Source organism: Chiroxiphia lanceolata, chromosome 3 (genome assembly GCF_009829145.1).
Source record: "Chiroxiphia lanceolata isolate bChiLan1 chromosome 3, bChiLan1.pri, whole genome shotgun sequence".
In the NCBI taxonomy this organism is placed as follows: Eukaryota; Metazoa; Chordata; class Aves; order Passeriformes; family Pipridae; genus Chiroxiphia; species Chiroxiphia lanceolata.
Window position 1 is genome coordinate 74287244 of NC_045639.1, and position 576716 is coordinate 74863959.

The 576716-nt window shown below is 36.8% G+C and overlaps 2 protein-coding genes across 2 annotated transcripts; both read left to right on the forward strand.

The window, feature by feature from the left end:
* Positions 1-69775: 69775 nt before the first annotated feature.
* Positions 69776-333713, forward strand: ASCC3 (activating signal cointegrator 1 complex subunit 3). Its single transcript, XM_032682586.1, is given in 43 exon segments — positions 69776-69796; positions 88966-89109; positions 89825-89975; positions 93700-94283; positions 116829-116949; positions 119624-119831; positions 120586-120727; positions 121295-121420; positions 144336-144536; positions 144995-145135; positions 172906-173070; positions 183152-183328; positions 186388-186459; positions 204159-204218; positions 204220-204294; positions 232846-233037; positions 233371-233595; positions 242250-242369; positions 246367-246531; positions 247370-247456; positions 249690-249866; positions 251944-252169; positions 255916-256070; positions 259739-259837; positions 260321-260489; positions 262315-262535; positions 263796-263881; positions 265283-265449; positions 265588-265733; positions 265849-265969; positions 267804-267946; positions 277534-277671; positions 277775-277895; positions 281305-281437; positions 283960-284085; positions 293201-293312; positions 293585-293719; positions 311505-311729; positions 324207-324358; positions 324870-325020; positions 330806-331012; positions 332812-332987; positions 333085-333713. Coding segments are annotated over 42 exon segments (6636 nt in total). The 5' UTR covers positions 69776-69796; positions 88966-89019; the 3' UTR covers positions 333233-333713.
* Positions 333714-353584: 19871 nt separating this feature from the next.
* Positions 353585-408202, forward strand: SIM1 (SIM bHLH transcription factor 1). The gene is given in 14 exon segments (XM_032683879.1): positions 353585-353891; positions 354632-355346; positions 365427-365509; positions 366660-366749; positions 366880-366988; positions 367098-367183; positions 368316-368515; positions 368627-368733; positions 369641-369788; positions 390551-390576; positions 390579-390715; positions 398003-398087; positions 398090-398407; positions 401707-408202. Coding segments are annotated over 13 exon segments (2295 nt in total). The 5' UTR covers positions 353585-353891; positions 354632-355171; the 3' UTR covers positions 402438-408202.
* The last annotated feature ends 168514 nt before the right edge of the window (positions 408203-576716 follow it).

Genomic DNA, 576716 nt, shown 5'->3' on the forward strand with positions numbered 1-576716 from the left:
AGTTGTTAATATTGATGACATCAAGTAAAAACTTAATCCAATTTAGCAAATAGATTATTCTTGGTTGTGTTCAAGATGGAGTACTTTTGGAAGGTCTGGAACAAGTTGTTGAAATAATTTAATGAGACATACTGGAAGTTAAATATTTCAGTATTTTTCAAAATGAAGCCTTTTTCTGGCCTTTGGTGGAAAGAGCTTGTGGGTTTTGCATTTGTATTTCAGAGCAGACAAACTCAGTTTGTCTCCAATATCTAAGATGACCTTTTTTCTTTTTTTTTCTCCTTTCCATTTGAGAAAATATATTGATTTGTACAATGGGAAAAACAGAACAGACATCGACTACATATTACTCAAACAATGTAGGACAGAGAATTATTGTGTCTGCATACAAAATAATAGAAGCAGATACAAAAAATTAAAGGTTCAGAAGAGTAGAAAGTATGAAGTAATGGTAATATGTCAATTGCAGAAGGATTGTAAAGTGAAAAATAAATTTTCACAAACATTTAACCTATTGTTTTAAAAGAAAGTTTTACCAAGGCATCAAGTAATCTCTTTTTGCCCTTAGTATCAGTGTGCAAATAGAGATAAGCTGTACTTCAACCTGTTTATAGGTATTCAGAGGAAGTACTTGTTCTTTCTTGCACAGTCTTGGATCAAAAAGAAATCTAAATTCTGGCCTTCTATTTACTATTATTCCTATTTTAAGGGAGCTAAACTGAAAACATTTGCAGTCTAACTTTTGAAAGCTGCAGGGTTTGTCAGCCTTCCAGTATTTTACAACATTGCTTCTGGCTGCCAATATAGGCAGATGTAAAAATTTCCTCATGTTAGTTCATTTATACCTTGCAACAGGCAGATGTCAGGGGAATGCATGAGGGCAGAACTCATAATCTTGCTGTCAGCAATGTTAACATTGTTCCAAAAATTCAATATGAGCCTAATTCTGCTTCCATTAAAGTTGGTAAGATTTCATCTCTTCACTTAAACAGATGCAGAAATAGAGCTTAGGTGAGCTCTTGGAGAACACCAGCATTTTAGATTTTGAATACTTGGATGGCTACTCATTGTGAAATGAAATAATTTTCTTCAGGTTCTACTAGATGCTGATAGCACCTTATCACACACTGCCTTTCACAGACTAATATGTCCACTTACTTTCTGAAAAAAGTTACACTTATCATATGTCAGCGTTTTACAGTACAGACAGAACCAGTCCAGTTCTGCCTTTCTCCTAACACTCCTTAATGTGACAGCAAGTCTCGGTCCCCTTACTTCTTTCCTCCTTCAGACAACTTTGATACAAGGTAAACAGGCTTCTCCAACAGTTTCTGTTTATAATTACGTTCAGAGTTTCTGATACTGTTTCAACCCTTGATTTTTAACCATGAGGAGGGACATATGTCAGAAGTAGCCATGGTAAAGCAGGCATTTGGAAGACAGATTCATCTTCATTACCACGTAAATGTAAACAGCTTGATCTTTAGGTCCTCGTGACACATATTTGTAGAGGTAAAAGTATCTTGACCTGGAAGATATCTTGCTATGGAAGAACCTTCAGGCTTTAGGTTTTTCTTTTCCTCCTTTTAGTGGGCAAAGCCACATTACTCATGCTACTTACCAGAGATCCACCCAGGAAATTTTCTTCCCTCAGAGTGAAATAAGATCTGTAATTAAGATCATGATATTTTGCGCTGCTTCTGTCACCTGTTCCTAAAGTAATAAGAAAATCCTCTTCAAGAGGAAAAAGCACCATCATTACACCTTCAGAAATAACTTTGTATTTAAACATCCTCCTCTCCCTCTCTCTTCAACTTCACATCAGCAGCCAGCCTAAACCAGAGTGGTCCTCAACCACATCCTGTCAGATGCCATCTGTAGAGAAAAGACTTGACAACCTCCCCACATAACAGCTAATCACACATATAAGAAGAAAAGACAGGCTTTGCTGATCAGATTAGAGGAATTTATAAGTGTCCTCTTTTGCCTGTTTTTGGTGAGGGGAATGTTTGTTTTGTTTCAACTTTCTCACCTGAAACTGTTTCTGACTTCTGTCTTTTCTCTTCATCCAACAGTAAATGTATCTCTAGGACATTTTTACATTCTCATGACCAAATTCTTTATACCAGAAAATCAGCATGCCCTCTCCCAAACATTCCCAGTTAGTGCTCATGAGACTCAGACAAGACCCCTAAAAGCTACCACGAAGATCATTGGAAGAAATAATCTTTGACACCAAAACTAGGAATCATCCCTAGATTTTGTGACTTTTCAGAGCAACGAAAATCTCATGTTCCAATTTCATCAAAACTCTACTTCCACCATTAAAGATAAAAGAGCAGAACAAGTAGCTTCTATTTTTATAGAACAGACATCCTTTTCTTGTCTTCTTTGATTATATTTTTGTCCCCATTTACCCACACAAGTTAGAAAAGACTGATCTCAGGCACTTGCAAGACATCTTCCTGAGAAAGTCACACTTTTTAAATGTGTTTATCTTAGAACACTGTTGTGAGGTAGAAAAGTAAGAGTTAACACCGTATTAAATAGGAAATTAAGCAACAAGGCATCTACAAGAATTTGTCACTCGACATAAGATAGTTATTAAGTAAGAAAGCAAATTAATTTAGTTTGGGAATTCGGTTACCATATATTCCCTATTTTTATCTGAGGGTTTGCAATCTGTAAAAAAAAAAAAGTCTTATAGTATCTGCACAGCATTTGCTTAAGTATTAGTTAATTATAAAACAAATTAGCAGAGGATATCTATTTTCTCAAAGTCAGACACAGATTCATAGCAGAGAAACTATTACATTATTTATTTTCTGACCTTGACAAATATTGTATAAGATACATTTTTCTTTTTTTATACGTATTTTTAACACTTACATTTTTGCCTTCTATATATTTAAAATATTTCATAAATAAATATGCCCTGAAGTTTCTGGCTACCATTTAGCTTGCCTACACCAAAGGATGTTTTCAGAAAGAGGTATATGATGGACTGAGAAATGCTCTCTACTTGCTGATTTGCAAAATTCATTCTATCAGCAACACACATTACAATAATTATTTCAAGGTGTCACCCTGAAGCATGACAAATCATAATATGGAAATGTACATCTATCACAGTTGGTCTGAGTCACTGATAAGACTGAAACTGATAGCACTGACAAATATGTCACAATGAGTCATAATGCTAAATACTGAAATGGCACCACAGTTTTGCTCTTCTAACTTCATTCAATTGCTACTTGCTGATATTCCTTTTACAAATTTCCTTTGTTTTGAGTTTTCCAAGGTTCTGCTGAAAACTCCATGCAGATGAACTGCATATGAATCAGAAAACAGAATTATTTATATGATTTTACAGATTGTTAATGACTAACATGAAAAGAGATATCCATACGGGATATTAGAGAGAAAATGGGAAACAAAGCGGGATGAAGGAGTGGGGGAATTAAATATATTAATACCTACATGAGTATAAAAAAATAGATGTTCCTGTGTATAGTGTTCTTAATGTTTTGATATAGCTACATATATTGCTGCAAACTGGTACTAAACTACAAGAGAAAATTTGTCTAACATGAGATCCATAAAACTGACCTAGGAGTAATATACTACTAGCTCATTAAAAGATGAAACCTTATACAGCATCATAAATGTATCATGCCTCCTTTAGTCAAATATATTTTCTTAAAAATGTATAACATATTTCTTAATTCTGGGTCCAAATCCCAGAATTTGGGGAATGGAAAATTCCATAAATTCAAAAAAAGATCTGCACCCCAACCTTCAGGCTTGGAGAGCAAGACCAAAGCATACAGTAAACAATCACAAAGGTGTTCAGGAGGAATGCATTCCTGAGAGGAAATGTTCTCAGTATAGCAAGCCAAAAGGAAAAATGCTTTTGAAAAAAAAAACAAAGGCAGTCTTGGATTGTGATCTGAGTGAATAGAAGTGAAAAAGGATTATTGGGTAGATGGCAAACCTTAAAGCTTGGTGGATTCTAATGATACATATGAATGTTCACATCATTCTATAAAGTGTGATATGTGTGATATGCTAGAAATGTGCACCTCAAAATTATATTATGGCACAAATAAAATTAAATCTGTGTTACACAAACTGCTTTTACAATGGACAAGACACAGAAATTCACCTTGACAATGCTTCATTTGTATCAATTAGCTACAGGTGCAAAAGAGGGATCCAAAAAAAGGGGCTCCTGCTAGGGCTGAAGTTACAGATGCAAGGAGAGTAAACAAATGTCTCCAAGACAACATTCAAAAGAGTTTAAGTCCCATGTTAGTGTGAGAAGGTCACAGAATTCAACTGACATAATTTGTTGTCATGATTTGGGAAGATTAACAAAAATGTATCTCAGTGGCTTATCGCCAAATAAGATAACATTTGAGGTGCTTACTTAGCTCCAGCATTACTGAATTAAAAAAGCAAACAAACAAAAAATCACAATAAAACTCCAACAAACAAGTTCATCATCTGTATTTTGACTTATCTGTCTTTATTTTTTTATGGAAAACTTGCTGGAAAATATACAGTAGCCTTTTCTTTATCAGTATATTGCTACCTTTCCCCTCATACATGCATTTATGCACCTGTGCAAAGCTTCAGCAATTATTTAAAAGCCCAGAAAAGAAAAACAGACTATTTGTAATCCTTACTTGCAAAGCACATGCTCCAGCTGTCAACTCATTGACTGGTCACCTTACTCTTCTTTTATGCTTTGATGATCACAGGTCTCCCAGTGGGCTCAGGTATATGTTCAACCAGAGATAAGACAGAATTATCCTTAAAGATAGAACTCTTTGTATGAAAGAAGGGATTCTCATCATGCTTCATCAAGTTTTATTGTATTACAGTTATTTTACTTTACCTAACTCTAGATATCTGTGCTAAGTCACACCAAGAGATCAGCAGATTGTTTTGCATGGGAATTCCAGAGATTCGTAGCAGGCTGAAAAATACTAGCACTGATAATTCATTCTTGTTTATATCCCTAAGGACATTATCCATCAAAATAAATGCCATCATATTTATGCTACTACATTAAGATTGGAAGAGATCCAAGACTGCAATGTGTTAGGAACAGTTGCATTTGGCCCAGAGGAACAGAATAATAACTGTAGAGAGGATACATCCCCCATCAAAATAGGGATGAAAAACCTCTGTTGATGCTGGTTTTATATCCCCGTTGATTAGAAACTGTTCCAAACAATTAAATGAATTGAAACAGCAAAAAATGGCTTCCAATTCGCACAACTAAAGACAATCTACTCACATTTTGATAACATCATGGCATTCAACTACTGTCTGTTACATGGTTTCTGAGAAATTAAAATTGAGAGAAGTTCTGTACCATCATGAACCCAAACCAAACTGCTATTACAAAGCAGTTACATTTAAAAAAGGGACAGCAATCAAAGACAATTATGTTCACAATTTGTTCTGATCACTTCTGCTACCCATATATACTCATTTGATTTTCCACTAGACTTCCCCTTTTGTCAAGTGATTTGAAATATATCAGCTGCCCCAATCACATTGCAATCACGTCATTTTAGAATGCAACACAGCAGTATGTAATTGAACCTACAAAATTCTACACTGTGTGGTTGTACAAATAAGTTCTGCAGTATTTTTCAAAACTAGGGCTTTAAGACTACAAAAAGTATACATATTGGTGGATTTTTGTTGGGTTTTTTTCCCAGTACTATCCATCAGAGAGAGATCTTCCACAACACCAGAAGGAGAGGACAAGACACTCTTCTCCTGCTTCAAGCAGCTGTAATTTCAAAGTGAAAAAGTCCTGGTTCTACTGGACTGAATTATTTAATCATGAGAATCTAAAATAAAGAGGCTCTATAGAGATGGAAAAACAGGGGGGTTGAATGACAAACAAAGTCTTATTTACTGAATGTATTAAAAATTGTTTTTCCAGACACATTTCATCAAAGCAAAGCTCCATTCCTGGGAAAACAGCTATATTCACAATCAAGACAGATGTACAAGTCATGTGAAATAAGGCTGCCACTGGACTGAATTATTTAGTTGTTTGCTAGAGACTTGATCAAATTCAGTCATCGTGTAAACAGAAAAAATTAAATGGGACACAGTTTGAGGTGTGCTACATCCTGATCAAATTTGATAGTCTGTGTGCATTGGATCTTCGGAAATGCTACTGTAAGAATGTTGTCCTTGTAGTGAATGTAAACTTGTGGGTATGGTTTGGATTAAGTAGTCCATAAGACTCAATAGCATCATTTAGAAAAAATCACGTATGCATGCAATCACGTATGCATGATGGAGCTTGAATTTCCAGTGTGGTCAACCCTTGAAAAGTCTGTCTCTTGACAACAAAATGTGAATGTATTTCCAATAACGCATTTCTTTTCTTGGAAAGGTGAAGACTTATTCTCATCAGATATCTAGATCTGAAAATTTTCCTTTCTATAACATTAACAGTCTACATAAATACACTTTTAATTTACTGACTGCATTCCAACTTGTTCTTCCAACAGATCATTCTGAATTTTAGAAAATTGCCTTTTCTATGACACGTGTTCATGCAAGTAACATGAAAATTGCTCATAGATGACAGGAATGCTTAAGAAGCATAAACGTATTTAAAGATTCCCAAATATACATAATTTATGTTAGTATAATGTCTAAACAATATGTGAATCAATTTTTTTCATATTGAGCCACCACATTACCTCTGCTGCAAATGAATTAATGGTTTACTGGTTTAAGTAGCCAATATTTTAATATTTTTGTAGATTTTCATTACTTTGTGTTGACAGTTGCAGTTTCTGTACCGTATACCAGATAACACATAATTTCATTTGTGTGTGATCTGAGCAATACCTTTTTACTCTGGTTTAACAGTTTCAGTTTTCAGCTCTTCATAAGCCAGACTAACATAAAATGCAATGAAATGAAGTGTGAAACTTTACAAAAAGGAATAATCTGGCCATTTTCTCCATATCTCTAAATCAGTTTGCTTAACTTTGTGAGAAATCAAAACCATTAATATAAAGGTTTTAGATTAAAACATGACTATACAAATTTTATATCATGGTTACAAGGTTTATAATAATGGTGAAGGATGTACTTCATATCAGATTTTTTCTTTTCATTATAGAATATAGATACATTCATAAAATCTTATACCACTGTAAGACCAAACCATACAATATCATAATCTAAATCTATACTGATTTTGTAGAATCTTAATAAAAATGTGGAAACTGATTACATAAAATAAAAGAACAAGCAGAGCAAAACAGGGAGGAAAGTATAACAGTTTTATGATAGCTCAGATGGAATAAGTATGACAAGTGTTCTCAGTAAATTGACTAGATACAAAGAAGTTTAGTGGTAAAAAGCTATTGGCTAAGCATATAAGCATGTGGGCTTACATTGCTATGATTCATTGCATACTAATATTTAATAAATCCAAAATCAAAGTATGATTGTAATTGTTGCCAAGTACTAAGAATATTGTTTCTATGGGGGTTTTACCTCAACAAAATGTATTTGTGCTTGCACTAAAGCAAAAATCATGAATGACATTTCTAACTCTAGGGAAACATTTTGAGGATGAAAACTTCTATTAAAAGAGAAGTGTGCATGTTAACCAATGGTCTTAGCAGATGTTAATCACTTGCACTGTCAGCTGACATATCTCTTCTTAAGAAAAGAAAAAAAAAGAAAGGCAAAGATGACAGAGAGTTCCTGATAACTAAATCTGACTGAAGACATTAAGTGGCTGTAGTAGTAGCTCACGAGTAGTGTTTCACTGGAGGACACTGCTATTCAGCTGACATGCTGGGATGATGTTTCAACAAGTTTGCCCTAGTCAAACTAGATCTTGATACAGGTCAACATAACAAAACAGGGAGGTGGGTCTACTGCCCACCTGGTACCCAGTAACAGAATAGGGAGGTTGCAAGAGGAAAGTCATATTTCATGTACATACTAATGCTAACAGTTTGCTAGTAGAGAATGAGCAAGGAATTGTTTCTAGTGTTTTTGCAGGAAAATGGATTGGTATTGCATTTAGCAAACCAATGTCTGTGAAGCTGATGAAGGTTAGCATGAGAACAAACAGAAATTATCCCAGCAGTACATTTCTGTGCAGACTTAGAGGCACCAACTTTCTTGAGTCACTTAAAAGATGTAAATGGATAGAAGCTCTTCCCCAATTATGGTTCCCTCAAAATAAAATTGTGGATGGATCTGGGTCGAGTTTCATGGATCTCAAAATGGTTCTCCACCAAAGAAACAGAGTAAGTACCCTGACTACACAGGAAAGCCTAGAGCCCACCATCTGATCAGATGAGGAGGAAGTAAATGTACAAAAGCCAAGAACCTGTAGCAGCTCAACCTTGTCATGAATGATATAATAGTCCATATTAAACTTTTGTGTATAACACAAGAAAAAGGGGAAGAAACAAGGAAGTGCATGTACAGAAATTTTAACCATATTATTGAGACTTATTCAATATAAAAGTGTTCAGATTTTTTCTTTGTTTTGTTTTTCAATAGGGTTCTTAGATTAGGCTCTTGAGATTTCAAATAAATTAAAAATAATTTCTTTCCTTTATTTAGGTACAGTTCCTTTTTGTCCAAAACAAGGACCAAATAGCCTAGTAGACTGGGCCAGTGGTAGAAAGTGGTAGCACAAGGAGGAAATGTTACCAGAGATTAACACAAATCAATCAAGTGTTCAATTTCAAGAAGATTTCCCCATGTTCATATCAGAGATTCACAGTATTAACAAAGATCTTAGCTGATAATAGTGAAAGCTTTGTGGTATTTAGCTGCCACAAGAAAAAGGAACATTTCGAAGGAATTGGATTTTATATTCTTAATAGATAATCCTTGGCTAGATCACCCTATCAGAATTACCATTAACAGCAATTAAAGCAGAATTGAGTGGCTGATCTTCCAAAATTACAATATAAAATTGTACAGGTCTTATATAATTGTCAAAAGTGTTTTGAAAGAAGGCTCCAAAGTCAGTAGTTTTAGAGTCCACTAAAGAAAACAGAATACGTTTTATGACCTCAAATTAATTTGGCACATATGTTGTGGGATACACTGTAGGTGACTCAGTCACTAACGTAGAAGAAAGATACACACAGTTCTGGCTATAATTTTTATTCCCAACAGTGATTACCTGAAGCTGTAAATAGTGACAAAATTTAGTCCCTCATTAGTTGGAACTTTTAAAATCTCTGTATTCCTAACAATATGTAAAAATGTTCCAGTCAAAGGGAATGCAATGCTTCAAAACTGAGAAGCTTTTCCAAAGAGCCCATTTTCTCCCCATGTGGTAGACAAGTTAGTACTTCTTTTACAGAAGGTATTCTGGCACTATAGATTGCCTTTAACAAAGGGACACAGTCTCAGTTATGAAACTAGTTACAGAAAATACCACCCATCCCCTCAAGTTTAAAATACCACTGACTATGCTAATTCTTGATATACATTTAGCCAGACTGGAACCAGGCTTTCATTATGCTCTTTAAGGATAATACTGTTACATCTATTTGTCAAAAAATAAATTTATCCTGCTGTCCTGAGAACAGCACAACTGCTGGGAGTGAGAGAATGAATATAGCATCACCTGCTTAATATCTGTTATTCTGCATTACTCCCTACTGTGCATTAAGAGGTTTGTTCTACAGAAAAAATAATTAAAGAAACTGCATTTAAAATCCAGCATAATTCTATTGTATTTCAATACAATTTTTTTTCAATAATGGATATTTTAATATCCCAGTTTCATTTGCTATTCTCTCATCTAGTTTTAAACATCCAATGTACATGACTTCCTTTGGAATCTACTCTATGGCCAAAATGCAGTAAGTAGTTTAACCTTTAACTCTTCAATCTACATAAATAAATATAGCCAATAAAAAGAAATTAAAAAAAGCTTCCTGTATTACAGCAATTTTTATGAAAAACAAAAAAAGTTAAGTAGTTTCAAGCAGTCTACTTCTCAAGAATAAATTCATTTCACTTTCTTGAAACTCCTTACTATCTCCACAACAGTCAAGGAGGAGACAGTAATTGCAGATGGTAATTTCAGGTACTAGGTAGATCAAATCTATAGCATCTACAATTTCAAACAATCTTTAAAAATCTGTAGCCAGTGGCTTATATGCCACAGGCTACTTAGCATATTTTATTATAACTATGTGCTTCATATCATCCTAAACAAATAATCTTTTTTTTCCATGTTTTTTCCATTTTTCTTTGGAATACACTTACATAAATGCATAGTGAGGTCTACAAAGCACTGCCTGACATTAAGCACCTCTTTATATAGTCCAAAGTGAAGTCAATTACAAGGAGCATTATTTTACCTCCTACTTTCATTAGTGTTATGTCTTCACCAACAAAAAATATAAACAGAGTCATCTCTAACTGATGAACTACAAGAGCTATAATACTGAAGGCAGCTTAAGAGGATGTGAGGCAACAATTATAATGGCTTTTGCATTTAAATTACTTAATACTGCCTAAGGGTGATTTATACCATCTTAGAGGATCAGACAAGTGCATACGGATCTTAAAAAGTGTTATAAAAGTGGGATAACACAGCTGTGTACACATCTTAATCCATATCAATGAAAATACAGAGAAAGAATATCAAAGTTATTTTTCTTAATAGTACTTTCTTTCATATAAGAATTTTAGTTATATTTACTTGGTCATAAAAGCAAGAAACTATGCTTCCCATTTGTGAAAACTGAGAAAACTGCATTATATGTCATTCTGCTATTATAACAAATCTTCCATAAATGAGAAGTAATAGTAAGACAGGAAAACCTTAGCATAAAATGAGATTAAATGACAGGCTCTAATTTTCCCCAAATCAATTTTAACATGAAAGGGCTAAATTCTTACTAAAACTGAAGTTATCTAACAATACCTAATAAAGTATTTCCTATCTTTTTAATATAAAATGGTATTTTAGCATAACAACTAGAATCTGGCCTACTTTACTATTATTTTGCCCATTTGGGATGCGGTACTACATTGGTAAGTAGTGTAGAGGTATGAGAGTGGATCTGTAAAGAACTGGTGATTAGAGTTAACTCCAGAAATGCCTCAGGGTTGCTTCAGTTGGTGTCCAGCTTTATTACACCTCAAAATAATTTAATCTATGTGTTCTGGGGATTTGGGGCAGTGTGTAGCCAAGTGGAGCACTATGTGGAAATTCTTTATGAAAGTAAACTTCTGTTCTGAGTCAAAACACTAATATATGTAATTTAAACATGGTGCATACTATGATATTTAAAGAGTGCTCTTGAAGGCCTCTTAATAACCTAGGCCTTAGAAAGTCAAACCTGAATTTAGATTTACAATATTTATGGTGTCCTAACCAAGGCGTAGTTGGATTTAAAAAAAGAGGAGAGTCTCCAATTCACTAGTCATCTCCAACAGTTAACCTGGGTTTACTACTGCTGCAATACTGAAATTAACCTAGTTTATTAACCTAGTATCTTCAAAATTAACTTCATATTTTATTTATTCCAAAAAGATGCAAATTGAGTAGATACTGTACACATTTAATATCATCAGTGTCTCTGTCCATCTCATAATCCTATCATAGTGAAGGGAAAAATTTTCAACAGATCCTAAACAACAATCGTGATATATTACAGACAATGCTACAGCTGTGTCATCTACACAAAGTTAATATTTTTTTTAATGTTAATTAGAAATACTATTTCCATATGCTTTTGTGGTTTTGAGATATCCATTTTACTACAGATAAACCAGAAACAGTTTTAAAATAATATTGACATGAACCTATGAAATATCATATTTCCAGTAAATTTTGGCAGCTTATACATTTGGGGCTTGATTCTCCAATTTCAAGGCTTCCAGTCCTATTATGCTGAAGTCTTTCTAAAAGTACATCCATCAACTCAAATAGTAAATGCAACTGATGCTGTGAAAAGATGACAAGATGGTGTAGCCTGATGCCTAAAACCTTTGTACTACAATGATAAATGTAGTGTTTGGGAGTTCCTTAAAACTGCCAAAACTTTGTTCTCATGCCTATACTTGGAAACTGCTTCTCGTTACCCTGTATAGCAGCATAAAGGGCCCTTCGAACAGATGTGGGGTCTGTAAAAATTATATACAGTTACAGTGATAACTGCATATAACAGTACAAAATTATAGGTCAGTACACTGTGACTGGAGTTATAACAGTAAAATCCATCTAAGTCTAAGCATGAACAGTCGACAATTGAATTTTCAGTGGCTGAAGTAGTTGCTACTTCAACCATAGGTGTGTCCTGTATCAAATCAGCAATATTACATGCTATGAATTTACAGTACAAGGTAAAACCTCTAGCTTCACCTATACGTCTTATATGTAAAGAATGTGAGGAATTAGAACACAATACTACTCCTGTAACCGAGTATCGAATAATAAAAAGAAATCATTTGTTAAAAAAATAAGCTACTTCAAAGAATTCAGTTAAAGATGAGAATAGCAACAAGGCTGAAAAATTAAGTGAATTATTTGATCAATTGTTTATGTGACATTTTGAGGCTATAACATTTTACAGAAATACAAATTATTGAGACCATGATTAATTGTACTGTAATTCCATAGTCAATCACTTTGTACTAGTTAGTGGATACTGTGCTACTTTCTGGACAGAAAAAATGAATGTAACATTCCTGTACCTATTTTACTGACACAGATCACAAACACTGTGTTGTTTCTTATTCTTGGATAGTACTTTATTACTTGTCTTTCTAATGTTATGTTTTACCTATGAACAAACTTTGTGTGGGAGCAAAAGGCGATTTTCAAACAGGTATGGATCAGCCAGACAAAAGAACAGGAATATGACCTTGAACAAGATTGTGTGTACAAGAGCAGCATATTGGGACCATCTATTTTCTCTTGTCTGAGCATACACTGAGTAGACCGGCTGCTGCCATCTCTTATTTATTTGTAATTTTCTGTAATACATTATACATCGCTCTTGCCTACACAAAATACAAAGTTCTGAAAGAGGAAGAAGTACTTATTAAACATCAGTCTCTGCCTATGACCACTATGTGAAAATCAGAAGACTCAAAAAAAAATCCAGAGTGCTTCCTTATTGAGTGTAGCAAGACTAACATAAAAGCAATGTATTCCACATGAAAAGTAAACTGATTTTCTTAATGTTTCAGTTTTCTACCTTTAATTAATTACATTTACCCATTACATGTGGAAAAAATATGGCAGTCTATTTTGCCATATAACACTACAGCAAACTTTATGAAAGCTCATTCATACGTAGTGTGTTGGCAGTTGATGGTAACTTCAGAAAATCCACATTATTCAACTTTCTTCTAAACTGTTACATTCAACAGTAGTTGTTTGGCTTGAAGTGTTGTATTTGGGATGTTTTAATTATGTCCCTCATAAATGTTGCATTAAGAGTAGACTGTGATTTCTACTTGCAGTAATCACTTAAGTTTTAGTAATCATTTAAATGTTTTCTATTTGTAGGGATGATATTTCAATGATTACAAATTAAATGCAACTCTTATATGTCTGCCAGTACTTCTGAAGCAATACTACTTATTAATAGTACCAAATAATAAGTTTATTTGTGAGATTCATAATTTCATTCTTTTAGTTCCAATCTAAGAAGCAAACATGATTAAGGGGCAACAACCCCAATATAGAAATATAATGTCTACAATAAATTTTGAGTAATACTAGAATATTAAATACTGGATATAGTAGAGTGTACACTGCCATGTAAAAGTTCATTTGGGTAAACAAATTATTTCATGGAGCAGACTAATACAACTTCGTGTCACATACGCTGAAGTAGACAGACATTTGTATTACACTTTTAAAAGAATGTATAAAAATAATGCACTCTTTTTTTTTGTACTTTGACAATTCAGAATGCAGAAACTCATGACTCTCCAGTTTTTATAGACCATTAAAAAAAGTTTCTCAAAACAAAATGTGTGATGATCTAAATATTTTTTCCCATCAGTGTAGATATAAATTTGGATCTTTCTTCATCCATATGAATTTTCAGATATGATTTTTAAAAAATAATTTTGTAATACCAATAAGAATGTGGGATGGCCTCATTTTAATCTCAGCAGAGTTTGAAATCTTTTTCCACTCTTCAAAGATCTTCATCTGGATAGTGATGGAGTGTGTCAGAGCCTTTCAGTTTATAAATATTATCTATGGTAGCTGCAAGACAAAACACTTTCTGTCAAAAAGTTTCATGAAGGGAAGCAGGATTATTTTTAGCAAATATGGAAATTCTATACTTTTTCTCCTCCTGCTTTGATCTCAAAATATCAAAGGATGAAGGATGACTATAGTAATAAATATGCTACACTTACAGTAAATATACTACAGCATGTAATGGAAGATGGCACAGTTATTGCCAGAGTGAAATGTTAACAGGTTTGCTTAGCACACCACTGTTTCAACAAAATGTGACGGCACCAAAATCTATCTTAGTGGATGATTCATCACTCAGGACACTATGCAGCGTGTGCATGTGTGGCAGCTAACACACCAGGACTCCAATTTCACATGGGACCTCTGCTATCTTCTGCTACACATGAAATAGCCCTGGCTCAAAGCAGGTGCTATCAACAAAACAGTGAGATGCATTTATCTCTTACATTTTGGAAATCTGTTTCCAAAATAAACTCTTTCCCATTTGTATGTGCCCTCAAAAATTTCCAAAGCAAAACGCTGACTGAAATAACTGCATAAAAAAAAAAGTCAAGTTGACATCTTTTAGTCCTGCAGTCAGTCTAACCCTGAAAAACACCATAAATAATATTTCTCATTTCAGGATTACACTCATTCTCTCTTCTATGAAATTTCAGTCCAAATCCCAAATTGCTCAGGTAGTTTACATCGGAAAAAAAGAATATTAATACCAGAGTACTGATTACAGAATGCTAATTTGAGTGGACAAATTATAACTGTAAAATTAATGTTTCTTGTGGCCTTTTTAAACTCAAAATTTTGTATAGAGGAAAAAAGTGAATGCTTTTTACATATGAAGCCAAAAATTCACTGTTAGTAAATTAAAATTCTCCATATATTCAGAGAATAATTATTAGTGCAGGATTTATTGTTACAGAAAAACACTACTTCTATACAGTCAAAGAATTAATAGTAATAATACATGGAAAAAAAAGAACATATTTCCTAGTTTCTATCCCTTCTCCTACTATTACACTCACTTACCCCACTCCAAAGAAGGTCAGGGGTTTCAATACAGTATTGGAGGAGAGGGATGGACTGTTGCACAAACAGTCAGGATGTACAAGTTCTCCACTTGGAGGAGTGTGTTGTTTATGTCAATGTCTTCGTTCTCCTCCCTCTAGAATCCACTGGGGATCATTTTTTTTATGTTCACTAACATACTTTTATGTTAATATGCTAACATGCTCATTCCTCATTTAAGAAGTTCAACAGCGTCCTGGGCTGCATTTCAAAAGCTGTTACCAGCAGATCAAATCAAGTGATCTTTCCTCTCCACTCAGCCTGTGTGAGACACATCGGGGCTGAGTTCAGTTCTGGGCTCTGCAGTACAAGAGAGATAGGAACATACTGAAAATGTATGGGTCTGAAGAAGTGGGGTCTCCAGTACCAAGCATGTGCCTCCTCTCTTGACACACTGTGCCTGTACTCCTCTGTGCTGCATCCTGTGCCTCCACTTCCCAAGGCCTTTCGCTGTCACACCAAAACAGTAGAACTTCATATACTACATCATTATGTTAGAGTTCGGAACATCTCACTCTAAACTAAGTAACTACTTGTTACTGGTATCTATACAAACCTATAGTTGTATCTTACAAAGGTAAGTAGAAGTGAAACAAAGTAGGCACAATCAAAATAAAAATTGCTGTTAAACCCTGGTCATGTGAAACAGGGCTCCAGATTTCTCAAGACAAGTTCAGACAGAGTAAGCCTGACAAATCTCAGTACTAAGGCCTTTCAAACTTAGTACAAAGCCTATGGCCTGTTGCTAGCAATTGTAAAACCATATTACAGGCCTGCAGGCTATGGCTCTGTGGAAGAATAGATAGAAGACATAAGCATTCAAGAACAGCAATGACCAGTTCAAAGGAGACACAAGGAAGAGTGGGTAAATCTGATAAAATATTTTCTGCAAAAAAAATCAATGTACCATAAGTCTATGGATCTGCAGTGAAATCTTCATTTCAAAAATCACTTCCCACAAGATGAAGAGGGAAAATTTGGATAAATGGAACAAACACTTCTAACCAAACACAGATCACAATCAGCGTGAATATAAGTGCAGGAAAGAGTCACCTCCAGCTCAAAAAAAAGCCTCTTGAATCTGCCTATCTGAAAGCAACATAAGGAAGGCACAAGGAATATAACTACTAATAAACATGTACACAGTAAGTTTGTAAACAGATGTAATGTATCAAGCACTACAGAACAGATACATACCAGATGCTCACCTTTCAAGGCTTAGTCATCAGGTAAGAACAATACGCACAGTATACAGGTCAAATACCCAAATAATTTACAAGTTTGGTTACCAGCTTTGGGGATAGGGCAGTTGGTGAATTGGCTGCACTCACCCTGTAATACTACTGCACTTATAGCTTGATCTGCACAGCGGACAATAAAGTGCTACCATGTTAATCACAGAAATGCTGCACTACTAACTACTTCCATCTGAAGAATACCCACAAAAGATTGACCAGGCTGCTAATGATTAAAGAAGAAATGTATTCTCAGCATAACACCACCACTGTCACAGAACTCGTCACAAGATATCACACCAGATGAATTTGGCTGAGCATTAAAATGCTCATTACTGTAATTACAATTTTTCTTTATAAAAATTCATTGAGAATGATCTGAGCAAAATTACTCTATAGCTAATTACAGCTCATGAATTTACATTATCATCAGCAGGAATATTCAGAGCCAGTCAACAACATGTGATTGCATTGAAAAATAATAAAACAGTAATTGGATGTACAATGCAGGGTGTGTCAGATTTAAGAAAGTTTGATTGTTTTTCTTATTGGTAAATCATGTGATAAATGCATACTTTTTTAAAAGATAAACATATTTTTCATTACTGCTGAAGTCCTTAAAATACAACATCTCAAAACATTCTTGCAGGACTGTAACTACTTCCATATAGAAAGAATCAAAGAATTAGAAAGTCTTAGAAAAATGAAGATGAAATCATCTCTTTGAGTAAATAAGTTAAATTCCTCAAAATATATCCCATTCTATTGAGAAGTCTTTACCCCTCCTCAACTTGAACTTGTTTGAGAACACTCTAAAAAACTTCAGATAATATCAGTATGCTCCTTAGCCTCTCTCAGTGAAGTATATAATTTAATCATTATTTGTTTTGCCTGTTCTATTTCTAGCTCAACAGAAGAGTTCAATCTTATCTGGTGCAAGTTCTCACCACTCTAACATTTCTTTCTGAAGTTCAATGAGCAGCATGATTATAGCTGTCAGCTGTCACATTTTCCTTCATTTCTTCCCTCATACTGAACTTATTTTTTTGTTGTTTTACTTATTTATGATGTGCTGTAATGGAGTTATTGACAAAAGCAGAGTTGCAGAGTTTCTCTTTAAAGCTGCAAGAAAAGGAAATGACTTTTCATGTTTCATTATTTCTAAGGAAAGTCAAAGAAAGGTCTGTCTTTGGTTAGTCTTTAGTTTTGGTTTCAGATTCAGATCTCAAGCATTCCTCTACTTAGGGATGCAGATATCAGGGGTGCCTTGAAGTTCAGCACTCAATCTGATGAAGTCCTAATAGGGACTCTGGAAAGGACCAAATTGACATACAAATCTCCCAAAAATACTTGATGGGTTCAGGACCAAAACATCTCTCCTAACACCATACATGCTTAATCTCAGTCTAAATTTTGCATGCCATGATATTGTTAGGATTCCTCACAAAAAGAGAGGATCTCCCTTCCCTTTTGCCTTAAATTCTGAAACTCTTCTCATTTTGAGTTAGAATTAGTAAGACACACCATCCTTGGCAGTTATGGTTAACAAATAATACCTGTATCTTCATGACAGATTTTCAAAAATTAGATATCCATTCACAGTTTCCTATAACTTTGAAAATTAAGACCTCTAATGCACTGAGACTTTTATGCAAAAAGCTACAAAAAGAGGAACCAATCAGACCCTACAAGAAAGACTTTCCAAGTCTTCATTTTCTTGAGGAGACCCTGGATCCCTTCCTTGTTTCTTTTCATAAACCCAATGTTTCTATAAAACAATGGCACCCCTCATTTAAATTTTTTAATTAATAACTAAGTCAGTGGCAATATCAACAGCTCTTCGCACATCTTCAGAGAGAGCCAGAGAGAGCCATCTTCAGAGAACCTTCTGTCCTTGTCAGACTATACCTTGAGCATCAACCTTCAAAATCTACACATCAGAAACTTTTTGTGGCAATGTAGTATTTACAAGGTCAAAGCAGTGGAATCACAAGGTTTATAGCATACTACAGATTAAATCTGTATGTATGAAATTAATGAGAATAATAAGACTTCTTATTTGTTATTCAACTGAGATGCCTCAGCCTACAGAGATCACAAGTCTGATAGGAAACCTTATTCAATGCACTGAGTACACAACAAAACACAACGGACAACCTGGACATTTATAATTACAGCTTGTGCTAGCTGAGTCTCCACATCATCAGCTGAAACACAATAATTCCTTGTAGTAACTACACACTTATCTATTCAATGAGTTCCATGCGTAATTTAAGTCTATTTGTTAATGTATATAAACCAGATGAAAATCTGTCACCCACAAGTGTCGCAAAGTCCTTCTATTGTGAGCAGTCTAATTATTTCCCCGTGTGTAATAAAAGAAGAATAGAACTGTTTTTGTTAGATTATCTCTACATCTGTAATAAACACAGAACAGAAGAAGAGGTTTTGTCACACAGATGCTTCAAAAAGAGCCATTGCTCTTGAAAAAGTGCTGTCCACTGGAATTCTTTGGCTTGTAATTCTTTGTGGTAGCCAAAAATTATCCACTTAGTGGATGAGCTTCAAAAATCCTTGTTCCATTTTCTTTTCATACTCTAAACCAGTTTTTGTTCTTGATGTAAAATTAGATGGTAAACACACAGAAAACCTCACACAAACACCTTGTATTTCACCTTGACAGTGAAACAGGAGCAAGGACTAAAAGAGTTAACCGAGACATCTTGGCCTGCTAAGAAACCCCAATACCTGTTTTGCTAGAAGAACATTTTAGGAGCACTGGTTAACATCATGTTCTGTTCTGCTCACTGGACCAAAGGCCTTATTATAGAAAGAATAGGAGTAGTACATACACAGTAATAAATTAGGTAAACTAGACGTCTGAATAAGATCTAGAAGTCCCAGAGCCAGGATTTTGCAAGCTTGAACAATTCAGGTCACCTAACAGAAGAGGTCAAATTGAGGAAGACGTCCATGGCGACCACCAGAGGGATGAAGGCTTGAGGAGAAGATCCCCACCGTAGAAGACTGTGCATGTCTGGAAAGACTCCACCCAGAGACTAGCCTACTTATTAATATGTATGTTAAATGATGCAACTGTGTATCTAAAGTGTATAAAATGGCTTACTTTTGCACTTTCAACTCAAGCAAGTTTGTCCAGCACGAGTAGGCTTGCTCCCAACGTTGAATAAACAAATACCTTGCTGCTTAAAGATACAGAAGTCTCTGAGCAGTTCTTCAGACTGAGTTTTTCAGATTCAACAGGTGCAGCTCTAAAGTCTCCAAAGGAATTTTACTCTGAGTTCAAACATCAAGGTTATTCAAGACTATATTTTATGTCCTCTTCTTCTAAAACACCTGTAGTGTAGCATATAAACCTTAATGTAAATAAGCTTATAACATGTAAAGTTGCAAGATAAGGCCTCTAAACTACCTGAAAAAACCCCTGTAGTCCCCAGATCTGCACAGTTGCTCAACACCGTATAAAGCCACTATTAACACCAGCCTCATCAACTTACCCCCCATACACACAGAGACAAAATTTAAATAGGCAAAATATGAGAGAAAAGGATGCAGCAAAACTGGCCTTGAGAACAAAATGGGGTAATCTCAGTAAAGATACCCTGTCAGCCCATTCTAAGAAGGAGGCTATCCACATGCCTGTTTTAAAGGTTGACAAGATTAGGTAAGAGGATATCTGACTTATTTTGATGATTCTGTTTTTCTGAAGATAGGCAGAATTAGAAAGAGTTATGTTCTTTTTCCTTTCCTTTTTGTTCTTTTTCCCTAAAACCGCTCCCATGATTAGCTGGAGAAGGCAGGACTCCATGTGAAGATCAGAAGGGCAGGAGAGAAGTTCAGGCTTTAGACTGACTACCTGAAAAAAAAAAAAGTTGAATAGATGTAGTATATTGCAAGTACTGTGAATTAATGTAAATTGTACATTTTTAAACACAACACCTAGAAATAAAGAAAATATTACAACAAAGTTATGTTACTATTAATACTAGTGACATGGATATAATGTTTTTGCTTTGGTACAGGATGATCAACTAGATGACCTTTTGAAAACCCTTACAACCGTATTCTCCATAAATATTAAATTAAACTAGAAATACATCAGGACAGTGACTCAACTGAAATGGTGCTAAACAAATTAACCATCAATAATAATCAATCCTTATTTATCTAAGGAATCATCCATCTCTCCAATTATAAAACTCAGCTAAAGAATTCTATCAAAGCCAATAAAAGCTGGAGTTTGAATAGGTAAGTAAATTAATAATGGGACCAAATAACTTAGTGTGTAGAATACAACCAGAGCTTATAAAGTTATAAATTATCAAGTCTCCTTTTCACACACTGATCAGTTTTCACTGGCACATCTTTCCTTCTCTTCTTTTAAGGCAAAAGCTTACTATCTTTTCCTCACAAGAAGTCACTATGCAATAGTGATTACAGATTTAGGACTTTAGCTAGTATTATTACAAAATGATATTTAGGAAAAAGGAATAAGGGCAAATTCTGGTGTTAGTATAGATAACTACTTAATTCCTATTGATTTCTTTCATGATTTCAAAACATCTTTCCTGTTCCTGAATATCAGTCAAAATCACAGTCCACAAAATGAAAATTGATCAATTTTAGCTCCATGAGAAGTTATCCAGTAGTTCTACACACTATATGTTATGTGTTTATAGGGAGAGAATAGAATTTGTAGATTATACCATAATTTATAACTCATGTTCCAAAACATATCTTTTGCAGCAAGGCAAAAGCTGCAGCTTTACTGGTGAAATTCAGTGCCACTTTTCCCTAGCAAGTGTATCCCTATTTCCCCTCCTTCCCACCATTTATTAAAATCATTTTCACCTGTACAGCTGTTCCAGTATCAGCCACAACAGAATAGCTATGATGCCACATGGTTTCTATTTCATAAGCAATTAAAAGATTCAAAGACTACTGTTTCAACTATTTTCATTACATGCATTAAACTGCCACTGTGATTTTGCAGCCCTGCTCTGAAATCAACTTTAAGAGCAGTACTAATGGGCTGTTTTTCTGTCGGCTGACAGACAACTGGCCTGAGGTACCGGTGTGTTATCATTCATATCCTGAAATCTTCTGGTTTTCAAACTCACTTTTGCAGGTAGAGATGTAAGTGTGCAATTTTCTGCTTTGAAAAAGCGTCTTGCAGATACCACAAACAGAGAATAGCCCAACTCCAGAAAAGTTTGTTCAGAGAGCTCAGGAGTTATAAAATGCGTCTCTTTCCTCAGGCAATTTGAAGTGAAGCCTCCAGGACTGAGTAACACAGTAAAGTAATCCCTTTTCTTCCTAGAATCCGGTTTTGTTTGAAGTTCAGAGATACAAGCTGTAGGGGGAACAAAAACTATGTTTCATTTGAAGGAATTGGGAACTTAAATCTACACAGAAAACATTTTGAAGCAATATGTCAAGACCACTGACAAGGATGGAGGCTAGCAAGAAAGCATCAAGGCCACTGAATGGCTGTGTATAGACATAATGTCAGCAGTGGGAACACTGACTGAAGTCAATGATCTACAGTGCTGAACCCAAACTGGTGAACTATTTCCAGGGGCAATGAAGAGAAGTTCAGTTTTTTTGGTTGAAAGTTTCAGAAGAGACTGTCATTCCCCAAAATATAATAAAGGGCAGAAAAAGCAAACTGCTTGAAAAAAAAAGATGCAAAAAAGCAAAGTAAAATTCAAGCATGAGAAATGGAACCCAGCTACAAAAGTCAGAACTCCAAACATACCACTATCCTAATGGGGTCCAGAGAAGCTATGAAGGACAGGTAATTGATTTTACACTGATGCTTAAAATGACCACAATTTTGGAGAGACAGGGGACTTTTGTTCTGACTCACACAAAGCATCTGATACAAAAGGACACATATCCAGCCAATATAATTTCTTTAGAAAGAGACATTGAGCAATAATAGCATTTTACTTTGAACTGTCCCAAGAATTTTCTTCCCGGTACAGTTTTTACAGGAATAGCTGACTGCAATTTCAGGGAAATTTCTTACAAGCACTGAAATATGGTATGGAGCCTTGGGAGGGTGGAGGAAGGGTGCTGCTTCTGATAGGGACAGTGTGTAGTTAATGAACAGCCTGGGGGAAAAAAAAAAAAAAAAAAAGGAACCATTTGTCTTTGCTCCAGTGTCTATGATTTAAAAGTTAATCAATATGCAATAGAGCTAAACAGGAATAAGCTCTACTAGTAACTTTTCCAAATGTCATTTACAGTTTTGGACAGTGACACTAAGCTGTTCATAACACTTGCACAACTTCCAGAATCCTCTACCACATCATATTTATTCATAGGATGTTGAGCCATTTTGAATAATTTCATGCATGTCAATGTCCATAATTGTTTCAGACACTCCAGTAGCACATGCTTCATTACTGGTGTTAATCCAGAGGTTGTTTTTTGTCAACACTCCTTCCACATTGAACAGTTATGAACTGTATAATTTATTTTCATTATTTCTCTTTACACTGACTCAATCTTTTAGAAGTGTACTGGCTTTTTAAGTTAATCAGGTTAATAGTAATCCTATAGTGTTGTTTAAAGGTAGTATACACTGCTTGTTAGCATTCCATGGTATAGTGGAATATATAACAACCACTTTTCTCTGCTTTTTTATGTCTTTTCACATAAGTTACTCGAGGAAAAGAATTTGGTGACTAACATCACTATTTGACATTGTAGAATTGTTTCTGTATAGGGTCACAAGGGCCAGTTAGATGCACCTATGATGCTCACTTGATGCTACCCTTCCTTGACAGGAAAAATGGAATTTAAACACTTCAAGAATTCCAACCAAGAACCTGTAAAATAATTTTAGTTTATTGTCTCCCACGACTTAGTAATGCAGAATTTCACTGCTATTCAGAGCAGAGACAGTATTTCTCATTTCGGTTATGCTATCCTGCTAATTAAGAGAGGAATAATTAACTCCTAGATTCCTTCTCTTCAGCATTCCTTCCTGTAGCTCTTGTTTTTTTGATCAAATGGCAAAGAATATTGCACTTATTACCACATGTAGTACCACATCACTAACATCTGTTTGACAGAAGGCAACAGCATGTTTTACATCTGTGCACTTAAAGCCTCAGTACACCAGAGCTTTAACACAACCACAAAATAGACATAATATTACATACTATGTGTACATGTATTCCACACACTGGGTAATCTCAACTACAGCACACACAGTATCATGTTTCTGAGTGTCTTATTTATACCTACTGCATACATGTAGGATCAATTTTGAGTTTCCAGTTTCACGTTCAGTAATTATCAACTTCAGCCAGTAACTCACGAATTTAATCTCAATAAATTCTGGTTTAGAAGTGTTAAGTTCTTCTATTTTGTGTGTGTGTTGTTCTGTAGCACTTCTATTTAAGCTTTTTCCCATGGAATTTAAAGCTTTAAAAAAAGTTGAAAAACAAAGTTTAGCAAATTGCAATAAAGAGACAACTTACTGAAATAAGTCTAACCCTGGTAGCAAAGATCTCCATAAAAGATAATCTGATCTGGAGAGTTTTATGGAGACACAATTCTTCGAGTATCCTAATAGGCTTATGTTGCATATCTTATCTCTTCACTACACAGCTGTCCTCAGCATAGGTATCCTTATGTCACAATGATCAGAGTCTGTAAAGAAAATAACAAAAGCCAGATGGCAATGGTTTCACAAAAGATTACAGAACAGTTACTGTCAGTAAACTAACATCTGCATGAAAAAGAGATCATTCTCCCTCCTTCTACTATTCTTAGTCCTTTAGTTTGATTGCTTTTTCCTGGGGTTTGTTCAGAGCATAGCGACAAACCTGGCACCACTTTAGTGTCCAGGCAAACTTCAGACAGATTGAATTGGTGCAGTAACATACAAAATGAATCAGAAATCTGTTCTCACGCCTACAAAGAATCAGTGGATCTTCTGTCTTAATGAAGCCTTGGTATGCAGTCACAGGGAATAAGAAAAGGCAAACAGGGAACCTCTGTGTCTTACTAGTAACAAAACAAGTGATTCCAGCACAAGTCATCAGTGTTCAAAAGCAATCAGTGTAGTACACTGCCAGCTCTGCCTTTTCTTTTTCTTTTCATGCTGAACTGACAACTTTTAGTCCATCTGTAAAGATGCTGACAGGTGGAGCAGCAGCTGAGCAGCTGCAGGCATTTGGCTGCCTGTAGCTTGCTGCTAGTGGCCAAGAACTTCTCTTCACTCTGGTGTTCATCTCTCTGGAGAACTTAGGAACTTAGATGCACCAAGCCAAGGCTTTCCTACTGCAACTCCACCAATGGTGCTAAAGAAGACAAAAAAGGGCAGAAAGACTTAATCTATACCCCATTATTTCCAAAATACCAGTAGGTATGTCTCCCTCTTGAATTAGACAAACAGGACAGAGAAGACTCTATTACCTCTGAATGGTTTGCCAGGAAAGGAAGAATGCTGGAAATCCACCTCAACCACAGGTTTTACATTAAAATGTGAATACATCTTAGCATTAGCAACCCAGTAGATAACAGCAATTATGCCACTTTGGAGAGGCAGCTCTTTTCAAAAGTCTGGACTAAAGCTGAGGACGTTTTTTTGTTCTCTATTGTAACTTTATTATTCTGCCAATGTCTCTAGTCTACCAAATAGATAAAACCGGAATCCCCGAAAGTAAGAAACAAAAACCCAGGGCAGCCCTGGTGGAGAGCAGGCACATTTGACCTGTCCTAAATATAGTGGAAGTAACTGGTACAAGCTACATGGATGTGGAGAGCAAAAAGCAGAGGCTGCATCTTTCATCTGTGTCATCTTCAATGCATTTTGTGCTACCATATTCCTAAAATCTTATTACAGTCCTCTAGGACAGTTATCCATTCAATCATCTGTAACATAGATGTCTGTTCATTTCACTTGCAAATCTGCAATCCTGACAGAAATAACTGTCACAATATTTAGTTCTAAAGTGAAATGAAACAATGTCAATACAAAAGCTGTGCTAAAATATAGCACAATATATGGTTTAATGTGTCCCCGAACATTAAAAAAATCTATTCCAATCAGGGGAACCTGCGTAGGCCTGGCAATCAGGAGGTTCTCATCTTCTTTCCCATTTCTGACATTCTTTATACTTCTTTGGAAGGAAGACTCCAAGTATGAAAAAGCTTCACTGTTTCAGTTTTTCCTTACTACATGCTAGTGACCTGCTTAACTTCCCTAAATCTACCATGTAAGAAGCCAGCTTTATGTATAGTTACTGCAGTTTTTAACCATTCTGGGGAGCCACAGAAAACAGGTATTTGACATGGGGAGCAAAAACTGAAAACGTTCACTGGAATGGGGTGTCCTGAAACATTAATACTGAGGGTAATAAACGTTAAAGTTTCACTTGGAACTCGTTGGAATGGTTGTCATGCACTGGAACAGGCTGCCCAGGGAAGAGGCTGTCACCATCCCTAGAGGTATTAAAAAAACCACGCAGATGTGGCACTTAGGGACTTGGTTTAGTGGTGTATTTGGCAGTGCTGAGTTAATGGATATGATGGTCTTAAAGGTCTTTTCCAACCTAAATGATCCATCTCATGTCCACGAGCCAACTTCTGCTGGATCCAGAGCTAGAGGATATAGCCTAGCCAACTGCTGCAAAACATCTAGTTATCCAATAACAACAGAAATTATAAATTTAATTCAGTTCAGGTGTGTGCTTTTGTCCATTTTCACTGTCTCTGCCTTATTTCCCACATTAGTTTATATTTGCCACATTCACACACTTAAGTGACCTCACCTCTGCCTCTTCATATCTAAACCTCTGCTAAACTTGATGCCAAACAAAACAAAGACAGACAGTTAAGTCTGTCTTCACTTTGCCCATCTCCCAGAAAAGGGTGTGAGTTTGCCAATTTCTGTCAAATCTGAAGGTTGAACTGTAAGAGTAGCCAGATCAATAAATTACTACAAGGTTTATGAAACTCTGTAGCTGAAGAGAGAGAACAAAACTCACATGCAGCAAAGGGAAGAAAAACTCAGTCTCTATTTCCTATGCCTGTTAGCCAGCTACTGGTAATAATTTTCCAAAGGAACCCCTCCAAATGGCACATGGGCAACTTTGGCAGAGCAGAGTAAGGACAAGGGTGCTCCCAAAGAAGCAGTGATGGGTGTCTCCACAGCCAACTTCCTGGAGAAACCTGTTCCTTCTGGCTATCACATGGCATACACACCACCCCCCGCCTCTCACCCCCTTACCCCGGAAATCCCTATCATCTTCCAGTTACAGGGTCTACTTATTCCTCTTCCAGTTACAGGGTCTACTTATTCCCCCCTCTTTCTACCTTTGGGGATCTCCATTTTGTAAAATCTCATACTCCACATAATCACAGAGTGTCCTGTCATTGGCCAGAAGAACCAGCTGCCCCTTCTCACCCAGGAGCATGCCAGCATGGGAAGTCCCTTCCCACACAGAGACACTGTTTCATTTCAGTTGCCAATTCATAGTTGTGAGTCACTGCTTGTAAACTGTGATATCCATTGTATTTTCATGTGATTGGCTCGCAGTTCTCACGTCTCCCTCATGGCCAGGAGAGAAGCAGGTCCAGGGGCATTTTCTCCCATGTCTTCACATTCACTCTCCCTTCCTATCAATGTCAATGATTGTGATGATTTTTCTACAGGCCTAGGAAATTCCTGGGTGTCTGTCTTCTAATACATTGTAGACACTTTGGTACTGCTCACAATAAAATGACAGCTGTCTTTTATGATTTATAAGCTTTCCTCTGAAAAGTCTCTCAAGCTTCTGGTGCAGGTCCTCAGTATTTCAGCCTTATATTATAATAAACTTCCCACTTTCCTGTTTCAGAATAGCGAAAGAAGATAACAGTTCCCTTCTTCCTATGCAGTTGTTTTGTCTATAAATGCTAATCCTGTGTTCATATTCTGTTTTTATTTTAATTGCTACTGGTAAGCCTTATGATGGGCCTTCCCAATCTATCAACTTCCATTAACCACATTATAGTCTTTTTTATGGAAGACAAAATTGGGAAAAAGTTTGTCATTGATAGATCAGACTGAAAGAAGTCTGATGAGTAAAAAAAAAAAGTATTTCTTTAATTTTTAAATACTATTCTAAGTTCTCTGTCTCTGATTTGTAATAATACCCTCTCACTGCTACATATTTGTCAATGCCTGCCTTACTGGCTAATCAGAACTTCATTGGTTTCAATAGAAATGTCACTTGAGCTCAGATAAAGATGTTAACCCAAGATGTTAATATGCAGCATTTCTAGTTAGGAGTGGCAGCTGGCTCTCTCCTCAGATTAGCAGCATAGTAATCACCAGCAGATAGTAAATACAAATTTTAGTATATAGGTTCTTTTAATGAGAAATTCAGGTTGTTGAAGGGAAAACTGCTTTGCAAGAATCAGGCAGACATTTTAAATTAATTCATATGAATAAGAAGACACTTTCTGCACATGGTTCTACCAAAGAGCATTTCATACCATATTAAACATTGAAACATAACTTTGAAACACAAGGTTTGTATCTTTTGTCTTATATGCTGTTAGTACTGTTCAACTAGAGAAAAAATATTTCATAACTGGATAAGGATAAACTACTCAAATATTTAAACATCAGACAAGATAATTTGGAAAGTTTTTTCAGAACCGTTAGTAGGGTCATAAAAATCTACTGGTATGAATGCAAGCCTTGAAAGATAGTTAAATTAAATCACTGAAAAATAATCAAGCAGCCTCCCCATGCCTTTGTATTTGTTAGGATTGTTGTCTTCCACAGCAGTCCTGAAATGTCATCCAGTTCCAGAAACTATAGTCCACGCGAAAGTAAAATAAATATACAGTTAAAATCTGTTCCACAGTCTTCTGAAAGTCCCTAGTACATCTCTTGTACCCTTACAGCCTACAAGAAAGCTTAATTAAAGAGATATTTGTTAGACAAAAAGGAAAATCCGGTTTTCAGAATTATTGTATCTTAATAGAATCTTATGAATTAGATGTTCGGGTAAAGGAAAACATCTTTCCTAGGCAGGCACACCTGTGTGACAGAATGAATGTAAAGCTTCTTATTTCCATCATGTCTTTGGTCACAGTTTTCCTGTCTGCCAAACATGATTTCCTTGCTCACTGAGGAAGAAATTGGTACTTCATGACTTGTTTTAGAAAACAAAGTACTGAGGGGAAAAGCACTTAAAAAGCAACTGAGATCTCACATAGGAAGTTTAAAGTGTTGAATAGTTTGAAAGTTTATGCATTTATATTTCTTCTGAAGTCAATGGTATGAAAAGTAAAGAACAATTTGTACATGCTTGTCATGTGAAAAGGGGTGATTTACTCAAACCCTTAGTGTTGATTAGTCTGTCAGCACCCCAGAAAAGACAAGATCCTTGACCAGTCTGTCAGTGTCACATTATGGGGACCCTTTACCGAGTAGTTCACTAGATCAGAGGGCGGTTCAACTGACTTGTTCAGGTCACACACCGAACAGAGAAACCTCCTCATGGGTCTCCACACCTTTACCCACAACCAGCAACTGTCAGTGCTCTCGAAGGACTCACATTAACAGTTTACAGAATAACATTTTTTATTAATAAAATTGTGACAGGTTAAGGTTTGAGAATTGCCTGTGATAGTATCTGACTGCAAAAATATATTTAAAGCAGTATATTAATTCAAAGCAATATACTAACAAGCTCTAATCCCCAGTAAAAGCTAGCCTGAGATAATAATTCAGCACGTAAAGAACACAGTTCTTACCCAGTAGGCATCCCTATGGGGAAGGAGACAGGTTCAGCCCATTGACTGACCCAAAAAGTTATGATGGAGTCTTCCTGCTCACATCTCTCCATTTTTAACTGATTTTTATACTATTTCTTTATGTTTAGGTGGAGCTTGAGTGATTTTAGTCATTCATCTTACTCAGTGAGTGGTGGTTGTACCTTGGGGCTGGGTATCTCAGAACAGTACCTGAGATAACCTTGGGAGGGGGACATGCGTCAGTCCAAGGTTTTCACCACGGTTGCTGATCCAAAAGCAGGACACCTTCCTTTATCTCCCTTGGTGTTCAGCTGTTGTGGGGCTTATCAGCTAGAAAGTACCACCAAGTTCCCTCCTCTGTAAGGGCTTCAAAAGAACCAGGTTGCAGTGTCTCCACTCCGCTCCACCCTACATTTAGTTCCCCCTAAATTGTATTGTGTTGTGTGGGAGGTTGGATATGCTGACCACGTTCCATCCAGGGAGTAGCAACTGCATCTTCCCCTATAATTTCCATACTGTTATATTTTTACCCTCAGTCATCTTCCCACAGTGCTGGAGAACCATGTGTTCTAATAACTATTTTCATCAGAATAGTGAAGTTATAATTATGCTAAGGTTTTATCATCAGTCTTCCAGGCCAAAATCACCTCAAATAAATCTTATAAAACGATAAAAATATTCACTGGTAATGTTTAGAGACATAAACAGTGACATTTTTATGCGATCATTAAAATGTGAAGAAACAATGAAAAATAATCCTATTATTTAAGCAAACAGTTTCGTTAGTTCTAAATATATGACAAAATCAATATTTACAAGAACTCAATGTTTTATTCAACTCTAGTCTTGTCTCTTTAAAAGTGCTTTTTTGCTGCCTTGTATAAGCTGCAAGCATCCAGGTTTGAAATGCAGGTTGCCACTTGGCTTCTGTTCAGCCCATTTTTTTTGACTTTTAGCAGTTTCTAACAGAGGATTTATACCCCCAAAGCTTCGCACCTTCCAGGAGCATAGTTAACTTTTAACAGAAGTAGTGGCATACACATGTTTACTAACCAGCAGCTAGTACACACACACAAGAAAGGAAACACTGAACTAGCAATTTACGTCATACACAAAGAGAGTATGAGGGGAGCTGGTTGCCTGACAGGCTTCTCCAACTTTTTTCCTTTTTTTCCCTCAAACACTACTGTCTCTTCTGTGTATGTTCTCCTTCCTTTGATTGCCTTAGTCCCAGACAGGAAGGTGAATAGACCGTGGCACATCTCAGTCACTTAGCTGCAGGTTTTGAAACTGTCTAGAAGTCAATTTTTTTAATGATAAGGAAATACACATAGTACCAATCTACACCCTGTAATGTAAACAACCCACATTTGTGCAGAAAGGGAGTGCACCCCACCATCATCACCCACCATCTCTGTGTGAAACCTCAAAATACCAGTTCCTTATTCACTAGCCCACTGGCTGGGTTTTTTTTGCTTCACATGGGAATTTCAGGAATTACTTTGCATCACTTTTTTCCTTGTTGTTCCCACATACATGTTTTTCTGAAGCTGAGATTTTCTATTTTCTCAGGCAGTGTTGCTTGTGTTTTTCACCAAGGTGCAAAGCCCTAAAGCCCACTGCAGTACATGGTCATCCTAGCACTGGTCTGAGGCTGAATGCAGGACCAGTTGGACCAGTTTCCTGCACAACTCTGCTTTGCATGTGACATTGGTGGTCCTTGCTGGACTTTTTGGATGGGTCCATAGCCTTTGGGCATGTGCCAAAGTGTTTTTGGCCCTCCACTCTTCTGGTGCCAGCCCCTGCCCCACTCATGAACTTCCCCCCACTCCATGTCAGAGCTTGTTCATCTGCCTTGTAAAATGAGAGGTGTCAAACTTGCCTTATACCTTATATCTATTTTCTTTCCATTCACATTAAAACTTTACCTATTAATCGTATTAGCTATTTTAAAGGAAGTTTTGCACATTATATACCTACATTTACAGGTACATATATTTTAATGTTATGTACCTTCATGTGTATGTATAATTACATGCCATATATACACACACATATGAAGTGCATGTATAAATAACATCTGTATTTATGTATATATCTATACTCTATTATATGTAAACTTCTATAGAGAAATAAAAATTTAGTCATAAATGTAGATTTTTCTCTGTTTGGGTATTTTGTGTTCCAAATAGGCAGCTCATGACAGGGTCATGACCTTGTCAGGAATGGCAGCTTCTTGCCAGAAAACAGCTGAAACAACATTGCAACCCAGTGTACGTAGTGAAAGCAGAACTGTTGATGATGCAGCATCATTCCAGTGTAGACAGAAAAGGAAGTTTTGTCCTGACAGCAAATCACAGGACTACCTGAGAATACTTAGGGTATCGTATTGTCACAAAAAGCCATCAGCCAATCACAAAGCAGTACAAAAACATAGGGGTTGCAACACCTTACGAAATGGCAGCTCTCTGCCATAAAATGGCAGCTGAACAAAACGGTGGCCCCTGTGCGTGCAGTGGGAAGGAGCCTGTTGTGAGGTACTTCTGGGTAAACAGAGTGGAACAGCTGGTCCTACCAGCCACTCACAGGGCACTGTGTGAATAAGTAGGCTATGAGATTTTACAAAATGGAGCCCCCACAGGGGTAGAAAGTGATGGAGTAAACAAAGCATGTAACTGGGAGAGGGGAGGCACTTCTGTTGGAGGAGATCATGTGATGGTCAGTTGGGGCAGGGTTTCCAGGGGACATTTTTGGCAAGGGCATGTGCATCTCTCACTTCTTCTAGACTGTCCATACACTATTTAGGTCACACAGGACAATTAATTCTTATTTCTCAGTTCTCAGACCAAAAATAAGGTAGACCTGGGTGGGATACCCTAGGAATAGGAGAAGGGTAGAATTTAGGAAGAAGAGCTCCAAATATCACAGAGGTAAAAATGCAGGAAAGCAGAACATTTTGTTCCTTCATGCTAAAGCTATGATATAGCAAAGGACTTATTTCAGCAGAAATAAGGAACACACTTAACATTCTCTTACTACAAGACTCAAAACTATTTTGTATCAAAGCATCTGTTTACCATTAACATTATCTGGTCTGATGGAACACATATTGCAAATATCTCTTTTCACAAGCTAAAATCCATCTCCTGAAATGGGTCTATAACACCTTATTTTTTTATAACAATTCTCAGTAAATTAGGAACATCTAGTTCTGGGGTGTTTTTTTTACTCCAAGAAGAAAAAAGAATTTTTTTCTGAAAAGCAGAAATTTTTATTTTGCTTCCTAACCACTGAAATGGGACTACATTAACAGATTAACAGGTAATACATTAAATTCTATGATTCAGTGTACATATAGTTAAATTCACTTCCACACAGTAAAATTTATTCCTACCTTAATCAGCCAGTATCATGGAATAAACTGAAATTTAGGTGAAATCCAAGCAATAGCTAACTTCCTGCAAGTGACAGAAAAAGTTATAGTACAGTAATCACAACAGTTCCACAACAATGCATTGTATTCATCTTCGAATAAACCTATGGTTGCCTTTACTAATTTGAGTACATCTACTAGTTCATCTCTAGCTGCATTATCTAGCACCATCTGGAAAGTGAAGGAATTCTTTGTACAGTGACTTCAATATTATATATTCAAGAGTGAGATGTGGAATACAGCGTATTTTGGTAAGCTGAAACCAAAACTATTGGTAATATTGAAACCAAACCTGAAAATCTCTGAAGAGGTTTTTAAATTTTATGAAGTACTGAAATAGCATATCTTATGTAATTTTAATTTGATGCTGTATCAGATCATACTGGCACTGGACCAGATATTACCAACAGTTGTCTACACCAGGAAAAGGCAGCACTGATTTCTGTTTTCAAGAACTGTATTTTCAATCATTTACTTCCTGGTTATGGCTGTGAAACTAAGAACTTGTATATATATTGTAATATACAAATACTCTATTTCAGTGTAAAATCCTATATTCACATGCTTATCGGTGAACAAAAGTGTCTTTATGTGATTTTATAACTGCTGTGTTTTCTACAGATTACCTACTTATAGGCCTCATTGTGTTTTCCTCACTTCAAAGGCAGCCTGTAAAAATTATCCTTTGAAAACAATGGAAATTCCTTAGATTCACATAGCACTTCGGAAAGTTTGACTTAATGCTATGACATAGTTGAGAGTCTTTGATCAAAGAATTTCACAACCTAAGCCTGTAAAATATTCAAACCAATCTTTTTGTTTCTCCAGTGCATTCATTAAATAGTCTTCTAGCACTGTTTGAAACTTAGACTTTTTTAAAGCATCCTGTTGATTAAAAAACAATTCTATTTTTTCATTAAGAAATCATAGGTATCTTAAACACGAAAAGATTGCATAAGAAAATTGTAATATTTTCCATATTATGAGGTTGGTCAGTAGCTAATTATTCATTTAAGTGGTCTAAACCAATGACTTACTATTACTCAATTTTCTGCAAATGTTTTACCAGTGGATTTTCCATACCTTTGGTCAAATTGATTTAGAGTTGGGAATTTTTCTATAGAACACATTTTCCATTGTGTATATGCACCAAAGAAAGGTACTATTTTTCCTTAATATGTTCCTATTAAAGTACTTATACCTGAAAATTCACAGCTAACCAAATTATTGAAATACTTACCCAATCAGAAAAACAATCTGTAATGGAGAAAACATACAGAGTATTCGTAACATTTAAATTGTCTGTGGATAAATTTTCACCATAGGTCCAGCCCAGTATATTGAAAAAACAATTATATATGTCCCAGATTAAATTAAGTTTAAGGCGCAATAATAATTAGCAGAAAACATGTCTAAGACATAACATTGGAATAAAGCTTCCGGCCACTGAGAAATTAATTTCTATGGCAGCTTCCAAGATAGATATAATGAGAAATTGAGCTAAAATGCTTTAGAATTATTCTTGGGTGGCATATAGAAATGATTGCATGACAAAATTGGAATTAAAAGAAACAGAAAATTAAGCTGGTTAGTTAAGTAATTATGTATATGCATTGTTTCAGCCTGACTAGGGTCACCCATAACCTTTATCAAAACATGTAGTAATAGGATATACCAATTTTGTTCTTTTTTTGTTTTTCTTTCAGTGGCACAAATGTGCTTACGGATTTTTGGTTTTATTATCAGTCCTGTGTTTGGTAAATATTGTTGGAGCAGCTTATATGGTCTTGTTAGGATAGCATCATGTAAAACAGATGATTTTTTATGATACTGCATAATTGATTACTTCAACAACATCCTAGACTCAACCATCCAAACAGACATCCCTTCCAGTCTTCTGTTCCACTGTTCTCAGCATGGCCTGCATTAAGACTTCAGACATTATTCTGTCTGTTGAACAAGTTTTGTTGGAGAAAGGATTGAGAATGTTGAGGAGAAGAGACAGAATATAACACTATGCCATTACCAACTTCACAGGGTACCCATATCTGTAATGCTGTGTGGAAACACCTCATAGCCAAATGGATTTAGTAGATCTGCAAAAGTTTCAAGGGAGCAAAGATGATCCAAAGCGTAAAAAGTCTCCCATAAAGGCTCATGATGTAAGTACTCAGCCTCCAAAAAAGACAAGGATTTTAATCAATTATTCACTCTTTCTTCCCATTTAAGAACTAGGGGGTAACAAATGATTCTAGCAGACAGTAGGCTAAAACCATTCTAAAAGCAATGTTTCTTCACTCAATGCATAGTTATATAGTTTATGTCATGGTTAAATCCCAGTAAGCAGCTAAGCACCGCACAGCTGCTCACTCACTCCCCCAAAGTGGGATGGGGAAGAGAATCAAAAGGGTAAATGTGAGAAAACTTGTGTGTTGACATAAATAAAATAAAAGGTGTGTGTGCAAGCCAAGAAAAATGAAGAATTCCTCCATCATTTCCCATGGGAAGGCAGATAGATGTTCAGCCATTTCCAGCCTTCCATCACATGTAACAGTTACTTGGGAAGACAAATGCCATAACGCCAAATATGCCCCCTTCTTCCTCCTTCCCCCTTGCCGTGTGTATTGCTAAGCACACCATTATATGGTATGGGATATCCCTTTAGTCAGCTGGGGTCAGCTGTCATGGCTGTGTCCCCTCCCAACCTCTTGGCCACCCCTACTCTACTCGCTGATGAGGCAGCATGAGAAACAGAAAAGGCCTTGACACTGATGAACACTGTTCTGGTGACAAATCCAAACCAGAGCATCATACGATCTGCTATGAAGAAAATTAACCCTATCTTAGCCAAAAACAGTGCAGTAAAGTATGCAGAATCTATATCACAGTATGTTGTAAATGATAGTCTCAGAGGAGTCACACCTGGGCTTGACAAGTTCATGAAGGAGCCACCAGAGGTTTTAAATACCTACTAACTGTTTCTAGTTTCCTTCTTCTCCCCTGGATGAGGACAGCCACTGTTGACCACTACCAGAGACAGAACAGGTGAGCCTGACTGGCCTTTAACCTGAACACAAAGTGATTACTATTTTTAGCAGACCTGCACAAAACATTTACAAGCAAATCAGCCTTACACATTGACATAATATAATAATTATCTCTGCTTAGTTCTTTATTCCTAATAAATCCTAGCACAAATGACATCTCAATTACCACACTTCATTATAACTCCTAGATAATTCTTCTCATTTTCCCCAACTGAGTTTAAAACATGGCTTAAAGCACTCCTCATAAAGAAGTAAATTTTTTTTCACAGTAGGATGGCTCAAGGGACAGTTTGAGATCCAGTTAAAAAAGGAAGTAGTTACCAATAACAAATGCTTCAATTAAGTAAGATCTGTTTCTTTTGCTTCTTGGCACTATTGTTATGTTCTTCAATATTATAAACTTTTATTAGAACAAGCACGCCTCCCTAATCCTTGCAGATAAAACAAGGTCAGAACATGGGCAGTTGTAACATCTGCATGAGTTAGCACTCAGGGCTCTGGGATGTGTGAATTGCTTAATGGGTTGTTAACTCAGATGTACATTGATAATAACTGAAAGATCAACTTGTCAACATTACTTATTTGGCCACTGATCAAAGCACTATAAGAGGATGAGGGAGATAATATGAAGGTCAGAATAATTTTCGGGGGGGATTTCGCTTTGGCACATGAATATTGTTACTCCTTAATAGGTTACTGAGGGAAAAAAAATAATTAAGAAACTTAGGGTGAGCCAATATGTGGAACACCATTCCAAGCAGGGAACTGCTCTGAGCCCATGCTGCATTTGTAACACACTAGTGAGCCCATAGAGTCAAAATGCACAAGATAAAATCTTGTTCAGGGCTCTGAACAGGTTCTCATTTTGGTGTCTCATATGTGTGAAACCTAATTTACAATTCCTAGAGTTTCTTTGAGTTCAAGACCTACTGTCCTAGTAACATTTACTAGAGAAATCCCTATGGCCTAGTTATGCAAGGTACTCTGCAATAGAATAAAACAATGGCTGCCTGGGAGAGTTTCATCTAATATTTAATATTATTTTGAAGGTAGGCATAGAGCAAAGAAGAAAGAAAGTTTCATTCAGTTTCAGTAGTCCAACGAAACTTAAATGTTACCAGCTGAATGTTTTTGTGCCATTATGCAGGTTCCTGTTTTCATGATTTTTTTTCATTCTTTTAATCAGAATTTTGTTCTGAAAAGATCTTATTGAAAAGAAAATAAAAGAGGGCAGACTGTGAGGTGCTAACCTTGGGACAAAATTATCCACAAGAATCTATGAACTGAATGTGACAATGGCTGAAACAGGCACAACATGTGCATAAAATAGTTCTGTCTCCCACAAGATTTTCATATCATTTTATTAACAGAACATCACTGTTTTTACAGTGAAAAAGATCAAAAGTGCACAAGCTTTGCAATAAATGTAGCACACAAGTAAGCCCTCTTACACTCTCTGTAATAAAGGAAAAGAGAAAACTAAATCCACTGTATTACCAAGTACAAAACTTGCCCCCCCCCCCCCCCCAAAAAAAAAAGAAAGTTCTACTTCAGTATATCAGCGGGTTCTGTCAGTTACCTTTAAGGAAAGGAGAAAAAAAAGGCACATGCCAATGACAGCAGCTTTCTATAAATGAGGTGGTGTATTTGTATAGGAGGTGTCATATTTATTCAGTTACTCTAACTGGAAAATCATCTTAATTCTCTTCTATTAGTGGTTTGGCTACTCTTAGATGGCTTTACCAGAAGATACTGCAATTCTGCTCAAGTATAGTATATCAAATCTATTTTTTTGGCAAAAGAAAAATTATATATTCAACGTGTCAACAACGATTCGTGGGGCTATAACTAGAGGTTCTAGGAAGACTCAGGGTATGTGGTATTAAGTTGTATCTGTCATCTTGAACCCCTTCAGCACCAGGCATGTTAAAACAATGCTCCTGTCCTGCCACATTGTGGGTTCAGATATATCTGAACAAATAAATCACTGAAATACAGAAGAGCAACTACAAAACATGGTTTTCACCTACTGACATTTATTAAGCAAAAAACTGGCAGCAAAAATACATGAAGCTGATGCTAGTCATTGGGAAAATGCAACTATTTACAATGAAGTATATGTCAAAACAGAAAATACAGGGTGATCTGGAATCTCATTACCTATTATTACTTAAGGAAAATGATTCAACATTCCACTCTAATGGGAAACAATATTTTTAAAAATTAGAATCACAAGTTATGGTTTCATCATCAAAAGTTTTCCTTTAAAGTAAAAGTAAATTATTGAAAAATGGAAAACAAATCCTCTAAAATTCAGAAGATCTCCACATTATTCCTGCTGAAATGGATTTTTCCAGGAGAAAAAAAAAAACATGTCAGTCAAAACCTGTTGGCTACCCACTCTTCCATTAGCCCATACAACTGTCCTGTGGATGCTACCACTGGACTAAAAATGAAGATACTCAGGGTGCTCTTCCAGTATTTTAGTTCAGAACATTAGTATCTTTTATGGCCAATTTCTGATCATGCCTGCTTACATTCACATTGTGGAGCCATCTTGGAGCATACAAATTTTGTTCCTTTCAGGTGAATCTTAACTGGAAGCTGAGCCCCAAATGACATATATAGTGCATTCAGATCAGGAACTGGCATTTCAGCGCAGCACGAAGGTAAACTGAAGTAACACAACAGCCTGCAGATGAATATGAAGTGGACATTGGGTCCTTATCTTCATCTGGTTTTCTTTCTGATCTACTCCAGTTACACTATTTGCTCATGTGGATGTACTCTCAGCTGACCAAAATGAAGGTACGCAGACTTAGCTATTTCTTTTCTTATAAGCTTATGTGGTCCTCAAACAATGTCACAATAAATTATACAATAATAAAATCACAAGTGCAACCTCGTACATGTACATTTAAATAGTTCTGTAAGGATTGCCAATACACAGCAAATTTAATATTAAGAACATTAGTAGCACTATAGGATAGAAAGCCTATCTCCTATTGTCCTCACTTTTGCAAGTAGTGCTAATGATACTACTGGAATGACCCATTTAATATAGTCATCTCCTCACAAAGTTGGAATAGCAGCGTTTTTCACACCTTAGACCTTCTAAAGTATTTTACAGACTAAGTTACAAAGTTAGAAGAACAAATTGGTTTGCTTTCATACAAACAAATCATGGGGAACATTCTTGTATACAGATGCCATTTCAATGTACATGCTCCTGGAGGACATTATCATTCTTCAATGTTATCACCCTGCCTCAGTTTCCTTGCAGGGTTCACCAAAGGTAGGAATTATCCCTCCACTTAAGTGTTACAGTCTTCTTCAGATGGACAGTGTATACTTGGTCCAAACTGAAGTCCTTGATCAAGACTTTGGCCCAGCAGAGATTTTAACCCGCTCAGTAACAAAGAAGCCAACTGCTATAGCCCACAGGTCCCCTACTCTTGAAGAGAATGAAAAGCAATTACCTAGGTCATATCTAATTCATCTTAGCAAGTAGGCCAGACTTCCCACATGCAAAGTGCTTCCATTCAAAGACAGGTTATGCAACTTTTGGTAACCAGGATTCCTTTCTTTTAAGCCTACTACCCAGCCCAAATGCAGCTAATTTTATCTAGCTGAGTTCTACAATTTTAACTCCTTAGAAATGATTAAAGGTTTGAAAAATGCCACAGTGTGTGGCAAAAAAAGACATAAGAGTGAAAGGATAATGGACTTCCAGATTACTGAGTTCTTCTAAATAATCATAAGCAGTAAGGAGTTTGAGGACTATGAATAATATCTTCCCTCAAAACCAGTGTTTTACTTAATACAAATCCTTAAAATAGATGCCAGGGATTTCATTTACTATGGATTCAGAAGTAAGAGTGCCACCTAGTGAGTCACCATTACCACAATCTCGTTGAATTTATGGGAAATCCCCTACCTGTAACTTTGAAGTGGAGAGACAGTGTTTGGGAGACATCTAATTTTTCTTTATGCTGTAGTAAATAGGACAAACAGAAGTTAAGAGCTCGATGCAGAAATCACCGTGGGGAGATTCTACAGGCTGTGTTATTCAGGAGGGCAGATCAGGTAATTGGTAACCATCATGGTCCTAAAAATCTATTAAGGTAATTCATTCCAGCTGGCAAGCTGACAGGCTGGAGAAAAAGGATATTCAGCAATGATGTTAATATAGATTCTGTTTCTCTTACATATGTGCTACTATTACTTCATCTTGTGAAATTCAAATAGTCCTTCAGGACAGTCTCTGCCTTTCTCTATAAAAACACCTAACCCAGCTGGTAAATCATTCACTCAGAGCACGGATGGGAACGGTGCAGATGCTCTCTGGTCTAACTTAAACAATAAAATTCCTATTCGATCTCATCAATGTACAACATATAAAACAATGTGAATTACTGCTCATTATTCATCAGACAACTACAATCAGTAAAGCAGAATACTTCAAAGTCTGACTAATATTTTTAAAGAAGAAATTTATACTGAGACAACAGCAGTGTATACTCTGTTCCTAAGGGACGATATAATCCTTGATTTGTCTGTTCCATCACCTAGTACATACTTTTGTAATTTTTTTTATATTTCTACATAGTAATTACTAGTCTCCACATTAACTATCCTGGTGATGTCTCAAGGCTTTTCAACCACTCAGCAAAATCTTATAATGACAGATTAAGTGACATGGGGCTAAAGAGAAGAAATGAAGGAAAGCAGGAAAGAGGCAGCCAAGGACACCTTGCATGATTCCCTTTCCTCCCCTGCTCCGCTGACTTCATCTCCCTGGCCATTCCCTTCCTCATGCAGCCACTTCCCCATACTGATTTACATAGACCACATATTCACCTTACTAACCCTCCCGGATGCCCCACAGAGCCATGCCAAAGGCTGTGGAATACACTGGAAGGAATTTCTTTACCTTTATGAAGGTGGAAAACCCAAGTTACTGCTGAGGGAGGAGCAGTCCCTTCCCACAGTTTTCAACCCCACCCTTAACAGGGGGTGCAGCTGTGAAGGTAGCAGATGTGAATGGACCAGCTCTCCCAATCCACCTGTGAAGGACAAGCAGTCCACTACTCTCTGCATATTGCTACTCTAGTCAGCAGCCAATTTCCTTAAGTCTCCTATGAACTTTGAATTTTTCCTTCCTATAACTACACGTTTTTCAAACCTGTTCTAATAAGCCTATATCATGCTCATTTTTCTCCTAGAAATAGTTAGTCGCATTTTCTATGTGCATTTGTGCATTTGTGCCTCTGTCATCCATTTGGATTTATTCCCAGAGCTGCTTTTCATTTGACAGTCATTGTTTTCTGTAATTTTTATACCTTGTACCCATGTTTATGGAAGTGCTATTTTGCTGTTTTATGCCCAGAAGGGTCATTTACAAAAGAAGAAAAATATCATTATCTTTGTTTAACAGCTAGTGAGACTCAGATAGAGAGGTTAAGTGACTTACCAAGCAGAAGTTATTGGCAAAGCTGAAAATAAGTCTGTTATCTTCCCTCTTTGAACATACTACCTTCTAGACCGAAGAAAACCTACTGCTGATTGCAAAGGAAAAGATAAAATGATAAATATTGCTGGCTCCAATTCTATTACACTATTAAGTAAATCTTCACTTGTCAGGTAAAGCCACTGTCATTAGTTTCAGCTCAGTGCTCATAGCCTGTAGGAACAAAGATACTACACTGAACATCCATTTAAAAAGCAATTCCATAACTTTGAAATGCCACTGGTTTGCCATCACTGATTTTGTAATTATTTCAGATCATTTCATAATATTTAGGAAAAACTGTCTAAAAGTAATTGTATCACATACAAGTTCATTTGTGAAAAAGAGCTACCTGACACTGAAGCTGTTTTTTCTTTAATGGCTATTTTATATGTAATTTTTAAACTGTAGTGGTCAGATAGATATTCAACATAAACTCAGAAGCTAAACAATAAAAAAAGGTACAGTAAAGGCTACAAATCTCAAAGCAATTCAAGCAGAGAACAATAAATAACAGACCTGGTGGTTACATTAGCTGCTTGTGCTGTATGCAAGTAATATTAATGCAAGTGTAGACTTTTAAATATGTTCACAGAGTAAAAAGCTCCCTAAACAAATTGATCAGATAAAAAAAAACACTCCTGGAATCCAATGAATCAGGCAACTTGTGAACCTGATGACTTTTTTTGATCATTAGTAGCAGATGTCCCAGAAAGGACATTTGGGCATTGGGAAGAGGATCCAGTAACCACAGATGTCCTTTGCAGCTCTTGTGGGCTTTGTTTTATTTTTGTCCAAATTCAAGTGGTCTCATGCTAGAAAGGATGCCCAGAAGTAATCAGGAGAGTGTAAACTGTCATATCACTGAAACGTTAGTCTGTAAAGAAGTAAACAAAGAGTTATTCCCACATTTTTTTCTAAAGTTATTGGTTAGAAGCCTGTTCACTTCCCCCTTCCTCTCCTAGACTTAATGTTTTCTGTATTTTGAACTTCAAAGCTGTGGTAAATCCACTGAAGGTGCCCTCGGAAAATCACCTTTAAGGTGAAATGGAGGGGAGCATGCCCTGGGTGGGATATATTACCACAAATAATTGGTGTGTTTTCCTGATCTCTCAGAAACACAGATCTAGACAAAAGAAGAGAGATGAAATCAAGGAACATTAGAGGTTCACTATTGTAAGATAATGAAGGAAGTCTTGGTGAGGAATGTAGACAGAATCAAGACAAAAATTACAGTGGTATTTATTGTAGTAAGCTTAGTTGTAAATTAAGCTTTTATTCTCAGTATTGATCTTGTACTGAAGAAATTGATACTTTTAGAGAAAAAAAGAAGTAAACTGTTATTGACAGGTAGAAAAATTGATTAAAAATTAAGGTTTATTTTTGTTATTGTAGTGGTGTTATATATTCCAATCAATGATTTCTTAAGGTTAGACCCCTATACAAAATAAGATAATCTCACTTAGTTGTTCCTAAAGGTAGTTAAATGAGGGAAACATTACTGTAACTATTCAAATTCTGCTCAGCCAGTTAGGAGTGATAAAAATCAAAACTTTCCTTCGAAGGTCGTAATCATAGCTTGCTACACTTCCAAATGGATAATATAAGAAAAAAAAAATTGTTCCATGATAAACATGTATGAGCCTCATTATGCAGTTTCTTACCTCCATAAAAAAGGATGTGTTTACTACTTCCCAATAGGTTATTAGTTTTACTTAGTAAGATCATCATCCAAGAAAGCTGACTTTTGAAGGGATATGGAGTAACTGACAAAAAGAGTTTCACCTGCAGTGTTCACACGATACTTAATAAGCCTGGTAAATCCAGGGTCAAGCTGAACGTAAGGCAAAAATGAACCAAATTTCTTGCGATATGAAAAGTACTTGATTCAACTGAGCTGTTTCCAAAGTAGGTGTTGACCTGTGAAGTGCGTGCCTATGCCTCTATTATAGTGAATGTGGATCTAATCTGTGTAGGCATTTAAGCATCAGGAGGACCCAAGGGCAGAATCAGTTTCTTAAACACATGTGCCCGTGGTCATCAGAAAAGTTCTAGCAGACCCAAAATACAACACTGGAAGATATTCATGGGACTTGGAGAACACTTGCACCTTTTGGACTAGCAGCTGTAGAACATTTGTAGGCATGCTGAGTGATGCTGGAAGCATAGCTTTAGAGGCAAAGTCCTGCCCAGATTCTCGACTGTGGGATATTCTGCCAGTGCTGTGTGCCTGGATCTGCAGGTAGTAGGCATGTAAGGCACCGCTCAGTGCAAAGTCCTAAGGAACTTTTATAGAAGGTTCTTCACCTGACCACACAAATTGTCCTGCTCCTAACTGACCCAGAGCCTGTCCCACAGAAAGAATCCAGTGTCCTGGTTTTTTCCTGAAGGAAAGCCAGGTACACCAGCTGTACCGTAGTGTACTGCCAGCTCTTCTTCCTGTCTGAACCCATACAGACTCTGCCTGGTGAATGGACTATCTGTGTGTGGGAGAAGTTCAGAACCACAATCAGACATTTATTGTCTTCCAGTGCCTTGAGCGTATCCTACACCTTAAGCATAGTCCAAGGCCAAGACAAAGCCACACAAAGAGTGTGCTATTGGGGAGGAGTGGAAAGAAAACAAAGGGAGACTCTGAAGCTGGTATTTTACCAGCTTCATGCCATGCAAGAATGATAAACTGCAGTCCTGCCAGGGCTGTCTCAGATAATACCCAGGGTGTGGGATTCATTCATTGAATGCTGTATATCATTTCCCTGTTAAAATTGTAGTGGGTTTCAACAGAGGGAAGGGAGGGGGAAGCCATGTGCATACCCTGATAAAGATATCTAGGAAGGACAAATTTCCTCATGTGGCACATGTTCAGTTCTTGCTCAAAATTATGATCATTTATGTCGTGAATGGACAGCAGTCTTATAATTCTTTTGTTAGCAGCAAAAACTTTGGAAATTATAGCAGCAGCAGGGAACAGCATGCTAATCAAAACCATAAGCATATTTGCTTGCCAGATCCTATAACAACTTCATCTTTTATATTTGATTTAAGAAAAATATTTACTGATGCTTCCTTGTTCTCTTAAAAATAACTTACCTTCCTTAAAATTCTCCTTAGTCATTTATTGCTGTAAATTTTTATATTTGTAGAGGTATTTATTATCATTTTTAGACCAAATGATTGGAATAGCTGGTGGATTGATTCTGATTTGTCAAAATCACTTGTAAAATATCCCCATATGTAAATATTATATATCTTAAAATGTTGTGTGTGGGGATGTTTTAATATGGAAGATTACAGTTAAAACACTACAGCATCTTGGATAAGGCAAATATACAATGAAAATTTATACCAATTTCTATCTAAAGTAAAAGGACTGCTGTAGTCCCACCGAGCCCATATTAGTCCAGGATTCATACTGATATATCTGAGAGAAGAATGCAAGGGTAGTTTCATCTTCCCGTCTCTTGGCAAACCCTGTGCTCAAATAGAACAGTACACAGAACAGTACACAGTACAACTCTGTATGTAAGTTGACAGAGAAGCAGAAAAAACATGGCATAACTATCAATATAGGAGCACCAGAAAAATATTTTCTTTTTACTGCTTGCTTCTTTCTGTATTTGAATGTTAAAAAAAATAGATACAAGAGCTCATCGCAACCTTCTGCAACATGAAAGAAACACACTCTGAATTAAATGACAGAATTCGATAGATACAGTGAAAGATAAAAATACTTAAGAGCTAAAGAAGAGGGTCCAGTAAAGGGCCAAGATAATGAAGAGACCAGAGCATCTCTCATGCAAAGAAAACTTAAGAGCTGGGATTGTTCAGCCTAGAGCAAAGAGGGCTTAGGGGGAATCCTATAAATACCCAAAGGAAAGGTGCAAAGAAGACAGAGTCAGCCTCCAAAATTGCTGCCTGCTGACAGGACAAGAGGTAATGAGCACCAAGTGAAACACAGGAGGTGTGTTTCACTCAAAAGCCATCTTGACATGATCCTCGGCAAGAGGTTCTAGGTGACTCTGCTGGATGAAGGGTGTTGGACCAGACGACCTCCACATTCCATGATTTTGTGAACATTTCTTGCAAGAAAATTTTTTCATCTTATACCATCTAAATTTTAAGGTAAACTGTAGGAAAACAGTCTAAACTAAACATAAACTATATTACACTTTCAACTTATGTAATTAATTTCTTCAGTCTGAAAGGCTAAAGTTAATCAATATTTTTTCTTGTGGGACATTTGCATTCAGATGCAACCTCTCAGGTGTGAAAACATGTTTCCTTCCTACAGGTTTAATACCACAATCATACATTTATTAGTCAGTATGCAGTGAATGAAGCAATGCTAAGACCAGTAAAGATGCATTTCTTTCAGTATACATCATCTGTCTTGGAAATTAAGGACCTATTCATGCAATCCACCTTACTATAGAATTTTCTCTAAACATGCTCTAAGTACACTGTGTTCCTAGAGAAATCATATATTTTTATCCTCTATTTTGTTCATGACTTCTTTCACAAAAAGTTAACTATGTAAACCAGGCCAACAAAATTTCTTCCCACGAGATAAAACTTTGTAGATAATGAGCAAATGACAAAGCCCTTTAACTTGTATACAATTAAACCGACTAGAAAAACGTATATCCAAATTTACAATTATATTTGTTTCTATCTTAGTGCTTTAGAGGTGTAAATTGTGGAGATACATTTTATATATAAGTACTAAATGCATAACAGAAAATTACCTTATTTTTTAACTGTGATGGAGTTTCCCATAATCTTGCATTGTATTTCCAACACACAAATTCCAGTCAATGCAAAAAAAAAAAAAAAATTAAAAAAACCCCTCTTTATTGAAATAGTTCTAATTTAAAGCATAAAACAACTGTTATACATATGAAAAATTTGTCATTGAACTGCTGAAGCATAGCTCTTTAGCATACAGCATGCATATAATTAATTGGTCACAGCAAAACTAGAGGGCATTTTTATTTTGGCTGGTTAGCATCTGAACAGATCTATTTCCCCTTCACATACAGAGAAAATTAAATCGAAATTAACAACATTTGAAAGGAAAGGGATAAATTTGGAACCTAATTCTGGAAATCCTCAACTTGCAAGGCTTTCACTAAGCAAAAAAAAAAAAAAAAGAAAAAAAAATCCGTACAGAACAGATTTCCAAGACTTGGTTCTTTCAGAAACTTAAATTTGAGAAGAAAGTTTTGAAAGTGACACTCCTAAAACAAATATGCAACTCGTTAGTCATTACTTGTGTCAGTTGCTGTTGTCTTCTCAGTTTTATTGCACTTTGCTTGAGAATCTTCTGTTAGCCAACAGGTTTCCTGATTCATCGTGTCTAGAAACATGATCATAATGTTTCAGAGTTCCATGTAAACCCCACATTATTTATCCAAATAATGTGATGGTTTAAAATTGACAGATTCCCACTCTAGTTTTATGCTTTCAAAATGGTTTTTGGAAGCAGGGTTCAGCTATGGAACAAAGAATATAAATTATTTACATGACTACCCAATTAGTCAATGACTCTCAAATCCAGTGTCTTGGCACTGCAGGGCCACTCACTCACTGGGGACAGCAACTACATTATTTCACCTGCACAAAGGAAATATTGACAGGAGCAGCTGTGACATCTACTCCCTGCATAGACAGATATACTGAAGTCAAGATCAGACAAAGTGAAATAGAATTATATATTACCTGAATGGAGTAAAAAAACCTACAAAATTAATTTCTACTTTAAAGTCATAAACTAAATGGGAATAGAAGTCTACAGAGAGAAGAATTAAGGAAGTTCTATTGATTGAGGACATCTTTATAGTGAAATAGTGCTAATACTTTTTAATAGATAGATGATTGCCATCACATGATTAAAATAAACAAGACTTAAATAACATATAAACGAATAAAAAAGCTGGGCAATACATTTGTCTTACATGCTGAATAGATAATTTTATTATTTCCAGAGGAATCATGTCATTTTCTCTACATTCTTAATTTTGGTTGAAACAGGTTCTTCTGAAAAGGAAAAATGAAAGAAGTCATAAATCATGTGAATATAAGATCCTCTAATTTAAAATAAAATTCCCAATAAAAATGACAGGTGCAATATAAATTTTGAATGAGTAAATGTTACCTGAACTGAAACAGCACCGCTTAATTCCAAAAGCAGCTTGGGGAGTGGCTTTTATACTTGTTACACCAGCTACTTGCTCTTGAACATCAGAAGTACAAACTCAGAAAAATCACCAGTGATCATCCGTTCAGAGACTTAATTTTGCATTTTCAAAGCTTCTGTGGATTGATACACAGAGTTATGAGCATCTCTGGTCTCCACATTTAGCTTGCATTTGAATTGCCTCTGGGCTGTACGCCTGCTGCAGGCATGTGCCACACAGTTACTGAAGCACAGGCCTACACTTTAAATCAGAGCTTCCCGTCAAGGCAGCTCTGAAAGTCTTAACACTGTACTGTGTGTCAGCTCACTCCAGCACTGCAGTGCAGAAAGACAAGGAGAACAAAGTGACATAGTTGATTCTATCACTGAGGAAAATAGAGATACCTACAGGTATTAGAGACTTAACTGTAGAGTATCAGCAAAAGTGGCTCAAACACTTGGAAAACTTTCAAATGCCCCCAAATTGATGCTGTAGCACTTCCCATTTATTATTCTGGCAAAGCTGTAAATGAAAAATAGGTAGAAGTGGTGGATGTAGGTCAACGCAGAAAGGGGAAAAATAGCATTTGCAATCCATAGATAATTACCTGCATACTAACAAAATGCTTTCCAGTAACATGGAAGAAAGTATCACTGCCTTAAATCATATGGGATGAAGCTGTTTGCTGGATCTTGTCCCCCGCGTGCAACCACCCAGTCCTGCTACAAGTTGTCAGTATGAAACAATCTAGGTACGAACACTCAGAGTTTACAGAGGCTGGAAAGTAGAAGCTTAGGCTCTGATACTCCCTATATGAGGAATGCAGTAAGCCAGTACTTATGCCATGTAATATAGGTTCAATTTTCCTACAGAACTATTGCTCCTTTTTTTGAGAGGAAAAGGGAAAACATGAACGGCTTACACATAAATTTACACATAAGAACAACATCAATGAAAAGCATTTAGCATCAATGAAGGGCATTTAGGAATTCAGCAATTCTATAATTTTAGATAATAATTCTTTGGTTCTCTGTGAGTTCAAGTTTCTTGATCCCACCATGCATCCTCCATGGTCTCAATGACAGACAAAAAGTATCCAGAAAAAGTTCTCCTCTATCTGGACAGAGAAGTTCTGCCAGACCTTGAACCAGTGTTACACAACCTAATGTGTCAGTGTTTTGTCAGATCTGCAGTTGTCATCACCCATTAGATGTAAACAAGCAGCTTGAAAGTTCTTATTACAATGACAAATAGTCCACGGAAGTTATATACTGAGAAAAAGAGGCTTTCCTTTCCATTATCATGAAGATAACAGAGTACAAAAATTGTGTGGAATTCATCAGCAGTGAAAGAAAAATTCAGTGAGTTCCAGCTAAATCACTGAGCTAGTGCTCTGACTGTTCTTTCTAATAAGGAAAGCATGAAAATCCACATGATGAAATGATAAAATGCTGAAATGACTCATTATCATTTATTTGTCTAGCTCTTCAGTCAAGAACATACCTAACCCAATTCTTAACTCCAAGTTGATTGCTTGTAATGTCAAATGCATTATGTGGACTCAATGTCTCATATAGTTGAGTACCAGTCACATGATGGTCCTCAGCTCTTGCTTCTATCCAAACTTGCAATATTTAAGACATACTTCAAATCAGGAATTGTCATTACCCTCACTAACTTCTGAAAACAGAGCAGGTAGTGTCCTGAAAACATGAGCTAACATGGCTTTTTTTCTGTATGCTTATCATGTATGGAGCCAACTTGGTATCTTTAAACCTGAGGTTTACACAAGCCCACTCTCCACACAAATTACTAGATATGTTACCAGCAATGTTCATAATTTCAAGTAAATATTAAATCACCTTTCAAGCAATATATTGTCACATACCATTGCTGAAGAGACTGATAAAAATTAAATGATATAGAGATTATAACACTGGAAAATAGTCTGTATCTTCAGTATGTATATTCTCTTTGAACTGTTATTCCTATTAATAGGCAACAATGATCACTTCGGCATCACATTGAGGAAGGAAGATTGAAACCATGAACATTTCAGTGAAATACTATCAGTATTCTTTGATTGTTAAATCTCACCCTGAGATTCAGAAATTGAAATTAATAGGACGGGTATTTAACTGTCTGATAAAAAGAAAAATATGAGTGTGGGATGAGAAACTGTACCTCCTTTGCAAATACCCAGCTCATTCAAACTGACAATCACAGAAATTGCCAAGAATAGCCCTTATGAACGCAGTAATCTTCCAGTGTAATATGAGAATGAAGAGTTGAGCCTCCCTCTAGGCAGATGACCAACACCTCCTTTGACAGAAAATTGATCACTCATCCTAAAACATGCAGGAGTCTGTCTAGGACTAAATAAATCTTTAACAGACACTAGCAACTTCATCAATGACTGTCAGCACCTAATCTTCTGTAAGCAAGCTAATCAAGAAACAAGCAATCAGTGCCTCCTGTCACCTACCAGTATTCTGGATAGACATCAGGAATGCTGCAGGCCAGAGACTGCACAGAAGCAGCATTCTTTGCTTTGAGAGCTCATCTTCTCCAAATCAGAAATAGAAGTAATCATTCATAGTTATTCTGAATCGTTCAATATCACTGAATTTTGAGCAAGTTCATTGCTACTCCAGGGAGATGCAGGAATACATAGATATTCTTTCCAAATAACTGGATGAATCCTTCACTTCATATTCAATTGTATAGTTCAGTGTTCCACAGAAGAAAAGTAAATATGGAAAATATTTTCAGCACCTGTTAAATTGTGTGTGTGTGTGTGTGTGTGTGTGTGTGTGTGTGTGTTGATAATATCCACAAAAAAGGTATGGAAAAAACTGTATCAGTTTGTCATTTACAGTCACCAATTAATTCCTCTGTGACCAAACCACTTTTCCCAAATATAAAAATTCTGTTTCTTAGCAAATAGTGCCAGGACCCAGTTTAGTTTTACATTTGCAAGAAGTTTTAATCTTTAAAGACATTCTTTTTAATGTTTTATATCTTACATCATCAATTTTATTCCATTGGAAAAGCAAGATCCTCACATTCCATTGACATGCAGAGCCATAGGCCTCCAGTGTTGCCTCTAGTCTCCTCTATTATGCTTGAAATTGAAATATTGTTGGGGAGAGAAAATTAGTTTGAACCATTTCTAAAAGTAATCTTTTGTTATTTAAATTCTATTGACTATAACTCTTCAGTCCCTAAAGACCTGTGAGAGCTTGGATCATGAGAGCAAAGACAAAATGACATGAAGATACTAATGTATTAGTCTGATCAGAAGATTCCAATTTTAAACTAAGATTTTTTAACATTTGCCTTGTAAGTCAAAATAGCAATCAATCTGGAATAAAACAGATTTAAAAGGCCATTTTTCTGTGCTTTTCCTACTTTCTCAAAAAAAATCTTCTGTTCAGACATCTAATTTTGGGTTCCATGCATTTGAAGAAAAGGAAACTTCTTGCAGAAGATGTGGGATGAAACAAAAAAACAACAGACAGTAGAGGAGAAATGGGAACCACAATATGTTGTTGTTGTCATTGTTCTGTAAACAATTCTGGTAATAATTTTTAACATTTACCTTACGTAAAACTCTCTAAAATTAAAGGAATGTGTACAAAAATGTTATTCTAATAAAAACAAATAACTTGAATACTACATGTTCAACAGAGGCTGAAAATTATTTAAAATTAATTTATTAGTGTCGCATAAAAGTCAACATAAGCTATTATTTACATATTAAGTGCATTAATATGTAACTTCTAATTTACATACAGAATTTCCTTCAGAATCAGCAGAATGTTGTCTGAACACCAGATTTTTTCAGGCTCAGACGTGAGTAACACAAGATGGTGACAGAAATGCCATCTTGCCCCAACTTTTCTATAACCTTTTGTAAACATATGCATTTTAAGTTCTCTAAAAACAAAGATGTAGGCATCATAGCTAAAAAAATATGGAAGAAGATATATAAATAAAACTTTGAGTGAGGAATACACACTGAAATCCATGGGGAATTTATTTGTAACACTGGTAAAGCCTGACACAAGCGATCCAAGAAAGAAAACTAAAATGCTGTAAGGCAGTTTGCTCAGATGGTCTTTAGGCTACACTACTAAACTGCAGAAGGTGTTATGTCCCTGTATCTAAACAAAGAACAAATCCCAATGCAGGAAGAAAAAAAAGTGTAGTCTTATAAAATCTACGTAACGGACTTTCTATGCTGAACTTCTCTGATCACCTGTGTTCTGGGTAAGTCCAGTTCAACTGCAGAGAAGCATATAAGCCCCAGGCAAACCCTGGGCCACGAAAGCATCCACAGCTACACCAAGTACCTGGAGTCCTCACTGCTGTCTGTAAGAGCACATTCTAAAGTACAGGCTTGCAGGGGTACAACCTAAAAGACACAGCATGAAGCCATCTCTTAAGGCAGTGCCTAAGATGTAAGTGTCGATGCTGAGAGGTCAAAGCAGGCAGGAGTGATGCAGACAAAGCAGGCTTGCCAGAAGATATTATTTCAATGAAGTGAAAAACAATGAGATGCCTGGCAAGCCTAGAGAAGATAGCACAGGTACAGACAACATTAATTGCCCAGAAGTTACACCTTTAAACTCAATTCTTAGGCTGCCTTTTATTTCTGTGAAAACTACAATAACACAAAAACAAGTATTGTACTCTTTTGAGCATGAAACATACTGGAGCAGTGCTAATTCGATCTTTTTTCTTTTTTTTTTTTCCATTGGTTTGTTCAGACACTTAGAGAGCAACTAAAATAACTGTATTTCGTGTTCTGAATAGAAAAGTACCTCCTTTATGCCCAGAAACTTGTGATAAATCAGAAAGGAAAACTGACTTTCCTATGTGCACATGGCACTATTCAGTTATCCAGATATCCAGCCTGGGAGGGTTTGGAACTTGAAAGCACACTTCTGTAATGTCTTGCCTTGTGCTTTTAATATTCCTGCCACAAAGAGTGAGTTCAGTGTCCTAATCTTTTTCAAGCATTAGTAAAGATCCATCCATGATAGAACATAATGTGTTTACCTAAGTAGAAATTTAAACAGGACAGTTGCAAATGGGCTGCTTGGACTCCCAAGATGAGAGTGGGAGTGGGAGAATTTTGCCCTTTGCAGGAGGGTGCCAGGTATACTCAACTCAGGGTATTTGCTACCTTTATCTGCCACCCAAGTCTTTGTCATTTTGCGAGGCTTTCTAGTAATACTACTAGGTCTTCACACATTCCTAAGGCTGAGAAAGAGTGCATGAGTAGGCACTTCAGTGCCAGTGTCTGAAAGACAAACTGCAGTGCAGTGAAAAATAACTCCATTTTTACACTAGAAACTGTATAAAAACATGATAGCGTGACCCCACTTATTCTTCAGAAGTAAAAATAAAAGGTTATTTAAAATAATTAAACCACAGAAATTTGAATTTATCTTATGGAACTCAAGGATAAATTAATTATCTACATGCCTGTTTTTAAATATGAAGTAACATATTTATTTTCATTTTTATATCTGATCTGTAGATCAGCGTTTGGCTAAATGAGGTACCAAAAAGAAACAGTCAATCCTGTCAACAGCAATAGGAAGCTAAATGTATCCATTAATGAGCTTTATGGCCTGATGAGCATAGATACTGATTAGCTGATCACCTCAGGAGTGGTTGTTACATTTATAATGAAGCAAATCAAATAGCATAGTTTGTGTTTGGGAAGCTGGAAAAGTTGAGCCAAATAGTCACTGATACGACCTGGCAAAAATCAATAGTGGTAAATTTGCACTTCTATTCCTCAGTGGCAGTAGGTGGTCACTTGCTTAAAGTCAATTATGTTAAACTTATCTGCTGCATCAGTGACAGCAAAAGTCAGAACCTGCTGATTTTTAAATTTTGCTGGATTTCACAAATCACCATGTAGAGTCAGCAGCACGAATATGCAACTGAAGATGATGGTAATATTTACAGTCCTTCTAACTGACAAGCACCAGTATACAGTAAGGTGTTTTGTTACTTAGATGTCAACAATCATTTTCATGGATATTGCTACATTGAGTTCTGTCATGTTTAAAAGTTTATGCTGATAGCTCGGTTGTTGTGCAGGAGAATGAGGTGGCACACTATGACAGAAACAAAGCAAGGATAATGAACATCTGTATCAGTTAAAACAAAAACTCTCATGATGAAGATCTGGGATTCTAATGACGACAATGCTGCTACTGAATGTGAAAATGTATACAGCCATTTAATCGCCACGACTACAGCAACAGATAGAGAGAACTTTGTCCCTGGATATCCCTGATTAATATTACCAATGAAACAGAATGTGAGCTTTAAGAAAAGAAGTGATTTGCCAACAGAAAAAAACGGATGGTAACGACTGATGAGCATTTTATACATACATTAAAGAAAATGTTTCTGAATGACAGGACAAAATTTCCACAGTGTGATTTATCATATTACAGGAGTTTGGGATAAATAAAACAGTTAAAATGTCTGAACAGAATATTCAGAGACATTTAAGGAATGATAAAAATGGCATCTCAGCTTAATGACCAACCTTATTCTTCAGAAAAAAACTGCATGAAAATGGGTTTTTTACGTGTTTTTTCTTGTTCTGTACTCAATAAAGCAAGCTATAAAAAAATAGATGCATAGAGTCTGAATGCATAATAAAACCAAAAGGATATTTCTTCTTTCAAGACAGGTGGATGAACAGAAAAACAATGTTAGATCTATTTTGACTTTTTGTTGTTGTTTTCTTTATTCTTCAATACATATTTTAACGAAATCTTGTGGGGAGCTTGGGGTTTTGGTTGATTTGGTTTGGTTTTGGTGGGGTTTTTTGTTTTTCTTTAATATGGGTAGTTGTTGTGCTTCAACCCCAGCCAGCAACTAAGTACCATGCAGCTGCTTGCTCACTCCCTCACCAGTGGAATCAAGGAGAAAACTGGATGATTAAAAGTGAGAAAACTCATGGGTTGGGATAAAGACAGATTAACAGGTAAAACAAAAGCCACACACACAAACAAAGCAAAAGAAGGAATTAATTCACCACTTCCCATGGGCACGTAGGTCTTCAGTCAGCCCCAGGAAAGCAAGGCTCCATCACATGTACTGGTGACTTGAAAAGACAAACACCATCACCCTGAATGCCCCACTTTTCCTTCTTCCCCCAGCTTTATATACTAAGCATCACACCATATGTTACGGAATATCCCTGGAGTCAGCTGGGGTCAGCTGTCCCAGCTGTGTCCCCTCTCAGCTTCTTGTGCACCCCCAGCCACTTCGGTGGTGGGGTGGGGTGCAAGGCAGAAAAAGCCTTGATGCTGTGCAAGAGCTGCTCAGCTGCAACCAAAAGATTCCTGTGTTATCAAGATTGTTTCCAGCACAAATCCAAAACATAGACCCATACCAGCTACTATGAAGAAAATTAACTGTATCCCAGTCAAAACCAGCACATAATTTTACCACTTGTTTTACACTGCCGGATAATGTTTAAGTATAGTCCTTAATGGTCAACAGACTCCTAGAACTGCTGCTGAAAGCTTGGTTTTTTACTACTCAGAGAGAAGCAGGTGTGCCTGATCCTCCAAAAGATGCCAGTACTAAATCAGCTTTTAGAAGGGATTGTATCAGTTATACAGTTTAATAACAATAACTGACAGACTGCCTTTTCACACAGAGATTCTTGAAATAAGTCAAATTCACTCAACTGACACCAGAAGGGAAAATGACATCCAGAATTTAGGAACATTTCCCAACACCATTATTCTACCACTAAAATCTAAGAGTATTTAACTATTTCTCATGTACCAAGATACTGCAGAACAAAAACTGTGACAGCTGTGGCTACCATACCCCAAAGAACTAGAGAAGTAATGGTCAAACCCAACACCTTGACTGCACACAAACACAAACCAGAGATCATCATCATGGCTGGGCTTCGCGAAAGAAGATTTGGGAAGGCTCTATCCACATTTGTTACAGGACAAATCAGAGAACATACTGTTAAAATAGGCAAAGGAAGTTGATGTTTGGAACTTACCTGTTTCAGTAACACTGATGTAATCACTGACAACAGATTTGAAGACATTTCATGGTAAATTTCTGTTTAGATGGTTTAAAATTATGCTATACTGACTCGAGCCAAGTCATTAGGTAACAATATTGGGGTTTTTTTCTGTTTTTCTGAACTAAACAGAGAGTTTTTAATGTTGCCATGGAAATATTAGACAATGTATTCAAAAAGGCAGATTTTTTTTTGTTTGCTTGCTTGCTTGCTTTTTTGCAGAAGAAAGCATTTCAAGATAAAAGACAGGAATATCTCAATCTATCAAGAAGAAAACCTCTCCATTAAATTACTTTTAAAATTACCGTTCTTAGACTCAGTCAAACAGAACCTAATATGAACTATGAAATCATCATAGAATGGTTCGGGTTGGAAGAGACCTTAAAGATCATCTAGTTCCAACCTCCCTGCCACGAGCAGGGATACTTTCCAGTAGACCAGATTGTTCCAATCCCCATCCAATCTGGCCTTGAGCACTTCCAGGGGTGGGGTATCCATTACTTCTCTGGGCAGCCCATTCCAGTGTCTCACCATCCTCACAGTAAATCTCTCTTGTAGGCCCCCTTTAGGTACTGGAAGACTGCTATAAGGTCTCCCTGGAGCCTTCTCCAGGATGAATAACCCCAAATCTATCTGAATAAAAACCCTGATATTGAATTGTAAGTAGTTTTCCCTTGTAATTTCTAGCACAATATTGTAGCCCAGTAAGGGTTTGTAACATTGCTTGCAACAGACCATAGGCTTAGGTTTAATAACACAGGCATCAGAATGGGTCAAGCTTTGTGTGGACTAGTCCTGGCCTGCCTGGAGATTTGTTTTAGGATGTAACTGAAATTACTCAATGACCAGGTCACTACTATATAGTTTCTCTTAGTTTTTACTGAGTTTCATAGAAGCCTACAAATGGCTTTTATTGTTATACATATTTTGTAGCTAATAAATCGTAAGAATGCGTTATGGTTGTGCAACAACTTACCTACGACTCCAGTGTGAAATGCTGCGTAGAGGAGCATGGACAGGTGATGATAGTGGAAGTCTTGAACTGGCAGGCATAGAAGACACTAGAAACCACTTGACAATAAGTCACGATGGTCATCAGTTACTGTTTTGCAAAGTAATGCAGCCTTCAGAGCTGGGCAAAACCAGTTTTATGTGTGAGAGCAAAGAAAAGTGTTCAAGACGTACATTACATCAAATACTGTGAATTTGGATGTAGCATTGCCTTGAACACCAATGGAGAAAGAGACAGGTGCAGGCTGCTTTAGCAAACACATAAAAATGACACCAACTGGATCCTAGAGTGAGGCAGAAGACTTCAATATCATCATACTCCTCTCAGTGAGAGACTTCTGAAGCTGATAACTGGCTGTAAGACCCAGGACAGTAAAAGGTTGAGCATAACATCACAGAAAGGGGTAGATACTTGAAAGTTTGTGTATGTATTGTTTTAACTGTATGTAATTTGAATTATAAGTGTCTTACATATTTATAGCTTTAATGATTGGTTGCATTTAAATACATTTTGTTTGATGGAATGTGTCTTACCAAGAAATTTAAGCCATATACTATTCTTCTAAGCTTTCATTATTTAACACTGACAAATTTTCAGAGTGATGAAAATATCCCATAGCGTCAGGCCCACTCTCAACGCTTGCACAACACCTCATGGGGTTTGATTTCCTGTTGATAACTAAATGTTCATAGCTTATTCATTAGCCAGTTCATTAGTTCACTAAATGCATTCTTAATCAATATTGTATACTGCCGATTCTGTAATCAAGATAGGATGCAAGACACAGTCAAATGATTTATAAAAATAAAAGTATATTACATCCAAGCAATTCCTTTTAGCATTCAAATCCATAAGAAATGAAATCAGGTTTATTTGACATGACTTAGTTTCAATAAATCCAAAGTGATGTGCATTACTTAATTTTTAAATAATTCACTATTAAAGTGCCTCTTTATTAATTTTTCTTTCAAGGATGAAGTCTCTTATTCAGTCATGTCACAAAATACCTACTTGCTTAGTCTTCTGGAGTGTATCTATTATTCCAAGATTTCTTAAGAATGCACATCAGCTGATCAGACATTACTTCAATCATATCTTCTGGAATTCCATCCAGACCTGTTGAATTCTAAATTGTCTGTCACAGCATACGTTTATAATCTTCTTAGTTAATGGAATACTTTATAACCCTCCTGTGAAATAAGCCCCTTACTGAATTTCTTGAAAAATGTAGGAGAGAAATATTCAGTGACAATCACCAGTGAGCAATGCAGTGTATTCATATTGCTTGAATGTTTTTCCATATCCTTAAAAAATTACTCTATTAATATTAACACAGCTGTCATAGATCTTTTCCCAGTGTTGTTAGTTTCCTCCAGCTTCTCTTTTACAATTCTAGCAGGCAGGTTTTGGTATCTATTTATTATTTCATGTGTTGCATAATGTGATTTATTTCTAACTTTCACTTTACCAGTGACACAGAGGGGGTTTGCCTCCACTGTGGGATTAAATAATTTTGGTCCTCTTGTAAATTTTCAACAGCTATTTCTGGTTAATGGAAAACACTCCTAGAATCATAGAATATCCTGACCTAAAAGGGACCCACAAGGATCATCAAGTCCAACTTCTGGCTCATTTGTTTGCCAGTCTGTATATAATCATAATGACTAGTCTTGATTCAGTCTCGATTAATTCATCTTTACCTGCTATAATGGTGACCAAAATAGAGAAACAACAACTGATAGCACAATCTTTCATGTTAGACAACATCTATAATGTTTAAAAGAACTAAAGGAGGCTTTTATAAGTCCTGTATGAGATCTCTAATATATCTCTAAAGATTACAGCATTAACTGACAATAAGGTATTTTTCTTTAGTCTTCTGGACTGTGCTAATTAGCATGGTAATGTTTTTTCATTATACTCTGTTACTTCTTTTGATTATTTTGTTCTCCTAAAATGGGTAATAACCAGTGATTTTAAGGTTCTAATCATGTCAAATCAACTCATCAGCTTTTAGGAATATCAGTTATATCAAATTTCTTCTAATCAATGAGAATTCTCAATTCCTACTGCTTACTGTCTTCAAGCAGCACCTCATTGCAATTGAAAAACATATTCTTTCGACATCTGTTGACCTTGATCACAACAACATGAGTTTATGTTTATACTGCATTTGCATTCTTATTAAGTTTCCTTTTTATTTTTGTGTTAATAGTCTCGCGGTTGCTCCAGCTGATCTCCAGTTGAGAAGATTATCACCTTTTTTTTTTTGTAAGAAGTAAGCTGCAGTATTTATAATCCAACCATTTCTTAGGATAAATATTTGACAAACTGAAACCTTCCCTTTGTACCAACCATGGAAACAGTCATAACGTCTGGTATCTTCTGCATTTTCAGGGCTATTAGAATGACTACAAGAAGATTATGTGAGCTTTTGTCTTCTGCCTCCCTTCAAGATAAGAGAAGCTTCCTAAAGTGTTTAGTTCCATGTGAATGTTATGTAACTAATTTCATTGTGCATCATCCCTTACTAATATCTCCCAAATATCTGATGGAATTTCTGTTCTCTCTTTCCAACACAGTCATCAGTGATGACTGCCTGCCTTCCTGGGGTACCTGAGCTCTTCTGGAGGTGCTTGCTTCATCTAAAAATAATGAGTCAAAATATTCAACAGACTTTTGTTCTATTCTGCCAGAAAAAAGGGATGAATTGATCATCTGATGATTGTCCACCTGTAGAAGAAAGTGAATGTCCTTCTAACTAAGGAAGCGTGCTACCTACAACACTAATATATCTTATATTACAATGCAAATTACTTCAAAACAGTAATGCATTCTTATAAAAATGTGAAGTAGTTTATTTGTGGAAAAATATAAGATTATAGTTAAGGAATTGCACTGTAGCGTTAGGGAGATTAAGGCATCAAAAGTTCTTATCCTGAAGGCATAAGAAAGCATACTTCTCCTCGTATCTACAATAGCACCTTGATGATCTTTGGCTGATAAACATTTATACAACCTAACAGGGTCAGACTACTGTTGCAGATTTCCAGCAGACAGACTAGAAAGTTTAAAGGAAATGGTAGTCAAATTTAAGAAAGTAATGGACAGCCCTCTAGGTCTATACTGCCTTACCTGAGTTAATTCATAAAGCTTGATTTGATAGCAGAAGATGATAAGACTGGAAGTGGAGCTTGTTAGGCACAGAAAGTAGTAAACACAATTCTTAGCAATATATAGGGCATGTTTTCAATTCTTTTTACTTCTCACATAAGTAATATGTAATATAGGGCCCCTATGCCAGAGTGCAAAAGGTGAAACTGGCAACACAGTCCCTGAAGCGGTTCTGTCACTAGTGTGATCTGTGATTGTTCATTGTTCTGTGACTGAAATATAAAAACTGTTTGATCAAATGACAGAATAAATGATGAATAGGAAACTGGAGTGGGGGTGGGAGGCAAACTCAGTAGCCTGACAGAAGTGAGGCTGCTGCAAATCCATGGCCCCAGGTCCAACCAGCAGCAAAGCTAAGAATATATTCCTAGTACTGTGGACATATGGAGTATGCACACAAACAGCAACAACAGCCTCATCCTGTTGCCATCTGTCTGCACAGGATGAAGGTGTGAAACTCATATATACATCTGTACAACATGGGTCCCTCCAGCAGCTGGGCTCACATGTTCAGTCTGCCCATTAGCTGCCCCAAGATCCCAGTGTCCTCAGTTGCTAGCAAGAGAGTTCACAGCCCCATGCCAGCTGCTAATGCAGACCCCCTCACTCACAGATACACATACACACAGATGGCTGGGACTCCCCATGGTCTTCAGTGCTGATCTCCCCCTTGGTCTCACCCTGAGAGGCACAACTTGGCCATTGCACCTACTTGCTGGCTAGTCCAGCTTGCTCTTCACTAGTATTCACACATTCATAGGCACCACAGACACACCCACTCATAACACTGAGCCCCTTACCTAGGAAAGGGGTTAGCAAATGGATTTTGATAAGAAGACAGCATAGACTGCAATGATCAGGAACAGGGCATGGCCAGACAAGTGTACCAACCTTGTTTACCAGCAACTGGCCCCTTTGATCCTCTTGTTCTTCTATTTTTCTGTGATTGCTCCTCTCAAATCACCTAGATTCATCTCTTCCCTTCCTTCTTCCCTTCCTTAAACATCCCACTCTAAGTTTCCCACAATCCCTAAATGCTCTTTCCCTCCACCCCGTAACGTGTCCAATACCCCCATGCAGTAACTCCCTCCATTTGCAAGGTGCTCTGAGACTCATCTTGGTGGGTGTCACCCCGGCCCATAGCTGAGGCTTATTTGGGATGCCAGGTCAGGGTAACCTTGAATTCCATCATTCTGGTACCCCTGACAGCTGCTGTCTCTCCGTGCTCCCTTCTGTATGTGCAGACCAGCTTTTTGCCACATAACCTAACTGAAACATGTGAGCCATGTGACAAAAAACCATCATATCCCTCCAGTCAAACTAATTGTTAACATCTTAAATGAGACTATTCTGTCAAAGGGTCTCACTGTTCAGTTCTCTCATAAAAATTTTCCTCTTCAACACAAGTAATTGGTTCCCTGAATCGCCTTCCGAAGGGAGAAGGGACATGATGATCACACCAAAAATCATACTTTTTATGTGTGTTAAAGGACATCTGGACAATTCTCATGTACCCTTTACGAGAAACAAAGAAATAATCTCAGAAGGAACATCTCAATATCTTTTTTAATAAAAGTCCTTTAAAAAATTTTTTGGCTAATACAATTCCCCTAAATAAATACATGAAAAACTGTAGTATCCATAACAAAAGACTTCCTATTCAAAACTCTATTTATTGATTACTTTATGCCAATTGTCCTTTGCCAGAAGTGAACACACTAGCTTCAGCAATTTACAAGGCAGAAGATATTACTCATCTCATACTGGGACAGCTCTGTCCTTTAGTATCCTCAGGCAGCACTCTGGTTTTCCTTTTCATTGACAAATCCCTTTCGAAACAGGGCACTGTTGACATCTGTGTCTGATTAGATATTTTTAATATTTTTTGAAATTATTTGCCTGAAATCATTCTCCAAGTTAGTGACTAAGCAGGACTTAGCAGGACTTAAAAGGTCCAAGATAGAAATTCCTGTATCATGTCTCTCATGCTTCTGCTTTTCTGTTGGTAGGAATGGCCTCTTCTTTCCCTGCAGTGTATGTGACATGAATCCCTGTAGTGCTATCCAATCTTGTGTCAGCAGAGCTTTCAATAACAACATTATGGTTTCTTTTGATGCTTAATAAGCCTCTGAGAAACCTCCCGATAAAAAAAAAAAATAAATAAAAAATACAGAACAATAATCTGGATACAACCCAAAATTAGTTTTTGAAAGAAAACTTGTAAAAAATCCTGAGTTTCTTTTTCCCACTTTGTCTAGCTACATACACATATGTCAGCAGTTTGTGTAAGGAGTGAACCATCAAGCTACAGCAGATCCTTGCCACTTTCTAACAGCTGCAATTCCTTTCATATATTCATTTCTGAAACAAACCCCTTAATGAAAATCTAACCTCTTTTTTCAGGACGCTATGCTCAATGACATGAGCCATCATGGCAAACACTTAGCGGCATGACTGACAACAACTGTCATTGCAAAAGATGCTCCACTTTCAGCAGGGCTCACAAGGATATCCAGCATCCTGCTGCAAGGCTGTGGGACTTTGAAGAAGTAAGCAGAAAACAGAGTTGAGATGACATTTGTGACTGTGGCTGACCAAGCAAATTCTGATTATGTCCCAGCTTCACAATCTAGCAAGAATACTGTTGTTTTTCTCCATATTTGATCACTTAAAACTTGCTTTAAAGCATCAGTTATCAGTTAAAATGAGAAAAGAATTTTTCTGTTTGTATCTGGCCAGAAGAGCAACGTTTTCTTTCTTCCTTGTGAAAATTTTACAAATTTTGAGATGACTAGATTAATTTGATCTGGTCTAAGTAAGTATCACCTTCAGACCACATAAACTACAACACAACCACCTTGTTTTTGAGGAACACATCATATTGGAAACATAGAGTGCTTATATTCTGAGGTAAGTAATACTGAAGACTTGACCTAAGCATTCTTGGCTTGATATAAGAGAGGGGGGGCTGTAATGATGTTGCTTTTTCTAGTATTTTTTCCCAAAACCATGTGAACCAATTACTTACATTTCCTTTTCTTCAGCATTATCCAGTATTTAGAGATAAGATATTGATATTTTCTTCAACAAACTACTTTTTTCAGCTGCTCTTCTTTGAAAAACTTATCAAAGGAAACAAATAGTATGAATCATTGCAGCAGTACAATTGGGGTGGGAGAACCAGTTCTACAACTTTTTGTATGTGCCACCAGGGCATATAGAAATATGAAGAAAGATCAAAAAAAACCAAAAGATCACAGGTAAGGCCCACCTATCAGGTTCCAAATTTGGTTCTACAGTATTATCAATCAGGATCAGCCTAAATGGGTATGAAGTGCAGCCTGTTGACCATTATGATTCAACATTTCATCTCAATTCACTTGAGTACCACACTGAAATTATGTATATAAAAGAATTGTTTAATGTGTATTCTTTCAAAATCACTAACAAAGGAATGAGGAAGAAATTAGACACCATCTATACACTCAGAACAACATAGATTCTTTCTGAATTGTAATTCTGAGCAGCTCCCCTTCATGACACACACATAGTTTTTTCTGTTTATAAATGACTTTAAAAATAAATTAACAAATTATGAAACAGTAGATTCAGTTCTAGCATTCTCCCTGGGCTTAATTGTTTCTAATAGTTCTATACTTCATGACTGTTTACCTAAGACATTATCCAACAGATCACCTCTCTCTGGAAAGATACTGTCCTATCAACACTTAGACAAGTTACAAGTTCTCAAACCTGTTAATATCTCTCACCAAGTCTAAAATCTGCAAATAATTTGGTTGCTTCAAATGTCATTTTCTTCAAAGTTTTCTCTATAAGTATAAATATAAGTTTCATATAAGTATAAATTGGGAGAGGAATGGTTAGAGAGCAGTCCTGAAGAAAGGGGCCTAGCAGTGCTGGCCAGCAGTGGACTCAGTATGAGGCAGCACTGTGTTCTGGCATCCTGGATAGCAAATTGCATCCTGGGATGAATCAAACACAGCACAATCAGATGGTCAGCAGAAGTGATTATCCCGCTGTACTGAGCATTGGTGAGGCCTCATCTGTAGTGTTGTTTGAAGTTCTGGGCCCCACAACATAAGAAGAATGCGAAGGTCCTTGAATGCGTCCAGAGGAGGGGTACAGAACTGGTGCAAGGGCTGGAAAGCATATCCTGTGAAGAGCAGATGAGGACTTCAGGCTTGTCTAGTTTGGAGGAAAGGAGACTGACAGGAGACCTCATTGCTCTCAATGAGGAGGGGAACTGGAGAGGTAGGAGCTGAGGTCTCCTCCCTGGGATTCAGAGATAGAATATATGGGAACAGTTCAAAGCTACATCAGGGGAGGTTTAGCCTGGACATCAGGAAGCATTTCTTTACCATGAGGGTGGTCAAACACTGGAGCAGGCTTCCTAGAGAGGTGGTTGATGCCCAAGCCTGTCAGTGTTTAAGAGGCATTTGGACAATGTCTTTAATAACTTGCTTTAACTTGGTCAGCCCTGAATTGCTCAGACAGTTGGACTGGATGATTGATGTAGGTCCCTTCTGACTGAAGCATTCTATTCTATTCTATTCTATTCTATTCTATTCTATTCTATTCTATTCTATTCTATTCTATTCTATTCTATTCTATTCTATTCTATTCTATCCTATTCTATCCTATTCTATGTTGCATATAGTGAATTTCACAAAACTAAGGTTACGCGTTCCATGCTCAAAATGAATAGATATTTTCATTGGGTTTACTTTCTTTTTTCATTTTCCTCCAATAAAGAGCTGGCAAATATGTCAATGCAAATTCACAAAACATGATATATGGTGCATTCATCTTGAAATTATGGAAGCATGGATCCGGCTAGACATATAACCAAGGTACAGAAACATGATGTCTAAAGAAGACCCTACTACCTACTGGAAAACCTTTTAAAATATCTTTGATGTTTTCTAAGTTCAGGATTCTTGTTGGATATAATAATATAAATTTTCCATTAGATTCTGGCATATTAATTTTTAAAAGCAAATAAAAGGCCACTGTTTTCCGAAAGAAAAAAAAAGCAAAATAATACTATATTCCCTATTCAATTGATATATATGTAAATATTAATCATTCATAATTAATTCTATTAGCAATAATTAAAATTGTAGCAGTGGGGATTACTAGGAAATTTATAACTGCTTAAATTTGGGCTCCACAACAGGAAGAAAGAAAGGGGAAAAAAAGAACGAAAGAAAGAAAGAAAACTTGCCTACTATCACTGAAGAATTCTGTTAAATTATGAGAATGTGTATGACTTTCTATACTCTTTATCCATACCTGTGAAGCAAGCAATGCTGTGTCACTTCTAAACACGCTTAAGAAATTAAAAATAATCATAAATGGAGACTAATAAGAAACAGCTAGATACACTGATATTCACCAGCACAGGAGAAGTATCAAGCTGCTTTATTAACCTGAAAAACCATGGACAAAATAAAAGATTGCCCTGAAAAATCACTGTGTTAAAGTGAAGCAACTGGGGGTTAAATCCTGTTACATTCATATCTTGTAGAAGACAACATAAATAGATTGAAGTCAGACAACAATGTATAAGAACCAGTAATAATGGAGACGATATACCCCCTTTATGTAATGTGCATGACACTGTAAAAGCCTCAGGTTTTGAGGAATGAACTTGAATTATGAATTTTTATGTAATAGTAGCTATCTATTTTCTTATGCATATCTTCCTCAGCAGTATTTTCTTATGATACACTGTGTACTAAGTTTCAAGAACTTGCAGGCCACTTACAATATCTGTGCAACTGTATTGTGTGCCCAGGTTTTGGGGAGGGAGGGGTGTGTTCCTGAAGGACTGTTCCTGAAGGATTGTACCCTGTGGAAGGCACCCACTCTGAAGCATTTTGTGAAGAACTGCAGCCTGTGGGAAGGTCTCACCTTGGAGAAGTTCAGGAAGGACTGTCTCCTGTGTGAGGGACCCCATATTGGAGCAGGGGTTGAGTCTGAGGAGTCCTACTTCTGAGAAGGAAGGCACAACAGAGACAACATGTGATGAATTGACTGCAGCTCACATTCCCTGTTCCCCTGCACCGTTGGTGGGGAGTGGAGGTAGAGAATTTGGGAATCAAGTTCAGCCCGGAAAGAAGGGACCAGAGTGAGGGAAAGATGCTTTTTGGATTTGGTTTTATAGCTCATTATCCTACTCTGATTTTGATTGGTAATAAATTGAATTAATCTTTTCCCAAGTCGAGTCTGTTTTGCCCGTGATAGTAATTGCTGAGTGATCTCTCCCTGTCCTTATCTCAACCCATGAGCCTTTTGTTATATCTTCTCTGCCCTGCCCAGGTGAGAAGTGGAGTGATAGAGTGGCTTCAGTGGGTACCTGGCATCCAACCAGGGTCACCCCCTTTCTAGTGACTTTTAAATAAAGTACTAAAAGCTATGGGAACAAGATCACCATAAAGAATAACAGCTCATTTGAATAACAGTATCTCCATTGCATGGAATTTTGCTAGCATTGCAGTTGTGGCCATGCACAATATGATTACTTTGTAATCATGGGTAATAGAGATTTCGAATGCTTTCTGAGGAAGCTTCATTATTGTCACATAATAACATTGATTTAAAATTTTTCTTCCAGTGTTGATAACAGTGACATTTGCAAAGAGCGCTTAGTTTTGAACACTTGATACTCTCATCACAGTAGAGTTTAACAGTGAGTCAAAGACATCTGCCAGGTTTGTCCTACAATTTCAACAGAAGCTGAATTTGTTGAATTTTTTGGAACACGGTGATTTAGTAAGTTTTCTGTTGTTGAAGTAAAGACGAGGTCATTTTAATTACTAATCCATTTCTTCTATGAATCTGAAGTATTCTTCAAGTAACTGTAAAATTCATGGTTCACATACCAGCATTAATTTTTAGTTGTTAAAAAGAAACAAAAGAGCCAATTCAATAGCCGATAAATTATAATGCGTTTACAGATAATAATTCAAGTGTCACCAGCTGGCAGTACTCACAGTGACCATAAACTGGGGATTGGGTCTTGTGAGTACCCATTGTTCTTCACATGAACAATGCTTGTTTAACTCCAAATGCAATACTGTGTGGTTAACAAACACATGAAATGAGGAATACAGTAGTCAATTAACTCATGTAAATTTGCATGGTACTTTGCAAACTTAAAATCAGACATATTTCTTGCTTCTCAGATTCTGCAATTTTGGTCCTTAGTTCACCGAAACATATTTCTAACATTCACAGAATCACAGAATATTCTGAGTTGGAAGGGACCCACAAGGATCATTGAGTCCAGCTCTTAATGACTGGCCCTTACTGCGATCAAACCCATGACCTTGGCATTATTAGCACCATGAGCACCATTAGAATCCACTGAGCTCATCTCAGGGTCTTTGAGCTAGAACTTCGCACATGACTGTGCTGGAAGGATTTGATGCAAAAGACAGAGATAGACATTTTTACACCCTTTTATTGAACATGCAAGGGGTGCAACAGTTAAGCAAAGGACAAGATAGTGAGCTGGAGATTTAGATATTAACAAATACTGAAATGCTGCCAAAGATCTGGTACAACACAGAAGAGAATAAACAAAGGATTATTTAAGGTGTGGACATCAAACAAATGATGTAAGAAGAATTAAGAAGAAAAACTATTTTTTTCCCTGAGGAGCAAGTTCCTCATTCCAGAATTTACATCTCTGTCCATCTTAGTCCATAAATAGGTTGAAACTGAATTCACTTTTTGTATCTCCCCATAACTAACTTTAGGTATTACATTAACATATACACATCTACACCTCAGCTGGACATCTCATGCTCCCTTTACTGATAATTGAGAAGCATTGGTACTTTTACAGTATGATTCATCAGATCTCTGGGAGAGGTGGAAAGAATCTGTGTGATTCCATTTATTCTTAAGAAATGTAAAGTTGAACACAGGCACAGATTTCTGTACAGCAGGAAAGTAATTTTCTTAAGACAAAGCCTTCTCTATAACTAAATTTTTAACACTTTCATACATCATATATCTTCCAAAAAAATTAGTACATACTGAAGAAAATGAGAATTCTTTTCCTGAGGCACATATTAAGCCTATGTTAAGTTATCTGCATTTAATAAAATTAATTCCATGCAATGTCTGACACTTCTAGTCCTCTAAAAATCTAACAGATAATATCTTTTTTTTATAAAACATCACCTTACACATACATTCAGTATTAACACAAAAGAGAACATAGGCCACTTACTTAAAAAACTTGCTTAAAAATAATTTAAGATTTGGAACAGTAATGGGTTAGCATGTTTGTGCATTTGTCTTTGAAAGCTAGGTCATAGTAAGGCTGTGGTATATTCCTAATGTCTGCTGGAATGTCAAGAAGAACCAAAAAGCTACACAAATTTAGTGTTTCAACATTCCCCAAGATGAGAAAACCAATGTAACCCAGTAAATATGATTTACTGGTTTTTTGCCACTAGTAGAAGACCTCCATCTTTGTATTGACCTGATGGTGCAGGGTCTTAGAATTTGTCTGGGCTTGTTTCAGCCTGCATTGGTTCTAACTTCCTTTAACAGTTGTCTAGCAGCCAAGCGATGCGTTTTACCTTAAGCTTGATATATACTTACTCACATATACTTACTCTTTGCTAGTTCAGTACGAAGATTTTTAATAACATGATGACTGAATCCAAGTGGCACTTTCCAGTGTTTTGACTAGTCACTCTAAGGATAAGTCATATGGAAACATTATAACCAGTTTCGAATGACTATCTACCAAACCTGAGATACGCTCACTTTATGATTCCACTACACTGTGTATAGTGCTAAAAAAGTTCCCTCTTTTTTAGCATGGGATGGAGCATGTTTCTTTTTTTCTTGGAAGTGTGCTGTCGAACATCACCAACTGTACAATACATACACCGGCACCTACATCCATGCACGAGTGTTTGCCTTCTTTTAGATGAGCTGAACACTTGCTTAAATTGCAGAGATGGAAGCAGTTCAGTGATCTGCGGAGGTCATGCTCTTACATGCTTGGTAAGACCAAACGTAACACACTTGAAAAGACAGAAGTCATAAATAATCACCTGAATGCTAACAACTGTCCCAGTATATCTGAAGATGGATACCCAAGCACTCTAGAGTGAGTGTTTTTCCCTTGCAAGTTGGTTTTGCCCTAAAATTGTCTGACACTGCTTATTCTTCTTTCCCCCTCTCTATGCACATCTTCGTCTTTGGCATCATTTTATTACAGTGCTTTTGGATTTGAAGCCCCATTGCTCAGGAACACACAAAACTGGATCAGTAAGTGTGGAAAAGCTCTTAAGGCACATGCTTATGTATATCTTTGGCAAGAATTAAGTGTGTGACAGTGGCTGAGCTCCTAAAGAGCACTAAGGGCTGATGGCCACGGACACCATATCTGGGAAAGCCCAGGGCACTGATAGAGGAGAACCAAGTCCTATGAGGAAGGAGTGGCTGAGAGCTGGGGTTGTTTAGCGTGGAGGAGGTTCAGAGATGACCTTATCACTCTCTACAACTACCTGAAAGGAGGTTGTAGCCAGGCAGGGGTTGGTCTCTTCTCCCAGGCAACTAGTGACAGGACAAGAGGAAATGGCCTCAAGCTGCGCCAGAGGAAGTTCAGGAAGAACTTCTTCACTGAGTTGTTAAACACTTGAATGGGCTGCCCAGGGAGGTGGTGGAGTCACCATCCCTGGAGGTGTTTAAGGAAAGACTGGACGTGGCACTTGGCGCCATGGTCTAGTTCACAGGGTGGTGTTCGGTCATAGGTTGGACCCGATGATCTCAAGAGTTCTTTGCAATCTGATCCTGTGATTCTGTGAAATGCTGCCGGGAGCTGCCTCCAGGCTGTATCTGACCACGCAGGGAATAACTGGCGCGGGCGCAGCAGCCGCGGCACCCCCGAGAGAGCCACGTTTTGTCTGCTCAGAGAGGGCGGCGGGGGCGAGCCTGGAGGCGAGGTAGGCCTCTGCACGGCGCGGGGGCTGAGCGGCGCGGAGAGCCTGGGCGGGGGCAGTGCCACTGGCATGGGGGCAGTGGTACTAGCACAGGCACAGGGATAAGCACAGCCCAGGCGATGGAGCCCCGCGGGCCGTCCCGGACACCGCCCCGCCTGCTCGCTGTACGGCAGTGTCGCGCCGCGCCGGCTGTTGGCGGCAGCGGACCCGGCGGAGCCGTAAGGCAAGTGCGCGGCGGGCGGGGGTCGGGCGGCGCGGCGGGCGCGGCCAGGGGGTGCCGGGGGCTGGGGGGGGCGGCCCCGGCTGCGGGCGGGGCTCGGTGCCCTCCGGCGGGCGGGGGGAACGTTGCTCTGCGCGGCGGCTGGCGCGGGGCCGCGGTCTGGCTCCCCCCGGTAAGGGGCGGGAGTGCCGGGCCCGGCGGGCAGGCCCTGCCCGGTGCCACGCGGGAGCCCCGGGCCGGCGGCGGGGACGGGACTCGCAGTGCCCCCGCTGTGCCCACCGCGCTCCGCGCCGCGTGGTGCAAGGTCGCTCCGGAGGGCCCGGTGCCGGGTGCTCTCCGTGCGCCTGCTGGGCTTGGCCACGGTGCGCTCGTGGAAACGGGAACGGCCGGGGGGGAAACGCATGGGTGTCGAACGTACTTCCAGTGCTTACCAGGGCTATTAGTAAATGTAGGGAACTAGAAATGAAGAATGAAAAAACCAACACGTGGTCATGTAGAACGTTTCTACCTTTCTAACCCTGCTTACTTCGTTTCGGTTCCTGGTGGTGAACTGACAGCTGTGCTAATAAACCATGACAATCTAAGGCTTGCACCAGAGGTGCTTAAGGAGTGTGTATCGTGTTGGAGTTCAAATAATACCTTTGATAAGAACCTTTTACGAGTTCTGAGTTCAGATTTTGTTATTGTTTTTAATGGATTAACATTTGTGTAGATCCTCCAAGTCTTCTGGCTTTTTAAGCAACTGAAAAGCAGTGCTACTGAAATGGAACTGGTAGCCTTAATTTTTGCAGAGAAGAGATCTAATAGTCAAGCTTAGTTACTTTACTGAGGATAGACTTGACTTGAGTTTAGTTAATGAGTAGGAAAAATATTGGAAGTTCCAGGAAATTGCAACAAAGGTTGCATATGTCCACGTGGTAGATTGCAGAGATAAACTTTTAGGAGGAAGAAAACCAAACCAACCATCAGTTCAGATGCAAACAGGCCTTCCTGTGAAGACAGCATTGACACCACCAGTGAGGTGGTGTGTCTTATTAAACACATGCTGGTTTTCAGCAGATTAATTTCCTTTGGATCTGACTTGCTTCTGGCCACAGCAGAGTAAACTTGCATCATCTTAGAGTTACGTGTGTAGGTATTTGGAGAAACTCTCTTCCCATTTATGTGGGAATAGAGACCAACTCCCAACTAGGCCTTTATGCATTGTAGAAACTAGTTTAAGTGTTAGACCTCAGTTTTCTCTAAAAGCTAGGACTTCGGAAGAGTTGACGTCACTGATTCCACTGAATCAGAGAGAACTGCCAAATGACAATATTTTCTGATAGTTCTGTGTGTATGGAACATGCTTTGAACTAAACCTGAAGCTCCTGGAGTGGGTCCAGGGGAGGGCTATGAAGATGATTAAGGGGAAGGAGCATCTCCTGAGAAGCAGCCGGTAGCGTTGGGCCTGTTCAATCTTGAGAAGAGACAACTTGAGAGGGGATCTCATAAATGTTTATGAGTATCTGAAGGGAGGGTGTCAAGAGGATGGAACCAGGCTCTTCTAAGTGATGCCAAGCAATAGGACAAGAGACAGTGAGCAGAAAATGATGCACAGGAAGTTCCACCTGTACCCGAGGAAGAACTTCACTGTGTGGGTGACTGTGCACTGGAACAGATTGCCCAGAGGGTTTGTGGAGTCTTCCTTACTGGACATACACAAGAACTGCCTTCACTGTGCAGTTTGCTTTAGGACAACTCTGCTTGAGCAGAGAGGTTGGACCACATGATCCACTGGGGCCCCTTTCAACCCTCTGATCATGTGATTTTGTGATTCTTGAGTAGGCTTTCTGTTAAAGAGGACTACACACTGTTCTTTTTCACCCCTTTGTTTTCTTCTTGTTCTTTCCTTTCTACAGCTAACATGTATGTATTTGAAATACAATACCTATACAACCTGAATTTGTTGTGTGTTTCTTTGTTGGTAATTACTTTACATTGTTGGTCATTTTTGTTATCCTCCACTGTATCCTTCTAGACTGGTATGTGTCTTTGTAGAGACAGGGTGTACAACAAAGACAGCGGTACTCTAATGGAGTCTTTAATACTGATTAGTGGAAAGGACAACTTGGTATATTTTAGTGCCTCACTCTTGTATTTAAATATTAAATGTTTCCTGTCTTTCCATGTCCATATTTTCATTGTTACAAATGATGTGATGATTGTCACTTGCTATAGTCTGTAGATGAGTTTCTGCAGAACTACAACTAATGTGTTGTTTCTTTGTATCCTCTGTTTTTGTGGTTTCTTACCTTGCTTATCATATGTTTTACTGTTCATGTTGGATATGGTTCTTTAAAGATAATTGTAATTTGACCCCTAAAATAGTTGCAGTCTCTTGCTTCTCAGTATCATTTACAGTTTTGTTAAGTGCAGTATTAATTCTGTTTTCAGTAAGAACATTTATACTTGAAAAATCTTTTTTTACAAGGTTATGAGAAAATTTGTTTTTCATAAAGTACCAGTGTATGTTTCTGCAGGTTTGTGTTGAGCTACAACACTTCCTCTGAAAAATGTTATCCTTTATAAATACTGAACTGAGCTCAGGCTGGTCCATGTTATTCCTGTGTGTTTCATTCCTCTTGTCTTACATAGTCATAGGAGCTGCTGTTGGAGTGTGGAGGTGGTTGGGGGAAGGGCAGACACATGTTGTCTTTTACTGGTTAGTTACAATATAAGGTTTATTTGAAAGCTTTAAATTTGGAATTAATTCTAGCGCATATTAGTGTTTTGACTGCTGAACAGGTTTCTTTCTCCCTTCTACAAAAATTTCCCCATAGAAAATTGAGTTCCCATTACTCCAAATAACAGCATAGTGTTTTCTTGGTAAATTGTTTATAGTAACAATTGCTGAAATTGGTCTTGAGCACTTTCTAGCCTACACATTTTCTTAAACTGAATTACACTTTAATGTTTGAAGAAAGAACTGAAACCAGAATCTACTCTCTAGTTTAGACAAACTTATCTAATCAAAAGCAGTTTAACAAATTACCTATAAAATGTAGTTGGAAGTTGTTAGAAATATGATAGCTGATGTCTGAGCTAAAAAGAGAAGAAACCAAGGGTAGGACCCACAAATGGGTTGAGGGACATTAGGCTCCTAAATCCCAAACTGTAATCCTCAGAATTTCTATTGTCATCTCACCTATAGCTCTGTTTTCAAACAAAATGTTTGTCTAGTCTCTCCTGCAGCAGCCAGTAGCAGATGCTTAGGTGATGTACTGAGAAGAAATGGGAAACAAATCCAATTATACCTTCACTTTCATATTACCTTTCAGTAGTCAGTGATTTAAACAACTGATTATCAGCTTTTAAGCTGTTGAGTTCAGTAGCTACCAAGGCATTTGATTTCCATTAATTCATCTAAGCATACTTGAACTTTTAGTCTTTTTGCCATCCTGTGGCAATGAATTCCCAAATTTAATTATGTTCTACACAGGAAAGGCATTCAATTTGGTATTATTTTCACCTTACTATTGAGTTTTATCATGTACCTCTTTATTCCTACATTATGAGCAATAGTCAGTCACTCTATATGTACCCATTCTTGCTTTCTAAACACCTCATCACATCACAGAAAGGAGCAATTTTGTGTTTATTTCAAGCACAGTCCCTAAGGGGATCTACAGTCAGAGCATTCTTTATGCTTATCTCTCTCTGAGGAATTGAATCACCTCTGCACAAAGGCAATACAAGTACATTCCTATACTAGGTTTAGGAGTTAACTTTCATCGTATTTGCAGTGCTTGAGAAATGCCGCTAAAACAATATTGATAAATAACGCACCAATGTTTTGGCTGCTGCTGGTCTGCACAGCATCAAGGCTTTTTTTCTCCCACTCTGCCTGCCCAGCAGAGTGTGCTCGGGGTGGGCAAGAAGTTGCGTGGGGACACAGCTTGGATAGTAAACCTAAACTGGCTGGTGGGATATACTGTACTGTGTATTGACATGCTCAGAAATAAAAACAGAGGTAGAGGAAGAAGAAAGGGTGTTTTTTTGCTTCCATGGTGTCTATTGTTTGGAGGTTGGTAAAGTGGAGTTTGGGGCATTAGTCAGCCTGTCGGATGTGGTGAACTTTTGTTTCCTTCACTTGTGCAATATTTTTCCTTCTCTATTAAACTCATCTCTATCTCAACTTGTAAGTTTTTGTCTTTTCTTCCTATTTTCTGCCCTGTTCCACTGGAGTGGGGCGGGGTGGGTGGTGGTGGTGAGCAAGCACCTGCATAGCTGCTGGCTGGGATCAACCCACCCCAACACTGCACAGGCACCTAAAGTGTGCTGGAAGGAAGCAATAGCAGCACACTGTGGTTCTGTTGTAACAGTGCTCACTGAATTAACCAGCGGTGTGAAAGATCCCTATGCCCAGTATTTCTTGAGGTTATTCTAGTCACTTGGTATAGATATTCCTCTTGAAATTGTACACAACTTTGTATAGTTCAATGAATATCCACTAGACTAGAGAGAAGCCAAGAAAGACTTGATTAGGCTATGGTTGCAATGCTGGACTGCTTGGGTATTTACCAGTTTGTACTTGCTGAGAGGGCAGGTGGTGTTTTCTGTGTTCTACTCAGTACATTGACAGGTGGACTAGAGTTTGGTGGCCAGCCTGTCACCGAGTGCATCTCTCAGATGCAAATTAAAACTCATGTTCTTTTTCTGTCTTATTAAGTCTTGTGGATGCTGCAGAAGAATAACTTTAAAAGGAAGGTGGAGAATATTTTACCTGACTGATATTTAGGGAGAGAAAAGTTGCTAGATCTCCCCTTGTACGTGGAGCTTATGGATATGGATTATACACCTCCCTAGCTTTTCCCAGCATAAGGCATGTATTTACTCTGAGCCATCTGCTACTCCTGCTTGCCCAAAGGCACGTTGGATGTTTGGCCTGAAAAATAGACTGAATCTGATATTACAGGCCTGAATCTTAATAATAAACAGGTCATACAGTAAGAATAGATGATTATGGAATGATGGGTTGGTGATTGAAGCATTTGTCAGGTAAATTTGAGTTTTGCAGCTGTAAATTGGATTCTGAGAAAATTGTGAGAATAAGTAGATAACTTCGTACAGACTATTTTGTAAAACATAGATGGAAACATTTATGTCTAAGTCAACCACTCCTTTCTTTGAAACTCTTGAGGGCTGCTGAGCTGATTGGCTCAGTGAGTTTGTGTTTGGAAACGATTCTGATGAATTTATTCAAGAAATAGGAAGGCATTATTCTTAGCTGCTGCTCTATGGTGGATCAAGTTGTTCAAAACACAAGTAGATGTGGCACTTTGTGATATGGTTTAGTGGTCATGGTGGTATTCAGTCAGAGATTGGACTTGATGAACTTGGGGGTATTTTCCAATCTTAATGATTATTCTAATTTGTCCTCTCCTTGAAAGATTAGGGAAGAGTAAAGAGGATCTCTGAAAGTCCGCTCTTCTGTTTCTTTTAATTATGTTATTTGTGGTGAGTTGACCCTGGCCAGTAGCCACATGCCCCCCATAGCCTCTCACTGAGTGTTTAACAGTTGCTTGACAAGACAAACACCATAAACATGGATATGTGTTCTTGTTCCCCACATACCTTGCTTCTCTTTTCACTGAGTTTTTATTGCTGAGTATGACATCATATGGTACAAATCTATGTTACCTCTGAAGCATGAATATAAATAAAATGCTTGTCTATATAATTTTCTTGTTAGCATAGCTTTTTTTTTTTTCTGGGGAGTCTTTAAGTTGATTCTGTTAGTCTGAGCAGTTTGCATATGTGCCTTGCTAAATACTCATGATACTTGTTCAAAGGCTTTAAAGTGTTAAACAGGAGATTCTTGTGTAATATGTACGTATTTCTTATCTTACAGTAAGATTTTTCTAAAATATGTTTTAAGAAATTTTACATACATTCTAACAGAATATGACTATGAATCTAGAAATCCAACCATTTAAAAAAATGCACAGCTGGACGAATCCTGTTTTAACCTCTTCAGATCACTAGAGACATAATGGGGCTATTTTCATTTTTATTATATCAGCCAAGAATAGTAATATATTATGCCTCAATTTTTGTTCTTCCCATTTTCTTATGTAATAATCACACATGTTTACAAGCTTTGAAAAGATGATTAGGGGTTTCCTCACTGTAGGAAACCACACAGGTGTCTTTCTCAAAGTATCCTCTTGCATGTATGCCCATCCTTATAGGCAATCAGTCCAGGGAGGGTGGGCAGCAGCTGTTAGTTTTGACTCTAATTTGCACTCATTGTAGCATGGCAGAAATGCAACACTATCCTTTTTTTTTTTTTTTTACATTCCAATTCTAAACTGTAATAATGATAAATTATCAATTAGAAAGCTGTTACTTGCTGGTCATCAAATAGCCGATGTGCTGTGTGGAATGTGAGCTCTGAAGAGAAGACCAGGGCCTCTGCCTCTAATAATATTATTTTATGGGACTGTGTATCCATTCGTTAGTTCAGTGTTGTTTAAATGTATTTATAATTAACTTTTTTTTCTTGGTAGAAGGGCCTCTACCTTGAGATATGCATGTTTTCAGGCTATAGGGATATACTCTAAAAGGTACTCCTTGCATTTTTTTAATAAATTTTTACGGTGAAATTTTGGCTGGGTTTTTTTGTCTCTACATCCTTACGGTGTTAAATAATATTTAAGCCAAATCAAAAGTGGACAGTTGTCTGCCCTGGACAGTTTCTTTACAACTCTCTTTGCAGGGTAGGAGGTATTGTTACCTCCAGGCAGTAAGAGGAAGTTCTGAAGGGAGAGGCATCCCCAAAGGTACCTGGAAGGTCAGCATGATTTGGGCTGTGCTTTCAGTGCTTCCTCAACTGGAAAAGCTTGTCTTGATAGGTTGATTTTTGGGAATCTGTGTGCATCTTCACTGCTCTTCAATATTTGACCATGTTATGTCAGTGAGCTGTATTATGGATGTGCCTCTGTTTGCTTTTCTGATAGGAAATACAAACTTTTTTAGCCATTGAGCTGGACTGAACCTTCAGTGTGCTGTGACATGGATCCAGTAAGAATAAAACGACTGCTAAACCATGAGAGGTTCATTCATGTGGATGTACCTTTGGAGAAGTTTTTATATAAGCTGACAGATACTTTTAGGAAGAGCACTGGAAAGACTGAGGGGTAGCATAGTTATAGCAAATAAATATATTTGTCTTATAAAAGACATTTGTCATCTGCAGAGATGATTGGTAAATCCTCTCACTTAGAGAATGAGCTAGAAGTCACTTTGAAAGAGAAGGCATGTCAGATTTCATGTTACCTGTTTTTTGCAGCAAGCAGTAATAAGCTGTCCAGTAATTGATACCCCCTCAAAATACGAAAGTGTGGTCAGAAAACAAAATTGGTAGAATTTGTCTGTTTTGTGTTGTGTAGATCTGTATGTTTTGTATCTACCTTAAAAGTTTGGGGATATGGGAAAAATTATCCTGCTTATTTTGTATTCCCAGAGAGTTTTGTTAAAAATCTTGACATTCTCTGTATTCCTAAATCATGACGTTTCTCAGGAAATTAGGAGTTACTGGGGACTGAGAGTCTTTGGCAGTTTGGTACTGCCACATTGGTAAGAAAAGCCGAGGTAGACTTCTAGGAGTAAGTTTAGAAAGACTGAGGAATAGCAGTGCCAAAATCTACTTAAACTTAGCAAAGCTTAAGTATGTGTATTAAACATATTGATCCAGGTCTTAAATGCAGCAGCCTAACAGCTAAAATTCAGGGGATACTTATCTGTGACATTTTATTAGCATTATCTTAGTATATTCAAAATTAAAACACTTATTAGAGAGAAGAATTTTGAATGAAATGCACTGCTTTTAGCTCCCCGTTGCTGTGTATTATTGGGAAGATACTAACTAGAGAGTTTTCTGCAAACTGTCATGACTTTCTGACTCCTTCCCTGCTCAAAAACTATGATAAATATCAAACAAAATAACGAATGGTAGAAAAGCATAAAGGATGTTTTTTAGAAAATACTACAAACATTAATATAAAAATTAAATGAATGCAATAAACCTGAATGTTGTTAAATACAGCAAACACTTAAAATTACACAATACACTTTTATTATTTTAATGAAATTGGTGCATTTGTGTGGACGATGACATCACGTTGTTCCTATTTTTATGTAATGGGTCATTTTCCACAAATTTCTTTATTATTTATTGCAACCATTGATAAAAATTCTTACTCTCTCAAAAGCTGTTGGAAATAGGATGAGCTTATTTATAGCTGATAATTTTGGGAACTTTTCCTTTAGTGATAGCCAGAGTTGGCCAGAACCTGTGTTTCTTTTTGAAGGGTATTTCCATACTTTTAGTACGTGACAATTAAATTAGTTTTCTTGTATGTTACTAGAAGTACCGTAGAATCTACAGCTTCTTTCCAAACTGGTCCAAAACTATGCATATTTCTGTTCTGAAAAATAATTCTGTAGTTTATTTTTAAGCACTTGCAGCATTTTTTTTTCAGGTTGCATTACCATATTATTACCAGTATTATCAATAAAATTGCTTAATGCAAAAAAATTTAATATTTCCTCTAAATGAGAAATCCTGCTTCAGTGCTTTTATAGCTGATTGAAACCCTATTTTGAATGAAATTGGAGTTAATTATGAAGGATAATAATGGTATTGAGTGGATAATAAACATCTAGTTATTTAGAACTGGGAGATAATACAGTTTGAGGCATTTGTTTAGTTGTCTGTAAATCTGGTAAGTGATTTGTGTGCTTGAACACATCCCAGTTGGGAATTTAAAAACTTCATAGAATTAGACCTTGTATTCAGCTACTGTTTCAGAGGATGTAGACATTTCACAGGGCCTGTGTCACATGTACTGTTCCATGCAAATATCTTTGCTGCTATAAAGGGTCTCAAAGGCCACTAGACACTGTGTTTAGAGGCTAAGTCCCCATTACGATCCGGTTATTAAAGTTGTTAGAAATGCCTCTGCCTGAATTAAGGTACAAATGAGACCAGATGCCAAAGTCAATAGTATTGGTTTTATTTAATAGTAAATGTAAGGCAGTGAAAGAGAGAGAGAAAGGAAGAAGAAAAGGAAGGAGGGGAAGAAAGAAAGTGACAGAGAAAGATTAAAACAGAAGATGTATCACCACTCTGTGTAACCCTGTGGCATCCCTTTGGTCAGGTTCTGGTCTTCTTGGTGGTGGAGGTCCCACAAAACATGGAGTCCAGTGGATTAATATATGTTCAAGAAATGCCAGGCACCTCCCCTGGGGTTGGGGGGGGAGTCTTTTGTGACAGGCTCTGGATTTATTACCTCACTTGGATCACATGCAGTCCTCTGGTGGAGGAAGGCCTCAGGAATGAGTCGAGGGGCGCTTTGGAGGTCTTTGATGGTTGATGACCCTTCTCAACTGCCTCTCACGTCAATGTCCGGTGTGTACGTGGGCTTTCCGGAGGGGGGGCGTTACTCCTTTGGTTTGGTGTGGAGAGATTTCACCATCACACCCTCAAAACCCTTCTCCTCCACCACCCTCTGAGCCCATCTAGAGCTGATTCTTAACACATATACATTCTTCTTTCCCGAGCCTTGTTTACTTCTCCTCAGACTTGAGATGATTAGACAACAATCTTATCTCAAGTCCCCTTCACAGTCCAAATTCCAGTCAGGCTTAGGTGGTCGAAGACAGGGAGTTGCTTCCTTGTAATTTGACAAAAAGTCTTCCTAGGATTTTGACAATGTTGAAGACATTACTGACATTTCAGTCCATCACAGTCCCACAAAGGTGTCTACCATAAGGGAAGCTTGAATCTTCCTGCATGATTCAGGCGCGGGCTTCAGAAATGTTCCCACATGGTTGGTTTTCTATCCAAAATATCAGCTGGTTTTGAAGAGAAAAATGTCAATGCACATGCCTAAATGCCCTGAAAGAAATGGGCACTAGGCTTTGTATGGTACTTCTCTGCCTATAAGCGCAGTAGTGTCTGCCTATGTATGTGTTGTAAACATAGCCGCAGTAGACAAGTGAAGTACTGTCAAGTTACATGGGTATGAATTTGTGGAGTTCTTGGGGTCAGTATTCAGAATGCACATTTTCTTGTACAGATTCCCTGGTGAGATGACTGGGCTGCGTGTTGGGGATCAAGATGAAAATAGTAGACCTTCTAATAAATAATTTGTCAGATTTATTCTCTAATGGAGCTGAAGGCTTTGTTTCTGCTTTCCAGTCTTGTTCCCAGTGGTTTAGGAGCTTGACCTTAGACCTGACTAAAAGCAGCCTTAAGCTTATTACTTTTAAGATTAGTCTAGGCAAAGTAGACAAACTTTGGAGTATGTGTAGGGGTTTGTATCTCCAATTATGCTTCAGGACTAGAAACTTTCCTCTTCACTGCCTCCTAAGGTTCAAGGGCAGGTGTTAGTGCTGAGCTTTCAGGAATAGTTCCCTCCATCAGGCACAAATGAATGTTGTTTTTGCAAGAAGCAGTGGCAAAAAACCCTGTTCTTTAGCTCTCAGTTTGATTTGGTCATATGCTCCAGACTAATTCAAAGTGTAGTTTTAGGACTGAATATTTTAGTGCTGTAAAAGTGGAGATGGGAGGGGGCATTGGAAAGGAGAAAGCTTGATATGAAATATAAAATAATGTATTTGGTTATTTCCTTCTGTGAAGAATTCCAAAGCAGAACTGGCTAAATTATGATTAAGATGTACCTACCATGAACAGTATGACTTATATATTCGAATTGTAGTAGTTGAATCCACGATTTGCTGTTTTGCTTTTTGAGGTATGCATCTGTTAAATAAATCTCTCCTTTTGGTCTTACTAATTTTATGCTTCTGAAGAAGCTAGAAGGTATAGCAGAATTGCTTTCCTTCTTTTAGTCCCATTTCCCTGGAAGAGTCCTTTGTACTTTGTTTTCTTCTGTGTACCAAACATAAACATTTCTCAAAATAAAAAGCAGAACCTGATCTTAGTTGTACACCCAACTAATAAGCCACACATAATGTATCTTGTCTTTGGATATCTAATTATTCAGTAAACTTTGCTTGCTTTCTTCACCTTTAGTATCCCAACAGCGCATGCTGAAGCTGATGCTCTGCTTGATAATTCCTCCCATTCATCTGCCTTAGTTGCATAAAGGTGCTCACATGGGTTTGTATAGATAGTATTTAAGAAATCTTTCTCGAAGAGCTGTACTGTGATGATTTTTACCTCTTGCACAATCAAGTTACACTTAAATACTTCTTGTATAGTACCAATAGCTGTATCTTCACAAGAATGTTTTTCAGTATAATTTTTTTCTGGTTATGGCTTTTCTTAGATTGCTGAAGGATTTTGACACATAGACACACCCATTCTCTCCTTTTATGTAATTTAAGGTCAGTTCACACACAGAGATCAATTTCACTTTTAAATTGAAGTGGTAGGGAGTCCACCTTCTGAAGTTCTGAAAGGGCTAATGCACCTTCTCCTGGGACAAGGTGAGAGGATGGATGATCAAACAGACCGTGGCACGGTTTAGAAGCAGCACTAGAATAGGAAAGCTTGTTTCAGTAAATTTCCTTGTGGCCACTTTCAGACCTTTTTGTGGTCTTTGGCCTGGTAATCAAATGTGCAAGTACAATTAAGCCCCGTTGGTGGTAATATTGTGAGTCTGCTCAAAACCAAAAGATGTGTACCAGAGATGGAAAAGCAGACGAATACCTGTTGACAACTACAAGGACGTCACCAGCGCACACCGAGATGCGGTTAGAAAACAAAAGCTTAGCTCAAATTGAAACTGGCCATAGATGTCAAAAACTACAAGAATGGTTCTTCAGGTATGTAAAAAACAAACAGAAACAGAAGGAAAATATCCTGCTGTCTAACAGGAGAGGTGAATTAGTCACCAACAATGCTGAAAAGACAGAGGCTCTCAACACTTTTACCTTTGTCTTCACCAGCACTGTTGAGCCCCAGGCCTTGGGAAAAAAGCTCGAGGTAGATGCAAGCACAAATCCGCCATCACTAAAGGAAGAGCTGGTATCAATCCCCAGGGATCACTGTTGGGCCCAACTCTCCTTAGTGTCTTCATAAGTGATCTGGATGGTGGGATCAACTGTACCATGATGATGATACCAAACTGAGTGGAAGTCATAGAAGTTTGGATTGGAAGGGACTTTAAAGATCATCTAGTACTAACGTCTCTCCCTGCCATGAGCAGAGACATTTCCCACTAGACCAGGTTGCTCAGAGTCCCATCCGACCTGGACTTGAGCACTTCCAGGGATGCAGTATCCACTACTTCTCTGGACAACCTATTCCAGTGCCTCAAAGTAAAGAATTTCTTCTTAATATCCAATCTAAACCTACGCTCTTTCAGTTCAAAGCCAATACTCATTGTCCTATCATTACGTGCCCCTGTAAAAAGTCCCATCATTCTTGTAGTCTTCCTTTACTGGAAGGAAGTAATTAGGTCGCCCAGGCATCTTCTCTTTTCCAGGCCAAACAACCCCAATTCTCTTAGTCTTTACTCATAGGAAAGGTAGTCACCCAGTGGTACCTTTACAGTAATCCGGAGTTGTTCATTCCATTAAAATTTTATTGTGAATCTTTAGCAACAATTATAAGGAATCCTTTTACATTCTGAAGCTGAGTTGCAAAGAACTTGGCAATGCCATCTCTGTGGCCAGTAATTAACGTTGGGGGCTTTATCCTTTTATGTGCTCTATAAAAGGATAGGAGTGTGTTACAGAGACTTTTTCACTACCATCTGAACAGGTGCTCTAGCGTGCTTTTATCACAGCAGTTATGCCATTATGTGTTATGCATGTAGTATTACAGCAGCTATGTTTGCTGAAATGCATCCCACATCCTCTGAGCCATCCTCAGTGAGGTGCAATGTGCTACTTAGCTTTTATTAACTCAATGTTTTTTCTTTCTCTTGCTTATCCATTCTTTTTCATCCTCCCTTTACTTCCTTTGGACATGTACGTTCCTATTTACCTGCCATACACCTCCTACTTTTCCTGTAGTGACAAACCTTTCCGAAACAGAGTAAGATGAACCCCCTGGGGTTGTTTTCAACCTCTGTTGATGACATGGTGTGAAACAGAGAGGCACAGAGGGCCCTCTATTAAGCTTAAAGCAAAAACCAAACAAATGACACCCCCCCATCCTTATGCTTAGTGTTTAAATGAACATAAGTATTACGTATGTTGAAGTTAGAGATTCACTTATGGTACGTGTCCATATGTAAGGCAAGTCTTTAAGTTCCTTTTGCTTGGGATGCACTTTGTCTCTTGCTGCAGGGAATTAAAACATTAAGGCATAAAAATGCAGACATTTTTCAGTCTAACAGTTAGATTACATCTTACATTCTTCAAAAAGGAAGATGAGTTATTCTGAAAAAAGTATTTTTTTTTTCATTTTTTTTTCTTTTTTAAGAAACAACAGCCATCCTTAGTAACAATCTCAAAGCACATCTAAAATGAACACTTTATTGGGCCAAGCCATGTGTTTGGCATCACACCAAAACACTATTGGGTATAATTAGAAGAAATGCCTCTCCAGCTGATGCAAGCAGGAACAGTGTTAGGCAGCTGGTGTTTAATCACATGCGTGTGGCTGAGATTGTGACAGAATGTGAAAAGGGTTAATACTCTATTGAATGTGTGGCCTGTAATTCCTTTTTTTTTTCCCCAGGGTGTTTTTTTTGTTGTTGTTTTGTTTGTTGGATGTTGTTTTGTTTTGTTTTTTGTTTAGTGGCTTAGGTAATTAAAATCCTGAAATTGTCTGTTATGTGAATGATGGCACACAGAGGCACTGTTATGCCTCCTTGTTTTGCTGAAGCATTTGTTTGAAGTCTTGTATTCGCTAAGATGAATGTTGTGTGTCAGGAAGACACTGTTTCTTCCTGAGTACATATTCCTTAATCTTGCCATCACCCTTTCAAAGATTGACCCGGTCTTGACTGGAGATCAGCAATATTTGACCCAGACAACGTGAGAGAATACCAGTGTGATGTCTGGGCCTTTGAAATGTCTGAAATCATACAATTGTTACTACGTTATATAGCACTGCTTGTAAAGGTGCAAAATACAAGGTTGGAAAATACTGTTGTTGTAGTATCTTGCTTTGGCCTGCTGTTCATGATTAATGTCCCAAACATTATTAAACCACTGTTATCCCTAGCTATCAACTGTGATGGTAGATGCTGTGTTTGTACTGTTTACATCAAACGTACTTGGATAAGAGATTTAAGTGAATCTGATACAAATGTTATCATTGGTGTAAAATAGCTTTTAATGTAATGGGTTTATTTTTTTCATTAAAGTGTTTTCTTTAAAGTATTTTTTCTTTGGTGTGTACAATGTAGAAAGGGTACACACCAAACAGAACGTGGGGAGTGTTTATAACTACTGAATCTCATTTGTAAATGGCATATAAAGTTTATCTTTGTATTAATGAAACTGCTAAAGCTAATTGTAGCCATTCTAAAATGTGTTCATGTCACTAAAATTTGATACTTTGGGATTTATTTTTATTCCTCTTACATAACAGTGTAAAAAATAAAATATTCAGTGTGTGGATGTATTTAAAATGTCTTATTCTGTCCCTATGGTCTCGTTGCTTTTGTGTTTGATTTATATATATTTATAATATAAAAAGTTACTGTATTGTCCCTTTACTTTCTGTATAGCCATGTGGCTGTCATATCTTTTGACTTTTTAGTTTCCTTTTCATTTGAAATGTTTCCACTTTCTCAAGTGAAAATGAAAATGCTGTTTGATTCAAATACTTTGTGATCAATAGCAATTTGCTATTCATTGCCAATGTCTAAAGCCTCTTTTTCTTTATGATGTTCTTTGATTAGATTAGTTATTAGTAATAACTTCTTCAGGTTTTATAAATGAGAAGTTTATATAGACAGTAAGAAACTTGTTAATAGTTTAAAGAATTATAGGCAATATAGGCAAAACCTGGTAACATGACTTTATATTCCGTAAGCAGTTTAAACAAAATGACTGCTGTAAGGTTTTAAGGGACATTTAACAAGTCAAATATTAGAGACTACAGAAGCTGGTACTTTAGGGTAATGGAACTGCAGATTTTACCTGTGATTCTGTTAATGCTGTGTTATTCCATAATTTTAAGTAAAGAAAGATTTCTGTTCCTCTTGAACATTAAAGTACCATATCTTAGCAGTCACCTTCTCTTAGCTTCACTGGGCAGTTTGCTTGATTTGTTAGAGAGCATAAGAATTAAGTAAATTTCAAAAGGATGTTTGTTTGACCATAATCTGTGTAACATTTCAGTGGAGAAAGAAAGAGATGGTTCTGTTATTTGCTTATATTAAAACTATAGGAAGGCCAGGAACTGGAGGAAAATTTACGTAGTTGGTGAAAATATGAAGTGGAAAACTTCTCTGGCAGTGTTTGTTACCTTTGTGATATTGCTAGCATGGCTTTTTTTGTGTTTCACTTCAATGAATAAAAACCTGCTGAGATTATGATTCATGTTTACTTTAAAACAATAAACTTTGAATGGTTTCTTACCTAAACTCTCAGTATAATCTATGTTTATGTTTTACTTTCTCTAATAAAAAGCTTGAACTTAAAATCACACTTTCTTTTAAAAGAAGTAAAATAGGCTTTAAAAGCTACTGCCTCTCATCTTCACAGAGCTTTAGGTGGGTAGATACTGCACTTTGTGCTTTACAGAGGCTTGGTGGAAAGTTAAGAGTTTTTTAAAAGAGGCAGGAAATGTGAGAGTTCTAGGAATCATTAGCAGAACGGGCCCCAAAGTGTCCTTACTTGATTGGGTATGGAGGAGGAGAAGATACAATTTTACGATGTAAAGTTGGACTGATCTGCAGGTTGAGTTCCCATTCCAGTTGTCCTTCTACAAGCATGACTTAAGATGGTACCGTCTTAACACTTTTCTTCAGGGGTAATGAGCAGAATAATGGCAAAAATTTGTCTTCTGTATGTGGGCTGTGATAAACAGGATTTAATTGCCGCAACCATTTAGGTCCTTGTTCTCAAACCAGCAGATCTTAGCAGGATCATTTGGTAGTACAGATATTTCAGAGCTGTGGGCAAACAGATATATTTCTCTCAAATCTAAAGGAATTAGTTAACACTTACAGTGTCTGCAGAAAGACAAGCAGTAGCCGATCCACTCTAAAGGCAGTTGATGCAGGCAGGTATCTACATCAGCAGGCTTTATGTGAAGGCAGGTAACATACTTTTTTTTAAACAAATGTAAGCTTATGCTGCATCTCATAGGACCACATAATTTTTATCACAGAATGAGAGAATATGCTGTGTTCGAAGGGACCCATCACAATTATCAAGTCCAACTCCTGGCCCTGGGCAAAACACACCAAGGGTCACAGCATGTGCCTGAGAGTATCAACCAATGCTTCTTGAACTCTGTCAGGCTTGGTGCTATGACCACTTTCCTGGGGAGCCTGTTCCAGTGCCCAACCACCTTTGGATGAAGAACTTTTTTCTGATATCCAATCTAAACCTCCCCCAACTCACCTTCATGCTTATTCCTGGAGTCCCATCACTGGTCACAAGAGTGAAGAGATTGGTACTTTTTGACCTGGCTCTAATATGTTGTGGAATAATAGCCCAAGTTCATAAACTTTACCTTGTGTTTTGTGTTAACAGTGGAGTAATTGCACCTGTCCTGTGCAGGGCCAGGAGCTGAACTTGTTGATCCTTGTGGGTCCCTTCCAACTCGACATATTCTGTGATTCTATCCCCTGCTTTCTATTTGCTAGATGTTTTTATTTGCTTGTGATGTTCTGCTCAGAGTGGGTGTCATGGACCAGAAGTGAAGGGTATGTGTGAAGTTTGCCTATAAATGAGATGCAGAAGCCTTGGGTGACTGCTCTGCTAAACCAGCCCCCTCAGGGACCAGCAAGTTCTGAATGCACATAGGCAAGTGTGGAGCAGCATTTACTAGTATGAGATCAACTGTAGGGCTTCAGGGCTGTATTTGGCTCCTTGGCTATGCCTATGGTCAGGAGGGTGTGTCCTTACTTGTCCTCTGGAGTTCTAGGTTTTCTATTTCAGGAAGTATTAATAACTTGATGAACAAAGAAGAAAGAAACAGTTCTTTAAAATTCAGTTTCCTAACAAATGACCCTGCTGAAAATGCTTTAAAATCTCCTGCAGGTGTCTGTGAAAAGTGACCTTTTCATAAGCGGCTTCAAACTTTCATAAATTACTGTGCGTGTTATTTCAGAAAGGGCAGTTAAGTTAATAATATTACAATTATGTTGTTATATGTTTTTATAAAGGGCCATAACACTACAGAAAAAGTATTTGAGTGCAAGTATAAAATAAGTAGGCAAAATAGGGTGATCTTTAATAGCTAATGGCAATTCTGTCATTGGAACAGTATGAGAGTGATGTACCTTTTTTGTTGAGTTCAAACAAAAATGGTCAGGTTAGATTCCCTCAAAGCTTGGACACATTACTTCCCTTCTGTAATGGTGGCTGTAATGTTCACGGCCTGTTTTCACTAGGAGCAATGCTGGTATGAGTTATGTGTCATATATCCACTGAACATTTCAAAAGCTGCAGTGTTGTTTGGCTCTGTCTGCTTCTAGGCTTGAACATACCCTCTCTGTCCCCTTCACAGTTAAAGATTTTATATTTCCACATTTTGTAGCTTCATTTTTATAACATTTGTCTCCAAGATATCAACTGTTGTGGTAGCTTTTTTCCAAAAAGCATCTTAATGCGAGGTGGGAAAACAAGCAGACCTGACAAGTCAGTGACATTTCTCTGTTTGTGACTGGAACACTGCATCTGGATTTGCTTTTGTGCTGTATTGCAAAGCTGATAGCTAAAATACAAATGCAGTCATTAAATGAAGAAAAACTTTAAGAGTAATTGGATGAAAGGAGAGAGTTCTGTTGGAGGGGGAAGTAATTTTACTAACTCTGTTTTAAGTTCCTTAAATTCTGGTGGCCTGGCCGTTGGTCTTCAGGCATGGTAAGAATCATGCAGATCATTAGGTTTGTAATGATATCATTAATTGTTTTAAAAATAATCTAAATCTGTGTCTTATCTGCTACCATCAGAAAATGTAGCTGTGCGTTAGGGTTCATTAAACAATTCAGCTGTGGGCACCTTCTGAAATTAAATAACTTTGAGAATCATTTCAGTAAAAGGCTTGGAACAAGTACAATTTCAGATGGGTAACAGCTGTGTTTTGGTGTATAGATATGAGTCTGTTTCACAGAGGAAATAAAACTATGCTGAAATAGACTGTAGTCCTGAAGAGAGCTCTGCTCTAAGTGTGTGTGTGTGTTCCAGTTGTGAGATTAAAACACCTCTAGGCATACTTTTTTCAGTTTTCTGATAGCCCTTTTATTCTTTTTATCTCTTACAATAGTTCAGTGTTGTGCTATGATAATATTTTTTTCCTATCATAATTTTCTTGCCCTGTTTTGCTGGTTAAAAATGGCTAAGCACTTGTCAAGAAGGATGCCTTTCTCTGCATTAGCACTGGAGGCTGTTAATGACCTGAAAGCTCCCAGCGTGGACTGGCTCAGAGGAAGTCTTCCTGTAGGTTGTAATCTCTTACTGTTATTGGGAGCTAAGGTTCAGTTACATAGATTTCTCTATAATACTCGTGTTAGTGGTGCTAAAGGAATAATTTCCACTTTGCCTCATCGCTGGTAACTTTTAGTCTGGGAGGAGAGAGAAGAACCACCTCCTGAGTGACCTTTGCCTGTTACCATGTCTTGCCTGTGCTCTGTGCCTTTCACTTCCCTTCTATTGAATCTTGATTATTAGCATTTTGAGGTTTTTTTTAACTTAATTGAAGTTCCAGCCAAGTTCTGCTTGCTTGAAAAGGTCTTTCAGGTTTGTGATGTGAATTTGTATTTTTATAGCATCAATAAAGCCATGTTATTTGTTTGTTCTCATCTAGGTGCTTGAACTGGGATTTGATTTCTCATCCTATGGATCACTGAATGAGTAACAGATGGCCTTGCCTCGTCTTACAGGCGCTTTACGCTCCTTTTCAAATGTCACTAAACATGAGGATTACAGTGAAGAATTAGCTGACTTAGTGGTAAAACTTTTTTTCTCTTACAAAACATAATTATAGTAAGAATTGTTTGCTTTCTTCATTTGCATTTCTATTTCATAAGAGTGGGCAAGCAAAACTGGGCAGAGTGTGTTCCTGTGCGTTCCTTCATAGTGTCCTCACTCAAAGTCAAATTTGCTGTAGCTTTGTGATTTATACTAGGCCCTTAAAATCATGATGTGCCATATGGATAGGGTTGCTTGGCTGTGTTGGTACAGCCCTGTTAATTCATCTTTCAAGACATTGGGTAGGGCTGGTGTGCTTTTAGCTCTGAGCTCATGTAGAGCTAGGAAGCCAAACATTTCCTTTTTAATATTAAGTTCACTGAATTGAGGTACTTTTTTAATTTCCCATGAAATAATGCATTAAAACAGTGGATGCCTTGTGGGCATTCACAATGTGAAATGAGTTTAGAATCTTGGGAGCTGTAAATCTCTTGAAGTTGCAAGAGTTTGGCTTTATAGAGAATTTTGCTTTGGAAGAGTCAAGTAGTGAGAGAGTGTGTGTGCATTTGCATATCCTTCTTCGTTACACTCAGGAAAGAATCTAGAACAGGTAGCAGGAAAACTGCTTGCAATCATTGCTGTGTACTGACTGAATGCAGTTGGAAGGAGGTGTTTTTATCTGTGTCTAATTTTAAAGGAACCTTGATATAGTAATTTGAAATAAATAAAAAAGCTCAAATATTTTGCATTTTCAGACTAAAAGGTCAAAACTACAGGCACAGTTGCTGAAGTCTGATCTTACTTGGAAGAAGATAATAAAGTTCATTGACGACAATTTGGACAAAAAAGAACACCAAACTGTAAATGGTGATTTAAAAACTATATTACAAGCTGCAAAACAAATAGGTATGTTTTCATTATCCAGTAGTCTAATAATACACTGTTTTTTTTCAGAATGGGGGCGAGTTCAAGCTGCTTTCTGCCTGCATACTTTGCATATGGGTACAATTTTAGTTCTACCTTGACACCAGTTTTTACCCTGAAATATCTTTGAAACTCCAGTTAATCTAATATGCACATGGGTAATTTGGTCTTCTGGTTTATTTTAAGATATGATTCCATTGTGGATATTCATGTTTTTTGATAGCATTGTATTGAGGTGTGTGGTATGGTTTGTGATCCACAGTTACTAAGCAGAAACAATAGATTCTTTCGAAATGACAATACTCTGAGAAAAGAACAATCTTGGTGTTGTTTGCTTTAGTTCCATGTAATTGGTATAATGAAAAATTGGTCTGCTGCATAGCTGGATAAAAATATAAGAAATATTTTCTGCTTTAAGTATTTGGTGTTGAGGAGGGAAATAAACAATAAATTTCACTCATCTGGAATTAAACTTTTAAAACTGAAATACATTATGGCAAAGAAAGTGGAAGTGTGAACACATAGTTTTGATTGGAAAAGCTAAACCTAATTCAGCTTTTGCTTTTGGCAGAATTTAACTTCATCAGTCTTAAACTGAGCGCATAGCTCAAGCTCTTGCTGTCACATATTTAAGAATTTTTCATTTCAATCTCATAGGTATATTTTCCCCTTTTTTGATTATGTTTCAAGTATCTTGAATAGAACTCTAAGTGAAAAGACTGAGAGAATTAATATATATAAATATATTTGCCTGGTTTTGGAATTATAGAGCAGTTTTTTATCACAATACAAATGTTAACCTGGCACACTTACGTGTCTATTTCTTGACAGTTTTTTTTAAAATACCTAGTAAATTGTGAAAGAAACAAATATCTAAATACAGACTTTCAAAAAAGACTAGACAAGTTATTCATGTTCAACATGTAGTCATCTATTTTGCTGTACAGTTGCAGAATATGTCTGTTAAAGCTATTCATGGTTATAGTGGATATCACTTTAATGAGCCATCAGAAGTATAATTTTGAATATTTCTCAAATCACTAACAAAAATGTTTTAAACTTCTCTGGTGATACATGGGTTCTAAATTTTGCTTTGTGGTTCATTCCTTCCGTTTTAGTGATATACCTCTGTTGTTTTTACAAATTGGGTCTTTTTTTTTTTTTTTAATCCTCTTTTTTCTAATACAAGTAGTAGAGCTAGTGCTGTTAGTAGACTTTTAGCTTCTTCGGGCTGGAATTTAAGCATCTGGCTGCCTGTCTTTCTGCGACAGGCCTCTGGGAAGGGCCACCTCTTTGCCCCAAGCCAAGTACCTCTGCTTTAGGGCACAGATTTCAGCTGGCACTTTGAACACACAAGATTTGAGGGAAAGTCTTGCAAGATAGGGATTGAGTTTGCACCAACCATCAGTACCTAAAGTTAATAGGAAAAGCTGCAGTCTGTACTGATAATAGATACGTATTGATTGAGAAAGCTGTTTTAAATGTCTACTATGTACAGTTTAATCATAAGAGGTACTAGACTAAAATGTTCACTGGCAAACATATGATTATAAAGTTTGCAATGTAAAAAAGTAAGACCATATGTAGTATAGCAAGTAGGAAAAAAAATCCAGTGATGTAAAATAAGTTATAAACAAAATAAGTATTTGCCATTCTTTACTGCAAATGTTATCTATGAAAATAAATTGACAGATTTGTGTTTTCTGTATTAGTGACAGAAACAAGTATTAGCTGTGTGATTTTATATTCAATTATTTTTTTAAAAAATTTTAACTTTTTGCCAAAGATGACTGCAAAAACTTTTTAATTTCCATCTGCCCCCCTCAATTTTTAGTAGCAGGCCTAGCCAGTGTGGTAGGTAGGTAAAGCAAATTGAAAGACTTGAAAGTAATAGTGGTAAATTTTTGTTTGATGAAGTAGAGAAGACAAAACAAATGAAAACAGATGCATGATTATTTAGTTAGAACAAGTTAGAAAGAAACCATCAGCTTTGACGCTTCTGAATAAGCACGTATAATGTTATGCAGACACAAATCAGAATAGATTGCAGTGATTGAAGCACAAACTGAACTGACAGTAATGTTCTAACCACCATCATCAGAAATGTATAGTAGGGAAAGAGAAATTTTTACTTTAATTTCAAGGAAATTAAATCTCAGCCTAGGCAACAGATACTATATTATTGATTCACTTTATGGGGTAAATTTTGCTTAATGAAATGCTCTGATTGACATAAAACCAAAAAGAGTAGCTTCTAGTACTCCATCTTTTGCCATCTTGTCTGGCTCATTTTATTGAGATGGGAGGGGTAGTATTTTCTCAAGAGATGTTTCTACAAATAGGAGATGTTGATAATAAAGAAGAATTAGCACATAGTAAATCTAAGAGGTTTTTCTCAAAGCCTTCAATTGCTCTTCTAGTTTAGTAATCTGAACTTCTGTTCCAACACAAGTGATTTTAAACAATAATATGTATTTTTATGTTAGGAGTATAAGAGTGAGCTTCAAGCAGCCAAACTTAGGAGTACAAGTTTTCAGATGTGAGCTGTTTTTTTCCTGTGATTCCTGTATAGCTAATGCTAAAAGGGACGGGCTGAACCGCCTTTTTCCTTTGAGATATATTTATATATGTTATGTATCTTCCATATGTAGGTATCTAATTATCTTGTAAATATCACCTCCAGTCCTCTTCATGAACTTTTCAGCTTATGGAAGTGCACCACAGGGAAATTCAAGCTAAATACTGAATTTTTAGGCATCTCCATTTATATGTTATGTTTCTAGTTATGCAGCCTTTTTCCATCTGCTTATGCTGGATTTTTTTTCCTCCTTTCTGTTACATTGTGGGGAAGAAACCCCTTGCTTTTCCTGGGGTTAAATCTACCCTAAGTTGAATCAAGTCACAGGTAAATAAATTCTACATGTTGCCATCATATAAAATAAATAAAGTACCCAGTATGCTGGCTGGTTTTGTTTAGTTTATGCTTGATGACTTTTAAAATTTTGTTTGGTAGCGACATTTTAGTTCATCATATGGAGGTTTTGCTTATGTTTTCCTTGAATACCTTTGTGAATATTTGTGTAAGAAGTAAATTCATGTTTTTATCTAATAATGTATTGTTTATTTGCATAATATGACATTTTGTAGATAGAAATCTAAATTAATGTATTTATTTGCTTTAATTATTTTGACCAATTTTTCTAAATAACACATACTTTGTAGTAATTCTACTGGGAATTACTGCAAGAATTCAGTAATTCCCGGCTGAGTTCTGTATATTTAGTGTGTTATAAATATTCAGACTAGGCAGTGTATAAATAGTGAGACAAAGAAGAAATTTGTTATCATTAAAGAGCTCATAAATACACTACTGTGAGTTTAAGACCTCTGGCAAGTTTTTTTCCTCTAGCTTGGAAAAATAAGAAAGCATTGGTAATTCTTAATATGAATTTTTAGTATGTAGAAAGATAATGAAGAGAGATGCTTTATTATCATATACTTCTTATAGTTCCGTACCTTGCAACAATTGTTACTTGTTGTGGTCCTCTTTTGATATCTCTGTTGATAAGACTTGCAGCAAGAAATTGAATACAGTTATGTTATAGGTAATGAAAGTAGTATGTATTAGTAGTACTAATTAGTACTACATTAGTAGTGTACTTCATTAGTATGAAGTGTATAAAGTTACGTTTGGTTTTGTTAACAGTTGGAGCTGAAAATGGACAAGAAGCAATTGAAAGTGGAGCTGTTTTTCTTTTTAAGACATTTCACGGGAAAGAATGTGTTGGCCATGATGAGACAAAGGTGATCAAGGAGATGTTTGGGCCATTTCCATCATCATCTGCTACTGCAGCTTGTGATGCCACATCTCGGATTGCTTCTCACTTCTCTGAAGAACAGCTTACAGGCCTCATACAGATGACTGAAGAGCAAAATGGTGATAACAGAGTGTTCTTTGGTAAAAATATAGTGTTTTCATTTGATATGCATGATTTGGATCACTCTGAAGAGCTGCCTGTGAATGGTGAGGCTGATGCACAGAAAAATATAAGCTTAGATTATAACAAATTTCTGAATAACCAGCTGAATCACTTACAGAATTACTGTGCTGAGAAATCTGATCTCAAGTCTTTGGAAAAAGTAGATGATTCTTTTTTATGGTGTGAAGTTGGAAAGTACCTGAAGGAATTTCAAGGGGGTAACCCTGGAGGGCCAACAACAGAAGACCTCTGCTGTACATTGTATGAGATCCTTGCTTCTACCAAAAGTGGCGATGAACTGCAAAATGAGGTACAGTAGCATATGAACCAGATTCTGTATATTTGAATGCTACAGAAAAATACAATTATTTCACATTAGTCAATGTCAATATACTTTATCCAAGTATTGTCTCTGCTTTTTTTTTTTCATTTGTCTTGAGAGAAATCACATATCAACATCATGATTTACCAGGCAAAAGATGGATGCAGCATGAGTTTTATGTGAATGTCCTTTTCCCCTGTAATGGACAGGCTATTACTTTTTTCTTTTGGTGGCCATTTGCTCAGCTTCTTGCTACTTTCTTTTTAAGCAGAAGCCAGTTTAGGCTGCGTATAAAAGTGTCAGGAACTTGCAAAGGCAAACTGAAGTAACTTCCTTGGGCAGGTTTCATCTCCAGTTTTCAGAGCCTGCAGCTGGAAGGCTGTGCAGGTGGTGCTACTTTAAAATTTTGTCATATCACGTCTATTTCTTTGAATAAGGAAATAGGATGGCTGGATTTCTTACAAGAACAGCAGAGAAAGCTTGAGGGAGAGGGAACAGTTACTGGAGTTGTAGGATAAGTGTAGTAGCAGAAGGGGGAAAAAGCATGACTGAAGGCTGGGGAAGAGGTTTTCCAGGTGTGTGCATAAGATAATCTAGGCAAGAGAGAACGTGTTTTGAATTGGGTCGGGAAAGAATTTCTGCAATTTGCTAATTTTTTTTTCCTGTGCACTTCTCTGTTAGGTTTACTTTATTCTTCCTAACTTGCCCTGCTTTCCTCCCCTGAAAACATCTAGTACTTAAATTCACAAACTGACTTTTCAGAAAGACTTTAAATTTGAAAATTTGCTACTGAAATACAACTGATGGTAGGAATAAACAGTAATGAAATACACTATAGTGAAAATTTTCAGGATTTTTTGCCATTACAGTTGCAGATTTAATTCTTACAAAAAACATTAAGTAATAGAATATTTCATCTTGGGTTTAAATAACTATGTATTGATATCTAATGCATAATGATATAGTTGCTGAAGCCATATTATTGTTTTGTTTGATAATCAGTAGACCTCATTTTGGCAACCCTTTGAGCTGCATTCTGCATATGAATATTTTCTTACAGACTACTTCTAATTTGAGATCTTAAATATAAATGGAAGCTGGTCTAATTTCTACTGCATTCAAATGTATTTGAAAAATAACACTTTAATCCATGTCTGCAAACAGTTTCATATTTTAAGTGGTCGTATGGAAGGATGACTCATGAAAATAGAAGACTGAACAGGTCTTGGATAAAGAAATTGGATAAAGAAACTTGAATGTCAAATGAAACACAAAAAGAATATCTTCATTTGTCATAGGGACCTGAAGTTTATAATTCCATACTTCTGCATAATGCCTACTTAATGCCTAAGTTTACTTTGTAAAATTTGTTAAAGGAAAGGCTTAAAACCTTTCACTTGAAGCAAGAAGAAATAACATTATTTTTATTTCGCAACTTTATGATCATAATGGATCGCTAAATGAATTGGCAGAAAGTTCAAGCTATCAGTTTTTATGTAGGTCACCATTAAAGACTTCTTTTCCATTAGTTTTTGGAGCAAAGAATTCTTGGCAAAATTTCTCTTTTGATGGCTTTACAGTTTTAATTTGATAATATGAAAAAAATTGTTTGCCAGCAAACTGAAGATTATTCAGCAAGTTTCTCTTATATGAGTCACTAGAGAGAAGAAGGATTTTTTCCTTGGAGTGTCTGAAAACTATATCTTATTTTGGATTTTTAAAAGAAATTAGTAATAAAAAATAAAAATAAAAAAAACCGCAAAGATCTCCCCATTTTCCTTATTTTGGTCCCCATGTTGCTTTTCCTTGCAACACTCTTATTTCATTGTTCATTGTGCAATGTGGGGGTTGAGGAGGGAGTAAGATGAATTTGAACCTGATCACCTTTTTTTAAAAGCTAGCTGGCATTTATATTGTGCTCTCTGTAAGCATAGTTGTGGCTTGCAAATTTCTTCTGGGCTTTGGATTTTACTATTACTTAGGGTTTTTTTTTTTATTACAGCAGTTTTGTTGGTGCTATCATTAAGAGCAGATGGTGCTTTTAAATCTGAAGGTAACCCATTTCTAGAATTAGCTCATAGGTTTACTGTATGAGATGGTATAAAAAGTATGTGATTGATCATGCGTACTGAAAATCTTACATTACTTGGGGCAATACATACATGCTAAAGTGTCTATGCTCTATGAATTTTTTTCTTTATAAAGAAAAAAAAAGAGAACTATCAATATGAAAGGATTATTCTTTTAAATAAAAATCCAGATCTGTAAAACACATTTTTATGTTTTAAATATAAAGATGCCACTGTCTGGTTATTATTAAACAAGAAGAGAACATGCTGGTGGTAAGGATAGTGGTGAGTGGACTTCTGTAAGACAGTTTCATTTGATCCTTGAACAAACTTTACTGAGATTCCAGACCACATTAAGAATACAAATGTTTTATATCATTTCAGGTATGCCATCCTGGTTGTTTTTTGGGCTTGTTTAGTGTATGTACAGGCACACATGTATGGTATTTATGTTTTTATCTACTTGATGAACTCTACAAGGAATTGAAATCAGTTGCTTTCTCTAGCAGCATGTAGCTTAAGTTTAAAGTGATTGGCAAGGTAGAAGAAATACTTTGTTCTTTGTTTCCACTATTTAAGAACATACCACTCTTCCTTTAGGACAGTTTGTTTTTCTGGCATATCACTGGTGACTCTTAATTAGAGGAAAATTGATTCTTATGATTGGAGTGATATTGGAGTTATAATTTATTTTTTAAGTGTTTGAGACATGACTTTTCATTTAAGACATAAGTTCTAGTAACCCTAAATGACAGCTACACACTTTTCACAGTGTCTCAGATTTTGTTGATGAATGTAAGACGGTGATGATGCAGTAACAAGACCATTATTTAAAAACAGGAAGAAAAAGCGGATGGTCAGTTACAGAGTTCAGCCAATGACTCTTGTGGTTTTTTATTATTATTTTATATTAAAACTTAGTATGCAGTGTATTTCTCAAGTTGAGCACTCAGTTTCTAATATGTAATGCTTTCAGAATGAAGACTGGAGCCATCTTGAGAGCATTTTAGCAGATTTTCCACCTATCACCTCCCAGGGTAACTAGGAAAAAGTTAGAAGGGTTTATTATTATTGTTTGATTACACCATGCTATTCTTAGAGGGCGTCTCTTTGTTCTGTGAACTCTTGTTGTAGTTTATCTGCAAAATTTATCTGAATTTTATTTTGGAAATACCTGTCTATTTTTACACTAAGGCAGACATATGTTATCATAACAAAACAGTTCCTATAGAGATAAAGTAACTAGAGGAAAAAAAGAAAGTTCAATCAGAATTGTATTAAGCTCTAATTAATACAGCATACATTATGAAAATTTGTGCATTTTATTAATCTTGGGACAAGGAAAGAACTTTGCTCAAATAAAATTAATAATAATGTCATTCAGTGTATTTGATTAAATGGTATTTCCCAGACAAAATCATTTTAAATGATGTGTAAATGACTAGTACACTAGGCTAAGATGTGAAACAGCAGGACTGTTTCAAGAAAATTACCTTGTAAGTAGTAGTTTCAATAGTATGTAATAGTACGTATATTTACTCATCTCTACATGATACATTTATTTGCCATGTAATAAGACACAAGGTACTTAATGTGTAGGCTTTTTCTCTGCTTTATAGTTGTGACTGTTTTCCAGCTCTGCATTAGAAGGTTAACATATATATGTACTTGGAACTATAGCATCCAGAGGTTCTATAAGTTAAATACAGGCCACCTGTATTACAAACTGTCGTGGTGTGAAAAAACATTCCTTTGTATTTAATTTCTAACAGTCAATAATTCAGTATTCATCACTCCTACCAAAAATGTAAGATATGTTTTCTTCCTTGTCATAAGCACCTGACATGCAGTAAGAGGCCAAAGGGTAGTAACGTGGAGTTTGAAGGTCCTCAGTCCTTCCTTCAAGGGTGAAAAACATTCATTTCAAATCAAAGTAGACCTGAAATCAGAAAAGCCCAAGTTGTGGAATATAGGTTTTATATGATGAAAAAAAAGAGGTCATGAAATGGGCAGCACCTCTTCCTGTATGTATTCCTTATTAGATCCATCCAGTAATATACTCATCATTAGAGCCAAAAAGTTATTGCTTCATTACTGAAATTCAGTTCTTTTCGTACTTATTTCAGAATAGAAGTTAACAGATTATTGTGTTGCTTCATTAAGTAGGAATTTTTTTTCAGTGTAGTGTTCTCTGAATGCTTGATTTAGCAACAGGCTTTTAGACAGTTTTCTCCAGCCTCTTCTAAGTGGAGCGCTGTTGTCTCTCAGGCTTCTGCCTGTAACTTTTTCTTAGCCACCTTTGTCACTGCTAGCAAGATAATGATTTTTTTTTTCCCACATGAGTTCATCTACAGCGTTTCTGTTCCTTTATCTTAATCCCACCACAAATGTCTGCTTTGTTGGTTGAACCTGTAAATGCTCATGGGATCAAGAACAAGAAGAACTTAACTAATTCAGTGAACTGGCAGGAAGCTCCTCTGTCTCTGCCACCAGCCTTTTTGCAACAGAAGTATAGAAGAGTAAAGGAAAGCAAAATCTGTTTAAATGTTCACAGAATCTAGAGGGGACCTTTTCTGTCAGTGATACAATATCTTAAAGTGAGGAAGACTCATTAATAAAAGAATCTGGGAAAATTTGTCCCAGCTCTTCCCTGAAGACTGCTCCAGTCTTGTTGCCTGGATGTTTAAAATGAACTTGTTTTCTGCTTTTTTACTTTATTCAGGGCTACTTTTATGATCACTTTTCCTGTGCTACAGTTGTCTTTTTTTTTTTTTTTTTGCAAAGCATTTTTAAAAATGAGCATCAAAGAACTGTGCTTGTACCTTCTTTTCCAGATGATGCTATGCCTTTTAAACACTGCCTTTCCTTTCATTTACCCTTCAGGCAGTTCCTTGCCAACTTTTAATTCTTCTATTAACGCTTATCTTCACAAATTCCACATGTCCTCATGTGGAAAAATTGCAATGTTTTAAATGAAGTCCAGATGTGAGACAACTGCTATTTATTCATTTTCTACCTTAATGAGGTGTTAGACCAAGTGATGTATCATTAGTAAGCCCATGCTATGTTTATACCATTTTCCAGTTTTCTGGATGTCTTTTTCATTCTTTTCAAAACATATCCTTTTAACTCACCTCCAATCATATTTATATTTTTCTTATCCACAGCGTTATTGCACTTGTAGATGTGTGATCCCTGACAGACAGTTTCATGTGTCAGTTTCTGAAGATTTATGAAAGATTACATTGTGTTCAATCTGCCTGAACAGCGAGCTCTGAATTTTGTTCCTAGCTTCGTTGTGATCGTTTTTGTATCCATGCTCTTTTCTCTTTAACTGCTTTATCCTTATATTCAAAATAATTTTTTTAACCATAGAAAAATTTTAATTTTAATATTGAACTGAATTAAAGTATTGTCAGTAACTTTGAAGAGTCAAAATTTTCCTTTCAAAAGGGAAATTTGTGCTACAGTAAGGGACCTATATAGTGGAGTTAGCTGGTCCATGACACTCAAAATGGGAAACATGCCTAGCTACTTTCGAAAGAAAATACACTAAAATTGTTTCCTCGTGTAGGGATATGAGCCATTAAATAGAATCATGTAATACAAGGTTGGAAGGGACTTCAAGAATCATTTGATCCAACCTTTCATGGCAGAAGCATGGTCTAGACAAGATGTCTCAGCACCCCGCCCACGCAAATCTTAAAAATGTTCAGTGTTGGGGAATCCACCGTGTCCCTGGAAAGATTATTCTGATGACTGATTGTTCTCATTGTGAAAAATTTTCCTTTTATGTCCAATCAAAATCTCCCCAGCCATAACTTGTACTTATTGCCCTGTCTTTTCCATGTGACTCTTTCTAAAGAGAGAGTCTCCATCTTCTTTGCAAGGCACCTGCTAACTGCTAGAACATCATGATAAGGCCTCCTCTAAGGCTTCCATTTCTCAAGGCTCTAGAAACCAGTTCTCTCAGCCTTTCCTCACACGGCAGGCTTCCCAGTCCTTGGATCATCTTTGTGGCCTTTCTCTGGATCCTTTCCAGCCTACCCACATCTTTTTTGTATAGAGGGGACCAAATCTGAACACAGTATTTCAGGTGTGGCTGACAAGCACTGAGTAGAGTGAGAAAATGCCTTCATTTTCTCTGCTGGCGATGCCCTTGTTGATGCAAGCACACTGTTAGCTCATGTGGAGCTTGTTGCTCACCAGGACCCCCAGCTCCCTTTCCACAGATCTGCTCCCCAGATGGATAGATCCCAGACTGTGCTGCACTCCTGGACTACACTTGCCCTTGTTAAACTCAGTAAGATTCTTGGATTTCGGTGTGTTTTGTTGATATTTGAAAACTACATTTTATTTCTTGAACAGTGTGCCCTTCAGCCTGCAGCGATGTTGTTGGCAATAGAAAGAGAAATAACAGCTTTACACTGCAGTTTGCAAGTCATAGAGCACATCATTTGCAGTAGACTGGGACTGGTCAATGTTGTTAATTCTGATCAGAATGGAAACTATAGAGTTCAACAGTCAACAGATAATACTGTTACAGCCCTTTAGCCCTTCAGTTACAGTAGATTTTTTTTTTTTTCCAAGAAAGCTTTTTATCTCATGGATACTATAGAAAGATGCACATTTTTTTTAAACACAGAAAGTCTCTGTGGTTTTTTGCTTTTTTTTTGTAGAATATTGACTGCTGAATTCATTTCTGATATACATATACATATTCAGTGGTATGTTACGCTAAAAACTTATGGGTTGATAAAGGAGATAAGACCCCTTAAATTCTCCTGTGTAATGTTCACTGTTATGTTCACTGGATTTTTTGTGGGGAAAACTCTACTTGATGTTTCACAGTGCTTGCAAGGAAAAGTATATGTTGTGAGGCTGGGTAAACATTACCTTCCCCTATCATGATTATCTTTCAAAAAGCCCCACAGTTCTTGGATTAGCATCACTTACTTTATCTGATGCTGACTGCTCTTATTTAAACAATACACATACACACCCTGAATTTGGAAAAGTTTTAATTAAAAAAATGCTAATGTTGCATTTTACATGGTAGTCTGATCATGACAAAAGATGTGTCTAGACTGACTTTGATCAGTACTGGCCTTTTAATCTGGAGAATATATGCAGTCTCCTTTGTTTTTACCTTATTGTTAATAGTATTTTTTTGATAGGTATACTTGTTTCAGTTTGCTTAAAAAAGGGAGAGCAACACAGAGGAAAAGCTATGAAAACTATCGGTAGTTACTACTTAAATGTTAGGCTTTCTTAATTAACATTGCACTCTTATGCATTTTATTGCTCTGCTTTGAGTAGTAGATGAACAAATAAAATCTGAAAGGTGTAGAGTGGTGTCCAGTGTGGGCATATTGGACTGAGTCCAGGGAAGAGCCACTGGGATGGTGAAGGGACTGGAGCATCTGACATACAAGAAGAGACTGAGAATGCTGGGGTTATTCAGCCTGGAGAAGGGAAGTCTGGAGGATCTGTTCAGATCTGATGGTGAGGGAGTGAAGAAAGTGGAGCCAGACTTGGTTATACCTAATGGCAGGACTACGGGCAGTGGACATAAATTGTATTACAGAACGTTCCTTGTAAACATAACATTTGGTGTCAATCTGAGAGTGATCAGACACAGGAGCAGTATGCTTAAGAGGTTGTGGAATCTCCAACCCTGGAGACTAGATCATTTCCAGACATTTCTTCCAACCTCAGCCATTCTGTGTTTCTGTCATTTGAATTGAAAAAATAGAAGTAACTGGAGAAAATTCTTCTGCAATATTTACTCCTAATTCTGTATTAAGGCTTCATTTTCCCTGATGGATTTCTTACAATAAAATCAATCCCTTATCCTCATATATTCTTTTTTTTGAGTTAAAATCTTCTTGTTTTGTAATAAGTTTGTTGTTAATAGAATCTCATAATAAGTAAGTGCAGTGTGCCTTTTAAATACTTAAATTTTAACCTTATGTGTAACTTAATTAATGAATTATGGTATACAGAAAATAAATAGTCCTTGTGTTGCAAGTAATCTCAATTATGTTTTAAAGTGACCTTGGTCTCCTAAATTAAGTATCTATCTAAATAACAGACATTTGTTGTCCAGAGAAATCATTCATTAAACTGGAATCTGTAATGGTCGTTATTCTTTTAAGAGAAAATAACATATAGTCTTAATTCATGTGACCAAATTTCTAATACCCTTTAAAAGCCTGACATTGTTTATGTGAATGTTTAAATTTTTTTCTATGTTTAAGCTGAGACAAATGTAACACCATGAAATACAGTTCAACAAGAAAGAGCGTATTTTAAAGCTCATAATACAAACCGGCTAGAAAAAGAATTTTTTAATTCTTAATGACTGCACATGCTTATTCATTCTTTCAAATAAAGGAATGGAAGAGCATATACAACATTGCACAACATATTTTAGAATAAGACTAAGAAAGTACATGTAGATTTTGTTTCCTAGTAGTGGCTTAGCATGTTGTTTGTCAGTAGCAAACACTGCCGACACTGTTCTGTCTTTACTTCTTGCTCACTGCTTTCAAGAGTACTCAGAACTTTAGTGTAACATTTACAGATGTTATGTTCTAACTATTAGTATCCAGAAATTTGATGACCCGAGAAATACTTAGCTTACATTTCTAAACCTGAATTCAGTTTAGTAATTGTCAGGTCTGTACTGAGAGTGATTCCCTAAACAGTCTGAATATATAATTTATATTGAGAGCTCTGAACTCTTCACAGTTCACATTATAGTACTGACTGTGAAAAGTACTTCAGCATTTCATTTTTTTGCAGACTTGGGTGGCACTCAGGTGCTAGTTTCGAGATCATTCTTCTAGCATACTGTGCAGACTCTAAACAAATGTGCTTTCAAGAAACAGGCTGCACTGTCTGTGCACGGCTCAGTTGGCTCTGGCTCAATATTTGACTAATGCTCGGAGGGCAAGTGGAACTTGTTTGCATGTTCTGTGTAGCCATTCCCTTAGCTACAAGCTGACCTTCACCATCAGAAAAGTGCAGTGTGCAGGTGTAAAAGTAGATATTTACTTTAAGCAAAATAAGATCTGAAGTGTCAGCCTCTTGCTGCTTCATAGAATGTCGAATGGCGGCCTTTGCAAAGGCTTGGCCCCTCCAAATACCAAATATGAATGCTCTGCTATTGGAAACTCAGTTTTACCTGTCACTAGCTTGGTACATCAGTCCAACTGTGTGTGCTTCACTGCTCCCAGAGGGTTCACTGTTCCCTGTCAAAGCTAAAGCCTGGCTTTTCTGTGTAAGCTGCTGCTCTTCTCTACAGGCATAGGACTCTCAGCTGCAGCTTTTTTAACTCATCTGAAGCAGAACCAAAGGTGCTCTGAGACCCCCAGCACGAGGCTGCTATTTTCCCTGCACAGTTTTCATGAAGCCACTATTAGGTGGAGAAAGACAACTTTGATGTCAAAATGCAATTTGGCAGAACTTGAGGCCAATATAAGCAGACTCAACACATAATTTTTAGAAACACTTCTTGAAATATAGTAAATAGCATAATGTACTGAGGCATAAGTAAACAGTACAGCTTGTTAGGGAATGAGAAAATTAAATTGGCCAGAGACTGAAGTCAGTAGTGAAATGGCTGATGTGGTTGTCCAAAGTGGAAGAAATAGCCAAATTGAATATATTTTTAAATTATTATTAAATATGTGTAAGCACAAAGACAAAAATCTCTAGGATAAAATACTGGCATTATTAAAATCATTTGGAGATTTTTCCTTGATTTCAAAAGCATTTTGTTTTTACTATTTGTTTTAGTCTATGCTTATGTTTTTAACTCATTTTACAGAGGTGATTTCTGAACCATTATAACTGATCTTTTGCATGCACAGCCAGCAAAATAGCACTGTTATAAAATAGGATTGCACTAACATGTATTTCTATGTTGCTTGGGAAATTTTTGCCACTTAGAAGATTTTATGGTGCTGTGGCATTTTTATGAGACTTTCCTACAGAGGAACTGGATAACTGGTTAAACAGGTTAAACTTCTTAAAACAGCAAAGAGTAGATAATCTACTGAGTTTTACACTGTTAATAAAATAGTCTTGAACAACTGATATAAGCAAATGTGGTAATAACAACATAAACCATTTAACAAACACTGAGTACTCGTGTGAATAGAGAGTAGTCATACTGCAAGTTTTTTTTTTCAAAATGCAAAACAGATTACATTATGGGGGTTTTGTAATAAAAATTTTGCCTAAACAGCTTGGTTTAGAGCATAAAGTTTTTTATGAGCTATCTTATTTATTACTTTAGTTATTTATTATAAAGAGATAAGAGATGTTGGGAAACAGCTTTCAAATATGCATTAATACAGAGAAAATCTTGGATATTTAATGTCAAAACTGAGTGTCTCAGGACTATATTTCTGTCATGTTGCAGAGATTCTCCAGGCCTCTAAACTTAGCATGTTAGTGCCATGCTGGAGATAGGCATGGACTCTGCAGAAAGTCAACAAAAGCATGCCGTGCTTCAACATCTTGTATTGCTATGTATTATTGCTTGTATTAAATATAGTATGGATACTGTATATCATATAGATAGTTGTATATTGCTATCTTGTATTACTCCACAATGTTTATTGAAGTGCTAAGTTTATGGAGATTAGCTTTGTGGATGCTACCTGTAAGAATAGCAAAAAATCATGGCACTTTATCTTGTTATATAGAAGTCATCATTAAACCTTTTGTTATTAATGTTAAGTTAATTAGAGGACAAAACAAAACTGCGGAAGTTAGCTGAGTGGAATTTGCAAGTGGAATTCTAGAATGAAGAGTCCACTGGCTCTTCTTACTCTAACTAATCAAATAAAATGTTAAATATCTTGACATGCTACTTCACTGGCATTTTTTATAAAAATGCAGATGATGAAAACATAAAAATGTGCATCCAGGTAGGTAGATATTTAAATTAAAAAAAACCAAAAGAACCAGAATTTTATTGTCACAATGTATTTCAAAGACATCAACATCTGTATGTTTATATCTCACTTTAAAGACGTTAAAGATCTTCATTGTAAGCACTGCCAGATACTTTCAGTATTACAACTACATTTCTTAGTTGATCTTAAGTGGAGAATATGTTTCTATTGCTATGAAATAGAAAGCCTACTGAAAGGGAAAGCATTTCCAGAAGATGACTTCATCATTACTATATAGAACATGCTAAAAATAGTTGGAAAAGGGTTCATAGGAGATCCATTGTATAGAAGGTAGCATGTGAAATAAAGCATGGAAAACTGAGGAAATGAAATATGCAAAAATAATTACCAGTCTGGCTTGATGCAAAGAAGTAGCTGTAGTACAAACATATTTTGTGTGAGAGGAGTGCACTAGCAGACTGTGGTTTGCAGGAAAAGGCACTTGGAGGAGGGAGGGAGCAATAGACTGGCAGCATAAAACAAAAGTTTTGTAAATATTGGCTGTTCACCTTGGCAAGGAACAATCTCACCAAGTGTTTCAGTTAACTTTCAAATTTTAGGCAAGTCGGTTTCCAGTTCTGTCATAGCTTTTGCAGCAATCAAAGACATGTGTATGAGCATCAACTCTCAGAACTGTACTACACAGAGAAATTGTCTACTCCTTGTGAGACATTCTTCAGGACATTTTAAGTTATCCAACTGCTCCATTTGGACATGGATATTTAGTTGCCTTCAAGGGCTTTAAGCAGCCACAAAGAATCAGAAGTAGATTACTATTATTTCAATAAATATTCAATATTCAGTTTTATGTAGGCCATAGCTAGACTACCAGTGCTCTTTAGTAATGGAATTGTCATGGGTGGTATTTGCATGTCCCTGTACCTGTTCCATATTTTCTACTATTGCTAGTAGTTTTTCATTGTTATTGAACCACACCCCCCCCCCCCCCGCACTGTTCACTTGGTATCTTCTTTTTGCAGTATTGAACAAAGTCTGAAGTAATTGTTAAAATGTTATCTGAAAACCATATAAGGCACTTAAAAAGTTATAAATGGCTTATTTTTGGACAGAAATTAAAGTACTTATCTGAATTCCAGAAATGTTCATCATTTGCTCCTGGAGAACTCTTCAGCCAGCCCTAGCAGTAGTTGTTACTAATCTACCAATGATCATAAAGTTAGCTGTTAATTTAGGAAACTTATCTAGGATCCTTTTCTGAACGTTTACAAATGGTTATGAATCCTGAGCTTCGGTATCAGAGTTAAGAGGCTTGCTAGAAAACATGGAAGAACAATATGTAGTAGTTTTTCCAAGTATCTGGAACATAATAAAGAAGAGGAAGTGCTCGTAGCCAGGATAATTTTTTTTAAATAGTAATTTTTAATACTTGCTATTCTGTCATTATTTGCTTATGCTCTTCCTGAAATCATCCAAAATTTCATCTCCAAGCTTCTCTGAAAGCAGTGTGGCTTCTCTTTAGCCTTTGGACATTTAGAAGACTTTTACCAAGGAAAATCAAGACTGAATTTCTGTTGCAATTGTATTACTTTCATGTAACTGTTCACTAAAAAGTTAATTTTTTAGGTTTGTCTCTTAATAACTATCACACGCAGGTTTACTATAGGAAGTTGTTTGCACAGTAGAAAATTCAAGTTGTCCTTAGTAATTATTTCTTGGTAATCGATAAAGAAGTGGAGTAGCTCTTGCTATGAAGCTCTTTTGAGAGAACAGCTCAAAAAACTTCAGTTTAACATTAATTTTGACTTAAACCCAGCTAATTTACATGTTGCTATGTATATGCAACATCATGTGAAAATTTTGCATATGATACTATGTTGATATAACTTAAATCTTCATTTTTCCTGATGTACCATGAAATTACAACTTTATAACATATTTTAGTTCTCTGTGTGTGTACCCTCGCATGACAGATATTTTCATGCCAAAGCAGCTTGTCTCATAAAACATGTTTGGTTTTAAATGTCAAAGTGGCACTTCCTTTTGTTCAGTAAAATGACTTTCTAGCCCTAACAAATTAACATATCACAAAGCTTATTCCCCATTACCTAGTTCATAAAAGCAGTATCCATTTTGGGAAAGTACAGGCATATGTGGATCACCCCTGTGGTGTTTTATCTTATCATCAAAGCCTCTAACTTGGCATGAGACTGGCTTTTCAAGCTTGCATTTTCTTTGTAATTTTATTACAATTACCAAGAGTTTTGTATACAGACAATACAAAGCTTGGGTCTCATTATTCTTGACCATGGAGCTTATCTGCTCCTCTTTCATATAGAGAAAATAATCCTGTTATTTTTGATACATTTTTCTCCTTTTTTGGTTGTGGCCTTAATTGGAAGTATACTGCTTTGTTGTTGTCCATGGACTGTTGAAACCCCACAGATGACAGGAAACTTTGTCTTTTTGTGAAAAAAGAACAATGCTGTCTCCTGTCATAAGAAACCAAATTGAATGACATTTGAGTGCTGGTTTTTGGGGACGAAACTTAAAAAATTATGAAAGAGCCACAGGGAGAGCCATGAGATGCTAGGCTTCATCCTGGTGCTGAGAGCTGGTTGCTGGACATCCTTGTCAGTAACTTTTCCTCTTTCCTGTCGACTCCTTTACTTCAGTTTTGTACTGACAGAAAGCTCGTTGCATCTTTGAGTTGGCATGAGGCTTGATCTATTAATGATAACTTTTGAATCAGTTTCAATGTATCATTAAAGTTATGAGATCTTTTTTTGGAGCAAAGCAATCTGTAGCTGGTGGAACTTTTCCCGTTTTAATTTCTTTGATGCTGAGTTCTTTTCACATCCACATGGAGACGTAAGAACTATAAGTTCTGCAAGAAATGCAGTCAGATGGCCGCTGAAGCATTAAGGCTCTCATTAATTAGGCACAAAATCACTTTCCTCCAAATCATTTTATGGAAGGCAGGAAGGGGGAAAACCCCACAAAGAAATCCCAAACCCACAGCTACTTGAGCTGCAGAAGTGACAGAGCCGGGTTTCCTGCTTGGTGTTGCCTGATGTCTGTGGCACCGCAAGGGCTGCAGCTTTGCTGGCTGACAAAGAGTTTGTGCTGGTGCTGTGCTGGTGGGCTCACTGATGTGTGCTGATGCCGCTGTGCTCACGCTGCAGCCTCCCAGAAGATAAGAGCAGGAGGCACAAAGAGCAGTCATTCAGATCCATCTCTGCTACTGGCCCTCAACACTTCTGTCTCTCTGTTAAACCTGGAAGCTACTGAAGAGGCTTAATGCTTGCTTGTTAGTTCACACACTGCTAAACGCACAATGATGTAGTAGTAATCCTGGTTTCTTTGGAAAGCTAGGCTAAAAATCTTTCCCCTGCTGAAGCTTTTTTTTCCTACAAACCCCTTAAATAATACAAAAGGCTATGTTTCGCCAAGACTTGCCTTTTTCCTTCTCACCCACTGAGAAGGCCAGGGTGCTGGAGTTCGCAGCCTGGGGCTGGTTGTCTTAGCAAAGGTGTGAGGCCTTTTGGCTCTTTCTGAGTCTGGCAGAGGGCATTAAAATTCTGACTGGACTATCCTAATAAAACTAGCTTCCAGTATTAGAGTCCCTTGCTACTCTTCCTCATCCACCTTATGTTAAACAATGTGAACTAACTGCTTGGTTTGCTGATCTTTTGTTTTGTTCTGTCAGTACACATTGGGATGGCAGATCCACAGTCAGCCAAGTTCTCCTCCTGAAATGGGCAGGTTTGGGAATTGCTGTCCTTTGGGAAAACCTGCAGGTTTTTATCTTTTGCAGGAAAGAATTCTGTGCCAAACATTGCCATTTTAGAAGTTTCTTAAATCCTCATCCTTAAAAAAAAAGTTTGATTTTGATACAGAAACCAGTTCTATAAATGTATGTTTTCTGTTGGGTAAAGTCAGAATTTCTTACCCTTGTATCTACAGGTAAGAAAAGTTGCAAGTGCAGCAATTAGCTGACATCAGGATTTTTTTTTTCTTTAAAAATCATTAACAGCTGATCCCAGAATACTTCTGAAGATAAATACTAGTTTAAGGAATCCTATAACAGTGAGGTTTTCTATATTTAAATCTGTCTTCCGGGCTTCCTTTTCATAAGGCAAATCAGTCATCTGATGTTTGTAGCTGCTGTTTGACATTATTTCTAATTGCCAAAGTCTTCAGGCTAAATTAGCTGGTGGAAGTTGCTGTGTTGTAGCTATGTATTTGAAATTTTCAAAATTAGTGCATCTAAGTTTCTAATTAATGACTTTTAAAACATTTATGATGGTGGTGATCTCTCCAGTCTACTTATTTTCATATAAAAATATTACAAAAATTTGCTAAGGTTTGTGATCTTGTGCTTGTTTCTTTTTCAGATAAGGTAGGCAGTTTTAGTATGGCTTTGCACAAGGATTGGGAGGAAGATTTTCAGCAAATATTTTAGATTTATGCTGTGACAGATTATGCTGGGTTTTTTTGAGACAAATACTAAGACATACCTGTAATCAAAACTAATAGTAAATTAAATAGCTAAGATAGCAGGTTTAGGCCTATTAAGCAATATTTACATACACTTTCAATCTGATAGCCTGGTTTTTAAGTCTTGTTATAAGAAAAAAAATTTTTTTGCTGTAATTGAGCAATTTCAGTGTTTTAACTATAGATTTCAGTTTGATTTAAAAGAAGTCTTGCCTGGTACCTGTAGGATGAGTCATCTAAAAAATTTGTTTGCATGTTTTAATACTATTTTGGGGGTTTTCCTTGCTGTAATTCATACATTTTTACTAGTGTAGTTGAAGTAAAATTGTATAGTCATAGGGATCTAGAAATACATAAAAATAGAGCATAATCCCAGTGTGCTGAGGAGAGATGGTATTAAAAAGAGTGATTGACCATGTCTTTATTGTACTTGTATTACTACTCCTGGACTAAGATTGTCCCATACTGAAGACCAGATTTTCAGGATTTTTTGTTGTACTGTGAATGCAGTAATGAGAAAAGCAAACCAAAGTTGAATATTGAGTAAGAATTTGCTATGAGTTCATTATCTTTATGCAAATGTCTTTCCCAAAGACGATGTTATATGAAAACTTTTCCAGCAGCTTCCTTACTCAGTCTTTTTCTATCATCTCAGTAAAATTCAAAGTTTTTATTAGGGGAATTCCTTGAATTTTGCTGCTTTTCTTTAATCTGCCTATTTCTAAATTTTTATTTCATTAATAATGTTCTTCTAATTGCCAACTGATAGTAAAATGCAAAAAGTCAAAGCTAACTAATTTCACAGTCAGACCTTTAAGACCTCTTTGATGAAAAGTTGTAACTTCTCATTCATCCTCATGAAACTGGCACTTGATTCCACTGGAGGCTGCCTGGGCCACGTGTTCCTTGTCCTGTTAGAATGTTTGCCAGGGTGGGTGCACTGTTCTGTCCTGTCTGATCCATGTGATTAGTGAGACTTCAATATGAGAGTCCTCCAGCCCGTGTATAGGAATAGCCATCAGAAAAGCATTGTGAGTACACCTATTTTATCAGCAACTTGTCCTAAAAGGGCATGAAGTGCCTGGCTACTGTTCTGTTGTGAGACAGGTGCCATTAAGCTCAGGTTGCTAAGACTGTGCTGGGTCTCCGGGGTGGAAATGGTTTCTAGGGTTGGAAGATAATTTCTGTATAGGTGGGCTTAATGTGATGGGTTTCTTATTCAAAAAAGCCAGCTTGAAAAAAAGAACAGCAGATCTGAGAGCTGAATGTCTTTCTCACACACCTAGTATTTGTTATTAATAAAAATGGTAAGAAATTATGCCTTGTTTGGCTTATCTTATTTTAATCAACCTGTAAAAAATATGAAAAGACAAAATGTCTGAGATTTGTTTTTGAACCAAGTATTCTTCTATAATCTGTAGTTGTTAGAGGTGTTGATAGTCTCTTACTTTTCAGCACAGTAGTAATAAGCAATCAGACTATGTATTATATCCATAAAGTTTCTGTTGAATTTTTCATACACCTCCCCCCCATCTTCAATGTCTTTGTTTTTTGCTACTGAATCTTTTTAATCAGTATTCTAGATACTATATCCAGGCAACTTTTGCAGTAAGCCTACGAGAAAACAAGAAAAATGTCTTGTTTTCCCTACAATTTTTTAAATGAAGCAATTGTTTCAGTTGCGTAAGAGCTACTAGGACAGAATAAACTTGAGATCATGCTATGCAGATGATTCTTCCACAGCTATTTGAAAATCATGCCTTGTAAAGTAATATCATCTGCAAACAAGCCACAAAGTGCAGGGATAGCAATTAAATGTGTAGGTGGCACTCTGTAACCCAGACCAGCTGTTAGGCTATAGAAGTAAAGAGATACAGAGGACAGCCACTGGTTGGCTGAATTTGGTTTTCTGTTTCATGTACTGCTGTAGAGCATTACTTAATACTGAGACTCAAGCAAGGTATAAAGACTGTTCCTGGTCTATTTTTGTGTGCATTTAGAAAACAAAATATTTTATGAGATTAAGAGGATCCTTTCCCACCTCAAGGAAGACGTAGAAATCAAGAAAATGCCCTTGTGATGGCAGATAGTTTATGATATCAAAGTAATGCACACAGTTCTGTGCCTAATATTTGAGATCATGCTAAGGACCTCCAAAGCTCCTTGTAAATTTTGCTTTATGGAATTGAAAGTGAATATTAGCTATTTAACATTCAGAGCAAAATCTTGTTTCAATCTTGAACTGTGAGTTCAGCAAAAAAGATGTACTTTTTTATGGCTGAGCCTTACTTGAAAAAATTTGCTCTGTCATGTGTCTGATTGGGGTTCAATTTTTTTCTTGTAGCTCCTTTGGCAGATAGACTGCTGTCTACATGCAAGACTGTTGTCTGTGCCTCCTTGCCTTTTCCATAGAAACTAGCATATATTCGGTAGAAATCATTAGCATGGGGACTCTGCCTCACCTTTCTAATGCAATATGAGACATCTTGTCCTTTTATTCCTAGACTGATTACTCAGTATGTTTTTTTCCAGATATTAAGGCTATGCACGTAAAAATGAAAAGCAAAAATCACAAATATGAGTAATCATACATCTCACTCAGCTATGTTTTTATGGCTGTGGAGTAGTAGCTGAAGTCACCTGGGACCTTTGTTAGCAAAGGCAGTCAGGGTTGCCTTTTGGGCACAATCTGTTACTGACTTCAAGGATCATAATAATTTGGCTGGAATTCAAGAAACTAGTGATTGGCACACAGCCTCTCCAACTGTTGCCTGCTGTCTAGTTTATCTCATTATAACTTAATAGAAAGTCAGCTATGAACATTCACCAGATTCCTTTGCCTGCTCTCAGGGTCTTGGGTGTTGACTTTTCAGACCAGAATATATAATAACACATCAAATCTGAAATGCTAGCACCTACCCTGAACACAGAATTATGCCCCTGTGCCACTCTCTGTGTCAGAACCCTCACAGATTTTGTAAACAAGATGTTTTTTCCTACCAGGCTGTCCTGACAAGGTCATGATCTGGGTACCTATTGGTGTGAGAATCTGTCTGAGGTTATTTTTGTTGGGGTTTTTTTTGCGTGCAGTGTTACACATTGTTTAATGGTTTTCTGTCAATCATGTGAAGTCATTAACAGCCTTCAAGTTACAGGCTCAAGTGCCAGGAACATGTCTGCCATTCAAACCTAACTATCTTTATTTCAAGCATAAATTTCCCTGTTGCCGCCTTGTTAGAATGAGCACTTGAGATGAGTGGCAGAAGCTCAATATGTGAGCAATAAGTATGATGCTACAAAACTGTTGAAAATATTTCCATGAAGTTATGCTGCTCTGGAAGTTTCTGCATTAGAAGCTACCATTAGGCTGTCATCAACATGGTCCTCAGCCTTACTGTCCTTCTAAGATTTGTTGCTTCTAGCTGGCATTTGAAGGCTTGAATTTCATCCCACAAACTGTTGGATTGGCTATGACCCTGCTAACTCTTGGTTTTGATTAATGGAAAACATTGCATTTGGAATGAAACATAATAATTTGTCTCTTAAGATATATAAATTGCTAGGTGAGCATCCCAGTTTTTCAGTTTGCCTTTTCTTCTCTAGAAGAGGAAGAAAAATGTTTCAAGGCAAAATGTTGTATCCAAAATTATTTTCTCAACAATGTAAAACCTCTGCAGAACCAACTGCTCATTGAGAGTTAGTGCTTCATCACTTGGAGATGCTTAAGAGTACATAGGACTGGCAGCTTTCCTCATAACTTTCTTAAGCTTTACGTTCTCTGTAAATTCTTACTTCGTTTTTCTTTCATAGCTGTTTGTGGAGTTTGATTCTTTATGGGCATGTTCTGTGGCGTAGTAGGGCAGTCACCTTAAATATCATGAAGAACCCTGTTATATGCATTAGAAAATTACATAGCCTTTTGTGACAAATAATACATTTGTGTTTCTTAAATCAACATGCAAAGCAACTCAAGTAAACAGTCATTTCAGCATTGTGCCTCCGGCTGAACATCCTGGCATGAGGCTGAATTGTGGTGGTCAGGACAACATCAGCATTTAGTAGGTACTGGAGTGTGTTGTGGATTTGGCTCTTTTACAGCTGGTTCAGCCACTCCAGTCTATGTTGATAACTTAAATTTGTATAATCAAAAAGTAAAACTGCTACAGAAAATATATATCCTGACAAAAGAAGTCTGCTTTATTTCTCAGTCAATTGTTTTCTGTGCCTTGGGGCTTAATTTCTTTTGCTAGGCATAAGGCAGTTCAACACAGCTCCTAATTTTCTTTTTCCTGCTCTTTGATTTATACAGTCAACCTGTCACTACAAAGTGTAAGTACTTTCCAGTGTAAGGTTGATAGCAATAGTGAGATGGCTACTTTGTGCACACTTAAAGATATAATTCTTAAAACGTAGAGGTGTGGGTTTTTTTTTTTATTTTGTGCTATTTTTGAAGTGGTCAGACAGTATTCACTTTTTTGGAGTTGGATGCCAATAAGTTGTGCTTTCTCTACAACTTACACTGGTTTTCATGAGTTACAATAGGGTGCAGTTGCTGCTTAGGTCTTTAATGTTGTCTATCATTACAGAAATTCAGGTGGTCATTTCATTTGTCAATTACTTTGAAAATAAGGCTTAAAAACTCCAGTGAAAGTCAGTTCCTCTGAAATGGTAGAAAGCCACCTGTGTGGACCCTGACGCATTTTCATAAGTCTCAAAAAATGAGAAGGTAAAGAATTGTACTTTGAAACAGTAGCATTCTGTGGTAGTTACTAATACCTTAATTAGGAAGCAATGGATTACTCCTATAGTATGAAAATATGTGATTATAAATACTATTTTGATCTTGCAAGTCCTCAAGTGTAGTTATTTCTACTCTTTGCAAACTTTTTCTAGCATTGTGACTATTTCTACCATCAGTGGTAGGTGGTGAAAGATCTTGCTCTTTTACTTGTTCTCCATCTCTCAGCACGTCTGCTTTTCTTGGTTTAGCTCTCAATGGTTGTTTTGTACACATGAGCTCTGTCTGGCTTCTCATGAGCATAGGAGACATCCTGTCAGTAAGAACTGGTTATTGCTTCTGGTCTGTATTCTTTTACTTTCCCCCCTCATTCTTGAGCAATGAGTTCAGTCTGTCTTAACTGTTTAAAGAAAGCCTCCTTCCTTTTCAGACAGTAGCAAGACTGTTTAGGTGATCTAGACAGTTCTCAAAATGCTGGTAGCAAATGAATACCTGTTCACCCATCGAGGGGCCAAAATGGAGTGACTTTTACCACATGAGTGTTGTAGAGTCGGTCATGTGTAATACTGTATGGGTTTGGTTCTCTCTGACTGGTAGGATGTCTGCAGAGTAGGATATGCAGTTTCACCTTGATACTCTTCTTGTGACTGGGGATGGAGTGGTAGTGTTATTGCTTCATCAGCTCTGACCGTGAACTGGAATGCATTGTGTAATACATTACTGCTTCTTTTTAAGGTTCTACTGTTCTAATTGATTGAAATAATTTTGATACAGATGCTTTTTGTTTCAGAATATATTGGGAAAACAGGAGGGGAAAAATAGCTTCCTGTTCCAAATAAAGCTATTATCTATGTCCCTAGCAAACCCCATCTTTTCTGACTGATGCTTTTCTAGGTGGTTCTTAATGACGTCCAGTGAGAGAGATGGTTTGGAGTCTTGTGCGGAACTGAAGGTCTACACTGGATGTTTTAGGGCTAATGTGTTATTTGCCTTCTGGCAGTGATGGGGTGGTGTTGTGTGTTTGTTTTGGGTTTAGGGGTTTTTGGGGAGCAACATGGTAAGTCTGAATGCGCTTACATTGTGTCCGCTGCCTTGATGAGAAATTAGTGTTTGACCCCAGATCTGGTTAATCTGAAAGCATTTCATTTCCTTGTGTTGCTGGTATTTCACAGTCAGCAAATCATAAGCAAAGTTAAGACAAGTTTATATTCAGTTCTTCATACAATTAAGGAATTTCAAATATACTTCTTTTCTTGTTGCTTTTGTAAGTATTTTTCCCTTCCTGCCTTAAATGTTTACACTTGGAAAATACCTACTCCAATTTACTAGAACTAATTTGCCACTTTCTTTTGAAATATAAAACCAAAGTTGTCTTATGTCTTTAGATAATATTAGCAAAAGTGTGGCTGTGAAGTGACAGTGAATAGCTATGCAAGATAGAACCTATGCAAAATGATCAGTGCTAGTGAAGGCTGCAAAAAAAGAAATCCATCATAGCTTGAGATCCCAGACAACAGAATTGATGTCTAACAGGCAGTTCCCTGTTTTATATTTTTGTAGTTTATTAGTTCTATATGAGAATTTTCTATTTGTCCACATTTATTGCATTCTTTTATTTTACTTTTTTTTGCAGACTGCTTCTCCAATTTACCATCATTGGTTACTCTAATGAAAGAAATACAAGACTTTATACATTTCATACTCTCTGCAAACTCTGCCGTCACTGTACTAATTTGCACAAACATGTTTTTCATAGAAACCCCTGAGGGCCAGGAGTGACACCTTTTTTTTCCCCCTTATTTTTAAATGACAGCTTAAGTTATGAAGTACAGATTGGCCTTCAAAAAAGGATCATTGATCTGATGCTGTTGGCACTGTTCAGAATTTTGCAAATATATCAAGAGGCAAAATAAAGTTATTTCAAGGTGTTCCCAGAGGGCAGTAGTCACAGAGAACCACAGAAGAATCCTTTCTTAAGGAGCTGGAAAATTAAATACAGGACTGTAAGAGACCGCTCTCTCCTTTTTATGGTTAGAACAGAAATACTTGTATCCTACAGTGCCAAACTCTTACTCTTTTATAGAATGTCACATCAAAGTATATCATAACTTGTATTCTTACCTGATTCCTGAAGTTATATGAATAATATCAGCAGCAAACTCAAACAGCACTAAGGAGAAACTGCCCTGTTTTCATCATTGTCAACAGATATGATGTTGCTAGGGATGGAGATATTGCAGTCCTATTTATAAATTTATGTTAATTCGTTTAATGACTTATGACTTTGGTTTTTTTGTAGTTATTTGAACTGCTGGGCCCTGAAGGTTTTGAACTCATAGAGAAACTCCTACAGAATAGATCTCTGATTCTGGAAAGATCTTTGACTTGTCCAAATGATAACAGGTTCCAGGCTTTGCAAGGTAAGTGACTACAAAATTTTTATTCCAAACCAGAAAAAAAGTAGCTTTCCAGCTGTTCACTTGTATTTCAAACAGTAGTGCTGTCAATGTGTATTTAAAAAGCAAGCAAAAAAAAGGGGAGAGGTCAAAGGGGAAATGTATTTATGGGCTTAAACAAAGAAATATTGGTCTTATTATATTTGGAGAAACAAATACAGATTGCATATATTTATTTACTATTCAACAGCCTATGGGCAAATTTAGCATGTATTAAGAGTTGCACTTTTTCTGTTTTTAATGGATTACTGTGGAAATAACTTGATTTTCCATTATTCCTCATCTGCTTTCCTGCTTCCACTCTTCCTTTGACTATCAATTAATGTAGGCCTTGGGGACGAAAAGCACTTCCGGAAAAAATGAAGTCAAGGATGTTAAAAAATAAAGTTAAGGATGAATAAGTGAGAGGGGGAAAGAAAGGAATTCAGATTTTATACTTTGATTTTTGCTTTTTTATATGTTTTACAAATTGCTATTTAAAATAAGTCTTATTACTTTCTTTTCTGACAAAAATAAATCTGATTGTGTATAGATTGTGACTATGGACATAGCATCATGCAACCCATTGCATGTTCACAGTATATGGAGTTAGAAAAATGTAAATAGAACTAGTAAAAGGGGATTTATGTATCCTCACAATAATTTTAAAATACAAATGACCCCTTTTTTAATGTGTCTTCAATGAAATGTTATATAAGCAAATGCTTAGGAGTTCATCTCTTACTGGGCTGATGATTAGTCTAAACTCATCAGAACAACCATTATTTTTACCTGTTTGTGATTTCTGAAGGGAACGTCTTGCTGTATAACAAGGTTTTGTATCCTGGTATTTTTCACTTCTCAAGTAATCAAATAATAAAAAATTAAAAATACATTCAGTAGAATTAGAATTATTATATCTTTCTCCTATGTACAGATTTTAGTTACATGAATATTTTCTTCTCACTTAGCAGAAGTAGTATTTTGGAAGCTTTTATGAAATTATTCATTATGCCATCAGTAAAATCTATCACAGTAATTTCTGCTAGAATGTGGAGGAAGAATATTTTCAATGTTATGCTTTTGAGACAATAGAAAAGCGTAACTGTATGCATTTTTCACTGATGAGAGAACCCTTGTTTCACTGTGGTGAAAAAGTCAATGATATTTGGGTATCTTCTCTGAGATTGAAGATGCTCGGCCCTGAATTTAGTCTATAAATTTTAGTAAGGCTTTTTTCTTTTTAAGTTGATCAAAATGGTATTTCTAATAGGAATTGAAATCTTGTCTTTCCAAAATTGCATTTGAGGAAGGGAATCATTTCTGTCTGCAGAAATTTAGTCAACTTTGAGTAATTTGTGGCTTGAGAAAATAAGCACAAGTCAAGGAACTGTATGTGTTCTGCATTTTTGTACCATGCTATATTATTTGACTATTTCTTGTGTAATTTACTTCCATGGCAGTAAAGGTGATTGTTGTGCTTATCAGACAAATCAAGTAACATTTCTTTGCCCTAGTGTGTTCAGTCTGAATTAAATTTAGTCCAGAAATTGCATCCATTGTTGTCCCCTTTTAATACAAGAGAGAGAGTTAAAGCTACAGATATGATGATATTAATGTGATCATTTTGACAGTTTGTTAGATTTTTTTCAATGCTGTTTAACAAGTTATTGTCACCTTAGCCAGTATGCATACTGTGAGGTGTAGGAGTTTCAGTTTTGTTGTAAGTGAAAACTAAGCAGCACAAATTGTTCAAAATGTTAGTGGTCAAGTGGGTTTATTTGATGAAAAAAAGGTTTTCAAGTTTTTGGCTTCAGAGTTCGGCTGCGGAAGTACGTATGAAACATAACTGAGTTAAGTATATAATATTCAGGCAAACCTACATAAGCTAATCATCTTTGCAGAATTTTGAAAACAGAAGTTTAAAACCACTGATACAGTTAAAAAAAAAAAAAAGAAAACAAAACAAATCTCTCCAGCCTGTTGTAAATAAAAGACTTGATTGTGTCTTTGGTTTTGACCAGTACTGGCCTCAGAAGGGTGAATGTGACTGTGCTTTTCAGGCTTCCTGTGCTTTTCAGGCTTCCTGCTCCCCTAGATTTATTGTTTACTGTAATTGTTCTATGGTTCTGATTCTTCTCGATTCAATCCTGCTGCTTATCCATGTATAGGGAAGGAGTCCTTGCGGTTATATAGAATAGAATGGATGTTCTCTCTTGTTTAGGGAAATTACATTGTGAGTATACTTTCAATACAATCATGTTTTCTAGTATATATACAATAATTGTTATGTGAAAAAGCTGTTTAAAAAAAAAAATCACCTTGTTTAATCTTGTCTCAGTTTGAGACAATGTGGAGGGGGCAGAGACCTCGGATGGAAGTCTCCTTGCTCTGATTCAGTAGCCCTGGTTCTCTCCATTACACAGAGAGACGGAGAGAGAGAGAGGAGAGAGCAAACATGCCTAGGTGTAAGTGAAAAAGGCCAACGACTGCACAGTCTACATAAAGCTCAAATATTTTTAAACACACACGTGCACAAAACCCCAAAAGATACATGAAACCCCAGCCAAGCATCAAAAAGCAAACCTTTAGAATAAAACTGGGGAAAAAAGATGGAATCCAGTACTAACAGGGATGCATATCTGTTAACATGTTACAGAACAGTGCAAGAAGTTTATAGGAGAAAATGCTAAGCCCAATTATGGTTGTCAAGTTACAATTCAGTCTGAACAAGAAAAGTTGTTAATGAAACAATATCGTCGAGAAGAAAAACGAAATGCCAGAAAAGAAAAACAAGCTGGGGAAGATGGAGAAGTTTCTGGAGAAGGACAAATGTGCTTTGATCCCAAAGAGCTGCGGATGCAAAGGTAATAAATCCTGAAAGTTCAGAAATGCTTCTATTGTAATTGCTACTTCAACTTATCATAGTAGTTTATTTGCTTTTAGTTTACTTTGGTGATTAGGTGATTCCAACTTCAAGTCACATTTTATTGCAAGCATAGAATTTTTTTTAATATGAAAACCTAATTTTCAGGAAAGAAAGCAGTGATCTGCTTAATGAGAATCTTCTTGATCTCATCTGTATGGGCTGGAGATGCAGATTAGAGGGGTAGGCTATCTTTCTTAGTTCCTGTATGCACACTACTTGCTTAAGATTTATGAAGTCTATACTAAATCTATCAGAACTATCTTTCTTTTTTTCTCTCAAGATTAATGGGTACTATTTTCCATGTTGTCAGCTAGAAGGTAGCGGGAGGAGTAGAGGAGAGAAAGGATAAGGAACAAATAAGCTGTTGTATTTTGTATTGAGAAAAATATAGTGGGACTGGTATCTAACTGTGAAATCATCTTGTTCTATTGCTTAAAAAGAGGCAAAACTGCATTTAGGAAAACCTTGCACTTATTGGATTGCACTTCTGAATTTTATGTAAACAGTGTACTATAAGGATTTGGTTAAACTGATGCCACTGAATAACACTGTAAAATTTTTGTTGATTATTTTATGCAACTTTTTTTCTTAAATTTCCGCAATTCTTGCTCTTACTTTAATATACTATGTTCAGTTTTTGTCATGGCAGTCTAAAATGGGCAGAATTATTGCAATTATTTTTCTGCTTTCAGAGAACTAGCACTTTTGAATGCTCGAAGTATGCCAGTCTTAGGTAGACAGAGAGAGATGAGCTTCGAAAAAATTCATTATCCTCATGTTTATGATTCCCGAGCTGAAGCTATGAAAACATCAGCATTCATTGGGGGTGCAAAGGTACGTGTTTTGTGCATGACCCTTCTTGAACAGTACATCTTTCCCAATGAATAATGTTTAGCAGGGTTCCCTTTGTTCCCTTAGTCTCCTACTTATCAGAGTCCAACATATGAAGCAGTGCTTCTTTTCAGATGGTTTTAAACACTTCCATATATTCTGTTTTTATTTTGCCTCTCAAAGAAATAATTTTGTTCTCAACTAATGTATTTGCTTTTGTTTCTAAGGTCACAGTTATATTTAAGATACTGTTTTTCTATCTTTTGGGTACCTTTGAACTGACTTTAACAAAATGAATGCTTTATGAAATTCTACACTTAATGGATTCTGAAATGTAATAAAGCGGAGTTATTTTTTGGGGGGGAGTTGGGACTATTTTCTCAGTAGTAAAACTGATTATTTTCCATTTGGGGAGTTCAGTGCTGTCTATAATATGAATCACTGAGATTTGCTTTTGTTTTGGATTAATTTTTTGAAGGAAAGTGATAAAGCATTGTTCTAAGTAAGTTATACATAATCACACTTTGTATTTTCATACTTTCAATTAGTTTTCCTGTAATACTGTTTTAGGTGTTCTTACCAGAATCAGTTCAGAGGGAAAATAATAAAATGTATGAAGAGGTGAAGATCCCTCATAGTGAACCAATGCCTATTGGCATTGAAGAGAAAATTGTTTATATTAAAGACTTAGATGAGGTGAGTATACCATTTCAAAGATATTAAATTAGTTTTTACTTTGTATTACAAAAAAAACCTGGAAAAATCATTTTTTTCAATTATATGTGATATGTAAATGCAGCCAGTTAATTTCTTGACTACTAATTTGGAGAGTACTTATTAGGAAATGTAGTTCAGTGAAATCATCCCTTTCATATTGACTCAAATTCAAGGAATTCCTGATCTGAACTACTTGTTCATGAGTTGCACTTCTCAATTCCTTTGGCATTACCTGTTCAGTTATTTATGGTTTTGAGCTGTGATCTGAATCACGACAATGAAATGAAAGTATTACAGCAGTTGTGTTCTCTTTCTGAAGATCACATAGCGAAGTGAACCTGAGTTTCTGTATCTGGACTTGTACAGGTTGGCTTGTGACTGCACATCACTATTTTGCACTAGTCTTGCAGTCCAGTGCAGTTCAGGGTGTTGAGTGTGGTGTTATAGATTGTGTGGGGTGCAAAGTCTTCTCAAATTGTTCTTCTTTGAACAGAAGAGGGCAAATCATCATTAGCAAAACGTTGATGATAGAAAATAAAGGCAGAGAGGAAAAATGCAAGTAAAACAGGCATTAACATTTTAACTTTTACTGATTTAAAATGGTGCAAAAGCTAAGGTAAGAGAACTAAATTTGTTGTTAGTTATTTACAGTCTAGAACGTGCAGTAGTCCATCACATGTACCTCTTTACTCCTCATTGTATATGTCAAATCTGTTGAAAAACGGAAGATGTGATTTGAATAGAGACATAAAGAGCAAGGTTTTATGTTTCTTAGTTCTTCAGCATATAACATGGATACAATTTTTTCCACTTTGTGGGAAAACAGGAAATGAGAACATACCCAGAGCACTTTATTGGGACTCTGAGTAAAGATTGTATTACATAAAGATTTAACTCTTTCAAAACAGAAGACAGTTTAATTTTAAAATCTGAATCTATTCTTTTCTGTTTAGGTGACAGTACCTAATGTTATGTTCATTAATTGAATGACAGCTTAACTGGATAGAAAAATGGAGCCACTGCAGTGATAAAATGTGACATTTTATATGACAATATTCAGCATGACAGCTTTTTACCATGAAATGTCTTTCTCTTGAGCTAAATAGTACCTAATAATCTGTAAATTTTTTGAAAGTACCAATATTTCAATAGGCATTAACTGCTTTCAGAAAAAATGTGGTTCAGACAGAAACATAACTATCTAAAATTAATAGTTTGCAGATTTTTACACATCTGATGTTTAAAATAATTGTAAAAAATGCATCAGTTATACAAATTTCACAAGTAACTCTCGTTTGTACGTTGTGTGTCATCAAGAGGTATTCATTTCAGTTTTATAGTGAAATTTTGAAATAGAAATAATTTTTTGTAGAACTTTACTCTTTGATACGATTCTTATTACATGAGATCAAATAGAATTGTCAATAACAAATACAATTTTGAATGTTTGAACAAATATGTATAATTTCTGCCCTCAACTTTAATATCAGTTTGCAACAATAGATGACAAATTTATGAAGTTTGTCCAACTGCAGGACTTGTCAGTTTCCTGCTTCCATTAGTGAGGCTCATAAATTTTAAACTTGTTGAATAGCACATTTTTATCAATGAGTTAAAAGAGGCTGAAATTGCCAATGGGGAAATTTTTGTTGTTGTTGTTTTCTCTGTATGGCAGTTTTAGATCTCTAAGCTCAGAAAAAATCTTGGTTGATATTTAAAATTTTTACCAATTAACTGGGATCAGTTAAAGGGCATGAAGATTTTCCATCAATATATTTTATTTTTGGTTTATTAGTGTTAAGCAAAAGCAGCAAAATAATTTTTTTTAATCTGTCTCCCTAGAATGGATAGATGTTCATAAATAGCTTCGTTATATCTCTGTGTAGATATGTTTGCAGGATTACCTAAAATACAAACAGGTGGGCAAAGAGTAGAGATGACAGTAAATATAGCTGTACATAGTTCATAGTTGGAAGCTTCTAAAGGCATCAGGAGGAAGTTGAGAGTTTTGCTGCTATTGACTACTATGAGATGCCATTAGTGGTAGGGTTTTGATGTACGACATTGAGTTAGTCTAGACATACAGATTAAGGTACTCATTCTGTTTAATGAGTCAATATACATGAAACCCATGATCCACAGGAAAAAAAAGACACGGAACAACCAAGCCATCTATTGTTGCTTGCTTTCTGAGTATTATATATTGAGCTCTCTAAGCACTTACTGTCTGTGGAGAAATCCTGATGGTTTTAAAAATTATAAATATTCTTCTTCATTGTCTTTTTAGTCTGTACGTTTTCATTTGCATAAAAGTAATTTCTCTATCTGTTTCTCACAAGCTATGTGATTTTGATCACGTTGTCAGCAGTTTGGGTGGAATATTTGACTGTGTAATGTGTATTGCAGAATATACTATTAAATTTAATCTTCAAGCTCTTCAGGTTAGAACTGAGTTCATAAGGAGTTCATTTATATTTTGAACTGTTAGCCAAAAGTTAAACTTCTGTATTCTGTAAGTTGAAGTAATCTTGCACTTTAAATATTCTGAAGTATTAGTTAAGGTTTAGATTTCCTCATTTCCTTAACCTGATATAAACACAGTTTGAGAAGAGATGAGAAAAATATATTCCTCTAGATACTAATTTTAACAAACTGCATTTTAACCATATTTTAAACATGTATAGGCTTGGTTTTTTATTTTTTTTTCTTATGTACAAATATAAGACAAAATGACAAAACCTTTATGAACTAACAGCAAAGGGAGCAGTGATGTGTTAAACTAGTACAGATATTAACATGAAGTTCTTATTTGTAGGATTGGCAGTGTAGTTGTGATGCATCTTCCACTGCACTCCAGAATAAAGAAATAACATATTTAAGCCAATTTTGGTACTATATTATCTGAAATCTTATGGCCAGTATTTTCAAAGTATTCAGCTTAGTTAGAGCCTCCTTACAAAGGGTCAGAGCTTTCCTAAAGAGTTTAACTTCATGATTAGTTAAATTATTCCACATACAGATTTTTCTGAAGCCATGAAAGCTCTGCCTGAAAGAATACAGATGCTAAGATGAAACTCGTGATATAGACAAAGACCCAAATTTTTGTAGCTACCGTTCCTACACAATCCCATTATGCACTGCAGAGATGAGATCAGGAGGGGCCAACCTTTTACAATTTAGAAGCTGTAAAAGCATACCATAGCATGTCAAACTGCTGGCATTAGCGCTCCCCTGCTGTCAGTGTTGTCCATTTCACTGCTTTGTCACTCATATCTTTATACATTATGATCTGAACTGCTGCTTCATCTCCTCCCACAGTCTCACTCCACCTGTGTCATCTCATATTCTCTATTTCCTACCCCTGTGAGCTGGGAGCAGGAGCTAGTGGCATGGAGGGTGCTTTGCTCGGGAATGTCTCTGGTGTTCGGTGGTAGAAGGGTGCACTGTGTCCCAGGGAAGGAGTTGCAGAGGGGCTAAGGAGTTGCAAGGCAGCAAATCCCACCCCCAGCTCCCTTTGCAGATAACTATTTTTCTTGTCATTTGTTCCTGTTTGGGGAGCCGTGTTTTCACCATGGTACAAGCACAGGTGGTTCGTAAGTAGCTGATTGGTCACACCAGTTTAATCTGAAGTATTCTGATTCTACTACTTGTAAAAGTGACACGCCAGCTAAGTTGTTTAAATAATGAGAATTTAAAAAATGGAGTAAGCGCAAGCTTAGATTTATTATCTTTGCTCGCTTGACAAGCAGCTTGCCATTAATGAAATATATTTTTTGTACTTACTCTAAAGGTTGTTTTGCGTCAGGCTTTTTGCCAAATAAATGTACCTTTAAAGTCGTAAACTCAGGTCAGGGAAAGTTCCTCTTCAAGATTGTGAAAACACGTTTTATCTAACAAATTGCTGTTGGTGAAACATTACTTCAGCTTTTTACCTAAAATGAGTGTTCAGGGTAGGATTTATTTCTTTGTTTCATGTTATTTCAGTTTCCTTTTACTAGCATTGCTTAATGATCTAAATAAGAAGTGTGTTTTTTTCTCTCTGTATTATGTGAAGGACTTATTACAAAATCAATACTCCCCCTTTTCCTGTAATGTTTTCTTGTTTATAGAATTGTACAAGGTAAGTCTACTGAATAGAAGTATGGATGTTTTTGCATAAATAACATTTTTCAAATCCAAAATATTGGACCATTAATTCCAAACTTGATCCTGGTGTTTCAGTTGCATATTTTTTCAAACAGCAATTGGCGGTTGGACTGAAAGGAATAATTTAAAAAAATATTTTTAATTTTATTGAAATTTTGACATTTATCCAATGAATTATACTCTAAATTTGCTCCAAGGAAAGTTTACAAGTTCTGTAATCATTAGTCCCAACTTAAGACAAGGAAAACCACATAGATCAAGGTATAATCATTTTAATGGCTGGTAATGTATGTTAGGAATTGTAGTCTGTCTTCATATTTCATGAGGGGTGATATCCAAAGAAGGAGTTAAAATTTAACATTGATCTTAATCTTAAAGCCTACCAGTTCTGGTTTAATGTTCTTCAGTATGCAAGTTAATGAGTATTCTATCATTGTTTTAGAATCCCAGGTGCAATATTTATAGTTTCTGTATCAAATTGTTTGATTATCTAACCCTTAGCTGAGGCTTTTATGCATTGTTTCATTTAAATTGTAGGAATAAATACTATTGCTGTGGTTAAAGGTAAGTAAAATATGTGCTTTGTGCCAAATGATATCCATGCCAAAGCAGTTTATTGTCTGTCTTGTATAAAATTACCATCTTTTCAATTAAGAAAATCCATTTTTTAGTAGAAATAGTTTATTAACTTCATCAAAAAAATCTTTTGTTATGATGTGCAAACTGTAAACTGTTATTCTGGTTTTAAAATTTACCTGTAATCTCATATTGTAGAAATGCAAACATGTGCTCTGTGGCTTGCTACTAATTCACCTTTGGAAGACACTTGCTGTACTTGAATATAATTCATTAAATGTAATATTTTTAGAATATGTACCTCACTTGACTGCAGCTTCTACTGCAGATAGGTATCACTATATGATTTTCTGAATGCTAAAAAGTTCTTTCTTCTTTCAGCAATGGAGAATATCTTCCCATGATGATAAATCTCTGAAAACTATTTTGAAAATTATTCTTACTTTATTGATATAGCCTTTAATACTACAAATGGTACCATAACTTTTTTCTGGATTTATAAAACCGTTCTATTATTCTAAAAATCCTTGCCAGTAAGATGCTTTTCTTTTTTCAATAGAATCACTGATTTTATTGCATATCGGATTACTAACCTGACATTTTGGGGAACACCTTTAAAACAGAAAAACATATCTAAATAATTTCTAGAGAGAAAGAAACTCGATATGATAATGCCAAATTAATTTGATATGGTACTTGAAATACAGGTGCACTGTAGTGTTAGCAAGACTTTACGATGTTTTAGTACAAGTTTGAATTAATTCCATAATGAAATGTGTACATTTGAATTCCTTAATTTAACACATCGGTGTTCGGCTTCAGCGAGGCAGAGTTCTTAGGAGCGCAGCTTGGGAGGATCAGCAATTATGACCACCCTCCAATTATCAGGAGTTTGAGCAGTGGAAAAATTAACATTTAACAGAGAGGATTAGTAATGGAGTGGGTAGATATAAAAGAATAAAAAAATAATTTACAAATGGATAATTTTTTCAGTAATCTGAGATTATTGTTTCTAACATGGTTCCACCTATATCTGCTTTCTCCTGATACGACAGTATTTTTGCATCTCTGAAGTTTGTATCAAAATATATAAAATTGGTTTCCTAGAACATCAGAATAAGAGCTTATGCTAGTGCTGAAATGAGAGAAAAGAATGAACAGTATACCTCAAAAGAGGTATACTGAGGATAATGATTTTCTTTTTTAAAGTAGTGATAGTAAAAACCAAAAATAAATGGAAGTGTCATTAGAGATAGTGATATCAAGGCTATTCTAAAAATAAGAAAGCAAGAAATAGAGATTGACATTTTGTTTTCTGACAAAACTCATAAGACAACTTCTTTTCCCGAGGTACACATCCCAGGTATGTGCTGGTTTTTAAGAGCTGAACATAGTACTGGATATGTTCATCTTTTAGCCATTTCGTGGGTTTCCTCCAAAGCATTTTATTTTGTTACTTTGTATAATTATTTAAAAATAATATTTTGAAATGTAATGCTACTTGGTAGTACCTTTAGAATTTGAAAACTGTGAGTTTTTTGACTCAGCAAACAGATGTGTTTGATACTATTATAGTCTTTGAGAGGACCTGTCTCTTAACCCAGGATGAGAAATTGAAATTATTTTCTCTGAAGCATCTCTGTGTTAGGCAGGTGTGACTTCTCTGGAATCTTTGCCTTGTCTATTCTCAGTTCGACATTATCATGGACTTAAAAAAGACAGTAACAGTTTTAACAGACCACTATTTTATATATCCTCCTCTTTGTCTCCTCAGCTTGCCGGGGTTTTACTATTTCATTTTTAAACAAAAAAAAAAGATTTGTATACAAAAAAGACATTCAAGCCAATCTGTTTCCCTTATACAGATGTATGTAAGATGCAAAAAAGAGGGGATGATGATGAATAATTGGAGAGAGATGAGAACTGATGCATGATCTTATGTCAGATTCTATGAAGAGCAAAAGGCAGCTTTCACTGAGCAGCAGCCCGTACATCCTGAAACAATATGTGTCAATCCACCATTGTGAAAGTAATACCGTAGTTCACTTGTTTTGGAATGGGGAGGAATGAAGGTAAAGGAAGCAAATGTCTCACTCATGTCTCACATGAGTTTTAGATCTAGACATTATATAATTGGTCAGATGTAAGTCTGTATTTGTTCAAACTACATTCTCCTTGGCCTGTTTATATGATGCGGCTTTCATTTTTGGTATGATGTTGTGGATCAAAGCACTGTAATATGACGATTTAAAAGCAGATTATTTTTATACAAATTGGAAGAATATTCCCCAGAAAAGTACAGGGAAAACAAGCTTTTATTATTGTCCATAAGAATGGGGAAGTATTGCAGATACTTTCTTAAAGTTTTGGTTTACCAGGATTATTGGAGAAATTCATAGATAACCACTTGCATCCACATTTCCATATTGTACAATGTGTCTCTGACTTAAAAAAGCAACCAACACAGCAATTTGCAATGTAACTTTTTTCTTATTCCAGAATAGTGTTCTCTCTCTACTTCTGTCTTAAACCTTTCTTTTGGTAGGCTGACAACAGGTTTATTTGCTTTGATTTGACATTGGGCAAGTTTGATCCTTTTAGAATCAGGCTGAATGAAGGTTTGCTTTGCAGTATGTGCTGCCTTAGCTCATCTACACAGATTTTTCAGATTACTTTTTACAGAGGTGAAAAATTTCTCTTTTTGACCAACAGGCTTCTCCTTGCTTTTCAGCTGTAACCAAATGCCTTCCTTCCTCTGTCTTGTAGTGTCTTAAAATTGAATGCTTAGAATGCAGTCTGATCATTTGTTCTTTAAGTTTCCTTTGTCCTAGTGTGATGCGCAGTTTAGTTCAAGACCTTTTGTGGTCTTGTGCTTGTAATATTTTTAAGATTAACAAGGGTTTTGTCTTTTCTTTTTAAAAATCACTTTCTAAATGCTATTAGGATAGTATACTGTATAATACATATAGCTTTATCTATTTTTGTTGTTGGCTTATTTGTTTACATACGCATAACAAGAGCCTTTTAACATCTTAGAAGTCTGATGGCTGTGTCACATGAACAAGCCATGTTTAAGACACTGGAGATGTTAAGTGTGGCAAGAATGCTATGAAAAACTGGTAAATATGCTCTTTGTGGTGTCAGTCTGGACTGTGTTTTTACGCATGTTTTTATTTTCAGGGTCTTGTTATTAATGACTACATGCAAAAAACCCTGATAAACGTCCATAAAGCAAGAAAAAAATCCATGTGAATATAAAATAATGTTTTCAAATGTCCTTTCATTACTGAGGTTGTAATTGAAACTTAAACAGATCTCAGTTAGAGAGACTGTTTATTCTAAGTACTAGTAATGTGCAGCCTTCTTTTTATTGAAAAGAGCACTGTAAAATCTGAGTTATCTCTTCACGGGCAGTATAAGTTTAAAAAAACAATTAATTGACAATATGGGTCCAAGTCTAATAGCAACATTATCTGTACTGGAAAGTATAGAGGACTTACTTTCTTTTAGTCTGTTCTTTAAACCAGCATGGCTGTCTATGATATACTAAGCAAAAATTGCTTTGAAATATTTAGTAGATACTGCCATGTGAGAGTTATATATTCTTACAATTATTTGGTTGCTCCTTTTCATGCAAATATGAATAGGGAAATTCATTGCAAATATGAATAGGGAAATGCACTTTTTAGTATTAACATGAGGTAAAACTGACTGCATCTGATTTGAATAAAATGTTAAGCCTGTTTCATTTTCTACACACCTGCCAAGAGCGTGTATTTTGTGTAGTGCTGCCTCTGAAATGGTTGAAAATCTGATGGGAACACTTACAAAGGCAAACCAGTAAAGGGCACCAGCTGCTGAAAATCACCTGCTGAGCTACTGTGGGAGTAGATGCATCTGCCTGTACCTAGAAGTAATCTAACAAAGCACCTGCTTCTACCTGTCAGGATTTTAATTTGTGTAAAGATTCATCCAATGAAACTACTTCTGAATACTTAAAAAAAAAAAAAAAAAAAAAAGGCTGAGGTTTTTTTGTGCAGAAAAGCACCAGTTTTGAGCAACCTTCTCATTCTCATAACTATTTTAGGTTCTTGTTTTAATAAAAAACAAACCCAGATATGGCAGCTAGAAGTCTCAGCTACACTAAGCGTAAAAGACGCAGCCAGTCTGGAAGAGATTATTCAACCAAAGAGGAGGTTTTCAACTTTTGTTTGACTTAGTTTGAGAGATGGATCTCAGGGGGATTTGTGAGACTATGTTTCTTTTTTTCCTTGTAGCGTATTTAATTTATTGTTGATGGTATGGCACAATCAAAAGTACATTTTAAAATCAGAAGTCATTAGACTAATATTCCGAACATATATTCCAAACCATTCTACTTTCTGTCTTTTGATACTTAAACTTTTAAACTGGAAACAGTTAGGACCTACTGAGCTGCTTGGATCCCCACAAGTCTATGGGACCAGATGGGGTCCACCCAAGGGTGATGAGGGAGCTGGTGGAAGAGCTTGCCAAGCCTCTCTCCATCGTTTACCAACAGTCCTGGCTCACTGGGGAGGTCCCAGACGATTGGAAGTTGGCAAATGTCACGGCAATCCACAAAAAGGGCCAGAAGGAGGACCTGGGAAACTACAGGCCCTTCAGCCTGACCTCAGTGCCTGGCAAGGTTATGGAGCAGATCATCCTCAGTGCAATTACACAACACCTACAGGATGGGCAAGGGATTACATGCAGCCAGCAAGGGTTTAGGAAGGGCAGGTCCTGTCTGACCAACCTGATCTCCTATTATGATCAGGTGACCCACCTGGTGGATGAGGGGAAGGCTGTGGATGTAGTCTATCTGGACTTCAGCAAGGTCTTTGACACCATCTCCCACAGCATTCTCCTGAAAAATCTGGCAGCCCACAGCTTGAACAGGGCACTCTGTGCTGGGTTAGGAACTGGCTGGAGGGCCGGGCCCAGAGAGTGGTGTTGAATGGTGCTGCAACCAGTTGGCAGCCAGTCACTAGTGGTGTCCCCCAGGGATCAGTGTTGGGCCCAGTTCTGTTTAATATCTTTATTGATGATCCAGGTGAGGGGATTGAGTCCATCATCAGCAAATTTACAGATGACACTAAGCTGGGGGGGAGTGTCGATCAGCTGGAAGGCAGGAGGGCTCTTCAGAGGGACCTGAACAGACTGGAGAGTTGGGCTGATTCCAACGAGATGAGGTTCAACAAGGCCAAGTGCCGGGTCCTGCACTTTGGCCACAACAACCCCCTGCAGTGCTACAGGCTGGGGACAGAGCGGCTGGAGAGCAGCCAGACAGAGAGGGACCTGGGAGTTTGGATTGACAAGAAGCTGAACATGAGCCAGCAGTGTGCCCAGGTGGCCAAGAAGGCCAATGGCATCCTGGCCTGTATCAGGAACAGTGTGACCAACAGGTCCAAGGAAGTGATTCTTCCCCTGTACTCAGCGTTGGTGAGGCCACACCTGGAGTACTGTGTCCAGTTCTGGGCCCCTCAGTTCAGGAAGGATATTGAGATCCTGGAGCAGGTCCAGAGGAGAGCAACTAGGCTGGTGAAGGGACTCAGGAACAAGTCCTATGAGGAGAGGCTGAGGGAGCTGATGCTGTTCAGCCTGGAGAAGAGGAGGCTCAGGGGAGACCTCATCACTCTCTACAACTCCCTGAAAGGAGGTTGTAGCCAGGTGGGGGTTGGTCTCTTTTTCCAGGCAACCATCAGCAAGACAAGAGGGCATGGTCTCAAGTTGTGCCAGGGGAGGTTTAGGTTAGATATTGGAAAGAATTTCTTTGCAGAGAGGGTGATCAGACACTGGAATGGGCTGCCCAGGGAAGTGATGGATTCTCCGTCCTTGGAGGTTTTTAAGAAGAAACTGGTTGTGGCACTCAGTGCCATGGTCTAGTAACCACAGCGGTAGTGGATCAAGGGTTGGACTTGATGATCTCGGAGGTCCCTTCCAACCCAGCTGATTCTATGATTCTGTGATTCCATTATTACTCTCATACATTGGTGACCGTACCACATAAGTTCATCAGCCTTCACCTACATTTTATTTTCCTGTGGTAGGAAAACGTCTGTGAATGCTGCTGATATAACTGGGATTTGGAGAACAAAATAGCTCTGTCCTTGTATAAAAAAATACTGACTGTGTTTGTAGTTTTCCCCTGTAAAATTTAGGAAAAAGTCATTTAACGTCTATATTGTAAACCAGTACTGTCTTGGGTAGCAGAAGTGTGAAATTAACAGAAATAGAAAAGAAAATGGAGTTGTTGGAAAGATTATGACAGCAATAGTGATTCCTCTGGGAATATTCTTCTGTTTGCCATTCTTTCATTTTTACTTGATGTGTTAAAATTATTACTAATTTCAACTATAATTACCTTTTAGAGCATTCTGTAAGTTTTTCTGCCTTCTTTAGGTTTTGTAGAAAGAAATAGCTTGTCGTATGTTAAGGGCAAGCTAAAGTAAATAGTTTGAAAACATTATCCTGCAGTGGCTTTTACATTAATATTCATTTCTACATGAGCAGTTAGAACTTATGCCTTTGCATGCATAAAATAGTATTGAATTAATTAATTTAAAATAATTTTTAATTAATTAAAAATTTTGAATTAATTTTAAGAAATACCAAAATATATCTGTACTTCAAAACTGTATAATAATATGAAATGTTGCCCTGCTCTTGAAAACTTATGTGTATTAAATTTTGTAGAGTAAAATCAATGGCTAATAAAAATCCAAGAAGCATTTCAGGTAGACATGCTCTTCCATAGCAGCTGCATGCAGCTCAAAAAAAATCCAGCTTTCTGGCTCACAGCATTCTTTTTGTCTTGTACTTAATCACTGTAATATTTGAAATCCAATTATATCTACCTGGCGATTTTGCAGCTGTTATGTTTTTTGGCCTCATTAAATGATCATAATAAGTGAAATATTTAAATTAAGAAAACAACTTGTTAAGTGTTAATTTTTCATTCTTTAGGGAGTCGCATTTATGTCATTGACTGAATATAGACTATTGGTATAAAGCACATGCAGAGATCTGTAAAGTTTTTAATTAAAACAACTCAAAGTAGTTCTAGTCGTTTTGATAATTAAGACTGGAGAGTGAATAATGTGCTTCTGCTGCATCCTGTTCAGGGAATAGCCATTTCTCAGTGGAATTTCATAGTACGAGTGTGGAAGAATGCAGTAGTCTGCTTTACTTTGATAGCATACCTGAAGGCAGGCTTTCATTCTTAGGAGTATTTGGTCTTCATTTAAAGTGAAATACAGGATAGTATTTTAAATTCTAATTAAAATTATACTGAAGACCAAAATTGTTTTCCATTTTTAAAAAATGTAATCGCAAAGTGAGAATTTTCAAAGATGAGGGAAGTGTATGCTAATTCTCATATGCTGTAACATTTAAAAGATTAACTCTCCCTCAAAATATTTTAGACATATTAAAGTTTGTCTGACTTTAATGTTTGTCTTTAATTAGCACAAGTTTCAGAGTGCTTCTTGAGACATGAATCTCTTATGTTTGATAAGAATGTCCTGTGTCTTTCAGTGACAGAAATGGGACTGAAATGGCTCATCAAGGGATTCAGTTAGAAATCACCAAATAGTTTTAAATGTTTTTAAAAGATTTTGGGACAGAGGAGCTATATGACTAAAAGATTGACTTTATAACTGACGGGCTGTTCAGCTCAGACTTGCAGTTTCCATTAACCTCAAGAGCACACAGTAACTGCTAAAAAAGTGGAACTTTTAAACTTTTTAAGACTAGTTGTTTGAGTCTGCAGAACACTAGGGAGCAAAAATTAATGTAAAGTCTTTTAAAGCTAGAAACAGTTTTTTGTGTGTGTTTTGTATCTTATTCTAACAAAACAATTTTTCTGAATTCTAATTGGAAAATTGAAATTATGCTGCCACCTAATCTTGGAACTGGACATATCAAATAAGAGTGGAGTTATTTTTAGTTTTCATATTAATAAATAAGTAGGCCTTATAATAATTATACTTATAACAATGACACTAATAGAAACCATTTCTTTCTTCTGTAGCTTGTTGGGAATTAATCAGGAGAAGGGAAAAAAAACTTTTTATTTGCCTTAAAATATAGAGGAGGATGATTTTATTTAGTCATTCATAGGAATTGCTTATTGTAAAACATAATATAATGAAGGAAACTTACATTCAAATATTCCTACCTCTCTGCTGTGTTCCCTGCATCTGAAAAGGATGAGAAATTTTATCTGAGTCATCTGAGACTATGTTGGAGTTAATTTTCTGTGTTTCTGAGACTTCTATTTGCTTTTGACAACTGTGGACCTTTGTTCTTCTGGACTGCTAAATGGAAGACTGTCTCTCTGCCATGCACACTCCTAAAGTAGAGACTTTCCGTCTTGTTTTCAAATATTATCATTTAAGTAAGAAAGCTTCTAAATTTTTCCATCAATAATTTGCTTACATCAGAAAAAAAAGACTGTTTTGCATATTAATAGCTACTATAGGAGCAAAACTATAAAGACAACTGAGAGGGGACCTCCTCAGTGTATACAAGTATCTGAAGGGAGGGTGTCAGGAGGATGGAGCCAGGCTTTTCTCAGTGGTGGCAAGCGATAGGACAAGAGGCAATGGGCAGATACTGATGCATAGGAACTTCCACCTGAATATGAGGAAGAACTTCTTTACTGTAGCTGAGCATTGGAACAGATTGCCCAGAGAGGTTGTAGAATCTCCTCACTGCAGATACTCAAGAACCGTCTGGACGCAGTTCTGTTCAACGTGCTCTAGGACAGCTCTGCTTGAGCAGGGAAGCTGGACCAGATGACCGACTGTGGTCCCTTCCAACTTTACCCATTCTGTGATTATGTGATTCTGTGGAAACAAAAAGTCTGGTCCAAGTGTAACCTGCACAACATATCCTTTTCAAAGTACGTGTGAAAGCTTTGTTAAATCTGTAGTGCTATTTGCAACACAAAAACTGTCTTCTTCATCAGCTTTTTCATTTTTTTGATTCTGTAGTTTGCAGTGTCTTAATTTTCCATTAATCTAAATCCTGAGAATTGATGAATGTAAATGCCCAGATGCAGTCCTTCAGAAAGTTTTGTGTCTTTATTCTGAGCTATACCTCATCCATTCACATCAGTTTGTGAAATGGGAGGGCTAGGACTTTGATGCCTTTTGTCTGATGTCTTGTCTCTTCCTCATTGTCACTATTTTTGAGGTTTGGCCAAAAATTATTTGCTGTCTTCTGTCAGTATTCTCTGTCTCTTCTAAATTTTCCAGTTATCTGTCTAGTCTAGTTGCAGTAGCCCACATGTTAAGTAGCCCACTTACTGCTTAGAAATATTTTTTTTATGTTAGTATTGACATATTCTTTCAAAACTGCAACAAGAATATAGAAGGAAAAATAAATCAAATCTCTTTTGATATGATGCAGTTGTTTCAAAATTCTTCAAACTAGTTCAGAAACGGCAATTCATACAAGAATTCAATTTTGAAAAAGTAGTTTGTGTGTACTTCTTATCGTATCATCATATCATATCATATCATCTCTTTACTTGGGAAAAGTTAGCTAAAACCATGCATTTTGGTTACAAAAATGGGCTTCAGTTTTTATGCTTCATGTTAGGAGACTAACTTTTCAACAATGGCCAGTACTTATATAGTTGTTTTCTCGATGTCTTTGTCTTTCCTTATTATTTGTTGGATTTCTCCCTTTGTATTGCAGTGTCTGTATTCTTAAACAACTAGGAAAGGGTTTTCTGTATTAACTCTTTTATTACGGTTACTTTTTGAGTCAATGTGAATTTAACAGTGATGATTTTTTTTCTGCTCTTAGGGACACACTGTGTTTTCCCAGGGGAATATATTACCAAAGCAATGTACCATCAGCATAACTAGTTGTATACAAGTGTAAGAAATTATGAGAGCATTCTCTGAATTAAAAAAAAAAACAAACAAACCACCACAACCTGAAGAATAATATTCTGTGGCCATATAAACATCAGTTTCCTCATTACTGCATCTGGAAAAGTCGGGGAGATAGTGTTAGTGGAGATGTCAATACACAGCAGTCCAGAACATTTAAAATGCTTTCAGATCTGTAGAGATTTGTGTATTTGACTCTCCCATGATCTTAGCTTTGCACAGGATTAAGATAGTCTTAAATTTTATGAGGAAGAAATGCTTTTTTACTTTGGTTACATTCAATATGGATAAAATGTGATCAAATAAACTTAAATCCTTCTATCCTCATAAGATTTTAACTTCTGAGGTTATTAGGAAATGCCACAACTGTTGCCAATTTTGCTTTGGCTGCATTAGTTCAAGGTAATTTTTGTGTGTAATTCACAAATGGCATCAGAAAGCTGTAAGAGGAAACTATGTTCTGATCTCCATTTCATTGCTATAATCTGGAATAATTCTCTTGACATCACATACTTTTGAGTTTAAAATAGTGTTGCTGAAATCAGAATCTTGCCTGTGTGTCTATTTGGATGCCAAAATTCATGTACATTTGTTGTGCTGTAGAAATAGTTGCTTTTATGGAAAAATCTTTCTGAAACACTTTGATATCCATTTCCTTAAATCAAGTCACCAGAGGGTATAATCACTCTGTCTATAATCTTTTGTCATATTATAACTAGGCTGAGGAACATAAAACAATTCTCTCAGTGAGGGGAGGAGATCCCCCAAGCTGTTTCAGTGTTCTAACTCAGAGCAGTGAAAGCTTGGAGCTACAGTGCTGTCCTGTCATTTCCATCAAACTGATTTGGGGTCTATACATGCAGAAGTCTTTGAGTTAAATATGTACATTGAATGAGAAAGTGTTTTTCAATGTTATATTTTTAATACGACAACAAGCGGTTGAATAATTCAGAAGTCTATAGAAAAGATACAACTGCTGACTATACAAATAACTATTTGTATGGTGTCATTCGTCAAGAAATACTTCATATAAAGTTGGTGACAATGTATCTATAGACTTAGAAGGGTTTTTCTTGAAATTGCTTTAGGCATGTAAACTCTTAGCTGTCGTATATGAAGGTAAATATTTTCCCTGAAAACTTTTGATTTTGAATAGATCTTTCTTCTTTCCTCAAGAGAGCAAAGGGTAGGACTTATGATTTAAAAAAAAAATACCAACCAACCAAACAAAAAAACCCCCAGAGATGGAAGCTTTTTATTCTTTGATTTTTATTTCTTTTTAACTGGCTGTTTTTTTCAAGGAGTGACTATGTTTCCATAGTTGGTTGGAGAGTATTATACTACTACACTTCACTGCAATTTGTTTTCTCATGGGATCGTTCTGAACTTCTCTGTATAGAGTCTGGTTCTTCTTTAATGAGAGTTTGTTGAAGAGCACTCATTGTTATGAGCTGTCCAGAATTTTGGCATTTCTGAGAACTGAGTAAAATAATTGTTCAATTGTTTCGGCAAACATGAGGTTTGGAAGTCTGGAGAGGAAATGTTTAACCGGGATTTAGAAGCAGCATTACCCAAATAAAATTGTAATTATTTTCATAGTTTTTGTGTTATGGTAACTTCAAGCACAGGTGATCCTTTCATATATAATAAAAACACATTTATACACATATATATATATATTTATATACTTTTTCCCTCAGGATACTTTTTTACTCATGTGTACTCTGTCAGAATGTACGAGAATTTTGCAGTGTTTGTTTTGAGTTTAATGACACTATTATAACTTGAAAGTATGGAAATTTTCTTGGTTTCTGATGGCTACTGCTACTTAAATATCTATTGCAATGATCAGTGAATGTGGTGATAATTTTATAAACAAGACTCCGTAGTTTTCTAAAGGATGATGTTTAATTCAAATTAAAAAACATTCGAAGAAATCTTATATGGGCTGCAATTCTATGTTCTATAGGATGTCAGGGTATAATTTTATCCTTATGGTTCATTATCTGGCATTTCTAGTACTTTCTTCTTAATCTAATTAAGGGACTGGAGCATCTTTCACGTGAGGTGAGTCTGAAAGAGCTAGAGAAGAAGAGGCTCAGGGGGCGTCTGAGAAATGTATACAAATACCTGATGTGAGAATGATTAACAAAAAGGGAGCCAGTTTGTCATCCATGGTGTTCAGTGACAGCAGCAGAGGCAATGGGCACAAATTAAAACATGAAATTTCATCTGAACTCACGAAATGAATTTTTTACTGTGAGGTGGTCAAACACTGTTATGCCCTGCCCAGAAAGGCTGTGGAGTCTCCATCCTTGCTGGTAGTTAAACACAGGTGTAGTTGATACAACTTTGGTCAGAGGGGTGAACTAGATGAGGTGAACTCCAAACTAAATGATTCTGTGATTGCTGCTAATAGTGACATAGATAGCCCATACCATGCAAGAATTGCTTTTAGTTCTAGTCTAGTCACTTGTAGCACATACAGCTTTGAAACCAGCTGCTGGTTCTCTGGTGCCTTTTGTTACTTGCATATAATGTCTTTTACCTCAAGCTTCCTTTATAGCACATAACTCTTCAGGTACTACCCTTTGGATGAGACATAATTTGTACTTACTTCAGGAAACTGTAATGCTGGCTATGGCCTAAAGCCAATCATAAGCTCTATTTGGTATGCTTGTATAATTTTCATATCTTTTTGTGTGCTACTTGTTCCTGCAAAAATTGTCCCCCTAAGTCCAATAAAATCTCACTGATATGATTTGGTGCTAAATGGAGCAGATCCAAACATCATACAGTTTTTCTTTTACATGTTATGAGCCTTTGCTTAAAATGTATATGTGCACTTTGAAAGAACACATTTCAGTCTTTGGGGCAGGTAGGAAATTATATCCTCGAATAGTTCTCTTAGATAATATAATAGTAATTTTACCTTTATGCTAATTATATAGTTATATTTTTATTTACTTTTGTTCCTAAATCTTATGAGCTACCACTTTTTCATGGAAGTAGCAGAATATGAAAAGTATCATCAGGAGAGGGGAACTGTGAAAGTCCCCAGGTATACCATTGATGTTTATTTCTGCATGTGCCTTCAGTAACAAAATAGGATTTACACTGGCACAAAAGTGCTTTCAGTGTATAGATGCATAATTAGAAAGCAGGAAGGACTACTATATGTTCATAATTTGAAAGGATAGTGGGAATATATTTATTAAAATGTGTATGTGTATAAACATACATATTAAAACATATATTTGTGTGTGTATATGAGTATGTATAGATGTTTTAACCAACAACTTTCTAAAGTACAACAAAGGGGAAACATGACCTAGAGATTATTTATGTGTAAGGCCAAGGGACATCAGAACTTTGTATCCTGAATTTTGGATTGGATTTTCTGTAAAAAAGCATGGATTAGTCATGGTATTACTAGTTAGATCAATTACCTTTTTTACTGAAAGTGCAGAACAGCTGACTGCAGGATTGGATTTGTCGCACCTGAGATATATAAGGTGCTTTGAATAAAATATATCTACCTTAAAATTAAGCCAATGAGCAGGGAAAATGTTGAAAGCTTGACCTTTGTTTATGAATGCAGTGAATTATCTCTAAGATAAATTGGTAGTAATCTTATTACTTTGTTCTACTATGATAGAAGAAGTCATTATTGAACATTTGGGTTGGGTGATCTCATGCTATGGAAATTAATATGGATGACTAACATTTCTTGATTTCAGACAATGAGAAAATTTGTCTAGTATTACATGAAAACTGGTAAAAATATTGTGGACAGGACAAAATCTCTTTTGGAATGAGGAGTATAAAGACAATGTCCATGTATCTAAGGGACATAATATTCAAATGTATTGTCTGGATAAATTAGTAATTAAACATGGTTATATTTATTTTAGAGTTTTTCTGGGTAGATTAGGTAAGAGATACTATGCTCTGTCTGTGCACAGCAATACTGAACATAGAAGCTGCCACTGAAATGCTGGCATCGTACCTTGAAGTTAACTTTAAAGCACATTGGGCTGCAAAGTGAAAACTTGTGAAACTGAGGTTAATTGCACCTGACAAGCTGTTTCTGTCCATGAGTCTAATGCATTAAGTGATCTGCAGAGTGAAAGAAGATCTCAGCTTTTAGTGGAACTTGTAATTAGTACTCTCTTGTTTTGGGTGAGGGAGAGTGCTATAGACCATATAGACACCACAGCAGGTTTCACAGGCGGGTCTTGTGAAAAAAATTAGTATCTTCTGTGTATTTATTGAACTCTGTAGAACTACAAGGTCTGGCTAATGAATTGCATGACTAAAACTCTGTCTAAAGTGCTGATGGCCTGTGCTACTTAGAGTAGACAGTGTCACTACTGTGTTGCTAAAGCAGCTGTGTTTCTGAGCTTGTGTAGCTTGCCTGCAGACTGAATCGTATGGGCTCATTCACGAATGTTACTTTAATGACTTAAACAATTTTATCCTATTTTTAAATTGCTGTTAGAGCACCAACACACAAATATCTTTTTAATGAAATGCCTAATTTAGAATACCTTCAGTAGATGTAATCTCATTTATTCATAAATGTATTAGTTGTAACAATAAATTCCATGGGAAAGAATCGTAAAGCTTACTGAAGTAAAAACAGGGGGTTTATACATTCACACTGGAGCTGCCTTGAGTGTCATCTGGTTTATGTAAAGAGTTGCTTCTCAGCGGCCTTTCACGTTGATTCATGCTTATGTAAAAATGGCTCCATCTTAGGCATGAAATTCTCTTTGTTGAGAACAGCACTTAGATTGCATTCTGCTTAAAATTTCTGTGGTTTCTGTTGAATTCTAGGGATAAATCAGCTTTGGAATAGAAAGCTGAAGAATGTTGCATCTTACTTTTAGTAAAAAACACATTCTGCCATCCAGTGGCTACCAGTTCTTTAAGCAAAAAGGGATTTCATTAATTTATCTGAAAAAGAATTGGTCTGTAGAAGTCTTGACTGATGTTAATATGCCAGAGGGTTGTTTTCAGCTTTCAGAATAGGTAGTTTGTGCAAATGCCGAATTAAAAAAGCAGATCTTCTAGTACCTCTGTAAATCTGGGAACTTCTGAGCATACTGTTGAATTTCTGCTACCTGACTGATTTTTACAGGAAAAACTACTGGGTTTGGATTGTGCACTTCTGCTGACTGTTAGGAATAAAATACAATTTAGGGGAAAGGTATTCTTTAATATTTTTTCAACTGAATGAGAAGTTGGTTTGAAGAAACCTTAGGATACTTTTTTTCCTTGGGAATTCCTTTCTCTTGGAGCTTTTTTAATCCTTAATATGTTCCTGCAGAGTTAATGTTCAAAGAATATTATGCATTGACTGTATTGTGATTTTGAATGTTGCATATTGATTTGTCAGTGACTGCTTGGAAATTAATAGTGTGTTGAATGAAAGTCTAGATTCTGGTCAAAATACCATTATTAAAAAAAACTATTTTTAGTTTTTAACCAGGCTTTTATGGATTTTATTTTTTAATTAATCTTTATTCCACTCATAATCCTGTTTCGGTAGGCTTAGCGTCTTTCCAGAAAACAGGCTGAGGTCCATTTTTCTGTCTTGTTACGCAACTTCCTCTGGTTCTTCTGGAACATCTGTTTGTTTATTTGTACTTACCAAGTCAGTCTTGATCCCTGGTGTTAGTATTTTAAATGGGAAAAGAGAACAGGAAATTATTTTTATTTTAATATTTCTGGATCTTTGCTTAGAATTGCATGGTCTAGGGCTATAATATATGTAATTTCTGCTAAATGTAGAGGAAAAAGATGTTCTACACTGTACACTTTTAAAGTTTAAGAGAAGCTGGAACCATATATTCCTACAGGCAGTAGTTTAAGATAATATAAGAGCATATTTAAGGGTGTTAACAATCACACAACTGAAAGGTGACCTGTGTGTGTAAAGCCATACATATTCAAATATGTGATTGTAAAAATTTCTGTTATTTAATTCTGAAGATACTTACACTGGACTTCATTTGGACAGCAGTGTTTCTGCTTTTGTTTAAAACCCTCTTCTTTACGTAATATGCATGTTGTGCAATGTAGTGTTTTGTTAGCTCAATTCTGTAATCACCAGTTGTATTTTTGAGTTTCTCTCTATACATCCTTTATTAATAAACACTGTAAATAGTGTTAATCAGTGTGAACTTTATATGGTGTTTATAATAGCCTGTAAAACCAACTAGAGGGAATGGGAGGGAAAAGGACAAATATAACCAATTACAAGGACCTGGCAAGAAATCTCAAAATGAAATACAGGCAAATTAGAAACCTAAAATGGCTAAGGAGGCCATAAAAATAGCTGATTGAACCCCAATAGCACCAACATAATCAGCAGGTCTCTGGGAAGCCCATTAACACTTTATAATAGTCTCATTCATGAAGGTGAAATGAATTTTGAAGATGACACACCAAGTATGTATTAGAACATTATGTATATAAAACTTGGTGCAAAACAAATAAGCTTTCCTCACTGCAGTCTTGCAAGAAGAATAAACTGTGCTAGAACACTACAAGTGAAAACTGTTATAATCCTGAAATTCAACCTCTAAAAATTGAAGAAACTTGATTAAAAGTACATGAAGTATTTGCAGTAGATACTCTTTTTTTCTTCACCAAAGGCACTTACCAGTTTGAAACAGATACTTGGATATTTTTGAGATTTGTCAATACAAATGAAATTTATGGTTTGAGTAGTACTTGCTTTTTAAGAGTGCCATAAGAAGTTTTCAACCTGAAAGCTTTACTGAGACAAAGGTACTGTTAAATTGAAAAGCAGATTTTTCAAAAAGAAATAGTGTGTTGATTACATAGCATTTTCATTGACTTCTATATAAATGAATGTTGTTTTTTCATGTTCAAAGTAATCTAGAATAAAACTACAGTTGGCTAGTCATTAAGTACATAATTCCTATAAATTTAAAAGTAGGGAATTGTCAAGTATTGTGGAATTGATGTATTAACCTAAATTTATATTTTGTATCTCAACCTCTTATATGAGGCTACTACTGGGAAGCTGCAGTAAAATGATAGACCTAGTGTTGTTTGTCACAAAATTAAATAAAGTATTTTATTTAAATAGCTGATGAAGCCTTCATTCCTAAGCTTGCATTACTTGAGGAGTAATGTAAATTAAGTCCTGCTCAAATAATTTGCTTAGTATTGAAAGGCACTGGAAAGAGTATTTGGTATTGGAGGGGCTATTACCATAGAAAATGTCTATAAATTAATTAAAGCACCCAGAATAATGGAAAAAGAGATTTTCAGAAGATGCTTTCAGGCCTGTTCTTTACTGTACTTTTGTGGTTTCCTACAATTAAAGTAAAAATTATAATAATCACAAATATCACTAAGATACCTTTCATGCTTTGTAGTAGAAGCAGCGCAGATAATTAAATCTGTAGAAAGGAAATAATTATGTGTTCTGCAGTCTATTTTAAAAATCTGTAAAAAGTAAGTAAGAAAAGGTAAGTTTATTAGAAAATTAATTTTATATCTTAAGGGTCTGTTCTTCAGTTGCAAAGGTTTTATAATTTTCAAATGCAGAAATTGTAATGGTCTATCTACAGTGGTTCTTTCCTTGTGAAAATGTCGTTTTTTAGAGAGGCCAAGAGGAGGAAAGTATTTTTATAATTGATTATTTATACTTCTGAAGATTTAAACATGCATTAAACTCTAATAACTATAATTTCCTGTATTATCTGAATAATTTAGTTTTTTTAAACATTCTCAAAGCTTTTTTGGGACCCCACATATAAGTTTCATGTTCCTTTTGGTAGCCGCAGCTTGTTGTAAATATTGTTGGAGAAAGGTCTGAACATGAACGGTTGCAAGATGGAGATTTTGTCAGAAGCAAAAGGAAGTTGGTACTGAATTTGTACGTCTGTTTGCAAAACTGAACTTTACTGAATATTAATAGCCCAATATTTTACTGTATATTCATTTTGATCAAACTCTTGACTAAAAAAATAAATGGTGAGATAGTATACTATATTTTATTTTCCTGATGGATTTGATATTAGAGAGTTGGATAGAAGTGGTAGCCTCAGAATAAAAAAACTTGAAATAATACATAGATAGACAAGTATCCTATGTTTGGTTTCCATATGTTCTTTTTCTTATGATTAATGTATGTATAGATAGACACACACATATATACGTAAATGGATTAAAAAAATCCAGAATATACGTGTTGTTTGTTTTAACAGATTGGACAACTTGCTTTTAAAGGCATGAAAAGACTAAACCGAATCCAGTCTATAGTTTTTGAGACTGCCTACAACACAAATGAGAACATGCTAATCTGCGCCCCCACTGGAGCTGGGAAGACTAACATTGCCATGCTGACAATCCTTCATGAAATTCGCCAGCATGTCCAGCATGGTGTTATTAAAAAAGATGAGTTTAAGGTAGGAATTTAATGAACCAAATAACAGCTTTTTAACTTGTAGGTAAAGCCCGTTATGTGTTATACATGGAATATGAAATCAAGAAGTTTTCAAGGATATTACACTATTCCAAGTTAAAGATAAAGCTAGTTTTGATTTACTTTGTTATTGTTAAAGCTATTCTTATTTGTGTTCTAAAAATCTTATTATGAGAGTAAAAAGCTATGAAAATGCATTTAGCTTTGATGCAGAACCAATTTTCAAAGCGATAAGGCTGTATAAACAAAATCCATTGTCCTTTAAACAGCTGCACACTTATCCAACAAAGATAACTACTTTTCATATATCACTATTAAGATTTTTCACTGTAAGCGCCTGGCATCATATTTCACAATAAATTGTGATTTGTAATGGTTGCCATGAAACAAACAGTGTTGTGGGGTTTGCTCATTTATCAAGTGAGTGTTCTTTTGGTGCAGATTGTGTACGTTGCTCCTATGAAGGCTTTGGCAGCCGAAATGACAAATTACTTCAGCAAGCGTCTGGAACCACTAGGCATTACTGTGAAAGAGCTGACTGGTGATATGCAACTGTCAAAAGGTGAAATTCTACGAACGCAGGTATGCAAAATATTTTAAGATACTGTTCTGTATGTGTATTCATACCTCTTCATAGATACACTAGTCTTTTCTTCAAACTCCTTGTAACAGTACTGGTGAAGCACCTGAAATGTTTTTAGTAAATCTGTAATTACACTGATTATATTCCAAAATGTGACTTTCGATTCAAAGAGGTGAAAACACACGTACTTCTTGTCACATTTATTTCGGGCAAATGCTCTTTGTGTCAATGAAATATGATTTTTAAAAAATACTGAGATACTTTTATAGCTGTTCTTGCATACAGTTCTGTGTTATTATCCTTTCTCCTTCTGCATGGTCCAAGAAACAGAAAAAAGACTTGGTTGTGTTATCACTATTAAAATTTATAAATGTAACTTATAGTAATTATTGATTCAGATGAATTATATTTTGGCAGTCTTAGCTTTGATGTATTTTACCTTTCTGTAGTAAGAGGAGAGAAGACTTTCACGTGACAAGAAAAGATGTCTATATGTAATTAATAATTAGGAGGACCACTGCAGTAATCCGGTATGAAGCCAGTAGAAGATGTATATGCATACCTGTTAACACATACAGTCACAATACTGCAGTAACCAATAAATAACAAACCCATATCAATGAGTGACAGTAATATTGAAGATACTTTATCAGAGTGACTTTGCAACAGTCCCTAAAATTTGGATATACAAACTAAAAAACTTTTTGATAGGAACTTTCACTAATTGAAATTATTTGCATACACCAGATTGCCATTTTAAATTACTTTTCAGCTAGGGCACACAATCAAGTAGGTCAGGGTTATAACAGAGAGAAAGAAAAGGCATGTGTAATCACTGCTGAAACTGAAGTGACAGTGGAAAAGCCTACTCTGAATGTAAGTACAAAGTTCGATGAACAACATATAGAATAGAAAAGTGCTATTTTCTCTTGCTCTTCTAGTTTGAAATGTAAGTCATAAAATCTCACCTCATTACTAAAACTCCGCTTACATCCAGTAAAAAAAGAAAAGAAAACCAAAAAATATTTCAGGTAATATTAAAAAATGTGTGTGGAAAACAATTTACAAAGTTGAAATTCCATTACTCTAGTAATGGTAAATTATTAATAAATACACGGTATTAATTTAGAGCAACTTAGTAACTTAAATGTAGGAAGGCTGTCTGCTTCATCATGCTCTTTTATTTCAGTCCAAAATACCACTACTAGCACAATTCTTCTTTTTTTTTTGTGGGGAAGAGGCTAAAGTAGATTTATATATACAGAAGAAATGACAGGGGAAGGACCTGGGTGAAAATATTTTTTTCCTGCCATAGACTCATCTCGTTGCTTTGCAATTATTTTTTTTTTAACTGAAGCTTACCTTCAAGGGATTTCTGCAGTTTCCTGTGTATGTCCTTGGATAGAAGGACTAATCTGAAGTATAGTGTATTTGTAGTTTCTAAACTTTTGGGAAGAGTGGAGGTGGAAGAAAAATGGTTTCCAGAAGAGGAAATATTTGGAAACAGTTATATTATTTTTCACCCAAAATTTAGTTCCTAGGTTTTCAAAGGAACTATAATTAAAGTATTGATTCATTTCAGTTTTTGCTTTTGTTCAGTTTTGTGTTTTTGCTGTTCAAAATACTAGGAAGGTTGAAAAGAAAAAATATAAAGGCCAAAAATTCTGGGACAGTGAAATAGTAATTTTTTGTTTCCTTTTGTTTGTTGTAGCTAGTCAGTCTTATGATTAGTCAGAATTGTAGGAGGTGAAGATGAGAGATAATGCCAATCCAAGAGTTACCAGTGTTATTGCTGCTGCTGTTCTTGCAGATTCTGGAGCCCAGCAATGTGCAATGTTTTTTGCTGCATATCAAAGTGCACAGAAAATACATAGCCACCTTATAAACTGAGGAAAGGGCACTTGCTTGTGCTGGATCTTGCTTATTGCTCTTTGCATATATTGTTTTTTATGAAAACTCATGAACTTTCTTTGATCAACTAGGCACTTAAAACCGCTTCATCCAAACATGTTTCTTTCATTACTCTTTACCCTGTATTAAACTGGTTCTTGCGTCAAAACTTAATTTTACTTGTCAGCCTCTCTAATGTGTACATTTCTCAGGCAGGAATACTCTAATAGGTGTTGCTTTTTTATTTATAGTTTCAGAGTTGCTTTGCTAGTTGTTGCTCTGTTTTCATAGTGTAAGTAATGAAGTACCTTGGTTTAACAGAAAAGCAGTTTTTTCCTGAAAGAATTAATGTTACAGCAGGTGGATGCATGCCCACAATTTATATGCACAGGGATGGTATATGTCATATGGGGGATAAAAGGCACAGAGTAGGATCAACTGAAGATGCGGTATTTCAGGTTGAATCATTGTTTCAGAAGATCTCATCTGATTCTTCTAGACAACTGAAAGCCTGATATATTTCCTCCATGACAGTTGTTTTCTGCCTCTTTTCTGAGCAGTTGCATTTTCACCATCTTTATTTTTGTCCCGAGGTGAATCACATCAGTCGCAATGAAAGATATAAAAATAAGGTGATTGTCAGGTATTAGTTAGAAGTAGCACTTCAGTGACAATCCTCAAAATTTTCTCCTTCCTTTCCATTCTGCTTGCTTCATCGTTTGCCTGTGTGTATTTAAATATGTGTATTTTGTAAGTTATTACATGTATCTGTTACGCTTATTCTGATGAGGAAAAGTTGCTTTATCTGACAAATTGCTAACTATCTCCCTTCTCAGGAATCCACTCTTAATGTACAGTGGGATCTATCTTTATTACTTTTTCTACAAATACTTTTAAATGCTAGCCAAAAAAAAGTAACAAGGGATTTAAATCTTCATTCTTTTTATAGTGGAATATAGTCTTCTAAATGTTTTTGAAAGATACTCCAATTAAAAAGGTCTGTAGCACAGTTTTTCAGCAATAACTGTCTCTGTGTTTTCCGTGCTGTCATTTTTTCTCATCCAGAAGGCATTCATGTTTCTTGCTGTTCCATACTTTTATGGTATTACACGAGATGATTTTACTTCCATGTAATTATTTAATATTCATTAGCATTACTATGGTTCCAACACGCACTTTAGAAGCCAAACTTTTTTAAAAAAGTTATTTCTATATCTTTTACCAATAGTAAAATTGCCTTAAAAAGAAAAATGAAAATAATTTTTATTAACTCTTCAGTCAGTCTTCTAACCTGCTCCCCACATCTTGTATAGTGAAAGCCACAGTTACTACATATTTAAGTTTAACATGTGGAATGTGTGTTAAAACTCTAAGACAATTTCCCTTCATAAAAGCATGGAAACATAGAATGGTTTGGGTTGGAAGGGTCTTTATAGATCATTAGGTTCCAGTCAATGCCCCTGCCATGGGCAGGGATGCCACCAACTAGATGAGGTTGCTCAGGGCCCCATGCAACCTGTCTTTGAACACTTCCAGGGCTGGGACATCTGATCTAAACCTTCCCTCTTTCGGTTTAAAACTACTACCCCTTATCCTGATATTATCTGCCCATATAAACAGTTCCTCTCCCTTCTTTATGTAAGCCCCCTTAAGGTATTGGAAAGCCCCACAATTAGGTCTCCCCAAAGCCTTCTCTCACCCAGCCCTCTCAGCCTATCTTCATAGAAGAGGTTCTCCAGCCCTCTGGTCATCTTTGTGGCCCTCCTCTAGACTTCCTCTAACAGGTCCACATCTTTCTTGTGCTCAGTTTTTGTGAAAAGGTGTACGTGTAAGTGTTTAACAGGTCACTTTAGTCTTTCAGTCAGAGTAGATCCAGGGTCTATTGCTGAATAATTTGTGCAGAAATAAGTGCTTCACTGTGCTTGGGAACAGAAGAAAATAAACTTATTACAAAAATAAATAGCCCTATCTATTGTACTTGTTCTTATAGAGACTTTATCTTACATTATTAAAGCATTGTTTTCATAGTCTAAAAAAAGATAGGTTAACTTTTCAGTTTCTTTTTCTTGTTAAAAAACAATCCAAGGAAGTTTATTTCCCTAAGGTTGATATTTTTCCTATCAACTCTAGTCTAAGCATACTTGTATACTGACCTACTATGATCTAAGCCTGTTCACATACTGACGTACTGTTGCCTTATACTTAGACATCCCTTAAAACAAAATTATATTAAGCATGCTTTAGTGATAATCCATCGTTTGGTAAGTTGTTTTTAATATGGTAATATTTAAATGAAAAGTATTCATAAGAAATAACGTTGTCTTTTGCTGCGTAGCATTCAAGTTAAAATGAGCTGGGTGGTTGTCTTCGTGGGCTTTCTTGGTTGTGCATATATAGCACATTACTCAGTCTTTGCTTTACGCAGTCTAAAAAATGATATAACAAAATTTCCAAATCAACTTCTGGGCTTTCAGTTATCTTTGGCCTTGTGTTTGCAACAAATGTAGTAGTTATAGTTATCTTTTGAAAGTTTGGAGAATAACACTGGGACCAGAGCAGTATAGATTTATATTGTAATCACCACGTGTGAAAGCAGTGCCCTGCACTGAGCAGAGTGTATTATAAACTGATGAGTGGGATGATGCCTTAACTTGTGCAAAACAAGTTAACTCTGGAGAGTGCAGAAATGCCTTCTGGCCTTAACAAAAAGTGAATGGGCATCAAAAAACATGTAGAAGATAATTTCTTCCTAATTTTTTATACATACATAATGTGAAACAAAATTAAGATCCTTGGCATAACATAGTAAAAACTTATCAAAATTTCTTCCACCTGTATAAACTTTAAAAATAGTTCTAAAATTTTTCCTGTTAAATAGATTTTATTTTCTTTTTAAGGAAAGTTATTTTACTATTCGATTGCATCTTCAGTTAATGTGAATATTTCTCACCCTTAAACTAGTACTTCAGCAGTTTTGTCAACATCCTTGTCAACAACCCTCATTCTAATTCAAATTAAGTACGTGCAAGTGAGACTAACATTTTAAAGTTGAAATAAATTTTCTATAATGTTTTTGCTATATTTTGTGCCTCAGACCTGCAGTTACAGGACAAACTTCTTTTACTGGTCTTAGATCTCTTCCTTTGTCTTGAAGACTGTCAGACTGTAATGAACCTTGCTTGCTACAGATATGTAACGGCATAAAGGCCAGATTACAAATGCTTTCTGTGTTGCTAAAATTATGTAGTAGTTGGAAACAAATCTGATCAAATTTTGAAAGCAGGCTAATTTTCTCAACCTATAAACCTCTATAAATCTCTGTTCCTTCATTCTCATATTCTTGGAGTTAAAGGGATTCAGGGAGCAGGAAAAGAAAATTTATTGGCTTTTAAATGAGAAAATGAATCAAACTATTATTGTGTGAATAGTCCTGATTCTGCCACTTCTGAACTATGGAATACTTTTTTTTTAACTCTCTAGGAATATAGATTTTTTTTTAAAAGGAAAGCATTTCTATTTTTGTTATTGTTCTTCTTGATCAAAAAATTAATTTTACAGAAAAAAAGGATATTAATTTAAAATATAGTATTGGATTTTCTGTAATGTTTACATAGTACTCAAGTACTTCAAGGCCCACAGAAATAGTTGTATACATTTACTGAACTGGAAGGCTGTGCTTATCAACATGGGCCTGACAGACTTCACAGAAACAGACATTTCTAAAACCTTTATATTTCTGCAGGCCTCCACATAGCTCTGTCTTTTTTCTGTCATGGATTTGATAAAGATCAATTGCATATCTGATTAAAGAAGGGAGTATCGGAAGCAAATGCTGTGTCTGACCTTAATCTGCTTTCAACCTAACATTAACGAAGGTAGGAAGTGGGAAACCTATAGTAGCATTCACCCATTAAAAAAATAAAATAAAGAAAACAGCAGAACTCCCTCTGCCTCCTTTATGAACTCTAAAAAATTCCAAGATGTTCAAATAAATCAAATTCAAAGCTTAAATTTGTTTACTGTCAAGTCCAGCTCAACCTGACTTGCATTGTCATTTATAAAAAGGGCAACTGGCTGTTGCATTTGTTCTCTGCTCATTAACCTGTATAAACTGAAATCACGTTGCTTTCGGAGTTGATTCGTAACATTGCTCACAGTTTATATAAAAACTATCTTAACATTTTGCGAGGAAACTATCCTTCAAAGGTTTAGGTTTGAGTAGTGATACCACTTTCATTTTCCAAGTGCCAAACATGTTGAGCAACTTAAAAACGTGAATGATTTTCAGGCACCCAGGTCAGAGCAGAAGGAGGGGAGGAGGAGCTCCAGGCACGGGAACAGAGATTCCCTCACAGCCCGTTGAAGAGACCATGGTGGAGCTGATGTCCACACTGTAGCCCTGTGAGGACCCCACACTGCAGCAGGTGGATGCTGCCCTAAAGGAAAATATGGCCCATGGAGAGCTTGTGCAGGACTAGGCTCCTGGCAGGAACTGTGCCCATGGAAAGGACCCATATTGGAGCAGTTTGTGAAGGTCTGTCCTGTGATAAGGACCCCAAATTGGAGTGGGGAAAAAGTGTGAGTAAGAAGTGGCCGAGACTAAGAGTTGGGGACTGACTACAACCACCAAACCTGAGACATAGAGGACTGGGGAACAAAGCAGTGAAGTTTAGCCTCGGAAGAAGGGGGACCAGCAAGAAGGCGTTTTAGGTTTTGTCTTTTTTTCCTAACTATTGCAATCTGTTTTTAATTTGCAATAACTCAATTAATTTTCCCTGAGTCAAGTCTGTTTTGCCTGTGACAGTAATGGGTAAATGACCAGCCTTCATCTTGGCCCATGAACTTTTCCATCTTATTTTCTCCCCCTGTCCAGGTAAGGAAGGGAGGAAGGAGAGTGCTTGGTCAGGCATCTGCCAGCCACTAAGGTCAACCTACAAAACTGACCTACCAGTTAGTTTCAATTTTGGATTTTTTTCAAATAAAGTTACTGCTTTTATTGACATTTTACTTTTTGTATTTAAAGTCCAAGAGAATTTTGTTAGTTTATTGCAAATTTTATTAGCTCGTTATTTTTCTATTTAGCTTTAGCTAGCTCTTTATACTGGAAGTAGAAGTAGTTTAGAACAAAAGGGCAATTCTTATTGAAGAGCATGAGTAATACAACAATACTGATGGTGTTTTCGAAAACAGTAGTGTTGTAAATGAAAAGAGAATTTGTGTAAGCTGCATTTGCATTGGCAAATACATTTATCTGATTACTGAACAGAAAGCTTTTCTTGACTAGAGGAAATAGCCTGAAGGACCGAATGTATTTTGACATCTCAAAGATTAGCTGATTAATTGTACTTGTGAGGGCAAGGCAGAAGTGAGAAGTGAAGCAGAGACCACAAAAGCATCAGAGCTGAATAGGGCAAGTAGTTCTGAGAACGACAAATGGCATCAGGACCTCTGAGTAATATGGATGATCACTCTGATAGATTCTGTCAGCTGATAGACTCTGATATTAAGTCATGAAGGCTTTATTCCCTATTGAAATCTGATACTAATAAAATGGAATAATGCTTTTTTCTCAAGTTCTTATCTGCAATATAAAACTAATCAAGTCCGAAACTATTTGAAGCAAAAGAGGGCTATAAAGTTGAGGTGCCTGCTGTTTCGTCTACAGCTTTATTTTTCTCATACACTGTTTCTCATTTCCTGCACTTTAATAGAGATGCTTCTAAGGAAAAGCAAATAGTGAAGTTGATTCCTGCTACTTTTCCTATGAAAATAGAAGTACATATATCTTATTATTTTTTAAACCATTATATTTTATGATATTCTGCTATGTATGTGCCTCTCAGTTCATGCATATACAAAGCCCACTGTAAGAGCCTGAATATTCATATATAGTGGCTTTCTTTATGCATATAGTAAGTACATGAGATAGCGACCCTTTACAGTAGTAAATATGTCATCTTGCCATGTATATCACACCGTACAAAAAAATTTTTCAATGCATGACCAAGAATTATGAATGTTTTTAATTCAGAATGTCAGCAGCTCTTCTCCCATAGTAATAATTCACAGGCTATTTTATTGTACTGCATTTATCAGAAATCAACTGTAGAACACTTTTTTTTTAAGATTGGTATTGTCAATTGTTATTCCATTCATATTATCATAGCATTTTGTGAAAATTATATTAATAACTTACACTGAAAAATTGCATATAATACACAATCTAAAGTGCTTTCGAAGCAAGATAGTACTGTTTTATTTTCCTATCTCTTGGTGCTTCGTCACTGTCTAATCTCTTTTTTCTTATCCAGTATATTTTGTTCATCCCTGTAAGCACTTACTCTGATATTAGTCTTATGTAATATCCTTAATAGGATATAAGTAGCCTTATATCCTATTACATGCTATTAGTTTTTTACTTGCAGTTGTTGCAAACACCTGCATCACTGCTGACTTTCGATGCCAGTCTGTTTCCTTCCAGGAGCAAAGTGGTTCTTTGCTCTTGAAACTTCAGATCTGTTAGATGCAATAAAATCTACAAATCTCTCTTGGTATGAGGAGTTAAATTTTCATGAAGTGGCCTTCAGAAGTGATCCAGAGATTATAAAGCTCACAGATACAGAAAAACTCTCTTCAAGTTGTTAATTTCAAAAACAGACTTTAATCTGGTTAATATTCCCTCTTCCAGTATGCCTAGAATGTAACGTAGTGCTGGATTCCATGCACGTGCATGGTTTCAGGAGCAGAATATCCTCTTTTGATCAGCATTTGAACTAGGACAGTAAGACATTAAAATCTAATACAAAAACAGAAAAAAAGAAAGCAGAAGGGCCATACCTCTTCTACTGAAAGAACCTCCTGAATATTCCTCAGTGATACAAACTTCCTGAAAGAAAACTTCCTTTCTTCTGAATTTTCAAAGTTATGTACTATTTAAAATGAGTCTTTCTTCCTTTAAATGAGGTTAAAACCTTACCTTTCAAAAGAGAGAAATATTCTAAAATGTTTAGAACAGAAATGCTTGCTAAAGTATATGTCTGAGTCAAGAAAGATCAAAATCTTTTTATACAGTAGGATTTCTGTATGCCAAAGTGATCTCCACTTCACAGTGTTGTTTCCGCATGGATTTCCTTTGTTTCAGAAGTTCTCACAGCCTGAAAAATAACATTTTGCTCCCTGCTTCACTGTTCGTGCTATCTTCTGGGCAAACTATGTTTAAAAAATCCACTATCCAGGATCTCTCTGGGGCAATGAGCCTTGATGGCTCATTTTACGTATTTTTTTTCTGTAAATGCTAAGTGTATTTCTTAATGATTGTTTAGTTCTCAAAGCAAGATTGTTAAAATCAGAAGGGATGTGTCTTTGTACATATGCAAGATTTGAAATGCTGAAGTCTTTATAATGTTATGATCTTGTCAGTCTTTTCAGGAGTAAACAGTGCACCAGTTTCACCAGCTGATAATAGTCGCACTCAAGTGCGTGACCGACCAGTAGTGCTCAAGTCTTCATTTTCCTCAGCTTGTGGAGGGAGAAGATGAAATTCTGAAAGCATTTTGCTAGATGAGCAGAAGGAAGAAAAGCTAGTAATTTTTCTAAGTTTACTCTCTTCAGAGATTCAAAATAGGGAATAACAAAAGGGAAATGAAGACGTAATCTAGATTAGGTGAACCTGCACTGACTAGAATCTGAAAGTGGATAAACTACTTATACTTGAAACCCTCTTCTTTCGTGGGTGGGCACACTTCTATAATGCTGGTATGCCTATCTAGCTCACCTCAGGAACAAGTTTGCAGTTTTTTAGCACTGTACTGCTATTTCCTCATCTTTTAAAGATCAGGATGGAATTTTTCCATGGGTACCATTTTTATGTAGCGTATTTGTTTTCCCACAGTTTTTTTCCTTCCTTACACCAACTTCTGGAAATAGTAAAGCAGGTGAAAAAAGAATTGATATTAAGCAGCAGAGTGGTAACTTGGGGCCTGTGACATTAGTTGTTTGACTGAACTCTTTAACCCTCAGAAATAAAGGCAGTAAATTCTGACATCATGTGTAGGACTCCTGAGTTTCTCTGATGGTGAAAACTATTAAGAAACAAATGAAATTTGGCTTCTAAAAGAGATTTCTGGATATTTTTCCGGTGGGTTCAGTTAATAAGCTTGTTACTTAGTTGAAATGTTGTCTGCATTCTTTCCATTGTTTTTGTTGCTGGAAAAACGATGTTGCTTTCTCAGGATGATGTTATTATTCTGTGCCTTCCTTTTCTTTTGGCATCAGTCTTCCAGTACCCTAGTGAAATAGTTGGAAATCCTTCTGATTTACGGCTCTCCCATTAATATATGTGCCCATGACAGCTAAGATGTTGCTGGGGGGCAAAGTACTTATACATTATCAAACAGTAGCAGTTTAATAAAAAACAGTAGTCCTTTATAAGGAACTGAAGGTGCTTTCTGTGACCTAAATTAATTTCTAGATTTATGGCAGATTTTACCAAAAATCAATCTTTCATGCTTCAGAAATTAGAATTACTACTCTTAAAGCATTCATTTACATTTTATTTGAAGTAATTTAGTTTTGAAATAGGCAGACATAGTTGTTTATTTTACTAAGATGCCTACTTGCTTGCTGTTAATTGCATAATCTGTGGAATTTTAGTACAGACTGAGTAACCTACTCTGTGATTAATAATCAAATGCAACCATACTATGTTGAAATGTGTAATTGAGTGGCATTCTTTGCTATGACTCACTTGGCTAAAATCTCTATTTAGATTGGATGGGAAGGTGGGAGTTAATTTTTTCTTTAGCAGTAAAATCTAGTTGAAACAATGCCAGATAAAATTACAGTCATTTTGAACAACAAGAAAAAGTTTGTTCTATGTATTCTGTAGTTAAAGGATATAAGATGGGGTTTTTTATAATTACATTTTTGGTGGTGTGTTCCCTTTTATTGGAAGTAATTATGTTCATGCCTGACTTTACTACAAGTTTTTCTAAACTGTTTTGAAAACAAAGTCTTAAGTGTTTTTCTTTTCTTCTCTATAAATGATGAACTATTTGACATTGTACTTCAGCACATATATGAAAAAAATACATATATTCAATTTGGATGAAGAGCCCTTGCTATAAGTACATGCTCTTTTTTTTTCCCTTTTCCTCTGCAATGTACACATTATTTCATTTACTTGAGGCTTTATCAGAGTATATTGTTTTAATATATCTGTACTTGATGCACTTACATAAATCACTGTCTCTGCAGAGGTTTGATATTAAAATACGTGCTGGTTTTGTCTGGGGTAGAGTTAATTTTCTTCATAGCAGCTAATATGGGCAGTGTTTTGGATTTGTGCTGGAAACTGTGTTAATGATACAGGGGTGTTTTTTTCACGTCCAAGCAGCGCTTGCACAATGTCAAGACCTTTTCTGTCTCACATTTCACCCTACTGCCAAGGGATCTGGGGACACAGCTGGGACAACTAACCCCAAATAATCACAGGGATATCCTACAGCTTGTGGTGTCATGCTCAGTATATAAAGCTAGAGAAGAAGAAATGGGGGGGGATATATTCGGAGAGACCATTTATATTCCCAAGTTACCATTTCACATGATGGATCCCTTCTTTCCTGGGGATGGCTGAACACCTGCTACCAATGAGAAGTGATGAATGAATTCCTTGTTCTGCTTTGAATTCCTTGTGTGAGGAGCTTTTGCTTTGCTTGTTAAACTCTCTTATCTGAACCCACAAGTTTCCTGACTTTTACCCTTCTGATTACGCTTCTTCTCCCTTGTCCCACCAGAATGAACCAGAAGGAACTGAGCTAGTGGCTGTGTGGGGCCTACTTGCTGACTGGGATCAAACCACAATACAGTGGAACTTGAAAGTACGAATGTGCAAATAAAAAAAAAAAAAAAAAAACAAGAGTGGTTTGGAAACACCATTGTTCCAGACTGCAACTAAATACATTAAGAGGAATGCTGTTGCTCTTTAGTTCTATGGCTAAGACCAACAGTGTCACCTACAGGTGAATCAAGTAGACTTCTTAATTTTTCAAGTGGAAATACCAGACACACAAGATTAGGAAGATCTGATTTACTAACGTTCCAGTGAATAACTTAAATCAATTTTGCTCCTTATTCTTGTTATGAAATTAACTGCAAATATGTAATTCAAAATATTTCTGTAATAAATGCTTGCTAAAAAAGGGCTGAAATAATTTTTAATGTGTGTAAAAGTTGTTTATTGAGTATATTCTGCCCATTTACAATTTAAATCAAATTACACTGAAAATGCCTCTGATTTATGACATTAAAATACATTTACTGTCTGGTTTTAGAGAGGTCAGAATTCATTGTTTAGCAGTGATTCATCTCAGTTCATTGTGGCAGAATGTTGCAGAAGAGAATATGAAGGAAAATGTCAAAAACATTAAATTGAAAAAATCAAATTAGTAAACATTTTTTTTAATTTTTGTATGGAAAAGGTTGCTCTTTGATTATTGCATCTGTTACATCAATACAACAGATATTAACTATGCCAAAGTTCTGAAAGTAGAATAACATACAAACTTAATGTATGTTAAGAGAGGGGACTGTTGTTCTTTAGTCTTTTTTTTTGAGGCTTCAGCATCTTCCTTTCTCTGTTACTAGGTTTGTAATTAAATTATTATTTTTAAAAGAGCACTTACTTCTTCACTCTTGCATGATCGGGACTAGTTGAATCAAATTCTGTCTTGACCTTTACGTGAAGGATATTTAGTTGTATTGCTGCAGTGATGTGAACATCCAGTGGCAAGTGAACCACGAGTTGCAAAGTATTGCTAATGTTTTAAGCTAGATTGTGAATGCTAGTGACATTGTGAGAGAGGCTTCTGTGTAACACAGATGCATTCTTGGAGCTGCTAAGTTGGTTTTCCACTTTTGCAACAGAATGATGAAGCTCCTGTGGGGAGACTGCCTTTGAGCTTTCTATTCCTTTTATCACCTGGGTGGGGGATATATATATATCACAGTCTTGTGGATTCTGAGCTTAGAAAGATTTGGATAGCTTTGTGTAGACTATCATGTGTTGACTACTCAGCTGTTGTATCTAGAGACCTCAGTGGTAAGTGGTTGCCTTACATAAGATTCAGTAGATTTGAGCCTTTTTCTTGTGTCTTCGTGGGCAGCAGTTTTGGTTTGGGCTGTTTTTAGTGTGGTTTTTTGTCATTTAAGAAAATACTTAAGGCAGTGACGTTGAAAACCAAGCATTACTTCTTCATGTAAAAGGCACAGTGGTAAGCACAAGATGTTTTTGCTGCTCCTTCCACTTATTTGATCTTGCTTTACGGTATTTCAGACAGTCCATCTTATTTAGTTGTATACTTAGCAAGTTGTATTCACTGCTACATCTCTCAAAACAGATAAACATTACATTGATTGATTAATCTTGGTATTGGGGCAGAGGGAGAAAGGGGAGAGTTCGTAGTGTAGTAGAAAGTTTCAAAGACTTTTAATTCAATTGAGTGCTAATATACAAATATTACAGATCCAGTATTATAGGTGTAATATGTTCAGTTAGCTTAATGTGTTTGTGTCATGCAGCATGACTCCTGAGTTTTAATCTTTTACACAGAAGTTAGTCTTCATTTAATGTGCAGAAATTGCATTGTGTGTAAGGATATTATATGAGGGATTATTAAGCAAAATGGTCTAATGTTGAAAATTGATCAAATAGTATGTTACAGCAATATTTTTTGCACTCCTTTGTAAAGCACTTAGCAAGTGATACTAATGAGTTCAGTAAGCTACTTCAGTATTTTTGATCTAGATGGAAGACTCAAAGGCTTTCAGACTTTGTGTCTCTGGCAATCCTTTGAATTTCTTATTCCTACTCAATGCCTCCAAACTCAGGAGTGTTTCGTCCTGATGATCAAGAAGTCAAACAAGAGCATCAGGAGGTCCGCAGGATGAAAACCAAACATAAAAAGGAAGCATGTGAGAGGTGGGTGCAGGAACAAGTGACCTGGAAGGACTGTAGTTGTTGTTGAGCACAAAGGGACAGGATTAGGTAAGACAAAGCCCAGGAACATAGATGTGAAGGGCAATAAGAAAGCAAAAGGAAGACTGGGGAAAACCTCTGCTGAATGGAACAGGGTACTCAATGACAAAGAACAAGACTGAGGTACTTGATGCTTTCTTTGCTTTGACCTTTTTTGTTAGACCTGGCTTTCAGCAATCCCAGGCCCCTGAGGCAAATGGGAAAGTTCAGAGAAGGAAAATTCAACTCTTGGTGGAATAAAGTCAGGTTAGGAAATGTGTGGACAAACTAAGCATAATACAAATTAATGTGATCTGATGAGATTCACCGACAAGTCCTGAGGAACCTGGTCGAAGTTATCATGAGGTCTTTCTTGATTACCTTTGAAAGATTGTCATGGAGTGCATCCTCAGCAAGTTTGCAGATGGTACAAAACTGGGAGGAGTGACTGACAGATCAGATGGTTTCACATTCAGAGGGACTTTAAAAGGCTAGAGAAATGGACCAACAGAAATATCATGAAGTTCCAGCATTAAATGCCATGTCCTACACAGGGATGGGGGAATAATTCTGTGGACCTGTCCAGGTCCATAGAGGCCGACCGGCTTGAAAGTGGCTTCCCAGGAAAGAGCGGATATTCTGGTGGACAACAAATAGAATATGAGCCAGCAATGTCCCGTCTCAGTCTGAGCTGCATTTCAGAAGAGTGTTCCCAGCAGCTCAAAGGAGGTGGTCATTCCCCTCTACTCAGCCCTGGTGAGACACATCTGTGGTGCTGGGTCCAGTGCTGGGCTCCCTATTATGAGAGGAACATGGACATGCTAGAACAAGTCTGACAAAAAACCATGAAGGTCATTAAGGGTTAGAACATCCGACACATGAGGAGAGGCAAAGCAAGCTGAAGTCATTCAGTCTGGATATGAAAAAGCTCAGATAAGTATGATCAGTGTATGTGGGTACATTGTGTATTCCTGTGTAAGGAAGACTGAGCCAGACCTCAGCAGTGTCCAGTGAGAGCAAAAGAGCACAAACTGCAATACAGGAAATTTTCTGTAAACATGAGATGTTATTTTTTTTCCTGTGAGAGTGGTCAGACACTGGAAGTTTGTGGAGTCTTCAAAGACATCACCTAAGGGATACTCAATACCTGACTGTATGTGGTCTTGAGCAGACTCTTCTAGGTGACCCTGAGCAGTGGATTGGATTGGTAGATCTCCAAAGGTGACTTCTAGCCTTATGTATGCTGTGATTCTGTGAAAATCAAGATTAGGCTATTTTGATGGAATTGGCTATTGGATATTTACTGCATATGTCAGTAAAAGATGAGCAAGGAACCATTTTAGACACCATTTTGCCTGTTACAATGTTCCTGTGTAATGATTAAAGATGACATTTGTCAAACAAAATTTCAGGTTTTCTTTTCTAGTGATAGGCATAAGCAGTATGCTTTTCATATTTTTATATGCAAAATTAAGACTAAAAATCCTTAAAATACATTGTTTGAATGTTAAATTCTGAAGTACTATGAATCTCAATAAGTAATAATAAAGAATGCCTTAACTGATATTTTTATACTAATATCAGAGAATATGAAATTGAAGTACTTGATGGTATGAACTAACTGCTCATCTGCATATGGATAATTAATGATTTTGTTAAAAACACCAAATAAAATATTATAGGTTTTGTCTCTGAGGCTTTTTTGGCACTGAGGATGTAATCTTCAGTAAAACTTGGAGGAATGTAATTTTCAGGAGTGTCTATTTCAATTAATATTTTACCTATGAAGAACTTAAAAGAATGATTTACTTCTGTTTGGTTTAATGGTCTTTTATAGCTGAAAAGGTTCTGTGCAAAAGGTGTCCACGTGTCTTTAAAATTACCAAGTAACTGTTTTGCACTTCCGAATACTTTTTTAAGCACAGTAAATTTTACAGGATGAAAAAGCGGTCTTTTATAGTTAATGCAAATGATGCATTAAGTTAGACCCTTCTCCCAGAGTACAATTTAAATGTACTCAGAAGTCCAATTATCTTTGATTTAGATGTAAAAATTGCAGAATAACAGCTGTGCCTGCTGAGTGAATATTCCTCTGCAAAAAGAGAGCTTATTTGAGCAGAGCTAAGGACAGGTTGCTCAGGGAATTTTTGCCACTTTTGGATATTCTTCAAATTTAACTGCTTCTGGTCAGTTGCAAATGCAAGTAATTTACAAAATATCATCAGGGCAATTTAGAGTTTATGTCCTCTAAGTTGTCATTTTGCAAATTACAGAATATCTTAAGTTCTTTAGCATTTATTGTGAGTATTTGTGGAACAAAAACACACATTATACTTCAAATTAGTACTTAAAGATATTGCAGATTATCATGCTAAATTTGACTGCATTTAGAGTACAACTTTTTCTAAACTACATCAAAAAATTTTTTTTTATGACACTGAAGAATCACTTTATGTGTAATACCTGTATCGAAAGATACTCTAATTTATAATAGAATTAGAGTATGTATAATAGTAGTATGAAGTATTCTTAATATAATAACAAAAAAAATTCTGTTATCATAAAGTGTCTAATGGTATATAACATGCAGTACTAGCAGTGTATATATTAGCATATTAATTTATTGATGTAGAGTAGAATATTTAATTAGACTATATGTTATATATATTTATTTATAATTGAAATTTTAAAGATGTTTTTTAATTGAAGTTTTGCAGATGTTTACCTTGTAAGCTGATCTTAAAACTGTACAAAATAGTATGAGAATTGTTCTTCTGAGAAAACAGATGTAATAAATGTATTCCGCTATTGATAATTATTGCTCTAATTTCATTTTACAACTCCCTAATCATGGAGCTTTCCTAAACTTCCCATGAAATCTCCTTCAGCATTTACCTGTCTTCGCTGTTGGATTTTTTTTTAAATAGAAATCTATTTTCAACCTAAATCCTAATCAAATTTTATTACCACTTTTCCTATCTAAATGTCTGTCTTCCCCAGCCACCGCTACTTGCTTTTTGAAGACTCTTCCAGTTGTGTTATCTCTGTTCAGTCATATTTATTTAGCATAAGCATCAGTTCATTTAAACCTTTTGTATAGATCATGCTTCATTTATGTTTAGTCATTCTCATTTTTCACTTCTGGACTCTCAGTTGGTTTGCACTTCTTGAAATAAGTTGCCCAGAACATAATGTATTGCCCCAAGATCGTAGTGCTGCTGAGCAGAGTGGAAGGTTTATTTAGCATGTCCAAATAACAGCATTTTTCTTCGAAGGTTTGAATTTTTGCAATAGCAGAGCATTTTTGGTTCATGTGCAAACTGACCTGCTCTTTCTCTTTTCCCTGTCCCGCTACTGTCTTGCCAGTTGTCTTACATCCTGCATTTGTTGCAATAATTATTCCTAAGAGTCAGATTAATCTATTTTGGCTTTAGCCATGTGAAAGTTAGACTTTAAGGCTGATTCATACTGGGATGGAATGAACAAGCTAGAAGAAGCCTAGACAGCTGGTTTTGAGGGTGATTTTGTAAATTAACAGGTAAGATAGACGAGATAAATCTTATCCTCAGTGTAGAATCTTGAAATTGTATTACTGACTCATGCATTAATGCATCTGTTGTTTAACTTAAGACATTTTAAAGTTCTTACTCCCTCCTCCAATGTGTTTACAGGTCTGTACAGCATAATATCAATTTGAAGTTTAGTGGGTATAATCTTTAGTCTGTCATTAGGATTACTCATGAAAGCCTGCAATAGTATTTCCTATTGGTGCTTAAAGAGTCCTACTGAAATCCAAAGTGTATGCTAGTTTTTAGGTAATGTAACTGGAGAATATAAATCTGACAATCATACTGTAGGTCTGTTGCAATCACCTTCAGCACTAGTTATCATTAATGTTAGTGTACATAATTTTCTCTGGAGTGTAGACTTGAAAGAAATTTTAACGAAATCACATTTGCGTACAAACAAATGAATTGGTGTTTGAGATGTCGTTTTGTGAACAGGTGTCACGAAATTCACTTTTAGTGCAATATCTGTTAAATATCAGCATCTCAGCTGAATCAAGAAACTTTCCTTCATCTTACAGTTAGTACACCTCCATATCAGTGATTTGCATTGATTCTTGAAAAAACTAATTTGAGATAAAAACATAACTTGCTTCATCTTGCATACAACTCTGTGATAGAAAATAAAACTTGAGTAAAGGCATGTGAAAAAGGATGTTTGGAACAAAATGTCACTGTTGCACTTTTTGCACTTAATGTTGGGGTAATGCTTGACAGGAGCAGAACAGAAGGGAAAAAATAGCTAATCTTAAAATATAAATAAATAAATAAAAGATTATCATTATGTCAACAAGAGTTATTCTGAACTACTTATATTTACAGTTAATGAGATATGCAGGACCATTGTGATGAGTCTTAAAGTGTGCCAGTATAAATAAGCTGGAAAAACTGGGAGCTGAGATAGTCTTTTATCTTTGTCTCCTGAAGTTGTGCAACTGAAACCTAAAGTTTCCTTGACTTTGAAACACTTTTCTGTGCTACTGTGAAAGAACAAAAGAAAAGAGGAAAAAAAAAAAAACAACCCACAGCTAACAAACAAAAAACCCACCAACCAAGCAAGAGTATTGCATTTCTCAGAAACTTCAATGTATTTCCAAAAAATGTTTTTGTACTTACTTTTTCCTTGTAAATTCTTAAACAAACTATTTTAGCCCAGATATTTCTATAATGATATATAAAATCATGCACAAATATATTCTATAGTCATGTTTTTATGTTATTCTGTTGTATCTCTGTTAGATATGAAAAAGGAGCTAGGGGAGAAGCAAGTGCAAAATAACACTGGGAAGATTTGAAAACAAGCAGGCTGAATGCAGTGTCTCAAGAGACAGGCATTTGCTGAAAGTTGTCAGATCTGATTAAGGGAGCTTTTGGCATCAATCAGACCTGACAGTAGTATATCAGAGGTTAGTAAAACTATAATTAGTGAACTGATTAACAGCAAAGAGGAAAAGAGGGCAATGTTTTGGATCAAAGTCCTTTAAAACATTTAGATCATTATTTAAACTTGCAGTCTGAGTGGCTAATTATGTATTTTACAATGTATGAGCTAAATTTCACAAAGCATGCAAACTGTTCTTCCTCAGTACGGTTTTTAAAATAAGGTTTGTACTGAGTTTAAACAGACTGTTTTATCATGGGAAAAAAAATACAGCGAGCACGTGCTCATATCCTACTACTTCATAGTACAGCTATTGTGATCCTAATGTATATTGTTTTCTATAGTTTCTTCTCAGATTAATGTAGCTACTCCACATGGAAAGCTTCATATTCCTTTAATAAGAATATAAAAACTTAAGGGCTTTCACAGTAACAACGAAAAGGAATTTTGCTATCTAATTCATCATCCTGACTGGTTGTACTGGGTTTATCCAGGTTATTTTGAGTGTCTCAGAGTCCGTTGCATTGAGGTTTTAAAGTAGTAGTGGAACTTAAAAATGAATGTTGTAATCTCTGCAACATCCAGGATTGTGCTGAAAGCATCAAATTTTAAATCTTAACATACAAACTTAAAAATCTGTTAGTCGTAACTGTGAAACTGAGTATACAACAAATGAAGCAATATTGAAAAAAATCAGTTCAACTAAGTGTCAGATGTGTCATAAGTATCTTGCTCTGCTGAGGCAGTGTGCTGATACATTGTCAATGAGTTACCTTTTCGTTAGGTGGACTGACTGGGTTCTGCAAGGGAACTGAGTCATTGTATGTTGCTAGGATTAAGTTATAAAATAAAACATGCTGAACAAAGTTACATTTCTTCTGTTAAAAAGTCATTTACCATTTTAAAGGCATCTGTTACAATTTTATATTGTTCCCTTGTTGATTTCTGTTGATGATTGATTATTGGTGTTAGCTTTGGTGACTTGATAATTGGTGCTAATATGCATCAATATAAGGCACCTCTGTAAACCTTTCTAAGACAATAAACTCAGTCTTTTATGTAGATACTTCTTGTAAGTGTAGTCTTGTTATTGAATCCTTCTAAGACATTTTAAATATATATATGTGTGTGTGTATGTATGTTACTGTAGACCACAAATACGTGTTAAGATTTGTTACAAGATCATCTGTTCACCCAAATGGACATACTGCTCATCTGCATATCTTTGTATGGTAAGGAATTTGCTTTACTGGAAACATAATTCTGTTTTAATTGTGTAAAACACAGCATCAGATGATTGTTTCTGATCTATGCCAAACAAAATACTTGTATTCATTATTTATTACTTCCTATCTCAGATTCTTATTTTGAATTGCTGCCCTCTCTTTTACTTTCTATATGTTTATTCCACTCCCTGCCTGAGCTCCAGCTCACATGAGGTTTTGTGAAATTCTTGAATACATCATGCAGAGTGCAATAGACAGAAGAATAAAAACAGCATTATGGAAGTGACTTGCAGGTTGCTGCACTTGTAACATGTTTTGATGAAGTTTTACCTTAGACAGTGTCCCTCATGGGGTGTGATATCAGGTATCTAATATTAAAATTTGCAAGAAGCTCCATCGCATCACTGATAAGAAGAGAAATATTTTCAAATTGTACAAAGCCCTAGCATAACAGCTCCCCCTACAGAATATGCATTCCAATGCTGCATTCCAATGAGAGTCTGCCCTGAGTGGATGTATGTAGTTGTGTGCAGTCTTCTGTGTCTCCGTTTCTGCAGAAGTAAAGATCTTGCAGTGAATTTGCTGCCAGAATAAAGCACCAAGATAAATAGTTACAGCATGAAGAGAGTAAATTGTGTAGGTTACCCATGCCCCTTTGCCAAAAAGATGTCAGAAGATGAGGAGTGGTGGCTGTGACTGAGAAAAGCTTCCTCTAGGATCAACCACATATTCTCAAATGCTGTTTTCAAGTGTAGTAAGGGGAAGTTGTAGATGTGTGTAAAGGAAGGAGAATAGAGAAGACCAATAGCAAGGTGAAAACAATAAAAACAAGGAAGTTCTACTAATTGAAATCCATGGAAGTAGATCTTAGAGAGTGTACCTTTGAATATTAACAAGAAAGCAGCAGTGGCTAAACCAGAATTCTTTATTGCTATCCATCCATGGTGAATCACTGTGGTGGAGAAAAAATTGCTACAGGCAGTACCATAGCAAGAGACTGGTCCCATACTTTTCAAAGCTATTAGATCCTTAGAGCTTGTATTTCATACATGCACTGTGTTTTTTCTTTAACTGTATATACAAAGTAGTTGGGCCTTAAAATTGTTCCTTCTCCAGCATCATTGAGGCACTTCAAAAAATACTTCTTTTTGCAAGTTTACTGAATTCCTGTTTTTCAAATGATGCTTGATTTTATCACATTTAATTTTAGTAAAAGAATTCCTTCTAATCTGCAAATGATAAAATAATTTCCAGTCATATCTGATCATTGTTTTATGTTGTAAAAGGCAAATTTCTGAAATACCTAACATGCATCTTCCAATGCATAATATATATTTCAGTTAATTCCAGATTCTATTTTAGTGTTTCAGTCTCTTTGCCTCTCCTTAGTTTTGGCTGTGGTGTCTTCAATGAGACTTCTTTATGCTAACAACAAAGCCAGTGACTCTGGCAGCATTAGTCACTGAGCAGGAGGAGCACAGGAGGTAGCCTTTAGAGTACAGGTACTCACATAGCCACAGGCATCGGGGGGAGGTGTATGATAAGATTCAGTTTTCTTTTTTCTTTCCTAAGGATGCTGATATATTAAGAGAGTTACTTAATACGAAGTGGGAAAGGTACAGAGAAACGATAATGCAAAATGAAAGGAGTTGAAATGTTAGGAGGATAAAGCAAATAAAGGATGCAATTACACTGGAAATATGTATTTCGTGTTGATTTGCTTTGAGAAGCAATATTGTGAACTTCACAGAGAAATATAAAGGGAGTATTTGCTGTTTATTTATCCTTATTCTAACAGTTTCAAAGAGAAAGTAGTGCTTTTATATAGGTATGTTAAATATGAAAATATCTATTATGCTGCAGGTGTGCAATAACATATAGTTATGACATGTTTGTGGATCTTGATCCAGTTTTGTGAAGATAATTTCATTTTGGAAAATTTCCATAACATACAACCTTTATTACTGTGATCATTTGACATCCACAATATTTCCTTCATGCAAAGGCCTCTGGATTTGTTCATTATAATCTTGAGTTTATTCTACAGTTTCTTTCTAGAAAGCATTATAGATACCAATGCTCAGCATGTACCATAATATGAATTCAAACTCATAGGTCAAATGTTTGAAAGTATGTGTGTGTACCAACATAAGAACCTGTGCTGTAAGGTTCTTATAACCCTACAGAGTGATGGCTTTATGGAATCTATGCTGAGCTATAGGTATGTTGTAGTAGAAAAATTTTGTCTACCGTAGCAAAGGACTTACCTGTTCCCACTTAGATGAGAACAAATCTGTTGCTGTGGTCGGTTCTTCTAAGTAATGGTCATGGCTAAATTTTAAAATTGACCACTGTTGATAGGGGTTGTTCTTCCTGATATCAGGTATTTGCTGCTTCTCTGAAAACTCCCCAAAAAGATGTTTCCCCAAACTTCTACATGCAGTTGCACACCAGCTTACCATTTTAACAGTTCTTAGTATAATGTTTGCATGAGCGTACTGAAAACTAAAAAAGAAAAATTAAAAAAATCAAATGTAAGTTAGCAAGATTTGGGGAAAGACTCTACATAAAGAATTACTGCTCGTAGCTCATTTGTGAACACAGTAGCAGGAAAATTAAAACATCTAAGAGAATGCCATACTGAAGATTAAGTGTTTGGGAGGTGGAGCAGCTGCTTTATTGATGAAGTTGTAAGAGATTTTTCTCCCAAAAAACTTTCTTTTATACATCCTCTCTTTTGGTCCTTCAGAATTGAGTACACTTTTTTAATCTTTGTTACTTTTCAATTCAGAGCTTTTAATTCATCATTTCAATTCAGATTACCCCTCTGAGGTTGCCTTACTGGCTAATTCTAGTGCCTGTAAGATTGGCAACTCTTTATTTGGACTTAAAATCTCATGGTTGATACCAGTTTTGTAATTCTGAAAAAGCCTTTACTCATAATAATTTTGTAAAAATTATTTAATTGAACAGCTCACTGGCAGTAAGATCTATTTTATGAATGTGGCTGGTTGCTGCAGACTAGTTTTCAATCTTCTGTTCCCACTGTTTGTTGGGAATGTTTCATTTTTATTTTCAGGACTGTCTATAAAATCGCTACTGTAAGAAATTTAACAATGTTTTTCCACTGTAATAATTTCATCAATTCATTCAAAACTCTTGTATTTATGTAACAGTTGAACTCTGTTTATCATGTGCATCAAGAATAGGAACTTATAAAAATCTGTTTCAAGAGAAATTGCCAAAGTTATGATTTAGCTTGTAAGTTGTTTACTCAATTGCAATATGCAAACTTATGTAAACCCATTGACAGTCTCAAAATTTAGGTTGTTATCAGGTCTGGTAAAGCAAAAATTCAAAATGACAACATGTTTGAAATCTGCCATGATGCCTTACCTTCCGGAAAGGTTTGAACAGCTGTAAGATAGACTATTTTGAGAATTCACTTTTAAGATAATGGAGCAGGGAGAATTTAATTTACTTACTTGATAATTTACTAATGACTCTTCTTCTTTGTAATCAGAATGGTATATTGTCTGAAACAAATGGAACACCAGTCTCTTTATTCTATCATCCTAGTTGATGCTTAAGCTGAGATCTGAGTCAAACAGTTCTTTATACATTTTGATTTGACAATACCTGGCACTAAGTATTTTATGGAAGTTAGGAAGTTGGGAATGGAGTGGGGTGTGAGTCTGAGTTTTGATTCATTGTTGTGTGTATGAAAGGGACAACAGGTCAGATAAGTGCCAGACATACCTGAAGGCTGAAGTGGCTAAAGAGAGAAAAACTGTTCTCAAAAATGGTCTTTAAGAACTTAAAAGCAGTGAATTTTGTTGTATAGGTTGTATTTTATATAATTTGTTTTGAAATATTTTCATATGTGGTTTGGACCTGTGAAGTGTAAATTTGAGGGGATTACTGTCGTTTTACTGGCCTCAGAGTGTATGTACTAATTATTTAAGAAGAAATCAGGTAGTAGTCATGTGCAAGATGTGTTTGGGAGAACTTAGAAGTAGTAAAAAGATTCAGAGGATTGAAAGTGAGCTGTTGGCTGTGCCAACTCCTAGAAATTAATGTTGGGCTCTTAGAAATTAATTGAAGATCATTCAATATTAAAACTGTAAGCCTTTTCAGATTAAGCAAACCCCCAAACAACAACAAACTCCAGCATTTTTCAACATGTTGATCTTCTTAAACTATGGTGAAAATGTAACTTCCTCTTACCATGACATCTGGCTTCAAAGGGGATTGAAGAGAGACTGACAAAAATAATTAGCAAATCATGCAATTAAAGAAAAATGAATTTTCACAATCTCTTGAAATTTTGTCAGTTGATGTTGAAGTTATCAGCTATGTCCCTTTTGACATAATTTTTCGAAGTGAAGTAATTAAACTTTTTTGTTTGAGTTCTTACCTGAACATTATGTAAAACAATATAGGGATATGTTAAGTAGCCCTAAAGCTAAATGAGATCATTCTGAGTTGAAATATGTAAGTTTTTTTAATTGTGCAAGAGTGAAAGTAAATGTCAGTACTCACCTAAGACAGAAGACTTTGTGAAAAGCCTGTCTTGGTGCAGAATAACTAATGATAATCAAGAAAACATTGGAAAAAGAGGGGGGGTGTGCTGAGAGAAATTTAAGTTGACAGTAAAAATATTGACAGTTAACCCATTTCTATTCAACCATACCCTAATACAAAAAACAGATTGAAATGTCTTGCGTGAGTTGCAGTTCATTAAGCAAATGTGACACTTTATTTTCTAGCTATTTCAATACTGAAAGAGGTGAAGTGGTGAAATAGCAATATAAATGAACATACTTTTCAGTGTGCTGAGAACTCAAGTCAATGTATAAAAAGAAAATATTAAAAAATGTTTCAATACTTAGTTACTGCATCCTTCTCTTGCCCCCAAAGAGGAAGCAAAATCCTTTTGCTGAATCTGAGTTTTGATTTTAAAACTTTGAAGATAAAATATGTTATCTCTGAAAATTAATTCTAAAAAGAAATTACACTACTGCGTTTAAAATTGGTAATGAGATGCTCATAATGCTGTTTTATTTAATATTTTAACTGAAAAAAATAATCTCTGATAGCATTTTCTTTTAGCTGATATTTATAAATAGCATTTTATATATTTGAATTCAGTTTATCATTTGCAAATACAAAGCTGATTTGTTTATGGGAGTTTTTGAGAATTTTTTCACCCAACTGTACTTTCTATCTGAAAAATAAATGTAAGAACCAGTCATATTCTCCAGCAAAACATTCTCTAGAGATCTCTCTTCTTATTTGATATACTGTCTCATTTAGAATAGCTTTTAATTCAGGTCATTGCTTTGAGAACATCTCTATTTTAAAATAAGATCAAAGTAAAAAACCATTATGCTGAATATTTAGTCATCACTCAGAAACAGAAGAATTAATGATACCATTTTAGATATATATCCTGATAACATGACTGACATTTAAAAAAAAGCTGTGATCTGAACATTGCCAGTTTAGATTTAACAAATTAGCTAAGTAGCTTGAATTTGTAGTATTTCACACCTTAAAGCCTTAATATTCCTTGCTAAATATATTTCCTCACTGTTTGCTAATTAATGTTCTGTGGAAGTACAGCTGCTAATATTTTGTGGTTGACATGGCTCATTTTAAAGTGCGAACAGTTGCATCTGTAGTAGTGTTACAGTTCAGTTCATAAATCATGAGCATACATTTTTACACCTATTTTGTACAAGCATTTGAAAAATCTGTATTTGCTAACAAAACATGGAAATACCCCCCACATGCCGCCACTCTTGGTGATACTAGTGACTCAGTGCCCTTATTGCATTAGGGAAAGCATTGCCAGCAGGTCAAGGGAGGTGATCCTTCCCCTATACTCAGCTCTGCTGAGGCCACACCTGGAATAATGTGTCCAGTTCTGGGCTCTCCAGTAGAAGAGAAACATGGACATACTGGAGAGGGTCCATTTAAGGGGCACAAAGATGATGAAGGAACCAGAGCATCTGGTCATCTAAATATCATTTGTAACATGTATCCTCTTACAGTATAAGATAGTTTGAGATTGTTGACTGAAATCTGGTCAGTGTCAGTAGAATTCTAGAAAAGAAATATCTTGTACTCTAGATTCTGCAACAAGTTGACAAACTTATTTACGAACATATATTTTCATGAACTTACTTATGAACTTATATTTTCATTATCAATGGATATGTTTTCTTTTAGTATCATGCCTATTTATGAAAGCTGTTAGAAGTTTCCTCATTTTGCCAATTTTTAATACCTTTCAAAGATTGGTAGCTGAATTTTTGAAAAATTTCATTTCAGTCAAAATAATCAAATAGCCCCTGTTGTCTTTTACTCATTAAAGCACTTATTTCGCTCTGGATGTCACCTGATCAAGATTTGCCCAATTTGTAAAGTTTTTTTATTCATGCCTGTGAAACAGCAGAATCAGAATTTTCCTCTTTATTTTCTAAGGGATTTTGCATTGCAAAGTTACAGAGTAACCTTTATTTTAATAGTTTTAAGTTGTTTGTTTGGTTGGTTGGTTGTTTTTGTGGAAGAAGGGAGACTGTATGGTAAGCTTTGTGCCTGTCCCAAAACCCTTAAGATTTGATAGATTTGTTATGAATAGGCAATAAATAATTGCCCTTAAATCATAGTCAAGTTCCACACAAGTTACTACTGAGTTGAATGAATAAGATTCGGTTCTATGGGTGTTATTATACATAGCAACTGGCTTTTAAATAGGAAATTACTTTTGTTGACTAGTAGGTGAAAAATCTGCATTTTTATTTGAAACAGTTGCTGAGAATTTTTTGGGTGGAGGAGTGAGATGTTTTCCTTAGAGTGACCACTTTGTCTGATTTTACATTTTAAAATTGTGCTTTCTTGAATTCTTGTGTGAAGGTCACATGAAGTGAGAGCTAAGTCCGTTGTCATTGTGGGGAATACGGCTGCTACAGCTTTTTGGCAACTGGAGATTGAATGTACCTCAATCTTATCTGTTTGAGAGTCTGTTTTATGCAAAAAGAGAAGCTGTTGCAACAGCTTGCAAGAAATGGCACCATAATAATAGACTTACCATGGACATATCAACTGAAACAATGAAGTTTGGAAGTTACCTTACCCAGGACTGGTGCAAGTTGTTTGGTCTGTTTTGCCAGTGCAAGGATCGAGATATCTAAATGTTCAACTTGAAACTATTCCTTAGGGAGAAAGCATTTCACAGAAAACAGGGAACTATCAGATCAAGCTTAGGCATGAGGGGAGGGTCTTGGTTGTTTACTGTGCTGCGGTGAATGTTACAAATACTTTGTCACATACCATTTTAGTGGGGCACAAACATGAAATGATTATATAAGTAATTGATTCTGGATAGCTGCTTAAAGGTTTTCTTGTGGAAAACGTATACAAATGATGCAAGGTGGTTTGAAGGTATTAGTTGATATTTCCATATGGTTTTCTGTACTAAATCCTACTAGTGGCCATCCAACACATGTAGGTGCACCAAAATGTGTCTGCCTCATATTTAAAGTAGGCAAAACTTAAGATAACTTTGTTAAGTTCTACATTGCATTTACTCCACTCTGTGTAAAATTACTGCGTTTCTGTGAATTTGTATCTGCATTTTAATTTCTAAATGCTTAATATTTCTTTTCTGATTTTTCCACTCTACTAGATGCTTGTGACTACTCCAGAGAAATGGGATGTCGTGACAAGAAAAAGTGTTGGTGATGTAGCCCTCTCTCAGCTGGTAAAACTCTTGATTCTTGATGAAGTTCATCTGCTGCATGAAGACAGGGGACCAGTGCTTGAAAGTATAGTAGCACGTACTTTACGACAGGTAAAGAGGGATATCGTTTTATTTTGGTCAAGATAGATAAATATCACTGTAAAGGGGAAAATGCTTAGACAAAAAAACTAACGTGCTTAGGCAGTTTACAATTTATTTCACAGCTATTCTTTTTTACAGCTATTTACCAAAAGTGAAGAAAAATTTTTCTTTTTCTGCCTTCGCTTCTGTATTATACTAACTATCAAATTCCTAAGATGCATAATTTATTACAGACTTATTTCTTTACTTATTATTTATTTGCTTAATTTACTTACTGTACAAGTAACAGCAAAATTAAACATTTTTAAGCAAATAATAATCAGGATAATGTTTTCTTACCAGCAATGCTCATTTTCAATTAGCAGTTTTCCTAGGAGAGTTTCTTTTTTGTTTTAATTAAGAGTAGTGTCTTAAATCTAAAACTTTCATCAATGCTAATAAAATACTACAAAATTTTTACTTTAGCATAATTGGTCCTTTTTTTTCCCCCATGATTTAGTGGTACTTTCTAAATACCAAGATTTGAAATGGCAAAAGGAGAAAAGGGATTTTTTTTTCTTTCAGTCTTGTACAAAAGAAGGATTCAGAGCTAGACAATTAATGAGATTGGTCTCAATGGTTAGATGTGCATTTACAAGTAAAATAAAACATGGAATTTGGGGTGAATAGAAAGGAAGGAATTAGGATAAATAAATAATAGTAAGGGGGAGGATAGAGTGCAATTATTCTTTTTTTGTCATGCAGAGCAAATGTCAATACAAGTAACCTGTAACAAATTAAAAATAAACAGTTATTATTGTTTTGTCTCTATTTGTAGTATGTTTTAAAGCATTTTAGCTTTCAAGTTGCTTTTTTTCTTGGTGAGGCCACACTAACCTTGTTAAGGCTTTTGAATCGTCTGATTCCAACTCTACTAAGAACAAAATAAAATGGATGTCTGCTGTAATCCAGTACAGAAAGGGTAAAGTTCCTTTATGAAGAACAACAGAAGTAATAATTCTTTAGAAGAAGCTAAACTTGGAGAGATTATTTTTTTTATGGAGTGTAGAGCTTTGTGAAGTTTAGGCTACCTCAAAGGCACTAAAGCTTAACCCGTTTGGTATTGTATTTTCTTTCTCAAATGGTTTTGATAACTTTGTCTTCATTAGGTATCTTTAAAGTAAAGCATCTCAGCTTTTAGCAGTGACCATGATGGTAATTTTCTTCATGTAAAATTGCAAGGCTTATTCATTTTCTACTGCAAAGTTTTGTGACACTTGTAAGATAGGCTTCAGCTGTACAAAATAGATGTTTAGAGCCATTTTATCTGCCCTACATTATTCAGCTTGGCATTCTGTTTCTGCTTCATTTGGACACAAATCTCTTCTAGATCCTTCCCTTTTGTGTGTGTCAAGCCTGTGCAGGTCACTTAAGGAATGTAAAATCTAAGGCAATTATATCGTTGGTATTGAATCCTACCCTTAGTGCATTTATTGCAATATAGTATTTTACTTCAGCACTCATTTGAAAAATAGCTCTCAAGAGTGTTTTAATCTTCTAGGATTTCAAGGCTTGTTTTACCTATCGAGTTGGAATTTAATTCATCTGGAATTGAACCTACTCAGTTGTAACCCTTCCTTAAGTAAAAAAGTTGGGAAGTAAAACAATACACATATCTTGAAAATTACCATCTTGCCACCTTTCTGAAGACCTTACTTATTCTGATTTAATAAGAAAGACAGTAATGGAGACCTCTATGAATCTTCACAAGAAGGTAGTTGAAGAGAGGGAAAACTTACAATATAAAACACTAAAAAACCTCCACACATTTAAACAAAACGCAGAACTGCTTGAAGAGTTTTTTAGAGTTCTGCTGTAGCAAACAACTGACAAAAATATTTTGAATTGCAAGCCTCCCAGAGAGCCTGGGGACAATTATTTTACTTTTTAATATGAAAACAAATAATAAGAGGATTAGTGTTTAAAATTACACTGAAATGTTATAGTTCAGCATCTGAGTGAACCTGCAAGCATGGTTCTAGGAAGTTTTCAGTATACATCCATAATTAATTATGAAATTACTGGAACTTTTACTCAGTCAATAAAAAAGATAATGTAATGTTTCTGATTGCAGAAGAATTTCACTGGAGTTTAGTGAAAATACTATTACAGCTGTTCTAAGTGTAAAAATATCACATCTAATATTTTAATGATAGTTTGTGAAGAAAAAATATTTTGTTTTATTTCTTTGGTCTGTTTTTTACATTTTGATACAAATTCATAAATGTTCCAGGAGCAGTAAGTAAATCTAAGATGTTCAGCCCATGCCTGGAGAATGTCCTTCTTTCTATGAGAATTTGAAGCTCCTTTCCAGCCTTCTGAAAGTAGTTCTAGAACTTATTTTTCATTGATATCTATATAAATATCATATTCATTCAATATCCATGCATACAGGAGGTACGAATAATTGTTCAGTTCTTGAAAAACCCTAAAAAACCAGTGACAATATTAATCTGAAGTATCCTTATGTCAATTGCACCGTGCAATAATTGCTGAAATCAATTTTCTGATTTGTACACGGGTTTAAGACATCTGAAATATTGACTGTTTTTTCCTAATTTGTAGTGAAGGGACTCAGAAAGTGTTTAGACAAGTAATTCAGAGAAAAATCCATTGCAGAGAAATAGTCACTAGATCAGATTGGGGGCTGTAGTAACTGGGAGCTATTCTGGTAAATATCATTGACATTTTCCCGTTTTCTGCACTGTCCCTTTTGGCCCCTGTGGGAGACAGTGCGTTGAAGGAGTGTAATTTCTGATCTGACCTGAAATAGTCATTTCTTGTACCACTTCTGTAACAGAACAGTGATGAATTCCTTTGAATACTACTTCAGCCTTTTCAATAAATCACTAGTAGCGACTAATAATGGCATATACCTCTAGTTTCATCTGGATCATACTTCCATAGCTTGTATATGAGACAATGTCGTGACTCCTGTGCAGGTCAGGATGTATAATGTAGTGCCTTTTACACTTTGCAGGATTTGTTATCCTGTCTTGGAGCAAAAGCATAACTCTTGATCTCTTGTTTTGTTGGAGGTATGAGGGTTGTTTTGTTTAGATGGTGGATAATAGAAAAAAAAAGCACAATGGATTTTTTTTTTTGTCTTTTTAAGAATTAGTGTTCAGCTAGCTACTTGGGCCTATAACTGTGCCAGAAAAGAGTGTTTTGAGATCTGTATTCATGCGAGGTACAAATACAGCTATCCAAATATATGCTTAAAACAGGAATATCCTGTTGCATTAGCAGGTCTGTCCTAATTTGTACCTCAAAATACTTGAATGATTGATGTACTTTCCCTCAGATGAACGCTGAGTCACACCACTTACTGTAAGACTTTAACATGCTCATTTTTACTTATGGCATTTTTTAGAATTAGGTTTTATTTAAACCTGGAAGGAGCATATATATTGGAATTACTGAGTTTTACTCATAGCAGAATGAAGAGTATATTTGTGCACGTTTGCACTTTTCAAATTTTAGAGAATGTTTTTGCAAGTGATTTAAATTGACTTTGCTAAACATTTTGGTGGGAAAATTGCTTTGAGCTCTGTTATATACTGTAGGTATAACATCAAACAACTTCTTTGAATCCAATTTATAGCTTTGATGTTTAAAGTTTTAGTCCAGAGCATAATGCAGATGTAAAACTGAAATGCTTAAACTTTTTAATCAAACTTTCCACACTACAGTAATGTACTAAGCTTATTATCTTGAAAGAAAAAAATCGTCTGCTTTTAAAGGCCACTGGATTATTTTATCATAATTATTCAGAGATTTTGATGACTGCTGCTTATGTATATTTTTTCACAAAAAGCATACTGAATACTACACTTGAGTGATTACGTGAATTTTGACACCTTCTCTCAAGTATATGAATGATAAATTAAATAAAAGAAAATCCATAGTAAAAGCATTCTCAGAGTTTGCGATACCAAAGCTCCCATCTTAGACACATAAGTATTGTTACCATCATTGTCTCATTCTTCAAGTTTAAGTTTCAATTGCTTTATGTTTTTGTATTAGATCAATAAAGTTGTTCAATAAGTAATAGGTGGGATAATACAGCAGTATAAGCAATCCAGGAGGTTTCTGGAATACATTGATGAGAGCTACCTCCTTCAGGCAATAGAAGAGCCAACAGGGAGTGGTACTGTGCTGTACCTTGTATTCATCAGGAAAGAAGGGCCTCATTGGGGAAGTGAAGATAAAAGGCAGCCTTGGCTGCACTGACCATGAGATGTTGAAGTTCTCCTTCCCCTGGAAATTCTCATGTTTCCTGTTTGAGCTTTCTTTCCTCATGACACCTTATTTAGGAAGCTTTCCATCTCAGCCGTAGTTTTCTTATCTCTGGATGCATTTTCAATATCTCTTGTGCCTTATTAACTCCTCTACCTCTTTTTTTTTTTTTCTGTCCCTTTGGTTCCCTCTTTTACCTCTAACTGTATATCACAAGCAAACAGGTTCAGATGTTTCTCACCCAAACCCAATGTCTAATTGTTATCAAATTAGAAATTTCTGTGTGCTTGGAATCCCATTCTTGATGATGAAAATTTGATCAGTTTAAAAAAAAATAGTCAAGTCTGATAGCTAATGAACTAAAACCAGCTGCTTAGCTCTGTATATCTTGTGTCTAATGGTAACCCACTGTAGTGCCTATATGTGTCTTTTTGATCTAGAATGGCATTGGCATTTCATTTGGTTCTTCATTTCTCAGCTTGAGTGAGTGCTGTTAGTTTTTTGTCTCCTTGATATTCCCTACATAGACTAATCAAGTTTCTTAGCATCTTTTCTTAAAGAGTAGATGAAACAAGGTTACTGCAGCCTTCTGCAATAATTTTTCAAACAATAGTGTTGTGGGTCTTTTTTTTCACTGGACTTTCTTATATTCACAATTGTATTTTAAAACCTGTCAACAAAACTGTGTTTTGTTGCATTTTCCTTCTATTGTTGCGTTTTCCTTCTATACTCAGTTCTATCCCTTTTATACCTTTAAGAATTGCATGTACTTAATTTGCTAACACATCATCTTTTGAGCTTACATTCAGATACCTGTTTGTTAAGTCCTCAAACAAACCCTTTTTGTAGTTGCTGCAGGATTCACTCATTGCTATAAGAATGTTTCCTGAGAATAGTGTCTTATGAGGTAAATGAAAAGAAATTTAATTTGAATGGGACTATCAACGTAGATTTAGCTGTATGCCTGACACACACATCAGTTATATTAATTCTGCCAATCACCTGCTCTTCTTGTCACCAGTTATTTTTTGACTGCATATCATAGGTAAAATTATTGATTAGCGTTAGGCTTAGAAAGCAATTAGAGGAATCCCTTTTTAATTGCTATTCCTTTAAAATCTGTCAGTTCATCAGCTTATGACAAATTTAATATAGGTTTTCTTGCTATTCTGTGATGTTATTTTTAAAAAGTATGTTGTGCAGCCATATGTCTAACGAGTCTTACATGAATCTGGATCTATCCTGCTATCTTTTACACAGCCTTGTAGTTGTGTAAAAATTACTTTTTAAAAACAAACTAGTTTTTTAAAACAAAACCTAATCTTCATTTGTTTGGAAAATGTTAAGTATCAGATATTGGAATTAATCTTCAGAAGCTTTTCTATTATTTTGCATGACAGTGATGTCAGAAAGTCATTCTGCATGTCATTTTTTAGTATTGATATGTGGCTGGTTTTCCATTTTTGTGATATATCCATGGAGTTTAAAAGGTAATAGTGATTGTCATATGTTTGTGGTCTTTCATATTATGGTAAAGCAGTAAAACTAATTTGTAGAAGGCTTCATAGGCATTTTTGTTTCCTAGTTTGGGAACAAAACAGTAAGGGTAACATGAAAAGGTATTTTATCAGTCAGAAAAAACGGACGTGGCACTGTACCCAGCCTAGAAATCTCTTAATAGATATATAAAAAATGTCATTTCTTAAGACAAAGTAATGCATAGTTAATATTTAGCTGAGGGAAAATAATATGGCTTCTCATAGTGCTTTCTGCATCGTTACATTTTTTCAGTACCTCTAGATTTTTAAATATATTCTAAATGGACGACTGAGATCAGAGTATTTTCAGGGTTCATTGGAAGCAGAGTAAAACTAATAAAATTACTTAACTAGATGGTTGCCTAGTAACAAATGCATTCTGTGCAGAGTGAGGTGCAGATAACATCCTATACAGAATCTTCAAAATAGTATTAGTAATTGCATTTTTACTATGTACTTTTGGTTTTGCAATTTTACTGGGTTTTTTCTATTTTTCTTCCTGAAACTATAAAACTGCCACCTATGTGGACTGATTGACAACTTCTAAACTTTCATTAATAGTAACCAGTATAGCAATAAACAAGGAAACATTGATGAAACATTCTAAGAACTGATTAGTAATTTTGAAACACCTTTAATTCTTTTTTAATGTTCTAAGCATTTCTTGATTCTTTTTCCATTTCTCTTTGTTTTGGATAATGTAAATAACATAGGTCCTGTGAGAGAATGAGACATAGAGCCATTCTGTGGGTAGGATAGTATCCAACTAGTAACTAGTATGAATCCCCATATGTAGTACTTCATTCTTACTACTGTTGAGTAGGGGACTCAGGAACCCATGTAAAGAATTCATCTTCTTTAGTTATCTGGACTGATAACTAAATGCTTGTGTCTAATTTTCTGAATATCTTTAGTGTACATCTAAAGGGCATTCAGACTAACTGTAGTGAGTGTGTTGAAGTGATCCTGGGTCTTCTGAATATCAGATTAATTTCTAACCAGCAGACAATTCTTCAAAGATTAAAATGTGTAAACTTGTGTGCTTCGCTTAATTCTGTGCTCAAGTTGAACAATCAGGGATATGCTTTCCAGCTTGATTGTAATTCATTCTGTGAATGTGATATTTTAATACATGGAAATGGGAAGGCTGCCAAGATCACAAAGTTCAGGGAGAACTTTAGAAGTCAGATAAAAGAGTATCTCTGTGCACACTCCATATGCTCTCAAGTGACGGCTGTAATGTAATGAGATGATATGCAAATCATAAAACTTATTAGGAAGAAAATGATCCTGATGTGATCAATTTACAATCCAGAGAGGCACTTCCCATACCTGATCCCTTATCATTTATACTGTAAACACAGCTGATGCTTGAGTGTGGAAATCGGTACCGGAGAGCTCTCTTCCATTTATTTTTTCTGTATACGTGGAATTTCATGGTGTGGTAATCGTGTTCTGTGAACGTGTCTGGTGAACATGCTGTCAATTCTCTGCGTGCCATCATGAATGCTTCTGAATTAGCTATACTAATTAGATATGTCAAGTAAATAAAGTTATGGCAATTTTATTTCTTACTTCCAGTGTAACATCAAATCAATAAAACATAATAAGGCTTTTAAAGAACATGATGTGCAGACACTGCGTCAGTTCAGTTTTTCAAAGAAAGCCTAATTTCAAATGATGCTTATATTTTTACTGGGATAATTCAATACATATGAAGAATAGAACATTAGAGATTGTGTTCCAGTAGTGAAGAAAATGCACTCAGCTACATACCACCAGCCAGTGATAGGGAACATAAAAAGAAAGCTTTGTCATCCGAAGATGTCTTCTCAGTAATTTTTACTTCAATTTCAGGAAAACAGTGTATGTTCATGGTGTCTTGTATATGAAGTCATAATCTCTAATTGGTACTTTTAGGACCAAATAATAAGTTATCCAGTACTTGAAAAATATTAATTTTTGAATGGACCATATTTACAAAAGGCATCTGTGCACTTTCAGTGCTTACTGTTCTTCAGAAGCATCTGAGAGCAAAACACATTAATGCTTGCTCTTCAAGAGAAAGTCAGAAAAGTAGTTGAAAATGTATGCAGAGAACTCTGCTATAAAAATGTGTTAGAATTCTAAATACCATTATGAAAAATAAAGTTTCTGTAGTGCTTGGACAGATGAATAATAGATGAATAGTTGAAACTGAATTATAATCACAGAGAAAATGGAAAAATAATTCGTATGGTATGGTTGCATCTTCAGGTAGTTTTGGTTTTTTTAATTTTTAAGTTTAGCACAGTTTTAGTCACTGCTGTTTGTATATTACCATGTATAATTAAAAAAATAAAAGCACCTCATTCTGTATATGCATGTGATGATGTGCAGACACATAGGCATTTAGTTTACAGTTTTAATTCAATCTGAGCATAAAATAATTGGAACGATTGTTATTTTGTCTTTTAGGTCAAATATACCTCTTTTTGCTTTTTGATTATATTATATATATATGTAAATTATTTATATTTTTGTTGCTAAGCAAATATAAAAGTAGATGGTGAAAAAATAAAGATTTTTTTGTTTGGATGGCCTTGAAAGAGGTTAGAGAAATTAATGGAAAGATTTAGAGTCATAATAGTTTTTAAGATGATTAGAGGGATATTACCTCAAGTACCTCAAGTCCAGTTCTGGGCCGCTTAGTTTAGGAAGGATGTTGAGGTGCTGGAGCATGTCCAAAGAAAGGCAGCAAGGCTGGTGAAGGAACTGGAGCACAAGTCCTATAAGAACCAGCTGAGGAAGCTGGGGTAGTTCAGCCTGGAGAAGAGGTGGCTCAGGAGAGACCTTATCACTCTCTACAACTACCTGAAAGGGGTCGGTCTCTTCTCCCAGGCAACAAGCAATAGGACAAGAGGACACAGTCTTAAGCTGTGCCAGGGAGGTTTAGGTTGGACATGAGGAAGAAGTTCTACACAGAAAGTGATTGGGCATTGGAATGGGCTGCCAGGGAGGTGGTGGAGTCAACATCCCTGGAGGTGTTTAAGAAAAGACTGAATGTGGCTCTTAGATGGTCTAGTTGACCAGGGTGGTGTTGAGTCATAGGCTGGACTCTGTGATCTCAGAGGTCTTTTCCAACCTAGTTGATTCTGTGATTCTGAGTTTGGGGAATGGTTTACTTGGGGATTTAGTTTATTATTTTGGTGTGCTTGTTATTCTTCAGGTCTGTTTTATAGTATGGTGTATTTTATCTTCCTTGAGAATGCTCTTCATTTACTTTTTAGTTGCCTTTTTTGAAAACTTTTAATTTGTCTGTTTTAATTACATTTCTTTCACTTTAACTCGAAACATCTGAGTGATTCAAAAATCTCTATTCTAAGTAAAACCTCATATTGTTTTGAATAGGACTTAACCAGGTGGAATTTTACCGCCCTACTCATCTTGAAACATTCACACATTTGAGATAAGTTGAGAACCTCATATATGGCTTCAGTTACGGTGTCTAAAAAGCATTCAGAAGAAAATTACTATGAACTTTGGTTCTAAATAATTATGCTACTAAGAAAGTTGTGAGCCAGCCTACACAACTTTTAATATTGCAGAAGGAAATGGGAAAATTCTTGCATACTTTCCTCATTCAGGTCTTTTGTCTGCTTTCATTCTTTTTGAAAATTACCTGGAAATGCATATAATATGCAGGCTTTTATATGGAACAGAGGGTTTAGTTGTAAAGCACCATTTCTGTCCCTTATCAAATGGGAAGGCATGTAAACCAAACACTTGAGTAATTTGAAAAAAAAAAAAAAGGGGAAGAAAAAAGGAAGAAACACCTGTTACAGAGAACTGGAATAGATTGTGTAAAAGAGTTGCAGAAGCAAAAATAAAAAAAAAAAAGAGGAGTGACATGAATAACATTCTTGTTTCTTTTCAGAATTGTGGTGTGATTTGGACTAAGAAAGAAAAGATACCAAATGATGTGTCCCAGTTGTGCCTATAAATTAGAATATCCCTTCTTAACAAAGCCAATTTTCTGCTGTTGTTCTTTCATGTCAGTTAATGACTGCTAACCTTTTGGAGGGCAAAAGTGCAATAAAATAGTTGAATAAGCGAGATTTGATGGAATTGCAGAATGCTCTGGTTTCAACACAGATAATCACTAACTCACATCTATTGCTCACCTTTTGTAGAAAGTATTAACTGCTTATTTTATGAGGGATGTTTTAAAACTCTACTTGATTGCTTGGCTTACAACACTTGGATAATTTACAGGTTTTTTGTTTTTTTAATAGGTTGAATCTACACAAAGTATGATTAGGATTTTGGGCCTTTCAGCTACGTTACCCAATTATCTTGATGTTGCTACATTTCTACATGTCAATCCTTGTATTGGACTGTTCTACTTTGATGGCCGTTTCCGACCTGTACCTCTGGGGCAAACCTTTATAGGAATTAAGACAACCAATAAGGTAAAACATCGTGAATGCCAAAGAAAGGGTTGCTGTTTGTTTTGATCGTGCTTTATATATGTATGTGTAGGAGGTACTGGTTTATTATGCTGTGGGTGTTTCATGAAGCATATTTTCTTTTGTACAAAGATACACGTGATTGAAAGTTGCTCTAAGAATCTTATTACCTCTGTTTACCATACTTGTAAGTAGGCCTTGTTGCAGTTGAAGACAATGGTATCTAGCTTTGCATTGCCTCTTCTTCACTACCAAATTTTGCTTGTTGAAGCATCTTCAACTGTGAAGTTGCTGTAGCAGCTGCCTCTCTCATTTCAGTGTTCCATTTTGCTAGAAACAGGGACGCTTCCTGTTTGGCTGTAAGGATGCATGAGGGACGTTATAAGAAAAATACTGTTCTTTTAAATCTGTATATATATAATAACATGACATGCGTTAATACTAGTTGGATATAAGTTACTGCTGAAAACCTTAGCATGCTAAGCCATTAATTATCGTATGTACATATTTGATAGAAACCGTATTGAACGTAATCTCTAAATAGGCTTCTTTATACTTTGTGCTCTTGCTCATTTTGGGAAACATTAATAAATGTGGTCAGGTATAATATTCCTATTAGAAATCATAAGTGCAGTGCCACTTGACATGTAATTTATAGTTCTTTGAATACAGGAATTTATACAAATTAGCTGATAATTAAAGCTTATATAGCTTAACTTTTAGAAAATTTGTTCACCCATGATTTAAATTAATAGAAATCAAAATATTTTCAATCAAATGTTAATTTCATAGCTTAATCAATCATAGCATATTTTTTATTTTTTGTAAAAATGGCCATTGCTTTTCTTATTAGATTATTTAAGTAGTCATTCCATCTGCAGTGCAGGAAAGGAACTTATTTTACAACTGTAGGGAGATGTTTTAAATCTATACACACAAGAATAGTTTACCATATGGTGCTTACCATGATTTGCATATTTTAACCTTCATTAATTGTTTTAAGTACCTTCACTGTTATTTGCTGTTGCTTTTCATTGATCTCTCACTGCTATTTGATTTTAATATTTAGTTTAATTCCACTGTTTAGTAAGAAAAAAGAAGATAGTCTATTTTTTCATACTCCCTTTAGAGTGCATTTGTTATTTAAAAATCAAAGAAATATATAATCCTGGAAAATTTGAAATTATTTTAAAAAAAGTAGTTTTCTAAAGAAGCATAAGGAGATGAGAAAATATTAGAAGGTAGTAGTTATTCTGAAATGTGAATACCTGGCAGACTGTCTTGGTAACAGCCAGGAGTTCTTTTGCTTTTCAGAAGATTGTCACAACAAATTTCATAGAGCATAATATATTTTGCAATCAAAATAATACACTTTATAGCAAGCAAAAAGTAAAAGTATTAAGCTTCTTTGAAAACGAATTCTATTCAAGATAACACCTAATACTAAAGTTGCCAAATTGTTGCCAATATCAATATGCTTCTGGTCTATATGAGAGGAGGAAGGCGATGTAAGAAACCACAGGATCAAGAGAAGTTATTGTAGGACATCAGCAAGTGCAGTCAGTGCTATGTCTATATCCATACTAATGAGTTGCAAGGAGATGGAAGGTTGTTAGTTACTTTATGGAGATGCTTTGCCACAGTTTTCTGAAATCCTGTACCAAAAAAACTCCCCCAAAATTTGAAGCTGATTAGCTATTTACAGAATCACGTGCAAACTCTAGGAAAGCTTTCAAAGGCAAGGACAATCTGGTGTATTCATTATGCATAGAAGTTAGCTGGGAAAACTCTTGAAACTCTGTATGTTGAAATTCTTAGAGCATATGGGACCAAGACTAAAGTTTGGCTTCTTCAGTTGAGGTCTAGTAATGTCAGATATTTTTCTTTAATGTCAGTTCTTTTTCTTTATGCTTTTTTATTTTTTTCTCTTTAGGTATAAATGCAAAGAAAATATAAAGTTTTGTTTGTATGTGTGTATATATGTCCATGCGTATTTATGCACTGCTTATTTATGTTTCTCCTTAATGATTTTCATTTCCTAATATTTGAAAAAAAAATGCTAACCTCTCATTTTCAGAATAATTAGACTGGCTGCTTGTCCCTTGCACACGTCTGTATTTTTTCATCTATTTGCTACTAGTACAATTTCAAATAGGAACATTCTCTTCTTTCCTCTAAAGCTCTTTTAAAGCTGTGATTTTCAACTTTCAGCTAGTCTACATAACTCCAAGTACTAAATTTCCTTTTTCAAATTTTTGCATGCTTTGTTCTTGTAAAACATTTCTTTGTGCCAAAACAATTTGGTTATAAGACACAAGTGCACAAATAAAGAATGGAGTGATTGCTCTAATTTTGCACTTATTTGTTTTGATTTGCCACAACCTTGATATTGAGGTGCTTTCAAGTAGATGCATGCTGTTTATATTGTAATGCATTAAAGAAATAGAAAAAAAAAATCTTTAGAGTAGGTTGAAGAATACTTTTTATTTCAGCCAAAATATTCCTTAAACATTTTATTTATCCTTAACTGTAAATTCTCTACATGGCACTCTCACTGTTCTCTGTGCATGACCCAGCTATGAAGAAATTTCTGTTCTCTATGGCAAAAAAACTGAATACCAGTAATTTCCTGTAGATAAATATATACATATGCAATGTAGAAACTATTTTTATGTACCAAATAGAAGACCTTAATACTAGATAAGATATATTAAATTGATATTTCCTCAATATCCTGTAGAAGTAAGATTCCTTAATACAAAACAGATAAATTAAGGAACGGGGTTACCTCTCTTTGGTCATTAAAAAACACCAGCAAAGTGACATAATAAATTTTCTATTAACTGCCCTTACTCATATTTTATCTACTTATTTTCATATTCTGTTTCTGAATTTAAAAATAACAAAATGCTATAGGATTAGGAATGGGAACCTATATATTTTATATTTAATTGCATAATCAAATTTATCTTTTATGGATCACTGTAAATTGCTTGATATGTTGTAGAAAATACATAAAGATAGAAGTTATTTTAATATGGACAATGTTGTTTGTTTTTCAGGTGCAACAGCTGAATCATATGGATGAAGTGTGTTATGAAAATGTGCTGAAGCAAATAATGGCTGGACACCAGGTATTTATGTTTTGGTTTGGTTTCCATTCAGAACATATATAAAGAAGTTAGTTTTGATGATCATAGTGATGCGTTAAGAATTTTTTTTTTCAGATTTGTTACTTCAGAGATAATCTCTAACCTTGAGAACACTTCATAGAAATAGCATGCAAGAAAATCTAAACTGACTAAATACTGTTAGCTTCTAACAGAGGTCAAAATTCCTGGTACTTTACATATCCTCAAAGTAATTAATGTATATTTATGTCACTTTTTTTAAAATTACAAGACCTTACACTGAGATACATTTAAAAATTAAAAAAATTAAAAATACATAACTTAATTATTATTCTTAGCCTTTCACATATCTTTCAAATCTCAATCTCTCCTGTTAGAGATGAGGGATGAGACGTACACAATGTTCAAGTCCTAGTGCATAAGGGCTCAGCATCCGTCATTTGATACGTCCTGGGGTTTGTGTTTTGTTTTCTTTTTAAGGGAAGTCATCCTTCATTTTGCTTTACAGTAGAGATTTCTGCAGTGAATTTTTACGTCTGATGTTCCCCTCTGCTAAGATTGTGGGCCTAACTATTTGCCTGAATAGTTTATCATTCTGTTATTGTGCTCCTGAATCGCTCCCACATAATGTCTTGTTTTTGTTAGAACTTTGCACATAAAGCAGGTATGGCACCTGTTCAGAGCCATATAAAATGCTAGTGCACTATGATACTTGAAGAGGCTTTTCACTAAATAACCTATATATAAAAGGCAGAAACTCTGTCCCCTATAGTCACACTAAGAATTGCACTTTTTGCTCTTTTCACAAAAAATTCATTGTGTTTTTTGAAAGGTGAACAGTTGGTTTATGACCTGGGGGGGAAGGGGAAATACTTCAGCCAGCTTCCTAGTCCTTCTGCCCCCCCCTTCCCACCCTACTTAACGCCATTCTTCCACTTCTCTTGTTGTTGTCAAGTTACTGTTGTTACATTCAGAAAACTTGCATGAAGATGACATATGGAAATGCTGTTATTTTCCTGTTATTGAAATTTGTTAGCAGCATCAAGGGAACTTTGCTTTCTCCTCATTGTCAGTTATGCCCGTGCGTTACCAAATTCCTAACACTGAAGTACATTTAGTTTCTTATCTTTCATTTCTTGTTATTATTTTGTGCATTTTCACTTGCTGTAGTGCAGGTAGCAGATTCTTTACGTCAGTAGTGTCTAAGTAATTTATCTTGGATTCCCAGCAGGAAGTCAGTCATATGCTGTTCCAGTATGTTTATTGCACCTTTCTTCCCTTCTCTTTTCTTCACACTGAGAAAAAAACGGACTGCAGACATATATAATATTATATAATAAGTACAATTAGTTGTTTAATCCTAGTTTTAGTGCTGGTACTGGCAGATGAACGCATTAGTGTTTTGTTTTAAGGCATGAGCTACAGCTGTAAGAGGTCGAGTGAAGAATGGTAGTCTACTAAATGTTACAATTTCAGCGGCAGACGTTGCTGATTTCAGTTTCTGAAAATTGTATGGACAAAGCAGAAGTATGGATTCCCTTGCTATATAAATGTTGATTTCAGAACACTTAGATTAATTTGATTCAAATGATTGTAAATTCTTTTTGGTTGAAAGGGTTCATTCTGCTGTGTTGCACATACTCTCTAAAGTGCACATCTAAATAGCAACTGGTTACACTGGACTTTTTTATTGGTCTTGACATTTATGAAAAAAAAATTCATAACCTGAAACGAATGATATACAAATACTGGTATACAGGCTTTGACAATGCAGAATCAAGTATATCAACTAGTTATCCTAATACAGTTAATTATATTATAGTATGTAGTATTGTACCACATTAAAAATTAGTTTTCCTTTTAGTGAGTATACTGTGACAAATCTGTCTAATATTAAACCAACTGCAGATGTTTAAAAATGTGGGGAAAAAAAAACCAGGTAATGTAGATATATCTGCATTGAGATGCCTGCCCCATAGTGTAAAATGAGTATTATGAGTGAATATGATTAATATTACACTAGGAAGGCTTTCTTTTGTGTCTTTTAACAATTTTGATAATGCCCTTTGATCCTCTAAAGTTATTGCACCTTCTTCTGATTTTCTAAGTTTCTAGAAACCTATTACCTTGTGTCCACGTTCACCACAGGCTATTGTTATGCTCTGTTAACTCTTTTAGCTTGTATGATCCATAAAACTTGTGTTTATTCACATTCTATGTGTGCAACGTTTGTTTTCTTTTTAACAAAGCTGTGGTTTTCCCTAAATATACTTCTTAGAAAGATGTATTCATATCTTTCCTCCCTCCCCCCAATATTAAAGAAAAGTTTCCACAGCTGTTGTATGTCTGTATGACATTTAGGAGATGGTTGAGATTTTATATCTATTCAGGCAGTGATATGTGACAGAGAGCCAGAAACCTCTCTGTTCTGTCTTGTACTGAAATGCAAGAAAGAAATACCAGAATCAGTAAAAAACCCTTTTCCTCTTCTAAAGTTGCTTGAATTAATGTACACCTTTCTGTGGCCATCAAACTTTCACAACATTGTCTTTTAAAGATTCTTGACCAGAGTCTTTGGAATGTCTTAATAAATTGAATTCAGCATTGTTTGTTTGTCTACTGCTCTTTTAACTCATTCTCAAAGAATTCTACTCTTCCAGAACCAAATAATTTACTCTTATAGAAGTCATGCTGATGTGTCAGTGTCATATTACGGGTTACAGTGTAGGGCTTGACTGCAGTTATGTGTTCATGTGTTTTTATTAGATGTACGTGTGTTTTCATTTTTTAAGACTAAGGCTGGTAGGAGGTAGTTGCATTCTACAGGCATGTGTTTTGACAGATGGAGAGAAGCTTTTTATGTTGATTTTTCAACATTTGTCTTCTGCAGGACTTCAAGTTCTTCATCGCAACTGGGAAATTAAGAGTTGGTGATTCAGTCTTTAATTTTGATCCATCTGCTCAAACTAATGAGATATCTCTCATTGTAGGCTTCACTTTGAATTACCAAATGCAACTGAAACAAAAGCATTTGTCTTATAACACAATTCTCCTCTTGTTTAGCTTGAAGAAACTTGATAGATGACTTGCCCTACTGAGTTTCTAGCATTTTTTTTTCTGGAAACTTCTTATTGTGACTGAAGAACTAAGATCAGAAAGGTCTTCAGGTGTTTTTTAAGTCAGTGTGCTCATTTTGTAGAATTGCTAACAATGTAGAACTCCATTAGAAGGTTTCTCTGGCAGATCCTACCTCTTAAGACTGCTTTCCGTGAGAACCTCCAGTGCTGCTAAGTCTACTTTCCTGGAACTGTCCTTCCATGCTTGATATTAGCTGGTGAATATTTAGTTTCATGTTGTACTTTGAATCTGCTATGTTCTGATATTATCTGAAAAGATACTAGGTCTTCTTGGATTGATTTTTGGAGCTTTATTTCTACCTCTATCAAAGATTCTTTTAATGAAGAAAGAAAAAATTGTGCACCATTTGTCAAAGAATGCAACTCCGGGCTCAGTTGCAGGTAACTTATTTTTGCCAGCAGTTCTGTTCCAGGATACTGTTCACTTGAAGGCTAGGTGAAGGCTAAGTGACTGAAATTATCATTCCCCGTTATTACAGCTGTCTTTTGCCAGACAGTCACCAGTCGTGGGCACATGCATTAACAGCTCTAATTCAGCTACAGAGCTGAAAAAAACTTCGCATTTTACAGCCCTGTGAGAAGGGCATTTAATGGCAACGAGTTCTGGTGTGCAGGTAGCACCTTTCTGAGACAGTCTGTAGAGATCAGCACTGTATGCAGTGACTGAAGACTGCACTTATCAACATCATTTTTAGAATAAATTGAAACATTGCATTATTAGCCAGTTTAGGACAATGCATATCATACTGTCTTTATCTTCACAATTTATGAGGGCAAAACCACCTTTGTCATGTTATGATTTGAGAAACAACTGTATTTTTAGGAGTTTTGAGAAATAACAGTATTTTTAAGGCTATTCCTCTGAAATATATCATGTCAATTTTGACTTTATGTTAAATTCCTTCATCTAAAAAATGTGGAGCTGTTGCTCTCTTTGTCAAGGTTCCCTTTCTTAAGTTAGTATCCTGAGGAGTTAACTCTTTTTTACTCTGACACATAGATTCACTTCCATTATATCTGCTGCTCTTACTGACTTTTGCTGGTTTCTCTCTTTAGCTTGGTTACCAGGATGTTCTTATGTTTCTTCCATTGTCCCCATCACCTCTTAAATACTTCTGCTGTTCTGAGTTTGTCAGAACCATACGGTTTGCTATCCTTCCTTTTTTCCTTATTTTATTTTGTCTGAAGATTCAATCAAAAAAAGTAAATTTCTTGTATTATAAATTAGAAAAGGTGTTGCTGAAGTCCTTGGAAGCTTTTGGATGAGGTACTTCCTCAAACTGCACCCATACAACTATTTTTGGCCACATTCCCCAGACTGCTTACCTCTTTTGGGTTTTTTTACAGCATTTTCTTGTTCTTTTTTTTCTCATAACTGATTCTCTTTGATATCATTTAAGCCTTCAAAAGAACTTGCGTTTTTATTTTGCTCTTAGTGTTGTTTCAGCAGGTCTCCTCTATTTGTTGTCTGCACCTTACTTTTCTGTAAGTTTTTTTTTTCTGACCTTCAGTACTCTGATACTCATCTTCAGTCACAGATATCTAAGTTTCAGTCCTGATTCCTTACCCAATGCACTTTGGTCCTTTGCCATTTTGTCTGTTTATTACTGTTTTCAACTTGGAGTGCCTTTAGTATTCTCCTGTCTTCTGAAACCTCCTTTTAAGACAATGAATGCCTGCTTTCCCTCTGGTTTTGAGAGTTTTCTGTGTAAGTCTGACATGACATTATCTATTTTAACTTTTCTTCTATTAGCTCTGGTACTCACTGAAACTCTTGCAAGTTCATTTTCTCGCTGAGTTTGGTATCTTCAGTTCATAGCAGAAACTGACTGTTCTATGGAAGTTCTGATGTCCTTCTGCGGTTCTCATTGACCTTGCTGTTTGTGCATGTGTTAAGACTCAAGGTGTCAGTACATAAATGCATCATGGCTTTACAAGAAGTGGTTTCTTTAGACAAGTAAGAGCTTTTCAGGTGGCCAAAGATGCCAAGTTGTCTGTTGCTAAGACCTTGGATTTTTGAAATGCTAAATAGCATTGAAAGCCTCACCACAACATCAAAAAGGGAATGCAGTAATAGTAATCCTACCAAATAAGCAACAACTCCACTTAACTTGAGTGGAGCAGGTTTTAGTAACTGTAAACCAGTGGAGACACAACAACCTTTTTTGAAGGTTGTTGTGCTAGGAATCTCACTGCTGGGACTGAAAATGTAGACAAAAAATACCTAAAACAATAAACAGCCCTATACAAACCATCTGTTCTCATTGATGCACTATGAGTGGTGATTTCGGACTGCCCATTTTGTGCTTATCTCTGTTCAATTTTCTTAACTTTTGAAGGAAGTGCTATTTCAAGTACCTTAGTTTCTGAGCTTTCACTCTTCTCATTTGAGCTAGTTTCTTACGTTTGGCTGGTTTGTTTTCTCTTCTGCTTTTGCTTTTGCAGTGTTGTCTCAACTGCATCTGATATACCTGTGACAAGCTTTACCTTTTATCTTTTTCAGATTACATGAATGTGCAGAATACAGCCGTGTATACTGGTTAAATTTTTAATTAATCTATGCACTGGGTGGTTACTATGTAGTTTTTTGGAGATCAAGGTTGCTTTATTAATTAGAATTTATGTTCTTAATTAGAATGTTGTTCTATACCACTGGTCTGCATTTAGTTCACTAGAAATAATATTGAGGTGTGATATTTTATTTTTTTTAATTTTGGAATAATTTCTAAGTACCACCTTGAACAGAGTTTTAATACTTTACTCTTTCAAATCAGGATTTTTGATGTCATGGGTCAGAAACAAATTACACTTGAACTTATACAGTCAGAACTGGTTCTGCAATATATATTACACATAAAACATTCACTTTGTCTGTAATTGTTCTCTATTTGCAATACTTGACTTGAATCTTGCAATACTAAGAAGTGTCATCTTGGTTTTCTCAGACTATCTTTAAAAAAGAAACAGAATAACTAATTTAAATCTATTATATTAGATTGTCAGAAGTGAATTTGGCAGGTATTAATTTCATCTGTAAAAATGATGGATTAAATTTCTTTATTATCAGTTTTCCAGCTGTTATTTGGTTGCAGAAGCTGTGTGAAGATAAAAGTTTAATAAGCTTAGTTACTGGAACTGTTGACAATGCTTTTATAGCCATGTCATGAGATAAGATTTAATAAAACAGTATTTTCTTCAGAGGTCTCTCTGGAACTTAGTACCTTGAGAATTAAATTTGTCCTAGTATTTTTTTCCTGGGTAAAATAGTATTTATAGCATACTTTGGACAAATAGCTCTGACAAGTTACAGGAATTTGTTAAAATGTATTCTTCATCTAGATTTTTTTTTTTTATTGCCAGACATTCATCTTAGAGGTTAAAAAGCTTATTTCAGCCTGAGTTTTTGTACCTCTGTATCTGTACAGATTGCTTCTCCTTCATCATCTGGTGTGGTTTATTTGCATATATATGTGTATATATTGCTTCTATATTTATATATGCGCACATGTGTGAAAAAATACGCAAATACAGAAGGTAAAGTGGTCCGGCAGGATAGCTGAATTATGACTGATGATTTAAATGTTATTTCTCTGTCAACTGATTAAGTGAAGAATTGAGTTTTAGGATAGTTTTCTTTGCAGTTTTTGCACAATTATGGCCATTTGTATGTATGCTTTCTTTAACAAAATCACAAACTAATTCAGTGATGGTGCATTACTTTTATGTTCTGCATCTTCATCATTTATTTATGCACTTCATTTCCACGATAACTGCCTTTTGCAATTTTAGGGATATAACAGTTAATATAATCTTATGCCTGTATAAATGAAATTTTGTATCTTACTTTAATTAAAAATCCTATTTTGATGTGTTATGTAGAAGATACACTTCAAAAGGTTTTATAGCAGATGTTTCATATTATTGTCAAATGATATGTACGTACTATTTTCCTCTATATTTTCTAGTCGAATCTATTTGGCTTTAAACATTCACCTTGTCAGCTGCCTTTATTAACAGCTGAGGAAATTGCTGGAAATGGATGCCATAACAACTTATGTATATGAAAAACCATAAGTCTTCAGTGTAAGTTGCTTTCTAAATGAGTGCAGTGTTTCTATGCCTTATGCTAATTTTGCATATATGCTTGTATTATATAGTAGTTTGTCTGCATGTGTGTGCTCAGGTGTTCACAATGAATTTATGTAGACCAGAAGCACCAATTTAATATCTTGCTATTAATTATGAGTGCATGAGGTGTTCATTTTATGTCTGTAGTCTTGCACAGCTTCACAGTGTTGTCAGTATTGGTACTACAAATGTTTAGGTAGCAAGGCTCTACTATTTTAAGAATAATTTATTATTATTCTCTGATTTTATGAAGTTGCATTGAATCATTAAAACAAGAAAAATCAAACTTAATTCCACATGAATAAGTTCTCATAGCCTAAATTATGTTTTAAACAAAGTAATACATGGTTACATCTTGATCCAATTGGCCTTTTGTGGATGACCTAAGTGTTAATTATAGATGTACGGCTTACAAGTATGGTAAAGACAACTTGACGAGTCTTGCAGCCATATGCAATAACTTTACTGGCTCTATGTTAAAAGCTGGTTTTTCAAACATGATTCTGCAGACCATTAGCAATCCAGAAGATTGTGGAAGTCTGTGGATTCCTGTCAGCTCCATTGTTTTCCACTAAGAATTCAATGACAAATTAAATGATACTCCAGAAGACATGTTGAGTATTGTTAGTGGTTCAAAGCTTTTGAAAATTCTTGCCCTGTAACCTTGAAAGAAAATGATCTGTGTGCTTAGTTTAATATAATAGATAGTATCAACTAATAAACTACCTGATTATTGTCAAAGCATATGTAATTATTCAAAATGTAACAAGGCAGCTACTGTCCACCAAGACCTTAGGCCTCTCACAGAGTTTTAACAGTTGTAATTAGAGAATCCAATTAGTGGGTTTTAATTTGAAATATACAGGATGCTGTAGAAAATAAGGTATTTTGAGGAATCCGTGAGGATGAGCAATAAATTTTCACTAAGGTGCATTAGGAAATTCCTTTGACTTCATAATTCTAATCGCTGTCCAGATTCTGAAGTTTTCTCACATACACGATGGTTGGTATTGATAGTTTTCTTGTGGCTACTGAAAAGATGGTTCCAGAATATATTACATTTGTATACTTACATGCATTTTAGTCAGGAGGTATTTAGACATACTTATTTAGGGTAGGATATTTTGAGAAGGACTAGGTATATAAAGTGTGGGTTTAGGACTGAGAGATACTCTTGTTCTAGCACAGTTTACTACCATTAGCAAACTATTGCATTATTTAAATTCTTCATAAATTATTAAGTTCATATTAAAAACATTGCTTATACTTGAAAACAATTCTTTGCTTTTCTGATGATCTAGAGAACTTGTTGATTAGGAGCAAAATCTGGATAAAAGTCTGTTTTTAAATGCTACTGATAAGAAATAAACTAGAACACATAACAATTCTGTTCTTTAATTGGTTAGTAAGTTTATGTACTGGATCGTACAAACCAGAAGGTAGAGAGACTGACATGGAATTTTTTATCTTCTTTTACTTAAGTAAAAGGAATGGGAATAGATATAAAGGTTTTCTCCAGTATCCTCCATGTTCCTTTCCTTTTGGAAAACTGAATCAGAATCTGCTTATCGACTGGACTCCTGAGTTATTTGTGCATATTGTGAATGGTATGCATGTATTATAATAGATTTGAAAACATAAGAAGAGAGACAGTAGACATAACTCGTATTCTGGAGTTGATATTTGTTAAAATGTAATTTATTATAACGTAGAACATTTTATTGTACAAGTCAAAATAGTTAATGTCAAACAGGACAAAGGGAAATACTTGAAACAAATTACTGCATGATCTTGTTTTTTTGAAAAACAAATGCAGTGAAAAGACACTTGTAATTTTGAAGAATAATTGTCGTTCAGGTCCATTGGCATCTGTCAAAAATGCAATTATTAACTGCCTAATGACATATATTTGCATAGTAATAGACTAGCTATTCCTGCCTTAATTTTCTCTACAAGAATAGTTATTGCTATTTCTATTCTATCCTGTCAATTAAAATTCAGAATAATTTCTACTACCTATAGGAGTCAGTTAAAGCATTGTTTGTTTGTCTTATTCTAATTTGCCTCTGCTTTAATTTTCACTCTATTCATTTTCCTTTGCAATTTGCAATATATTTGGATAATGCTACAAATGGAAGATAGCATAGATCGCATTATACTGTTCTGAAACAGTTTTTCTTTAGTGTCCAGAATCCATATTTAAGCTTGATTCCAAAACTGAGTATGCATTTTATGTCATCTAATATGATTAACAATATAATAAAGAATATTGTAAACACAAGGGCTTGCATTTTTTAAAGTATTTAATAATTTAAAACTTGCTGATGTGCATTAAGTCAGACAAACCATTTCCACATTAGTGGAAAATGTATGTAACTGTTGTACAAAGATCTAAAGGCCAGAGTCATGACATTTCGTATGGGTACTTTTTACTCAGAAGCATCCTCCCATTAGTGCTGCTGCATACACACTGACTTTTCTTCAGTGTAAAGGTTTGATGCTATCAGAATCTCCTATTTTAATGCTAGAGGCTCAATGTCAAACTTACGGGTCCATAACTCTTTTATCAACGGCTTTGAAAGGAAATGACACCAACTCCCTATATCTTTCAATTTTAGTAGTGGCAGAGGGACACAATGTCTCGTTTTTACATTGAGCATAACTGGGTGCCTCTCTGAAATGCCTGTGCATTACTACATGCAGCATATGGAACTAAAGGGAGAAATCAGGGGTCTGCATCCAGTTGCTGAGCTAAGACCGCATTGAGATCAGAGATGTGATATGATGCCTCATATGACTGAGTGCTGCAATGGGTGGAAGCAGAATCTTGAGTAAGGTCAAAGGGTGGTGAGAAACTTGCTTGTATGTACAGCAGGGATACCTGGACCTCTATCTAGGGATGGCTAATAAGCCACCTGAGAGTGTAGGAGGGATTAGCCAGCAGACAGACATGAGCAACATTATTGGGGGATTTGTTACAGACACTCTGACCAGGAATAAAGTAAATGAGGCCTTTTTCAGATAACTAGAAGAACCTCATGTTTGTAGTCCATGGTCTTTCTGGGGGACTTTACCATCCCAATATCTGCTGAAGAGACAACACAGCAGGGCAAAAGCAGTCCAGGGAGTTTCCAGAGCACATTGATGACAACTTCCCAGCGCAGATGATTGAAGCTGTTGAAGGTTGATGCTGTGCTGGGGCTTGTACTTACGAAAAAAAGGAAAGGACAGGTTGAGGATCTGAATGCTGGCATATGTTTTGGTTGCAGTGACCATGCATGATGGAGTTCAAGATTCTGATGGAGGAAACAAGGCAAAAAGCTGCATTGTCCTGGCTGCAGGACAGCACTTTGGCCTTTTCAGAAATCTCCTGGGAAGAATCCTATGACAGGTGGTGCAGGGAGCTGGGGGATTTTCAGGGATCAGATCTACCAAGCTCAAGAACGGTCCATCCTGATGTACAGGAAATCAAGCAAAATGACCCAGAGTCAGTCTGGATGAGAAAGAAACTCCCAACAAACTCAAACATTAAAAGGAAGCATACAGGAGGTTAAATCAGGGAGAGGAAACCCAGGATTAATACAAAGAAAGATGATGGTATTTCAAAATGTGTGTGATAGAGCCTTTTTTATGGATAGATTTAGAACACACAAAGCAAAATGTACGAAGGGCCAATAGGAAAAAATAAAGTAGTTCCAGTGTCCTTACCATAACTCTTTACACGGGTTTCATGAATGGCCTGAAGTTATGTCAGGGGACAACCACCCCAGAGGATGGTTGGGCACTGGAACAGGCACCCCGGGGAAATGGCTACAGCACCAAGCCTGACAGAGCTCATGAAGCTTTGGACAACGCTCTCAGGCACATGGTGTGATTCTTGGGGTGTCCTGTAAGGGCCAGGAGTGGACTTAGATGATCCTTGTGGGTCCCTCCAGCTCAGAAGATCTGTGATCATGAGCAATAAAAAATTAGATGGGACTGTGCCAATGAATCATAGGGTGGTCACATCTTAAGTAATATACCTTTCCACATTAAAAAATAGAAAATTGAAATTATAGGGCATGTCTTTAAATGTGGTATTATTGTAGATAAATAAAGGAGCAACTGCACATTATGATCAAAACAAATTTGCAAAATGGAGTTGTTGCCCCTTAAAACCTGGTACTATCTAAATAGAAAATATAATTAGATAGTGATGTTAATAGATTTCTGTAAATTAGATTACGTAGAGATTTTTTAAAATATCTTAGGTTTTGTTCTTGAACAGGGATGATCAGACATAATTTATTTGCGTGAATAGTTAAATCGAAATTAGAGAAAATTAGTGGTAATCTATCAAGAGTTCAAAATGTATCCTTTACTGTTCTGATTAGCTGCAGCCAATATTAATATGTTATTTCTTATTAGTTTATATTTCTGTAAACTATGTATGGTATTGTCTGGCAGTGTTCTTCAGCACAGTTTCCTGAATGTTTCTCTTGAACGTAGAGATGTTTTAATGGTGACTGCTGCTGAAATTTTGTGGCATTTTTGACTCCTTGGACTTGAATGAAAATTCCTGTATTTCTAATGCGCCATTATTAATTGTATGTGATGAGTAAATGCCGCTGCTTTTAACTCGTGAAGAATTTTTTTATATGAAAAGGAAGGATATATAAATGTGTCATTAGGACTAGTTTGTAGGCAGCTTAGTAACCAGTTTTCTGTAGGTATTAAAGATCTTAGTATACATGTGAATTATTTCAATTTTCTTTCGAATACAAGATGTACTAACATTAATTAAAATCATTAGCAAATAAATTCAAATTCTCATGTTGCCTTAGTAAGTGATGCAGCCTGTTCACTTTTCCACTTTCCATGGTTTGCTTAATATGTGAAAAAACTAATATGCAAAATACCAAAATCTACTGAAGTAGAAGTAAGATTTCTATATTATAGTTATTAAGCTTTAGTATAGGCTAACTATAAAATTTCTATTTAATACTTTATTATGTTCTTTAGTTACTAGTTCTGGATATTTTTTCATGAGTTACTTCATGAGTGATTTAGTGAGAGGAAGGGGAAGTCACATTTATTACACTACCATGCTGTCATTTAGATCTGGTAATCACTGACATACTGATTTTTCAGTATTTTTGATTCAAGAGCTATTATGGAAGTGTGTGTGTTGTTTTTTTGACTAGGGTTTATTTTTCCTTCTGTAAATTGGTGGGCACTGCATTTGGAACTGTACCTTGGCGTTAGGGAGAAATCACAACACAAAAGATAAAGTTTTATTATCTTTTGGAATAAGCTAGATGTTAGTGAGTAGTACTTAGTCTAGGAGCTCGTTCCATTTAATTGATGTGCAAAGGATGATATTTTTAACATAAATAGGTGCTATTAATCGCTCCTCGGGGGAAAAGTGTTAAACCTATTAGTGATTCGAGTTTTGTAAAATATTTGGACGAGGTTTCATGCTTGACCTTAAGGGAGAAAACCTTTTGGACAGATCAATTGGTGTTCCTATCCCGAACTGTTCATTTTTCAGTAGAAGTAGTACCCAAGATCAAGAACTGGATAGCACATAAAAGAACATATTATAAGGATTTAGCGGTGCGAAGCCAAACAGTGTCTTGAGGCTAAAATATAGACACTTGTTTTCTTTACTATAAAATAATATCAAGCATTGAACTAGATAAAATTTATTCTTTCATCTTAATTTCTTTGAAAGGTGTGATAAACAAGTGGGTGGTAAAACCTAGGCTTTCTGTCTTTGAGTAGAGGTGTTAAGTTAAACAGTGATGCTGAACTCAGCATTCAAATGACCAGCACTTAATACAAGATGGAAAGGTACCTGAAAGAATGTGGGCTTCCCAGAAATATTATGCACCATTTCGAACTTATCATAGAGAATATCAGTTTGAAAGACGTATTTTCCAGTAGCACAACTTAGTGCAAACATCTTTACTGTCCAGGCAGAAGAAATGTATTTCAAGTACCGATTATAAATTTTCGTATATCATTTTGATATTTTATACTATGTGTATATGTGGTGTGGTTTTTCTTCTCTTCTAAGTGAAAATAGAAGTCCTGCTAGCATCTAGGTACATATCTCTGATAAAAGTACTAGTTCTTGTAGTAATTTTTAATAATAGCACCACTTCTTTACTGCTTTGATGATGCACTAACATGTTTCGTAAAGATTAAAACCTGGAATATGCAACTCTTCGGGAATGCAGACAATCCCCCATTGTGAATTTTAAACAAAGTGAAAAAGTTTGATTTGTTTTATATTTTGAGAAAAATTTTGAGGAGGTAACCTAGCTAGAAACATTTGCTTTCTCCTTTCTTGTATATTCTTTATTATTTAAAAGCTTTAGTTTCAGGAGTAGAGCAACAGCAGGACGGCTTTCCAGCACTAGGGCTATATATACCAGAGCTAGCTTTGAACTGCAGATTACGATCTAATTACACAGCTTGTAACTGTGGAACCGCTTCTCTCCTCTTCTAAATTACTTTTCCTAACTTATTTGCATAATGTAATGCACAGAGATTTTGCCACTGAAAATATATATTCTCTTGACACAGTTAGGACAGGCTAAATTAACCCTCCAAAGGACTATGTTGTGTTTTACAACTACTTGGTAAATGTTACCAAAGTCATCGGGGAAAAAACATTCAGAGGTGTTGTATGTCAATTGCCTTAGCTAGGGCTGGTTCTTTACGAACAGTTTGGTGGTGTACAGAGATTAAAGTAAACATTAGCCTTAGACTGGGCACAATTTTTCTAGGAAATGCAAAATTTAATTTATTTATGCTTTTTAATACATTTTGGGTCCTTTCTAGGGACCCCCTCATATCTGTGGGTGGCTTTAATATCTGCATTCCTTGAACTCATATGTATCGTTATCTAGCATCTCTAGTAGATGACTGCAGGCTGGTCCAACTATGTACAATACATTAATTAAATCTTCCATAGTTCTGCTATACTCTTTTTGTCATTTTTTAGAATTAACCCTCATAGTTTGTCATAATTTCAAATAAAATACAGGGCAGACTTGGAAAAAGGGTTTCAGATGCCTTTTCTACTGAGACAACTGGTTATTGAGTGATATGTTTGTAAAGTATGTTAATTGAAAGGAAAGTATTGCTAAGTAATGCTATGGAGTCATTTTAGCCACTCAGGGCCAAGATTCAGTTATAGAATATATGTACGTTTATATGTTTGTATAATATTCTATGACAAAGTGTCAGCTATTAGATTTTATTTCCCTATAGAAGTTCTTATTCAGTTTCTGATACTTCTCTATGACTAGAAAAAATAAAATATGAATGCTACTGCTTCATCAACTAGTGTACTACTTTTAGCTCAGTATCATCCCCAGAAAGTACTGGATCATGTTTGCTTTCAAGGTAGAATTAAGAGCAGAGAAAAAACCTGAAAAATAACAACAATTTTTCTTCTAAGTCTTCAAAATAATACATCCTTACCTTTTTGTTGTTGCTTGTCATCATCTTAGCAGGACCAGGACATCATGGTGACAGCTGAATTCAGAGTAGCAGTTCCTAATGGCTCTGCCTGATTATGACTGGAACTAAGAGGGATTTTCCTCTCACTTAGAGTTTCAGGAATGGATTTTTCTCTACAAGCATTGCAGTTACTATTCATTCATATAATAATTGAAAGAAAGATTTTTCAATCCAGGGCCTATTTTCTACTATCAACTTTTCTGTGACTAGTAGTCTGTGCTCTACTTTGTGTAACTTATTCTCATTTCCCTGTCAGCTTTATTTACTTTTTTTTTTCATGTAGCTTGTTAGGTTTGAACTTACCTTCTAATATGATCCTTTCTGTGTATCTTATTTAAGCAAGCTATAAATAATTATACCCTGGTTAAATATAGGTCTATTGGACATACATACGTAGTTGTGTGCAGATTTTCTTGCTATTTTATTTGTCTGGTTTTATTAGTTCCTCTCTAACTTTGAAGAATTCCTACTTGCGTCTGATCTTTTAGCTTTGTCCTTCCAGCCATATAACTCCCACCCCTACTCCAAAAAATTCAGTCAGACACACTTTATTTGGTCTTGATTGAGAATTTTAAAAAAGTCAGGAGACCAGTAAGATATTTAGTAATTTTATGTCAAAGTGTGCAGAAATATTTTAGTCTAATATGTTTGAACTTAACTAATATTAATGCTGTGTAAACACCATTCTCATAGTTGCCATTTTAGATTGAAGTCACACGTAAGGATTTCAAATTAAATTTAATCTAAAGACTAAAATACACTGTTAAATGAATCACCAAACCTATCTGTGGTTAAATCATAAACCCCTTGCTCTGTATGCGACTCTTTTTTTTTCCCCCAAGTAATCGACATGCCAAATTTTTTTACACTCCTTACTCAGGAGCTTCAAAATTACATGGATAAGAAGGATCATTCCTATTTCACCTAATGCCTGATACTGTATTTCCTTGGTTTCTCAACTTTCAGAATTTAGCTATTTTCTGAAGATTAGATTTAATCTATTTGGCAAAGAATCAAATGTTATATAACTGCATTTAAAAGGGAAACAAATTAGTAGACTATAAAATCAAATTGATTTAAAAGTGATTTTTTTCCATAAAACCTGTTGATACAGAGTTTTATAATAAATGTGAATTCACTGAAGAAGATATGGGGGATCTGGTAATAATAAAAATTGTTGTTTGGAGTAGTTACGTATTTTTATTCAGACTTTCTATAGAAAAAAACTACAAAAAAATTTAAATAGACAAGTAATCCTCACATAATTAATGGAGAAGGGGCACAACACTGTACTTTTTTTATGTTGTGGTTCTCTTTTTAAAAAATATATTTTGCCAAACAGTGACTTGTATCTGAGAACATTGCTAGCAATATGAAAGCTAATAATTGTATGAGCCACAGTGCCATCAATGCTGGAAAATTATCAAATAAGTTTAAACACAGGTAAGGAGTAATTGCCCCTCCTTGCAACAAATAGTATGTCCACATTGTTCTCTTTTTATATCTTTTCTGTATTGGTACCTGAAATAATTTGCTTAGGTTTAATTAGAATTATAAGATTATATAAATTCCCAACAGTTATGTCTTCTTTTATATAAAATTATATGTATATTATAAATTTATAATTAAATTAGGAATTTACAAATTAAGAACAAGGTTATACTAGTTTAATTATATCCTAAATGCTGCTACTTTCTTAATAGTGTTTCATTTAAATAATTCAGTTATATATACTGCAAGTTTCTACAAGCGTGGTGGTTCCTAAATTAAACCCACAATTCTCAGAAATTTGACATATCTTAAAATTCAACTGAAACTATCTTAAAACAGAACTGTAACTCCATGGTTACATTTTTAATGAAAATTACATCAACTTGCAAATAGATGTTTGCTGTTTACTCAAGAGCCAGGTACTCAACTTTTCATTTGTGAGTTTTAAGACCACAGAAATTGTCGTACTTGATCAAACTGAAGAGGTGACTGACCAATTATGTTGTGGTCAATTTAAGCAAACCTTGGACAATACAAAGTGCGTAGGGGGACAATATAGAGTGTTTTCCATGCTGTACCTTTCCCAGCAGTACGTGATTAACAGACGTTCAGAACTGTTATTACACTGGAATTGAATGGTATTTGACTACTTTTCCCTATCTCTACCAATACAGGGTGAATACTGATGCTATGATTCTCTTAAATGTGCCTCACAGTGAACTTTAATATCAGTTTATATTAGCTTCATGTACATATGTAAAGGAATAAGAATTAACATCTCATTGCTGTGTCTTGGTTCAGATACCATATGTGATTACCACTCACTCTTAGTTTAATACATTCAGGGAAATGTCCAATGTTTCTAAGGCAATCTACTGAGTGATAGTATGGTTTAATACCCCTAATCATATCTGTTACATTAAAATTGTATTCTATATGTGTTTTTCATTTGGTTGGTGCTTCATTTCATTCTTCTCTTGATTGTCCAGTGGATTGGGACCTGCAATATCCTTCTGAAGCTCTTTATAATCAGTTTTGGGTTTCAGGCTGTCCTACCATCAGGATGTTTATCACCTCACTGTTTGCTTTCCAATATCATTTAGAATGTGAAAAATAACAGAACTCTTTACTTCAATGTTAATCTCACTACTTTGTGAAGATGAACTATTATTGCCAACAACTGATCCCTTTTTATTAAGACTAAAGAATTTTAAAAAAATACAGCCTTCTCAAAAGCTCTTTGAAAGAGAATATTAAATACATAGGCAGGATGATCCTTTAATTTCCCTTAAGCGACATTAGTTTTCATCAGTACATCATGTATTAACTAGGTTTTGTCATTAGCAATAGGGAATATTTTGTAATTAAAGTGTTCTTATTATTTGATTAAGACTTCTTTTATTTCTCATTGGCCCTCTTTCTCTCTATCTAAAGGTGATGGTGTTCGTTCATGCTAGAAATGCTACAGTACGAACTGCTATGGGTCTTCGAGAAAAAAGCAAAAAACAATGGTCATATTTGTCACTTCTTGTCACCCCAAGGATCAGAATATGGTCAAGCTGAAAAACAGGTAATGAATAATTTGCACTGATAGTCTTTTCAGTCTTTGGAACTGATGTTTTCACAAGACAATCCAAGATGGAATAGATGAAGCATTTTTGAGCTTCTGGGAAGATATATTTGCTTTGAAGAGTCATGTGAAATTGCTGCATTGAATAGGGGAACAGAAAGAGTAATGATGAAGGAAGAGGAAAGTCCTGCTACTTTCAGTTCATTAAGAAAAGCTAAAAATTGGTTCTGTTTATGCAAACTTGTACTACTTGACAGTAAGGTTCATGTAATTTGCAGTTCAGGAAGTCCCTAAACCACCAGTTGTCAAGGAATATGCCAGTATTCCTGTTGAAAGAATATTTCCAGAAAATTCTTAATTCTGTATTGTATGTGGCATTTACATTTGCTGATATTAATTGAGGTCTGAAGATGAGAGTTAGGAGTGTCTTGTTAACATCCCTTGAAAAATAATGTCTCTCTCCCCAACTGATTCTCCCTGAGATCATAGAGGAGATACTTATTCATTGTAAAAAGTTTAATGTACATATGACATACCTTTTATCACTGGGAAATATATTGATAAACTCTTAAATCTTTTGGATCCCTGTGAATTAAAATTAATGAGGGTTTTAGGTTCTTGTGTCTGTCTTTAGCTGTAATAAATATGTTAACCTTATTTTATACCTTTGAAGAGAATGTGGAAAGATTCATTCAGTCTTAGTAATTATGAATGGAGCATAGATGTTACAGATTTCTGAAATGTAGAGATATCTGAAATGCAAAATCAGAAACTTTGTTCTTTTGTCAAGATGCTTCTGAGAGCTATAATAAATATTTTAAAACTATGCTCTTATAAGTTATGTCCTTACATTTCATAAAATAGCATATTAAAAGCCTTATTTTTTCTAGTGGATGTTAGTACCTGCGGCATTGTAAAAATAACATCAAACCTAAACCTGGAGACTCCATGTTTCTACTATAACACTGATAATTAACGCTGAACATTTTTTTCATTAGATTCTTAGAAAAAAATCTGAAACTCTTTGTTTATTAAAATATTAGTTTTTTAATGCTAATACAAGAAAAAAATTAAGCTACTGAAAATACCAGTACTTATTTAGATGGTCAAAATTATTGCTAAAGTTAAGAAAAATTATATGCTTAGTTCAGCAGTGCATATTATGTGAGGTATCTGTCAAAGAAATATTCATCCAACTCACGTGTGTATTTCAGTGAAAACTGCTCCTGTATCTTTGTTTTACTTTCATTCTGGGATTAAATGAATTAGAAAAACATATTCTTATGTTGATAGAAACCACAAGGAATGTTCTAAACCTATTAGGAATACCAATTATTGCTTCCTGTGGTTAAGTAGTCATTTAAGGTATTATTTATAGTTCAAATTTAGAGTGGTAGATAAGATCACCTATACGTTGGCTGACTGCATATCTGAAATAACTTTTTTCTAAGGGTATTTATGCATCACAATGGAATCCAGAGAATACTGAATAAAACAGAAAATTTCCCTGCTCTTTTTTTCTGTCCCCTTCTAGCATCTGTTCTAAGCCAAATTTGTATTGTTGAGGTTTGTAGTTCCGAAGGTTGATCTGTGAGAAAGATTGTAGAAAAGTTGACCTTTGCTTTAGAATATACTTATAGAGTTTAATGACAGTTACTATTGAGTGTTGAGTTGAATGTCTGCTGGTAAGAATCAGGAGGGGGGCCAACAGGGCAGATATCCCAATGGGAACACCCCAACCAGGTTGAAGAAGCAGAGGAAATATTCTATAAGCAGCTGGGAGAAGTCTCACAATTGCTCACCCTTGCTCTCAGTGGGGGACTTCACCTTACCAGATGTATACTGGAAAATACAACACAAGCAGAGAGGAAGCAGTCTAGAAGACTCCTGGAATGTGTGGAAGATAACTTCCTGACACATTGGTTTGCAAACACCAAGTTGGGCAGTAATGTTGATCTGTTTGAGGGCAAGAAGGCTTTGCAGAGTGATCTGGACAGGCTAAATTGATGGGCTGAGGCTACTGGTGAGGTTCAGTAAGCCAAAGTACTAAGTCCTGCATTTGGGGTCACAACAACCCCCATGCAGCACTACAGGCTTGTGGAGGAGTGGCTGGAAAGCTGCCCAGAGGAAAAGGACCTGGGGATGTTGGTCAACAGCCAAACATGAGCTGGCAATGTTCCCAGGTGGCCAAAAAGGCAAATTGCATCCTGGCTTGTATCAAAAATAGTACGGCCAGCAGACCAGGGCAGTGATTGTCCTCTGTACTCAGAACTTATGGCTGCACCTTGAATCTTGTTGCCCCTCACTCCAGGAAAAACATTGAGGCACTGAATTGTATCCAGAGAAGGGCAACGGAGCTGGTGAAGGGTCTGGAGTACAGGTCTTATGAGGAGAGACTGAGGGAGCTGGGTTTGTTTAGCCTGGAGAAAAGCAGGCTCAGGGGAGACCTCATCACTCTCTAGAAGTGCCTGAAAGGAGATTGTAGCCGGATGGAGGTCAGTCTCTTCTCTCAGGTAACAAGTGACAGCATGAGATGAAATGGCCTCAAGTTATGCCAGAGAAGGTTTAGAAAAATTAGGAAAAATTTCTTCTCTGAAATAATGCTCAGGCATTGGAACAGGCTGCCCATGGAAGTGGTGGAATCACCATCCCTGGAGGTATTTAAAAGGTGTGTAAATGTGACACTTGGGGGTCTGGTTTAGTGGAGAACACAGTGGTGCTAGGTTAACAGTTGCACAGTTACAATAGCAAAAATGTTTTGCCCAAAAGTTTTAGGGACATGTATGCTATAAAATGTAATGGAATAAGCATGAGTTGTATTGTGAGGAACCGTTTCACATGGAATATATAGCCGAGACTGTATTTCTCATTATTCTACCTCAGAATCTTAGGAGGGTAAACTAATAAATACTAATTAAAATAATCAAAGGTTCCCACAAAATCCACTAAATTAAGTGATTATTTTGATGCTTAATTAATTTCACTGGGAATTCCCTGAAATATTTAAAGACTGTCACTATAAGAAGCATAGTCATTGTATGAAAGATGTTATTATTCTCCACTGGAAATGCCTGAATATTTTATTTCAATTTTTTTTTTTTAATTAAATATGTAAACATTACAACAAGGACTCTTTAAATACAGAATAATATGAAGCACAGCATGTACTATGTTGGCTAGGGTTTTTTTCTTGGTATGTCAGTGTTTTTTGCAGTAAGTAATACCAGATTTGTGACACTAGTAAGGAAGGATTCTCTTCTGATTTCTTTCTTAAGCACATTTGAAATCAGGGTGTTTTTAAATAAACTCATTGACTATTCCTCAAAGTAGTTGTCTTATCGGGAGATCTATACGGTACCTGCCAAAATAACACTTTCAATCAGCTGACTGTTCCCAGTAACCCTTTTCCATAAGAAAGTGAACTGCTGGTTGCCAGAATTTGACCAGCTAAGGATATCTCATTTTGGCTGGCCTGTTTCCTGTCTGCTCTTCAGCTTGAGCAGGAGTCATAGTACTGTAAAATGAATTTTAAAAGGTCTACTAGTCTACACTACATCAAAAAGAAAAACCAGACTGGAATAGCACTGCCTGAAGCATGTGCAATACACATCTACATTCAGGTAACATGAAAGTGTAGACGTTTTCCCATACACTGGTAATTCTCATGCTGGAGAGATTTACTGGCTAAGGTAAGAACTTCAGTACCACATAGGTGTGCAGACAGAGCCTACCATATATAGGCTTAAGTGACTGTCATCAGGAATTATAACCGTACAGTTTTCTAGCATTAAAATTGTCAGAAAAACAACCATTGTTATTGCAACCAACTGTGGTTCTAAGCAGAACAAGTCAGAGTCGTAGAAATACTGCAGAGACACACTAATGGATTCAGAGTTTTTGTGGACATGAAGGAGCAGATGTTGTGAAATGTTTATAATGTAATGTAGGGAATTGAGCAAGGCACACATTTCTGTTTGAGTTCCAGCAACAATTTCTAACATGTATATAGCCATGACGTGTAATTTTTCATGTCTGAGTCGGCCTACCTTGTGCTCTGGACCTATGATCTTACACTAGGTTTCTTCACTGGTTTAAATTTTTTCACTGAGAAAGTTCTTATTTATTTAAATAAATAGCAAATTGTTGTTAGGGGTAGATCAAGCTACTCAGTAAGTCTTTCAGTGGCAAACTTACAGTGGCCAAGAGAATATGCTGGGAAGAGCATTGGTACATGCTGTTTGTTAGGCATTTGCTGTTCAGAGAGACTATTGCTCTGGACAGTGAGTTTGACCTGGCACAGCAGTTCTTATGCCTTATAAATCAGATACATCTTATGCAATAAATTGAGTATTAACATGACAAAACACATGACTTGTAAGAGCTTTTTAGGGTTCTTTATAACATCCATTTCATCAAACACAACCTGGTTTCCTTGTTCCCTGATATCTCAGAGCTCAACCTGTATGTGAGCAAAATGATGCTGTGGAACGGATCTGTCCTTGCAAGCATTTACCGTTCCTTCAGAGTGCTTCTGATTTCCAAACTGTACCTTTAATCAGCATGATCATATTTTAAATTTTTGATCACTGGTACAAATATGAAGTATCCATGGGTCAAACTGGATCTCTGAAGAAACTCATTGACATTCTGTCATGTCAGTGTTTCTATATACAATTAATTTTTTGGATCATCATTGCATGATTTTAATCTCCTTAATAAATGAAATTCATTTTATATAGTACTAAATTCCCAATGTCTATCATATAAATGAAATTTGTCAGATGTCTAACTGTATTATATCAATGCTGTGTGATGCAGAGTGATTAATTTAAACTTTATAATGATGATATCATGTTTGTCTGACAAGAGCTATCGTGTATAAAGGGATGTTTATTGGCACCATTCCCAAAATTGTCAGACTACAGGCCATTCAGTCTTACCATTTCATTTGACATGAAATTTAGCAATACCTGGCAGCGAATAATCTTGATAATGTAATACAATCCTTATTTTGTATTCTGTATGCAGTGTTCACTGTAATGGATGAATAACATGTTTAGAATCATCTCAAATCCAGTGTATGACTTACAAAAATAAGTAATTCCCAAATCATGGATATTCTAGTCTAGACACAGCGAGTGGAAATGAAGGCTACTTCACAGGACAAACCAAAATAATAGAACAGTTAAAAGCATTGTATTCTTTAACAGCCTTAAAAATGTGAAAGCAATTTTATCAGTCCTCTTAATTATCTGTCAAACATTTTTAAAGTATTAGAAATTAATTTTTAGAGAACATTTATCAAATATTTAATGTTTAATAATTTGCCTGACATTTAATTATTTCAGAGCAATCCTCATTTTATTTTTGTTTTACTAATAACATATCTAATATTTGATATGTCATTAAAAAACCTGTAAAAATAAAATGAGGATATGTATTCAAATACATTAGGCTATATTAAATGCCAAACATATTGAAGTTTCCTATTTGTTTTATAATTGCTCCATTTTTTTTACTTTTGAAAAATGTTTGCTAATTATCTCTCAGAGAATGGAATGAAGCTCCCTGTATTTCTTTCCTGGGGTATTTTATTCAGTAGTCCTCCTGCTTAAAGGTCAGAGACAAAATTCATGATAAGATGTGGTCCTAACAATTGACGGATTAAAGAAAAATGTGTTTTGTATAGAGTAGTTCTACTGTTTTAATGAATCCTGACCTGTGGAATTCAGCATTGTTATTTAGATGGACACTTAGGTTTTGGGGAGGCCTTTTTACACAGAGATGTAATGTAAACAATAGGAAAATGTTGCCTTCAGGTTTTTTTAGCAGTATTCTTGTGTATTAGAATTAAGTGTTAACTATTGTAAAATGAAATAAAAAGTTGACAGAAACAATAAACAATTTCTTTTTGCTTTTGTTTTTCCTGACCTTTAGAAAGGAAAAAGATATGAAGTTTGATGTATATTTCTATTATTATGATAGTTACTTTTTTACATGTCACTCTAGAAATTGTATTTGCACAGCTTTACATTTGTAGTTCTGTTTTCAATTTGAAGCACTATGTACTCCTCTGTGTTGTTTACAGTCTACTGGAATTTTCTCGTGTTTTTATTATGAATCAGAAAGTATAAAATGTGTGGTATAGATTTAATTCTCTTATCAACTGTATTTCTGAAAATCAATCTCTGGTCCAAGGATTTAATTTTTGTTGACTTGTCTCTCAGGCTCTGATAGTTACAGCACTGGGGTAACAAGTAACAGTCCTCTGCTGTCCTGTGAAAAATAAAATGGACTTTTTTCCCCTCTAATATGCAGGCTTGATTGTATATTCTGTTTTATCTATCATAAGCATCAACTTGATATGCAACAATGCTTAGTTTCATCCTGTTTATCACTGGAAAGCCACCTCGTGAATATTTTTTCTACTTCCAGAAGCTGCACTACTATGGGTCTCCTAGGAGCAAAATGGGTTAGCAAACCTTCTTCTGGAATGATCTCTGAGGTTGCAAATACAGCTGACAAGGGTGCTTATGTTTTTCTTCTAGGAACTACTAAAAGATGTTTTATGCTTTTGTACACAGCTTTACAGCAATTCAGAGAGTTATTCAGGTTAAAATCATGAATTTCACTACTGTAAATCTAATACCTTTTCATACTAATCCTCCATGGAAATGCTCTGATAAACTCCAGGATAATGTGTTGCCTATAGCATCCCCTTTCATTGTTGACAAAATTTTCTATTAAGTAGTAAATGTGCTTAGTAAGATCATTTGAAACTGTTGTCATATTTTTAATATGATTAAGCTTCTCTCCTTAAATGAGGTCTACCAGTCTTCTACAAGGTAGTGCAGTATTTACATTCAGTAAATTCAGATCTTAAGGTAAATAATTTTTTAAAATTCAAAGTGGTATTGTTTAAAAGAATCTAAGACGCTTTTTCTTACAACCAATCAAAATACACTGAAACTTCTTTCTCTCTGGGATATGGAAAGAATATTAGGCTAATAGAGGTTCCTTTATGTCAGTCAGCTTACTGTTATGAGTAGTTCTAACAAGTTATTTGGTTGATTCTGCAGTCCTAGAGGTTTACACAGTCAGTAACAGCGTATGTATATGATTGTAACATTTATTGGCATATATGTTGATATTACTGTGAAGTTAACTGATTTAAATGTAAATAAGTGAATGTATTAAAAGTACTTTTTGCTATTTTCCTTTGCATTCTTAACTATTCTCATGTAATCTCGTTGTCTTTCTTGAAAATTGAACTTCATTCTGGACACTAAGACAGAAAAACCATGCAACATTCTTTTTTCCTTTGACTGTGAAAATCTCCTTCAGTTAGCTGCGAGAATATTATTAAGATGTAACCCAGATCAAAAAGAAAAAAGTTTGCCATGGGTTTTCCCAGTAGTTATTAATCAATAGCTTCCCTGGATAAGAGGATTTCAGCTTGAAATTTCATTTATTGTATAAAGTATATGTGGATATCGAATAACTATATTGATAATGAAGAAACAAATTTTAAACTTCAAAAACATTTGGGAGGGAAAAACAAAACCAAAACCAGTATGATTGTCTTCATATTCACAACTTTGGAGGACTGCACTCTTTCCACTTCAGCAGCACAGCCTACTACCTACTTTTGATTTTTGCCAGTGCTTTTTTTCATGTCAAGAAGTTCAGGTGTATATTAAAAATATGTGAGGCATCTTAAGAGGATAAAGCTCCCTTTTCTCCATTTCGTTCTGTATTTAACTGGTTCAAAGGCTTGCAATATCTGGTCAGTTGTGAGCACTCCAGCAAGAAGAAATTATAAGATGATATTAAGGTCAGCATAAGTGCTCTCTGCCCTAGCTCTTTTTCAGCCCTTCCCCAAAGAACTTGGTTGGGTCAGCCTGTTTTCAGCTGCTTTCAATCCATAGGGATTGTCTCAGGAAAAAAAAAAAAAAAAGCTTAATTTACTGCTAACCCCTAGTCTTGCTTCCTTTTCCAAAATGTACCAGTTTGTTCTTGGCTGCAATGCGTAATCTTGTGCAATATGTTCACAGTGAGACTGTAGACAATAATATTTTTCAGGCACCTTTCCTTTATAAGATGCACTAAACCATACTGACAAATGGTTCTGATCACATGCAATTTAAATAGCTTAGTATGGAAGCCATACGCTGACTAGAAAATACTGTTTAGAGAGATCCTATCTACTTGGGAATCCACTTCCAGGAAATAGTGTAGCTGCAGTAGTTATTAGTAATGAAGAGTAATGATTGAAAAGTTAATAAGAATTTGTGGGGTTTCTGCATTGTACACTGACAGTCGATGCTGCTTGTCGATCTTTGTATTTCATGATAATTACATTGTTCTCCAACAGGCTTGATACTGTTCAGTGATTGGCATTCTGTTAGAAACTGTATTTGATTTCTTTTGCAGTAACTAAAGAGAGTAAAATTTTGCAAGGTCCAATACTTGATTTTAGGTTTTTCTCTAGCATCACACTTGACTTAGAAGTCTCTTAAATGCTGTTCTTTGGGTTTGTAAATGAAGGATGTAGTGTGTTGGTTTTCTTAAGCAGTTGGTGATTGCTTTAAAGACTTAGGCCATCAGAGAGCACCCTTTGTAGTTGTCTTTACTGAAATAAAATTCAGAACAAAACCTGTAGTTCACAGTTATCCTGTAGAATAAATATATGTGCTTTCTTTTGGGATTGCTTGAAGTTTTTCCTTCAGAATAGCACTGTTAGTTGACCATGTTCCTTTTACTCCCTGAGGATTCATGTAAAGTTTTTTTTTTTTATACTGTAAAAAAAAAATAAATGTATAGGACATCTTTAGACTGTCAAATTTTTTAAAATTTAAGTTTTTTACCCATTATAATTGAAAAATACATTTTCATAAACACCCGCGGTGATAGAAAACATTACTGCAATATTGGAAACTGTCTTACAATGTTTCCTTGAAAATATGTTTAGAATAAGTGCAAGTAAATAAATTCACCAAGGTACATTTAGATGTTTGATTCAGTTTTTCATTTAGAAAACATAATTTTCTTAACAGATGGAGAAAAATATTAAATTTTGATTCATATTATTGATTTCATTTGTTTTCAAAATAAGAAAGCTTATCAAATGCAGTTTAGTTTCATTATGGTTTGATGGAATTGTTTAGCTATCTATGTTCACTGTTTCAGTTGTCCTCCACTTTCCACTTCCAACTCCTCCAAATACCATCATTTAGGCAAATTTGCTTGGGCTTTTTAACTATTTCTTTAATTTATTTGCCCAAGATTTAGAGTAGATCAGAAGTGGGCAGAAGCAGTTGTGCATTGAAGCTTGCAATGACATCTAAAAAAAAACGATTTGTGAAATAATAAGTAAAATGAGCACACACTTTTAAGAATTTTAAATGAGTAATTATAAGAGGGAGTGATTTAAATTTGGTCCACATTCCATGAATTCTGCATACTGAGAGCCGGAGGTGCTTTGGAGAAAACAAAATAAATTAAGCATACTTCCAGAAAGGTGTGAAGATTTTTGCTAGAGAACTGCCAAATATTTATTTCTTTTTCCAGTTTAAATTGAATTACTTAAATAGTCGCTCTCTGGTTTTTAGCATATCCTCTATATCTTTTATGTTATCAACACTTCTCCATAATTATGAACTCAGAAAATATAGAAGCCTCAACATTAGTTATATCTTCCAGTTGGTTTGAATTCATTTAAGATCCTTTGAAATGGAATTTCAAAAGTCAACCAAAAATCAGAAGAATCCCTGCTTGTTGGAAATCATTGTTGTGGAGAAAAGCATTGTTATTGCATAAACCCACAAACTGCTATGCTTTAGAATGTATAGATACCACTGCATATTACCTTTATCAAAATAAAATTATAATTTTGCCTACATTTGCCAAATCTCTTTTGAACAACTCAGTTATTTCAGAAACCTCTTTTTATTGCATCAAAAACAACAGAAACTGATTATAGAACATTTAAAAAAAAAATCTGAGAAACACTATTCTTTTGATCCCACAACTGAGATTTTTTGAATGAACATCATATAAATGCGTATTTGGATACACCTTTGTACATGTAACATATTAGTAATTTTTGGCTCCTTTGAGCAAAAAAACAGAACTAGAATTAGAAATTATGCATTATGCTAGTGGGAACAAGACTAACAGCATCATGTTTTTGACAAGTCTACAGTATACACAAGCTGGGCATGAACTGTTATGAAAATTGATAGGGAAAAAATGAAGTTTACTCTGTATTGTGGAATGAAAATAAGGTATTATGGAATGAAAATAAAACTACTAAAAATATGGAAGGCAGATTTGGAAGTATATGGCTTCTTTAAAGCTGCTCAAGAGTGCAGATAGTAAGACAGAAGTATTGGGAGATTTTTGAATTTCAGTGCTCAACTATGAGTTCTTAGAAAAATTAACATTCACCATCCCTCTCCCACCAAACAGACCTTCATCTCTGGACAATATCAATACAAGTAGATAAAGAATTAATTTTAGCCAATAAAGCTTAAAAATGGAAAATTTCTAAACTTCTAGAGCTTGAGATTTTATTTATATGAAATTGCAAGAAAATTGTTAGGCTTTTGATAGAGCAAGGTCTTAAACTGATTCAGTTTTAGTATTCAGGTAAGACATACTGAAAAACACTGATACTGGAGTAAGTTTTTTCCTAGAATGTTTTCTTCCTATCAAATATTAGCTTTACTGACTAGGTTAACCATCTTGAATAAGAAGCAAGTTTTGGTTTATGGTCTCCTATCTGTGGAACCAGCAGAATCTGCTTTCTGCTGCTGTGCAACCAGCAGAACCAATTTCTTCTCCAAACAAGTCATATATAATATATACCCTACATATTTTAAGAAATTCTAAAAAAAAAGGAATCCTATGACCTAGTATTTACCATACTCCAAATGGAGAAGCACTTCTAATGCGTTCTCTAGAACAAGATGTTAAGAGAACGTTAAGAACTAGGATGATATTTCTATAACATTTGGACACCAAATGTGTGGGATGAATTGGAATGAATTTCAAGGAGTGGTTTTATTCAACTTCAGACTTTTGTTGGGTAAAATAATTCCTAACCTGTAAGGAAGACTAGAAAAACAACAATAGACAGGCAGAACAGATCCTGTTTTGACATATTTGCGGATGATGTACATATGGCTGCAAACTTTTCCAAAAGATTTGCACAACACTTTCAGATTTTAAAGTTTTTCAGCTTAGAATTTATATTTCTTGGTATAGTTCACATTTAAAACAGTTCTAATTAGACAAGTAAAACTTTGCAACTTCATCCTCTCTTTGTAGAAGAATAATTTTTTCTTTTGATAATTAGAATAGTTAGGAGATGTTAGAAAAGATTTTAAAATATTGTGATTATTTTATAGAGTACATGTATATTAAAACTAGTGTGTGATTATAGGTATTATTGTATCTTTGTATTTATGTCAACAATTAGTTAATCACCTTTGGTCTATTTTAATTTTAATAAAATATGTAGTTATATGTTGTCTTTTTAATAACAAATAATGTCAGCATATGGTATGTCATGTTTCTGACAGTGTTCGTGCAGCCAGGGTATCCCATGCTGCTAACCTGCCCAGTACTTCATGAGTAAACTTTTCATGTTTCTGTTTTGTGTCCCTTGCAATAGAAATCAAAATGTTAATATCTTCTGTAGCCCTCCTTCAGATATCTGATCTGCCCAGCCATTTAAAAATATCTGATGAAACATATTTGAAGCATTACTGAAAATAGTCATTGCATAAGTTTTGCTTTATTGTGATGGTTTACCACCTTTGGAAGAAAAGTGCATATGTTATTTCAGCTTCTCCAGTGAATATTTTCAGTGGCATAAGGCAGAAATTGAGAAAATATGAGTTACTGAAATAGATGTCAACATAGGCCAGCAAATTCCTTAAATATGAGAAGATTTTGATGAAGCTTAGCAAAAGTTCTGAAATAAAAAGCAAATTGTCCATGTTTCCCAATAGATACAACAGGACTAAGACCAAAATGAAGTTTGCAGAGCTAAAAATAAGTTAAAAAAATTTTATCGAGATAACTTTTTCCTAACAATCAATGAATATCTTCAGATAAGAAGAATAAATAGGGCTAACATAGTAGTTGCTACCTAGGGCAAAATGTTATGTGTACAGTTGCTGATTGCCTGAACTCAACAAGGCCTGAAATAGTCTATCCTGCACACCAGCAAAATACTTTTGAGCAGAAGAGTTTGCAGCATCTTCGTTCTTTGAGAGGCAATGTTTACTGATTGCTGCTCCATTTTCACTGGCAAATTCAACCTCCACTGTGGCAATCTTATGCCTCAACCTTAAAAGAGTCAGAGTTTCTGATACATTTTTCTTTTGAATTATGTTGGGGTTTTTTCCAAATAAGAAAATGTAAGGGCTTCTATAAAAACATGTTTTCTATTCTAATTTAAAAATATATTATCTATTTGAGTAGTGACCTTGAGCAGCATTTTTTAAGAAGCCATGTTGATTTTTGCTAACAGCTATGAGTACCTCTCATTTTCTATAGGAGATACTCTGTGATTTATGAGCACAAACACTAGGAGATGAAATTTGAATTTGCCATGTTCAAAACTGTCATTATTTCTGTGTTTAAGGTTATAACCTCTAGTTTAGTAATTAATGTGGTAGGGATTCCTGAAAAAAACTGTGGGAAGTTAGTTCAACATTGGCTTATAAATTTGGAAGTTCTCAAATATTGAGAACTGTTCACCAAATGCTAAAAACCAAGTACTGGATGGCAAACCCTGAGGTTCTTGATTTTAGAGTATCAAAAGCATTGCAAAAGGCTTTCTAAACTCTTTGTTGTAGTAGTAATGATAATAGTAATAATAATAATAATAATAATAATAGTAATAATAATAGCAGTTAGCTCAGGAATCAAAGGCCATTGCATGAAAATGAGGATAAAAAATACCGCATAGTTTTTTCTTTGCAGGTACCTCTGGCTTTGATATGCATTAATTTTGTAATCAAATGTAGAATTCTAGTGCCAAGTCTTTGATTCTTTTTCAAGTATTGTGCTCTGTATGTTTATCAAGGACAACAATCAGAAATTTGAAGTGTTTGAAAGCTTTAATATTGTATTTCTGTGCTTTCATTTAAACTGTAGTATCGCTGAATAATTCAACAGCATCCTGGCTGGTTTGCAGTTGAAGGATCTCATTGGAAAACATACTAAAACTAATGGAAAATAGACTGTTGGCTTTGGAGTAAGCCCTAAGGACACAACTTAATACAGCACGAAATAGTGTTTCACAGAGAAAACACAGCGCAGTGTTTAACTTTTTGCAGATGTGGATTTTCTGCAAGCTTCTGGAACTAAAAACAGTGAGAAAATGTGAATTTGTCCCAGTGATTCAGGGATTAAAAACACTCATACGGATTCACCAGTATTACTTATAATTCTTTTAATGATCCTTTACACTGAGAAATTACTTTCTGGGCTCTTGATTCAATAGTTGTAGCTTAGTTAAGAAGTGTTTGTACTGTAGTGTAGTATTGAAAACGTATCCAGTTTCTTCCTCCATGGGCCTGCAATTTCAAAACAGCTATAATAGTTATTTTCAGGTGTTATCTAGATTTTGTTCCTGTGAGGGGGCATATTCCTTGAAGTAACTACCAAGATCTCTTGTCTAAGGAAAATAACCAAGATGATTGTCCTAAGAGACTCCTATATTTTCAGACTGCTATACAGGTCTAGAGTTCATTGGTTCAGAATCAAGTATTTACTGATTACTGTCACATTTATAGATTTGACCGTCATAGCCCTATTTATTATTTTTTCCTACATGGTCCAGTTTCTTTAAATTTCAGATTTTCACACTTGTGGGAAAAATAGACATTAAATGAAAACACATATTTTTGAAACTAAAATTATTACAGAAATGGGTGGAAGGTTGCCAATAAAACTGACAACTATTAATAAGCCTGTAAAAGGAAAAATAAAGTGGGAATTAAGAACATAAATAATATACTGGAAAAAAATCAAGATCTATAAGATGCTGTCCATATCCAAATTCATATTCTAGGTAGAAACTTAATAGTTTTCATCATGAAACAGAACTAGTACTGGTAAGTAGTTGGAGACTAATTTAATCAGAAACAGTAAATAAGTTATTTCAGTTATGTATATATAAATTCTAACTATCAAAAGGGCTTTGATTTTGGGAGAAATATGTGACTATAGCAAAATGATGCTATTATATATTGAGCATGGAAATCTCTCATTGAAATTCTTTTTACAAGGGTTCAGAATATTGAGTTACAAAGCAAATTTAAAATACCTTCAAAGTGTTTTCCTAGTGTGGAAATAAATGTGTCTAAGAATAAGGGAGGTGAAACGTATTAGTTACAATTTTAAGAAAACAAAGTCAATCGAGAGTCTTCTTTATTTCATTTTCAGTCAGTTTCCAATACTGAGCAATGAGAGCCACCTTGAGGCCGTACCTTTTACTGCACATGTATGATGCTGATTTTATGGTCGGTGAAAGGCCCTTGATCCTTGTTTTCAGAGCATGTTGAAGACTGAGAATTAAAAATAAATACATAAATACATTCGACTTCCAGGCATCTATTCTGAGGTACAGCTCTCTGCCTGACCTGAAGGATGAGTTCTTTATTTTTGTATGAAATTTCTGAGATGATTTTTTTCTTATTTCCTTCTTTATTCCTTTTCTCTTCTTGCATACATTAATGGATGATAGGATAAAATACAAGACAGATAAGATACATATGTAATAATTATAATTTGTGATATACTTGTATAGTATATATATGTATATTAATATAATATGGACTGAGTTCACTGTTGCTTAAAAAAAAAAAATTCTTGAAAACGCATGTTTTAGGAAGCTAAAAAATTTGACAGTTTTAATAATTTATTTTTCTATATCTGTTAGTCATTGTTCTGATTACCAGAATAACTGTTAATAGTAAATATGAAAAAGCAGTATCTATATCTTTGAAGTTTGTATTTACTCTTGTGAAATATATGTATGAAATTTGCCTCAGGCATCAGAACGGGGATTATTTGGAGAAAATGCATGAGGATTAATTGATTACTCCTGAACACAGATTAGCAAAATAGCTTTCTGAGTTTCTGTTTTTTTCTGGGGGAGAAATGTCTACGTTTATTGTGACTTTAAAGGGACCGATGTAAATATGGGAAGCCGTCAGTTAAAGTGGCAATCTAGATTTCCCTGATTCAGTTTTCTTTTCTGTAGTATAGATATATACTGTGTTGTAACGGTGGAGGTTGAAACAGTACCAGTACTCTACAAAGCGTTTTCTTTTGGGATTTTGAGGGGGTGGGGGTAAGCGATTTACGCTTACTTCTGATATTAGTGGAAACCTCTTTTCCTCTGTTGCTGAATTTGTTCTCAGGAATCTCAGACAACTTTGGGATCTCACAGTCAACTCATTTCATCAAACACAAAACTCTTCAATTTTACTCTCAAACTAAAAATTAAACCAATAACCATAGAAGTTGCACAGATAAGAAAAATCACTTAAGAACTCTTATCTTTTTTCTTGTTAAGGGAAAAATGAGATTAACTAAGCATTTAATCCCATTATTTTTCTTACAACAACAGGTTCAGAACATTTCAGTTATGGTATGTCCTTATCAGCTTTGTCACATGGAGAAAAACTATCTCTTGTCATACTTTTAAGTAGCACTGCAACTTGTACATCTGGTGATGCCAGAGTCTGTGAATTTATTGCATCTTTTTGTCAATGGCAGAGAAAGGGCTATAGGAATGTAATTTTTTGGGGTGCATAATTATATTTGGAGTTTCTAACAAGTCTGAAATTAATGTATAATAAATAATGTCCCCTGAGCAAGTTGCCATTGTCATCAATAGAAGGGATGTAAAGTCTCCATTCTTACTCTTATAATGATGTTCTTCAGTTCTGTTATGTTCACCATTTAAAACGTAGGATGATCTGATTAATTTTAATGCATGTGTATCAGAATAAGCAGAGATTAGTGTGAAGACAGATAATGTAAATTCTAATTTGCTTGGAATATTGAGTGATAATTAAGAGTTATTAGTGATGTGTGCCATCTGGGAGTGTTGAGACAATGCCACCTGAGTCAGTTACAATAGAAATTTGAGGATTCAATTTGTCTTTTATTCTTTCCGGGATAATTCATGTTCATTAGTCTAAATTTGAAACATGAAGTGCTTTTCAGGCTAAAATTATAGCACGTGGGTTTTAGGAGACTGCATATACTAACTACAAATATATGATGTGTCTGAGCCCCTGTTGTAGTTGGTGGAGTTCACTGAATTTTGCGAGTGGAGCCAAGAGCATGCCTGAGTTCAACCCTGAGCAGACATGGGGCAGTCAGGGAACAGAAACACTGTATAAGCCCTGCTGCTTGATTCCCATTGACTGTGAAGGGTGCTCAGACTCCTCCTGCAGATGTGCAGATCTGTATGTAGACATCTACAATGTTTTAATCTCGAACTAAACCCTCCCATACCAAGCTGCTGTCAAGTGGCCTGTCTCAAATGGTCAGGCAGTTACTTTACTTTCTGCAGCTATTTCTCTGCACCAGACAGCATCAGCCAGCCCTCTTAACCTTCCGTACTTGCAGTATGCAGATCAAACAAGTATGATGGAACTATCTCAGATGATGCCTCCTCAAAGAAGAAATACAGTAGGAAGTATGTTCTAGGTTGATCTCAAGCATGAAAAGGCTATGTCAGGAGTTAGAGGTCATCAGTCTGTTTCTATAGATATTATCAGAAAGACTGTCTGGCAATATCAGAGAAAACAGGCTCAGTCAGTTTCCCTTAGTCACTGGGAATAGTAGAGGTAAGACCAGCGTTATAGGTAAGCATAGCCCCTCTGCTTCCGTTCTGTGTAAAATTTCTTTGACAACAGAATTGGCAATTCCATATTTGGATCTCAAAAATCAATTTAAAAATTAACTGATACCTAAATACAAAATTAACAGGAGATACTTTCATTAAATGACTTTCAGATGTTTAGATTGGAATTTGCAAAGTAAAATATTCTTATAGTGTAAACCAGTTTCTAAAGATGAGTGTTGATATGATCACTAGCTTTGCTTTGCAGTATGCATATGAGCCAGCAGTGTGCCCAGGTGGCCAAGAAGGCCAATAGCATCCTGGCTTTTATCAGAAACTGTGGGACCAGTAGGACTAGGGCAGTATTTGTTCCCCTGTGCACAGCACTGGTGAGACTGCACCTTGAATCCCATGTTCAGTTTTGGGCCCCTCGCTACAAGAAAGACATTGAGTTGCTGGGGCGTGTCCAGAGAAGGGCAACAGAAGTGATGAAGGGTCCGGAGCACAAGTCTTATGAGGAGTGGCTGAAGGAGCTGGAGTTGTTCAGGGTGGAGAAAAGGAGACTCGGGGTGACCTTATCACTCTCTACCTGAAAGGAGGTTGTGGCAAGGTAGAAGTCAGCCTCTTCTCCCAGGCAACTAGTAATAGCACAAGGGGAAACGGCCTCAAGTTGCATCAGGGGAGGTTCATGTTGGATATTAGGAAACATTGCTTCACCAAAGGGGTTGTCAAGCATTGGGACAAGCTGCCCAGGGAACTGGTGGTGTCACCGTCCGTGGAAGTGTTCAAAAAAAGACTTGAACATGGCACTTTGCAGTATGGTTTAGGGGGCATGGTGGTATTAGGTCAAAGGTTAGACTTGATTATTTTTGAGGTCTTCTTCATCCTCTGTGTATTTTATATTATTATTTATAAATTGTTTTGTTTATGTTCCTTTTATATACAACATACAGAATGCAGAATGAGAAAATCAAGCACAACTAAAAGTTTTAAAAGTATATGTCACACTGATTCTCATTAAAAGTTTGTTCGGAGTGCAAGAGTCAAAGGTTCTTCACTCCTTTTTATTCTGATTTTAATTCATAATTCATTTTGAAACCACTGAAATCTGATATCCTGGTGATAACCCTGTAGTGTGTATGTGTTACGTAACACTCCAAATATGATATTTGCCTTGGCACTGAACCATGGTGTGTGGTTCAGTTCTGTACAGTCAGATCAAGTGATTGTCTTTATCTAGGAAAGCTATTAATATGTCTTGAATATGATTACAGTGTTAGTTATAGAACTATTTTGTTTAGATAGTATTAGTTTTCAGTCTTAAAGTAGGGAAATAACTTTTTTATAGTTATATGTGACTTTACTTCAGTTATTTTTGTTACTTCAAACAATCTAAAGATACTCTGTTCTAAAGTGTAATTTCTTCAAGTGGAATTGTATAGATGAATATATATACTAACAAATAAATAAATAAATATTATACACACTAATTTTAAGGCAAGTGTTGGCATTGTTTACTATTTGCTTTCCTCCTAGAGTCCTAACACCCCAACAGATACATGATATGAGTACAGCTTCTAGATTAAAAATTTTGCAAAGCCTTTTGAGATTAGTCTGTCTTAGAAGATGTCAGAGTTGTGAAATAAAAAGCATTTTTAAGGAGACTAAATGCATGAAGGATGTACTGACTTGAACAGATATGACTATTAAATGTACAGAAGAATGTTAATGTAATGAAAATGTTAAAGAAAATGAAGCTCACAGTATGATATCTAACACTTTTGAACAGTCATTAGCATGAATGTATGCAAGATAAGTAAACACTGTGAAAAATGGAAATTAATCAGGGTTGGAGAGGGACTGTGGATGCAAGCCACCCAGCAGCTCTCCACTCACCTGTTTTATGGTGCTGTGTTAAGTGAGAAACAAAGTCTCCTTACCTCTTCCCATAGCAGGTAATTTCGTCTCCATGGTATGTTTGATATGTGAGATATATTCTTAGATTTCTTCTGAGATCTATCTTCTCTGTGGTTAAGACACTTAAAGACATCTTGATGAAGAACTTGCATATCCTGCTTCAAAATAATAGTGTAAAAATTACAATAGTTTAACAATAGCAAGCTCCTCGGTTTTTCAGAGGATTTCTAATCTAGTTTACAAACCCCAAAGTAGATCAATGAACTAACATCAAAGCAATCATTTTTCTCAAATCTCTGTAAGTGTATTATAAAAATTCCTTGAGCAATAAAATAAAGTATTTGCCCAAAATATCAGCCTTGTAGGGGAGGTGTATATGCTAGGTTAGGTACATGCTTAAAGAACTGTAGATGTAGAAAACAGTCTTTCAAAGCTACATTTAATTATACATAAATGTGTTAGTCTCTGTGATTTCTAAACTTTATGAAGCAATTATCTTGCAGGCTTCATGAAGTACAAAACATAATGTTAGTAAGTAACATAAAGTATTCGTACTATAAAGGCTGAATTTGAGGGGAGGTTTGTTTGGGATTTTTTTTAAAAGAGGAGGGTATTAAAACCTGATTTTTTTTTTTCAGTAGATCGAACTTGAAACTATAAAGGACCTCATAATTTTGTGGAGTTCTGTGGGAAAATACCCTACATTTGAACAGGATCTGGCTGTAAAATTAAGCTCTATGGAGGTGACTGCACAGTTTTTCTTTCATGCATCTGCTGGTTTCCTCTGGCAGCAAACCTAATAGTTGCCTCAGTTTAGCTGACAATCTGTCTCTAAATTTCCAACTCTACTGGCCAAAAGCACACAGTAAAATAAACCTTCTTGTTCTGTCACTTATTAGATGCTACTTTTGCGCCCTTCTAGGTGTGTAAAGACATCATGTTACCTTTAAAACTGACTGCGAATGGTGTTTAATAATCCACAGGATTCACAGTTCTGCACTGAGGTTGCAGAATTTGAGAGTAGCCTGCTAGTATTTTGGAATAAAACTAACAGGAAAGACAACAAAGTTGTCAAAGGTGTTAGGAATAATCAGGTGGCAGTGTTCATAATCAGTGTAAGCCTTACAGATGTTGTTTCTAAGATGTAGATGTATATTTTTGTCCTGAGGGTACAGTGGAAAAATTTATGAAGCAGTAAGGCAAGGAAATAATTCTGGGAGAGATAAGGTTATAGAAATCTGATGGAGCACGCATTTCAGTTGGGACAAGGGCACAAGAAATTTAAAATTCATAGGAAACCAGGTTTCACTGGTCCTACCACTTTTAAAGGTCTCTTGGTTTCAAGAGATTTTTTTTTTGTTTAAGTACTTTATCAAATAAAGTAATTAATTATCACTTAATATAATTAACCAGTTGTTGCTATATGAACACTGCAAAATGAAAATAATAAACATGTATAACCTTTCATATCCTGTAGAGAGTTCTGAGAAGTGCTTGTCTTGTAAGATTTAACATTTGGGGACCCTGAACTACAAAGTGTTATTAAGGAATCTTTGAAATTCTTTTAAAATAGCAAAGGCACAGGGGAAATAAAATGTCTGTACTTCTAAGACATGTTTAATATTAGTATACTAATAAAAAAAAAGAAAACCTTTATATGATGCTAATTATATCATGAATTTTCTTATGGGTCTTCATATTACACAAGTATCAGTGAAAAAAGCTTGGTTTTATGGTGCTGCAAATAGTCTGATGTTCCAGTTTGGTTATGTGTTTTTGTTGAAGTTCAAGTTACATAGTTCAAATTATTTAATGAGTGGTGAGTATAATTGTAACATTTTTTAGTTTAGGAATTTCTACCACTTAATTATTGACTTGCGGGGGTTTTTTATGGTCTTCTTAGAATTATTATGGTTATTTTCTGTGCTATGTAGAGCAGAAGTTAGAAAACTGAAGAAACCAAGCCACAATACGAAATCAAAAGACATTTAATGTTTAGTGTTCATCTCTCTAAAACTTATTTTCCTGGTTTAAGATAAATTTTAGCTTTTCATGGTCATACATAATGATGCTAGTCTAAAACTGTTTGAAAATACTATAAACTATTAACTCTTGTTGCACATTTCCAATTACCTATAAAACTTGTAAGAGAAATTCCATTCTTCTGGAGAATCCTCAGTGTGTCACTTTGCATAGCTGTGAAGTTGAGTGGACATTTGTGCTTTAATTATGAAATGAGAAATACGCTTAATGTTCACAAAATTTTTTTCTTGCTGGGTTAATAGAGTCTCAGTCAGTACAGTCTTTGAGAAGGAGTTGCACTAAAAGTCATTATGATATGTAATAAGTAATCTGCAGCAGTATTGGAAAGAACTTGAAAAGACTTTCTCCTTTCGTTGTCTCAGACTGAAAATACATTCAGTGTTGCCATGGCTCAGCAGAAATGCAGTTTTAAGTATTACAAAGCAAAGGAGGCATTCTCAAATATAACAAATATTTATATAGACACCATGCAGTATCAGTTTCCTGTTGAAGCAGAAATATCGAAATCTTTGCACAGTTATGCACAGCAACAAAAGGTTTAACTAGGTCTCCAGAGGTTGTCAGTATTCAAAGTGAAACCACTACAAATTCATCCTTGCATGTCATCAAACTGTCTCTCTCTATCAATTTCTTTCCATGCTGTATATCTTCCCTACTGGCTAGTTTTCTAACACCATACTGAAAACTTCTGCTGTCAGCAAAACAGACCAAGATTGATGTTTTTCTCATCTGTGTACTCCAAGTGTTTAACAAATATGACAACAGAACTTACTGTCTCAACGGCTGGAGAAGAATAGGTACCTTGCTGTGCTTTACATGTATCACACATCTGTTCCCAGAGAGAGAATGGTTGAATTCTAAATTGATGAGAAAGCAAATAAGAGCTCTGCATGATTTTGCATGCACTTCAGAATTGTGATGTTATACAGTTAATTCAGTCTTAATTGATATGCATTGTGGTGTTGTTGTTAAACTGAAATGTTTTGACATTAATAAGATCAGTTAGATTAATAAGATTTGAGATTATTGAGTCACATATTGCTGTTCACTGTGATGTCCAGATTTTCATTATACTGAAGCAGTACAGAAATGTCTCTATATCATTTTTATTGCACTTGCTATAAACAATAGCATGTTGATGATGCTTATCATTGTACCATATATGAAAAATACTATTATTTTTACTGATTCTCACTGAGAGATGGGTCATTATAATGAACATTTCCTTTCTATCTAAACCTACTGCTAGAGTTTTTAAACCCTTTTATCTGAGAATCAGTGATCCATTCAGTTTTAAGACAAGTACCACAGTCTGGCTTCAAGTGAAATGTTAGGATACTTTGGTCTATGTTCTAAAATTTTGGCTCAAGCTGAGGTAATGTATTGTCTATACAAATAGTTCCTTTTTTTCTTTATAACAGCTAGGGATTAAGTGAGTTAATCTGAAACTATGTCTACATCCTGCATGACTTGTAAAACCATCATTTGTACATGGTCAGACTTGCATTCATGATTCTTTCATTCTTGGCTTGTCTGGCTGGCTCAAAAATGTAACATTTTAAGCATTACTCTAAATTTCATAGCTTCTCTTATCAGTGAGGTTTGTAAACACTTCTATTTTATGATTTGTAGATTATAGATCTGAGGAATCACAGATTAAATGTTTACCTCATGTTCACGGTTTTTAATCTGGTTGCTATTCTTCATCTTCCCATGGAATATTTCGTTCTCTATGCACCATGTAACTTTTTCAGTAAAAAAAGGTGGTGTGGGAGCCCAAACCCAGTTTTCAGCAAAGGAAAACAAGGGCTGACAAAAACCTCGTGATTTGAAGGAGCTGGACCCTTCTCACAAGACCTGTTAAAGTTCTACCTCATGGATCAAGCCTGGCTCCAGCAGAGATCAGAAAAGACTTTTGAGATGATTGTATCAAACCGTGTCTAAACCCCTTAATCCCTTTCCCTCTATGTAATCTTGGTTGAAGGAAATACTTAACCCATTGGGCAACGGTAGTAAAAACTTGTGTAATTCCCTAATTAACATAACTCGTCCCCTTCATTAACATGTCCAGCCCCAGATGCCTTTAAAATAGTGTTCTCGTGTTCAATAAACTATTCCAGTTCCCCCATACTGGGATCGTGTCTAGCTTTTATTTTTCAGACCACCACTAGGTGGGGCTGCTATGATGTAACAGTGTACTGTAAAAAGAACACACTGAATAAGGCAAGACATTTCTGGACAGCATACGAGCCCCTTCTTTAACTGGTAGTCATCAGTCCCTAAGGTGCCAACTGGATGGAACACAGCTTTGTGGAATAAATAGGTTAGCATATGTGATAAGACCAGGGCAATGGAAAAAATGTGCCAGAAATTTTGCCTTACACTTCCTTTCTTTGTGAATCAAAAAGAGAATAAAAGTATAATTTATGGGAATTTTTTTAAAAACACTTCTGATTGGAGCGGTCACACTACTCTCCTTTCTTTCTCCTTCAAAGGTGTTTTTAGAGCACTTCACAGAATTTCCTGAGGTGATATCATTAAATTGATCAGATCAGTAACTCATAGGTTTAAAAAATTCTAACTTTAATACAGTGAACTTAAATCTCCAGAGGGAGACAATTAGATTATTGACTCTTCCGAGAGACATTCAAACTGATTCACATTTTTTTGCTAGAATTACCATCTTCAAATACTGTTTTGCCAGGTAACAACTAATTATAACTCAGTAAAAGAGTAAGTGTTGGACAGAGGTATTACTTCAGGATAACGATACAAAATTAATAGTTAGATACATTAAAAAAGTGCAGATGTAGAAAATGAGTGTGCATACTTATTAAGTAGAATAGCATATTGGGCAGCCTGCATACCTCCAGAAATGATCTGCTAGGTCATACATGTCATCTTGGTGAGCAGAGCTGTTGGTAGTCTTTGGGTTCTTCACAGGAACCAGCTGCAGTGAGTGAAGCTACTGCTGCTGCTGTTCCCAGGAAAGAGCAAGGAAAGTAATGTGGGTGTGTATCAACACAGAAGCTGGATCAAATGTATTGAACTGTTGGGTATCTTTTTGAAAGTGACTGATTTATAACTTTACAGAAGAGCTTCATGATAAATTGTTTGTCTCTGATTTAACGTATTACTATGTGTTAACTAAGTACTAATAATTTTCCTGTTCCTTGCTGTTTCTCAAGCAGTATGAAAGGTAATACGAGATAAGGACCAATTGTTTAATATGTTTTAATTACAGAAATATAGTCAACTTTTAAATCCTTCAGGAAAAAAATATTTAAAAGTGAATTCCTTGTTTCTGTAATAAAATAATAATTTAATCTTAGTTACCCCATAACATGTCACTTCATCCTTGTCCTAGAAACAGCTGCTAATAGCTTAGTTTTTATGTAGACAGTACAAGTGGAATAATACAAATAACAGTTCTACTTCATAAGAGAACAGTCCTCAGGTAAAATCATTGTAGCTCAAATACATTCCTTTTTTCTCCCTTTAGACTCCAATCTGTATTTCTTCATGTTCAGTTTTTTGATAAACTGTCAGATAGTGCTACTGCTTATCTTTCATGGGTTAGTATTTTGTCTAAGTTTCATGTACTTGCTGTAACTAATATTCAGGAGTCTCATGTTTTTTCCCCTGTAGCAAGAAATTATTATATTTTGAATTCATATTTAAATTAAAAAAAACCTTCTTATGATTTTATTTACACTATCTAAGTTTTGGTCTTACCCCTTTGAAACAGTAGTTGGAAATAAAATAATAAAACTTTTATGTATGTAGATAAATTAATAGGCAATATGAATGTAGTAAATTCTGAAGATCAAAAATGGTGAATGATCATGCAGTCCTTTGATCATTTCTTTCCATTTCTCTGAGACCTAGATTTTATATTTAAGGAACGGGAATAAACCCATGGGTAGACTCTTCAACTTCCCTTTCCCAGTTGGCCTTTACTTTCAGAGTAGATGGGCAACTTCTTCCAGCTTACCTTGATCTCATAAGCTTTGAAAGGCAATCAGTATTTTTTAAATGAACCAACAGAGCAGATTCAGCAGTATTATTAACGTGAATAAGGCAGAGGAGACTTTTGTCCTGTTGGGACTTAAAACAGTTTAGAAGTTCAGCCTACAAATTACATTTTTTGATGTCTTTAGGAAAGTTACAGATCAGTTGTTTTGGATATAATTGAATTGTATTCATCACACAGTAGTAGTACAATTAAAACTACTCTTCATTGAAGGATGCAGCAAAAGATACCTTACTTTCTTTGGTTTAGGTGTCTGTGCTGTCTGAGCACCAACACTCATCCAATGAGGCTAATGAGGCCTCAAAATTAAGAACTAGTACTTTGCAGGGTGTCGGGACAGTACAGAGAATGAAGGATGGGAGTAAATTGCTCAGAATTGATCAAACCAGTGAACAAATATAATGGTGCATTCTGAACAAACAGCAAATGCTGCCCTATTGTGAACTCAACAGAAAGGAAATTAAAATGATTGAATCATATGGTCACAAGCATGAAGTTTTGCTATAGTAAGGAGATCGTCAGAAAAATGCTAGAATAGACTGTGCCAATTTCTGTTATTGAAAGAAAATGTATCAGTCAAAAACTGTGTTGTTAGTGGGAAAAACTACCAACATTCAAAATTGCAAACAATATCTTCAAAATGAGGAAGCAGAAAGGAAAAATAATTTACAGAAAAAAAAATCCTAGTAATTAATGGTGATGTACTTTATCTGTCTGAGAAAAGTGTAGCAACCAGAGATCTATAAAAAATACATAAATTCGTGTGTCACTTATAAAGAAGTAATTTATTGGCAGCTGCTTCTCATAATCAAGTTTTATTAGTCTTTTTTACTTGCTTTTTATATACAATAAGAAAAAAGATATCTGTAGGCCTATTAAAAATTTCTTTCTTTGGTTCACAGCATCAGTATTTCAGACAAAAAGCATGCAGCTTATAGTTCTTTTGATAGCTTTGTGATACCAGATGCATGAAAAGGGTAAGGAAGGGTGTTGTCTTTTGTAAGTCTTTAGCTGAAATACCCTAAAGTTTGGTTAATTTTTTTCGTCTATATATGCATCATTTCTCGTTAAAATTAAGCAGGACATTTTTCTATGTCTAATTGTGACATTTTTATTGTGTCAATCAAAAACTGCAAGAAATTCAAGACATTTAAAGGAGAAATATAGGTGGCAGCAAGTTAAACTAGGAATTTATTTAACATACTGTTTTAGATGCACGCACACTCGTAAGCAAAGGTCATAAATCTGCAGCCCTCTTGAGCAATAAGGGAGGGGAAAAAAAATCAATTCTAATCTGGAGACCAGTGCTAGACCTCATAATAACAACTTCTCCATACACCTGAGGCACTTAGTAACATTTTGTATAAATTTTAAGCAAAACCTTTTAGTCTGTAATAAAAAAAGGGGGAAGCAGTATAATTTTTAATAGTTTACTTCCTTTATTTAGTAGTTGTTAGTTTTGTTGTCTCTGCAACCATTAACATCCAGATTTAATAGAATAACCCTACAATTCATTGCCACAAGGGCTTAAAAGGTTTATTTGCAAATATATTGCCATTAAAGGATATACTGTGTGAGTAGTCTTTCAAGCCATCACTGAGATATGGGATTTATTTTTTTATTTTATTTTGTCAAGTGTAGCTTTATAAAATTGGGTTGTGTCATTGTTCCTGAACTAACTTGCCTTGTATCTTAGTAATTTAAAATGACCACAAATTTATAGGAAGAAAATTAATTTGATTTCTGTGCAGTTAATAGAAGCATGCAGAATAATTAGTAATTTTATCTCTTTGGCATTTGTGGTTTTTTTCTGTGTCAAAAGTGGGCTTTTTTTTAATTAAAAAAAGCTCATCATCTTCACTTTTAAAAAAAAATATTTAATGTATTTCTAAGCTGGTTAATGTGTAACCTGGAAGTCTGGCACTACATAGATTCGATAAATGAACATGTGACAAAATCTGTGCATATTAAATATTTCAAATATGTTGTTTTAGAATATCTGATAGATTTTAGAAGTATGTGGACATTCTTTCTAAATGGAATTAAATGGATTTAGGTGCACCTACATATTTTTAAACAGTTGGTTAATCTTAAGCTTGTAAGTAATTGAATTATAGTCAGACTAGCTTTGCCGTATATTAATGTTTTCTGTCACAAACTCTTCTCCTTCCTCTTCCTTTTGCCTTTATTCACAAGTTCTTTTCTCTCAAATTGGTGAAACTGTACTTCCTAAAACCATTTACAAATACAGTTTCCTTCTATCTATGGTACACAATTTTAGTATTCTTATTTTTCCATCAGTGTATTGCCCTGTGTTTCAATCACATTAAGCAACATAATCAATCAAGCTACAAACAAAGGTATGCAATTTTTAACTTGTGGAGATTTGAGAGCAAGATTTGACTTTTTCAGCTAAGATTACAATATTTAAAGTGTAATTAATCACATAGAAAGATTTACTTTATTTAAGACAAAAGCTAATTACATTGTTAAATGCTTACATCACATTCCAAATGTAATCAAGATCAATCCAAATTTCTGGGTCACAGGTATTTTCAGTGAATTTTCCACAATCTTCTGTGAGATTCCTTATTGATAATCAATAAATGCAAACTTTGGTGCATCTGTGTTCTTTATGAAATACTTGTTTCCATTTGTTAGCTCTTAAAGAATAAGCTTCATGAACTGCAGAGCCACTTTCTCAGTTTCTTATTTATTCATTTTCGAGCACTACAGCAGTTAATTAAATTTGCCAAAAAGTCATGTGTAGTTTAAAAGCTGAGTTTGATTTCCTTTAAATGAATAGTAAATAATTACTGCTAAAGCAGGAAAGATCAGATATGGAGAAGCTGGATAATTGAGAAACTGAGAAATGTGGTTTTCCTATAATTTTTTTTTTCATGTCCTCCTTTATAATTGCATTCCCGTCTCCCTATTTATTTCTGTGTTTGCAGAGATTTATTGTTCATGTTTGGCAGCATGCCAGTACTGTGAACCATATTTTGCTTTGCTTTACCCACTCTGTATCCCATAAATCAACTTTTCAATGGCTGTGTGTCAGGTACCGGTAAATGTGAAGATATGATAATATCAACAACAATAATAATAATAATCTGAATTTACTTGGAATTAATTCACTATAATATACAGGGCTGAAAATACAGTGAGAGTCAAATACTACTTAACCTTCCTGTGATCTGTGGAAAAGTGGAGATTCTCTGCTGACAAAGAAATCTGGTTTAGAGAAGTATTAGAGTCACCATTACCACAACCCTCCTGGTGTCATATTTAGCAGCAATCGATTTTAGGAGGCAGTGAGTGCAGCAGCTAGGAATGTGGAAGAGATGGGAGGAAAATCAGAGGTGTTTGTGGCAAATCAGGGAAATTAATTTTTCATAACTTAGGGTCAGTGTTCAGTTTAGGTGAAGCACAAGGATTAAACAAGGATTTTTTACAATCTTTTAAACAATTATGCATATTCTTTGGAAAATAAACATAGAAAAATTCATTTATATAACATTCTGATATATTGGTGTTGATGAAAAGTCTGACATGATAGGAATAGTTTCTTTCTTATGACTCACAATAATATTCAATTTTTTTCCCTGTAATTTTTTAATACAATACTTCTTGTGCTGTAATTGGAAGTGAATTTAATTATTTTTCTTGTCCACTCTAGGTACAGAGATCCAGAAATAAGCAGTTACGCGAGCTGTTTCCAGATGGATTTAGTATTCATCACGCAGGAATGCTGCGGCAAGACAGAAGTTTAGTTGAGAACTTGTTTTCTAATGGACACATCAAAGTCCTAGTTTGTACAGCTACACTCGCTTGGGGTGTCAATCTGCCTGCTCATGCTGTTGTTATTAAGGTAAGAGCTTTCCCTACTCTGCAAACAGGTTGTCTATTTAAAAAAAAACAAACCTGTAAAGGCATATAGGTAGCAAGATCTTTATTGTGAGTTTCAGACCTGGAGGGGAAATATCTGATTGACTCGAAATGTTATTTATATCTCATTAAACTGATTCTCTCCAGTGGGAGTCTAGTTTGTATAGTAAAGATTTAAATATATCAAAGATTAGGAAAGGATTAGTTAAAGTACACTTCTGAAATCATGCTATATTTGCCTAATTTCAGTATTCAGCTCATCAGGATTATATTCATGTGTATTTATGTTAATTTTTATTAACTTTTCTTCAACCAGGGAACACAAATATATGCTGCAAAAAGAGGCTCCTTTGTTGACCTTGGAATTTTAGATGTCATGCAGATATTTGGTCGAGCTGGACGGCCTCAGTTTGACAAATTTGGAGAAGGCATCATTATTACAACTCATGATAAACTCAGTCATTACTTGACTCTTCTTACTCAGCAGAATCCAATTGAAAGCCAGTTTCTTGAAAGCCTTGCAGACAACTTAAATGCAGAGGTAACATTTGATGCATTTAGAGAAAGTAGCAAACTTTAAAGGGTTGACATTATTTGAAACAAAAATGCTATATTTTCACACTTAATAAAATTTTCATTGTATATATTTTATTACTGTTATTCTGTAGGTGTGTATGATTAAGAGGAGTGAACTGTTACATATGTGCAAATGTGGGGCCTTTTACAAAAGGCAGTAGGATGGGGGGTCAAAATACCATTAAGATAAAACTGTAGAAACACAACATTTACCTTTTAATCAGAAGTACTGCATTACAATTTAGTAAGCATTCTGCCTAACTGCAAATTAAAATCCACAAAAAATTACAGCCTGTCTTTCTGTATATAAACAAATTCATATATTTGACAGCAGTACATGAACAATAATGTACTTGGCTTGAACTCTTTTTTCAAAGGCACTGGACATTTTTTCAGTTAAAGTCAAGCAGTTCAGCTAAACTGAAATGTCCAGTGACATAAAACTGATTATCTCTCTGAAAGATGTATTTGGTCTATTAGGAATAGTCTTTTCAAGATGCTTGATCATTTTATCTGCATAATTCTTAAATATTTGTTTATTTTAGCTTTTCATGACTTTGAAGTCTATGCATTATTGAGTCATAAATAATCATTTTAAGAGGATATTCTGAAAATGAGCAGAAATTGATACAGTGACCTTTGAAAAGGTTGAGATTCATTCCTTGATTCTTTACAAATCACAGAGTTTGATCATTCATGGTTTTGGCTGTTTGATTTTTTTCTTTTAAGGGGTTTCTTCATAAGTTGTTTCTTCAGTTCCTGTTAACGGGAAAAATCTCTGCCCAGGTACAGTCATACATCAAACACAGAATAAGGTTTAACTGTATTCCAAGTACTTCCACACACAAATGTAGGGGAATGAAAATATTGACACCTGTCTGTGCTCACAGCTCCCCCTCTTTCCCTCAAGGCCCTGGAATGGTCTGAGAACAAGGAGGGAGAGAGAAATTGATCTCCCCCAGAACATGACACACAAATGTAATTAAAAGGAGACATTCGTAATTTTCCAATTTCTCTTTCTACCTCAAAGAAAAGAGGAAAAATAAATGGAAGGCATACATGCCATGGGCAGATGTACTGCTCTCAATCCTTTCCTTCTGACAACACTTATGAACCTGGAAATAGACACCTCTGAATGTTCTCTAAGTGGAACTGGATGGATATTCAATTATTTAAAATTGCATAACAGCAATTTACACATTAGCAGTAATTTAAATCCTAAAGATTTGTTGGTTTTGAAGGCCAGAATTACCTGTGTTATTGTTCAGCACCCTGATAAGTCAGGAGAGATCTGTACCTTTTCAGGAGGAAAGAATCCAGCCAAATTTCATAGAAAAGCTTTGTTCATTTTCTTGAAATAGACAAAGTAGATGAGGAAACAAGAGGGGGACAGTCTTTCCTTCACAGCAAATGATTTTTCTACCTTTTTATTTTTTTAATATTAGAAATTTAGTCCTGCTGTTTCACAGAAGGCCTTCAAGTTAGTGAAGAATTACAAAAAGACAGTAAAATAATAAGTCCCTGTTGTGAACTGGGTCAGAGAAGATCTCTATGATTGACATACCGTGAAAAGCACATGGAATAGCTATATTCTGTTTTTCTTTCAGGCTTCATCTGTATTGCTCAAACAGTCTTAAAAGGTGTGTGGATGTGCAGGTGTGCCCACCTGTCTTATATCAGGAATTTCAAGAGCTCCAGCATAAAAGCTGGCTTTTGTTTGGAAAATGCTTTACTGAGATACCGTAAAAAATCTTGCTGGTTAGTTTAGCAAAAGAAATTCTCAAAGGCGGTACAACAGCTCTCTATAACTAGCTGGCATTAAAAGTAAATAAGAAAAAGAAAAAAAGATAATTTTGACCAATGGCAATACAAGAATTAATCACCCTGCCCATAAATAAGGCTGCCTGAAATGTGAGATCTGGAACAGCCTGTCTTCTAACAGTAGAGGACATCAGGAAGTCTGATTTTTTTCTATGCTGAAAATTTTTATAGTAAGTGATGGTATGAAAGATGGGATTGTATATGAAGAATTGAAGATTTGACTTGTTGAACCAGGAGTCCCAATCCTATTCCATTCCTCTCACTGAGAATGCTTAGCTGAGAAAGTATGAGATGTAAGCTATTAATTTTCAATGTGTGATATTCTTTAGAGAGATAGAGGTTTTTAATGGGGAGCATGTTTGTTCCTCTGATCTGAGCTGTAATTTCAAAATACACATATTGTCCAGCAGGGCCAGAAAGTTGATTTTTTTGTTGTTGTTGTGTTGATTTTTTGTTTTGGTTTTTTTGTTTTGTTTTGGTTTTTTTTGGTTTTGTGTTTTTTGGGGGTTTTTTTGGTTTGTTTGTTTGTTTTGGGACTTTTGTTTTTTACATATTTGGTTATAATTGCACTTCAGGATTCCCCTTCCCTTTCTTTTTTTCCACTGTGAAGATATTTTAAGTCCAAGGTATTTATTTTACAGGACGTATTTAGAATGTCTTAACAAAATATAGTTTAGCAAATGTCCGATTGTATCTTGTTTGTTTCAATGTCGCTGTACTGGATAGAAAATTAAGGTGCCAAAATGCTGCTAGCATTGACTTTGGTGCAGTTAGGACCAAAAAAATAATACTGAAGGTTGAACAGACCTGGTTGTTTTTTAGGGTATTAAACTATCTTAATTTATCTCAGGTTCGTGATTTCAACAGAAGTTTTCAAAGGTGGTAGCATCTTCTCTTTATTTTCCCCTCTTTTCCCTGCATTTAATAGTAAGTACTCATCTAGCTTAAATATTGTTAAAAAAAATATCATTGAGACTTGGAAAGGTAAATACCATTCTCTTTCATCAGGTGAGTTTGGCCAAATGGATACTTAAGGCAGAGGGAAAAAAGGCATAAAAAAGCAAAATATTCAAGGGAGGAATGGCTCTGTGAGCTTAGAATAGTAATGTTAGCAGCAATTATAAAACAGTAAATGTCCAAATGAAAAACAATTAGTTGCAGCATTTTTAGGTAAGACTGACAACAATAAAAGCAATCTTACTCATGAAGCTTTATTTAGTTTTTTACCTAAAAGGGGAAGGATTTATTTTTCTGGGGAAGTACATATTCTGGGGAAGTGAGGAGTTTATTTTGAAATGTATACAAGTTACTGAAATTCTTTCCAGGAAGAGAGGACATCTCAACAGAAATCTAGTAACTTTTAACAGTAATTGAGTAGTTCTTGCTAGAAGACACTGCAGCAATAACTTGGTTACATTGAAGGTGTAAAATTAAGAAGTTAATCCTCCTGTTTTATTAAAATAGTAGAACAAAATAAAAAAAAATAATGGAATAGAACAATGATTCCATTTCGTAATAGGTAGTCACCTAAACTTATCCAGTCAAAGAGGATATATAGGAAATATGTGATGTACAGTATAATAAAAATTACTTCTAAGTGCAGCATTTCTACCACAGGATTTGGAGTATGACAAAAAGTGCAGAAAACAGACAAAGTAGTTTAGACAGAATTTTTTTTTTCAGGTTTTATGTAATTCTAGTGTTATCTGAAAAAAACATTGTACTCAAGGCTTTAAATTACAGAAGATTCCATGGCTGCAGTGCAGATGATGCAGTCAGAATTTTCTTAATCATGATAAATGATTGTTAGTAGAATGGAGTAGAATTGTTAGTAGCAATGGAGTACAATAGAATAACAAAGGCATGAAACCAATATTTTTTTATCTGTGTGATGTTACTTATTCTTCTGTCATAACATGCAGGAAAAATTAGTGTCTGCCAGATTACTGAAGAACAAAACTTTGAGCACTTACGAGGAGCTATTGTGTTAGCATTTTTTGGAAAGTAACTTCATCATATCCTTATAATTGGAGTCAGTCTAATCTTCTGTGTATGCTGATTTGATCTAAGTTAGTGGAATCATCTGAGAAGTGTACAGGTGATTCAGAAATTGTTATGTTTGTCTGGAGATGACTATTCCAATGGGCTACAGCATTCTGGAAAACAACCCCACATTTTAAAACATGCCATTTTATTTATTAATACATAGTTTTAGGAAGCACATTCAATTTTGGTCATCTTCTGTCCCTTTGACAGTAACAATAGCACGATGTGGACACAAAATATATGTTTACTGACTGATTTGATACAGAAATCAAGATAGTATGCTGATAACCACTGTCATCTTTTCCATAACAGAGCCTTGTTAGCACCAGGAAATCTGCACTTATGTATAATAAAACAACATATTGTAGGATCAGAATCTACTTTTATTACAAGTCATTTAGGAAATCTGAATGCTTATGCTCTAGTTGTAAAGAGAAACAAATTAAAGGCCAGAAGCACTGCTGAATTATTTAAACTCTTAATTTATTATGGATGTATCAGTAGCTGAAAGAAGGGCTAGTAAAATGAAGGCAGCAGTTGAAACTATGGGAAGATTTTATGTTTGCACAAGAATATGAAACTGCTTTTGTCTAGGCCAGGTCTCTTGGCAGAAATAGGTAGGTGATAAGAATGATTCAGATATTTGAGGTAATACAATATATAATCCCAGCCACACAATTGCTAAGTGGAATCAAGAGCCCTGAATTTTGTACTTAGGTTTATGTTGCACAGGAGAGAAAATTTCGCAGGAGTGCAAAAAAATTGCAGCATTTCTAATACCCATTTCAAAATTAATTTCCTAGAAGTGGAAAATTTTCAGAGAGGATGGGCAAAGGAATAAATCAGCTTCTGTGAAAGGAGCACACCAGTTTTACTGCATGCTTTAGGCGAGAACAAAGGCAAATCGAGATTATATGACAGAGTTTTTTGAAGTAATGAATGATATGGCAAAAGATCGCATCTGTTCTGGGACAAGAACCAGGAAATACTGGCTGGGATGAGCAAGTTTAGAAAACACAAAAGGATGTCAGCTGGGTGGTTAGACTATGGAACCCTCTGCAGGGAACTGTATCTAAAAAGAATAGTTAAAAAGCTGTCCAGAAGTGGAATAAAAATCCATTGAAGGCTATCAAATGCAAAGGCAACCCCTTTAACTAAAGACTTTGAAATGTAACAGTTTAAGAATTTGGGATAACTTTATGTGTTGCTTGTTCCTCATTGCCACCTTTTACCCTTCAGCATTTGCTGTTATCTAACCTCAGAGACAGCATGCTGGCCTTGCTCTTAAGAGAGCTACAGAGTGAGTAAACCTGAAATACTCACAGCTTCATTGGGTTGACACCAAAATTAAGACTTTGAATGTGTATGTCAGCATCAATCCACTGAGAATTCTCTCCTGCAGATGTGAGTTTTGGTTCAGATTTGTGGATTTTTTTCTGCTAAAAATTAGCAGAAGAGTAAATGGTCAATGATGATCTACACAGACATGGAGATGCCCTTTTCCTTTTTTTGCTGAAGTTCTGCTGCTGGGCATAATGGAATGTAAAAAGGAATAAAATAAATGGTTAGGGTACTTAGTTCAGAGGAGTGAGCTCTGGGTCAGTTGACCAGCTGGCAAACAGAAAATACCTAAGGCTGTATTTTCTGGAAATACAGGAAGAAAGATAAGATGCAGGGGATGTGGTTTAATTAGACCATAAACTTTAACTTATCTGGGAACTATCATCAATAGCTTATACAATGCAGGTCACCATTCCTTCCCTAATCATTTCCACCCGATAGAGCCCTCCCAGACATCTGCAACTGGACTCCAGCTTGTTGCTGGGATGACTTTTTTCCCCCGAGAGGTTAGAAAATGATTTGCAGTGCTGGACAGTAGGGATGCCTTCCCCAATGTGTGTGCCTTTACTTGCACGTGCTTGTGATTTTGTTCTGAAGACCGGAACGTAGAAGGTGGTGACTTGTTTAGTTTGGACAAACCTCTTAATCTATATTTTGCCTTGAAAGAGTGGGTTCTCAGAAGAGACGAAGAATTTCTTCAGAGCCTTTCCTAAGTAAATCACTCAGGAGCTGGGTGACTGAGTGGCTAATCTGGCTATGGGGCAAAGCACGGGAGATTCTGTCCCACTTGGGACAATTCTAGCAACATTAAGAAATTATTTCAAAAACTGTACAGGAATAAGACCACAGTCACTTCAGACACTAAAATAGCAATTCAAAATACACCGGTTTCCAAAGCAAACAGAAAATTGCTTATTAGGTTGTTAGAAAGTTCCTTGCTCTCTTGTGTTAACAACAAATACTTGATTCATATATAAAAATTTTTCTTTGTGTAATCTGGCTCAATTATTGCAGCCATGTTATATTTATAAAAAAGACATATCTATATTTTAAAAGAGCAGTATACTGTTATATGATAAATTCAGTATGTTATCAGTAGCATTTTTATGTGCTTTTTCTAATCTGTATAGAAATATCAGAAATAAAAAACTTCATTTTTTCAAAAACTGCCCCCCAAAAGCCATGCTACTTATATCTATTTGCACTTTTTTGCAAATCAGTATCATTCAACTTGATAAAGTGTGGGGCATAGCATTGGTGGGAAAAAAAAGTATTTAATGAATGCTCAGTGATGGCAACATCAGCCATGGAACAATTCGTCGAAATTTTGTGATGCTGATTATTGTTTTCATTTAAAATTACACAGTGAATTGAATTAATATAGTACATTTATTTGTATTTGAATGGTGAAAAATAAAAAGCATTTTATGACAACTGGTACAATCAGACAATACAATGTCAATATAGTAAATATTTCTACTCATTGATTATTCCATCTGTATCTAAATGCCTATTACATGGTTGAGGACATGCTGGGAACTTCCATCATTCGTGCTGTTTTAACAAAGGATAAATTTTCAGTCCATAAGAACTTTACTTGAACACTAGATGGCAGCAAATATTTAGAAATTGCTCTGGGTTTTTTTGTATCTGCATATTGTCTGAAACCCAATTGTATTTCTCAACCGCTTTTTTTCATTAGTTTTGCTTTTAACTTATGAAAATAATTAATTAGAATAGAATAGCAGTAGAATGAGATATTTGAACAAATGAGGCAAAAAAAGTGAGGTGTTTGTTTTTTTTAATCATCAGACTTCAGTAATGAGAAAATTAAGTTTTCACAATTGTGAAAGCGATTGTTGAAAATGCTACTATTTGACTATGTTGTTACACTATTTCAGGTTCCATGTTGTTACTATTTCAAGTTGTGTACTGGAAGATATTTGAGTCATGGAAAGAAGCCAAATGTTGAAAATAATGGGTACAAATTGAGTAATAGTAACCTGTGGGCTGTGTTCTATGTTTTCCCTGTAGTAATCTGTGAAGAAATGAATGCTTTTATAGCTACTTCATTGCATGATGTAGTATATACTCTGAGAAAAAAATATGGGAAATGGGGCTTCCCCCAACCTCCTTATGCACTTGAAGAACAAAATATCACTTGAAAAATATGTAGAACAAAGCCTAGAGTTACTCCATGCTATTCGTCATTAGTAACAACAAGGTTTTGCTGGATTGAAGTTATTTTAACTCAAGGCAGATTTGGCTTTCATTATTGTTCTTTAATAGATATTTATGTTATTTCAATAAGAATTGCAATATTATTGGTAAGGTCTAGATACTTCAATCTGAACATGCATATTTATTCACATAGTTCTATAGGTTGGTTTTTTTTTAATTTTTGCGAAGTCATGTGGCACATTTATATGAAATCCAAACACCAATAAAACAAAAATAGCTTTAAAAATATGGTAATGGATCACAAAACTTTGGTAAGAGGGAATTTTGCTTGTTTTAAACGATGAGTGACAACCAAAAAAGTTTTGTTCATGGGACATGCAGCAAATGTTAAATTCTCCTGGTAAAATCAGGTTACCTGGATTTAAGTAGTGAAATGCTTCTCATGACTGTAGCGAATACAAAATAGAGCTGAAGTTATTAAGTAAAAGTGTGTGTGGTCAATAATTTGGCGATAAAAGTATTGAATTCACAAAAAAAAGTCAGTTAAAAAAAAGGGTTTGTTATACTTGATTTAGCCTTGAAATATGAATAAACGTGTATATACAGGTGCATATTATCTGTTCAATTTGGTTATGTTTTCACATAAAAAAGATATAGCAGGTACCTGTATGTTTGATTTGCCAGATACAAAAGGAGACAACTATTTATAGAAACTATGTATAGATTGCCAAGTACAAAGACATGATGAAGAAAAATCCTAAAGATTCTTGGTATCATTTTGTTTAGGACCTGGACCAGATAATGCTTTCATTTGTTATGAAGAAATCAATCTTTAAATGTAATGTTTTTCTTTTAAAGTACTTTTCTTAAAATTACATTGACCATATTGACTAAAGAATTATTTAGTTTTGTTTATTTTTTTTATAACAAGCTTGCTCAATATCATCTTTTTATTGTAAAAATCATAAGTGATGTAGGAAAGATCATTTATAGTTACTGTATCTATAGTATTATGTCAAAGAATGCCGTGTTATTAGATGTTCATAAGATAAAGATGCATAAATGATTGAAGATATTGTCTTATGATTATTTCAAAATTATTGAAGTTGGAAACATCCTGACACTTCCTTTAATCTAGTGCTACTGCTCTGAATTCTGCGTGTTTTCAGCCAAATACTTATGTGCAACTGTAACATATAAACTTAATTTTGTCTCTTTTCCTACTTCCAGATTGCTCTTGGAACGGTAACTAATGTGGAAGAAGCAGTAAAGTGGATAAGTTACACTTACCTTTATGTACGGATGAGAGCAAATCCATTAGTATATGGCATCAGTCACAAAGCTTATCAGGTATAAAATGCGTTTTTAAAAAAATCTGTAACCTTTTCTGGGTCTGTAATCCTTCCCTGATGTGAGGATAAATATTTGCTATTTCTACTTAACCTGACATCAGCAATTCTTTTAAAGTGCTTAGAAAAAGGAAGATATTTTCTGTAGCAGTGTTTTTTACACTGAATTATGAGGCCCCTTCTGTTCACATAAAAATACGTTTTAACTGGTCAAGTTATGCTCCAAAGAACACCATTCATTCTTATCAGTCAGTTAGTGTAACTTAGCCTGTTTTCAGTGTTTCAGTTTTGTAGGCTAGATATAAATGATAAAAGAAAGCATTTTTGAGTTGCTTGATTTTCCTCCACCCCGTCAGCTTTCATTTTAGAATGTTTCATGACATGGCATCTTATAAACTATAAAATGACATTTTTAATTGTGGAATATTTTCTTTCTTGGGATTTATTAATTATAAGATTTTTTATTACTTTGTTTTGAAATTTTTTTTGGTTTATTTAGAAGTGTTCCATGCAGTGATATCAGTCAGAGTACAGTTACATAAGGGGTTTTTTCCCAATTTGTTTGCATTATCTGTAATTTTTAGGAGGTTTAATAGTTTATAGATTATCTAAATATTGTTACTTTTTTTTTTTGTACAACTATTTATAAACGTTTAATGTTAACATAGTTGGATATGGTCAAACTCAAAACTGAATGGTAACTGCAGTTTATTTCACATGTCATGAATCTCTTTTGTGACTTCATAATTTGTCTTGACATTGTGAGCAGCAGTTTTTTAGCATGTAGAGGTAAATGTCAGAAGAGAGTTTTTTGATATCTTTTGTTTCTGATAGTGGAAGCTGCAGTGGAAGTAGGGGGGCTATTACTTAAGCTTCTGCAGAGACCTTTATACCTCTGTTCATCTCAAATCTGTTTTCTATAAAAAGCTGTATAGTATATTACCATATCTTAATATAACAGTATATAACACAGACCACAAAGTAACAGATAAATGAAAAACAAAAATTGATTCGCTGTTAATGTTGTTGTCCCATTACTATAAATTCCTTTTTTTTACTATCAAATTTTAGGTTAAAAGAAATATAAGCATGTTGGTAATAACCAGTGAAAAAAGTAATAAAACACTAACAGAAATATTTTTTATAAATTTAAAAAACAACAAAGAAGAGTTACTCCTCTTTCCCTTCCTGTTGTGCTTTTATTCAGCTGCTGAGAAAGTAGAGATTGCCAGCACCTGTCATTTTCTGCTACTGACCTTCTTTTACCCCTTTTGATTTGACGTGCTAATACTAGACATTCTTATTTTTGTATTAAGGCAGTAACAAATTATATCAATCTGAAGTGTTACTCTTTCATGTAGGAATAAAACCAATGCCAATCCCCTTTTTTTCTAGATAAACCAGTTTTAAATTTCAAAGCTACTGTTTTATAGATAGTGTGAGGATGCTATAGTGCCAGGTACAGGCATAACCAAGGATTTGCTCAATTAGACCATTGTGTGCCTTCTGTTCTGGTTATAGGTATTTGATTTTCACAATTAGTATCTTACTGGGTTTTAGTAATGTTGCAGTGTGCCAATTTCTATCTCTGTTTTGACTGACAACGAGCATTATCCATTCAGAATCCATATATCCATCATGGATCACACTTCCCAGTTGTTTGATGGGGCTGAGATGGTGCACTCCACTGTCACTCACCACATCCAGTAATTACTTCAGAGCACCAAAGGTCCGGCCTGTCCACATGATAGGATGTGTTGTGCTGCACAGGGAGACCAGGGCAGACGTGCACCTGCCATGCACGGACACATTCGCCCAGGAGTAGACTACTGCAGGTCCACAGCTTTGATTTGTGATTTTTCAAGTTGTTTGTCTGAAGTACCAATAATGCCTTTCGCTGATTTGTGAAAATGGCCAAAATTCATGGTGAGCGGCAAGAGGAAACAAAGAGTGGAAGGAAAAAGTGGAACAAATGCAAATGTTGTGTTAGTGAAGCCTGTAGGATTTTCTCATACTTCTAGGGTTCCAAAGAAAAGGTATCTGCGTTTTCAAAATAAACCCTTTTGTCTATTTTCTCCTCTTTTTGGTTCCACTCTTTGGTGTTCCCACAGCTTAAGTAAAGCTTTTCATTCCCATAAACCTTTTGTTTAGAACATCTATAAAAGTAAGAGGAGTGTGTGCCCAACATTTCTCTCAGTAAGCTAGAGAAAACAATGTGGATAATAATTCATTTATGATGAATTGTCATGTACTTTATCATGCATTCTTAAATTTCCGTATGTATACTCCAGACCTGCTCAGTTTCTTACTGTGGACATGCCAAGGCTCATTTTAAGAGTAAAAACTGTTCTAGGCTAGATCTTTTACTTTGTGGGATTTCTAATTATGCAAGTTCAACCAGAAGGTTGCTAACCATGGGTTCTCTAGACTCAAGTATTGTTTCACAGCCTTTTCAAGTTGGTGACGTCTCCTTTAAAGTTAAAACTTTTTATTTGTAAAAAATATTAGTTTACTGTTAAAGACAAAAGATTGGCAGGTAATTTGGACTGCCAAAAGAGTAGGGGAGTGTCTTGATTTTTTTTTTTTTTTTTAATTTTTTCCCCTCAATAGTTGTAAGAAATAAGTGTTAAACACCTGGCATCTGGATCATTCTTTTTTTAACCACCTCTGCTCTGAAATCTGACCTCAGTGCATGACTTACTATTGCGAAAAGCAGTCTAGACCTTTGCCATTTTAGCTTTTGACTTGAAACTAAGGCAAGCCATAACTAAGGAGAAACAGCTTCAGAGTAACTGGCAAAGACAGATTATTAGAAGCTAGCCTTGCAGCTGCTTTTTAGAGATGTCTATGTTTGTCTGCAGCTTCACTGACCGTGAGATGAAGCACTTCAGCACAAAGACTAAACTGAATCCTGGCCCAATGAAAACCAGAACAACCAAGGCATAACAGTTCTTCAAGCCTCCTCCTTTTTGCCATCTTGGTCATGTATCTCTGTTGCAGGTTTACCAAGAGGGCAGGTATAACTTACTCTGTAGAAAATCTGAACTATATACAAGCCCTGACCTAAGAATGCTGTCTGCAGACTGGAATAGAGTTTCAGTCTTTTCAAATTTGGTGACTAACATTGCTTGTCTAATTAGAACCATATCTTAGGTGCACATATTCCAGAGGGTTAACATGACTGTGAATCCCTTTTCACTCATCTCTGTCATTGTGGGCATTCCAGGTGCATGATGTGGAAACACACAATTATACAGCACTCCCACTCAGATGTCCTAACGAGATAATGTGCACTATTACTTGGACAAAATGTCCAAATTCCTGAACTTTGATATGAATAGAAATGACGTTGGGCACAGCAAACTCCTTGTGTGGTCTTAACACGAATGTTACTGTATGTCAGTAACTCAATAATTAGAATATCCCGGTTGACATATCCAAAGCTCTTGGGGACGTTAGAGATTTTTTGCTAGTAAACATTTAAGCTATTCAATTTGAAGCTTAATCTATAGGATACAACTAAAGGATGCAGTTTAAGGATACAGCTAAAGCCATCCTCTTGTCAACTAACCAGGCAAGGTATATCATCAACCATTTTCATAAACAGAAGATGCTGTAAGGTGGCACGTTTTTGTGAAGTGATACAGTAATGATAATTTAATGAAGAATATGTTACCATTAAAACTTCTTTCAAAAATTTCAGTGTAAATTTATTTCATAATCATACTACTATTTTGTAAGTAATATTGGTCTACGTTGTATTGATAGTCTCAAAGCATTGCAAAAGAAATATTATTCTGATAATTTTCTCCCATACATACAGTTTTTGGTCAATGATGTCAATGTAACTGTTACTAGTAAGATCTCAGGAAAATCACAACTCAGTAACTGTACCTTTCTTTTATCTGATTTCTAACTTTGTGTGATTGGATTATCTCAATAAAATTATTTATTTAACACTTTTTAAAAATGCAAATACATGTCTGTTTCATATCTAGATGGATCCAGGTCTAGAAAAGCACAGAGAACAATTGGTAATTGAAGTCGGCAGAAAACTGGACAAAGCCCGCATGATTCGCTTTGAAGAACGAACTGGCTTTTTTTCTTCAACAGATTTAGGCAGAACTGCCAGCCACTACTATATTAAATATAATACTATAGAGGTAAAAGATGATGTTCTGTTTCCGGGGGTTTTTTCCTTCTTTTTGAATGTATACCTAAAATAGTCGTTAGATATTACAGAATATGTAGCTGATTTTGTTCGCCGTGTTTTCAAATCATATTTACTGAAATGGGGAGAGAGGAAATAGGAGAAAGAAATTAAATATCGAGCAATACTGAAAAATTAGACTTGGTGTGAAGTGAAATTTGAAATTTCTGTAGTCTTTTTCAGTTCTTTTGGGAGAATTATAAGGAACATTTTGATATCCATAGTGTGTGCAACCATTAGTACATGATAGCACATTGAAGTATAGTGTCTGATAACAGACAAGCTTCTGTGGTTGCCAACCTTAAACAACTTTTGGCACTGTAATCAGATTGTGTTGTAAACATGTACAAAATTTTGTAGTATTGAAAACTTGATTTGATGTACACATGCATCTTAAAACCTTTCTTTTGTAGCAAATATGTAATTTTCTTGAATAAAAGCTGAAGACTCAGCATTACTAATTTTTAACTGCTTAATGTCACTACGTATAATTAGTCTCACATATTTATTCACTCAGATATGTTCTAGACTTTTTTTTTTAAGTGGCCACATTGCATGTCTCTTGATTTTGGGGTGGCCAAGTTTCTAGGGACTGTTTTTCTGAAACTGCTGAAAAGTCATTCTTTCAGCAATTCAGCATTGTTCCTGTTGAAATTGCATCATTCAGGTCTTCCAATAACTTAAATTTTAACTTTATATGCCTTTTTAAACTTTTGTTAATGTTTCTTTGTTTTGTGCTGTATGTATATTTTTATTTTCAGTATTAAATCAATTCTTTTTATTTTTAATAGACTTTCAATGAATTGTTTGATGCTCATAAAACAGAAGGTGATATTCTTGCTATAGTATCAAAAGCTGAAGAATTTGAACAGATAAAGGTAAAGTTAAAGAATGTCTTAGAACTAGACACTTCTGTAGTACTTACTCCATAAATATTGTCTGCAGACACAAATTTTGTTAAATATTAAGCACCATTATAAAATGTTTTCTAAGTAGGCGTAATATGCTCTAACTCAAAGTTATATGTAGCTCAGCCTGAATGATAGTGCACATTTAATAACTAACTATGGATCTTTGAGAATTTTTTTCCAGTGCTTTTAAGAACTTCTCAGCTCCTCAATATTAGCAGGTGAAGCTAAGTGTCCATTGGAATAGTGTGCCCAGGGATGAGATAGTTTTTCTGTTTAAAGTTTAAAGCATTGTTAGATGTCTCCCTGAACAATTTGCTTTATCAGGAATGATGAGGCAGGACTCAGTGAAGTTAACTTTGTGATATATTTCATACAGTGAACAGTATTAGATTGGCAGAATGATAAATACTTATAAATTAAATTCAAATTTGAAATCTAGAAAGTTGTCATAACAGATTTTGTCCTGGCTAGAAGATTACTGTGCTATCATACTCAGTTCAATTCCAACCTCCCTTTTTACCTCCTTTTTGTGGGTAGAACACAAGGCAATACGTTCCAAGCTGGCATAAGCTCGTTTGCCCATGCTCCCATCTCATAGAGGTACAAGCCAGACTCCACAGGGTTTGTTAGTTTGGGCTCTTTGCCATTTTACCACAATTATACAACTTTCAGATCGGAGTTGGCTCTCATTCACCCAGCTCTGCGAACTGGCAGTGTGAATCCCTCACCATCTACATATTTACATATTTGCACACATTGTCTGAGTATTACCATCTCTTTATCTAATGGAGAAATTCTATTTTGCTTTAATCTCTTCTATTATAGAAGATAATAAGCAGTGAGGTTTCACAATCATATGTGGAATGTTTTCCAAGCTAGAAGGGCTTTTTTTTATGAATAGTGATATTGCTTTGCTATGTCTAAATTTAGCGTAATTTAATATTTAAAAGAAAAGCATATGGAAAATATGATGTGTTGTGTTTCTATATTTGTAATAAAGTTAGTAGTGATGCATTTTGACTAAAACATAGGGGTTTTTCCAGTTTGCTTTCTCAGATTTGTATGGTATGGTATCAGTGCACCATCATTTCCAGATTTTTGTGATTCATTTGCTGTGCATCTCTGAATGTTTAAAAACTAGTAACTGGTTTTCATAAGAATAACTCAGGATTTCCCTCTCTGTGTGATACAAATTGTGCCTTTTGGTAATATTAGTCATGTCTCTATACTGCCTTTAAAAATTCTGCATTTTGAGATAGGTAACTCACCAGTAGCTGAAATATGGATCGGGATTTGACCTGTACTGTGCTATGCAAGAGTAGAAAAAAATTATCAAAAATGCTGTTATAAGCAGAGCATAGTATTCCCCTGACACTGGAATCATCTATGATGTTTTTGTACTTCATCTCTTTCTTTCCCATGGGACAAGTGACTGGATAGTTGGGGATTTTAACCCAATTGTCTTAGGGTCTTTTGTATATCAGGTAGTCAGGTCCAGATGAAAATTACTTTCCGATGATTCCCTGCAGGGACCAAACATTTACCCTCTTTAAATAAGTTTCACACTAACAGACTATCAGTAAATCAAAGAATATGTAGATTTATGCTAGTTTTGCCATGTAAGGGTCATCAGTTAGAATGTGATATGTTATGCATTATTCAAACCATAGATAATAATATTTCTTTACTCATATTAAGACTTAATCTTATTAACAGTGAAAATTCTGATATGATGAATCATAGTACTTCACAGTTTTGAGTTTAAAAATTTATTATGCCACATGCTAACTATGTAACTATAATGAGTACATTTAATGTTAATTCAAGATTGCCCTAATCTAGATGGACAGAGGTTTTACTCTGGTCAAATAAAAAATGAAATCTCATCAGATGAAGGATGGTAAGGTCAGAAGATTCAATTTTTGTGGCATATCAAATTTTTGTATGTCAATGGCAACCTTAATAGATGGTGATGAATAACAAAATGTAATTGTGTCCCTATTAAGATAGTTTCAATTATGGCCTATTAGCTACATTGTGGAAGATGTGGGTTTGCTGATTTTTTTCTTCTTTTTTTTCTTTCTTAAAACTAGAGATTCCATTTAAAAGTAATGTAACTATTATAAGGCAAATTTGATTTCAGTGTAAAAATTTTCATCAAATTGCTTCAGCCTCTTCATAATGTATAATTGTGTTTTAGGTAAGAGAAGAAGAAATAGAAGAGCTGGATACCTTACTGAATGATTTCTGTGAACTTCCTGCTCCAGGAGGTGTGGAAAACAATTATGGAAAAATTAATATCCTCCTTCAAACATACATTAGCAGAGGGGAGATGGACAGCTTCTCACTTATTTCAGATTCTGCATATGTTGCACAGGTAAAAATAGTACTTTTTACATATCTGTTGCTGTCTTCTACTGTATTTATTCTCCCAAACATTTACAATTATATAAGTAGGCCCTGATCTGCATCTTTTTGTGCATTTTTATGCACGTTTATGTGAAAATCAGAGCATGTGTAGTATAATACTTAAGTAGAAAAGTTTTGCAAAAAGCTACCTTGGGAGACTAGGGAATTTTTTTGTTAATTATGAATGCTCTTTTTGTTTGTGTTACCTCTTATTATATTTAGTAGCTCTAATTGCACAAAAATTATGTTTTCGACTTCATGTGTCTTCTTCTAAATGTGAAAAACTGTTGTAATCTATTTTATGTTTTGGCTACATTTATACTTCATTCTGGAAAACATAATTTGTGTTTGATTCACATATCTTGGTTTAGACAAGAAAGATATGCTATTATAGTTTTGTCGCTAGATGTAATCATGCAGATTTACATACCAGTCTATACATTTGTTTGTTGGCCTGATTTGACACCTGAATAATTGATTGTTACACAGCACGTTTAGTTACTACATGGACATGTACACAAGAGGACATGACACAGAGATCTAATAAGATACCATAAGATGAGCTACTTGCTTACACGACAGGAGACCATCTTAGAAAGAAAGGGGTGTTCCTTGAAAGTTTAGAATTCTGGATCCCTGAGAATTCAAAGTGACAAAATGCTCGTAGACAATCCAAGATGTGCGACAATAATAAAATTGATTATAAAGTTTGACCTTTTAGCCCATCCTATGTCTGCCTCTATTTTTTTTTTTGTTTTAACAGACAGCAACAAGTTTCACAGAATCATTTTTGTCTCATCCTTACAAAACTGCTTTGGAAAGAATTAGCTGAAAAATTGCATTTAGTCGTTGCTAAAGATGAGATCTAAATATTCAAAATTATACATGTTCTTCAGTAACATTTTCATATTAACATAACCTTCTTCAGAAATGTTTGCATTTTGTAGCACTGTATGGGTATAAATGAGAAAATTTTGAATTGATTATGCACATCATAAAAATTGAGGTACTTGCACATCAAAATGATTTTCAGTGTCATTATTTTAGTCTTTGCTTTCAAGGCAGTTGCTTTTATTTGTCTGTTTCATTTATAGCATTTTTAGTGAGACAACATAGTCTTCTCAGATCTTCATAAATTGTGTTTGTGGAACCAGTGCTACAAATTGTGAATTTTTTTTACTTGGATAGTGACTATTAAGAAAATTATTCATTCTTCCTAAGAGGAATGTGCTTCTTTAGTAACATATGCTTCCTATCATGACCAAATAATTTTCTATTTTTTATTCCTGTTGGCTTAGCAGAGTCAGCAGGGAATGATTCTATTCAATGAATCAAGAACATAATTCCTAGTCCAGACATAGTACCGATAGGGGAAGAAAAAAAACACACAGCTTCATAATACAGCTTGAAAAGTTTATGAAAGGAATATCATAATTTAGGTTTTCAGGATAAGACTGACCTCATTCAAACTTATGTTAATAATTAGTTTTCCAAGTCCAAAGCAGATTAATACAGTTTAGTTATACAATAGTCTCAGAACGTGGTAACTTTTTTTTTTTTAAAAGTCACTACCGTCAAGTGCAAATTGTGTGAAATTCAGTGTGAAATGGGATGCTGTTATGGGAGTATAACTGAAAAAAATCTAGAAGTTGAATTTCCATATAAAGTAAGTTTGCAGGTGTATAATATTATACAGGGAGTACAGTAAATGAATTTGTTTCAAAAGTGACTGAGATGCAATAAATTGAAAACTCCGTAATGTTAACATAACCATGATCAAAATTCTCTGGCAGACCTGACGCTACAACTTTAATTGGTTGCTCATGTTTCTTTTCATAATTTCTAAAGGCAATCATGAGGTAGTTCTGCCACTAGACAGTGATGGAAAAAAATAGTTTTCAAAAATGTTTGAAAGAAGTTTGGAAAGAAAAACTATTGTTACAATTTGTCGAAGATGAGTCTATGGGATCCTTTTCATTTGACAAAGAATACTTGGGAGAATTACAACAGTTTTGCTTCTTTGTTTTTTTTTTTCAACTTTCCAGAATGCAGCTCGTATTGTTCGAGCTCTTTTCGAGATTGCCCTTAGGAAACGTTGGCCTGCGATGACATATCGACTACTGAATCTCAGCAAAGTTATTGACAAGCGGCTGTGGGGCTGGGTCAGCCCTTTGAGGCAGTTCTCAGTGTTACCACCATCGGTCCTGTCCAAGTTGGAAGAGAAGAATCTCACTATAGACAAGATGAAGGACATGAGAAAAGATGAAATAGGTGAGAAATCAGCAAGGCTGATCTGCTTAAACCGTTAGAAAGCAATGGGCAAGTTAGAACTAAGTCTGAGCCAGTCATTAATATACCCACTCTGATCTGGAAGCCATGTAGCCATGTGCCATACATCAATATGGAATTATGTTCAATAAGGAAGGATTTTTTTCCATCTCCTCAGCTTGTAGTATGGCACAGCTCTGAGGATAAGGCTAGCCTATGTCCTGGTAATCACAGAACACAGATGGAATGGAGATATATGTTGATAAGTATTTACATATATGTGTATATATTTATGTTGACCTGTGCTTCCCTTTTTACCCACATTACATAACGCAGTACTATAAAAGGCACCTGTTTACTTTTGCCAGTTGGAACAACGTGGCCTGATTTTTCTTAGTGTAAATACTATTAATGTGAAAAAGAATAAAACCAGACTATTATATCCAGGTATGCTGTCAGTAAATGGCCTTCTTCTGAAGGCATTAATTTTCATCATACATGGAGAATTCATTGTCACTGGTGTCACTGCAGCAAAACTTTAATGGAATTTTTTAAAGGATTTTACAGTTCAATAATGAGAACATCCACAAGCCTACTGATAGACATAGTGGCAATTTCGAGTAAATGTATATAAACTGTTGTGCATAAACTACCCACCAGCTGGTTGAAGTCGAAAAAAAACCTCACTTGTAGTGTATTTCTTTTTCCTTAGTGTATTTCTTCTTATTTGGACTTTTTTTTGCACCTGTCATTGCCAAACTGTGAGAAAAAAACATTTTTTGAAAAATCTAATTTTAGAATAAAAATACTATTTATACTCACTGCCTAGAAGTTGTCACCTCTGACTTAATATTTCTCTCATTTGCAAGAGAACTACATTCCTAGCTTAGGAGGCTTTGTTATGTGCCTCATTTAGGCTGGAAAAAAGTTACATAAATATGTGAAAGTTTGCAGAATTAGAGGCTATGGCAACTGTGCATTTTAATATACAGTAATTTTAAATGTATTAAAAACATAGCATTTTATTTGAAGTGCTAGCATTATCATGCTTTTTTATTCAGAACCATTCTAGCACTTTTTAATTTACATGTATTAATTTGTTGCGCATTTGTAAAGTTTTTAGTACTTAGTATTCTTTTTCATTAATTGTGTTAGTGGGTCTTTTCTACTTTTCTTTTCTCTTTTCTCTTTTCTTTTTTCTTCTCTTCTCTTCTCTTCTCTTCTCTTCTCTTCTCTTCTCTTCTCTTCTCTTCTCTTCTCTTCTCTTCTCTTCTCTTCTCTCGTCTTTTTTTTTTAATTAGTCTTTCTCCCCATACCCACCCTTGGAGAAGAAAGAATTTTTGTGTTAAAATGCAAAACCAGTTTTACTTCCTTCAGTGTAGTAGAACTAGTATTGACCAGATGAAAATGTATCTATATATACCTGCAATTTGTCTAGTTTTGTTTTATATTAACTTAGTCAGAAAGTAGATGAGACTTGGGAATTGACTGTGAAAACAGGTCATTGCTGATTATATGTAATGATATTTCGTGTTCTTCAGCCTTATAAATATCAAAGCAAGTTGATCTGTGCATCTCTGTGAAGTCCAGATACTTGGCACACTTCCTCCTGTCTAGCCTCTCTGTCTGAGGGATGTGAAGGAAGTGCTTGCCTGGCAGACAACTTATTTTTATTTTTAATTCAAGGCCATGTTGAAATGAGAAAAGGTACAACTTCCAGGTGCTGCCTTGTTTTCTGATTCCACAGGACTAGTTTCAGTCTTTGTGTTTTTTCCTTTTTTAATGTTTTTGTGACCTTGGAGATAGAATAACAAAGACAGGAGCTGGCTAAGTCAGTCCATCTTAGCGGGAGATAAAAGTATCAGATGGGTGCCAGCCCTCCCAGTGAGCGAAAAGCATGTTGTGTGCACAAATCCCGTTTTCCAGTGTACCATGAATTGGTCAACACCAGTTTATGTGCTATTGAAGTGTAACCATGGAGTTTCCAGAAAGCCAGGAAATCACTGTGTTTTCTGAGATAAACAGTCTTATTTTTTTTTCAAAATACAGATGACAATCATTGTAAATAAGCAAAATTTATCCTTTTTTTTTTAAACACCTATTTTCTTGAATGGTCAGCTTTTCTTCAGAAGGTTTTAATATTTCTTAAATGCCATTGATGGTTTCTCATAATGTGACTATTTTAAAGAAAAAGGGGTGAGGGTAGGCAGCTAGGGGGAGAGAGTTTTATAATATTTTGTAGAAGTTGGGAGGGGAGCCTTATTTTCCCCTAGCAGGTAAGTGTAAAAAAAAACCTCAGTGCTGTCCTGTACAAGCGTGGTTCACCTCACACATCGTGACAAAGAAAGTGATTTTTAGCATGAAAAAATGTACTTGCCTGCATAGGTTTACTGAGTCATATCTTTGCATATTTGTCATCTGCCTTTATTTAACCTGATTTCTGAACTTTTACCTCTAATTGCAAATGCTAGTCCATATGCGAAAATGCTGTAATATTGATATATTTTAATAACCTGCTGGAGTTTTACCAACTGGAAATTAAACTGATTAAATAACTGTTAAAACTGTTGTATTAGGGATTTGTTTCTTAAGCAAGACAACCATTCATTTCTTCAGAGTATAAACACCTGTGTGAAGCAGTATCTACCAGTTTTTTAAATAAGGAAAACTGAAAAGTTAAAGTCAGGATCAATAGCAAAAAAATAGCAATTGCAAGATGCTGTGCCCCTAAATTATGATTTTCTTTGCAAGAAAAAGGTTGTATAACCTTTTCACCTTGCACATAACACAAATAATAGGACTTCTTCTCCCTTTTTTTTTTTTTTTTATTCAGTAAGTATGCACATGGGTAAGTGTGGTTAAGGAACCACATAACAGAAAATAGTAGTAGCCATTGATAAGGTAGCTTTTAACAGGAAGTACTTATGACCATCGCAATTAAAATCTAAAATATGCTCCAAATAATTGCATAAGCAATATAAGTGAAAAATGTAATAAATTAAGCGTATTTCCCTAAATAAGCTGGAAGGTGCAGTATTTTTCAGGAAACAAATCACTGGTACATGTTTGTCTTATATTTAAAATGGAGAGCAAGGGAACAGAGATTTAAGCTGTAAAATTCAAGTAGGACATTTTTCTTAATTAATATAATCTCTTTATTGCCTTAGTTACCATGATGGGTATAGAAAATGCAACATTTAGTTTTTCCTTTGTCTTAGTTACATACTGATATACTCTGAAAAATATATCAGCTGCTGTGAGATGTTTGCTCATGTGTATTTTTAACCTATTAACTACCTTTATTCAGTTTTATGAAGCTTTCCATCTGCCTTGAATCACTACACAGGAATTGTAGAAGTTCAACTGTGTGCCCTTCATTAAGTAAGAAGTCAGTATTCGCGCTTTAAAAAAGACCTATATGGCTTGGTAACAACCTGGTCAAAAAGTCAGTAATGGAGAGAGAAGTAGCTTGACATATGTTTTCAGTGTGAAGTCTTAATAGTTATTTTAACCCCTTAGTTATAGCCAGCAGGGGGGTTAATACTGATTTTTCTAGGCACTAAATTGCTAATTCAAGTTAAGTATTACAAAACATTCAGACATGCCAGGTCAAGAGAGTCAGACATTTACGCACCTAAGAGCAAAACAAGCAAGCAATAACACTTCTCTCTAAAAGCCTATTTGAAAGTCAGAGTTGTATTCTTTTTCCTGGAAATGCAGATTTGTTACACCTAATGTTTTCTTGGCAGGTCATATGCTGCATCATGTGAAGATTGGGTTAAAGGTAAAACAGTGTGTCCATCAAATACCCTCCATCATAATGGAAGCAACAATTCAGCCAATTACCCGCACAGTGCTCCGAGTTCGGCTGAACATCGCTCCCGACTTCACGTGGAATGACCAGGTAAAAAAAAGAGGAGGAGGAGGAAGGACAGGAAGCATTAATTTAGCTTCAGTAAATGAGATGGTTACAGGTAGTCCGTAGCTGTTTGGATAAGGAAAAAGATATTTATTTTAGCTAAAGAGCAAGTTTGATAATAGGAATTGAATGGCCTTTATGACTTTTGTAGAAGAAGGCAGGCAAAGATCATCTTTTTATTTCTGTTAATTCTTACAGGATTGGGCTGTTTATAACATGTTGAGGCAAATGCTTGTGCTGTATATTACCAGTAGCCACACACAGATTAGTTTTATGCCCAAAGAGGAGAAGGAAGAAAAAGGGAGACACGAGTGAGTCTCTGAACTACGAATGAATGGCAGACACATTCAAATAAAGCCTTGAAATGCAGTTCATGTATGCCAAGTTCTGCTGCTCTTTATGGCTTTACAAATGTACTTTCACAAATCCGTGCCTTTTTTTCTGTTGGGGACTTGTCTGACACAAAAGCTGAGATGTATTTGGAGTTATATTCATCTGTATTTTATGGTGCAAATTTATATAAAAGGAGTTGTACTACTTGCAGATTTAGATCTACCCTTTGATTCAGAAGCTATTCATTAGAAATAGATTTAACATAAATCTAAATTAAATATATGTGTCCACATGGGGGCATTGTATTGTTGCTGGTACTTCAGAAACTTCTACAGAAAAAAAAAATCTTCTGAAACTTTCTACAGAAAAAAGATATCTCAATGAGCAAACGTATTTTTATTCTTTTATGCTTATGAGATTTACACTTAAGATAAATTATTTTGAAAGGTAGATACTGTGTCCGTTCTTTGATTAAAAATTAATTTTAAAATTTCTTATATTACAAATTTACCTTAATCACAAGTAAATTGGAAATTTATTCCAGAAACATTTAAATTACTTTAGAATTTTATTTTCCTGGCCTAAATTTTTTTTTTTTATTTTGGAAGTTCCACTCAATTGTCTTAGAAATGGGAGATTAACAATGAAAATATAGAAAGTTTGATGTTGTTTGGCTGCCTGAATTTATTACAGAAATATTTGAGTGAATTCCTACCATGAATTATAACATGGCATACTTTTTGCTTCCTTTTTTATATACAATACTTCAGAAGGCAAAAAAGCCATTACTTTTTAGGATTGAAACAAATTTTTATTATTCAGTTTTTCATCCACTTTACCTGTAATCTGTTAAATACAAAAAAAAAGTACTGTTCTTCATATTAAACTTTATCTTAATAAAAGGTAATTTCTCAATCCATTTTTAGATTTTTCTACAAAATCCAGGTTCCTCTGTATTTTTACAAGTTGAAAAGGAGTCCACACAGAATAATACTGTTATTTTGACTCTGAACTTCTAAAGTTATAGCAAAATTTTGTCAAAAGTCTATTTTCTGCTATAATCCTTTTACACAGTTTTTCTGACAGTTGCTTTGGAAACATTATGATTGTTTTATCAGTTCAACTTAAGGAGCTGTTTTTATGTGAATTTGTATATTGGTACTCATAAAAACTTGAAAAACTTCTTTTCACTTTTTTATTTTTGTAACGCAGCTGTTGATTTTCTTGTTTTTCAGTAAATGAAACTTCTATCACAGTAAATAAATAAAGCTGTTAAATTTTAATAGTCTCCGAAAATTAATAACTGTCCTAAATTTGACACTCTGAAACTGCTTTTCCATCATCACACAGTATTTTAGCAAGCTTTTCAGATGATATCTATAGAAACTTATAGGTATAGCTGTAATTGGTACAAAAGCTAGTTGCTAAAAAGTTCCATTCAAAAAATTGGAGTAATCAAATAAAACCAGAATATTAAAAAATTAAATACCATACTTGACTGAAATACCCTGCTTGGCTAACATTTCATGGTTTTAAGTTTGTTCCGTTACCTGAATACTTAATTCTAGAATGATCTCATCACAAATGTTGCACTTGCTGTTACAAATGAAAAAAGATACGTTTTGGTAGTCATGAGATATGACATCATCGTGATCTTTAATGGCTTTGGTTTTCAGTACTGGAAGCCCTTAAGTTCAGTAAAAGCATGTGAGCAAGCCATATCCAGTGAAAAATTTTTATTCTTTTGTTAGGAGCAAAGGACTATAAACATGCCCAGGCAGAGCAGTTAAGCCTTACTGCAGTCAGGTGTAGTCCAGCAGAAATACAGAATAATGCAACTAGTATTAATTAGCCAAGTCATATATCAGACATGCAGTTTTTAGGGTGATGGTTGCCCCAAATACTGGTATGTGTCAGTTCTTAAGAGCTCCCCAGAGTTCTTGAGAATCATTACTGGAGAGAGTGTTGCATTACCTGTGCCCAGATTGCCCTGCAGTTTTTCCACGGGACTCTCCAAAATTAGGGTGCTATTACAGGTAATAATAAAATTTCTAAGCTTTGAACTTAATCACCTTCCTTAAATCTTCTTTTTTCTCTTCAATTCTCCAAAACTCTGATGAAATAATAGTCTCACTGCCATTTTTCAAAATGTCGCCTGCAGTAACCTCTGTCCTTTCAGTTTCACTGCTTCAGGTCCCAGTGAAGCTGCTAGTGAAATTTAAACGAATGAGAATGAATGTCCATCTGCTTCTCTATTGTGCAACTGTGGTAAAAAGGAGACAAAAGCACCTTGGTTCTATTCTTTGTACATATTACACATTACAGACTGTTTTCCCACATCCAGAAGAACAAATTATGCTGAAAATAATGCATACTGTGTGAATCAATACCAAATTCCTGTAGTGTTATAATTGCTTTTAGAAGCAACTATGCACTTTTGTCTTTTTTTCCTATTAAGTTCAGGAATAATTCCAACTTTTTTTTCATCTTCTGATTTTGCAATTTATCACAGTCCTCATCAGAAACATCAGAAATCTATGTTCGCTTAATAGTATGTCTTCTGTACACCTGTACTATGCATTTTTCTTTATTTTCCTAGATATTTAAGTAAAATACTTGTTCATTGGCACAAGTTATTTATTGTGTTAAAGAAACAAAAAAATCTTAAAAGAGAATCCCACCTAGCTATGATTTGTGGCAAAGTAAGGTACACAACAAAGCAAACAAAAATCTACGATGGAAAAAACTGTTGCCAGATGGCAGGAACATCATCAAGAGACAGCTCTATTTATGTTCTTCTCACTTCACCTGTAGCAACAACTACAATCTATAGCTTTCTGAATCCCCTTCCTGTCTCTTTCTAGAAGAAAGAGGAAGAGAGAGAAGGAGAGAGGAATGTCACAGTTCAGTGTCCAGTGTTTCCTGAGAGAATGTTTTTGATCAAAAAATGAACAGACAATAGCAAAAGACAATCCTCTATGCAGAATCCAAAGGCAGAGAAGTACAGGGAGGAATAAAGAGGAAGCATTCATAGGAGCCTAGAGGAAACTCTGGCAGTTCAGTCTATTTATAAACAGCTGAGGCACTACCTTCAGTTGCATTTGTATCATGTCCATTTACTTGATACCTACTTTAAGCAAACTCTTATTGAAACATAATCTTTAAGCAGACTGATCTAATTCAAAATATTATTTTGCGCTTTCTGTATTTCTGTATTCCTTTGTGAGCCTGTGTGTCATTTAGAAATATATCCAACATACCTAGCAAACCTAGAGAACCTTGTTACAACTAAAAGAAAACTATCTTTTCTACTCTTAAAGGTACATGGCACTGTTGGAGAGCCCTGGTGGATTTGGGTAGAAGATCCTACTAATGATCACATTTATCATTCAGAGTATTTCATCATTCAAAAGAAACAGGTAACAGATTTTATTCAGAATCTCATAGCAAGACAAAAATAAAGTTAGTGAGATGAGGATTTGTAATGTCAAACAGTATTTTGACCCAAGCAGATTTTCAAATCCGTAGCAAAGCTTTCAGATTCAGATGTACTAGATAAGCTTGGACTCCCACAACAACGTTTTCTAATCTCAAATGTCCCTTTTTTTCTTCCTTCTTTGCTGGGACAGTTATTTTCAGGTGAAAAAAAGAAAGACAGTAGTGTTTTTTTCTGTTAGAGAAAAAGATGAAGAGACAGCCTTATTTTTGTCCTTTGAAGACCATGGAAGCAAAATACATTCCCAGTGGTGAAATATTTTATAAAGATGTAAACATTTAGCACATGGAGGTGCACACATACTTTATTGTTTTGTGTTAGTATGCTTATGGAAGTTAGACAAACTATGATTTTTCAAGTTACTGATTTTTCTGTGCAGTAATTATTCTCTACCTGTTTGCACTAGGTCATTACTAAAGAACCTCAACTGCTGGTGTTCACAATCCCAATTTTTGAACCTCTTCCTTCTCAGTATTACATTCGAGCTGTGTCTGATAGATGGTTAGGAGCAGAGGCTGTATGTATCATAAATTTTCAACATTTGATTCTTCCCGAGAGACATCCACCCCACACAGGTAACTTCAAATTTGATCCTTTGGCTTTAATTAATATTGCTCATATTGATTTTTCTTATGTTAGTGCAATAAAACTCTTACTTCTGCTTCATCAGAGAAAAATTTATGGAATTTCACTTTGTGATATTTCTTCTCCATCTCTCTAAATTTTTCAGTTCCTGAACAAAAGGCAGCTCATTTAATCTCAGCATAATACCAGCCTTTTAGTTACTCCAGGTTCTCTATAAATCATAAGAAAATAGAATCTGTCATATAAAACTAAGTCAATCTCTGTGTTACAGTATGTCTTATCTTAGTGCTTGTAAGCATTACTTTTCTTCTGGACTAGTTAAAAACAATCTCGGAGTGTATTATAAATGGCATTCATCAAAGACAAAAGAAACAGTGCTAAAATTTTGAAAATATGAAATATTTTACTATTTTTGCTAAGATAAATTTATCATACTAAGCACTGTTACAGCACAACACCACATTTCATCTCATCAAGTCGTGGCCTTCCCCTCCCCCTCTTTTTAACACTTGGCACAGAAGCATATGTTTGTGTTTTGCTTCTTTTTTTTTTGGATACATAAATTGCTTTATACATTCATTGGGCCTGATGTCATTGTAAAACCTTTCCACTGCAATTACATTTGGCTCATCTAGCAGTCTGTGAAGTGATTGCCTTCAGAAATACTCACTTCTCATACGGTGTTGTCCTTTGGCATGCATAAATTCACATGTGTTTGTGAAGTGTTTAGCTATTGTTATACTGTACCTACAGTGTCTGGAAAAGCATGTGTAACCTTTTTATCTAATTGACTGATCACTGACTACTATTCAGAAGAAACAGAAAGATATTTACACATCACCAGTTATGGAGCCTCTAGGATTTATGGTAATTGATTTCAATTCCCATCTGGTTCCCACTCAACAATGAAGTACGTAGAGGCCCTGCTAGGCAAAAAAAGGCTTCTTTCTCCTTGACTGAGCCCAAGAAATCACCATTTCAGTGGGAATGATAAAACAGCCATAAGGTATCAGTGAAAAACATGTGAAGAATATTAGGCATCATTGCCTCAGTAGATTTTATGACTCCCATATCATACCTTAATGCGAAGCACCCTGAAAGACAGGGAGACCTCCAGCCACAAAAAAAAAAAATCAAACCCAACTTCAAAGCAAGCATCTGCATAGCAGAATCACTGCAGTCTCCTTAATTTGGTAGAATTCCAAATCCAATCTGGTTATATATATCATCTTCCAAATTCCAGAGTCTCTAATTGTTTGGATAGCAGATGCCCTCAAGATATATTGAGAATCATATATTGAAAAGCTGTTTGTTTATTTATTAAAATTATGTCTTTAATTACATCTTAAAGAATTAGATGCAAAATTTAGTTGTACTCATCTGATTTGTATTACTCCATCAACTTGGAAACTCCAAAGAATCCTTCCTTCCTTAATAGATTTTTTCCTTGACCTTGAAATAACTCCACATTCTGTTATCATAAGACCTGGACATGCATATAATCTAATACAGTGAGTTTAGAACTTACTACAAGTAAGTAGTAAAGGTAAAAAGAAAACAGCTATAAGAAAAGATTAATCTCTGCAAATAGCTGGTTCACAGCTATCAGAGTACTTAAAACAGTACTTGCAGAAATATTTCAGAGTGATAAAAACAACTTTTCATTATATGGACTCTGTGTCATATGAGATATTAAGTAAAACATTTTCCAATGTAAGTTGTTTTGCACTAAATTACTGGTTAATATCTTTATCTTCATAGTAAGCTATGTTATGTCATGACGTATCTTGTCTTACAATTATTTTGTGATTATAGAGCTTCTAGATCTTCAGCCTTTGCCTGTTACAGCCTTGGGACATCCAGAATATGAAGTCCTGTACAAATTCACACACTTCAATCCTATCCAGACACAGATATTTCATACCCTTTATCACACAGACTGCAATGTTCTTCTTGGAGCACCTACAGGTTCTGGAAAAACTGTTGCAGCTGAATTAGCCATCTTTAGAGTTTTTAACAAGTATCCCACATCAAAGGTTTGTAAAATAGGTTTATTAGACTCATTTTGTATTACCGTGTTTTCAGCAATACAAAAGTCTAGAAAAATACTATGAGAAACTGAATTTTAATGTCTCCAATTTATATCTGTCTGGATACAAAATGGCATTTCATTAGGTACATTGTACTTTTATTTCAATTTTTTATTTTTATCAGTGTACTACTAGACTTAAATCTACAAACATGACATACAGGCATGCTGGATTTCCTTTTCTTCCTTACTTAACTGCATTTCCTGCTTTAATCTCCTTCTATTAACAGTAGTACTGTTTTATTAATTCCCTTCCTAAAAGCTGAACAACTCAAAGTTATTTTCAAAGTGAATATATATCTGTTTCTTGACTTAGCTATCTTGTGTTAGTTAACCACATTTTAACTTTAAAGTCTTTGGGAAAGATCTTTGTATCTGAGTGTAAGATTTAAGAAAGAACAAATTTTTAAGTTAACAGAAATTGTGTACATAAATACCTTAATCATCTTTGAAATTTCAATATTTCATGTAATTAGTTTGTCCAAGTGAGATAAAAAAAAAATTCATACACTTTCAGAATATCTGTGAGACATAAAAAGTAGCCAGTTCTTAAAGGAATATATATTTTAGGTTTTATTAAAGCTGAAAACATGGCTATACATTTTAAAGAATGTATGTGAATTCTTCATGAGCAGTTTCTGCATGTTCAAAAGCTTCAGAATTTTTGACCATAAATCTGTAAGTAAGTATTGTTTGTAAATGTGAGAGTATTCCCCTCTGCTCTGCAGGCTTCTTTGAGAAAAAAAATGTGACATTTAGCTTAAAATAATCAGCTTTTTTATTTAACTGGTAATGTTTTAATAATTTAATGACATAACTAGAAATCGGGTAAGATATTGCGTGCTAGAAATTCAGATTGTTTCTGTTCTAGAATGTTAACTTGCTGATTTTATAGTCTTGGCAAAAAAAACCCCATTATTTATATAAGTGGTGTTTTATTTTAAATGATATGATAAATATTTCAATTTCAAGAAATTATTCTTTATCTTAATTTTTTTGCTTATTAATATCTCAGGAAACAAAACCATTTTTTCAAGCATTATGCTTGTTTTAAATATAATCCCGTTAAAGGTCATTTAAGGAACTCAGGCCTTATTCATTTTATAGATTATGAGTATGTTCAAATCTCGCAAATATTATATGTTCTAGGTACTCTGTAATAAAGGTTTCCTTTTTAACTTCTGGTTTTGTGACATTTCTTTCACAGGCAGTGTATATTGCACCCTTAAAAGCCCTCGTCCGTGAACGAATTGAGGACTGGAAAGTTAGGATTGAAGAAAAACTTGGTAAAAAGTATGTTTCTCCTTACCTAATCAGAGAAATGAGAAGCAAAAGAACAGCCCATCAAGTATGAATAAAATCTACAGAATACTTATGAGTATTTCAAAATAGGTTTCGATTATACACTGTCCTTCAGATTTCTAGTACTTAAAAAGCACTGACAAGAGTCACTGTAGTGATAGCAAAATCAAAACTAAGAAAGGGATACTGAGCTATTTGCATTCTCCTTACTTGCCAGTATAACAAATATGAAGCTGAGATTTCACTCTACAATATCCTTGGAAATTGAAAACATAACTCAAAATAAGCTTTCTTTAGAAACCTCAGCTCTAAGGAACATACAGGACTTGCATGGACTGTGTACTAGTAATCTTATTATGCCCTTTATATATAAATTAATATAATTTTATTGCTTGGTTACTTTAATTTCTTGATGATCTTCTCAGATGTTTTTCAGCCATTACTTTATGATCTGTGAGGCATATCAGTCATGGTGATGGTTTTGCAAAATTATAGTTTTCTGAATTAAAATTATTATCCATAGGATGCATTATTGATGGCCTTTGTGTTTTCTACATATAGCTTTTTTCCTAAGTTAAGCTCAAGGCACACCACAAGTTTCATGAGAAAGAAGTGCTACTGTGTGTACGTGAAATTACCAGTGATATTCCTGTTATTATTGTAGCAATGAGTTAAAATATTTTCAGGTAATATTTCCTTTTTGAAATTTACAATTACTTGTGACTTAAATTTTGAACAGAAGAAACACATTACTGTGAGGAATTTTTATTCAACTGGATGTAGAATGTGTCATTGAAATATCAAAAATCCATTCTAATGGATCCATCTAAAATGATGGATCATCATAAATGCTGTTTGTAGAAAACATAATGAGGCAAACAATTGGAAAAACTCTGCTAATCTTCCCAAAAAATGATCTCAGAATAATTTCTGCACCAGTCTTAATGGTCCTTCACCAACAAATGCAATACACGCTGCAGTTTAGCTTCGTTTTTCAAACCAGAGATCTATGCAGAACAGCAGGCAGCAGCTTGGTAGCTTTCTAGGAAGCTCTCATCCTGGGTATGACAGGATGTTATGATTCACATTGTATCATACTAATGTAATGTTATCTTCCTTTTGAAAAACTAACCACAGATGGGTTGGGACTCATATTCGTTCTCTTCTTTTTATATGGTTTTGCTAAGGAATGGTATTTGGTATTTATATGGTATTTGCTAGGGAAACAGAGAGACAAGTTTATTTACTTAATTTCAGAAATCCTATTAAATGTATTTGATGAGAAACAAAATCGCTTCACTCTTTAAAGAATTTAAGTTTAGGAGTAAATATTTGAACATTAAGATGTTTTAAAGCTTTGCAAAGCCAAGCCACCATCTTTCTTGATTACAGGGTTGTAGAGCTGACAGGAGATGTGACTCCTGATATGAGAGCCATTGCCCAAGCTGACCTGATCGTTACTACCCCGGAGAAGTGGGATGGTGTCAGCAGAAGCTGGCAGAACAGAAGCTATGTTCAGAAAGTTGCCATTCTTATCATAGATGAGATCCATCTTCTGGGTGAGCACGTTTTGTTATTTTTAATGAGAATTGTTGCTAAATTTGAACAAGCGTTTTAGTATTTATGACGTGAATGTACTTTTTGACATCTGAAGCTTTTCTTTTTCTCTATTTTTCAATGCAATTTTCATTTACTAGGGGATGAGAGAGGCCCAGTATTGGAAGTCATTGTGTCTCGAACAAACTTTATCTCATCGCACACTGAGAAGCCTGTAAGAGTAGTTGGTTTATCCACTGCTTTAGCAAATGCCAGAGACCTTGCTGACTGGCTAAACATTAATCAGGTATGAAAAAAAGTTCTAGAAGAGAGATATGTATTTGTTTTGCATAAAAACAAAATAGCAATTTATAAGCTAATTCAACGTTAAACTTGAAAAAAAAAAAAATGTTCTCTTGTAGATGGGTCTGTTCAACTTCCGACCATCAGTACGTCCTGTTCCTCTGGAGGTGCACATTCAGGGCTTCCCTGGCCAGCATTACTGTCCTCGCATGGCTAGCATGAACAAACCTGCATTTCAGGGTAAGCAACAAGTTGCTAGACCTTTTCCTTCTTTCTGTAAAAGAAAAAAAGACTTTACACAGTTCATTTGCAGCACATTTGCAACATGTGTTACTGTATGTACTCTTGGCATGTATTGGGGGAATCTGCTCTGCTAATGGCCCAAAGCTATTTGTCTGAAACATAAAGTGTGCTGCAAGTGCAACATGTAACAGAAGAATGTAATGTATTTAAAACAGAAGAATAAAATTAGTGCTAGTGAAGGGGAAATAAAATGTGTTTTCTCTTAGTGTTTGACACTATAAAGAAACATTTGTATAAAAATATTTGAAATTTAGAAAGTAATAAAACCATTCATATTATTAATCTACTGAGGTATTTTCATATGGACCACTGTATGTAAGCATTAAAAAAATTGTGAACAGAAGTTGCAAGTCAAGCTAACCTCCTATAATTCTAGTTTCAAAGCAATAACCATAAAATTCAGAATTTCTAGTGCATCCAGATATGCTTCTGTTTCCAATTTTTTATTCTTAACCAATCTGGCAAGCAGGATAGATTTAGGAAAAACTCTCGTATTTTATTTGAACATGTTTCAGTTTGGTTACATAAGGAATATTTATTATATCAATTAAAAATAACCTCCAAAATAAATTTTGTAATGTGAACTGCTGTTGATTGTGAGGTGACATTTGTGAGGTGACTTTTTAGCTGCTTTAATTAGCCTTATGACAGAAGCAAAGTATTGATTGTGGACTAGAGACCAATCTTGACAGCTCGGATTATTTACACCTCCACAAGAGCATTGTACGAAAACACTAATGAACAATAAATCTGTCTTGGGCTATTCTGCCACACCTGTTCCTAAAGCAACAAAAATCCATTAGATGTTGGGCTTTTAAAATATATAGATATATTGGCATATATAGTTGTGAGATATAAATACACATGAATTATCCTATTTCAATAATTTCACAACTGCATAGTGTGTCTATATGCAGGAGCACATGCTGGGTAGTATTGATGAACTGGGGAACAATATGTGGAGATGGATAGTGGGAAATAGTTTTCAGAAATTAACAATACATAAATTGCTAGAATGAGAATTATATGAGAAAACACACAAATGGATTATAAGAATAGTGACTTAGAGTATTTGAAAATTCTAGGTACTACCTGTTCATTCTTCTGTGCTTGTTGATGCTAGAAAATCTGTAGAAATATGATTTATTGAAGGCTCTGTTCCCCACTTGTTTGACATGATACAGTCAAGGTTATTTTAGCATTTTCATGGCAATACTTATTCCTGGGACCATAAAAATTTGTTTGCAACCTCAAACTTCTCCATAATGGGCTGAGCAAGAAAATGTTTTTTTAAACAGTTCTAAAACATAATTGGTTTAAGTATGTCAGACTAATTACTAAACACAGAAAAAAAGGGTCGGGCAAAAAGCAAGTTTTTGACTTTGATGGCACTTTATCTGAGACAACGTACCCCAATAGGGTAGAAAAAACAGTAACGTATTTATTACACTGAGATAGAGAAATTCACAAGCTTTGAAGTCTAGAAAGCTTCTCTAGGTTTTGTGGTGTTTTGTTGGGTTTTTTCTTAACCAGTTCTCTTAATTAGCTTACAATGATCACTGAAGTGTCAGGGCACTTAACGCAGACTCAGCTAAGCATAATTTTATGGTCTTTGGTTCAGAGGTGGTATATGCTCATCTAAGACAAAGTATACATGTATACCTGTATGTCATCTTCAGAGAGGTCTGTCAACTATCTACATATTGCAAAGGGAAACTCTTAATTTTTGTCTTTAAAGGGCCTAATTCTCAAGTTCTGTTTTCCTCAACAGCAATTCGGAGCCATTCTCCAGCCAAGCCTGTTCTTATTTTTGTGTCGTCCAGACGTCAGACAAGGCTTACTGCCTTAGATCTGATAGCTTTCCTAGCCACTGAGGATGATCCCAAACAATGGCTGAAGATGGATGAAAGAGAGGTAGAATCTTTTTACCTTTATTATTGCTGCTTTGCCTCTATTTTGTTGATGTTTGTTTGAAAAAAATCATTCTAAAACAAGAGTCTTTTGAGGGTAGATCTTGAAAGAGCTGTGCATATGCTAAATTTCATATGTATTAAAAGTAGTGTCACCATTAAGATTATATAAGCATCTGTGCAAGAGCTGAACTTCAGAACACGAACTCTTTTATCTTTGTTTTTTCCTGTGTATCTCTTATTGATGCTAGTTCCATTGTCCCAGACGACATATATCACATGATATAAGTCTGATACAAAGATAAGATAAAGACTAGAAGAAAGAGGGCTAGTGTTCTCTAAAGTTTACAGCTGGACTTCTGTAACATATAGATATTGAGCTGGAATTTAAACCAAATCTCTTTCAGTGTTTTAGGAGAAAAATCATCCTTCTCATAAAATGCATTATGTATATGCATACATATCTGTGTGAATATATGTATATATGTATATACATGCATCTGTCCATCTATATTCATACATATATAGATAGATATACTGCAGAACGAATCATTTAATAATGATTTAGTCTTGCATATCAATTAAATAAATCAATGACATAAAAAAAGTTAAGAAAGCTTCTGCCAATAGCTTTGTTATAAGAACATAAATATTGCAAAGTTTTTGTTCTTTTTCAAACAGTATAATCTTTAATTACATTTTCTCGTATTGTTTGTTCAGAAAGTCATTCCTTTGTCTATTACAAAACATGGGTGGTGGTGAAATGATAACTATTCAATATTCTCTTTTATCTGCATTTTTCAAATGGTATACCATACTATATTTGATCCGCTCAGTTTGGCACCTGCTCTGAATACAGTATTATTTGTTTCCTTCTGAATTGATGGTCCTGATTATAATATATCATTGCTTCAAAACAGGTTTTTTTGGTTAATATTCAGATTTTCTAGATTTTGAAAATTAGCCTTTTCTAATGGTAGCAAATCTTCTACTAGGAATTTCTGTGATAATTTAGGGCTAAAGCACAGCAAAATGCAGGAATCATAAATAAAAGATCCAAACTGATTACTGTATGAATATTTATGTATCGACAGTTTTATGAATGGTTATACAATTGTATACCAACTTTATGTGCCAAAAAGTATAGGTTACTAAATAAAGTGTTTGTTTGCTTTTTGAAAAAAAAAATGTGATTTTTTCAGAGATAAAGCACAACATCTGCGTCCTTCCTGTTTTGGATGGATTTTAAAATAGAAAATGGCTGTCTAGTACTAAAGCATATCTCATCTGATGCTGCTTTTCTAGCTGTATAACCTCTATTTAATGTTTTCTTGAGCCTAACAGAAACATTTCATATCCAAATTATTACTATTTAGTTGAGTACTCTAGTAGCTTGTGCTGGTTTACTGCAGTAATCTCACCTACAATTAGAATATGCAATGTGCTTTCCCTAAACAACTTACATTAAAATGAGTAGTTTCCCCATGTCCTGGGAGCCACTACTATCCTGAAAAGAACTGTAACTGAAACTTCTTCACTTGCTGGAAAAGGCTTTTCTATTAAGAGTCTTTGAATTTCATGTTTCAGAATAAGGTTTTGAAATAGGAGCCAACAAGGACAAGCGGACTTTGCATTTATTAGTTTAATGACATTTGCATATGATTTGTATTTGAATTAATAAGCTGAGTGTTTGGAGCATGAGATACCTACCAAGTTACTCAGTTCTGATTACGTAAATGTAAAAGACGGAGGATTAGTTGTTATATCTTACCACTATTATGCAGAACACAATTCTGTTTGAAGTACCCACAATTTCAAGTGGACGTTTCTTTAGGTAATTATGGAACTAGTTTGTAGTTTTGTATTTTAAATGAGAATGATTAGCCTGAGTTTCATGTGACATTGAAGCACAGGACAAAACTATAGCAGTGCTACATATATAGTGTATATCCTGCCTAATTCTTTATCCGTAATAATTTAATTTTTTTTTATACTTAAAAATTTTAACTCCAAGTTATATTACAGTCAGACTTAGACTAGGTGAACCAGACAAAATTCTCTCCAATTGCTATAACATTTTAAAGTATGAAAAATAGAACTAGCAAATACTTTATAGTAGGTATTCCATGTCTTAATCCCTTGCCCAAATATTTCAAGTTTTTCAATTTCATATGGGATAAAAACGAACCAGTTAGAAGAACTAAATTGTTGTTGCCTTTAAACAAATTTTTTTCATGTCCATCTTTCACTTTTTTTTTTTTTTTGCCAACCACTGTTTTTTAGAGGAACTTACAGACAAATTACTTTATTTTCAAAATATTTGTAATTGTTAATTGTGAATTATGTTGAGATGTAAGAGTTTTTTTCATGGGTGTATACAAAGTTAACAAGCTTTACAACAGACCTTGGCACTTTTTCTTCAGTCAACCTTATCCGTATAATTTTGGCTGACATAAGATTTTTGAGAACTCATTCATTGGTTTTGTTCAATGATGTAATTGGTTTTGCTACACAGTGGCTTAAAGTTAGGCTATGTTTGTATTAGCTTCCCAGTGGGTGGACTTCATAAGGCTTCTTAGAATGTTGTAAACAATGCCATACATAATAACATCTAGAGGACTGATATTGAGGTAGACACAGATTCTTACAGCCATTAAAAGTGTTTCTTCTGTGTTGCCCTACTTGGCAGCTTTTCTGTGATGGTATCACAGAGAGATTCAGACCTTGTGGGGAAGAGACTGGAGTAGGGCGGAGATCGATACTGGGTCTTTGTTACCTTAGTTGTTACCAGTATTGGATCTTTTTTTATCATCATCTTTGTTTGCCATCATCTTAGCTTCCCTAATCTTCTCTGTAGAGGTTCTCCTTGTAGTGGTAGTGCCAAACCAGGCTCTCATTTGCAGCTTGTGACCAATTCAGTTCACAAAACTCCAGACTGCTGCTTTCACAGTACTCTCAGATAACAGGCAAATCTACCTCCATCTCTGCGACTCAGCTCCAAGTTTCAAATTCAGGCAATGTATCAATCAGTTATATTTCAAATTACATGAACTTGCATGAAACTTCTGCAATCCATATTTGTATATATAAGTGACATACAGAAACAAACCTTCAACCACTGCCACCAAAGCAGGTAACAGCATACCTGGATCATGGAGGAATCATAAAAGATGTTCTTTCCCTCAAAGGAGTCAGTAGTCTAACAGGTGCAACTGAATTATAGTCAAGAAGGAATTTTGTTATATATCCATCTACTGAAAAATATATGTTATAGGCAGCTCCGTTAGGTTTTGGGGATGGTTCTTCCTGGATGCTGTCCTTGAATTTGATGTCTGGTGTGCGGTTTCTGGCTCATACCCATTGTAGTATTAAGAAAGTTGAAAGGTATTCAGAAGGTTGAGACAGCAGTCGGTCTTCATAATACTGAGCAGTACTTGATGAAAATTGCTGTTTCCAGTACTGATCAGTTTTCCAGTTCCACTGGACCTGTTGCTGCACTACAATAGTTAGATTTGTTTAATATATTCTATGCAACTAAGTTTCAGGTGATGTGCATGTTTTTTGTGAATAAATGTCCTCTCAAGTACCTCAGGTACTATATATACCTTAGTCGGACCAAGGAAGCTTCCAGTGATGTTGCAATACCCTACTTGCCAGGATTTGTAGATGATACTTCAAAGCTCTTTCCTCATTTTCCAACTGCACATGCAGACACTCTTCAGGATTTAAGGGAGACTGCCACAGTTTGACCAGAGTGTAAGTGGGCAGTCTCTTGAAGAAGAAAGAATAGTTACCTATCTTAAAGCCTTAGAAATGTTTTTTAATTTTTCTGTAAGGTTCATTGTCGATACACGTTCCAAAATGAGCTCTCTATCCCTCTTACGATATGCAGCAGAGTTTATTTTTCACCAAAGAGTGAAGAAGCAGCAACAGAAGCTGCCCTCCTTGCCATCCACAGTAGTAGCAAGGACTCTTCATTAGACATCACTCCCTAAAGATTGTTTTGGTTTATACTTATGAGGCACAGATGCATTATGACAGAAATGTGAATGGGCAGTTCATCTCAAAGAGAAGACTTCACCTGTAAACAGAGTAGTTCTTCATTTCTTTTTCTTGTTCATTGATGCCAAGATGCCCATGGAAAAAGAAAACCTTATGCTTACCTTGCTTTTTTGTATAATCATTAGATGATTTTTAAATACACATATCCTTCCTAAAATTCTAATTTGCAGTTGTCAGCCAGAACTGTCATGTTCAAGCTTGTGACCCCTAACTTATCTTGTTAAAAGGGACGATAGCTCAGATTATGCTTTTGGAAACAGACAGTGCCACCAGTTTGTAATGGTAAGCTTGAGTAAGATGAGTTATACTGTTCTACATTGGGGGCTGACTAAAGAGGAACAAGTCCTTCTCTGTCAAAAATCGCATCTACATCTGTGGTGGTGGAAAATGTTGCAATCTTTTTACAACGTAATTTATTAGAATCAAGTTTTCAGTTTATTTATTTTTCTCTAATGTTTTTACAGCTTTTTGTTTTAACCCAAAACAAAAGTACAAAGTAGTATTTATGGTTTATTGTTTGAAGTTAGAATGCAGTTCTCACCAGCAGACAAGCAGCGTGTTTTCTTACTTATTTGGTGGGGTTCTTTTAAAAATTTATTGCCTATCCAGATACTTGGGGGGTTATTTATTTATTTATTTATTTATAGTATTTGCAGTACAAGGAGGGAGAAAAACTGTATCAATGTATATAGTTTTAACTTTAACCACAATGATTTTTGCATTCTGCTTTGTGCATCATTTTGCCATCTGCATTCTGTTAAGACTGTTCTTTATGAAACCTCTAGAAATAACCAATATCCTTTAGCGCAAACATACCTACAATAATATTCAATAGCATCCATATCAGGCAATAGTTAGCTTCCACTGAATTCAAGAGCCCTTGAATGAAGGACATTCATTGACTCCAAAAGAATGAATCAGACCCATACTGATTTTGCCATTTTAGTCACGTGAGTGTGTAAACATGTGTGCACTACTTATGGATTTGTATATGTGTTTGTACACTATGTGGATATATGCATAGACATATGCATGAAAGTGAATTAAATTTTACCAATAGTTCTGGTTTGCATTGCTAATCAAAACAAACAAACCAAGCCAAAACCAACAAAAAAATCCCAGGAATTGTTGGAAAGAAAAAAGATGACTTCTCGTTCTCTGACCTTTAAATCAAAAAGCCTGTTATCTCTATGTTAATGTTCTGAGGTAATGTTGTGCTGTAAAACAGGAATAGAAGAATCTGGTCTGTGTCATTTGTGTCATTGCTGTCATTTAGATGAGACTTTCAGTGTTAATTGTTTTAATATATTATTATGTTTTAATGTATTATTATGTAGTATTAATATATGTTTTAATAATATATCTCAACTCTTTAAACCTTGTTTGAAAATGTTTCTTCAGTAATCTTATTTGAGTTGGTTTAGGCATCTTATTCTGTGTGGGAGAGTTCTGAAGTATAAGCCAACTCTTCATCAAAAATAATTTTCTAAGATGTTATTTTTTTCTGCATTTAAAGATCAGGAGGGTACCCAAGAATGATTTCTAAATGTTTCACTCGTTATAGAAGTTCAACTTCCTTCTACAAGATGTTGGTTTTATGACACAAAAGTGTGTCATAAAAATTAACATTTAGTTATAACAAGGAGATGTTTTTATTTCACTTAACATCTGTAGCAGATGTGAAATATGTAATTATTTTTGTAAAAGACTTCATAACTTTCACGATTCCTTTGTTTGGCACATCTTTCTTCTATTGGGCATTTTAGACAATTGATAAGCATTATTCAGTGGCATATGGTCTGAGTCTGACGTGCTTTGAAAAGAGTAGAGAGTACTAATAATGAGAATTCTGTGAAAATGGGAAAACCAGCACAACAGATATGCTTTGAGAAAGTATGGGTTTTTAGCATCTTGAAACAATATATCACACTCAAAGGGACAGAATTGGGCTGCACAATCTGTTAGCTCATTCTTGTCCAATCTGGTCTCCTCCTTTCTTTTGGAGCCAGCATTGTCATCAACTTGCTGAATTATACTCTGACTGGAATGTATTTCAGGCACAGGGTAATGTATCTGCTTAAATGGAATCCTATCTTTCTACAAAAGCTTTTTAAGTATAATAAATTTAAAATATATAAAAAAAAGTTCTATTAGCTTAAAGTAAATGGTTCAACAGTTTACATATGTGCAGGAACAAAGAAAATGACTACTTAGTAGTTTGAGAAAAATCTAGCTTGTTCAGAAATTAGAATAGAAAATATGGAAATATAGTTTAGTTTTTAGAATAGATACTTTGCAATGCTACTAGAGTCCCGAATTGGTTTTCAAATGGTTTTTTTATTAAAAGGCAGATTCCTTATCAACCTAATATTAGGAAAGCACAGGAAATATTTTTGGTTTTTTATCAAAAAAATCTGTGAAGGATAGCAAAACCTTTCAGCGTGGGCCCGATCCTACCTGTCTTGGAGTCCAGGGAAAAATCCCTCCTTGCATTAAGTTCCCTGCATTGGTGTTGTACAGGGGAGGGGAGGGGGGTATGTCAGTACTGTGCATATTTCCTTATGTTATTTTAATATACTTATTTTCTGTTATTAAAATATATTTTCTTTACCCTTCTATGAGTAAAACAACATTACAGTTGTTTTCAGAAAAATAAATAATAATTTAGTTATAAGAATGCAGAAATATTAGATGTGTTTTAAAGTCACAGTGCTTTGTCTGTTTCTGGTTAATGAACCTATTAATTGTGCCATTATTTCCTAATAGAAAGTTATAATGTTCTTACACTACATTGACCTAAGATAGTTATATTTTTAAATAAATTGTCCTGAGAATTTTAAGCCTTGGATTGCGCCTATGGGTAAAAGAGTTATGTTTATTACAATGATTTATATGAAAGTAAGGGGTCAGCTAAAAATGACTAGGATTCCCTGCTGCTAAAATGACAGGATAGTAGTACATGCGCCAGCTCTCCTGCTAAGGGTTCTTTAGTTTTCCTGTGGTAAATTACGCTGCTTTGCAGGTATGACTAACAGCACCACAGGCCACCGCTGTAATACAAGTCAGAGGGGAAAAAAATAACCGCCACTGATTGTAAGAGCAAGAAGAACATCTTTGAATAAATTCCCAGCAGTGCGAATTTAGGATGTTTTATGCTGGCGACTATATGGCAAAAAGGCTTATCTCAGGTTCTGTACTGAAAATTACTCACACTGTAAAACCACATGTGCTGAAGGAGCAGTCTAATCACTATAGACTAATCCAAATCAGCTAATTTGATCCCCGTACTGCTCTAGAGGAAAAGGGAGTTTAGATTCATTATTTTCCCAATATCACCTTCTGCTGATGTGAATAATGGAATAAATGTCATTGGAATTGGCTTCTTCCATTACATTAAAGACATAACTATCATGAGGTGCTGATTCTTGACGGGGAGAAGAAAAATTAATTCAGCAATCTTTTACCAATTTTTGAATGCAGAAATTGAGTAAAATGTAAATGCATTCTTCTTGTTCTGTTTTGTTTATTTTTCAGATATTTACCAGTTTTGTTTTCTATTTTTTCATCTTAATATCCTGCCAAATATATACATATAGCTATTATTTCTCAAAGTATCTATTTAGGCGTGGGGAGCCTATGCAGTACTAGTACCACTCCATAAATCCATAGCACAGAAAACATTAATGAGTTTGATAATATTTTCAGTATTGTATGTTGATGGTCATAATTGTAGAGAAAACAGTATATGTGTTCTCATTAGCTGTTTTTTAGTCTTAGAAGCAAAACTCTGTAGGATGGGTCATAATTCATGTTGTCCACATTGCAGTCACATGTCTACATGTTGACTAGAGAATCAAAGGTTTCCTGATTGTATCTTGATAGATAAACTTTATCCTTTAACATATCCTCCTTTCATTCAGCTCTTTACTCTCTTCAAAGTTTAAGAGCTTCCATTGACAGGTCAAATTGATTGATCTGTCAAAACTTGAACGTGGTTTTTTTTTCAGTTGGGTTCTCTGTTACTTCCACTTCTTTGTGGTTCTGTTAGTCAATACTACTTCAACAAATAGACTTTTTAAATGCTTTGTAATTTGCTGTTCCTAACAAAATTGATTAATTTACAAAATCCATATTGTTTGTTAGTTTTTTTGTTTTAAAATCCTCAATATGGACTGTTATATTCTCCATCTTTTTTATACCTCTTAAGGATTCTTTGTATAATAGTAGTAACGTCTTACGTGAGTTTAGATATATGAATAATTTTATTCACATTAGGGTCTGAGAATGATAAAACCCAGGAAATATTTAGAGAGGGTACAGTTTAAAACATCAGAAGTGCTACACCTCAGAGTCCAAAGTAGAGAAGAAGATATCACTGCAGTCAAGCAAGTATCATATTTTGGTACTTTGGGATACTCAGTCCGAGATGAGACTGAACACTGTGTCCAAATTTTTCAGTTACCTTGACTAATTTGTTCTGCACTACTATTTTTTCTCTAACCTTGACTGTACCTCCTATGTTAACCATGAATGATGCTGCCCATAAGTATGCAATATCATCATGCCACTGCTGGTGGCACCAGGAAACCACTAATAAGAGCATAAATTTTAAAGTTCCTGGCTATAATTAAATTAAAATCACATAAAATAATAAACAGCCTTAGAAATAAAACAATCAAAGGAATATTGAGGGATAAAATGACTAAACAAAACAGTTTTGTTCATTATTACTGAGAGGCTTTTCATAGAGGTCATCTACAGAAATAAATATGTTTATTATCAAATTTACTACTTAAAAATGTAGGCAAAAAAAAGATAGTTAAAACGATAGTACTTAAAATGATTCCCAGTGGTCATCGACGTGAGATTTGAAAAATTAGAAATAGTAATAAAAATAGCTTTTGTCTGGACTTCTAAAAGTTTTAAACGAATGCAGTAAATGCTGGGTTTCACTACAGGGTTTGAGTCTATAAATTACAAACTCATACTCAAAAAAAATCAAAATTAATTTACATTTCAGCATGTGAAAAAAAAAACTTTCTTGTGAATAATAACTGCAAAATTATCAAACTGAAGAACTATGTCTGTCTTTTCAAAGGCATTAAAGAGAGCCAAATTTATTATGTTACTGGTTGCAGGGATTTGCTATGTTTTTATACCAGTTCTAACCCCTTTGATACTAGGGATTGCATTAAACAAACACAGAACAGCATGCACAGCATTTGCCAGACCTGTCAAGATATTTTCAGCATTTTCATTTCCTTGTCTGTGTTACTTAGCATGTCAATAAAGTCATGTGCATTTCCTATTCCCCCCTTATCATTAATATAAGTATTTTATTTTTTTAGACTAAAACCAGACTTTTCAGAGACTGAGGAAGGCTCTGTTTTCCTGTTTGTATAAACAGCACTGAGCAAATTATCCTTGCTGAAAAAAAAAAAAAAAAGGAAAAAAAATAACTACAATCCTAAAAGTTTAAAATTTCTGGGTAATCTGTTTTAAAACATGAAATTATTCTTTCTGTTACAGATGAATGACGTTATAGTGACAGTTAGAGATTCAAATCTGAAACTGACACTTGCTTTTGGAATAGGCATGCACCACGCGGGTCTGCATGAAAGGGACAGAAAAACTGTGGAAGAACTGTTTGTGAACTGCAAAATCCAGGTACATATGTTCTTTTTGAATCCTACCATAATGAGTTTTACATGGAATTTTAAAAGTTGGCTTTTTGTTACATAGACTTCATTAATCTTTCTTTCTGTCTTAGGTTCTTATTGCCACAAGCACATTAGCTTGGGGTGTAAATTTTCCAGCTCATTTAGTAATTGTTAAAGGAACAGAATACTATGATGGAAAAACAAGGCGTTACGTGGATTATCCCATTACAGGTACTGACATAAATTATGGAAATGTTCCTATGTTGAAATGTATTTTAATCATGTGCAAATGATCTGAATTGTTTAGTAACTGATCACTGAAAATACCTAATCTGGGTACAAACTAGGAGAGATGAGGAAAAGATTTCTTTGTTTAATGCAAATTGTAAGAGAACTCTTAATATTTTAGGTAATAATGAAAATGTTTCTGTTTTGCAAATCTTTTTTAATGCTAAATTCCTTTAATGTGTATCATCCAAAATAGACATTAAACAATTAAAGAGACAATTTAGTTAGTTAGTAGTTAGTTGTATAAAAGGAAGTTTTCATGCCTGCAATTTTTTTTTCATTTTTTAAACCTTTTCTAAATAGAAATAAATTTCCAACCGTAAACTTAGCCATGGTTTAAAACACAACAGTTGAATCACACATGTATGAGAAAATAAAGTGTTTACATAGTCACTTGACAGTAAATAAAAAACCTTAACTAGTCTAGTATGTTCACTGATGTAAGGAATACTTCAGAAATAAGCAGCTAAACTAAATATTTGAATTTCGATCTTGACACAGACTTTTATTGCTTTCTGGCTCTGGTAAATTCATGTTCTGCAGTGTTTTCAACTAGCCTTAGAAAGTTATCCATGGAAGAACTTCTTTCAAAGTTCAGACAGGGAGAATATTTGTCTGGATGGTGCTAAGCTTGAAGAATGAGGACAAGCTAAATTTATTCCAGGTTTTCTGTTCTGTTTTCCCTTTCTCTTTTCACAAGAGAAAGTTTATTATTAAATAATCCTATGCTACTCTAGTGATGTATACACCTAAGGACAATCCAAATATTATTTGTAAAGTAAATAGAGAGCTTGCATCTTTTTAGCCATGCAATATCTTTTCACCTGTGCACTCTTTTTCAGTAAGAGGAGTTTAGTAATGAAAAAAAGCTCAAACTGAAAATACTACAGGGGTTACTTCTTCAAGTAACCCATCATAGAGCTTAATTTAGTGGTTAGTGCTCTGCAGGAAACTTGGGATCAATTTCCAGACCAAGTGTCCTGTTCAGAGATTCTGGTATGACCTGGGAGTTTATCCATGCACACTTGTATTCTGTGACAGGCTTTGGCTGATGTAAACTTAGTAGAAATAGTCTCGGCAGCAAAGTAGTATCTTGCTTGTGCCGACTGGAAGACCAGTGATGACTGACTTTATTGCTGAACGAGGAAAAGGGCCAAAGAAAGAAATCAACTGAAACTTTAAATTTTATGTTGAATCTGTGGGACTGTCAGAAATCAGTAATAGAGAAAATAATGTACTTTAAAGAAATCAGAAACTCAATAAGCATTGGAGACTTTCTATGCTGTTTTAGAAACCTGTTGTACAGGTACTCACAAAGGCTTTAGAGAATGCTGATACTTTTACTCTTTATTGCCTTTTTTAATTCAGGCAACTTCAGCACTGGGAGTTCAATTCCTGCTTTTTCAATAAGACTTGGAATGGGGGAGGGAGTGGATGGAATACCACCATCTGTGATGGAAGCATTCAGATTTTGTTGTCTGCACTGCAACAGAAAATGCAGATTCCTTACTTTATGAAGAAACATGTGGTGTCGTTTGCCTAAAGCAGTTTTATTTTTAACTTTCTAGAGAATATTTGTGCATCTGGAATTTTTGTGGATAGGTAGCGCAGTTTTGCAGCAGCAATAAAATGAAATGTAATTAATTTCTTTCTGAAATACTTCCAAAAATTTCCCAATACTGTCTTTAATGCTACCCTCAAGTTATGCCTTCGCTGCTCCATCGTGGTATTACTTGGTTTTCCCTACCAAAGTTACCTTTCTGTATCAGGAATGCATTTGGCTCCAAGGAAGCAGCTGAGGGCAGAATGAATCACTGTGGAGTGTTCAGTAATTTCAAAATAAGCAAGAATGCTTCTTTGAGTGAAGTCAGAGGTTTTGGGGAGGGCCTTTTCTCAGTTACCAGACATTTATTTAGTCAGCCAGTTGGATCATATTTAACATTTCAGGAGTTTAGTCCAGTGATTAAAAGCGGCCAAGGAACATATAGTCAGTAAAGAAAATATTGGGTTTGTATAATTATATAGTGGATATTGGCAAAAACAATTTCCTGATGCTTTTTAGTAAATCCATTTCCTATATGGTATTATGCACAATTTAATTTACCACATTAAAGTCGTTTTATCACCCTTCTGTGCATACACCTGTTCAGAAACAGCAGATTTAAATAGTTTCATTTTTACATTTTAATGTCACTCCTAAACTAACAAAAGGAATATACTGATAAAAAACATTGCTGTCTATATAGCTTGTCAGTACACAAGTGAAAACATGTTACTAAAAACTCACCATTGAGTGTCTGTTTCTCCTATAATGGTCCACTGATGTATCCCGTTATCTCTGGATTTTCTTTACCCAGCTGAGCTTTGGGCCAAAAGCTTATTGATTCTGAACTCAAAGAAATCTCTTTTCCAAATGCCCAGTACCGCAAGCCACATGTTGGGCAGGTATGATAGAACTCATAGAGAATAAACAAAACATAAAAAAGTTTTAAAATAAAGATGTAAAACTTACTTAGGAATTGCTTTCCATTGTTTCTTCTAAGTTAAACAGCAGTTGGAGGTACCAGAAAGGAATCAGAGCTCTGTTGAACAGGACACAAAACAGCGTGTGCAGATGCACTTCTCAGATAAGACACAAACAAATGATAAGCATACTTATCTTAGTGGGCAGCTAGCAAGTTGAGCATGTTTTGCATAAACTAGTATTTTCAATGTTCATAAAAGTCATTAACTAGTATGTGCAAGTAATGGTGTGTAGGCAGAGTAGTAGAGGTAAGCTTTAGCTGTACCAGCTTGTAAATTTGTATATTGTGATCTGATATAGGGACAACATAGGATATGAAACCATCTCTAATCCTGTGCTATTAACTAATTTAACTTATCATGAAATTTGAGTGGTAAATAACATCGCGTTCAGGAATTAGATATTGCCTTTAGCATTTTATCTCTCAAATACTCAAAACCTAGGAAATCGTATCTAGCAGAAAAGCTCATATGAGAAACTTGTATAAATGTGAAGTCAAATATTTGAAAATTGGAAAATAATACACAGTTGTCATTGTTACCTTCATGAGTTCTCTTACTCATCATCTTTAATTGCATATGACCAAATGAGGGACAGATGGAAGGAGAGTAGATGAAATTTGTATTAGACATAAGCTCAGATTCTGTTGCAGTGGTGGTCTTTAAGTATGCAGGAAGATAAGTCTCTGCCAGAAAGAAGTTCATCATAAAGTTATCTGAGATAGAAAAAAAACAAAAATCCTGTGTTGTATATTATACAGACATAAATACGTTTATTTATGCATCCAAGCAAATACATTTGGTTTATACATTGTTGTCTCTTTGGCAGATGTACTTCAGATGATGGGACGTGCTGGCAGACCACAGTTTGATGACCAAGGAAAAGCTGTAATTCTAGTTCATGATATTAAGAAAGACTTCTACAAAAAATTCCTTTATGAACCTTTCCCAGTAGAATCAAGGTAAAGATAAAGCAAATACTACAAATGAGGGACAGAGGAAATGAAAACAAAATTCCTGTGCTGGAAAACTCCTACATATTGGAGTCAAGAGGAAGATAATTTTCAAAAAAATATTACCCATCTTTACCCATCTTTCTTCCCTGAGTTTTCAAGCGTTGTTGAGCTCTTCAGTCCATTCCCAAATAATACTACAGATACCTCTCTGGTTCCAGGTGTTGTCTCAGACATGTAAATGAGAACACAAACTATTTTCAAGGGCAGGGTTTAGGACAACTATACATGATTATCAGAGCCCTCTTTGAAATTCTGTGACAAATTCTTAATAGCAAAAAGTAGGTGAGTTTCTAACACTTTTTACCTAGAGTACTTGTATCATTATAGATACTACATTCTTCAAAATTTCACAAGTTCAACGAGAAATCTACATGGTGTAAACTCTTACTAATACACCTTCAAGATATCTTTCCTTTCAAAATTGCAACATTTTTGTCAGAAATGTAGAAACACTACCTTTGTACAGCCTCTCTGAACTTAGTTTGCTGTCTGGCGTAATGTAATTTGTGCCTTGGTTTTCATATTTTTAATATTCTTAGTTGTTCAACTAGAAGCCCAACTCCTGTAGATGCATGTTTCATGGAGGAATTCTCAGACATCTGATAAAGCATGGACATTACTGAAAGCTTTTCTCAATGATGAAGAAGTATTATTCTCCTAAGGAAACTTCATCCCTCAACATAAGCAATAATGGGAGCTTTATTCTGCTCAGGAAATTTGTAGGAGCTTGAGAGTGCAATCCACCTATGAAATGTAGTTGAAATGGACTGGTGTATTTGAAAATTAACTTCTGTGGTGCACAGACAGACGCATAATTTTTTCAAACAGAAAATGTGCAGACATACATTTCGTTTTCTTAGGAAACCACACTTTTTTAACATAGAAATTTCATTTAGCACAAAAGGCTAGGAGTTGCACTTCTTCAAAATGATAGCAAATAAGTCAAAAGAGTGGTGTGATTAAAATATTGATGATATATCCAGACTGCATGGCACTAGCATACACTAAGAAATATCTCTGTTCATTGGTAAGTGATGTTTCTAAGTAAAGAAATCATATCTTCAATATACCAGTAGTAATCACACCTTTTTCCTGTTTGGAAGACTATAAATATTCTGTGTTTCTGGTAGCTCATTTTGTGTGTATATATTTAGTTTGGAACTTGATATATTCCATCTTTTGCTATAAAGAAAGAATATTTGATAACCTTTCAGATGAAGATTCACATATTAATAACAATGTCCCTAAGTTCTGTGTAGGTTGTGAACCAATTAACTTAGATTTGTCTCGGTCACTTTTATGATCAAGTATTTGAAGAGGCTTCATGTCTTCAAAGAGAAACTATCTGAGTGTTTTGGAGGGGTTTTAGTTTGGAATGCTTTCCTATCTGTTCTGCCAAAGAGCAGATTTATCAGCTTTGTATAGTATTTCCAATTCGTAAAATTAAACTTCATATTTTTTTAATTAAAGTTTTTCATAAAAGCCATTGTCTATGTATTAGTTGTAAGACTTGAGTACTCAACTCATATAACAGGCCTTGTGCTCTCCCTGATCATAGGCCTGAAACACCACACATTAGAAACAAAAGAAAAAGCACTCATTATTGTGGAATTGGATCATCTGTCCAGTTTCTGTTGGACAATCTGTGTAGAACACCTGCAGTTCTGACCTTTAGAAGCATTCAGTCAGCAGTATAGAGCAGTAAAACAGCTACTCAAGCCAAATTATTCTTTACTTTTAGCAAGAGGGAAAGAACATTGGGAAAAGAAAAAGGATTATAATATGAGAAAAATTAGATTGAACCTTAAGGATATTTGCAATTCTCTGATTGAACTCTAGCCAGGCATGATCTCATTAGATACCCTAATGGAGGTCTTTGTTCCATTTAATGACACAGTATTTTATTTTTTAAGAATGACTTTAACTGCTTTTGTTCTTCTGTGTTTTTGAGTTTAGATCTTTCTCGGTAAAAGTAGCTGCTCTTCTTTTTTTCTTTTTTTTTTTAACATTGGATGAAGATGAGGCAAAATCTGGGGAAAGCAGTTTTGATGTAATTTTAATAACCCTCAAGTATTTGTCGAGTATTAGCTAAGCTATTGCCACTGTTTCATTTCCTGTTTGTCTTTCCAGATGATTCTCTACTGGATTAAACCAGCATGATCATATGGTCAACATACAATATTCACAAGTTACCACTGAGTAGCTCCGTCTGAATACATTCCATGAATGACTTAAACTTGTGCATTCTTGGTCCAATCAAAAAATAATTTGAGCTTCATTCCACTGTCATGTAAAGGAGATGACTGGCCTTGCAATTACATTCCCCCCTCTTCTCTTTTACCAGAAGATAAATATATAGTATTTTCAGATTAAAAGTAATAAACCTTTTAATGGACAACTCTACAAAATATATTACCTGTCTTTGTGATTGTAAAGTCAGCTAAGTCCTCTTGTTTCCTGTTCTTCAGCTTGTTAGAAGTGCTGGCTGACCACCTGAATGCTGAAATTGCTGCTGGAACTATTACATCTAAGCAGGATGCAATGGATTATATCACCTGGACTTACTTCTTCCGTCGACTTATAATGAACCCAAGGTGAGTATACAATACAAATGCAATTTATTCTCAAGGTAACTTGAGGTTAGAGTTGACACAAAGGTGATCCGTCTGCTGTTGGAGCCTAGAATACTTAGCAGTCTCCAGTGTAGGAGCATTACTGGCCCACACATGGAATAAATCTTTGTGTGCACATTTTTTTATAATTTTTTCTCTAAATATAAATGCATTTTTTGGCAGATAACTTTACAGCTTGGTGACAACTATAAAATAGCCTTATTGAGAGGACTACATCAGCATCTCTAAAATAAAATTCCAGATTATCACATTCTTTCAGATATTGTATTTATAATGCAATTCTTTTTTTTTTTAGCTACCACATTGATATGTTCTGCCCAGTTTTCTTTAGAAAATTTATTAAGACCTGGACTTTCGTAATAAATGAGAGAATAGCTATCAGCTGTTTCTCTGTGATAAGGTTTGCTTTCATTAGGGTATCCTGGTGAAACCATGTGTGCAATATTTTTGATGATTGCTATCATCCTGCCTAGCTCCAGCTGGTATGCAGATCATTCTGAGCTGTTCCAGCTATGTAGCCTGCCTTTGCCACACTGCTGTTTTGGGTAAATGGTATGTTACCTGCCGTGTGATCAATCACTCACCTGCCAAAATAATGTGGCAAATAAGGAATTAATCATTTAGATCACTGCGTATTTTTTAATGTACTCCAGAATGTTGTATTTCTGAAATCATGTTAACGTCCATAACATTTGGCCAGATTTTCAGCTGAGTTCTTTATGGGCAACTGCTGCTGGGAGCCTACAGGTTATAAAATAATTTTCTTTAATCCTTTTTAGTCTTTATTAGTTTTGAATTCTGAATCTAGTCCTATGCTGAGGATCTCCCACAAAACAAACAGAATTTCCATCTAATCTTCTTGAGAAATAAAAAATGCAGAGTGTTAGAACTGTAAACTAAGGAAAACATATTCAGCCTTCTCACTTCATAGCTAACAAAATACATACATTTATATGGAAGGTATTTCCCTTCTGAGAGTGACAAACAGCTAGATTCTGATTTTGTGTAGGTTAGATGTTGTACTTTTTTAGTATAAAGAATAAGTATTGTTACTTTAAAATGTTTTGCTCTTGAATTACTGTGGTAAAGTTCTTTAGTTGATTTCATTTTGGCAAGCTTTGATCATGTGGTATCTGTGGTAGGTGGATTATTAAAGACACAACATATAGCCCAAAGGTAAGTGTAGAATATAGAAATATCATTGTTTTAATTGAATAGGCAAGCTCTTCCCAATATAAAAGAAGGTTTCCACTGGAGCTTGGCATGTTGACTGACGGTCCTTTTTTCTCTGCAGTTTCTTTACTGTCATGGAAAGCTAAATCTGGAGTTATCAATTTCAAATTTAAAGCAAAAGTTCTGTTATTCTGAAAGGATTGTGGGAAGAAAGTTGGGAGGAGAGGGGAAGAAAAAAACCATTTAATAATGAGATATAGAGCCTTCGTAGTGAAAAGCAAGATGAACAGATCTTGAGTAGTCATGACCATAATGCTAGGATAGGAATGTCTGTTAAGTTTCTAATGAAGTTGGAGTCTTCCATTGGAACGCCACACATGCAGGTTGGAACAGTTCACAAATTGAGCTGCTTTACCCCCTGTGTCATCCACATGGGTACTCAGCATTCCTTTTATATTTAGTCATGAAGGGAGAAAAATGAAGGATATTATTAATTCTCTCAAAGAGGTCACTTCTAGATACAAAGCACAAATGTAATGAATGTGCATACATTTCATTCTTTGATAAGATAATAATATGAAGTTTCATCCAAAGTTACTAAACTATCCAGTTAGTAGTTTTCCTGGACCTACTATTTCCAGACCTCCTACAAGCCAAGCAAGCAGTTCCAGTAGTCAGTGTTTGAATGAGATACATCCAAGGAAAACTGAAGTTTTATGAACAGAAGTCAGTGATAGTTGAGATAACTTTGAATAAATTGCAATATGAATGGAGTTTACTGTGCCATAAATGAGCATATGAATTGATTGATATTACGAAACAAGAACTATTTGCAGCCTGTAATAATCCAAAGATTTTGGGGTTTATTTTTTTTCAAAAGAGTGGGGGCACAATTGCTGATTTTTGGTTTACCCAGTACCCACTCAGTGTCACTTGATAGAAGTGTTCTTTATCATGTCCTGCCCCAAAGCAATTTTGTTGACTTTCCACTGTGAAACAAGAACTATTTTCCAGACAGCAGGTGATTGTACCTTAGTGGTGAATAAGTAATTCCTGTATGCATGATTATTAAATTGCCTTGGGATTCATTGGCATAAAAGTCATTGTGTGTGATGCTGTAAATCCCCAAAATAATGGGGATTAGATAATATGCAGAAGATTTATATTCTCATTTATTGCCAGTTTTAGCTACTTGTATGTTAAAGCTTCATAAACAAATGTAGGATCATCCTATTCCCATCCAGTACCATAAAATGCCTTACAGAATGCCTACAATTTGTACTGTTTAAGTAATGGTAATCCACGTTTGTTGTGAGATAGAGATCAAAGTATCTTTTTGCTCTAAGTGTCCAGGTTTCTTCGAAACATCAAGTCATTATGAAAGTTTTTCTGGCAAACTTGAGATAATTTGTTAAACTTGTGATTTTTTTTTTTAATTATATGGAAAATCTTTGCATGTTAAAATACTTCTTTTCATCAAACCATTTTAATTTTCTTGTTTGATGAACCTCTGTCTTTCAAAATCTGTGGAATGGGTTTTAATAGTCTAGTTGAGAGGAGCAATTGAGCAATTGATTTGGGGGAGTAGAGTAGCTGAGTGCTAGTTTTGTTTAGAGGCACACCAACTAGTTGTGCGCGTGCTGTTCAGGAGATGATGTGCAAACAAGAGGGGTGGTCCAAATAAAACTCTTTATCAAAGTGTATCAGTCTCAATATCCAGTCTCAATATCCAGAGTTTCTTCTCTGTTCTTCCCCATGTTAAGTCAAAGTTTCTGTGCTGCTTTGGTCAAGTACTACAACGTGTTCTCCTTTCCACATAGAGCTGGGGTCGATATGTTCTTTACTTAGGCAAGGTCACACATGACAGATCAGTGAAGTACCCTGTTCTTTGCAAGGGGCTATTTTGACAGGTCCATCTATCTTCCTTCCTTGTCTGAAATGCCTTGATTATTTCATTCTTTTACCTTTATATAAGTTTATAAGCTGCAACTTTCTACAAAAGAGAAATGTCTATGGGAAACATTTTCTGTAAATCAGGTTATGATATTTTCCAGATACGTGTGCAGCAAAAGAGAAATAGAAATTTACAACATATGTAAAGTTAAGCAGAATCAGCTTTCATTTGGAAAGTTAATTTTTAGATATTCTGAGAGTACATATCACATCACTCTTAAAATGTGTGTGGGTATTTTTTGTATTTATAAATATATATGAGAATACATCTGTGTACATGTACACGCTTACAAAATCAGTTTTCTATGTAAATTCCTTGTGAAGACCTGAAAAAAAAAATTCTATTAATTCATTCTGAGAATTATTATTGGGGGGTTTTTTTCACTTTATATCAGTCTTACAAAGTTTTCTGGAGTGAATGAATAATACAGAATAAATTATAAATAAATTATCTCAGACTGCCGCTCTTATCATCATACACTTGTGTTTTACTTTAAATTTCGGTTTCACAGTATGACTAGCTGAGCATGTGGATAAAACATCTGAATACAAATTATAATTATATACTGCTCCAGTATAGTTTCTGGTATTGACATGACAGGATAGAAGTCAGTCAGGATAGAATACATATGTATTTCAGTGACCTAAATCACAGTTATTTGGAATCTTGGGGTTAGTTTGGAATTGTATCAGAAGGGGGAATTACTGAAGAAAGTTAAATTAGCTAAGATTGAGATAAAATGAAAAAGTTTGGCAGTAGCTACTAAAAGAAGCTAGAACATGCAAGTATATTACACTGAAGTAATTACCAATATTCATATTTTGAATTGGTAAAGAGATATTTTGCAGGGTGGACTCTTCTTTTACAGTGACATTCAGATCTGTATGCATGCTCAGATACATATGCATTTATGTATATATTCCATAAATGACAGCTATAGACATTGTTATGAATTTCATTCTGTTGAATTGTTAGGGTCACAGTGATGTGAAAAGTACAGGAATGTAGTTCGTGGTATGGTTTTACCAAATATTCAGACAAATAAAGTTTTTCTGAGTCTGTCAGACAGGGAAGCCCCAGGCTGCTGAGCATTTGAGCCTCCTTCTATTCCCCACTCTGCTGCAATCTTAGGTGAGAATACAAAGCTGAAGACCCCACATATCTGCATTCCGAAAGCAAATTCACATAATTGTCTTCCTACTTCTGGGTATGATTTACCTGTACAAATTGTCTGTTGGAATATATGATAGGAAAAAGAAATGTCCGATCAACATGTTAGGAAATTTACGTGTGTCTATTACCTCTCATTTCTCATCAACACATCTTGGGAGGTAAACTTTCTTGTAAATGTTATGATTAGAAGCACTGATGTGGAGGAAAATACCTTGATGATGTCAGAGAAGTTGGACTGTTTTTTTGTTCTTACATAGCCACAATGTACAATATACTAAAAGCTGATTAAAGATAGCAGTGTATCTATTTCTCATACCTGGCATAAGCAAATATATGGATGCAGGAAAATATGATAGAAGTAAAATACAGAAAGACATAACTGTCTGCAGCATTTATGAACACTGTAATGCATTTTAGCAAACCAGTCATGGATTCCAGAATCAATCAGTAATGCCTTAAAAACAGAAGTGAGTTGGTACATTGATTCATAGCTCTCTGGCTATGAAGGTTCATCAGTTGTGCCATATACTCCATACCATTTCCATGGTACAATTTGAAGATGGCAGCTGCTGAAGGCCACAGGCTGATGAAAGTAAATATAATTGATGAATGCAGTAAAGGGACTTACAAAAAATTACTATCTATGCTCCCTCATACTTGTTCATAGCAAAATTCTGCTTTCAGAACTGTAAAATCTCAGAAAGCACACTTTCTTGCTATAAACTAAATGCTGTGGATTCGTCTTTTCGTGCATTTGCTTCAAAAGACCTACTGGCTAGGTTTTTTTTTTAATATTTTTGCCTGACTCTGTCACCAATTTTCGTTATGTGTGTCACCATTACTACCGTATAATCTGAACATAAAAAACATGGTGCTGTAACAAATGACTTCACAGCATTGACAGTTATAGCAGGACCATTTCAAGGCTGATGAAAAATTTCCCGGAGAGATCTCAGGTCAGGTTTACATAAGCTAAACAGGAAATGATTGCCACCATTCACATTAAATCCTAAATGTTTTGTGTAACTTCATCTACATTTTATGTTCCTGCACGTCTCTCTGTCTCTCTCAGCTGATGAAATTCCACACTTCCTTGGATTAGAGAAATAAGTTCATGTTTCACAGTTTGTTGTTCTTGCTAAGCTCTACAAGGTTTGGGGATTTAAAATATGTTTTTAAAAGAGAATAAAAAGTTCCTTCAGTTTTTGATTGTTTAAATTTTACATACTTTGTAAATTTTTATGATACCTAGGGGTTTGTTATTGCTTTTTCCCTATGGACTACTAATGGAAGTTAGCCTGTCTAGCCCATGTGCTAGATGCTATTAGGATAAAACTGCCTTTGACTTTCACACCTCTCAGGGGACGAGTAATTGTTGTGTTCAAACAGCCTGTAATTGTGATCCCGCTGGCTTTCTCAGTGCGCTTCTGGCTATTAGAATCATTAAACAACTCAGCACCTGTTAACAGCATTGTAAATATTCAACCCTGCTTGTGTGCAGGTTGAGTCCAATATAGGAGAAGGCTTACAGAGCCCAGCCTCATAAATTAGAGCTTCTGACAAGTCAATTATTGTGAAACTGGGCTTCACTGTGAAATAAATGAAATGGTGTGCTGATAAAAAGGTAGGCTGTCTGTTTATAGCAAAGGGAAAATAATGACTAGATGATTCAATGCAGTGAGCATGAAACTGCATTGTTTTTATTCTTTATCTGTAATTAAATAGATAGGTAATATGGCCTCATAGAGGAACTCAGGTACAATGCAGGTTTTATACTTGGAGCATACCAACATGCAGAATTCAACTTGCATTTATGCCTGCACATTGAAAATACTGTCTAATATCGTGATACCTCTGTTTACACCAATGATTTTAACATAGTCTGAAGATGAATGGCTTTGATTTTTATTAGGGGAAAATGTGCTGAATTACCAAGAAGATCCTGTGGGTGTGCTCAAAATTATATTTACCCCATTACAAATAGTAGTTAAAACATACTGGTACCACTTCACTCAAGATTGCAAACCATTTAAAATTTTTCTTTACATTGTTTTATTTGTACTGGGCAGCTAGATATTTACTCCTTTGACAAAAAAATTACTTGAAAACTGCAAATTTAAAATTCACATCATTTTTAAAAGGCATTATAAATGCCTTTTATGATTATAACTTCAATGTTAAATATTACAGATTAAGCAGAGCACAAGATAAAATCTGTTTGAATTAATGTCTTAAATTAAAGTCCAAGTAAAGAATTTCAGCATACTGCCCGTGTTTCTTCCTTTGTTTTATCAGTATTAATCATCAGTGTTATGGTACTGCAAATAAAAGTGCTGAAATTATATGGTGGAAGTCTGAATACCATGACAACAAAGTGCCTTAATTATAAGCATTTCAGTGGTGTTCTGTTCAATTTAGAGAAAAATACTAATGAATTATTAGTGGTTTAGGTGTATGAAATAGAAAATATTTTCACATCCTTAAACAAGTTATCTAGCTAATTTGCTCAATTATTTTCAAAAGGTAAACAAAATTTTACAAAGTGATTTCTGCTAATAAGCAGAGACTAAATGTTTTCAGTGGTGTCAGGCAGATAAAAGGAGCAGGTGGAAATATTTACCGTTTTGTATGATCACTGTATTACTTCAGTAAATTTAAAAGGGAACTCTTGAAAATTAGGTTGCATCAAAAATACTATTAAAGTACTTTTTCTACAAGAAGGTTTCTTTGCATGAGCCTGATAATATATGGCTGTCTACCATCTAAAGTGTTTTAGTCAATACAAATATTTCTCTCAGTTTGTTTTGGGTTTGGACAATAGCTGTGTTTTAAGCACGAACCCATATAAAATGTCGGAGTTGAATACTCCACTGCCATATATCTATGCTTTGTTGTTATCTAATGTAGCTGACTACTATCAGAACAGATTTTTGTAGTCTTTTTCTTATGGTAGTACTGTTTTACTCCTACTTCACCCAATTATAAGTAAACATTCAAAGCTTCACAGAATTAATCCCATAATTTGGAATTAATAACAAGAGGAAAAAAAAATCTGGAAATTACAAGACTGCTATTTAGCATTCAGGCTTTTTAAGTTATGATACTGCTATTTAAAAAGATAAATGTTAAAAACCTTGTTTAAGAAAATAATAGTGCAAATCAGATTCTGTAAATAAAGCAGTTATGGAAGAATGTTTGTAGTGTATAAAAATGCAATTCCATCTTCTGAAATTTGCAAACAGCAACATTATAGTAAATGAAATCGAGCTTAACTCAGAGAATGGGATACATCTACCCAAATATAGCATCGACAACTGCACTGGTTGTCTAAAGTTCTTTTTTTTTTCATCAGTGATTACATTTCACCTCATCCTAAAGCAGATCTTAAAATACTTCAGATTAATAGCATTCTGCAAGCACATATTTCTTTCAGTTGGTGATAAGGGGAGTTAAAAAACTAACTCAGGTGCAGTTGTAACTTTGTAAAATTGGCTAAAATTAATCTCGGCAGTGTTTTACAGCCAGTTGTTCACCTGCACCAAATAGCACTGAAAGAACCTACTCTCCTTTACAGCATGTGGTATTGTTTCAAGTGGGGATGCTGAGTACATCATAACAGTAGGAAGTCTTAGTAAAGCAACCAATTAGAAAAAAGGAGCATCTTTCATCATTGCTCAGTAGTCTATTTGTGCAACAGTATTTGACAGAATTAAATGAGCGGGGACTAACTTTTTTATTGTGGTTTTTAATATTTCAGTAAATCATCAATTTTTTCGTTTGTTTGAATTCTGCTTTGAAATTGCATGATTTAATTGCTCTGCTTAAATTCAGAATTTTATACCTTCCTGAGCATGCTCAGTTTTTCTTTATTGCTCATTGAACTTAATTGTTAGTTTCTGAATTGGTGTCTCTGTTGAATCAAGGACACAAGTTCTTACTGCATTTTTGTCTGGAGTAAAAGTTCTCACTGGACTTTGTGTGAGTAAAAATCTAATAATGTGCCTTAATTCTACAGTTAAAGAGTGCAAACTTCAGTCACCGTGTCTTTTTTATAGGCTGGCATAAAAGTATGAACAGTTTTTCTTCACACAGAAGACAAAGAACCCTTGTGACTATATAGTTTACCTAAACATTTTACATGACAGTGAATATGTGAAGTAACAAGTAACCACATTGACAAATACCTTATTCTTTTTTTTAGCAATTTTAACTTTGAGAATAAAATGACACAGAAATATAACAACAAACACTAACATTTTGATTGGTGTAAGTTTAATTTTTCAAGAGATGTCACTATATGCCTAGTTTTTACTTTCAGAGTTCCAGGATGTAAGAACAGTTGCTCTCCTGGGTGGGTTTTCTTTCTTTCTCTTGAAGTTAAAATGCTGGTACTTGTGTTAATATTGCTTGTCCACTTTCATGCTTATCAGGAAAGTGTACTTATGCAATCAGGAAAATTTTCCCACTAACACAATATAGCCAGTTCAGTTCTGTTTGTATCCACCTTTCCATTAATAGACAGATAAATTGCCATCTTTCCATATGTACATGCTGGTCTTATGTTGGTTACTACCACAAACCATTTAAGAATTATGAATTTCTTTTTAGTCTTTATAAGATAACAGTGTTGTATTTAATTGTTTAATGTGGATAGTTGCTATTCCAAGCATGTGTGTTTTGTAGAAGCCTTGATAGTTTTCTTACAAGACGTTATTGTTAGAAATCTTCAGAGTGTAAAAAATACTCATGTAATGCATCTGTTTTCAATTTATCTAGTTACTATAACTTGGATGATGTGAGCCATGACACTATGAATAAGTACCTCTCAAGCCTTGTTGAGAAATCCCTGTTTGATTTGGAATGCTCCTACTGTATTGAAATTGGGGAGGTAAGACTAATCTATGCCTTACAAGATTCAGTGAGATACATGCTCCTAAAAGTTGTGAACAGCAAGATACATGCTCCTTGATTTGAGATGTTAGTTTGTCTGTGGAGCTCTTTGTGAGGCGTACGTTGAAAATTGTTGTGGCTAAAGTATGATGCTAAATCATTTTTGCTGTTCTCTCTTTTAAAGTAGTCTTAACATATTTCACAGTTATGTAGGAACCCTTAATATTGAACCACTTGGCAACCACGTATATTTGACTCCTCTTCTAACAGGATAATCGCAACATTGAACCTCTGACATACGGCCGTATTGCTTCCTATTACTATTTGAAGCATCCAACCATTGGGATGTTCAAAGAGCAGTTGAAACCTGAAAGCAACATTGAAGAATTGCTCTTAATTCTGTCAGTAAGTGCTGATATTTTCTTAACTTTAACATACATACTTTTTGACTCTTTAAAGACAGAAGTGTATGAAAAAATCACCCCAAAATAAGGAAAAGCCTTTCTTTCCTTATCTATAATTTAATTTTTTATTGTTTTGAGAAATATACCTGAATAATTGCTGATGTTTCAAGTGTTTCATCAAATCAGTGCATCAAAATTAATTTATACATTTCTTTCTCTTCTTACGTCCCTTTATAAGGACAGGATCTATACAAATCTGATATTTGTCCTTTCTAAGTTAGGTATAATACTAAAATGCCAGAGTAATAACTGTATGTTCTAAATCTGTAGCAGTACCATCACTTTGCCCTGGGACAATCTGGAAGATACAGCAACTTTAAGAATTAAGGGAAACACATGGGAAAAACCTCTTTCCTAAAATGTCTTCTTATCCTTTTCCCAGACACCTCCTGATCCTTGAGGTCATAACCTGAAATAACATCATTTCATACTGTTACTCTATTGACTGTTTAATAGACAAGTGCAATGCAAGGCCAAAGGCACAGTGTACAATGCACTGTGTTGGTATTACATTCTCACCATAAAAGAATCAGGGTTTACTCTGTTTTCCTTTTTAAGTACTTAAGTAGTTATAGCTACAAAATCTCCTTTTTCAAAATGCTGTAACTCTACTTGTACACACATACTTGAAAACAAGAAGTGCCTGAATATTATCCAGGAAAATTTATTTTTGCCCACTTGTGATTATAGTCTCTGTTACATTATATACATTATACAAGTGGCCCAAATTCTGTAATATTCTGACTTCCAAGTGTAAACTTCAAAATTTAGAGTCCCATCTTGCAGTATTTATGTATATAACTTTTATATTCATTATTGTTTTGACATGCTGCCAAAAACTCTTAGGAGAAATATAAGAAGAAAAGTTAAAATAGTGCTGTTCAACAGTTTGCAACTCAACAAAACCTGATCAGCATTTTATGACACTGAGAAAACCACTTTTCTAGTACAGAGACTTTTCTTTCTGATAAATTTAAAATTACTTGCTGCAAACATTCAGAGTTACAGCTCAGAAATAAAGGCCACAGTAATATTTTATAATGGAAAGTGTTAGACAGCCTAAATAGGAGAACTGCTATCACTGACCCTGCAGGATCAGTAGTTCTCTTGTCAGAAAACATTGCAATTATATTAAATGACATTCAGTGTATTCATCTGAATTCAAAATTATAATCATCCACAACTACTATATGTCCTGTATGTAAAATAACTGAAATTTTAGGAAGAAATGTCCACATGTGAACAGAAGTTAAATAATACAATATTGAGTATTCGAGATGAGAGCTTTACTCCAGCTGTCATTAAAATCTCTTCTCTCTAGAGAAAATTTTCTCCACCTAGAAATGTCAGGATTTTTTTTTCTGATAAAATGGGGCAGGGAAAGTTTGAGAACAGCATTAGCAGAGATGGCATTTTGTAACACTGCCTGAGCTAGTGAGCAGTATATGGAAGAGGAATGATGGAAGCAGAACCTAGTGTTCCATGTCTTAAGTCCTCATGTATTTGAACTGCTTGCATTCAGGAAGCACAAAAGTAAATGGCAAATATTTCTGTGGTAGGTGAAACCTAGGACCCTACTATTAGGCAGAGATTGTCAAATTTTAAATTCATTAAGCTTACTTTAATTCTTTCTATTTTTTTTTCCCTGGAAATATAGTCTTTGAAGCTGTCCATTTACAATCCTGAGAGGAATGGGACTAAAAATAAAATTGCTTAGGGGTCAAAATGTGCCACATGTCAATTTAAAAGATGAAAAGGATATATGGATGCTGGATGCCATTAGAGCTGGCAGTGTTTACTTACTTTTTATGGGGATGTTGATTTTCATAATTACCAGTGGAACTACTGTTCTGTCTTGTTGAAGGTGTAAATTGAAAGGATTTTTTTCAGTCTGCTGTAGTTTTGAAAAGAGTTGCCATTTCAACAGTTATTGCCAAGGATTTTTTTTTCCCCTAAACACTGTGAATTAATGAGTTTTATAATTACAGCAGTTGCTTCACACCTCTATTGTTAACCAATGACATTACATCTGCCTCACTCCACTATTGCCCTCCTCCTTCTTATTGAAGCATTTAGCAGTTTTGGCAATAGGGAATTACATGGCATGGGGTAAGTAGTCTAATTAGGTATAAGTGAAAATCCTGAGGGAAAAGGATGTTTAAAAAGTAATTTGAAGAATCTCTTAATGATGCTGGAACTGAAAGCTGTAGCTCTAGTACAAAAAGGTCTGTTATCATTACAAAACATAATTATAATTGTGATTATTTTTCTGATCATTCAGTTTTAAAGTTTTGAATTTTGGACTGTGTTTTTTAAAAATAACCATTGGAGCATTTCTCATGCAGTTGCAGGATTTTGTAAATGCAACACTTATTATTTGCTGGCATTTTTCATAATCTTGCAAGCCTTTAGACATTTACAAGTATTCTGATGTATATAGGGAAGGCAGAAGTGAACAATTTTAACAAAGAAAATCATGATTTTTTGGGTTTGAAGTGGGATAATGACCAAATATATATGGAACTTGAAAAGGAGCAAAGTTTGTTTAAAACTAAACGAGGAAAAAAGCAAGATTGCATTCAAGAATTCAGAAATTTAGGACTGTGTTAAGGGGTTGAAATCTGAGTTTGATTAAGGGATTTTGAGTTTCAGATTGATACTTTTCCATGCTAATGGAAGTGTTCAAACGTCAGGATTGTTCACCAGTGAATTGTCAAGGAATCTTTATATCTCACCTGAAAAAGTAGTTTTGAGTCATCCTGTTTCTACTGTTGGTGGATCTCTCAAAAAAGTCACTCAATAGCAAGATTTGTTTCCACTTAATAAAGGCTACTCGTAGTCTTCTGTGGAGCCTGTTCTTTTCCCTGTCTTTATTTTATCTTTTCATTTGATCATCTGCCAGCATTTTGCAAGATCAAATATATTTTTTTTCCAGTATGCTGTACGAGTTGAGGTATTCATAAAATGAACAGGAACATGGCACATAAGAACAGCCCCACAGTCATGTTGGAAGTATACAGTAATAAGTGATTCAAATAGGTGGGTTACAATCCCCTCACGCTTTCCCTGCTCCTCTTGGAGCAGATTCGGTTACTTTTGTCGCTGACTTGTGCTAGTGGATGTGTATTTTTTTTCTGAGAGAAAATGTTTGATGATTTTCCATAGAGCTTTCTTTAAAACTTTTCTAACCGTGCTCAGACAGTAGCAATCCAAATGAGCTTAATCACTGTTGAGTTATGGTGCTTCTTGCATTAAGTATTATTGATGAGAAAGTGTTCATGAATTATTACTGACAGGCTGGATTTCCCTGAGGTACCTAAAGACTGTTTTCTTTTATTCTGAAAGTTAGGTGCAGAGATTAAAACAGAGATCTAGGTTAAAAAAAAAAAGAGATACTTTGGGGTGATTCTTGTCTTTTTCTGCGCAAGTGTTTTTTAAATCAAATAGAGATTAGTTGTATCGTGATGAAAAAAACCTGTCTTGCTGATTGATCAGGATTGTGATGGCTAGATCCACTAGTTTTGTGATTTTTGGTGACTTGTTAGTATACTTACCTTGTTATCTGGTTAATATTTCTATTTACAGAGCAAATAATTTGTCATGCCTGTCCCTACCAGACAGTAAAGAAGAGAACATTATTACCATCTTTCATCCCTTGTTTTATCTGCATGTTGTCCCTGATTTCTGGTTTTTTTAAGTCGACCTACAAAAGAAAACTAGTTGGTTTTCATGTGTCTACTGCTGTCTTTCATGTAAACTGGTAAGAGATAGGTTTCTTTTGTTAAAAGCTTTCAGGGAGCTTAGAGACAGAACAACATGGTATTTGTGTTATAGTGGGGCGTACATGTCTGTCTTTCTGTGATGTAAACATGGACTTGAAAGTTTTTTATCCACATACCTCTTCCCTATATTTCTTTCTGAAAATTGATACGGTCACACTGACTTGTATTAAACTAAATAATTTGGAACTCAGCAGAAAATCTGTCATTGCTGGAGTCACAGATTTGGAAGGTATAAGGAGGAAGTTCATAAAACAGGCACTCTCCATCCCAGATAATAGATAACAAAAGAGTAAAGTTATTAATGCCTTATCTGTCTTTCATTGCCCATTAGGTATTTGTACAATGAGATTCTAGATAACTCTATTAACCTGTGGCTTTATTTTCTGTTCATCATCATTGGCACTAAGCAGGGAAATATGTGAGTCTTTGTGAATATTTATGCTCTCAGTCTAAAATAATTTTATTTCCATATCATGATTTTATTGCTGGTTTGGTCTCCCATTAAGGGGCCCCAAAGGTTTCTGACTCAGTGATAAACCATCTTTTCAACAGGTCCCCAGTTAGGCACCAGGGAAGGGCAAATTAATGTTAAAAAATTACTGTTCAAAAATAAGCAAATCTGGGTTTTGTAACATTTTCCTGCAAGCCACGGCAAAAAACATTGCTTTTAGGATATTTTAAGATATTACATAAAACCGGGTTTCTGTTCTATAGTAATTGCAGAAAAAAATCAGATTGTTTTTCCTAAATTAGTAATTTTCTACTTTAAAATTACATTTGTGTTTAATTTAGAAGAAAATAAAGGTGCTACTATGAGTTTCTTCAAGGCATAAAAGCACAGCAAGACTATATTCGTTACGTTACTCTTTTTGAATATGACATTTCAGTGTCAAGAATAGAAATACTTTATAATGTAAAATTTATATCAGATGAAAATCAATTACATTACATGCTAACCTTTAAAGAACTTCCATATTTGATTTCACATCTATCGTACTCTCTCAACAATATGAACATGACTGCTGTGGACACTCTGCAAATAGAAAGAGGCCTCAGCCATTATGCATATTTTAGTGACCCCTTGTAATAGAAGAAAACTGTTACCTCTTACCATTAAATCTTTTCTTTACAATAAATCCATACCAAGGACTGTTCAATGCATAAATTTCATCCTAAACATAGGCATTTCCAGGATCATTTACTTAATTTTTATGCATTCTATATTCTCTGGATTTTAATATTTTAAAACATTTGTGCTTCAGTTCCCACTTGAAACATCTAGATGGTATCACAGTGTGTTTAATAAAATAGTTTAAATTTGAGAATAGTGTTTGGGTTCATGAAAATAAAACAAAATGTTATAGTGGATTTTAATAGCATCCAAATTTGATATTCAAAAATATCTTGTACTTAGCAGAAAAAGTACTTATATAAATACTCACACACTCAATTAGTCTTGATTTTTCTCTAGTCCCAGTAGATGGAGCAGTTTTTAATGTTGCGGTAGTACTTGGATATACTAATTTTTTTCTAACATCATGACACAGCTGTTTCCTATTTTTCTTTCTCCAAAAGATAGTTTGATTTTTAGTTTGAAAGCATCATATACTACCTGCCTTTCCAGAAAAACACAGTCCATTGGTAAATCAGGATAACAATGCCCACCACTGACAGCTAACTGAACATGGCATAAGTCTTCCATTTTTATGGCATCAATAAGAAAGAATTACAGTCAAAACCAGAAAATATAAAACTCTCCCATCTCCAATAGGCATGACTTTCTAACCTCCGATTAACAGATCTCCTTTTTTTCTTGTCCAGCCTTCTTACTCAATTTCTGTCATTATGTGCCAGTTTAAAAAAAAAAAAAAGCCTGAATCGATATTCAGGAAAGTTAAAACCCATTTTAAAGTTGTAGTTAAAGGTTTTTGACATACATTTCCCATGAGGAAGGCCATAAAACAAAAACTGTTATCTTGGATATAATAAAGGTATTTGTTTAGGGTTTTTTATTTGTTTTGGTTGCAGTGCATCGTCCAAGGGAAAAACTTCTGAAAGTGTATATAGGTGCGATAGTGGAAGGCAGTAGCCTCAGGCTATATGCCCATTTCAAACAGCTGCTTTAGTAACTGTTTCTGTCAGAAAAATGAGGAAATAAATTCCTTTAACAGGAGCTATAAGTGCAGTTATAGCAACAAAAGGCCCATGCATGCCGATGGAAACTATTTTGATGAGCCAGGAGTTATTACAGTTGTATATGCTAGGGCAGACAGAAGTACTGTCCTGGTCTTGTACTTAAAAACATGAATGTTGGCTGCCATCGGTGGCAAATCAGTTTGTCCTTGGTACGTACAGTAGAAGCAAGTTCGTTGATAGCAAGCTTGGTTTAGCTGACTGCTCAAACCTGAAGGCAATTCAACCTTGGAACATTTGTTTGTTTGTTTGTTTGTTTTAGCACAAACACCCTTTACTTATCAGTTGGCAGTTAGAATTGTGGCCTTCATCATGCAAGATTTCGAATTAGGCATAATTGTGTACATGCAGCCATCTTTTGCAAAGTATTCATATGGAAAATGAAATGGCTTGCTTTTCAGCAGTCTTGTCATATGCCTTGACTTTCAAAAATAAAATATATTTGTTGAAATAATGTTTTCATTTGTTGAAACAAAACTGCAGTTCTGAACAGCATCTTTATTAAGGTAAAGCTGAACATTTTATAATTTGCAATACTGCTTTGGTAAATGGCTGTGTGTTCTTGTGCCCCAAGTACTCCAGAAGGCAGTCTTACAAGTTCAGTGTGCTTTTAACAAGTCAGTTCAAGTTCTGCCTTACTTTCTTCCTCTCAATTTGTAAATAAAGCACGATAAGCAAATTTAGGCCTTCTGCAGCCTGCAGTTCTTTTGTCTTCACTGCCTTCTAGGGAATGCCTTTGCTTTTGGTAGAATTATACATTTGTACAATAAATTATAACAGTTAACAATCATATAGCTGATGAATTTGTTTTCACAGACTAGAGTGACACCAACTGGGCCATACAGACTGCTGTTTAAAGGCACAAAAATGTTTTTGTCTGTCGGCAGAGAAGTTATTGCTTATAAAACTGTTAAGAAAGAAGATGACATATTGTTGCTTGTTCTCTGATTGGAAAAAAAACTTCAGGATAAGGATTGGTTTGGCTGAAATAATTACATCATACAAGATTGGTATCCAGCATATATTGTTCCTTTAGCATAGTACTTTAAAAAAAAAGGACATAAGAGGATTACTGATCAGTCCTTAATGAAGTATCTGACACTTGTATTTGCCTATTTACATTTAGATTCTTTCTTTGTCTCATTTTCTCTTTTTTTCCTTATGGGACCTCTCTAGTTTCAGAAATAGAATTTTATTTTAAATGTTGGTGTTATGTTCATCAGAGATGAACTTTTAAGAAATCTGCCTCTTCTATTATTTGCCTAATATTTACAAGATGTTTATTTAATAATTACTTAGGTTTGCTACCTGTAATGTTAGAAGAAATTGCAGAGGGATTTTTGCTACTAAAAGACCTAAACTTTTCTTAGCATTTTGAAATTGGAAATTTGGTGTACCATGGGAAGGTTGCTTTTAGAGAACAAACAGTTGCAGATATTAAGGCTCTGCAGCTTAATAAATGTGATCCAGGCATCAATAAAAATATTAGAATTGATGTATCGGAAAACAGTAAATTATGCACTTTTTTTAAAGTATTTTTGCCTGTGGTAATGCTCAAATACAGCTTTCCTTAATTTTTAGTAGGTTGTTGTCCTATTTCCCATGGAAGAGTCAAATCAAACATCACCAGTTTGATTGGGTTGCCCACATGCCAGCTTCCACTTCCTTCCATTTCTGTCTTCCAGTGGAAAAGACTAGCAAGCCAGCAGGGATTATTCAAACTACTAATTTTAGGAAAGAGAAACTGTCTCAAGTCTATACCTTTCACATTATAGGGTGAGAAAATAGCTAAAATTCCTCTCACAACAGGCTTCTTAAATGTTTCTCCTAGCAAGGTGAAGGAATGTTACCATGTTCTCTTATAATGTGTGTCTATGCATGTCTCTTGACAAAATATTTTTTAGGTACAACTGATGCATACAGTATTAAAAAATTTTATCTTAAGCATATTAAATCATTGAATGCACAGTATTTTGTAGGTTAAGGAGAGGAATTTCAACTGTTTTATCATTTGCTCAAGGTAATAAGCAATGGTAAACAATATGAGGTATAGATAATAGATAATTTTTTCCTTTGTATATAATTGTCTTAATATTTACTATATGTAGTCATATAAGATGCTAATTTTTAATACTTCTTTAGCTATAAGAATGCGTGTTTGCTTTCTCTTGATTCACACAGAACAGATGGATGCTTGACTGCCTGCTAATCCACAGCTGGAATGGTTTCAGCAGTTTCCACGTTGCTGGGTTAGAGTGGCTTTTCTAGTGGACTGAGAGGGCAGCAAGAGAGGGATATCATTATTCATCAGTATCCCAGTGGGATCGCTGCCAGCAGAGATTAATTTTTTCTGTTATGCTTGTAAAACAAGCTCAGGTGGAGTCTCTAATCCTCAGGGCACGGGTGGCAGATCAAGGAAGATGCTACAAAGCTAGTTAATTTTCAGATTCTAGGGGAAACAGAAGCTCTGTTAGATGTATAAATACATGATTGCAAATTTAAGTAGCTCAAATCCAAATGGGATCTTCCTAGACATCTGGTCCTGAAAATCTCAGTTTTCTTTGTCTTTTAAAAGAAGTTCTTAAAACTTTACACCAGAGGCAAAATTTCTGCAAGTCTCTTAATCATCAGTTATCTTTCTGTTTTGGGGTTTTTTTTTAATACAGCTCTTGCAGTTCACTTTAGATTAATGCCTTTATTTACAGGTCAGAAAGACCTAGTATAAGTCTGTGTAGGAAAACTGAGTTTACAATATTCTCAAAAATTTGTGTGCAGTGAACATCACCAAGAAAAATTATCACTGCGCTAGGAATATATGGTATGTCCCATTCCAGTAACAGCATGTTCTGTTAAGGTCAAGTGTGGTACAAGGGTGTTTTTGCCATGTGATTCTTTGTATCAGACCTGTGGTCATTCATGACAGAAATGTTGATAGAACTTCCTCAAATCAAGCACCGCAAAATACTCACAGATTTTCTATTTGTTTAGTAGACTTCAAAATTTTTTTTTACTGACATTTTTGCCTCCTCAGTGATTACCCATCTTTCTCACCCTTGTAATTACCAGTGTTTTCCATCTCTGTATTTCCTTGTAGCCCTTAAGTTCTTCAAAACATTTAGTCAGATTTTCAAGCCATGTTAATCCACATAGCTACACTGAAATGAGTGGAGATGTGCCAGTTTTTATCAGCAGGGAACTACCCTTATTGAAATTTACTTGCTGCAGCTGTCATTTCCTCTTAGACTTGTGTTTTTTTATTATAATATTAAACTATTTTCATTTAAACGTGATCAGAGTTAGACCAGTAGCACTGGCTTGCTGAAAAGACATTGTTCATGTAGGCACCTTCCAAGTTTCCCATATATTTCTGCCAGTTTGTATTGTTCTTCTATTATTCTGGCCTTGAGCCTCTCTTGAACAGAGGCTGCTACTCATTTCACCACATGTTGACAGGTATTCACGCCTGTGAACTTTTTATTCCCTTTTGTCTCTGGTCACATAGTAGTCTAGATCCGGAATTTAATCCAGTACAAAAATGCAGCAGTGTGCATTTGCGGCTCCCCACTAGGGGAGCTACCACAGGTCAGCAGATTTGAAATCCAGTTTTCAACACACAGAGCTTTTACAGCTTGCCATTAACATATACAGTATATATGGGCCCCATTTCACATACAAAATTAGTAGCACTCCTGTCTCCATGCAGAGTAGCATTAACTTAATGCAGAGATCTGTTAACTTCTTCCCTGGGTCTGGGCTCTGCACTGGAAGATCCCAATGGAGGATCAAAGCCAAAGATGGAAAATGACTGATCGCTTTCCCAGGAAAGCTCTGTGCCAGGATTTGCTATTACAATTTTTATTGCTATCATCATCTCAATCAGTAGTTGGGCCAGCTAATTCAGCCAAGCTCAGTTTCAAAATGTGGACAGACGTCCAAATGGAACTGAAGTAGATTTCTCATGACAATCAGACTTTTGAATGTATACTCAGAGAGGTTTTCCCAGTTTTGTCTTAGCACATTACTGAGTTCAAGCACTGAAAAGCTTTTCTGTATTAGTGCAATATAATCAGTTTCAGTACAGCCAGAACCAGTCAGTTTTAAATCTTTCCTATAATATGACTCGAGATTACAGGGAAAGTAAGTTGTGGGTCACTGCCCTATCTAGGTTTTAAGATTAAAAATAAATGGAGTGATGATAACACATGCAGAATGTGCTGGTTCAAAGCATTCTCACGAGAAGTAATCAGAAAAGTCAGACCTATTGGAGAGGCAAAAACTCAAATATACCATTTACAACAATAAAATGGAACAATTCTCTCACGTTACGATAATTCACTTTATAAATGGAATTTATAACATTCCATTTATATTTCTTTGCTGTGGTCAAAGTAACTTATTCTAGGTGAATAACTTAGAAACCTGAGAGGGAACTAAAGCTATGAAAGTTGTATAGGCTTAATACTATGAAAGTACCTGTACATTCAGGGGAAAATATATTTTTAGAACAGGTTTTATTAGGACTGGCCAAAAAAAGTAGCGCCGAGTTATGGTTATGATCACAACCTTTATGAAATATGGATTGTGAGAGTTAGGACTTAAAAACATTGATTCATTCTTTGTTTTGATGTTTTAGTAAAGTATGCAACTTAAAAAAGAAATTATCCTGAAACAGAATAGTTCTCTAAATATATTATTTAACATTTGGTAAAATGATTGCAACAATTGTATTATCTATTACTGTATCTTCCCCTACACTGAAACTCAGCTTCTCTAATATGCTTAGGAAACTAGAAAAGACAGGGAAAATCAACTTTCAAGTTAGTACAGAACTCCTAAGAACTTGTTTCCCGTGTCAAATTATTGTTATTTTATATAATCCTCCCTCTCCTGTGTGCCAGCATGCTTGTATATTCTTTTATCACCTCCATGCTGAAGCAGAAGTCTGTAATTTAACTTTGTACTTTAGAAGTTCCCAGATCTGCCAGGTCACTCTCTGCTACTGGTAGCTAATATTGCTGACCTCCTATTGCTCTGTGCTCAGTGGCAAAGGTCTTTTAGACTCCTGACCTCTGGTCATCAGGAATGTCATCAGTAGTTTGTAGTTTGGATGTTTTAAGTAAGAAGTGAACTTGTGAAATCTAAACCCTTCAGGGTGTTTTTAAGTGATCACTCAACTGTTTCATGGCCCTAGGTTGTATTTTTTATAATCTCTGTAATTGTAAAATTTGTGGTGTTTATCATATGCAGCTATGTAAAAGCAAAAATCAAAGACTTGTCTGTTTAAAGTGAAAAGTCTGAGAATACAATTAGTATATGATTTCTCTGATCACTAGTATGATAACTTTATAAGAATTGTAAGAACTTTTAACGTGTATGTTTCTATAATCTATGCCCATTGCAGAAATGTGCCCATTTTAAATCCTGAAAGATAGTTACAAACTAATGTTTAAAACATAATAAATTTGCATAATTGCATGTTGATGGGTTTTACAACTTTCTCTCTTCAACTTCTCATGCTCAACTGGAAATTTCCAATATCTGCTCTGGTGAGTCTTAAATCTGGAGACAGAGCCCAGGGTAGCCCACCCTCACTGTTTTGCTCTTACCTAGTTAATTGGATTAACTTTACTATTTGAATTCTGTATTTCTTTTTTTTTTTTTTGACACATATCTATTATCTCAAAAAGTGCATTTAACACTAATTAGATAATAAATAAAAAAAATTACTATTTGTTTCAAAAAGATACTGAGTAGGTCTTTTTCCTTGGACAGTGTTCTCAATCCTACACATATCTTTTTTCTTCTTGTCACTTTTCCAAAAGGAGAGAGTGGAGAATACTCTGATGGAGTACTAGAGAAGTGACAAGATCATTTTGCTATTACCCAAGCTGGAGTGGAGTGTTAGGGCAGACAGAGTCCCCAGTGAGGGTATACCCTTTTCCACAGCCAGGGACAGCTGCTGCCTAGGGGCTGTGGCTTTGACTCCTCTGGGCCTCAGCGGCTGGCACAGGGCTTTGCTTTCTGCCTTTCCTCCCTGACAGCCGCCAACCCTGGAAAAGAAGGAATGGGAAGGCTCCTATTGGAAAGGAGCTGCCCTGCAGGGTTGGCTCCAATATACTGGGTGCCATTTGATGGCACTGCCACATATGCATGCAGTTGACAAGGAGAGATATTATACAGTAGATGAAGATTAGGAACCTATTTATAAATATGGTGTCTGTGTTGAATTACAGTATCATGTAGTAAATATATTTTCATCTTGCTTGAAAAATTTTGTTGTCTTCTTTTGCGTCATGTTACACCATCTTCAAGATCTTTACAAAACTTCAGTCTGCTCTGTGGTTTACCAGAGCCTGCCAGGCTACCCTGGAAATCTGAAATGCTACTTCTGCAAAGTTTCTCTTAAAAATATATTTATACATGGGTAAAATAGAGTGAGCTGGTAGAAATGACAGGGGTTTTTGCTTTTTAGTCTTGAACATGAATCTTGAAAACATGCATCATGCTTGTTCTTAAAACCTATAACTAGTAACATATGTTTATAACTGTCTTTTAACAGGAATATTGTCCTAGACCTTTTATGGCTAAGATTAAAAAAACACCCAAATGCTTTAAACTTTGGAAGTTGGAATTGTGTCCTATAAAACTGAGACCAAAACACATACATTTATAGGCTACCAATAAACAGGAGATTATAATGGAATCACTAACAAAGTTAAACTTTTCAGAGCAGTAATTCTAGCAAGTACTTCTCCAATTCCATTTTTCGATCTATTTTACTTTTTGATATGAGCTGAAAAACAAGTTTTAATTCAATGTGGTCTTCTTTTCTTCTTTTTCCTTTTTTTAAAGCACATATTTCCTCATGTTTATTTGTTTTCTGAATATAAATGTAAGTTTGATTGTGTTCTAGCTGCCTGTCAGGATAAATCTGTATCAATTTAATGTCTTTGCTTATAAGTCAAACTCAGATTTGAAAATGTGATGATAAAATATAGGATAAATATGTTGGTTAATTTAAATAATTTTCATAGTATATGGCTGTGTCATTCCTGTCAGATAATATGGTCTTGTGCTCCTGGGAGGAGCATGAGCAAAGGAAGATTAACTTGGGAATTTAAGAAATTTTTTTATTTTCCTCATGATACAGGTAGCAGGATCAAATGAGATTTTTGTCAGCACACGAGTGGAGATACATATGTGTATGTATAAAAAATGGAAATAATTTCAAATGGTTTTAAGTACAGGAGCTCAAGTATCCTCAAAGAAAGAATTTGTGAATCTGTTATGAGACAGACCCCATTACCTAGCTGCTCACAAACTATCAGTCCTTGTTATTTCTCTATTTTGACCATGCTACATGTCTCCATCCTATATTAAGGATAACATAGATATCATCCAAATGAGGAGAGTTACAGTCTGCTTCAAATTTTGCATTCCAGCTGTTTCCTATGCACTATAGCACAGTGTGGCAGGTCAGGATGGTGTAATAGAATACTCTGTGTCAATCTGTACAATGGCACACAAGACAAAAGCCAATTATGTAATAATATTATTGTTGAACTTATATATGCCTATCCAGTTACCCAAAAAATTCTGTTTGCACTTGCAAAAATAAGTTGCACATTGGCATACCTTAGGACTTCTGGTAGCAGAGAACTAAAATTGACTTCATAATGTATTATTAGTGTCAACTGCAGAACAGCCATGAAAACTCCCCACATTTATTTATTGCAGCTTATTTTTATTTGTTTATTTTGTGCAAAAATGATGATTTTTGCAGTTTTTCAGTGTGTACTAAGACTACAAGAAGCTTATCAAGTTTCAGGTAAAGAGACTGCAATTACTCTATTAGCTAAAAATGATCCTCATCTTTTCTCTTTTTTATTATTTTGGTAGTTACTTTTAGTACTAGTTTACTGCAAGATTTTTTAATACTTTAGCTTAACAACTGTTAGTTTTTATAGCAAATTTTCTCAGAATGCTTTTCCTTTGTTTCTTCATCAGAAACTTCAGAGAGAGCAAAGCACATTGCAAGTTTATTAAAGTTGAGAATATGGTATGTTTGGGTTCACAGTATCTATATAAAGAAAAGGAACATACAGGCACTCAGTCAGTTCTAGGGCAGTTTCAGTAACAACATTGCTAAAGAAAAGACTACTGGTTCAACTCTGGAATGTGAGAAACTATTTTTGGTTTATTTTAGACCCTCATTGTTACAATTTAATCAACTGCTCTTTAAAGTCTAGAACTCATTAACTTTATAAGTTTTACTGTTCCCATGACTGAACCTAACTTAAAATATTCAAGTTTACTTTAGTTGCTCACCTTGATCCTATTTCTGTCTGTGGTCCACAAGTATCCTCTTCTTTTCTGTAGGCAATGTGGCAAGATGTAGTTACTTGAGATTTAAAATATTTTAGAAGATTTACATATAGTATAAGTTTATAGTTCAGTTCTTACTATAAATCAGTAATTCCAGCCAAACTTACACTTTTTGTGGGTAGAAAGACAATCTGGGGGTTTTTTTTAACTCTATGGACAGTGTGAAGCATAGTACTCACCATGTTGGGTACCTTATTTAAATTTTAGTTTGGTCTGACTCCTCAAATGCCTAATGGAACCACAAAACTGCAAAAGGTAAATTTTAAAATAGGATGAGTTGTTTACTTTTAGAACTATTCTAATAGTTCAAATAAATGGTAAGTTGCATATTTGGAACGTAGTGTTGCAGACAGTGCTCTAAGATGAATCTGTGGCTGGTGTTATGCAGGAAACAGAATTCAATTACCAGAATAGCCCTTTGGCCTTGTAGGATGTAACTGTTGAGTTTATGCAGGTCTGTGTGTGACATTTCTCCCTGGCAATGCAAGTTACAGTCTCCTATATGACCATCCCGCATCACGAACAGGTTAAATTGTAAGTCTGAGAGGACTTCTACACCCTTGAAATGATGCAGCAGTCTCCAATGCCCAAAACAAGACATTATTGGGAAAGTCCATCACAGAAATGCAGGCGAGATGTGACGTGACTACCAAATGCACAGTTGCAAGAAGCCGTAGCTAAAATTCCTAGTTATCTCCTGGTGTACTCCAAGTTATGAATAACTGTGTAGGTGCTGGTAAACATATTATTTGCACATGAGCTGGAACACTCCTGATTTAAGAGAAGGAAATGGGAAAGTGAAAAATGCAGAGCAGTGTTTTGTGGTTTAACTATGAAGTTTGCATTGAGTTTCTGGACTTTAGAATGAAGATTAATGATTGATACGTAATTCGATCTGTTTCCTCACCCATGGAAGTAAGAACGGTGTTCAGATACAGCATACTAAAACCATATATATTATATATTGTGTGGAATAGTTGAAGCTACAGCCTTTGCAGCACAGATTGAGATCCACAATGAAAAGGAAAACTAAAATGAAAAAATATTGAGTGAACAGCAGGGCCCATTTGAGGTGATTACAAAGGATGTTTCTTTATTCTGTCTTTTCTTGTGCAACCTGAAAACAGTAGCGGGGGGTTGCAAGCAGAGTTCATCACAGAGTTGTCAATCACTGTCATTTAACATTTTGCAATGGAAGATGTCTTTATTCAAGGACAGCTGGGCAAATCAGAGAAACAGATTTGCAGTTAGTAGTCTGTCCAGCCTACACTAAGCAAACAAGGACAGGGCAGACATACCGGCCTCTCACATAAAAATATAATGGACTCTGCTGACCTCAGTGCCCTCCATTCAGCTTCATTCTCAGTTGTATAAAAGCTTCACTACCCATTCTCAATTTCCTTTAATTACCTACATGATGCAGATAAGAAAATGAACCTTACTTACTTACAGTCAATGATCACAAACAGGAAATTAAGTAGGCAAGTTGTTTAAAATAAGAGAAGAGTGTTTTCGAGGTAAATAAAACATGTGCTGCGGAAAAATTAGGGAAAATGCATTTTCAGGGCATTGGAATGACTTGGCTGATCCTCCTTCTTTCTGCTACTTTAAACTGCAAAGCAAAATTAAGTAAAAATCTCCTTGGTAAATATTATTTAAAATATCTTTGAAGGAGAAGCCAGTTAAATAAAAAGCGTGAAGCAAACATGCAGAATTCTATAGGGCTTAAAAAGATTGTGACCTTAGGTTCAGAGAATAAATGACCACAGTTTTCACAAGAGATCTAGCAGAGACATCAGGATTAAGCAGCAGTTGTCTTTATTCAGTCTTCACTTCTAATCTGCAGTTGAGATATGAAATAAACTAATGACATTCTGATTTTCTTTCCAAAACTTAAATTGTCTAATACCTGCCATTATTTTTATATTAATATCACAGTTTAGACATAGTTTCCTCATGCCATTAAAGAAAAGAGAAAATTTCGTGCTGTCAGTTTTCAAGGGGTGAAAAACAGCTATCTAACTCTTTTTAGGAAATGCCAAAAAAGGTTCTATGCGTTAGAATATTAATAAGCAGATACGGTACTTTGCAAGTCAATTAGGTAGTTCTAGTAGGTGTTCTAAAATTACCATTTTTCTTTGCCTTACTCTTTACTGGTTACTGTTGCAAATATTTCATTAATGTGGATTTGGAGGAAGTCTGACTGGAGATTGAAGACTAAAATGCATAATATTGAATCTGTAGTTTAAGAGGAATATAAAACCCTGAACACTTTAATTTAATGGTTTCTGCTAAGCCTGTAGTTTGGAAGATATTGCCCTTCAGGCTACCCAAATGACTTTTTATTTTATGGCAAAAGAAATACACTTTCTTAAATTCCAGATGGAAAAGATATCACATATTATAAAACTCTTACTTTACTTGCAAGTTTTCTACTTTAGAAAGATCATTCTTTTTCCAAACAATATATACACATGCATGCACAAGAGGATTTTGTGGAGGAAAAAAAAATTGCCAATTAAGTCAGAAGAATTACTCTTTAGCCTAAATTATCGTTCTTAAGGTGCTTCTGTTGAACTTTCTTTCAGAGACAGTGAGTTTCCCTAGCAGGAGAATTAACATCTCTGCTCAGGCTGCTAGAATAGTTGTACTTGCTCCTCTCAGCCCCACAGATGTTGCTGCTCATAACTACATTTAGATTACATGTTGGTGTGCAGCTCCTTTTTGCAATAATGAGAAAGTTTTTACACAGCTTTCTTTTTGGCATGAATAGCATTAGTCCCACTCCGTAGCACCAAGGATGGTTTTCAGCACATGCTTACGGTTTTGCTCATTGCTTTGATTGCTCATCTGTTGCTTAGACACTGACTGCTCAAAATATTGAAAAAATATTTGAAAATAACCTTACCAGTGCTATTTCAAACCTACTGTGTTTTGAATAGAAACAGAAAAATATAAACCCTGAAAATTGAAAATGTGAATTATTGACTTCTATATAGCTAAGCTTAAAATGTTTTTGTGAGCCAACAAGGTAGGATATCTGTAGAAGGTCATCTTCTGAATCCATCCAATGAATGTATTCATTTCGTTGCTTATATTTTCCTCTTGTCTAATGTTACCATCAACTGTGGGGAAGAAAAAGAATTTAAAACCTATAACTGAGTGAATATTTGTTAATATTATATTAATTATTGTTTCCCACATGTGATTTTGATAAATAAGTACACTTTCTAAACATTTAAATGATGCTATTTTAACAATAAAATCTAATTGTAGTGAATTAAATGCATCTACTTTTAATGTCTCAGAATAATAGTTATTCTGAAGTTAATTACAATGATTAATAATTTATTTCTTTTTTTAAAGAATGCTGACGAGTACACGGATCTGCCTGTGAGACACAATGAAGATCAAATGAACAGCGAACTGGCAAAACACCTTCCAATTGAAGTCAATCCCCATTCATTTGACAGTTCACACACAAAAACACACCTCCTGCTTCAAGCCCACTTCAGTCATGCCATGCTGCCTTGTCCAGATTATGCAACTGATACAAAGACAGTACTGGATCAAGCAATTAGAATATGCCAGGTATTGTTATGCATTTCAGTATGTAACTCTTGTTGGGTTACTGTTTATTCTTAGAGTGGTGTAGTATTTTGAATATAGAAAAATCTGAAGATTTGTTATAGTCTTGTGGAGAACTGGTACAACATGGTATTACAGCACTCTTTGGGGAGAAACTAGATGCTCATAAAGATTCTCACTTTATAGAACTGGAGGTAAACAAACTTATGGTAAAAGAGATAGTGGTACTCTGGCTGGAAGCATCTATTGCCATAGGCTCACCTCTGCTTTCGTATGCAACAGCTTCCTATCTCTGTATCATGGAATGTTTTATGTAAGTCATTCCTGCATGAGTGTGCTACCTGCAGATTGTTATGCTGACCCCCAAGAACCTGTCTCCACCTTCAAGAAGCCATTTCCCCTGGGTACTTTTATTTTTATAGCACCCAAAAGCACTACAGTCACTGCCAAGCATAAATAAAACATGTTTTGAAATGTGATTTTGGACGAGATACAGGGGCTTTCTCTAACTTATGTATGTCTCTTGTGTCCCAGTTATCACACAGTGAAAGAGCATGCTTTCAAACTCAGATTTTAAACTCAGTCTGGAGTCTTGTGACTTTTTACAGTTGTATGCAGTTGCAACCCACAGAAACTAAACTGACCATGAAGAGTACTGGTAACAAGTGATCACAGCTGCATGCCTCAAAAGAATTTTAAAGCAGCAATTTGAGTTCAGAATAGAGTGCTGCCATATCTGAAAAGCTCTGTTAGAGTTACAGCAGGAAAGGTGAGCTCTTGTTGTCGCAGAGAACAACTGCCCCTCTGATTCTGCTGGAAAGAAATATTATTCTCTTTAGTCATACTGGACAAGGATTCATTCACAGGTTCTTGAAGATCAGGCAGCCTTCAACAAACTATGGTTCAATATCTGTAAAATAGAGCCAGTAATTCTTTCTTCCTACAGTTTTTGTTTGCTCATATTTTAGTATCCTCAGTGATCTACCTGTCAACTCTCAGACTGAGGTTTTGCTCTTGTTTGAAGCATGTTGGCAATATGGTAACTGCAAACATCATTGTGTCAAGCCTAGCAGTTTGTAAAACCACTGTATGAGAAACTATTAATCAGTGCTCTAGACAGAGAAAATACTGTGGGCAGTTTAGTATCCAGTGATTTGATTGAGGCTCAACCTTATACTAACAAAAACAAGCTTATAGTACTAATATAAAACAAAGCAAAACCGAAATTAAGAAAAGGAAAATAAGAAGCAAATAACACCACAGATATTACTGCTACACAGTCCTAAACTTGGCAACCAGCAGTGCTTGAATTCAAGTCTATTCCAAATATTTCAAATCAATAAAATCATGGTGCTGAAATCTTCAATGTAACGACAATTATACAATATACTCAGTTATTAACAGGGGAAAATGTCACTTGCTCAGGTGAGAAAATTCACCTTTGTTTCAAAGGAATCATATACTTTAAGTTCATTTAGATGTTTGTGGAATTAGCATTTGGGAGGTAATTGCATATTTGGGGAAAATGTAAATTAAATATCATTTTCAATAATTATTTTGCTTAAATATTTGTCCTTCTTTGCTAAGAAATGTATTTTCTTAATCCTGTTACTGCATCATAGGCATTTTAGAAACAATAATCACTTAGAAGAAAAAACTCTAAAATATTCAGCAGTACCTTTAAAGCAGAGTTCAGAAAAACACCATTACTATGCCTTGGCACTCCAGCCTTCAGTTAACTACTACATAATGTTATGTGTCCAGTCATCTTAAAAAAAAAAAGTTCTTCTTTAAAAAACAAAACAAAACAAAACAAACAAAAAAAAAAAAAAGGAAAAAAAAGAAAAAAACATGCAAGCATTTTTGTATTTTGAAGTTGGCACATGGTTTACATCTCTTGGGAGAATATTAGTTCCATCTAATTAGTCACGCTTTCCAAACAGAGGTTAAAGTTCCCAGAATCTAAGCAATAGACAGGGTTACACTTTCCATACTGGTTGTTACCTTTTTCCTTAGCACTGACCTGGTGATGAACTCTGGGTCAACAGAGGTAGAAAAAAAGATGTTAGTTGTGAGAAAAGGAACTGAACCATAGAACCCATTTATATCCATTCTATCCATTGATAAACATATTCAGTGGGTGTTGTTCTGTGTGTGTGTGAACACGTGCTTGTGCATCACCAAACACAAAATTCAGCAGTGAGGCTGGAATTGTTTTTTGAGTTACATTGAAATTTTGTTTATTTACTTCCAAAGTACTTCAGTGTTAAAGTTGTGTAGCTAACCTTCAAATTGTGACCCAAACACAAAATGGTATTTTTGCTGGTGGGTGTGTGAATGACAGCACTGCTTTTCTGTTACAAGAAAGCAAGATATTTCAAAGACCTTTTATAAGTGGTTGTATCTCAATATGTACAGCAGGCCTGTATCCCAGGTCCCCTGCAGAGCAGATTTGCCATCTCTAGCCATGCTATATAGGCAAGCCTCTTTCCATCACAGGCTATTAAACTTCTCCAGTCTTCTGTGGTGTCTTTCACCTGAATCAGCCTTCTCTCCCATGGTCCTCTCCCTTTCCTGTCCCACCTGCTTTGTCCTCCCTTCCATTCCTCCAACATCTTCTGGGCCTCTTTCATCACTAGTGACTTTAGGCTGAGTAGCATTAGTGATCAGACAGAAAACCATGTTAACAGCATTACATAGGTAAGTGTAGCTGCTGGATTTCAGGTAAGATTTCACTATCTTCTAATGAAAAAAATTATGCAACCACTCTTAATTTTTTCTGAGATGTCTTAGAAGTTTTGGCTTTATGTTAGGATTCTGTTCTTTATACTTATGAAATATAGAAGTCATAAGCATTTAACAGAATTTGAGGAGTCATGGTGCTGGCTCAATAGGGGAATGTAATTGTTCACATAGAAATGGAAGAAATATATTCTGTTAAAATTTTCCTGTAGTTGGCCTTTGTTAGATGTAGGTGGAGTTCATTATAGCAAGATAAAATTCAGTATTTATATACCCAGGATGAAATGCAGAATCTTTTCGCTTTTACTGCAGAAATATGGGCAATAGCAATATGTAACATTCTGGAATGTAAATGCCTGTGTGCTCCCACACCCATCTCTGTACTGAATGGCCACTGAGGCATTGACTAGACTGAAGGAACACCCCTGCTCTACATTGAAAACCTCAAGTCAAAATCTAGTTTGTTATCAGTGACAGACTCTCATAAAGCACAGAAAGTTCCCATGGCTCAGAAAAACTACTATGACTTCCTATGTAACCTTGGCCAAGTAATTTAATTTTTATTTGCCTCTGTTACCATTAATACAATTACAGTAGACAAAATATTCTCTTCAGGCCTTGCACTCTGCATTATTTTTACTGAGAAAGCTAAAGATGTCAGTAAGATGGTGCTGAGCACTCCGGTAGCTGCTCAAAATCAAACATTTTTTCACTTCTTGAAGGGGAATGAACATTAAATAATAAAAATTCTAATGAAAATATTTTTCTAATATTTTTATAAAATATAGTTATTATTGTAAAGACAATACCTCACCTTTTTTTTCCTATCTGATTTAAGAATATGTGAAACTAAATATAATCTCTCTTTTTATTTCTTTTGTCAAGCCTTATATTTTGTGACTGTGTATTCAGCGATCTGTTCTTACTCTGCTGTTCTAAGACTATTGCCTATATTTGCATTAATTGAAATAGATAATTGAGGCAGTAATACTGTCAGTCTTGGATTCAGCAGGGCCATCTCTTTTCAGAAATAATGTGACAGTTGCTGGCTTTGCATTGGGATTGGCCACAAGCCTCCACTTGTAGTATAATCGTTGATAAAATATTTTAATATTGCCAGGAGTAGAACTGCCATGGAGCTCAGCCCTAACCTTTGAGAAGTGTTTACCTGTGGATGTGTTAAACACATCTCAGTAGGGTAGCTGTGCACTGAGAGAAGATGGACATGAAAACAGATTCCAAACTGCAGAATAAAGATTAGTTTGCAGGGGACAATTAGTTTGCACATCCCTGAAACAAGTACCTTGTAACGCTGTCACTGATGGCCTGTCTTTCCCCATCATGTTACTCCTCTGGAGAATCTAATTTTGACAGGAAAGGAAAAAAACTCTTTGGATTAAGCACTGTGTTTCCTTAGCTAGATGATGATGATGCTTTACCCATTCTAAAATCGTTAAAGTAAATAAGTTGCTTCTGGTCACTTAAATTGCAAATTTTCCCACAGTTCTTACGAGAATCATCTTTGTGGTACATGTTCAGAGTTGTTGCACAAATGTGCTGCCCAAGTCAGCTAAGAGCTACCTTATGTAGAAAATACTTACTCTACTGAACTTCAGGCTGTTCTAGGTGATGGTTGGAGCTGTATCTATTGCTCCTCAGAAGGAGCAGTAGTACACAAAAGGTGGTTTCGGGCCATATCAGCACAGATACAAATAGCAGAGGAGCTCATGATGCCATTTCAAGACTGAAAGAAAGAGTATGTCCCTCAGCCCAGCACTTCTCATCATACCCAGGCCTCCTCAGTTCATAACAGCCATATGGAGAGCCATATCCCTTGGATCTTTTGTTTTCCTTCCTATGAGGAAATGGAGAAGTTCTTAAAGATCCTGAAAGTGTTTTGAGCTCATATATTGCCTGTTGTTAGTGCAGGTGTGCCAACGACTTGCTGCAAGGTGGTGGGAGTTACAGGAAAGGCCTATTTTACAGTTGCATATGTAAGATTTGTCCAGAAGTGTCCAGGGAAAGAGCTTTTGTGTAATGGCTGCATTGGCAACTATCAATAAGTGGGCAGCTTTAGTGAAGGAAGGGAAGAGAATTAAATTAACTTGAGAATGCAGAGGATTTTTCAGAAACAAATGAAGAGCAGAGCCTATATCTCTTGAGCTACTACACCTATTCTTTGAGTATGTGGTAGTATTCCAGTGATAGCACAATGTTTGCAATTTTACCTAAATACTGTCTGCTTTCATGGTTGGATGGCTATTCTTCCACATTAGGAGGGTGGAAATAATAGAATAATCAAAAAACTTGTAGGGGATATACTGGGCAGTGATGTTCAATTATAGATACTAAACAGCAATGGGTCACTTTGTAGTGAAAATACCGGGACGTGCTGAGGTGGAATTACTTGTGCCTGGTTGTGTTGTATAGGTATATATGTGGGAGAAGGGAGGGTTACCTTTGTGGCTGTGGTGTTGGGGTTTTGTTTGCTGTGAATAGTCAGTGAACTGATGTATGGAAGCATCTTGGTGACAGTTTAATGATGATTTGGTGCTGCTTGTGTATAATCCCTCCCCCACCCATGACAAACCTTTTCCCAGTTGGGGCTGGAGGAAATGAGTAATGCTTAACCCATTTGTGTGATCAATTCACTTAAGCAGCTACTGTGAAATGTTAATCACAACTTTAATTTGTACTGCATTAGCATTTTGATTAACTTGTAGGCTTGCTAGCACACTTGAAGCACTTTTACTCATAGTTACAGCTCGGAAATGACTTTTTGATTAATTAAGTTTGTTAGACAGCAGCTGAGCTTCCTGAATGCTAACCTTATGGGGCTAAAAGTTCAGGACAAAGTTACTGGGAATAACTGTTGCTGTTGAAAAGGATTCTTGTGAATGCACTCCAAAAATTTTAATTATTGACAAAATATTACATTCGTACTTTGAAACTGACTTTAATAAGGGCAGGTTTATTATGAGAAAGGTGCTGTGTATATTTCATGGGTTTGGTAGATTTGTGTCATATTTGAAACAAATGCTGTCTTTAGGACATAGTTTATTTTGGGAAACTGGGATTTATTGACGAGATTTTTATCAAAAACATTTTATTGTTTTTACAGTTCACTAGCATAGTAGATAACTAATTAATTAATTAATAATTTGAAAATAAATTGGATATTGATATTCAATGAGTTTGAACATGTTGGGTTATGCCCTATCAAGCTTACATTGCTGGTATCACATTCTGTAGCTGCTTTTATCTCAGAAATACTACTAAAAAAATCGGTAAGAACCCAAGAGTGGCACTCCACTAAATGTAGAGAGTAAATGATTTGTCCTTTCCCTGGTTCTGAAAATACTAATAATGTTACTCTGGAGGCTAAAGGATGAATATAGGGATAGGAATCTTACAAGCAGGAAGCTGCTAGGAAGGTTGTAATTTGCATACATCAGTGAGACCTTTATGATGATGGGAGAATGAAGTCTCTTCTAGGGAGTAGCAGAGCATATGGAAGAGGGAACTGAATATGCTTGTAAAAAAGGGAAGGGAAGGAGGATACAGAGGGCAGTTCTTCCTGAATAGCATTAAATACATCTTAGTCACTATATCTCTGATAAAGTACAAGGGGTGGTGCTGCATAGGCTGAAACTACGCAGATGTACAAGGATAATTTAAATGAACTGAAAGAACTCCTCCCCATCCCCAAATTAAAACATTTCTAAAACATAATTTTAGATTACACCTCTGAAATGCAAAGGTGTTGTAGATAGCCTGTTTTGCTGATATGTAACATACCAAAAGTAGTGACCTTAAACCCTCTGTAAGACTTCTTCAAATAAATTCCAACTTTTCAAGTCAGTTGCTGTTTCTGGGATATATAATTGAAGCATCTTAATCATGATGTGTATAAAAACATGAAACTTAGAGTACATGGCATGCTTTAACATCTGAAAAAATATTTTACTTATATTGGTACAATATCAGGTCACATGAGGATCATAATACAATCTTACATATTGGAAGGCTTCCTACATTTGAAGCATGTGCAAAAAAGATTTATTATTATTCTGAATTCGGTTTTTAGGAAAGTGGGTAAAATGCACATATTTTTACCTATTGTTATCTATAAATATTTGTCATATAAACTCTGTAGTCTTAAAGAGCTGTCATTAGGCACCATTCTAATGATTTTAATAGATCTATGGATTTAAACTTGTATTTCTAACTGATTTCTAGTCCTAGACAGCAGAACTTTCATTAGTATGCAGCAAGGACAACAGTGGGGATATTCTGATTATTTATTATTGGAATGCTAAACAAAATAAATTCAGGTACAAAACCCAACCAGTTTTAACTCTGCTTATTGATGTAACTGTGCAGTAAGAGTTTGAAGTATTTTAATCTTGCACACTCTATTTAATTTAAATACCCATTCCCTTCCTCGAAGCATCACTGCAGAATAAAACTTGTATTTTTTTGACTGAGAATGTGTTGGATTTATGTATTCATAAACTTTCAAGTCTAAGGTGAAAGTCTTTCTGCATAGAGGACTGTTTACATTAGTGTACCAAACTTCAGTTTCATGAATAAAGGTGCTCATGAAAGTGTCATAGTCTGTGAAGCACTGATACAAAAAATAAAATTAACCTTTTAAGAGTAGATAAATTTGAGCCATGTAACTTACCCTGAATACACTTGGAGCATCAGCCCCCCCATCCACCAATGGTATCACTGTAAGCAGCCAGCTTTTAGCTGAGTAAAGTTGTGTAATTCTCAACTGCAATGGCACTTCTTACATTTCTTTAGGTTGCCTTTGTATCCAGAGCAGTTATCATTGTAGCTTCATTGACACTTCCCTTAAATATAATTTATCCACAAAATATTAACATTTTTATTTACACTGTTTACAGTAAACTTATATTTACAGGATTTAAGTAGACATGCTTAGTGTATTCAGTTATATGACAGTTGACTTCAAACAGAAGAAATTATTCCAAGCAGTATGCAGTCTCTGTTAATAAGATGCAAGCTGTTTCATTCTAACAGTTCAATAACTTATCTTAAAGGAAGAAGCTATTTAAATCATTTGAGTAGATCAGAAATTCTGCTAGTTGTACAGTCTCTGGTCCCCTGCCACCTACCCAGTCATACAAGTGATCCAGTGTATCTGACTTTCAAATGAAGGATGTGAAAGTAATACCAAAAACAGTGTTAAAACTTCGCAAAAAATTTCTGAAATAAAGGCTTTTGCAATCAGGATGTTTTGGTTGCTAGACAAAAATGGGTAGGGTGGTGAATGGGCGGTGTAAGTTCATTATGGAACAATTTAGTATCTGTTATTTTGAGTGCATATTCAGAGTGCTTAAAAACACCAGAGAAAATCAATGTTTTATTATCAGTGTGTTTTGCTATCCGTGAACGTGCCACACACCCACGTCTCCAACATCCTGCCTCCATTTTTGCTTTCCCTCAAGCTAGGGAGTTATAAACCATAATTTAAATTCCAAACATCAGTAATAACTTTGTCTAGAAGGAGACAGACTGTTAAATCTCAGCTTCATGTTGGACCAGAAAGGTACAGTTTGATCAGTTTAAATCATTCAGTATTTAAGGATAACCATCTGCTGCTCCTGAAAATAAGAAGATGAGAACCTGATCATAGATCCTGAGGGTTTCATCTTAATGCACTCCTGGAATGATGAAAGCAATAGGAAGATTTTGATCCAAACATTTTGACATTCAATTCTGAATATCATCAGAATGAGAATTTTTGCCATACCTAACAGGTATATCTACATCAATCAATTGTTAAGCATTGGCATTTTTTGCCTACCCCTGCCATAGTTAATAGATTGTTGCTTAGTAAAAGCCAAGCTATTTTTGATAGTGACAGACAAAATGTAAAGGAGGTGTCCCTAATTGCTATTATTACTGTGTAGTTGTCCGAGTATGACACTTGGAAAGCTTGAAAGCTTTTGCCTGAATCTTTCATGAAAACCCATCTGAGTATAGGCCTCTGCTATTATTCTTCTAAATGCAGAAGGAGCCCCAAATAAGATAATGGTAAACATATTCTCCATTATAACAAGCAATACTTCCCTTGACTCTACCTATTTCCGCCATCATTTCTACTTTAGGTTAAAAAGTAGTGGTCTTAGGGCTTTTTTTTTTCCTTTTTAATTTGTTGGTTTACCAAAAAATATGTTTATGGGTTTTTTCTGTAAGTAAAAGCATCTTTACTGTGTTGCTGTTTCACTTCTTCAACTCACTGTCCTCTTCTCTTAATTTTTTCTCTGCGATGAAATTATCTCTTGTTGGTTTGAAATTCTGAGGCTAGAAAAGCAGATAACCAATTTGTACCATTTCTCAGTTTAGAATAATACTCTTAATCTGTTCCAATAGTATCAGCTATAAGATATTTAGAAATTGCTTTCTTCTTTGCAATGTAAGAGTTAAAGAAGCCACTAATTTCTATAAAATTATACTTAAAAATAACAACAGCAAACCAAACAGGTAGCAACTGGATAAATCAGAGGGACTAAATATGTTATTCATCAGATAAAATAAGTATTAAATACTTAAACTTTTTGTCTTCTATATTATATTCTTTATTTAGTTGCTTACATTCACATTTGGAAATAGGGGAATGACTCAATTTGTTACCTTGATTATTTATAGGAATTTCAGTAACCTTTTAAGTATCAAGCATCTATGTGTTTTACACTTAGTGGAAAATTAAATGTGTGTGGGTTTCCAAGGCAGCAGATGAAACAAGCCAACTTTACCATTGTTCTGACTTTTTCACAATGTCACTGTCTTGGATTTCACATGTGTGTGTGATGCTGTGAATAAATTCTATGGGTGAAGAAGCAGAAAATAAGTAGGAAAAGAGGATTTGCCATGTGGTTTCATTTTAACAATGTGGAACACAGAGTCTCACACATACAGGCTTTCCTTACTCCCTACGGGATATCTATCTGTAGGCCTCTATCAATTTCTAGGAGATTTTCTATGTGAAAGGATCCTCCAGTTAATTTCAGTGTATGGCTCATTTTAGATTTATCTTTCTCTTACATCTTCTCTCTTCCTTACCCCTTTTCAAACCTTTTTTAAAAGGGGGGGAGAGGGATAGATTAAAAAAAAAAAAGGAAAAAGAAACAATGAAAGCAACGTTATGCATGTATCTTCAGAAGTATTTTATGAAATACCAATGCTTTGTGCTGACTAAAAATACAATTTACTGTATTCTTCTTGTTGCTTATGGAAAATGCAGGATATCTATGCACACATTATTCTTCACATATATGCAGTAGTCTCATGACTGAGAAACATGATGTTTCGGGCTGTGTCAGAATAGCAGAAAAGAAAGAACAAAGCTCAGGTAGCGGAGTAGAGACAGATACCACACTGTCTCAGCAACACATTCAGAGACACAGACTGTATTGTATGGGTAGTCTTCAATGTATTTTAAAATGTGGAAGCAGGTAAAGCGCGACTCGCCTTGTAAGTTCGAAAGATGGGCTTCAGTCTGATACGTGCTGAGAACAACTCCCCCCTTACCTGACTGAAAATCGTGTGAACCAACACAGAAATCTACAGGTCACGAAGCTGCTCCTTTCAAATGTGATTTCTAATGTAATTTTGTTTTCTATTTGGTAAAAATAACCCTACCTAGAAATCACCTTGGCAAGGCAAGTGAAAAGACAGAAAAAAGAAAACCAGTAAGGCACTGTTGTGAGGTCCTAGTTCTAGGGTCACTAGGAATGTTGTTTTAGAGGGTTTCAGGGTACTATGACTCTTCCTCGAAAAGAAAAGACTAATGTTAAATGTAGATCTTTATTAGCTGAAAGGCACTTTATCCACAATTTGTGAGAAATGAGACAACATTTGAGTAATACAGGGTAACACTTTAAATATTTTTCTAAGTGTCACTGATCTTATCACCCTGATCTGGAAAAAAAACCTGTTGAAATTGCATTGTAAACTGCTAATATAAACTGTGTGACTGGCCAGGAGTGAAACTAACTTGTGTCTTTAAAGTCAGTATTTCTCTAGAATCAGTGTAATTTAATTGAAATAGCTCTGCGTGTGTAAACAATTCCTTTGTTTAAAGAAGATTTCACTGTTTAGTTTGCCTTAAGTAAATGCTGCCTTTTGTTTGTCTGTAAAACATTTGATTAAATGTAAAGACTTACATAGACAGCTTCTTCTCATTACACTAGTGGCTGGAAATAAGTTGAAATGATGCAGGTATCTGCTGTCTAAGTAAGTATCAAACAATATCATTTGTGTTTACAAGAAAAACCCATGGAAACATCTGAAGCCTAGTCGTAGAATCAAACTGAACTCTCCTAACACCAAGACAGTATTTAAAGTGTTGAAACCATTCAATATACCAGATTCTTTCTTTGATTTCTTTAAAAAAAATTTTAATCAAACTCCAAATTTCCTACGTGGCAAACTACCTTTAAATACATGACTTTCTACTGAATTATTGTTGTAATATGAGAACCCACACTTTATTGTGATCGTAATGGTATTGAAAAACAAAATAACCAAGACAACTAACATCGCATCATTTTCTTCACCAGCTGAAATCCTTCTATAAGTCATAATAATTCTTTCAATGTACTCTAGAGAGAGTTGAAAGTATACCATATATTTGAATAACTGCATTTGCTATTAAAAAAAAAATAGATGTTGAAACTACCAGTTCATGTTTGGTCCATTTTCCTTTGGAAGAATTCCTAAATTCCCTTTCAAACTAACAAAACAGAATTTAAGTGCAGTCAAGAAAAAAAGCATGCAGAACAATGTTTTCATGTCCAGAGAGCCATTCACAATGCAAAATCCATAATTAATTAGCTTTAGAATCTTTATACTAGTGTTACTTATAATATACCTTTTGTTTGTAATGCCAAAACATGGGATATAGAAGTGGAACAGAAACTCATGAGACATGGAAGGCAGGATGATTGTTAACACTTTGAAGTCTGATGTATAGCTGGATAGTGGTTTTTTCTTTGCTTGTGTGCTTTGGAAAGTACATCCCTCGTTCTCAAGACATTCTCAAGCCATTTAATAAGCTTTCTTCAAGATTTCAAGTTAGGTGTCAATGCTGAACAGAACCTCAAAAATGCTCATTAAGCTAAATTTTAGTGGTTTTATCTAGCCCAATTCAAGGAATTTTTTTAAGTCTTTAAGTTCCAATGGGAATAACTGCTAATGGTAAATAAGTATTAATTTTTGAACAAATGTGAATATATTGGTAGTGTTCTTAAATAGTTCAAGGATTTTTGAATAATTATATAATTCTGAGACAGCTGTCATGTCAGAATATAAACAAATACTGCAGTTAATTGTAACTACTTCTGTTACAGTTAACGTTGAGATTTATTCTGTTCATTCTGTTGGTTTATGTACAAGAGCAGTTATTTGTAAGGAATAGATACTACCTTCTGTTCTCACCCCAAAAACATGGTGTAAATTACCTTCTGAAGAGTTAGAGTTGTTGATGATGATGATACAGGATTTAACTCATCTTTTTCAAGGTTGAATCAAAAGATGTCTACTGCCATCAGTAAGGGTTGAAATAAATTCCTATGTTGAAGGCCTAGAAATCCCTATACGTTAAACATTAAATAACCATGTTCTTACTTGTATGAACCAGGTACACAATTATATTTGCATTCTTTTTTTTTTTTTTTTTTTGTAATATATGTCTCCTTTGATTAGGCAATGCTGGATGTTGCAGCACATCATGGCTGGCTGGTGACTGCTCTGAATATAACTAGTCTGGTGCAGATGGTGGTTCAGGGTAGATGGATACATGACTCTTCCCTGCTTACTTTGCCCAATATAGAGCTACAGCATCTTTACCTTTTTCGGTATGTAATTCCTTTAAGCATTAACAGTTTTGCAATTTCTTTCCAGTTCCAACTGCTGATTGTGTTTGAATGTCATTGTTGTGCCTGAGAATGTTCATTAACGAATCAGAAGCAGAACTCTGTCTTTCACAGTGATGCTTTCCCAAATGGATTTTCTGTTTCTGTTTTCAATATTCATTGATTAATTAACCCCCACAGATTATTTTGAGAACCGTGATTCCAGACAAATTAACAAGAGATCACTGGAAGGGTTCCAAGTCCTAACAAATCTAACTCTGTATGTTAATTATCTCTTTATTTTAATCCATTATAAAACTACATTAGTATCCTTCTTAACATCATAGATAATGCTAAGCTCTATAGATGCCTAGATGATGCAGTAATTAATGGTAACCAAAAATAAATGACCAGCCTTTAATAACAGAAACCAGTATTGAGTTATACCACCAAAACAACTGAATACAAATGTTTGCTTTCCCTCCCTGGGCATATGTTTTTCTGTCTGTATCAGGAAGTGGAGCCAAGGCCAAAGGAAGAGTGTACATGGAGGTTACCAAGGACCTATTGAGTGTCTTCCCGAACTAATGGCTGCCTGTGAAGGAAAAGAGAATGTTTTTGCTTGCATTTTGGACAGTGAGTTGCAAACAGCACACATTTCACAGGTAACACTTTCTGTTCATGATTACTATCAATGTGATTGGAAAGGAAGAGTACTTAGGAAAAGAAATACTCTCTCTACTTCCCCTCAGTAAATATCACGTGATGTTCTGTATGAAGTGCAACACATCATTGCTCTAATTTCAAGGTACTGCTAGCTTTACAAAAGTTCTTCTCTGCCTGATTTTTTAATATTATTCTCATTAATTCCCTGCTAACCAGTAACAGAGTCTGGTTTATGGCTAATATTACCACATCTCTCTGCTCTAAAGATACTTCTCTAGGCCGTTTAGTCTGGCTGAGTGTTATCCACCTTTTCATAGCCAGCTCTGCACTAGGAATACATGCATTGCAAATGTCATCATAGCTGGTTTCTGAAGTGGTCTGTCAAACACCCTTTTTTCTGAGAATACTCTTAGTAAAGGATCCAGCACTCACTTTCTATTTGAAACAGAAAAAGGAGATGAAAATTTTACACTTCATAGGGGAGAGAAAAAAATACTATTACAAAATGTTGAGGCTGCTAGAGTCTTATTTTCAGTTTGATTTTCAGTTTGATTCCCAGCAAAGGACAGCTATGTTCCATAGCCTTCATCACATGCTAAACCTATTGATTTGAAATAAATGTATGAAAGATGAAAACTTCAAAAGCTATACTTCAAATGTTTTTTTATTTGAATATTTAAAAGGACAGCAATATGTCCTGTGTTTGACTGTTCAGCTTCAGTTAAACCTTTTACTGGTATGCAAACAAGAAGAAAAGTACTTAAATGTCTATAACAGACATCTGCATTTGTAACCAAATTAACATCAAAATTTTGAATTAAGAAAATATATTGACATCAAAAAAAGGCTTCCTTTAACAACAGATTTCTAACGTAATATACATTGATTTCAGTCCAACTTTTAGATGTGATAAAAAATTAGAACATTGTTATAATTAGTTCAGGGAGAACTCAGAAGTAAACTTACTTAATTTATTTGCATAAATTGCCATTCTGTTATCTTTAAAAGCAAATGCAAATTGGTTCTGTCTGATATGATGATGGTTATTTGGCTCAAAAGTGCTTCAATTTGCGTAGCAATCTGGTGTCGTCTCTGCAGTGAGGCGATCCCAGGTAACATACAAATCCTGAATTATTCCAGAAATTAGTATGTTTAAAGCATCAATTTAAGTGCTAATTGCAGTAGTAATGAGAAAAAGCAGTACTACTGTGAGATTTGCATGTACTGCCCCATCAGTATGCCTGGAACGGCTGCTGACTGGCAGAGGATTTGGCTGCTAATTAAATAATTGTATGCATGGCAGTGTTCTCGTCTGATTCAATAGATGAAGATTAATCCTCAGATAAATATGTTTGGCTGGTATTGAAATGTCTTAGCAGTTTCTTCAAAAATAGGTTGTGTGTATGTGGTGTGTACACTCACACTGTGAATGACTCTATGCCTCTATATGTCTGTGTTTGTAAATACAGATGCATGTAAGAGGGAAGAACATACTGTCTTGGCATCACATAAGAAGAAAGTTTTATTTCCATTAGCTAGGAATGGCCATACTGGGAATAGCAAAGCCATGACTATATTGTGTAGGTCATTACAAATATGAAAAATTTTATACCAATACATTATATTCTTTGCAGTATTTTTTTCAGGGAAAAAAACTATTGTAGTAACTTGCACAGAATTAAAATTCAGATTGAGACTGCCTGTTGGGTGTCTTCATATGTAAAGTCTTTCAGTGCTCACAGAGGCAAGGGCCAACCAAGAGAAAAATTCTTCAATAATGAATGCATCTGTATGATCTGTTTTCTATAAAGAAAGAATATCAGAGTACAGAGTTTAAGCCTAGCCTTCTGGCACAGACACGAACAGAGTCAAATAAAGTGGTAAGTATGCCACTAAATTGCCAAAAACATTCTTTTCCTAACAAACCATTTACTTCTCACTGAAAGTATAATGAACTCATATCTTAAACCTGTTACTAGCAGGAAACTGGTGAGAACTGCTTGAGCTTTACATAAATTTCAGGTAGACAGGAAAAGGAAGAAATTTCACATTTGGAAAGAAGAAAATGTCTTTTAAGCAGATTGATAATTAATTTTTAAATAGCACTCTTGAAGCTGCTCATGGATTTGGAATATTAGGCTAGGTCCTGGGGAGACAGATTATTGGCAAAAATACTAATCATGTTGCCAAAGGTTCATGAAGAATTTCTCACGTGATTATGATTTAAATCTATGGGCTTGGTAGGTGAACATATAGTTTATATGTACATGCACATGTTGGGCCTGTTGACATATTTAAAAGGAGGTAATGTGTGCTTTTGTCCTCCTATACAGCAAAAAACCCCAGTAAAATTGTCAAAAAATAACTAAGTGACTTCGGAGCCTGAGTTTAATTTTCCAAAAGTTAGTGTTATAATTCTAAACCTCATTGAAAGTCAGTGGGGCTTTAAAAGCTGGCAGCCTAAATTCAAAAGCTTCAGTTCATTTCATTTAGACTAACCCCAATCCTTGGTCGAAGCTTTATGTTTGTTTCAGTGATTCATTCTGAATCATATATCTTTAACAAATCTTTTCTAGTTTTAAGTCACTTAGACACTAGGCACCTTCTAAAATATTAAGTTGATATTGATATTATTGAAAGAGAACAAATAAACTTCAATATTGAAAATAAATATTATCCCTACCGTAGTATTACCTACTTTTACTCTGGAAGTATCTGTGTTCCTATAATCTTCTTTCATTTTCAGCTATGACTACTTGACTTTTTTCCCTTGGTGAGAAAAGCATTTCTTCATTTCTCCACATTGCATGGATGATAAAAAGACAGCCTACTGTTCATACTGTACCAATGATCAAGCAGTTCTAACCTGGCCTTTAATTTTCAAATACACAAGGCCTGTAAAATCAAGGAATCATAGAATCCTTTAGTTTGGAATAGACCTTTAACGTCATCAAATCCAACTGTTAATGACCAGATGACATATTACATCTACTTTCTTATCTAATTAGAAAGTTACTCAGAGTTGCTTCAGTTTGCACTGTGAAAGCTACATAAGGACATGACAGCCTTTGAGAAATAGTCTGTGTTTGGGTTGTATGGTATAAACCAACCCAAATCAGTCTTCACCAGACTGTGGGGAAAGTTACAGGTAATTCTACTAAAGGAGTTCATACATTGTGATCTCTACTGAAATTAGACTTTGTTCTAACGTATTTGTAACAGGTCTTGTCCTCTGAGAGAGTACACATAAAAGTTTTCAAGTTAAATGATATCTAAAGTATAACAGAATATTGGTATATATTAGGATGCCTCTCCTGAGCACAGCAGAAGTAAACTGCTTAGATGCACGGAGACTCTCCCAGAGTAGCTCTATAGAGTTTCTACAGTAAATTTCTTCTTAAAAACTTTTACATTAAACATAAAATCATTTGCCAGTTGAGATGTTACAACTCAAGTTGTCATCCAGTGTGATCTGCTGGAGGTGGTTTAAGTAGTCTTTTGTCAAATGTATCAAAATCCTGGCAATAATTAATTCATTAAGAATGTCAGTGTGTTTTTTAATCCTTCTTCAAAGTGCTGCCTTTTTTCCCCTTTTCGCTTCAGAGCTGGGACAGAGGGGGATATATTTTCACATAAAGTTCTAACTGTTTAGTTTCTGTTACAATTTTTCTGTCCTTTCTTAGCTCAGACACCATTAAGAATATCAGTGCAATTCATCCATGTCCCCTGCTTTTGCACTGCCGTTCCTGAGCATTCACAGCTGGCCCTTCCCACCTTCTCCATTGAACAGACACAGCTGTTCATGCAGCACACGGAAGAGGAAAGAGAGAGAGAGAGAGATTAGTTTTTAGCTTAAATCAGTTTTCTCATTTGGTTCAGCCGGGCTCTGATAATACAGCCATTTTAATCCAAATAAGCCTATGCTGCAGCCTAAATAGGCAATCCTGCCCTCCCCGTGCCGTTTTCACCTCCCCTGACCCAGCTCACCGCACAGCTGCACAAACGCTGTGTTTGGTTCAGGCAAGGAGGTGGGAATGAGCATCTGGGGACAGGGGAGGAGGAGGGATCATATCAACCCTGTCACTGACAGGCGAAATGGCCTGTAGCCAAGTGGCTACATGAATGTTTGTGCCAGCAGGGGAGGAGGCTGAACCACTTCTTTCAGTGGCACTGGAGCTTCATGCTTATTCAGAGTTATAGGATTAGAGAATATGCTTCCACAATCAGCTTTATGCTGACCTAAGTTCATGCTGTCACCAAAATGATTAGCAAGATGATCCATCTAGGTGCACAATCCCAGCATGGTGATGCCAACATACCAGTGATGGAGAGGGGACAGCTAGCTGGCAGGGAAGACACTGGAGAGAGGGACAGCACCACCGCAGTGCAACCTTAGGTTGGCTTACCCTGGCTACTGTATCCCTAATTATGTATCCATAGTATCCATATACTGTTATTGTCAGCATGTCTCATGGCAGTGATGTCTGCAAGAAGCAAACTGAGCTTTTATTAGGGCTCTAGGCCTTCCAGCACAGAAAAAGTAATCAGACACATCAAGCACAATCTAAATGAAAATACATTTTGTTGAAACACAAGATGGTCAAACTAATACTTAAAAAATAAAATATGCTTTAGTCTTTTTCCAGATAAAACATTTCTGTTCCACGATAGTATGCAACAATGCCTACCCTCTTCATTCCCACAAGTTCCCATTTTGGCATCTGATGGCTCTGTACCAAGATCAATATTCTTCTTTCCTCCTTCTACTTCCCACCCTCTAGCTTTCCATATATGCTGATTCCTGTTTTGTTCTGGGAGTGGAGGGGAACAACAGCAGGGCAGAGGGTGGTTCTTGGTCTTCTGGGTTTTTTACTCCAGTGTCAGCCTCATCCATCTTTTTCAGCCACAGTAAGGCCACAAATCACTGCCTCCATTCCACAGCCAATCCCATGTATTTTTCCTAACAAATTTCATTGAGTGAACATGCTGATTTTCTTTTTTACTAAATGAAAGCCTGCATTACTCCCTTCCATTTTTGTCCCAGCTTCTCAGAGATGCTTTTCCTTGTCTGATAGAGACCAAAATGAGAGAGACTTAGGGCTGAATATTCAGGATGCCTTTTTAAGGTCAAGAGAGTGTCATATTCAGCTACGCAAATTGTATCCTCTAACAGTTCTCTGCACAAGGATAGAAGAAAGTTGAGGACCTGTTGCAGTTCAACAGAAACCACAGAGACTTAAAATTCCTCAGGAGGACACCAAGAACTAAAGTTCATGAGAAAAACTTAAAAAAATAGGGATAACTTTGGATATGCAGTTGAACTTTTGGTTAATTATCTGAACTGATCCTCTGAACTCTCTGAGGTTTGCCTATTGCTAATTAGCACTGCAGTGGCTTGTTCTTTATGGATTATGCTAAGGAAGTTTAATTTAAAACTTAATTATACTAGTTTTTAAGTGGCTTATAGGGAAAAAAAGTACTTTAATCGGGAGCAGTAAGGAATTTTTCCTGTGTTCAGACATTAGTAGTCTTAGTGAGGCATGTGTAACGTGCTTGAGGAGTTTCACGTTTGTTTTATTTGCTAAGAAGAAAGTCGCATAAGAGATTAATGAAAAGTATTTTATGCTTATGATTGAGAGTCATATGATTATATATGATATTCTAATACACAATAAAATATTAATATGGAATAAATATGTGGACTGCACATTGAATTGTTATTGTTACAGTGACAATGATTGCATAGATTGTCCTGTAATCCACAGGGATCTGTTTTTTCTACAGGCTTGGAATTTCTTGTGCCGTTTGCCAATTCTAAATGTCAGTCTGAGCATTAAGGGCAGTTGGGATGACCCGGCTCAGCCGCAGAATGAAGTACCTGTTCCTTCTTTGACAACAGACACACGAGATGAAAAAAGATGGATCAAACTGCATGCTGATCAAGAGTATGTGCTCCAAATAAATCTGCAGAGAACCCAGATGGGGTATCAGGTAGATTATCATTTCTTTCCCAAGTACACAAGTGTCCAATAATATATTTATATTATCAATGATGCTTTATACAGTATAAAAGGGGTTTTTATGGTTTGAGTATTATTTGAGTTATAAACACTTTCAAAGGCTTTTCTTTATTAGTAGTGAAGCAGATGTTTATTTTTGGGTTGCAATAGGATAGTTAATAGGCTCTTAAGGTAAAATCCTAGACCAATTCAAGTCAATGAAAAAAATTCAAACTGGTTTATAAGCTTCCCGATTGTATTCCCAGGTGCACCCAAACTGCATACCAGTCTCATACCTTTAAATATGTTTCTATTCATAACACATCTTCAGGCCTTTACTGAGGATGTTTTCCTTATATTTTATACTTTGTGCTTTTTTGAGCAGCTCCTAGAACAACTTTCACATACAATTCTTTCTCACACCTACACTTCAGTCCCACCCCTTTTCCCAGTTAAAGCACATCCCCTTGCTGGGCCCTCAGCAGGTCTTCATGTGCGAAGCCAGAAACTCCAGCAGCTGCACAGGTTTCCTCCTGCTCTGCCTCCAGCAGCAGAAGCTTGAGGTACCTGCTTGTCAGCTCTTGGAAGAGTTAGACCGTGCCTCCTGCATTCACACTGGGCACTGCTGGCACTGTAGCTGTCACTTATTTATAGATGCCCTTTTCTGTCATTTACATACCATGACTGGCATATGGACCACCGTGATTATAGTTTTGCTAATTAATTTTTCTAACACTTCAAACAATTAAGAATTATAATTACCATCATTTTTGTTAAGATATGTAGAAGAGCTCAAGATACAAGTGGAGAACAGTTTTAGATGTTACTTCTGAGACTCTTCAGACAATTTCATTTTGATAAAAATAGTAATGGAGATGCATATGTTCTGTTGAAAATCTTGAAGTTAAATTAGTCAAGAATTATATTTGAAAAATATTCTTATTTCCCCAAAGACTTCTTGTCCTGACTACAGCAGGTTCACCATAACTGCAAGGGGAAACTGTCTTATTTTAGGAAGGACAAAGAGTCAAAGGTCAGCCATACATCATTCTATTTGCTGTGCCAGTTACCAACAGAGACTTTTCCTAGCCAGAAGCCATGGAAAAGAGAGGAGCAGAAGCATTTCATGCAGTGATCACTGTTTTATAAACCTCTCCTACAATTTGATCCCTCTTTTGTAAGAAACAGCTGGATCAAACTGTTTCTAAAGCTTCATTGCTGTGGTGGTGCTTTTTCTTCTGTATAAATCTTAAAAACCTTTCCCTCTACAAAACACAAAATGAATGCTGATTGACTGTGCATCATTCTGCCTTCAGCTTCCAGCAGTAAAGTCACTGTCTTAAAGAATAACTGAAATAATCTTTCCTTTTGTTATGTCAACCTCAAATAAATACTTCTCGTGCTGTTTTTTTCTTTATATTAATCTTGAACAATGTTGTTTAGCTTTAAATAAAGACACTAGGTTTACAATTAACCCTTCTGCAGAGAATAACATTCAAAATATATTAGATTAAATTACAGAAAGGGAACCCTATTTCCATTCAAATTTTAGTAGTTTACAAAATAAGTGGAATTGTATCTCATATTCTGGATTTTTATCTGTGGACTATGATTTTTTTTTTTAAACCCTTCATCTAGAAAGAAAAAACAACAATATTTTAGTCTGGCAAAATTATAATCTTACATAACAATTCATAACAATGTGTTTTCAAGGTGTTTTTCATTCAAGGAGGAATGGCATTTTGGAAAGGGTATTTCTAGTTTTCCTAAGCTGTTTCTTTTCCCCAACAGGGAAAGCAGGACAGTAAAGCAATTGCTCCTCGATTCCCCAAAGTTAAGGATGAAGGATGGTTTTTGATATTGGGAGAAGTCGATAAAAAAGAACTCATCGCCCTGAAAAGAACTGGATATGTCAGAAATCGAAATACTGTTTCTGTTGCTTTTTATACTCCAGAAACTCCTGGAAAGTATGACAAGTTTACAAATTAAGTTCTCTTAATTATTATCTTTTCCGAGTAGTCAAGACCTAATTTCCAAAGTAACAATTCTGCTTTTACCTTTTAGGTGTATCTACACACTGTATCTCATGAGTGACAGTTACCTTGGCTTGGACCAACAGTATGACATTTACCTGAAGATTGTGCCAGCAAGTACTTCAGCACAAGTCACTATGGAGGTGTCTGATGCCATGAGTCATCTGGCTCTGAAGTAAGGCCATCTGTCAGTCAGATGGCCAATCAGTCAAAAGAACTGGTCTTGCAACTAAGACATCTGGTCATTCTGGGACATCCTAAAATGCATTTGCCTTAGTGGAACCAACTTCAAACCTCAAGACAACTAGGAAATTGAAAGTGACTACTGTATTGACTCTGATGACACAGAGTTAGCCACAGTGGCCTTACTCCTTTATGAAGATTTGTCTTTTCTTGTTTCATCTCTCTTCTTTGGGAAGTCATTTTGTTAACTGAATTTTAAAACATCAAAATAAAAGACTGACCAGTAATGTAATTTATGCAAATTCAGGGCTATCATCTTCATTTTGAAAAGTGTTCTATCGCCTGTGTATTAATGGCATTTAAATAGTCAACTTTTTTAATTTATAGGGAAAAATACAAAATTTGATCTAAGAACTGCTGAAAATATTGATGGATGTGTTACATTTCATGTTTAATAAAAATATGCCCATAAGAACATTTTGCATTGTATTTTTATGTGCAAAATATGAGAGATGTAGTAACAAAGTCCTCCTCTTATGTGTAGTACATTTTGAAGATGATAATCTAAAGGAAAATGTCACATATTTATATTAATTATATAATCAGTAAATGGGGTTATAAAGGCAAGCTAAGTAGTATAAAATATTTCCAGTGTAGCAATGATGCAAATTATATAATTAGATAATAATTAAAGTTTACCCTTTACACTTATGTACATACGTATATATACACTCACATATATGTTACAGACTTACAATTTCCATAGTGTTTTTTCCTGAATTTTGAAAGATTAGGGCATATAAAACTGAGAGTCCTGTTCCAGGGCTCAGTGATAAAGTGGTTGACTATGTTCTGTAAAAAAGAGAGCATGAGGCTCCAAAAATGGGGTTTGCAAGAGCTGGCTTGAAGAGTTCTGCCAGGCAATAATAGGTACTGTCTAAGAGTTGCCCAGCTCAGTGACAGTACCTGCAAGACATAAATCTGAAGGGAGAAGGCAGCAGCATCTCTCTGCTGCACAATAAAGTGATGAGTCTACACATCCTGAGGCCAGTCCTCAATCTTAAGAGGATTCAAGATGCTGACCAAATACTTGGAGGCAACATACTGCAGAAACATCAATGCATCTTTGTTCAGATAGACTAGACCTTAAACTGAGTATTACTGTTTGCACTTGCTCAGCTTTGCATTGAGCTGATAAGGATTAGCTCTCTGAGGGATCATTTGGCTATCTTTTCCATTGTATTTCACCAGATGAAACAATACAGCAGAGTTGTTGCCTGGAAGCTTCACAGAAAAAAAATACGCTGGTGATGCTGCACCCACATACAGCATGTATACATACAGCAACTCACACACAGCATGTCTGAGTTTGGGAGGGACCTCTAGAGATTGTCTGGTCTAACCCCTCTCCTCAAGCAGGGCCACCCAGAGCTGGTTGCCCAGGACCACATCTCCAAGTATGGAGACTCCACCACCTTCCTGTGCCAGGGTTTGGTCACCCTCACAGTAAAAAAGTGTTTCTGGCTGTTCAAGGGGGACCCTTCTGTGTTTCCATGTGTGCCTGTTGTCTCTGGTTTTGTCACATCTTCCATTCAGATATCCATTGGTAAGATTCCCCTGAGCCTTCTGCAGGCTGAACAGTGCCAGCTCTCTCAGCTTTTCCTTGTGTGAGAGATGCTCCAGTCCCTTCATCATCTTTTTTGTGGTCCTTTGCTGGACTCCCTCCTGCATGTTCGTGTCTCTGCCCCAAACCAGACACAGTGCTCAGCTAGTGTGGCATAACCAGTGCTGATCACCTCTCTGGACCTGCTGGTAACACCACACTGCAGCAAGCAGGAGGCTGGCTGATTTCAAAGTGTCAATAGTTAACCATTAATTCATTTCATTATATCCAGCACCTCTAAATTGTGAGAAGCATTTTTAAGATAATCAATTCTGTAGCTGAGTGTTTTCATCACCTCGTGATGAAAAATTTTTTAATTTATTATTATAGGTAATATATTACCTATAGAAATGTGCCTAAGACAGTGGGACAGTAATAGAAAAAGTTGTGACTATATTTACAGCTGGCTAGATGATACAATTACCACCTTTGCCATTTAGACTATATCGATATATTATAGTATTGTGTCACAGAGCAAATGGATTTTTCAAATTGGTAGGCAATAGTTTGGTTATCCACACAGTTTCTTAGTCCATTTTTAAGAGAATTGTATCATCTAGTCCACAAGTAAGTTTTCTCAGAAATTAAGTCCTTTCTTAGGAAAAATTCCTGGCTGAAGCAATGTATTGTCTCTCAACAATTTTAATTAATTAAGAAAAAGAACTATACCACAGACAAACAACATACCAACATAGTGATGCTAGCTCTTGTTGCTTCATAAATGTACATCACAGAAGAGTCTAACGGCAGAGTAGTAGACAATAGCTTCGGTATTCTGTATTAATCAATTCAAAAGTTTCTGTAATGTCATTTGTATCATTTGTACTTTGGTTTGGAAATGCTGTATTTCCTAGCATATTAATTGCTTTTAGAAATAGTTTGATGAAATTTCAAATAACATTTTTGAAACTTTTTTTCCCTTACAAAAGCATTGTATTCGTGAAGACAAAGTCTGAAGTAATATAGAATGAATTTAAGCAAATTGATTAGAATCAGTATTTAGCTGAAAAATCCAAGAGAAAGAATTCCTATCTTCGTCCCTCAAGAAAAAGAGGCTGTGGTATTTTTAAGATGGTTTGATGAACTAGTCTGACAAGCACCACTTCTCTGTGAAGAGGCTTATTTACTAATGAGAGGTGTTGAATTATCACTATCTTGCCTTCCCTCCACTCCTCACATTTAGGGTAGACTTCCCTTTAGTTCCTTCCACTTCCTGTAAAAGATATGAAAAAACAGATAATCTTCAGAGACATTATCTGTATTAGTGGCAGTAAATTATCATGGAATTACTTAAGCTCATTGTTCTGTGCTGTGGTATATACACTATTGTAGCCTATGTAGTAAGTACTAAATAGGGCAAAGTAAGGCAATACAAGCAAACCGTATATGGTTTTTCCACAACCTAAAGGTCTCCAGCTAAATTGCACATTTGGGCCTTGATTTAGTTGCTTGCATGCAAGAGATCTGGTGCCATTTAGTATGCAATATCTCATCTGGCCTCTACATTCATGCACTGTCTGTAGAGGGCTGTCAGCTGTGAAACAGTGCTGTTGTGTGTCACTCTCTGTGCATGCCTCAATTAAACTAAGTAATCTGAAATAGCATTAGATATCTACATTCAGGTAACCAAATTGAGTCCCTATCACTTGTTTAGTCATAAGCATGCAGTTCAGTTTCTTAACTCCATCTAATGAGATTTAAAATAACCAAAGACATTCCAGCTGCCACTCCAGAAGACAGGAAGTCTTTCATAGGTCATATGTCTCTTCTATTGTCTCCACATCATGGGGGCCAGTATCATGAGGTGGATGCTTAGATACTCAATTAACTAATCAAGCCCATGCTATTTTGTAAGTCAGAAGAAGCATAAGTGTTTCAAAACTCTCTCTTCCAAGCAATTTTATGAGAATGCAGAATTCTCCTGCTTCATGAGAAATATTTTCTGACAAAAGGTTTGGATGTCATAGGATGCCCAGACAGACAGATCTACAGAAAGGCTAGTAAGGCTGCTGCTGATAGTGGTTACTCCCATTTCTACTTACACACTGTTCTATTAGCTATGTTTGATTCCCACGTGTCTTTTTAAAATGGCAAATCTTCTCAGAGCGCACTGCACTTCAGCAGGTGGTGCCAAGACTTATGTCCACAGAAATTTTGATGCACATTTTTCTGAAGTGATTTGCAAAAGCTCGTGAATGAACAAACTGTCTTTGTCACTAATGTCATACATTGGTAGCAGTAAGAGGTTAAGCTGCTTTCATGCAGTGTGTGAAAGGAAATTCTATACTAAAAGAAGAATATTATTCTCTGGAAAGCAATTGTACTGCTTGGACTAAACAAGTCTCTTCATAATTAATTCCTGCAGAGAATATAATTCCTATCTAGACTAAAAGAACTAGCTTTATAGTAAAGGATTCTCCACAGTGATTACACCAGCTTGTAATTAAATATGTTTACAATATATCTTGTACTTAGATCTTCTAATGAGCACCATACTGCATCAACAGGATTTGAATCCAGGACTCTCCAAGTCTTTCTTCAGCATCCCTATCCCTAGGAAATCACAACCACCTTCTTTGCTCACGTCTCCTCAGAAAGAGCGAGCATTAAAGCTTCACTAAGCCTAAGCATTAGACTTCACTGCTGCTTTTTCCTCCAGTTTAGTCTTGTCCTATCAAGACTCTCAATCAAAATATATACCTGAAACAGAAGGCTTGGATCTCTCCTTGCAGAAGATCCATACACAGCAGAACTGGTGACATCTCATTCCACAATGACAAAGATCACACAGATGAGAGGACAAGATGGAGATCTCACTGAAAATACCATGTGACCACTGAGGGGGATGGAGGTGCCTAAATCTAGACTTTACAACAGAAATGAGAACATAGAGGGGAAAGGAAATTAAATACAGACATTGGCTATTGTTCATATGCTAGAAAACCCATGAAATAAAGAATGAAAAGTGTTCTGGGATATATATTATCATTCCAAACAATAAGATTCCCACAAATTGTAATGATAGCAGAGGTGAATCGGGCATTTTTGAAAAATCATGCTCTTGATAACGTGATACATGTACAAATAGTTATAGAGCTATTAACTTTATGCTATTAACTACTGGCAAGAACAGTGGTAGAAAAGGGAATCTAGAAATATCACTATCCTTTTCTAACTACACTCTAAATCTCTACATAAAATGTGATAAACAGCATTCTTCACACAGTAGCAAATTTACACCTTGGATTGGAAGGAACTCAGTTTCTATCGGGCAGTGCTAATGTGGGAAAATTAGGCTTACGCTCTTGGCAGCACTAATTTCTTCTAGCTAACAGGATGAAATTGTTTCAGATGCCAATAACACATGGTGAGTTCCCATTATGTATTTTTCAGCAAATCCAACTAATTAGGAACTAATTACGAATTGTGGTAGCACAGTAAGATCAGGTTCTGATAAACTGTCATCTTTGTAGCTGTGAAGATTCTGCAATTAAGCCTTATTTTATTTTCTCAAATTCTGGCAATGTCTAAAGGCAGAGCTGGAAAAAATATCCAGAGGACTCTGTCTTCTGTAACCTCCATTAAAAGGCCCGTTCATAACAAGATTAATCCCCCCTTTTATTTTTTTGCTTTTTTGCCCTATCTAAAATACAACATAAAATTGTTCAACCCTGTACCAAGAGAGACTAAGTGACTATTTAACAGTTTACACCAATTACAGGATCTTGCTGCTTCTTTGGCATGGTTCTACCCTGTCCCACACCAGCCCTACTCCCCTGCTCACAGTCTCCCGTGTTGCACTTGGACTAAGCATTCTGGGATAGGACCTTTGAGGGAACTTCATTCTCTCTTTATAGGAAATGTAGCAGAGAGAAAGTCCTGTTCCATGATTAGGTTCCTGCAAGGTACGGTCTACAAATAACCACACAAGGCCCTACTGTGCTAAACTCAAAATATGATGCAATGTTACTTCAAGAATATTTTAAGCAAATAAGACAGGTGCAAAACATGCCTCAAAGTTAGCTGTATGATTGAGGCAAATGCCAGTTTAATTTTAGATTTTAATTCTAAGTGACTTGATTCAAAGAGGGAATGAGCTACTCTGGGAACAGAGGGATGTGGAGGTTTCTCAGTTCTTGGCAATTAAATGCTCAGAACTGACGGAAGTGAAATAGTTATGGACCATATCCATGCACATGATACACATCTAGTCGAGTACAAGTTTTGCCTTTGTGCTTCTCGTATATGTTTACTTGACTCCTACATGCAAACATTGACATCTGTCAGCCTCATCCTTGTGGATATTAGGAAAACACATGCTCTCCTCTTCTCAAGAGAAGATAGCCTCCATAATTTACATAAAGTAGCATGTGCGTCAGAAGGCTTCACAAAGACCTCTTAGCAAAAGGTTTATAGGTTGCAGGACACATTCACAGAGGTTGCAAGTCACAGGACTTTGTTTTCCCCTGGTTCTATATAGTTGCAGTGTTGCCTTCTGCAATGCTCCCCAAATCACAACTAGGTAAAGTTTCTGAAACTTTTGCTAACAATTTTTGCCTCCTGTTGATAAGCTAAACACAGAAATTGTTGCCAACAGATAAACATCCTTCATAAAAGTTGGTTGGGGTTTTTTTGGGGGGGTTGTTTTGTTTTGTTGCGTTTGGGTTGGGTTTTTTTGTTTTGAGATTGTTTGGGTTATTTTTGTGACATGTCAATATCTTGTAGCCAGACTGCAATAGTAGAGGACTTTTGCCCTAATGCTGCTGATGGTCCCCAGGTTTTACCTTCACAGCATGACATACCTGAGGGGTGCTGCAATAGCACTTTCATCCTGTTCAGTCTTATGAAAAGCCTGACCATGAAGTTAAAACTTGGAGAAAATAGAAACAAACTTGCTCAATAGTGTTTTTTTTCTTGCATCTATATTCATCATCTGATTACTACAGTCTCATTTCATAGCCTACAAGACCTACAAGAATGGATAACAGCTAACACAACAATTGTTTTTTGTCCCTAAACTGCTCGATACTCAACCTAGAAGCACAAGAAAGGAAATACCAACTGTAACCCTGAAAACTTCACTTAGACATCAAATTTGCAGAACACTTAATTTTTCAGTGAGTTACAGACTGTGTAACCTTTATGAGAAAGCAGCTGAAAGCAAAACTGTCATCTTGTCTGGATGAAATTAATTGATTTCACCTGTTCTAGAATTATCTAGAATTAATCCATCTAATATTTAAACTATCTACTAAATCATTAAAAAAAATAACTAAATTATAAATTCAAGTACTTATAATGGTAAAAGGAACTGACTTAATCAATGAATTCGTCTAGTTCAACTCTAAAGAGCCAAGAAATGCTACCAATCTCCTAGAATAATGTCCATTCATAAAGCCAAGACACATAAAGCAATGACACTCAAACTCCTTAGGTGCTTAAGAGCAGGAGAATGGACATTTGGGTTATGAAAGCTGAATTAAGTAGGATCATACTGTTGCAAAACAAAAGTCATGAGATTATTTTTAATTTGTTGATATGTGGAAAGTGTTTGGGGTTTTTTGTTTGATTAGTTGGGCTTTGTTTGGGGTTTGTTTTGCTGTTTAACTTTTTCAGGACTGAAGTGCTGTGCATCATCTTTGGCACATAAATACAATCTGGACTTCCCTGGGAAATTGTCACAGAATGTGCATTGATAGATCTTCCTTTATAATGCTGAAAGCAAAATATCTGCGTCAATGTTTGTGTTCTCAAGAACAGTCTGAGAGAGACTGACACTACACACTCAGTTCACTTTCTGTCTCGTTTGTAGGAGGTGCTCAGTGAGGTGTCAGCTCCCAGGCATTGCTCAACAACTCCTAAGTTTACAGGGAAAGTTTATGCCCACTCCTCAGCCCTATAGATCCTACAAGAGGGGAGGAGTATGACAACCTGCCAGGTCATGCTTCAGCTTCCTTCACTGGCAAGACAGTATGCCCAGAGGGATGCTCTGAGGCACTGTTTTGGGAACAGGAGCCTAAATTTCTATTCCAAAATTAAATGCACTTCCAATAACTGAAACTTGTCCAAAATTTTGCCGGGACTATGGTCTTCAGGGAATGCTGACCTTAAGGGACCAAAAACTTTAGTAAATAAGGGGGTTTTTCTAGAACAGGTCCAGATGGATTGCTAGAATATTCTATTTTTATAAACATTAAATATAAAAGGAGAAACCTCACCACAAGAATACTGATAAGAATTCCAAACACTTTGTTTCTTTACCTGAAAAACATGTAGTGCCTACTTAGTTGTCTGAAAGTCTTGGGAAACAGATGAATTAATTTAATCAAATCAGTGAAAATCTTTTGAGAAACATGAGTGCTTTTAAGGAAATGAAAAAAAAAAAATCAAAAACAAAAACAAAAAGAAAACCCAACATTACATGACCAAAAAGTACACTAAAGTTTCTTTTTTGTTGGTGCATTGCTCTTTAGCTTCAGAGACTGAAGGATGAAAAACATTCCCAACATACATTATTAGCAGATTAAATTTAGTTTCTGCTGATACTTTCAAAGGATTGGGTGAATAGATAGTAGCATTAGTATTATCTAAACCCTCACTCAGACCTAGGACTCAAAGATTAACAGCTGCAGATTTTATGACATTTCTAATTCAGGGATAAATTGTATTTTCTAGAATTGGAGGCATAGGTAATATCCTAAATTCTTAGGAACCATTGACTTTACAGGAACAGACCAAGAACTCAGGACCGTGAAAAGATGAAATTAGATTAAAAAAAAAGATGATGAAAACAGGATAAGAATCTCATCTGCAAGGAGGAACAGAGCTTTGACTCCTGCAGACAGGGCTGCTGTGAGGCAGTAGTCCTGTTTGGTTTTATTATATTATCACTTCTGCTTTCATTGCACCAAATAATTTTGACATGATGCCACAGCTTCCACAAAAGCATGCCTCTACCATTTACCTGATGATTAGGGCACGTTAGGGGAAAATGTGGTCCGAAAAGGGAAGAAAGAACTGAAGGAAGGAATTTTGTATGTGAGCAGATGGGATAGTGCAGCTATTTTTAAATAAGAAAGCACAGGTCCTATGCCTCATTCTGAAAGACAGCAAGCTTCTATTTTCAGGGGAAGATTCCAAGTAATTTATTCTAAACAGAGAAGCATATCTCCTATAGTCTTAAGCAAGGTACCAAAGTAAGTTACATTTCTGTGTTCCATCGCTGTGCTGGACTTCCCTCTTCATAGGCAGTTATCCAGTCTCGTTTGAGATACCAGATTTTCCACGCTTACCAGATAGGGGAATTTAAGCACTTCACATCTTGAATTCTATTCTGGGTGCATTTACAGGTGAGATTCTTGCTAAAAAGCCTTTCTTAGGCTTTCTTTATATACCTAAAGAAGTTCATACTATTAATTTTATAAACTATATGTACTCTTCTTTCCATTTTACACACTTGCACTCACAGCTCTCATGTTGTATCATACCAACTTGATGTTAAGAATAAGTAGTCAACATTAAAAACTGGTCTGTTTCCTTACATTTGGAAACATAGCATGTGACATTAATAAAATAGAGTCAGTTACATCAACATTTCTCAGGGAAGGAAGAATAAATAGATTTGTGGTAGAATGTTACATGTATATATATAATCATATACATTAAGTATTTTAGTAACATGAACATGTTACTTATTTAGGTGAACATAACAAGCCATTGAAGTTAGCAGTAACTGTTGCCACTGCTACTGAAGATTCCTTCAGTAAATACCCACTAAAACTAACATTCAGAAGAGAAATATTTCTTTGATTCCTCTGAAAGAGCAAAAAGATTACTGACTGGAATCAGATCCGTGTCTATGATTTAGATTTATGTGTAACTGGAGAAGACAATCTCCTTTAAAATTAACTTTCACTGCTTCATTTCTTTACTCACACCCCTTTATTTTCCTGCAATTGAGCAGGCAATAATGAATGAGAATAACAACCATACTTTGTCCACAGTCGTGATTTCATTCTTTTATCTGCCCCTTTTCTTTTCATGTAAGAATGCCAGTCCAGCTCAGATCACCAATGCAACATTGTTCTGCCTTCTCTTCTCCAAAACACAAAACTTAAGGCTATGAGAAATAGCAACGCAATAAGATACAGAAAGAAGGTTAAATCAAGTCATTCCCTCTTTGAAAATTCTATTTTTCCTAATTCTTCTTTCTTTCCCATAATTACGACCAGTCTTCTGTTTCAGCCCTCACCTCACTTCCGTTTCAAATCCTAATCAGTCTACTATTGCTTTTGCTTTATCGATATCCTTCTTTCTCTTTTCTGTGGTGTACCTACTTTCCCTCTGTAGGTAAAAATAAACTCATGCACCTAAACAAGTTAAAAATTATTTTCTTACTACTGCTGCTACTCAGAGCACCTTTCTCTGGCCTTTCTGTATTTTCCATTGCCTTTTCAATTTCTATGCCTTTATCTTCAAACTGAGTCCCCATATCTGACTTTAGCCCTGTTTTTTTTTTCTTTTTTTTTTCTTTTCAAATCCCCTTTGCTTTGTGATCTGTTATAACCTTTCTTAGAGCAGTTTGGTTGTGATCCCAAGCGCTAGTCACAAATACCTTTGTGGTAGATCAGGCTCTCCATTGAAGGAACTCCATGTCAGCATCTAATTATAAGTTACAGTAAAAGATGAGCTAAAGCAAGACTCATTTTCTATCCATCCATTTCGTGTATTTGCTGAAGATTACTCCATGTTTTGAGCAATAGGTGTTTTAGACCTACCTTGTCTGTATGGGCAGAAAGAGGAAGAAAACACTCCTTTCCTTGGGCAAAGAGTTAAATGGTGTTGAACATCTTCAAAAGGTATCAATACATAAATACAGATGCTATCAGTAACACCTAGCATTAAGATTAGACTACCCCAGAGACTTCCATCTTCCTAACTTTGGCCACCCTTCTCTTGCACCTTAGAACACCATCTGTGATTGCACTTGTCCCTGGCCAAACAATCACAGAATCAGGAAGGATTTTTTTCAGCCACACTATCATTGTTCTTTCACTCATACTGAAGAGGGATGAACAACACAAACCTAAATCAGCTGTCATTTGACCAAGGAGATACATATTTTTGCCAAGACTAGACTGTCTCTTCTACCATCTGAGGTCCTCAAGCAACAGATGGCTGAGAAAACAGCCAGGCCACAAAGCGTGTACAGAAAACTTCATCTCCAGGGTTAAATTCAGCTAGTGCTCTCTCGGTCATGACTACTACTGAAACTGTCAAAGGCAAAGGTTGCTGATCATGTGACAGTTTAAGAACAGATTTCTTTCAATTTAGGTATAAAATAGCAAGTTCAAATATTCCACACTCGAACAACAGCAGTTGTCAGGCCCCACACGTGCACTAGATGGGATCATGACACAGAAGGATATAAATCTACATTCTTCAGATCATAAATCAGTCAGACTGGCTGACTGACCGCAAACAGGATGCCCATAGGACTGGGCTATTTTCCAGCTGCCCCATGACGAGATTCTCCTGGTGTATTCAGCACTGTGAGAACCAAGCTAATGGTCTGATTCAGTTGGATCTTCTTGTGTTATGTTTCAAACTGTTGAATATGGATATCCCAGGATATTAAAAAATACACAGTTCCAGTGTGCTGAGCCTATACAACTCTTTCCTTGACAGATCAATACATTTCCCACCAAATATTTTATTTCTGAAATAATTTTTTTAAAAAATTAAATGCATTTGAAAACAACTTGCCTAAGCATACATTTGAGGTAGACAAAGTAATTTTATTTCATGCTTATTTTTTGATCTATATAAAAAAAAAAACCAAACAACCAAGCACCCTATGAGTTTTTTACTTTAAAATGAGGGGAAAACCCTATAAGAAGATCAGATCTGGGGTACAATTTTTACACAGACAATTTCCAACATAAATGCTAGTTATTAGGTGTCATGTAGAGTCAGGAGTTGCCATGGAATCCATTTGCTTCTAAACCAGCTCCTCCTGCTGGAATACTTTCTCATTATTATTTCTTTCAGTAGCACAAAAGGAGCTGGCTTACAGAAGAAATGTTATTTTAGTATAAAGTTTCTACTGTGTCTGCAATCAGACATGAAATTAAAATCTAAATTTAAAGCTATATTTCTGTTCAAGTGTAAAGCAACGTTACCGTGGTCAGAAGAATGAAATCATTGTAGACTTTTTATAGATTCAGTGAAGCAGAGAAAAGAAATTATAGCTGAAGTCTTCCTTTCAGCTGTCTTCCCATAAGTGAAAATAAAAGTCATATCTGATGTCTACTGTTTACATTTTTGCTACATTATTCTCCCATTATGCTTAACTTTTCACGTTTTCATACTAGTTATTCTGCGCAACAGCAGCCTCATTAGCAGCCTAATTACTAATGTCCTGGTACACAGAACAGTGTGTGCATGCTGAACACTGGGGTTATTAGGCCAGTGAACTTACTTGTTGTGATGGCAGTTTCAATAGATGGATTTCAGAAGAAAAAATATAATCATGCCTTCAAACTCTTGACACGCCAATTATTGAGTTTCAATTCTTTTGTATACAATGTGCTGCAGTGAGGCTGGAGGACAATACTGGAAAGAAACCAGCAATATTAGAAAACTATGTCAGTGATTTGTAGCTTGGCATGTAAATACTTATTATTAATATTATTGTTTACTATAGACATTGACTAGCATTGCATCTGGAAGCCCTAAACAGAAACAAGATCCTATTGTGATCAACAGTGTATGGAGATACACACAGCCCTTGCCTCCAAGAGCTTATATTGTATGGTCCCAGCCTTGTAAACTGATCTGGGTCGATAGATTCTTGCACCCCTGTGGAGTCCTTCAGCCCTCCAAGGCAGTCAGAGCTTCCTGTATAACCTTCCTATACGGAAAAGTGGCAAGCAAGCTTCGGGTGCAGGGAGCCTGTACCTTTCTAATCCATTCCTTTCCTACTCTTTAGCAGTTGAACTCTGCCCAGACTTAGACTAGTTCACCCTCTAATCCAATTTCTGACCCTTATTTACATCTCTCCAACTCAAGAATTCTGGTCCTGCCAGGGAATCAGAGGAAGCTCTGTGTCAGGCAATACCATTCCTTCTCCAGCCCTAGGTTTTCTAAGGTCCTATAACTGCAGATAGACTCCTGCACCCATGGAGAGGTCTGTGGTACCTCTCAGGAAGCTTCTCAGAGTGCAACAGACATTGGACAGCCACTACCCTTAGGAAAGCAAAAGAATATAGACAAGCAGGCTAGAGACAGAGAATCCTTTGCCCTGGAGGGAAAACAGAAGGGTCATTGGAGCCCTACAATGAATAGAAGCAGCCCAGTGTCAGTAAACAATGAGGGCTGGGCTGTGGGGCCAGCATAGTGATCCGCAAGCTAAGGACAGCCAGGACATTCAGGCAGGAACCTCACTAGCCAGGGCCCACCCCACATTACCTGAGTGAGGAGAATAAGGGATAGGGCATAGGGATGGCAGCTGGGCTCAAGGCAGAGCCAAGGTCATTAGACAAATCCATAGTGGCAAGGTAAATCCAAGGTCGAGGTGGGAAGTCAGTCTGTGGGGTCAGGGTCTAGGTCAACGGGGTCCCTGGTGAGGTACAGGCACTGGACACAGAAACCCCTACAGCCTGGCTCAGACAAGCACCGAGGGCATGGTGGGAAGCTGCCAGGTGAGGTTGGTTGGGGCTATTAAGGCTTCCTGGTGCACTCAGGGACCTGACACCCACAGTCTTCTCATTCTCCAGTATGGCTGCACTGACAAGTGGTTGGGTTCAGCCATGCACCAGGAGCATTTTGTGCTGAAGCCAAAATTAAAACCAGACTGCAAAACCTCCTAAAGTTTTGGCACATTTCAAAAATGTGGCATTGACATCACCAAGCTATTGCCAGATCAAAGAAATGCCAATTCCTTGTTCATCTTACCAGCTAAATCATACAGTGAATTACATAGAGCAAGTAAGCCCTTGAACTTCCTCCTTCCAGCTGCAAGTAGTGGACACTCCCCAGGAGAGGCGCTGTGGGGAAAATGTCCTTTTTTAATAGGCTCTAGCTTCAGCTGGTTACATCCAGCCATCACGCTATGTAAATGCAGTCCCACCATCAGTGAACAATAGAAATCAGAGTTTAGACAAAACATTTCAACAGTGAGGCAAAACTTAAATAAAAAAATATTAATTGTGGGCATGTGACAAGCCTTGAGAATCACCCCTACCCCTCAGCAACAGATTTAGCATGATCTGAAAGAGGCTGAAGCTGGATTCAAGATTATAAATCTGGTACTGTTTCCCTATGCCCCCGTCCAATATAAGCAATTGATCCCACAGTGTTTTCCTCGAAGACATCATCTCCTCTACATCATTTCTGAAGAAACCAGTTACAAACTCGTTCATACTGCAGTTGCAATAAGGCATCTATTCACCACATGGGGAACTCAGAGGACAGTAGCAACAGGCTTGCAGAGCGCCCAAATAATTCAGAAAATATTAAGCGACAGAGACGTTCCCAGTTTAGCGCACAACGCTCATAAAAGCAATTAAACTTGTAACCACAAACAAGTGAGAGTAAACCAAGGAAAGATCCTATTAAAACTCATGCAGAGAATGCTTCCCACCTTGACTTTCAATAAAACTGTAAGCATCATGATGATTATGATACACACCAAGTAGAATGGGCACCAGCTCCAGAGCTGTCAGGCAGCCTCACATGCTGTGTCCCTCCTTTTTGGTCTGATCAAGTCTATTCTCTGAGGTGACAGGAGGCTGAAGACAAGAGTTTCAGAGCAGCAGAGGGGGGTAGTTCCTCTTGCTATTGATTTCATCTGAAACGGGCATGTGTTATTTCAAAGCTAAGTGTGTCCTCAAGGCGGGTTAAACTGCTCTCCTCCGCTGAAACAAAGCAGTGATACAAGCCTATTTGTGACCTGTTAATTATCAGGTTGATAGTAAGAACAGACTGTGGAATGGATCCCACTATTTTAAGCATTATTCTTTGGGGTGCTGAAATTTAAACAGGCTCCTGCTGACAGATTTTCCTCCAACTAATGAAATAACTTCTTTGCTAATCAAAGCCAGGCCTTGGGAGAGGAGATTTTGGTGATAGCCAGGGGTTGGAGGAAGCCTGACGTAGCTCCAGCTACACCAGCAAACGTGAACAAGTGCAGATCTCATTCTGTACCTGAGGCCTGAGGGACCCGAGGAGGGTCCCCTTGCCATGAGCTCCTCTGGCTTGCCTGCAGCTGGAATGTACCTGGGCAAAGCTCCCACAAGGACATTCCCTGTTTGGGACTGGGAGAGTGAAGTCCAACATAGCATATGGAAGCACATAAAATACCGTGAAAGGGACGTTTCATCCCCATCACCCCCTTCAAAGCTTAGACAAGCTCAGACGCCCCTCTGTTTTAGAGGTGAGGGGGGCAAGGTTCCAGGCAGGTGAACCTAAAAACTGGGAGAAGAGTGGGGGGAAGAGCACCAGTGGTCGGCATTGTATGGGCCCCTCTCCACTCCTCGCCGGACCCCCTCGCGGGGGACACTAATTGTGGCGGCAGGACAGCTCCGGGACGTGCAGCGATGTGCGGGGCGGTGGGCACGGGGGGAGCTGCGAGGCGCCGCTTCCCGCGCTGACGCCAGTGGCGCGCTCGTGCCGTGGGATGGCGCGGGCGTGGGGCGCTGTGGATCCTGCGCCATGGGAGGGGAGGTGAAGGGAGGGAAGGCGAGGGCAGCGTGGGGTGCCTCTGCCGAGCTCCCAGAGAGCCCGCAACCGAATAAAGCCGTCGGCAGCCGGGAAGCCTCCCCCGAAATGCTGCAGGGGCTCGGCGGGGCGGGAGCGCACCGGCGTCCTGGCTCTGCCCTCCCAGGAAGAAGTGCCGCGGGGGAGCGGCGGCAGAGCCCGGGGCGCCCGCCCGGCTGCGCCTCTGGGGCAGCTGCCGCCATGAGCGCTCGGGCCCCCGCCTCCGCCAGGAGGAGGGAGAGGAATAGCGCCGTAGCGACCTGAAGGGGAGAGGGGTCACACGGGGGAGCGAGCCCTGCGTGGGGGTGAGCTCCGGGCGGCGCAGGGAGGGTGCGGCACGGCCCGCGGGGGCAGCGAGGGCGTTGGGTGCCGGTCTCGGCTCTGCCTCCCGCCGTCGGGCCGGGAAGCCCGGAGCAGGTGAGGAGGGGCCAGGACCGCCCGGACCGCCGGGACTGTCCAGGGTAAAAACATACACCGGTGCAACAGAAAGGATATCAGAGCTAGGCAGAATGTCTGTGAAGGGACAGGGAGGGCAGCAAGAACTTTCTGAAGTTTGTAATTTCATCCGAGTTCCAGTCCCGGGTACTTCCCGAACCCCTGATCCCTGACAAAGCATTTCAACTCGGTTCGGGAGTTCAGTGTACCAGGCTTCTTTGGAAGTGTAGAAGGCAAGAAAAAATGTCCCTTGGGGTACTGTTACTGACCATGGAGTAGATTTTTTTTAACCTTTCTTTATATTTATTTTATGTTTTCTTTCGCTGCTCCCCGTCACAGTAAGATAGCTTGACTTCCGATCATTAGCAAGAGTGTATTCAAGAAGATAAGGGCTAAAAGGTACTGACCTCTGACTCCCCTGGAAAAATGAATATAAATCATCTCGTTACATTTATGCCAAAAACAATAAAATTGAAAGGAGTGCGTAGTGAAGTGTTCCTCCTCCCTGCAAAGCATCACTTAAAAAAATCCACGGATATATCGCCAAAAATTGTTTGAAGCAGTTACAGAAAATAATGAACAATAATAGTGGTAGAATACTCTAACTTTGCAACGTTTCAGTAATTATTTTTAAGAGTTGCATTCGGAACCGCTTGCTTATATCTGAGACCTGGTAGCCAAGGGTCTGTTAACTATTTCCTGTGTTAAAGAATCGACTTTCTCCTTGTCCTGCTCCCCTAAACATCCTAATAACATTAGCGAAAGAGCAGGAATAAAGCACCTAGAGCATGGTTTGAATCTTGAAGGTTAAGATCTAGATCAGTTAAAACATATTAATTACTTCTGAATGGTCTCAAAGAACATTTGCCGTGTATATTTATGTCAATAAAGCCTTGATGAGGGCACGGATGGAAATTCACATCACACTCCAATTCACCAGGGTACCCCAGTGCGTGTGTCTGAAGTTACTAGGTTCTGAGAAAACATCCTTGGTGTCCAAGCGTCCGTACTCTCCCAGGCACCCCCAGGGTTGGGCAAATGAACCGCGTCTCACGGACAGGTGATGCGGTGGCGGGGCACTCCCTTTGGCCATGAGGGTCCATGCGAGGTCACATCCCACCTCTCGCCGGTTCAAAGAGGAAGGAGACTCAGCGTGTGGAAATCTGTCTGTTACTAATACCAAGCCGATTTTTTTTTTTTTCAGCAACTGGGAGAGCGACCCGCGCAGTTAATTCACTAATACTGACCTTTTTAAAACGCTATCAAGAAAGCAATGTGTAAGTGATGTCTTACGTTTGAAAAGATTTTTCTCTCTACATAACAAATGGCCACCTTATTCTTTAGAGGGAATTAGTAAATGCATCCAAATTCATAAAGTAATGAATACATCAGAGTATGCCCGAATGTGCTGGAGAAAAAAATGGATCTGATTTGTCCTATAGGAAAATGGCCCAGTAGGGTTTTTCTTTCTTTTTTTTTTTTTTTCCTGCTTTGATTTGTACAGTTTTTACCCCTCCCCCTCCGCGCACACATACACATGCTCACTCACACATGCTGCGATATACGCTGCATATTGTGTCTGCCTACACAAGTTTTCTACTACGTATAGTTGGAAACCTGTCTATGAAACGCTTTGTTTTCACTCAGCCTTTCTTCAGATACACCATTTTATTATGCGCCTTTTTAAATCAAATTGCGCTGCGGTACCTATTTATTCAATCTTCCAGTATTATCTGTTTTCCAGAGCATTCTCTCACGAGAATAAACGCATCTGAACTGAGCACAGCTATCCATCTGCTTCAAGCGACCGGACGGTCTCTATCCCTCCTGGAGGGGCCGCAGCAGCCGCGCGCCCCCGGGGTTCGGCCCCTCAGCCCGCAGGTGTCCGCTCCCCTCCGCCGCTGCTCTCGCTGCCTTGCAGTCCGCTCTGATATCTACTGCGCCGAGGAGCTACCGCGGTGCAGTCATCCCGCAGCGGTGTGTTCACTTCATTTGTTCAACAACATCATGCACTCGAGTCCCTTCTAGATAGACAGGCTTCAACGGGCTCGGTGACAGGGAGCTCTCGGCTCATATGAAAACTGCGAGTTTAGCCACCGCGGGCTGCCTTTGCCTATACACCTGGAACAGAACAGTTCTAGATCTGATCTCCGTTTTCAGAAGTCGAGCAATTTTGGCGAAGAAAAACAAGGTTAATGTCTCTGAAACGGCCGAATTCTCCCATCGTTCGGGGGCTGCCTCTTGAAATCTGCTGGGAAATGGCCCCAGCGTTCTGACCCCGCGCTGGTGGTTCTGTGGCGCGCTGACTTTGTCCACGTTTGCTGTAACTTCGAAAGCCGAAAAATTGCCCTTCGGCAGCCGGTCTTTTCACATCTTGTATTTTATCTACCGTAACAATCATGTATTCAAAATCTACACAGGGGCTCGTCGACCCCGAGCCTCCGGGCCCCGGCCACAGGGGAAACCGGTGCGGCTGCTGACACCCATACGGGCTGAGGGGAAGAAACCGAGTCCTCGGACAACTGCGAAAGCGGCTCCTCGGTGAGCTATGGTCTTCACTGGCGCTATGTGGGGTTGGTAAGGTGGATGCTCATGTCCCCTGGTATAAATTAGCAGAAGTGTATCCTACTGATCTATTTATTTTTTCCAAACCAAGGGTGTTATAAAAGACATTCTCTGCAGCTCGTGTTGACAAATAACTGGTGAGCTACCTGACAGTGTTAGTCCAGTTGTTGCCCATATGTCTAAATAGCCTCCTAGAGACGACAGTGCCGTTTAGCAAGAGAATTACCTCAAATGAAAACCAGAAGGAAGATTTTTTTTTTCTTTTCTTCTCCCCCAAACCCACTTTACACCTGAGGGCAGTAATACTCAGGGAAGATTTTTTAAAATTCAGTATCACTTTCCTCCACAGCAGCGATCGCTTTACAACATGACGGAGGGCGGAGAAGTGTGCGCTTTCCCCCCTCCCCTTTCTTTTTTATTTTTTTTAAATCCATACCTTCACTAAATGCCTTGCATTCGTGTTTGTTTAACAAAGAGTCGCTTCGGTAAACAAGGCAATCAAAAGAACATTTGAGACTACGTGGATACATTTCTCTGCTTCTTGTAGACGCCTGAACACCCAAAGGAGTTGTTGAATGCCTCTCTTCCCGTCTTTCCTTTATTTCCCCAAATGAACACAGAGAAAGCTTTTAACCGAGGGGAGATTTAAGGTGATAAGCAACGAACAGGCAGTCGGCACTGGAAGCCTGCGCTTTGAGCTGCAGCCGGCCGCGGAGCAAAAGGGATGGGGTGCTTAATGTTATTTTTTTTTTTTTTTTTACTTTTTTTTGGTTGACGTTTTTCTTCTTTCGAAAACTGAGACGGTTTAGTCTTCCTCGAAATACTCCTAGTGTTGCCTTGCCAGTGCAATTGCATTTTAAACAACTATTTTAGCCAAAGTCTCGCACCGATTGGTTTGGCAACTATTTCAGCCTTTTGAGAGTCCGTTATGGTTTTAGGGAAGACTCTACAAGCCTTCTCCCACCACTCTAGGCGCTCTCTCTCTGCTCTATCTACTCTTTTCAGGAGCCAGCAATTTTAGGAGCAGTCTGGGTTTAAGAGGTTTTATTTGTTTGTTTGTTTGCTTGCTTTGCGTTGTCTTGTTTTTTCCCCAGGGAATACGCGACATTAGGTATAGTCCTGCTTCCCGGGGGAAAAAAAAAAAACAAACCAACACACTCACTTCGAGGGCAGTTTCAAAGTGCTTCTGTCTCCTGTTGTAGGAGAATTCGGGTTTGGGTCTGGGGTTTCTCTCTTCTTTTTTTTTTTTTTTTTTTTTTTTTTTTGTCTCTTCGTGGGATATTTCGGATTTTTTCCAGCGTATATCAAGAAAACTAGTTAAAGTCTTCCTCCATCCTTCTCCTCCCGCCCCCCCCCGCACGACTCGGTTCAAGCTGTCCCACAGCGCATCAGCCCGGGGGCTGAACAGCATACGGCTAAAGATGGGGAGGGGGTCGTGGGCGCAGGAGACGTGACCGCAGCTCATTTCTCCCAAGCAGGACCACTTGTTCGATGGGTTTTTTGGGTGGGGAATTTGGGGGAAGGGGGATGTGTAAAACTGCGGCGGTCCTCACAACTCCGAGGTCCCGTGGGACCTCGGCCTCTCGTCTCCGGTGCCAAGCGGACAGGCGACGGCCAAAATACCCACCTTAACAAAAATAAGCCCCTAACAGGTACGCGCGGGGGAAGGGGTGTGCGTGGGGGGTGTGCGTGTCCGTGTGTCCCCGTTCCCCCTCGGCTGCGCCGCCAGGTCAGAGGGCGGACACGGGGAGCAAGGGGAGAGAGGGGAGGGAGATGCGTTCGTGTGACGTCACCGCCCCTCCACCAGTGGGCGGCCGAGGGCGGGCGATGGCGGCCAATGGGAGGCGAGGCGGGTCCGTGAGTGGCATCGGGGGCGGGCCCTGCCCGGGGGGAGGAGACGGGGGGGGGGGGGTTGGGGAAAAATGAAGTTGTGCTAAAAGGCTTTTAGCCATCAAGAAGTTATTAGGCATTTCTCAGCCGCAAATTAGGGATTCTTCATTAATACCAACCTCGTCCCCCTACCCCACCCTACCCCACCCCACCCCCCATTATGTGAGACGGAGAGCCTGGGAGCCGATAAAGGGGATGGGGAGGCGGCAATGTCTGTCTGCCCATCGGTGCGAGGAGCAGTGACAGGCGCAAACTTTTCCCCGTGCCATTAATGAGCCAATTAAAGAGTTGGGCTTCTCACCCCGGGAGAGCTCTCTGCAGGCTGCCGGGCTAAGGGACTGAAGGTAGGTAAAAAGAAGATCACAACCCACCACGAGCTGCCAGCCGCAGCGAAGAGCCGCAGTGATGTGCGGGAGCCAGGCTGTGGGTCGCTTCCCCACGGTGGAAAATGAGGAAAAAAAAAAAAAAAGATAATTTGGTTAGAAAAATGTGATGTTTGGGTGGATTCCGGCTCGGGGCAGGGCTGGGCAGAGCGTGCCTCCCCTGGCTAGTGTGCAGCTGAGGTAGACACCCCAGCCATCCCCCCGACCCCAGCCGGAGAATGAGGAGAGTAGCCGAGAAGAGGGGAAATTTAAAAGAAAAAAATGGGAGGAAAAAAAAAAAAAAAAAGGGAAAACAAACAGAAATACTCCGTGATTGGAAATGTTTCTTCCACTGCGGGGCTGGCAGCATGCAGCGCGGGAAGGTCTGGCCGCCCCTGCGGTGCCGGCCTGAGGGAGAGCGGAGGGGACGGCGCAGCTCCGGCAGCACCGAGACCGGTAACGCCTGTGCCGGGAGCCGGGGACTGACTTCTGCCGCGGTTTCATTCTGGCCATGCAGTGCACACCTGGGCTGGGGAGTGCGAGGGCTGTGGGAGGAGAGTGCAGGGCAGGCTTCTCCGTGGGCACGCTAGATGGGAACACTTTTTTTTTTTTTTTTTTAATTTCCCCTCTGGTGGGAGAAAATACTACACCCACCGAAGGCTGGTTGTTGATTATTTCTCGCGGCTCTGCTGCGGCGGTTTGTGCCGGCTCTCTCATTTCAGGATTGCTGTTGTCTTCACAGAGAGAGGCTCCCGGGAAGTCACCCAGCTTTCTGGGAGTCAGCTCGCGCCCGGGCGTTCGGCCCTCGGATTGACAGTGGACAACGGGAAGAAACGGGATTACTATGACCCTCTTCCGAGGAGCTCTGCTGCCCGCCACGAGTAGGAAAAAAGGCCAGATATATGTCGTTTGGTTGCCTGGTGCCTCAATTTTCTAGTGGGGTTTTTTTTGTTTTGGTTTTGGTTTTTGTTTTTTTTTACTCTAGTTGCTTGGAGTGCTGAGCTGCATTGGATAAATGCCTTTGCCATCCGATTGATTCTGCTTTTCAGAGACTATATACTTTTTTATTTTTTTTAAGAACACCTCTCTGCTCTTCAATACTTGTTTGCATTTTACACAACAGAACGGTTTCTCAGAGTAGTGGGCGCATTCAGAATCCCTGCCTGATGCTCCGGAGAGATGAATTGCAGCTGAGTTTCCATTTCACCTTTGGATGAATGTCTGGAGTCTAAATTGTAGCAAAGAAGGGGATAAAAAACACGATGAAAGAGAAGTCCAAAAATGCTGCCCGGACTAGACGGGAGAAAGAAAACAGTGAATTTTATGAACTGGCGAAATTACTACCCCTGCCCTCCGCTATCACCTCTCAGCTGGACAAAGCATCCATAATCAGACTCACCACCAGCTATTTAAAAATGAGGGTGGTTTTCCCAGAAGGTAGGTGAGAATGCCTATTCGCCTCTATTTTCATTCCTATCCAGGTGTCGCTTATCATTTTTACCTTAAAAAAGAAGATAAAACCGATGAGGTGGTGTGCTCGGAGACAGAGTGCTCTCTGCTGTCACTTTTCTCTGTTGTAAATACTTTCCCTTTAGTTCCTGTGACAAGTCTGGTTGGGGACTTACGATGCTTTTGTCAATACTTGAAGGCACTGAGCTCTGCTGCCAACCCGTGCTTTCTTTTCCCTTAGACTCCCAGTAAGATGTGCATCCCCCGCCAAGCACACGCGTGGTGAAAGAGGGAATGATTCACCCCTATTTATAGACATCCTTTGGGGCAGTTAGTATATGGGTAAATATTTACATAAGTCTATGCAAAGTCTTAAAGCCTTAGTTCAACTATCGAGCAAAGGTGCGGTGTACAGGTACAGGACACGCATACAGGCGTGCTCACACACACACACACGCTAAATAAATAAGTCAAGCACACCGAATCGCATGATCAATGTGCCGTGTTTCGTTCTGAGGATCACTAGGGCAGTTTGAGGGCTTTAATAGACCTCGGAAATTTTTAACAGCAGTTTTGCACCCAGACATCCAACCCCCCTGTCCACCCAGTGCTGCAAAAACAGAGTCCTAGCCTGGGCCTGATTCTCCTCAACAGGCAAAAGTAAACTTCACGTTGACTTCCACGGCAGCAGCAACAGTCCCGCCTATCTAGCAAAAGAAGTCTTAAGCATCCTAAAATTTCTCGTGTCTTTTACTTTTAAGTAGAATTAGGATTTAAAGCGACCATCTTGGAGCTTCTAAATCGGCTGCCAAGAAAAACAAACAGCACGAAGTTAAGAGAGTCAGAATAAAGTTTTTTCTGTGTTCTCACTCTACTGGTTTTATAGGGAAAAAACCAAAAAATGTTTCATGAACTTTTTATTTAAATCAACTCTATGGAATTCCATCTGTAAGAAAGAAAAAGCATCAAGAGCTTTTTTTTTCTTCTCCCAATCTAATACAAAATTCGCTATAACTTTTGTTGAAAAGTGTGTGTACATAAGAAACAACATAATACAGCTATGTCCCCCCGTGTTTTCTGTAGCTGTATCTCGACTCGGTTGGTCTGTACTTTTTTTACAAATCAAGAGTGTGTATATGCCCTGGTTTTGTTTTGCTTTAGTTTTGTGGAGGTTGGTTTGTTTGGCTGTTTTGGTTTGTTTTTTGGTGGTTTGTTTTGTTTTGTTTTGTTTTGTTTTAATTTTATATTTTCAGATTAAATTGGTGGACCATTGGTATTAATTCTACTTTTTAAAAATAAATATGCAATGTGGCAGTCATTTGGATGGGGGGAGATAATTCCCCCCCTGCCCCAGGTTGCTTATGAATGCTTATACCTAAAGTCCACAGCAGTAATTTCCAATTCAGTGCATCTTACCATTTCTTTAAACAATCTTCCATATTTCCGAGTCACTTATAACCAAAGAAGGGGTTAAATGAAACCTTTAAAAATAATAATAATTAAAGCCTTCATCAATCCACTTTCCTCTTCTATGTGATCTGCCACCTTGAAGATCATTATGCGGGACAGTCTTCTGTTTCAAAGGCGACCGAGTTGTCCTTTATACTGTCAGCGCATACTTTATAAAAATAAAGCTATTGCAAACCCTGATGCCCATGATGTTCCTAAAAGGATTATTAGCAATGATTTGTCAACTCCTGCGGTCTCAGTAGGCTACCTTTCTGCGTGATTTCGAGCAGGTCTCGTCAATTACTGGTGCCTATGTAGCGGGTTGTTTGATCAGAAGAAGCATATGGTGTTGCTTGTAGTCTGTGAGTAATCATGGGAAAAGAAGAATAGCTGATCCTCGTCCCTCGGTGGCGGCGCAGGATGCCTAAATGCCCTGGGGAACCGTGCGGCGAAGCGCGCCGGGGCCGCTGCCGGCCGCAGCAGATGCTAATTTGAGTGCGGAGACAGAAAGGGTGGCTGAGCGGGGCTCGGGGGGCAGCGGAGCCCTCGCAGTCTCATTAAAGGCAAACTGCAAATTAAAAAGAGAGGCAGCGAGCAGGCACGGAAGGGCTCGCCCCTGGAGGCGCTGCCGCGGGAGGCCCGGCGCCGGGCGGGCGGCACATCCACGCGGGACCACCGCCCTCCGTCCTCCCCCGGGGCCGTGCAGGGCCGCGGGCGTGGGCGCGCTGCGGGCTGGGCGCGGAGGCCCGAGAGCGGGGCCGCGGCGTGGCGTGGGGCCGGGTGGCTTCTCCGCGGGCTCCTTCGCCCTCCCACATACTTCCCGTGGAGGCGGGTGGGCGCGGAGCGCGGCCCGGTCCCAGTCCCGCGGGTTTCCCTGCACTCGCCTCGAGTAAACACGAGCGAGTCGCCCACGAGCGGCCTCCAGGCGCTGCGACCGTGCGGGAGCCGAGCCCAGGTGATTTTCCCCGGGACCCCGGGGGAAGGAGTGCGCTCCGGGAAGCCGGCGGGAGCGGCTTGGGATCCCGGTGCGGTGTGCCTGTGCTTGTCCTGCTGCGGCGGGGAGGAGGGAGGCGAGGAAAAGGGGTGCTATTCTGGTCTCCCAGTGTCCCCACTCAGAAAAAAAAGTCATCAGTTCGCTGGGAAGGGAGAACAAGGTAGTGCCAGTCGGGGAAATGACGCACGGAAAGGATAAGCCTTTCTGAAAGGAGGAGGCAGGGTAGGGATGTTGGATGGATGTAATGGGGGTCCGTTTGCTTGTATTTCCCTGGGGAGGAAAGCGATACAACTCATTGGGACAGACCGACGAGTTGGTCAAAGGGCTGGAGATGAGTAGCAGGAGGCTCGGAGCACGGCGAAGTATCATGCCGTACTTTTAAAGAGATCTTGGAGGAGTCAGAATAGAGAACTGTTGTCTCCCTAAGAGCAAGCTGCACTTCCAGAGTAACTCACACTCCCTCTCCCCGGTACAAGAGCGAATTTCCATCTGCCCGGAGAGTGCTTGCATAGGGCTGATTGTAAATAATCGCGTACAGAAAGATATACACTCCTCATCACGGCGTACACGCGGGGCTGGGGACAGGGCGGAGAGAATCGGTATGCGCTTGTCTGCATATTTTTATGCCTGAAAGGTCCCTATAGAGAGACAAGGTGGGTAGATTTCGGGTTCATTTTGGAAACAAGAGTTTTCTAGGAGTGAAATGCAGGGAGAATCACACACAGAATAAGCACGTAAGGTTTCCTTTTCACCCCCAGATATCTAAACACAACCAATGACACTGGACAAACTTGATAAACCGAGCAGAGATTTTCCAACGAGCTCCCTCTCGTAATGGCTGTGTAGTTCTCCCAAGCTCTTGAAACGCTATTGGGTTGTTCTATCTACCTTTGGTTTCACTGTATTACGTCTCCAGCAGATTAAAACTGTCAAGAACGAAAAGTATTCAGTGGTGTAGGTTTCTCGCATCCTTTCAGTGCTAAAACGCTTCTGTTCAGGAGCAGAAAGCTATAAGACATATACTACTTTTCAGTGATCAGACACCTTTGGAAAGAGTGAATATCTGCTAAATTTCTGAAGAGAATAGGGAAGATTTTTAAATATTAGTGGTTTTTTGGTTTTGTTTTTTGTCCTTTTTAAAGCAGAACTTTTAAATACATTGATTCGTGATTTAACGTTCATTAAAAATAACGAAACACTAACATTTCAATTTAACATCAAACCATTAATGATAAGTGACGTGGACACAAAAATATGTAGAAAAATCTCCAGGGTGTCGAAGCACTAAAAAGAGTTTTCCGTTAAGAAGGATCCAATCGCTATTACTAGCAGAGTAATTCTTCACTGACCCTCGGCAGTATCCAAAAGTGAAGGGGGAACAAAATTAATAAAATCCAAACAAAAAGTCCAAGTGGCACAATAAATACATTTTGTTGTTGCTGTTTTTCTTTTTCTTTTTTTTCTTTTTCTTTTTTTTTTTTTTTTAATTAGAAATATTTCAACGGTCTGATTCTTCTTACTCGGAAGAAAGAGGGAAGAGGAGGGTTTGCAGGCTGTCCTAGTGAGGATGGATCCTTTTGGCGCGGAGGGACATTTGATTTTCAAGACAAAAGCAGAGACTTAGTTTACATAAACTTTCGCCGAATCAGGATGGTTAACATTTCAATATTGAAACCCTTAACCTTGTTTTATTTTAAAGGGGGAAGAGATCAACAGGAAAAAAAAGTCTGTTTCCCACGTGGATAGGTGATTTAATGCTGTTTTTCTTACTGCAAAGGGAAATGATTGAGCATTAGGTTTCAGTGTTTATTTTCTTACAGAAGTTTTTCTCATTTAAGCTGCAGTTTACTCTCCACGCTGCATCTCTGTTTAATTCCAGGTTTGATGTGAACTTAAACTGTGAAGTGCAGAACTAAACTACTACCATGATCGCTGAAAAAAACCAGATTTATTATTAGAAAGAATACTTAGATAAGCGGGGCAAAAAAATCGTATTTTCTTTGGGAACATGCGGCCATTTTCATGTTGGAGGATATTTTTCAACTTACATATAAACAGCGTGTACATTGGTGCAAATTCTTCCTCCCCTTTTTCTTCGAAATAAGGGCTATTTGAATTTGCGTCTTCTGCAGAGATGAGTAAGTAGTTGGTGCTAGAAAACATCCCTGATTCCCCCCCCCTCCAATTTGGGCATGGTTCCGTTTGTTTGCATTTCAAAGCGCAATTCCGTTACCCTGTGTGTGCCAAAATCCTGGTATTTCTTTCTAGAGTGAAACAGCTTCGGCATTACTTCCACTACCATTTTCTTAATAGGGTTGTTTGTTTAGTCAATAGGGCTTTTCCTTCCTGTTATTATTATTTTTATAAAGAAAACGGGATGCTAACTTATCTGTGCTTCAAATGAACACATGTGATTTACCGAGACAATAAATCTTTACAAAACCTTGCTAATGGCATCTGCAGGCAGTTGGAAATGAGCAGCTTTTTTTTTTTTTTTTTTTTTTAACATAGCTTATTCTATTTCAGCCCTCCGACGGCGACCCAGTCCCTCACAGAAACCTAATTTGGCCGAGATTTTGAGTTATCATTAACCACTGCCTGTTAAATTAACTGAGAAATCAGCCCTGTCGGGCTTTAGGCAATGGCAGAACGGAGCGCTGGCGGCAGACGGTTTAATTAAATGGTTAATCGAATCAAGCTAATTCCTCGATAAAACATCCAGTTGCCTTTTGGTTTGCCGGTGACTAGGGCGTGCAGTTTCTGTTCCCGCGGCTCCCGGAGCTGTTATTTGACATTTTCCCTGGACAGCGAGGGAGAATTTGGAATGTTGGAGATGGTGCCCGAACTGTCTTGCCTCATTGTCCCCCAAAAATTCCCGTGCCTCGCTTCTCCCCAGAGCAAACTCCCCGGGTGTTAAGGCGGCAACAGTGCTGGCGACGGGTAGTGGGAGGCAGGGAAGGTGCTGCTTGAGGAGCAAGGAGGTGACATGCCCGTTCCCGCTTTGGAGCGGCTTCTCTGGGCAGGTTGCACGAAGCCGGTGTTCGTGCCCGAGCCGCCCCTCCTCGGCCTGCCCAGCACGGCCAGGGCGGTTGTCGGGGCTGAGGGGAAGGGGCGAGCCCCGGGGTAGAGGTGACCGGGGTTCCTGCATCCCGCGCCCTCCGCGGGGTCAACATCCCTCTCGGCATCGGCGGGCGAGGAGCGAACTGGTGCTCCTCCTTCTTTAATAACCAGAGAGCGGCTGTCAAAAGGGCAAAGAAAACGCGGCGAAACAAAAGCGAGCGGAGACGTCCCCGGGCCACGGCCTCCGGGAGTCTCTGGGTAGATCCGGAAGAGCGACGGCGGGGTCCTCTGCCAGGAGAGGGAGTTCGGAGAAACTCCTGGAAGAGGAACGCGAGGTGGACCTGCTTAGACCCAGATTAGAGAAGAGTCCCTGCGGCTGCCCCACTGGGCCGGCGCCCAGCGTTGCCCTGCAGCAGCGGTCTGCCTCTGGGTGAGCCCCCTGAGCCTCTCCCTCTGCGCATCCACAGCAACAGGAGAAAACTCCCTGGATACGGGGACTTCGTCTTCAAGCCAGCATCTACCCACCGTGCCCGGCTTCCGTGGGCCTCGCCGGGCTGTGCGGGGTGGTGCGACCAGACAGGGGTAAGCCCCCGGTGGGGTGCCCAGGGGTTCCTTGCCCCCCGATGTAGCTGCTCTCCAAGTCTGGCCCCCAGAGAAGCGGATGTGGAGCTCAAGATGGGCTCTCCACTAAGTGCTTTTAAACGGGGACTCTGCCGTTGCTTTCGCGACCGTGAATCCGGATTGTGCTGAGGTTTCATGATGGAGACTCCGTTGGGGAAATCGCAGTAACTGCTTTTAAAAGCCGGCAAACCAGCACAAAGTAGATAAGGGCTTGCATCTTCTGGCCACCCCACCCCCACCGGCCACCTCCGCCCCCCTTTGCTATTGCCAGACAAAGGAGGGGGTCTAGATGGGCTCTGCTCTGCAGATGCTCACAGAGGGACAAGTAACCCGGAGATCAACCAGGGCCAAGGAGCTGCCTCGGCCTCTTGGAGTCTCACTTCCCTGCGCCAGCCTTCCTCCGTCTTTGCCTAGATCGAATTAGAAATGACTGAGGAATCTCTTCCCCCTTCCGTGGCACAGAGGAGCTTCTTGCGACAGTATCGCCACTGGGTAGGGACGATGCCCACCCAGCCCCTGGTTCCATTGGCTGTCGACATCAAGGCTTGCATCAATCAAAAGATGAGGGGAAGGAAGGACAGGGCCAAGTCAGTCCAGCGCACCGGGTCTGGTCGTAAGCCCGGCGTGGGGGACAGGCTGGCAGCGCGGAGAGGCTTGCCCAGTGCCAGGGGTGGGCATGGCTAGGTGGGGAGAAAACATTTCACAGGGACCCGCCGGTGTAGTGAGCCCATGAAACCGATGGACATGCATTTTGATGTGGAAAGCGCAGTGGTTTTCCATTGGAAAATGCTGGGAGAAATGATGAGTCAGCACGATCCCTCTGCGTAGGTTCCGCGCAACCTAGGTGCAGGCAGCCGGGTAGCGAGGTTGTTCTCAAACTAAGTGATAACCTGGCTAAAACGCCTTTATTTATTTTCTTTCTTTCTTTTTTTTTTTTCCAACTTTCCCCCTCCCCCCCCCTCCCGTGACAGTGGACAGTTTCTTGTGGCACAAATAGTTTATTTTCTAAGGAAAAAAAATTACTTGAGTGGAAGATATTTTTAGGTAGGAGCCTATAATCTATATTTTGTCAAGAGTATCAAATTCATTCTGAAATAAAAGCTCGATCCATTTATTTTTATTTTTTTTTCTCCTTGAATAACACAGCTGGATCATGCCTCGAGCTTGTGTTAGACGGTTACTCATCATTCATTCGCCAAGAACTGGCCTAAATGGTACCTGTGGGATTAGGTCAATTTTAGTGGATCTACTTCGCCTCATTTGGTTACTAATTGGTTTCTTGTTTTATAAATCGAAATCTCATTTTCAGGAAATTACAAAACCCATGCAGCCAGTCCATTGAGGTAATCCGTGGGTCGGGGGTATTTAAATGGAAATGGTTCTACAATGCATCAAGTATTAAGCAACAGTAAAACTTTCCCTCTATCTCCAAATGAAATGTGAGCTCGCTAGCTCCTTAGATCTATAATAGATACATCCATTCTAAGGCTACTTATGTAAATATGATAAACCAGACTGCGGTGGGGGAGGGGATGCAGGGGAGAAAGCAAATTTTATCTGCTGAGGTTAATGTGGCATATCTTCGAAATCTTCCAAAATAGATTATGTTTTGCTTTGTCTTCGGCCACTTTAACTGGGAAAATCCTTTGCCTAAAAACGATTTAGTTATCCTTCCGCTCACAAAGCTGCTTGTTTCTATTCCAGAGCTATTATGCTGTTGGCTCTCCAAATTACAAGAGAATCTTTAGATCTTGTTTCCAAGCGTAATCCTGAAGCAAAAGGGAGAGCTGATTTCCTTGTTTTATTTTAAATAGACAATCAAAGGATTTGCAGAATATTCTGCGGTAGGTCAAGTGCAAGAAATCACAGTTTGCCCCCTCGATAAAAGAAAACTGGATGTTAAAGAGAATAGACGGGGGGGGGGGGGGAAGGAATATTAATGGACGAGGTTTTCTCTTATAATCTTTAAAACAATATTTAAGGGGCATCAGGAGAGGCCATCGATTTGGAAGAGGCTGGGCTTGACAACGAATAGAAATAGTCCCCGACTTGAAAGTCCTGAAATATCTGGGGAGTACAAAGGATCATCTCGTGTGACAGGATTTCAAAAAGCCCGTTCAGGTAGACGAGTGAAAACGTTTAATTATAAACTATGAGCAGACACAACCCAGCAGCGCGGGGTTTCCATTTGAAACATAGCGAGGAGCTCAGCGCCCCGTAAAGAACCGCCTTCCTGGACGGGAGGTTAACCTGCAATGCCCGTGAGCTGTTCATTAACCCAATGAGGTCGGGTTATTTTCCTTTTTAGAAGAAGAATAATTAGAGTTGTAAACTCAGATTAATAAGCAACTTAAATCTTAGGAGGGGAGCGCAGATTTAGTCCTGACTAAAGAAACCCGTCACTCAGATTTCTCTCCGGATGGAGGGACGCGGAAAGGAGCCGCCTCTGCACAAACGGGCCGTCCTGCTTTCCCGGCAGAGAAACCTCTGAGGAGTTCTAGAAAAACAAATATACAAGGACTTGTCTCTCTTTCCCTGGAAGCTGTGCAAGATTCGCCGGCTCCTTCCCGAATACAGGGGGCGGAGGTGATCCTCCATCCTGGTGGCTGGCTCCCCATTAATTGGCTTGGAGGAATAAACAGAAGGGAGCTTGTTTCTGGCTGGCGCCCTGGTACTCACTGGGGCTGTAGGATGAGGGACAGGCCAGAGAGATGCTCCTGCCTTTGTAGGGCTGTGAAGTTAAGGAGGAAGGAGGGAAATGTAGGAGTGGTGAAGAGACAAGTTGTTGTGAAGAGGTGGACGAGGAAGGGGGGAGAAGAGAGGGAAAGGCGAGGACGAGCGGGCACACTGCTCCGGCGGTGGGGAGGGCGGGCAGGGGCCGCCCTGGGATGCCCGGTTCAAACTGGGCGGAGGAAATCATTGGTTTTGTTTGGACCGGCAAACACCTGGGTGAAGCCGGTCAACAGTGAGGGATGCTCGCGGCTGCCCTCTGTTTGCCTCGAAATAGCTGGAAAACGGAGTCTTGCCTTTCCCGAACCCGCCTCGCGGGGGGATAGACTCCTCCGGCTCGGGTCTCGCCACCCCCGTGCGATCTGCACCCCAGTCATCGATCAGGATTTGTATATTTTCACTCCCTTTCACTTTATCTTAGTGTTTGTGCGTGTCAGGTTGGGCCTTATTTCATGGCTTAGGCGTCAAAGGTTTTAACTAACCCGTTTAAATTACTTCAGCAACAACACAGTGAAAAGGCATCGCCTATGAATAGTTTTACTCAGGTGAAGTAATTTCCACCTGGCTTTTATTTCTTATCACTTTGCGTAGGGGAAAACAAGCCGCATCTAAAACATTAGACAAGTCCGGAGAGACTCATTTCTGGAGGGAGCTGTATGGAGGCAGATCACCCCTCCCCGCAGAGGGAATCATCCCGCCCATCGGAGCAGCGGGAAGAGAGATGGGGATGGAGGAGGTGAATCCCGAAGACCGACTTCGTGGGGCAGGAGGAAGGGTGGTCCGTGCCTTTGGACAGTGACTTGCCTGTGGGACCGTGAGGTTAGGACGCTTTTCCTGAAGTTCAGGGGGCAAGTTCCCAGTAGCCGAAGGCAGCACTAAAAAGCTCTTTTAACTGGGACACTGTTTCACTTACGTCTTAAAACTTAACTTCACCATTAACTCAAAATAGGTATTTTTGTGTTTTTTCTCTCACAGGAGTTAGATCTTAAAAAAAAAAAAACCAAACCAAAACACAACCAAACCCAGAAAAACAAACCACAAAAGAGGGTTCTATCTGCAATGAAGCCACACCTAGTTTTCAAAGACTGTATGTATACATGTTTTAGAGAGGATACAACCAAAAATTTGAAAACAAAAATGTTCCTCTCCATCAGGTCCACACGAATCAGTTTTTCGTTTCCTGACCTTACTTTTTTCCGTTTGTCTTAAATAAGGACTCGGAGAAGCCTGGGGCCACTCCAGCCGAACCAGCCCACTGGATAATGTTGGACGGGAATTGGGATCCCATCTTTTGCAGGTACTGGCCTGGAAACGACAGCCATATGGTATTAATGATTAAAGAAATCGTTCCCTCTTCTGAGCTTTTAATTGCCACCTTGACTAATTTTTAACTGTCCAAGTGTTTCATGAAAAGGGAGGCAGGAGGGGAACAATTTGAATGTTGTGTGTTTTCCTGGGTCTGTGACTTGGTCCCTCCAGGTCCTGTCCCCTGGCATCGTCTAACACTGGGTCCACAGTGAGGGATTCACAGTGTGTCCCAGTGTGCCGAGGTACAGTAGCATGACTCTTCCTCAAATTATTAACAAGGTGACAAGTCTCGTCAACGTTCTGAAGGTCAGGATGGTGTTACAGGGAGAGGCTCTAGAGACAGGTTAGGGAAGGCTGTCCTGGACGGAAGGACTCAGCGGGCACAGAAATTAGCAGAGACACGAGTAAGGCAGGACACATCTGAAAACTCACAGCGCTCTGCAATACTAAAGAGTAATAGCGGTTACCATTACCATGCATTTTTAGTGGAGTCATGTTACCTTTTGGGTAACACCTCCCACGACTGACAGGCTACGGTGAACGGTGCCGGGGATGAGCCCCTCTCCTCCTCTTCGTCCCCATTCTCCTCCTCTCTCACAGGTAGAGCTGACCGGTAATAGCATTTACGAGTACATCCACCCCACCGACCACCTTTTGGGGGTCTATTCTGCTCTCGGCACACCCAGGAGTCCCATCTATGTCTGTTGAAATGTACCTGGCAAATTGTCTTATTTACACTGTGGAGAATTTTAGATTTCCTTTGATCGCCTAAAATATCCTTAGCAAATATGCTAGCGCTAAACCCCCAGGGACATTCGAAATAGGATAGGAGTATTCAGGATTTCTGGGACCCACATAATAATCCCCAAGTAACCAGAACCTCTTCTTAGATACTTCCCAGGCACTTTACATTACTTCTGAGCTCGACCACTCTGAGAAGTGGATTGTATCTCTGTGGCCCAGGAGCTTTAGAGAGATTCCTGTCCAAGACTTGCCTATTGCACTCCAACTTTTTGAATAATCAGAGCCCGAGCATGGATGCCTGTTTGCCAAAATACATCAGAGGGACAAGTACTTCATGAATCTATCTGTCTATCTTCTGATATATTTATATTCCCATCCCTCACCCTTTTCTGCAGACGTTGGACGGTTTCATATTTGTCGTGGCTCCAGATGGCAAGATCATGTACATCTCGGAGACTGCCTCGGTGCACCTGGGCTTGTCGCAGGTACGCTGTGGAGGCCCACTAGCCCTCTGCTTGCCTGCACCATCCCCCCGCGACTGACAGGCTACGGTGAACGGTGCCGGGGATGAGCCCCTCTCCTCCTCTTCCTCCCCATTCTCCTCCTCTCTCACAGGTAGAGCTGACCGGTAATAGCATTTACGAGTACATCCACCCCGCCGACCACGATGAGATGACGGCGGTGCTGACGGCCCACCAACCCTACCACTCGCACTTCGTGCAGGGTAAAGTACACAGCACCCCGCCCCCGCCCGGCCCGCGCAGTCGAGGAGGGGTCCGTGCAGAGCCAGCGCAGCCTGTAGCTCACCCCGTCTCTGCCTTTCCCCCTCCCAGAGTACGAGATCGAGAGGTCCTTTTTCCTGAGGATGAAGTGCGTCCTGGCCAAGAGGAACGCGGGCCTGACCTGCGGGGGCTACAAGGTGCGTGCCTGCGGCCAGGACCTGGTTCCCCTCTTATCAGCCTTTCCGTGCCCCTGCGCCGGGAGAGCGGTGAAAATGGGGAGAGGAGTCGGGATGAGCCCTCTGCCCGCCGAGATTGCCCCAGCCCAGGATTCTTTCATGTGGTTCATTTCTCTCGGAGTTTCAGGTTGAAGAGCTCAAACCACAAAACCAAGCAATCGAGATCGCCGTGGGCTGCTTTTGTTTTGGTTTCTTTTTTTTTTTCCGATTTATTTATTTTGTTTTTTAAACCGAACCTCGCACAACCACTGAGGTTCCCGGGGCGTCTGTGGAAGCTGTCAGGTGACAAAACGGGAGCCCTGGGTTAATTTATTTCTTTATTGGGTAACTCGTCAGCTGCAGGGGCAGCTCTCCCAGTCAAAGGTCTTGTCCGCGTGCTTCACACGGTTCTGCCCGGGGCTCCTGGGTAAGGACAGCCCTGCTCTCCTACCTCCTCGCTGCTTTTTCAGCCAAACAAAGCCGAGGAACGGGTTGTACCTATAAACCAAGGATATGTACAGTAGACCAAGAACATCTGTTGAACTAACTCCACGAAGAAACACCCTAATAATAGAGAAGTAAGAGTGGAAGTAGACAGCAGTCATCTGCATGGATACATTAAGGAGATACACCTAAACCTAAGATACTTTTTGGCGATGGATCGCGCCTGTTCTATCTATGTAATATACATATCTTACACATGACATACGCACACATGTAACCTCTTTCTCTTACACGCATACACTCCTCATTACAAAGTTGTAACTGGATTGGCACTTCCGCGTCTTTCATTTTTAGAAGAATAATAAAAGAGCAGTTAGGAGGTGGGCCAAAAACCACTTAAGCCAGTGGAAAAAAAGATCTCATTGACTTTAATGGGCCTTAGATCAACGCTGAACTCTCGTACGGGGAAGAACTCAACCCCGATAGAACTGTAGAAAAGCCGCAGCCAGTGCCGCTTTGCCAGTGCGGAGACGCGGGACAGCGACTCTCGGGAACCCGGCAGCCTCATCGGCACCGGTTGTCCGGGCCCTCTTCGTGGGGAGGGACGCCCGTCTCAGCACCCCCTTCCCCCCTGCTAGGCAGCCGTCAAGCTTTCCTGTGTCTCCGGCAGGTCATTCACTGCAGCGGGTACCTGAAAATCCGCCAGTACAGCCTGGATATGTCCCCCTTCGATGGCTGCTACCAAAACGTTGGGTTGGTCGCCGTGGGCCACTCTCTGCCGCCCAGCGCCGTGACGGAGATCAAGCTCCACAGCAATATGTTCATGTTTCGGGCCAGCCTAGACATGAAGCTCATATTCTTAGATTCCAGGTAGAGCTGGGGTTATTTCTAAATCTATTCTCCTAGCCCTCCCTTGTTCTCCCCCGGGCCTCCTCTCCTGTCCTCTCACCCACTTATATTTGCTGCTTATGTCTCTCGCAGGGTAGCTGAACTAACAGGTTACGAGCCCCAGGACTTGATAGAGAAGACCCTTTACCACCACGTCCACGGCTGTGACACCTTCCACCTGCGTTGCGCACATCACTTGTGTAAGGAGATGGTGTTCTTGTTAAAGACCCTGCCCCCCCTCTTCTCCCTCTGCAGAAGAACTTTGGGGTTGCTGGGATTTACCTCTAGGTCGGAACGGGAAAAGCCAGCTCACTGGAGGGGAGAATAAGCATCTATCTATCTGCATCTAGTTAATCAAGGTTAGATATAGATTGAACTACAAGCTGGAGGGAGAAGGACATGGAGGGGGATCGGCAATGAAAAGCTATTTTTCCATTCTCATCTCCTGGTTGTTGGACAAACACTGCCCTGCCCAAACCTTAGGAGCTCCATTCACTTCAAATTCTGATTAGGAAAACCCTTTTTTCTTGCTCCAAAAAGCCATGCCAGTAAATTCAAATACCTTTGTTCCACTTCCACCCAGTCTCGCAAATCTTATCTGTGTATCTAATTTTGACTGCAGTAGTGGGCCTGATTCAGAGAGATGTTCTTTATTCTATTTTGATATCATCATGTCATTAATACATGGATAGATGAATAAAAAGGATATTAATTTCCGGTAAGTTTCCTTTTAGAGAATGTAACGAGAAGAGATAAAACTCAAATACAAATTTATAGAACTAAATCTCGATGAGGATATGTCAGGATGGGGGGGGGAGTCGGTAGGATTCGTCCCCCGTGGCCACTCTTCTCCCCCCTGCCGCCCCGCCACACCAATCTCTCCGAGTAGCCTTTGATAACGATCTCAGCTACTGAGATCAACCCTGCCCGGGGGTCACCCTTGCCCACGGGTGGTTCTGTTTCTGCCGGTTCCCCATGTGATGTTAAAGGGTTCCTAACCCCTCTCGTCGCCTACAGGGATCTGGGGGGAGTGTGCGCCCCCTTCCCGGGGTTGATCCAACTATAGGAGGGAGCTGCGCTGAGGCTCTCCCCGCTTTGTCCCCGCAGTGCTGGTGAAAGGGCAAGTGACCACCAAGTACTACCGCTTCCTAGCCAAGCACGGCGGCTGGGTGTGGGTGCAGAGCTACGCCACCATCGTGCACAACAGCCGCTCCTCCCGCCCGCACTGCATCGTCAGCGTCAACTACGTCCTCACGTAAGTCAGCCTGGGGCCATTCCGAGCTGCGTGGGGCCGTGCGGGGCCGTGCGGGGCCGAACCTCGCCGATGGGCACCTGCCTGTGCGCCCCGCGCCGGGAGCTGCGGGCCGGGCCCGCGGCCGCTTCTCCCGCCCGCCTCTCCCCCCCGCCCCGGTGGCGGCTTCTGAGCCCCTTCGCCGCCGCGCTGACCAGGGCAGGCTCGCCAGGTCTGCTAGGAAACACACTGAGCGCTTTCATCTAGATGAAGGGTTTCCCGTCTGCCTACTTTTTTCTCTTTCGAGAGAGGAAAAGATTTAAAGGTTTGTCACCCACATATTTTGCTGCCCCCTCCTTCTTTTTCCTTTTTTTTTTATTTTTTCTTTTTTTTTTCTTTTTTTTTTTTTTTTTTTACTGTTCAAATGCACCCAGCATTAAATAAAATTTAATGCAGCGTAAAAGAAAAGGCTTCCACGTACCGAGTTATTTATACTCAACAAACAGGACATCTGTTTTTCTTTTCAAAAATCTGGGGTTTGAAGTTCTTAATTTCATCCAGAGTCTCTATCAAAGCTTGGAGATTTCTTTTTTGTTCTTGGAGTGTGATCCTTACAGTGAACCACAAGAAAGTTGGTAACCAGAAGGGTCAGTTAAACTTTTTAAAAAATAAAATCAAATAGAATTTAAAAAAAAAAATAGAGTAAAAGCTGAGGTACCGCATATCTTAATACATCTCCCTGTATTTGTGGATGGCTAGGTTGTGCTCTAGCTTAGACTGAAACAAAGAGGCCCAGTGAGGAAGGGGAAGCTTGGTCGGACTATTTTCAAGTGTTTTTCATGGTGATTGTTAGCATCTCCTCTGGACACGGCAGTAGCTGCTGCTGGCAGCATTGATGTTTCATTGGGGTCGTAGGACCGGTCGACCGGTCAGGACGGCGGTACCTCGTTGATCCTGGGGGTCTGGATATTCCTCTGTTCCACTGCTGCTTTTTTTTCTTATTTATATATTTAGTTTTTTGTTTTGGAGACACATGGAGGTATAGGAAGCATCCGAGAGGCACAAACCTCCCCCCTCCTAAAACTGCGGCGATAACAGCATTATGACCTTACTGTGAAGGCTTTCGCATGCCCAGGTGGCGAGTGGTTTGGTAGCCCAGTTTAAGGCATGCTTCTCAAAATAAAGTGGCTCGACGCGTAGGCCACGGCTCTAGTCATGTATGGAGGTGCGGCTGGTGGAGTGGTAAAGGGGCTGCGAGTCACGGTGCATGCACTGCTAGGGCATAATCAGTCCCTTTGGTGTGTAAGGTCATAACGGGCATAGAGCTCTAAGATGGTCAGACAGGGGTTACTGTGCCTGCATGAAAAAGCAGATATTTGGGTTAGCACTTTGATGTAGGGAGTAAACTGTGATTTCCCTTTAAAAAAATCCCTTTTATTCCCTTTAAAAAGGTATGTGGCGTAATACCCTGGCATTCCCTCAGCAAGGACGCCTGTCAGCAGAGGCGTTATCACCTCTGCCCTAGCTATTCTGAACATTTGTATGTCCGTTTTCCCCATACCAGTCCCTCTCTGTATTTTTTGCCGTTTATGTTTCTCGGTTAAGTCCAAGCACCTGTCTTAGGTGAACGGGGAACTGCAAAGAGGGAAATTAGTGTATCGTAAAGCTAAGAAACAAGGAACTCGAAGGCAACTAGCACACTGGAGTGGTTTTGCTCCAGAAACGCTACTTGTTTTTCTACGAGCATTTGAGATTATCCGTCGTTTCCCTTTCCTTTAGTCCTAAAAGCGTGAACATCAATCACGGACTTCTACCTCAAATGATTGGAGAGGAAATGAAACATCCCAGTGGATCTGCTGAAAGCCAGCTGGGCATCCAGCTTGATCTGTCCCTTAGTTGCCGGGTGACCGACACGGCACCAGAAATTCAGGCTGGCACAGCATAGCAAGTGCTTTGGTACCCCCATGGGGGTCGGTCAGACAAACCCTTCAGAGCTGTGCTCCAGCAGCATGACTGGCTGTACCACGTGCCGTCCTACCCCCTTGGCTGCGCACAGGTGCTGCGGTCACCACCGGTGTCACACAGCCCAGGCGTCTGTCAGCTCCCAGATGTTACCGAGCTCGGGGGCACTGCGGTCAGCCTGTTCGCAGGCCGTTTGCACCTCCACAGCCCGCTGCTCCGGGGCCCCTCGACCCGCGGGGCCAGCCGCCGGACAGCCGCTGCGTGTCCGCGGCTCCTCGCCCCGGCGGGATTTCCCCGCCGCCTGGAGGCGGGGCGCCTGAGCACTCTCTCCCGCCCTCCCAAAACAGTGCTGCAGGGAAGCTGGCTTCCCCCTCAGGAGCGGTACCCAAAGAGGAAGATTCCTCCGCCTCAGCTGACCTATCGTTGGAGGCAGTATATGGATTTTCAGAACCTGTTTGCAGCCAGACTGACATGTAGTAGTACTACTACAGTTGTTTTTTTAAGATTTCCCTTAGAGAATGAAGTGGGCAACTTTGTTACTCGGTGTAAGTCTCCAAGTCTCCCCTTGCGCCCTTTTCTTAATTGCCTCGAGTGCGGAGGACGGCGGGAGGGCTGAGAGGGAGCCAGACTGGCTAAAGTGAGAATACTGAAAGCTGGGAGGTCCGGCATTGGCTGCGGCAATTGCCATGTGCTGCCGACGGCTGTAATCCAGGCACCAACACTCTCTGGCTCTTCATTAGGGCGCTGTAGAAGAACAGATCGCATCCTGTTTGCTTCTGCAGCAGGGCTGCTGCTGCTGCAATTGCTGCCCTTGTTCCAGGGGATAGGCATAACTTCCACTTGAGCATTATTATTATCACTGTTATTATTATTATAATCGTCATCATCATCATCATTATAATTATCATCGTTATCTTACTTCTCTGCCTAGCCTACCATTCAGAAAAACATATAGGGAGAAAAGGCCTTGCCATGTGCCAGGGGGTTGTAAGCAGAGAAAGGGCTGGCTTTTAAAAAAGTGAGATGTAGTCAGGCTTTTAAAAAAGTGAAATGCAGTCATCCTCTGAAATGGGTAACTGGAGGTAGAGGGAGCTTTTAGGGAAAGGCTCATGGTGGCAGAGTTGGCCAGGGGGATGCTGAACTACCTAGAGCAGGCTTAATTTTCTTAGTGAACTATTCAGAGTCAAGATGTTATCACTCAAATGAGAAAGATAGGTGGGAAAAACATAGAGGAACATGAGAGGTTATGGGAACTTGAGGTTTTCCTCTGGTGTGAGGTAGGCTCCACTCCAGGAGGGCTGGACAAAGGTCCTGTGGCACTAAAAATCTGCAAGTGTTTAATATACTTTATACTGGTATAAATCCTATAAATGCTGTAGTTCCTTAACGATGGCACTGGATTATTACAGTAAACCAAGAGAGGCTGAAGTGAGCAGTACATGTGTGCACCATGGGTTCCTGCCATGCTTCACCCATGGGGCAGTGGGTGTGTGGCAGAGCCCCTGGTGCAGCTCCTCGTAGAGGCACAGGCACAAATTTGCCTGCTGCAGCCAGGTCCTCTTACAAACCCAAAGGGGAAGAACATGCTTACAGAAGAGAAATACAAACCTTTGCATACTGACTCCTGTGTGTGGAAGCCAAGGAGAAAGTGAAAGAGGTACAAACTAGTGGTTTTTTGCTTTTAAATAACATAATTGCAATCCCACACATTTGGGATTGCAAGCTAGAACTTGAAAGATGGGATGACTCCCTCCAGAAATTCATTTGAAAATAGGAAATAGGAAAATCGCAAAAGGGGTCATAAGCTTTGGAAGATGTGCTGCGAATTTCTGACCTGCTGGGTCCCTGGTTCCTTTGCACAGTACTTCACTCAGGGAAAGACTCAGGATTTTTTTCGGTTTGCTCATGGATAAGGAGCTTTTTCTCACTGTTGAGAGGAGCCTGAGCGCTCTGTTTTGGAAAGGAGAGGATACTGAGTGCCATAAGTGCCAAACTGATCTGGAGCAGTTTCAGTGCAGGCTGAGCAGGAAGAAGGAGAATCTCTCACCTTGTATCTTCCCAGCTCACCTGGGTGGTACTGATGATGAAAAAGGAAAGAATGAAAGAGAGTTTATGCAAAAAGAACTCCCCACACCTCAGTTAAAAAAAATAAAAAAGAAGTGATTTTCATTTTCCATAAATCTCGAGCTCTGAGAACATGAATTCTAGGCTTGAGACAAATGTTTGTAATAAGTATATATACTGAGTTAAATCGGTACAGTGGCAATGGCATTTTAGGAATAAGAGGAAAGGTGATTTTTTTTTTGCATAATAGCAGTGTATCAAAAATTAATACAAATAACCTTTAAGGACTCCATCTTTAAAGCACATATATTTGCTCTTCTTTGTATTCTGCTTGGCATATGTGAGTACACACACAGAATATTTGTTTCTTTTCTTATTTGTTCTGTACACACAGTCACCATATCATTGATTATTAGCTGTGCATGTTTATCACATAAAGGGACTCAAGTATGAGTCAATTAATAGAGAATGCAACTGCTGAAGTTAAGTTTATATTTGGATTGCAAACAACCCTCTCTTAAACAAATGGATAATGCAAAAATCCTTTGATGTTCTGAGCATGGGCAAATATAATAATTTGTCCCCAGAGAAAGCTAAAGAAACTTTCCTATATACATTTTGTCATCCTCTATCATTTAAAAGAATAGCAATAGTGGTGACATATACAGATAACATGGATTAGGTACCTAATTGTGACTAATCTCTCTCCTAATGATATAGCATGTATTTGATATAGTCCCAGTTGACCTGATTAGGAACACAAACTGAATGCAATTTATTTGAAAGATTATTTCACAAATGACTGCCATATTGACAAATGTTTTACCAACAATGTGGTCAATGCAATTTAGAATAAATTAACCATTAATTGTATCTACACACTTCACCTTTGAATTATTATTACTATTCATAGCTTTGTGTACTACTAGATTTGAAATGATAAAGATAGCAAGGTACTATCTTTATGTGTGATGGCTCAGACTTCAAAAGCAGTCCTTCCTGGCATATTGAGTGGGCTTTAAGGAAATTCGTGTTTCACACAGAAAAAAAGCTCTCCCCATATTTGTGGACAGTTACATATTTTCATAGCTTTTCATAGAAATCTTCTTTTTGTCCTCTCTCTAGGACATCAGGTCTCACATCTGTCTCTTCCTAGTCAATGGGAGAATCCAAAAATTTATTTCCACACCCGTACGCCTACCTTTGTTGAGAATTTCTTTCAAACTGACCTAATTGGAATTGCCACATCATTCTTTTCTTAGTCAAAGGTAGATATAGGTTGTCTGGTATCTCCCAAGTGTGTGATGGAGTGTGAAGGACAGTGACTACACTGGGAAAGTTACTGCTTGCAGAAGTAATCCTGTGTATACTTTCCCATATCATTAGTGAAACTAGTTGTATGAACAAGCTTAGTCATCCAACCTGTAATATTCAAGATAAGGCTTTGTAACTTTAACTGGATAATGTTTCGGTTTTTTTCTTAAGTAGTTGTAAATAGTAGAAACCAATTTGCCCTGTTAGTTTTCCTTTATATTTCTCTGTATTAATGGGACTTTTTGCCACTTGCTTAATTGTGCACAGTACTGGGTTCTATTTTTTCTGTTCAGTCTGCAATGTACTTTTCCTCGGACTGTAGAGCCTACCATCATTCACATAATTGGATTAGCAATGTAAATATATAGAGGAATTGTTTTAATAAATCAGAATGTTTGGGAAGCATATGCCTTGAAGAAAAAAACATAAAAGGATTCCTCTTGAAGTATAGTTCTTGCAGAAGATTCCTCTTGCAGTATTCTGTTTGTTCACCATTAGTTTTTATTACAGACTTGTCTCCCTGGAACATTGTTTATGTATTTCTTGCAAATAGGAGACAGGCTTTTCCAGGTGTTCACAGTACATTTCTATAGTTCTTCTTTGTTCATGTAGGGACTTCCTTAGCTACCATTTGTTTAATTCACTCCAAATTTCTATGCTTGTATTTAAACCAGGTGACTGTAATGGCCAAGGCACTAAAACCAGAGCCTGGAGTCACTGTTCCTATGAAGAGTTTTATTTGTTAGAGAAAGGATAAAAGGACTGCAGCTCAGACCTATGGAAAAAAAACCCTCCAGTCATTAGTTTAAATGCATGCATGCTGAGAGTCTCACACGGCACGAAATTCAAGATTGCAAAAAAGTGTCTTTATTCCTAGAAAGAAGGGTGACTTCAAATGCTTTCCACTTCATCATTTCCCCATTCTCTGTGCTGCCTTTGGAAGTACCCTCCTCCCAAACATTGAGTTACAGATCTTGTAAAATGTTTGTCTGGGGTTGAGACACATTCAGCAGGGGCAGCAGCTGAAGCAATTACTATCTCCAGCTGTCTGCCTCACTTCACTGATGAAAGGTACAGGGCCTGCTCCAGGGACTCTTACTCCTAAAACGCCACGGTTTATGGTCTAAGGTAAACTGCCACAGATTTTACTTTACATGGAAGCGTTGGACTGTACACTGTAGCACAGCTGTTCTTGCTAGAGAGGTTGTTCACACTTTGTCCTTACTCTGCCCTTCTGCACTCTGAATGGCAGAAATGAGACTTGTGAACATCACTACAGCAGCTGGGCGCTTCAGTCCCTTTGGGGGTCAGTCCCAGTGGTCCTCCCTATGTGGCAGAGTGGGGGAGACAATAGACCATGGGGTTTAGGGTTGTATTCACCACTCTGTGATAGCTCAGAATGCTGAAGAGGAAGTTGAAAAAGTGGCTGCTGGTTTTACCACATCACATTTATATCTCGTCTATGGACTGTGTTAGTAGCTGTGCAGAAGAGACAGGCCAAGCCGTCCATTATCAAAGGATTCCCTTGCATGCTATCGCTCTCTTGATACTCTGCACAAAACTGGATGCAGAACTGGCTCCTGCTCTCATAACAGCACCAGTATGTTCCTTAAGCAGGCTTACAATTTTACTAGCTCTGCTTCTGTTTCCTCAATCTGTTGCATGTTTGCTCTTGTTGCTCTGTGCTGCATCTCAGTACTGCTGTCATCCCCATGTTGTTTCACTGTAATTATCAGAAGGTACAACAGGTGTGATAAGTTAGTAAACTGCTTCTGAAGCAAGATCTTCCCTCTACATTATGTTGTTCTTGCTAGTTTTTATTTGTACACACACAAATGTGACATTTTGACATGGCCTAAATTAAGTGTTAACAAATAAATCTTTGTCCATTCAACAGTGACAAGTATCTGTTTAAAATCTAATTCGCTTTCCCTCACCTCTCTTTTGTACTTTACAGTGTGGGCCAGGCTCCAGCACACATGTTCGTATTCAGTGGGTTACTTCAGAGGCAGCCCCTTTCACTTTGATGACACTATTTATGGAGGCAGGCACTGCTCTGTGTGAACAAGGGTATAGCATCTGACCCTTCGGGATGGCTGAACTCTGGAATCAATCTCATGATCTTTAACACAGTTAGACAATTTATTCCTGTTGTTGTCTTTTGTTATGATCCACTTAGTGCAATTAGATTTCAGAAGTCCTGATTTACTAAAGCACTTGAGCACATGTCAGGCTCTAAAAATGCTTAGACATAACTTTCAGTACATGATAATATCCTGGTGAATTCAGTTTTGAAATACAAAAAAACTCTCAGACACACTCTTAGAAATGAGAATATTCTTTGGCTTTGCCAAATAGAGATGACTTGAAGGACACATTTGTTACTGTGTTGAATTGGGACCTAATAAAGAACAGCCATAGTTTTTCAGCTACAGACCACTGTGTATAAATCTTGGGGGCAGCAATGTTGAAAATAAAAGCTATTATCTGCAGAAGTTTCAGTGCAGCTATGGAAACTCAACTGCCTGACTAATTAAAGTTTGGCTATATCCCTAGCATTGTACAGATATTTTGACATAACCTAGTGTGAAGACCTTTAAACCCATCCAGTATTCAGTGTTCTTACATCTGTGCTGTCAGTGAGCAAGCAAACATGACCTGATGGCAGCCTGTTCTCAAGTAGCCTGTAGCTTTGATCATCTCTGTACTATGGTTTGCAGCTCTTAGCCTGGGCTGCTGCTATAGAAAACTCTCTCCCTCTGACTTAAGCCCAGGCTAGCTAAAATCTACCCAAAGGCATTGCATGATATTTTTCTCTTGTTGTTTCCAAAGACTGTTTTGTACACAGAACAAAATAATAACTCTTAATGATTGCTTCACGAGGCGTATCTCAATAGAGTATTTGCTCAAATAGAGACTGCATTTGGGGATAAATAGCTTGATAGCATCCTCCCATTTGCAGCTGAACTTCTGAACAGTGTTCCCCAAAATAATTCTGTTGATTCTAAGCTGCTAGTAGGAGAGTTAAAGAAAACTTTTCACCTTCCAAAAGATAATCAGACTCCTTGGTGCTTTCTGGTTTATAAAAAACAGCAATGGGGGTGGGAACATGCCTTCAGTCCAAAGAAAACTGCCTGCTTGTGTGACTATAACTGTATAATATGGGAACATGCTATTAGGGCTTCCACGGGGATATTTAGTGAGTTCAAGAAAGCAATAAGGCAGAAGGTGCACAGGACCATTTGCACAGGTGTGATACTCTGGAGTTGCTCTGTATGTGCTACAGAAGTGATCACCAAAAGCACAGTAAATTTCACACATCGTGTTATAGTGGACTTGTTGCACAAACCAAATCAAGTGTTCAGTTGCTTTAGCCGCAGATTAACTGTAGTGTTGGTCCAAAGACAATTGTAGGTTGGCAGTGGAGTTGATCTACATGATCTACATCTACATGTCCAAATGCTGTGGACATTTTTATGGGAACAATAAAAGTGTCTCTGCTTAGTCGGAGACACTTCTAAGCATCCAGAAACCCTTGATGAATGTGCGTGTGAAGCAGTGACAACAGAATGACTAAAGCCAGCTAAGCCCCCTGCCTGTCCTAGTCAAAGCAATGACCAAGAAGACAAAGGTACCAGGCAGATGATAGATTTAGGTTTCCAGAGAAGATGAAAGCTAGATGTTATTTTATTTTATTAAGTTATTTTTATTTATTTATTGAGAAATTTTAGATATTCCTATTAAATGTTTTACTACCTATAATCATTTGACCCACTGGAGACTCATTCTTCCCTTTCATAAGCTGGATTTTAACATAGCCATGCATTTCTTGAACTGTGTATGTTAATAATGAATTGTTGTTATCCTAACCATTAAAAAAGTCTTTTGAATTTGATAGATGATGTGGGGCAAGCAGTATTTTTGCAGTAGATGGTGGTTTAACTTATTCTGTGGCCCAGAGAGTCTAGGTAGTGAAACAAGTTAGCCTACATCAATTTTAACATTTAATGGACCCACTTAATAACCATGTATAATGTACACTTTGAGGAGACAAGATCAGTGATTACTAGGGAAGAATCAAATAAAATGGAGAATTATGTATTACCTTATGGCCTCATGATATTGTCCTTTCTTGCTATTTGTCTCCTGTTTTAACATCATCAAATTTTGTACATTATATGTCTATCAAAGCTAGATGACCAAGGCGATATGAACAGAGACTTAGATCCAAGTGGCTAGTAATGTGGGTGGGATTTGGCTGCAGTAGAGATTTGGCTGTGCATGGGAAGAAGCTAAAAAGCAGTCTAACTCTGGTACAAAAAATGAAATGAGAAAACAGGTATATTAATTTGTAAAAAAACCAAAAAGCCATTCTCCCCAAAAAGCCAAAACTCCAATGAGAGCCCTTGCCTGTCTTCCTCCCCTTACCTTTAAAATTTAAGCAAAAGAAGGTTCAGTTGAAAAGTAGTCATTAAGTATTACATCATGCTTTTTTGGTAGATAATGGCACATTATGGCTCTCAGAGGCAAAGTGCTCTCCCTTGGCCAAACCTGAGGAACTTTGGACAAGTGAATGAGAAAGACTTTTGTTTTAGAAAAATATTGCTTCCTAAGGAAAGTGGAAGTCTTATGACAAGGAAGGACTAATCTGATGAAAGAGAAAGGGATCTACTGTAAATGGGATGTCCTCACCAGAAAAAGTTCATGAATCCTTTTGTGCTCAACATGCCTCTTCACTGTGAGGGGCAGCTGATCAGAAAAAGCAGGCTGAAATGATGGACAAGTACATTATGAGGCATGCAGATAGAAAATTTCCAAAGAGGAACAAGTAGAATGAACAGTAAATAGTTTTTCAAGCACAAATGTTTGTCTCCAATAAATTATTCCCAGATCCCAAAACTTACATAGAAAATCATCACAGAAAAGCTAATTAGTTTTTCAAGTATTAACCTTAGGATCTTAGGAACATTGTCACAACAAACCTTTAATTATGGGAGACATAGAGGAGTTGATTAAACCTGAAATATCACTAATTTAAGTTTTACAGTAAATTATTAAAAGTAATAACAGCAAATTGTCAGGACCACTCTTCACAGTTTCAAAGGAACTGAAGTATGAAAATGCTTAACTACTGTGGTATAGAGTGTAATATAAGAACAACTATACAGAATCAGACACATACTGGTAGTGACCATGGGAAATACTTTGGAAAGAGTTAAAAAATAGGAGAAGCATGCAGTAATGCTTCCCCAGTACTTTCTCCCGGTCTTTGAGAAGTTCAAATGATTTCCTAGAAAGAGGTGAGATCTTTGAGAGTATTAGTTGTCAATGTTTTTTGGTTTTTTTTTCCTCCACAAATTTACCTGTTTATTTTTTGAAATCATGTGAGGTTTTGCCAAGGTTAAGTAAATGTAATAAGAAAGGTCCTTTTTTTTTGTGAAAGTGCCACCTTTTTTGTTTTTTTTTTCATAGCTCCTATTTCTTCTGTTAGAAGAAGAAGCAAAAAACTGCTTCCTAATAATTTTCTCTATGTTGCTCATAATTTACCATTTGTTCTCCCAGTCACCTCTTTTTCAGCTTGAGAGTCCTTAATTGTTTCTCATACTGAGGCTGTTCTAAGCCCATCATCTTTGCTGTCCCACTCTAAAGCTTTTCAGGTTTTCAGATAAAATGGTCAGAATATACAATATTTGAAATAGCGTATGAGGGGTTTATGTATAGTATGAGGTATAATCCTTATCTTTATAATCCTCATTTACTGCATAGTTACACCACGATGTGCATTTTCTTACACACAGGGCAGTCTGTGTTATATCAGTGACCACTCTGCAACGTGATGCTTCTTACTTTTGTGAAACTTCTCAGTGTAAGTGGAGAATCATACAGATTACAGGATTCTTCACCAAAACAGAGTTTAAGAACACTAGTTTTAGAAATAGAAATCTGAAACTACACTTTCAAGCCCCATAGAGAAGAGTGTTATATATGTCCCTGACATCCTGGAGTCCATAGCTACATAATTGTATTTTGTGAAACGAAACATTCAGATATAGGACTCCTATCCAATTTTGTGCCAACTTTTCAGTTACTTTTACAAAACATAGATCAGTCAAATCTTGAAAGCATCTTAGCTGGTTTTAACCCTTGCCATGAGGGCAATGAATTAGTATTAGGCCTTTATCTCTGAAATAGTGCTTGGATTTAAAATGGCAACATCCAAACCCCATGAAAATCATGAGAAGCTCCTTTTAGTTCTCCTTACTACATACCTTAATGTGCTGTAGAAATCCTTAGTCTTTAGAAACCTGTTAATTTTTAATCTCTGCCAAAAAATCATCTGGGTCCTCTCAAATCCTTTTGTCCAAGCATATCAAAGAGCTATCTAGCGTGCTATTTCCAATATTTTCTGCTCAGTTAAGTACACAATAACAATGGTATTACATGTATTCAGTCAAATATTTTTATTCATAGAATACATCTCAAATTTATTTTAGCAGTTTAAATAAGTGAGTTTAATGTCTATTTAGTCAAGCATTACAGTAGTAAGGACTTAAGTAGATTAGAAATAAATGAATCCAATTAAAGAACACGTCTGTGAAATTTTGTATGTCATTGGCATGAATGAGCTGTTTGAACAGCAACTGTAAAGAAATCATTACTGATTAACTATCTAGCAGAGGTTTAATCAAGGATAAATGGTATAGGACATAGCTAAAAATGTTTGCGTTGAATACACGGAGATTCTGAAATAATAAAAACATGTTTTGCATCAATAGTGACATGGGTACTGCCCTTGGGAAATGTATTTTTTGTTATCTGTGGTGATGTACAGATGAGATGCAGCTCAGAATTAGCTCAGTAATGTCAGCTATCGTGCATTGATATCATAGCAGGAGGTTGCTCCTTCCAAAAAAGCTGAAGTTTAATAGGTGACACAGACAAAGATATTTCCCAAATAAGTGTTACCTACAATAGCATATTGTTATCTTCGTCTTCAGAGCTAATAATGCAGCAAATGCAAAATGAGGAGCAGCTAAGCAAGCTGGGGCTGTTTAGCCTGGAGAGAAGGAGGCTCAGGAGTGACCTTATCACTCTTTACAACTATTTGAAAGGAGATTGTAGCCAGGTAGGGGTCAGTCTCTTCTCCCAGGCAGCCAGCAAGAGGACAGAGTCTTAAGCTGCACCAGGGGAGGTTTAGGTTGGACATTAGGGAGTTCTTCACAGAAAGGGTGACTGGGCATTGGAATGGGCTGCCCAGGGAGGTGGTCGAGTCACCACCCCTGAAGGGGGTTTAAGAAAAGACTGGATGTGGCACTTAGTTCCATGGTCTGGTTGACAAGGTGGTGTTCAGTCACAGGTTGGACTCGATGATCTCAGAGGTCTTTTCCAACCTAGCTGATTCTGTGATTCTGTGAAAGTTAAAGTAAGGATTCTCAGAAGTGATCAATGCTGGGCTAAATTAAAAGTCTCCTTGGCTGCCTCGATGGTAAGCTCAGGCAAGTGCCAAATGCTTGCTAAAATCCCAGGATACATGATTCATCCTGTATGGCACCAGTAGTCTTTGGGAGGGTTGGGAATTGAATCCAGGTCACTTGGCTACCAGACTGGTGTCTTACGGGTGTCAGTGACATTCAAGGTATGTTTTTTTAACACAGAAAAATATTAAGAATTCTGATATGGGAAAATCTACCCTTTATAACAGCAGTCTGTTGCATTGTTGTCAGTCTGGCTTTCTGCAAAATGGAAACCATTCTACAAGGATATGAGAGATCTTATGTTTATATGACACTAATTCTTAAAGAGGTGTTGTCTACATGCACTCGCTGATGCACTGAGGTGACATTGGTTTTAATGGGCTGGTTGAAGGGAGTAGCTGGAAGAAAAGAAAATTAGAGTTTTTAAAGTCTCATTTAACAGGCCTTTTGTTTATTAAGAAATATTATTTTGAATATGCCAGTGAATTTAAAGTAATAAAATATCCAAATGATTACAAAGTCACCATAATAATTTAGTAAAGGCTGACAGTATGAACGTGATACATGGAATTTTACAGGGTTTAACACGACTTCAGGTAAAGTATTCTCAACTAGTTGAGAATAAAAAAACCAACCAACCAAAAAACCATAGCAGGCTCTGAAGTCATGTCCCTCTAAAACAATTTTCTTATTATGAGGCAGATTTTAATATATATAACCTATTCTAACATATACAAACATTTATATACTCCTGTCAAATATATTTCTCTTTTTAATTTGGCAAGAACTGAATATACATCAAACACGACATTTAGGTAGCTGTTCTCCTAAACATCTTGCAGTTGAAAGCAAGTACTCCCAATATAAATAAAAATGTTACAGAATTAAACTTAGGTCATCATATTTCATGAATTAAAGTGGTTTTTTTTCAGTGCTATCTGTAACTAAAAATTGTAATTAAATTTGTATGTAATTAGCCTGGGATATCTTAGGCATTTTATTCACGAACAATAATAAGTTCCTGGTGCATATTTTCATCTAGCAAGTCTAATAAATAAAGGCAAATACAGTGTACAGAGATCTCCTTTTTGGAGCCAAAAATGGCTAGGCATGTGGTTTGGAATGAAAAACTGTACCTTCAGGCTGCTGAAAAATCTTCCACACCATGATTATCCAGAGGCCAGGATGTTTTATTTAACTTTGACTGGCAGTTAGATGACTGCATTCTGAGATGAGAAACAAATCAGGGAATATATAAAATTTATCTGACAGAAGTTTTCTAGAGGATATCCTCAGACATTTGTGTTAAATGACCTGTACAGGAAAATCTGTGCTTCAATTTTTCTGAATGTATCAAATAATTTAATGAATCTTCCCAGTTTGGATTGCTTCATGTTTAAAAGCAAATATAGAAACACGGTATCATGTAAGTGAATCTCATGGCTGAAGAAGCTGTAAACTTTGACTCAACAAGATGTAAACAGCTACTGTTGCTTGCGCTATTTATGGAGGTAAATGGGTGCCTGGAACTTAATGAAGGGATCCAATATACGGTACTCATACTTCTCCAAGTAGATGCATGGTTTAACCATTAAGTGTACTAATAATAAGCAACCACTTGAAAGAGTTCTGGAGGGTCTTACCGATTACTTTGGTGACCAGTAGGTGAGGCCTATATGGGACTATTCACTTAAGAAGTTTTAGAAAGGAGAGTTGCTAACATCATCCCAATAACTGATAGAACAGCTGAGGCAGGGAGTATCTCTGAGGTTGCACAACTGAATGTCAGCATAGTTTCATAACAAGCAGTGAGGTCCTGCAGCTTTTTTCTCAATTTGTCCTGAAATTTGGCTTTCTGTATGAACTAAGTGAAACCTACTTATTTTGACTGGTTCTGGAGGACGCTAAAGGGATTGCATATGCTTCTTCTGACAAATCTCGGGAGCAGACCGAGGCCTTTGTAAACATTTCTGAGACACATTGTACATGAACAGAGGACACAGCAGATGAGGAAATTGTCTGTTTTGTTGTACCATCTGCTGATTTAGAAAGCCATGAAGATGACAAACAGCCAGAATCTGTTCTCTTTTCATTCATCTGCTGAATGGTGCTCTGTTAGCATTGCATGAGCTGGAGTGTGGAAATGTTAAAAGTTGCAGGCATTGTTTAAAAGTAGAAGAACGATATATTGCAGAATTGTGGTCAGACATGCATGAGGAAGTGCCAGACTTTTATCACCTTCATGTCTGTTTTTAACTGAACTGCAATAACTCAGCAAAATAGACTGAATATTAATGACATTGACACCTTTGGTTTCATCTCACAGTTTCTATTGATAGACTGGCAGAAAATCTGACAAATATAATTTTTCTGATTTTTAGCTAAAAGAAATGCGGAGTGTGTATGACCCTTTTCACAGATTTTTCATGTAAAACTAGAGGAAATTAAGAACATATATCATGTATTCAATTGAAATAATAGTGTAACCAATTATAAGTAAACCTTGTTTTCTTTTGTATGAGCAATATTTTCTGCTTTGCTTCAGTCATGTGAATGATTGTATCAATGATGTAGGAACCTGCTCCAGTAAGATCACCTTTTACTTTCAACTTGTACTTCATGAACTACTTTAATACATGTAAAGAATGACACAGGTCTAGATCCAGTGTTTATCAGGTTTAGGTGCTCCCATGATACCTTTTTATTTCATTATTTGCTGGGATTTCCAGTGACAGTATGATCACTGCATATTGTTCAATTGAAAGATACCTAAGAATAAGAGTTCTAGCTCTACTGATCTTTTGACTGCTGCTGGAGACAATGAACTGAAACACATTTCTAATCCATTGCTGTAACTCCATGTATGAAACCTGAATTTCTGTTCATCTTCTTTAAGGTGTCAAAATTTTGTGTCTTTTAAAGGAGTTAAATACACTGTAAATATTTGCTTCTTTGTTGGTTATCCGTGTCTTCTCAGTCAGTGCAGGTGTAGCTTATTTTTCCTTTCTGGCATGTAGTGGTATTAACGGAAAAAGATGCTTTTTCTTATGGCTTTTGCAGAATTTTCCATGGGTTGAGCATTTTTCTGTTCTTTTCTGAAGGTTTTCTTCTTGTTTTGAAGGTTATGCTGCTTATGCCCGTGAATATATAAGATCTGTATTCTTGAGTCTGGCTGTCTCTCTTAAATACTTTTGGGATGAATCTGGATATTTATTCTTTACTAATGGATGTCATTATTTTACTTCTTCCTCTGGATGCATCCTATTTAGCTGCTCTTTCTATTTGAAAGCATTTTTCAGGGCTTAAGTTCTCTTTTGTTCCATAGCCAACACCGTTTTTAAGTAGGGAGTCTCAGTAGCTTAAAAACTATTTGTGCCTTTAGCTCTCTAATGTTAATGTCTAGACTCTCTTTAGGTTTCAGATTTTGGTGAGAGTAGTCCCAAATATGACCCAATTAATTGAAGAAACAAAATTATAAAAAGGCCCAACTTGCCTGTATGTACTGTTTTGGTTTGTCTTGGGCCACACTGTGTCCACTGGGCCTCTATCACTATTTCCATTCTTTCCCAACATTATTTCTAGCAATGCTGACTCACCCTTTTCTCATATTTTTTCCTTCAAAAAGCCACATAAAAAAACTCTCATTTTTTTCAGTGTCATGGTGAGCTCTAACCACACGCTTAGTCACTGTAGTTGAGAAAGCTTTGCTATTTGCATAGAATTCAGATTTTGTGGCGCTCTGATACTCCCTTACTGTTTTTTTTTTTGTATCTGTCTGCTAATGATTCATTATCTCTTCCTCAAACTTTGATTAGACAGACCATTGTTACCATGTTTCATATAGTATATTTTGGCAATGGTAGTAGGCAGAAAGTGTCTTCTAAAGCTGAATTGTGAGAACTCTTCACACAAGTGTTGCAGGTCCATCTGGCATCCAAGTGATGTGCAAACAGATTGGCTTCCTCTTCCAAACGTTTTGCTGCCTCAGCCTTTGTCCTTCACCACCTTTGTAGCTTACTATAACTAGATCCCTTTAGTAAAAAATGCTTTGTACTCAACTTTCAGATGCTTCAGTGCAGAGAAATGCAGTTGGTACAGCCATCGATCCTTGGTTCTTCATGGTGTACAAGTGGCACACCAATAAGTACTTTCAAAATTAGGCCCAGCTTCATAGGGGGCATTGGAAGAGCCAGACACATGGCACAGAGTGGAAACGCTTCTGGGAGTTAGATCTGAGAAGAAAATGGGAACCAGCATATTGTAGCAAGAGGATTTTACCCTTTGTCTTCTGATTTATTTTTGCTTACAGTGAAGCATGGTAATCCAGTCTGTAGGTGCCTGGTACATTGACCATGCTGGCCAGATTCTCATATGGGGAGTGAGGGAGACAAGATAGAGGAAAAATAATACATTTTTTTAGCCATATGCTACCAAAAGCATATGCCTCCAAGTTTTTTGAGGAGTCAGAGAGGACCTAGAATTTCCATCCAACTGTGGAAAGAATGGCTGTTTCCCATCATGAAAAGGTGGAGGTCTTCAATGTGTTTCCCTTTGCAAAGAAGTATCACTTTGGTCTTGTCTGGATTCAGTTTGATTCATCTGTTCTTCATTTAAGAACTAATTTCCTGTAGTTATTCTGATGTTTTATAGTGATGATAGTTGCATCAGAAAATGAGATAAATAGTAGATTGTCAGCAACATACTGTTAGCAATTGAACACATGCCATATCACTCTCTCTCTCAGCAGTCTCATGTAGATAGATGTAGATTGTATGGATCCCTGTGGGATCCTGAAGGTGAGGACCTTGGAGGAAGAGGCTCGTATCCACCACCTTTTTTTTTAATTACATGTAGAAAACAAGATGCAGTACTGTTGTTCAGCTAGGACTGTGTAATAGATGATTAAGGTGTTTACAAATAGAAATCTGGAGATTACAGTTCCATGGTTGGTGGAAGTTTTATAAATTCCTCCAGAAAGCTGTCAGAATTTCCATCTGTTGTTTGTCTATCACTGGGAGCCCTGCTTTCTCTAGTGTCTTGCCTTGCAGTGGGTACTCAAACATTTTCATTTCTTGGTGGAACATATTTTGCATTTGACATTGAGACCACTGGACTCTTTGACTCTTCCTCCGTGTTTTCCTTGCTTGCTTTTTTTCTTTTTTTTTAACTTCTGGTATTTGTCTTGGACATTTACTGATGGTGTTCTGGTGTGTCTCTTGGTTATTCTGAAGGGCAGCTGTGCTAGGACAGGGTTGAGAAGGTGATCATGACTCAGTGATGCTAAAAATTCCAGGTGTTTCATCTGCAAAGAGAGCACAGATGTGTTCTTTTTCTAAGGAACTTTTCATTTGGCAGCAAGAACTTCAGGTATTTTTCTTATTATCCTCTGTTTAATGATGATACTGGTCTAAGCAACTGGTTGTAAATACGAGCTTGTGGTGTTTATTCTAATATGCGGTGTTCTGGGATGATGACCCCTCACCATAATGATATCAAGGACCTAGAAAAGTAATGTTGAAATGCATGTAAGTTTTCAGTCAGTCTGGTTTGACTGGGTTTTTATTTAGTTACTATGACCTAGAAGCATTGTAGAGTGTGCTCTCTATGTTTTGAATGCTCAGCCCTTACACAGATTGTAGCAGCAGATAAGCAGTGTTAGAGTGACAGTCTGTGGTCTGAATATCAGGGTGGTATTTAGTCCAGTTTTTTAAAACTCTTTCACTGACAGGATACAGCAGCAGACTGCTACAAGGTGGCATACACCAGAGATGGGGAGGTAATGGCAGAAGCACAGAGCTATGAGTTCTCCAGCAAAAAGGGAGGTAAAAGGGGTGGTAGGTTCAAAACTGAAAGACAACTGCGTTATACCCCTAAGTCTGTGAACAACTTATCTATTTAGTTTTCATTAATTTTAGTTTCTGGAGTCAATATTTTCTGCATCTGGCACTGAGACCACAGGACCCTCCTCTTCTTATAATTAAGTAGTCAGGGGGAATGTGTATATCAGGATGAGACCGATGGTTTTTTCAGGACTATTGATAAAATCTCATGCAATTGGAATGGTCAAATATGAAGATTATTGGACATCCTTGTTTCTGATGTTTTGTATAACATAAAGAAAATTTGGTAGGAATCAATTATGGAGACAGATGCTTTGCATGTCAAGCCGAAGTGTCTGGATGAAAATTCTGGGAGTAACCACGGAAAAGATTAATGCTTTTAAAACATGTGGATGAACCGTACCTGTCAAATAGGCCAAGCGAAGCCCCATATTCAGATGCTTTCACTGCAGACAGGATATTTGAAATGCAGGTACTATAGCAGAGACCTATCTCTATTAAAGCCAAAATTTGAAGAAATTACCTCATTAATAACTAATTTTGCATTGCAAAGCATTATTTATATTTGACCAGGCTCTGTCTGCTTTGGACTGGAAACAGTGTAGTCAGTGCAGTTCTAACGTCAGGGATTCACTTTCACGTGTTATGTATACACATAGTCAACGTTGCCAAAAAAATCCAAGCCTATTCAACCAACAAGTTTGCTGCTTATCAGATGAATAAAAAAAATTGTAGAACTGGGATGAATTAATTTGTATATTCTGCAGGTTTATCTGAGCCTGCTCAAAGATTCATCCTATTTCACTTATTTCATTGATTTATCAAGTTTATCCTTCTGCCCTGACTTTTATCTGAAACATTTCAGTGTACTAAGCTGTGAGATGCTCAGGTTGTGGTGCAACTCCTTTTTAAAAAATGTTAGACTCTTATGGCTTACACATCAATATATGTGTGATTACAGAGCAAGATATTGTTGCTAAAGCTGGGTAAATTATTTATTATTAATACAATTCATTAAGTATGAAGCATGGGGTAATATGTGAATGAATGTTACTGCTTATCCAGATAAGAGAAGTATTATTCTTCCCTTATTCTCCTACTTCTCTACTGGCAACACAAAGGAAGAGAAAAATCATGAATCCTCCCTCTTTCCTCCAGGTAGGTAGGTCAGGAAGAAGCTCTTGCTTTGCTCTCTTTTAATAATCATTGTCAGAATAGGTTCCGTATGACTACATGAAAGCTGGAGAGCTCATTTCTTACTCCCCCGGGTATCAGCAGACATGCAGATGTGTGCAGAGGGGTGCAGTCCAATGCATATGCCCACGTTATGGTTAGTAAGATATTGTGAACAATGCCAGTTTTCCTTACTTTTATGTATTCATTAGACAGTTTGAAGAATCTAACTGAACTTCACAAGCTCCCCAGAGAAAACCTCTAGTATTTTGTGAGAGATGGCCAGAATATTTAAATTACAAGATTTGTATTTATTTAGCCACTTTCTCTGACTGGTAAACTGGTATAATAAATTCTGATGGATTTTTTATATAAATAAACACTCACAAGACTCATAGAAGAAACAAAATTTCAAAAATTTTCAAAAATTGCCCAAAACCTCAGAAACAATGAAAATACGGCCTTAAAGATCAAGTGTTTTCCATTTAAAAAAATATGTTATTCAATTTAGTTAGTCAGCTGTGTAGGCTGTTACGTGCACCCCACATACACACATGTGAAAACAAACACACATATACTCATGTGGTAAGTTTGCAGTTGTATGGTTAAAAGAGTTTTGAGGAAAATGTATCCTATTAACTGCTTAGCTATGTGACTAATGTAGAACTGTAATATAAATTTCAGAAATATCCATCCCATTGGCTTTTTATTAATGCTAAAGTAGATCAGGATGATAACAGCTGGATGCAAAAAACAATCAATTTTCCGTATAAATATGGTGCTATTGTTTAGTAAGCTATACTCCATAAATGTATTAGGGGGATATACTGCTTGCTCTGGATTGTTTTATTCTTTTTCTTGAAAAATATCTTTTGTTTCCACCCCCCACTTAGAAGGAAGGAATGTTTCCCATTAAGTTATGAAGTGAGTTTGTTTTTCACTTTTGCCTTTTATATAGGGATACTGAATATAAAGGACTACAGCTCTCCTGGATCAGGTCACTGCTACCAAGCCGGCATTCTCATATGCAAATTCAACTCCAACCATAACGGATAACAGGAAGGGAAGCAAATCTCGCCTCTCGAGCACAAAGTCAAAATCAAGGACATCACCATATCCACAGGTAGCTGTCTTTGAAATAAGAAATTAAATCTTCCTGTATATCTTGATTTTGCCTTCTATTTTGCACAAGTAACTAGAATGGGTCAAAGAACATGTTTTCTTAAAGGGAATAAAGGACTGCAGGTTATAAGATCTTGAGGCGGGAATATGTTTCTTTAAACTGTTTCTAAAAATCTGGAAACATTTATGTTTCAGCATGCATAATAAATCATCATCACACACAATAGCAACACAGGGCTCAGAGTTAATGAGGAGCGGACAGAGGACCAAATGAAAATTGTTGGTTTGAAATACTGGTTGAGAGGACTGTGAGTCTTGCCATTTGAGAAGCTTGCTTTTTCTTACTTACTCTTATTAATTCCAACATATCTAAAAGCTGCCAGATGTTTGACAGCAGTTTAATACTGAACTCTTAGTCAAGAGGAGTGAGTTTTGAGAAGGGAAAGCAGCCAGCTAACTTGCTGACTGGAAAAAGAAAGCTTTTCTATGTACAAAGCTTTGAAAGGAAGGAAACACTAGGAGGTGGTCATTGGCATCAGCAGACTTTAATTTCCCAGATTTCATTTTCAAGCCTAATGTGTAAGGAACATGTCCCTGCCCGGAGAATGGACCAAACTCGATTGGGTCTGTGAACTGAAGCTTACCCAATACATTTGTGCAACTGGATTCTGCAGGCAATGTCACAGCACTTGCATACTTACGTTGTCAAACTTTTAGCTCAAATACATCTGTTTGTTAATATAACCATGATGTTTACTAATGATACAAGTCTTACTGCCCTTATGCCTCCACACAGTGGATATAAATGTATGCATTCATAATGTAACATGAAGAGCTATGTATTTTTAAAGAGCCCAGGTCAATATTTAACTGATAATGACCTTAATGACTACAGTTTCTCTGTAGGTACAATGTTTTCTAAACTGACCTCTAAGAGTGTATAATGCGAACCCAAATGTCTACATCACTTCCTTTTTTTCTTTCTTTTTCCCCTCAAAGTACCAACGGTAAGGATTTAAAGTAAATGACATCTGCTTTTGGAAAAGGGACTATTTAACAGAGCACTTAGATATGAATTCACATTCCTAATTTTAAGAATCTAATTTGTCTGAGGTTGTTATAGCACATTTTTTCATACACATTCTGTGGGTTGTTAAAAAAAACCTTTTCTTGAATGCACTACACCACCAACAATTGCAATCAAACAGTTTCAAAGAATTGTGGAAGATACCTACAAAATAATTCTAAATTAGATTTTTAGAGAATCTTTGATTTACTGAAATTACACTTCATCTCCCCTTATACAGTCCTTTCCAAAGTACTCATTTGCTATCAGGACAATCCCAGCTCAAGACTTGTTATCCTTCCACATCAATCTGATTTCTGAAAGTGTGACTTTCACTGGTACCTGCTTATTCTTTCTGCCACCAGAAAAAACCCCTGAACTAGCAGTGCAGTGTTGTGACCGCTGGTTTATCAGGGATTGTTGTCTGGAACATCAGGGTGCTCAGTCTCCAGTTTCATTTTGCATCCTCATTACCAGCTGCTTCATAGTGAAGTCACAGATTTCATCATTCAAGAAGTAGCCGTGGTAGTTGCCAGTATCTTGAAAAATGGTCATACCTTTCATTGCAACCCATCACCACAAGTAATGCTGGCAGCTTATGTTTGTCTCCCTCTCATCCTTCTCCACCACTGAACAAACTGTTGAAAGACTAAGAGAAGCCCTTGTGAAGAACATGGAGCAGGTGGTACAACCTGTGTTCTTCGGTCTCCTGCCCATGTAATTTGCCAGTCACCTGAGGAGAATTAGAGTGTGACTTAAAAGCCATGGCTGAATAAGTGAAGTCATGGGTTTGGCTTACGCAGGAGCCTGGGTCGTGGTGGGGAAAGGAAGCAGGAAGTTCATTAGTAAAATAATGGCAGTGAGTGAAGTACTTCCTGAACTAAGGGCACTCTAGGAGATTTTAAATGTACATAATTTCTTTCTTTTTTTCCTTTCCTTTTTTCTCTTTTCCCCTTACCATTTACTTTTCTTCTCTCTTGAAGAGAAAAAGAAATCATATGCTTTACTGGGTGCTAACTGAGAATCCTGTCCCTTGTCAGCTGTGTGCACCTAGGATAGCTACATGAGATATGAACTGTATCAAAATGATGCTAATCAATCTCAGCTGAATTTTTACTACTAGGGCAAAAAGTGGATGCTTTGGTTATCTAAGATAGCGTTAATATTTTTTTTCCTCAAATCTTACACAAAAGCAGGCACAGCATAATATGGGTCTTGTAGACTTAAAATAAAACTGAGTTCATTAAACTGGAAGGATTTGTCAGCATCTGATTAACACTGCCTGATGTTAGTACAGTGAACTAGTGGGTTCTGTGAAACCAGCCTCAGGCAGGGGAAGGGCAAGCAAGAGGAAAGCAACCCTAAAATTCATGATAAAACTGTAGATTTGCCCAGACACTTTGAACAGTGCTTTTTTAGTCCTGTCCTACCAGAGGGGTGCAGAGCTGAAAGACATGGTGGGAGAAAAACCTGGAAGATGAAGATTTGATAGATATTAACAAGAAAGAAATTATGCGTTGGTTATAATATATAATAATATAATAATAATAATAATAATAATAATAATAATAATAGTGAGTGGCTCCCAAATCTAGCCCAGACCTCATTTATTTGGTGCTCCCAAAAGCTAGCCCTGAACCTCATTTATTCTGTACACAGAAAATAGCAACAAGATTGGAAAAACATTTTAATTATGATCATCCGAACTGCTTTGGAGTTTAATGTTCCATTAATTATGATTGTCCAAAGAAATATTTTAAATTGCCTGTTGTCTGCCTCTAGTGGAAATGTTTTATGGTCAGATCTGGTAAAATGTTTGTTGCTTCATATATCATCTTAGTTCTTGGATAAGATCATATATATATAATAAAGAATGCACCACATACAAGTAATGATGTACCCAAGAGCCATTGGATGGAGGCTTGGTGTGTATACAACATTCATAAATTTTTGAAATTGGTGCATATTAATACACCTGATTTCGAGGTGTATTGATTTTATAGGCTCCTTTAAATGAATAATCTGGATTAATTTTGCAATCCACCTCCATTTGGGCATATCACCCAATGGGATAAAGATAACCAAACAAGGCTGAATTCTAGCCAGTCTGTTTTTTGGTTTGGTTTTGTGTTTTGTTTTTGTTTGTTGTTTGTTTTTTTAAAAAATTTCTTCCTGTAGCCTAAAGCTTGGCAACTTCTGGTGTATTCAAAAGCAAGCAAACCCACTCTTTTTATAGTAAACATAACTCTTGGTCTGGTGAAGAGTCACCAGCAGTGGGGGTTATTTTAATGGACATGCTGTATTACTTTAATCTAAGCCTTTCACCATCTGTTCTGCCTATAATAGTAAATGCGAAAAGAACATATTTTACATTTCAGGATTACATTAGTAAAAAGTAAGATAAAGTGATTTAAAAGCATGCATATGTTCTTAGTACAATGCAGCCCGCATCTGTGATTTTTTTTTCTCATGGTTAAGACACAAATGAAGAGGAAAGCTGCTAATGCTGATGTAGTGAAAGTTTTTCATGGAAAAGAGGACTCTGTGAGGGTTTTGCTATATATTTAATGTTTATAATACTAAAAACCTGAGTAGGCTGCAAGGAAAATTATGTATCTATAACATCTATTGTTTGAACATCTGGCATGGTATGTGGAGCAGGCTGATGTTGCTGTGTATGACAGGATGAGTCCTCAGGCCAGTGAGACCACCTGTAGGAATGGAAGGTCAGGAAAAGAAAATCACCTGAGAACTAGTAAATTGTCTACTGGCCTAATATACTTCCGTGGGCTCTCATAGGGTAAGCTTTTTTAGACATGGAATTTATATTTTCCTATTTCCTTCCTCGCCCTTCAGCCCTTCTGAAGTTTTCTTGAGTGAAAATAACATCAGTGGTGGCCTATAGCCCCTTTCTATGTCAGTGCTGATTCTACTAGTGTGCTCTCACTGTGATGGCACACTGAATTAACACTCTGGAAGACATTTCTAATTTTCAGAGGTGGCAATTCAGTTTCCAGGAACCAGCTGGAGTACCACTTAATTTATATTTTGTTGTTGTATATGCCAGAAGACAATTCAGAAATCACCTGAAAGGATTTCAGATGTTGCCTGTCTGAAGTTCTTTCTCACTGCTGGTTAAACTTTGTCAAAACCAGAAAGTAATAAAGTACTTTTGTCTTCTGGATCCTGATAGAAGTAGAAGATAAAAATTAATAGAAAGGAAACACTTCTGCTGAGCATGACTGGACTTGGGAAAAAAAAAAATCACTGATTTTAATTTGCCATAATTTTCATTAAATCCGATTCCATTTTTTATGGTCTTTCATCACATATGGGAGCCTCGTTCTGACATTGAGAGATAATGTTTCCACTCCCATTCAGTAAAGCATATCTTTGATCATCCTTTCATTTCTCTCCCCATCAACATGTCACACATGCCATATTTGAAGTCTCCACCTGTCAACATTCCATTTCCAGAAGAGGCAGCAGTAGGACTGCATTGGTGGAGCAGCCTCATGACACCAAATAGATGTGTGGCTATCTTTAAAGGAATAGACATATTTTTACCTGTGCCTTCTGATGTTTTACTTAAGAGTAAGTATTCATATCAGACTATGTCTGTTGGCAGACAAGGCGGGCCACAAACAATTCACTTAATTTAATTCTATCCATGGTCTGTAGCAGCTGCTACAGGTCAGATCTCAGATAATTATAATTTACATCAAGTACAAAGAAGATGCATTAAGTAAAGTGGTCTTGACTACATCGTTGTATGACATCACGTGATGCATTCCTGATACACTAAAACACATTCTTTGAGAGTATTTCCATTTCTCTAAGAAAAGTGCACAAAGGCCTGTGCAAATGAGTCTTTGGTGATTAGGTTCAAGATAAAAGCAAAAACTGACTGAGCAGGTTTTCAGTTAAATGAAGAAATTCCCTTCAAAAGAAGAGATGCTGGACCCTGAAGCGTCCTTAGAAAAAGAGAACTAGTAGAAGAATATCTAGTAGAGCTACAGGAAATAAGAGCTTTCAGTCTGAAAGATTCTCTGGCATTTATTATCATAATAAATTGTCCAAAATTTTTTCATTACATTATTGGAAATTAATTTTCCTTGCCCACCCAAGAAAGAACATATCTGTGAGTTTTGTTTTTAATAAGAAAATAAATGAACTTTTGACTTTTCTATACTTTCATTTAGTCTTGCTTATACTGTATAATATTTCAGCTTAATTTTAAAATTAAAAAGACTACTTTATAAAAGTCAAATCCAAAAAGACCACTAAAAATAATTCTAAAATTAAGAACAGATACAAAAGTATTTTTCCTTTTGTCTATTTTCATTTTCAGCTAAAATGTAGTAATTGTTATAGTCTTGTTAACGATTTCTAATTTTTTTGTTGGAAACTTAATTTTATCTATACAGTTTTGCCTAAAAATTTACAGTCATTCAACTATTTAGAATATATCTTTCTGACTAACCAGTTTGTAGACTTTAGATCTGAAAGGATGCTAGAAGAGTTAGATGCTCCAGTTAATCACATAACACTGTGATGACTGAATAAAGTTCCTAGTTAATGTATACCAAGTTAGTGGAATTTTAAAGAACACTTTTGTGACTCTGTAACTATCTTACCTTCATAAAAAAATCTTGTTTTTCCTTTAATCTCTAAAACCTTGTGATGCTTATAGTGGTACTAACTTCCTGACCTCTTCCATATCTACTGGTAGGCTTTTTGCCTATGGGTATTCTTCTGACAACTAATAACAAAATATAATTGACTTCCTCAAAGCCATGACCTTTTCTTTGTTTCCTTTAAATAACCTATCGTGTTAACAAACAGTATTCACAAACATAAACTGCAATACTGAAGAAATACCCAATTAAATGCCAAAACCGCTATTGATGTTGCACAGATGGTTTATGTTTCTTATGGTAAGTCAAACATCTGGTCAGTACTTTCAGTTGGGAAGTGCATAAAACTTTGGTTCTGGTTGGTAATGAGGAGTTCATAGCAACTAATCTAATGAAAAGGCAGGTAAGCTTATGTTAGGCCTATTAAAAGAAACAGAGAGTGGGCAGCTGGAAGGTGAGTGAAGGAATGGGAGAATTCTGAAGTTTCATGTTGTAATACACTGATTTGTGACATGAGTGTGCAGTGCTGAGGATGTGAGTATGTACAGCTTTGGTCTTATCCCAGTCCATATCGTGGGAGAAATTGATTTAAAGCTGTTCTATGAAATTTGACAGTTCCAATAAGTAAAAGATTTAAAAATGAGATAGGTAAATTCTAGGAGGTTTAATAAGGTTTTTTTTTTCCTTTCCCAAAAATTATCTGAAAGTTTGAAGCATTCATTAATAGCATCTAGAAATCTGTGAGATTTAACCTAACTCTTACTTCTCTCTAAACAAATGCCCATGCTCCTATTCTGGACAATTTTCTAACTACCTGCTAGTTGCTTATTCTGTGTTGGGAGGGCCCTGCTTAAGTGAGGGTGCCAAATGCCCACTATGCCTGCTTTGCCTAGAAGTCACCTTTCTAGCAAATAGTTTCTGGGTTTTCCTTGTTCTCACATTGCATCAGAGCTTAATTTTTAGCTTCTTACCTATCTACCATCACTTTGGAGCTTTATCCTGTAGAAGTGTTGGTAGCCCAGGATCAACAAAAGGCTTTCTTTTCCCTTCAAGTAGGAGGAAAGAAGTTTAAAGATACAGTTCCAGGTAAGAAAACCAAAGCCATCAACAAACAAAATATGAGGAAAAGAGAGTGAACCCTTAGAAAAAAACCCCTTGAAATACACCCGGTTTCAATTCGACATGTGAGAATGCTCCAGGAGCAGTGTTATTTCAGCCCCTTTTGGGAGCACCATTGCTGAGCAGAAGCACTAGCTTTCAAAGCAACAAGAAAAACCTGGACATATTAAAAAAATATTGAATTGCCGCATTGATATTGCTGGGCCTAATATTACACATCATAAAGAAGATGGCTATTAAGGGTCGACATGGATGTTTTAGGCTTTCATGAGGTCTATCCTGTCATCTGTGAGCTCATTACAGAGTGTTGTACGGGAAAGGACCAGGAGTCCAATCAGAAGGTGCAGACATGTGGGCACGCTCACAAAAAACACCCTGTCACATACACACTCTGCCTTTCCAGTGCAGTCACTTGCAGATTTCATGCAGGTGTGGTAATTTCCATGCTGCTTCTCCTGTTTTGCAGTATTCTGGATTTCACACTGAGAGATCTGAGTCTGACCACGAGAGCCAGTGGGGTGGGAGCCCTCTGACCGACACGGCTTCTCCCCAGCTCTGGAGCCTGCAGAGAGACCAAGCTCCCAGCACCACGATGTCTCCTGTGCCTACAGACAGTACTCAGACCGCAGTGCGCTCTGCTACGGCTTTGCACTAGAGCACTCCAGGCTGACTGATGACAGGCACTTCCACACTCAGGCCTGTGAAGGAGGCAGATGTGAAGCTGGACGGTATTTCCTTGGCACACCGCAGCCAGGAAGGGAGAGCTGGTGGGGTTCTCGTTCAGCATTGCCTCTGACTAAGTCGTCCCCTGAGAGCAGAGAAGTGTATGAAAACAGTATGCCCCACATAACATCAGTGCACAGGATTCATGGTAAGAGATAACAAGGATTTGCAGGAGCGACACCATCTCAGATAGAGCAATATGACATATACATTCAGCTTTTTATGTGAAAAATGGAAAATGAGAGAGACTTTTGATCTATGTTCTTGTCTCTGAGGTCACATCTCTGGAGATGAGGGACACTTGAAATTCAAGTTGAGTTTTACAGTCTGGCTTATATGCAGCAAAATACAATTTTATTGTATATTCATTACAGTGGAAGTGCCTGACTGATGAGATTTTAAGGATGATCATAAAAATATAAGTCAAGTAAAAAACATATTTCTATCAAGTGGATTATTTTGTTTAAGATCAAACTACTTTGGATGGAGTATGTTAGCAAAAATTAGAGCTAAATCCAAGTGAGATATTAAAAAATTGTTCTCCAAGTGACTTTTTTCTCTAGTGGTTATTACTAGGTTCTGTAAGACTTTATATTTGGTTTTATTTAAAATTGGCAATTCAAATTAATTTCTGCTTTTGGTTTCAGACATTTATCCTCAGCTGTAATTTTTAGCCAATTGGAATCTTTCCATCCTTTCAACACCAAGCCTAAAGTTTGTTTGACCCGTCTGAGAGGTTGCAAACTCAGTGCAACTCAGTGCACATTTGCAAGGCTGAATCTAATAAATAAATCACAGTCAAAACCTGATCTTGGGTTTGGAAAAGTCTGAAGGTGCTTGATTCAAAAGTTGTAGACTGAGTCTTGGAATACAGCAACTGACCCAAAAGTCAGAGTTCAAGGTTTTAAGGATAGATGCAGCATCAAAAAAATAAAAAGTTTTTCTAGTAAAATAGTCTATCAAAACATTTTTTTCATGGCTAGGCTTCACGAACGAAGATTTGGGAAGGCTCTATCCACATTTGTTACAGGCACGTTGGTGGCTTATGAGGCCAATACGTGATAGACATATCCGATTGCAGAAAGCACAACAGAAAGACTCCTTAGATGGTGTATTCTGCAAGACATGGTTCTTTCTGCATTACCTTTTCCTATCAAAACATAGGTTGCCTCTAAATAACTCATAAAAACTAATTACATTAATACTAGTCCATTGACTTGCCGAATGAGGCTTTGTAAATAAAAAAAGAACTGTGTCATTTTACCCCAATCTGAGGAAAATTATGTTGAGAATAGGAAAAAAAAATTATCAAATAGCTAGTTATGGGAAATGCTGTCAGATGAAAATGAAGAAAGGAAAGGAGCCCTAAATTTTGCTCATGAGGACTATTCTCCACTTTTCTTGTGAGAACACACCACCTTTTTTGTGTCTGTTCTGTATTTCTGTCTTACTGGTGTTTCTCTAGCTTTTTCTTCTCAAAAAGAGAACATAGTGAAGTATGATAATTTTGTTGGCAAGTTTTATGCATGATAATTCTTGCTAAGCATAACAATATCACACCACGGTGCAAATGCAAAAAGGTTAGGTATTTATTCCATACGTTTAACAAGGATAATCAATGCAAATAGATAATATAATTTGGTTTAGTTTGTTGCTTGGTTTTACTGTAATTCCAGGTGCTACATTATTTTCTTTATTGTATCAAGTCTTAGATTTTTCAGTAGGCTTTCAATCTGCATGTAGCTTTGGGAGAAAATCCGGCGTGGGGTCTTAGTTGAGTAGAGTAACATCTCAACTTCTCTTGCAAATGTGCCATTTTCATTAGGTTTCAAATCTTGGCCTTTCACAAATTAAACTCTTGGACAATAATATGTGAACATTGCTGTCAGAGAAGTTACTTTGGGCAGAAAATATTTTCTTCTTTTTCAGTTCTTTTAATGTATCTTCTGTTAGTTCTGGCTTGGGGTCACCTTACAATAATGGTTATCTGACAGGTAGATAATGCATATGAGCCCATGTGTTTCTGGTCATACTCAGGGAGTCTAGGACAGTGCAGATATGGTTTGTGCAGTGAGATATACTCAGCATGGGGTTCAGAGCTGCATCTGACCAGCTTCCCAGTGCGTCAAGGAGTGCTGGATGTACCATGCAGTTCAGGGGCTGGAGCTACCTTCTATCTCCAAGCTCTGGCATTTTAAGTCCAGATCTTAAGAGGATGTGAAGGATAAATTCATGCCCATGATACTCCATAGTGCAGTACTTCCCTCAGAAAATGGTAGGATATGTTTATTATAAAAGCCCATCACTGATTTCTGTTTCGAACTCTGTAACACAGTGGTAGTGGTCTGCCACCCTAGCAGATCTTTATGACCTGACCCAACACAGAACAGGGGGAACTCCTTGTGCTAATCTGAAAATGGGTTTCCTTTGAGGAGTACTGTCAACCAACTCAAAGGGGCTCATCCTCAAAGAGGACTTTGTATGTGTCGAGGCAAAGACGTCATTAAGTAATGTGTGCAGGTCCTACAGGCCCCCCTGCAGGCGTGTATTTCAGCAGATCATAATGCAGCCTTAGCTGGCCACTCAGGTTTTAGGGTCACTCACTTCCTAGTGAGGACTGACAGGTCTGATTCTGTCCTTTCAGCTACTTGCAAGCTGAACACCTTCTCTAATATGTCTATGGGACTTATTTTTTAAAGAGAAGTAAAAATGTACTTATATTTTCCCATTCCAGAAGGAAATATTTATGCATTGGGATATGACGCCACGTTTTTATAGTAACTCTCTCTAACAGCTATGGGTTCTTGTGCTCCTGAAGAAGAATTGCTTCATTACTTGTAGTTATTTATTGTTGTGTAACCTGCATAAAGTCACTACATGACCACAAGCTATTTCTCAACATTGTCTGTGTTTCAGGTCCTGGAAAGACCTAGGAACACATGCTAGAATACTGTACATTTTTAAGTCCCTGAGATTTTTGGTTTTACTATGGCCTCTATTCATTAGACCTTGTTGGTGCAAAGAGGGAGGAGTCAGGGGTCTGAACACTGGCAGTGAAGACACTCTGACATGCCCTAAGGTACCCTGCATGACCTCTAGCTGCTTCAGAAGACAGAGTTACCATAGAGTTGGTGCCATACCTGTTGGGCTTATGCAGGTGCTTGGTTACCCTAGAGTGTATCAGGTGGCACTGGATGTCTGTGTTGAGGGACTTCGATGTCTTCTTTGTATATTTCCAACTGTGTTGCTTGTTCCATGTGGAGACACTGGAAACCAGAATTTGCCACTGAAAAGCAAGAGATATACAATGGTCATTTTTGGTCATTGTTATGAGTCACTTGTCTCCATCTTGGTTTTCTGTCTGTAAAATAAGGTACAGATTACATGTTCTGCAAGATCACTTGCCTCCTTAGACCTCAGTGCTTTTCTCCTTTCTCTCTTTCCTAGGAAGAGGACACTGGGATGAGGACAGTGTTGTTAGCTCACCTGATCCTGGCTCTGCCAGTGAATCAGGTGACCGATACCGTACTGAGCAATATCAGAGCAGTCCACATGAGCCCAGCAAAATCGAAACACTAATAAGAGCCACACAGCAAATGATTAAAGAAGAAGAAAACAGACTACAGCTGCGGAAAACCACTCCCGACCCACTGGTCTCCATTAATGGCACAGGGAAGAAGCATGCTATCTGTTTTGCAAACTACCCTCAGCAGCAGTTGGCAGGGGATGTCTGCCGTGTCCCGACGGTTGCCAACACTCCTCCCTGTGAACACATCCAGCAGCGAGACGGAAAGATTATGAGCCCACATGAAAATGACTATGACAACAGCCCCACAACACTATCTAGAATAAGCAGCCCCAGTTCTGACCGAATATCAAAACCCAGTTTGGTACTTGCTAAAGACTACCTGCATTCAGACATGTCCCCTCATCAAACCCAAGGAGACCACCCAGCAGCCTCTCCAAATTACTACAGCTCCCACAGGCAGTACTTTGATAAGCATGCTTACACACTAACTGGATATGCCCTGGAGCATCTATATGACACTGAAACAATTAGAAACTATTCACTAGGCTGTAATGGATCACACTTTGATGTGACTTCTCACTTAAGGATGCAGCAAGATCCAGCACAAGGACACAAGGGAACATCTGTTATAATAACGAATGGAAGCTGACAGGTTTTTTTCTGAAAACTGTTGTGCTTTAAAAATAACCTTTGAGATCTATTTGGAAGATACATATATTCATGCCCTTGTCCTACCAGCATTTCATATACCACAGTGCACTAGAAAAAAGTACCTAAGGTTTGGGGGATACGTTAGTTAACACACATTACTTTAAAAAACATGCACTGACATGCAGGGTTAGAGTGAATGGAGCTAAACTCAAAGTTGGTGCCATGCAGGCTGAAAAGGATAGAAGAGGTCTAGGCCGGGAGTGTTTGGGGCAGGATAACAGAACAGTTTATGCGCATTGTGTAAGAGGTGGTTGATTGGAAATGCTGCCAAGGGCAGACCTTCTGAACTGCATAGGTCCCAGCCAACAAAACTGCTATGCACTGTTTTAACACAGAAAATTGGAATGTGTTCTGTTGAAATACACAACAAAATGTGTACTTCTGGTGATCTGTTTATTCCCCAGTGGCCAAGCATGTTATACTGCTCCATGATATAAAGCATCCATGGCTGACGAAGGGAAGAAAGAAGAGAGAGCTCGAATTGTTAGGTCCTTGTGTACTCACATGCATAACTATTTGCATATGCTTGATTTGAAAAGAGTCAAATGAGCAGTATCCTTCTGACTAGTTTGGTCAAATATTTACTTCTACTGTATTAAAAGAGAGGGGCATTCTCAATGTAGTTTTGAGAAACACAAAGGTGTTGGTCGTCTTGCTGTAGAGATGGGAAGTTGTTCTCATGTTTTGAAAGGTTGCCCTAGATGGGTAGTGGAGTGAAATGGAAGAAAATTGCCTGGAAGAAACAGGGAGAATAGACTGGCTTTAGGAATGGTCCAAGATAAACACAGTTAACTCTATAGCTGTGTATGCCACTTAGTAATAATTATAAAATAAGCAAAACTTATTCTAAATGGCTGAATAATTAAGAACTAATTTGAAACACAGAGGGAACTCAATAAAATCATAGAAATTTTGCTGTAAAATACAAATGTAATTGTACCAGTGTAAAACTATGAGAGGAGAGAATAGGTAAACCTTTTTGGTGGTTTGTCTAACTTCTGATAAACTTTTGGAGTAAATTAAGGAAATATAGAAAATTGTAAGTACTCTGACATAAAGTAATAGGTTGTGATTTCAAAAAAGAAATATGAATTCTTTTCTTGCTTGCAGCAGAAATTTTAATGGATATCTGAAAATATTAGGGATATCAAAAATCAGTCATATGTACATAAAAAAGTACAGAAGGAAATCAGTGTTCCAAACAATTAAATTATATTAAAAACATTAGTATTATCAGAGCCTGTCCTAGAATTATAGAAGACATCAAAAGAGGCAGAGAACTTTTTTTAATTTTTAATAACTTCATGAACAAAAAGACTGAATGATTGGAAAGAATAAATACAAACCATATGCTCAAAATGTAAACTAGGGCATTTTAGGCACAGTTGCTAGACCTATTCTCTTTGATGCATTTGTATGGTTCCAAAGTTGACTGCAATGGGAGCAGGACACTGCTCCCTCTTATGCCAATGTGGAGATAAGGGGAGTTTGAGGTGGTTACTGAGATTAGCACTAGGACTAGTTTCATTTATAACATTAAGAAGTTCACATATGGGACTGAGTCATCAATGGGACTTAAATATAAACCAGATGCTAGGGTGGTTAAAAATATCTGTTTCCAAATAAAACTAATCAGAAGCAAAAGCTAAATAATAACATTATAAACCACGTAAGTAGAGATGTACTTGAAAGCAGAGGAAATTACCTCTCTGAACTGGGAATATGTGTATAGTCCTGATCACTCCAAGGCAGATTGTGAATCTTGAATTGAGTAGTACCTTACTCCATAAGCAACCTTTGTTGACTGCAGTGTGATTGCTCCTGGTGAAATGCACATTGAACCAAGGAAGAGCAGCACAGTCTGGTCTTTATTATCTAAACCTCATAATAGAAGAGGTGGAGCAGAGCTCAACAAAGATAAAGAGACTGAAAGATCTAATAAAACCTTTAAATAAACTGGGTCTGTCATCTTTGTAAGGGAAAGAGAAAGGGGTAATGTCACTGATGTGCACCAAACTCTGCACAGAGGAGAGGTAAATAATGGTCTGAAACTATCTAAACTACCAGCAGAAATGAGAGACAGGGCATTGAATGATAGCCAAGGCAAAATGAGAACAAAATTATTTGACTTATTGCCAAATGAATAACAAAGGTCATAAAAAGCAGCAGCTAGAGATTTTTGTTTGTTTATTTGTTTAAGATAAAAACAAGGCAAATAATTGAAAAACATTGACAACTGTTAACTCAGAGGAAGTAATGGACCAAAATGGACTTCTTTCAGCCCAACAATTGTATATATTCCTAAGCATAGGAATAAGAAAGTATTTTTGATAAATCTAATTCTGGATATATATTATTCCTATGAATAATATGAATAAACTTGTATTTGGAGTCTCATTTAACAGTATTAAAATACAATTTGCAAAGTGAATTAGAGTAGAGGTACATGGTATCATATTATCCCTACTAGTACATATAAAATAAGTCTAAGTGTCAATATTATTTTGTATTACAGAAGAGTTTTCCTAAACTGTTTGAATGAATGGGATTTTCTCAGCACCCAAGTTTCTTGGGATCTCCAAGCACTCTTGTTATCAAACTTTTAATTAGAAGGCAATAGAGTTCTGCAGACCAGTTGCAGTTCCCTGGCTAATGTCAGGAAACCTCAGTTTGGTCACTGCGTATTTGCATTCTGACAGGCACCTTTGAAAAATAGAAGACTTATAAAACAAACAGGCACAGTGTAAGATGCTTGTATTCTGTATGATTTCACCTAGGAAAAAATCCAGTGTGCTATGCAATAAAAATCCCCAATCTTATTCACAGTAATCTCAAAATAAGACTTCCCAAACTGTAGTTATCTTATTTTCAATAATTCCAGTCCACTACAAATGCAGCAAAATGCACTGTAATGAATGGAATAAATCAGTCAAGATGTCTCCACATGCAGCCTCCTTGTGCTACAAGCGAAGGTGATGCTTGTACCCCTCATGGGATTCCAGTGACTGGCACTCCTTAGCACTTCAATACGTATGCCAGAGATGGATGCCTTTTGTCAATTATTTGCCATCCTGCTTCTTTAGATAGCCAGGAATTTCTTCTTACTTGACAGAAAGCGTGGCATGTTGTAAACACAGACTCTGCATGCTACATGAAAGCAAGTCTGCAATCTTAATTATAGCATATAATATCACTGCAGCTCATATACATATACTTTTCAATATGATATAAAGCTTATTTTTTTCCATTACATATTTATTTAATACAATTTTTCATTTAGTATCCTTCAAGGATATCTTCTTCTCTTCTTATGTTTCTTTCTTTTCCAAATCAGATGAAAAGAGACATTTTGCAAATTGAAAAATGTAAGGCATTTGAACCAAGTAAGTTTCAAATATACCACATTAGCTAAAGGTTATCACTTTAAATAAGGTATGTATGTTGTGTTTTGGAACAGAAAAAATATTGCATCATTTCTCTAACGTAATACTGGTTTGCTATTAACACCAAATTACTATTTTGTAACTACTGCAAATACAGAGTGACCACCGGTCTTTGAAACCATTTTTTAGTGGTATCAGTGGATGGTGCATTATGTTTTTTGTGCATTACAATTTTATTATATCTCTTTTGTTTAAAGAATTAAAACCTCTTTAGTCTTTGATATAAAATCACACCCCAGGGGCATAGAGTTTGTGATTTTGGACAAATTTGCAAATCAACTCTTAAATTAGAAGAAGAACCTTACTCAGCAATTTGTCCCATTGACTCAAATGGGATATTTGTGGAGTAAGGTTACTACTTAATATGTGTGAGGAAAAAAATCTGACATGTGATAATAGGTTTGGGGGTTGTTTTATAATTTTTTTTCCTTAAATCCCAAGATGTGAGTGTGGAAACTGGAGGATAATAGCTGTAATGGCTGTGTTTCTATAACAGAGGTATTTTAGCATGTTTTGAAAAATGAATGCGTCTCTGCACTGAAGAGCCCCCAAAATGTTTCTTAAGCTTTAAGTTTTTAATTGGCTTTGTTGACGTGCCCACAATACCGCCATGGGTGCACAGTGAAATTCTGCTTTTTTTAAACTCTTTTAATCACTGTTATCTGAATCTCATTTTTGCCTCTGCACATGCAGCATTTATTCATTAATGTCCTTAAGTATGTTAACCACCATATGTTTCATTTGGTGTGAGCATCTGAGTGAGTTGGAAAAAATAAAGGTCGCATAGTATTTCTGGAAAAGACACAGCCACCCCAAAAAGTCAGACTGGCTGTTCCAAAGGTCAGATAACCTTTCAGTCACGGAACAAAGCTGTGGCGTACGCATTGGTTTCAGACCTTCTGCATACAAAGCTGTGTATAATGGGGATTATACCACACAGTTCCAGGATTAGACTTAGCTGTGTCTGTTTTAAGGTGGCTATAGTGAATGTCTTGCAGCAAAAGGATTCAGGCTCTGGTCTTTCCAAGAGCTGCAAGTTTACTTAAAACACCTAAGAGTCTAAAGGCAATACAGGCTTTGTTATTAGGAACAATGGTGGATCAACATACTCTCCTGTAGGTATACTGGCTTAACTCCAGACATCTCTGCAGTGTGGAGAAGAGCCTATTTTATTTTATTTGCAGTTAGTATTGATGGTTAAATATTTTGACTGTGTAAAAAAAACTAAACAACAAAAACCAACCCAAACACAACAACAGAAAAATCAAGTCAAAAAACCTCACAGATTTCTGTAACCTTCAGTTTGCTGTTATTAAAGCTTGCTAGAGGTGTAGCTGAGGATTTAGGGGTTATTTTGAAGATCAAAAAGTAAATAGTCTTCTGTTCAGAACAGTGAGAGCACTAATGTGATTCTCTTTCACATTTTCTTAGAGCATTTATTAATAAAAAAAATGAAATGAGGTTAAACGTCACTTTGCATTTAGCTATGTATATAAGAGTTCTGTAGATAAATCTGGCTCTAAGTTGCTAGGAATACATCCCTTTTGAAAAGAGTTAATTTATGACTCCATCTATGAAGCTGTATTTGAAAGGACAGCTCAAATACAGGAAGAAAAAAGCTTTTTGTCTGGTTGTATTCGCTATTTAACTCCCATCTCACACAAAGTTCTCAAGCCTTTCCTATTGTTCTAGGATTCCAAATACCATTTTAAACATTTTTATTTATTGCAATTTGGACTGCATTATTTTTTTTCTTTTCAGCTACTGATACAGTGGGAAGTTTGAAATGCAAGAAATAACCTTTTTCACACAATATAAAACATTGGCACCTTTACATTGTAAGGAAGTAAAGTCTATTAGGAACAGTACTTTTAGGGTACTGCAACTTTTTCCCAAGGTAAATATTTCAGTGCATAAAATATACTAATCTAAGAAAAAAAGCACTTGAGACATGATGAAGCATTTAGTATTTGCTTTAAACCAACGATGACGTTTATGGAAAAAAAGACAGAGATTGCCAGTGTTTCAAATACCATGCCTTGCAATGTAAAGGGTCTGGTGACATTGTAGCATAACATCTGTAGTTTTCCTTTGGAATGTAATGTAGAAAACACAATTTAGCTTTGTCAACATTATCTTGCAAAGTGTTCCCATTTATAATTATTTATATTGTAAATAGCTTTCTGAAGTAAATTTGAACTTAATGTGCATAAGATGTATTTATTATGTGAAGATTTTTTTTTTTTTGGTTTAAAATATAGCTACCCATATGTAATTTCTGTCTGTTTTTCTACATTTTTAAATTAAGGATTGTCCTAATATACATTTTCAGGAATACATTTTAATTAATGACAGTATTTCTCAGAATTGGGAGGGGACATGGTAAGTAATTTATTTTGATTTCTGGGGATCCTAAGTGCTCCCTGAATCTTGAGCGAAGTTTATCAAAATACGAAGGGACACAGATAATATGCTTCTACCCCATTCAAGATGTCTGAATCTGCTCAAATGCTATTCTGTCAGGAAGAACTGATTCATAGAGGCTTAATTAACATTAATTTTCTACTTTTTGAATGATTTGCTTTGTTTCTTGAAGCCATCTCCCATCCCTGTGCCTCAGCCAATCAGCTGGCTGGCTTGGAGCATGGTGTCCATTAGGTGCTTAAAATACTATACTCAAAGAGCAGGAGTTCTGACAAAGGAACAGCTGAGAAGTATCGTAAACTACACTCATATCTGAGAGCTGACTGTTACTTGGGATTGTGTGCTTGTATAGTTCAATCGACCTGTAATGAGTCATTATGCAGCAGCTTAACCACTGCAACCCTTGCCTGGTTTGGGGTTTAGGTCCTTCTGAGCTCTAGTTCTGAGTCACAGTTCTTACTTTCTAGACCAGTTTCTGAGCCATCAAACCCCATCCTCTCAGATACTGTCATTGAGTCTCTTCCCTGCAGGTGAACAACTGCAAGAGAGATGGTTCCAGAGAGTAGTGGGACTCCTATATGTGGTTCAGTGAGAGCAACTTTCTCTGGAAAGTGGTTGTTCACATATTTGCCATTCACAAGACAGAGCAAATACTTAAGCAGCAGGGATGGGTGTAAGATGCATGGAAGAGCCATTTTTGAGTCTCAAGTCAATTAATTGCTAAATGGTGATGCAATTGTGTCACTGACCCTTTACTCCTGCATGGATGTAGGCACTGCGTTCTCAGAGATACTCCTGGGATTAGGGAATACTGTGCAACACTGAGTTAGAAGCTTAAACTGCATTCATGATGTTAGCATTTCCGATGGGGTGATTTAGGCAGTTCCCCTCTCCTTGGCCTGAATTTTGGCCCTGGTTCTCATGCAGGCAGGAAATGGTGTCATCTTTTCCCCAAATTATGCTCTTTAGCTGTGCAAAACATGTGTTGAGTTCTTCTTTCTTTCTTTCTTTCTTTCTTTCTTTCTTTCTTTCTTTCTTTCTTTCTTTCTTTCTTTCTTTCTTTCTTTCTTTCTTCTTTCTTTCTTTCTTTCTTTTCTTTTTCTTTCTTTCTTTCTTTCTTCTTTCTTTCTTTCTTTCTTTCTTTCTTTCTTTCTTTCTTTCTTTCTTTCCTCTTTTTTTCTTTCTTTCTTTCTTTCTTTCTTTCTTTCTTTCTTTATTTCTTTTTATTTCTTTCTTTCTTTCTTTCTTTCTTTCTTTCTTTCTTTCTTTCTTTCTTTCTTTCTTTCTCTTTCTTTCTTTCTTTCTTTCTTTCTCTCTTTCTTTCTCTCTCTCTTTCTTTCTTTCTTTCTCTCTTTCTTTCTTTCTTTCTTTTTCTTTCTTTCTTTCTTTCTTTCTTTCTTTCTTTCTTTCTTTATTTCTTTCTTTTTATTTCTTTCTTTCTTTCTTTCTTTCTTTCTTTCTTTCTTTCTTTCTTTCCTCTATTTTTCTTTCTTTCTTTCTTTCTCTTTCTTTCTTTCTTTCTTTCTTTCTTTCTTTCTTTCTTTCTTTCTTTCTTTCTCTCTTTCTTTCTCTCTCTCTCTCTTTCTTTCTTTCTTTCTTTCTTTCTTTCTTTCCTCCTTTCTTTCTTTCTTTCTCTCTTTCTTTCTCTCTCTCTCTTTCTTTCTTTCTTTCTTTCTTTCTTTCTTTCTTTCTTTCTTTCTTTCTTTCTTTCTTTCTTCCATTTTTCCTTTCCCTCCTTTTCTTTCTTTTCTTTCTTTCCTTTTTCCTCTTTCTTCATCAGTGAGGGGTTTCAGAAGTGTCCTTTTTTGACCTCTCTGTCTTTGAAGACCACACTGAAAAAGAGACACTGAGATCAAATAGGCAGTCATGAGACCACATTGTCCTCCACAGGATAACAGTAGTCCTAGTTTCTCCATGTTAAGCTCTGCAACAAAATTGAGTATCATCCTTGGCTCTGTGTACTTCAAGTCCTGCCATTTCCATGCTCTTCAATCTCTCTCCTAGTGCCTGAAGTGTAGATATTGATCACTGGTATCTATTCACTCTTGGTTTCTATGCTCATTGGCAAGTTGATCTGCACTGAGGAAATCTGCTGTCATGGCCATTGTAATAAAAGTGTGCAATACCATCAGGAACTTCCTGTATCCCCATATGGTGGCCATCAGAGCTTCAGCATCAGCAATTTCATTTGATACAGCTCCTCTGACTGTCAGAAGGTCACAAATAGCCTGCTGCATGCCTGTGTGAATAAAAGGGCTATCCACCACACCACAAAGCCTGATGGACTACACGTTTTTTTCATGGATGTTAACAGGAGTCTCACTACACATGCATTCGACACTCTAGACTATGGTCCAGAAGCCAGGTGCAAGGCTGTGTATACATGGAAACAGCTGTGCCTCACCATCATAAAGTCTGCTCATCCTTGCAGATGTCTCTGCCCACAGTCTGCCATTGCCTTTCTCCAGCAGTCTGTCCTCTCATTTGTCTCAAACAAGAATTACTCCTTCTATTTCCCTTTCCTCTCTTCTGCCTCAAGTCCTGGCCTGTGATTTCACAAATCCTGCTATCTAGCTTGCCCAGCAAGTGTTCTCTGTTGATCTTGAAAATTGTGTTTTCCTTTTCATGAGGAAAATGGATATCTGGCAACAGTTTCCATCACTTGCTTTCCTGTTTCCCTTTTCCTTCTTTATACAACTGGTATAAATGTCATACCGAGGATCCTGCAATGTTTTTCTCACAGGCATTAGTTCTGCTGCAAGAAAGCTATTGGTTAAGGGAATAGAGGTGACGAACTTTTCAGAAAAGCTACAGACAAAAGATAGATGCCTTCATCATACCAAATGCACATGCTACTTTAGCTGCATTACAAAACTTTCTCACTTTTGGCCTGCAAACAGAACATGAAGATGAAAACTGAAACCAGAGGACATATGCTTTATTTGAAAATAACAACAAAAGCTACTATCAGATGCACCTGAGAGGGAAACTTAAAAATAGGGTCAATGTCTAAATATGCATTAAATTACATGTGAATAAATGTTTTTTATTGCTGTTCATCTCACTATTTTTTTCATTTTTTCATTTTTTCATTGTTATCATGATCTGGCATCATCATTGTCCTTTTTATCATGTTATCTGTATTTGTCCTTTGAGATATATACTCCTTTTTCATCTATAAATAAAAGTATTCTATTATAAAAATATTAATATAAAACACAGAGCAGAAACTGACACCTGGAAAATGAAACCCAGAAAGTATCAGCATATTCCAAGCTTTCAACTGACTATAAGCTCCACAGTTTTTACCCAGTGTATCAGGTGCTAAATATCATATGGGAGCCAATTTTCACATCCAGCCATATTCCTAGGATTGTTAGTATGACATATTTCTAAGTTATACCAAAGCTGTGTTGCAAACAGATAAACTTGTACATTATCAAATGTGGCACATTTACTTTTTTTCTCTTCTTATGATAAGAAGAAATGTGAGAATATGGTGATGAGAGCTTAAGGTACTTTTTTAAGCTGAGTGCTTTCAATTTCCCCTCAAGATGTAATTCCAGAGACCATTTGATTCACTTTCAAAGGGCAGGCTGGAATCTTTCTATGCCTGCTTCTACCTCCCTTGAAGCCTGAGGCAGTTCTGAACTGGCCGGCTACTTGGGATCTACTAGAGCAGCCTTGAGACTACACTGATTTGTACCACCTACCACAATTGCCTACTTGTTCATCACATATGAAAAACAATGGCCCTCTGGCTTGTAGAGAGTTATCAAGTGCAAGAGAACTGAAATAGCAGTGAGCATCTCACCACCATTTAAACACTTTTTTACATTGGCATTGTCTATTTTGTGAGGTAAAGCAGGTTAGGCTGCCACCTGTCTCCTGTGCTATTAACTTCACAAAACGTAAGAAAAGCAAGGAAGAAGGCACCAGAAGATGTGAAACTATACTTTTTCTCTCATACTGCCCAGCAAAACTCAGTGAAGACGCAAAAGATTCTTATCATAAAAGAATAAATGCTTGCCCAGTGGAGTCTTGTCTGTATGTAACCAGGTAAGGCAACTTTGTTGAGAACGCCCTTTTGCTCTGCCAGTGGGATGGCTGGTGAAACCACGTTAGTACGTACATGGTATGTATGATGAAAGTTCACATATAAACGTCAATGTTTTCTAAACTGGTAATGTGTCCTGTAAAGGACACTAAGATTGCTGTCTGCTGAGCCTTTTGTTCCTTTCCTTTTATTGTTGCATCCATTTGGAGGCCAGGATGGGAAGAGTCAAGACTGCAAAGCAGCTTATGCAGCTCTGACAGGAGTTAGATGCATTTTTCATCTGAAGCTTCTTGGTTTTGAATCTGACACAAGAGATTTCATCAGCTTATGAATTATTTTAACAAAAGCAGGACTATGTTTTTTGTGTCTAGTTTCTCTGTGGGACAGTTGTGTCATTTTTAAAAAAAAAAATACCAGGGAAAGGCACCTTTGTGTTTTCAATTTGGAGCGCATCAGTGAGGTGAAAAATACAGCGTAAGTGTTAAGTCTATTAAAGTCAAGGGCACAACTGTGCATTTTGATGTTATGTTTTTGACTTTTCTTTAATCACAAAGGAACAGTCTTTCTTCTGACTTTTCTTTAATCACAAAGGAACAGTCTTTCTTCCATGCTGCTTTCTATTTAACCTCCAAAACAACTGCAAAGTATTAGAATGACTCCTGTATCCTCTCCAGCATGTTTCTTGAGTTCAAGAGAAATGCCCATGGTTTCAACAGGCTGGTTATCTGACAGATTGCAAAGAAAACAGCTGATTCTTATTCTTTTTTTTTTTTTAACTGGACAACTTTGGCTTCCTGTGATCAATCTTCTTGGCTACAGTAGTAAATATGCTAAACTGCAGGTGCCAGCAAGCTTTGAGACAGTCTGAGGCTTGAATGTTGACCCATGTTTGTGTTTTGTATGTCATGAAATAGCCTACAATAGTACAACTATTTGGTCTATTCGTTGACTTGGGCTTTTAACTTAATATGTGCTTATTTACTTAGGGAATTAGATCCATTGTGGGAGAGATGCAAAACAGGCAGTGGTTTAGGAGTTTAATAAATAATCTCAGCTTTGTTCAGTTTTGCTCTGGGTCAGGCTGCTGCATGGAGTAATTCCATATGGCAACCTGATTTGAGCTCACTCAAAGTGAACCTTAAAATGGATTTTGGCAAAATCAAGCCAGCCATCAGGAACCCATTCTCAGTTTCTGCTGAGGATTTCCTGATAGCTTTCTTAATTTTAAAAAAAATCAACAAAAACCTGACAGAAAACGAGAAAAACTTTGAAACTTTTTTACTGTCTGAAATACTGTTTTCCCTCTTCCTTAAGACTGACAATTAAAAAGACCCCTAGGCTGCTCCAATTTTTACCAAGAGCTATAGAAGTTAGGAGATGCAAACACAGCTTAAGTGATTTTGCCTTCCCTTCTGGGCCTTCCTTTGCTCCATGCTGTTGGTGCAGTGGTGCACTGGGTGCAGCCTCTTGCGAAGGAGAAGCCTAATGGGGAGGACTTTCTGTGCTTCTACCCTGGTTCCTGTGTCCTGGTGTGGAGCAGCAGCTGCCTGGTCCCTCACTAGACTGTGCACAGTGGTGTGTGGGCTATGAAAGCCTCTGCTGCTCTGCTAAGGGTAAGAAGGCAGCATGAGAATCTGAGCGGTGAGAGGGCCTCCAGTGGTGGTCCTCTGGGGTGCCTCCAGTATTCAAAAGGCAGGGGTAAAATTCTGGCAGTAATGAAGCTGTTGACAGAAATAAGTTGGTCTCACTGAAGCATGGCCAAAAATGTAAAAACATTTTGAAAACAACACTTGAGGCAGCTCAGTGTGCCTCCCTCAATAGAGTGAGTGAAACATAAGTAAACAGAAAGATTTACTCATGTTGGGAACAAATATAATTAAAAAAAAAAAGTGGATAAGGAAACAAGTACACACAAAAAATCCTCTCTTGTAATTTAGCTCAATGATGTCGAATGTGAACAAAAACCCTGAGATAAAATCTGGGCTAGAGAGCAGAAATTCTGGCAGGGCTAGTTCAAAGTGGAACTCTTAGGAAAATCCGCTGATTGCAATCAACACAGCAAGACCCAGAATCCGAAAAGACTATTTGTAAGATCTGAGAGGGTCACTGAGCAGAAGTGTCAGTTGATAGTATTGAGGCTGCAACTGCCTTCACCAAGGTGCTTCAGTGTTTGCTTTAGTGGCTTCTTGCAGCCAGTGGCTGAGCATACATTTAACATCCCATCTGAGATGTCCTGCTGGGGAAGGGAATTTTTTAAAGACTTCTGTAGCTTAAACAACTCCCTAATTAGACAAATAAGCATGTCACAGATTCTGTATATTAATCAATAACGTTTGATTAATGTACTGCATCAGATTAATTGAAGAGGTTATTATCTATAGAGGAAATGTAAAAGGGATTGAAGTTCTCTGTTTTCTACTTCTATTCTTTAAAATAGTTCATGCATTTGAATTTTTAGCAAGTTGTGATTTATCACGTGAAATGTTTTTAAACAGACCTTAGTTAATAGTTACATTTTTTCACACAGTAGTAACAGATTATATTTTGGTTTGAGTTTATTTATTTATTGTAGCACTTGATTAGGTAATGGCTTCACAGGGCTGGGCAAATACAGGTACTTTATAGCATTAGAAATTACTGCAAACATATCTGGTAGTTTATCAGAAGACCATGGAAAAGTGAATAGAAAATAAATAGAGGAACTGTATTTCCATTTTATACATGGCATTGTTTTTCCAGCACCAGAATGGCAGTGTTAGAGAAAAACTATCAAAAAGTTGAGTAAGAAGTGAATTTTTATTTATGCCAAAAAGAATTAACTATATTTTGATTACAGGATATTTGTACAATGGCTATTCTAAACTGCTGTTTTTAATGCTCACTTAAAAACGTGCTACTGTATGAATATGCGAAGAATTCATTCAAATTCAGTTACACTGTACTAGCATTACAAGGAGGTGCAGAGAAGAGTGAGCATTCAGGTAGAGTTTGCCCAGCTCAGTAATTCCCTTTTAATTACTATCTATTTTTAGCACTCAGATTCTCAGCAAGTCACTTCAGCTCACCGAGGTAAGTGAAGAGGTACTGACTTGTTCCGGCTAAAGATCTCTAAATCTCTTTATAGTTGTCATGGTTTGCTATGAGAATGAACTTCATGGAACCACATTGTCTCTTTGTCCATCCATCCATCACTTCATCTCTATTTTTTTTTGCAATTTTTCAACCTAATTGAACTAAGTTTTTAAAAGAGATGTCAGTCTAAATTCTCACAATTTTTGTAAAAATAAGATGCTACAGAGAGGCGAAGGAACCTTCTGTGCTTCAGCTCCAGTAAAGTGAGACACAAGCTTTCCTTTACACAACATTAGAACATGGAAACTTAGACACAAGACATCAGACCTTAGAGAGTGAAATTCAGTGGGTTATCTTCTCACAGAGCTATTTATTTTATTGTATTTAATGTTACCTCATAACTATCTATTCAAATCTAGCTGGGAGCTCACTTTATGTGCCTGAGCCTGGAAGAGGCTAGGTGATCTCTCACACCAGGAGATAAACTGAGATTAAAAAATGTCCTATTACAAATGGATTTAAATCTTTAAAGTGATTTAATTTTAAAAACCAATAATCTGATTAGGAATGCTTGCCTGAATAAGTATTTTCAAGAACTTTCCTTACTTCTACTGTAATATTTCAGTTCAGCAGAGTTTTTTACCATAGCTTGGAAATTATTTGGAGTGATAGTGAAGACTGCTTTGACAATGTATACATTGTCATAAACAGTAAACATGTAGTTTTAAAGTCCAAGCATATCTGATAAAAAGATATTCCCTATGATATTAGACATTGCTACAAAGAATACGTAAATTCCATGGGGTGAAGAAGAACAAGGAGAAGCACACAAATTCACAGTGGTATGATGCATTTGCAATATGGATTGCACTTATCTTTTTATTTGCCACAGACAATGTAAATTATGTGTAACAGAACAGAAATTCAAATGATCCAGCATCTGCATAACACTATAAATTACTCTGCAGTGAGTATGCTAGAGAAAAGAAGACTTTGTCAGTATCTAGTTCAAAAGAAACAGTGTAAAAAGCAGTGTCCAATAAGCAGACCCTCAAATATAGAAGTTCAACTAGATTTTGGTGTAAGTGTATTATACATATAGGTTTTTCAGATACACTCTTCCATTCACTTTTACTGTCAGTCAGAGGCAATAATGTTAAAATAACAAGCACCTGAGATGATCTGAGGTTTTGCAATGTTTATATGAATGTGTCTAGGTTAAGATCTTTAGTGTCTCTCCCACTGTACTGTATTCTTCACAAATTTTCCCTTCTTAAGAGCTTCCTCTTCTGGTGAATGGAGAATGCTTTGCCAGTTGTACACCTCCACACCCTGTAAAGTGGTTATCTATTGTTTGACTGCTGCAGTCGTGAAGGATCTCATCACTGTCTTGGCCAGTCTTACTCCCAAAACTGCAAGACAATCTGAGTAAATTTATTTTCCATACATTTTGCATATTTTAATTTACTTTGTTTCTGACCTTGTAGATAACTTCAGATGAAAGACATTTCAGAAGGCAGAGGAAAAAATGATTGAGGTAATAGTCATTCAGGTTCTTACAAGATAAAAAAAGGGCACACAGAACTACTGAGTAATTATGTGTGTGTCTGGAAACTGATGGATGTGTGTAGCAGGAAGATAGACACAAGACCTTGACATGAAGTGGCAGGAAGGCAGTTACTTAAGCTTCCTCTAACTTAAAAAGATTCAGAGGACTTGATAGTAAATAGTATGCTTTTGTTTATCTGTATGGATTGATTTGCTCTCTTTTGCATGAGAAAAATAATTTTATCACTATGGCAAGCCTGCCCACCTCTACATACTTCAGTCCAAAAATATTTCAGTAACTCCAGCAGTAGTTTTCCCTGAGTAATCAGTTAAACATCAGGTTTTCAATAAAAGAAAAGAATAGATATAGTGTTTTAAAAAAAGGCTTTGTCTTATGTCTGGGAAGTAATACAAAGAGATCTGTCTGTGAGTCTGATCACTTAGAAAATAGAAGAGAAATAATTATTTCTCTTTCCATCAGAGTCTGTGCTTTAGGTTCTGTTAAACCATATATAATTTACAACTTCATTAAGCTGAAGTTATTCTCATATAATTCAGAAAGACAGATGCTTTAGGGTTATTTTATTTCCATGCAATGATAAAGAAGACACTATCAATTGTTTGGTTTGGGTGGGTTTTTTTGTTTGTTTGTTTGTTGTTTTTCTTTTTTGGTTTTGTTTTTGTTTAAACAATGGCCTTATTGCTAGCAGACAATGAATTGAGACATACAAACAGATTTTCAAATGCTGTTAACCTTGACAGGGCACGGAGTGTGTGGTTAAAGACCATTTTTTTAGTCTTTGTGGCTGATTCCCCTCTCAGTCACAACAGTGGAGGAAGGGGGGGGCTGCCTCCACTGCAGTCAGAAGCCATCCACCTTTGTACAGCTTTACAGCCAACTAATTGTGGTAAATCAGCCAGAAATATTCCTGACTAAAGATGGTGTAAAAGAAAAGAGAAGCCAAAATAAGCCTTTTTACAGCAATATCCACCATGCTCATTGATTCTTAGATGTCATAAATCAAATAGCAGGTGTTTTTAACTCATGAAGTTATACTTACTAATTTTAAGCTGTCACAGACAGATCTGAGGCAATTTATGTGGTCGAGTTGGAGTGGATTGTTTTTTTCTTAGATATGTTCAAAACATTCAGTCTTTGATTCTGAAAGTGGAAACATCTTGGCCTCGCCTGGGCATGCAGGCTTGCTGACTCAAAGGAAGAATGATATTTGCTTTAAAAAAGCAAGACAAAAGTTTATAAAATATTCCACAAAGATCAGGTCACATCTTCCCCAAAAGATCCTTAACATCTTTTGTAACAGTACCAACAACCTGTAGTTTGTACTGTTTTGAATGAAACGTGCCAGTAACAGTGCAAAAAAAAAAAAAAAAAAATCAGAGACAGAGCTATTGCTAATCAACAGATTGATATGTTCATGCACAGTTGGTCTGAGAGACCCTAGACATACTGGGGCCAAATTGTCAAAATAGGTAGCAACTGTGTTGTTGCAGCAGCCTCTGAAGGAGAGAGGCAGATGTCTATTCTATCTTGCAAACACATTCTTTTACAATGTGTTACTTCATCTCTTTTATTGCACAAGAGGAAAGTGAGAGACAGAGAATCAAGGATAACACTAATGACAGACCATATGGAACACATAAACAACGTTGTTCTAAAATAAGATGGTCTTTAAAGGGGGCGGGAGCCTTATTGTACTTGGGCCAGACATTACCTAACTCCTCAGGTGAAAGAAGGAGAATAGGTGAGAATAGGGAGCAGACACTGAAAACATGCTATTCAGAGCAAGGCTTTCTGGAAGATATAAAGAGCAGCTTGAACCCCTTTAAAGGTCTGAGTTCCACTCTATTAAAATAATCTGCTCCCGCTCGCTGGGAGCTCAGCCTTCCTCATGAAGACTACTGAAGGAAATACTACTTTGAAAGTGGATTAAGATTTTGGCCTGTTGTTCACGAACCACTTAGGACATCCTGCAGTTTTATGTGAAAACGGAGGGTCCCTAGGGAAATGACTGAGAGAACATCCTCCAGTACAAAATGCCCTTTCTTTGACAGAGGGAACCACCAATAACAAAAAAGACTGTTCTAAAAAGCTGGGTGCTGCCACTTTTACAGTCTTTTAAAACTCATTTTGGACAGCACTGTACTTGGCAAGTCACCCTACCAGAAGTAGTCATTGGTCTTGGTGCTGGCGTCTGAGCCAACTTAGTCTATGGGCCAGCAAATGGGCCAGCTGTCTGCAACAAGGAAGCTAGAGTTGTTGTTTCTCTTCCTATTGTGTCTAACCGGCCAATGTTTTAGCTGCATGAGCACAGGGAAGAATGATAGTGTCTGTCTCCCCCAGCACATGTGAAGGTTTCAGGTTTTGGCCTTGCTGTATTTGACCTCATTTAGAACAAGAATGCTTTTATCTAAATCAAAGCCAATTTCTAGTATTAATCTGAACTTGTGAAGACCCCCAGTGAACAAAAATATCACAGGAATTAGGCAATATGTTGAGAATGCATTTTGAAGTTTTAAGCATGTGCTTCTTAAGTGCTTTTCTGGCTCTACTTTAATGGAAGATAGATATGTAACGTGGAAATATGACTGAGAAATTCTGTTTCATTAAACTTGGAATGAATCCCAGTGATGAACAAAACTCAAAAGGAAGAACCATTTTGAGACTTAAAATTAACTTTTCGTTGTTTTTGTTCTCTCCATTTTGCTGCTGCCTTACCTGAGCCCATGGCAAGAACACCACAGTGAGCTTGCTTGCTACATTTCTAATGTGATATAAAATATAATGATTATTGGTTAGTGGCTTGTCACACTGCAGCATGCTAGAAGGACAGCACAAACAATGGCTGAAGTATGACAGTATAACATATTGTGACTGCTTATCTGAAGTTTATCTGACTTCTTGAAAAGGTTATAGAAACAGAAATGGGTAACAGTTAATGGCTGATTGAGAAGAAAAAAAGGCACTTCTGTTTTCATTTCTTCTTTGATATACTTCCATAATTTATCTAGTAACAACAATAAACTAGAAGCAGGTTGAGGGAGGGACCTTTATCTGATGCAAAACATGGTAGCTATGCTAACTTCTGCGCGTTTATTTGGGAGACAGGGCATAAACACCCTACTTGGTATGTCCCAAAAGGGTTTTCTAGTTTGGGGCCTGTATATTTCTGCAGCTGTGACCAAGTCACCAGGCAAAAGCAGCTGCTCAGCTATCTCATCCAAGGCCAAAAAGAGGAGTCGAAGCAATGCACGCTTTCTGTTGTCTCAGAGAGAGGCAGGAAAAATCCCAAGGAGAAGGCAGTCAAATGCCTAGGGAAATAGTCAGGGATTTGAGGAGAAACAATACTGTGTTGTTTTCTGCAGGATCTTCTGGACGGGTTACAGAAGAGGAGCCTGGGTTTTGTCTCTCTGTACAAGAAGAACTGAGAACTTGGGAGGAGGTAATTGTGCTGAGACTTAGTGATCCCCTGTCCTGGGAGTACCTTGGTGCTCATCACACATCTTTGCTTTGGGGGCTGAGGTTTTTGTGAGTGCCTGTGAGAACAGTGCTACCACTAGCATGACAGAATGAGCATTGTGTGATGAAGGCTTCTGGACTGGGTCTGAGCTCAGTGGATCACTACGAGTGTTGACAGGCAGCTTAGACAGTCCTCCTCTTCCGTATTTCCTAGATCTATAGATTTTGACTATAAGCCAAATGTAAATGGATCAGAACTGATGAAGGATAGGTCAGTCGGTTGCTAATACATGTGATGGTCTGGATGCAATCTGGATGATGAGGACGGGGGGGGAAGTTTATCCGTGCGTTCTGTTCCTTGTGTGCAGCCATTGTCAGTTACTGTGGTAAGATGTGACAACACAGTCATTAAAAAAGCATCTCATAATATCAACCTGCCACACTTTTTCCTTTCATAATTTGCTACAAGACAGGCAGGAAAATCTTTTTAATGAAAATATTGCACAGTTAAGGATCCTGTAACACAATAACATAAAATGGCAAGCTTACCTCTGAATAGGATCAGCTCTTTTTAACATGTATACCCTGAACACCGATGAAAATCCAGTGAATACTACATTATTATGGGGAAGTACATGAAAGAAAAATGGACCATGAAGATGATATATACTGAAATTTTTCCTATTGTGACTTTTAGTACCACTTTTTCATAGCTCAGCAGGAGACCTGAGCTATGCTGAGCAATTGCCAAACAGCATGGTAAACTAACAAGTGGGTTTTCTGTATGTTATCTCCAGTTTAGTGGAACTTTGTAGAGCAACAACCCACTAGTAGATCACAACTCATTTTGGCAGGCCATTTTGTGTGCATTATTGACCTTTACTTGCTGTCCATAAATCCTTGACAATGCTGACACAGAAACACACCAACTGACCTTTCAAAAAATGTTGGAAATAATCCGTTGCAGCTGCAGTCTGAGGACACTGACCATATTCAAATATAAATCTCTTCATCAGCACCATGGACTTCTGGCAAGAGCACCATACATACTCCCTAAACTGATTCTCCACACCAACAGGCCTGATGTCCCTTATTAAACAGAAAATTCGCACTGGTTAAAAGCAGCAGGAGGAACTCCCTTTTTTAAAGCTGATTATGTGAGGAAAATTTAAGACTGCACTGGTTTGACCTTCCCCGAAAGCTGACTAGCAACTAGAGCATCCTCCCTTGACAACTCTTTGTGTAAAATGTTCTTAGCACCCATAAGTCCTGAGGACCTTGCCTTCAAGCCCAGAACAAAGTGTACGTTTCTTGTTTTTGAACTGGCATCTTTTCATGTTTTAAAGCACAAAGATTTCCTTGCAAAAGTATTTGAACATTGTATTCTCTCCATCTGCAGAGTGCAATATTTGTTTTATCCTTTCTTCTAAAAGAAAAACCCTCACAACACCTTGAAAGCTGAGTCTTCAGCTGTGATAAACTACTTCATTTGTGCAGGAGTCCTCATGAGACTGGATTCTTAAACCAACTGCCTGGGTTAGCTAAGCTGTATTAAGGGCCAGTTACACAGGCCCACTGTCCCATGTGTGGAAACAGTCTAAACTTGAGGTCAGTAATGGATGAGATGCTTTGAATAAGCTCTTGATGAGCATTTTCTGTAGGCTGAGAGCAGAGTAAGTTTGCAGAGTGCTTTATCTTGAGCTACTTTGTTCACATTCCTAAATTAGTTTGCTTTGACTTCTATCCAGTGAAGAATTATCCCCTAATTTTCTATCAAGTTATAATAAAATATATTAGCATATACGTGAGATAAATATCATGTACTTCTGAATATCTGTATAAACTTCTGCATTTCTTTGGCAAGGAGGTGCACTAACTCCTCTTTCAGGGAGACTTGTGTGCCTCTGGAAAATGCAATTTGAATAACTGATAGACAATCTAGAGCTAAGGCAGCAGCACAGAGATTTGTGAGAAAATAGTAAAGACCAACCCCTTGGCAGAGTTGAAAGAGGAACTGTCATTTCATATGATTCTTAATTACATGCAGGGTGCAATAATTAAGGTTACAGAAAGGAAGATCAAATATCTCTCACACTGCCAAACTGCAAAGTTCTCTCACTGCCAAGGTAAGGATAAGATGCTGATGGCAGATTCTGCGTGTTGCAAGGTGACTTCTGAAATGTGTAGTGTCAACCTCTGTCATTCATAAGGGAAAGTTCCATTTAGAGAAAAAGGAAATACAAAAAAAAAATCCATACCTAGTTGCTTCAGGATAATAGTGAAAAGAAATTTTTTATCATATAAGGTTTCAAAGCTCACTGCATTGTTGTAATGGGTATTACTAATATTAATAAATATAAAATTCCCAGAGCACTGTAATTCAGTCTGTTGAAATTTCTTTCCAGAAAAGTTATTGATTTGCGTAGCAGGGAAAAGGTGACTAAATAAATAAATGTAAGTTTACAATAAGAATTTTTTTTCTTCTGTTTCTTCCTGATTAAATATCTCAGGTAGTAATCCTCAAAATGTCTTTTTTCAGTCCCCTTTTCAGGATCTGTTTTCCTTTGTCACCCATGGGCTTGATTAATACAGATTTGCTTTTGATAATATGCTTCTTTCTGTTTGCTTTGTGTTTAATTCTGTGAAAGAAGTAGTAGTAGCATGTTGTGCATATAAAAATGGTTCACATTTCCTTTCCAGCTGGCTAGTATATAGTTTTTGTAATTATTGTTTCTACATTTGTTTCAAATTTCCCTGCCTCCTTGAAGTAAGGCATAATGGTTTTGAGAACCAGAGCGTGGGTATTAAACTCATCTGTGTAAAAGGGAATTCCAACAGCTTAGATGAGATTCTAACACTTTTTCTTCTTCCTCTTGTAAGGCCAGGGACCATGTAATAATCTAGTCCAGCCTTCCGTATAAGACCATAAACCTCACCATGGTTCCACAGATTATTTTTACTGTGCAATTACTAAGCAAAGGAGAGTCTGGTAAAATTCTTCTGAAAAGTCATGGTGAGAAAAGCTCTAAGTATAAAAGTTGGACTTTTTGGTGGGTATGCCATTAATAGATACCTTTCATAACTGCATTTAAACCTTTGGCAAAAAGTCAAAATAACTTGGTCTAAAAGACTCGAATATTTCAGAGCAGTTAGAACTGAAAGGAAAATGAATATTTACATGCATTTTTCTCTTGACAGTATAACTTTTGTGCAGAATGCTTCAATACTGCTTCTTCAACTGCATATCTGTTTCTTTTCATAGTGTCCTTATGGAGATCAATTATTCTTTAACATCTCCAGATGATACTTTCTTTATATTCTACCTACACTTGCTGTAAAAAAGCGACAATTTGTTCATACTATGACTGTATGTCTTCAGCACTGACAATCTCTTGTGCTATAGAAGATCCTTAACTACAGTTCCAAAAGGTCCTCACATAGAAGGAACTGGAATCTCTAAGTTAGAATTGCACGTTCCCCTTTGTTCTGCTTTGCTTCAGCAACTCATTAGTGAGACTACTGAAGACACTGGTAGCCAGCAGCAGAATGTTTCCATAAAACATATACAGAGGCACTTTTCATCTTCTCTATCACTCACTCCTCTATTAAGTTTGAAAACTTCATGGAAATAGGTGAATAAATGTGAAAAGGATTTCACTGGTAGATATGTTTAGCAGCATATTCCCAAAAGTTTCTTTTGCCCTTTGTGCTTTTGCTGACAGAATGTTAGGCAATCACAGGCTCTTTAGTGCTGTGATTACTCCTTCTATTTCAGCTTCATATCTTTATGTTGCATTTATGAAGAAGGATCTAGGCTAGAGACCTGCTTTTATAGTACAAGCTTTTCTTGGGAAGCCATTTAAACCAACTTCCCATTTTTCACTTTCCTCTTGCTCTCACCTCAAATGTCAGTAGTAGAGGTATCAGGAAAGGAGTTTTCTCCTTTGTTTACCTTTCATTCTTATCCTCAACCAATCATAACACTGACATCCCTAAGAGTAAATATATGTAGTTGTCACTTCTCCAGAGGGTAAACAGTTCACTACACTACCAGGCATTGGCCAAGCTTTTAGTGTTGTGTCAACTTTTGACAGCAGCAATGCTTAAACCACCTTAAGTGATTCTTGTCTCAGCTGGATAACCACCAAGAGAACTGAATCAGAACTGTGATATGGCTGAAAAATTACCTAAGCGAGAAAGTTGTATTTCTGCTGGATTAGCTCCTCAGTCTGGTTCACTGTACAGCTGCTAGGGGAGGAAGAGGCTGGTGGTGCAAGCACCTTGGACAGAGAATGCCGCCATTAGCAGTGCTATCACAGGAATAATGCTGTTAAAGAAGTGTATGTTTCTGCATAAAACATTTTTTAGTCAATCTCAGATGAAACTTCTCCATTCCTCACAAACTGACGGCCACCCTTGTACCAAAACTGTGATGCCTGTAGGTGCCTCTAGCTTTTGTGAAACAAAAGAAGAATTATTTGTGAGGTAATGAGTTTGGGAATGAACTGACTCAGCTAGCAGAGCCTTTGAGTTCAACGAATTTGTTTCCCAAATAATTCCATTAGAGGAATTATAAAGATGGTTTGAGTAAGTCAAGTAGTTTCCAGCCATAAAGAACTGATGAAAAGTGAAGTTCTCTTCTGTGGTAAACATCCTGAAAGTATGTTGGTATAAAGGAATAGTTTCTTATTAAATCATGACATCGCTGAAGGAATTTTCTGAAAGGTGCAATAAGGTACAAGTTGACAGTACTCAGAGATTTTTATTGCATCTGGATGATTTGGGTTTCCAAATATTTAACTTTGCATATTTATCTAAAAATCTTGACACTGAGGCAGGTTGGCTTTTGGTTTTTGTTTGTTTTGGTTTGGTTTTTTTTTAATGTTGAGTAATAAAGATTTTATATATATAACTTAAATGGTCCTTTTAGTTCATTTGAGGAAGAATAGATTGCTTTTTCTTTCACCTCTTAGTTCTGCTGGGCTAACAACTGTATTTTGTATTAAAATAAACAATGATTTTCAGACTAGATATACAGGGAACACTTTGTTAAACATCAAATAATTTTTGCTGCATACTACAGTTCTTTAAAAGATAAATTCTGGGAAGTAGTAACTGACCATTTTATTGAAATATGGTTTCACAATAATGGTATCCACAAAAATGACTTTTTTTTCCACCGGATAGTAGAGTACACACATCTAGTAATGTGTGTAGTGGTGTGATCCTGAAAGAATTTGTAACTTCCTAGTGGCTTAAATTAGTGGCAGGTAATACAGATGTTATTATACCTAATGCATTGTCTTTGGCCTTAGCATAATCAGAAATAAGGAAAAAGGGAAGTCAGTATTTCACCCACAATGAATTCCGGCCTTGAGGATTCCAAGCGAATACAAGCTTTGAAAGCACAAGTTACAATTTTTAAATGCAATGTAAATAAGATTGCTTCTCATGTAGGAACACTAATACCATCTATGGGAATGTATCATCAGTGTCTGCTCTCTCAGATGATTTTTGGCAGACACTTCTTAGGAGTCCACAGGTTTGTTTATTTGTTTCTTCACATTCTTTGATGCAGACAACAGTCTCCAAATTCTGTCAGCTTCCTCTGATTGCCCACCTGAACTCAAAAATTCTAGGGACCTTTGCCAATAGTCCGTGTTTTGAAGCACCTAGTACACACGGTTTCTGTGCGTATGAATTCTCAGGGCTGGATGCTCGGCTATCTTCTCTTTTCAGTGGAGCAGATAAAGCAAAATACAGGAGAAAAAAAATTTTCTTTCCAAAGTGGAATGTTTGAAATTACTGTCCTTTGGCATAAAACATATAAAAGATAACTTAGGGCGCTTAGAGTAAGAAAATAGGGGATTAGAGTTAGATTCCTTTCTGAGAATTTTTTTCATCTGTAAAACTTCCAGTAGTTCTAGAATCAAAGGAAGGGGTGTTGTAAATAGAGTAAAAAGATTGCTTCCAGGAATAAGCATGAAGGATACACCTAGGTACACCTAAAGTTCTAAGATTTATGACCTCTGGTCAAACTCTGACTGGTCTTTATATCAGAAGAAGATTTCAGGAAATGAGACTCAAAAGACATGGTCACTGAATTAATCCCTCACATTCACAGAACCAAAAGTGACTACAGAATAATAGCAGACTCACAATGACTTCATATACATTAGGACAAAAGTCAGATCTAGTCCACCCAGAGACATTAAGTGAATTCATTTGTCATATTTGTACTAGTGCAGCTTAATGTTAGCCATTAGGTAGTAGAAGAAGAGACTTTTCCATTAGGCAGCCTTTATCTGGTGTTGAACTCATATTCATGCTGAAGTTCCCATCTGCAAATGCAATGATACCTCAATTTCTTTCCAGAAATGCAATTAACAGTAGCATTTCTTAATATCTAAGTAAGACTTACCCCTAGCAGATTGGCTACTTGTTAGTGTTTTCTAACATCTTCAAACTTGAATAGCTTCTGGATTACTATTATTTTCTTATTTTTAAAAAAAATGTAGTATACATAGTTTTATAATTTTTTGTATGATGCATTCAATTGCTGAATTTTGAAATTATTTTCAACAGAGTGCTTTAAAAAACTTATTTCTTTAACAGGACCTTGATTCCTTGAGCTCTATTAGCTCTCAGCACATGTTTGTGAATTAAGAGAGTACTCAAAAACAGGCAGGAGACCCAGGTTCAGACTTCATGTTCTTATTCCCCCATCTCTCTGAGAGCCTCGATGACGAAAGGAATATTGAAATCATCAGGCTGTAGGGCTCTGAAAGAATTGCCTTAACCACTAGCCTGGAGAGCGAAATTGTTCTATCTTGGGAACTCTTTATGTACAGCAAGAAAGGGGGTAAGTTCACGTGAATGTTTCCCTACAGGCAACTTGTTAGGATACTTCTACTGAGGAGTAAGCATAAAGTGGATTTTAACCTCATGAATGGTGAGGCAAAAGGCCAATATCCCATGGAGTGTGCCAAGTAATAGAGAAGATATTGAAAGTCCTTTCTTGTTCCTACTAGAGCTGCTCCACTGCATTTAAACTGTTTCTAAAAGTGTCCCCTGAAACAAGATTATGTTTTATACAATATTTTTCGTCATAGTCCATGGACAGTATTTCTAAGATCTTATGTTTCTGTATTGGCATCTTTCCCCCTGACCTGCATCCCATCTGCAGGACTAAAGCAAGCTTCCAATGAAAAAAATATGGCATACTGCCCTAGTGTTACATGGAATTGGCTGGCTATACTAGGCTCAGTTCTTATCAGATCTTCATACTTTTCTAGTGAGATAATAAGCCTTCAAAATAGAAATATAGTAGGATCAGCTAAAGTCCAAATAGCAAAAATAGCTTTTGACTTAATTATATAAGTCAGTAATGAGTGATCTCAATCAAACCAAAAAAGCTGATCCACGTGGGTCCTCTTTTCCAGTGATAATAGATTGACTTACCTAATACTAGTGTCATTCCTCTAAGGGAAAGGGAAACACTAATAAGAAAGTTCAATAAAGTCCTGTGAAGAGAATAATAGACTCATCAGTTAACACAGAAACTCAGCGCACATACAGTTTTGTTCTCAGTTTTGTAATGCTTCATTGAGATGTCTGCTAATGTTTTATATGTCTTGTCAAGAAATATTCTTCCTTCGTTTTGATTCAAGGTATAAAGGTATGTTCTGGTAAGAGCAGGAAACTTGTGCTGTGTTACAGGCCTTTCCACGTCAAAGTTCTTTATGGGATAGCTGAATGGCAGCAGAGAGCAAATGGGACACAATATCTTTCCTCTGTGAAGTTTTACTTGTAGCTTTGTAGCATTAAGCACTAAAAATGCCAGCTTAACTTTTCTGTAGAATAATCTTTAAAATGCTTAATCCTGGATACTCAGTCATCCAGTGAAAACCTGAAGTCAGGTACCTAGCAGCAGGATCTAGTGAACTAAGAAAGAATCTTCTCATTCCATCATGGAAAAGCCAAATAATTAATTTAAAAGGAATCTGTTTCTAGCAATTAACCTTTTGTTCTGTCTGGAATTCACTACCCAATGCATCCAGCTTCCACCTGGATCTGGCCACAGAGCCTAAATTTCTTGTGCACAGGACAAGGAAAAATATATGGAGATTCATGGAGTGTTCTGCAATTACATGATCTAAATGCTGTCTTATAAAATGTTTTTCTATCTATTCCCTTATGAGGAAATTCCCACAAGCCATTCATTAGGCAATACTTTAAACCTATTTAACATGTTTGATTATGAACAACTTTTTACAAGAAGACTTTTTTTTTTTGGCAGTTCCCACTGAAGGTTTTGGAATTTGAGTTAATAAAGTATCTGTCAGTTTTTACTGAAAATGAAGGCAGTGGATACCTGCACTGAGATGATGAACACAGAAGAAAGGCAAAGAAACAAGTAAATGTGTCTGTATTCTGTGAAGGGTCTGGATGATGAACACCAAGTAATTATGGGAGCAACCCAAAGAACAATTTGTTTTAAAAAAAAGTATTTGAATAATTATGTACCAAATCAATACTGTCCACATTGTGCATCGCATGAGGCTGAATGAAATAATAATGTATTTCATAAAGACTACCTTATACTATGTATGCATAAAGATTTCGAAGTAAAATTGCAAAAAAACAGCCTTAGAATGGATATCTTCTGAATTTTGATTACTTCACTTAGAAACCTTAATATGTTTACTAAAGAAAGTAAATTCAGGCGGTGGTATCATTTGGGCTAAGGAACTAGGAGGACAAAATGCAGGCGATGCTTGTTTTTACTTTAAGTCAGAGTAGCAAAAACTCATTGGAACTCTATCCAAAGTTGAGAATCACACTGTCATCCTAACTGAAAAATAATTATCTTCAAAATAAGAACAAAATGTGAGAAAAGATATTGGATTTAAGGTTTGAATAAGAGAAAATGGGTGGACAGAAGGATTATTAAGCAAAGGAAATGCCATTCTAGAGTTCAGGAGGTATAGAGTGAGCTGTTAAAATGTGTAAGATAGCAGAAGCTGAGCCAAGTTAGACAGCAGAAAGGAATTCAAAACAAAGAACAAAAGGTCCTTTAGCCTTATAAATAAAATGAGGATGAGGGAGGAAGGGAGACTACTCTGTATTTGGAAAGGGTAGGAATGAATGGAAGGATGTCCCACCACTAAAATAATACTTTGTTTCTATTTTTAATGTGTTATATAAATTACAGCTGTAATTCATTACATGAATTAAAAAGATTATGACATTTATGGGAGAATAAACTTTGAATTTCATGTCCTTTCCAGAGTTTTGAGAGGACTAGCATATGAAATTGCAAGATTGGTGGCAAGTTATTTAAAAATAAATTTAGCCACTGTTACCATAATAACAAAAGTAGGATGCATTTTCATAAAGGATAAAAGATATGCTGAGTTTTTAAAAAAGTTTGAGAAATGTATGCAGCAGCTTTTTTTTCCCCTATAAGTTAAATGTAGTAGGTGTACTGTATCTCTGAGTAAGCTGATATTGTGCTCTGTGAGAAATTACTGGTGTAAGCAGAAGAACTAGTTAGAGTGGAGACTACGGTGAGTGATTAATGAGAGAGACATGCTGGGGTGCAAGGAAGGTGCTAGTGCTAGTCCTGAAGATATGAGCTAAACATATTAAAATACAAATAAATTGAGTAATCAGCCTAGACTATAATTGCAGTGAAATGGCCCTGAACAGAGAGATTTATGAATTTGTGCCTTTGAGGGTTAATAACAAAATTCATTGGTAGAGGAGGAGAGAGATTTTGCATTAGTTAATCATAAAATGGCTGTAACTCAGCGGTGGGATACAACAATGGGAAGGACAAATTCAGTCACTCAATTTATTATGCAAAGGTTTTCAATAGAGGTGAGGAGTTAATTTAATAATAATCCAGGATAGTCTTCCAGAATATTGTGCATGGATCTGTTCATCCATCTCCTAGAAATGTACAATTCAACTAAAAATTCAAAGTGAGAAGAATAGAGTGATCAAAAGACGCAGAATGACATGTGACAACAAACTAGAGGCTTTGTGTGGCATAGCAAAACAAGAACTGGGAGAAACATTACTTCTATCTCAAAATGTATGATGGAAACAGGCCCTAGGGAGATAAAAGAGTTATTTACGCTAAAGAACAGTCTTGATCCAAGGGTGTAGAACACAGCAATGTTCTAGAACAAAAAAAATACAGAAAAAAAATTAAAAGATGCAGCAGCTTATGAGGTGTGATTGCCTGTGATAGCAGCTGAGTAGGCCGAGTGATTATTTGCCTACCCTATACTCCTTATGTAGTTTGTATACGCAACAAGTAGTCATGAAATACTTATGGTATTGATTCAGTTTTTCTTGAATAACAGATACAAGGACTGCAGTGACACTAAAATAGAAATAGTGATAGACATATGTTACAGTTGATCTACTTTTATGATCAGAATTTCCCTTTAATTAAAACAATAAAACAACGTCAGAACAGATTTTCCCAAATCCTTCAACTGACCCTACATCAAAAATCTGTCAAAAATTTCTGAAAAAGACAATTACTCTATTATATTTGTATGCATTGATTTAGGAATCACGAGTCATCTCTCTATGGTTTTGCAATGTCACACAGTTGAAATATTTTATTTTTCATAGTGATGATTTATTTCACTTCCAGACTTCAAAATGTTTCCCATCTTACTGAAAACTTTTGGTTTGCTGTTGGTGGATCACTCCCTGTAGTTTTAGTGAACTTCACTGGATATTTTTCACCCCTATTAATCACAAATTTGATGGTTAAATATCCTCCTAATCCTAAATATATATTATCTTTCAATTCACCCACATATGGGAAGCCCTCAGGAGACCTACTATAGAGTTCTTAAAATTAGATACTCTTCTTGGAGTCCATGTTCATCAACTTTAATTGCCATGGAATGAAAATTTTATAATAATATTTGTCACACTTCAGCATAAATTCTCATCACTTTTGCCTATCAGTTCTCATAAAAAATAAATTTCTCTGCAGGTAAGACCTTTAAAGTACTTTTGAGAAGTAGATGCAAGTATTAAAGAGCAAACCTCATCTGTAGGAGAGTGGTTATCTGGTTGTATGACCACAAAGGGAATAAATTCTGTACTCTAAATTAGACTTTGTGTACAAGCAGGTTATTAGTAAAAGCTTGTAACTTAGGAAGAGGGTCATAGTGAGTTATAAAGGACTGAAAAGGTGATGGGGTAAATTTAAGAAGGAGAGTAATCCGGAGGAGGTTAATCCTTCAGACGCTACAAGAAGTAACACCTTTTACAGTTCACATACTGTACTTCAGTAACTTCTCTTATCACAGGTGAAGAATATTAACTTGAGTGAGTTATTCTTTGATAAGCACAGTAGAAGCAAGTTGGTCTTGATAAAAGGTAGTACTTGTGTAAGGATAGACAGGTCATCTCCTGAAGTCCTTTCCAGCTGAAATCTTTTTAAGAGTCTTCAATTGTATAAGACACTCTATTTCTATATGAGATATGAACCAGTGTTAGGTTTAAGTATTTTCTCAATGTTTTTCATTTTTTTCCAAGTTTTACAAAAATTTTTGCAAAAAAATTCTCTTATTTCTAGCTAATTTTCATTCATTTGTAGAACAAACTGTGTATATATAAACTGCCACCAATGTCAGTAGGACCTTTGGAAACCAATCTGTATAGAGATTTACATTTGTGGGGAATATGAAGTAGAGAGATGGAAAGGATATAAAGATTTTTTTCCATTTTTGTTAGGAATAAAACTACAATATTGGGAACGACAATCGTGTTGTCGAACATAAATTTGACAACCCAATGGCCATGAATTCAACAGGTTGATCAGAGTTGATATGGATGTCCCAGTCCTGGAAATGTTCATCCCAGGTTGGATGGGATTTTGAGCAACCTGGTCTAGTGGGAGGTACCCCTGTCCATTGAGAAAAATTGAGAATAACCAGGGGGGTTGGAGCTAGGGAACCTAGGCATCCCTAGGAGGGAAGGGAAGGAAGAAGGAAGGGATCTTTAAGGTCCCTTCCAAACCAAACTATTCTATGATTCTGTATCAGTAATTTGAGGACCATAAAGGCAAATTTCAAATCTAACCCAGAAATTACCTCTTGAAATGTCTCCACAAATCTCTTATAGAACTGTAGGGTGAGATGAATGTGTCAGACCTTAGGGGGAGGTACAGATCTTCTTCTGCAATGGTTTTGTCTACTTTTTTTCCTAAAGATTAAAGTTAATAACATATTTTCTGCCTTTCTGTCTTTCCTGTTAATCTGGAGTGTAAATGCAAAACCAACTGGTTAGTAATGCAATTCTACAGTAGCTTCGTGTTTGATGAACCACTACTTTCTCTAAATTGTAGCAAAGTGGAAAAGTTATGGGCCAAGACAAAAAAAAGCTTTATTGAGAATGATAATAGTTTTTCCTCCCTGAGAGCTGAAGATGGGGTTTATGCCAATCAGAGAGAGACAGAGAAGTTCTGGCTTTTTGGGACATCTGAAGCACCTGTCATGTTGCAGAAGCTCTCTTGTGTTTGTGTTAATGTGGGTCAGGCAGAAGGAAAAAGCTGTAACAATTTCCAAGAACTTAGCCCTGCAAGTAAGATATTACAGTCTCCCAGAAGCTGTAACATGGCATATGATATAGCTTTGTCTTTCTGTCTCTCACTTTTGAAAACAGTGGTTCAGATTTTACCTCAGACCTCACAAATTAGCCTTTTCTGCCCCCACAAGACTACCTGAACGTCACAGCATCCTGTGATTTATAGCAATTATACTGTTATCTCCTTTTGTCTCCTCATCTGCTGCTGCTCAGGATTTGTGTCCTTATATTTTTTCAGCCAGCTGTACTTTGCTAATCACCTCTGCTTCTGTGAACCTCTGTGGAAAGTCATCAATGCTTGCAGGTTTATCATGAGATCTTACTGTGACACAGGCAGAATTTTCTCCTTTCATGCTTATAATCTCTAGTTCTGCTCAGGAGAGAGGGTGATATGGTGGAAGAAGTATAGACCATGGTTCAAACTACATTCCCATAAAAAGGAAAAATGAAGGTTGGTGTATTTTCTTCTCCACTGAATACTCAGTCTTTCTTTAGTTTCCTGATGCAGGTGGCTGCCATTTGTAGAGCTATCAATTTCTTTGCCCATTTTAAAGCAGCTATTATTTATGCCAGTCCCTGCTTATCATCCTCTTTATTCGTTTAGACAAGAACAGCTACAAAACATTTTAAACAGCTTGAGATAAAGGTTAAGCTTAAAGTTCACATGTTATCATGCACAGCTTCAAAATAATGGGTTAAATCTGCTTCAACACAATGTTCCGAAATCATGTCTTTAATGTGCATTTAATTTGTGCCACTCTTTCAGATGTAAGAAATGTGAAAACATGAACCAAGCTAAAAAGCTATGGCCCGTAAAGAAAATCATCTCCAGTAGCATAAAAGGTACATGCTGAACTTTTTTTCACTAGTCTTCATATGCAGAATCATACAGAACTGAAAAACACACCCTTTTTCAAATGAATTTTATTACCTTATCCTTTAATAATAGTATGTATAAGTGATATATATCTCACTAAAGAAATGTGATTGTTGGAGGTTCTGCATTTATCCTTTACGTAATTTTAGAAGTTTTTGCATTAGAATTATTGGTAGGCTCACAGCCCTGGTTACAAACAATAAATTATCACTACATGTCTTGCTATTGAAATAGATTACTTAGCCACTCACCATTTGCCATGGGATGCTCTCCAGATGTGTTGCATCTGAATTTCTCTGAATTTTCACTTGAGTACTGTGAAGTCAATCTGTTGTTTAGCACACCAAAAGAATCGTTAATATCTGCTAAACATTATACCAGTCGGCAGAGTTTTGGTGTAAGGATTTTTTTATTCTCTTTCTTCCCTCTCTCCATTCCACTGATCTTCTACAATACTCCACTGTTGCAATGCTGTTCTTTTTCCTCCTTGAAAGTATAATTTTATGCTAATCCTTGAGCTGTTGAAGGGGGCATTAGCTTTCAGCTAATTTTCTGCTTTGCTGTGCTAGGAAAACTTTGTTACTTACAACCTAGTATAACCTGAACTTTCCACAAACATTACCTATTACTTCTGTAGCTTAAACACTTTTTACAGTTTGATGGAGATTACACGACAAGGATGCATGGTCCTTCTGTCTACTGTATACCTCACAACCTAATTGCTGAGAGGACTGCACTTTCATCTCTATGTTGGAATATGGCCCAGATTCTGGATTTCAAAGCAGAAGGAAGACAATCATTAAGACAATGTTCCCCCAAATCCCAGTTCAAATAATCTTAAAGTCTATGCAAAACACAAATGTTGACCTCACAGAACTCCCCAACCTCCAGAACAGTTCACAGAGCTCTGAAAACACTTGCAAACATATTTATGAAAATTCTTTTATTTTTATTGTGGGCAAAATATCCCTTGGTTGCCATTAGTTTTGTTTAAATCCTGTGGAAATATTTGGAGCTTCCCAGTGTATTCAACAATTCAGAAAAGTGACTCATCACCTCAGTTTAGCTCAGTCTGCACGATTGCTTGTTTACTTAGTCTCCACTCATTTTTTTCAGGTTCACTATCAGGCTAGACAGCTCTGTCAACTCAAAAAGACATGCTTTTTTTCAATCTATTGATCTCTGTTGCTCTTCCAAATCCTTTAGTATTGGCTCTTAGGATTACTATAATGCTATAATCATTCTGTTAAGGATTCAGATTTGTGGTGGACTAAAAGATGGTAACATCAAAAGGATTGAAATGCCCTTGAAGCAATCAATTTTTGTTCATCAAATACAAATGCTGAGAGGCTGCTTTCAGCTAATAATTTATAACTGAATTAATGACACATGGCTTCCGTCAGTAATGGTCTCCTCTCTGGCATCTTTTTTTTCCCTTTCTGTGATCTGATTTCATTTTCTGGGAAAGGAAATCAGAGTGCTACAGAATTTAATCAGAAATGGGGACTGTCTGAAGTTAAAAGCTTGGCTTTCTTGCTTCAAATTGAGTGCTGCTGAAATCTTCATCTTTCAGTTTTGGCAAATGTGTATTTTTAAGCCAATCCTACTCACGTGGAATTGTATTTCAACATTTTATTCTACTTACAAAGAATCGAAGAGTTTTGGGAAGCACGTTGTAAAAATTTTAAGTCTCTTGCATGTTTAGATCTCCAAACATTTTGGTGAATGAAAAATATTTCATATTGCCAAAAAAGGTCATAGGCAATGCACCTTTTCTCCTCCTGCTTCTGTGCTGGATTCTGGCAACAGATTCAGAGTCCTGTCACCGTCCTGTTTCTCCTTTTCTACCTTTCTGGTGATTTGAGATGAGTGGGGTTTTTTTCAGAAAGGCTGTTCAAGATATTGAAAACTTTTTTTTTCTTTTCTTTTCCTCCACCCTTGAATTTTGTGTGGAATATGCCTCAGGCTTGCTATCTGTCAAAACATTCTGAATAAGCACAGCATTAAAAAGCCAACACCAGATAGGGTTAGAAATTAAGGGGGTAAAAAGAAGGCAAAAAACCCCAAAAAGCCTTTATAGAGGAAAAGTCATACACATTTGCATAAACTGATCTCAGCTTCATGATGTCTCCCTTCTGCTAGATTGATTAAGGATAACCTAATAACACCAGCTGTGGGATGAAGTTGCTCTGTGGTGTCGGTCTGCTATGGTGTGGTCCTTTTTATAGCTGTCAGATATGTCAGTTAGTGTTTGGGGTTGGTTATGCAGGGAAACAACTGCTGCGGCAGAAGGGAAAAAATAACTATAGTATCAGCTTTAGGAATGAAATATCCCATTAATCTAGTTATTACCTCTTCCCAACCCTTTTTTGTGAAGCAAAGATAATCAGAATCAATGAAGTAACTTAAGTGTTGTTTACGCTTTTCTTACATGTGCAGCACATGGCAAGATTTACAAGTAATCTTGGGTCTATAAATTATTAGCAAAACTGTCAGGTAGGTTGTCATGGGTCCTTTTGGTCTTATAGGTAATATTACAGATGTGTTTCCTTTCATACAAACCATCTGTTTATGTCCAGTGAATCCTTTTCTCCATTTCCTTTCTCCTTTTCCAGTTATCCTACACCATCTCTCTTCTCTCCCCCAAACTCCTTGTGGCTCATAATTGGTTTAGAAATAGATCAAGTTACTTATATTTAATAGTTGAAAGTACTTAGGATAATTCTTTTATGGCAATTTGTATCCAATTAATACTAAATCTTCAGTCACAGCAAATCTTCAGCGTAGGTCTTGCACTGGAACTTATCTGTAGTGCTTATGTATTAAAAGTATATGTGGCATGGATATCATCAGACAACATTCTTGATGTATCAGTTTTCAGAATTTTAAAACCTTTAATAAGGAAATAACTTACAGAACGTGCAGAACCTGAATTTGTTGAATCTCTATTAGAAAAGAACAGGTGAAATTCTGCAAAGTACCTCAAACGAACAAAAGCTAAGCCTCACACACAGCCTTACAAAATCAGTTCAATAAATAAAGACCAAATACAACATGATCTTTTAAAAAAATCAAATCAAAAATAGTCACTCAAAGTTGAAACTAAGTACCCCAACTGGGCCTTGCAAAGTACTCACATGTAATAATGCTTCAAAAAGCAATGTAATTTAAAAAAAAAATCAAATAAGCTGTGACATATTCCAAATAAAACTACAAAATAACCGAAGAACCATAGTAAAAATGATCAACAGAAAAAGCTTTTAAACCAATTGAAAACGTAGTAACACTAAGCTTTGCGACAATCATGCTCTTTTCCTTACACACAGTCTTTGGCAAGAGAAATTTTGTTTTAAATCCTCTCCTGCTCTGCAGTTTGATGCAGTCCAAATGTCTTCACTACTGAGAATGGAGCACATACAACATTTCTTTTCACAGAGTACAGCTTGTGTCCCGAAGCTCATTTATGACAAATACCTGGACCTTCTCTAGTTTTGTCTTCCCAGTCAGGTGTTTCCATCATCTTTTATTTCCTTGGTGTTCTCTTCTGTTAGCTTTTCAGTGTTCGAGCTGAGATGAAAATATGCTAGAAGTTACGCCTCACATACAGACGTGTGGAAGGGGCCTCAAAGAGTGGACTCTCAAGAGGCCTCAAAGGTGTTAAGCTATGTTTGGCTCCAGAACAAAAGAGAGAAATGTCTGTTTCTTCAGTGGGAGGTTCCGTAGGTCTGGGTTCCTTTTACTTTGCAGTGTATCAAGTCATCTTTTTACTCCTTACTTGCATCTCTGGGCTTACATCGTCTCAATGACAATGCTAAGAATGACTGCTGCAATCATAGGCATCTCCAGGCACACGAAATATTAGCAATTGCTGCAGTGCCAAGATAAGATGAGGACAGCAAAGAGCTCACAGCTTTCCCTTTGCCTGAGCTGGAGTCCTAGAGAAGCTACTGTGATTGGAAGTGCAGGAACAGCCCCTTCCAGAAGCAGCAAGTCTGGCTCCCCAGGGCTGTCTTTTTTTCACTTTTTATTACAGGAGCAACCCTATCCTGAGCCCTGAGAGAGGCGGAAGAAAATGTCACCCATACTACCAGAAGCTGGCTCCAATTACTAGACTTTAATCAAGAGGCATGATGATGCTGAGGTACTGTCATCCTACAGACACATGGGTATGAACTTGAAATCTGCAACTGACTTCAGTGGGATGGTTCACATGCCTGAAGGTTCAGTTAGCGAGTAACTTCCTGCCGGAAGACAGGTCATAAAACTTCTGAGTACTTCAATGACTTTGGGGGCAATGGACCACCGAATGTTAGGAGGTACATTCTGTATGAAGGCAGAAGAAAAGTGTTCAAATCAGCTTCATCAGTATGATAATAAAAATTCTTCAATACGCTGTTTATCCCAGCAGTTCCTAGCACTGCTCTTAACCGGGGCACAATCTCAGTGACATCTGACTCTGTGGTAATGATAATCTTCAGAAGCAGATAAAGCAGATACCTCAGAAAACAAACATCACTCTAGTAGGATAGTAAGCAATGTTTTCCCTGTCTTGATCAGGATTGTGGGCAGATATTTATCACTTCCCACTGAATTTACTCAACTCAAAACGTTGTAAAGAGAAAACTTTAAAACTCCTTCCCTAACCTTGTTTGGCAGTAAATAGTCCCAGAGGTTATAGTTGATACCTAGAACCTATAACTGGATTGAAAAGTGCTAGTAAAACATATTTTTTACTTTCTCATCTGGCCTTTGAAACACAGAAGAAATTGAAATACTCTGTAAAAGATATGCGACCATATTTGATAGACTTTTGAAGTCTCATCTGCTAGAGCAGGTCCATTATAGTCTTTTTTTTGGTCTGTAATAGGAATCCTTTGTCTGAAGAAGGAGAACAAGAAATGCTGAGAACATGTATTCAGCTCTATGCTGACGCTGAGGACCGATCACTAGCACTAAAGACACAACACTTTTCTCCTGGAATAGAGTGAGGTAGGAAATCCCACACCCACTCTGTCAACCATGGGTGAGAAGGAAATATTTACCTTTCTTCCTCTGTTGTGTGATATGTTCCTGACTGCAAGTAGCTGTGAAAGAGTTTTCATTCAAAAGTCTAATTTTTATTTTAATTTAAAAATCAGGAAAGGCCCTAGAGATCTACCTGGTTCCTTACATGTTCATACTTAGGATCTGCAAAGTATTCTGTTGTTTCAGAAAAATGAGTGTGGGTTTATATGGTCAGTGCTTTACAGGCTCATATTTGTTAAACAAAATAAAGAGTGGCTATTACTATATTTTTCCCATCTTTGCTGTATACAGTGTAAAAAAAAAAAATCATTATTTTCAGAAGGATCATCCATGTCTACAACTTTTTCATCATGCGTGACAAATAACTAAAAAATATTTCATCCAGTAATGATAGCAAGGACTATGACATCTAAGCTGGAATTATATTTTGTTGGGGAAAAAATACATCTAGAAAATAAATACAAAAATATATTAAGGCATAGTGTAAAAATCCAACTCAGATGGAAGGTTTAGGTCAAAATGTGAAGTAAATTATACTCATTGTTTCAAAGACTTTAATTTTTTTGCTGTTATTAAATCTTTCTTTTCATATACCCAACAAATTAAGAAAGATGATTTAGTCTCATTTGTTTCACACAGGCAGCAGCAGAATAGTATGAAGTTAATATACTGAGAACACAAAATATGGGGCAAGTCACTTAAAAAAAAATATGATGCTTTTCCGCATGAATTCTCTCTGGCTTTATATGTTGCAATAAGGTTGGCTAGAAGTGGAGGTGTCAATATTAATGCAGAGTCTGGTAAGGTTCTTGAACAGTCAAGGCAGCACAATCCAGCAAAGGAAGTATCATTTAGCACTGGTTGGGAAGAAGAGGTAGGGAGTGGGTGATATAATTTTCTGTGGTATGAGATGGAGTTCTTCAGGTTGATCTGAGCAGTTCCTTTTGTGCCTCTCATTTTGTCACCAGTTAACCAAAGCTGAGACCTTCAGTTGTCACATACTACCTCCCCTTTGTAAAGCAAACTGTGATCTGAAAGCCAATGCAGCGCAGGGCTTAAGTCTTCCTGGTAGCACTTTGACAGCCACTGGTGTGGGTCTGATTTTCCAGCTTGCTTGCATTTGCTCTGAGTTATTTTTATAAGGATCTCAACACACAGAGTTCATTCTTTGTATTTTCCATTGATTTTTCCACAACTGATGTGAAAGAGAAGTATCTTTTATGCTCTTTGTTTAGCTGCATTTCCTTGTGTTTTCCCCCTTAATCTTTGTAAACGAAGGTCTTCCTGAGGTTATAGCAGTATGTTTGTTATCACTTTGTGTCATGTGATATTTATCTAGCTGTGATTGTGATACTGCTGGTGTTTCTGAAAAGGCACTGGGCTCCTCTGTTATCTTTCTGCAGGTGTTGGATTTGCCTATCTTAGTGAAGTTTGGTATCCTCAGTAATTGTTGGTAATCTTTAAAACCAGCAATCTGGGATTTTCCCTGATTGTTTACCTCCTGATAAACTGGATTCTTCTTACAGAATGAGAATATACCCAAAAAGTAAGAGGGGAAAAATAGCTCACTGAAATTTTGCCACTTGATTGGCTAGCTCAACTGCACGTTTCAAATCCTGAAATGCAAAAGGAGATAATCAGTATAATAACTTGGGACTTAGGCATGATGTCAGTTGTCAGGATTCTTCCAGTGAGTGCAATTAATCTCAAGATTCTGTTTTCAAATTACTGTAGAAAATATGGATTGTTAGATTTTATAACTTTAAAAGTGTAATCTGACTTCTCAATATGAAGAGTTTATACAGGGGAAGGTACTTTAAAACCTTCACTTTTCATTACAATTTGGACATCTTACAGAGTAAAACCTTGGGTGCTTGTCTTTCTGAAGTGTGCACGGAAAGTTGTAGGTCTATGAGCTCAGGAAAAACTACAAGTTATTTACTTAAGAGAGCTGACCTTTATTTAGAGGCTGAACAAAATGTAATCTTAGAGAATCCTAAGGGTGATTGTTTAACTGTGGGTGTATTCTTCAGGATTTACTGCTGACAGAAATCTGTTATCTACCCAGAACCATGGGCTTTTTTTTTCCCTTTATTTTGATGCCTGAAAATACAGTATCAGCAGCAAAATTTACCCATATTGCAAACTTCAGAAATAAGAAGGAACAAAGAAAACTTTCAAATGGTGGTATTTTAAAATAGACTGACCTTCTTGAATAGTTTTCAAACATCAAAGGATTGTGTATTCTGTCCGCAAGTTAGTTTTCTGAATAAATTATTATTTGATTCATCTCCCTATTATCTATTTTTAGCTGTTTGGGAGACTTTTGAAAGCAAAAGTGCCTTTTTTTTTCCCCTCCCTTGGTTTGGATCATATGGTTTGGAAGCTTATGGTTCTTTCTTGCTGCCTGACAGATTCTCACACGATTACCCTTCCAGCGAATTCACTCTTGCTGGAACTTACTTCTTAGGCATTCCTCCAGTGCCCCTTACACTTGTGGACGTCTGTATATTCTGCTGATCAAAGAGTGTTCTTCTCTATCCACTTATCAAATGGTTTATTTTTACATAATGTGCCTGTTGACACCACAGCTGCTTTTTTGAACTGGGGAGGGGAGAACTGCTGTTGAATAGAGAAGATTACCTTAAAACCGAACTGTACATTTTTGCACTAGCTGCAGAGCCATAGTTGTGCTTTGGGGGGATTATTGTCCTCAAATACCTTGTTGCCTACACCCAAGTTGACTGTCTCTGTAACAGTCTTACAGGACAAGTGCAGTCACTGACAGATGCAGCTTTAGTAGAGCTACCCATCTGCTTTGCTGAACCTGATGCTACAACTATATAGTGCGCTATTCCCCTACATAAAGTTAAATTTAATGCAAATTCAGAGGAAAAAATATGCCTCCTTAATTGGATAACCCACTTTAAAGTGGCATTTACCCACATGTCACTCCTGACAACCACAGACTGGAAACCAAGCTGCAGACAACTCTAACAAGCCTATGTGAATGAAGACTGTAGATTCTTGAATAAAAATATATGCTTTAAAAAAATTATTATTAATTTGACTGTAGGCAGATCTGGTTCTTTCTATTGTCAGTTTTTGGGTATCACTTCTAGTTAAGGTGTATTTATTCCATACCCATTGTTATGCTGTGAGGGATAGTAGCATTAAAAGCCAAGGTAATTTTCTATCAGCTTCCTGGAGGCAAAGCAGGTCCTGTTCCTCTCAAAAGTTTTCTTGAAGACGTGTTGTAGATCACACCAAATCTAAACACACCATACCTCTGTGAGGGCCCAGTCCCACTAAAATTTCCATTTCTTTTAAGATAAAAGGTTCAGACTTGTAATACAAAATACAACCCGTGAATTGCTTGTGTTGCTCTATCTGACTTCCATTAGTTATGAGGCATACAGGCATAAAATAGTCTAAACCCTTCTCTCTCTATTGTCAGAAAATTATTTGGAACCATCTGTGAACAAAGGATGTGCAGTCTCCTCCCCATGGAACATGAATACCTTTACTATATTTAGAGAAATTTTTGTTTTGTTTATCCCTCTTTATAAAAATTGGATTAACAACACTTTGTGGTACAACCAGGATTTTGCATGCTGATTTAAGTATGAATTTTTAAAGTGTTTTTCCTTTTTGCTAATGTCAAATACTACTGCCCTGCGGGCAATTCTAATTTTAAACAGAGGAATGTTTTTCAGCTTTAAGGATATAAAACCTGAAGTGTGCAGATGTTTGCTTATTGTTTTAGTGCACATAATAGCCCATTAATAATTAATTAATAATCACTAATAAAATACTTGCAATTGTCTATCAATCTTTTTTCCTTTTTTAAACAGCCCACCAGAAATGGTTCCATCCTTTGAAAGCAGGATACATTTATATGTCACTGACTCTTTAATGTGAAAATCAGAATATGCTTGTACATCTCAACCAAAATCCTTAAGAAATTATTCATAATAAATTAAGAATCTTTGAGGAGCTGTTGAAATTGATAATACAACAGAATGTTTTCAAAGGGTAGTCAAATAGCAGGGGACTTATTGTTCCAGTATTCTCTGGAAGCACTCAGCACAAAGGAGGGAAAAGAATAGACTGATTGAGGAAAAAGTATCTGGAGAATGTGATTTTGATAGAAAAGAAGTAACCCTATCTTTTATACCATTTCATCTTATGTTGTATTGCTCCTTGATATATCTTGTGCATTTCCATCAATCTTTCTTCTTTTATCCCGTGGTACAGCTCTAGCACCATTGTGTCTCACCCCACATTGTGTCTAGCTATCTTCTTCAGCAAGAAGCCCTTCAGGCCCTTCTCTGCTTGCAGAAGATTCCTGCTAACTCCCATGGGATGCTCTGCATTAGAGTTCACTGGCTCAAATTCCCTAACTTATTGCAGCGGTCTTTCTTGAAAGATGATGTCTCTCCCATTGCAGGTTGAGTGAGAAGAGAGGAGGCTTCCCTTCAGTTTGTCCCCCATGTGGCTGGCTTCTGTGCTGTCCCACTTCCCCATGCTATTGCCTCTTGTTTTACTTCTGGGCTTGACAAAGGTGTGAAAAATGGTCAGAGTAGTGCTTCACTTCCTGCATTTCTGCCTTTTCAGGGGATGCCATTGCCCTGCATGACACTGCAGCTGCAGTTCCACCATTATGATGCCCAACTGTTGTCTAATGTAAGTCAGGGCAATTTCCTTTGCTTTCATGATCCATATCTCCATCTCCACACTTGGTTTGGGGCTCTGAGTTTCCCTCCTGAGCTGCTCTGTTGCTTAGAGGTACCTTGTGGTGAGGTTAGTGAGCTCTCTGCTCCAGAGCTGCAGCCCGGGGCTCACACAAGGAGGAAATCCGTGACGAGATGAAGGAAATAACTTTATCCAGCACAGATTGGCAAATGCTCCCATGGCAGCTCTTTGTGTGCTCCTCTTGAGGTAGGCAGAATTTGAGGTAGGCAGAATTTAATATGAAGTTCTGATCTGGGAAAAGTGGCTTAATCCCTTGCCTGTCTCAGTTTCTTACCTGTTAAATGCTGATATAACAAAATAATAAAGACTTCTGTCAGTGTAGGTACTCTACTTTCAAACCTGAGCAGCTTCACATTTGTTTCTGTAGGCTGTTTATTTGGCCTTGGCTCATGGTAAATTTCAAGTTAAAAAACTTGTAGCATGTATTTCAAAACCTGCAAATAATCAGTGCTTTGGTTTTCCCTCTGACCATTATGTTTCCTAAACTTTCCTGTGTTCATGTGTTATTTTGTTACTCAGTCACTTTTTCTCCCTGCAGAATGTAACCTACTCAAATAACGGTGATTATACATTCATAATTGCAAAGTCAAAATAAAAGCCTAGAGCATATGGAAATGATCAGAATATGGTGTAATAGCAGCAATGCCATGTACTGTATATAATCAATTTAGCACACCAATAAATACATACATATATAAACCTCTGACAAGCATACTATTGTATAAAACTTTTCATTTAAATTCTGGTGCCATTGTTTTGGAATAAATTTTCTTGTCACAAAGATATGGCTTTTTATTTGATTCAGTCTTATTGCATCATTAAAATATTGGTATCTTTTATGTTTTGCAAACATTTGTGGACACACCATTAACCAACATAAAACACAATGCAGTAACAAATGCCTGTTTTATGACTGCTGTCAGACTATATATACTCTCTAATGGTCTAGCATTATCAGCAATCTAAGACTAAATTATCACAAGTTAAGTCTATGAAATACAAGACACGTATATAACCTCCAGGAGCCAATGTATTGAAACATTAGAATTAAAGGTTCAAACAATCAATTCAGCCAAAAATGCAGTTTTGCAGAGGTATTTTTCATTCAAGGAGCAAAATGGAAAAGGAAGGAAGCAGCAAGTTATTAGCAAGAAGATTGCCTATACCCAAAGAAGGTATAGTTTCTCTGGACATTTATGTACTGTCAGCAGGAAGAAGGAAAAAAAAGTGAGCTAGAGAAAAGAAATTTGATAAAGGTGCAGTATTTATGTCTTTATCACTTTTATTGTAAATGCCTTTTGTCCAATGAAATTGTTCTATTACCTGTTTGTTAGATTGATTTGTGTTGTTCCCTGACACTTTTTATTCGGCCTGAGAATTTTACTGTGTGTCTATAGGAGCAGAAGAATTTAAGACAAGGATGATAAATTGCTAGCAACATATGGTTTGTTCCAAGTTGTGTGAAAATACTCTGTGTTGCTGGAGAATGCAACTAATGAAAGTGTGTCAGGGAAACTAGATTTAGATAGTGATAAAGTCCAAGGTGTTTTATTGTGTACAGCACAGTTGGCTCTGGTCAATGGCGAACATGTACAAGGAATGAATTTGCCTTTTGCATGATAACCATTCAAAAGTGCTTGGTAGGTTTTTTTTGTCTTGTTTAGGGGGTTTTTTTGGTGTGGTTTTTTTTGCTTGGTTTTTTTGTTTGTTTGTTTGTTTTTTGTTGTTGTGGTGGTGTTTTTTTTTTTTAATCTCCTGTGTAAACCCTAGAAATGAACTTTTTCCTTTGGTTGTCTTCTCTTCTAAAGGTGATGACAGGATCGATTTCACTGGCTTAGCATGACGATATTAATCATGAGGGTCTGTCAAGATATATAATGGCAATATATATCGGAGAAGCATTTTGGCGGAATGTGCTTTTTAGTATGAATCTCCCTTTTATTGTAGTCTTTGACAGCAACAGTTTAAAGGGTAAAGAGAGTTCTAAAATCCTGGCACCATAGACAGACAATGTCGAATAAAGAGAAGCAGAAAGGAAGAAAAGCAAACAAGTTTCAAAGTGTCCAGACTCTCAAATGCATTTCTAATCAAACAGCAAAGCAATTGTGATTTAGTGAGATTCTAAAGTATGCCATTGACTCTTCATCAAAAGGTCTGTGGGTTTTTTTCAACTTTCCTTTCTAAACTAAAAAGGTAGAAGGCACACAAAAGTCTGCTACCTAAGATGGTTTCGAAATACAAATGTTCTTTGTTTAGTTTACTCTTTGGATTAAATGTGTCAGTTCCAACAACCCCAACTAACCTATGCTCTCGCCTATCCTCTGTGCATCTTGTTCTTCTTACAGAGATTATACCTCATCTATTAGGGTCTTTTTTATTTTTGTTCCCACTGCTTCCACAGATTTTCTCCAAACAGTTCGCCACTTTTGAAGATCTACATTCTTTCTCATTTGTTTGTTGTCCTCTAATGAAAGTGTTAGAGTTGTTTATGGAATACTAATTAAAGCCTTTTTATGTCCTTCCCTTTGGAAATGAAATGGAAATATTTCCATTGATTTAAAGAAAAATAGGTGGCATGGAGCTGATTTATGTTATTAACATGGAAATTTGCTGGACATCCTCTTCTCTTGCCTGTTTACATTTTTAAGACTGTATAACAGTAATCAGATTTTAAGAAATATTTGTTCTCTATATATTTATCTTTTCCTGATTAATCCAATACATAAAAATTGCTACGTATTGTTATGGTTTACTATTCTATACCTTCTTTTTGAACTCCTGGGCCTTTGGAGTGATTTATAAAACTGTGTTATGCTTTTTCTCTTCCCCTTTTTTTCTGTGGAATACAATATTACTTGGAAATTATGATAAGATTTATTGTAAAATGGGAATGGGAGTTTCCTCATGAGTAACATTACAATTCTGCTGAAGTCTCAGGAGATGTACTGGTTTTATCTGGCCTTAGAAATTTATAGTAACTTAGAAAGCTAAGAGTGGGATGATCCATCACGGCCTAATGAACTAATACTTTTCCAGTTGTACTGAAAATGAAAGCATAGCTGATATGCATTTCTGTAGGGAAACTGCAATGTTCAATATCCTCTTAGACTAGACGTAAACTGCATTTATGTAAACTCTCTTGAATTCATTGGCTAATACTTATTTGAGTAAGGACTGCTTACCCCAGAAAGGATTTTCAGGCTCAAGCCCTGCCTCAATATTCTCCACTTTACCCAGGCAATTATCTCACCCTCCTGAGCAGATTACAAATTATGCAAAACTATAAATGAGGTTGAAAGAGCAAGAGGAAAATAAAGGTAACGTATGAAGTATGCATCATGCTATTAGAATTCTTAAAAGCAACATGACTTACAATTTGAATACAGCATAAGCATTAATGTGAAGACGAATGCAAAATCTTTTGCTAGCTTGAATATTGGATGTAAGACTTTAAAAATGAAAATAGAAAATTAATGGAGGAGAAACAGAGGCACTCTGTGTGCTACTTGTTAACTTGCACAACAATTTTTGTAACCTAAAAAAATAAAATGCAATATACAAATAAAAGAGCTTATTGATAAGGGGAAAATGTTTTCTATTTAATTTTTCACAGATTCTCAAGTTTCTTTTTGTGCTACGTTTTAAAGGGCTGTGATTTATTCAGGAATAGGTGCAAATCTTGGGAAAGGAGTGATATTAACAAAAGGAAATTGAAGTTTTTAGGATGTGGCATTACAGAAGCATTCTTTTATATGTCCTGATGAATAAAAATATGAATATATTTGTTGGAAATATTGCTGAAGTAAAGTGGGGTCTTTCACTAATCAACGAACTTCCTAAATTGGATATGAAGATGGAAAAACTCTGAGAATAATTAAAATTAACATAGAACTGGTGGCTGACTAGAGATAGAAAAATCAGTTTGTGAGGAGTAGATTATGAGGAACTTGCCAAGGAATTTACTGCAACAATACTTGAGTCTCATCATCAGGCAGATACAACTGGGGTTTTTTTCCCTTTCTTACTTTAAGAATAAAATGATGTCCTTTCTTGAGCAACTGAAACTGTAGCTGGACTTAACAGAGGTAGATTTGAGAAGAGAGAATTGTCCTTTTTTTCAATTTACTAATCCATTATATTTAACATAAACACTTTTCGATAACTCATCTTGCAATAACAGAAACTTGCTGCAGTAATTCCAGGAATTGAAAAAATTATCTTCTTGTGGTGTTGGTCCCATGCACTCTGAGTTAAAGGTGCTGTTCATAAGTATTTAGAACAAAATATTTTTATTTTCTCCTGGACACTTTCTACAATATCGTTTCACACATAGGATTGCATAGGATTGCATAAGTAAAAGTGCCTGCATAAGACCTACATCATGGCACTTACATCTTTTTTTAAACTGGAGTTTTTGATAAAAAGTCTGAGTTCTTAATGCTGTTATTCAGGTGTAGGGAATTCAGACAATACCTCACTAATTAACACAGTGTGGGGCAATTTATCTTTGTAGTGTGAACAATTTTCCTTGATTATCTTTTTCTATTTTTGGGTGAAGTACTCTACCATGCAGGAAAAAATACAAATAGTTTAATCTTAATTTGATGAAAGGCTACTATATTTATACACATTTAGCTGTATTGTTTACATAAAAATTGAGCATTACTTTAGTAATTAGATACATTGCATACAAGTTAGTCACACTACATGGTCTGTATGCCTGATCCTCAGTTTGTGTTCCTCTTTTTGTCACAAAAAACAGTCCAAAAGACGGCTGAACAAATTTCTTCCTCTTACCTGCAGTTATTTAAAGAGAATTTTTCTTGAGATGTGTGCTGATGGAGAAGTGAAAACTGAAACAAAATGAGCATGACAACTTTGCATAAATATTCTGTAAGAGGTTTTTTGTGTTCCTCACCCACCTCTAATTACTGTATCTTGAAAATGGTTTCCCTATTTCACCCTCAGCCCTCTTCTCTCAAACAAAATATTGAAATGGAGGACTTATTCAGACTTACTGCTTCTGGAAGACTTTGTAAGCAATAAAACTACTATAGTTCTGCTGCCTAGAGAAGAAGGATGTGGGTAGCAGTGTCTCTGTTTTGCAGATGTGTTTCATTTGGGCTTCTCTACCATTGGCTGCAAGAGTTTTTGAGAGACATGGAATATTAGAACAATTACATCATTAGCTACAATAAAGAGCTTGCTTGCTTCCCCTACCTCCCCAGTTTGATATTATCTAGTTATTTACTATGTCTTTTACAGACTACATTACTGAATAGTAGAAACAATTTCTGTTGATTTATTCGTACCTCTCTAGTAGCAGATCTTTACTCCATGTGATATCAAGATACAGTGCCACAAAACATATCTTGACCACTGCTGTCCAAACCAAACAACAGATGAAGTTCTTGGTATGCCATACTGACATACCACCAGTGATTACACTTGTATCACCTCTGACAAAAAAAACCTGAAGCAATAAATTGAGAACTTCAATCTCTAAACTTTTTAAGAGACACTGACTGCTTTGGTCTTTATAACTGATTAAGATTTTCTTTCTCATTTCTATTTAAATACTTTATGGGTTTTAGCTTTATTTTTTTTTCTTCACTTGCACATTTACAGAGAATGTGGAAATAATATCACAAGAAATGGAAGTCTCATATTTCAAAAGTCTGACGAAAACTTCTCCAATTGAGTTGCCTTATTCTGGGCAGTTAAATTCATAGTTCGAGAGACAACACCTGTGGGCCACACAGGGCCATTTTGATCGCTGTGAAGTTCACAGATTTTATGAGAGATGTTGAAGAAAAGTCAAAACCAGAAAACTGAAAAAGCTTAGTCACTTAGCTGCGTTTCTCCTTGCCAATGATTTCATGAAAAGTCCGAGCATCTGTCTCTTGGGAGACAGTGGGAGTTACAAATTCAGCTTAGTGAGCCATTCATTTTAAAAAAACCTTACCTCCCTATTTTGTAAACCTGAGGCCTTGGTATAACTCTAGTTATGTGGGAGGTTTTAAAAGAGTAAAAAAATTAATGTAATGCATTGCTATGTAAAAGATTAGAAGAAATATTCTTGGAAGAATATTCAGGTGGAAGAAACAAATCTCTCTGTGGAGCCAGCTGGTTGGTCTGTAGTTTCATCTGAAACCAGGCCTATGTATAAAACTGCAGCAAGATAAATTGAGTGTCTGCAGAGGTTATGGATGGATCAGAGATTGCAGAGAAGTGCCAGAAACAGGATGGCTACCCACAGAAAAAAAGAACAAAGATGCTCTGGAAGTATGACTTGAGAAAATCTGAGATGTAACTTTTGAGTCAAGTGTTGTCTGAAAAAGCAGCTTATGTCTGTGGGCAAATCAACTGTCTTGTATCTGAGCTCTTTTGGGACTTCAGATATGCTCCATAAGTAAACAGGATTTTATCTCAGGATTTTATCAGGATTTTATCTTGTCTGTACCTTGACAGAATCAGTGTCTCCTCTGATTACAGCAAGCTGCAAATCTGATAAATTTGGCCAGTTGCTCACATCAAAGAAAGACAACAGTATGGTTTTAAGTGGAAAAGCATCTTAATTTAGATTTTTTTAAAATCTGTAAATAAGTTTAGAGTACTTAGACTGAAATGTTTGGTTCAAATTTACTGTTAACATTTTTAGTTACTGGGACGTGATATTTTCTGCTTTATTAAAAAAGCTCATTTCACCCTGTCATTTTTATCAATGAGGAATATTCAGGGAATTTTAAAGAAAGTAATAATAAATGTCTCTTGTTCTTCTTAGCTTATATTAGTGCATACAAAGATGACTCAAATGCACCATGCAGTGGTCACTGAGCATTTAAATATTCCTGTAATATCTCGAACTACTTCAGCCAGCTTGCTAGGGTGGGATTTTTTTTTCCAGACAGTTTGATGGCCTGATTTTACCCTTAATGTGAATCAACAGACAAATGGCAGTGAACTAACAGTCTTGAAAAAAGTACATGTTCATCAAAGTCACTCTGGTAAACAAAGTGTGGCAGCTCTATTAATCATGTCAGTTTTATGCTTCCTTCTTTCTCCCTTCCCCCATTCAGTTTAGTTGTCACATGCTGTGCTGTGTTTGCCTTATGTCAGCACAAGGATATTGGAATGAAGATAGACAAACCAATACAGAAATAATACATTATTTAAGTAGTTCACCTGAATCCCACACCCTGTGTGGCTTATGGTCAGTAAGTCAAACTTAGTAAGTCAGTGAATGAGGACTGAGATATTTTTTTCCGCTAACTTGATCTAAAAAAAAAAATAAATTACAATACCTTTTATTCCTGAGCTGGTTTAAAAGCTTTGTGCTAAGCTGGAGCTTCAGTCTACATGTGACTGCTGTCTATTTGCAGAAGTTGTGATTTTATTTTATGCCTGCAAATTTGCATCACTAGGTAACCACATAATTTCACACGTGTAAATAAAGTTCCCATAAAATCTTACATTCGTGCACACGGAAATGTTTGTGGGAAACTGCACGCTCATTTTACAGTCTACACTCCTTTTTCTGAAATTAGCTATGTGGCAGTAAGATTGTTTCCAGATCTGTAAGTTTTTCATTTTTATAAGAATACTGTGACCAAAATCAGAAAATAAATCTGTGGCTTTTTCTGTATGCATTCATATTTTTCCATTTTGCTACAAAAAATAAGCCTTAAGTAGAAATTCTGGGAGAAACCTCACATGTATAACCATCTGTTTTCCTGCTAGCTATTTTTTCCTAGCAGTTAGTGTGGCTTCTTTAGCTTTTACCAATTGCCAGGTTCAGGTCTTCTGTCCTGAGGAATTGCACACCTTGCAGACAGATGTGGGTATGTAAGAATCAGAATGACCCTTCCTCCCTTTCCTCCACATACTCATATCCCCCCACACAAGGTTTTATAAAGGGGATACTTGTATAACTTTCTAACTTTGCCTCATTAGGACCAGTCTGAGCTGTTAGTGTAGCACAGCAAAGAGCAGTTTCATCTGGTGAACTGTGGAAACAACCTTTCTGAGCCGTGGTCCAAGCCTTAATAATTCAATGGCTGTAGAATTGGAAGCATCAAAACTTCTTTTACCTCATGCTATGACTTGTGAGCCCCTTTAAGATGCAGGTAAATATGCAAGAGCTGACAATAAATTGAACATTGGGCAACTGCTGTTTGACCTCCATATGTTTTGGCGTGTCAAGAAGTCTTCTCATGTGCATAAGTGGGGATCATGCACAAATCCTATCATTTGATGAACTATCTCTCCTAGGTTAAATAGTAAACTTTGCAAAGATTTAAAGTTCCTTAAAATGATCATCTTACTTCATGAGGATCAGCGTGGCCAAGTCAGATATGGCAATGCACTTTCTGAGCCCTTTCTAATAACCAGTGGTGTGAAAAAAGGTTGAGTTCTTGCACCAACCCTATTCACAATCTTTTTCAGCATGATGCTCCAAAGGGCCACGGCAGACCTCAATGATGAAGACGGTATCTACATTTGATACCGTACTGATGGAAGCCTATTCAACCTCAGGCGACTGAAGGCCCACACCAAGACCTTAAACCATCTTGTCCGGGAGCTGCTTTATGCTGACGCTGACGCCCTTGTTGCTCACACAGAAGCAGCTCTGCAGCGTTTAACATCCTGCTTTGCTGAGGCTGCTGAGCTCTTTGGGCTGGAAGTCAGCTTAAAGAAGACAGAAGTTCTCTATCAACCTGCACCTCAGGAAGTCTTCCATCATCCCCATATCACCATTGGCCAATCAGAGCTCAAATCAGTCCAGCAGTTTAATTACCTAGGTAGCCTCATCTGCTCGGATGATAAGATTGACGGAGAGATAGACAACAGGTTAGCAAAGGCATATAGTGCTTTCGGAAAGCTTCATAAAAGAGTTTGGCAAAATAAACACCTGAAGAAAAGTACAAAGATCAGTATTTACAGAGCCATTGTGCTGTCTACTCTTTTATATGGATCCGAATCATGAGTCATCTACCACCACCACCTGCGACTCCTAGAATGCTTCCATCAGCACTGTCTCCGTTCAATCCTAAACATCCACTGGTCAGATTATGTGACCAATACGTCTGTTCTAGAACAGGCAGCAGTTACGAGTATTGGGGCCATGTTGCTGAGAACACAGCTGCGCTGGGCAGGACACGTTTCCAGGATGCAGGACCACCGCCTCCCTAAGATCTTGCTTTATGGTGAACTTGCCACTGGCTACCGCAAGAGAGGAGCCCCAAAGAGAAGATACAAGGACTCCCTGAAACAACATCAGGGATGGCCATATTGATCATCATCACTGGTCTCCTCTGGTCTCAAATCGGGAGGCCTGGAGACACACCTATAATGCTGCTGATGCCTTTGAGAATGCACGCAGGATCACTCTCGAGGAGAAAAGACAATGCAGAAAGAATCATGTCTTGCCAATACCACCTAAGGAGTCTTCATTCATGAAGCCCAGCCATGAGATGAGATAACTATGAAAAGTCATAAAGATCCTATTCAACCACTGCCTAATACGGAAGGCAACATAAAAATGAATGGAGAATGTGATTTCTGAGTAGGCCCTCATGTTTTGTTTTTCTATGTATACCTGGGAGCATCTTGGTCTCAATAATAACACTGAGCAACCTGGAGCCTAATTCCTAGCCAAATCCCTCTGTGATTCACAAGATTCATTCCTGAGGGGCTTCGTCAGCTATCCCAGCAAGGGATTAATATGTTGTGTATGCTCCCCCTCAATACTCAAAAGTATTGCAATGGTGATGCTTCTTGATCTGGAAATGCACATCTTGAACCAGTTCAGGGCAGTTGGTGTTGTTGTAGCAAGTCATTGCTGTTTCTTAGTGACAGAAACCCAACAGGAAGCTCATCATTTTGCCTTTACTCAGTGATTTACTCACTTTGGTGGCCCCCACCATGCCAAAGTACTTGTTGCCTTTGTATGTTCTTTTCTCTCACTTGTAGATTTGCACAGAGCACAGCTCACTGGGGTCCAGATTGAAGAAGGATGATGCTGTTGGGACAGCATTGGGAAAAGGGTTTCTCAGGGAACCTTGAAAGGTACAAATACCCCCCGGGGCATCATATATTGCATTGTTGTATCCAGGACAAAACTAAGGTGTTATGCATGTTTCAGGTGTAATAGTTTGGATTTAGACTGGTGCTTGAAGATGTTTTATGGTATTTTCCTTCTGGCTGAAGTGCTCATGAATAATTTAGCTGGTTACTCTTTTGTGTTTGTTGCAGAAGTTTGTTTTAGAAAAGACCTTCTAGACAGCCCAAGACTACAAAACCAGCTGTTAGATGGACTCATCCTGAGATGAGCTACAAGATTACTGGGCAAAAGTGGAAGCCCAGGTTATGAAAAGTTTTGGGTGAATATTTTATTCTTTGCATTTTTAGCACTAGAGGGTGAATTCTTCTGTGTCTGAGCCAGGCTGAAAGAACAGAGTGGATTGTGTTGGTTCAGACCAAAACTGTTGATGAGGAGATACAGTTAACTGGAGAACCATTACCTAGGATGCTCATGTCAGTAAAATCTTTTTTCCACATCTCTGAGCCCTAACAGTGTAGAACTGATTGCTGTTTTATTGCGTGGTTTCAAGCAGGTCAGGAGAGAGTATCCCTCTTTTCCACCACCTTCTGTAGGTGCTAGAAGACTGTAGTACCCTTCTATCACAGGGATTTTACCTGTTCTTTTCCCTGCCATTTGTGAGAATAACAGGATGCTTTATCTAGAATAATGATAATATACTCCTCAAACTTATAGGATGCCACCATGTCTTGTCTCCTGCTCAGTGGTGGCAGAAATTGCTGGAGGAGTGTTCATTCTAATAAATACCTGAAGACACTCTTATTTGATTTTCAAAACTGTGCAGAAGGCTTATTAATGTAATTAATTCTCTCACTCACTGAGGGGCAAAGTGTTCACATGTATATGAAACTGTCTGAACACTTTATGCTCTCTATGTCTGACACAGGTAAAAACTCCAGAGGCAAGCTCTTCGTTCAGGTACACTGAAAGACAGCACGAGTTCACATGCTTATTACAAGAGAAGTGATTGTTTAAATAATTTAAAAAGATGAAAAAAAGAGAAACAATCAAACATGTTTACATGATTATACAATGTATAATTTCTTTCTGAAATTAACTGCTACAAAATACTCTTACTTGCAAAATTCCCCTACAATATTAAAAGGTTTTTCTTTATTTGAACAAAAAGAAAAAGAATTAAACAAAAGAGGCTAAGATCAAATTTTAGGATGCTGTATCAGAATGAAAGATTACTTCCTAAAAAGATATATTTTCTCCCATTAACCCTTTTTGGCACACTTTAAAGGATCTTTGTGCACTTTTGTGCCACAGCTGGATCAGGATACAGGACCTCCCATTTAACTCAGTTAATATATTAAATTAATAATAAATATTTCTAAAGGATTATACTCCTAGTGGTGCTGTCCAACAGGTTACTGTAAAACCCTGATGTATTTTGAAGAGTCTCCATGTATGCCTGATTAGTGGCTAACTTCTTATGGGGAATAACAAATATACAGCACAGAAAAAATATATGAGACCATAAATGGCACAGACAACAGGGGCTGTTCTCTCTCCCACTAATGAGGAACTAAGATCAAAAGCTGAAAAATTATTTGCTTTATGTGGGAACTCTGTGATAGAGCAGAGATCTGAGTTCTCTGCTGCCTAGTCCTGAGTAGGTTTAGCCTGGTCTGCAGGTAGCTCTGTCTTGACCTTTTAATGCAACGCAATTGATTGCTATCTAATCTGGGTTATTTCAGCCTTTTTTTTCTGACTTTCCATGATTTTTTAATGTTTCCTACCTCCACAGTAGTTCTGGGTAAGCCAAATAAGAAGTGTTTCTAGTCCTCTCTTACTGATCATGCTTCCCCTCTGGCATTTAGCACATTTTGGACAAGACATTCTTCTTGTTCCAAATGTAAATTAACTTTTCAGGGATTTCTTCGGTAATACAGACAGAAAATAAACCAGAACAAAATGTTGTCTCTGATAACCAACGTTTCTATAAGAGGTGCTTTCTCATTGCAGAGAACTTAATCTCAGTAAAATATGAGAATCAAGCACTACTCAAGTTTTTAATGAATATTACAGTGAAATACCCCAAAACAGATCTTCACAGTAGCTCGTAAGTTGATTGCAATTTATTGCTTTCTTTTGACTTATGTTATAATATAGATGCTGAGATTTTGGGAACTGGAAACAGTAACAGAAGAAAAGAAAACATTTTTTGTGAAGTAAAGTAAAAAACCATGTGAAAAAAGTGGGGGTTTTGACAGCTATTCCACTTTTATGCCGACTTGTTGGCAGGTACAATGTTGTGCTGTGCTGAATCACATGACAATTTTAGGTGTAAGATGAGAAATTTTCCTTGAGAGGAAAAAAAAGTTAAAAAAAATGGTAAAAAAATGTTGGCAATTGAAGTTTTCAGAGAAGGCTCTGTAAGCTCCTTTACTTTCTACCATATCTGTAATTTGGATCAGCCACCAGGACAGTGTGTACTTGAATAGCAGAAAAGTGCCAACAAGGCTCAGGGAGAAAGCTTTGCAAATTGCTGGCTCACCCCTTAGCTCTGGTGTGGATTATAGGATCAAAAGCCATTACAGTACAGGCTTTGTTTGCTCTTGTATGAGTGAAAACTAAGTTTATTGTGCAGAATGTTTGGTAGTTGGGTTTTCACACACGGAGTTGAACAGGCTTCTTCATATTTCTGAGTGACATTTTCAGAGAGGTTGAATTTGTTTGGAAATATCTCCATATTTGTGGGTTTGTAAGTTTAGCTCTTTACCAATACTCCAGTGAATATGGGTAATTTAGTCATAATTGCCCTTTTCTGAGCAGAGGCCAGTCAAAAATGCAAATATTTCCATTTCCAGTGGCTGTGCAAGACTTTAAAGTTTAATATATTTTACTGGAAAAAAATTCTGGTTAGAGTTATTCTCAAAATCACTCAATAATGTGCTGACTATGCTCATCCCTGAATTAATGGATGAAAAAAAATCAGACCAATATGTAATACTTCAAATGTTTATTCTTAGAGTTCACTAGGTATTAAATACTGGTTAGTGGTCCGGGCTGCACTAAGAATTATCTCTCCTGTTACAAATTATGCCACATAACATGACTTAATGGCACCTTCAGAACAGTAGTTAGGTATGAGGGGAGTGAAGATACTTGTAGCTGTTTCAAACAATGAATGCATATCTTGAAATAATGGAAATAAGTCCTAAAGAAAAAAAAAAGCCTCGGGAAAAGAATGCAAAATAAAGTAATCAGAAGTGCTCAAAGGCAGACCTGGGTCAACTGGGAATTTTTTTAATCCTTACAGCAACGGTAAAGTCTTCCTGACTTTGACTCTTGATGAGATATCTGCCTGTAGAATCTCTGTGAACTGATTAGAAAAAGAGAAATCAAAGACAATCAATCTCATTATTTTAGTCCTTTAAAAATACCTTGGTGCTTCAGCATGAGATAGATTTTCTTGTGAAGAGCAAAGCTTTTATTATGATGATATTGTGAAAAGAAACTCCCCGCGTATTCAAAAACATTACCACTCTAATAACAATAGTGTAAATGATGCTTTTTAAGCCCCCAAAATGTTGTGCTGTCATAACATTCCTGACCAGATGACAGAGGAGTATTTGTTTGGAGGATGACTTGGGGCAAAGCTCTGTAACTTTACTGGTCATTCTAGAAGGAAATCTATAAGTAACCAGCTCTATTGGCCCAGCTCAGTGTCACAGGCTAATAGCTGTGCATCACATAGGGAATGCAGTGACTATTAGAACCAGGGATCTAAATGGCAGCCTTTTTTTTTCCAATATGAAGCACATTTCTGATGAAGATAGAAATTTAGCTGGTAGGGTAATCTTTTTTTTTTTTTAAATAGTCCTTTGTTTTTCCATTCACAGAAAATTTTTCACCCCATTATTTACATAACTTTGATGTTAAGGTGCCTAAGAAGTAGAAAAACCAGTATTATCCAACCAGAGGGATTTTAAGCATAAAGACTACTAACTTATAAGGCAGAGATTAATACTTCCAGGACATGATGCAGATCTTAGAGACTTTGAATAATTTTTTGCCCTTTCTTAATTGACTCCAGAAGAAAGTTAAAAGTACGCATGCCTAGTCCGAATGTATCTGTTCAAATGAATTAAAGCTGAGCAGGATGAACACAGGTTCACATACACACACTGTGAAAACTTTGAAATCAGTGTGCTTAGTAACTGCAGGTGCTTATTAGATGAGCTGTGAAACAATTTTTGTTTTCTGCACCATGCATGCTGTGTGTTAGGTTTGATGTTGTTCCCTGGGCACTGGCTACCGCTACGAGGTAGCATAGCCTAAAACGTAGAAGTAATCAAAAAGCATCCTTTTGGATATCTACATGTTAAAACTTCTTGCAATTCATCAGAAACAGCTTAATATATTTTTGTTTGGAAACACCTCTGAGTAAATTAGTTTGGTTTTGAGCTCCCGCTGCAGACTGTGTTATTTGCACATAAAACAGCTCTGGGCCTCTTCCTTCAGTTCTAGGCCACAACTGATTTAAATCAGTGGGGTTACTTGAACAAGGACTTGCTGCTGAGCCCAGAGATATAACTAGAACTTGAGTTCCTAGACCACCTAGACCTCTTTTAGAAAAGATCTTTTGTTTTTAGCCATGAGAGAGAGGTAACCATCCTCTATCCATATGATTTTTTTTCCTGAAGAGGCATGCCCATGTAATGCACACATCAGTTTTGGCCTAAGGCTGGCAAGAAATGTAATTTTGTCTTCTTTTTGCTAGAGGAAGGAGTTACTGAAGAGCTGATGTAACTGGAGTCCCAGAGAAACAAGGGAATAAATAATCAAACGCGCCATGCGTACACAATCATCATGGCTGGGCTTCGCGAACGAAGATTTGGGAAGGCTTTATCCACATTTGTTACAGGCACGTTGGTGACTTATGAGGCCAATACGTGACAGACATATCCGGTTGCAAAAGGCACAACAGAAAGACTCCTTAGATGAAGTATTCAGCAAGACACGGTTCTTCCTGCGTTGCCTTTTCTCCTCGAGAGAGATCCTGCGTGTGTTCTCAAAGGCTTCCGCTGCGTTATAGATGCTGTGTCTCCAAGCCTCCCGATTTGAGGCCAGAGTGGACCAATTATGGTGATCAATATGGCCAAGGCTGAGATGTTGTTTCAGGGAGTCCTTGTATCTTTTCTTCGGGGCTCCTCTCTTGCGGCAGCCAGTGGCAAGTTCACCATAGAGCAAGATCTTAGGGAGGCGGTGGTCCTTCATCCTTGAGACGTGCCCTGCCCAACGCAGCTGTGTTCTCATCAGCATGGCCTCTACACTTGTGACTGCTGCTTGCTCAAGAACAGATGTATTGGTCACATAATCTGACCAGTGGATGTTTAAGATTGTACGGAGGCAGCGCTGATGGAAGCGTTCTAGGAGACGCAGGTGGTGGCGGTAGATGACCCATGATTCGGAACCATACAAGAGAGTAGACAGCACTATGGCTTTGTAAACACTGATCTTGGTGCTTTTCTTCAAGTGTTTATTACGCCATACTCTTTTGTGGAGTTTTCCGAAAGCACTGTATGCCTTTGCCAACCTGTTGTCTATCTCCCCGTCAATCTTGCCATCCGAGGAGATGAGGCTACCTAGGTAATTAAACTGTTGGACTGATTTGAGCTCTGATTCGCCAATGGTGATATGGGGATGATGGAAGACTTCCTGAGGTGCAGGTTGATGGAGAACTTCTGTCTTCTTTAGGCTGACTTCCAGCCCAAAGAGCTCAGCAGCATCTGCAAAGCAGGATGTTAAATGTTGCAGAGCTGCTTCTGTGTGGGCAACAAGGGCGGCATCATCAGCATAAAGCAGCTCCCGGACAAGATGGTTTAGGGTCTTGGTGTGGGCCTTCAGACGCCTTAGATTGAACAGGCTTCCATCAGTACGATATCGAATGTAGATACCGTCCTGATCGTCGAGGTCTGCTGTGGCCCTTTGGAGCATCATGCTAAAAAAGATTGTGAATAAGGTAGGAGCGAGAACGCAGCCTTGTTTCACACCATTCTTAATTAAAAAGGGCTCAGAAAGTGTGTTGCCATACCTGACTTGGCCGTGCTGATCCTCATGAAGTGAGATGATCATTTTAAGGAACTTGGGGGGACAACCTAAACGTTCCAAAATCTGCCATAGACCTTTTCTGCTCACAGTATCAAAAGCCTTGGTGAGGTCGACAAAGGTTACATAAAGACCTTTGTTCTGTTCCCTACATTTCTCTTGCAGTTGTCTGAGAACAAATACCATGTCTGTGGTGCTTCTGTTGGCTCTGAAACCACACTGACTTTCAGGTAGGATCCCTTCAGCTATAGTGGGTATTAGTCTGTTCAAGAGTATTCTTGCCAGGATTTTGCCAGCAATGGAGAGCAGAGTAATACCACGGTAGTTTGAGCAGTCAGATTTAATACCTTTCTTCTTATACAAAGTGATGATGACAGCATCACGAAGGTCTGATGGTAGTTCACCGAGCTCCCAGCAGCGCACCACAAACTCGTGAAATTTGGTGTGGAGTGCAAGGCCCCCATGTTTCCAGACTTCAGGTGGAATTCCATCAACCCCAGCTGCCTTGCCGATTTTTACCTGCTGTATGGCCTTGAGGGTTTCTTCTAAAGTGGGGGCTGTATCCAATTCATACTTTACTGGTTGTTGTGTGATGGACTGAATTGCTGAGTCTTGGACCACACGGTTGGTACTGAAAAGAGTTTGAAAGTGTTCTGAACACATGCGTACACACATTGAAGACAAAACCCTGTTATATAACAACTAACATGAATTGTCAAACCAACCCAGTATTTTCTCACATCAGAATCCTCTGACAGAGAAGGGAAGGATTCCCTGGTTTTGTGTTGTTTAATGAAGATGAATTTCCACCTGGCTGATAGTTCTGTAGAAAAGAGCCTAGGAACTAGAAGAGACCCCAAACCTAGCCTGTATTCTGCATGTTTAACTTCTGTCAAAAATATTTTTAAAAAAGCAAACACTCTATCAGGATGTATAAACATGAGTATTATATGTAAAACAGCTGCTCTGCTGAATACTGGCTTCAGCTGAAGCATTACTGCATCCAATTAGAGGCACCATATTTGCAGAAGTTTGTGGACCAAAAGAAGGGGAGAGCAAAACAGAGCAAAAAGATTGATCAGAAACTAGAATATATGGCTTTAAAGAAAGAATTAGGGTGGTGGGGTAGAAGGAATAGAAAACTAAAGAGTAGGTGTAAGTCTTCAAATATTTAAAAGGGTCTTGTTAAAGTGAGATTTCCAGGCATTGTTCAGAATGTTGATCCACTGAAAAATAGCACGCTAAAATGGAACTAGGCAAATTTAGATTAGACAGGAGAAAAGATTTTCTATCAGTAAGGGTAATTACACAGTGGAAGAGATTTCTGAGGGTAACTAAGGAGTCTCAGTTGCTGGAAGTTTTAAGAAAACATTAGACAAACTCTGCCAGGAATGGTTTAGGTATAGTTGATTCTACCTTTAGCTAACCCTGTGATCATGACTGTTTATCCTGAGTGATTTGTAAGATACCGGTTTAAAGGTGATAAGGTCAAATGTGTGGATATATTGATTTCCCACTGTCATTTTCTAAGCTGGGTGCTGGTTGGGAGAATGATGAGCTAAATTTGCCAGCAGTCAGAGGAGACAGTAGAAGAGGGTAGAGTCTGAGATGAGTACTACGGGTAATTTCCTTTTCCTCTCTTGACCTCCAATTTGAACTTAGCTGATGGACTTGCCATCTGTACCTGCTTCTTAAAGGAGCATGCTTTCACCCATGTGCTGTGGAAAATGGCATTTCCAAGTTCAGAACTGATCATTTCAAGTGGGAAAACAAATAGGGTAAAAGAGCATTGTGAAGTAAGAATGTATCAGGGAAATAGTTGTTATATCCAAATTTCAGTGAGACAAATCTGACAGACAGAAAGTGGTAGTTTACTATGAAAGAAATTGAAGTTACAACAGAGGGTCATTTGAATCTTTGGGGGAGGGGGAACGAGCTGACTTCGGGATCTGCAGTCAAGGATAAGAAGCTGGTATCTTACCCTCCAAATTATGAGAGACTGTATCACATGGTCAAACTGCATTTTTAAACTGTCCTCATTGCCTGAATATATGAACCCTCCAGTAATGCATTAAGTGGGATGATTTATATCTGCCAAAGGCATTTGTTCTTTTGATCATTCCTTTTCCTGAGGGGCATTGTATTGTTCCGGTTTAGGAGTTTTTTAAATGGTATAACTGATTAAAAAGATGTTCTCCAACACATGACTTTTATATTCATATTTAATTCCCAAGAAATCTTCAGGATTTATCACTCCAGCCATGTGAAGCTAGGGAATTTTCACTTGACTAGTTTTGTTATTTTATTTTTAAATGATTCTGTGACTACATAAAGTCTACCTTAACTCCTAAAATCACAATGTTTGGGTCAGAAATATGGAAATTCCTACTTTTAAATGTCACAAGCAACAGTATGCACTAGCTAATATATTATCTAAATGTGGGAAAAATCTAAGAAAGGTAGGAAAATTATTTTCCCTTTGTTGGGAACATTTTTTTTTTAAAAATATATATAAGCTAATGCATATTTCCCCACTCTTATGTTAAATAAACAGCACTGATGTTCTGTAGCTCGTGGGTTGTCTCTTTACACGGCAGATGAACAGTTGCTGTCGAGCTAAGCAAACTGGCATCAGCTGAAATTTTTTAACGTATGAACAGAGGAGTTCAGGCATTGGTGGGCTTCATGTCCTTTCTAAAGGAAAGACTACAAAGTTTCAAAACCATGGGTTTTTACTGACTTCACATGGCATTAATCTCTTTCTTAATAAAATCAAAATATTGGCTTCTTTTAATTACTTTTTTTTCAGTAACAGTTCCAGGAGGTCTTTCATATCAGGTCTAAATATTAAGTACCAGGCATTGGGAAAAGTAAAATTTTTGCACATTTCTATCGATAACCTCTCAATTAATAATTTCTGACATATTTTATTCCATCTCAAGATGTTTATAAATACTGCTTTTCACCCATTATTCAAACTTTAGATCTGTCAAAAGCAAATTGACTGAATTCACTATGTTTACCTTATTTCTCTTTACTTCATACACACACTGCACATTGTCTAAAGACCTTTTATTCTTTCTCAGGTTTTCAGAACTCATATGCTTGTATTCTGATGCTCCTACTGGTTTAAAGAAGAAACGCAGCGCTAATAAATTGTAATAAATTGTCAGTCTCAATGAGTCTGTGACCTTCAATCAGTAGGGGGTTATGTGCAACACTTCATTTCCCCTTCTTTTAGCTCTGGCTGCTTCCCTTGCTGTTAGGCAATGTCCTTGATTTATGGGTGGGCCACCAGCAGGACACCTCACCTGCAAAAATAGTTCACACTGTGTTGTTTATTGTATTAAGTAGGCTTCATGCTGGCTGAGGGTTTTTACAAGGAAAGGAGCTGCTGTCAGTCTTTCCATCATTTGAGCAAAGCTGGCTCCGAAGTTCTCTCAAATTTCTACATGAAGTCTAGGAGAAAGAAACCAGAGTGAAATATTGGCCCTTCTTCAGTGCATCAGTCTCTTCTGGCTTTTTTGACTGGAAGTTCAACAGAAGATGAGAATGAAACTAATGAAAAACAGGGATAAAATTTTAAAAAAAAGTCCACTCAGAGCAAATATTGAATGCTACCCACATAATTGCATATATCTGATTTCCCCTCATGCTGAATTATTACCTGCTGTGTGACACATTGCCATTTTTTTTGATTAAAACAAAAGTTTTTGATTTGCTGAAGGAAAAAACCTCAAACAGTTGTCCCTGTACAAATACAGGGCAGAAACATTAGTTACATAAACATGAACTAGGTGGCAAGAAAAACAATCAGTAAGTCAGTAGTGTTACCTGTATGTGATCTTTTTTTCTGTCTTCATATTTATGAGATTTTTCTAAGAAAATATTCCATGTTTCATTGAGGCAATATTAAAGTAGAGAAAGGAATTAAAGACACTGGAAACATCTATTGATTTTGCATATATTTACATGGTCATGTTCTGTAATAAGGCTTCATATAAAGACTGTTCACTGTGTCACTCTAAAATTAGTAAAAAGATCCAGAGATCGTCCACACTTTTGGAAGGATGCTTGCTATTAATGGCAAATAGATTATGTAATCATAGAATTATTTATGTTGGAAAAAGCTTCTAAGATCCTCAATCCATCAACTATGATCATCATGTATAGTCCACAAATACCCCTTTTTCACTCTTCTGTAGCTGCTTTGTGCTTCTGTGGTGAGATGTCACTGGGTGGCAGTTGGCTGGCTTGGTCAATTTTTCTGTACTATGAAGGCTGGACTATTACAACTTTTTCCATTGTGGAAACCATTATCAGCTGCTTACCTGAATTGGTTGAACCAGTAGAAAATACACAACTATGTAGTGCTTTCTGAGCATCAACTCAAGTGCAGCTAGGACATGGGGTCATGAGGGTCTATTTTGTTGTTATTTCCTATTTATCCATTTTCTTTGCAAAGTCACTTTAGGTTTTCGAGACTGTAATTATAGTTCAAATGAACAAGTGGCACCCAAAGAGAAAATAATTTCTTCCCACTGTATCAAAAAATTTGGTTGGGTTGTGAAGCATCCTGAGACATTGTACATGAAATCATGGTGCTCACCTGCTTAAAGTAGAATGAATTGGCATATTAGAAAACAGGCAACTAGTAAGCATTTCTGAAGTTAAAAGCACAGGTTAGAACTACAAATCCCCCAAAATTAACAAGTTATGATTACATATGTGTGCTGTAGGAACTCTGAAGGAAATGAGTAATGATATCCTACTTTACTGGGTCATACCTCCTCATTGTCCTTCCTTTGCTAAAATATATACTTGTCTTTTACCTTAAGAATGTTTTTGCAGTTCTTTGGAAAAAAATCTAGTCACATAGAAGCAGAACATTATCTATCTATCTATCTATCTATCTATCTATCTATCTATCTATCTATCTATGTATCTATAAATCTTCTGCCTACCTGCCTACCTACCTACCTACTTACCTACCTATCATGTCACTTTGTTGAGAAAAGCTACTTTCAAGTGGTCATATTCACTACTTTGCACAAAAATACTGTATGCACGAAAGAATGGTTTTTAAAATACGATTTAAAAATCTAATTTTTTTTTTAAAGAGAAGAAATATAGTAAAAAGTACCACATTTTATTTCTTTGTCCAATTCTTTTTTTCACATGAATACATTTTTGACATGCTGAATTATAATGCCATTTTTAGAAGCAAAAAAATATAGAAAATGAAATTTCCATGAAGTGAAGAGTCTTTAGGGTTCAACGAGTTCCTCCATGTTAAATATGTGAGATTTTTATTCTGTAAAGAATGTGTCCAGAAATATAACTATAGATTAATTCAGAACAGTGATTTTCAAACATTTTTTTATGGAAACATCTTGACAAAATGATGTGTCTGAATTCATCTTTTTTCAATGTGAAAAATTAAGCTATCTGATGTTACTCAGTCTTCTTTTAGATTTGTTTTCTCTCATCTCTTTAGACCACAGAGATGATCAGGTCATTTTCTCAGAAATATTTTTTATCTTAAGTAGAAATTGCTCACTTGATAAATTATTAAGATACAGTTTTCTCTGTTCCCTAACAATCTTAAATAATAGAAAATCATGAAAAGAATTCTGCTGACTTAGGTCCCTACACTGATACAAAGACAAACAGCAACCATCTGTGATAAAATTTGTAAATGGAAATGAAACATAAAGTGAAATAAATCTTTAAGGCTCTACTTTCTGGGCTAACCTGGGTGAAAAAACATATCATGTGTTGCAGAGACTTCAGCTGTAAGAGCTCTGATTCAAAATGAGAGCTCATTTTTTGTCAACAAGTGACAATGCATTGCTGATCTGATCTTGATTGCCAAGGGATTTTCCATTTCACGATACCTACTTGCACCTTGGCCTGCCCTGCTCAGCCTGGGAGACTTTGGTGGAGACACATGGGGAGCTCTCATGTTGCCTGCCTGCATTATGTCTGGCTCTGCTGTGTCATGGCTACAGCTACACTGCTCTCATTTTTCTAAGGTGTTGATTTGAATATACACAGTCAAAATACCCAAAGAATTTGATAGTCCTTAGAATGAGTGAACCTTTGCTTGCCAAGATTATGGTAATATGTATTAAAGTTTTGGCTCCGTCCAGGTTGGGTGCAGCTCTTCAGCAGTTTTGTGTGTGTAGTGGGTTTCTGTGGCTGGGTTTTGGGGGGGGGGGGGGGGGGGGGGGCTACTAGGGTGGCTTCTTTTAGAAGCTGCTAGAACCTTCCCCTGTTCCACCGAGCCGATGCCAGCCGGCTCCAGGATGGGCTTCCTGCCTCTGGCCGAGGCCGAGACAGTCAGGAGTAGTAGTAACACCTCTATGACAACATATTTAAGAACCAAAGGTTGTTCCACAGAGGAAAATTCCAGCCAGGTAAGAGCAAAGTGAGAACATGTGGACAATGATGCAGACACCAAGGTCAGCGCAGAAGGAGGGGGAGGAGGTGCTCCAGACACCAGAGCTGAGGCCCCTGCAGCCCGTGGTGCAGACCATGGTGGAGCAGCTGTGCCCCTGCAGCCCATGGAGGACCATCGGGGTGCAGAGACCCACCTGCAGCCCATGGAGGAGCCCATGCTGGAGCAGGTGGGTGCATGAAGAAGGCTGTGACCCTGTGGGAGGCCCAAGATGGAGCAGGGTCCTGCCAGGGACCTGCAGCCCATGGAGAGAGAAGCCCACGCTGGAGCAGGCTTTTCCCAGGTAGGACTTGTGGCCCCTGTGGGAGACCCACGTCGATACAGCTCATTCGTGAGGGGCTACACCCCATGGAGGAGTGACCCACGGGACAGCAGTTTCACAAAGAACTGTTGCCTGTTGGATGTACTCACGCCAGAGAGGTCCATGAAGGACCATCTCCTGTGGGAGGGACCCCATAGGAGCAGGGGAAGGATTCCTCTCCCTGAGCAGCAGCAGAAACAACAACTGACTTTAACCCCCATTCTCTGTCCCCTTGCACTGCTGGGGGGAGAAGGGAGAACATGAAAGGTGGGAAGGGTGGGGGGAAGGTGTTTTAAAGATTATTTTACTTCTCACCCTTTTGCTCTGACCTTGTTAGCAATAAATTCAATTAATATCCCCACTTTGAGTCTGTTTTGCCCATGATGGTGATAAGTGACCTCTCCCAGCTCTTATCTCAACTCATGAATCCTTCGGTGTTTTTTTTTTTTCTGTCCTCTGTCCAGTTGCAGAGGGGAGTGAGAGAGCAGCTGTACTGAGTACCTGGCATCCAGCCAGGGTCAACACACTGCAGTGTGATATATATCTACTGGACTATATGTATGGTTTAAACCCCAACTCAGTTTCAAAGTCTGATAAATCTGCCCATTTGTTCCTGACTAAAAGGAACAAATAAAAAGGGGTTTGTCTGGATATTCACGGAGATGGCAAAGTCACTGTATCTTGAATGATATTGGAGGATGGTGTTTAATTTCTTGATCACTGTTTTCTTCTGACCTGTTTTGCAGAGATGTCCTTTTTTTCTTCTACCACTCCTCCTCTCGGGTCCAAATAATTCATGCTGACCTGAGAATGAAAAGTGATTTTCCTTGTTCCTTCTGTTGAGGAGACCATACCTGTCTTACAAACTTTATAAAGGTCTCTATAGGATCCAGTCCAACCTTTCTGTATCCTTCTTCAAAGCTACTTACCCAATGTGGGTTTTATTGGATCTATTTACTGGTCTTCCCAAAACCTGAAGACTGATTTATCCACTTCTGCTCTTGATCATCTCCATGGGTGATATCAGGTTTTTCTCCTTAAATAAAACCTCAAATTTGCTAACCTGTTTTCATTAAAATACCTTTCTGATGATCTCTGCTGGATGCTACAAGTAATCAACCAGGGATGAGAGACATGCAGAATTGCAGTTGCGGATTGTTCATTTCCTTTGGAAAACAAACACCCTGATACATCCTTTTCCTCTCTTTTCTTGAACCCGTAGATTTCCCTGACATCGTGTAAAATGGGCTCACAATGCCTATTTTGAATTTGATTTGTGTGATATAAACAACAACAAAAACCCCTAACCAACATGTAAGTAATCTCGAAGTTTGCTTTTCTTGCTGACTTCTTATATGTCAGTCCTTATATTTGATGTTCACTGTTAAAATGCAAGACATTTTCAATGCAGTCATCGTTCTTGGTCCTTGTCCAATGGCTATTCACAGGGACAAGGAAAACTAATAAGGTGGCACTGCCATAACTAAACTTGCCAGCCAAGATCCCCACACTTGGCTTATTATGAACATTAGTGAGAGCATGTGCATGCTTGTGTAACTTCAAGAGCCATATTTATGAAGAGAAGGAACACTAAGTAATCTGCTTAGCAATTAACACTTCACTTTCATCATCTCTGAAACTCAGTGATTTTAATTTTTTTAAATTTGATTGAAATTAGCTTTTCTGTTTGTGATTTGTGCTGAATAGTCAGTTTTGTAAGAATGCTGAGTGGGTTATTAATTGTTAAATATACTTGTTGCTTTTGAGCTATGTATTCCAAAGTGTTTCAGAAAGGAAATTAATATCATTACCCCTATTGAAAAGCATTTTCTTTTGGCTGTCTTTCCTCCAGACCCCCTGAAGAATATCTGGCTCATAATGTTCAATATTTTACATAATATTTTACTTGTTTCCCTCTTGGCACTGAAACAACAAGTCAAGTAGGAAATCTGGAATATGTTCCACATTTTTTCCTTCTGTCTGTGATCAGTAAGCTGCAAGAGATGAAAGGGATTGTGATTTGAATGTTTCCTTTCTTTATTTTTTTGAACCCTGAAAATAGTTCTGTATTCTTTTTCATTCAATCATTAATTTTTATGCTATTAGCATAAAAAAAACTGATTGAAAAATATGACACTTGTCTTCCAAAAAATTGACCACTCTTTTAGTGATTTTAAAAAATTGATACTGACTCACAGGAAAAAGCAAGATAAATATTTTTCTACAAGTGTAGTATGTACGATATGCACTTTTTTGACAGTGCATAGATGTGAGCTGCATATCCTCTGATCCATAATATTACATGTGTATCTTAGGAGAGCAATTTGCAGAACCAGACTCTGTTTCTTGTTGGATTTTTCTTGAATTCTTTCCTCTTCTATTAGATTTTATATATTATAGTGACCCATTAAGTAAATAAATACAAAGTGCACACACTGACTGCATATATTAGTGTTTATGTTGAAGTGTGATCAACCTGTCCTCTTGTAACTATCACCAAAAAATAACACAGACTTGAAGAATTATAATTTAAGTCTCAAGTTGCATAATTGTAGCTATATGGCAAGTACCAAACTGCGATCAGACAGATGTGTGCATAAATCATAGAAATGATCAAATTTACAGAGACCTTATTAAGTAAACATATAACATATATCATTAATTAGATGAAAGTGGTTTGGAAATTTCATTTTTACTGCAAGAAAAAATACTTGCATCAGAAATATAAAATACTCCAGAAGTCAAATGTATTACATACAGAAATATTAAAATATGACCAAAGCCTGGGGAAGAAACATTAAATGCAGAAAACACTTCGAACAAACTAAATAAACTTAATTACCTTTTTTATTTTTCACAGTGTATGATATTGAATTTTCTTTTTTTTCTCTAATTTTTCCCATATTTGCATAGGAAATAAAACAGGAAAAGGAAGTTCTAATAGTTTTTTCATTGTTTCACAAGTGAGATGGCAAGAGCTCCATTAACATACACCCTCCTCTTACTTCAGAATAAACATATCATTTCCCTAAAATTGCTCAGTGATAATACTATGTGTATCTGCAGCCTACCTGGCAATGTGCCATCTCCAGCACAGTGCTGTGCAAAGGTCTGCGTTGGTATTTGTCAGTCATTTCTTGGTGATTTATAACTAAGCTGAAGTCTTTCCTCCCCCTCTCCCCCATTCCCACTACTGCAGGAATTTGTGATGAATAGGATGGAAAATCCACAGCATGCGTATTAGTTAACAGGAGGCTGTGACTACAGTTTAAATCTGAAGAGAAATTGAGAGGCCTCTGAGGAATTAAAAGGGTTTTAATTCATTTAAACTGACCAGCCCTGCTTTAACTACTCTACAACTGTGAGCCTTTATCATCTAGGATATCTATTACACTCTACTAAGCATAAGAAAATATACATATTTTTCTTCTTTACAGCAAAAATTATTAGCCCCCTTATTCACCCATATGTCAGGCCCTTTTGAGTTACAAAACCTACATCTACATAATTCAGCTGAGGTCTAAAAGCAGAAAATATCTATTGAAAAACCATGAAAAGTTGTTATGAAGGTACTGTGAAATATTATGACTCTGTCTGACCAAAAAAACAAAATTAAACATTACCTAGAGCAAGCCCTGTAACACTTGGACTGAGTTTAGTCTCAAACTCAGTATTTCCCCTTAAGAAGATGTTTTCAGTGGAACACTGGCTGCATGTCTCTGGACTATGGAGCAGACAAATTCAGTGGAGCAGATTGTCCACTCAGTTGCTCACATATTCAGCTCCAAGAAGGTGGTGGTGTAACACTGTGGCTCCTTCCCAGGGAAGATGGAGAGATGCTGTATTTCTAAGTCTCCCTCTCAGGAAGAGAAAAAGCATTGGGAACAAGGGCCAGGACATTCTTCTGACCCTCTTCTGATCATACCAGGATAATGAAAGAGACAAAATATAGCTTAGTGAACCTACAATTAGACACATCATTCATTATAAATTATAAAATTTAATCTAGAATGAAGTTAATAAAATCCACAAACCAACATGATTTAAAGCTTGAAAGGCTTTCTAGGCATTATATGTGTTGTGACATGGAAAGTAAAATTTGGCAAAGTCAACAGACAGAAAACACAAATGAGCAAACTAAAGACTAGCACCAACTACTCTTTCAGGGTCATGTTTTATACAGCCCTGTGTGTGAAAAACAGGTTGTTTGCAGTCCTTTAGCAGCCTATTCTCAAATGCCTCAGTGTAGAATTAAGACAAAAATTATGGGAGACCTTGTGATGAATTATGCAAAACTCAAAAAGTATAGCCCTGCATATATTTGTCTAAGTGAATTTTAAACAATTCGCATGGCTTAAAAAAATAATTTTTTTAAGGGTATTTCCAGCTTTTGGCAAGCCCAATTAGTGTCTGGAGGATGAAGTCATTTGGTCTGTTATCATAACTGTAGTGTCACAGAGGACTGTTTCGCTGCTTTCAGGAGCAAGATCTGACTACAAATATCAAACCAAATCAATGCAGGCTGTCAGGATTCTGGGGTTCTGCATCACTGATGGATGGCTCCTGGCTGCTGGTAGTCACAAGTGTATTTTTCCTTCAGGTTTGGCTGTTTCAGTTCTGTATTTCCAAATGCTGTGGGGTATTGTATATCCCTTCGTAACTTGAAGCAAGTCAAATAAATATCTTGAATTGGAGGTTGACCAAGTTGCTTGATTATCCTATAGTGAGGAAAGGAGCTTTCAAGCTATCTAATTTATCTAGCTAATGTATATCTAAAGTACTTCTCACATTTAGTATTTCTCTTGAACTGGCAGTTGACCAACTTCCCTAAATATGTTTTTATACACAAAAAAAAAAAAAAGAAAGAAAAAGATGACCTATCTTCATTATGTCCAAGAAATTTAAATATTATTATTTGCTAAGTATTAAATAAACTGAAGATCTATGAACAGCCCTAAGTGCCAGAGTAGCTGCTCTTGGACATACAATTTTTGTGACATACATTTATGTCACTTCAGAGTACAACTCTGCCTCCACAATCCATCGTTGTGCTGGATGTTGCAGAACTACCCATGCAAACTTTTCTAACAGCATAGCATAAGTCTACAGGAACCTGCAAAACCTCTTTTCACTGTGAACACAGGGACATGCTGTGGCAGTGGTTTGACTGCAGTTTCTTCACTACCGGTATTCAGTTTCCAGTGTGTGCTAAGCAATATAATAACCCATGGACCAGTGTCTTCAGCCCACTTAACAGCTTATTGCCACTTGTTTTAGTCATCTCTCCCTTGAGGGCAGAGAGGCCCTGCAGAGAGACCCAGACAAATTAGAGGGCTGGGCAATTATCAACCGTATGAAGTTTAGCAAAGATAAGTGCTAGATTCTCTACCTGAGACTGGATATACGTACAGACTGGGGAATGAGATGCTGAAAAGCAGTGCCACAGAAAGAGAACTAGGGGTCCTGCTCGATAGCAAGTTGAATATGAGTCAGCAGTGCCCCGGCAGCCAGGAGAGCCAACCGTGTCCTGGGGGACATCAGGCAAAGCATCACCAGCCAGTCAAGGGAGGTGATTGTCCCACTCTGCTCTGCACTGGTGCAGCCTCACCTTGAATATGGTATATAGTTTTACTCACTGCAATATAAGGACACTAAGCCATTAGAGAGTGTCCAAAGGGGGGCAACAAGGATAGTAAAGGGCCTTGAGGGGAAGCTGTATGAGAAGCGGCTGAGGTCACTTGGTCTGTTCAGCCTGGAGAAGAGGAGACTTGAGGGGAGACATCATTGCAGTTACAACTTCCTCATGAGGGGAAGAAGAGGGGCAGGCACCAACCTCCTCTCTCTGGTGACAAGTGACAGGACTTGAGGGAATGGCTGGAAGCTGTGTCAGGGGAGGTTTAGGTTGGATATTAGGAAAAGATTCTTCACCCAGAGTGTGGTCGGGCACTGGAACAGACTCCCCAGGGAAGTGGTCACAGCACTAAGCCTGTCTGAATTCAAGAAGCATTTGATCAATGCTCTCAGGCACATGGTGTGACTCTTGGCACTGTCCTGGACACAGTAGGAGTAGGAATTTGATGATCCTTGTGGGTCCCTTCCAACTCAGGATATTCAATGATTCTACGATTCTGTATTTTAACACCAATATATATAGAAAAGGTCCATAATAGTGAGGTGCTAGCATGGGTACAGTTTTGTGCAAAAAGCATAGCATACAAAACAACATAAATCAACAAGAATAATGTAAAAATGCGAGGACAGGAAATCATTTAACCACTTGATACGAATTCAATGTCAAAAAACAGTTATACAGTATCATCTGTTCAAAAATATATTCTTGGCTAGGCTTCGTGAATGAAGATTTGGGAAGGACTCTACCCACACTTGCTACAAGCACGCTAGTGGCTAAAAAGGCTATATATTATCAGTATTACAATTGGATGAAAGGTATAAAAATGTTTAAGAATAGCAGTTAGTATTTTAATCATTTATCTTTGTTTGTTTTTTCTTGTTGAATACTCTTGTAAAAGATCCTGTCAAATCTATGGAGAGGAATGTTTCCAAACCAGTTAACTGCTTACTCCAATCAATTGATTAAGTACTCTCTGTTATATTTCTGAAAATGGACGTCATAAGAAAACTCTAAATTACATATGGATATTCTGTTGCAAGGTAAATGGCAAATTATGTGAATCCAACTGCAACTGTTTGGACATCAGAAATGCAATAACAACTGTTTCATAGCAAAAGTTTGAAAGAGTCACAGCATTACAGCACTTCTGTGACTAATAATCACTCTTAGCTGGAGAGAAATACCATTAAATCAGTGGTAAAATCATTGTAATAGAAAATATGCATTTTCATTTGAATCAGTGTGAACATGATTAGGAGGCTCAAGTCAGTATTAGTTTATACTTACTTGCATGTCAAATCAGAGCATTACCTAATTACTTTCTTATGCTCTTTTGTGCATGTTTGCCTACCTAGACTCTGCCTTCCCTTAAAATAAATTTAACCTTGTTGTATTAAGTTCTCTGGGTAACAAAAACAAATTAGATTTACATATATTCCCTCTACATTTGCAGCAGTTGCCCAGGGCACACCTGACACCTTAGGCTACAAGCTGGGCATTAAAGACCTCTGCGAGGAGTGTTTCTTTGTCTTCACACTAATGCCTCCGGACAGGCATTACCACTTTCATACCCAGCCTGAGAGGTCATGTCTGCTAATGGGCCATACTGGACCGCATAATAGGCAGCTGCAACAGCCTAGAGGATCAAAGACTCCAAAAATATCCCGTGACTCATAGTTAAATCACCCATTATGAAACTCCCTGGGGGAGGTGCTGGACATTCCCATCAGAACCTGAGCATATATAAAATCTTCAGGTTTTGGGGCTTTTCGCACCACTTGTCGGATCCAGCGGAGGACCAGAACTTCAACAGGACTGCGACTGCCACTCTCAACAGGACTGCAATCATTACCTCAAGAGAACTCCCACCATCATTCAGACCAACAGATTTTCCTTTCCTTTTACTTTGCACCCAGGTGGGCCACATGGTGCTCTGTATAGGGGCTAACAAACACTGTTCTGTTCTTGTCTCAAGGTGCTGGGTTACAGTCTTTGGGGCTTAAAACCAGTTTTCTCTGATTATATTTATTGTATTTTTTTAGTAAGTTGTCACTCTGACTTGTAATCTCTCAAACTGAGTTCATTTCTCCCCCTTGTTTACTTTCAAACCAGCACACTGGGCTACTCTGGGAAGAGTCTGTCTCTGTCTCTCATCTCCTGCCTCCAGTCAGGTATTTGCACACATTTATCTATACACCTGAGCCTTGTATTCTCCAGGCTGAAAAACTCCATCTCTCTCAGCCTTTTCTCATATGACATATGATCCATTTCTTCATTATCTTTTTTCACCTCCAGTAAGTTCATGGCTGTCTTGTACCAAGAAGCCCACAGTTAGACCCCTTAGTCCTCTGCAGAGCTGTTTTCCCTTTGGTTAGCCACCAGTGTTTACTAGAGCTCTGTGAGAAAAAAAAATGTTTTCTTTGACTGTTCAACAAATGCTCTTCTGAGATGTCTTTTTGCCCAAATGCATTGGTCAGAACTTACCATGGGCATAAATAAACTGCTTTGGGTAGCCCAAAAATAAAAATATATGAAAATGAAACTAAAATAACTGCTCAAATAAACCATGTCTATAAAATATTACTATTGGTGTTATATATCTTCTTCACATTTATTATAAAAAAGTGATTTGAAAAAAAAGGTTGATTTGAAACCAAAAAGTTTGTGATGGGAAAGAAAACACCAATAACCTTGGTGTATCTCTACCCTTATTTTCTTCTTTAGGCCAGAAAAATGCTTATTTTCTAGTAAGTTCTGGTTAATAGCCTGAATTTGCGTGTGGCAGCTATTAGCAGTGTTATGCTTAAATCTCAGAAATCAAGTTAGATTAACCTCATCCATCTTTACAGGAGATTGGACACATGTATCCAGGCTCCCTGTATGACCAGTGAATGGAGAGGCTGCAACAGCTTATTTTCCTCTTTAATAAAATCAATAAAACAAAAATTGAGATATCACTAAGTCTATGATTCAGTATTAGAAAATGACTAATTTTCTGGCTTAAAGGACGTACTATTTTATTTCCTCAGATGTATGTTTATACATTTGGTAATGTTCACATTTAGGTAGACTGATGCCACTTCAATCATGGGAGCAAAATTCACGCCCTTTAGGTGGATGGATTCTCTTTATATCCTTCACAAATTGCAAATTCATAATACCCAAAAGAGACAGCTGTTGTGGTCCAGTGTGAGGGCCATTTGTGACTGCTGCAAAAAGCTTCACTCACACCTGTAGCATTTAAAGTACCACTAACTAAAGAGTGTGGTAGTACCATGAGCTCCTGTTCTTCCTGCTGAACTCACCCTTTTTATTTTGGGCATTATCACAACAGACCTTGAAAACAAACCAAGCTTAGATTTATTGTCATACCAACAGATTTACACCATGGTCAGTAAAACTGGAATGTTTGCTGCTTAGCAAAGTAACTTTCTTCTCAAAAGCCTGGGTGCCAGGCAACTACGTGCCTAGATGAGATGGTCAAGAAAGGGACAAGTAGATTCAGCACATATTTTACACAGGTACCTAAATTCTGCCTTCACTCTTGTCTATGAAGGGTATTGGGTTTGTGTGGGAAAGATTTGGAAGTGGGGTGACTACAAGAGGGCTACTGTGAGCAGTTGTCAGAAGCTTCCCCCATGTCCAACAGAGCCAATACCAGCCAACTTCAAGATGGACCTTCCACTGGCCAAGGCTGAACCCATCAGTGATAGTGGTAGCCCTCTGGGATAACACATTTAAGAAGGGTGGAAGTAATTGCAGCCAGAGAAGAGAGGAGTGAGAACATATGAGAGAAACAGCCCTGGAGACACCACAGACAGTGAAGGAGGGGGAGGAGGTGGTCCAGGTGCTGGAGCACAGATTCCCCTGCAGCCCTGGGTGCAGACCATGGTGAGTTAGGCTGTCCTCCTGTGGTCCACGGAAGTCCGTGGGGGAGCAAAGATCCACCTACAGCCCATGGAAGATCCCATGCCAAAGCAGATGGATGCCCAAAGGAGTCTGTGACCCAGTGGGAAGCTGGAGCAGGCTTGCTGGCAGGACTTGTGACCCCACAGGAGACCCACTCTAGAGTAGTCTCTTCCTGAAGGACTTCATCCCATGGAAGGAACCCACACTGGAGCAGTTCATGAAGAACCTGTGGGAAGGACTCATGTTGGAGAAGTGGAGGACTGTCTTCTGTGGGAGGTACCCCATGCTGGAGCAGGGGAAGAGTGTGAGAAGTGCTCCTTCTGAGGAGGATGGAGCGATAGAGACAACACGTCATGAACAGATCACAGCCTCCATTCCACATCCCCCTGAGTCAGGAGGAGGTAGAGACTAATGAATAAGCCTGGAAAGAAGGAAGGGGTGGGGGAAGATGTTTTTTAAGATTTGGTTTTACTTCTCATTTACCTACTGTGATTTCTTTGGTAATAAATTCAATTAATTTACCCAAGATGAGTCTGCTTTGGCTTGATGGTAGTTGGTGAGTGATCTCTCCCTGTCTTTATCTTGACCCATGAACGTCTGTTTAGATTTTCTCCCCTCTGTCCTGCAGAAGGGAGTGACAGAGTGATTTGGTGGGTACCTGGCATTCAGCCAGGGTCAACCCACCATACTTTGTTCCTCCCAGTAAATTAGCATTATAGTTTTTAACTTGATTGCAGTACTGCCAACTCTTGAGATGAAGAACAAGCCACTTGCTGAACAAGGGCCAAGTAATACAGTGATGCATAGGCTGTATATTAGTCTAAGCTACAGATTTTTATATCAGACTTTTAACCTGATATTCTTTGTCGTGTTGGTCAAAAGCACAGCTGAAAGCACATGCTTTCTCCAGATAAAAACATTATTTGAGAGGTTAGATATAGGAAAATCCATGAGCCTATTCTGCTTTTTGTAAGAAAAAGATGAAGTAATTTTCCAATCAGTTCAAAGTAGGAAAAAAACATATTTGAGAAGCAGTAAGAATAACATGTCATAAAGCAAGTAAAGCCTAAACATGAAACAGTGGAAGAAAGTACCAGTTCAAAGAAGAGAGCTGAAAAGAGACGGAATATCTGCCATGCCACAGACTGATGAGAGATTACCATAACACTGATTGTGGGAAAAGCTAATGAGGCCAACTAGGTTGTTAGTTTTTCTTTGACTCAAATGAGAGTTGTGTACAGACAAGGGAGGTACAGTAGAGCTGATTTAAAACATCTTCAGGACCTTCATAATGAAATATAACACAGGTCTGACCATGCTCAGGTTCTGGAAGAGCAGTTCCCCAAGTCTGGGGCCAATATTTTTTGCACCATGTGGTGTCCCAGCGATATGATGTAAGGCATTGAAGCAGGAGGCACTGGTACTAAGGAAGAGTCTTTCTCAGGTAAAAAGCTCTGGCTCATGTTTGGGCAGTCATCTGCTTCTGGAAGTCTGAGTTATATCTGGCTGCAGATGTTCACAGAAACCCACTGCAAAAAAGTGTTTGTCAAAATCTTACTGAGGTTTTCTGTGAAAAGATTTTCTGAACTTAACTTCTTGCCTCAAAATATCCAGTCCCTACTTAAGTCATTCCAGTCTTTTCACCACCAGCAGCTATATATATTTTTCTGTGTAGTTTCCCATGTTTCCTGCAATATATGGATCATTTTTAGCCACTTTATTTATGAACCCATTACCTCATTAAAAAGCCCAGTAAAACACTGTTTCTCTTTAAATGCACAGAAGTGAATTTAAGAAAAGAAAATCCTCAAACCCAACATTTCTAGCCTTAGCATTTTCGACTGGGTCCAATCCCCTGTGTATCTGAGTCAGAGATAAGAGGCAGGGAGCATTTTTTTGGGGTATTATATTAGGTAAGGATACTGTTTAAATAACTTAGAGGAAATAATGTTAAGAGATTACTTTTACACCTGTCCATCTTCTATGTTGTATAATGTTGACAGCCTCCTTTCTCTTCAACGATGGTTTCCTGTAGTTTGTACATGTTTGGGATCTTTTTTCACTGTTGCAAAATGGTTATCCACTTTTTGCTTCTTGCTGAGCCTTAGTATGGTTTCTTTAATTCAAATCAAATGTGCATACTGCATTTTTCAACACAATTAAAGGCTAGCTCCTGATAGAAAAATAGCATTAGAATGAATTAATTGTTGGTACTAGTTCGATACCAGATACAAAGAATCTGTTTTTAATTAAGTGTCCCTCTGGTGAAAATGCTGTGTTATAAAAGTGACAACTCAGCATGCATATGAATACCGCATTATAACTTCGATGTCATGTTTGCATAGTTTACTGGTTTATGAAATGTATTGCTGTACTCTGCCCTACTGGAATTGAATTAAATTATGAAACTCAAGCTGGCAGAGAAATAATGGTCTGAGAATGTATACAACATTAGACTCTTCCCATTCCTCCTAATAACAAATAAACTGAACTGTCATCTGGTTTGATTTTTTTGGCGGAAGTGGGGCAGTGTAGAAAAGTCAGAAGGGGTGCTTTCATAAGGTTTAATACTTGCATTGCAAAATGATATAAAATTCTGAAATAACTTTTGCCTGGCTTGAGGAACATTCAAATGAAAGTGCTTCAACTGTAACAAAGAAGATCTCTCTTCTTATGATTTTATTGTTAGAAAAAAATATTCCTGTGGCACTGTCAGTGCAGCTGTGACAGTATACTTCAGGACAGAAAACATTGGAAATATATCTCTCCTTCAAGACTGAGACTGAGCTCTTAAGATCAGTAAAGCCTCATGGGACTTTTCACAGCTGCAAGGCTTTAAGTTAGGGTATCCCAGCTATTTCAAATGAGAAGGGTTTTCTGCTTACCTGCTGTCCCCCCTCATTTCTCCTAGCTAGCATGTTCTGCTTTTCCATTCATCAGCCTCTGCACATGAAATGCTTCTTGAACTTCTCAACCTAGTTTTTTGGATTCTTGCTCTGATTTAGGCAAGGAAAGAACATCTGGTTGAAAACTGATTTTTTCATGTGCGACTGTGTGATGTTTAACAGTAATTTTTGAGGTATTTACCAGTGTGTGAAGTTTTTCACTTATCTGACTAGGGTTTTAGAGCCTCAAGGTTTTGTTGCTGGGAAAGAATGAAAAAAGGATGCTTAATATGCATGAATTTTTTTTTTATTTTGTCCTAGAAAAAGCAGTTACAATTTTCTTGAATGCATTTAGGCTATATTTTAAGTGATATAAAGAACAACCAAGGTTGCATGTCAGATTTAATTGCCTAGAAAAGCTGTATGACTTGCCAGAAATATTTCTTTTGCTTCTAAATAAAGCAGTTCTTTTAATCATTGATCATTTTGTGGTTGACTAAGTTGAATTTAACTTACCAATCATCTGCGTAGGAAATTTATTAAAACATGTGAAAGATAAAGCTGTTACAGAGATTTTTTTTCCCTTGTTTTGTTGGGTTTTTCTTTGTGGTTTTGTTTTGTTGTGTTTTGTTTTGTTTTTTCAATTAAACACTGGATGTTTGAACAAAATGATTGCTTTTTTCTCTGGGGAAAAAAACCCTGAAAGAATCACAGGGAGAAGAAACGTCCTTAGCATTTCTTTAGAAGCTTATCTTGTATCTCATCATCGGAAGGAATTCCTAAATACCTTGCTGAGCAATCCACGAATTGCTTCTCAGCCATCCCGGGAAAAGTTGGCTGTCTTCTCTTTCAGGTGAAAATCTCCACACTCCATGCCATCAACACCGGGGAGAGTACTATTAAAAAGAGAGAGTATCTAAAATGTATCAGCTGACTTACAGAAAAAAACCCATATGGTCCCCACATATTTGTAACATTCACATCTAATCTGCCAAACTGAAAGCATGCGTGTAGAAGGGAGAAAGCAAAAAAAGGATAAAGGAAAGTAACAGTACAGATCAAGATCCATAGTCACTGTTTTTTTAATAAAATTGCAGAAGAAGCAGAAGACAAAGGGAGACTGGAGTGGGCAAGTACCAGTAGAGTTAGTGAAGAGAAGCTAAAGAGTGTAAAGCTTATAGCAGAAGAGGAGAATGAGATAGTTATAACAAAGGAGACTTACACTGACAGGCTGTAACTGTCTCAAAGTTCATCATCCAGTCCAAAGAAGTTTTCTGGTCTCCCCCTGTGGAGGTTGCTAGGAGGCCTTGCATGACCCTAGCTAAGGTTGATGTGTAAAGTGCCCAGTATAAATAACATTGGTCAACATACTTATTCTCTGTTGACCATAAAGGAAGTTGAGATAACTGCCTTAGACAAAATACCTAACATTTCTACGGTGAGACAAATCTACTCAGTATGATGAGCAATATTTGAGAGGAAGAGGGGTATTGAAAAGATATGAAAAAAAAAAAAAGCAGTGGAACTGAAAAGAAGGTAGTGTGAAGGAAGGTGATAGAAAAACAAACAAAAATCCCCAAATAAACCAGGAAGAAGAAGTATACAAGATTAAAAAAGGGATGCAGAACATATGAAAAAATGTAATAATTTTCCATACAAAAAGCAAAAGGGGAAAGAACCTAGCTGATATTTCTGCATATTAAGTCCAGAAGACTTCAGATTCAGGCTTCTAGGTGCACTCCCTGGCACCTGACTTTTCCATTGTATTTCTCAGGAAAAGGTCTATGGAGAAGAGCCTGTAAGTATGCAGTTCCATCCCTGTCACTAAGTGCATTATGATCCAAGACTGTGGCGAAGAACAATCTCTGGAAACATCCACTGATATTAGTAACAAGGTAGGACTCATTGGCACTGCAGAATAACTGTTGGGATGCTTCCTAACTATAGTAGCAGTTTATGTGCTACCGTTATATTCTGTGATAGTTTATAATGACATTGAAAAATCTCTTTGAAGCATCTGGAATTTGAAACAGAGCATTTATGCATGACTAGAAAGTTTGTCAAGAAACAGAAGAGCAGTACATGAAATAAATATATCACAGAAGTTTTGATATGTCATGAAGTCAGTCTGACCCCCTAACTATTTTTTGGGTCTTTTGTCATTGCAAATATCTATACATAGGCTTGGTAATAGAACTATAAAATGAACAAAACAGACTCAGACAATGGCACTTTGAAGGTTATCTGTAGCCTGTTCAGTTTCTGCATATTTTCTTCCTGGTGATTCTACTGCTTTTAGGATGTTAGTTATTCCGGGGTGACATTCTTCATTTTATATTTTTTTTATATGATTAGCAGGTTGGCTTCTGAGAAAAGAGTTGCTAAACCATAAATGAGCAAAGATTTTCTTGTTTTAAATCCTGCTTGGTGACAAAAAGATGCAATAGTTGTTGTTAATGTTAAATCTTATCAGGTCAACATTTCCTTTCGTATGGAAAAGGGTAATCAATGAGAAAAGAAATTAATAGTGGAAAATCAGGGACATACTAATGACTTACAATGACTGCAGCAAACCTAAAAAGGTAAAAGCTTTCAGGGTCACCGTAGCAAGCTGGATATCATTGCATGCAGCTATAGCAGCTAATTTTCTGGCTTGCTTGTAAATTAAGCAATTTTACAGATGGGGAAAAGATTCATCTTCCCTAATTTAGATGTTAAAAGTTAGTTGTTTAAATTCAGGTTAGTCTCTCTAGGGATCATGTATAGTCAATGAGAGAAACAAGCAGTTAATTTCATCTCAAAGTGGCTGTATTAAGATAGTCCACACGAACGGTTTTCTGAAGTTACATGCTTTCTTCTATTGATCTTAAAGGGGACCACAGTGACTTGAACTACTAAAATGAGGAATCTTAGATTATAGAAGATGAATCCCAATCTGGCTATATTGCTACAAATCAATTGCTATTTGAGTCTGTCAGCTTTATTAGGGAAAAAGAACCTTGCAACAAAATTAAAAAATAATATTGTATTATTTTTATATTGCATGTTAAGAACTTTTATATGTGAATTCAGAAGCAGAATATTTTTATTAAAGACATGCCTTATAGTCTGATAACTAAAAAAAGATGGCAGAGATAAGACACGCAATAAATATTTCAAAACTAGATTGAAGCTTGTTATTCTTTCTCTAAATGATAGAATTAAACACAATCTTTTAGTAGTGTCACCAGAGAGAAAGGTACAAAATACCCATGGCTACTAGGTAAATAAGTCCTCTTCTAGGAAGTCTTGTATCCATCTAAAGATTAGCAAATGCTTTAAAGTCTCAAAAATATGTTTATATATTCCAGATACAATTGTTGATAGCGTGGTGCTATATATTCTTGTTATCTTGTAATAATTTACCTCTTTTTAAAAGATTTTTCTTGAGAATACCAGTGACAGTGTTCTGTCCTTTAACTTCTGGTTGCATGAAACTTTCTTTTGGTAACCAGGCATAAAGTCACAGATTATTTATTAGCAATGCCAATACATTCAAGCATTCTGTTTTAATTTTCTTTCTGTTTTCTAAGAAAATGCGGCTTACAGAAAAATCTCTGACTCCCCTAAATAGAAGTCCAGATAAGTATGGTGTGTGGTATTTCTATGGGCGTGAACAATTTGATTTCTCTATACAAAAATATATAACATACAAATGAGCATGAAAATTTGGAAGCATCAACACTAATTCCTTTTGTATCTGTGGCATTATTTAAAGGCAATAATCATGAGAGAATTTGAACAGATTTAAAGAGCAAGATATATTTTTAATAAATTTGTGGTCGCATCTTTCACAGCAGTGAGTAGAAGAGGAAAGTGCTGTGACTTCAACAAAGCATGACAAAAAAAGTTTACATGTATGACTTTAATGAAAACCTAGTTCTTAGTTTCAAAATGTAGCCACGAGTTTCCCACAGCTTTACTACTCTCTTTCTCTTTGGTTTCCCAGAATAACTGGGGTATAGAAAGGAAACATAATCTTTCTTTACTATTAGATCATCCTTCAAGATGTAGGACAACCACCTATTCAGGAAGGCTCTAGTCTTCTTCCAGCATTGTGAAATCTCCATATATTCATATTTGAAACCAGAGTTCTACTTGATGCCGACAGCATGACAAGGACCTACTCACCAGCATAGTTGGAGAAAATTTTCACAGGCTGCTGATGGCTTGCAAATTTGCAGAATAATTGTGACTGGGTTGAATCATCCATCCCTTTTCACAGTCAAAATACATTATATTTCTGATTTTTGCTGGTAGTAAAGTTTTGTAAGAAATAGCGAATCAGACAAGAATCAGAGACTGTGGAACCGAAAAAGTAACAGCAAGACAATAGAACCAGATTTCAGTGGCTCAGCACTTAGCTTATGTAAGGCCATGCTCTGAGATATGTGGTAAAGATGATGTTAAGTGAAGGAACTGACATTTCATATATTTATTGACTGGGTGAGGTATTAGTTTAGTTGCAACAGCATTAGTATGAGCAAATACATAGCCATTTAATTTCAGTCACATATTACTGATTAGTTATTTCCTTACACTATGGTAGAATATCAGTTTAGACACTTGTTTCTGTCAGAGCAAGCTTGTCTAAACAGCTCTGCAAAAATACTAGCAAATATGGAGTGTGATGGTCAGGTGTAGCTGATGGATACACTGCATAAGAACTCATTTACTTAAAAAAAGGATTGCGCTTTTTGTATTTTTTTAGTATCTTGATTTACTAAAACTCTTCTTTATATATCCATGTTTCTCACCTTTCACTATCTTACTATCAGGAATTGCTGGCTCAGAAGGAACATTTCACAAGGTCTAGCAATAGATAAATAAACACTGCATAAACCATAGAATACATTGATATTTTGTTTCCAACATTAAACCACAAGAGTGCTTGGATTTTTCTTATAATTTCTGGTAACAGTAGCAGTAAGAGATTTCCCTGTAGTTTCCTGAGGCACTACTCATAGACAATGATGGTGTTGAGTTAGACACTGTACAGAGAACAGAAATACAATTCCTATCTCAAAACTCAGTCTCTAGTTATAAGGGAAGAGTGATTAGATGGATAGAGTCATGTGGGAACCATGAGGTAGCAGTCAGACAATCTGCAGTTTTAAACAATGTCAAGTTTATTGTAAAGTTTTCTGTATGTATTGCGGTAAAAGAAAGTTCCTAAAGATAATTTAGAACATGATTGCCTGCGCAGGTATTTATTTCCTAAATTTTTCCTAAAATGGTTTGGTTTCAGCTGCCCGCTGCTTATGTTGCAATTGATGCAGAATGACACAATGTGAGCCTGTATTATTTGAACAGACTTTAGAAACATGGGAATTACTGGTAATAGCAAAGTAAATCCTTCAGAAAAAAATATATTTGTAATAAACACCTGAACAGGTAACAACATGTTGTGATAAAAACAACCAACCAACAAAACAAACAAAACAAATGGGAAAAGAAGCGTGTAATTAAAAATAAATTCTGTCACTCTGACTCGTGTGAGAAGCCAGAAGTTTAGATTATGCATCTGAAAATGAATTGCTCATATAGTTGAGGAGCACAAACTTGAGGCTCTATTTTATTATATTAGAGCTCATTTGCATGTGATTTGCCCACTAGTTGAGCTGTTCCTGTGTTGTTCGCTCAAATTTCTTACTTCCCTCTTTGGGATTCTTTCAGAAAGTGACATAGACAAGAGCAAAAATGCCTTTGAAAAAGAAGCAGTGCAGTTATCCTCATAGCAAAGGCATTGGATGGGTAATTACAATCACCTGTTGCTGATTTTGGTTAACTTTAGAGTTGACTTTGACCTTGGTTTTACATCTGTCTCATAATAAAGTAATCTTTGAATATTTGTGCAGATAAATTGATTTCTTTCCAGAAAAACAACCCAATTCATTACAGTAAGAGGACGTTGATTTTAATAATGGAAATAAACAAAATTTTTAACTTGCAAATGTCAGTGAAAAGCAATTACTCTTTTCAAAAGAAACATGTCTTATTAACAAAAGCTGAAGTTTTTCTACCCAAAAGGTTAAAAATACTGGTTTGGTTTGTTTCGTTTTTCATTAATTCGCTGAAACTAAAGTTATTGTATTTCCTTTGGGTCATTTGCATTAGGGGATTACCATTAAGTTACAGACATCATGCCATCATCAAAACCGTTTATTCAGACTAGTGTGAGTTGTTGTAGTCTCTTGATTACTAACATATCACTTTGTGGAAGTAACTGTGTTTCATTCATGCCAATATAAACGCAATTGCCCGTACATTTATACATGCCCAACCCAGCTGATGCATACAGTGATGTGAACAGAGGACAGCGGTGTGCCATTGGGTGTCTGCTTCCCTCTCTGCAGCTTCACCACACCACCGAGGTGCCAAGAAGCGTATCTCTGCTCCTGTTCTCAGCACAACACCCTGCTCCAGTGATTCCTCCTATTCCTTGTGAGGAGAGCTGCCTGTCTGATTTTGGAGCTCTGGCAAAAAGCCTGAGCTCATTGATTACAGATCACTGTTAATAAAGAGCATTTGTAATGCAGCAGTGGTGATACAATCTCCACACGCCAGTTCATGATGGCCCTTCAGTCCCCACAATTAAGTCGTCCAGCAGGCATGCCCCCTGGTACAGCTGCGCTGTCAATCTCATTTTGTACTACAAATGATCTTAGACCCAGTGTTTGACATGGGGTTTTAACACCAAAGAAGGCAATTCTGCAACTTCAAATGAGCCTAATTGGTTGTGCGCTCAGGCGTTCACTCAAGCTGCTTCAGTCCATCAGAGAGAGATTTCCAAGTAATTGAACAGCTCAGAAGAAAAAGAACCAGGGAAATCACAATACACTGGGCTGCTTGAGAGGGTTTTTCATGATAAAAAACCTTCAAAATAAGATTTTTTTTTTTGTTAAATCAGCCACCTGTCAATCTAGAAAGAGGTTTCATTGGTACAGAAGCTCTTAATGAGGTACGAGCTAAAAATCAGTGGCTATTAATAGCCAATCTACAGGTAAAGGTAATTTTTATTTTTATATTTAAAAATGTTTATTTCAGATTGTCAAATTATTTTCTTTAGACTGGAAGGCTTTTCTTACAGTGCATAACAATTATGTGGTAATGGACAGACTCTGCAAATGCAGTACATTTCTTACCTGAGCAATGCAATTCGAAACACTATCATTGCTAAAGTGTGTAAAGTTATTCATGTATACAGGTGTTGGGACTGGGCTGCGTGAGATTCTGATCACGTAAATATTTGCTTTCTTTTTTTTTTTTTAGCACAGCTGAATTTAAATTTGTTTGTTGTAGAAAATTATGAATCGGATTTCTCTTCTAAATTTTGTCTTTTTTACGTCTTGTTTTCACACTACTGATTTAAATAACTTTCCTTCGAAGGTCAATTCAATGTTTAAATACTGTATGTCTAATAACTTCATACCTATTCCATGAGTGACTCAAACATATAATTTATGTAATATTTGTATTCTACATTCAAGGAAGTAGTTCACATCTGAACTGATGACAAGTCGGTATCAACCTTTTTACAAAAAAGGAAAATAGAACAGGCTAAATAATATATATTTATTTTCTCTCTGTTTAAAATAAGAAGAGACTGAAGACTTTTGCTTCAGTAAATGTGAGTACAGAACTTCATTATTAAAATGACAGTATGTTCTGGGGAGGAGCTGATTAACCTAGTGTGATAAATAACTGCAGTAGCTGTTTTATTCTAAGTACATGTCTTCTGATTCCTCATGCCAAGTTGCCTATTTGGATTGTGGTGGTTTGGAGGGTCTGAGCCCATCCTGAAGTTTTTGTTGAATGCCATGTACACTGTAGTCAGGGACAATGCTTACCCCCATGAGTATACAAATCTTCTGAAAGTAAAAGAAACAGGTGTGTATATGTATAGGTATGTATGTATATATACATACGCACATAGACATAAAATATAAACTAATTGTTCTAGCCTGTGGAAAATTCCAGAGAGTCTGAGGTTTGCATCTGTACTTGATTATTTTTCAGCAATATTTATCCAACTGGATTCTAAAATAATGATATATCCCAATAAAATAAGATCTCAGTTGACCACAGGGAATGCCAAAATCCATGGAGTCAATTGGAATATTTTTTATTCAAACACTAGGTACTTATAGAGGCATTTACACATTGTTGTCACCTTTAAAGCCCAGCGGCAGTGAAACAAAGCCCAATGTAGTAAACAATTTCAGTTGAAGTCTCATCAACACATATATCCTATATTTTACAGGCATCCATCCAACAGCAACACTCTCATTTGACTTCAGTGAGAATAGAATCAAACACTCCAGTTTCATGATCAAAGACTAAATTCTTTCAGTGAAGAATAATATATGCATGTTCAGAATGTATTTTTCCCAATCACTTGAGATGCTTTATTGGTCTGATGTTGAATCATCACTCAGGATTTTAAAATTCAAGCAAATGTAAGAGGATATAAACATAACACGGTTACTTAAGTAAAATAGCCTTTTATTCAGAAATATTCATGATATTAAATTAAAACATCATGATGCTTATCTTTCTGAGGATATATTTCAGTCTGAACTATATCTGAAAAATATTTATGTGTAAAATCTAAAGGACTGTACTATACATATAATATCAAATGCACTTGCAATCAATAGGAAAGACAGCAATTGTTAAGTGCCTTCTATGTCCCCTAACAGTGGGGTGGAGCTGAGCTCAGCAGACAAGCTGCCCCTGTGATTCCAGATGTTTCTCTTTTTTGGGGGCAGGGACCTCCCAGGATCAGAATGCCAGCATGTCTGAGGTAGGGAAGCCACCCTGTGACACTGGAAACTCAGTAGTCCTAACCCTATAGCTCTGCAAGAAATTCAGTTGAATCCTTAGGGGCAGATGGGCTAAACAGATCTGTATTGTCAACCTCCCTTGGCAATTGCGTCTGCCAAAAATCTCATGTTTAATTTGTACACACACACACACACAGAGAATATATATCTAAACCAGAGGGGAAAAAAAAAAAGCCCCCAACAAGAAGCTGAAACTCTCAGGCAGAGAAACAGCTGCGCTCATTTGTGCTGTGAACTGGCTGAGTCAGCCCTTAAATCGAGCCCTAATTAATTTGTGCACACGGTGTAACCAACAAAGAATGGCAACAGCTAGAAGAATGGACTGTGTTGAGGGGGATTAGTCTCTTAGCAGAAAGGGTGGCTGAGAGAGAGAGCCTGATGACAGCTAATTGCTGCCAGGAGTACAAAAATAATGGGCAGCCTGCAAGAGAAAGAGAAAAGAAAAGGCTGGAGAAAGTAGTCATCAGGTGTTTGCAGTGATGAAGTTCATTGCCCCAACTATTTGCTCTGATGTTCAGACTTAATGCGCATTCGGAACAGGCACAGTAAGAAGCCTTGTTAAAATAATAAGATTTGAGCGTGTAATGTATTGATGGAGTCAGAGCTCCGTGGAAATGTCCCTTTCACAGGGGACATTAAGTCTGACTGGCATGAAGGTTCAGTCACTGAGCCTTGGAAAGAGTCGAATGGCCTGATATTTTCACACAACACCTCCTATGGACACTTATGTGTGCTGAATACAACTTCTCATGGCAGCTGTTTAAGTGGGTGATGCCTAAAGAGATTTTTGCTGTTTAAGATATGTTCATTATGTTAATATCATCTAGGAACCATGGCACCGTGTTACTAAACCACCTGAATGCTATCTGCATTATTTTGAGCCTGCCTTGCTAGAAGTGGAAATAAGTTAAACATACTTTTGTGGTTCCATTTCTTAAAATCCAAACAATTAATGTTTAATATGTGATAAATATGCAACACATTAGACTACCTTTGCGGTTTCTTATGTGAACGTTTTAATACTTAAAAAGTGTACTACTACTACTGCTCTTGAAGTTGCTGTAAATTGCCTGCAATAAGTACCACTGGAATTCAAGCCCCCGTGTTGCAAGTTAAGCACTGAAAATGGATGATCTTCAAAATTGCAACTCTCTGCTCTCTTAAATGTTTTCATTATTTTGCTTTACATATCCATTACATCAGGACCGGCATAAACTTTTTAATTGGGAATTGTTGACCAGTGCTTTCCGGAGAAATGAGTTGCAATTCTGAAACAAACCAAAATATTTTCTGTGATTAGAAGGTCATCCCATTTATGAAAAGATATGGGAATGTCGTGCATAATGTATATGTAGACAAGCCATAGAAACGTGTTTATGCATGTAAGGATATATGAATGTTTCATCCACAATAAATGTCATCAGTGAATGATAATAGGCAAGGGAAACTATCAGATATTTAAGAATTAATGCTCACAAAATAACAGAGAAAAAAGAAAATCCTACTGTTCATATAGTTCCAGTAAGAGATAAGGGTAGAACAGGTATAAAATACAATGGAAGATCTACTATCAATTCGCAAGAATGTTAAACCAAACCTAATATAATAAGACAATTTGAATCAACAAGACTGGAAAATCTACCTCTGCCATAAATGAAAGTTGACTCATTAATTTCTCGGTCACTATTTTCGATTTTTAAGAAACATAGAAATTTTGTCCCGATAAGAAAAAAGATAAACAGTGCATTTTGAATATTCAAGCTGGCTAGTCTTCTGTTCAAGGCATGGAAAAGCTTATATTAAGCATAGTCAAATAACAAATTAAAACACGTTGACATAATCAGTGTCAGCTGATGAAGTTAAATGTATTGACATCATTACAATGTAAGGACTCAGTATCACATTATGTTCTGGTTAAAATAACTTGATAAAAAATACCATGGAAGCCATATGAAAGAAATTAAACTGGTCTGCATCAAAATGGGGCAAAAAGGTCTAGTTAGGTCCTGTCAGATCCTGTTCATAATTGATATGTGCCCATTTTCTGTTGTGGTCTAGAAGAAAATAAAAAATCATGCCTTAGGAAATTATAATAAAAAAACCCTGAATGTCAATAAAACTATGAGGAAAAGACTGCATGACAATGAACTTCCTTTGTACGGAATGTGGAACAAACTCATGTCCACAAAGCTAACCTCATCTACACCACACAGCCCAAAAATCCCTGTTCAGTCTCTTGGGTGCAGGCCACAGCTTGTGTCTCTTCCTGAATGTGTCAGGGGATTGCTTGCACCTATGGGGCACTGGCTAAAGCTGTGCCAACAAAACCAGTCAAAATTAAATAATATAGAATATTCCAGCTCTGAGTAAGTCTACTGGGACAGAGGCAGACAATGTGGTCACATAAAATTAGCTTCACTTCTCCCTTATTTTTTTTTCCCTGTTCAGTCTTGAATGCTCTATATTTTGAAACCACTTGTCCTCATGGCTGACTGACACCACCAACAACAGTTAAGGACAGTGTTCTGCTCTGTGGTTTGACATTAACTTGGTGGGAGGCTTTGGGCTCCTGAATTAAGCTGTTTTGCCAGAATGTCCCCACATGATCTAGATGTGAAATGTGCCAACTCTCTCCAGGATGACCCTATTCCTCTAGTGGCTACTCTGCAATCCTGAGTGAGGGTCCTCGCTGAAGAATATGAACTGAGTAGGATGGATCCAGACATTTGTGCCTTAGGTTGTTTATCTGTAAAAAAGTTTTAACACCAAGGAAAGGTTCTTAAAAAACATACAGACAATTTCTATTTACAGAAATACTGTCATATCCACTCTATTCCTAAGGAACTTCTGTCTTGACAAGTGATGTTCATCACCAGCCACAGCAGTATCCTTTACCCCAACCACAGGTATATCTCTAAGCTCTCTCTACCTGAGAGACCCCTAATCCAAAGTTTAGGCACTACCAACAACAGCCTCAGGTGTTTTCTTCTTCAAAGGAAGAAATTGGTTTATGTCTGTCCTTCAGCTGCCTTGGCTGAGCCTGGGTCCCCGGAGTATATTGAGCTAGTGGGCTTGGGCAGTGAACTTCTTCCCTCCTGCCAGATTGAGGCAGCATCCAACAGTTTGCACAGCTCTGACTGTAAGATGGTCTTTTTTATGTGTATGTAATGGGTGAGGACTCAGGGGCAAACAGTTGACCATTTCATAACACAGAAGCTGTGATATGCAAAGCTTTCATGGAATAAGGACTTATGTTTGATTTCAACTCTGCACTCTCTGTCTGCTCTAATATCCTTTCAAATTGTGTGACAGGGTTGAGAGACACGGCAAGGGGAAAGTATGTGAAGAGTTCTCTTTTTTCCAGGAGCAGCACTAACAAGAAAAGACCATGTTCCTGTCACAGTCCCACAGCAGACATTAATCTTAGCCTTCTGGGATGATAAGGGAATGAGACCCTTGAAGATTCAGTGCCTTGTCCAAGAATTACTTTTAATAGTCCAGCTAAAGTGACCAAACGGACCAAATCATGGACAAATGTAAACCAGAAGTGTCCTATTTAAATTGTTATTTCCTGGGTTTTTTTGCTTTCTCTAATAAAAAAAAAAGTTTTAAATGCTCTCTTTCAGTTTAATCATCCTTGTGTATTTTCCTACAGTGCCTGTGCAAACATTCATGAAATACTTGGTATTCTTTTTTTTCTAATGTGACCTAGTGGAAAGACCCTATCAATATTTCTCAAGAGACTTTGGAGTTAAAAGTGCCAAAGCTTTCAGTGGACATGCAAGCAATCGTTTCTGTATGTTGGCATTTTTTTCTCCATAGACCTGGAAAGCAATGTGATAATGAAAGATTTATTTGTGATGGCTAGATGAACAAGCTGCAGTTGAATAGAGGGCAAATGTTTTGTGGTTTTGCTATGTCCCTCAAGTTGCTTTTCTTTGTCTGAAGACACTAATGCTTGTGTTGTTTTTGGTTACTTGGCACAATTCTCATTTTGAAGTATCAGATTTTCTCATTGTCTTGGCTTTTGCCTATTTAATGCATCTCTTTTGGTGATTAATGCTGTGGACTCTTCTATCAAAAAAACCCCAAAACCCAGCCAGGCAGCAGTTGGAATTAAAAGCTCAGGGTTCTGCCACTCAACCCTGATTACAGGACTAGGAAATAAAATAAGAGGATTTGTTGGTTCTTTTTCTGTTTATATATATTGTATTTACTTCTAAAAGGAAAAAAATCATTTTGTATTATTAATGAAAGGGTACACAACAGAAATCAATTTAAAGGACAATGTGGCTATGGAAAAATCAACAAAACGTATGTTCACAGAATACAGCCCATGGATTCTGTATAATCTCAGACTGATATATGATCCTGTCATACACATCCTTTCATATAAACTGTGACACAAACTGAATGAATAGAAGCCAACCTGTTATGCAGGTGATGATCAACACATGCATACTTCATGCAGCTAACTATTTGCAAGTACTTTCTGGCACATATAGAAGCTAGTTTAAATATTAAAATATTGTTCCTCATGTAAGCAAAAAAAATATGTCATACAAGACATTATAATTACCTATTAGTATTATGAAGGGTAAATATATTGTGAAGCCAAATACTATTTTTTATATATTGAAATGTTATTTCATTTTTAAATTGATATTGAAGGATTTTTGTTTGATGCTGGTTTTTATTCTGTTGTGTTATGATACATGATTGGACTTCTGTAAAAGTGATATGTAAGTATATGATATCGTTACTAGGAATCTTGTCAACCAGTGATATCACTGAAAGATAAAATCAACAAATTATTTTAAGCTGTTGGACAGATCCCTGGTTTTTTTATCCTTTTACTGTTTTAGTTTTGTTTTTATCATACTTCTTTTGCTTACATGGCTTGCTAACTATGTAGTTTCTATAGCAACCTCCATTGACCATTGAAATAATGAAAGCCACAGCAGCTCTCCTGCAGTGAAATCCCTCATGCTGACAAGCACAACTTCTATTTTCTTTGTCCACTGTTGCCCGTTACTTACATTTGTCTGACTCATTTGTCAAAATACTGGAGATATTTGCTAATTACTTCTGAATTTGACAATTGCAGACAATATATCTAAATTTCAGTGTACCTGCAGACTAACATTGACACAAAGAGTTAAAATAGGAATCCTTTTTTTGTGCCAGAGATATAAGTTCTTAACTGTGGGACGATTTGAAGTATGTATTTGTGATACTTGGAAGAAAGAAGTACGTGAATGTTGAAAAAAACCCCAAACCCAACAAACCAAATCAAATAAATTTTAGGTTCTTTAACTTAATTCTAACTTAACCCTCTGGACTGATGTATTTTATGGCTCTTGAATTTGATTCCTAATTAGCAGTAAACAGGATCAATGGCTGGATGCTGGACAAAAGGGAAGGGTGTAGGAGGATCAGGAAGTGATTCTAGTCATTCAGTAGGTGGCACTTAAGCTTTGTATCTCACTGAATCAATGGTTCATCATTAAGTTAGTGAGCCCTTTACTGTTGGAGCTGCCATCTTCCAGTTGAAGTAAAGAACTAACCACTGATGCTAACTAAAGAGCCCTGTAGCACTTTCTGCACGTATACAATCCTGATCATTGTGCCATGAAAGGAACTGTATTTTTCCAAATTAAATTCTCAAAATGGTTATACTATAGGAAGCAAAAGTGACCTTTCATGGCTTTTAGTCAGATGTATCTGTTTCTCTACTGAAGTGAAGCTTCTGGACTGCATGCTGCCTGTAAAATGGAAAGCGGAGACCATATACTCTGGGCTCCTGGTTATGTGGGTAAACAAGCCTGGCACGGCTTCTGCCTAGTCCTGCTCTGGCTCACCCTGACCAGAGGTGAGATTCTCTCTAGGCAAAGAAACAGTGAAATCTTCAGAGAGCAACTGTGATCTTTTGCCTATGGACCACTTTCCAAAACTTTTTCTTAGCTCTCCTATCTCTGTGGCTGCTGGCACTATGGGTGCATTGGTGTGAGACTGCAAAGAGTGCTGATTGTTTCTGATACAGAGTGATGATACCCCACGTAGCTTCTTCTCTTAGAGTGGTATGCTTTCTTGCTGTGCACTACTAATTACTTACGCATTGTGGAGCTGGATGTAGCACTTACCTACTTTTGTAAGATTTAATGCTAATGAAATGCTGGCAAAATTGTGGAGTATTAATCAAAATCAAATAAGGAGTCCTGGTAAATTGTAAAGGCCCTTGACATTTGTCAGTGACTTCTTTCTTTCACAAAGATTGTTTTGAAACCAATCCAGACACTGCAAAAATTCTTAATTGTGTCCTTTTGGATTTGGCTCTACAATGCAAAATATGACTTCTGGGCATTTTACTTGATTGCTGGCATGATTTATCCTTTTTTAAAGGAGAAAAGTAAAGGAAAATGTAGGAACCAGAGCAAAATCTGAGAGAGACAAAATGTATTAAGAATTTAAGTATGCATATATTTCTTTGAATGAGCACAGTTTCTGATGTTATTTTGCAGAATAGCAATGCAAAAAGCAGAGCAGATGAGCAGTACTGTCAGTCTGGTCAGTACAAAGCAACACTGCTGAAAAGGAAAATTAGAGAACACAACTAAAAGGTTACTCCACTGGAGTAAACTAAGTTCTGTAGATGGTTAATTGCTTTTCTCTGTAAGGCTAAATGCTAAATTTTTTTTCTTTTTTTCTGGCCATATGAATTTCCTTTGTTTATGGAAAGGATAAAATATAAGCTGTAAAAGAAACGTGGTGATATTGAAAAGGTAGTATTTTATTTGGTCGTATCTGTTTAAATAATTAACTTTAGTTCATCTTCTGTCTGCATTCATGTAACACATTAATTGAGTTGGCTTTTTTTTAGTATGGAAGAGTTTTAACTACAACTGGCCAGCTCTGAACTTCATAGTTCTTCAACTCAGTAGTGGGCATAACTAATAAGAAACTGAGTCATAGAGGGAAAACACAGAAAAATCTCTAATGAGGCAACTCCTGCCTTGTATGGGACATCCCAAGGCTTAGAGGAACTCAGCAGGATCTTTGATCACTCTTGAGTCTGGAAATAGCTGACATTAATCTTTATTCATAAGGTTAGCAGTCACTGGCAGCCACTGCCTTGGACGTGTTATAGCCTATGGTATCCCACAAGATTGCTTATCTCCCACTAAGTTTGGGACCTTATTCTTGTACTACCCTCTACCACTAAGCACCAGGCACAGTCAGGTTTGAATCATCCCCCTGTAATACATGTGAACTTAAATGATGCTAAATTCCCTAAGTGCCTTGAGGATGTTGAATGTTTATTGGGTTACAAAAGGAAAATTCTGATCAGCTCAAGTTTTTAGATGGAACATACAAGGTACTTTAGGCATGTGGTGCATTAGGAAGTGGCTATTTGCTGATTTTTTGTCATCTCACTGTTATTCAGTAACGGACTTGAATTCCTAAAGTTTCCTTTAGGTCCTGAACTTCATGTGTTTAACAGCAGGTAAATCAGAAAAGTCTGATTGAGTGCGTATGAGATCATATAGGTTAACATCTATAGAGAAGAGGAAAGACCAAAATCTGCTATTACCCACTTGGTTGAAAGTAAATAATTACTTCTTTGGAGGTGCTCTGTTCTTGTGCATGTCCAATCCCAGCATTTCATATGTTATCTTCAAGGTGAGACAACATTTTAGATTTTTCCTGCTTGAATGTCTCAAATTTCTATTTTAACTTTAACAAATACTAAGATATTCTGTTTCTGCAGAGGCCACAAAAGTTGTATGCACTATGTTGATTATTGGATAAAATAGCTGGGATCTGAAGTTCTTTATCTGGATTCATGAAAAATAATTTATTGAAGAACCTGATTTTCCCTTGTGAAAGGCTTATCTGAAATTGGTTTTTGTGGTGGCAATAAACTGCTTAGTATTGCTTTAATGCAATTGATTTTTGTATTAGAGCGTGGTGAGGTCTTAAGAATTTAAAACCCATCAGGCATTTAACATACAAATGTTCCACACACAGCTTTGTACCAGCTTTCATCTGAAACAAACCCACAGCAGTAAGTAGGATTGCACAGGTGTAATTCACCAGAGTGTGATCCAACTGCCTTGCTTTTCCTATATCACATCAAATATGGTCCTTAGAGCAAGTCACTTAATCTGAAGTTTGATGGTGAAAACTGACTAAATTTATTAGGGGCATGGATTCTTCTCAAGGTTTATGCCATAATAGCCAAAATCAGCTAGTCTCTTCAACTTAATAATGTTGTATTTGAACATAGGATTGTTCGCTTGAGCATTTTGAAATAGGAGTCAGTTACTGTCAGAATCTGTTCAATCAGTTTCATGGCTTGGACACATTGTCCTTAGCTAATGGGTATCAACTTAATTGCTGCATGGAAATGTTCCATTACTATATAGTTCTTGCCATGGTGCTATGCTGTTTTCAGTAACCATCTCTCAGGAATATGCTGATGCTCATTTTTATATTTAAATTCATTTATAACTAGCTGACTGGCTACTAGGCCATGAAAATTAAGAATTGTTTTTTTGCTGATGAGATTGTCAAATCTGATTATTGCATAGTATAATTTTGTGGGCAAAAATGTCTAGATTTACAAATTTTCTACACCGATAGACCTCTGAGAGAAAAAAAAAATCAGTAAATATTTTGGGTAGTGAGTCTTGATGGGTATTGTCTGGTGAATCCTTTACTATAGGAAAAAACAAACACCACAGCATATTCTTTAGTGTAGTATTTTTACATCACTTTTATGTTCAGTTTCAAAATAAATAATCATTAGGGAACTTTGATAATGAAAATTAAGGAGACCTTTGTCTTTAAGCTCATGTCCCTCCTTTTTATAGGTTAATGTAATCTGTTAAATATAATATTGCCTTTTGAAACTTTAAAGTTGTATTTTCACTAAAACAAGACTGCTTTGAATGTACTGCATTTCTGATGCATGGGAAAGCATTCATAAAGCTGTAGTTTATTAAGTTGGCACACCAGACTTCTTCAAGATTATTCAAACTCCATTTTTAGGTGATGCTTATATGTTCTTATATGCATAGGGATAATTCTTTCTTCTTATTAAATATATTTATCTTATAGTGAAAAGAGCTGATAGAAAAGACACTGAACACAGAGGCAGCCCAGGTGGTTCACAGGGGCTGGGCACTTAACTTCCTCATGGATGAACATAAGAGGTACGGACTACTTGCTGTGAAATGAACACGCAAACAAGTGCATTTGCTGTTGTATTTTCAAATGGAGGGGAGGTAACTGTAATTTATTTTCCTTCTTCCAAACAGGGAACACATTTTCAAAACACTTCAGAGCTGAGGGTGCTGGAAAAAGTACTAGGAAGGCCCATAGCTCGAAAGTTGAGCCCTGTGATCCAGTCCTGATTTTACTTCACACCATAGTCAAGGCACATCATCTCTCAAGCATCTCTGTTTTCCTTCGCTTTGCATAAAATGTGGGTAGCAATGCTACCCTGCAGTAAACCACAGATATGTAAGAGCACACTTAGCTTCCTGTATGATATTTCTCATGCAAGTGCTAAGTATTCTATTATGTAATATGGATGTTCTTGCTTGTGGTTGTCTTTTGATGTTAGGGAAAGACTGAAGTAGTTTAAATACAGCACAGATTTACGGATGGGTGATATGGAGACAAATGATGAGGCAGTCCATCTGTTGCCCTCAGTGAAAACATCTTCTGTTTCAGGGAATTTATGTACTTTTATACAGATAGTTTCCTTACTATATAAGATTTTCTGACATTCTGTGAGACAAATTGGATCTGAAAGTAAATGGCTTGCATTTCCATCCATAAAATGAATTGTTTCTAGATCATGAACAAGAAAACCAGTTCAATGGCATTGGTAGAAGACAAAGAGGCTCTTGAGAGATCTCAGTAGTCCATTCACTAATGGTCTCTGGCCCATACCCAGCTATGAACTAGCTTCCTTCTTGTCAGATTTTTTATGACAACCAATTAAATCAATATGACTGTCGAGACATATGGCAACAATAACACCCTGAGTTTGTGCCCATTACCACTCGAGCAGGAAACCAAGAACATGCAGTATTTGTTATTGCTTATTTCAGGGATTCACTGAAGAATATCTGCTTCTCAAATAAAAGATTCACTGTGACTGTGTCAAAGGCAATCAATACAGTGGATGCTGTCTGTGGAGCTGCTAACATATCAGCGTGCAGAAGAAGCTCTGCTTTTCTGGCGTCTGGAACCACATTCAGAAAATGTTGCTGGAATCTTAATGCACATCTGTTCCTGCCAAGACATATTTGAAAATATTAGATATTAATCTTCCAGCAGAGAACCCTATGAGACAAACCTACACTAATGTGCAATTCTGGAGTTTCTGCTTCATGGGTGACTAGACATTCAAGTGCTGCAGACTGTGGCGAGAATTCACTAAACAGAAATTCTTTCAATGAGCACATTAGAGCAGAGATTCGTAGCCTTTATCAGTCATGAATTTACTTTGGAAAATATAAATTTTGTTCTCTGTATTTCCAGGTCCTGACAGATTTTTCTTCAGATGATGCTGTGTTGGTAAAACTTGGAAAGGAATTTTAATGCAAGGCTGTTTCAGTGGAAGATTTGACTCTGGAATTTTGATTTCTGAGTGGTTCAGTGCATAAAATGAACATGGTTTAAAGTCTCTGGGTTTTCTGATTAGTCATTCTTAAGTAGGACTTATGACCAAAGAGATTGTTTGGGGATTTCCCCGCATCCTTTTTTTTTTTTGACAGCAATTGTTGTTTTGCTGCTATATTTGGGGAAGAAAGGTCTATTTTTCACTGTAACTGTGATTTATTTAATATACTGCATATGTTCCCAAGGCAGAACAAATATGGACATACATAAGAGGAAGAAAACCCATGGGACTGCCCTGTATGAGATGACCATGAAGCTGAGACATGGGAAATACAGCAATATTAGCTCCAGAGAGAGATGTATGGTACTACAGTTAAATGTCTTCTGGTACTCCAGGTGGCCAGCTTCTGTATCTGTATCCTAATTTTAGAATAATAAGTAGATATCCAAAGAAACATAATAGCTCTCCTGTGCCAATGACTGACAGAGCTTTTCTGATGCTCCTTCTACTTCTTAAGTTGTTATTAATCTTAATCAAGTAGAGGCATAAATTTACGCAGCAGTGTGTGATTACAATCTCCCTTGTATATATAATCACAAGTGGTTTTAATTTAGAAAATACACACTTTGCTATATAGAAGATCTATATTATGGAGACAGAATATGCAGACATAATTCTGAAATTAATTTTTCAGATGGCTTATTAATGCTTTACTACAGTTTAAGTCTGACATCTTTCAAGTTGTAACTCAAAGTCATCAAGAAGATATGTATGTTTACATATTCCACTTAAAGAGAAGCAGCAACTTGAAATGTATTTAGCCCTTGTATTGCAATAATCTAATGGTTGGTATGTCAGATGAATCTGCAAGTAGAAATAAGGGATTGTTTTATAAAATCTATAGGAAAATTTGAGGTCACATTAGAGTCACGCTTGTTTTTATTTTCTTCTTTTTTTAATAAAATAAAAATATTTAATAAAATTACAGTTTAGTACAGAATGAATTCTGAAGTTTTGGCTTGGTTGCTCCCATTGACTTTTATGGGAGTTTGCCTGATTAGGAGTGAACAAAACCCTTTGGATAGAGGCAGCCATTCACCCTTTTAATGGATGTCAGGTGTCAGCTTTCTCCAAGGCTAACTTCACTGATGAGAATAGATTTAGTTACAGAATCAACAATTTTTCAACATGAAAAAAGATAATATCTTCTGATCCATATAAAAACTTGCAGATCAGGCTTTAAACACACTTAAGTGAGATAGAACTTGCTAAATCAACTTAGACTGGGGCTTTTGTGTAATGCTGGCATCTGAACCATTGCAGTGACTTAGAGAGATTATTCCCAGCATTATATACCTCCAGAGGCACATACAGCTTTCTAGATATCTTGCTGGTGGTCTTGAAAGTTTGCTAGATGTCTTAAGTTCACATCTCATATGTATGCATAAATGCTTTGACTTGAGCAACTGGGTGACCAAATTCCCCTCAATTTCATCATGATCCACCTGGAAAGCAGATCACATGAATACCTTAGCCCTGAGAAATGTTAGATTCTGCACTGTTAACACCGAGTCTAGCACAGAGAGCACAAAATCCATTAGTTACGAAAGGCTAAAAGCAAAGGGAACACAGCTAAACAAGAAAAGGAGAGGGTTAAAGTGTAGCTCTGTTTTTGTATCATGATCTAGTGGTTTGAGTAACTGCCTAGGAAGAGAGAAACCAAGTGTTGGTTCCTTTCATAGCCTGAGAATACAAAAATTTTTTACACTTGTATGTGCAGCACTCAATCCAGACAGTAGTTCAGAGATATCTTCCCCTCATCTGATTGATACTGGCCACTATGGAGTGCAGAAGTCATGGAGTTAGAAGCAGAACAAGGCAGGAGGGACAAGACTTGTAGCTATTGGTGGTATGTTTAGGATATTCAGAATAGCCAGAAGTCCTGGCTTGTATGTTGAGTACTGCTTCTGTGGGGAGTAATTGAATAAAATATAAATTCCACTTAAGTTAAAATTAGTTCCATATAACAAATATAGGTCTAGATTTTGAGAGCAGAGTACTTCTGCAGAGGTCCAGAAGCAAATGTGAAGGAAGGCACATCAGAGGTTCTTTAAGACATCTTCTGCATCACAGCTATTAAGAAAGTGGTGAATTTGCTTTATACACCTTCAGGCTTTCTTGAGCTGTTTTTCTTGGACTAAGCACCACACTAGCAGCTAACTCATCCTAGCAAGTCTGAAGCCCACCTTTTTCTATGCTTTAAAATCTAATTTGAGTGTCTAATGTGGATATTTTGGATTTTTTTAGTGAAATTTAGTTAATCTGTTTTCTGAAGGTATCCCACTAATTCTCTGCATTCTGCTGACTCCATTAATTAAAGAGCTCTGGTATCTGCTTTAGTGTGTATGAATGATAGTTTTAAAACAGCATGCTATTTTGTAAACTTTCTGATATCTGTACTTTCAAGATAATATTTAGAAGTTATTTTAAAGGACATTAATGCTTTTAAAATATAGTGAATAAGAAACACGGTAGAGTAGTTCTACACATTTTACTAATTTCTTTCATGTTATTAAAAGGATAGGGATTTTCATAGCTATTTAAATGGCTATTTTAAACTGTTAGTACATAGAATTGTTTTTAGGAAGTTCTTTTTTACACAAAATGTTTTTAAGTATGCATTTCAAAAGCAGAAAGTGTAAAACAATATTACAGTGTTTCGTATTAACATGTTTGCGTAATTAATTTTTACTACTACCAGACCACATGAAAGGAAGACTTTGTGTTTGGAATCATCGTTTCTCTGAAACTCCTTGATATTCTAGAGACATCAGTCTTCCCTGGAGTACAAGTCTGATAGTCTGTTTAATGCCTTTGTTTCACAAGAGAACAGAGCTGAGTATGGCTTTGTGATTTTTTTTTTGTTCTTGAAACACTATAAAGAACTAGTCGGTGATTGCATGCAGCATTCTATACCAAATGTTGGTGGTTACTCAAATCAAAGCTGAGAATTTCTTTCTTATCCACTGCTTTAGAAAAACACTCATTTAAATGGTTTGTGGAAAAAGGACATTTTCATAGCTTCTTGCTACACATGCATGCCTTTTTATGTTTGACCAAGCTTAACATTGTTGTCAATTTTCATAGGTGAATGAGAAAAATAAATATTTCTACTTATGCTTATGCTTCTAACATAATATTTATATTATTTAATTAAATTTGTCATTCCAGTCTCATTACCAATGTCATTCCACTGTGAAAATGCTAACATACTGATTATCTGCATTTTTTCACAACGCCTTCCCTTGTAATGTGTAGCCAATTGGCCTTTGCATTCCTAGAGGTAAGGTACTTTCTCGCATCAATGCTGAAGAAATAACCAAGAAAAATGCAAATTCAAATCATGATAATATATATAGCTAAATATATTATGCTAAAATCTTATTTCAGTTATCTTAGAATGGCTCTTATTTTCCCTGAAAAGCTTTCAGTACTTTGAAGAAGGCGGTGCCTCCCAGACAGGAAAGGTTAAAGGAGTGCATTTGGTAAATCCGTATGCAAAACACCATCCTCAAATGCTGGAACTTTACTTCTATCAATTCAGTCTCTTTCTTGGAAATTATTCATCTTCTCTAACGTAAAATGTGTAATTTACAGCTTAGTGAGGTGCACCTAAAAGTACAGACCTAACGACAGAACAAAGTAGTTGTTTAGCATAGGTCAAAACAAGACAAAACCAAACAAATTTTTGGTTTTTTCCCCAGTTTCAGGAAGTTGGCTATTATTTGTTATACATGCCTGTATAGTTTCCATAAAGAGTTGCAGTATGAAATGTATGCATCTATAAAATTATTTCCCCAAGAGGCAGAGAAGAGCTCATGAGAGCATAAAACACTCCCCAAACTAAACTGCTAAGCATGGAGTTGCAAAACATAATTTGGAAAAAAAAAAAAAAGAAAAACAATGAAATTTTTCTTTCCCAGTGCCTTAGCAAGGATTTCATATGACTTGTTCCAGTAACTCTTTAGGATACGACTGTCTGAGTAAAGAGGAAAAGACAGAGTGCTACTACTGCCATATGTACACTCTTACAGTTAATTCACAGTATTTTTGCCAGATGCCTACTAGACCTTAATCTCAAAGTGAAAAATATTAATAGTCATATCCCACTTCTTGATCCTTCTTCCAGAGAGCTGTAAAGCAGGAAAATGTGGTGTAAGAAATTGATAGTTGTTGATCAAGATATTCTAGTGGTCAATGAGTAAAGTTTTGCAGAAAAGAAAAACTTAGAAAGAAATATTTCTTTTAAGATTTTGAGAGAGACATGGAATTAGGACTTAGAAACTCTCCTATCTCCAGACTATGAAATTCCTCCCACTTTCCCCTGCCCTGGTTTTGGCCAGGACAGGTTTAATCATTTGCAGAAGTCAAGAGAGGGCGCAGCTGAGGCCTGGATGTTATTCTATACCACCTCACATCATTTCCAGGGGCAGGGGGAAGGGACTCCTCTCTCTTCTGGGGCAAAGGGGTTCTGACCAAGAAAATGTGTGGGGGGAGAGTTGATCAGTGTTTGTTGTTGTGGGCTTTCCATGTAAATAAATAGTGTCTTACATAAATAGTGTCCATATAAATAAAAATGTCTTACACTTTTTGTTATTAATACTGTTGCTGTTACTGGGTTTTTTTCTTATCTCATTGCTGTTTCCAGTAAATTGTTCTCTCAACCTGTGATCTTTGCCTTTTGTGCCTCCAATTGGAGGGGGAGGGGGGAATAAACAGTGGCATGGTTTTAACAGGAATACTACATTGGAGAATACCATTTCTAAACCATGACATTTCAAGGGAAGTGGAATCTTTTTTTGCAGGCCAAAAGGTCTGATTACACCACAAAGTTATCTAAAGAATAAATGTTCTGAAAACATAAATACTTACAGATTTGAGAGTACAATAATGCAAGGACATGATGTCATACAGGATTTGGGCATTGCCTCTTTCTTTGAGAGGTATATTAAATTATTTTTTAAAAAATGAGTAAAAGTTTACATTTCCAAAAAAGTTGAAATGACTGTTTAAACAACAAACCAAGCTCAGTAGTCCAACTGTATATCAGAGACCATTTTTTCAATTAATTTTTAAATAGAATAGAATAGAATAGAATAGAATAGAATAGAATAGAATAGAATAGAATAGAATAGAATAGAATAGAATAGAATAGAATGTTTCAGTTGGAAGGCACCTACAGCAATCATCTAGTTCAACTGTCTGAGCAATTTGGGGGCTAAACATGTCAAAACATATTGTTAAAGGGCATTGTCAAAATGTCTCTTAAATACTGACAGGATCAGGACATTGACCACCTCTTTAGGAAGCCTGTTCCAGCATTTTACCACCCTCCTGGTAAAGAAACGCTTCCTAATGTCCAACCTAAACCTTCCTTAGCACAACTTTGAACCTGCACATCCTATCACTGAATCCCAGGGAGAAGAGCTCAGCACCTCCCTCTCCACTTCCCCTTCTCAGGAAGCCGTACAGAGCAGCCTCCTTTTCTCCAAACCAGACCAGCCTGAAGTCCTCAGCTGCTCCTCACACGCTTTCCAGCTCTGTCACCAGCTTTGTTGCCCTCCTCTGGATGTATTTGAGTACATTAATAGGATGTATGCTCACAGTTTGTGTCATATCTCTCTGCCTTTCACAGCTACCTTTAGCTTCTTGCAAAATCTAAGTATCTGTATACATGTAATCAGTTGTGCAGGCAGCTGATCATTAAGTGATTTAGCTGAAGGAAGAGTTGCAATTTGCGTTCATTTGCAAATGTGATATGTTTAGGAACTCTGTCATAAAGACTTAAATCCTCAATTTTGCAGGCTACTGACTAGACTCATCCAAATAATTCTTACACGCAGTTCAAAAAGCACATATACTGCTCTAAGTCAATTGACTTATGAGAGTTTCGCTTAGTTTAAGGTTGCATAAGAAAGATGTGAATCAGTTGGATAACACTGCCTGTGCAGCCAAGGACATCCACTACAAGACAAATCCCTTCTCTTCAGACCCAGGGAAGAATCCCTTGCCTCCAAACCAAAAGATGTGAGGTGACTCCTATCTGTGCTTAGCTACTCTTTTCTTGAGCAGAGTGGATAACATACTAAGCACATGGTCAACACTGCACTCTAAGTGTGCTGCAGTGCTACCATGGTTATTTTGGGGATGTGTGACTTTTTTAACAAAAATACCATAAGAAAGACCAGACCTGTGGGGTTTGTTACAGCATAAAGTCTCAGGTAAGTGTTTGAGAAGGTAAGCCTTGTCTGGGTTGAATGTGGATGCTGCCCATACTAAGTTCCGTCTTCTCACAGTGTTTTCAGAAATTATGTCAGGGTTAAATCACCCCAGGAATCATCTGAAGCTTGATTCTGGAGGAATTATCTGGATCACTCCAAAAGAAAGCCTGAGACTAAGTTTAGACAGTGAGACAACAAGAGGGTGGAAAATAGAAGCAAACCACAAAGGTAAAGTATTTTTCAGTGTAGTCTGACCATGTAAGACTTACTAATGGCAAGAGCAAGATCTTATGGTGTAAAGGAAAGTCCTCTTACTTAAGGTCCAGCCTCATCAGCAGAGGTTTGTACAGTTGTTTTTTAAGAGGATTGCACAGGAAAAAGTAATGGAAACTTGCAAAATACAGAGTCAAAAGATGCACTAATTTTCATTTGACATCAAAAAAGTCCGCTGAACAAATATTTTTGTAATGCATAATTACGAGTAATTTAAAAGAAAAAAATCTGAAAATATATTGCCAATGTTTCTAGTTGACCTGTTTTTTTCCCCCAGGCAAGTAATCAGATTGGTAATGGTTTTAAATTGCATGCTTATATGTTACAAATGCTTTTAAATATTTTAAATCTGTACCTGGTTTATATTCAGATTGTATCTCTCTGTAATTTAAATCTGGTACAGTAATGAGGAAAATATTAAGCAAAATAATGAAAACAAGATCACGGAATAAAAGTGATTAAAGTGAAAATGCAACCTAGCTATATAAAATAGTGCTAATAGTAATAGCTGAAGCAAGGATATTTAAGATCTAAGGATCTCGCATTCTTTTTTTATGATCTAATAGAATCTACTATTACAACACTATTGTTTTGCTTTAAGACCTCTGAGTAAATGGAAAATGTTCTTTCCAAAGAACTTTCCTCAGAGACTTAATAAGCTGTTTTAGCTGAAAAGACATCTGATTAAAGTTACAGAATTCTAATGATAAGTCAATGTTAACTCTTCCAAAAAATCTCTTTCCTCCCTTCTCTCTCACTCTTTTCTTTCCTGAGTAACTGTAAATCCATTACAGTCACATTTGTGTACTGCATGGTAAGAAATTGGGAACTGTTGCAAGTTAAAGAACTAGTATTTGGCACTTATGCATGTAACTGAAATACTGTTTTCACCAGCAAGAATCTGTGTTTGTAGTGTGAAATTCCATTAGTTGATACTGGAATTGCCTAATGCAATAGCAGCACTATAAAAAGGCTCACATCTAATTCATTGCAGCACCTCCAAGCCTCCCATCACCCTGACATATGAAGTTATGATGGTTCTGTAAAAGAATGCTGGATAGGCCTTCCACCAGAATACAACTCTCTGGGATGAAATATGGGATAAGTTCATTTTATTGTAGACTTCAGGTACCCCTAACCTCTTGATCTTTTGTATGTCTCTATTTTTTTGACTTGACAGACCACATGCCAACATGCAGCCCAGAATTCCTCACCCGCATGATTTATTGTTTACAGCTGTTCGAGTATTTCAGACATGGCAGCTGCTTTTCAGATGTCCTCAAATTAGAATGAAAGTCTTAGATAGAGGTCTTAATGCAAACCTGCATGCTTGCAGAACGAAAAGGGAAAAGCTGATGAAAAAATCATCTGAATTCTGGTCTAAAAGCTCACAATTGATCCTAGCCTTAAGGGCAAAGGAAAATGTTTGGTTTATTTCATAAGCTCATTAGGTGTGGGAGAGCCTATTTGGCATTTGCTATTGACCAGGCCTGAGCGAAAAGTGATCACTGGCAGGATGCTCAATAAGAGATCAATAACAAGCGTGTGATTGGATTAGCTACTTGATCAATGCTTTGTGCTAATATATTAACAAGCAAATTACCAGGCAGCCCATAAGAGGAGAGTGCTGACTGTAATTGTATTACAAACTATCGTGATCTAATGACCCTTGAAGTGCAAAAGGTTATTTATACAGTAAAAGGCCGAAAAGTAGTTTGAGTGATGCTGCATTATTTCAGAAAGAAAATCTTCCCCTCCATTAGCTAGAATTCAATCAATGTGCTTAAAATAGGCACACAGGTATTTTGCATTCTTCCAAAATTTTCAGACCATTTTAACCCTATCACTGAGAAGGAAGTGGGAGAATGAATGTCAGTATTTCAGTGGGCAGTTAAGGGTGGCAACATTTTCATGAGGGCTGGGAAATAGTAGAGAGGAGATTGAGCAGAAAGTTGGCTCCTGAGGGCCAGAAGAGCCTTACAAATCTGTGCCGTGCAGCTGAAGGAATCGCTTAAAGACACCTAAGTTGAAGATAGGACTGTGCAAATACTTAAATTTAAATCTGAAAATTCTGTATGAAATTTAGAAGTAATACATAAGATATCATAAAAACAGAACTCTCACGCTTTTTGAAGATTCTATGTTGATTACATTTATCTGCCATGAGACTGGAATAAAGCATCTGTTGCTTGAAGTTACATTGCTTGGGTTTTTAGCACACACACTGTACCTTTTAGATTTCTTTAAAGAGCAGATAAGCATATTTAAAATCAAGATCACTGTGGGTTTTGAAACAAGGGAATAGCCTTGTTTTCTGAATTCAGTCCTCACAGTTAAATGGAAAATTAAGAAAAATAATTGTAACCCTCACAAACATTTCCTTTGACTTTCTAGTCAATTTTCCTCTTTCCATTTCGTAGTGCAAAACACCAACTGTGTTTTAATATTTATTCTTTATAGGCATTATCCCTGACATATAGCAGGAGTAAGCCAGGTAAGCACACAAGCTTTCAAAGAAATAAGCTGTTTTGAAACCTAGATTTCATCTTTATCTGAACAAGCGTTTTAGCTGCAAATTCAGATCTCCAAGGCTTCGCAGTTGCCCTTTCCCTTCCCTCTGCCTTTCCTCCCTTCCAAGGGGAGGCTGAAATGATGGTAGTGAGATGTTATTGGGGGGGTGTTGGGGGGCTCTACCAGGGCTCAGGGGCCAAGGGGCACACCAGCCACAGCCTCCAGCGAGGGGTAAGCCCTGGCCCAGGCTCCCCGCAGGTGGCAGGGTCCCTGCCCAGGCTGACAGCAGCCAGCCACAGCTGACAAAACAAGCTGCCAGGCTGCTACCCTCAGGGTCCTGCTTGTTGGAAGAGGAAGCGCTGTCAATCAATGCACACACACATACAATGGGAAACATGATCGCCGATGGAGCAGCTCAGGGTTTTGATGGGTACTTGTCAGTTGTTTCTGACTTCCCAGGCTAGTGGATGCAGCCACACCAGCTACCTGCAGCATCAGTGTGGACTGATTCTTTGTGGTTCTGCACATGCAGATAAAAGGAGGGCATTTGTCTATTTTACTTCACTCTGTGTCTTTTGTTTTTGTTACTTTGATTTTACAGAAGGAGCTTCCCATAGATGTCAGATGATGAAACAGGTCTCTGAAAATAATGGGTTCGAACCATGTGCAATTCATTTCACTTCTTTCATTTCTTTCCTATTTTAGAATTCCAAACTGACCATCTGAAAGTGAATGTTTTCACAGCAACCAGCAACTTCACAAACAACTTCAAAGTCATCCATTTCTTTTTCGAAGAGACATGTTGGGGTTTAAAAAAAAATACCTATAGTCATTATTTTAAAGCAGGTTTGGGGGAATTAAAAATTAGGTATATCTTATTTCAGCTACTGATCTTACCTATTTACCTTGAAAATGTATAGACCAAAGACAATGCAATAAAATTGTCTGTGACAGAACATCTCAGTTAGTGGGTCTTTGGGTTATCAGGTCACTTAGCATAATTTCAGCACATGTTATGTCTCCATAAGGATATTACTCAAAGGAGAGATTTTGTTATCTACATTCCTAACCAAGTACATCCAAAATTTTGCTTTACAATTTTGGACCCCAGTTTGAAGCTGAGGGTAGCAAAGAAGTTAATTTAGTAATAAACCATAATCTCAAAACAGTATTAAGACACTAAACCATCTGTCATTTTAACATCAATTGGTTTTTGTTCCTTAGGTCAAAAAAGATATACATATTGTTATCACCTATGGTATGAGGGAAGGAAAGTGGTAACATCTAGCTTGTAGTTTATCTATCTTCTAACCTAAATTTAGGGTCTAAAAGACCTTCAAAGTTTTTTTTGTTAGGAAAGAACTATATAGTCTTTAAATTACTCTGTGTGTGTGTGTCTGTCTGTATTTTCTCACAGTCTTCCTGATTACTACACTTGATTAAACCAATTACTTCTCAGATTTTGAGTTTTCCACAGGTTATTGAAGACTAAGAAGTCTGATAATTGTTAATGCTGTTCACCTTATGAAGCTTGAAACATATTCTAGCATCTCAAAAGAAATATTAACCTTTTTTTTCTCTCTAGAAAATTCTCTCCTAGTTTTCACAGGCAACAGGTTCTCTTCAAACAGTAACAGGGGAAAGAAAAATTGTAGCTCCTGACTGAGATAAGGTTTACCAAGAGTGGATTGAGAGCATTTTTAACAACAACTTATAAATCATTGCCAACTGTAGACCAATACAGTTATGTCACAAACTGCAATATAAAACAAAGCCATGAAGCGGAGTTAATCATTATGTCTTCAGTGGAGAATAATGCTTCTTTACTAAACAATAAAATCCCATTTAATACCTAAGTTTCTGTAACTCATCCACAGGTTCATCAAATGCTTAAATTGAGCCATTAAAGAAAATTCTATGTCTTAGGAAAGTTCCATAAAGCTATTAGCTGCTCTTGTGAAGCTGTCAGTTAATACTGCTAGGAAAAACTGCTGGAGATATTTCTTCCTAGAATAACCACAACTTCTCTAGTGAGAGTCATCTGATGAAATCTTTAGTGAAAAAGTATTGCCCCCTATTCTGTGCTGGTTGGTGAGTCTTGAGAGGGGAGAGAGAACAGTGGGCAGCTGTTACATGAGAAAGAGAGGGAGAGAGAGAAAAAACTTAACTGTAGGCCAGGCTGAGAGCAGTGTTTGAGAGGCTGGGAAGATTAGTAAAATACTGCTAGGCCATTTCATTGATGCCACTAAATGGATAAGTTAAAAGAGAAATTGAATTGAAACCTTGTGACTGATTTATACTTTTACTTTCACAGTGACAGCCTTTGAAGCATGATCTATTATGCCTCAGACAACTGGACAGATAAAACAATAGAGTTCCAAGCACATACTTTTCAAACTCATAACTTTAGCATCATGGCCTTGGTCTGTATCTAGAATGATAATAAATGTATTTTTCAAGATGGGCATATCTTCTTCCTCCTAAGAGCAGAAACAGCCATTTGTGCCCTGGGAAACTGTAGAAGCAGTTCTGTCCTCTTCTGATGGGAAAGAAAAGGTTCATGTTTCTCTCAACATCTTAGATGACAAGGTTCACAGCCTTCTTTTCTCCACCTGACACCATGTCGTTCCTCACTGAAATGGTATTACATTCTGGGCTACAGAAGAAAGCAGTCTTGAGAGTAAAATCTTACTGAGCTGCAGGAGATAGTTTGCTTCTCATAGAATTTTTTCCTAGGATTGCTTCAAAACCCAGACAGGCATCTCTGAGTTGGTTATAGATGGCTTGAATTTCAACCCTTCCTTAAAAAACGCATGGAGTGAAATTTCTTTTGAAATGAAAATTGAGACTGAGGTATAACCATATGAAGTCAGGAATTTAATCTGTAGGCTAGGCATAAAGTACCTATGATTTAATCAGACCTATCCCTAAGCCTAGTTTTATAACTGTTTTATCCTGGTTCTTTGATGAGACCATTTCATCGTTTCATTCACATTAGGGATTGATTTACACTTAGAAAAGTTAACTGTTGGCAGTGAAACTCAGCAATACTGAGACTGAAGATGAATGGGTAGTTCATTTACACATGTTGGTAGTTTACTTGTGTGGTTGATATATTTTCTTCCTGAAAAAGGGACATGACAGAGTCATGTGACAGAGTCCATTTCTACACCTTTTCCTTCCCACATGAAAGCAATACAGGTTTCTCTGCAGACAAGGTATATCTGATCTGGCAGTATGGTAACTGCTGTTTTGAAAGGTGTGCTCTGCCTGGGACCCTTCCTTATTCAACAGCATAGTTCAAACAGGTAGGCTTGGAGGAACAGCTTCAACAGCAGCATCCAGTTTTCCCTGACAAACTACGTAAGGAGGAGGGGCACCCCTGTTGCTTGGGTCCTTCCCTACAGAGGACCCTCAGAAAAAAGGAAACCCCTCTACAAGACAAAAGGATGAAGTTAACCAGGCTAAGGAATTTGCATGGGCAACTGGGATTGGACTTCTCTGTGTGCTTTTTTTTTCAGTAACAAATCCAAATGGTTTTTGGCAAATACATTTCTCATGTGATTGACCCCTTTATGAATCATTTGAGCTATTAAGAAAATCTTTTATTGTATTGCCTTTCCTATAGCTTTGGTTAGAGCTCTTGCTCAGGGATTTCTAACTTACCAGTGGTCCAGCTCACAGGAAAGAACCACTGGAGACTCTCATAGCCCAGGTGAGTACTCTAGGTGCTATTGTTGTCAAGATACATTCTGTTTTCTTTCATCCTAAACAAAAACATGATTTCACCACTGCAGGATCTGGAACACTATTCTTCTCAGTCCCAGCTCACAGCATAGGTCCTCTCAATATTTTTCAGTGTCTCCAATCGAAATGGTTTACAATCTTTTCCTATACACTACAACATCTTTTTGGGTCAGGACCTTGAATTGTAAAGATAATTATTGTATTGTTGTTATATTACCCAAATAATTAGTCTTAGCTATACAATATTAAAAATACTTCTATAAAAATATTTTGCATATGTTGTGGGTAGGAAAAGGGAAAAAATAAATAGCTGTTAGCATAGAATGTTTTATTCTTTTTCTTTACTCTCTGTAATATTATGTATGCAACTTCCAAAAACACTTGTAAAACTGACTATATACATACTTAAGTTAGAGAAATGGTATTCTGTGTGCAGCAGCAATGAGCTGGCATTTTTCACAGAATCACAGAATGTGCTGAGTTAGAAGGGACCCACAGGGATCATCGAATCCAGCTCCTGCCCCTGCACAGGACCCAAGATACACACCATGTGCCTGAAAGTATCGTCCAAAGTTTCTTGAACTCTGTCAGGCTTGATGCTGTGACCACTTCTCTGAGAAGCATGTTCCAGTGCCCAACCACCCCTTGGGTGAAAAACCTTTTTCTAATAGCCAACTTAAACCTACTCTGACACAACTTCAGGCCATTCTCTTGAGTCTTGTCACTGGTCACCAGAGCGAGGAGATTGATACCTGCCCCTCTGCTTTCCCTCATGAGGAAGTCATAGACTGCGGTGAGGTCTCCCCTCCATCTCCTCTTCTCCAGGCTGAACAGACTAAGTGACTTCAGCTGCTCCTCATACAGCTTCCCCTCAAGGCCCTTCACTATCTTCATTGTCCGCCTTTGGACACTCTAAGAGCTTAATATCTTTCTTATATTGTGGTTCCCAAAACCACACACAATATTCAAGGTGAGGCTGCACCAGTGCAGAGCAGAGCAGGACAATCCCCTCCCTTGACTGGCTGGTGATACTTTGTCTGATGCCCCCCAGGACATGGTTGGCCCTCCTGGCTGCCAGGGCACTGCTGACTCATATTCAACTTGCCAACGACCAGGACCCCCAGGTCCCTTTCCATGGCACTGCTTTCCAGCATCACATTCCCAGTCTGTATGAACATCCAGGATTGCCCCATCCCAGGTGCAGAATCCAGTACTTTCCCTTGTTGAACTTCATGTGGTTGGTGATTGCCCAGTCCTCTAATTTGTCGATGTCTCTCTGCAGGGCCTCCCTGCTTTCAAGGGAGTCAACAGCTCCTCACAGTTCTGTGTCATCTGCAAACTTGCTTGGTATCCCTTCCAGTCCTGCCTCCAAGTCCTTTATGAACATGTTGAGGAGAACAGTCTTTCTTTTCTCCCTTGCTCATCACAAAACACTTCAATGAAGGTATCTGTGCCCAGCCAGCATGGGTTTATGAAAGGTAGGTCCTGCTTGACTGACCTGATCTCCTTCCATGACAAGATGACCCACTGAGTGGATGAGGGAAATGCTTTGTGTGTTGTCTATCTAGATTTTAGTCAAGTCTTTGACACTGTTTCCTACAACAGTCTTCTGGAGAAACTGGTTGCTCATGGCTTGGATGGATGTACTGGGTAAAAAACTGGCTGGACAGCTTAGCCCAAAGAAATGAAATACAGATACATCCAGTTGGCAGCTAGTCACAAGTGGTGTTCCCCAGGATTCAGTACTGGGGCCAGTTCGGTTTAATATCTTTATCACTTATTGGGGAAACGAGATCAGGTGCTCCCTCAGTCAGTTTTCAGGTAACATCAAATTGGGTGGGATTGTTGATCTACTGCAGAGTAGGAAGGCTCTGCAAAGGGCTGTGAACAGGGTGGATCAATGGGCTGATATCAATTATTTGAGGCTTAACAAGGTGAAGTGTCAGATCCTGCCCTTGGGAACCAACAACCCCATGCACCACTACAGGCTTGGGGAAGAGTGTTTTGAAAGCTGCCCAGAGGAAAAGGATATGAGGGTGCTGAACATGAGCCAGCAGTGTGCCCAGATGGTGAAGAAAGCCAATGGCATCCTCTTTGTAATAGAAATAATATGACCAGCAGGAGCAGAGAAGTGATTGTCTCTCTGTACTCAGCACTGATGAGGTTGCACCTCAATTCCTCTGTTCAGTTTTGGACCCCTCACTTAAAGAAAGACATTGAGGCACAGGAGCATGTCCAGAGAAGGGCAAATGGAGCTGGTCAAGCAGCTAAGGGAGCTGGGTTTGTGTAGCCTGGAGAAAGGAGGCTCCATGGGACCTTATTGCTCTTTACAACTACCTGATAGGAGGTTGTAGTGTGGTGGTGGTCAGTCTCTGCTTCCAAGTTGCAAGCAATAGGACGAGAGGAAAGGGCCTCAAATTGTATCAGGGAGGTTTAGATTAGATATTAGGAAACATTTCTTTACTGAAATCACCATTCCTGGAAATGTGCAAAAGATGTGTAAGTGTGGCATTCTGGGATGTGATATAGAGGTGGACTTGGCAGTGCTGGGTTAACAGTTGGACTTGATGATCTTAAAAGCCTCCAAATTATTCTATTATACTATATACAAAGTCTAGGGGATGCACATCTGCAAAAGTACATGGGTATTTCTGAGAGTCAGTGGTATTCCTTACTCTTATTAGTACTTCATTAAAAAATAAATTTAATCGAATTAGTAAACATCAAAGTGTGCAGAATATTCTTGCACATATATCAACATACCAAACAGCTTTCCAGTGCTGTTAACTGCAGAAAAAACATTGCAGAGATTTACCAACTCTATACACTTCAAAACAGCTCACTTAAACTCCTGCATCCCTTTGATCAAATACCTGGAAAATACGCCATAATGCATTGACAGTCTGGAATAATCATGCTTTGGTCATTCTAATGCATAGTTAATGTTCAAAATCACATACAGATTTTTTGAGAAAAAACAACTTTCCTCTGACTTTTTTTCTGTTGGCATTACATTTTGCTGAGGCAAAAGTTTGGTTGCTTTGCAAATTTATAGGAAATGTTTTCCCACTTAACATTTAGAAAGTATTTTGTTGGTGATGTGGTTACCCTCCATTTTGGTGAACATTATGTCAGGGTTTTCTTGATGAACCTAGATGTGCAGTTGCATACATAAGCCTATCATTCAAACCTCTATTTCTTTCTTTCTAAATGGCATGGTGCATACTACAAAAACTAGTTATGATTGTGAAAGCAATAATTGTTTAATAATGGAAAGCAAAGTCCTACAGTCCTTGCACATCCCAAAATGTCCTTAATTCATAGGAATATTAGAATGTCTTAGGAAAATTACAATATTAAAATTACAATAAAACACTATTTTTCTGTGTATCTTAGAGTCACTACTTAAAGTCATCTTACTTCACATCTAATAGCTCAATTTCTTATGCAGGAAAACAGACACTGAACATCTGTGAAATTTGTTCAAAGACTTACCTCAGCTAAATGGAAAAGCAATGAAGAATATCCAGATCTATCCTTAACCACATGACAATCCTGCCAGATCTAAAAAAGACATATTGAATTCTACTTAATCACTTCTTGGAGCATGATAAAACACTCACCATTAAACTTTGATGAAATAGACACTTTCAAAGTATTAACGATTGACCACTACCATTACTTTTTAAGTAACTAATTATGTTATAAAGATGGAATTGTTCCTCTCGTCTGCCATGTGGATTTCTCTCTGTATCGTGCCTGCATATCTTTTCTAAGGCGTTTCTCTACGCATGTCCCTTCTAAAGAATTTGTTTCTGAATAATAAACAATCAGTTGCTTTCTTTCTGACATTTCATTCATGTTAACTCTTTGTTTCAAAATATTGAATACCACTGTATATAATCATTGAACTGTTCTCTTTATTCCCAGTAGATGAATTGATTGAATAATTTTTTCGGAACATATTAGTCATCTTACAAACTTTCCAGTGGTCCTTGATGGAGCCTGCATTTGTACGAATAAAAGTTTTATACACTAATCATTTTTACGGGCCTTTCAACACCCTGTCCCTTTTGTGAAAAATCAATACAATGTGCACAAATCAAAACTCACTTGGATGTGAAAATAGCTTTCATACTCATGATGAAAGGCTATTTTAGAAAACACGAGGTTTTTTCCTTCTCAAGTCAAAGTTGTCTTCTGAGAACACCTAGTCAGAACTATGAAGTGCCTTCAAAACAATCCCATGTTACTGTCTTTTTAAAATGTATGACTGTATTTACTTATTTGCTTATCCAATGCCTTTCAAGGTATGTAAATACGTGCATTGATTTACTAGTGTTTGTAATATTTAAAAATGTTCTTTTCTGAAAACTTATTCTTTGTATTGCACAATGTACTATCATTGTGCTACCTGCCTTATTTATGTATAAGCATGTCAATGAACAAGCTTTAGTGTTTTTAGAGAGTCTGTGTATTTGTAAATACAACAATCAAGTAGTATTTTATTTCTAATCTGTATTTGTGGAACATTACCCTGAGGTAAATTATTCATAATATTATGAATTTTAAGAATGGGCTTCTTGCCTACTGAATGAACTATACCTCTGTGCCTCACTAAAGTCGTTTTTTCGGAACAGGGAATGCTTCTGATACTTAGAGAATTGTAGCATAAAATGCAATTTCCTTCATGGAAATTTTTTCTTGTTTCTCCTTAGAAACATTTAGAAACTCAGTTAAAAACAGTTAGAGTGCTAAGGTTGGAAAGTGGAGAACTGTGGCCCTACACTGGAGTCACACCACTATAAAACTTAAATTATAACCTGGATGAAGGCTGGTTGATAACACATGTATACAGAGGGCAGAGCTAGAGGCATTAAAATGTCACCTTTGTTTTTGAACTGTCTGTATTTACCTTTAAAAGCCATACTATTATTTCAGTCTATTTTTTATAGATTTTTATATAGACACACACATGTAAAGAAACTTTCCCTGAGATACTTTCAGTGCATGTTGTAGAAGACTAAAAATGAAGAACAAATAAGGAGTTTGTATTATGTTCTGTTCAGCTTTGTAGATGTTTCTGAGTCTTAAAAGACTTTGTACTGAGATGAACCAATGTCTTTAGAATGCATTTGCAAAGCAATTTATAAAGTAGCATGCATTGGTGCCCTTCAAAACTAGGAAAAAAATACGGCTGGTATGACCCTTCAAATTGACTGCTGTATTCCATGTCCCATTTATTTCACATAAGTGGCTCTTTTAAAAAAAAGCCAACAAAACCAAAACAGAATCTGTGATGAAAATTAGGGATATGACATAATAGTGACACTGTTCCCTTAAGATGATGTTTTAGGACAGTAAGCAGGAAACCTCACGTTCATTCTTCCGCATACAATTCTTTTTAACCAATTAATGAATAACATTTAAGGAGATTAGAATAAAGGAGAAGATTATAACTTCATTCCATGGCTGGTTAGTAAGAGAGTGAACCAGTTTTGCTACATTAGACAGCACAGAGTAGTAAATCATATCTTGTTGAATATTAATTTTTAAATGCTAAAAGAAAATACAGTTCTACTCCTGGAACCACCATTCAACATTTTTATTTGAGTTCATCAGCCACTGGCCTTTTATATTTTTACTTACTTATTTGGTTGTTTTAGAAAAATTCTTCACTGCATTAACCACATTAAAATCCTTCTTCAGAATAAGATCAACATCCAAGGCTAAATTTTAAACCTCAGAAAAGGTAAAAGAATCTTTAATTTACGAAACTGAACAAGTAGACTTATCTAAACATCTCTAGGGCTTTAATGGGGGATATCTATAATTCTCTGAATTGTATTCCTTTCACAGTGATATTTTGTAATTCCATTCTATTACCCTTGCTTAACATTAATGAGATAAAAAGATCACATTATGGCGATTGATGTTCTTCAAATTAAATGCACGTTTCCATGTATAAAGCTGTCTGCTAATTTAAAAAACATAGCATGTAACATAGAATCATGACCATGGTCATCACTCAGCTGGGATCAGATAGCATTTTTTATCTATTCATTGGATTTAACAAGGCATGAGATGGAAGCAGAATACAAAGTGTGAGTAGATTATTCCGTATTCCCCCTTTTGGCCACTTTTTGGCAATCTCAGCAAGGAAACTGAGGCTTCATGTTGCCATGGAAATAAACCTCAAGGTCAAAGGGGCATATGGAAGGTCAGGCAATGACAAAGGAACATCTGAGAGGCCATCTGGATGAGTGACCTGACATAATTAGTCATTAATCCCACTCTTGGGAACAATAGAGTTAGCCGAGAATGTGTTTGGACTTTGATCGTGGTCAGGGTGATCTCATGGGGAAAAGGGAAGAAAGCTCCACTTGGTAACTAAGCAGATTACCCTGGCATGCTGTTAACTAAAGAAGAGTAGTCAGAAGAGGCCAGTGGGATATGCATTTTACATATGTTATGTTTTCTCTTTAGTTGCTACAGGCCTCTCTAGTGCCATGTGGCTCTAGGATTAGCTTTTGGGTAGTGATTTTTTTTTTTTTAACAGTTTTCAGCGAAAAGACAGCAAGTGTCCCAAAATACTTCACTTAAAATTCCCAGGCAACAGATGGGAAGAGAGATGAAGAGCCGAAGGCATCAGCCAGCTTGGTTTACAGGTGTCAATATTTACTAAGTAGAGCTGGGCAGGGTGCCTTTTGGGAATAATAGGGAGAGAATGGCTAATCAGTTTAACAATAGCAATCATCCTTGTTGTCTGTTTTATACTAGTTAGAATCATAATATGACTGTGTGACAAAATCTCCCCATCAGCATCTGTCTTTTCATTTCCACTCCTTTCCTTGTCCTGTCATGTTTTCATTATTAAGACCAGTGCCTTGATGAGAAGACATCCCTCATACATATCTGAGATTCTACTACTTGAAGAGTTGGAGATATTTGGTGATTGATTGTCTACAATATTGTGGGATGTAAATGTGAGAATGGATTACGGTAAATGCATGTAACCCAGGACGTGCAGAAATTAATTTTTCCTTCAGATAAAAAAATATGCTTTTAACTGTGCCATAAAAGGCATTAAAATAAATAGACTAAGGAAACTGTAGACTTAGAACAAAGGAAGATTTCAAAGAACTATTATTTTTTAGCAAAAGTGGAATCCAACGTGTAACGTGCTCTTTTTCAGCTGGGGTATATTTGTTAAATATCCTCCTCTTAAAAAAATAAAAATAAAAGGCATTTATTCCATCATATTGTACAATCTCTGTTTAAATGTACTGTCTTTACCTGTGACAAAGACATTTTCCTAGGCTAAGAGCAAAATCTAAGTCACTGATACTTTGCTGTAAATACAAGTAAACATCCAGGAACCTCCATAGAGAGGGTCAGATATGACATCAGCAACTGCAATCCTTTGCCACCCCTCTGTAATGAAAATAACTTTTGCAAATAATTTCTGCCATCTACAGGTTCCACATTTTAAATTAAGTCTTTAATAATTTACCAAACCCAGGAAGAATATGTGTTGCTTCTCTGTAATTTTTACTTAATTTAATAGTTCATAGAGGAAACCCAGCATTCTTCCTTTTATTATTGAGATTTTGACACCACAGACTACTACTTTTTCCTAAGATCATGTCAGCATATCATTCATCTGCTTTACTAATAAACAGTAGTTTATTTTTATTTATTTGTCAGGTAGAATCAGCAAAATCAGCAAAATCCTTGAAAACTGTAGATTTGTCATTCTCTTCATTCCTTTTAAAATTACCCAGTGAAAGGCTGACAAATCTGTATTGGTTTGTACTTTCGAAGACCTATATGGTGGTTATATTATGAATGCCTAAAGCCTTTATACAATGAGAAAGATTAATTTTGCTTTTGTACTTTTGTATTTGTATAGGCCATTGTTATGGCCTATAAGAAATTGCTGATGACACTCCAGAAAGGAAGGTGTATAATCTCCGAGGAAAAGCTGTTATTCCTTGAAGATGAACCAATATCATTAATGGATTGGACCTTGATGAACAGACTTTGTATGAATAAACAAAAAACAAATCTTGTCAGCTTCATAAGAATATGAAGGCAATTTTGGCAAAATTTCGGCATTACTCTGGAAGGAATAATCCAGCCGATGTGACCAGTAGTGTTCACACAATGGAAAAACTCAAAACTATATAGGATGGGGAAGACATTAATTTGTAACAATCCATGAGCAACAAATGGTCTCTTTATTTTTTGTGAAATCATCTTGTTTCCATTTGAGAGAATCACGTTACACCCATTTTATTAGGGGAAAAAAATTTCGACATTGTCCTATTTTATTTTTTTAATTATTTTCTTTAAGAATAAAAGTGGAGAAGATGGAGATTATGTAACATGTTGGCTGTTGTGCATGGCTTCAGTGCACAATTATATTCTTCCTTCAACATATTCAGATGCAAGCACTTGACTTCAGTAATAGTATTTTAGCCTTCACAGATAATAGGAGCCAGCATAGAACCACTTGAGAGAAACATGGTATTGACAAAGACGACCTTACAAATTATACATTCTTCAATTTCCTTTATAGTAAAAATATAGTGTTTTCATAGGACTCTATCCAGACTTCATGTACCACACTGTCCATGAGTAAGTCAGAACAGAATGACTAAATGGGGATATAAACAGACCATTGTTTAATAGCATTGTTGGATTCCTTAAGGTTTGACTTGAAGTTGTTAAGATATTGTGTTTCAGAATGACTCATCCCAGTGCCAGTGGTAAGAAGCTGCATTTGGTTTCATTTATCAGCACTATTAAATAAAATACATCTTCTATGTCCCCATTGCTGCTTAGTACCTAGACAGTACTTAGACAGTCCCTTTCCCTCTGTGGAGTTTGAGTTAACAATGCTATATCATGCAGGGGTGTGTTGTTTTCATAATTTTCAGCGGTTTTATTTCTTGGCATGTATAGTTTTGAAGACAAGACCTTCATATCCTTTATTTTAATTAACATTTGATGAAATTTGAAAGTGCTTAATTCTTGATCTTTTTGCCATCTACCTCAAACACGATCATGATGTCCTGCTGTTGTATCAATGAGAAATTTCTGCCCTTGATGCAATGAGTAAGAATGACACTGTGATCTAATCCTAACTTTGCATAGGTTCCTTATGTCCCTTTTCTGAATAACTAAAGCTTTACCTGCAAGAAATATAGGTCCCTGCATGTGCCAACACCTGATTGATGACCAGCTGGGTATTCAAGGTAGCATTTTAGGTTACACTGTGAGCCTGGTTTTCTGGTGTCGTTCTGCAGTTGTACTCTAGCAGTTCATCTCATGAAGTGCAAAGGAGGACAGAAACTACCTGCTGAAAACAACAAATTTTTTATTTCAACTTTCCCTCATTTATCCTGAGGACCTCTGTCTGAGGGCTCCTTATTTGGTCCAGTGCTCCCCTTTTCTCTCAGGTCAATGAAGCTGGTGGGGAAACAAAAAAAACCCCAAAACCCAAAACATTGCTTTCAACTTTTAGCCTCCACTTTCCAGCCTGGTTTCTGTATGGCTCAGTGCTGTTCTCACTCACCAAAGAAAGCCCAGGCCATCCAACAGTACTGGCTGGTAACTTCTTTGGCATCACTGATTACAACTCAGAGCTGGTGATTGCATTGCTCAGTCTGTACTTCAACTCAGGCACTGTTTAACTGATGATGGAGGTGTGTGTGACTTCACACAGAAAAGCTGCAGGACTGGAGTGTTAGTTTCCACCTACCTCTCGCAATATTCCATAATCCCTGAGCTACTTTATTTATTTTCACAATACTTGATTGAAAAATGGCTTAGAAATACTGAGAAAATTCTGGTGATAATTGAAATATCGATTGAGTACTGCTATTGATATTCTACCTTGGAAGATTCATAGCACTCTGAGGTTATTTCCAATCCTGTTATTTGTTTTCACAAAATGGAAGCCAGAGGTTATGAGCTGATTTTTTATGACCTAGAAACATTCCAGATATAGACAAAGAAGTTGCAATAAGTTTACTGCTTCTTCAGAATTTGTCATTGCATACAAATGAGAAAGAAAAACTCTGAACTCAAGTTTTACTGCTTATCTTTGAAGACTGGAAAATTTGTACAAGTATTTTTAAAGGAAATTTTGAACTAATTTTTTTTCAGTATTAAAATTTTTTTTAAAATCCAAATAATAAATAAAAAGAAGAATTCAAATACCATGAATTTATCATGAAAAAGCTTTTCAGCCTGAATGTCCTGGGCTGAAATTCACAATCTTCAGTCCTCTTCACAAGCATACCCATTACTGGGCTATTTCATCTGCATGGGTGGGGCCACTACCTTTTCCTCTATCTTTTGTTAAATTGTCAATTTTGAGCCTCAAAACCAAGGAGACTTAATTCTGAAAGAATTCAAAATTATTTTACACTTTTAATCGTTCCTTTTGATTAAAACTGTTTGTAAGACATGTCTTAAATTCCCAAATAAATTTGGATTTGCTAAAAGTACTTTTTCATTGGAGTGTAAAAAATGCCCAATAAATATCAATTCATTCACACTGAAACTGAGCGTATTTCCACAGATGTAGTATTTGGCAAAGTTAGATTAATACTTATAAGACTGTAACATAATTTTATGTATTAAAATATAATCAGGTAGATACACCAAAAATAAATCATGCCTTTAATTAATATTTATGCTGTTTATAGCAGCTGTTACACATAACTTCCTTTCTAATTTTAACCATTACAAAATATTTAATGGCATATATGAGTATGGTTGAAGGAAGAATTCTGTAGAGCAAGCCATTGGGAGACATTTCAGTATACAAGAAAGACAAAAAGTTTGCTGAAATAGAACATCTGCCTCAAGAATTACTGACAGAAACATTAACAGAACGTAAAATGCTAAAGTGTAAAATGGTAAGTAAACTGAAAAGCTATTGAACTTTGTATAATGTTTTTTGAAACAAAAGAAATTTAGGTTCATAAGAGAAGGGTAAATAAATAGAATCATACACCAATCCCTAAGGAATCATAGTAAGCAAAAAACTATAGCCGTCCTTTCTTTTTCATAATAGGAATACTGAACATCTACTTGCTCGTAATAGAAGAACTTAAATTTATGTCTTGAAGCTGACATTTCAGATCAAAGGCCAGTTTAGAATGTTTTACTGTATAGATCTTTTTAGTATTTCACATAACATTTCAGGGAAAAAAACCTCAGAGGAAAATAATTATCTTTGAATAAAGCTTAATGTGTTAGAATTCATGTTCATTCAGTGTTAAGATTCACACAGCAAGCCTTAAATTTGCTAGTGAAGTTGATGAAGCTTGTACTCATACTGCCATTACAGAAATCAGAAAGAGGACTGAAAATCTTATTGTTGACTGGGTTAATCAAATAATTAACCACTAATATGCACTCCTGATACCTGTCTGCAGTGTTCTATGCATGCAGCTGCTGCCATAAAAACAGATTTGTTATACTGCAGTTTGTTCAAAAGTATGCCTGTGCTATAACTGACATGATCTGTGACTGATGAACTGTCCTAAAATCTTCTCTGAAATAAATAAGAACTTTTGGTCTTATGATTTGAGAATGTTTGAACAAAGTACTACACACATTCATGCAGCAAAACGGAATGTCACCGAAACGATATCAATCAAGAAAATAGGAGAAGCAGATTTATAATATGGTTGAATGAAAAGAGAGCATAACGTAATAAAATTGTCCTAACCATGTATTTGTCAAGAAGGCCAATATAGAGCCTAAAAATTCTTATTCATGTTCACATAGATGTTGTAAGACCCAAACTGACAGTGTCTAATTTTCAGTGCTCTTAAAAGAAAAAGCTGAAAGGCTCTATGAGGTGGTATCAGACATGTCAGATATCATTCAGACAAAATAAATGTTTTGAAAAGCCAGCTGGGTGATTTTTGCCCAGCTTTCAAAAGCCAATCTGTTGTCACTACAGCAGCTTTGACTATTAGGATTGGACTGCACAAGGCTATAGTTAAGTGTCTTCCACTCTTATATAAAAAACTAAAAAAAACTAGAGCTGAAAGATGAGTACCACAACAGGGAGCATGCTCAGAAACAAAACCACCTACACCAAGAATCCCTAGGAAAAAACTTGAAGGAAAGGCATCAGGTTAGTTCTATCTAACTGACCACATCAGTAAATCCCTAAGCTCATTCTATCAGTTCAACATCTTCACCACCCAAACCAAAATTCTTCAGGGATGGAGTGCAGAAGAGAGTCTGGAGGAAAAATACAAGTACTCAAGTTCTGAAACTAGGCTGAACAATTTTTGCTGTAAAGTGCACATGAAGGGGACTTTTGTGCTGTTTTTGAGACTAACAAACAGGTTGTTCTTTATTACTTCTCAAGCTTACATTACTGGTTTCTGAGAAAGCTATTCTGCTCTGTTTCACAGCAAAGTTAAAGATGCAAGTTTAAATCACCAAAAGTCATGGAATTTAGTCTTCACCTGTTTGATTTTTGCTTTCAAAGGGACTGCATGCATCCTCACAGTCAGTTATAAGGTCTTAGCTGGGAGCCAGGATCAAATAGCTGAGAGATGATGGAAAACAGGTCCATAAACTACTTCTCACTTATTCCCAAACATATGAGCACTTCTTCCAACCTGTTTGTTTGATTTTGGCACAAGGCAAGTTCAACTTCAGTTTTAGTCTTATGTTGTCATCTTGACTCTGCCTTGAAAAGGAAATGCTCATAGAGGTATTGCTGGGAAGCAGTTTAGGAAGCTGCCTCTTGTTGCCTCTCAGCTGTACACTAATGGCTTCCAGCTGAAGTAACTGCATTCATGCTTCTCCCCCAGCCTGCCCCCCTGCAAGCCGCTGCTGGCAATGGACACAAGCCCAATCAGATGTCTTAGGTATCAGGGGCAGGAGCCACTGTTTCTTAACAAAACTTTACTGTTTTCCTGCCTATCTCTGAGTGAGTTCCTGTCTTCAGCTCTGCTCTTTCAATGGTCTTTGGTGAAATGGTGTTAGCACTCCCCTCAGCAGTGTCTGTGCTTCAGCTGGGAGCCATTAAGGGACAGCTTGTGAAATGGCAAGGAACAATTTCCAAATTGCCTGTCAGCTGTAGCTGTCTGAGGAACTCTTCCAACATGTGTCACAGCAAAGTCAAGCAGGTTATTTTGGTTATTTCAAACAACACCTAGTAGAGATTTAGACTACTCTGGTTTCATTTTTTGTGATGGGATTTTCTAAGATCGCTCACAAAGTCCAGTGATGGAGGAAGCTATGCATCCTTAAAAAACTCACCACTTTTAGTTACTTGCTCTTAACCCAGACACAGCTATCCCTGATCACACAGGCACACTGCATGCACATGAGGCACAGATTTAGAAAGCCCCCTGTGACTGCAGTGGGGATGGAGACTCTACATATAAACCCATGAAGGTTTGGCAATAGCTCAGGGTACACCCTGGACAGAAACACAGGCCCTGCTGCCCTGAGTATAATTTGATTGCTGTGTTATTGGGAAACCAGTGGAAAATGAAGTTAGCTTGCGTGACAGTGTACTGACAGAAGGATTCCTGCAGGAGGAGAGATGGCTGTGTTAACTGCTCCAGCCTCAGTTCAAATGGCTTTAAAGCCACATCTCACATCAGGCTGCTTTACTTGCCAGGGTAAAGCCTAGTCTGCACTCACAGATACTTCACTATTACACTTCAAGATGAACATTAACACAGCCAAGAGTGCAAGGGCCTTTGGATCAGAAGAGGAGGAGGGACCGAGTGACTCCTGTGTGTCTGTAGCCTATTTGTTAGAGTTATGAGGTGTCATATTTCCTGAACCACGTGTATTTTATCTTAGACACTTTTATATGTTTTTGCCCCAGGAGCTGAGTAAGTTTAAATGCATTTTGTATAATTAATTTGTTTTATCACCTGTTCAGGTTCCGTAGTCATGAATCTTCCAGTTACAGTAGTCTGTACAGAAAGGAACAGAAAGATCAACCAAAATACCTCACACTCATGACAGTACATGGAGGGACAGGGACTTGGAGACAGAATTTTTCAAGTCATGAACTTGCAAAAGCTGAAGAGTTTTTTTATACCAAGAGCCAATGTGCTCCGATGGTTCTGGATAAATGTAAAGAGAATGAGCTATTAGTCTGGAGGTGAAAGAGGAGGAATTCTTTCAATAGATCTGCATCCAATAAATGTGCATAGTATCTGCCCGTTAAAAATGAAAAGCAGTCTTTCTAACAGTTGTCAGCCTGTGAAAACTTGATTTTTATTTCAGAAACCTCTTTTTTTTCAGAAGCTGCTTACCCTGCATGGGTAGAGATTAAACAAATTTTCAGGCAGTATAGAATTAGGCCCTTGTTTAAGAGTCCAACAGGTCTCCAGTCTGGTACCCAAGCAGATAAGAAGTGGGCAGGCAAGAAGTGGAGAGGTAGCTGCTCAGTTTCATACACGAGATTATAGCTTTAAACCTGTTAATTCCACAGATACCTAGGTTTCCCACTCACTAATGTCACTAACTACTATTGAGGTACCTCTCAACAGCAGTCTTAAAACAGTCTGAGGGCTGAACCTCACAATCCAGTGCATATATGTTACACTGTCTGCTAGAAATGTGAACCCCAGGTGGCTTTGAGCCTCATACCGCAAAAAGATCTCTCTGATTTGGTAGCACATTTTGGACTTCAGTGATGAAACCGTCAAATGAAAACAGCTGCATTAAGTACTGAAAATGTGTCTCATTCAAAAAGCAAGCCATCCAAAGCCTTCTAAACTTCCAGAGTTGCATTGTTCTGCCCTTAAAAAACTTGATTGTTGGGGAAGATACAGAGTTCTTGAATTCTTATCTCAAGGAAAAGGCCTTATGATTTTTTTTTTTTGGAGTGTGTTTGAGCAAGACCTAGTCCTACTGGAAAGGGAAAGAAGCTAAGGCTGCTCACATGAGTGCTCTAATTACTACAAACTAATGAAGTGCCTTCAGCTGTGTCTGTATTGTGCCAGTGTTTGCTTGACTTGTTCACACTCAGCTATAGGTGGCTCTTCCAAACATTCCCATTTCAGTATGTTTTTGAGGAGATACAATATTGGCAAACGTCAAACGTAACTTTCATACCTTATCTTGTAAATAAATGGCTTGATACACTTGTGGACTGAACTTTCTGTTGCTGGTTCCTCCTAGGACAAAAGTTTATGACTTGTGTAGTAAAAATCTACCTATGCTAGACTTATGAAGTTGATGGTAGGCCATGTCTAACTCATGTCCAGTTACGTTATACCTACATATAAGTCAAATATCCTTTGAAAAATTACTAAATCCATAACTTGTGTCATATGACTAGTGAATACTGGCAGCTAATTTTGATTAATCAATTCCAACTGACTAACTAGATGTGGCAGTTTGAGCCACATTAGAAATCTAAAATTCAATTTCCAGGCTTCCCGCCATTCCTTCCCACAATTTATCCTGACACCAGAGAGAAACTTTCAGGCTAGAGGCTTCTGTAGGGGAAGGGGGAAGTATATACATTTATTTACACAAATAAATATACTGTACAAACTAAAAGCAGCTATATATATATATATATATTACATTTCTGTCTGTCAGTCCTTTCGAGCCCCTCCTTTTAACTACTTTAGTCCAGGAGCAGCTTTTCAAGGCTGATACTTAACACAGTCTTTGCCGTGGGAGTGTTCTGGGCTCCTGAACACTCCCCCCTCACCATGTTCCAGTTGTTTGTTGCAGTTTCTCTCCTCACGAAGTCCAAGAAGATAGCTTTGAGTCCTTGCTCTTCTGCTGCTGTGTGATTTCTCCCTCTCAGTGTCTCACCTCAGTTCGTAGGCTGCTGCAGTGTAGCTTATCAAGCGTGCATGTCCTGGAATCTTCATTCCTCCACATCAGTTCTCGGCTGCCCCCGGTCAGCTTCGACAGGCAACTTCCGAGCTCTTGGCTCGCCTCCAATTTTGCCTGGGACTCTTCTCCCGAGCGCCGGGCCTACCTCCACGGCCCAGTCTCTTGGCTCAGCTTCAATGTTCAGCCTCTCCTCCACTTACAGTGGAGGGAAAGAAAAGCCCCCCTCTACAGCTTCACTGCAGAAAAGGAGGGGGAAGAGGGCTTGGCTGCAAAGCCTGCCTCTCTCCTCTTACCTCAGGTACTGTGAATCTCTTCCTTCATAGCACACACTCCAAATGCTGCCTTCAACTCTGGCCCAGGCAGAGCTGGGGGGCCGCAGGGCTCCCCTCTTCCCCCCCAGAGGGGGAGAGAGGGAGCTCAGCCACCTCCTGGCCTTCTCCACCTACACCCAGCAGACACCAACAGCAAAACAACCAAGACTGCACTGCCAACAGCTTCCGGTGCTGTGATGTATGATTTTGAGCAGAAGCGAACAACATGGACAGCGATTGTCTCTCCAGGGAACACTGCCCTGGCACCCAATCACCTCTGAGCCTCCTCCAGCCTCTCAGGGGGGCCAATCTCAACCTATGACACTAGATATCATAAATTAGACATGATGAAAAAATTCTTATAAATTTTGACTTACCTTAATGGATATTTGTTTGGTTTTGTCTGAAAAATGAGTATTCAGGGGATTGTAATGAGTTTTATTGCCTTTTTTTAAACAGAGGTTCCAAATCACACAGATGACTGAAACACAGATCCAAAGTCTGCCTGCTCAGAACTGCCATCCAGGCCGACCCACTTTTTCCCCACTGTTTGACATTTGACATGTAAGTTACAGAAAACATAACAAGGTACATTTGTGTAGAAGGTTGGACTAGATGACATCTTGGGAGATCCTTCCAACCTGAAATAGTTTATGGTTCGAAAGGTAATAAATAAACACAGAAAATATAAAATCATAATGGGCTTTCTATACCTGCTTTCCTCAGTGCTTTGTAAGTAACTACAAAGTTATTGCAACTTTCACTCAAGTTATCTTTGAGTGTGAGCAAGCCACAGCCACTTTGCTGGAACTGTATTCACTTTTAGGAGAAGCTACTCCTGGGAGTTAATCTGAAGGACATCAGCAGGGTCTAACTCCTTCCTCCTGAGTGGAGGGAAGTCTTATTAGTCTTTTATGGTTTATGGGTGCAGCACTAGCTATAAAGGGCCAGAGGACAGTCTGTTGAAAAAGCCTATGTTCTGACTGCAAATCAGAGAATAGACTAAAAGTAATAGGAAACATACTGCTGCTGGCACCTGCATTGTGAGTACCCTAGGAGTAAGCACATAGGTACAGAAGAGTTTCATAGAAAATGGCTATGATGAAGATAAGCCCTGACAGGAAATGTCAAATAATGCTGAAACTCTACATTAGCTAACCCACATGCTGCTTGGATCATACTCCTGACATTATTACTGAGGACTATCAAGCAAAGATACACCCTCAGTCTCTTAGTGAGACTGTAAGGAAAAAAAAGGAAGAAAAGCTTAATGGGATGACAGGTCTCATTGTTCTCAATTTCACCCAGATACAGTGGAAACATTCCACTGATGGGGAGCATGGGTTCAGTGGTTACAGTCATGGGCAATAGTAGAAAAACCTATGACAAATAGATGTTGATTACTATTGAAAAACTCAGCCTTGTTTTTTGCTGAACACTTCTATAAGGAGGCTCCTTTATGCTCTTCAGTGCAACATTCAGTGCAGAAATGTAATAGGAATGCAGGATATACAACATTTATATATCATTATCATCATCATCATTATCATGATGTGTTATCTGTCTGGCAATCTGCTTGCAATATGAATGGCAATTCTTCACATTGGTCATGTTTTTACATGAAGCATCTAATTATTGCTGGCAGAGAAAGGCAGTTTGAATTTAAGAAGGCACCAGATGTTGGTAAAACTGCTTTTAAACTTGTCTTTGTTGTTTCCTGAAGCTTGCAGCATATAGAGAAGTTACAGAAAACTGGTAGCCTATTTTCTTCAGCTGTTTTTGTTATGCTTTAGCACCAATATCTGTGTTGTGGACACCCAAGGAAACCAGTAAATCCCATCCAGTTCTTCACTGTAGTCCACCAGAATTAATTAAAGATATTAATGACAGCTAGTATCTACCTTATTGAGAACAACCTTGAATGGGACCAACACCAAAGAATAGCTCAGCTTGAGTTAAAGAACTGGCAAATCTGAAAACGAAATGTTTTTCCTTTTAGAAAAATATTTTGCACCGAGTTTTAGGGTGCAAAAGGGTTAAGGTTTGCATGAAATATTTGTTTCAGTATCATCTTTTTCAGAATATACATATTTGAAACCAGACTATATTTAGAGTTTCCTACCTAAGAGACTCCTTCCATTTGTCCAAGACTTGTATTTTCCATGACTTTATCCTAAGGTCCACATCATGTAGCTGCAATTAATTCCTTGAATGTTCCTGAATAGAGGCACCATCAAACATAATTTTATTATAGGCTAACATAAAGGAATTGGGAAGAGAGATAAGGAAGAAAATCAACTGGACTGAATGTTCTGCATGAGGTTGTATTATCTATGGAAAGAACCATTATCAACACACAGTATTATATACACAATAATTTATGGATCTCAAGATGTACACATTTTCAATTATTTTTTCTAGCTTAATAACACTTTGTTGTCTTTTTTCTTTTATTTTCTTTGAAATGTTTATCAGCTTTCTAACTTCCCAAAAATGAATGACACTACTTATCTTCTCTGGAAAAAAGCAGTCTTTAATTTGCTAAAGGACTTTTTGTTAAGTTTTAAAGAGAATTACAAGTGGCTGAAATTAACACTAAGTTTCTTTTAAAGATCCCTTGGGTCTGATTCTCTCTTTACAGACACTAAATTACACAAGTGTGATTGCTTTCAGGTATTTCATTGGAGATACTCCCAGCCCTTCAGTTGTAAAGCAACAAAGAATCAAATATCTCAGTTCTCTGGATTGTGCTGGTATATGAAGCAAAATCGGCAAGGAGAGAATCATTCTCACAATAAGCCAGTCCATTTTAACCTCATCAAACAACAAATAAAGTTTTTCAGAGAAATCATATAATCGAGCAGTCATTTGCATTGATAAAATATGTGGCTATCCAACTGAGATAATGATTTCTATTACATTTATAGATAGTCATTTATGGCTGAGATACATTAATGAGCCGCATCCTCAGCCAAGACAGGTCAAACTATCTTCATTTCCTGTATCATTATCTGTCAGCTGAACGTCTTACTATCTGTAAGTGGAGAAAAGTTTAGTGCAAAGAAAAGTTGGAATGTTAAAAGTATTATAATTTCATTATTTTTCTTAATAAAAATGTTACATAAAATATCTCATACCTAGATGCCCCAATCTCGTTTTCTAAAATGCTATGCCTAAAAGACAAAGTTAAAGGTTAAAATTAAATTCAATTATATTCCCCAGAAATAAAATGGATATACATTAAAAGTATAGTTAGATTGTAAATTCATTTAAGTTTTTAAAAATTACAAAGGAATATATAAAATGCAAATTAAAGTAGAAAATCTTATTTATCTCCCCTGTTTGTATGGTAATTGCCTGCTTTTAATGAATTAATCTCATGCACAGACTCCTGCTAAATTAGACTACCTATAATGTACTGTCTTCAAGTAACTTCACATTCTCATTATGGCCTCCCTAATTTCTAAAGTAAAATTAATATAATTAGGGAGCAAATCAATACATATTGATCTTGAGTTACTTCAATGGAACAAAAGAATAACAGATAAAAAGGAGGTGATTTTTGTTAGCATTGATTTTGTCAGCATGCTGAAACAACAGTGTTGAAGAATTAACTCTTAAAAAATTTTCCTTCCCTGAATGATATTCTTCGGTAATTTTATACCTTTTATGAAGCAAGCATTATTGCATGGCTGTGTTTGAAGGAAATAGAAAAATAATCTTTTCACCCTCTATATTTGGGTGACTGTTTTCTTACAGCATAGTTTTCTTATGGCAAAACAGATTCAGTGTATTTCCTTTTCATGAAGATCTATTTCAGGCTGCAAATTATTTCATCAACTGATGTTTCCTTTTCCAAGTGTAAATTAAAGGTGGATGCATTCTGGCAAACACTACCTGAATAAATAACTGGTAGTATACTGGGATATAATCAAGCATGTGCAGTGAGGAACTTGAGGTTCATAATGAGAAATAATGGAGGCATTCACACAAATCAAAGCAGCAATGCTTTTCGACATACTCCCTGACTTATTCCATGTGGAAGAAAATAACACTTCCTAGCAGAAGAGAGTAAGTTCTTTTTATTGTATTCAGGCAAACATATTGCTACATAATGGCTTTACACTGACATTTATTAGTAAGGTGTGAAGGAAAAATAATAATGTGTTACCTCAGCAGCTGAAGTCCATATTCTAAAAGTTACTCCTGAGGGTGGAAAAGTCTCAGGTGGTTCTAGACAAGCATTTGTGTCGCCTCGCATTTCTCTGGAGCCTCTGGAGGGCACCAGGCTCCTGCAGCAGGTAAACTTAACCCAAACTCATAAGAGCACACACTTAGGGGCAGCTAATTTGCTTTTCACATCCTAAAGTCTCTACAGAGCACAAACCCTTTTTCGTAACTCATATTTCATTTCAGTGTTTTACAGCAACTTTATAATATGTGACCAAATTCCCTTGCTGCATGTGATAAATCTAAATTGCTTTCTTTAAAAAGGTAATTAATTTAGAGTTTTTCTTTTGATTTTCACACCATATGAACATGAAGAAAGCTTTTCATGGTGTATAAATTTATGTACAGTGATTACCAAAATGAATGGCAGAAACAGCTGCACCTTAAATCTTTACACTGAATATTCTGATTTACTTGAAGCTAAATTGCAGATTCTGGTTGCATTTCACACATTTGTTTAAACATAACTTTAAGGAAACAGCAGTAGGACTTATAAGATATGCGATAAATATTAGAGCAAGATGAGTTTTATGTTTTATTTGAAAATGTAGAGAAGGGTTTGCACTATATAATTTTTTTACTAAAAATAGAGCTTTGATGGAGTTAAGGTTATTTGATTATTTAACAACATTCCACTTTAAGTTATATGTTGATACAATTCTAATTCAATTAATTGTATAACAACCCAGAAGTAAAACATATGTTACCTTCTACATGATGGGTGAGAAAGCTATTGTTTAATATTAAATTTTGTCATAGAGAAAAACAAGAATATTTTAACAAAACTTCTTAGTGAAAAAGATGTAGATGTAATGTAGAGATTGCCATCACTAAAAGTTAATGCTTTTTTTCCCTTATATTAAGACATAGCTTCAATCTAATCTGGCAAAGCAGATGATAATGGTATTTTAAATAATTTTTTAAAATTTTTAATTTCAGAAAAATAATCTCTATTATTATAAATAAAACAGCTACAGTTGTGCAACAATATGACATTACCAGGAAAACTGAGAGAATTCCTCTTTTCTTCTCATGGAGTAGTATTTGCTTTAGGTCTTTTTCTTATTTATTGCTTACACTCTTTCTGCATTAAGAAATACTGGTATATCTTTTTTAATAATAATTTTCAGATATTATTGATTTTGAATCCCGTTTGAACAAATGAAGTCTTGATGGTAGCAAATTTTAACTTGAGGCAAAGTCTGCTGATCTATGCTGGAAACAAAATAATCTCACCCAGTCTTGCTGGAGGACAATTATTTTTATTTCAATTTCCATATAGAACCTCATGAAAAAGCTTCAGGAGAAAAGATACCACTGTCAGAAAAAGACTGATCCTTGACTACAACAAATAAATGGCACTTTTTGTTGATGTCCATCAGAAAGAAATTGATCTGGGGGGATATCCCCCGAATAGTGATATTTTAGGCCAAGGATACCTAACTACTATCTGAGATCGTGCTTAGTCTCAGGTTTATGTTCTCTTAAGCTGAAGTGAAAGACATGTTGGAATATTTTTACTGTGAGTTCACTGACTAGTAAGCAGAGTTACAGGGAAATGAGGATTTTTGTATTTGAGTTCTTTTAAGAAAGCCTTTTTTTAGGATCATAATGGTAAATGATTTTTCTCTTCTCTTTCCACCACTTCCTTTCTCTTTTCTTTTCCCCCTTCTTTTTCCCTTCTCTCACCTCCTTTTCTCCTTTTTCCATTTTATTTTTTTTCTTTCTTGCTCCACATTTGTTTTTCCATTTTCTTCTTTTCCTGCTTGTTCCCTTCGCTTTTCTCCTTTTTTTCTGCTTTTCTTTGCCAAATCATCAACAACATTTTCTGACAGAATAATCCTTTTGACATCATATGAAGATTCCCATACTGAGATTAAAAGCACTTATTAGAAGTGGAGAACTGTCCTTTGGGGGCAGAGCACATCCAATGCATCATGCAATTGCCTAAAAAGATGTAGGTATAGCAGAGAAACAATAGATTCATTCAAAGACAAAAAACCAAACAAACAACAACAACCAACAAAAAAGGAAAAAAAATAGAAGAAGAAGAAGCAGAGTAGCAGAGTTGATTCCAGAGCCATAAACTGAGAGAGAGCTAGACTTAGGCTACACTTGGTACTAGGAACTCACCCATGACACTAAAGTTGTCTAGCCAGCCACTCCTGCTGGCTCCAAGACAGCTCATCCATGTTTGTGCCGGGTTAGTGCAAGGCTTAGTAGTAAGTGCTAAGTTCACCCTTGTGATCTAAAGATGAACTCCAAATTCAAAAGAGCCTTATTTTCTTCTTAATTGGAGGAGACTGGACCAATTCACATTTGGCTAAGGTGATTATAATAGTTTCATGGAAATGAGGAGAAAGATTTCTTTTTCTTGTCTCTTTTGTTCCTAATTTTTAAGCTATAGCAAATATATTACTTGGCCAGAAAAAAAGGAAAAATAGCCAGTGGCCAAGGCCCTGAGAATAAATGATAATTCTCTCTTATATCGCTAAAAACATAGAAGGTTTAACAGAAAAAACCTGCTAATTAAAGGAAAAACAACAGAAAATATTTTTATAAAAATTGGAAAATTAAAAAGTAAAATTATTTTTTCAAAGAAAACTTTACGAAACTTTATGAGGCTGTAAAAAAAGAACCAAGGAATTTCAAAGTACACAAGAGTCCAGTTAGAGCTCAGGAGAAACTAATTTGAAGGAAGACTGATCAACACACAGATATAGTAATAGAGAAGCATAAAAGGAATAGCAAAACTGAGGTAAAGGGACAAAAATGTGAAAGACAAGTAAATAGGGTCCTCCCAGTGCAGCCTTTCTGAGACAAAAAGATCTCTGTTTCAAGCACATAGGCACATGTGCATCCATCTTGTGAATGCAAATTTGGAAAACCACTGGAAAGACTGCACTGGAAAGATTTGCTGGGGGCAACGTATTTGTGCCTCAATAACCATACAAATAGGATAGAAATCACCAAAGCCAGAGTTCTGTGAGATCTTTCTTGGGCAAATTCCTGTGGATGCATTTGTTCTTCAGAATGGGGTAATCCATGTCACTTAAGCTTTCCTGAAAAAGTAAGATCTATGGAATGGAACTGACATTTTAGGAAAAGAGAGGTTATCATCCTCATTTCCATATCAACACTTGGTTATATTTCCATCCCAGAGAACTGATGTGAATGAGACATTGACCACTAAGTTAATTTAATTTGAATATAACACTAAGCGGGATTTACGTTTACTTTTGGACTTCAGATTTTTAGCTTGTTTTATAACTTCTCTCACAGAACGCAGTGAGAGTTATTTTTTTAGACACTGTTGTGAACCTTGCTAATCCATTGAAAAACGCCTTGTAACAGCCACCACTTCATGGAGTGGTAGAGAAAAGATACCTTTTAAAAATGTTGAATGAGAAAAGGGGAAAAAGAATATATGGAGACATGGTGGGAATTGAATTAGGGAATCTAAAATGAATCACAGACATGGAGAATTATGCAAGATGGATTGAATTCAGTGGATTTGGAGAAGCTTATTACTGCCACTCATGCACAGATTATAGTATTTTAAACACAGAATCTCAGAAAATGTGTTTTTAGAATTTTACTTCTACTTAAGGTGAGAAATAAGTCAGCTCCCCCAAATTTCATCTTTCCTGAGATACATCTATATTTTTCACAATTACCTCACTTATTGCCAATGAGTATGGAGAAGAGCATAACAGGAAAGGATGTCTGAAGACAGTCAAAGTCCTCTGAGCTATAGCAGCAAGAGATTCCAGGGACAGTTTATGTTTAAATGTTGGTAGGATTCTCAGACTAAGAGTTCTCTGATGTACCCCAATGTAGCCTGGGTATGACAGTAGCAATTACCTTACTCACATAATATTTTTGCAGTAGCACCAGCCATATACTTCTTCAGGCACTCTTGCCAAAATAGCCTTAAATTCCCAATAAATATGAGGGTACTCAATAATTCACAGGGCAAGAGTTGTTAGAGAGAAGGTAGGGTACACCATAAAATAATTTCACAATTAACTTCTGAAAGGATAGCTTCTTTTCAAAGTTAATTTACCCTATAAATGAGTTACTCTTGCAAGTAAGAGATGGGCTAATAGCAAAAATTTCATAAAAACAGCTCTTTATGCCTCATATGCAGAGTTCCTGTTACAAGCCAGTGCAGCCTGTCCAACATTCCTCATTATTTCCCAAAAGGCAATAGGGAGTCATGGTTATTTATTGGCTCAAATTATTCATCACCTTGATTGTACATGACTATGTTCCCCTTGGGTGCCATAATAGGATTCAAGTATGGCCCTAAGATATCTGTTAAAGGAATTAATTATTATTTCTTCTACAATGCCCGAATGCCCAAATTATGAGGATTGGATGTTGAGTGTAAAGAAGCATGAAATCTTCTTTGCTTGAAGATCCCTCTTACGAAGAAATTTAAAACTTACAATGAACCCAAAAGTTTAAGAAAAAATCAGGATTCCCCTACAGAAAATTTGCTCTTTGCCAAATGGTGTTTTTTACAGGAAAAGTATTCTTTGTTCTATAAGTTTTGTTGCATGGCTTTGAAAACATGACCATTTTCAGTCGTTTTGTAGAGTCTCTCCAAAGTTTTGTCTCGATTTTGTGACAAAGAAAATTCTAAATTAATCTTCTAAAATTCCTTTACCAAAGCAGGCTTACAATCACCGTGGGCACACTACAAAAAAAACCTATTACCACTTTTTTTCCTAGCCCACATAAGCTATTCTACTAGGATAAAAAAAGAGTGGATGCGCCTACAGCTTGCTTTCCCTCTTTCCCATGTCTTTTTTTCTGATGGCATAGGAAGCTAAAAATTTTATTTGACAAGAAGAAAAAACAAATAATGTGAATACTGCAAGTAGCCTATTCTCCAAAAATCTTCAAAACTAAAATGAATTTAAATGCAGAACATCAAGTTTATATAATCGAAGTCAAGAAAAGTCAAGAAATCCACAAAGTTTTCAAAAATTACTGATCATAAATACTCCATTCCTAATCCTGTTTCCTTGTTAAGTGTGAAACTTAATAGATTATTTATTGTGCTGTAAAACTCATACCATAAAATATACATGATATGCGCAGTGGTAGCATCAAGGTTGCTCTTGTAGCATTAACTTTTATGTTTCCTGACTCTGGATTTTAACTACAACCTGAAATATTACATTTTTATACTAACAGTTCATGTAGCTCTTACTAAAATAAATTGCACCTACCTTTAGTATTTACCAACGGACTAGAAAAGTAAGACAACGGTCTCTTTATTCCAAATTTGTTGTGACAGTCATGACAAACATATGGATAATAACAGTCTTACAAGCAGGATGCTTATCTGTTTTACTAGTTCAGAAAGGTCTGATTGATGTGAAAGACCAAGGTCTCTCTAAAGATAATTTAGCCATTTCCATACAGTTTACGCTTGTGTTAGCTGTATCCTGCAAGGGGACTCCCAGGGGGATTTTCTCTGACCTTCCTTCTAAAAGGTAACATATAAGAGATTCCTAAAGGAACCATCATCTAACAAGACTAATGATAGCTTCCATGCCTATTATCATTCAGTGAGAGTGAAAGAGACTTTAAAAATGCAGTACCACATTCCTCCCTTGATGTTTCTCATGATCTATTAAGGTATTAGATACCAGATAAATTAATCATTAAAAACTTACAGTTAAGTCTTTACAAATAATAACCAGGTGTACTTTGATTATTTTTTATCTCACTATATATATTTATATATTTCTGTCACTAAGCACAAGTAATACATGACAATTTGTTTATTAATGAGTAACAGCTAGATAAAGTTCACAAAAGGACCTATATTCTTCAGCCTTCCAGTGTCTTAGAAAGTTAGGAGGATTACAGAAAATCATTTGTTCTTCATTTCTGAAGTAGCTCATGATTTGTCACTTAACTATCCTTTCATGCTATTTTAGGGAGTGTGAGCTATTGTGATGACTGTTTATTAGTGCATATAACCTACCACTTGATTTATTTTTTCCTGATCAGTAGTATTTTGCTTAAAAGTTTCTCCAGCACAGTTACTACAGGGAATTTTCTTGGGAACTAATTTTTTTTGAAGCAGTTTAGTTCCCTATCTTAGCTTTTTATTTTTTTAGCATAAAAGAGATGATCTACATTTCTGTTTAAACTGTTGTCACCATAATATGATTATTGACGTATTTTTCCCTGTCATTCAATGTATTTTTTAGTAAAGAAAAAGCTGTTTCAGAGCAGTGATGACTTGTTGAATTTAACTGTTGTCATAAAGATCTATTTATTTTCTTCAGGGTTTGCATTCAGTTAGTCCCATGGGGACCATGTGCCTGCATTTCTCTAGTGACCATGCTGCTTTCCAGAGATTTTAAGATTTCACTTTAAATCAGGAAATGATTGACCTGTATGATTGAAGCTTGTCTCCTGATGTGAACTAGTTCAGTTCTATTTCTAGATCCCTAGGTAAGCATGCATTTCCACTGAATATGGATAATTCTTGATGTTTCTCCACTGGAATGAAACAAATAGAGGTGTATTCAACAGAGTAACTTTAAATATGTTTTCAAATGCTGAAAAAGTATTCCAACAATGTTGATTATATTTTATTTTGTGAAACAGCATGTGTGTATTTTTCAATATGATATCTTAATATCTGCTTGGGTTTATTTTATTATGAGTCTTGATTGTTATCATGAAAATTTGGAAAAGTTGCACAGAACCTGGACTATTCATTTAATCAATGGCACAAGATTTCTCAGGTATTTCACAGAATGATGTGCTCATATAAGTATATAGAAAGATATAGTAATATATGGATATATTACTGTTTCAGAAGGTTGTCTAGAGGTCTTTGTGATCTCATGACTATTACTAGTGGATCTACGTCTGCCACAGATTTAACATTATTTATGACAATCCCTGCTAAATAATAGTGGTGGTCAAAAGCATGGCCTATTTTGGAAGTGGTTGCTCAGTATGTAAGTTAGGCAGAGAATTGAGTCAGTGTGGAAAATGTCTTTTACAACAACATTAGTTTTTCCCCTAACCCACTAATCTGAAACATACATGAGCATGCCTAATATGTAAGGACCTGTAGTGTGCATGGCATCCTGGAAAGTATTCAGGAAAAAAATATACACTTTCTTTATCTCCTTCATCCGTAGTCAGACAGCATGACAGATGCTCTACTGTGGCAAGTTCATAGCAGCCAACAGACCTTCTATGCTGTGATGCTCACTCTTGTGGCTGTGCCGAAGCTCTCCTCTACTTTCTTCAAAACTGTGCAGAACAACACCATCCCAAACAGTAATGGCAAAACCCCTAATGGCCTTGCTAAATACACACCTACACCCCAGGTATCTACATCTGTGATGTGACATGACATCTAACAGCCGCTTCCCTCTCTGGAAATAGCAAAACTTAAATATAAAAGAAAATGGAGAGATCAAATGAAGATTAGTGAATTAATTAATAATTAATTTAAATAACTCTGATTCCCCACACTCTCCCATTATTTGAACAAGAACTTTACTTTCACATGTTCTTTGGCAAGATTATTCATTATTTCTGGACATAATCCATAACCTGCTGAATAAACAGAAGTATCTTAGTATATCCTTGACATCTGAAATGCAAACAGTTTTAATAATGAAAATTTAAAGTGATGAGCAAACTCATGAGAGTTGGATTCTGATCTGGATGTTCATTAATATAACTTTAGGTTTCACTCTTCTAGTTTATTTGAAATATTTTGCTGTTTGTTTCTAGGGTCCACAGCTTCTACACCACAGTAGGTTTCCAGTACCAGTAGGAGACTCTCAGTGTTACAGTAGTGCAACAAAGAGTTTACCAAAAACCCCCCAGTTTTCTGGAGAATATTCCTGCCACTGCAGTTGATTTGTTTCTATATTTACAGACAACAAAAAAAAGTCCTTACCTAGCAAATCTGCGAGACAAAATAAACAAGGTAAAAGACAAAATTGCACCTAGAATTTTGAGAGTGCCCACAATAAAGAATGTAGATAAATTATTATATTAGTCAAAATTGAAAGCATTAATAATAATGTCTTTGGTTTCCTCTTTTAGACTCTTCCAAATGTGGAAAACAGCTTCATCCCATGCCTCTCTGGACATTTGCCTGACTAGGAGTCTAGTCTGTGGGCAGCAAGGGGAACATCAAGGACAGGTCAGACCTAAGGCAAGCTGTACTACTTTTGAAGATTCCTTTCCCTCTCTCTAGTAGAGGGTAGCCTTAAAAATCAAAGCCTTAATTTTAGCATTTATTCCCAAGAAGGGAATAGAATAAGTGGAAAAAATACCCATAGAGTATCAACCTGTTAATCTCCTTCAAACTGGATTCTAGTATGATGGTCAGATGTAGGGTGGCTTGCTCCTTATTCTGGTAGATGAAAGAAAAATTTTGATGAAGTATAGTTCTAAATGTCTCGGAGATTATCACTGAAGTTATTACACATTGTCTGTTCAGGTTGGATACAGCGGTGAGGGGGCTCAAGAGGCAGTCATGCAGTGTGATAAGGAAGACAAGTAGAGACAGACGTAATTCAGCACATGTTAATGCTGAATTCTACTCTCTAAACAGAAGGAGTTTGGTGTTGAAGATAGCACTGTATATCCAGCATTTTTCCTGTTATCTCTATGCAGGTGTTCTGTGCATTGATTAATTACTTTTTGGGAACCATGCTGCCCTGTCTAACATTTATCATTTGGTTTCCTAAGCACCCTGTTTAAGCCTTATTTCCAAACCCTATAACCACAGAAGTGAGTAATTGCCTATAGTGTTAATAAGTAATAAAACCTCTAGCATAACGTTCCTATAAGGCAAATGAGAATTAAAAAGTGTAATGCAGAGAAGTGGAATTGTGAGTGTGGAAATGATAGAGGTACAGAGCACTGTCATAGGAAAGGAATGTTACATGAACAAAAGGCAATGAGGAAGTGATGGAAAAGCACATTAGAGAACCATTCTCTTGCTCTGTGGCCTGACTGTTTCCAAGCATAATAAAAAGGAGATATAAGGATAATAAAATTCATGCTAGACATATCTTTAAAGCAGGAACTGACCAAAGAATAAAAAAAGCACTTTCTTCCTATGTGTTTTAAATTTCCCAGAGTGTATTCACCTCCAGTAGCAAAGTACAAAGGTACCAGTGGTCCCTATCTAATTTAAGGTATAGGCAGCTCTGCAGAAGGGCAATGTATGCATGGAACAAAAGCTTTAGGGCCATTCTGAGGGACATTTTTTTTCTCCTCTGTTCATTTTGCAAGTGTCTGTATTGTCACAAATAGTGTGAACAGTTTAGGAAGGGGTTAATTTTGGATATCTGTAGCAACTGCATGTTTCAGGACTTGTGGATATCATTCTTAGCCTCATCAAAGGGTTTAGAGCAGATGATTTTGCCTGGAGTTCTTAATTTTGTAATAAATCCTAACCTCATGTGTCTGTTAATAAAGCATTATGCTTTAAGTTCAGCTTTAGCATTACAAAACATCACTGAGTGACAAGTGTCCCATTTACTATTAATAATAAAATAATAAATAAAGCTTTTTTTCCTCCGATAAACTATGTATGTCTTCTCTGTATCATATCCTGAAGCTTGAAACTTATTTGCAATGAGAAAATATGAATGTAAAGAAACTGGTTTTCACTGTGTCCTTTTGGAAGAACTCAATCACTTGTATGTAAGTACAGGTATATGGAAAGTGTTCTGCAGCATCTCTTCAACAGGTCACCGATACATCAGCCTTAGGTCTCAGCCATGCCTTGACCCACACTTTCTACCTGTGGTTTAATTCCCAGCAGTGCAGAAAATGTATGTGGATAGCATGGAAATTTATAAAGAAAGGACAGAACACTTCAAGGGTCTTAATTACATCATCACTGGAATCAGCAAACTGAAAATAAAGTAGTTTCAGAAATGTCTCATTGCAGATAATATTGCCCACAATCTTGTCTTCTCCATGGAAAGGAGATTCAGGCCAAGGCTGAGCAGTTTCACCTGTAACTTTCACAATACCTCAGCAGCAACAGTGTCTGATTGTACAACCTCTCTCTCACTCTGGTTGCTTGTTTCCGTGCCTGTGTTGCAGCTTGCCACCAACTAGGTTGACAGACTTGATTTTTAGCCCTTTTTCTGCACACCCACTAGGACAATTACAGATGAACAAATGAGGGTTAGGAAATGACAGCACAGGGATTGGAATGAACAATGAAGAGGAAAAAGTAGGTCTTCTCCTAACAGCTCTAGTAGAGTTCCTTCCACCTCTTCTGATAAAAGAAACAAAAGAAGTGCAACTTCGCCCTTAGTTACAACTACAACAGTCTTATTTATGAAGAGTTCACTTTTAAACTGAATTTTGGTGCATTTATCACATCTCAGGTTCCTTCAGAGATGGGGACTTAAATGAAATTTTCTCCAAGGCTTTGAGAGCAGTGATTGGATAGCTGCAATCAGTATTCAAAATGAACATATTAAAATGGGAATCCATTTAAGTCGATAGAGAATGAGGTATTCCCTCTTGGCCAGCGCTTCCCAAAAGAAATTTATATTTTTAGTATAGCATCACAAGTATATTTCTATTGTCCCATATTTGAGAATGTTTTTCACAGTCCTTTTGTTTAATCTTAAAAATTGAACCATTGGATTCAGAAATATTGAAGAGTTCCACAAAAATCGCACTGTGGCTGTCTTGTTCATGTTATACTATATCATCTTGTTGAACACGATGTGCTTTGAAATCCATGTCACAACCATGTGACATAAAAATGGTTGCAATGTTGAATTCAGAAAAAATAAAGATCCATCAAAATCTGTTTTTCCTTCAAATCAAGTTTGACTAAAATTTTCAGACACTTGTAGCAGTCTCTTAGGAAGGCTGCTGCTATTCCTTAAACTGTCCTTTATATCTTTTATTTGATCAAAAGATTTTTAGTGTCCTTTCCAAGGCACTACTAGCTCTGAATAGGTAGACTCCTGTTGCTATAGTAATTAAAGCCCAAAGCAGTGCTCCAGTCAGAAGACTGAAGGGCAGTGTTTGTTCCTCAGCACCTATTGCAAGTAGGACTGTAAATTTACACAAGCTCCCTTGACTCTTCAGGCCAAGAGTAGCAGAAAAGCAATAAAACAGACATGCACTCTCAGATGTACATGCACACGCTCTATTGGAGGTGTGAAGATTTTATTCAAGGTACACATTTTAAGGGTACAACCTTAGAAAATTCAGGGGATGCACATTTCTGTCCTGAATTGCACACCATCACCATGAACTTACCCAGTGAGAAGCTGAAAAGAGATGTTAAGAGTCTTTAGGCATTTCTAATAATATATTCCTAAATGAGTTATGTGTCTGAATACCCTTGAGATTTGTTCTTTGGTATCTTACTTTTAAACCGGAAGGTGCTAGAAGGGGGGATTACTAAGAAAATAACTTAAAAGCATGTATTCTAACACCAATTGTTTGTATGCTTTCACTGAGGGACTGAATGCATTCACACAAATGAGGTCCTCCTCATTCCCTCCCTCTCTCCTTGCCTCCTTTCTACTTTTTTCTTTCTTGTTCTTTTCCTTCCTTCCTTCCTTCCTTCTTTCTTTCCTTCCTTCCTTCTTTCCTTCCTTCCTACCCTTTTCTGTCTGTCTACCTGCCTGTCATTTTTTCCACAGAGCTACAAGCAGTTTACAGGAGACAATCGAGTTCTGTTCACACTAAAATCAGTGGCAAAAAAAAGAGTTTTGATGCTCGCAAAATCAGAAGTTGATTTGTAATTATCTGTAGGAATGTAATTATTAAACAATAATTTAGAAATTCTTTGTTCAAATAAAAAAATCATCAACGTCATGTTACTATCTGGAAGACTTGAGGTGACTAATGTAGTTATTGAACTAGAAATATTAGCAAAAAGTTAAAAGTCTCCAATTAAATGGTTCAATAGAGACTGGTAACTCAAAAACATTTCCAGCTTTAGAAGAAATATTTCTCCTTGCCCTTGGTATAAATCCAGCACTTTGGAAAACAACAACAAATACTTTCAAAACCAAGAACTGATTTTTGGTGCTGAAGTTCCTGTGTAGCCAACATGAAACTTGTTAATGTCTGATAGGACATGATTTTTGTGGAACAATATGCATCAACCGTGCAGTAGACCTCAAAATATAACCATTTGGGCACAAGAAAACAGACACAGTCAAAAATCATGTGTTCATAAAAAAAAAAAATTGGTTAAATAGGGGTTTGAGTTGAAGTTAACAGAATTGGTGGTAACTGTAGCTCTAAACATTTTAAATTAGGTGGAAGAAGCCATTGAGTTCAGTTGTTGAATACACAACTTAAAAGCAGGGACTAGTACACACAGCATCTCCTCCAGTGATGCAGCTCTGTGTCATTTGATCCATAGGCTGGGAACTGATTGCACTGAAGCAGATGTCGCCATGCATGAAAGAAAAAAGCAGGGGAAATGAAGTGGAAGTAGTGAGAGCAGTGGAAACACAGTTACCAAAGCAGAGCTTGTGTGCCACTGAGTGCTAAGTGCTGGCTTGAAACAAGCCCACAACTGCAAATATGAAAACTCCTTTCTGCTGCTTGATTCTTGCTGTCTTGAGGGAAATAGAGGTGGCTGCCTTTGGAAATACACAGGATGACTTCCCAGACACTGCTGATTCATTTTGTCCTCCCAATAAACAGCCCATAGGGTCCTGAGTATTGGCTAAATGCCCAGCTAAAACTATTTAAACTAATTAATATTCACATTGTATGATGATAGTATGTCCCATTCAACTTCTTATTTACATATATTAGATTTCTCTCCAGTGTGCAATTTCTCCATTAAAATATTTATTTCTCAGTCTTTCTCTTGCTTTTTCTTACATATCAATACACTACAGATAGAATACTTTGATACTTCTGATGCATGGCTCAAGATGAAAAAGGATGAAATATCAGCCCATATATCTTAAGATACCATGTTTTTGTCACATTTAGAACAGTAGATAACAGTGGTGTCACAGCATGTGTTAACAATTAGCAGATGATTCATTTTAGTAGCAGCTTCCCTGCAAAGACTTCAATATTTCTCAGTACAAGGACTGTGTCATTTGACTAATCTGCTTATTTTACTGTCCAAACCAATGCTTGCACATTCTTTGAATTTCATGTTTGCATTCAGAATCCTTTTGACTGCAGGTTTGGGAAGTACCAAATGCTTCCCCATCTGGGAAGGTCATTTTAATCCCCAAGACGGACTTGCTGACATGAAAACAACATATTTGGAATCACTGCCAACTCTGGGCTGGTCCTTTCCAAACGGTCATGGGAAATAGACTTTTATTACCCACACATCCTATTTATAGAAATGAAAGTAATTAGTAAAGCATATTATTCATTTGTTTTGTCTAAGTATTAGTGCTATTTTCCTTTTGTTTTTCACACAGTAACTTCTTACTGGCCAGTAGGATCCTTGAGTAGCTGCTTACCATCACAGCTGCCAATGTTAAGTTATATAAGGAGATGCTGAGTCCAGCCTCTCCCAAAGTGGGTGATATATAGGCTCATATCTGACAACAACAGAAAATAAAAACAGGGCTGTATAACCACACAGAGCAGGAGGTTGCCTCGGGTAGCAAAATATAATGGGCTGCAAAATGTTAAGAGACTGTTTACACACTGGCAGCCTATTGTGCTGCCCCAGCACAAATCATTTCATCCAGATAAAATTGCCCTGAAGTATGTAACCATATATACTTGTAGCTGTAAGGAGTATGTGAGATGTCCTAGAAGTGCGTGCTCTGATTTTTCTTTAGCAATTAACTCTGTCTACAACTTTACCTAGGAAGTAACACTTTCACAGTTGCCTTGGGTAGAGGTATCCACATGTTTTTTCCAGCTGGAGACTATGCTGGTTTTTTGCTGCAAGCAGGAAGACCAAATATAGACTGTTTAGGGTGGAGCAAATTACAGCTGCTCCCAACTAGTAAGAGAACTCATGTTCTAAAGCCACAGCTCCCACCTCAGTTTGATTCAAGCAACTCTGATAGAATCAATACAGCATATGGAATGCCAGGACCTTATTGGAGTGGTCCTATGCACCACTCAGCCATTGGCTGTAGCTAGAACTCATGGCTAGGACAGCTGTAGGATCTAGAGAATATCTGATGTTTGACAGGGCTGTTGATATGAATGTACTGTGTTAAGTCTGAGATCAAACAGCTGACCATGTAGAAGGAACTGCTGTTAGAACAAGAACTGTCCTAATCTAAAGTCTTAATAAAGTTGTATACATTTAATTTGAAGATACATGACCTCATTTTCAATGTCTATATACCTTTGCTATCTATAGATTTGCATCAATACTTTCAACAATTTATCTCATAAATTTGTAGGGGGGTTTGTGTATTGCAGTCAATGCTTAATTTATGGAGCAGTAATTCCAAAATTGTGTATGGTTTCTTGGTTCACAATCTTCATTTTGGAGTTAAAAAATACTTAAAAATCTACAGCAATTTGATTAATAGTCCAAGGTAAGATTTTATCCTTTTTCCCTTTTATTTTAACCGTAATTCTTCCTGTAGAAGATCCTTAATTTTGAATTAGTTCAGCCTTTGTACTCAAATATGCTTTATCTCAAATGATGAAAAGCTGAAAGGTAAAGTTTACTTTGTAATGGGCTGGTTATAAGCTACATAGGTAAGATTTTAATTTCCAGAACACAGAAACCTGAATAAAATGAAAAGGTATTTCTGCAACAAAAAAACTTGAATGAGACAAAACTTTTCCATTAATACTTGGTTAAAAATTTACATTATTTTATTCAACTATGTTTGTGCTGTGTGTGTGTGCTGATTTTCTGCAAACATTGGAGAAACTGAATTTGAGTGTCACAAATAAAAAACCAATTTCAGAAAGATATGCATATTTCCAGACAGAAACAAGCCTTTAAATTCACATACAGTAGTTTTTGCTGGAAACTCTAGGGGGCTCATCCAAACAGTGGGAAAAAAATCTGTGCTATTTTAACTACCAGAGCACTTAAGTTTTGAATGCTTGCATGCATATGTATTGATACAGAAAGAACCCAGTAGTAAGCAAACCTACGATTTATAATTTAAAACACAAGTGGTCTTTCATGTCTATTCTGTGGCTGAGAAAATAACCCATCTGTTATTTAAAAGCTTGGATTCTTTCAGCATCAAACTGATGCGGGAAAGGTGAGATGTCAAGGAAAAAACACCCTCCAAAGCAGTTGATGAGTGCTGAGACAAAATAGATGTGAAAAACCCTCTGATAGTTTCAACTCATTGGGTTACTGTAGTGTTTAGCTTCAAATACGTTTGCTTTTTAATTAATTCTGAAGGCCTAGAACTATACAATCACATCCTTTACTTTGTATTTAGTGATCCAATAACTTTGGTTATTTTCCTTTTCTTTGAAATTACTTAACTCCTTAAGGTTTTTCCTATGAAAACTCACATCTTCCCATGTTTCTGAATTCTTAAGTTTCAGAAAATCTTTTAAACCCTTTGGGGCCTGTGCTCTGTGACAAGGTATCGTGGAGGCATCAAGAGAAGGAAAGATATGTATAGGAAAAAATAAAGTGAAAAGAAACAAGATTGAAAAAAAAGTACATCAGCTTTCCTTTTTACCACAGGATACTTTTTAAATCTTGAAACTATGTTAGACATAGTGTAATATGATAAAAAGTCTGATTTATCTTCAAATATGTCAGAATATACAGTTTCACAAAGTAAAATTTTATCATCAGTATGTATTAAATAAATTAATAGTTTCCCTACTTGTAAACTATTTTTGAAATTCTTAAAAGTGTTGGGATAGAAAGGCATTAAAAACAATGAGAGACCGCAATTTAAACTGGAAAATTTTATTCAGTTCTATGATTATTTGCCATTTTAATCCAGTATATATTAGATTTCCACTTTTTTTTTTCTAATTTTTGTGCAGGTACACTGAACCTTTGAACAAGGGACATCAGAAAAATGAATTAAATATTAGGCTTATTCAAAGACAACTGAGGAGTTAAGTGATGTGATGTCTGCTGAAATGAGTCTTGACTCAAATACTTCCATTGAGCAAAATATAGTCACATAACAGAAAAATTTGTGCCAAATACAGTTATATTGACAAAGGTAAAACAAAATAATATTTTAACTTTTTTTTAAGGTTTAAGTTTTTACAGCTCAGGTAACACAGTGTAATATCTCTGCTCCTAATATAAGTAAAGATGTCTCATCAACATGCACATTCTTCAGCCCATAATCTTAATGTATTAAAAAAAAGTAAAATATCAGAGTGCTTTGAAAACTTCTATGTCACTACCCAAAAAGTAACTGAGTGTATTGTCCTATTCTATGTCATCTCAGCCTTTGGCAAAGGGTCTTCTTCACCACAGACATCACCAAATTATTCCACCTGTCTTCATTATTGCAGGAATAGTAACAAATGCTATTTGGGGCAAGTCAGTATTCATTAACATAACTGATCTGACATTGAATTATAACTTAAGTTACAGTTAAATTCCTTGCACACGGTCAAACGGAAATCCCATCATGAGGATTAACAGCTCAGTATTACTGAGCAGAAAAAAAAATGATAGGCAACAAATACATATAAACTTCCCTGATATTTCTCATGTTTTAAACCTGAAAAAGTTAACAACAAAATGATATCTTGGCTTCTACTCAGGTCTTCTGTCTCAGCTAGACTATTTTCTTTATTCTTCTCTGTTGTCAGACAATGCTGATAATTCTATGTGTACTTTTCCTTAAGAGTCCTGAATAAATTGTATGAGGGCTTTTTTTTCCTCCCTTCCAAACAGACTTCTCCTCTGAGACTTTAAGTACGATTTCACCCATTATCTGCTATTTTATTTATCTGTCGTATTTTATTAGAAGGTACAGCTGAGTATTTTCTGTGTTATTTCAAGGGATAGGAAAACTACAGTTCAGAATAATCTCTTACATTTAATGAGAAATGGAACACATGTATGATTTCACTTGGCTTTGCCCCTAGCTCAGTGTAAAGGCTTAGTGTTTTGTGTTGGCCTTCCAGTCTGAGAGTGGACCTGGGTCAGAGAAGGGTCCAATCATGGCTCTTCAAAATTCACTGTACTCTCTAAAAATATTGTTAATGTAAAGGCTTCTGGTGACTCCTTAGTAAATGCTCAAGCCATGTTGGAACCATTTTTTGGTTATTCCTCATTTTCAGAACTTACAAGGAAAAAGGTTAATGAGGAAAACTGAATAGCTAAGAAGAGAATGAAACTATCCAAGGCCCACAGAGTTCTACTTTTAGTTTTCTTTTATTTCAAATTGAAAATTCCCTGAACCCTTTAAAGGTTAATATTTAGTGTCTAGATTTCCATTTCATGTGTCTTCCTGAATTCTGCTTAATTTAGAGACGGGTATAACCAAGCCTGTGTCCATATAAACATAAACAGAGATGCATACAACGAATGCCTTTACATTTTGCTTTTACATGACTCCAGTTCTCTGTTTTCCCAGGGAATTTTCCCTCAGACCTAACGTTGAGATAAATAAACAGTGTTAAAGATGTTCATTTTACTCATTCCAGTATAATAAAAATAATAACACCTCATTATTTTCTTTGTAGGTTGATAAGTGGATCCAGATTACAGGAACTCAGTGTCTTTCCCTTTGGTGACCTCTTATTTTTTTTACTTATGCTAGCTTTTGGTTTTAATCTCCTTTCATTTGTTTCGGGTTTTCTTCTGCTCCTTTTACTCCTGCTTACCATTTGCAATAGCAAAAGAGCACATACTGGCACAGCAGAGACATTCAGGTAATAAACTTTTGCAAATTCTTTCAGCAAAGCCTCTCAATTTTTTGCTTCAGATATATATTAGAATTTTAAAGCCAATTTCATTCCGTATATCAAATTTTAAAATGTCCAGATTGATTTTCAAATTCAAGTACTCATTTATGATGGAAAACCTTCATCCAAATTTAATTTTATTGTTAATTAGGGGTATAGAATTGTACGTAAAATAAACATTGTGCCAAAATACACCTACACAGTGCCAACTCAAGAGTTTTATTTTAGTTGCAGTAGGATGGCTACTCTAAAGTAGTATTTTTAAGCTCTAAAAATTAAAAAATCCCACTACCTTGGTACAGGAAAAAGAAGGAAATAGTTTCCTTCTTCCTTCCCCAAACTTACAGTAAAATAGTAGGTTAGACTAAATCATCAGGTGTGACAAACTTAGAGGCCATAGGAAGCAGTACAGCAACATGAAAAACAATCTCATCTATTACAGACATCTCTATCTCCACTAACTGTAAAAGAAGCATGGATGACACTATTATATTCCATTCAGTGCCTAAATTTTAAGTAGTTAAAGACCAAGGAAGTAATCCTAATCTTACTGTTCTTGAAAAGGAAGCAAGTGTATTTTCATCACTACAGTGAGTACAGATTACAATTAATGACTCAAGCATAGCCAGCTTCTTTTTAAAATAATAATCTGATACTCCTTATTCTTGCACTTTCAACTCCTGATAAAACCAGTAAAAGAAATTAAAACTTGGCTGTGCTAAAATAAATGCCCACCTTTTGGCATGTTTGTAGTTTTGCACAAGTCAAAAGACCACTTGTGTAGGAGGGAGAGTGGGGGCAAGCCAATGGGGAGTCAAAAGTCTTGAAAACAGGAATACATGATACACTTAATGTGTAGTAGTGGGAGGCAATGGAAAATTATACAAACCTCAATGTTTAAAAATACATCAGTGTAGCAATCTACTTTTATAGTCAACATCGAAATAGGAATTTGAAAATAAACCTTGAAATTGGCATAGTAAAAAATACATTTAGGGCAAATTAATTCATAAGTAGAGAATAATGATATTTCATTTGAATGAAATGGCATCTAAATAAACAGCAACATTACTGAGCTTTGAAACACCAATGTTACATAAAATATAAAAGTATTTCTACCATAAATAGAGAAGAAAAAAATCAACTCAAACCCAAAAAAATTGGCGTTCATTCTCTGTGTTCTACCTTACTAACAGAACAATTTCAATTTAAAGACATTCAGCTGGAAAAAACAAAAGCTCATCCTTGTAGACATGGGCAGTGAAAGAGCACAAGAGGACATTCTGCTTAACATCCATATAATATTTTTATAAAAATGAAAACATATAGTATTAAGACAGAAAGACTCAATGAAAGGCTACATGTAAATTGATAAGCTGAGGACTGCAATTTAAACCCCTGGAGATACCTCCACAACAGATACTGCATGGAAGATGAAGGGATAGCTCCAAACTACATCAACATATTGTTTGTTAATTGGCTGCCATGTGTGACAAAATCTTTTTATTTTAATCCCCTAGCAGATGCTGGTGAATATTCAGCGTAAAGTAGAGAAGAGTTCATATTAGTATTCCTAGAGCTGTGATTATAGCCCATAGAATCATGGTTGTAAATGGTCTCTTGGGAGAATCTGTGTATAAAAGAAGGACTCCAGATTGAGAAAATAAATCATGATCAAATATTATATGATTTACCCCATTTGCTAACTAAGAGAGAACATTAGGCCATTAGTCCATGTAAATAGAAGAACAAATGAACAAAAATGATAGCTGGGACACTTGAGCATTCAGCTTAGCTATGTATTTGATATGATCAATACTATACAAAAATCAGTTTGGACTTTTGCCTTTGACTCACTTAACCTAGTATGGTGGTATGAAGGAAAGAGGCAGTACCATATTACTAACAAATGTGAATCGTGTGCTGTGTCAACTATCCTTGACAAGCTACAAAGCTATGCCCCTGCCTCTGCTCCAGAGAGCTGAGCAGCTGCCATTCTCACAGCCAACAAAAATAACTGCTGCCACAACAGGCAACAAAAGCAATGCTGTGGCACCTGCTGCCTTGGCCAGCTGAGGCGATGGTAGGCTATCATTCAAGACAGTGGCAGTAGGGCCACATGAAGCCAAACACATGCCCCGGCTTGCTCAGCTGCTGTCCTCTCTAGGCCCAGCCATGTGCCCGCCAGACAACTTCCTTCTCCCAGTTGCAGCCCTTAGGAAGCCCATCTGAATCACTTCTGCAAGAACCTACCTTGCTTCACAGAGCAAGTGTCTCTGCTACCTTCCACCCTGAAGAAATTCATTTATTGTCAGATTCATGTAGCACTTCTGCTATTTTTGCAGCTAAATTCACACTGTTTATTTTATTCTCTATGTATAGCTTGATTGTCTTTTCGTATTCCATTTCTCCCCATCTATTTACCCATACTCAATTCTACTTTTCGGTTCTTTTTTATAAATACATTATGAACATATGATATTAAAAAGTAAACACCATGACTTGGTATAAATACAGCCCTGTGGTACACATTCATTCTCAATTTAGGAAACACTGTGGTAAAAGCAGTGTCACAGAAGAGTATTTGCTTACCTTTTAGAGGCGCCCTGGTTATTTAAGTATAATTAAGTTAGACTCTTTTTTATAGGTTTTTGTCCATCATTGTAAAATAATATTGGCACTAGCAAAATTAACAACAAAACCCACACACTTTTTGCTATGCTTTAGAAAAAATTTTTCACCCACATTAAGAAACATCATTCTTTTATCATGTTTCAGCTTGGATGCATTGTTTTCACAGCAATAAAAAGGGAAAATGTAAGAAATATGGGTAATAGGTCTATGCCAAAATGAAAATAATTTGATGCAGGATCAATTTATTACTAATATTTATTCTTGTGGAAAAATATCTTTCTGACTTTTAATTCAATATACACTTTGCACACCCTGCTTGAATGCCAAAATTTTCAAAGGATGTCATAAACTGAAGAAGCGAAGGTTGCTGAATTATTTGCTAGCAAATAATTTCCATAACAGCCATGCTCTCTGGAAATGATTTTCCTCTTAAGTATTTTCCAAAATAATTTCTGTCAATAATTTTGGAATCTTTTTCAAATTTGTTCTCCACAGTGTTAAATTCCTCACAAGTCTTTTGTGACTGATCACTTCCAATAATTAAAATTGCTTCTGACATAATTTTAACTGTATTTTTCTCTTAATATCTGTTTATTGAGGGACTTCTAAAAATATCAAATATTCCAATTTTTTCTATTATGAGTTTATATGGAAACATATTTGAACAAAAAATGAGCTTTATGATTGGCAGCATTTTATCCCAGCAACGAAGAGACACAAAAGAACCACACACTATTAGCTCAACTGTAAAGAAATTACTGTAATCCAATTAATTCAGATCAGAAATATACTAACAATATTTTCTTTCTTGAGTTCATAATCACAACTAAGCTTTTCAAAGAAGCTTATCAGGTGAATGAGATTCTTATTTCTCTGATTTCTTTCCTATGTTAACTCAAAAACTTTGATTATTTTTGATCTTGAGAAAAAGAAATACCTTAAAAATTACTGAGATTTTAATTTTGAATACATACAAATATCAGTTGGTTTTTGTATTTTTTCTCATTTTTATTTGGTTTTAAAAGACCTATAAAATAGTGTAAATTATTACAACTTTTCCAACAAAGTTTAAAATACAAAATATTACATTTTAAGTCAAATATTTTTTTTTTGTTTCAAGCAAACTGTGTAGCAGAAATTGTTAAAATTTTCCTTCATTACATGGCTGATATGACTATAACCTGTTTATTCTTAAAGCAATTAGTAGAAGACACTATAATACCCAAAATATACACGCCTTGTCTAGGATATATTCCTGCCTCAATTCCTTCTCTATCTGTGATAGAGCCTGGTCTGAAAATTGTTTCCTGTGTCATAGGAGATCGAGTCAGGCATTGGACTTGTAAACACTTCGCAGTATTCTTCTCTTTACCTGCAGAATGTGCTCTGTTGTTTAACATCAAGCATTTATTACAATATATAAGAATACAAGAATGAACATGAAGGGTACTGACAGAAATCCATGTGGCTTTGTGACTGTGACCATCAGAGAATAGTAGAAGTACAAAATGACTTTTCCCTGATAGTCTCTCCTAGTTCTCAGCCTGTAAGATATCTGGAGCTACAAGTGGTATCAGGCTTATGCCATTTAATAGTCCTTGACAGAATTTTATTCTTTGATTTTGTCCTTCTTTTTGATCTCATTTATACTTTTTGCCTGGGATTTTTACTTAAGAGCAAGAACTTCCTTTGGTTTCCTTTATACGTGCTATCTTATCACTTCATTTGGTGTCTTCCACATCCTGAGCTATGTGAAACGTCAAATAATTGTTTCCCGTTCATATTCTCTCTGGCATTCAGGATATTATATTCTTCTTTTGTATCCATTGCCTGCTCAGTTGAGTCATTTCCAGACTGATCTGTTCTGCTCTATTTAATTTCTTCTTATCTCCTTGTCATTGCTTTCATCCTTCTCTGTACTGTTTTTACATATCCTGTTTGATATGTTGCAACCACAGCAAGAGGCGTAAAAGATTTTTTTTGCTTAGTTGACTATTCCTTCTTCATAATACTAAGTCTTAGCACCCTGCTTGCTTTTTGACCACTGAGGAATACTGAGCTGATAAAGTCAGAAATCTATAGTAACTACAAGATCCCTTTCATGAGTGAAAGCATCTAATTTATAATCCATTGTCTGGTCTCTGGCTGAATGCTTATAGTTAGTTTTCTATTTCTGCATTATTTTACATGCACTGACATTGGATTTAGTCTGCTGTTTCATCATCTGCTCATTCAGTAGTTTCTATCAATTCGCTTAGTCTCACTGCCACACACTGAGGTTGTTACTGTAGTGCTTGCCCTTCTTTTTAGCCCATATGTGAAATACTAAGCACCACATTTTGAAGAGCTGATTCTTTGCTGGTGGCAAAGTCCCTGTTTTAAATGCTGCATGCATGCAGATTATTAAATGATCTTCCCCTTCAAAAAAACAAAAGCTTAGTATTCGAAGTTGGTAATGTGCTGATCTAAGAGACACAGGTTCTGAGCTCTGAGCAGTATGTGTTTGTTTATCTATAAATAGTAATTTAATTTGCATCATTGGGGTGCACATTTTGGTGTACCCCTGTGTAACCAATAACCTGGCAGGCAGGCACTCTCCTGAGACATGAATGCTCTTAGTTCAAATATAGCAGGCATGTGTTTGAAGACATACCAGCAGTCCTTGAGCTGAGTGCTCTTATCATCAAGCTACTGGGCATTCTCTATGGGTATTTCATGCCCTAGGTCTTCTTTTGCATTCATTTCTTGGGGTTTGTGAGCAATGTTTTTTGAAAGGGTGACCTTCCCAGTATATTAGGTCTAGAAGAAACCATGTGAAGGTGTTTGAAGGACAAGGATCTTTGTCAGTGCTTTTGTATAATTTTTTATTCAGAATTTCTGTCTCGATATACTCTTAGGCACCTCTCTTTCTGGCTTTTTTTGGCCCCTGGATCCCTTGGGTGGCAGATTTTCTCCAATCTCTGAGTGGGGAACTTGGCTGAGAACCCTCTGGGCATTGGAGATTTAAGACTTCACAGAACTGGCTGCGCACACAGACCAGAAAAAGATGCTTTGACAGGAGCTATGACAGTATCTTTGGCTGTAGCTCCCAACTGCCCTGGCCACTTTGATTTTGGTTTGATCTAAAGTTAACAACTGATCTATCACAATGTTGACCACCAATGAGGTAACAGTACATGTAGTTTTAGGTTTTTAAGGATATTCATGGGTAAATAATATCAAAATACAGCCTTGTTTCTGATGGAAACATGGTTTTTAGATTAGGGTCTGGAATGGGAGTGAAAACAAAGGGATTGGCCGGTGGGTGAATTTCAGTGATATTGAAGGCCACAGCCCATGTGGGAGAAAGTTTCTGTAACTAGCCCAGGCAGGGAGATGTTTAACTTGTTGTTTGCCTGGTTTAGATACTAAAACCAGTGACAAGACTGAAAGGCACAGGAAAGCAGGTTTCGCTGATTCTGGTAGTCATCATGCTATTTGTCAAACAGTGATATTGTTGAATTACTTTGTGTTTGGCTAATACATTGAAATGTAAAAGTTATACATGAAGGTTGCCTACATTGCTATAATAGTCATGAGTTGTTGAATATTCTAATGACAAGGTAAAATTTGATGATTTGGGGGGTCTTTTTTATAAATACTTAAACCTAAGGAGTTTAATAACCTGGATATCTTAGATTTCTACCTCCTTTTTTGGAGGAAAAATGAATTATCTGTTGAAACCCACAGCAGAAGTGCCTTCACCTTATCTGAGCTGACTGTGAAAGGATTTATGACAAACTGTTGTCAGAGCATTGTGACCAGCATTGAAATAAGTATGTCTGCTTCAGCTTCTTGTGTGTATCCGTAATCCTGATGCTAAGATTGAACAGCTGCTGTGTACCTGTTGTGTGTTTGCCAGGGTAAAGCAATTTTTCTTTTCTTTTGCTTTCCTCTGCTGGAGTGAAGCCAACCAACTTCTGTAGAAAGAAATTGAAAGAAATGAAAATATGTAAATCAACATCTAGCAAGGGGTTTTATTATGTGAGTAAACTACTGACATCCTTCTATAGCATTGTTCTCTCTCTGTATTGTTAAAAAATAAACATGGAGGAGTGGAAGCTTGTATTCTTGAGGTAGGAACTCTGCATTGCCCTGACTAAACCTGTGGTGACAATCAATGGCTCAGTCTTTGGAAAGTAGTACAAACACTTGGAGAAACAGACCTGTAAAAATATTTTAGATGCTTGTAGGGAACAAGTAAGAGTCTAATAATTGCAGAGTCATTGGGTAAAGGAAAGAGAAAAATGCAGACAACTTCACCACATACAGCAAGGTAAGATATAGCAGTGCTTCTGAAATTGATTGTGTATCCATTATTAAGGCATAGCCAGCACATGTCTGAAAAGAGCAAAATACTACATATTCCATGTTTTAAAGCATATGTAGCCTCTGTATAAAATTTTTGCAGATAAGGAAAAAGGTATTATCGTTTTTGTCTTTGGAAGGGACAACTTCAAGCAAACAAAATATACATAATGGAAAAGCACTAGTAAAGAAGCCCTGGAATTAGTCTAACTGAAACAGTTCAGAACTCTAATATGTGTTTAAAACTGATTTATAGGGAGAAATTAACAGTCCACACAAGCATGCATGAAAGGAATGCACCTCGCAATTCTCTGCAATTAGAACACATGCCTGACAGGTCAGACACTGTCATTAAATGCCTGTGAGAGGGATCTGGACTGCTGTGGGCTGTAGCCACTACAGGCTACATGATATTCTGAGGTTGCTCTCTTGTTGAAGCCTTTATACAAAATGTTAAACAGCACAATGATGCTTGGCATCGTCATGTGAATTCTAATCCCTTCAGGTAAAAGGGAAATAAAATGTTTACAGTGCTTAAAAATGGGGCAGAATTCAAGGTGATAAAATCTCTCCCTTCCTTCAGTTTTGGTACTCATATATTGACTTAACTTATATTCTTCATTTTCACTAAATTATTCAATAAATTTGACTTTAAATTGTAGACAATTTTGAAATAATGTGAAATAATTTAGCACACTGACTTCTTCCAAAATATTTTTTTTTTGGCTCTAGTTATCAGCATATCAAGATGAGTGAGCCACGAAATCAGCAGTGCAAATCAGGGCAAGCAGATAACGTGTTATCTACTGGAATGTAAATATGAACATCACCTGCAAGACTGGAAGGGGTTAGGCTGTCAATCAGTATGAATGACAATACACACTGATACCAAAGGGAACGCATTGCTAAGAACTGCAAAGTTAAAAGATGACTGTGGGAATTTTGGAAGAGTTTTGAGAAAGAAATAGTGTTACTAATGATTTTCATGAGCACCAAGAACAGGAAAAAAACAGGCAATCATGAACATTGAATGTGGTGATCAGAAGCAGACATAAGAGCATCAGACTAAATGAAAAAAAAGGGCTAATGCAGTCATGAGTCTAACTCAACATGTGGTGAATAAATTCAGCACAAGATGGAAAAGAGCATAAAATGAAGAAGCTTTGTAATGACTGCTAGTACTCCTAGAGATCTGAGAAATAAAAAAAAAACCAACCAAAAAATGATTCTGACAGATGAAAGGAAATATGATGCAATTGGCATTTACTGAAAGCTAACTGGACAATTCTCATATCTGATCAGTTAAAAGTCTTGGTCATAACATCTTCAGGAAGTTTAGCATGCATAAAAGGAGGTGCTGAGCTGGCTCTTTATTGTGTGAATGCTGTCACCTATTTCATGGGTGAATGTGGCTTCATGTATTAACTAATGTCATTCAAGATGTGGCTTGTTGGAGGACAATGAATCAAGTCAGAGAGAAGGATCATTTATTCCTTCACCACCTGGCTGCACTATCTAGAAATATCTGTCAGGGAGATGTCAGTTTGAGCTGATATTTTCCTAATGCAACAAGAGAGATAATTACATGTAAGGTAACTCTACTTTGGATTTCATTACATAGATATTAGAGATTTGCTTACTAGATATTTGTGGTTGCTTGAAGGACCAATGATCTTGAAATCATTTTACAAAGAGGCAAAAAAGACAATTACCTGATAGAAACTACAAGTAAGATACAAAAAAGGCATGAAATGTTATTTCATGATATGCAAAAGAAAACTTTCCATTGAAAGTTACCTCAAAGAAAAGGCATTGTCTCAAAGACATAGGTTCCCAGTCTATCAGTGGGGAAGAATTAGGTATTATTAAACAAAAGTTTGAAAAGTTGTCATGTCATGCAGACAACTGCCTCTATTAGTTTAGTGGGGAATACCTGAGGGCAGGAGGAGTGCCTGAAGTCACATGTTTCCCCTGAATTCCCAGAACTGTTTGTTTACTATTTATTAGGCACTTCTATCCATTCCAAAATTAGCATAATGTCTTCAGATAAACAGTCAAGAGGAGCTCATTCTTCCAGAGTTTTGACAGATATAACTGGGACACTTGCCTAGCAAGGAGATTACTTGGTCTAGGCAACTGTCCTCTAGGTTAATGGGCTAAGAAAACTCTTTTTGTATAGGATGTTACCATAACTACTCAGTGCAGGAGAAAAGACTCTCCTCCACTGGAGCACATTAGCGCTCTAAAATGAATGGAAATGAGTAGATAGTGTATGCCTTTACTCTGTGGCATATTGACTGTACCTTCTTAGATAAGGTAAAAAAAAGGATTCCTGACACCAATCCCTAGATTGTACTCTGCTGTTGTTGGTTTTTTATCTTTATTTAAAATTAAGCAGTTATAAGATTGCTAGTTTGGCCACTGTCTACCAGAAACCAGGTCTCTTCCATTTTCTAAGGAGCTAAATATTTTAGGTGAGTGTTTAAGGACACTACCTGGAGGCGGGACTGACACAAACCCCCTTCCCTGCCTGGCTGAAATGAATTTCATTAAAATGGTCCCATGCCAGTACCATGTTTGGCATGCTATAGAAAACTGGTATAGCATTCTGATTTTAAGGCATATCGGAAAATTTACATAGAAGAATCATGACAACACCTTCTACGGTGAAGGAAAATCCATATTTCTACTGGCTGTAAACCAGAGTCTGTTATTAATGCTAAAAACCAAGTTGAAGAGTGACTTGCGGGTAATGAAATACTATTTCAGGAAACGCAAAAAAACCCCTAAATGCTCAAGTTTTTATTAGTCAGGGGAAAAGAGTGTAACAAAAAGCAGTGGGTGAAACTCACCCACTTCAGACACAGTGGCACTGCTTCCAGAAATTGCTTTCTTACCTATGGGACAAACTATGAAGCCATAAAGTCGCTCCTACCCTTGAAGCCTGGACCCTTTCTAGAAGGCATCCTGTAGCCAAAGCTATGTTGAGCGCACCACACAGTGCACATCTGGGTATGTTCTGAGCTGAACCAAGAGCTTCAGGGTAGATATTGAGCAGTGAAGATGTTTTGTTTGTGAACAACTTTACAGGGAAGACAACTGAAATATTTTCTGGGTGTTTATGGTAGCACAGCTTTTGCAGCCACAGAAATCTTTGGGGGAGATGTAGGACATCAGGATTCCAGGTAGGATTTTTGTCAATGCATTCTCCGATTTCACGCATTTACATTCTCCCAGTGTTGTGCTTGAGGAGTCACAGAAATATTTGAAAACTTTCTCTAAAACTACCAGCATCTGAACAGTGGTTTATTTTTATAAATTATTTTGGAGGTTCCAGATCATGGAAAGAGAAACAGCAGACAGTGCCACTCAATTTTTTTTTTTGCCATCACTTATTTGTAGTTATGAACATTTTGAGCTAATTCCACTGCTCTGAAGCAGCACAAACAAACTGGATTCACAACCAGTGTGGAGCCTGGCTCTCTGTGCTCTATGAAGCTGGGTACCTGGTAAATCTCCTGCAGTAGGATGTAGGTCTTATCACTCCGTATCATCTCTGCCAGGTAATTTGTGCACTGGCACGTAGCAGCAGTTAAATCAAAACGCGTTTAGGCAATCCTTTGGAGTTGAAGGTGAAACACCTCTTCCACAGGAGGCAAAACTGAGAAATGAAAAATAAAAATGTCACTGCAGAACAAGTAGAAGAAATCCATAATTATTTCTATTTTAAGAAGTGTCATAGGAAAATCCTACTGAGGGAATAAGCAGTATGAAACTTCATCAGAAGCTGGACATATGTCCCCTATTTTTCTGAATAAAAGTTATCTTTATTCGATATTATATATGATGTATTTTAAAAAATATTATACATTGATACACTAAACATTATTTTCACAATTCTAAAAAACCCCTACTGGTGCCATGCATTAATTATTTTGTCTTTTCAAGTATTTTGGCATGTCTGGGAATAAACATGGAAACTGTGCCCAGGAGAGACTCATCAGGACAGAAGAGCACAGTAGACAGAGGGACAAACAGCCTCAGTCATTTGTGGGAAAAGCAAGATTTGCAGTACCATTCTAATGTAGAACACAGTAGGATTTGGGAATTTTCAGCCAAATGGCATGAAACTAAAGAGAGTTGTCATTTTCCATGGGAAAAAAAATTCTAGATATTGGAATTTGATTTGATTCTTTATTAGAATGAAACTATAAAAGAAAATCTACTGGTTCAGGGGTATATCACTCCCTAAGATATGAGAAACCTATATTTTTGTGTCTTACAGAGTGATTCTTTTTCTCAGATATGAATCCATTAACTTTATAATTTGAATTAATTAGTGTTTTCAGACAGGCAAATACTTTCTAAACATTTTTTGATCAGTCATGACTATTCTAAGAAAGATGAGCATGCTGTGCTGTGTAAAGGGAATTTCCTGGCAAACATGTGTTTCCGTCCATGTCATGGGTATCCTTAACAGCTGAAATAGTAAAAAAAAAAAGTTGCAACAGCTCTGAGGCAACTCTGCTTTAAACCTCTCTGAGTCCTCAGAATCAGGGTGGCACAAAGCTACATCTGCTTCCACCTTGGTCGTTGCCTTACCTAGATTTGATGTTCTGCACTTCTGAATATTCTTTTTCTTCCTATAGTGAGAGATCTTGTACTCCTGTTTCATGTAAACCTGCTTATATCAAATCAAAGTTTGGCACTGGTTACAGGCTCATTGCATGGCAAGGAATACTAGGTTAAAGCAGATTGACATTCTGGTTTGTTAACTTTATCTGTTTGTATTTGTGTTGAAACTTCAGAAGTTGCCTGGTAGTCTTATTCCTTTGCTAGTTGTCATGGTTTGAGATAGCCCCAAAATCCAATTCCCTAGCTCCATTCCCCCTCCCACATCTCAAACCAATGTGAAATGGGTTTTTCCAGACAAAACACAACCAGACTCAGAATGGGGGAAAGGGAATATATTACAATGACTGTACAAATAAATATCATAATACATTATACACACGATTACAACTATCTCTACCATGACATATAGTATTTACAATGGATCAGATCTCTTCTCCCCTCCAAATAAAAGTCCAGGAGGGAAAGAAGGACAGATCCCTTCCAGTCTCTCAGGGCAGCAGCTTCTTCTAAGGTAGCAGGTTCTCCTCATCTCATGCATGCAGCTGATAGCTGGATCTCTGCCAGCACTCACGAGGGAGGTATCCAAGCTCCCTCGACCCCTTGAGGCAGGCAAAGGGGTCTTCCGTGGGCTTCGTAACCCCGACAAGGTCATTTCACCACGTCATATCATGAAGACGCAGGGGGTCTTCGTGACGGTCTGGTATCTCCAGGAGATTCAAGCTCCTTGCAGGGCCTCTGTGCCCTGTCTCAGGCTGCGAGCTTCTTTGTAGCTTGCAGCAAGGGAGGGCCCCCAAGGTCAACCTCCACACACCGTCCTGGCTGAGCTCTCAGGACAACCGAGCTTCTTAGCTCCTTTACTCCATTTAGGACTTCTAAATCAGTAAGAGTCCACTCCCTCCATCTTGGAGGGATCTCAAAGAAAGTTTAGGGGAGTTTTGCAGTTCTTACCCCCAAACCTTCTCTCTGTAGAACTTAGTTCTGTTCTCTGCTGCTGTTCTTTCTCTCTCAGCTTGCAGAAGTTCTGTCTGCTTTGCTACATGTTTGCTGCTCTCTTATCTTTTGGCTCTGTGCTGCTGCTTTTTCTCCGGTCAGTGCTGGTCTGCTGCTGCTTTCAGTATATCTTCTGCGGCTCAGAGTGGGGAAGGATCTCCTAGTTTATAGCTACAGACACACAGTCCAGCTTAACACTGTTCCAAGTCTCTGTAGCCCCCCACTGGGGACCGGGCGGCCCAGCCCCCAGTGGGCTGCCGCAGTTTCTCCTCGTGGCTCCTACAACATGGCTACTTCTTCTCCCAACCAAAAACTACAACTCGTCTCTTCCGGTGCTTGTGATATGTTTACATTTTTGCAGGAGCGCCTATTGGGCAGAATTTCAAAACTTCCAGGGGTTTCCACCCCTTGGGGGCTACCACTTTCTTAGCCTCTGGAGGAAAACAAAATCCAAACCACTACGCTAGTCTTTCACTGCTCCTATCCCCCAGATACCAGCCCTTCTTACAGACCAAAAGCCATATAGTACTGTGTAGTGCTAAAACTAATAGGCTTTGCTCCACATCTCTTCAAAGTGAAATAACTAATATTAAGGAAATCTGTAATTGCATTAGCATTACCTACGCCCTACATTAGTGCAAAAAATTATGCATCCTTTTCTTAGAAACAAAAGTATGAACTCAGGTAATAGGAAATACAGAAGGCATTAAGTGTGATTTTTAGAACATGCCTCGGTGAGTTGGGAGCAAGAAAGAGAAATTTAAAAATTACACCCATAATGAATTAATGAGTAACAATTTTCTCTAGCATAAATAATTGTAAAGGTACATAAGACAGAGAGTTTACAGTACTTTTACCCTCGCTTGCACAAAATAAATGATCACTGGGCAGTAAATTTTTGCGTAAACCTGGAACTTCCCCAACAGACTATAATATTATTCCAAGAGTAACAAGTGGGATAGGAACATTTCATGTCTTTACCTCAGTGCAAAGCAAATCATGAGTCTATTTTTAAAAATGTCTGCAAGATACAAATTTGTTTACAAAAGCAATTCAGCTGCTTGGCCCAATTTGCTGGAGATTTAGGTAACTGAGTCACAAAACAGAACCTGTGTCTTAATGACCTGCTAGAGTAGGGGGATAACTACCACTTGTACCTTTCCAGACTGACCAACTGCCTCAATGCTGTTATTCTTCAGTAGAACAAGAGGGAATGAAATATAGTACTATTAATATTAAACATCATGATGTGCCTGTCTTCTCCAAAGAAAAGTAAATCGGTATTCTGATGCCCAGGTATGTGTTTCTATGCTTGTTCCTCCTCTACAATTTGAGCACCCTTAGGGTTCAATTTATGAAATCTAGATAAGATCTTAGATCTTGGAGAACTTGGTGCCTCTGATGTCATTAACTTTTTCTATATAGGTAAAAATATAGTAAAGAAACAGACCAGTTTGTACCTGAGGATTGCCGCAGATTATGTTCCCTCTTTTTTTTATTCTTTATGTGATATGTGATAGTAGAAAAGGTTGCTCATGATGTTTTAACATCTCATTTTCTATGTATTGCAATGTGTTAACATCTTCAATGGGAATAAACATAGATTAAAAAAACAGGTTATTGTTTAAGCAAGCTGTCCAAATGAGTAATTCATATACTTTTTTTAATTAACTTTTTTTTTTAAATTGGCTTTTATTTTAGTCATGTGTGAGGTTGCCAAATGTGTCTCAGAAACCAAACTGTATATTAACATCTACTGAATTCTCCTTATCTACTATGTTAGTAATGTCTTCAAACAAGAGATCTCTTGCCTGATTTTATGTTTTCCATCTTTAATCAAGCTGTTTCTTCCCAGCTGCTGTCCATCTTTAAGATAGTTTCTAGAGATGAGTTCTGTTAAAATACTCACAAATTCTAAGGTAGGGAAAGAGGCTGGCTCTGAATTTGCATTTGTAGCTGCTTTGCCCAAGACAACCCTTATGAATGCCAAGACTGGAAAATATAAAAATTTGACTACTATCATACCAAGCTGAAGCTTTTCCAACTCAATCTTTTAGTGATAAATATTATCTGATACTTTATAGCCCCTTTGAAATTGTATCCTCTGATAAAAAGATGAATTTAAAAGTCAATGCATAATTTTTCTCCTCGTTTTCTTAAAGACATATGGAGATAAATATGGATGATGTTGTCCTAAAAACAGTTGGGCCAAGCAAGTTTTCAGACTGGATTATTCACATGAAGTACTGAAAAATATCTGTTAAATTTTATACCTGCTCAGTATTTAAAACCCCCCCCACAATTTAATAATAATTTTTTACACTCCTAATGTGCTACTAAGTTCTTTTCAGTGAAAGTAGACCATCCAGAAGCATATAAATCATGCCATTATTTTTAGAATATGTACCACTTCTACATTTGTAGTTTGTTAACTTGAAAACTATTTAGTTAGAATTTTGGGTGATTTGAATATAAAGGGATATATCATTAAAAGTAAAACAATGGAAGCTTCCTGCTGTTTTCACCATTGTTGGTGTCTGCAGGAATCTTTTCTTATTTAGAAATGATGTTATGTTAGTGATAATAAAAACCACTTATGAAAAAAATACTGTCTTGCAACATTCAAAGCAATTTGTAGGATTAGTTCTATACAAGAGAGTGCAGGATCTTGCACACTTACAGTCCTTGTATTCATTATGGCTAAAAGTGAATTAGCTAGGATTATATTTAAACAATATTAACTGTTGCAGACAATTCAGATTAGTGAAGAGCTAGTGCATAAAATAGATTTATAAAATAACATGGAGCGTGGTGAGGCTTTTTGTCTAATGCAATGGTGTTTCTGTTGCACTCTGCTAACCAGATCATTTGTCTGAGATATAAGAAGCAGCAGCAACTATCAACAAAACTGCAAGAGTGCAGGATTAAGTAAAGAGAGTCATATTTAGGAAGGTTTGAAAAATAAGCTTAGGTGCACGTGCTCAGCTATTATATAAAGTCCACAAGCCCGATTTCTCTCACTTCTGGTAGAAGACCAAGTACTAGTGGTATTTTGGTTACACACCATATTTTTTCGCATTTTTTTACGGATGCCTAAACACACCCACATTTTCGAGCTGATATTTTTCAGGCACAAAGGAAAGGCTAGTGGGTTGATTAATAAGGCATTTGTAAAAAAACAGTTTTAAAAAAGGTCTACCTTAGCAATGCACTGTTTTCAGTAATTTTTTTGTAGACCGAGTGTGGGGCGTGATCTTAAACGCTGAGGCAGTGCTGCCACCTTGAGGGTTTTCTTGAAGTATGTCCCTCAGCAGAAGCGAAAATTAATTGCACACACTGATTGTATAGTTTGTGTACTCACTTGTATATGCATAAGACATATTAAGTAATAATAGCATGTTGAAAATATATATTCCATAAAAAAATTCACCAGAGAAGATGATAATGTTGTGATAAACATCTATAAACATAACCTAAGAAAATTTAGAGAGGAGCTGTTTTGAAGGCAGATTTTAAAATAACTTTGCTTCTCATTACCAAGCCATCGGGATGGGATAATTTTCCTGAAAATGTTAGGTACCACTGGTCATTCAAAGAAGCAACAGATCTGTATGTGAAATACAGATGCCCTTAAGGGGTCAAAGGCAACTTGACATGGTTACAAGACCAAGTGCCTTTACACAAACTGCAACTTAAGGAAATTTACTGTAATTATGGAATGTCTGCAATTTAGGACATTCAGCCTTATATATTTTTTGTTTGTGTGTACTTGAGTTGGGAACTATATCCTGCAAAGGGATCTCTCAAACTGTAGTCCTGCATGAGAAAAAAATATTAGTCACTGCTCCAGATCCACAATTGGTGGGAGTTTTATTGGAGTACATCCACCTGCAGGATTTAGGATACTTTTTCCAGAACTTTGTCACTATAATGTTAATTTTCAGCATATCCAGTGTTTATCACTCTGTTCATCAATAAAAATCCCTAGGCTGATGTTAAGTGCTATGGAAAGAGAAAGTTTGGAATGGAATCCATAACACAAAGTACTGGTGGCTGAGAAAAATACACATCATTACAAACAAAAGGAGGGCATCAGGAACACTGTCCTTCTCAAGAGCTGAGTGTACTCAGCGAGACTTAAATTCACAGTCTGGAACCAATCCTTGTGTGAGGTGTCTGCATCTGCCATTTAGAGAACAGAAGACTTGTCTGGTCTTTCTGGATACAGAAGGAGATGATGCTGACACTGTCTGCTTCATATCGTTACCCAGTATCTACAGCACTCACTTAGGAAGTAGAAAGTAAGAGCTTTAGCCCCTCCTCATCCTGAGTTGGTACAATACAATGTTTTGTACTTCCCAGCCACCTTGAGCTTTGCTGTTGGAACTTTTCCCTAAGTAAATGGTAGAGAATGGTTCCTTTTGCACCTATTTTTTATTGGTGAAATGAGAAAGCTTATCTGGTAGTTGCAACAGTAAAGATGAAGAGTGGCCCTTCCTGCCCTGGAAGACAAAAATTTGAACTTGAATAGAAAATAGAATTGAGATGTTTTATTTCAAAAGGAATGCTCTTTCGTAAGAGCACGTATTCCAGTGATGAGTGAAATTGCGTAGCTCCCATATTTTGCAATAATTTCAATGTTTGGGGCTGGGATGACTTAAGAATATCAATAAAGCCAGACTGAAAAGATGAAGAGGTAAGCAGAAAACTTCCCTTTCTGAAGGGAAGCTTTATGTCTGGAGTAAGCTTCTCAGGTATCTATAGGCAGGAGCTGCTCTAGAGCCCAGTGGAAGTAGTTTGGAACACTTGCAGAAGAAAATTTCAAGAGGTGTGGAAACTTCAGTGATGAAATGTTAGTCACTACAGTCTCCCTGAAGTTCAAGAGAGTTGGTGAAGTTGGAGCAACAAAGTCTTCAACTGCAGTATTTAAATTCTCACCAAGTCCCACTTTAATGTCTAAACTTCTTAATAGGCTTAACTCAATTCATATTTCATGTTGTCAAGGGCAGTGAAGTTCTTCACCCAAGATAGACATTTATTAATAGGCATTATAATTAGCTTAAATTTATTTTAACTTGGTTCAAAAAAAAATTCGTCATTAACCTACAGGGACAGATCTACAAGATGTTTGTCAGGTATAGATCATTACTATTAGGAAAGCGAGCAGATAAGCACATCTCTGCCAGCTTATGAGTATTGTGAGGTATTCTGAATGATTTACAGATAGACAAAGATATTAAATACCTGTTTATACTGCATGTAGAGGCCTTTATGTCTGAAAAAGAGAATAGAGCTTTAAAGAAACCTGGTAGCAAACCCCTACATTTGTCTGTGGAGACCAGTGACACAGAAGAAGATTTTGTGGAGGGAAATGATAACACTCCTTAAACTCCAGTTGAACTTCATTTCTCCATGCATCTCAAGGCATAAATATGTTCCAAGCAAATTTTAAAAGCTTTCATTTGCAATCAGCAGATGAAGTTACATCTGCTTTGCATCCATCCATTTTACATCACTGTAGAACTTGGCATTACTACTCCACCAAGTTCTTAAGGGAAAATATTTCATTACTGGCATACTTTTATTTATTTGTTTTTTCTTAAGATAACACAAGGATGAAACAACTGGATTTTATTCGCTTACTTAAATGCATTTCTTGGGCCACTCATTAAACAATAACATTAAAATAACAGGGAAAACCATCTGGCTTTTTGAAGTTTTTTTCCAATACGTTACCAAACCACATAGAGTATTTTACCAGGAAATAATGTCTTCCTGGACAGTCTGGATTCTTTTCCAGATGTATGTAGGGAAATTGTCTATATTTCTATCCATTTCTCATTTCAAAATAACCAGCTATCATGTGGTAAGGAATGCAGAATTATATTGCAGCATTTTGTATTTGTGTATCTGTGAAGAAAATAACCAGTCTGCTTGTGTGTGCACAGATATATTCTATACATATTTTAAGCTGAGTCTGCTTTAAGATGATTCCATCACCTGTATATAATGTGGTCACTTGACCAAAGTTGAAGGATGAGTAGAGCTACTGGATTGAATGAGTTACAAAAAGATCTCTGAAGTCACACATGACTTGAAGAATCAAAGATCTGTCTGTCTGAAAACCCATAAATCAGAAAGAATTCCATTTCAGTAGCTCTACATAAATACCTGGCAGATAGTTTCTTGTTTTTTGTTCTTAAAGGTGAAGACACAAACTTTGAACTCACTGCTTTGAGCATGCAGTTAATAATATATTCATGTAATATTTTAAGTGGTTTGAAAGGGCTATCATCTAACAGCAAGTAGAGGCCTCCACTGAAAACTGACTGAATTACAGACTGACAATTCCCACGTAACCTTCTTCTGCCAGAGGATGTGAGGAAGAGAAGAATCCAATAAAATCTGGTGTATTGATCCAAAAAGGGCTTAGGAACACACTCCAAATTTACAGCAAAATGAGAGAGGTTAAAATCTTCTGGTTCAAAAGCCAAGCTCATCATCATATCACTTTGATTTAGTTGGAATATATGGATAAACTCACCATCAAAAACAACATCCTCACCACACTTTCACTCTCCTAACAACTCATTTCATCTCAGTGATTCCATGTGAACATGCTTTGGAAACATAGACTTCAGTATAGATTCACTGAGGGGATGTGAAAACGATGTCAGAAGTTCTTTATCAGTGTTTTACTACCAGACAGGAAGGATGTTTTAGAGAGATATTGTCCAGTTTTGCGGATGATAAAATAAAAGCCTGTTTATTACAGTTTTATACAGGGTTAGTTACACAAAAAGACAGGATTAAAATTCAAAATTAACAAGCTGAGGATATGGTTTGGAAAAAAAAACAGATTCAATTTGAATGCAAACTCTTTCATATATGCAGGAATAGTAATCTACTGCATAATCTAACTGAGGAATGACAGGCTATGCAACAGTTCTGATGAAAAGCACCTTGTGGTTATAGCAGATAAAGAGGTAAACCCAAGTCACCAATCTTGTGATGTTGAGAAAAAGAGGTGTCTCTGCCCATGGCAGGGGGGTTGAAATTAAATGATCTCTAAGGTCCCTTCCAACCCAAACCATTCTATGATTCTATGATTCTATGAGCATCGTATTGATGCACTGTACAGTGCCATGTGCAAGCTGCACACTTTTGGGTACTACTGCTTTGTCTTCTTTGGCTACCTATATCTCATCTACACTAAGGGTCCCTTCTCTATCTAATGCCTCATCGCCCTCTAAGAGTCTTCTCTGTATATGTAGATCAGTTGACAAAAATATCAAAAAGGATGGGAAAAGTCAAGAGATATGAAAACTACTGCCTATGAGAAACTGCTCGTGGTGGAGGCAGAGTAGTTTAATTTAGAAAACAAAGACTAAGAGAAATTTACTGAAAGTCTACAGATACAGAAGCTAGATGCATAGAAACATAAAAGCTAGGTGGAAAGAGGAAAGACCTTAACTGTTCCCTGTGTGTTGTATGTGGTGCCTGTGTGAACCACATCACCATTAAGGCCCTGCAGGAGTTGAGGCACTTCACTGGTGTTTTGAAGAACAGTTTGAACTGTCAGGATAGATAGCTGGTTTTGCATTTGAGGGATAGTATCTCTTCCTAATCTATTTTCCTATTACATTACTTGAAAATGCAGAAACAATCAAAATTTTCTAGACTGGGAAGGTCCAAGCTGTAGTAAGGTACAGTGGTTACTGTACTGGTAACCAAATGGTCCTCCAAGTGTACGTGGCCAGGAACTTCCACTAATGCCACAGAAACAATTGCCAGCAGGTTACCAGAGTACAGTAGGCTCTCCTGGGCCATCCGCTGCTGAGTTTCCTATTTTCTCTTGTTTTCTTGATGAATTTTATAGAGACAGCAATCTTTTCTATCTGTCCCCAAGCTATTCTCTAAAGAGACAGTGATGGATAGTCAATTCCCCATTAGCTACTAGTGGCATTTCACTGTCCAGGAATTCTCACTGTGATATTTATGAATGAGTTTTCAAGTCAGTGAACACATAGGATCTTGAGGTTGCCTAAATTCCAGTCATCATTTGAGACAACTGCAAAATTGTTTGTTTTTTTGGTTTTTGGTTTTTTTACCAGAAGAATACAGAAATCAGTCTGAAGATCTGATCTGTATTTTGACTGCCTCATAGTGTTGATGATGCCATTTGATCCAGGGGGAAATACTGTTATTTCAAGAAGTGCTCAGAGTATTTATTCTTCCTCCTTTTTTTGCCTTGTAAAGTTACAGGTATTTTAGCAATATAGTATCCTTCATCCTTGGAAAAAAAATGTAATCTAACATCTGGGAGGGGATGAGTAGGGGGAGAAATAATTGGATAAATATTGAAAGAGTAGGCAGAACTTGGAAAGGTCAAAATTAATAAAAAACACAAATGTGTATGTGTCTGGTTTTTTAACAGAAATTTCAAAGCAGCAAATACTTTTAATTTAAAAATTATATATAAGTATATATTTGTATTTGGTTTCCCCACACACCTGAAGGTCTGTTTATCTATGAAAGCTTTGAAATATTTCTACATGTTCAGATGTGCATATTATTGGTATGTGAATATATATGTACATTATTCATCTCAGTTCAGTGCCGGCTCTCTAATTTGAGATAAAGACAATTCCATTTACTCTTCTTTTACAGCTGTAAATAGTGTGGATATAAGTGGGTTTTACTCTCATAAAATTTTTGTAAGCAAAGACTAAGGTAAACATGTATTTTTTTCTCCTCCATTTTGAGTTAATGATTATTTAAAAAGAACGTCTTTGTCCTAAATCAAAACCACAAAGCCTGTCAATGGCTTTTGGTGATTTAGAAAACAACTGTCGATCATATGGCACACAAAGGAAGAATGAGTTCACTGAAACTACTGCCAAACAGAATTTTAGAAGCAGAAATAGAACTGGGTAGGAAGTGGTTTTCCTGTCCCGCGAAAGTTTTCGAGATCTCAATTTTCCCATTATGGCTCAGAATGAACCCAGGACCCGCCAAAGATGAGAGAGGGAGAAAGATGACAAAGCCCAGTAGGCTGAACAAGTGTGCTCATGTCATCCATATTCCACTAGCTGGTTGGGTAGGGCGCTTCCCTGGGACAAGGACCACCAAGGTTAGGCTCCTGTTCGGGCTCCAACCTGTGTCCTGAACTTGAGCCTCCACCAGGGTGACTGACTGAGTGTGTTCAGCTCATGTCAACTGCATATTGGAATGACAGTATAATCAGTTAGTAGGGTATCAATTATTTTTATGCAGATATCTTCTTTTCCCACCTTTGTTAAAATTTTAGTGGTAAACTGCTCTTTTCAACAAAAAGGTTTTCAGTTCTGGGAAATCATTGTCCTTCTTCAGAAATAATTTTTAATCCAATTGTCCAGCCCAGAGGATGGAAAATTTCCTGTTGGTGTTCTAGTGGCTGCACATACCTGGAGATAAGATCTTAGTCCCAAACCTTCAAAGGTGTTTAGGCACCTAATTCCCGCTGAGAGACAAAGACCAGACCAAAACAAAAAAGTGCAGTTTAGGTATTACCATTGCAAGCTTGCAGACATCTGGGGGCTGCAATAGCATCCAGATGGACTATTTCTTCTTCAGTCCCTGAAGCATAGGTGCACATTGGACTGACTTTGGGAATTGTGCTGTCGGAGAACAGTCATATGATGGAGATGATGGAGTACCACACTGTCCTGAAGAAGCATTTCAGAGCTTCTTGCAGTTTCAGAAGGGTTGTCTATGCTATACAACAGTACCAGATGACAATAACTGGTCCAAGTCTGCCCATGCTACCACATCTGCACTCCTATTAATATTTGAAAAGACTGAGACAAGTGTATTTATTTCTACCCAAGGTTAATACTGACCTTTTACTGCAACCTAAGCATCGGTAGTGCAGAGAGATGCACATGCACCTTCTTTGCTAACTCTTCAGTCTTGAAAACAGAATAGGTAGAACAACAAAGCCCTATGGCGATAGAACTGTTATAACTGTACAATGAAGCTGCAATTTTATCTTCCGGTTATGGTACCTCCATATTCAAATCCCAATGTTACTCTGGAGCTGTATTAAGAGAGATTAGCTGCTCTTCCTTTGTCCTCTCTGCATCAGAGTCTCTAAGTTCAGCCATCTGTTTCAGCACAGAGGTGAGGAAGGCAGCCCATGCATTAACAGCAAGCCTGACTCCAGCCAATAAGCTAGATCCCTGCTGCTTCTTTTCTGGTGACATCACTGTTTCATTTCTCTAGATTTCTGCTAACATATCATACTCACGATATTGCTACAGCAGAGGGCGCTGGCCTGAGGCAATATTTCAGCGCAATGCTAATGATCCAGGTAAATGGGGCAACTCTGGGAGGAATAAAGTTAAATCTCTTTGCCCTTCTTTTTTGTTTCATATAATTTCATTCCCAAATCACTTGATGGCAAAAGATGACTGGATATTTTAAACAACATCGTTCTCACAAAGTAGAAAGAGTGGTCTGCTGCACAGCTGTGCTCAACCCACCCACTGTACACAGAGTCTAGTTCAGCCTTACTTTCTTTTGAGGGTAATAAGTGCGCACATAGAATTAAATTAAGAACCCCTCCAAGTTCCGGGCCAGGTGCTGGGCAGATGTAAAGTGAGGGGATGGAGGGGTTGTAGGGAAGCACTGAGAAGAAATCTTCTCTTGCAGACCACCAGGCAGTTGCAGAGCCACCCAAAGAAGTCTTGTCGAGGTCTGTGGCATACCTGGGTGCCCACAACAGGAAAGGATGGGAGATTTCTGCTCAGCAGAGGATTAAGCCTTTTTATGCCTGTCACCATTCGATAGTGATTCCATTGCTCTTTTGCTTTCATGCACAGAACTCACTGCTTCAACTGCATCTCTTCGTCTAAGTCAAGCTCCTACACTTCTTTGCAGAACAGCTCACAGAAGTGAGCAAGGGGCTAGATTTGTCTCCTGGGAACTGTTACTGACTTTTATCAGTACTGCATTTTCAGACAATGGTATGAAAAGAGCTATTCACAAGTGAGATTTAATATGAGTCATGTAAAAAATGTTGAAGACTACACCTAGTAAAATGAGCTGATTATACACATTCACTATACAATCCAGATCATCACTTTCTGTTAACTAACTATATTGACATTTGCAGTGACTTATGAACTATTAAAGAGAACAGAAGTTAGGTTGCTGCAACGAAGTGTCCATGTAGCCCATTTGGCCTTATGAAAAGCATTAGAATTAACACAATGTCCTATTTTAGGTGAATATATTTTTTAATGTTATTTTAAATTAAAAATGTGGACACAGCCCGAAAACATTTAGCCCATTCTTTGAACTAGCTTCAATTTTTTTATATATAGTTTAAAAGAACAACAATGACATCCAGTGGTTGTAAATTTCTCCAACATTTTTACTTCCATATTTGACACCGCATCTGGTGTAGAAAATAGATTTATTCTTAATAAAATTTAAAAATAAAAAATTGAATTTTAATACATGCTGAGTAGAGGTGCAAAGGGTTGGCATGTCACCTTGAGACATTTTACCGTAGATTTTTTTTTAGAATGTATGCTCATTAGAAATTTTTTTAGTAACATTCAAATAATTACTATGAATTTGCCCTAGAACTTTGAATGCAGTTAAGATCAGAATAAAATTAGCAAGTACTTTTTAAAACTACTTTACATCTATAAGTATTTGGTAGTATCAGCCCTTTCTTTCCTGTCTCCTATGCTTGCTTGATGTAGTTAGAAACCAGGAGTATCTAGGAGCTTTTCTTATAACAATATGTACCATATCATGCCTAAAGACAGGTATGTTAAGGATAAAGAATGTCTGTTAATACTACTGTCCTATTTAGAACAGCTGGGACCAGTTCATCACTGGATGGGTGTAACCCAAAACTGTGTATTCTAAAGCCTTCCATGCCATTTCCCAGAAACTGTTATCAATAGACCATTTACACCATCTGCCCAGAGCAGCCTGACTCCTCTGGCTATAAACTGGGTGTTAAGAGGCCTGCGAGATAGGAGGATGCTCCTGTTTTCACACCCAACAAACACCACTCTGTTCATGCCCCAAGGGTGCTGGGTTATACATTTGGATTTTGTGGGTTAAAATCAATTGTTTGTCTGTATAATTTTACTTATTTTATTATTTTATTAAATGGTTATTCTGACTTATAATCTCTCTTTTGAGTTGGGTTCATTTCCCCTGCCGGTTTACCCTTAAACCAGCAGAATTACTTTACCTTAAGAAAAAGAAAATACATATTTCTATAAATATTGGGGGACAAAACTGAATTGATGAAGTCAACATTGTTTTCCAAGGTTCTGTGAACCAGGCTGGAGATGAGGGGGAACCTCCCAGCCTGAAGGTTCATGTAGTAATGCAGTCTAATTTTCACTGCTGGTAAAGATTCAAAAAGTATTGACTAAAATTATACAGGAGTTTATTTGAACAAATTACCAGAGGACTCTAGGAATTGTATCATGCTTTTTTCTTTTTTTTTTTTCTTCTATGGGCAGTTTTTCTTTTTGCTTCTCTGAGTACTTTCACTTTCCATATGCAGACCCCACCACAACGGGAGGCTTCCACACCTCCAGTTCCTGAGTCACTGGGGTGATCCAGTGCTACTCATTTCCACAGGGCTGAAGAAGCCCTGAGCAATGCCAGCTACCAATGGCATTCCCCATCTAGTCTCTGGTTGACACAGTGCACACCATCTGAAATCCCTCTCCTGGTCTCACACAGCTTCAGGGCTCTGAAGTTCCTGTTCTGCAGTAGGTAAATCACTTGGCTTCAGGAGCTGGAAACAATCTAGGAACTTCCCCAGGGAGCAAGACAAACCTGGACTTGCAACAGGGAATGTATGGATTTCAGTTAACCATCAACATTTAAGGCAAAGTTGGATTTATGTGGAGGGAAAGAGATTCAGCAGTCCCTCCTGTGGCCAGTTGGATTTAATGAGACAGCTCTTGCTGTGGAGATTTCTTCCCCAATCTAGCAGCCCAGCAGGGATGAGTCAATAGGTGGGCTGCTATTTTTTTTACTCCTTTCCTACATTTTAGCTTGAAGTTGAGCATGTAAGTACATTTGAGAACACTAAAATTGCTGTGGGAAAACTGACTTGTTCTTCAAAACAAAAATACAAATTATGAAAGAATAGGGTTGTTTCTGTTCTCTCAAGAATAAGTATTCACTTTGTGCTCTGTGAGGTTTGCTGTATGAACAGTCTATTTTATTTTCATTCATCTAGCTGCATTTGGCAGAGGTACAGACTGGTTTTACAGTTTGAGAACTGTACCTGGATTGATTTATCATGTGCACTAGAGAATGAATTAAACTAATCTCTTTCTTTTCTCCTTACTGGTGCTACCTGACAGTTCCTTTCACCTCAGCATTTCTAGGAATTATTTACTAATTTTCATCAATAAATTTTATCCTGTGACCTGAATGCCTTGAAAATATCCATGGTCAAAAACTGAAATAGTGGCAGTTAGTTGTAAGACTATAGACTTTATAATTCTTTCCCCTAATTGGATTGGCATGATACTTTCTCAAGCAAGGAAATGTATTTGCCAGCTTTCCACCCACAGAGATTGGAGAGGAATTGAAGCTTCTCCTGGTGCAAAATACACTTGCAAATCAAAGATAAAGTTAGCTCTTGATTTCTTCCTAACATGGTATGCATAGTTGGTAGAGTCTCCTCCCAACTGCATTTGTGCTGCAAGTCTCCATAGGAAACAGGCACAGACCTACCAAGAGTTATATATAGCTTTATAAGATTGAAAGTATCATTATTGAAGAAAACCACAGAGTGAAGGGAGAAAAAGGTTTGTTAGTTTGAACTGTGATCTGCTTCCCTTCTTCAGTGACCTGCTTTTGCTACACACATTGATCAGTAATTAAAAGCAAAGACAAACTTCAAATAAAGATTTTCTAATTATCAAAGCGTGTGGTTCTGCAGACATGATTGTTTATGTAAGTATAGTATAAAACATATAGCACAAATAAATTTATACTGAAGTTAGAGGCATAAAGAGCATAACTGCAAAGTCTCTGATACTTCATAGATCTTGAAGGGAAAGAACAATATTTGTTAGTTACACACAGCACAGTTCCATCGCTGTTCTGCATTATCCTTTATTTAGACCAGAATGCATCCAAAAAGAGAAATTCCCGTGGATATCAACTGTCATAATTTATTGCCTTTATTTGGATGAAATCAATTTAGAGCTATCATTTTTAGAGCCTCTGTGTCCACTACCACCTCCACCACTCACACTGGAACTCATCTCCTTTCTCCATCTCTTCTGCCCTCTGACTGGTCCCCAGGGACCTC